This window comes from Manacus candei, unplaced genomic scaffold, assembly GCF_025592945.1.
Source record: "Manacus candei isolate 608988 ecotype Guabito, Panama unplaced genomic scaffold, ASM2559294v1 h1tg000076l, whole genome shotgun sequence".
In the NCBI taxonomy this organism is placed as follows: domain Eukaryota; kingdom Metazoa; phylum Chordata; class Aves; order Passeriformes; family Pipridae; genus Manacus; species Manacus candei.
The window spans coordinates 8,105,019-8,588,251 of record NW_026138124.1 but is presented as its reverse complement, the minus strand read 5'-3'; the positions used below and the strand labels follow the sequence as shown (position 1 = coordinate 8,588,251).

Below are 483,233 nucleotides of genomic sequence, written 5' to 3'. Positions count from 1 at the left end.
CCCCGATCCCGGGAATGGCACCGATCCCGGGAATGGGACCGCTTCCCTCTGCACCGCCCCGGACCGGCCCCGATCCCGGGAATGGCACCGCTTCCCTCTGCACCGCCCCGGCCCGGCCCCGATCCCGGGAATGGCACCGATCCCGGGAATGGGACCGCTTCCCTCTGCACCGCCCCGGACCGGCCCCGATCCCGGGAATGGCACCGATCCCGGGAATGGGACCGATCCCGGGAATGGCACCGCTTCCCTCTGCACCGCCCCGGCCCGGCCCCGATCCCGGGAATGGGACCGATCTCGGGAATGGGACCGCTTCCCTCTGCACCGCCCCGGACCGGCCCCGATCCCGGGAATGGCACCGATCCCGGGAATGGGACCGATCCCGGGAATGGCACCGCTTCCCTCTGCACCGCCCCGGACCGGCCCCAATCCGAGAATGGGACCGCTTCCCCCTGCACCGCCCTGGACCGGCCCCGATCCCGGACCGCTTCCCTCTGCACCGCTCCCGGCCCCTCTCCCAGCGCCTAAAGCGGCTCCAAGGGATATGGAGACCGGCTTGGACAAGGGCATGGAGTGACAGGACAAGGCGGAATGGTTTCCCACTGACGGAGGGCAGGGGCAGATTGGATACTGGGGAGAAATTCTCCCCTGTGAGGGTGGTGAGGTGTTGGCACAGGTTGCCCAGAGAAGCTGTGGATGCCCCATCCCTGGAAGCGAAGTCCAGGCTGGATGTGGCTCTGAGCAACCTGCTCTAGTGGAAGATCTCCCACCCCATAGTAGGAGGGTGGAACAATAATGTCCCTTCCAACCCAAACCGTGCAGTGACATCCCGCTGGCCCCATGTGGCGGTGAGGGTTGGACCAGCCCTCCCCAAACCCTCAGAACAAGTGTTTCCCTTCTTTATTTTCAAAATCGAACGTAAATACATGTTTACCCCTAACAAATGAGGGCAGAAAAACCTGCAAGCCAATCCAGAAATATAAAAGTAGATTGGGCTGCGTTGAGTTACACCGTCTGGCTGGCTGGAGTACAGAAAGGAAATAAAGCAGAAATGGTGACATGCAAACCAGGCTGTAAAATGTATTTGCTCTTTGCAATCAAAGCCTGCAATCTGCAAGCCTGCAGAATTCACTGCAGGATCCTCACCTGCTTCCAACTGATGTCCGTGTGTCCACGCTGCAGGACAGCCCCAAACCAGCCCACTGAAACCTTACTATCTACTGTAAAAAACACCTTTATTTTTAAAGCCCTTCCTTATTTGGCTTCTCATAATGGTTGCTGCTTTCAGTTGTATTTAAAATCGTTGTGTAGCATCCAGAGCCATTAGGGGATGCTTTATAAATACAATTAATTATCATTATTATTATTATTACAGCTTTACAATCCCTCTTTTCTTTTGCCAAGACCTGCTCCCTAGAGGTGGTTCAAAGCAAGAGGAGTTTTGTCTTGTTTTTATTTGTCCTGCCTTATCTGCCTTAATTAAGTATCTGGGCTCTTCAGGGCAGGGAAGCTGTTTTTTAAGTCTGCAGCCCCGAACTCGACCAACCCATGCAGCAAGATAAATATTCTGCTGTTGTAAAAATAATATTTACGACTGCAGTTAATATGTCTGGCCCCATCTTTAGTGAACAAAGCAGGAGGAAGATGCTCTGAAATACAGAACAAGTCAAAAGCATTTCTCCCTCTTAAGGAACAATAAAATAAAAAGCAGCTGTTATTACTGAACAATATCACAAGGTGAGGTGTGACTGAACTGAGGTTACACCTCAGTGAGTGGCTGAGTGTCTGCCTAGACAGATTTTGCACAGCAAAATCATGGCTTCAGGTTGCCCATTTGAGAACCAACTTGAGACATTGGTATTAGAGAGCCAAGACAACACCCCAGGGCTTTTAACAAGCAGTTTCTTGTCTATATAGTGCCCACCTCCACTTTTCTAACTCCTATTCCTTTTTTCTGTGTACTGTTTTTTTCATATTGCATCCCCTCTGACTAGTATATATTGCATTTTTCACTATTTAGCAAACATTCTTCCAGAGTATTTGCCAAATATTTGGCATACATTTGGACCATATTTGGCAAACATTGTGATTTCCCCCGGATTTTTAACAAACACCCGATGCCCATTAGGGTCTTGTCGGCACGGAAAATTACAAATACTCACGGAACGAGGCAGGGTCAGAGTGCTGAGCCCGAGGGGCGGAGAAAAGAACGGCTGGAAAAGGGGATCAGGATCCCCCCCCCTCTCCGTCCCCTCCCGTCCTCGGTGCTGCTCCCGGTGCTGCGGGAGCGCCTGGAGGGACCTGCGGGGCTCCAGTGCCACCTGCCGGGGACACCGCGCACGAGCCACCCGGGGACTGGGATGGGACCGAGGAGAAAAAGTGGCTCAGGGGGGACCTTATCGTGCTATAGAACTACCTGGAAACAGATTGTAGCCAGGTGTGTGTGTGGGGGGGTCTCTTCTCCCAGGTGACAAGTGATAGCACAAGAGGAAATGTCCCTGAGAGGTCTAGGTTGGGTATTTGGGAAAAATTCTTCGCCAAAAGGGTTGTCCAGCCCTGGAACAGGCTGCCCAGGGCAGTGGTGGAGTCGCCATCCCTGGAAGTGTTTGAAAACCGCGTGGATGTGGCGCTCACAGACACGGGGTAACCTGGCAGTGCTGAGTTTATGGCTGGACTCGCTCTCAGAGGGCTTTTCCAACCTAAATGATTCTGTGATTCCGAGCTCATCAGGCTTTGTGGCTTCTGCCCAGCACCAGTGACACCGAGCTGGGGGATATACACCCATCAGCTGATCCTATAGCGTGACACAAATAAAAACTAATTTGACTGCAAAAGGCTCTTTAGTGTTTAATTTAGCTGTATCCTGAATTCCACATTGCACGGAGGGGAGCGGATTTTCCATGGCGTCTGGACACTAGCCAGCAGTAGGATCTCTTGAAGGAAAGGGACACACTTCAAACAGTTCAGTGTTTGACATAAATCCATTGTGTCCTGACTATTTTCTTATTTGGTAGCTCTTAATCGCGACGGTTCCAGACATGGTGCATTTGTGGGGTTTATTTTAGTAGCAGGATGTTGGCTCCATTTCAGAATATGGACATACATATCCAGAGAAAGCCCAGGGTAGCCATCTTCTGGGAATCTGCAATAAAAAAAGGGCTAATCCTGCTCTGCAGATGATGCAAGCCAACTGCAATCCTTCTGCTCTCAGCTGCTTTCTTCTGGATTCACATCAGCATCGCTGAGAACTGCACAGGGTCCCAGCTGCCAAAACCAGCTCCAGCAGGGCAAGCCATCTGCCTGCTCCAGCTGGTTTGGGGCCAGTCACACATTAACTCCTTTAAACAGGTCTGTGTTAAGGTGTCACCCTTCCAAAACGCTGCTCCAGATTCGCTGGAGGTCTAAAACAGCCGAGTTCAATGATGTTACACTCCAGTGGAATTTGACCCTTCAAATTCTTCTAACTGGTGTTGCAACCCTGTTAATATCCGGATTGCTGAGGGCAGCTTGTGCTACCTTTGACCCTCCTCATCGTCTGGGGGCTCCAGCAGATGAGCCCCACTGAATCCTGTCAGGCAGCTGGCAAGGTCCTTGTCCCCGTCACAGGAAGAGAAGGGGTGAATGTGGGGCCATCCAGCGCCAGGGCAGGGCTCAGCCTGAGAGTTTGCACAGATCCACGTCCCCCTTGGCAGCTCACAGGCCCATCTGAGAGGGGGCAGGCTGAGCCAGCACCCAGTCTGTCCTGCCAGTGATGAGGGAGGCCTCAGGGCACATCAGACCAGGTCCTGGGGTGCCTGCTCTGCTGCTTCCCAGCAAGATTGGGATTCACATGTCACTGCAGAAACAAAACAGCACTTCTGAAAGCAAACAGAGCTGGTTTCAAACAGCAGCAGCAAAACACAAGGAGAGGGATTTCAATCACAGCCCTTCTTGTGTGTGTTTGGCTCTCTGGGGGCTAGCCCAGGACCTGGCTCTTGGGGCTGGGAGGTAACATTTCTGCCCCGAGCCTGAAAAGATACGTTTTTTTATTTTCAAAGTCCTTTTCCCCGGGTCTCTGCCTGATTCTCTCCCCAGTCTTTGCCAGCCAAGGGTATTGATCTCAGCAGGGTCACCAGTAAACTTCAAAGGGACTCACACTTGCACTGGTTGTTGAGGGACCATGAATGGCACCATCTGAGTCTTATCACTTCCCTCTGCCTCCAGAGGAGATAACAGCGCCTCAGGAACACTCTGGCCATCTCACAGCCGGGCTGGTGACAGTCACACCACCAGCCAGGACACACCGTTTGCTGATAACTACTTCTGTTTCTTCATAGCTGCCCCTACAGCACCATCCCACAGACAGTACAGGCTCTGGCACATGCATCCAACACCCACTGCTCTGCTGGCCACAGGGGAAGGAAGGACCATGGAGAGGAGCACTCTCTTGTCCTGAAACACCCCAATTTCATCATGGCACATAAAATCAAAATGACTGTGGCTATGACTCACCACTACTACTACATAATTTTTCATGATGTCACATCATACCTGAAGGAACAAGGGGAAAAGTAAAACATTAACAAGATTTTACATTTCTAGCTGGTGATACAGCAGTTATAAGGCACCAGGCCAGCATTTAAACAGCTGGAAAACCGAGTCCCACCTTCCACTGTAATTTTCCGTGCATTAGCAATAGATTTGGTTACAGCTACTTGGTTACAAGCACCTGCACTTAGGTAGAATTTCAATCCTGTAACAACCCAAGCTCCCACCCAAACCAAAAACTCCTTCTTGCCAGGTAATGGGCAAACACGGCCATGGCCACCCCAGCCCAGCCATTCCAATCTCCGCACCAGCTGCACCACTGGGCACTGGCCTGCTGGCTGGGAATCCCTGGACTGGGGGACAATCCCAGGTCACCCTGCTCATGGGGTACTGGTGGGTGGATGGAGGAGAGGAGGAAGGTGCCCAGAGCCAGCTGCCCCCACTGTTACCACGATGCACGTGGCAGAGGGGACATTCCTTTGGTCTGGGAGCATCTGTGCTCAGATGTCCCTGCCTTTGAGAGACCCCTGTGTTGGAACTCACAGCCAGCACGTAGGGGGTCCTAAGCCATCACCCCCCCAAGGAGGTCCCCAGTCCATAGCCACCAGCTGGGGGTCTCTGGACCTCTGGTGAACCCCTGGCCAACACGTGTGTGGTCTCCTCAGAGGGTCCCCATCCCACAGCCGATTAGCAGGAGAGCTACAGATGTCAGTGAGCAAACAGGGGGGGCCCCTTCTCCCCGCACAGCAGGTCCCCAAACCCCGCACCAACACAAACGGGAAGTCTCCAGCCCATGCTTCCCCTCCCCACGGGAGTGTCCCCAACGCCCCCAAAACCCCACGGAGCGCTCCGGCTCTGGCCAACACGTGTGCGTGTGTGTGGCGAGTCCCCATCCCCGCACACGTGGGCAGAGCGCGGCGGGTGTTTCTGTGTGTGTGTGTGTGGTGTGTCCCACTCCAGCTTCCCGGCCCTGAGCCGGATCACGGACATGACCCTACCGTGCCGTTCCATTCCGCGCCGAGCATCCCCCGCACCGCCCACAGCGCCGCGGCCCCGCGGGCGGGAGGCGGCCCCGGCCGGGCCCATAAGGCGGGCGGCGGGGCCGGGCGGGGCTGGCGGTCGGTCCATGGCGGCGGGGGTGGCTGTGCGGTGCCTGCGGGGCGCCCGGAGCCTCCTGCCCGCGGGCGCCCGACGGGAGTGCTGCGAGCTGGCCCGGCTGGCGGGGCCCGTGGTGAGAGCCGGGGCGGGGAGGGATGCGGGGGACACGCGCGGGGGACACGGTGCCCTCCCGCCGGAGGTGCTGGGCCGGGGGATCGCGGCGGGGGCTCGGCCACCCGGAGCCGGGCAGCGCCCAGCGGGATGCGGAGCAGAGAGACCTCGGGGCCGGCTGATCCCGGGGATGAGCCTTGACCTCCTCAGCCTCCGGGCACGGCTCCGCGACCGCGGATATGCCCTTCACCCGCGACGGGGCCAACCTGGTCCCTCCGCGGCTGCTGCAGGCACAGCCAGGGTTAAACCGCCACCTTTCGTGCCTTGGCTGGCGCCCAGATGCTTATTCTTCGCCCCAGGAGCTCCTGCTGCTGCCCGGCGTGGTCCGTGCTGCCCTGCGATACGGCTGTGGAAGAGGAGCGGTGGGCTCGGGGTGTGAGGGGGATAAGCTGTTAAACTGCTCTGTGGAACGAGGCTGCAGCCCCGGCACTGCCACGTAACCCTTGGGTGACAAGCAAATCTCTTTGCTTAGTGTCAGCTCCTTGGCCAGCCCTTGGAGTAGGCTCTGGGTGCAAAGGTACCTTATAACTCACTGTCCTGAAGTCCTCCCTGGACTGGAACTGGAGGTTGATGCACCCTTTGGAGGGAGATGCACCCTTGGGTAGTCAGCACAGACAGTGCTGAACACATTTTGCAGAGGCTTCTGCAAGGGGAAGCACGCACCAACAGCCCTGGTCTGAATCAACTGCACGTGAAGTTTTGTGCTTTTAACCTTCTGCTTTATCTGGTAAATAACTGCTAAACTTCTCAGAGACACCCTCCCTGACATCAAAGCACTGACTTGCTGAGATCAGTCAGCAGGGGAAGTAGAGGCTGGTTTCAGTTTCTGTAGCTGAACACAAGCAGCCCCCTCGGTCCCCTCAACTGTCCCACCTGTGGCACAGCCTGTTCCTCCACGTGCACAGACAACCTCAAACCCAAACCTGCAGCTGCCGTTAGTTACTGATCATTTCATGTCAAACCCTGTGCTGGGATGGTCATGGAGGTACAAAACGGACCCTCCCGTGGGGATTACTCACAGCAGCAGGTCCAGCATGCCTGGGCCTGGCAGCAGGACTGCACCTGCAGGCAGCAGTGGGAGGTCTGCAGAGGAGAAGGGTTTGTTCTGCTCTTCCTCTGACCCCACAGAGCTGGTTCTCCAGCGGTGCTGGGCTCTTGGCTTGCCAACTGCTGGGTGGGAAGCAGCACAAGCAGACCCTGGGCATGGTTTCCAGTTGTACCCACCCCTCAGTGGGTAAGAACATCTCTAACACCTACCATCTGGTTTGAGCTGTGCCACAACTCTGTGCCCTGGACGCCTGTAGAAGGGACATCCTCTTGCCAAGGGAAAATGAGGTTTGGAGTGCAATCTCTGCGATGCACTTTGCTGTAGGCCCTGGAGAGGAACACACAGAATGGCCTTGGCGTATCTCCAGGAGGAGAGGATGTTGTGGTTTTGGAGGATAGTTTTCCACAGATGCACGCAAATGTGAAAAAAGCATTGGGACGTTTTATTTTTCCTCTCTCTGCAACCTTCATCCTGGGAAAGAGGATTTCTAGTGAAGCCGTTAAGCCTTCCGTAAATGAGGTCATCTGGCAGATTGGGTGTGTAACACCAAAATACTACAGGGCAGGTAGATGTTTGCTTTGAAACACAAAGCCACGGAGAGCCTGGGTGAGTCCCAGAGCTGCCTCCCACGCCCCAGCAGTGTTGGCAAGCAGGGACAGGTTCCCAGGACAGCAGAGCCCTGGCCTGGAGGCATAGACCGAAACACCAGGAAACCTGGCTGTTCATAGGCCAGCTCCTGGGGGAGGGCTGATGTTCCACAAGCCCTAATGGGTCCTCATCTCACCGTTTCCTTCTCCTCTCATCCCAGTTCCTCTCCCAGCTGCTGGGGTTCCTGATCAGCGTGGTCAGCTCCATCTTCTGTGGCCACCTGGGGAAAGCTGAGCTGGATGCCGTGTCACTGGCTGTGTCCGTACGTATCACTCCAATTCCCCTCGGATTTAAAACACACAAATTAGGTATTACAAAAAAAAAAAAAACACCTCAAACCTGTAGGAACGTATGTGTGAGGGCCCTGTGCATCAGCACAGCCTGATGCAACACAGACATCACACCCACCAAAATATTCTTCCTTTTGCCCTGAGCACAGGCAGGAGAGGGGAGCTGAGCAGGCAGTGCTTGTGCCAGTGCAAGGCCAGCACCTGGGCTGGGAGCAGCACTGGTCCTTTAGATACTCACCCCTTCCTAGAGGATCCTTTTCCCCAGCAGAGGGGAGAAGAGTCTATTTAGTTAACAAGATTTGTTATTCTGAGAAATAGAGAAGGGCTGGAAACTTCCCAAAAACTTGTAGCAGAACTGTCTACCCACCCAGCTGGGAGGGACTCAGTGCTCTGGGCCAGAATCCCTGTCTCTCCTCCAGGTTATCAACGTGACAGGCATCTCCATCGGGTCTGGTTTAGCCTCAGCATGTGACACTCTGATGACCCAGGTCAGTGGCAGCTCCCCCTTTCCTGTGCCTGATGGGGTTTACCTGGTGCTGTCTCGCCTCCTGTGCAGTGTAATCTGGGCACAAAGAGCAGGGGGGTGGCAGCTTCCAGACAGAACAGGGTTACAGACACCCTGGCTGGAACCTGCTCCCTCCTTGGAGCTCCCTCAGGGAGCCCTGGGTCCCTTTGGGTAGCAAAGGGATGTGCAATCCACCTGAAGGCCAGTGACACCCAACCAGCCTGGCATTCACCGCTGCAGGATGTGGGAAATGCATTTAATCAGCCTGTTGTTGCCCTAAGAGTTTGCCCAGACCCTTTGGCTCCCTGAGACCCCCACCTTGGTCCTCTCTCTCCTCGCTCAGACGTATGGCAGCAAGAACCTGAAGCAGGTGGGCACCATCCTGCAGCGGGGCACCCTCATCCTGCTGCTGTGCTGCTTCCCTTGCTGGGCACTCTTCGTCAACACTGAGCAAATCCTCCTGCTCATCCGACAGGACCCCGAGGTCTCCAGGTCAGGGGTGAGATCCAGCCCTTCTGGATCGGGCTTTTTGCTGTGGGTGGGTTGCTCTGTAGTGTTGAAATCAAGCCTCTCTGGTGCTTGAGCACAAGGCTATTTGGCTTGGCTCTTGCTTTGCTGTAATACCAACTGGGGAAACAACTCTCTTTCCAGGTTAACTCAGGTCTACGTGATGATCTTTATTCCAGCACTTCCTGTAAGTCTCTGCTAAAGCTGTTAGAAGCTCTGTGTCCCTTAGTAACATGAAGGAAAGGAGGGAAGGCCTTTGCTGTGTGGCTTACAGGGCAGGTTTAGGGTTTTACAGTGTGTCCCTTGACTTTGTGCCTTAACAGATGTGCATTGGCCAGCAGCTGCTGGACCAGCAAACACGAGGTCTCTGATCTTCCTGTGCAAAGGCTTTTGCTGTAGCCACACAAGTGGTAGTGGATATTGGAACCAGGGGCTCCAGGCTCACTCTTAGCTCCAAAATGAAGGCTGGAGCTTGCTGTTCACACACTCACAGCTGCTGGGCTCCAGCTGGTTACTCCGACTTCTCTAAGGCAGGGAACAGTATCCCTTGGAATAAGGGTCTGTAGGTTTATCCTTTCTTCTAAGCTTTCCAAGCTTTCTCAGGCTGATGGGGAAGCATAGGAGATTTTCCATCTGGAGACTGATCTTTCTTCCCAATGGGAATGGGAGGTGTCTTCTGTTACTCTTTTGGGTGCAGTGCTGGCAGGTGCCACACTTCAGACAGAGCACAGGAACGGGGTGTCGGGAAGGTGCTGGCTGGGGCACCCCAAGAAGGTGGTGGGGGGACTGGTCTGTCAGTGTTCAATGGTCTGATGATGAACTGAATCCTGACTCTTGCAGGCGACGTTTCTGTACCAGCTGCTGACAAGATATTTACTAAGTCAGGTATTGTATAACCAGCCAGTTCTGGGCTGTACATTAAAGGTATTCCCAGGAACATGGATAAAGTTGGGGATCTGAGTTCATCCTGTTCTTGGGAGAGCTGGGCTGAGCAATGTGTGATGTATAGCCCCCCAGCTGGCCCTGGGAGAGCTCACAGGAACCACCCTTAGCTGGCTCCATTTCCCTATGGCTACTTCCCAACTCTGTTTTATGGGTTGCACCAGCTCCTAAGCCCTGCATGTCACCTTCTGCACGTCACCTGCATGTCTAACACAGCTCAGCCTTACCTGGAACAGGAGCTGGCTTTCTCCTTGGGCACTGCTGAAGTTCTCCCTTGTGTTTACTGGATGGGGCTTGACCAGCACTGGGGAATCAAAGTCCAAAGTCCCTCCTTGGCTTCCAGGCGATCATTCTGCCTCAGGTGTTGACCGGGATTGCAGCCAACATCCTCAACGTGGCCATGAACGCCTTCTTCCTCTATGCACTGAAGCTGGGCATGGTGTAAGTGTGAGCAGGGGTGGTCACAGTCTCTCCCTGTGTGCTCAAGGCTGGGGGGGTGTCCTGGGTGCCCAGTTCTGCCACCCTCTGCCCCCAGACAACCAGCCTGCAAAGATGAGGCTGGAGGGAGCAAGGCTTGTGTGGTACAAGGCTTGAGCAAGACCCACTGGGTCTCTCCTGCTGTAGCTGAGGAGATTGGGAATCTGGATGTCACTTGTAACTTGCCTATCTCCCTCTGCAGGGGCTCTGCTTGGGCTAACACTGTTTCTCAGTACACCCAGGCCATCCTCCTCTTCCTTTACATGTGGTGGAAGAAGATCCATGTGAAGACCTGGGGAGGTACTGTTATAGTTTAATCCTTCAGAATACCAGTGTCTGACCCTGGGAATTTGGCACAGTCACCAGCATCTGACAAAGGGATTGTCATCCCCTCACAGTGGGAAGATGCTGAAGTCATGTCCTCAAGGCCTTTACTGTAGCTCCAAATACATTCTTGTTGAACATCCTGTCTCAGGAATGCAGCATGGCATAGCAGCAATCCTAGGCAGGTGTCCTGTGAGCTGCAGTGATGGTTGTCCTCTGAGACTGTCCAGAAGAGCATATGGTTCCCCTTTGGGGATGGAGAGGGAGAACATGTGTTCATTTTGCTTCACATCCTCGTTGCAGGTTGGAGCAGGGACTGCCTCCTGGACTGGGGCTCCTTCATCTGGCTGGGAGTGCCCAGCATGATCATGATGTGCATTGAGTGGTGGACCTTTGAGATTGGGGGCTTCTTGGCTGGTGAGTCCAAATCCTCTTTTTCCTGTGGTTCAACAGGCTGCCTTACAGCTGTACTTGCTCTGGTGGCTGCTTCTTGACTGTGTCCCCAGAGCTCCTCCTGCCAGCAGCTTCCTCACCTACAGGACCGGGTCTGCAGGACACTGCAGGTGTTCCCATCCCTTCAGTGGGAACCCTGTAGTCGCTGCCTCCTTGTCAGCAAACAAAGGAGGTGATGAATCTTTTCCAGGGCTGGTTAGCGTGGTGGAGCTGGGTGCACAAGCCATCATCTATGAGCTCGCCTGTGCCGCCTACACGGTAAGAGCTGGGTGTAGGAAACCCCAAACAGCCTGGGAGCAGCCCCCAAACAGTGGCTCTGTGGTCAATCTGAGGTGGGAACAGGGGGCAGTACCAGGCAGGTGATGCCTCTCAGACCTGCCACAGCAGCTGCACATGCAGGGTGTGCTGCAGATGGAAAATCCCCTTACTGCAGCCGTGCCCAGTTTGTCCCAAATTCCCCTCTGGAGAAGAAAAAAATTGCTGCAGGCTCTGTTGTCACTGCAGGCTCTGCTGCCACTCACCTCCTCTTGTCTCCTGCTGCTCAGGTGCCTCTGGGCATCAGCGTGGCTGCGAGTGTCAGGGTGGGCAATGCCTTGGGATCGGGGGATGTGGTGCAAGCCAAGACCTCCTGCATCACTGCACTGCTGTGCACAGGTGAGCTCAGGTCCTGCAGAGGGGAATGAAGGGCAATTATCAGCAAATAGTTGAGTTCTCACAGGGCTGGGGACCCCCCATAGGAACCCAAACCCCACTTGTTTGGACCCCTCAGGCGCAAGGCAAGATCCTGACTGCTCTTTTCTGTTACGAGCCTGGTGCAAAGGCTTTGGTAGTTAAAACTGCAATTTAGCGTTCTGCCCTCCCCCTCCAGAAGGCAGAGGGAGTATCTGGGGAGAGCTTGAGGAAAACAGACTTGTCCTCTGCTGCAGTATCACTTGGAGGTCAGCCAAGTCCAATCCCCATCACACGAAGCCTTTGAGGTCTGGGCCTGGATTGGGAGCAGGACGTGCTGCCCTTGAAACAATGTGACTATTTCTTTTTCTTTTCAGGAGTTTTTGCTGTGCTGGTTGCAACTTTACTGGGAAGCCTAAGGGGTGTGGTGGGATACATCTACACCAATGACAAGTGCGTTAACAGCTTTCTCTCGAGTATTATCACCTTCTTGGAGGGTGTTATTTATATCCCAGAAGCTGCTGACAGATAAGAGTTCATAAACCCCCACCTGGCAAACATGTTCCCAAAGGTTCCTTCCCGTTGCTTGGAATCACAGAGGTTTCTGACACTGGGGCACTACCCTGGTAGCAGGCTGGGATCAGGGAACTGGGATCAGCCTTTGCAGCTGGCTGAGGGAGATATGTGGGAACCTTAGTCCTTGGTGCTGCTTGCCCTGATCAGTACATACATCTTCCCAACAGGGAGATCGTTAACTTGGTGTCCAAAGTGATGATCATTTTTGGTCCGTTCCACTTGTTTGATGCGACAGCAGTGAGTATTCCAGCGTGTGGAGTGATTCCTCCCTGCAGGCTGGGGTGCCGTGGAGGGTGCAAAGCTGCCTGTAGCTCACTCTTGACCTGTTAAAGTGATGCAGAGAAGCCAACTGATAAGCTGTCAAGGCAGCTGATTGTGGTACCTCGGTGTCCCCTGTGCTTGTAGTTGTCCCTTGGCATCGCTGCAAACAACCCAGTTTTTCCTCCTCTTTTCCCCTGGCAAGGCTCCAGATTTTTACTGTCTTATCAAAGCAGCACAAGTGAGCAGCTGGGTGTTCAGAGATATTGTGTGCTCCCAGCATACTGGCAGTGCTCATAAACTCATTAGGTAGTAATTTGGACCTGTTTCCTCCTACCATGTCCTGGGGAGAGGGACCTGGGCAGCATGGGAAGCTCTGTGGGATCTGCTGGCAGTGCCTGTTGGTGTCGGCAGCTGGAGCAACAGGAGCCCCACACTGTGTGCTCCAGGACGTGGCTTTGCTCCCTCCTGGCTTTGCAGTTCAGTGCTGTGGGTTCCCCTGTTTCCAGGGCCATGCCAGGCCCCGGGTCTGCTGTGGTGGTACCTGACAGGGATCCCTCTGCCCGCCCTCCTTAGGGGACCTGCGGGGGAGTGCTGCGGGGCACCGGGAAGCAGAAGCTGGGTGCCATCGCCAACGCCGTCGGATATTACACCCTGGGCCTGCCCATCGGCATCTCACTGATGTTTGCAGCCAAGATGGGGGTCTTCGGTACGTGTGTCCTCCACCTGGCACTGCATGAGCTGCCGTGAGCAAAGGCCCAGCCCTGGAACTCGTGCCGGGATCTTCCTGTGGATCAGTGGGGCTGGATTGCACACTGGTGTGTTTGGGGCAGGCGCTGAGACCCCCCATCAAATGGGGGCTGAGATGTCCCAGTAAATCCAGGCTTGCTCCCAGCTCCCCCAGGAGCTGTTTCCTTTCCCATCGAGACTGGGTTGGACATGGGGCAATACTCTGACCCCACTGAGGTCCCTGGGCTTGTGGCAGTAGCTGACAAAGGCAAGTTTTTCTCGAGCCCTCCCTGAAGTAACTTTCCATTGCTGCAGGTCTGTGGGTTGGGTTGATCATTTGCATCTCTGTGCAAGCCCTTTCCTTCTTGGCTTTTGTCATCCGCATGGATTGGAAGAAAGCTGCAGAGGAGGTGAGACTTGTACTTCTCTCTGGAACACTTGAAAGATGCTGGGTGAGTTCCTGTCCCAGTACAATGCAACAGCCCTCTGGGAGAAGTGAACTGGGATCTGTCCTTCTCCTGTAGCAGAGGAACAATTTGGTGCTAAGCATGCTTGTCTTGGGAGAGTGGAGAGTTTTCTGGGCTGGGCAGGACACCCTTGCCCTGAGAAGAGCAACTCTTCCCTGTGTTTTTAGGCTCAAGTCCGAACTGGAACAAAAGTACAACTGGAAGATGTGAACTCCAATGGCACAGCTGCTAACAAAACATCTGCTGTGGGTATGTAACCGGGCCTGACACTGAGGTGGGAGCCCAAATTCTCCACCCAACCCCTTCCTTTCCTTCCCAGTCATGGCAGCCGTGTCTGTCCTGCAGGCTCAGATGGCTGGAAAGAGCACAGTGCCTGGTGCTGGTCCCAGGTCTGCCCTTAGTGACAGCGTACAAGATACTCTGTCACCGTGCTGGCTGCTCCAGGGAAGAGCCTGGGCTGCCAACCCATGTCTGCCTCACCTGGGGGCAGCTGCCACTTTGCTGGGGCATGTCCCAGTGTCCCAAGCTTTGGGAAAGGATGCCCAGGACTGTCACTGGCTCTTGTGTAGCATCAGACTGGAAGCCCCTGAGTTGGCAGCTGGGCTTCCCTGCAGCACTGGCCTCTCTGTCACACAGATTACACCTCTGTTGACACGGACACCGTGGACACCGTGGCCTTGCCTGAAAACATCGTGGTGGGCGAGAGGCAACCTGACCATGAGCTCATCACACAGGAGGAGCCCGTTGTTGTTGTCCCTGCTCCTCGTGCCATGGCGTGGAGGGCCCTGATCCTCCGCCGTGTGCTGGCTGCTGCTGCTGCTGTGGCTGTCCTGCTGGTGGGCATCCTGGTCCGGCTCCTGACTGGCAATGGCTAGAGCCAGTGACACTGGGGAGTGTGCACAGAGCAGGAGGGCACGTGGTGATGTCCCAGGAGGATGGTGCGGGGAAGGAATTCCCCCTCACTTCTTTACAAAAAGTCCCTTTACTCAGTTTCTGGTTAACTCACAATGTTTTGTCCCACAGTCAGAGTTCTTAGAGGGGGTGAAGATGTGGCACTTGGGAAAAAAAGTGCTTGAGAGCTGGTTCCTCTCCTGCGTTGCACTGGGATGTCACTCGTGATAGGCGGGAGCGTATCCTGGGGCTGACCCTGGGAGGAGACAGGGTCCTTTTGCTGCTGTCCTGCCCCCTGAGGGCATTTGTCCATATCATTTGCTAATGGCAGGGGCTCCTGCTGCCCACAGCACATTTCCTGGCCTGTGCCAGCATCTTGCCGTGGCAGAGCCCACTTGCAGCTGCAGTGGCAGCGCAGGGCAAGGTGGATTCAGCTGGAAGATGTCTGGCTGCCATTTGGGTGCTGGCTGCTGGCCCCTGGCCCCGCTCCCTCTGTGGTGGGGCAGGCACAGGGCCTAAAGCAACTCTTCTTTGCACTTTTGTAAGGTGGGATTTTGATACAATGAAGTTTTCTGAGTAAATGTTGGGCTGTTTAATGTGGTGTGTGCATGACCCTGGTCATTGGCATGACTGTGCTGTTAAGAGGAAAGACATAGGTCTGGTTTGTGCAGCCTGACAAAGGCTCAGGCTTCTGACCCTGAGGTTTGGGGCTGGCTCTGGGTATGGTGTTATCACTGTGCTCCCTTGAGTACAAAAGCAAGGTTTGTGCTCCTCAATTGCTTTCTGCACCGCTGAGTGCCAGGGAAGAGGGTGGATGTGTTGCACAGCCCTCCAGAAACACCAAAGAACTGCCATATGTCATAATGCAAAACCCCCATCCCTGCCTGCCCTCAGCACTGGGTCCCTCTGGCCCTGTCCCAGGCTCTTACCTGCAGCTGAGTGACTGAGACGTGGCACATGCTGGGCCCTTGGAGGTAAATCCCGTGTAAAGCAGATGGATGGCACCTCCCTGTCACCCTGGCTCGGGGTGCTGGTTACCTGTGGGCTGGGAATGAAAAGATGTGATGTAAACGAGCTTGAAACTGCCATCATCCCCAACACCCAGGGCCTCTGCCCAGCTGTGGGAGGTTGTGGCAGGTTCTGCCTTGCTCAGAATCCCGGGAGGTTTGGGATGGGAGGTCTCGCTCTCCCCCATGAGCTACCCCAGCCCACCTCCCGCTCCATGCAGGAGCAGGTCTGAGCTGCAGAGCAGCTCCCTCTGCCTGCCTCCCCCGTGGGCCAAGGACACTATATTTGGCCTGGGGGAGCTGTGCCAGTGAAACCCGACACGGTGGGGCTGTGCCAGGCCGACAGCTGGAGCCAAGGGGGCCGGCTTGTCTTGGTCACTGTGATGAGAGGGGCCGAGACAGGCAGCGGCCCCACCACTGCCGGCAGCAGCTCACCAGAGACCACACACAGATCCAAGAATCCTCCCTCGCTGCTGGAAGAAGAGGACAACCCTCCAGCCTGCTGGCTGGTGGAGCTGTGGTGAAGCAGGAGAGAGGTACGAGGGCTTGCAGGGCAGATTTGGGATGGCTCAGCCCCTATGCTGGCTCAGGGCAGGCAGTAAGTGCCTTGCCGGGCTCCACTGCACTGCCAGGACCCTCACTGGGCTCCCCAGCTCGGTGCCCTGCCCTGACCCACTGCCCACACTTCCCATCAGCAGCAGGGAACGTGTGGTCGGACCATCCGGCCCCGGCTGAAGTTCACCCCACCGTGGTTACACATTGCTCACCCCACCGTGGTTTAACAGAGCGTGGAGGGAGGGGTTGTTCCACTCCCCTGGCAGAGCAGCAGCATGAAGCCGGAGAACCTTCCTGAGGAGAATGGCAGCACGAAGACAGAGAACCTCCCCGAGGAGAACGGTGAGGCAGCGGCCGCTGGCCAGGACAGTCTCACACCCGGGAGCTGCAAGAAGAAACGCCACTGGATTCAGCGCCTGGTCCCAGATAACTTCTGGGAGGACGTGAAGAAGCTGCTGGTGCTGGCGGGGCCGCTGGTAAGGACCTGGGAGGAGAGACAACCCCCCAACACAACCACCCCTGCTCACCTCCATCACTAACCTTCGCCTCTCCTCTCCTCTCCTCTGTGCTTAGATCCTGATCCAGCTGCTGATCTTCCTGATACACCTCGTTAGCTCCATATTCTGTGGCCACCTGGGCAAGGTTGAGCTGGCCTCCGTCACGCTGGCCATCGCTGTAAGCATTCCCAGTGCCAGGCACGAGCTTCCCCCTGGCCCGCTGACTCTGGAATGGGATAAAGGAATGGCAGCAGAAAAGGACAGGAGATTTCAGATTGCCACTCCTCCTTTTAACCCCTCTCCCTACCTGAAAGTCTTAAATACTCACCTTCACTCTTTGTTTTCTTGACTCCCGTTCCCAGGTTATAAATGTTACTGCCATCTCTGTAGGTTATGGTCTGACTTCAGCATGTGACACCTTGATATCACAGGTGGGTAAGACATGCTGGCACTTGTCTTGGGAACACGGGGGTTTCCAGCATCAGCTGATGATGCCCCATGGAGCCCTGGCTGCTCCTGCGAGCTGGGTAGCAATCCCATAACAGGGAGATCCATGCTCCAAATCCTTCCTGGGTGGTCTTCAGGGTGGTCACGGCTGCTCTGTGCTCTGTGGGGTCCCTATCCCCCAGCACCAGCTGACTTTACCACTGCCCTCTTCGCCTTGCAGACCTATGGCAGCAAGAACCTGCTGCGGGTGGGGGTGATCCTGCAGCGTGCCACCATCATCATCCTCCTCTGCTGCTTCCCTTGCTGTGCCATCCTCATCAACATCGAGCAGTTAATGCTCCTCATCCGGCAGGACCCCGAGGTCTCCAGGTGAGGTGGTCCCATGGCCCCTTCTCCCTCTCCAGCGTGGTGGGGCTGAGAGGAGGGTGGCCATGGCCCTGCCCCTCCCTAACCCTGCACCCTCTGTGTGCCCCCAGGTTAACCCAGCACTATGTGATGGCGTTTGTCCCTGCTCTCCCGGTGAGTCCCTGTGGGCACCCTGGATGCCATCCCACTCCTACTGCTCAGCACTGGCTCACCTCATCCACCGATTTCCTTTGCAGGCGGTTTTTCTGTATAACCTGGAGACAAGATACCTGCAGAACCAGGTAGGTCCTGAAGTCCTCACACCCAGGAAGGGTCAGCCCCGGCTCAGGGCTCCCTTCCACCATGAAGCCAGGGTTTCCATGCTCACCATTCCCAGCAACAAGGCAGCATTTGTCCCCACCCCTGCCCAGGTGCCCCAAAACAGCTCTAACCCCGTAGATCACCCCACCCCACAGCCAGGTGTATCCATCCACCTCCCTTCATACTTCCCCACATCAGGGATTTACCTCCAACACATTCGTTTTCCAAGCAGGCAACGTCACTGGAAGTCTATTTTTTGCCTGGGAAAGGCGCTGAGCCCGGGGGCTGGTGGGGACCTTCACACCTCCCTCCTGGAGCCTTTGTGAAGACACCGTAGCCCTGTCCCTCTTCTTTGCAGATGATCATGTGGCCGCTGGTGCTGAGTGGAGTCATCGGCAACATCGTCAACGTGGCTGCAAACTGCATCTTCCTCTACGTGTTCCACTTCGGCATCACGTGAGTTGCACCTGTGTCCCACGGAGGGGACAGTGTGGCACCTGGCAAGGGAACACCGAGCATCTGCTGCTCAGAGGGGCATGGAGGGACGTCATGTCCCAGCACCCTGAGGCCAGGGAGGCTTAAGCAGGATGGAGACAGACCTTTCTCACTTCCTCTGCAGGGGCTCTGCCTGGTCCAACACCGTTGCTCAGTACTCGCAAGCCATTTTCTTGTTCCTGTACATCATAGGCAGGAAACTCCACGTGAAGACCTGGGGAGGTGAGGGCATCCCCCCCGTTCCCTCTGGTTCACGCTTTACCCAGGTGTCCATAAAACTTCCACCACTTCTATCAAGCGTTCCTGATGGAAGACAAACTCTGTTTGTCCCGATGGTGAAATATTAACCCCAGCCCCACACGCCCCGGGTACCACGGAGCTGCTTCGGTGGCAGCACGTCATGCACGAGCGCTGGCAGGGTCCGGGCCGGGCACTAAACATTAATTCTGGAGAAATGAAACTTCCTGCTGAGGCTTTCAAGGGTTCAGCCCCAAAGCCGGATAAGCACAGACATAAGCACGAGGTTGCCCTTAGAGACTCTGCTCTGGGAGGGATGGGCTGAGGGTTGTGCTGCCCTGTGGCCCACAGGACATCGGAGAGCACATAGGTGGAGCTCTGCTGCTAGAGGTCCTGTGGAGCTGAGGAGCATTGCCCTGGTGGCTGTGAACAGGAATGGCACCTCTAGCTGCCTCAGGTGCTCTCCAGGCTGTAACACATGTCCAGACTGGTCATCCATCAGGTGATGTTTCTCCTCTCTGCAGGCTGGTCCAGTGAGTGCCTGCTGGAGTGGGACAGCTTCACCTCCCTGGCCATCCCCAGCATGCTCATGATGTGCATTGAGTGGTGGACCTACGAAATCGGGAGCTTCTTGATAGGTCAGTGGAGAGAGGAGCTGCCAGGAGATGACCCAGAGCAGCATCTGCAGCAGCCGCAGGGGCTGAGAGCAGCTCTCCCCTGGGCACCCACAGCCAGCACTGACCCCTTCCTCTCCCCCAGGCCTGCTGAGCGTTGTCGAACTCTCTGCCCAGTCCATCATCTATGAGGTGTCTGTCGTTGCTTTCATGGTAAGGACTGGGGTTATTATTACAGATCAGGGCTCCATGGGGACTGTCCTGAGGCAGGCACCCAGCAAAAATCAGCTCCAGCAAACCTCCATCTTCCCCCTCTGCACTTAAGCCTCTCCCTGCTCCTGCCTATCCCTCCTACAGAGATGCCTCAAATCAAATCCTGAACTCCGTCCCCCTCTCTGCTGGGTCCTTACTCCACTGTCACTGTGACAGCCCAGTTACCCAGACACACACACGAGCCTCAGCCCTGTGGTTGCAGATCCCCCTGGGGCTCGGCACAGCTGCCAGTGTGCAGGTGGGGAACGCTCTGGGTGCTGGAGACTTCGAGACAGCCAAGAGATCCTCCACCACCAGCCTGCTCTGCACAGGTCAGTCCATGACACGCCGGGAAGCCTCTGCCTCTGGGCTCCTTCCAGGCAGAGCAGAGGCAGGGACCATTTGCCACTTCCCCCAGTGCTCTCTCCCTTCAGCAGTTCTGCATCATGGCCAGGCTGGGCTCAGCACTTTGCTCTGTTTCCAGGGGCGTTCTGCATAGCCGTGGGGATCATTTTAGCCTCCACGAAGAACGTGCTGGGATACATCTTCACCAAGGACAAGTGAGTGCCCCCGGCTCCTGGCCTCGGTGCACAGAGGTCAGTTCCCAAAAGTGATCATTGCCTTGTCTCTGTCCCCAGGGAGATCGCTGACTTGGTGGCGTGGGTCATGCCTGTCTATGTTGTCTTCCACTTGTTTGAAGCCACGACTGTAAGTCCCAGGGAATACTGCTGTTTTCCATAGGGCACCTTGGTGCTGAGCAGTAGCATCGTGGGTCGGTGGGTCGAGGGTCCCTCAGGCTGCAGGTGAGCACTGGTGCCCACGCCAGGACCCTGCAGGGATCCCAGGATCATCCCTTAGAAAATACAGAGTGTATAAAGAGATGGTGACCCACAGGACTGGCCAGGGACACAGAAACAAGGGGCAGAGGCGGGGAGCTGGTTCATCTGCAGGAAGCAGCACAGCCCTGAATTCAGCCGAGTTGGCAGTCCCTGCCCCAGCCCCTCTCCCTCTCCCTGCAGGGTGCCTGTGCGGGGGTGCTCAGAGGCATCGGGAAGCAGAAGTTTGGAGCCATCCTGAATGCCGTGTGCTACTATGGTGTGGGCCTGCCCCTGGCAGCTGTGCTGCTCTTCGTGGCCAAGATCGGCGTCATAGGTACTGACCCCTGGGCACCCAGCTCTGCACGCCCCCAAATCCCCCACGGGTACATGCAGCTCCCCCCAGCTCCACTGATGGCTCACCATGACCCTGCCTCAGATCTGCCCTCCCTCGGATCTGCCTGGGGACAGGGCACGCTGGGCTGGGCTGGGCTGGCCCCTGCAACTGCTGAGAGCTTTTACTTGTACTGGGAAGAAGTAACTGCTGCCAGGTGTGCCAGGCAGCCCTGCAGCAGGCACCCATGACCACCCCATCCCTGTGTCCCTGCTGACCTTGGTGCCATCCCTGTCCTTGACCTGCTGTCCCAAGATGCTGTCTCCATTGGGTTTACCCCAGCTGACACTGGTGTGCCCTCTGCAGGCCTGTGGCTCAGCATGCTTGCCTGTGTCTTCATCCTCTGCACCTGCTTCATCATCTACATCTCCCGCATGGACTGGAAGAAAGCAGCTGAGAAGGTAACTCAGGCACTGCCAGTGCCATGCCCTACCAGCAGGAAGGTCCTCAGTGCCTTGGCAGTGATGGCACTGGGGTGAGACAGCAGCATGGGCTCAATCTCATGGCCTGCACTGTCCTCCAGTGCCCCGAGCTAAACCCAGTGCTCCCATGACTCACATCCCACTGTTCAGCTCCCTCCTGCACATGCACTCAGCAGCCTCAAGGTCTCCCTCTGTGCCTGCTGCCACCGCCTGGTGCCACCCTTGGCTGGGGGACATGAAGCACAGAGCACTCAGCCCTTCAGCCCTGAGCATCACCTTGTGCCCCAACAGCTCCGGGGTCTCCCTGGACCTGAACCCCATAAGTGGCAGCACACTGCCTTTGCTCAGTGGGGATTCCCCACACCACGTGTCGCTGCCTAAACCCAGCACGTTCCCTCCCCAGGCTCAGCGCCGTGCAGGAGTGACCCAGCCACCACCTGAGGAGCCAAACCTGGGCCCTGAACCCTCCTGCAAGGAGCTTCCCCCTGATGTGGGATCAGCCCCCCAGCCCCACACTTACCTCCCTGCCAGAGCGGTGTTGGGGAGTGTTGGTATGACCAGGAGCTGGGCATGGTGGGATGGGGGAGCTGGGCATTGTGTGCATTGAAGGGTTTGGGTCCAGGAAGTGTCCCCAGGGATTCACATAAGTCAGGAACAAGCCCACAAAAGGGGGTGCAGTGCAGTGCTGGTGATGCCCTCAGTTACTGGGAGAACAGTAATTACAAGTGCGGGCTGGGGAGGGTGCAGGAGGTGGAGGGCCAACCTCCGAGCACCCTGGGCAGTTCTCACCTTGCACACACCAGGTCCTACTGAAGCTCTGTTGAGAGCTGGAGATCTCCACACTCTGGGTTGTTTGTGACGTGCTTTCAGACCTCTGACAAAATCCTCCCAAGAAACCCCTCAGTCTCCCCAAAGCCCCCAGAGACGCTGTCCCGTTCTCCTTGCAGCGGGAGTGGATGTGCAGACCGACGTCGTGCTCACGGGCATCACCAGGAGGGAGGGCTCGACATACCAGCTGGAGCTCCAGGAAGCCACTTCTACCATCTCCTCTCGGGCCACCCCTGTGGTCACCAAGGGGCTGATCATCCGGCGTGGGCTGGCAGTGGCTGCAGCCGTCGCTGTGCTCGCGCTCGGCATCGCCGTAAAACTGATGACCAGCAAACACTGACTCACAGCAGGGACTTTGGGGACTTGTTTTTGTGGTGAAAGCCCCTCCTGATGGACAGATGTTCAAAGCACAGACCAGCCAGCGAGAAAATTCAGCACTGGCCTGTCCCACAGGAGTCAAAGGGCCACCGACAGTGTTCGGCAGCGTCTGCTCAGACATTGCTCGGGAACGGGCCCTGAGGCTGCTCCAACACCCAAAATGCTGCTCTAGGCTGCCTGACACACACTGAGTGTGTGTGTGACCCCCTCCAGCCCATGCTCAGAGCCAACCAGAGCTGAGCACAGCCCAGCTCACATGGCTGCTCTGTGACAAATGCCCAATAAAGAATAAATCCAGCTGGATTCGGGCTGGCTCCTTTGGGTGAGGCTGAGGGGGAGCTCGGTCGGAGCAGGGAACATTTGATGCTGGGGGCTGCACACGTGGGTCTTGCCCTGCCCCAGGTGGCCTTCACAGTAAAACAAAGGTTTTATTCAGCCAGGGTCAAGATCAGCTCTCAGTTACAAGTTTGGAGGTAAAAGACTACCCAAAAACCAAAAAAAACCTGAAACTGAGTTACAGATGAGGTGGCTGGCTGCTCTGCCCCTCTGGCCAAGGACATCCCTGACCTGGCACCCTGGTTGCAGCAAAGCCCCTGTCTTTGCCCCAGCAGCCCCAAAAGCAGTGCAGCAGCAGTGCAGTTGTGGTCCTTGACACTCCCTGAGTCCTTGGGACAGTGTGGCTGCAGCTCAGAGAGCCTTTGCTGTCACTCAGGTGGCCTTTGCACACCTTACATGGCTATGGGTGATTTCCCTGCAACCCACTTGGTCATGAGTCCCATAAAGGATGGGATGCTGCAGGTTCTTCCAGGCTCCTTCCCTCTGCTCTGGGGACAAGCAGCCTGGACTGTCCCCCTGCAGTGAGACCCACAATTTGCTAGGCTTATTGCTGTAATGAGCCAGCTTCCTATGGGAATCAGGCAGGCATTAAGTAGATAACAGGCTCAGTAGCAACTGGCTTTGTTTAGGTACCCTTGTGACAAACACTCCCCCATTCCCAAGAGTTTCTAGATAAGCTCCTATTTACAAAGCAGGGTGGATGCTGTTTCCTTCCATCTGGCACTCACTGCTCAGGCATGACACATGGCCTAGGTCTTGATAAATTCCTGCCTCAGCAGGAGCTGGAGCCTTCACTTGGACTGTCTCTGCTCTAGGTATTTTTTCCTGTCTTCTACCTCTTCAGTGTGTTGGCTGCCTTGGAAGAAATGAAACTGCAGCAGAGAAAAATTCAGCACTAGGACCGCAGGGAGCGAGTGGTGGGTTCCGGGGCTGGAAAGCTGCTGACTGCCCATCACCCCTCTTGTCAGGGGGAGAATATCTGGAAAGGCACAAAAACAGGGATGAGTCCCCCAGGGAAGGAACAGAGCTCAAGGAAATGTGGAGGCTGAGGGCAGATGGGGCTCAGGGGCCGAGCTGGGAGCACACACTCACACGGACAGCAGAGACCCGAGGCCCACCTTTGCCATCACTGCTTTCACAGCCCCCAGCAGGGCAGAGAGGAACCGTCCCACTCTGCAGCTGCTACAATGCTTCAGGAGGATGAACTTGGCCACATCCATCTTCTCCTGGCTGACAGGTGGGTACCGTATTTTGTTCAGAGCGTCCAGCTTCAGGTCCCTGATCAAGCAGGTGCGGCGGTGGGAGAAGGTCTCGAAGCTGCACCTGCCATGGTAGGCTCCCATCCCGCTGTGACCTGAGGGACACAACCCAGGCAGGTCACACCATGCACAGAGACACCTGCGCTTCTTAAATTCTGTTTGACAGCCCCCAGGACACAAGGGAAAGCTTGGTCATGCTGCTTCTCATGCATGGAGCAGCTGCTCTGCTCCCCCAGGGCACAGAAGCAAAGAGCAGCTTTACTAACTACCCAGAAATAGGTGAGGACCTGAACTGCTGCTCAGACTGGTTGTGTGCACCTACCCTTGAAAGGTTAATGGTACCAGTTCTCAACTCTCCCAGGGCTGCCCTGATTCCCTCACAGAATTTTCTCAGGGGTCGGTGACAGGAGGAACTGAATCTATGATTTCAAGGAGTGGGACATGAGGAGGACATTCAGCACCCTGAGACCAGCAACAACCAGGACCTCAGCCCTCTGCCTACAGCCAGGCTGTCCCTGCTACATGAGCCTGCCAGTGACTGTGGAAGCTCAGCCAGCCACTCTGCCCCAGGCAATTTATCCCACGCCCCAGCACAGGGGAACCAGAGCTCACATATGGGCCAGAGGCTTTTCCTCTCTCACTGGGAGGCCTAAAAGCCAAAACACTAATGAGCCTTTTTACAAAGAGAAAATAACAGAAAAAAACCCCACAGAAAATAACATCAATGGGGAAAATGCAGCTGAGAGTTTCTGAATTCCCAAAGGGGCACAACAGCACATGGGTCAGAGGATGTTGCTGGGAGACTGAATCCAGGGGCAGGGGGAGGAGCAGGGACTCACCCACACCACCGAAGGGCAGATCCGGAACCACCATGTGCATGAGGACGTCATTGGCTGTCATGCCACCACTGGAGGTCTCTGATATCACCCGTCTGATCAGCTACCCAGAATGGGAGATGGCACAGAACAAGGGAAAATCAAGATGGGACACAATGCCATGTTCCCAGAGGGTTCAAGCTGGCGCTTCCACCCCATTGCTTTGTGCAGGGCACAGTCTGTGCCTTGTTCCATGGGAGAGGCCAGTTTACATCACCTAAGCACAAGATCTGCCCGGCTGGAACAGCCGTGACCTCAAAAGGCTCCATCTCAGTGGGACAGGTCAGAGGCAGAGGTGCATCCACCCAGAGCCTGGGGTGCTTCTCAGCCCTCCCACACAAACCACCCGGGGCTGTTGTGCCAGGACAAAGCCCTGCCCTGAATTCCTGAACTGGCACAACAGAGGCCAGAGCAAGGGCAGGAGACGTGCCAGGAGCCAGCATCCACCCGTGTGGGCAGCCAGCTGAAAGGAGGAGGAGACACACAGACCCAGAGCCCTTCAGCAGCTCTGGGGAAACTCATGGCCCCTGTGAGCCAAACGCTGCAACTCACATGGAAAAGGAACACAGACCCTGCAGGAAGCTGTGTCTGGCACCAGCCAAGTTCAGGATCCAACTGCACAGAGGCACTGCTGCCCAGACCCACCGCTGCCCAGACCCACCTTCTTGTTGTTGGAGAAGACATACAAGGCAAGGGGCTTCTCCCGACGGTTGATGAACTCAATGGCTTCCTCTACGCTCTTCATGGTCACAATGGGCAGGACGGGTCCAAAGATTTCCTCCTCCATCACCTTGGAATCCGGGGAAACGTCCGTCAGGATGGTCGGTGCTGCAGCAAACGGGAGAACAGGAGAACAGTGTGAGCAGGACAGAAGACCTGGTCCATCACAGGACCTCACTGCACTGTCTGTGTGCAACGTAACCCAAGCAAGGCACACACACACAGACCCCAAAGGGCACCCACTACCACCTCCCCTCCCCAGCAGCAGCCACAAGCACCTATGAAGCAGGAGGCCTCATCACTCTCTCCCCCGTGAGCGATCTTCTGCCCTTCCAGCAAGCCCACGACCCTCTGGAAGTGACGCTTGTTGACGATTCTTTCATAATCCGGAGACGACTTCACGTCCTCCCCATAGAATTCCTGACAAAGGGCACAGCAGAAACAAAGTGCTCAACACACCTGCCAACAGCCACAGCTCCAGGAACTCAGACCTGCGCTGCAATGGGAACAACTCCCACAGCACAAGGGACTCCCTCCTTACCAGCAGAGTTGCCTTGATGTTCTCCACCACCTGGCTCTGGATGGATGGGTCACAGAGGATGTAGTCTGGGGCAATGCAGATTTGCCCACAGTTTGTGTACTTCCCCCACGTTATTCGCCTGCAGGGGAAAGGGAGGTGGTTTCTCCACTGTCAGCCCCTTCCACATCCCACAACCCAGCTGACAGCACCTGAGCTGGGGACACTGGACCACAGATGGCCCCCTGCCCCACTGCTGAGGGGGTGCAATGGCCTGACCTGCAGGCGACGGCCAGGTCACAATCCTTGTCGATGTAGCAGGGGCTCTTCCCACCCAGCTCCAGGGTGACAGGTGTCAGGTGCTTGGCAGCTGCTGCCATCACAATTTTGCCAACTCCAGAGTTGCCAGTGTAGAGGATGTGATCAAACCTCTGGGTGAGCAGCTCTGTTGTCTCGGGAGCTCCTCCAGTTACCACAGGGTACAGCTCCTGCAAGGCAATGGTGTCAGTGTCACCCCAACCCTGTGCATTACTATGGCACAGAGAAACCTGGGGACCAACACGGGGTCACACTCACCCGGTCCAGGTACTGGGGGAGGAGATCAGCCACCAGCTGAGCCGTGTTCTCGCTCACCTCCGACGGCTTCACCACCGCAGCATTGCCTACAGGACAGACACAGCACGGCCTCTGAGCCCTCACCCTCCTCTCCCCCACCACCCACCCACAGCCCCACAAAGGACGGGCCCCACCTGCTGCAATGGCCCCGATCAGAGGATGCATGACCAGGGCAAAGGGGTAGTTCCAGGCCCCGATGATCAGCACCACTCCCAGAGGCTCAAAGTTGATGAAGACCTCATCCCTCATTGTCAACAGGTTCTTCTTCAGATGCTGAGGGGCTGCCCAGGACGGCAGCTTCTCCATGGCCAGGTTCAGCTCCCCCAGCACGCTCAAGATCTCAGTGCGCCCACTCTGCAACAAGGGGGAACTTGGGGAGGATATGGCAAAGGAACCCACCTCCCACACCCACCACGGCAGCCTGGAGAGTCAGAGCAAAGTCATGGTCCATGGTGGGGGACAGACAGAAACCACCAGTCATGGCCAAGGCAGCCCTTGGCCTTCCTGCTTTTCTCAGGGCTGCCCACTGTCTGTACACGGCAGAAGGGAGAGACCCCCTGCCCGCCCAGACCTTGTGCAGATCTGCATGGAGGGCTGCCAGGATCTCCTTCTCCTTCTCCTTCACCATCCGCTCCAGGGCCTTCAGCTGCTCTATCCTGAACTCCAGCGAGCGGCTCCGGCCCGAGTTGAAGGTGGCTCTCGCCTGCCTCACGACCTTCTCAATCCTCTCCATGGCTGCTCAGGGCTGCAGGGAGACACAGCAACACCCAGCTCACCACACGGCCATCAAGGGTGCTCAGCCCTGGGAACATTTAATGTGGGGTCACCACCATGAGATGTCCCACCCAGAGCAAGGCTGGGAGATGTTCTCCTCCTTGGAGGGGAGTTCCTGCCCCCAGGGCGACTGCTCAGGGCCCACACTCTCCAAGCCCTGTTCTACTTGGCAGGGTCCAACACACAGCACCTCTCACAGCAGTCTGGGGATGGCTGATGGATCCTGCTCTGTGGCTGCTTTCTCCCAGCTTGGCCATACCCTCAAACCCACCAGCCACTCCACCCTCCACTGACAGGATGCTCCCCAAGGAACCAAAACACTGGGATGACCACGGCCTGGGTGAGCAGCCGGCTGGAAGCAGAGCTTTGTGCCCGGAGCCTGTCTGCACCCGACTTCCCCATAACTCCAAGGCCCTCCCATGTCTTTGCAAAACATGACAAAACAAAAGGTTTCATCCTGCTTCCCAGGAGCAGCACTTTTTAGTCAGGATCTGCCTGCATCCCTGCCCAACCAAATAAGACATCAAGGTTCCCCGACAACAATTAAAATCTGCCCTTCCCAGCCTGCTGCCACAGCCGCCTCACACAGCCCCAGTCCTGTCCAAGAAAGCAAATGACTCGTTAAAAAACGACGGAAAAGAGAAAGTTACCTTCAGAGAAGCTTCTCTCTCCACCAGTGTCCCGCAGTGAGTGCAAGCTGGCACAAGCCCTGCCCCTGCCATGGCTCGGAGCGATCCCTCCTCCCACGAGTGGGCAGCTGGCCCGGGCCCAGGGCTCTTGCTAGATACAAGATGCCCTTTACCCAGCTCTGTCCTCAGCTGTGAACACACAAGCCCTGGATCTTCCCGTCCAGCCGGGGCAGTGACTCAGGGATTGCGAGAGACCGCGTGGCTTTGCCCACACTGGGCACATGAGGCCGGGGAAGCGCCTTCCACATGCCACAGCTGCTGTTGGGAGCCAACACATGCAAGACATGGGGTCTGAACAAACCCCAACCAGCAGGCCATGCCTGAAGATGGGAGGTGATCCAGGGATGGATTTGTGCAGGAGAAGCAGCCCAGCTCCTCCACAGCCCCCCCAGCCCCAGCTCACCCCACACCTTCCCTGGCTCCAGGCACCTCTTCAGTGCCTGCCAGAGCTCTGGGGGACCCTGAGCTCTCCCCCTGAACCAGGGCAGAGACATCTCACAACACATGTGTGACATTTGGCCAAGCCATGGCCACAGCTGGGAGTGGCAGAGGATGAGCAGGATTCTTCAGGAGACTCCAGGGACTTACCACACTCGGTTTATTACTTAAATTCTCGGTGTTTATTTAGTACTTGCAAAATATATCATCAAAAAGGCTTAGCACATGGATTTTCACCAGCCACGAAGAAATCCTACTTATTGCACAGTAAATATAACTTTCTACTCTATATTAATTGCATTTAGTAATAATTTTTTAATTTGCCTTATTTTGACATTAATATTTCTAAGGCTCTTTTACATTCAATTCTTTCAGCATCCTCCTCCCAAGCTCGAACAAGTCCCACATTATGCCCCATTGCAAGATTACAGCAGCCCCAGAAGCTCAAACATGAAGGAGCACACACTCTTTCAATAATTGTTTTCCCTTGGAGCAATCTGACCAGGAACAGCTTTGTACTGGCTTTGGCTGGGGTGGAGTTAACTTTCATCATAGTCACTAAGTTTCTTCATAGTAGGATGGTGCTGTTTTGGATTTGTGACATTGGCAATGATGGCATTTGTCTTCCCAAGTCACCATCCTGCTTTCCCCAGGATGGCTGAACACCTGCCTGACAAGGGGAATTAATGAACACATTCCTCAATTTGCTTTAATTTGCCTGCATTCCCAGTTTTCACTTCACCTACTAAACTATCTTTCTCTCAAGCTACAAGTTTTCTCACTTTCACTCCTCTGATTCTCCTTCCCATCCCACTGGGAATAAGGGAGCAGCTGCACAGAGCTGAGCTAACCCACAAGGTATTTTGTCATTCCCACTTCTCTAAACAGGCCTGAAAGTTCTTTTGCACGAGTGTAAGATGCTCATCAGCACAATACAGGCAGTGCAGGTACCACCTTTGTAATTTTCTAACAGTTAAATAATTGTTACAGCCATATGGTGAAACCCAGAGCCCCAAAAGGGCACCAGCCTGCATTCCCTGACCAGCTGTGGATGATTCCAATTTGCAGAGATCCATGAATATTTCACCTCAAATGTCAAGGGGAACCTCACTGGGTTCATTCACAACCATCACTCTTGGTCAAATGCATCAGCCAGCATGGCCTGTCTCAGACTTGTCACCAAGAGGGAGGGTGTTCAGAGTACAACAGGAGACAGCCCATCCCAAAAACTGTCAGCCCAAGGATTGCTGAAACTGAAGCTCCTGTTGGTCACTGAAGGAAGGTAAGTGGTTTGGTGTGCCCCTCAAACAGCACTCTGCATGGCATGGGGTGGAGATAGGGACTGGAATTTCTTGCTCTGCAGTCCTCCTTCGGAGAGCTTGTCCCCTCTGGTCCCTCTGTTCCAGCATGGCTTTTTAGCAAACAGGAGTCTGAGCCTTCTTGTTGTTAGTGCCTCTCTAAGGCTACTCTGTGTGCTCGACAGCTCACTGAAATCACCCAGAACAAAAGAAAATAATGACTTCCCAGCTTAAGGAAACAGACACAAAGCAAGCACCCAGAGTACGGCTGGCACACGGGGCCTTCTCCTCTTCATCAGTAAACCACCTGTGAGAGCAAAACAACACCAAGGTCCTGTGAAGGATTTGTGAGACAAAACCAATTCCCTTTCTAGAACAGCCTGAAGCAAAGCCTCTTCACTCGGTGACTCCCCCAGGGCGCAGCTCGCCTGCCTCCTGCCCCTCAGCATGCACTGCACGGTTATCTTGGATACGGGATGAGCTCCATGCACTGCCAGAGAAAGCACTGCCAGAGAAAGCGTCATGCTCTGGCTCCTGGGGAGCTTTCTCCAATCCCCACGTTCACCACTCTACAAAGCTCTCCCCGATCTCAAACTAGGTCTACACACAGGAGAAGAAAAAGGCTCCTACCTCACTGTGACAGCCACAGCAGTGCTCTGAAACCTGCTCCTCCTTACCACCCGCTGGGCCAGCCCAGCCTCTGCACAGCCAGCACAATCAAGAGGGCTTTTCTCTTCAGCACAGACTGGTGGTTCTGAGAAACCCAAATGATTTCAAGACGCCGTGAGTTTCCCCCCTCATTCACCTAGACAGGGCCTGCCCCCCTGGCTGGTGCCTCAAAGCCTGAGCCAATTCTTTGGCTTTTGCACCTCCTCCTGGAATATGTGGGCAGGTTATTTTCCTGGCTTGTTGGGCTTCTGCACCTCTCCTCACAGCAGTAACAACACAGACTGAAGGGCAGAGTCCTGATCCACCCTGCCACCTCCTGTCCCCTTGGGCTGCTCCCTTAAGCTCACTAAACCCCACGGATGCACAGCTGAGCCTTGTGAGGAGCAGCCAGTGAAGGCACCGCAGTACCTGGTTTGTCAGACACAGAGAACCAACTGTGACTACGCTTAGGAGATTTAGATCTTGCTCCTCCACCTCAGGAGGCATCTTGAGGCCTCCAGCCAGCACCAGCAGGCCTCTGCCTCCTGCAGAGAGGGGAGGACATCCCACCCTTCCGCACTACCCAGCTGGAAACAAGGGAGGAAATGGGAATAATTGAACTGAGGTCAGATAGGGGCTGAAATTGGACAAGGATGAAGAGCTTGTAGACCCAGGCTTGGGGACACAGCTTCCTTTCCCAGGGTGCCATGGCACAAACTGCAGCTGTCAGGGCTGTGGAGCAGCTCAAACACTGCTGAAGGAAACTGGAGTTCAAACCACTCCTAACCTGTCCAGAACTACCAACCTCTGCCTCTGGAGGGAGCATCCCACGGGTGTCACCTACCAGAGCAGTGCAACAAGTGCAACAAGTAGTACAGCAGCCCGGGAGATCTCTCTGGGGACATTCCTATTCTACAGACCACTGGTAAGAGTGAGAAGCAGATCTTGGTAATTTGATGTGGGACAGAAAAAAAAAGTCTCAAGAGAGAAAAGGAGGCCAGGCTCTAAGGAAGGGCTGCAGTTTGCAAAGACTGAACTTGCAGAAGATGAGGTGAATTGCACATGCACCCACTTAGACCCAAAGAGACCCAAAACTCACCTTCATCATCACTGCTGCCACCACCCCCAGCAGGGCCAGGACGGCCAGTCCAATTCGGCCCCTGTTAAACCGCTTCAGGAGGATGAACTTGGTCCAATCCACCTTCTTCTGGCTGACAGGTGGGTACCGCATTTTGTTGGTGCCCTCCATCTTCAGGTCCTTGATCAAGCAGGCGCGGCGGTGGGAGAAGGTCTCGAAGCTGTGCTTGCCGTGGTAGGCGCCCATCCCGCTGTGACCTGAGGGACACGAGCCAGGCACAGCCTGGTCAAACCTTTGGCCACTTGAGGACAACTGACCCTTCCTCCCCGCAGCACTTCTCAGTCTCTAAGATGTCCATCTGTGCTCCACCCTGCTCCTTCCCCACCTCGTTTTCACTACGCACTCTCCAGTATTTTGTTGTGGTCCCTGCGCCTCTGAGCTGTCTCCAGCTCTTCCCTGGATTTAGCTCCCTCTCAAAGCACCATGCCAGGGCTCTGGGATCCGACTGGTGCTGTGTGAGATGGTTTCCTGAGGAGCTTTGCAGGGTACACCTCCGTGTTCCCATTCCAGGTCAGCGTGTGCTGTTCACACTGGTTCACTGCCTGTAACCCCCAAAACCTTCTTTTGCAAAGCTTCCATGGACTGATCCATAACCTGTTCCAATTCTCCCCAAGCTGAAGTCCTACCCCTTCCACCTGCTAATCACTGCTAATCCCTCTGATTGCAGCTAATGTTTTTAATGTACCTTTCACATCAGTCTGCACTAAATGCTTTAATCTTTCCAAAAATACACCTAAAGGTTTTTCCTGGCCCCTGCCCTAATGCACTCCTAGAATTTGTTATTATTATCATCAAGATCTGATGCACAGAGACCCTTAGGCTGCAACAGGCACAGGGGTACCATGAGTTGCTCCCTGGGTCACACAGTGTGGCAAGTCCCAATGCTTAAGAAGCTGCAGTAACTTACCAACACCACCAAAGGGCAAGGTTGAGAGGAAGAAATGCATAATGACATCATTTCCAGTCACACCCCCACTGGAGGTTTCTGAGATGACTCTTTTGATTAACTAGCAAAAGAAAACAAACAAATCATTACAAAGGCCCAGAAGAGATCAGGCCACATAACTGAGGATACTGGGAAGGGAGTCACAAGACAACAGGCCATCATGTTCATTTTCTCTGGCACAGCCCAGACCCACCTTCTTGTTGTTGGAGAAGACATACAAGGCAAGGGGCTTCTCCCGGCGGTTGATGAACTCAATGGCTTCCTCTACGCTCTTCACAGTCACAATGGGCAGGACGGGTCCAAAGATTTCCTCCTCCATCACCTTGGAATCCGGGGAAACGTCCGTCAGGATGGTTGGTGCTGCAGCAAACGGGAGAACAGGAGAACAGTGTGAGCAGGACAGAAGACCTGGTCCATCACAGGACCTCACTGCACTCTCTGTGTGCAACGTAACCCAAGCAAGGCACACACACACAGACCCCAAAGGGCACCCACTACCACCTCCCCTCCCCAGCAGCAGCCACAAGCACCTATGAAGCAGGAGGCCTCATCACTCTCTCCCCCGTGAGCGATCTTCTGCCCTTCCAGCAAGCCCACAACTCTCTGGAAGTGACGCTTGTTGACGATCCTTTCATAATCCGGAGACGACTTCACGTCCTCCCCATAGAATTCCTGACAGAGGGCACAGCAGAAACAAAGTGCTCAACACACCTGCCAACAGCCACAGCTCCAGGAACTCAGACCTGCGCTGCAATGGGAACAACTCCCACAGCACAAGGGACTCCCTCCTTACCAGCAGAGTTGCCTTGATGTTCTCCACCACCTGGCTCTGGATGGATGGGTCACAGAGGATGTAGTCTGGGGCAATGCAGGTTTGCCCACAGTTCATGTACTTCCCCCATGTTATTCGCCTGCAGGGGAAAGGGAGGTGGTTTCTCCACTGTCAGCCCTTCCACATCCCACAGCCCAGCTGACAGCACCTGAGCTGGGGACACTGGACCACAGATGGCCCCTGCCCCACTGCTGAGGGGGTGCAATGGCCTGACCTGCAGGCGACGGCCAGGTCACAATCCTTGTCGATGTAGCAGGGGCTCTTCCCACCCAGCTCCAGGGTGACAGGTGTGAGGTGCTTGGCAGCTGCTGCCATCACAATTTTGCCCACTGCGGTGTTGCCGGTGTAGAGGATGTGATCAAACCTCTGGGTGAGCAGCTCTGTTGTCTCAGGAACTCCTCCAGTGACCACAGGGTACAGCTCCTGTGGGGCAAACCAGAGCCTTACAGTTACTTTGATTTAAAGCACGCATATCAAGGCAGCAGCTCTGCACGTGGCAGAATGTAGGATAATTTGTGAGATACTTCAGGATCTGGACAAAAGACAGCGATAACAGAGGCATGCTCTGCTCCTTCCCCTGAAACCAAGTTTCACCTCCCACTTTGTGTCACTCAGACTTAATGAAATGGAGGCTGAAGCCAGGGCTGAGTCAGGCTCCTGCACAGTAAGATGTAGGGCACAAAGGACTGTCGGGCTCTCCCACGGGCTGTCTCCTTCCTCTGCTCTTACCTCCCACCTAGGGAATGCACTAACTCTCTGGAGGAAACTGCCTGTGCTGTCAAAGCAACACTATCTCAGTGACAAGAGTGCAATGGACGTCAGAACAGTCAGGCAGTGAAGGAGAAACAACACATTCTGCTACAAGTGTGGATCAGCAAGACACGATAACCCTGGATGTGCTGCCATGGTGCCCAGTTCTCAGGAAGAGCCAGGCACAGCCAGCATTCAACCAAACCTGTGCTTACCTAGGGGCATCCCTGGCATGACTCCAAAAGAGCAGCTACAGCAGGGGGAAATATGCACACACCTCTGCACATGGTCACGAGTGCCAAAAAAACTACCAGGCTGCAGCAGCATTATGTAATGTGAGCATACCAGGTTACGCAAAGATGGGAAGAATATGTCAACACACCCTTGTACTCTTAAGAGTAATACAATCCTTCCTGTGCCTCTGGCTTAAGCTCCTTTAAAGAGAGCAGGCTACTGATTTGACTTGAACCTGCAGGAGCCCTTTGGAAGCAGGACAGACCAAGACAGTCATGTCAGGCACAGGGTCACACTCACCTGGTCCAGGTACTGGGGGAGGAGATCAGCCACCAGCTGAGCCGTGTTCTCGCTCACCTCCGACGGCTTCACCACCACAGCATTGCCTACAGGACAGACACAGCACGGCCTCTGAGCCCTCACCCTCCTGTCCCCCACCACCCACCCACAGCCCCACAAAGGACGGGCCCCACCTGCTGCAATGGCCCCGATCAGAGGATGCATGACCAGGACAAAGGGGTAGTTCCAGGCCCCGATGATCAGCACCACTCCCAGAGGCTCAAAGTTGATGTAGGCCTCGTCCCGCATCGTCATCAGGTTCTTCTTCACAGGCTGAGGGGCTGCCCAGGACGGCAGCTTCTCCATGGTCAGGGCCAGCTCCGCCAGCACGCCCAGGATCTCGTGGCTGTATGCGTTGGGCCCACCCTGCAGTGACAGGGAGCTTGGGGAGGGGACGGCAAAGGTACCCACCTCCCGCACCCACAGTGGGGACAAAAGGCAAATTCTGCTGGTTCAAAGTCTCTGACACTGGCAGTGGTGCCCCAAAGGATCCCTGGAGAACACATTCAGTCTGGGGGGTGTGAGACAGAAGCCAAAACTTGACAGGGCCTGCCTTTGCAGTACTGCCTTAGACTACCTCCTTCTTAGAAATGGTGGCAGCAGACCTTGGCAGGCCAGTGGGAGTCAGGGCCATGGGGGACAAGAGCAAAAGCCACCTGGCACAGCAAAGGCAACCCTTGGCCTTCCCACTTTGTCTTACGGGTTGACTGCTGTTCATGCAGGGCTGATGGGAGAAACTCCCTGATCCAGACCTTGTGCAGATCTGCATGGAGGGCTGCCAGGATCTCCTTCTCCTTCTCCTTCACCATCCGCTCCAGGGCCTTCAGCTGCTGTATCCTGAACTCCAGCGAGCGGCTCCGGCCCGAGTTGAAAGCGGCTCTCGCCTGCCTCACAACCTTCTCAATCCTCTCCATGGCTGCTCAGGGCTGCAGAGACACACAGCAACGCCCAGCTCACCGCGGGCCCTCCCTGCCCCACACAGACCGTGACACTCCCCACGAGCCCCGGACACGCACCCAACCTCCGCCCCAGCTCCAGCGTGGGGAAAAAGCCGCCGCGTCTCTCTGAAACCTTAAATAATTCCCGAGTTAGAAAAGTTTGACAAGGAGCTCGGGGAGCGAACGTTAGTGGGCGCGCAGGAACGCCACGGGGGAAGAACCGAGGGCTGCTCCAGGCAGGGTCTTTTCCCGCATCCCCGCAACGAGCGATGTCCAGCGAGGGGGCGAAACCCCGGGGGGATGTCACCCCTCCGAGGAACCCCCCGGGGACCCCCGAGCGCCAGCGGGGCTGGTGCGACACCCGTGCGACAGCCGGTGGCTGCGAGGCGGCGGCTCCCCCCGCGCTGCCCCCGCGGCCGGGCCGCTGCCCTCCGGCCCCGGGCAGGACCCTCCGCCCCCGCGGCCCCGCCGCCCACCGGGGTCGCCGCTGCCTCACCCGCTTCCTTTTTCCGTTCACATGACGGAACCGGAACGGGCGAGGCCGCGGGGCCGCCGCCGCTCCCCTCCCCATCCCGCACCGCCCCGGGCGGCTCTGCGCGTCCCGGGGGTCCCGGTGTGCGGGGCGGCCCCGGAGCGGGAGAGGGTCTGCCGAGAGAGCAAAGGGCAGAGCGGGGTGAAGGATGTGGTGCCGCTGGTACCTGGACTCTCGCACCGTCGGGGGATGCTCCGTCCGTGCTCCCCGCAGCCGTGGGAGGTGTGGGGGCAGCGCCGTCCGCTCCAAAGGATGCCCCAGTCCGCCGTGGGGTGGAAGCGGATCTGGCACGGCCGGGCCGGTTGTGAAACGCTGCGGGGCGTGGAGCCGGGAGAGCACTGCGGGAGGAGGGCAGAGTCCCCTCCCCTGGGCCTCATCGGAGCAGCTGCACCCAGGACTGCCCCCTGCCCTCCTTCCAGCTTCCTGAGAGGGAGGAAAGCCGGACGAGGTGGTGTTTTGTGGGAGGCGAAGCAAAGCGGCAGAAACAGCCTACCCGGCCAGGAGAGTCGAATTAACCTTGATACAGCACTTGCGTGGGAACCGAGCCAAAAAATATGCAGAGAATGGAGCTGAGACAAGGCTGGGTGCTTAAAAATAGACCTGCCACAACTTGTTCTAAGAAGTGCACGGGGATTATTTAAAAATTACTTGCAGGTTGTTACACAGTACCTTTAGTGCCAGGCTATTTATTGCCACACTACCTCTAACCAGGCCATTTATTGCCAATGCTCCTCAGCTGGAGCTTTTCCCCACAAAATTCTTGCCCACCACATCTCTGACCCACAGGGCTCCTAGAATGGAGCACCCCTTCCCCTGACAGCTTTCATCTCCTTTTCCCACATCAACACAGCTCTCAATGACTGGGAGTGCCCTTTAGCTCAGCGAGTTGTGCTGAACCACAACTCCCCCCAAGCACCAGCTGTGGTCAGTTGGCCTCCCTACCACCTCCCAGGCTGTGGTTCAGTGTGAACATTTCACAAGCTGTTGCACAAATCTCAGCAGCAAACACCCAGCTGTGGGAAAGAATGACATGAGCAACTGCCAATACTTGTGTGCAGGAGGCAACACGGGAGAGAAAAACGAGCTGGGCTTGACAGGGTTCTCCCAGGTGATGTATGGAAAGATGGATTTGCATTGAAGAAATCTGTAGAAGTAGAACATTCTCTGCAGGAGCATTACTTGATGCAAACATGCTCTCCTTGATCCTGTCAGCATCCTTGCAGGGCAGGTCAGAGCTCTGTCCAGGCACCACGATGTCTGGAGGTCCAAGAGAAATCAGATAAGGAATTAATGCTACTGCAACCAGAGTAAAAGTCTGAGCTCTCAGTGTGATTATTACCTGGGGAAACAGTGCTGCAATGCACCAGCCCAGGATGTCAGCAGGAGCAGGGAGATGGATATTTACCTACATTTTCCACAGTGGCCATTCTCCAGAGCTTGTAAAATTCTCAGCCTTCAGCCTGAGGGTTTTCATGTCACGACAGCGCTTCTTGTGCTTGGCATCACACATGGGAAGCAAACATCCCAGCTCCCAGTTATCCCAGTGGTCAGCAGGCTGGGGCTGTGCCACACTTCCACAGAAATGAGACAGCATCCTGGGAGATGGTCCCTTTTGGTCCTTGTCAGGGACAACTTTCAGCCAGTTACAGACAGGAAACAAAGCTGAGGGTGTTTTAAGTGTTGCAAAATACTAGTTGAGTCTCCCTGGAACAGCTGAGATTTCAGGGAAGTGTGGGATCTGGAGTGAGACAGAGGAGTACCCCAGACAGCACCTGTGAGTCACGTGGTCTGCAGTGTGCTCCCCACGCTTGGGAGCTGGCAGTGTTCTCTATTTTTATTCAGTCACTAAGAAACAACAAAGAGAACTATTTATGGGTAAATAATGGAACTCCACAGGAATCAGGAGGTGAGCAGTGCTGGGGGGGTTCTAATCCCCAGGGCTGTACTTACAGCAACAAGAGAGGTTTTACTGAGCAGCTGAGCTCGAGACTCCCCTCATTCCTTGAAGCCCTTGCTCCCCTTTTGGAGTCAATTAACTGCAACGAGACAGGCTTCTGCCCTGCCCTGGGGTTTGTGCTGGTCCTTGCCCTGCTCCCAGAATCACCCAGCAGAGCCCTGGGGAAGGAGGACTTTGGTTTGGAAGATAAGCTGTGCAGTATTTGGTTTCAAAAGTCCACCAAAAAACACAGCTAATCAATAAATATTTGTTTAGCTTGCACACCACGCTCACAGAACTGTAAGTTTTCAGCTAGGCTGACGATCCTCAGTTTCTGCTTAAATGTCTGCCTAGCCTCAATTCCAAGTGTTTTCCAGAAGTGACAGAATCCACCCAGTGGCACAAGATGGGCAGATACAAAGTGCAAACAGCACTCAAGAGTAAAAGCGGGCACAGAAGATGAACAACAGGGAGAGGTTTTAAGGAACCTGCAAGAATAAATAGAGCTCAGTTCATTTATGGCATCACTTGTTTTGAAAGCTGTGGCTGATCTCAGAGTGGCAAGAAGGAGATACTGTGTCGTACAGAGCCGTGGTCTGTGGGCTGCATTGTAGACATAGCTGGGGCCATGGAAAATGTGAAAAGCGACACAAAGAAACAATGGGAATGATTGGCACAAGGACTGCAACAAGACTCAACAGCCCCACTGGCACTCGGTTTGCTTTCAGGCAGAGAGGAGGGGGGAGCCTGCCGTGCACAAAAGCCTATTGAAAAGGTGTTTGTCCAAAGGAGCAGTGCCAAGGCTTAGTTCCACCGGGCTCCAGCTGACTTAGAGACCTCAGGAGAGGGGTTACCCGGATAGACTTCACTCCTCTGCAGAAAGGAGGAGCTATGGGAGCACTCTGGAAAAAGCCACAGCCAGGGCTATGGCTCAGGTCGGACGGGGAAGTTCAGGATAAAAGGAGATTTCCTTAAAGACTTAAAAGGTGTCCTGGACAGTCAAAAAACGATAGCAGCAAGCAGAGCTCAGAGCAGACATAAAAGTCAAAGGATTAGAATTTAAATTAAAAAAAAAAAAAGGAGAGGAAACAGGAAACAAAAAGGAGGTGGGTCACAAGTCAGGTCACAAGCCAGCCTATCTGAATTTCAAAGCTTTGGAAGCAGCAGGATCCAGCTTTCCTTGCTCCAGACGAAAAGCAAGCTTCACTTTTGGGTGCAGCTGAGCACAGCACCACAACAGGGTGAGTCACAAGTTATTGCCTCTGAACCCTGAGATGACACAGCAATACCTGGATGGAGCTGTACAAGCAAGTAGCAAGAACTACGCAGAAGGTAGCAAGTCCCAGGAACAACTCACGCAGCAAAAATGCTTCTTGGAGTAACTTGTAGCATGTTAGTTGCAAGTCAAATTAACTAGATTTCATTCTCTGCATCAGAGGAAGGGCTGAGAGTTCAACTTGCTTATAAAAGAGCAGCAAATGTCAGAGTCAAAACGTGTTTTAGATTCCCGAGTTGACAATATACACTATGGAGAGAGAGGAACAAGTACAGAACATGGAGCTTGAGGAGATGCTGGAGAGCTGAACTAGAAAAGCACATCAAATATCTCCTTTCAAGTTCTATCTTTCAAAGGCTGTGGAAAAAAAAAAAAGCATTTGGTAAAAACAAGCACCTGCTGTTTAGCGCGGGGAGCCGGAGACAGAGGACAGCTTCAGGATCTTTGTGGAATGAGTTTATGCAGAAAGACAGGCCATGAACATTGGTCTCCTCCTCCTGAAAACAGCCAGCAAGAATGGCCCTTTTCTTCTCCTCCTCCTGTTTGTGCAGCTGGAGTCTTGCTGGCAAGAAGGGAAGGAGAATGAGCTTGAATCCTGAGAGGAAAAAAAAGAAAACCAACAAAAACCCGTGAGTTCCTGGGAAAAGCAGCCTATCTCCTAGTCTTGTGCACTGAGGCTGTTGCTTTGTTCCTAGATTTGGGTTCAGACATGTCATTAGCATTCCCTGCTCACTCCTTCCTCATCCTCTTTATGTGCCAGCCACAGTAATAAATTGGGAAAATTTTGATAGTACAGCTAAGAAATACAACAGCCACATTAGCAGCTACCACAGCACCACTCAGCTGGGGAGAGGGTATCAGCTCTAAGGTGAACAAAGCCCATTTTTGGTAAGCTGTGGATAGAAATTGTAACTTCCTGCCAGTTTTTGTCAATTAGCTCTGTATAGGCTGTTCTGGCAGCCCAGACAGCTCCTCTTTTGCTAGAGGCAACAAATAAGCACCTTGTTGAAAGAACATACAGCTGTTACCCAGGATCCTACTTAGCATTTTCATTTTCAAGCCCAAGTTAAGAAAAAAAAAATAATTAAAAAAGAAAGAAGCAGGGTAAATTGTTTTCCTAAAGCCAGGGAAAACAAACTCAGGGACAGTCTGTGCTAGAGCTACCCAGAGATAAGGAACTCAAGGATGCTGCCCCATCCTGCCCTGGTGGCAGCTCCAGCTGCTGAGGGGAACATTCAGCAACTGGTTTAACCAGCCAAGTACAGTCTGTTCTCCCTGAATTTAACACCATTGGTTACAGAGACACAGAAACTCAAGTTGTACCATAGAAACACTTCTAGTGTCAGTATTTATTTTTACCTTAATATACATTTATACAGGCCATAATAAAAAGGCTATTACGCAACAGTTCAGTGAGTTATTACCTAGTTCCAAGAATAATGCATGCAATTACAAAGGAGAGGTAGAAACACCGTATTAAAGACCTAAAAATACAAACATTATATAAACAAACACTTTCAAATTAACTGTTGGAATTTCATACAGATAAATAAGGTAAAAAGTACATTACTCTGTCAAAGTAAAGGAAACACATGGTTATCCGAACACTGAAACAATATTTTGATGTGTAAGCCCTGTACAACTTTGTCAAATAGTTCAGACCACTGTGTTTAAGAGGATTAAAATGATTTTGTCCTGGAGAATGGTTTATTCAAGTATTCAAGCAGTGGAGTAACAAAAAAGTCCCAAAAATAAAGTATAGGAACCATTTCCAGAGAAGCTGATCTGCCTAAATACTTTGCAAATCGCTGACCTGATGATCTCATGGGATGCTTGAAATGATAATGCCTATAAGGCGAAATGAAGCTTCCCACCTCTCCCCCAAAATGCACACAAAATAATCCTGATTTTTCACACACTCTATGTAGAGATTCTACACCAATTTATCAGCATCTCAAACCGCAACATTATTTTCTGGGTATTTTTTTTTTTGCATGGTTCCTTGCAGAACCTTTCAGTTTACAGTATTTATTGTAATACTGCCCGAGAAACAAACTACAGAGAACTGTCATTACACCCCTAAAGACTGCAGGCATTAATGCACATTTTGCATGCACAACAAAAGATGCAACCAAATCTATATAAAAGCAAACAACCGGCAACTCAACATTGCTATTACTGAGAAAGTCCAGAGCAGTAGTTACTCAAGTATTAGACAAATAGGTATAAAATGGAAAGGTTCACATGAATACAAGTTTTTACAGTTTGTTTGAAAGTCTTCTAGAAGCTACATTTGAAATTCTGAAAAGAATTTTATGTACACTGAAATGAAATTCAGCCAAGTCCATTGTGCCTTCTTTCTCTAAATTTTTTTTTAATATAGTTCTTCAAAAATGAATATACAGTTGCTTTAGTAAATTAGTGCAAAACAAAATATTTTGGAAGAAGATCATCAAATTGTATCCACATCAGCTGAAAACCCCCTGGGGATTCTGCACAGATGGAGAGAATTTCTTCCATCACCACCTTTCCCCTGTGTAAGAGCGCGCTCTTTCCATCCCTTCATATCACAACCTGAGCCATGTTTACAACAGGTGAGCTCCAATACAAGGCAGCTTAGCCCCAAAAGCTTCAAGCAGCACTTGCACATGGTTAGGGTTTCCCAAATTCACTCAGCCACATTTTACTGACAGCTTAAAAACCTCTTGAGGGAATCTTCTGAGGGAAGTGTCTTTTTGTACCTGACGCAGAAGGATCCACTCTCTTAAAAACCTCATGAGGAAAAAAAGACAAACCCTGATCGTTCAAGTTCAAAGCACATGTACAAGGATCAGTTTGAAATGTGAAGAGAGATTCTTTTAAATTCTGTTGCTAGGAAGGAAAAGGAGCTGCTGGATCGGTAAGGCAAGTGTACTTTTGGAATTTCTCCTCTTTGAATATGCTGCTGTTTCTTTGGTAGTCACCACAGAAATGTAAGAATCATCTTCCACATGGGGCAGAACAAGGACAACAATGAAGCTGTAGTGAAAAAAGTGCAGTATCACTGATGTGGTCCCTTATGTTCACACCATCTGGTCCTCAGGATATTCCTACTGCTCGTACACAGCCACTGTGCTATAGCAGAGTGCAGAAAGCCTTCGCTCGATGCTGGATTTATCTGCAGAGAGAGGGACACAACAGGTGATGGATGACCAGTGCTGTTTTACAATCAACTCCATGTAATTGTCAGTATTCAACATGAACTTACACTTGTGTACATTTTCTATATCTGCAGGGTCTTGCAGTATTTTAGTCAGTCCCTCCAGCAGCAAGGCTGCCTTGTGGTATCGATATGTGATATCTTCAGTTTGCTGAAACATCTCATCCAGAGCCGCCGACTGCACCTGGAATCAGTCAGGAGGTTCAGTTACATGAACTGCATTAGGCAAGTGATGGAATGAAAAATTCGGAATTGATGTCCGTAGGAAAACATTTCTGAGCCTTACTTTAGCTGATGTGTTTTTATAACTGAGACAACAAAACTAAGTAGGAACTACATGGTCTTTACGGTCCTTTCCAACCCAAGACTTCCTGTGATTCCAAGTCTGAGAGGCTATAGCACCTGTGCTGTGTTAACTGAGAATATTCTGCACATAAAAGCTATGAAAGCATTTTTGATCTTTTGTGTTTCCATGTGTTACAACAACAAATGAATAAATATGCTTGTTCTTATACCTATGTTCTCTTGTAAAGAAGCCAAATTAATCGTGCACAACTACACCGTTATCAGGGTTAAGCACAGTATTTGCCAGAATCTTTTGTGTGACACTGATGTTAAAAAGAATTCCCTCTCCTCCAAAAAACCTTTAAAGTTTCCTGTACAGTCACTGCACCTGCAGACAGAAATATCAAGTAATGAAAAAGCTTCCACATGTTTCCTACTATTTTTGCTCTGTATGAACAGACTGCTGTTCAGATTGACCTGGCAGATTGATTGAAGCTACTCCTATGCTTTATTGAGCCTCCCTGGGTGAGGCCTGAGCACACAGGGCTGTGTGGTTTAGGAGTTTATTTCCTAGTGCTTATGTTCCAAATGTGCTGATGTAGGTAGGGGAAACATCCCTGTGGAACAGTATCTGCCAGGAACTTTAGCCACAGTTAAGGCAGGGCAGGAAAGAGAACGAAACACTAACAAAAATTACCATAAACAGAATTCTGGAAACATACATTCTGTTTTCTGGTTAGGTGGAAGAGGGATGTGAGAGGATGAAACAATTCCTATAGTTTAGGTAAAATGAGTGACCTACCATTTCCACAGCACAGCTGTAGATGAGTTTCTCTGCAGTTACACTGTTGATTTCATCAATGAACCTTTGCTTGTCCGAAAAGAAACGATTCAACTTTTCAGTCAGCTTCTTGCACATGCCAATACAGAATTTGTATCTCTCGTTGAGGCTTTTCACAACTGGAAGAAAGGTAAGAAGAAATTAAAAAAAACCAAACCAAACCAACAACATAGCCTAAGTTCAGCTTTACTCAGCACTGCCAAAGTAAATTTGTTTAAACTTGTGCTTTTAATATTTATTTACTCCACCCCTTCTATGACTTGACTATATATCAAATAACTTCCATTTCAAGTTAATAACTGCCCATTCCCTAACAGTTTCTGGCTGCATCTTTGTTTACTATCAGAATTGTGCAATTGTACATATCTTCAGTTCTCTCGTACAGAAGAAAAACACACAAATGTTGCAACTGAAACTTTTCTGAGTGATGTATCAGCAAAGAAAATTCACAAGCAAAGCAAATCAGATGATGTTGCATCTACCTTGCTTAACAGCAGTGGATGGGTTCAGTTTCCCCGATTTGACCTGTGCTTTGGCAAGATGCAGAGAAGATGCCAGTAACTGGGCAGCTTTCATATACAACACCAGCTGCTCCACTTGTCTAGGGAGAGGGAAGAAAAAAAAAAGTAATTATGCATCAAAACACCTTTCTGGAACACATTTGAGCCATAGGCAGACACCACTTTTTAATCACAACCCTCCACAGGACCCAGCAACAGCAGAAAAGGAAGACAGATGTTTAAAATGCAACTCCACCCCTCCCCTCCCTTCCCTTCACAAACACTCTGTCACGGGTTGAGGGGACATCTGCTCATCTAGTAGCTGCAGCAGCAAATACAAACTGCTTTACTGCAGACATTCTAAAAAGCAACACTTATTTGTGGGGACTCACTGCCTGAGGTCAGCATCTCACCACAAGTGACTGGGTGTACTTTTCTCACAGTGTCATTTCCTATGCCCCTGGAATTCTCAGTTCTGAAAAGCAAACACTTTGCAAGGTTTTTTTGGTGGGTTTTATTTTATTTTTTTTTCAGGAAGAAGGCAGGAAGTGGAACTGCCCTTTCTCACCACTCCAAATTTCTCGTATTTCTCCTTGCTTTCGATTTTGTGTTAAGGCTGTTGTTCAACTGAAAAAACAGTGAAATTTGGACACTCCTTCCCCCTTCCCAACCTCCACCTCAGTCCTACTGCTTCAGTCAACAGGAAGGGATGAGGGCTCAGATCTGACAGAAGCTGGTGCACAAGTTTCTACGCTTAGAAAGGCACTGCTGCACCTCAAACCTGAACTCCTCACCACTTTCCCCAGCCTATGTGGTAGACCAGCAAACACTGATCATTTATTTGTCTGCTAGCAAACATCTCCCTGTCATTTGCTGGTTTCTGATCTGTCTTCAGCTGTTAAAAAATCCGTTCCTACAAAGATTCTACACAGCAAATCAAGCGCCCCCAACAAAAAGGGCACGGTTTCAACACACATTTGATGTGTTCAGTCTTGGCTAATTCTCCTGATCCTGTCTGACCACACACTCACCCCCACTCTTTGCTGAGCTGGCTGATCTGATCAACAACGATGCTCTCTTGGATTTGGTACAGCGACACAGCAGAAGTGCACAGGTCTGGGTTTCCTCCCCGCACTGCCGTCAGATCCAGAACACATTCTGTAAATGTCAGCATCATGTTTAGATGACGCAGTGTGTCTGTGTGTTCTCTCTGCCAGAGGGGGAGATGACAACAGTTTAACCATTGTAAGCCACCAGGCACGGTTAAAACTCCTGCTAATCATTTGAGGATTTATTGCTATGCCAGTTCTGTGCAGAAATCACATCGTGGTAGAGGCAGCACTGAGGACTGCAGGACCAAATGGGTCCAATCAGACCAACAGATTCTCTCTCTGTTAATGAGTTCAAGATACTGTAGCTTATACTTAAGATTCTTTCAACAAAGCCAAAGGAACTGGTACATGGTGTTCTATGTTTGTTGAAACCTGAAGAACTAAAGGAACCAAAGTGGACATCTCAGCAACACAAAAGTATGCTTGGCACTTGTATGAGGAGCCAGGAGTAACATTTGTCTTTTATTATATAATGGACTTGATAACTACAAAAAAACCAAGCTAGAGCTTCATACTTAATCTCCTTCACTCTAATTTACAATTAGTTCTAAAATTATATTGTGTAAAAAGGTGGCTGTTGCCAAAGTTTACAGTTTAGACTAAACAATTCCAACTGGAGCTAACAACTCGTTCCTGTTTGGTGAGTAAAGCTGACACTACATGTGCAGTCTCTGCTCAAAAAAAAGTTAGCCTTCAAAACTAACCAAACATATCTCAGCAATATTTATAAGACTTTCATTAATAATGTAGGTCTAAATACATTTTAAACTCCATCTGTGGGAAGAATACAACATACTGCCTATATGTTATAACATATAGATTAGATCATACAGAGACCCAAACACCTTCCAGCAAGATGTGAATCAGAAAACAGAACAGCAATCTGTCTTGAGAAATGTGCAGCCCAAGGATAGTGTTCTGGTGACAGACCACCCCAATTTGTGTTTTTAAAGTGTCACTCCCCCACACATTTTAAGAAATGTAGGACATTCTTCCCACAAGTAGGATTTAACGTCATCCCCTGACTGTGAAGAGTCATTTAAACGCTCAGAGGGGCGTTGCTACTGTCAGCACCCACGTCCAGAGAGCTGGCATTAAACAGAGGCTCTGGTGGACAAAAGCAGCCATGTTCCTCTGGTTACCTGCTCAAACATATGAAACACCAGGAACAACTACCACAGAGAAACTGGTCACAATTGATACAGGAATATTTTCAAGATCTTAAAACGGGAACAGGCGAGACAGCGAAGCGGCAACTACGGAGCGCACGGAGCAGTCCTGGTTTTGCCACACCTCTGTCTTAGCAACATTATACGTTATAAAACATTAAATTATTTTTATCTATACCTCCATTAAGGTTTCCTCAGGCAACTCTGGAGCTTCAAAAGTGATAAAGCCCTCTAGGCTGGGAGGCGAAGTACCATAAGGCATGTACTTCAGACTCGGAGCCGCCTCGGCCCCCGGAGGAGAAGAGCCCATATAAATACCAGGAGGAGAGCCCATATATACACGGCCACTAGTGGAGCAGAGGGACCCTCCAGAACTGTTTGATCCAACTACAAGAAAAATAACACACAGATTCAGTCTAAGAGGCTGTCCCACGGGATGACAGCAAGTGACAGATCAGGAGTCACCCCAGATTCCCCTTGGGAGGCTCTCCTCGTTGCTCCTTGCATTGCTCTGTAGAGAATGCAAAGGCTACCCCGTAAGCAACTGTGACAACTCGTAACACAGATTCTGGGATAGGGCTGACAAGGGTTACAAGGCAGAGAGCCCAACAGTGCAGCCCAAAGGTTGTGCTGTAGGTCACAACAGCACACTGCTGCAGAGTTCTGCTCACTCTGAGCACATGAAGGCCTTAACCTTGAGATCTTTCATATTTGGCAGCACAGCTGACACATGCCAAAATGCAGTCAGCTCCCACCCTTTGTGTGCTGTCTCGGGGACAATGCACAGAAGCAGCCGAAACTCAGAATTCTAATTTTTCCTCTCCACCTTTGTCACAGAGTTTATACTCCCTGTGGTGGAGTAAAGCTGTGGACACAGGAGGTTACACACTGCTGTACTGTAAATCTGTGCACCTGACCCTCTGTAGGAGGGGAAAGGCAGAAACCATCTGATTATTAATCTCCACTTTACAGAGCACTTTTACTGTATGGCCTGGAGGACCTGTGCAAGGCAGCAATCAGCTTACCAGCCCAAGAAGTGGACAAGCCTAAATGCTGTGTTTGAGAACAGTCCACAGCTGTCAGGGAAAGCCTTACCTGAGGTGGTTCTTGTTCTGAGGACCATATGGGTGCAGGTAGGAGGGGTGGCACTGCTGGGAGGGGACCCCACAGTAAACATGACAGCCCGAGAACTTGCCCCGCTTCCCATGGATGGAGTGGCCATTGCAATTCCATAGGCTCCTGCTGGAGCTGGAAGAGAAGATTTCAGCAAGTTAGCCCCTATTACATGTAATCACACCAATAAGTAATTATATGCAGCAAATTGGAGCACTGCAACACAACATGGTTTGATGTAGATCCAAGACCTGGACTAGTTAAAATTTCTGACAGGAAATAAAACAAGCTGAGTGGATATTCTTGGTGATACACAAGAATAGTCAAGTTTACAGTTAAAAAAAAAAGATGCAGAATTACATAAACCGGCTTTCCTATGAAATCAGAGTGGAATTAAGAAATGAAACAACCACAAATATTGAAACAAAAATAAAAGTAAATCAGAAAAACACAAACCTCTCCAGCCACTACAGGCAATCGAGATATTTCTGTGTTTAGCACAGAAATAAATATTTTCCTGTCTCAGTTATTTTTAAAGCTATGCTAAAAAAATGGAACAAGTCCCCTAAAGATTAAAAAAGCCTTCTGTGCTGAGGCTAAAAATTGTCAGAACCAGTCACTGAAGTTGGAAGCAGAACTGTATCTAGTTGGCACTCCATAAAAACCTGAGCACATAAGACAGCTTGGATATATCCCTCTGATCCTCACCTGTATCCATTGGCCGCTCTGTATTCAGGCTGTCTGTACTGCCCTGGTATAGCTGGCCCCCAAGGGTAGTCTTTACCTGTTGATCTGACAGCTTCCCAGTACTAACAGACCTGGATAGGAAAAAATAAAAATTCCCAAGAAGTCATTCAGTAAGATCATCCAACTTGCAACTAAGGATGACTTTCAGATTCTTAGTACTATAGAGAATTTTTCAACAGAAGTAGAGCAAGTATTGAACTCTTGCTGTTTATCATGGATCTACTAAAATAGAGCTAACCACAAAAACAAAGAGACCTTTTTCTCTTAAAAACTTACATTGCAAATTTTGCCGTAGATATTTTCAAGCAAAAAACTGAACAGGCTTTATACAGAGGCAATGAAATTCCAGATTCACACAATCAAAACAAAAGGGAAGCAGACAGCAACACAAAGTGCTGCAGGAAGTCCCTGCTATATTTATAACCCAGTACAAAATGTTTCTGTAGCACACAGCAAACCTCAGCCCCCCCTCACAGCTCACTGTCTGCACCTCGTCCCCTCTGAGTCGCCGCGTGCAGTGCGCGTTCTTCTGCCCAGTTACCCCCCCAGCGTGCCAGGTTACAAACACTGTGGTGCCCACCTGCCGAAGGTAGTTTTGCTGTGCTGTTCTCCTGCCTGTTTGTCAGCTCCCTGGGTCGAGTGGAAGTGTGTGAAATCTCTTGGGTCAGCGATATCTTTAGGCTGCAGCGCGGTTTCGGCCAAGCCCTGGCGATTCGCCAGGGCCAGCAAGTTCGAGGACGCTTGAGTTTTAGGTATTTTGAAAGGAGCTGTTGCCTTAAAGAATCAAGAGCAAGAACACCAAACATCAAGAACAAAAAACCTCAAAGTCAGAACCCCAAAATATTCTCGGGAATGGTTTAAGGCAGTGTGTTACCACTTCACACTTGACTGACAACAGCAAACTTAACAAACCTTGGTGGGAGAGCCGATGATTGTTGGTAGTGGGGTTTTGAACAGCCAGTCTGAGCTCCTGGGTGAGGATCCCATGTGTTTGGTAGGTGATGTTCCCAGGCTACCTGGCCTGCTTGGTTGTGGAGAATGGCTGTATCCATACCCAGCATAGGATGGGCACACTGGGTCCGAGTGCTGCTTTCTGAGCTTCTGCTTGTTTTGGTAAATATCTGTGAGAGTAGGAGCACTCTGCAACCTCGCTCCCATCAGAAGTGACTGTGGAGATTGAGAAGGTGGTATTGGAGAACCTGTGGGGATGAGAAACAAAGTAAAATTCTGCTTACAGCGCTTGGAAAATGTACTGATAAAGCCCAAAATTCCAGAGAACAACATTAAACTGAAAGGAGTTGCAGTTGGCTCTGCAAATATTGAGATGTGTTTGATCATTAGCTCACTAGATGGCAAGGAGACTGGATTTAGCCCATGGATTATTTAGACTAAGGCTACAGTACACTGATGAGAAGTTTAAGCTGCCAAATAGGCAAGATTTCAGGGTGACAGCTGTACTGGCAGCTGCAATACATCTGGCAACCTGCATCAAGACAAATAACGTGGTTGGATTCAGCAGGAATGGCATAACCAACACTGAAATTCCAAGTGCAGCAGCCAAGACTCTTGGTTGAATAGATGTTCTCAAGCCCTGGAATGATATTCTTGCAAACAAGTGCATGAATACAACATTGCATGTTAATGACTTGTTTTGTGTGCAACGACTTCATTTGCAGACACAAAGGCAGTTCGTGTTCCTGCAGGAAAACTGGGTACTAAAGAGAACCAAAATATCCAGATGGAACAGTTTGGGATCACTGCTTTGGACAGTCATTTGCTTTTTAGTCTGTCAGACTTTTTCAAAAGCTTGCAAAGGAAGCCCACACTTAGGTAGGAGTGCGAAGTTTCTCCTACAGCAAATGGAAATGGAAGAGCTGCAAGTTGTCATTTAATCAGAGGGCTTTGGGGAAATATCTCTTATAAACATCTCACCTACTCAAAGGTGCCCTTCCTCTTTCAAAATAAGGAACCTGAAATGTGATGAAACAGTCTGTGCCTTGTATATGTTTTTATGTCTCATGATAAGGAATTGGGCAGGGTTACAAATAGTACATAATACTTCAGCTTTATTGCCACAGCTTCCAAGAGAAAATGCCTGTCTGTGACCTCAAAGAACTGACAATTTCACTCATGCTTCAAAAAAAAAAAAAAAGAAAGAAAGAAACAGGGCAAAACTGAAAATGAATCATAAAAGTAGAGAGAGGGTTTTTAAAAGCTGGTCATGACAATCTTCTGAGATAAGCTCCATTTCATAAATGTATGGTCCAAAAAACCATCACAAACTTCTTGCAGTTTGCTCAGTGAAGTGCCCAGCTGTTAAGACACCTCTTTGAACCTTCTCAAGCCTATGCTTTTGCTAGTTAGGTTTTGAATATGAGCTACTTTGTCTTGATTTCATTCCACCCCATTAAGCAGAATGTTTTAGAACAGCCTGTCTGCCTGCAGCTCTAGCAGAGGGATTGAGTCTAGTTCTCATTAAACTTTCCAGCCAAGAATTTGCTTGTCTGAAATCCCTCTGCTCATCTGTCTCACAGCACTGACAGCCCTCACCTGTCGTTTCAGAATCAGTCTTAAACCTCACTGGTTACTGTTCTAGTGCTGTTGCCACCCCAGGGAAAGCTTCTGAATCAGAAGTGTGTTCTCTGCTGCCACTGGCAGCAGGAACAGCTCAATTAGTTCAGAAGCTACATTACAACAGAATCTTCAGTCCTTAGAAAAGTCCCAGCACAGATGACCTCACCTCACCCAAAGCAGAAGACTGCTTCCCATACCCACTTAAGTGCTGAGAAACAGGCTCGCTGCCATTTGTGGTATTTTACAAATAGAAATACCATGGCAGTCATTTGAAACGAAGAAACAAAATCAAGGAAAAGAATGCAGAAAACATGTGAAGAAATGAAACATTAAAAACCCTTCCAGCCATAAAGGCAGTGCTGTGGTATGTTACAAGTACAAGTCAGTTTGATACTGGCAAAAGGCACTAGACCAAGAGCCCTACAAAATTCTATCCAAAAAAAAGCTGCAACAAGAAAGCCATACACAGGACTTTGTGTTCTCTTCACACACACCCTTTTCATTTTTTAAGAGAAGATACTATTTCAAATCTAAGGATCCACTCATTCCTTTTGTTGAGCCTGCCAATGGCATAGCAATTATGAAGGCACATCATAGAACTTATTCCAGCTTACTCCAAGAAATGAAGGCTCTATCATCTCCAGATGATTTTGGAAAGTGTTTAAATAGGGGAAAGACTCACAATACAATTTCAACATCACATCTTAGAAAGTCAAAGAAGAAAATGCACCCAAAATGTGCACAGAGCAAAAGAATATGTTGCTGAATTGCATATTCTTTTGCCCAATCCTTCTGGCATTACAGTGCAATTCCATCTTTAACAATCTCAGAACATCTCCAAGTTCTATTTCTTCCTGATCTTTTTTTTCCTGCTGGCATGCCATCATAATTTATGACTTGCAAAGCTCAGTGACTGCTTAGCAACACCAACACCAGATCCCAGCTGACTTCCTAAAGGAATGATGAAAACGTGTTGCACGCTGTACACTGGCAGTTCTTCCTCCCTTTTCTGAGAACTGGCATGACAGAGCTGGTCTATCAAGACCAGATTCTGAGAAGCACTTTACTACCATTCATTATAAACCATCCCTGTTTAAACACAGGCTTCATCAGAGTTGCTTTCTCATTCTGAGAAAAAGAAACTTCAGTCGCTCTCTTACTGAGTAGGGAATTAGTTGTGGGGAAAGGTGTCACACGGTCCACAACTGGGGCACCACTAACCCAATGTCTCCTATTAACCTTACTAATGTGTGTTGGCTGTCCTTCCTCTTCACGAGACACTCTAGCAGCTCTATCAAAATAGTACTGGTTGCATTTTCCAGTCACCCACCTGAGAAGTTTCTACTCCTTGATTCGTGTCCTTGAAGTTGTCCACAACAACAGTGTCCAAGCTGCTCAGGTATGGTTCCAACTATGCAAACAAAACCAAAATGTGAATTTACACTTTATACTTCACCTACATGTGAAGGTAAAGAAAGTGAAAACCTAGTTAGTTTACTACTGTAATTTAACAGAAATTATTTCTGCACACATGACCTAGTTGGGCAGATTGTGGTTGAAGGTCATCTCAAGCAAGATGGAGCATTCTGAATTGCTGTTCCAGATAAGCAATTACTAATTGCTAAGAATTTATGGGCTTACCTAGTGGTGAAGGAGAATATGGCCTGGAAGATCCTGTGGATAACCTGCGCCCAACCCCCTGGGCAGTGTCAGCTGGCACTGGAGAGCACGAGCCCATCTTCATGAACCCCATTGGGCTGGTGTTGGAGCGTCTCACAACTCCAGCTCTGCAAGGTGAAAAGAATGGTTACATACACTGTGGTCCTTGAGACAAGCTTCAGAATCCCCTGAGGAGAATGATCAGTTAAAGAAAATACTGATATTTAAAAGAGGAAGCTTAGATGTTGAAGCTTATTAACCTAATAACTTAAGCTAAGCTTCCTGTAATGAAAATAATCGAGTTTTAATTCCTTTTGTTCAGATAGACTCTTTAACTTTCAGTGCCATAATAATCTGTTAACTAGAGAACATTAAAACAGTACACTCTAAACTTGATCATCAAATTTTTAATTTCACAATCAAGTGAAATGTATTGCTGCAAATGCCCATTTTTAAATCAGGAAAGATTCTGACAAAGTTTTCATATTGGGTCTGGTGTACAGGTCAGAGAACTGTACATGGAACAAACTGAAAACAGATTGTTTAAGGGAAAGGCCTTTCCCTGAGAGTAGCAACTATCATAAAATTGGAGATCCTGAATAAAAATGCAAGAAACTCTGGGGTTTGTTTTTGTAAAGATCTCCAGAGTTCTGAGTAGCCTGTTTATGAGACTTTGACCTTCACCATCCCGACCCTGTAGACCACAAGGCAGAGAATAAGCCTGGCTCACTAGAGCTTTGTAACAAAACAAGCTGGCTAACTGGCATGCCAAAAATTGTTTCCTTGATATTCTACAGAACAAAGCATTCATCTCATCATTACATGTGTGAAAACAAAACATAACTTATTGCTGACATTCTAATTTATGATGTAATGTCATGCAATGCACAAAGAGAAATAAAAAAGCGAGACTTCATCTTTTTACCTTCTTGTTTTGTATTTGAGCGAAAGAACAAGCTCATTTTGTTTTCATGGCATATTTCGAGTACCCATCCAACAATCTTGAGATTGTGAAGGACTATTATTTGTTATCACTGAAATGTCTCTTTAGTGTGTTTTTGTGCAGAAAAAAAAAAAATTACATCAGCAAGAAGGCATGGACATCTGCCAGGGCAGAGACACAAACCAGAACCAAGAGGAAGGAGTTAAAAAGCCCGGACTGACCTCGGTGATCCGTGGGGGTTGGACACGGGGCTGGCAGTAGAGGAGAGGTTCTGCTCTATGCGCTGGTAATTCCGGAGCTGGGTGGGAACCGGGATAGGCGCCGTCTCGCTGCGGGGGGACACCGAAGGCTGACAGTGCCTGAAGTTGGAAGGGGTGGGGACAGGAGATGAATACAGGCAGACAGGTCTCTCAGAATTGTACCACTGTAGAAATCTCAAGAAAATCCAGGAAACAGGCAAACAAACTTCTTCTGCGCTCCCTGGGTGCACTGTGATCTCAGCTTGTCCTAAATACTGCGCTGCAGTACTGCATGGAGGAAGATCAGGAACTGTTCACCACCACCTGCCTCTCCCACACTGGCTGGGATCAGGAGGAGCTGGGAGTGCAGTACGGGCTGGAACCCTCCCTCACGCACCACAGCGATCCCCAGATCCCTCTGACTTCCTGCCAACCCCGCTCTGTGTTTACCACACTTCAAAATAGCGTTCTAGGAAAACCCACTGCGCCAGGAACAGGAAGTTCAGCAGCAGGGCTGGAATGTGGACAAAAGCCACTAAAGCACAGTGAGATATCCCCAGAGACACGGTGAACTTGCGAAAGGAAAACACGTTATGTAACCAAGCCCTGACAAAAGGGCCAAAACCACACACCTGAACATTAATGCACTGACTCCAAGTGCAGATCAGCACAACCCAAGTTCAACTGCAGTGTCAGTCACCTCAGTGTGCTGCCTGATAAGGGGCTCGAACCACTGCATGTAATCAGTTACCAACGGTTTTAAAGGAAGACAGAATTCAACGGAAAGAATTTCAGACAAATAGGCTTTTTCAAAGATAATCAGTTTAGTATCTGGTCCTTTATTGACCGTGTCTTCAAAGAAAAAGTACATATTCTTCGAAGAAATGTGAAAAAATTCTAGAAGACAAGCAGTTACAGCACTCACCACACGGCTACAGCTGAACAGAAATCTGGGTTTCTGACTCTATTTGTCCTTTTCTTTTTGCTACCTCTAAGAATGAAATATTACTTCCTAATATGCACAGAACTTCCTTAGCAAAAGAAAGTAAGTTTGTCCTTCAATTGCCACCCAGTTTCTGGATACCACAGAGCAATTTGGAAGTGGGCTGTGGGCACACAGTCAGCAGAAAGCCTGAAAGCTTCCAGGCAAGGAGAAGGTCTCACAAGTGGAAACCACATGAAGGCTGTGGGCAACCTGCCATGACTAACACAGCACACTGAGGGTGCACAGGGAGGCTCCCAAGGCTGGACCCCCAGGAGAGGGGAACCAGATGTCAATTAAAGTGTGGCGGTGACACTGAGGAGACCACGAAGGCACTTCAACTTTTAAAGACCTCAGCATGGAAAATGCCTTCCCCTGCTCTCCCACAGCCCTGCAGGTATGTCCAAGCAAGCTCCTGAGCCGTGAGCTGACTGGAGGCAGCAGTGCTGGGAGGCACAGCCCCATCAGGGCTCTCCAGCTCAGGCCCAAAGCTCAGCTCTGGTCAGGCATCCTACAGTCTGATGTGGTTTGTTACCAGTTAGAGAAAATGCAATACAGATGTGTGCAGAGCTGCATGCAAATCTTGTTTCTCTGAGATCCAGAGAATAAAATTAGCAATAAACCACAGGAGAGTGAACCACCTCGACCTACTCTACCCATTCTGGCTGGAGACTGAGAAGTGCAACAGCTTCTTCTGTGTGACATAAAGGAGCATAACTACGAGTACAATTCACTCAGTTTGATCAGCTAACCAGAAAAATTCACCGTTTCACAGGTCATAACCTTTTGTAAAAAAAAAAAAAAAATGAAAAAATCCCCAACCCACAAAAACAATGAAAGAACCCTCCTCAGGAAATAAAAAAACCAAAACCCCAAACTAAACTCTGCTTTCTTCAGACCATGCCCCAAGTAGCCCTGAATTCAGTTACTGAATTTACTCAACCAATAATTAAATCAAACTATTATAGTACAAACACAGTGTGAACAGTAGGCACCTGTTTCCAATCACGTGACCATTTAGCTCTTAACTTACTCATGTACAGATAACATAACTGGCATATTTTCATAAAACCTGTAACTCTCCAAACTCTGCCTGACACAATGTAAAATAGGAAATTACAGTGTACTTACAATACACTGTACATGGCCAATTCAGAGCAAATGGATCTTTACAAACCCCATTATCTGCCCTTAAACATGAACAGCAAGACTAAAAGCTGCACTGGCAGCCCCGTGTCAGCAGATTTCACAAACTGCACAAAGATCAGCACAAAGTAGCAAACTTTTCTTGTGACAAGCATTTCTAAACAAATAATGCTGACTTGCAGCCCTCTAGTATTGGCATAAGCCAAAAATACACCCAACATAATCGCTTTATTCCCCAGTTAGCCACTCATCCTGCCTCTGTTTGTACTGAAAACATTATGAAATTCATCACTTGATCAAATGACACATCTAACCCTTCTGTTTAGATATTACATGAGTAGTTAAACACCATGATTAAGCTTTACATTTTCCAATATAACACAGGAAAGAGTCCAGGCACCACTGATGAAAATCAGTTCTATGTCAAGCAAGCAGAAACTTAAGCCCACAGTCATGTGGAAGAAAGGGGACTAATTACCAGTCCTGCTGATGGAAAACCTGCAGTGTATGTTTAGCTCTTTCATGTGACTTCTTTGGTATCTTGTGAGACACAGATATGAAGTTCACAGTAATCACTTGCACAAAAGCCACACCCAGTGACCAGAGACAAGCCAAGCCAGCCACGAGACACAAATCCACAGCAATCTGGGCTTTCAAAGTTCCTCTTCTCTTACAACTACTTCTTAAAATACATCTGCATTCAACATTTGGACTCACTAAACAAAGACTGTGCTGTGCTTCATACCACCAAAGAAGACAAGTCAGTTATGTCTCTGAAGTTTCTGCTTTTAAGCTCAGCTCAAAATTTAAACAAAGTCTCTTTCCTTAAGGAAATCTTTTGGGGATGCACCAGAGATTGCATGAAATGTAGAGAGCCTGGAAAAAAAGAGGTCTGGCTTTACTTCAGTCCAGTTTCCAGTAGACATCCACAATTAAAAGAAAACAAACAACCCAAAACATTTAGTAGCAGAAAAACCTCTTTAAAGAGGGGAAGTCCTAAGGCTACATCACACACCTGTTGGCTGTACCAGAAGCAGTACTTCGAGAAGAGGCTGAGGATGGTTTCTGTACAGTTCCTGAGCTTCCAGAAATAGTTAATGGTGACTGCCTGTGAAAATGAAAACCACTGTCAAAAGACAGGTCCTCACATCAGAGAAACTCTTTACCTGGAAGCAAAACTTCCTGAATTCAAGCTGTTTAGATATTCACATTAAATTCACCTCGACTTTATAAGATAAAGTCCACACAGCTATGAAAACCCGTCACTGCCAAAACCCCAGCAACCAAACCCCTTCTGCAGCTGCAGCACCAACTTTAGAACATGAGACTTCTTCTGGAGAAAGCCCAGCACACCTACCCTCCACACATCAAGAACTCGCTGGAAGCCCGCCTGCCAGCTGCTCCCAATGGCATGTCATCTGCAGCAACAGAACACAGGGAAAACCCATGTCAGCAAGCAGAGTCTTACCAAAAAATAAACCTCCAGTATCACTGTTGTAGGGAAAAAAACCCCCACGCTTCTGTGAACATACAAAAGTTTTACACAAACTGTTTTTTGGTGGGAAAATACCTCAAATGTGACCACCAACAGAAATGTAACTGGGGAAGGGAGTTATTTAACAAGTTATTTGGTTGTTTGTTTGTGGGGTTTTGCCATGCTAATTACAATAATTTTGAAATAAAATCCATTGTTTGAGACTACAAGACATCAGCATTGGGATGTTTATAAAAATAGCCCTTCAGGCACTAATTTTAGTCAAATACTTAACACAAGTTGGTGGCACTGTACAGAAATCAGCTGACTTTGTGCAGTTCAGGTTGGGAGGATGATGTAAAATGGGAATGTGCTACATCCAAGTCTGTCTCTTGTATAAGCTCAGCCTGATGCCCCACCTTGTACGTTTATGTTTTTACCTGCACTTGTTTATTATCTAAAGCTGTACAGCATGAGCTGTTCAGTTAGTCTGGAGGAAACAAAGTGTCTGCCTCCACTAAGAGAACCCTTGGGCCTCTTATCAGCAGTTGTTTACAACTGACTCTCTTCTCCTACTGCCAAATCCCAATATTTTCCATGACTTTGAATCACCTCGGTATCTTTGGCATATCTGGCTGTTCAATTGAAGGTGAAAATGTCCCAGATGGACATGCAGTACCAAACAGTTTCCCTCCAAAGAGCAATCAAACTAAAGAAATTAATTTTATTGTGAATTCAGACACATTTAGAGAAGAGAGAGCCAAAAAGTAACAGGACATAAACTTTTGTTATGAGTGGAAATTGGTTTAAAATGTAAAAACAAGGAAGGTTCTTACATGAGTGGTCTGAAGAGATATTGTGTGGGACAAGGACAAAGTCATCTGTGTCACAAGAGGAGTTCTTGCTACTGGTACTGGCAGAGTCTTTAGAGACTTGCAGATAGTTAGGAGGACCCAATGGAGGGGAAGACAAATTTTCTTCTTGAATGTGCTGCATGTCTGGCAGAGACTGGAGGGGGTTGGTGAGAAAAAGAAAGTAAGAAAACCACTGTAAATGCAGTGATTCAGAAAGTAGAAATGCTTTTTAACTATGAAGCTTCCAAAGTAAGAATCAACACTAGTTTTGTCAAAAACCAAACCAAAACAAAAACAACAAAACCAACCAACCAACCAACCAAAAAAACCCCCCAAAATCAGCCTAGATTTAAGTTTTTAGAAATATCAAATTTATTTCAATATTCCAATATTTCAATTTGGAAATTTCAAATATTGGATAACCCTGCAGTGTCAATTTAGACAGTCCTATATTGATCAGGCTGTGAGTTTAAACAACTGTGATTTATTCAATCATTCCTGATGATACAGATGTACCTCTTCCAAACACCACATCAAACTGAAGGCACTGGCTTGTAATAAGGGGCCTTAGCCAAAAAGGCCAATTCAAAATTTATCTGTAACAATCATTACATTGCAAACTATACTAGCATATCTATAGATTTGCTTCTCTAGCATTTGATATGTATTTTTGCTTTAACAATAAAGAAAAACAGCAAAAAAACCCCACAGAGTGCAACACAAGAAGCAAGAGAGAACCAAAACGTTGATGGCATTCTAGCAAAAGACAGGGGTATTCCTTGCTCTCTGCTCTTAAAACAAGACAGTTTACACTGCTCAAGAATGAAAGGATCTAAAAAACTCAGGAACTTTTGTTTAAAACATCACAGAAAGTATTTTCTAGAGACTGTTCTGTAACACAGAGAACTTACTGGGGGAGAAGCAAAGCGGCAGGAAGGGGAGCTACCACAGGAACTGCCAGAGACTGAGCCTGGGTATGTGGGCACTGGTACAGGACAAGCTGGAGGAGGGAAAAACCCAGAGGGGAGGGAAAAAAAAGATGGGATTAAGATTTTGAAAGGCTGAATTTCAAACAAATTTCCTCACTGCTTCTCATTCATAAACCTTACACAAGTTATAAGCACAGCACATCCTCAGTCACACGAGGGTATTTAAGTTCAGTTGAAACGTCAAAGGAACTTGTAAATAAGTATCACATTTCCATCTGGCACAATACAAGAAAGGATTCAACACTCAGGCTACAATAGAGCACAACAACAGGCAGACTGAGGAAAATGTCTCATAAACACTTAGTGTGATATCTGGCAGATCCTTCTCCCTTCCAGCCCCCAACATTCATCATTTACACAAATAAGTGGAAAACCAAGACTTACATTTTTTGACGGTTGAAACATGATCCAGGAAAGGGTGGTTGAAAAATGCTTCTGTAGAACAAGAAACAACCACCATTGTGAGTAAATGTACAACTGACAGGATTTACAGACTATATTGCAGAGGGTGATAAATGGTTGCCTTCCCAGAATCAACCTTTCAGAGCCAGAGGGCGAAGAGCTTATAAAAGATTAAAGCCTTCTATGTTATGTGCTGCTATAGTATTTGGAAAGGAAACAAAAATCAATTGAGTAACTTCAAACATCAGTCAGCAAGGCAAATCAGACTTAAGTGCAGTCATCAGATATCCCCCAGTAATTCAGAATCATGTACACAAGAAGCCTTCCTACACTTCCCAGGAAATTATGTTCTCTGTGGTACTAATTCAGTTGCAGTCTGCTCTTCAGAACAGTGAGCATCTTTCACATCAGACACTGAAAGTATCTTCATTTCTGCCTTTCCCAAGGATTGACATTTAGTTTTGAACCCATTAATGCTACACCTTAGGTGGCCAAAAATCACAGCAGAGCAGCAGCCACTCCCCAACAGCAGAACACGACCTGTGCAGCTGTTTCATGGCATAAAGCAGATTTAAACACCATTTCTTCAACAAGTTCTTCAATTAACTTGCTGCTGTTACAATAGAAACATTTTGCTTTATTTTTGTAAGTGGATATGCTGAGGTACTTCTAACTGAGCATAACCAGTTGGCTACCAGGTTATATGGAAAGTTTTGTTCTACAAGAAGCAACGTTCAGCCAGTTCAGGGAAATTGAGGGTTGGTGAAATCCAGCTGTTGAGCTTTGTGAACTTTAATGCTCTAACACCCGAGGAAAAACAATGCTGTTCCTCAGGAGTGAGCAAATAACAAGGAGAAAAAAAAAAAAACCCAACCAAAACAGAGAAAGAATCTGAGGCCTGAAGTATCTCCCCTGCCTTCAGCAACACTTTCCCCCCTGGCCCGATAAGGGAGGGAATTCAGCTGCAATGCCAGGACAATGTAATTATTAACTTTTAACACGAGGATCAGGTGTTCCCGAGCTTTTGTACAACACCTGCTGTTCTACTTTATATTGCTGGAAGATCAACAAGATTTCCAAAGCTATTTTTACTTTAACAACAGGCAACCGGGCTCAGTTACACACTCTCCCTTTCACTCCCTTTGCTAAGCACATTCCAGAGCAGCCCCTTTGAGGCCCTTGAAGTGGCTCAGCCAAGGAAAACATGACTTTCATCACTGCCATTCTGCTTTCTATTTTTCTTTCTAAGCACAAATGCTTTCTCCCACTACCCCAAATGATACAGTGAATTTCCCATGTTTGAAGAAACTGTAGGGATCAGCACACCCAGAGTGCAAAGTGGAATCAATTACTCACAGCCCATGTTTGATGTATTATTTCTTCTACACATACAGATTCATACACTGACCTCTGAATACTGTCACCATGATTTGTGACATTTTACCCAATTACCGTGAGTTTTTTCTGGATCTGAGCTAAAAGTTTAAAATTAACATTTCCTGGCAGCTATGATAAAACTGCAACAACAAATAGTGCTATTAAATTTAAATAACCATCATGAATATCATGACATACAGATGTAACTAAGAAGAAGTAGTCAAAATTTAACTTTTCAACAGAGGTCTTTTAAAAAAGCTGCCTGAGTTTGCATTAAAAAAACAACAAAAAGAAGGAAAAAGCATTACTGCTAGTGCAGTAATGGGCAACCAAAAGCCCAGCAACACAAAGGCTTTTTGAGGCAGAAGTGAGTAACAGACCATCCAGAAACACATACAAATCTCAACTCTACTCCTGACTTATCTTGAAGAGGCAACAGTTGTAACCAGTTTGAAGGATTCAACAGCAGGGATTTGAGGCCTTGAAATCTTAAGTTAGAACAATGTTCTGCAACCAAAGGTCTCCAGCTAAAGAGAAAAGGCCAAACACAGCAGCAAACTGGAGCCAAACAAGTCCACTTTTGTTGAGGGTATCCATCTAGTTGGTACCAGGTTTAACCTCCAAACTATGGGAGTTAAAGAAATACAAAGCTGTTGTTTCTAATATTTTGGGGCTTAAAAAAACAACCCAGTGAAAATATTTCTCTACACTTAGCAATACCTAAGCACAATACCACGAACTCATCTCTGTAAATAGAAACAATTTTGGTGTAAATCACATCTCTCACTGACGTCAGATATCCACACGTAACAGCTTTGAAGGTCAAATCAAACATACACAGTTTGGATCCCCATTAGTACTGTTAATGATATTTACAGTCTACAAGAAGAAAGAACAGGGGAAAAACATTTAAAGCAACTTTAAGTGTGTTCTTCCAGTGCTCTGTTACATTTCTGCAATCACATGGACATCAGAGATATCTGTTCCCAGTCTGAAGCCAAACCACCAGTTAAAGCAACAGAAATACAACTGTGGCATGAAATTTAAGGTATATCAGTTAACATTGGAAGGGATGGGCACAGCTGAAAGAATTAAACTGATTTATATTTCCCTACTCAACAACAAAGTCAGGATTTATGTGCATCACTGAATACTGACAGTACTGACAGTAGTTATCCAATGATTTATTTTAGCTACTTTGCTTTCTTTATGATAACTGAGAAGAAAAAAAAATACTTCACTTTACATGTAATTGGCTTCAGACAAAAGGTCAAGACAATTATTCTGGTCACATGAATACAACTAACAAGGAAAGTCAAGAGAGTAAGAGAAAAAAAATACATACCAAAGTCCATTCTATCCTTTTGGTTTCTCTGAAGCAAACCCAGCAGCAGGTCAGCCAGATAAGTTGATGTTTCTCTAGGAATACTGCACACAAGAGGAGGTAAAACACGCATTAAATTTAATGCGTGCATTAAATAATGCATAGCACATTGAATTTCAGGAAATCAGCATTCCACCACGTCCCTAAGTCATCACTACCCGTGTTCTACAGCCTTAGCACAGGGCCCTTTCAACTCAGCCAGGTACAAGGAAGGCAAGATGCAACACAAGTCACTGGTATCACTCTACATCCTTGTAAAGATGGCAACAGCAAATAGTTCTATGAATCCCAGGCATTCCCAAAGATGACAAAGTGTTCAGTCAACAAGTGTAAGTGACAGGAAAGGCCACAGTGACATACCTAGGAATCAAATTCCTGTTCTTTTCATAAAACATTCTCAAATCTTGAGGGCTATTGGCCTGTCAAATAAAAATGTAGATTAATTAAAGCTCAGTTTCATGGAGAAAACAGCTTTTGTACCTACACATACATACACAGTAAAAGAGGCTTTTGCAGAGGGGCATTAAAGGAGAAAACCCAAAGCATAGCAGTGACTTCAGCACTGAATATCCTTATTTATTTATTCCCTCTGGATTGAACACACTGGTGACACAAATTAAGCATAAGCACCTTCTCCCTTGGTATTCTCAAGTGATTGGGCCTTTGCAGCATCAACACTACACTCAGCCATCATTTACTTGTACTTTCATGACAAGAAGCAAGAGCTCTGGCAATGTCCTTCAGACTGGAAAGAGGAAAAAGGAAATAAAGTGCTACCTGAAAAGGTGGTTTTCCAACAAGACACTGATAAATCACAGTTCCTATGCTCCACAGGTCTGCTTTAGCATCATAGTGCTGAGACATAATCACTTCAGGGGCCTGGAAAGAACAGCAAGATCTCAGAAGGGAGAACAATAAAGCAAAGCCACAGCAGTATGAATTCTACAGTTCTTCTGCCAGAGCAGTATTAACAGAGACCACTTTATTGCAAGAGAAAATTAATATTTTAACATGCATCACGTGACTTGAGAGGTAACAGTTCTATCTAAAATGGAAGCTGTGTTTCAAAACCAGAGAAAACTAGAAATGCTGATGTTCTAGAGAAAGCATCCAGCATTTGGCACGTATGGGAAGAAGAGGCAAGTGTTATTTATTTGGTTTATGCAGTTCTCCTTGCGGGCAAAAAAAACCCACTGAGAAATGTTCAACATCTCTCTGATTTCAACCATCACGATCTCCAGATCCCAAGAAAAAAGAGGCAGTAAAACTATGGAAAGGGGAACTGCACACTGCCCCTAATGCTTGTGAAGCAACACCAGGCAGCTGCCAATCTGCAAGCAGTCAATTATTTTGTTCTGGCAGGAGGATGTTTGAGATAAGCAACACAATGTGAAATGTGCTGTCCTTACCATGTACATAGGGGAACCACACAGAGTTGCAGCCATCATGTTGCTGTGCAGATAACGAGCAAACCCAAAGTCAGCTGTGTAAAGAAACACCTTGGTCAACAAAAAGAAACACAATTTTTCAAATTTTTTACATTGAAATCTGCTACACTTACCAGTGAGACTGAAAAACTGCAGGTTTAATATATAGGTAACCACATGGAAGAGTAAAATCTTTGTTACCCCGAAAGAATTATGTATCACCTTCTAAAGGAACAAGCCAAGAAACAGCAGTGACATCATTTGCACAAACTGCTGCTCAGCCACCTCTCCAGCTGCAGAGAGGCTGGTCTGGCGTCAGCAGGAAAGGATTAAAGTCACTGGCTAAATATAAATGGCTCATTAAGAATCATGAATATACAATCTGCTCCAGTGAAATCACATCAGGTAGAAGTAGTCAAGTTTCAGATGCCTGAATTTTCCATGTAGGCAAAAGCATCTGAAACTATCAAGGACAGAGAGGTTGTTTTGTCTCCTCTGTGCAGTTCAGATGATTGAATAAGTTGGAACAGATCTTAAATTTTGGTTGAGCAAAAGCACAGAAAAGAAACTTGTTAAAAACACGGTATTTTTAAATGGACACTTGTCAGACAACAAAGAGAGATTAAAACTCCTGAAGTGGCCTCAAAGAGGAGTTTGATAGTATCCTGAACAGTTAACAGCTCTCTCCAGTTACAATGCCAAACCTCTCTTTGCCAAAAATAGGTCATAACCTACATTTCTAAATGCCTCAAATAACCCTTAGGAGGGTCTACCACTAAAAAAGCAAACAGCTGGAACTGTGCCTGGACATGTACACAATCTTGAAATGTGCTAAAGGCTACTCCAAGCTTCAAAAGTTCCAGACTTAGGTCTAATTAAAATAGTTTGATACGAGAAACATCAGCTAAATAGGTTTCTTTGTCCTGCAGATTCAAAAAGGTCTTTATGATTCAAGAAACTACATCACGGCATAAAGCTCATCATTCTAGACTTGCATCACTGTGATACAGACCATAGCCAGCCCACCCTCTGAGCTTTAACTAGAGACATTACTGAGCAGGGAAACAATCCAACAACAATGATTCACCTTTCAACCAAGGAAAATCACATTTACCTATTTTGATGCGAATGCCACTGACACTTGACTTCCTACGACTGGCATAGGACAAGAGGATGTTCTGTGGTTTGAGGTCCCTGTGGATGATGCCTTTGCTGTGCAGGATCCTCATGGCAGCTGCAATCTGCTGCAGGAACACTCGGATGGTGTCCTCACTGAGAGTCCCCTTAGCTGGGAATGACACACACATGGGCAGGGGAGGAAATAAATTATCTATTTTTACAGTAGTTTATTCAAGTCAGTAGCATCTTAATTGTAAAGCTTCCCAATCACCATTAAATCCTTGCTCAAAGGGCAAAGGAGACAAGAAAATAAAAGAATTTCACATTAAGTGTATCCAAAAATCATGTTACAGCCTGAAGCCATAAACCTTGTCCTTTAAACAAATGATTACAGGGATGCAGAGAACCACTCTGCTCAGAAATTCTACCCATTATAAAATTTATTTCGAAGGGGAAAAAATAAGATGGACTTTTGAAAGTCTCTTCAGAAGGTATTATATCTCATTCTGCAGCCTGAAGAAGTGCTGAACACAGGAGCTGGGTTTCACTGTGCAAGTCTTTCCAAAGATTTTTAATGGGAAGTGAATTAGGCTTTTAATATACACAGTTACCATAACAATGGCTGTGCACAAAAAGATTCCTTCAAGATCCTGAGATGCAAAAGCAAGTAGAAGAATATTTTCATCAAGAAAAGTATGAAGATTAACATCTCTGCTTAGAACTGTATCTGTAAAAGGAATCCATTTGTCATGATTCTGCAACTTTTCGCTTTGGGCAGAGCCATGAAAAATCTCTCCTAAGCCAGCACTGCCTCTTTTTTGAAAGCATTATTATGTAATTCAGCATTTTTAAGTTCACATCTTGAAAAAGAAAGCAGGTGGAATCAAAACACTGGGAGCAGCCCCCAAAATGCCATTTTAGAAATAGAAACCCACACAATTTTCAGCATGCTACTAATGGTTAGCTACAGCTTCTCCCTCATTTACAAATAAGGGAATGTTACATTCAGCTGTGGCTAAAAAAACCCCCTCATTTTCTGTCTGTGCATTATTACATGTACCCTCATTCACCAATATTTAAAACACAAGCAAAAAAAAAAAAAAATCTCAGAGAAGCACCAACAGATATCCGGAATACAGAATAAAAACATGTAATGCAATAACCTTTTAATAGGGAAAAACAGCCATCAATTACCTTGTAAGTAATCTGCCAAATCCCCACCATTGCAGTACTGTTGAAAACAAAGGGTTTTATTCAAAACACAAGCACTGAAATACTGGTTACATCATTTTTACTTTGTAATCTTTTCATGAAAATCAGATCCTTTCCAGCTGTTTGCCTTATTATTTGTAATTAACAATTTGAGGTGCAACACTTCATCAATACTCATAAAATGAAACTGAATAATTTATGCATCAAACTGTGCTGGTAAATTTAGTGAGGCATAGGAAATTCATAATCTGCTTTTCAGAATTGCTTTTTCAACAGGTCAGGGTTAGTTTGCAGCTGTGCAAAGGAGTAGTTTTGTCTAAAAGTCTTAAAAATCAACCAGAAACAAACATACATGTTAACACATACCTCCATGACCAAAAAGACAGAATTGGGCATTTCCTAAAAGAGAAGGAGAAGAGAACAGATTTAAGACTGTGAGAAGACAAAACCTGTACCTGTGTTTACCAGGTATAAAGTGAGATGTTTCAATCACTGAGAAATCTGATGTTAAAGCCACTGTTTCAGAAGGCAGCAAATGTGCACATTCTCCACCATTAAATACTTCACATTTCCAAAAATGTTTGCATATGTAAAAAAGAAATAAATCAATCACCAGGCAATAACCTGAAGACTAGAGCAATCATTTGACAGAGCATCACACACTAAGAAATATCATTTTCCACTGATGTGTCCCTTGGCTCTCACCTGCCTTGGATGCTCCACCAGCAGCACCTCTCCATGAAGAACCCTCACAAATAAATAAACTTTGGCTACCAGGCACTGCTGAAATCAGTCACTAACAGGATAGTGATATTTAGTCAAATCTACTGACAGAATTATAAACTGTGAACAAGACAATTTGGCCATGACAACCACTTTTTTTCTAAGGAGGAATTCCAAGGTTATGTTCCCCACTCCTGGGGTGAAACAAGCTTTGGTTCTGCCATCCGACAAGCCGAGGTCAGGCAGGAATCACAGAGCAGTTAACTGTCTGGAATAAACTGATTCCCAAACGCTACACTGTAGGATAATTAATTCAGGATTCATGGATACTTCTGTTAAGTATCTCCCTCGGTGAGTCACTGGCAGAAGCATCTGCCTTCAGTGCACCTCGTGGCAGAGGTGTGAGTTGTTACGTTCATCCTTCTGAGATCTTCCAAAGCACCGAGCTCCCGTGACCCACCTGCAACCTCAATTCCCTCTTTTGTAACTGGGGAAAAGTTCCTGAAAGACAGATTACCTAATTTCTACTGGAAATTATCAACATACTCCACAGAAATGCAGTAAAAAAAAAATACGTGCCTAAACCTGACTGTAATAAAAACATTCAGCCTTATTCCAAATATTTATTTTGTGTGATGGGAGAAAGGGCCGACCTGCCAATGCCAATGACCAATATTGTTTTTCACAAAGTCTCCTGCATAAAATAGTTCTGCTGTGCCTACAAAGTTGAAGACACTCTGAGAGCTTTTATAAAGTACAAGAGTTTTTCCCCTCTGAGCTGATTAAGGCTGAAAGGAAAGAACACAAAGAGAACTGGAAGGAAACATAAGGGTAGTATACACTAAACAGGATGATGCTTTTAGTTACACAGTATGTTACCTCCCTTTCCCTTTAAAAATAAACTTCAACAAAGGTTGACAGATTGTGGGAAAATATGTTTTTAAGACAGCTGAAGGAAAAGAACGAGATGGCACCAGACAAGGCCAGGCACATGTCCCAGTGGGAAGTGGATCTGCAGACAGTCTGACTGTATTCTGCTGAACAGTGTCACAAGAAAGTCAAAAGGGACATTGCACTGCAAAATAAATGCTGTGAGCTCAGCCACCTTTCTCAGTGCTTGCACTGAAAGTTCAGCACATGTTCAATCTGTCCATACTGGCAAGAACTGCCACCAGAGTGCCGTGTTCCAGGGCTCACTGACAGCTCAGGTGAAGAAAAAGAAAAATAAAAGTAAAAATGGGCCCACAAGCCCAAGCCAGAGAAACCAACAACCCTAAATCCACACACAGCACAGAGCTCAGGGATGGTACAACCCAATAAAGCCAATTTCTACCCATCCATCACAGATACAGATGTCCAGATAACTACATATAACTGTAATACAGTGCCAGATGAACTGATTGGGCTGCTTCACTTTTGGGAAACATTTAGTTTAGTCTCTCGTGTCTGTGTTACAGAAATGTATTTGAGGTTCTTTCCAGCCCAGAACATCAAGCACATTGAAGATTTGTTTACATTTGAAAATTAGCTTCCAAGAAAGCAGGTTTCTAGGAACATTAATCAAATCTGTTGGGAATGAAAGGTAAACTCCAACTAACACAGAATATTAAAGCAGCAGTAGATTACATTTCAGGAAGTCCCAATTGTTCAATGTTTCTGTAACAGTTGTGGCCAACATGAACCATAATTTACATTGCTATAAACACCTCAAAACCAAAGTGCATACACCAAAGCAGAAAAAGATTAGTAATTACTTGCTCTGCAAGTTACTGAAAATACACAATGATAAATGTTCCTTTGCAACACCACCTTCCAAGACAGAATCTCACTTTCCTTCAGGAACCCCAAAAACGACAAACAGCAACTCTGAGACCCCAATTTACCGAACTGAAAATTCTGCCAGCTGAGGATCATTTCACTTAAGGGACAACTGTGATGTGCAAAAGAATAGCCCAGCTAAGGAGCAGGGAAACTGCCCGTTCTGCAGGGACAAGAAAGCAGCTCAGCCAGTGGATTTCCACCCGAACATTGCAATCCCATGAATCAGAGAGATGTTCCACAGCGTCAGTGCCTCCACTCAGCACTGCACAAAAACAGCAGCTTAAGGCAGGATGTAAGGCTCAGCTCATGACAGACATTTATTCATCACAGAGCTGAGAGAATGTGTTTTCTGGATCCCCTTGGAAACAAAGTCCTTTCAAATGAACTGTTCTCTTCAGAAACAAGGAGCTGATGACTTGCCCTGTAGCACCAGCCCTCACCTGTTCAGAAAGTCATTCCTACAGACCACACTGGATTTCCCTCAAATAGCACTACTCACCCTTTTTTTTGGACTGATATTCTAGACTGAAAAAAAAAAAAATGAATCAAGTGACTGAGTAAAGTCATAGTAAGAAGTAGAGTGTTTCCTTCCTGTAGCTTGGATAATCCTTTTTTATTAAATCAGCAGAACAGATTAGAGATTTCACAGACATTTTCCCAGACTCAGAAGTCCTATCTAATTCATACTGAGGAAGCAATAGTTTGCACAGTACTGGTACCCATCTCCCCAGCCACAAAACTGCACCAACTTTAACTCATAACTAAACACTTTCCAACATCCCATCAAAACAACTTTCAGTTCAAAACAGCTGAAGTTGTTCACCCTTTCACAGTTGCTCAGATTCTACCTTACAGTTCTTGGCCAGTCTGACTGGGAATGTGATCTCCATGTGGGGAATATATTTAGAAAAGGCATATCAATTCTGGAGACACATTTTTCCCTTCTAAATTATTTTGCTGAACAATAAAGTTCTTCCTATCACCATTCCCCAGACCTGTGATTTCTGTTGACTTGCTAAACAGAGTGAAGGGCTCAAAAATGGAAAGCTTAGTAAACCAGCATGTTTCAGATCTAACATTCAGGAATAAAGCTGATCTAGCAAGTTATTTTAAACTGCCTCTTGAAACAGATAACAGAGCTTTCAAAAATTTGCATCGATGTATAGATCATAAAATCACTGCAGTTGGAGTTGTTCTGACCTACAGTACTACCTAGATAAATAATCAAGCAAAACAAATATCTGCTGTGTTGCAACAATCACCAATCAGTTTTGCCCAGTGTGCCTTGCTTTTTTGCTTAGAGTTTTCTTGACAAAAACCTACTTTTGCTCCTTCTTATCTTGAATCTAGGTTTTACTTGCAAGCTGAAGTAGAATATAGCAAAGGCTAACAGGAAACCAATTTACAATTAGGAAAGCCAACAGATAAACATAAGAGAAGAAGGTTAAGAGGCAACGTATTTTGCTATGTTTTAATCCCAGCCTTCCAACAGCTGTCTCGAGAGATGGGAAGTTTTATCCCAAGTCACAATCTCAGCACAGTAGATCCATTTAAAAAACATTAATTGAAAAAGAAGTCAAAACATCCATGGTTACTTCTGATAGCTGTTGCTAGAACTGCAGCGTACTGGCAGAAACATTCCCTAGATTTCATTTTGGGATGGAAGTACTCCTTCAGGAGCTTACTGAGCTGCCAAAGCAGGAACTGTGGCAAATAAATACTCTCTTTTTGCTCCAAGTCTGTAGATTCTGCTGCAGTTTATGAAGGGAGTCCCTAGAGCACAAGAGTTAATCTGACAGCTTGTGCACTGCTATTATCTGATTAATTTTCTGCTATGTTAATTTGTGCATTATTGGATATAATTTTTTGGCCAGGAACACGCTTTTCTTTTTTTGGGGAGCTTTAAATACATTTGGCAAAAGTTCTAATGATATAGTAAAAAAAGCACTGGTCCAGACCTTTTTAAGGCTGTTTCTCACTGTATTACAGATGCTCTTGTTTTACTTTGCAAGTGCACCACAGCAGCAACTTCTACCACGTTCAGCTCCTGTCACCTCAAGCAGTGAACATTTTGTTAGTTCTGACTTCATGCTAAGCCTCAGACTAAATGTCACTAGACATGTGCCTGTAGGATTCAGGTAGGGTGCATGCTGCCAATTATTCACATAAAAGAGCAATCAGCCATGGAGGAATGTACCACAATAATCAGATCATTCATTTGCTGTTATGTGAAATGCTGCACTTAAATAACATATAAGGGAGGTGGGGAAGGGGACTGAAAAGGCAGAACTGCCCTCAGCATACCTAAGGTTTAACACACTCATCTACTAGAAAACCTTCTGAAACAGTTCTGAAATTCACATTACAGCATCCAGGCACAGCAGGTAAGCTAAGGACCGTGCAGTCACTCCCACTCTTTGGTTCTGGGGGCCAGAACAAATTCTAACTGGTTGTCCCCAGCCTCCAACATCTACACTGGTGTCATTCCTCACAGGTTAATACCATCATAACCAACTTTTCAGTTGGCATCAGCTGCCAGGTAGTGTTTCAAAACCTTCACAGTGTCTACAGGGCAGGATTTTCCTTTTTATCTGAACAGCACGTTCCCATAGGATTATTTCCACACAGAGTGAGGAAGGATATTGACAAACACAAAGGCCTTAAGCAAGGAGCTGAGGGGGAAAAACTAAAGATATTGAGACATTCTGACTGAAAAGACAATAGTTCAGAAAGAGCTATATGAGAGTATGAAGGCAATCAAAGCTGAGACACACTGAGATCAGCACACACAGGATGCTTAAGCAAATATCTCAAGAACCATCAGCAACACTACCAGACCAACTGCAGTCCTTGGGTAAATCAAGCAGAGGTATTTAATTCCCACTGGTAAAACCACAAGTTCCTTCCATAAGCATCCCTAGTAAGAACTCCTGGGCACTGTGTATAAGCAAAGGGTGAGGTGCAGGTCCCAGAAGGACCACTGGCTTCATTCCCACTGGCTTTCACTGCTTCCAAGGACAGCAGAAGCAGCTGCAGTCCTTTTGTCTGCTCTGTACCAACAAGCCAAGTCAAGAAACCATTTCTGTCCAGATACTGCTTCTCCAATAACACTCTAGAAATTAGTTCTCCCTAAACTACTGTTCAAATAGCAAACTTCAGACTCCATACAGTGAAGACATTAATTCACTCTCCTAAAACATTATCTCCAAGATACATTACAGGCTTTCATTCTGAGGGTTGACATTCTAGAGAGGTCTTGAATTAAATTATTTGCTAAAACAGGCACTGTCTGGCACTGTGTGAGATTAGTCCTACTCAGCACACACTTGGGATCATGGATTGCACAAAACTGTAAATTCATGCCCTAAATATAGCACATTCCAAATAACTTAGTGATACCTTCATACTTCAGTAGAATACTTTATCCAAGGATCTCAGTGTACTTTATGCTGGCGAGTTAGAGGTTATTTTAGACTCCTTTTGCTTTTGAGAAAACAGAGGACTCCACTTCCCCAATTAGATTGATCTTCTTTTGCAGGATGAATGACATCCCACAGCACCACCATGGGAAAAGAGCTGGATCTTTGTACTATTTTAGAGATCCAGGATTTTTTTTATTCTTGAATGAAAGACTATCAAACTCCTGCCCAGAAGACAGGGGAAAAATGTTTTAACAGGTTACATCTTGCTATCCATCTATTCTACCTGAGGGTTCTTAAAGCATTTCACAAAGAATTAATTTCACATTTAAAGGTGAGCTGCACATTGACTGTTTTCCAGAGCCCTGCCACTGCAAAACGTTTGCCCCTCACAGATGGAGGGTTCATATTTGAGCATCTCCACAAATGCCTTAAGTCTTGGTACCACCATGCAGCTCCCTGGCCTCCTGAGGTGGCACAAACAGCAGTGGTGTGCTCTGCTTACATAAAATGCTTATCTGCAGCTCCAACCTGCCAGTGCTGCACGTAAACCACCTCACAGAAATCAAGGGCAATTATCCTGCTGGCTCCAGAACAAAACGTTTTTCTGCCGACCAAAGCACAGCATTAACACACACCAGTTCACTCGGGTGTGTCTCCAGATGAATGGGCACTTCTAGTAATTTAACTCCCTGCACTCCAGACATACTAGTAACACATCAAAATGGTATTCACAGGAGGTGTAGCATCAGCAAGGTAGGAGGTTTTAAAATGTTCTTCTACTATCAGCAGAATGGGCCACAAGTTCTTCTTGGATCTAATTAAAACCTTAATGCTGTATGTGTCTTTATTATGCTGACTTGTGTGACTGGTCCACTGATCATGCAACAGGAACACAACCATAAACGAAGAGAGATGAAGGAGAAGGAATGTAACCACCTCCTGTGAAAAACCAATCCACAGCCTTTTGCAATATGTAAAAAAATAACTACCCACCCTTTCATTCACAAATTGCTATGCAGGGATACAGTTTTAATCTCAAAGTACTGCCAGTAAGCAGTACTAAATTTCATTTAATATTAGGAGATGAAAAAATATTTACTTTTCATTGCAATCAATTTACGCTTTTTTCACTTAGTTTTGCCACTTTCATTGCACACCACCTTTTCTATCTGAAGAGCAACCAGCTCTTGGATTATTCAGCTAAATGTTCAAACAGTGCATTTGAAACATCTTTTTTTATTTCAAACTGTCCAAGGTTAAGAAAAACTTCAGACCAACAGAACTACAAAAATAAAACAGACTCCCAGTCACACTGAGAACTTGCTACTGTGCCACAGACTCCACTGGCTCTAGCACCAAGAGAAAAAAATAGCCTCTGTAAACTTAGAAATGGCTTGAAAGCCTAAAGTCTTGTCTGCTGTACTGTATCACTGTGTTCAAAATGCCATGGCAAACAGAAAGGGCAGCACATGCTAGAAGATGAAATGCTAAAGAAAATTAGTAGGTGTAACAGCCTACAAGACATGAGAATGCCTTGCATAGTGTTCGTTCCTGCTGGGTTATAAATTAATGTAATCACACAAGTTAATGAGGTCTGTATTTCACAAACACAGCCCTCTTCAGAAAGGGAAAAGCTCTTTTGTGCAAGTGTCACACTCTTTAGACCATATTTTGCAAAGCAATTTCTTCTATAGAAGTAGCATCATCGTATTGTCAAGTTTTTTGTTTGCCACGGATGTATTTGAAATATATCAAGGTACAAGACACGTTTGCCTTTCTCTTTGCTTTAACTGTTTGTTTTATTTAAACACAACAGTTGGTGACAAGCAGCAAGATCCCTCTCTCAAATGGAGAGTACAGCATTGATCATTCCAGAAGTTCTGTCAACCCTTTCCTGTGGTACAACAGAAAAGCATGAAAGTTATGTTTATAAATAACCTTTAGGTAAAGAAACCATAGACAAGTGTAGGGCTCTGTCCTCTCCTCCTATGTGCATAAATTAAAAGAACAAGAGTCTCTCCAAGGCTCAGAAGATACACAATATTAAATCATCAAAATACAGATCTAGTCAACTCCCCCCAGGTTGAGCTGCAAAGCTTACCAAGGAATCTTCACATACAAACAACTGTAAATGATAAATCTGAAACTCAGCTGCTTGCTCACACACCAACGCCCTCAGTCAAGAATTCCACTTGCTTTTAAGATGTCTGGATATACTAAATTTAGGATGCTGAGGGATTATTTCCACTTAGCAATACTCAGTAAAACCTGGTCTCCTCAGGAAGCACAAGAGACCATACTTTCCCTCTCAGAGCAGATAACATCCTTCAGAATGAAGAATTTTGAAGCCAAGATCTGGGAGGGAGAGGACTCCACACACATCCCAATGGGAAGTTCTGATGCACAATCTGCTGCTACACAAATATCACTGCTTGTACCAAAAGTCAAGACAAGTCAGTACATGTCCTGTAGCCCTGGACACTGGAGAACCTGAGCCTGCCTGAGGTATGTCCCATGAGCACAGATTTCTATAGCTAAAGATACACAGTTACACACAAACTGAAAACCTTTTAGGATGTGAATGTGCCAAGACAGAAAACATTGAAGAATGTCACAATGCCTATTTTGCATTGCTTTAACTATGCAATGCCCCAAGGGTGGTTCTTAGTAATTTTTTTCATCAGTGTAACTCTGTACTTAAAATTAGAATTGAGCCCAGGAGATGAAGGTATAGTTCTCATTCAAGCAGAACAAATGGCTGTATGAGCTACCTCATGTCTTATTTAGCTTTGCTCAACAACTCACAGGCCTTAGGATACAAAAATGTACTTCCTACTAAGTAGAACACTCTACCCTAGATAGGCTAGAGAGCCAACTCCTCCACCTTATCAGGCACAATTCTGGGAACAAAGAGAGGAAGACAATTTGAAGCAATTTAATACTTATTTCTCCTACTTGAAAAGATCCAAGTGTCTGCTAGGCTTTTATACTTTATCCTGTCCTTTGGAACACAGGCAACAGGGATACAGACATGTGTGATCATGGTTTTCTACTTCAGTTCCTCCTCACCATGCCACAGGACTACACAACACATTTCTTTGTTACAGAGATCTCCAAGATGCTGCTCCTTGTCTACAACTATTTTAACTATGTTAACTGTCTTAATGCCCCTTGCTCCATCCATTCAGACCCTACCAGCACATTTTCCTTCAGATGTATCCACTTGTTATCCACAAACACCCACTTTCCAATTAAATTAAAACAAGGCTAATTCAGGAGAACAGTTCCTGCCACTGACAAGAGCTCCCAGTCCAGCTGGTGCTTTTCCTCTGGAGACAGAACCAAACCACACAAACAGCCTCTGAAGAGATTCTCAGGCTGCCACTTGCTTTTTCTGAACACCAGACTGATGACAAATATATGGCCATTCAAAATTTTCTACTCTATACAGTTATATGCATTACATTGTCCTAAGCAAATTTTAATGAGGAAAAAGGCATCAAAATATATTTTACCTGGACATCATAAAGAGCTACAATGTTCTCATGCTGAAGTTCCTGTAAAACAAAATATTTGTATTATGGAAATAGGTTATTATTGTTACTACTATTATTATTTTAAATTTAATTTGCTGATAGTGCTGATTTGGTGATAATCTAAGAGAATCACTTTTAAGACCATCTGATGGAATTTGGAGGAAATCTCAGCTATTTAGACAATATTTACAGGAATAGCAAATTAGGCAATATCTTCAGAGGTCAGAAAAACATTTAGTTCCAGAACTTAATGTCTATGACTTGTTACAGAAAGTACTGGAGCACAAGATCCTTTAATGAGCACTGAAAACTGACAAGAATTAATTTTCTAGTCTTACACAATTTCTGGTTTTCATAATACAAAGGAAATCAAACCCAATAACATCAAATGAAACAGGACAGCTCATGCAATTATTTGTAACTGCTCAAAACCCCACGTCTTTGCTAAGTACTTGCAGCACACTAATAGACCAAACACTGCAATTTCTGGGTATAACAAATAATACTTATATATTGGTAATATATAATACTTATATATTGGTATATAAACTAGTGATGTATCTCAAGAGGCTTGGAAACATAGAAAGAAAGCAGAGAATATTAAATGACCATCCAGGGAGATGTTTCCATAAAACAGCAGTGAAAAACCAAACGATGCTCTGTTGCATTCCCTCTGTTAGAGCCACACTACATGTTTTGAGCCAATTAACCCAACTCAGAAGTGGGCAGACTGCTTCAGGAATCAAATTCAGCGTGCTGACTTCAGCTTTCAAGGCATCTTCGGGCAAAAAAGAGGTGAAGAAAGATCAAAGACAGATGTTTTGCCCTCAGCTATGATTTGCTTGGCAGAGGTGCCACACTGGCCATCCTGAAGGACAGAGTTTTCCACATGTGCAACAAGCCAAGCACAGAGACTGGTTCTACAACAATTTTCCACTTTTAACCACAAAAGCACACCCATAACCTGCTCTGAGACATTTCCAGAACTAAATATGTATATTTTTCTTTTTTTTATTCCTTTGGCTTTTTATTCCTGGATTAGTAACAAAGAAACAAACAGCACAATAGCAATTACTGTGATACCACCAGTGACCTGGAATGAACTAGGTCAGAAGTCTTTTCCTTTTCAAGCAAAGCAGCTTTAAAAATCACTGCATATTAACATACCTTTAAGATTTTTATTTCTTTTCCGAGTAGGATTTGTGACTTTGACAAGTTCTTTTTGTTAATACTCTTTATGGCTACTTCCCAATCAGTTTTCTGGAAACAAACAAAAATTGTATTGTCAGTTTTTGGTTTGGTTTTGGGGTTTTTTTTAACTTTATCCTCTAACAACTATCTGGTAAAGCACTGAGAAAAAGTTGCAAGATCACCCCTCCTCTATCCAACAGTGATTTCTACATCACATGACACCATCAAGAACTATTTCATTCCACAATAGCTTAGACAGCTATTAAAATCCAGCTGCAGCTACACTGCATTTTAATGGATTCTAAAGCACTAAAAAACCCTCCAACAACAAAAAACCAAGTAATATCCCATTTATTTTTTGGTAGTGGTGCTTTTTAGTCCTCTCACAGTGACTGAGTTACTTTAACTTTCCTTTAAGGACTTCCCATTTACGGCCTTTTTACGCTCTGCAGCTGAAAACTGCACAAAAAAAAAAAATCTGTTTTAAGAAAGCTTATTTTCAGATAACATATAAATAGACAATATATAAATTAAGTATTTCTTTGTAAGGTGCAAGGATCTCCATTGGCCTTTAAAGTTCCTGTTTCCCTTTCTCCCCCCCTTTTTTTTTTTAACCCCCAAATCACTGCATTGTGTCTCTCCAAGCTGCGAGCGCTGCCCTAATCCTAAAAGATGATAAACCCGATGGGGTGTTTTTTGGAAGGCAAAGCCCTTTAGGCACCAACACCAGAATAAACTCTCACAGCATCGAGAAACCATAACGTAACTATGAATATCCGGGGCGATTAGCGAGTCACGCCAGGAAACCAGACACCTCTGAATTTAAGAAATCTTCAGCCAATCCCCAAAGGAGACAATTTTTCCATTAAGATCCCTCGTTATCCAGCGAGATAAACATGACCCTCCCGACAAACAAAGGGCTCAGCCTCCCCTACAGCTGCAAACTCTCCCCTCGCCGCTGTGTCAGGGAGCTGCCAACAGCGGGGAGGGACCGCGGTGGGGTTTAGGGCAGGGGAAAAAAAAAAATACAGGGTTTATGGAGGCCGGGGCCGGATCCCGGCTCAGGGCCGCGGGGCAGCCTCGGCACCACCGCCCACCCCGCACCTTCCTCCGGCTCTTTTTCCTCCCCAAAACTCCCCAGAGGTCACACCCCCCCACCACCGCCGCTGTCACCCACCCGAGGGGCTGCTCCGGGCCCCGGGTTGTGTAACCAGCCCCGCTCCGGCTGCGGGCGAAGCCCCATCGCTGTTTACCTTGCGGTGGCGACCTTTGAAGACCACAGCAAAGGCTCCGTGTCCTATCAGGTCCTTCTTGCTGTACTCAAAGTCCCCCACCACCTCCATCATCCCTCAGCGGGGCATGAAGCCCCCGGGAAGGACGGAGGGAAAACAAAGGGGCTCTTCCTCCAGCTACAGCCGCCTCACGGCAGCCGGCGGCGGGGTGGGAGCCTGCCCCGGTCCTGGCTGCCCCCGGCGGCGGGGGCAGCTCCTCTCATACCGCCGCAGACCCCCGGGCCGGCGGGGCTGCTGCAGGGCGTCACCGAGGCGAGGGGCTCCGTCGGGCATGGGGAGGGGAAAGGGGGCAGTCTCAGGGGCCGGGTGTGAGGGGACAGCGCGGCATCGGCGCCGGGACCAGGGGGCCTTCTCAGCGGGGAAGGGGGCTCCGCGCCCTGCTGCTGCCCGGCCCCATGGCCCCGCCACAGCGGGGGCTACCGGCCCCGCGGCCCCGCTCAGGGACCGAGCTCCAGAGCATCCAGCGAGGAGGGGAGGAGACGCGGCCCGCAGCTCCAGGGATGGCTGTCGCTGTCGCCGCCGCAGCCCTCGCGGGAGGGGAGGAAGCAGTGAGGGTGCGGACGGGGGGGTCTCTCAGGCCGTCAGCGCCTCCCGGAGCTCCTGCCGCTCCACCAGCGCCTCCCCCAACGATCCGCACTCGGCCAGCCCCGGCTGCCAGTGCCCAGACCTCCGCGCCGCCCCGCGGCTTTTATAGGCCGCATTGCGCAGGCCCCGGCGCTCAGGTGCTTCCGCGGGCGGCCAAAGAGTGCCTCACCCCGGGTAACCCGGCGGTCCCTCCGCCGCCGCCTCAGGAGCGGGGCCGGCCCGGCCCGGGGTCACCGCCATAGCCCGGGCCCCACCGAGCTCTCCCCGCGCCCCACCATGGCTCCTGGGGTCCCTTCTGCTAATCCCCTCAGGCAGGACAGCGACCCAGGCCCCTGGGCCCACCCCTGCCCTCAGCCTGAAGCCCGGGCAGGGCGGCCAAACTCCAGCCCCTCACCCCCGGCCATCACTTTCACACTTGTTTTTCACTTCAGTCCTTTCCTTGGCTGCTTCAGGCTCACCCGACAGTGAGGACAAAGCTGAGGGGCCACCAGCAGAGGAGGGAGGACAGTCAGTGCCCCACGGGCCATCTGCCCCCAGCACGGAGCAGGGCAGGACAAGGGCTGGGACAGAGTGTGAAGACAGGTATGGGATCATCCCTGGCTCCCAGGGCAGTGGCACTGCTTACCCAGCACACCCTCAGCCCAGTCCCTGCTCCATCAGTGAGCAAGACTCTACATCAAACCTAAAACAAGGGACTTCAATGGATGGAGAAGCAATGGAGGAACAAACATGCAAAGTGCTGTCAGCCCAAGACACTTCGAGTTGCTCACTCTCTTTATAAGGAGAACAACGCCTGTAATTTACAGCCTGTCTCCCAGCACCTCTGGATAAGCCTGGGGCTGTTTACAGCATGTACAAACATTAAAAAAAAAAACCCAAGCAGCCACCACACAACAGTCACATGGAGCCTTTGACCTTCACCTCCAGGTTTACATAATTATGCTCCTTTCCTCTGCGTTCATTTCTCACTGCTCTCTGCCCCTCCTCTCTGTCCATGTTCACCATCACACCACCTCCACATCCCAGTTCAGGCTCTTTCAGGCCTCCCAGTTATCCCCATGGGCCCCAGTCGATGCAGGGGGTGCACTGGGGTCACGGGGGCAGAGCTCTGACCCCACACGGCTGTGCTGTGCCTTCCCCACGCGACACAGGCTCTGCTTTCAGTGTCACCAGATCAAAATAGAGACTGAGCGAGGATTTACGCAGCTGGGCCTCTCCCCATTCTTCACTTATCTCCCCTCACTTTCTAGCACTCAAAACCAGGCACTACTGGGGCCAATGTGCCATGTCAGAACCTCTGCAGCTAAAGACTTCTTCCAAAGAAAATGCACTTAGATTAAAAAAGTATTCAGCAAGAGATTTTTAAGGGAAGATAGAGAGCCTTATGAAGGACACTTTAAGCTTTAGACATCATATGTCTAAATCATAACATCAGAGGAATACTAAGAAATCTGTTTTGTGCCAAAGAGAACAGAAGGGCTTTAAAACCTCTCCCGACTGAATCCCCCTCCTTTATTTGCTGAAGTTTTGAGCTCCCATCCAAAATCCATCCGTGGCATTACCCCAACAAGCAACACTGAGAAAGCAAAGCTGACCAATAATTTCAACAGCTCAGAACACCCCCGTGTAAGGAATAAATGAGATGTAAAAATATTCCAAGTTAATAATAAATTAAGGTGTTGGTAGTAACAGACACTTTCTAGTACGCTTCACAGTGCCCCTTTAAACCAGGAAAAAGCCCACAAGCCTCCATGTGTTAAATATTCTGATTCAGAAAATAATTTCCCCGAGAACTGGTTGTTTATTGCCATCCACAGAGTCTCACATTCAGTATTAATCCTCTCAGCATCAGCATGTATCCTCACCCCAAAGTCAATGTCACCAGCTACATTTTCGGGAAGCTAAAAAAAAATTAATTCATTCAGAAGATGCCTTTTGAACAGAGAATGCCACAACAGTAATTCCTAAGCCACCCATTCTGCATCCCACTTCCAAACCCAGACACATCTCCCCTCAGCAGCAGTGCTGCCTGATGTCCTTTTGTCCTCCTAATGGAGCTGGAGCCCTCGAGCAGGTTTGTTTCAGCACAGCAAGGACAAACAGCCAGGAGCAGCAGGGAGGTTTGACCGGAATAACTAAACACGCTGCACTGGGATCCGAGCGGGATCTGAAGGCTGAGCTCTGGAACAGCGCTCAGGAGGCTGAGGGATTTGCATGCGGGTCACTCCTTGGAGCTAGGGCCTTGATTGGTGTCCAGGAGAGTTTTGGGATGTCAGTATCTCCAGCACCCAGACTACAATAAACCTATTTACAAACAGCACCTTCACTTGCTTTTGCTGCCAAAAGGGGCCAGAGGCAGAACAGACTGAATTCACCTGCCCTTCCCCAAGGGAGCCTCGATACTGGAGACACTGGGACAGCGATGCAGGATAACCCCATGGGGCTCCTGCTGCTCCTCCCTCCCTCCCTCCCTCCCTCAAGGAATCCACATGGATATTTGGCATTAAGTGCTGGCAGCAGCCCTGCAGCCCCCGGGGGGGATGCACCGCTCTGACAGCCACGTGGCAGGACAATAAAACACCCAGCATACTGGGCACCAGTACCACGGGTAATCAACCTTCAAAAGCACAGATACTGTGCCCTGAGTTTGTTCATTTTTAATAGCACACTCTGCAACAGCCACAGTCCCCTGACAGAGACCACTGGCAACCCATAGCTTGGTGAGGACCACTGATTTACAGAGTCAGAGTGGAGGAAACAGAAGAGCAGCACTAGACATGGCTTTGTGGCTCCTTCCCAGCTGCACTACATCGGTTCAGCCAATTGGTCCCTCAGGTGTGAGACAGGGCTCTTGATCACAAGAGCTAGAAATTAGCATCGAGGAAGACATTAGCACCTTCCAGGTTGCTTGTCCGAGTGCAGAGAAGTACATTTTCATCTGGTAGCAGCTCCCCAAAACACAGACATCACTGTCCTGAGTTTCCATAACACCTTTCATCCTCAAAAGCACTAATGGTCTTCACAGCAAGCCATTTTCTGCCATACTGCCAAAATGCAGCCTTGAGGTAGAAACATCATCTGAACAGTGCCTGGGTTGACCCAAAAAAAGCTGAGAGAAGCTCCTTTTTGTGCAGACAAATGAATGAATATCATTTTCTTCCCATTCATTGAAAGATTTTTCTTTTCTCTCTCCCCAGGCTATAAACATGCACATGGAAATTAAATTACAGATCCGGGAAAATGTTCAAGAGATCATCTGAGTCAAGCAGAAAACGTGTGGCTCCAAGGACCCAGAACCCAGGAAGCACAACATGCACACCACTTACCAGCCCTCCTGCATGGATAAGCAGGACACACAGCCCCAAGAACAGTTTTCATAAGGATTCTAAAGCCTCACTTATCTAAATCAGCCTCCAAAGGGCAGGAGTTTGGCACCACACTGCTCACCTCAACTTTATCCCAAATGATCTACTTCACTCTAGGTGTTCTTATCATATCCCTTCCTTCCCTCCATCATACTCAGGAATTTATTAGACAGGTAAACCTTTCTCAGAGGACTGGCACGCTTCCCAGTCCTTATCATCACTGTCCTCCCATTGGGGACTTGTAACAAAATTAATGGTGGTATCACAGCTTTTAAAGAAGAAAGTGTCAGAGGGCTCTGTGGGACAGTTTCTGGATATGCTTAAAATTATTCTTGTATTACCAGTGAAAAATAACGCCCCTGTGGTAGGAAAACCTGTGTGGGATGTTTAACAAGTAACCCAGGAGGAACTTGGACTGAAACACAGGAACAGATCCTGAGATTCTTTTCACACAGCACTGGAAAAGCTCAGCTGTTTCAGCAGAGGCTAGTGCTGCCATTCCCAGAAGAGCAATCAGAAAGCTCCAGCCTTACCTTCTAGATTTGTCCTTTTAACAAAAAGTAACGTCTTCCCGGTTAATAACAACCATCAGCCCTAATTTGCATCTGCAATTCCCAAAATCGGCTAATTAAAGCTCCCACCCCCAGCGCCGGCGGAGCTAGGGAGGTCACGAGCCCGCTGCACCTCCTGCCAAGAAGGAGCCAGCTCCGAAGGAAAGGGCAGAAGCTCTCCAGCACCTCCTGCCAAGAAGGAGCCAGCTCCGAAGGGAAGGGCAGCAGCTCTCCAGCACCTCCTGCCAAGAAGGAGCCAGCTCCGAAGGGAAGGGCAGCAGCTCTCCAGGCGGGAGACTGCAGAGCCAGGCCCGGGAAGTGCCGCATTCAAATGAAACTGGGAGGAGTGTTAGGGAATTGCTCAGGAATACAGCTGGAGCGGGGCCAGCACTTAGCATGTATGAAGGCTGGTGCTGTATGAATGATAAAAATAGTAGCAGATGCTTGGATAAGAAAATACAATTTGGTTTACATGCAAACCCATCACTGAGCGTGGTTCAAAAATCTACCTGCTATCAGATCAGAGAAAGATTAAGGGCAAGAGAGCTTATTTTGGTGTAAACTTAGTTGCAAGGCCCTCTCTTTTGTGTTCAAGAGGTCTCACTTCCCTTTGGAAAACCCTTCTGCTCCAGCATTAGGAAGGTGGGTTTTAACCAGGCTCTGCTTGGTGCCAAATGTCACAGAAGCAGAGTCTGAAGGGATGTCAGGAGCACGGCCAGAGGGCACAGCAATTGCTTTGGTTTGGAAATCAGGGGACAAGGTACACTGATTTATTTTAGGTACACCTACACACATGCACAGCCAAGCCAGCTCCCACAGGCAGGACTGCCTCCCTCAGCTCCAATACATCCCTGCTTCCAACACAAAACACAGCCAGCACTGACAGGGCACAGTGACCCCGTGCAGCACTTCAGGGAAGGAAGCAGAGAACGATGCTTGTTCCCCTGCAAAGAGCCACACCAGGAGCTGCTGCTTTCAGCAAGTCAGACCTGGGGACACAGAGCTGAATTCCCAAGGGTGGACTGTTTTCTTTAGCACAAGCATCCCAAAAAACTTTCAAAACAGGCACACTTCCTGGCCACCACCAGAGACCTGCTCCTCTCCTTCCCAAGGGCACAGCAGTCTGGGGAGGCAGAATTATCAGCTACAGTTTTAAATCACCCTGTCCCACAACATTTACCTCAGTGAAGAAGCACATTAATGAAAGAGCAGCTAGGGGATACTGAGGTCTTCCAAAAGATCCCACAAAGACAGAGCCTGCTGACTTCACTGGCAAAAAGAGAAACTAACAACAGGAACCACAAATTGTCTTCTCAGCCATATCAAAGATTTAACCCTTTGTTCCAGTCTTTTTCTCTCCTGAACACTTGCAAACAAGCAAATGGCCATTACTGCACCATCCCCTCTTAATTCTCCAAAGCAATCCTGCCAGCAGGAAAAAAGTCCTAAAATGCATCTTCTGCAGCTGGGAAGCATCTGAGACACAAACTCCCACTCTGAGTTGTTGTAATCACTGAGTAGCAACTGCAGGATGAGGGATATGGAGAATGTTTTGACCTTCATATTAACCTGCTGCAACTAAATTTGACAATATAATTGTCTGCTCCTTAGTAATCACATCTTGATTTTCACTGTTTCATAAGCATCCTGGAAATAAAACATAAATCCAGGTCTATTCGTCTCATGATGGCTGGAAGCCTGAACTGACTTATAAAAAGGCTCATAAGCAAGTTTAGAAATACACAACTGATAGTGTGAATCCCTCTCACCCACTGGGCAAGTAAATGCACTTAAGAAATTCCAGAAGGAGCCAACTCTGTGCAATGGAAGTTTTGCCATTTACTGTGACAGTCCCAGTCCTGCTGTCAGCACATATCCAGGGCAAGGGACAAACACCACCCCAAATGCCAGCTCCATTCTTCCCCCTCCCCACCCTATCCTTCCTTCCCCCCTGAGCCAGCGGTGGCTGGGAAATGGATGCTTCCTCCCCTGCTCAGAGGCACAAGTGTCTCATTTCCCCATTTCCAAGAGCTGTTGAGACCCGAAAACTCTGCACAGCTCCAGCAGTCATTTGAAGTCCATGCACGTTGGACCCTGAACAGACGAGTGAAGGAGTTATCCTTTGTGGATGCAGAGAATCCACAGATAATGCTCAGCACAGCCCACAGGGAAGTGGGCTGAGTGGAAAGGCAAAACCTTACTGGAATAAGGAGAAGCCTCAAGACCTTATTCGCAGCAGATCTTTGTCCCAGACACGCAGCCGAGCACAGTTCTGCAATGTAATTGATGTCCTGAATTTTCCCACTTCTCTCTCTCTGAAGGTCACACAGGGACAACCCTTTCAGTTCCCACTAAATCCCTCTTCTCCATAGGATTCTTCACACAGCCAAGAAAGGGCAAGAGCCATCCCTGCCCTTCACTTGCCCCTTTCAAGGCAGAGGGCTACTGTGAGGCTGAATTTCCAATAAAAAGCCAGTTGAGATGCAGGCAGATGAGATATCCCTCCTGTAATGTTCAGAGGAAATCATCCTGCAAAGCACAGCTCTTAATAAGAACTAGAATTAAAATTTCCTTAAATAAATATAAGGAAAGAGTCCAAGAGGGAGAGTCGCCAACAGGAACAGGGAGTCGTGCTCGGGTCGGCCTCCGTCATCCTTCCCCTTGGAGATCTTCCAGGCACGTTGTGCCGAGGACAGGACCAGCAGCTTCGTGTCTCTCTTCCTATCGACGCCATCTGCAAATGGAAAGAGCTGCTTTGTCCCTGTGGTTGGGCACCAGTGCTGCCCACAGGCACCATACGGGAGCAGCACAGCAGGGCCCAGGGACTGGGTTCACCAGCCATGGTCAAATGGCAGCCAGCTCACAGGAATTTGTCCGTCTGCATAACTGGGAGAGGGGAGCAAGGTGAGAAATGAAGGTCTGACCAACTGGTACAAATGTTCTTTCCCCTCTCCAGGAGCCAAAACATCTGAGTCAAATTTCACCCAGACTGCTCAGCTGCAGGGACTCTGCTTTCTAGTCAGCTGCCAGGGGACAGCAGCAGCTCCTGCCCTGAGGGAGGTCAGGTCTCCAAGCCAGAGTGTGACCCAGCGCTGTGCTCTCTGCAAGGACAGATCATGCCCTAACCATGTAGGTCTCTGCAAGGAGCCTGTGGCTCTGAGGGACACACGGAGTAGCTGCAACATCCTCTATGGACAGACAACAGGTTACTTACATCCTCAAACACTTATCCTTCCCTCCACTCGCCACCCTCTGTCCGTCCGGGCTCCAATCCGTTGCATACACCTGATGTTACGGAAAAGACAGTTCTGCTGGGAGGAGGAGTCACTCCTGCCTCTCTCAAACACCAACACCTCACCTCAACCAAACAGCTCACCTCATCTGCATGGCCAGGAAGATCGATGGCCAGTTTCTTTGTCTTGGCATCCCAAACCTTGAGGGTGCTGTCGCTGCTGCCGCTCACCAGCAAGCGGCTGTCGGCCGACCAGGAGATCTGGTACACGGCCGAGACGTGCCCCCGCAGCGACGTCAGGTACCTGGGGCAGAGCACAAGCTGTTAGAGCAGCACGGCTTGTTCCAAACCTGCCCTGGTCTTCCTGTTTCTTCTCCAGCCGTGAGCAAACCAGCCCAGTCACAAGATGCTCAGCACACCCCAGCCAGTCAACTGCGAGACAGAGTCCACAGGTTGCTCAGTCCATCTAAAAACCCTCCCAGGTGGGCTCAGAACCTTCTGGAGGATGACTCTTCATCTCACCTCATCTGCCAAGAAACTCTTACCCAGCAGGCAACGCTACAGCCTTACTGCACAGATGTGTTCTTCCTTTTTCTGGCCGAGCAGCCTGGATTTAGAGGGACCTTTAAAATTACTGACAGGAATGCCCAGCTCACGAGCATAAAGGTTGCTTTGCAGGGAAGGACTGCTGCCCCGAGAGCTCACCAGTACTCCAGCTGAAGGCTAAAAGCTGGATTCCAGGAGCATCCAAACACCAACAGCACCACTTGTAACTACAAGAATTTGCATCATCCAGAACAAGCTGTTCTCTGGCACGGGAACTGTTTAAACTGGGTCAGTCTACAGTGCCCAACACACACATCTTCAGGAGATCAGCTGAGTGGAACATCCCATCCCACTGCAGCTCAGAGAACTCACCCTGCAGCAGACTGTGTGTGCCACAGGTGCCAGGCAGTGCTGTGGCTGGGTGGCAGTGGCACTGCACACACACAGCCAAGCACAAGAAGACCCTCTGACACAAGAAGAACCAGACAAGGGACTTCCAAAGGGCAGAAAAAGACAGAGGCAGCAGAATGACTTTGCATGAGTTCAGGCTGCTGAGATGCTGAACACACCAGGGGGCTGCTGGCAATGACACTGGAGCCCACCCCTGCAGACCCTATACTAGCACCACCTCTGCAACAGAACAAAACAACTCACTTTCCTGTCCTACCATCCCAGAGCTTTATGGACTTGTCAAAGGAAGCACTGGCTATTATCCGGGTGTCTGGCGAGAAGAGGACTTGGTTGATCAATGCCTGGTGGCCTGTCATTCTCTCCAGTGGCTTCTTGTCTTCTGCTGGTCTCCAGAGAAACAGGGTGAAATCATCTGACCCCGAGACGAGCCTTTCTGGTTCCTGGCCCTGAGAAAGGGAGGAAAGAGCCCAAGTCTTGTATGGGCCAGGTGTGGAGAGCTCGGAAGCACACCAGTGTTGGGGCCCAGAGCCCACTGTGCACGTTTACTGCTTCCACCAGTGGCAGTGTTAGAAACGACAGCAGGGACAAAGGGGACTCACCCGGACTTGGTTGTACCTTTGCTGAGCCTTGTCCTTCAGTTCTGCCACTGAGAAAGGGAAAAGGAGAGGGGAAGAGAGATATGCAATCCGGAGAAAGGAAACTTTATAACCCTGAGATGCCAATTCCAATCCTGGCTCCGTGGGCCAAGCAGACGCATTTGTGACTTCTCACCCACCTCCTCTTTGCCAAGGGCAATTTGGGAGCAAAAGCCCTTGGAAACAGAGCGACCTTCCCATCCCCCAGACTGCTCAGCCCTGGCAAGGGCGAGGAAGATCACAGCTGTCAGCATGACCAACAGGAGCACAGGACCTGCTCCCAGCTCCCAAGGTTGCTTTGGCTTATGGCAACATGGTATCAGGCCTCCCCTTTATCCTCCCCGGGCCTGCAAGAGGGTGCTGCACTCACGGGAGCCGCTGACGTCCTGTGGGTTGATCGTGGCCTCGGCGGGCTCGAAGGCCCCGGTGCGGAGGACGTAGTCGGTGCTCAGGGCCATGGTGTTCACCCAGTGAGCATGGCCCTGCAGGCTGCGGCACAGCACCCCCTGGGGACACAACCACCCCTCAGGGAGGGAGGCAGCCAGCCAGGCTGCCAGCACCCACCAGACCCACCGGGCTGCAAGGACACATGTCAAACTTTCCCAACCCTCTCGCCCAAGCAGCAGCCAGGACTGCGGCAGGGAAGAGATGACACAGTTGAGCTTCAGGAATCAGTTTCCCACAGGAGCTTGAGGACACCCACCAGCACAGGTTGCCTCCGGGATGTTTCCAGCTTTTAGCCCCACTTAATGCTCTTAGAGATGAAAATATTGCACAACAGCCACCCCTTCCAAATTGTGTCAAGCAACAGGTTTTGATAGTCAAGAAGATACAGCACCTGCTCTGCAGCTCTGTTTTCCAGGGCACAAGCTGTGCCAGGAAGAGCAGACAAAGCTACCACACATTGTGTCCAGCCCCCTCTGCCAACAGCCCCGGGGCTGCTGCTTCACTTACATCCTGGCTCCTCCAGACTTTGATGGTCCTGTCCTGGGAGGAGGAGTAGATCAAGCCATCGCCCCCCCACTTCACACACGTCACCGACTGCGTGTGGCTCGTGAGGATTTTGTCACACCTGCCCATCAGTGTGTCCCAGATGCGGACGCTGCCGTCCTTGGACGCACTCGCCAGGTAACGACACTCTGGGTTTCTGGGGAAAAAGAAGATCAAATCCATTTGTGCAGCGCACACAGCTCCTCCACCAAGCTCTTTCCCCACCACCCCCAGCGGATTCAAGGGTCCAGAAGTCAATAAAATACAACTGTCTTTTGGCTTAAGATCTGCAAGAGGCCAGGCAGGGGCAGAGCACTGACTTACAGAGACCAAAGTCCCACAAAGCAGGGGAGAGGCAGACAAATGCTTCCTCCAAACCAGCTCCTGGGCTGCACACTGGAGGCATCAATCCAGGGTAAACCTGGCACCTGAGCCCTTGGCAATGACCTTGTTTGCACAGGGCACAGCTTTAACCAGCTGGCTTAAGAGGGCACCCCAAAACTGGCACCTTCCCCAGGCACTGGCTGGGGAGAGCCCTGGGCAGGGGACCAGCCTCACCAAGGCAGTGCAGACCAGTGGCATTGGGAATGCACTGGATGCTCCCCTGCCTATGCCATGCTTATCTCCAGCCTGTGGACAGAGTGCTCCTGTGCTGGCAGGACCGAAAGGAGCAACGTCCATCCACGTGGCTTAGGGGGACAAATTTAACACATCTGGAAGCAGCTGGCACAACCCATCAAGGACAGGGGAGCCACAACCCTCTGTCCTTTGCACAACACCTTCATCACTCAGCCTGGTGCCATGAGGAGCAGTGAGGAAGAACAGCCCCTCCCGTTGCACTGGGACTGGCTGGAGAAGAGAGAAGTGCAGGCCTGCCAGGGTCATGTCTCTCCTCTCCATTTCCTCCTGCTCCTTTACAATCATTTTTTGCTAATCCAGTTAATTGTTTGCAAATAGCTAGAGCTTCCTACTGGCAAATTCAATTTGCAGGCCCCTGCACTGAAGGGACCCTTTTTCTTTCTTTTTTATTTATTTCTATAACGTCTTGGATTATTGGCTATAACTGCCCCCTCCACCCACCTCTCCCAGAGGGAGCTTTAGCTGATCAAAGGGATAAGGGGATTGCACAGTTAATCATCTCTCATGATAAACAAACAGGATGACAGAGGCCAGCAGGATCAGGAGAGCAGGAGGGAATGCTCTGCAGAGCCTGCACCTGGGGACCTCCAGGCTTCCCTGCTCCCAGCTCAGCATGCCATGGAGGAGCACACCAAATATTTGTCCAGCACCACAAAAGCAGTGCTTTCCAGAGGCAGGTATGTCTTTTACACAGGGGGAAAGAGGCACAGCCTGGCAGTGACTTCATGGCTGGGGCTCCTGGCTCTCCCAGCTGGACACATTTTTCCCAGCCCACCTTGGGAGCCGTTCTCCTGCACATGCTTTTTCCCATAACAGGAGAGAGGCAAACAGGAGCAATGCCCTTCAGGTCAGGCTGCTCTTTTCCATAGGAGTCAAGGGGAAGGGCTGGGCTGGCCCTTCACTTACATGTGGAGCGGTTCCCAGCACAGACATGTGATCCATTTGGAATGGCCAGACAGCACCCGGCCGATCTGGCTGCCCGTGGCTGGGTCCCAGAGAAATATCTGTCCAAGAGAGGAAGCGAGAGGGTCGCGTCAGGCCACAGACATCATGTGAATCCCGGGGACGCTGGAGCTCCATTTAGGAAGCAAAGGTGTCCCTTGGTGTCCGCTGAAACTGGTAGAGGCAGGGAGGAGCAAGGGAAGGGGGCTGGGTGCCTTTCCAGATCCCTGCAGCCGTCAGCTGACACCCAAAAGAATGAGAGCTGACTGCCCTCCTCTCTGCCTACAGCGCTGCTGCTACAGATTATCTGACTAAATTATCTGACTCAACTCAAAACGGATACAGGTCCCCAAAAAGCCACCCTGTGCCAGAGACTCAGTGAGTGTTTGCAGAGCCCGACGAAAGCCGCAGCGCGCTAAGTGCTGCTTATTATCAGATTCTGTGGGTGGGACACATGCTGGTTTTCTCTTGTTGATTCTCTCTCTACATAAATGTTCATCTAAAGAGCCAAGGTATTAGTCATCTCCTACTTGAGAACCTGGGAAAAATAGGGAAAGAGAGGACAAGCAGCTCCCTGGGTTCGATTAAAGCCAGACCAGCACCAAACCACAGCAGAACCACCCTGGCCCAGTCTTGGGGATGGAATCACAACCTTGGCAGTTCCATGGCTGCTCTCACTGCTCCCAGATTGTTCAAAGGTCAGAGTGAGCCACTGCCCCTCTACAGCTCAGCAAGTTCCTGACTCACATTTAGCTGAGTGCTCCCACTTCCCGAGGCATTTCTGCACCTTAAGCACACACATTCTTCCCCACAGCCAGGGTACAGCCCCCTTCACATTCCTACAAGAGGGAATTTGGCTGTATCTGCGTGAGAACGCTGCAAAACAGGCTGCTGCTGCATGTCTGGGTCACACTAACAGCAGCCCTGGCTTGGCTGGGCAATAACCATTCTCAATCCAGACACCTCCCTTGTGATGGAGCCGCCTGCCAAGGACCACATCTAGAGCCTGGACTCTTTCCTGCACGGAGGGAAAAACATCTGCCACAAGACAGCAGAACTCAGCAACAAGAGGTCCACAAGGTGACAAAGCCAGAGCTCTGCCTGGCCCAGAGTCTGGAGACACTACCTGCAATACCACAATGCATCCACACACAGAGCTCCCCTGGGGCACAGCAATCCTGCTCCAAACAACTGGATACATCCCTCACAGCCCAGGAAACACAAGCCTTCACCCCTAATCCCCCACAGCCCTTCACCAAGTTTGGTTTGAGTTCAGAATGGGGCTGCAGAGGGTCTCCAAGCTCCCACAGACCCCCAGCCCCACACAGAGGGAGCCAACACGTACCTGACCGTTCTTGCAGCCCGAGGCCAGTTTCTTGCCATCCGGTGACCAGGCGATGCTGAGCACCCAGTGCCGGTGACCTGGCAGAGAGAGCACGAGTGGGCATGAGTGGAGAGCTGTGATTATCCTCAGTGTCCCAGCAGAAAGCCACTCCAAGGAAGTACAAGACAGGGGGAACCTCCTGTGCTCCTCCTGGACAGCCCCTCTTCCACTTCATCAAAGAGAGCCCCTCCCTCCCCAAGCCATGGTTCTGCCTACACAGCTCAGGCAGCACCAGGCTCTGCTCTGCTTGTCCCCCAAGCAGGCAGGGGGTCCCTGAGGGACACCCCACACCCACCTTTGGCCGTGAACTGCGGTGTCTCCGTGCTGAGATCCCAGAAGCGGACGGTGGTGTCTCCAGAGCCACTTGCCAGGTACCTGGGAGAGGATGAAGACCCCAGCTCACCACAGTGTCCCCAGGAGAGGACAAGAGCAGCTGCTGCCGAGCCCCGAGCCCCCTGCCTGCAGGCAGACCCTCGTACTTTCCGGTGGGGCTGAAGGCCACGGAGATGACGGCCTCGGTGTGCCCCTCGAGGGAGCTGGTGCAGCGCGTCACCGCCCGCACCCGGAACACCGCCTGCGGCTGGTAGATGATGTCCAGCACCTTCTCCGTCTCCACGCTCTGCCCCGCCAGGGTCTTCTCCAGCGACGCCACAATCTCGGCATCGTGGACGAAGAAGGCCAGAGGCACCGGCTCATCCTGCGGGAGAAAGGGTAGGTGAGGAAGCGAGGGGCAGCCCCGGGTAGGGCTCGGGAGTGCCGGGGCAGTTCGGGAGGGGTCTCACCTTCTGCAGGAGGGCGTTGCAGACCAGCTGCAGTTTGTCTGGGGTGATGGTGACCGGGACGTCGAAGGGCGAGCCCAGGGACTCTCCTGCCTCATCCCGAAACTGGATCAGGAGCCGCTGCACATCCTCGTCCGGCGACATGTTCTGCGGGACAGCGCGCTCAGGGCCGGGAACCCCACCGGGCAGCGGGGACAGCCCCTCACCCGGGCAGCGATACCCGCGTGGGGGAGAAGGAGCCGCTACGGGGGGACCCGGGGTGGACACCGGGGGAGGGAGAAACCCCCCGCACTGAGCAGGACCCCGCGAGGGGTGGGGTCAGCGGGAGGCCCACGGGGGAACCCCAGAGCGCCCCAGCATCCCCACCCGCCCAGCATCCCACGTGGAATTCCAGCAGTCCGACCCCACTCCCCGCTCCCGCTCACCGCGGCCATGTGCGCGCGCCCCACGTGGGCCGGAAGGGGCGTGGCCACGGCGGGAGCGGCCGAGCGCGGCGTTGCTGCCCCCTGGCGGCCGGCGGGCAGCGCCGACCCTGGGCCGCGGGTTCGAGACTCCCCCGGGGCACCGCCCGCGCTGCCCACACGAGGGGGTTTGGTGCCCTTCCAAAACACACCTCCGGGGTTCGGTACCAAAACTAGACCCAGAACGACTCAAGGTCAGCCGAGTCTCACACTCCGCGTGACCACATCCACCTCAGACAGCACAACAGCTTAAGGAACTCAGCCCTGTGCAACATTCACACCCAAACCTGGGGCCTCCAATCCCTGAACACCCTCACGGGCTAGTCTGGATCCTGCCCAGCTGGAAAACTGAGTCAGCCTCGCACCAAGAACAGGTGAGGGGTTAAATTCCTGCACAGAAGAGGATTCAAGCATGCACAGTTCAATACTGCACTACAGCACCAAGCCCTGCCCTTCTACCCCTTTCCCAGCCAATTCTGACATGTCCTGTAATTTAGTCCTTTAGCCTGGATTATTATTACTAGTATTATTTAGTATTTCACCACACTGCCATTAACAAAATCCATTAAGGAATCGTGGCCAAAACTGCCAAGGACAAAGTATTCAGGGATTTGTTTCTTTTATAAACCCCTAAAACTCACACTAAAAAAACCCCATTTAACTTCCAAATCCCAGGAAAACAGAAACTTGACACAAATTTTAGTATTTATATATTTTAAATCAAAACACAATTAAATATAGTATGTTTTAAGTACATGAATGCTTGGGTATGAGAGAAATAAGAGGTGGTACATAGTACCAAAAACCTATACACAGCCTTTTTTTTCTCTTTGCTTTTTCATAGACAATACAGTGTGTCTCTATACAATCGAATATTGCAACAGAATAACACTTGCTAGTCAATCAAGATATTCTGAACATTGGAAATGATTTGAGTTCTTCGCATAGTGATTTCTTTGCACAAGTTTGAGGAAAAAAGCAATTATCAGAGTAAAAAAAAAAAAAAAAAGACCCAAAATAAGTGTTGTATACTAAAAATGCAGCAGTAACATAATGATGAGACACTGAGTACTTCTGATACCCTGCAAAAATCAATTCACTGGAAAAAAAAAAAAAAAAAAGAGGTGCTGTGTAACATGGTAAGTGTTGACAGTGTCAGGAAGAAGGCCAGAGGTCATTAAAAATTGCTTTTCTTTGTAAACCAAACATCTGGAATTAGATACTGTGTTGGTTGGAGGACAACAAGCAGTGGAGAATGGCAGCAATTACTTTTTTTCCTCGCTCGTGGGATGGAGAGGACAGAAAATGGAGCAGTTTCCAGGGTCCAACCTGCTCGGAGCCGTGGCTTGGGAGCTGCCCAGGTGCAGGATCCGAGTGTGCTCTGTGGTGGAAGGAGGGGATGTGTGTGTGCAGGGGCACGAGCTCAGCAAGGAGGAGTTACACTGTCCAGGCCTCGCTCCTGATCCTTCTATCCTGCCCTCAAAGTTAATGTAGTTATGAAGTAAAATACATTTATCTTACAGTTGAATACTCATCTATTTCAAGTAACGGAAAATAAAACTTAAGAACTTCCTAGGTCATTCACTGCCCATGAATTCACCCTTCCAGGTTCACCTCTCCAGTGGCCAGTGGAGGGGATGTGTCCCAAGGCCTTTGCAATTGTGTTTAAAAATTACAAGTAGTAGAACTAGAAATTACAGCAAAACCTTCCCCTCTGCTGTGGCCTGTGTCCCATTCCAGACATTTTGCTTAAAAGTCTTTTTGAGACAGGGTCAAGTATTTGTGAAGTCGATCACAGTTGCTCAGTGACACATTTGTAAACTGCATCTTCATCTCTAAAAACCATCATTACTGTGAATGCCACATGCAACAGGAAAAAGTGTTTCTTCACTCTCTACAGTGGAGGTCCAGGATTGCTTCTCTTTCATTCTTCCTTAGAAATGAGGGAGATCTCGGCGGTTGGAGTAACAGTGCTTTGTTTTTATTGGCTGTGTTAAAGAATCCACCAAAAGGGAAAGTTCACTCATTCTCGAAGTGGAAAAACAGATTTCCTGTTCTGGAGTTTCTAAAATCATAGCTGGAAAAGGAAAAACAGGGTTAGAGAACATTCTACCATAAAACATACAAAGGCAATTGCACAATAGAAAGATATTTTGTGTTTAAAAACATTGAAGCCAGGTATGTTCGAGTTTGAAAGAGGAAAAACTCCAAATCTAATCCCAACACACTCAACCTTTTGATTATTTGCATAATTGAATCCAGAGCATCTGCAGCCACTTGATATTTCTAAATACTGTGCTGAGGGACCTTTTCATCCAGCCAGACTGGAATTGTATCACTTGCAGCCAAGCTATCAAATGAAATCATTATACAAGTTATTTAAACATAACTGGTCTATTAGAAAGGAAGCAGTCACATAGTGAAACTATGGATTCACCTCTTTGGGTCCAATAACTAAATTACCTTCCACAACTAAACATAATGCCAGTTAATTTTTAGGCAGTCAGAAGTACCAGACATTAACTTGGTAACCTGCTGTCACCAACATTTCACCAAATCCAACTGCTGCATCAGAACTAAACAGAGAACACATGGGCTGAACACCACCACAGTCACCAAACACCAACACACAACACTGAACCCCCAGCCTATGGCCAGGGCTGCTGTGTCCTTTTAAAGTCTAAGGACAGAAGTGTGTAAATGAGTGCACCCAACGGGACACCTTCCCCAAGTTTCACTGACACTTCAGGCAGATGTACAAGTATTGATTAACAAGAAACAGCAAGTGTGAACTCAAGTAAGGAATTACAGTATTGATCCTGCAACACAAATCACCCTTTTAACTAATAAGGCAGTTTGTAAAGACTCAAATGCCTGCAGAGGAGAACCACCACAGGCATCTGTTAAGAAATTCCTACATCATCCGTAGGCCGAAACACTTCCAACCTTTGTTTCTTCATATCATGCTATGCCAGTTTGAACATTTACCAGCGTGGGTTTCAGAGGCACGAGGAAGGCAAGTGAGAGCTCTGCTCCTCCCACAGCCTGGCCTGAGCCAGATGAAGACAGGCAGCCTTTCCACCCCCTCACCTTCGTAACCTTCTCCGAAGGCTGTTCACATTGCGCCTGCTGCATGACGTCGTTGACTATCATCTTTGCTATCCTCCAAGCCATCTCTTCTTGAGCCTGTCGGGGAAAAAACAGCCCAAAATACAGATATAGCTTCAGGTTCTTGAAATAAAAACACAGTGCCCTCAGCACAACGCACCTGGAGTCGTGGTTAACCTCCACAACTCAGTGACCTGCACAAACGTGTCCTCCCTCAATGGAAACGCACCTGGCTTTTATTTTTATATTTATGGCTTGATGCAGTTTCCAAGAGAGTTAGTGAATTTTTTAGATTTGGCTGTTGGGGATTTGTCCAAGCCCCTCTGAGGGGGAGAAAAATGCAGCCTGTAATCCATGTACAGTGGTCATTTCATGGTAAAAAACAAACAACAGCACCTCCACTCCTACTTGATCTTTAAGGTCCCTTCCAATCCTAACCAATCCTAACCAATCAATAACCATTTTATAACATCACAATAAGAAAAACCAGACTGCAAGCACACATTTAACCATTATATTAGTTAAACCAGCAAGCACTGGCAAAGATCAAACTAGTTTCACACATCCATGCAATCAGATTATATTTAGCACACAGTCTCACAGTTCTTGTTGGTGCAGCAAAAAAGATACTGAGAGAAACAGCCAGGATTAAGGACTTTAATACTTTATCTCCCTTATATATACTGGAAAGTAAGTCACAAGGACAACATGAAAGAGGACACACCTCATCTGTGTTTCCTTGAACCCATTTCTTCATTGCTTGTGAAAACATGGACCCTGGTTGAGATAAAAACAGCAAGCAAGGTATGTTAGCAAACTGTGGCACGCACCTCTCCCAAAGCTAATTCCTGTCATCCCTCTGAAGGGGTTGCACTGCTGGCATTCGAGGGCACAGAGGAGTGGCATGAGAGACAAGGGGCTGTGTGGGAGCCACAGTTCACTGACACTGAGCCCGAGCCATCCGCCTTTACCAGAGCTGAAAGCAGCACTAACAGCAGGTCCCAGCCTGAGTGGGAAGCATGTGAAGAGCTGCAGTTCTTTTTCATCTCGAGACCAAATCCCTGAAGGTTTGATCATCAGCTCAGCTGCTAGCAGCTTCCATCCCTGCCAGGTTCCATCGACAGCTCTGACACCCACAGGCTGCTCATACTCCCTGGAGTCCAGCTGGACCAGAAAAGCAGAATTTGGATAGGAAACTGGGCCAGAGATGGGGTTTGCTTCAGTATAGGACAATCCCCTGAACAGCTCTATTTGGCTTAAAACAGATCTGGAAAGAGTCAAGAATCTTGCTTCTCTTGACTGCAGTAGGGAAGAGAGCAGCTCTGCAGACATTTACAAGAATGCAGAGAAAGAGGAAAGCAAACCTTTTGATTTTTTGACATCAGGCTCTGGTTCAGATTCTCTGATGAACTGTCCCAGGTCACTGACACGTCCAAATGTCATCTTCCTGAGGAGAGGAGGGGTAAAGAACCATATGGGTTACCAGGACAGCTTTGGCATTATGGAAAGCTACCAGTCAGGAAAACAACAAAGCAACCACAACAAAGACTCCAGGTCAGGAGACTGACATTTTACCCAGCACCATCTCTTCCACCTAAAATTGATACACTGGGAAAAACCTCCTGCTCTTCTCATGCATCTGAATTTGAAGACTATCTGAAAAGTTCTTCTAGAAACTAGAAGCAGGCAAATGCTTCAGTGACTCAGTCATGGACTATCAGCAGGCAGGGCTGGCAAGTGCTCTGCACTATCACAAAAACATGTCATGAGGGAGAAACAGTTTACAGGACCTAAAAGGACAAAACAAACAATTTCTGTACGAGATCCACAGAGCAGAAGAGCTTTATAACAAAGAGCAACTGCACAATCAGCTAAAGAAATGAAGTATAAGCCCTTCTCTTCCATGGGGGTAGGGAGAAATAAACTTGCCTTTGCCCATTACGATACCAAAGTTGCCTGAACTTATTCTTTTCTGTTCTAATCCCAAAGAGGAGCTACTTGGCTGTATTTTGGGATCAAAGAGGAATAATAACTGGGACAAAGAGAAAAATCAATTGGAAATATTTTTCTGGCTGTCATTCTGGTCAGAGAAACATTCACTATTAGTGTTAAATCACACTTCTGAAATAAATTTAGTTTCACATGTTAAGACATGGACTAATATCTTCTGTTTAGGCCTACTCTCCATGCAGGAGGACAGGGCAAATATGAAACAGAGGTGAAACATGTAACCAGAAAGGATGAGATACACTGAAATGAACCTTACCCTGCATATGTTCGTTGATATAAGGATTCTGGATCCAGACTTGCAGCATCTACAATTATTGCTTCATCAAAATTTTTCAGGATTTTAACATTAGCCTTTTTGACATTGGACTACAAATAAAAATTCTAAGTATTAGTGCCCAATGCAGACAACTCAGCTTCTTAACAAAACTGCAATTATAGTGCTTTTAACACTTAGATAGACATCCATCAGGTCTATAAACGAGCATAAAGCAATTAGAAAGCATCTACTCAGCCATGAATTCCTACCTCAGCATGACATTGTTTTTAAACAGAGGATGACAAAGTTCTGTGACCAGAGCCAAAGACACACTGCCCAGGTCAGCACACATGTGTCAGGGCTGAGCATTATCAGCTCAACAAATCTGTGTGCACACAAATCATCTGTTGTGAGCCTGTAGCACTGAACCACCTCCAAAGCTTCACTCATCCCTCTCATGCACTTGGGAAGCAATTCCCAAACACAGATGCCTCCCCCATGCACAGAGAACAAACATTTATCTTCTGGCCTGGAGTATTTATGTAAGATCATGAAAAGAGCCAAGGCAACATCAGAGCAACAGCAGGGAGAGCAGGAACACACAGCTATCCATTATCACCTGGGCACAGAACAGAAACATCCATGGCAGCTGCCTTGCAACCTCCTTCCCTGCTGCTCTGCCTAAGTGCTGCTCTTTATGCAAAAATATGCAGAGAGCCAGAGATTCTCCTATTCAGACAAGAAGGAATGCACAGCACAGAGTGCAGCACTTCATTTCCTAAACCATCCAGCCAATTACCAGCAGTTCCCCCTGCTCAGACTATCAAGCAGCAGGATGTTTTCAAGAACACAGATTTTATTCCCCGCTTTGCAACCAGGGGAGGAATATTCCCTCCTTGCAAATTTGGAGGTTTAAATATACTACAAGCAGGTAGCACAGTTTCCAAGTTACAACAGCTTCCTATTGATTAAAAAAAAGGTTATTTCTAATAAAAAGAGTTTTTAAATGTTATGGCACTATGAAACAGTGTTCAGTAATATTAACAGCTTAATAAAAATGTAACTTTGATGGCAAAGCACTAAAAGTAGCACAAGGCTTTGGGTACAACAAATACCACAGATACCCTTCCCTGCCAATATCTGACAGAACTTAGCAGCAGTAGGTTAAACTCATCCTAATGGAACAGGCTTTAAATAAAAGTGGAATGGGAAGCTTCAAATCATGAGATATTTCCTTACAGTGTATGAACTTGGATACAGACACAGAAAAGCTACTGCAGCCTTTGTTGTAAGAGAATCAAACCAAGGAATCCGTACCTGGGAGGCAGAGCCATCGGGGGCCCCTATGGAATCACTGTCAGGAGAGCTGCCATGGCCATGGATACTCAGTGCAATATTCCCTCCCTGGAATTCATCTCCTCGTACTGAATGGATGAGATCGTTCAAGTACTTGTAGTAAAGGTTGCTGGACAAGAAACCAGGTAAAAAAACCTGAGAGACAGAAAGAATCCTCTTTAATTCGAGGCTGACACACAAGCATCTCAGTCCTTGGGTAGACAGAACACAAGTAGAGGTGTCCATACATGGAATTATTCTGGATTAGCAACTGCATTGCTTCAAATTTTAATCCTACTGCAAAATGAACAAACCCAACTGCCTATTAAACAAATCCTCCAGTACAGGAACTGAAGCTCAGATTTTCCCCCCCCCCCTTTAGAAACTAAGCCTGACAGCCCAACAACTTACAGGTATTTTGCTATGCTGTTCAAACTCCTCTGCAGCTCCAGAATCAAATCACTCATTTCTAGTATCTGGGTACCCCAGAGTTACATTATTAGCCACAGCACTGATATCAGACTTGCAAACAACTCCTACTAGGAGAAAGGAAAATTTTCTAAAGATATAAAATAAGCTGCTGATAGCAATTCACATGGGAGGAAATTCTGTTACTTCCATTAAACTGCACTAATTACCCGAGACAAACATTTCACAGAGCATTAACAGCAGCCAGTGGGTGGTATCTTCAAATCAGGCTGGGGGAAACAGCCTAGCAAATTTTACCAGAGCTATTATCTATTATCCAGGCAAACAGGAAGTCAGTAAAAGAACAGGACAAATCAGGGATGCTGAAGGGGACACTGCAGAACTTCCACATCACCTCTCTAACTGTCAAACCCGTTCTGAAGGAGGGGTCTCACCGTCTCCATGGTGGTCCACGCCTGTCTCAAGGGAGTGGTGAAGCAGTTGGGGAGAGGCCCCCCCTCCCTGCAGATGTTGGATTCGATCTCCAGCCTCACCGAGTCGTCAAAGCCCAGGGGATGAGTGGCCTGGAGGGAGAAGTACCTGCAGCACAAACAACAGAGAGATTTGCAAACCTTTGCAGGTGGTCAGAGTCCACCTGTCCCCCAGGCCCTGAAGTAATGACATTCCAAACAACTGCACACACCTGGTCCCCACTGACTACAGGTGAGAACTACAGGTACTGCAGGTGAGAACACCCTGCTCACAGAAATGGCTCTGAGAGCCCTGCCCTGAAGGCACAACAGATAAAAGCAGCAGAGCATGATGTGATCACTGGTGAGCAGAATGTGACACACAGCTTTGGACAGGGAAGCTGGAATGGAGCAGGAAACACCCAGAACTCTGAAGCAGCATCTGCTCTACTGCTCAGATCGTTGAAAGCTGAGTTTATGGATGGGTGTGATGAGCCTCAGGCTGAATTGTTTGCTTCCTCTCCAATTATTATTTCCTCCTTGGGTAATAACTCAACAAGCTCGTGGTAAGGAGTCACACTTAAGCTTAAGAACAGACTTTTCCTGGAAGCAGTTTTGATGTCTGTCTTCCAGTTGTCTTATTGCTAAAGTGAAACACAAATTAAAGGAGAAAAGTTCCTCCCCTGAAAGTCTTGATATTAAAAAGGATCTGACTGCTTCCTTAAAAAAAAAAAGAACATAATTTGTAATACTAAGAACAAGCACTAAATAATTTGTAACAGTAAGAACAAGCTTTTATTATGTGTGGTAACAGTTCCTACAGCCTACTTTATATGGACAACAGTATCTGGACATTAAGGATTTTCTACAGTGATGTACCTGCTATTAGGCTTAAATCCTTTACATTTTCAAATGGCAACCAATCAGCTTTGATACTTCAAACCAAACAAACTCAAGCAATCAAGTCTTGAAAATTCTGAATTATGTTTAAGAATGGAATCCTTGTAAGGATTTTCTCCTCATGTATAAGGCAAAATGTGAAAAGTTCCTGTGTGCAAACCTGAATAAAATGCATCTCAGCAGAACAGCACAAGACTGCAGAGTTATGGTTTGAAAATGAAATCTTCCTTTTGCACAGTGCAACACAAAACTACAAGCACAAAAGCAAGGAACTGCTGAACTCCCTTACTTGTCATATAAAATCATGGCATCGTTCTGTGCTTCCTGCCCATCATACTGGCCTTTTTTGGCAGCAAGTTGAGACTGGAAGTTATCTGCTGCCAACCAGAACTGCAATACATTAACTGCATCTTCCTTCTCCATGTACTGGAAGGGAAATCACAAAAAGAGGAGAAATTAAAGAAGTTTAGCAAGAAACTTTCCATAAGCACAGACAAACCTGCTCCTTCCCATTTGAAACAAGAAACATGGTCCGTATATTAGTGATGCAAAATTGTCACCAGGACACAAATATTTTTATTTTTTTCTGCTGCAGACAGATTTAGTTTAAAAAAAAATGAAAAACTTCTGAGATTTCATTTCTGTACAGATTTTCACATTTAGATTCCAAAAAACTATTTATTTGTCTCACACTAAAGACAGAAACCACCATTTTCATGCTACACTTAGTTTACACTGAACTCAGCACATTGTCTCAGCTTCCCCACCTGCTGTTCCAAACTACATCAGCTTGTCAGACTGTCAGGACAAGTATTTCAAAAGCTGATTCCCTAAAGGTGCAGGACCCTGAAACTGTGAAATCCCACATTTAACCTATCACATCCCAACCTGGTGCCCTCTCCACATAACACTGCTGAATGATTTGTTATCTGTGATAACACTTAAGGCTTTCAAAGTCACTACACTTCAATTTGCAAGGTCAAGATGACTATGCCAAAGCTTCTACAAAGCAAAGAGACACTCAGAAGCACTCACTGACTGGAGAGGATGTGCACAAATACTCATTCCACAATACAGTGGATGGGTCTGAACAATTGAATTAGTTCTACATGTGAGCAGGAAATAATTTAATGCATTTTTTCCCAGAAAAAGGTACACCTCATTTTTTTAAAATGATATTAGTCACAGAATGATAAAATGCTTTGGGTTGGAAAAGACCTTAAATAGTATCTCATTCCAATCCCCTGCCATGGGCAGGGACACCTTCCAGTATCCCAGGTTGCTCCAAGCCCTGTCCAACCTGGCCTTGGACACTTCCAGAGATGGGGCAGCCACAGCTTCTCTGGGCAACCTGTGCCTGGGCCTCCCCACCCTCCCAGGGAAGGATTTCTTCCTAATACCTAATCCAAAGCCATCAAGGAATGAACAGGTTTTTTCATTTGCTAGAAAGGAATAAAAAAGCAAACCCAAAGCCTGACACTCACCTCAGAGAAGTAGAACAGGGCTGACTCACAGAAGAGGATGTCAGCCAGATACACAGTCCCACTAGTCAGCACCTCGATCTGGTATTTACAGAAATGGTGACTTCGTAAAAACTCGCTAAAGTGCCTGCACAGAGAGAGGGACAATCAGGTATGGAGGGTCACCAGCATTCAGGGCACCCTAAGAACCAACCAGCTCTCACCCAGAAGTCTGATACTTTCAGCTGGATAAAAGCAGAACAAGCAAGAAACAGGGCAGGTTTACAGACAACACAAGAAAGAGAGAGAGAACACGACAACAGCGTGCACAGCCAACTGCAGCAGGGGAGCACAAGAATGGGTTTGGAGGGAGGGATCTGAGCAGCTGCAAATACAGAAGGCTGCACAGAAAAGTGCTTATGTGGTTATGTGTCCATAAACACTTTTAACAGAACCTTTAGCAAAAGGACAAGAGACATGAGAATCCCAATCATTCCTTCAACTTACTCTTGTTCCATTGCATTAAACACTATGGACTGTGCTGTAACAAAACAGTTGGGGTCCACTTGGCCATCTTCCCCACAAATCTTTGCTGCAAAGAAAGACCAGGGCAATTTTAATATGGATTTGGCTGATGGAATTGTGACTAGTGACTGAAAAACTGCAGTTCAAATCCACTAGAATCAACTGGTTCTGGCTGAGCAAAAAGAGCTTTTAAAGTACTGCAGGTGGCCAAATGATAGTACTATGGCTAAAATGTTCCATTGAGACTCAAATTTGGATCCCCTCCATAACCACCAGTAATTCTTTCCCTAATTTAAGTAAAATCTCTGAAATTTCTTCTGGGGATATTGCACATCACTACTGAAAGGTCAGACCCACTGATACTTGCAATCCACTAGCATTTTACAACTGACTTTAAAATTCATAAAAATAAAAATAAATGCAAGTGTGTGAGGTATTAAAGATACACTTTTATAGGGAAGGAGCAGCTCTGAAATGGGTAACCAGCATTAATTCTTACCAACTATGTCATTTCTCATTGCTTCTGTAATAGGGATTGGTTTAGCAGCATCTGGAGAAATATATTTGGTAAAAGTACTAACTGCATCCCGTTCTATACCTGCGAGGAAGAAACACAGAATCAAACTCTGAATCCCTTGGTCTGAAACAGGGAGTGAATAACAAACATCTGCTCTTCAGAAAAGCAAGTGCCTCATCCTCATCAACAAGTTCCCTCCAATGAAGCTTTCAGTGCCCTGCTGGATACTCTGCTGCTGAGAAGCTGCAGTGGCTGTGTGATCTCCAGCCAGGTCACAAAAAGCCCAGCATGGACTAAAATAGAATAAAGCAACGTGCTCTGAATTTTCCCTGCCACCAGACAAGGCAGCACCTGCTTCCTCAGCTGCACACCTCAGTCCCAGAAGCAGCACCTTTCTGGCAAGTGAAGTTCCCAGTTTCTAGCTCTCATCACAAAGAAATCACTGGAATAATAAAGGAACTACAAGGAAAAAAAACCAATCTTAAAATGGGATGCCTCAGAACAAGTTGTGTGCTTTACACATCATCTTTTGAGACTTGGGACTCTGCTCTGGAAGAGAGAAAAAAATTACACTAAAATGCTTTTCAGATTTCTCAGGAAGGACCAGTGCTTTCAAATTCTTTTTAGGCATCAGAAGGCAGAGGTGCTTTTCATGACTAAAATATAATTTCCCTTGTTTCAGTGACTTTGAGGTACATGATAAAGAACTAAATGAGAAAGACAAAACAAAGAGAAAGGGATGCAACACGAGGAAACAGTTGGGCAAACAAAAGGAACTGATATGAAGAAAGAAATGTTCCTTTTTTGTCTGTAAACTTGCACAAATGAGGGAGGACTGAGTAGATGCAACGTAGAGAAGCAGGTTACTGTGCATGTAGCTTACTACCAAAAGGAAATATTTTAATTTCATCCTTACTTCCAGTAGCCTCTGAAGAGGTGGAATCCAAATGACAACAAATCAGTTACAAGGGGAGGAACTCTAGCAAATAAATCCAAGAACAAAAACAGTACATTCCACACACAGATCTCTACATACCTCTTGTAATCATTACTTAAGTTATTTTACGTGATACAGGATATTTACCTTCCGTGCAAAGTTAATTATCAATTCTCAGCCCCTTCATCCAAATTTTCTGCAATTTTTTTTAAGTTGGGATGGGACAGGTGAGGGAAGAACAGGACATTGCAATGTTCATTTCTTACAATTACAGATGTAAGAACAGAAGCAACCTAAGCTTATTGAGCACATAATGATTTTGAAGTCTCTTCAGCAGTATATTTACTTTTAATTGAGACAAAGAATACACAGTTCAAACTGACCATACAGCAAGTTAATATCACTGATACATAAAATTTTTTTCCTCCCAACATCCCACCATCCTTGCTAAGAACATGAGAGCTGAGGCAGCTCCCTGCACACTCCCCATTTCCCACCTTTTCAACGCACTTACTTTTCATGAGTTTTCCTGACAAGTCCTTTAGTGCAGAGGAGGGGCTGTTTCTATTTGACACTGAAAGCTTGGAAGATTCTTGCTGATCAGCTGGAAGAGAGTGAGTCCCTGCCTCCGACTTTCTTAGACAAAGGACACTGGCACTGCCACACTCCTGACCCGGGAGCACGTGGTTCTGGCTGTTCCCAGTTCTGTCCTTCCTGCCCGATGCCGCGGGCTCGGCCCGGAGCAGCCGGGCTGGGCCAGAATCCTCCAGTCTCTCCTCAAGCAACTCAGTTGGAGGAGATGATGCCAATTCCTGCTGTTTGGAGGGTGACACTGGCTCTGCCAGGGAGCTCTGCTTCACGGTGTTCAGGCTGTGCGCGCGGATGCGGGACCACGTCGTGGAGTGGAAGCTCTCGGCCTCCAACCAGAACTTCACCAAGTGTTCCATCCTGCGCAGCTCCATGAACTGGATGAAATAAGGGAGGGCTACACTGTCCTGCAGGACTTGTTCGAGGGTCTTTGAAAGGCTTGATTTGGTCTCTTCAGCCTGATAATTCAGACACGATCTGCCTAAAGGAAAACACAGAGGAAATTACTCCATTTTGTACTGCGTTGGATACAAAAGTGCCTCTTCACAGTTACATTGCAGGACAATTCCAAAATAATGGTGGAACACAAAGTAAAGCAACCTTTTCAAACAAACAAACTGCTGTCCCCATTCAAAACCCTCCCAGGTAACAGAGATGTTACTGTAACAGCAGCCACGTTCTTATTACTCATCTACTTGCCTGAAAACCAAGGGATGGTGAGTATACCAGAAATAAAAAAGAAATACTGACATTATTCCAGAGGTGATGAGGCCTTACCTAAGTCTCCAAAATGAGCAGCTTCCATGTGACTTGGCTGCTTCTTAAGGGCAGCTGTCCGGCTGCTGGAAAAAGAGTCCATGTTGGCAGAGATGGCATTAATGGCCACATGGCTTGGTCCTGCAGCCTCCAGCAAGGCATGATTTCTAGTGCTTCTCTGAGGGGAATGTACTGGGATTGGAGCTGGAATCAAGACAGGAACGATTAAAACACAAGGACTCCAAGACCTCTTTTAAACAGAACCCAATGCTAAGCACCCCAAAATGAGCCAGGGAGTTTGCAAGATTCAGCCTTATTAAAACCTCATTGTACCACTGTGTGTTATCTTTGATCGAGGCTCTGACAAGAGGGAAGACCTCGAGTTTTATTACAGCAAGAATAAATTCACTCCCACCCAAATCAATTTTCCTTATTCAGCAGCAAAGCAAGAGAGGCCAAGTCTAAGCTCACACATGAAATATTATTCCTGAGTCTTCCTGCCTCTTTGATAACCACTATCATAACAGCTCAATACTCTGTCAACAATTCAGTTTCATTCCAGTGCTCCTGCCAATCCATTTCCACACCTTTTTGAAGGCTAAGCTGTGTTACAAACCCCTGAACCACAAAGCTACCTGTGAGTTTTAACAAGAGGATTTTTCAAAATGTTTTTGTTGTCTCCACTTGGTTCTAAGAGGAAAAAAAGCAATAAGGCAATACCTCTGTGAAACCCATGTGAGCTTAACCCCCTCTGGCTGTTTTAGGACATGACTGGGTGTTAGAACAAAGAAGAACTTCCTCTCACAAACCTCTGCCAGCGAAAAGGCATCAACTAATTGTCAACTGATGACAAAGCTGAAAATAACAAAACATGTTCACAGCAGTTTCCAAAGCTGTCAGGAAGCTGCCTTAGACTGGGATGTCATGCAGGGACATCTTACACCTCTGACTCAAAAATAAAGCACGTCAGATGACACGTTATCTCAGCACACCACTTCCCAGTGATGTGTTTCATCAAGGTGTCAAGAAACTTGGGGTTTATGACTTCCATGATGCGCCACTTTATTTTTATTCCCAATTTTATGACACATGCTGGCAGAAGTCAACAATTTCAGACTTGCATGTCAAGGTAACAGATCCCTCAGGAGCAACGGTACAGGAGAGTTAAAACATTTGAGTTACTGTGAAGTGTTTGGTACCAAGACACCACTTGCTGCTTCTTACAAAGCCTTTGGTATTTCATACCAGCAGTGATGGAGAAAATACCTTTTTTTCCAAGGCCAAGGGAGGGCAGCAATGGGAGAACTTGGTGGAGGCTACTCATGTAGAACCAGAGCCACACTCCTCACAACGCTCCAGGTTTTTGTAAATTAGATTCAAGTTTAATTCTGTATGATGGACATCTGAGAAAAAATTATTCTACTTTATCTAAGGGGCAAACACCTGTTCCGAAGCCTCAGGACAGCACCACATCATGTCATACACAACTTACTGTTTCCCATATTTGATTTGAGAGACCATCAAGGTGAAAAAGTCTTTATTTCTGTCTTGATATGCAGATAACACATTAACAAGTACAGAAACAGGATTTTGTCTGAGGGTATAAAAGTAACAGATCAGATTCGTGCATTTACCTCATCTCCTTTTAGTACTACAAGAAAAACTGACAGGACAAGCAAACTTGTTTTCCCAGAGTTTATACATTGCTTTTCCATCATGACTTTTTTCCCCTTTTCTAACAGATTTAGCAGCAAGATCTCTGTACCACATGGAGGAGCAGCAGCAGAACAGCTATTCCTTCTCACCAGGATTTGCATCTTCAGCCTCACAAGCCACATCAGACAGAGTTAAATCATATCCTGCAGACACAGTGAAGCTGCATTTTCCAAACTCCAAAGGACACCATGTGTGAGCAAGAAACTGCAGGAGCAATTTGTTGCAGATAAGGAATAACCACCATGCCCAAGGTGACCGACTTGCCTGATCACTTTGAATTAAAGCTCATGGCTGACATAATTTAATAACCCTCTGCACCTACAGATTCAGCAAGATGAGTAGGAAAGATTAGTTACTATAAATACTCAGAAACAGAATTAAGTTTTTGGGGTTGTTTTGGGTTTGATGCACAGGTCAAATCTGCGCTCAGTGTAAGGAAATGATCCTGCTGGGTAAGGTAAAAATGGCAGATGACAGGAGAGATCTGAATTTATAGACAAAATATTGATCTTACTTTTAATTGCTTTCACATCTGTGGTGTTTTCTTGTTCTTTGCCTTTCACTGTAAAATACAAGGGAAAATGTTAATGCTATTTTGGGTGACTAGTGGCATTTACCTGAGAATGGACACAGAATTCCCAACTTCAGCAAGTCTCAGAGGCAGATGTAAGCCATGCTTTTGTTAAAACTGATCTCTCCCTTAAATCTGCACACCCAGTAACTGACAGAGGCTTTCAAAGCTTTCCTGTTGGTTTATTTTCAAAAGGAAAATCTTATCATCCATGAATTAACATTATGTTAAAATTACCATGGAGGAAGATGTCTGCTGTCCATAGAATTAAAGCCAGGCCCTGGGAAGAATGGGAAAGGGGTGTTTTAAGTTTAGGGCACTGGCTGATGCACTCTATGAAATAGAAATCACACACCTAAAAACATCTCCCTCCTATTACAGGAGGAGCAGCACAACTCACACCACTGAAGAGATGACATGGAACCAGCTCCACAAAGCCAGAGCCTCCTGACTCCTCAGTCGTGATGGATACCAGGGAAATGTTCTGGAAACACACTACCAATACTTAATTCTCTCACAAATAGCATTGCTTAACCATCACCAAACCTTAGGCAAGCAACTGATGGGGAGAAAACAGTGTTTGGGGGAATGTTTTAAAAAAATATTATTATTTTTTTAAAGGAAGCTCTGAAAGGAAGTGAATGAGGAGATCTGTTTAAAACAAAAATAAAGGAACCCAAGCAGTACATAAACACAATACATAAACAGGATGGCATAAACAGGGGGAAAAAATGAAGTGGTGATATTGGAGAACGTGATCTACCACAGAAACCTTCTCTCACTGCTCCTGGTGAGGATTATTGACTACAAATAGGTCATCCCTGAACAGCGACTGTGGAGTCCTTCCAAACACAACCACAACTCACAGCCCAGCACAATCGCCACATTTACATCACAAAACACGAGCAGATTAAAAAAAAAAACCAAAAAAAACCAACAAAAAACACAAAACCCAACCCCTTCCTATCCTGACTTAGGGATTTTAAATATTTTAAAGGGAAACTCCAGTCTCCGGTTACATAATTGCCCTGCCCGGGTGGCTGCAGCGCTGCCTGCCAGCCCTCCCTGCGAGGAGAAAAGCTGCAGGGCTGCAAACTGGCAACTCGGGGTTTAAAATTTAAGCTACCAGCGAGCACGTTCTCTGACACAGACATTAAAGTGTCCATTAAAAGAGGTGGATTCTTCACAAACTGACCTCCTGCCGCCAGGAAGCAGCTGTGACAGAGTAACCAGCCTTTACATAACTGGGAGCTGATGGGAGGGAGAGAAATCCCTGAGAAAATCTGCATGTCTGAGGTAGCACTGAGGCACAAAGGGAACGAAGCAACCTCTACACAGTACTACAAACCCTTCTCTTTCCAAAATTATTCCAGTATTTCATCAAACCCGTTCCTAACTATCAGCAGTAATTCCCGAGTTTCACACAAGAGCCCTCCATAAGCCTATTTTCAGCCTAAATAGGCCTGTTCCTTCTTACCAACTATTCAGTTCCTCTCTAATTACCTACTTACTACTGGTAATACAAACTCCAGGTTCCAGCTCCAAACCCCTTACACACAGGCTGCCTCTGTCCCCAGCAGCTTGGAGCCCAACAAAGGAATGTCCTTAACTCCAGAGGACAAAGCAAACTCCTATCTATGGCAACATCAAATTTCAGGGAGTGAGGTTTCACTACGTGAATTTACTTTCACTTCCCTCAAAAAGCGGATGTCCCGTGGTGTCTGTGTGAAACCAAGGGCTGAGGGTGTGTGAGATTTCCAGCAGCCAACCCCACTCCAAAGGGGTCACGCGCCAAACCCTCACGTGACGTTCGGGAACTTCAATTCGCATCCTGAAATGCTCAAGAATGAACAAACCCAGGAGACAGTGCACAAAAACCAGTGTGAACCTCCCAGGATGGGCCAACCAGCGGGGCTGCACGTTATTCCCAAGGTGTCCCCAGGGATGAGCGTGTCACCCGTCTGATCCACTGGCAGCAGTTTCATAACCTGCCCTCGAGCGCCCGGCTGCTGCTTCAACTGTTACACTTTGATTTCTCAACCCATTATCCACCCTCAGTCTCCCAGGCCTTTATTTTACAGCCCGAGCTATAAAAACATTTCACTCTTGTTTTTTGATCCTTGTCATGAATTAATTTAAAAATAGTTCTAATTTTTACCCAGTGCAATATCCTCCTAAACGACGACAGCTCACCCCAAGAACCCTGGTGCTTGTATGTTTTTTGGACTGCGTGGGTCTACAGTTTTATCCTAAGCTTTAAAGTGCTGCTTTTCTCCCAGCTGCAGTTTAAATCTTCTCTAAAAGCCAAATCTAAAAATGGAGATCACACAAAGCAGTATTTATGTACAGCCCAGATGAAAGGTTACTCCTCTTCTCTCCTTCACAGCATCTCTCTCGGGCATTTAGTGCTGATTTGCTTCTCTGACCAAAGATCCTTTAATCAAAGGAACACAGATCCTCAATTACACATCTCAGATAATCAGACATTTCATTCCTTTCTCCCTGAGAAAGTTTCCACCCAAGCTGACCTTGTCCCTATGATCACACACCAGGATGGAACATCAGCTCCACAATTCCCACCAAAGAAGCAGCAAAAGCTGTTTCTGAAGAGTTTATAACCACTATGAAAGTTTCATTCTGCAGCTCAACGTTTGAATGTAAGCACTCCAAAAAGGATTATGGCACTTGCAAAGCCCTCAGTGGACTTCCAGAGTCTTTGTATCTGCTGATAAGAACAGTTTAGACACATTTCTTCCAGAAATAACCTCCACAAGGAATGACATTTTCAGTGTTGCTACTTTGGCTGAGCAAGCCCCAGAGGACATGTCAGCCAAGAGCAACATCACCACCTCAGGTACCACGTTCTTCCCTCCCAAGATGTGCATTTTGGGTTCAGTAATCGAGAAAGGCTTTAGGACAGCACTGCATCAGCCACTGGCAAAGATCAATGGTTGCACCGCTCGAGCTACAGAGTCACGAGGTGACAGAACTGTCCCAAGAGGCCCTTCCTAAAAGGTGCCACTTTCTATAAAAACCACCCAAACCACAGCTGTGGGGACTGAAAGCACAGTGCCTCTCACTGCAGAACGAGCATAAGCGCCCTCAAAACGCTCCACTCTCAAACAACACTTAAACCACATCCATTTGTGCCATTGGAGCGTTATAAATAATTCAGGAGTCCTAAATTTCCAATCTTGTGCTTCATAACAAACCAATGACAAAATAACCTGCCAGTGACTCCTCTGGCTTTCACAAAGAGCTTGGTGTGATGAGCTCCCTTTTTAACTGGGGTTTTCAGCCGCCGCTGTACATTTCTAGCCTACTGTATTTTTGTAAAAACCCGCGTACGTCAGCATTGTGACAAAATAACCTGTAAACTGCTAAAAGGCTCAGAGCCCGCGGGAGGTGTGGGGGGTGTCACAGGCCCCTCTCCGCCCGGGTCCGCGCTCGCAGCTGCTCACCAGGGGTCGAGACCCCGCGATCCACTCAGAGCCCCCCCACCCCCGGGGGGGGACACTCACCGTCATTCCCGCCCAGCCCGCTCCGCAGGGCCCGGCCGTCCTCGCGGGGCCCGCTCACCGCGGCCGGAGCGGCAGGGCCGGGGCCCGGCAGCCGCGCGGGGGATGAGCCCGGCGGCCGCCCGCCCGCCGCCGCCCCCCTGCCTTTCCTCCTGAAGAAGGACATAGCGCCGGGGAGGGGGGGCTCGGCGGCCGGCGGGCCGGGGGGGAAGGCGGGAGGCAGGGAGGGCGCGGGCCGGTCCCTATGAATGGGGCTCCTGCCCCCGCCCGCCGCCACCGCTCCCTCCGCCTCTTCCTCCCGCGGCGGCGCCCGCGGCCGCCATGTTGTCAACAACCGCCCCGCGCCCACTTCCGCCCAGCGCGGCCGCGCGGCACGGCGGGATGCGCCCGCACTCAACATGGCCGCCGCGGCGTCGGGCGAGACGGCCAATAGGGGGATGGCTCGCGGCGGCCATGTTGGGTGAGGGCAAGCAGCCCGCGAGGGTCCACAGCGGTGAGGTAGAGGAGGCGGCCATCTTTGATCAGGGCTAGGGGCGCCGGGCCGGGAGAGGCGGGGGCTGCCATCTTGGTTGAGGGCACAGGTGACCTGGGGACGCTGCGGCAGCTCGGGCGCGTCCCGTGGGCGCGGGTGACAGAGAGCCCTGAGGGCAGGGGACAGTGGTCCTGAGGGCAGGGGAGAGCCCTGAGGGCAGAGGACAGTGATCCTGAGGGTAGGGGACAATGGCCCTGAGGGGAGGTGACAGCGGGCAAGTGTCATTGCAGGGCCACGAGAGCCAAGTGCCCTGCAAAGAATCTGGAGACCTCTGAGATGTGGCCCAAAATGTCCCCTTTGGCCACAGAGGCCGCAGCAGAGGGGACGGACACGGGGACGGATGGCCAGCCCCGGCCCCCATCCGACCCCTGCCCAGGGTCTGTGGGCTCTGCAGCCCTAGCTCTGGTCCCTCATGCCAAGGGCACATCGTGGCCCCGGTCGGTGCCTCGTTTGCTGCAGGAATGTGGCAGCTCCGTCATTCCATCCCAAACAACCCAGACACACCAGAAATCCCTGCCAGGCTGCATAGCGCCCGTCAGGACGTGGGGACACTGCTGGGTCCTGGCAATTGCTGTCTGATAAGTCAGTTCCGTCTGCGTCCCGGATCCTGCCACAAAAATCCTCTTAATTACCCTCCCGAGGCAAATCTGCTCTTTCCTCAGCCACCAAGGACGTTTGTCATTATAACTCAGCACTCAGGTTGATCTCTGAGGAGCAGAGCTCTCATATAAATGCTTTGCAAACACTGTATAAAGAGTGTTATTATAAATTCTGGTTTGTGTATGAGGAAACTGAGACACGGACCCAGAGAGCAGCTCTCCCCAAACCATACAGCTCCACCTGATCCGTGCAGCAAACCATCCAGCCTTTTCCTGGGAATCTGCCGTGACTGCCATGAACTCCAGCAATGGTGAGAAGGGAGAGACACAAACTGAGTCGCTTTCCTGTGGGATTTAGTGCTCCATACCAGGCAGGAATTACCTTTCCAAGCATACAACTCTCAGCCCAGTTCCTCTGCGAGGTGTTTTATGCCACGACATTTCTGAGCTTGATCCCCAGGACCTTGTTCCATGGGCCCAATCAACAAAACACCACAAGAATCCCAAAACAATCCCCGCAGAAGGTGCAGGGATCACAGGAGGCAGCTGCAGCTCTTCCTCTGCCTTCCCCATGTCACTCCTCTGCCATGTAACTGTCCTGCCCTCGGTGCTTGAGCCACGAGAAAATGATGTGATTAATAATCATTACGAAAGTTCCTGCACCATCTTTCACCCCAGTGTTCCAAAGCTCTTTACAAACACTCAGTAATTAACACTCATAAATTGTAAATTGCATAAAAGGTACGTGGGGATCTTCCAGGGCTGGTCTGGAGCCGTCTCTTGGGCAGGATAGTGCAGCTGATCAACACCCTGTAGCAACTGCACTTTCTCTTTTGATATTATTTTTGTTAACTGATGCTCTTTGATACAGTTTTGTACACATGCCCAGAGGCTGGTTGGGGGATAATGAACTATCCTATATGGTTTCTGCATAATGAATGGAGTTATTTAATTGGCACATAACCTAAGAGACTGCTAGTAGACTAAAACATTCAAAGCATGAGCAAATAGGAAAGAATGGGATGACTCAGGGAACACTGAATTAACAGCCTCTGTCAAAGAAATTTGCACCCACTCCTCTTGGGTTTCAGTGCTGGGGTTGAAGAAGAATGCAGTGATTTACATCCTTTTCGGTGGGTGAATTGCAGGCATTGCTCATCCCACCTGGTGAGGAAAACCTTCTATGTAACCTTCTGTGTTGCAACTCATTTTCAAACAGCAGCTCCTTTTCCAAAAACCTCATCCAACCTGTCAGAGTCTTTGGGATAATTCAATTTTCTTTGCATCAGATTCTGGATAACTGAGGAAAACTCAAGATATGAGGGTCTGACATGAATTACCTTTCCTGGATTGAAATTTTCTCCCTTTTCTGGGAATGTGGAGAAGGGCTGAAGCTCCAATCTGCAGTTGGTCACTGGAGATCTGAACTGGAAGAGTGATAGCAGGTTCCAGAGTCTTTAATAGCACGTGAGAGTTTAATTGTCTGAGCAATCAGCTGAAACATGACTTCAGGACATGGGTTGTCCAATGTCAGAGAAGTTGAGGGACTCCTCCCTGAATTAAAATATTCAAATAAAAAAAAAAAGCCTCCCTGCCTGGTGATTTTTCCCTCTCCACAGCTAGAAAAATAAACAAACTTTAATAAGATCTAAATGGAGTGATCTTGTTTGGACAGAACTAATAAAGCAGAACAAGACTTTGGCGTCTTTGACGTGGGTAATTAATCACGGGGAACTGCCCTGCTCAGTTACAGCACAAAAACACAAATGTAACAAATCGTGTTAGAGGTCATTCCCATTTCTCACATCTGTGGGACAGTCCATTTGTTTACATGTATTCACATGATGCTGAGATTCTCTCTCACATTTAGACTTCTTTGGGAATACAAATAATAAAAACTATATGACTAAGGGCATTAACAGCCGAGATCTTACTCTGGAATCAGTAATAATGCCCAAAATATATAAGGAGCCAAAAATGCCTTTGTACAGAAACACACTAGAGCTTAAAAACCATATATTCCAAACATTGCCATTGGAACTGTTAAAAAATAATACAATATTATTTCAAACAAATAATCAGACATCTTGCAAAATAAGCAATACAGGCATAATCACTAAGAATCCAAGAATTAGTGGTGGGGGAGAGTGGGAAAGATGCAGCACAGACATATATTTGTGCACAACAGGATGCTGGGGAAGCTGGAAAATGAAGAAGAAGGAACTGATACATCACAGCAGGGCTGCTCCGAAACTGCAGTCTCAGCAGCTTCAATTACAGACTTATATTTTTCTCCTTTTTATTTTTTTTTTTAAATGGGAAAACAAGTGTCTGCATGCACATACAGAATTCCCAGCAAATTTGGATGTGGCTGACCTCAGTCCATGGGAACAGGAGGGTTGGTACCGGCTTCTCAACTCTGCTGGGGATTTCAAAGAAGAGAATTCTCCCAGTCCCAGCCTGGAAAAAAAAAAACTGGTTTCATTAAAACATTGCAACTCCTCCTTGTCTCCTTCCACTGAGCACATGCCCGAGCAGGGAGGTTTGTTCCTCCATGCCTGGTAGTTGGGCACAAGCAAGGGGTGACTCTCAGTGGGTGAGTGGGTGGGTTAAAACTTGAGGTTTGAAGCGTAAAATGGTGGGGGGGAAAGGGGAAAAACAGGCTCAGTCCCAGCAGAAAGAGCTGCTGGAGATGTGCTGGGCAGCCGAGCTCTGGGGAAGGAGCACTGAGCAGGAGCAGAGACAAATAGAAAAGCCCTCACACACCAGGTTCTGAGCCATTCCCCAGGCTGCTCCTGCAGCAAGGAAGCCTTTAGTGCAGGGCTTTAGTGCCACTCCGGAATTATTCTGAATTAATGAGAACAAAGCAGCTTGTTCCCACCTCCGCTCTGCCCACATGGAATTGCCAGAGCTGTGTGGGACTCACCTCAGATGACCTTTCTCCAATCCGCCTTGTTTTTCCCAAGTTTTTGGCCATTCTACGGTGTCCTAAATACTTGAAAAACAATAATCTCGTTTAAGTGAAAAGTTAAAAAAAATAATAATCTTGTTTAAGACCATTTTCTGTATTTCTCCATTTACGCTTTTTATTTTCCCCTCTTTGCTTTTCTAAACGCCTCAAGGAGTACAAGAAGTGATGCAGCACATGGCAGCTCTCGGGTATTTCTGCAACCCAGGGATATGGGGAAAAAACGAGGCTGAGTGTGATTTTGTCCGTTCAAAACTCTCGTGGAAGTCACAGGACAAGCAGCATCCCCATGGAGGATGTCCCACAGGGCAAGACACACCCCCGTGAAGCCCAAATGCTGCATCCAGACAGAACCGCGGCGCGTTATCCCGGAGGTCGTGCCCGTGAACTGAGCTGGAAGTGCGGATGATTTGCCATCGGTTCGCTCCCGGGGCAGCCCGGCTCCCGCCGCAGCACTCCGGGCGCACACCAGGAGAGGGTGCCAAGCCCCCGGCTTCTGCTGCCGGGAACCGCACGGGTTTCCCAGCACTGCCGGGCTCTGAGCCCTCTCCAAAGGCTGCAACTGAGACACCAAGCAACGCACCCCGGATCTAAAGGAAAACCTTTTTTTTTTTTAACAAAAATACCTTTAACTGTTTCAGCGGTGTCGGCAGTTAAGTGCCTCAAACACGGCTGAGGACGTTCGGGCGGGATAAAGATATTTTTTTGCTATATTAAGAAAGGATTTGGCTCTTTTGGCTTGCGGCTGATGGACGTGGGTCCGCTCGGGGGGACAGCTGAGCTTCTGGAGGTCGAGAAAACCCCGTCAGATCTGCGAGGCGTAAGGACAAGACATCAATTCCTGTTGCACAGCGACAGCGACCAGGAGGTTTAGAAGGAATAAAACCTGATCCATGAAGTTTCAGAATGACTGTTGTAAAAATCCATCTGCACTGGGAGGCGCAGCTTTTACACCTAAAGTAAGCACAGGCTCCCGGGCAGCCGCTTTGCCTCGCTCTCTCCCCACTCTGCCCCCAAGACTTTGGAGAAACCTGCAGGATTAAGGGATAGAATTGACATCGCTCAAAGCGAGCAGACCCCGAGCAGATCTCCCTCCCACGGAGGAGCCGAGGACCCCGCGTTTTTAAATCCCCCCCCGGTGACACCTGGGCTGCCAGAAACCCCCCGCAAACCCTCATTCCCCACGCGTGTCCCCGTCCGGGATCGCAGCGGGCGCGGAGCCGCAGCACCGCCGTCCGCGGGCGCTGGTGGGGGGAGCGCGCGTGTGTTAAAAACAGCACCGGCAACCGCAGGAATAAAACGACTCTTTTAGCGGCCGCCCCGCAGCGAAACGGCGTAAAACAGCCCAAAACCGTGCGCGCAGGTGACCGCCCCGGGATTCCCCCCGCCCGCCGCGGGTGTCGCAACCGCGCCCGTGCTCAGCCGCGCCCCGCGGGGCGGGCGGCGCAGGCAGCGCGCAGGCAGCGCGCAGGGGCGCGGGCAGCGCTCCGGCCCCGCGCCCGGCCCCGCGGGCCGCCCCGCGCCGCCGATGCTGTCGGTGCCGGTGCCGGTGGCGGGCGCGGGGGCGGCGCGGGGCGCGGGCTCCCAGCCCCGCCGGCGCACCATGTGCAGCGGCGTCGGCTGCTTCTGGGCGCTGCTCTCCGCCGGCCTCCTGGCCGCCTGCGCCGCCGCCTTCCTCTCCCCGGCCTGGCTGCTGCCGCCCGGCCGAGCCGCCGCCGGCTTCGGGTTGCTCTGGCGCTGCGCCGGCCCGCCCCGGGGCTGCCACGGCTCCGCCGGCCCCGGCGGCTTCGGAGACATCCCCTCCGGTTCCTGGCAGGTGAGCGCCTCCCCGCCGCGGCACCCCCCACCGCCTCCCCCGGGCTCCCCGGCATCCCGTGTCACCTCCCCGGCATCGCGCCTGCCCTTCCCTGCATCCCGGGCATCTCCCATCACCGACCCGGCATCACCCCTGCCTGCTTCGGGCTCCCTGGCATCCCCCGTCACTTCCCCGGCATCCTCTGTCACCTCCCCGGCATCCTGCCTGCCCTTCCCTCGGCTCTCTGGCATCACCCATCACCTCCCCGGTATCCCCCCTGTCTGCTTCGAGCTCCCCGGCATTCCCAGAATCCCCCCTGCCTGGTTCGGGTTCCCCTGCATCCCCCATCACCTCCTCTGCATCCTCCCTTGCCTGCTTTGGGCTCCCCAGCGTCGCCCCGTCACCTCCTGGCATCCCCCCAGACCTGCTCCAGACTCTTCAGTATCTCCTGGTCTTCCTCATGTCCCTGAGGACCCCCTGTCATCACTCCAGCATCCCCTGTCCTGGTCCCCAGACGTGTTCCAGCATCTCTGTCCTGCCCTGAGCATCCCAGGCATCCCCTGCATCCCCCACGCTGCCTTCGAGCATCATCTGCATCTTCCTGTGCTGCTCTCCAGCATCCCTTTCATCCCCTGCATCCCCCCATGTCCTTCCTCTGAGCATCCCCTCAGCACCCCCTGCGTATCCCATGGTCGCTGTGGGGTCACATCCCACTTTGGGATGCCTGGCTGTGCTTGGGGTGCTGCATGGCAGCCTCATGTTGGTGTGGGGGTCAGTGCAGCCCACGTGAGGCCGTGGGCACGTCCCGGCCGTGCCACAGGTCTGACCCGGCCACCCCGCCCTGCCGGGGCCTCCCGTCCCTCCGACCTGCCCGGGCAGGTTCCTGCGGGAGGGAGGGAGTCGGGGGACAAGCTGGAGGGATTTTGGTGCTTGCCAGCGGGGTATTGAGCATCACTTGCCGGCTGAGTTTGCCGAGGAGGAGGGAGCAGGGAGGTGGCTGAAACCACTGCCCCTGGGACACGCGGATCCAGAAATCGAGCCTGGACGGGGGGCACTGTGGTTGCCCCTGCCCAGCCCCCCTGGGTGATGCTCTTACCAGGTTTTGGGAGGAAGGAGGCCAAGGCCTCCCTGCTTGTCCCGTGGGGCCTGGGGTTGTCGTGGTGTCCCAGGGTGACAAAGAGCTGCCTGTCACACTGGGACCACACAAAGCCTGGTCCCAGTATCCCGCCCCCTGCTTGCCCCTGCCCTTTCTTCCTCCTCTCCCTTCATTCTTAGCTTCTTACCCCGAGGTCGTGAGTGTGATTTCACTGCTGCTGCTCAGAACACACAAGCTTGGACTTCCTCCAGATCACAATACAGGGCAGCATCCCCGAGAGGTCGTGGCTGTGCCCTGCACAAAGGGTGTCAGCAGCTGGGGTGCTCAGCCTGCCGTGGAGCTGTGCTGTTATCTCTCCCAGGACACCGGGTCTGCCTGTGATTGCTTAAATCCCATCATGGTCCTTAAAATTGGCATTAAAGACAAATATTGTGAATTGCAAAGAAAAGAACCAGCTGTATAAACTCCTTCCTATTTATATAAAAAGGTGCAAAAATGCTCTTGTTTCCATGGGCTGGCCTTTGTTCAGATGTTTTTGCAAATGTGATGCAGATAAACACTCCCAAGTAATAACAAACTTTAAAGATAATGAAGCTCAGCAGTGACTCATTTGAACAAGCTTCAGCCTCTGAAAACACTGACATCCAGAATACAAAGTAGTGCAAAGCCTCTGAGCTTGGGCTGTGAAAGGATGAATATCATATGAATTGAGTGGAGTTTACAGGGGATTTTGGTGACATGTCCATGTCACTTTTATTAATACCGCCCAGATAATTAATGAACAACAAACCATGCAGTGGCTTTCAGAGGAAAGTGCTCCCCTACCAGCTTTCTGCCATGATGACTGTGGGAATACCTGTTGTGATGGTTATTTGATGGGGTGGAATATGATAAAATATCCCTGACAGCTTTGCTGAGGCAGGTGACAGCTTTGGCTTTCTTGCATGAGCAGCCTCCAAGCCCACACGCCTCGGTGCTCAGGACGGGGGGAGCCGAGTGCTGGGAACCCTGTCCACGAGTTCGAGCAGGAGATTCTCCTTTTTGGAGAGATGGGGAAATTGTGGCTCTTTTTTTCTCTTTGCTTTCAGAACTGTGGCATTCATTTCCAATCTTTCAATCAATCTGGTGGGCAGCTCCTTTTTTAAAGGAAAGCCATGAGCCAAACATTGACAGGAATCCAGGAGCTTCTGAAAACTGCCCCCAGCGTTTGCTGAAGTGGCAGAGGCTGGTGAGGAGGGTGTGAGCTGTGGCTGTGGCTGGCAAAGGGAGCAAAAGGTGATACAGGGTCAAGAGTTCTTCTAGAATGAAGCTGGTGGCACTTCTGGGGGGATGCTGAGAGCACCTGGGGAGGATGCTGAGAGCACACCTGGGGAGGATGCCCACCTGCAGCACACGGGGTGGGCACAGCCCACAGCCGGGGTGTCCCTCCCTGGGGAACGTTGTTCTTTTTGTTTCCTGAAACGTGCACGTTTCCAGCGGTTTCCCTGCTCAAATGTGCCGATTTGTTGAAGGGATGGGGGAGCCGTTCAGTCCTGCAAATGATCGTTAATGCCGTTTGTGTGTGTGCACTTGGGGGATTATGTTAATCATGCTACAAATGATGCTTTGAATCATGTCTGGAGGTTAATTAACATGCCTTTCTTCTCTTAAGAGGGCCTTCATGTCTGCTTAGAGTTGCTGGCTTTTTTTTCTGCTTCCTTTCATAATTACTTTGCAGCTCTCTAATATCATGGGTACCTTTAATTTAACCCTGTCAGTGCTCAGGCTGCTGAGGCTTTGCACCATGCTCAGCATCATGATGGTTATTTGATGGATTAGAATATAATAAAATATTCCCGATGGCTGGAGATGTTGAGGACAGGCTGAGACCATGCAGGAGCTGATGGAAACTGGAGAGGGTCTGGCTGGAGCCAAGTGAGGAGAAAGGATGGTGAGATTGCCCAGCCAATTTATGAGTGAGGCCCTTACACAGACAATTAATGGAAAGGAGGATCCATTGTGGGAAGTCCTGGAGCTGTGAGGGCTGGAGAGGGATGTCCCAAGGGGTGCAGGCACTGTGGGGAGAGGGGATTGCTTTGGGAGGCCAACAGGTAGAGCTGGGAGAAACCAGTGAACTTTTGAGCTGAGCTGTTTCACTGCATCTCAGTACTCTTCTTTTTCCTGGTGCCAGATCACTCTGTGCCTATGTGTACATGCAAAGTAGTGCTTCATCCTGAGCTAATTTATCTTCTCTTTCAGTGGGAGCATTTGGCTCATGGGTTCCTGTCTCAGTGCTGCACTTTGGAAGCTAGTGCTGCCACATTTCAAATTTCTATTTTTATTTTTCCAGATAGTCTCCAATTATTTTCAGGCTTTGCCAAGCATGTAATCTAAAATAACAAAGCCGCTGATCAGCCCATGATAGTCAGGGTAAAACCACATGGACCATTTGCCTATGGAGCCAGTGATGCCATGCTGGAACAGAGCCCAAAACAACCTGCTCAGGATGGGGGGAAGGCTTTGTACGACCCCAGGAGTTCCTCAAGTGGGTCTTTCCTGGTTTTTCAAGCAGGAATTGAAAAGACTCAGCAAAGCTTAGTGAAAATGTAAAGTAGACCTGCTTACCCTTTCCCTGGGAAATGCTGAAGGGTTTCATAAACCTTCAGTGCTGGTTTCTCGCCGTGTCAGTCCAGCCCTGGGTCCCCGATGTCATCTGAGGTTTGCCTGCTCAGGTCAGGTTTGCAGAGTAGTTACACAGCAGCCCTGATCCCAGTGAATCAGGAGATTGCTCATGGAGATGGGAAGATATTTGGAAAATCTGTCACTCCTCTTCTAGCGCAGGCTCTGGCACAAGGGAGAAATGAGAATTTTGGGAGTCCCTGGCTTGCAATATGACCCAAGCAGGGAGCCGTGTGTGTGCTGGCTCTTGGGCAGGGTCTGCTCTACCTCCAGAGTCATGTATCAAGCCAACATGTTAATTTGGGATTATCAGGAAATCACCTTTTAGCTCCTCAACCTAAGAACTTCCCAAGAGAGCAGATCTTTCCTGGCTCACTCTACCAATCCATTTGATTTTTAATTGCACTTACACAGCATTGGCAAGAGTTGTTAAGTCCTAAGTGTAAGGAATTCTTGAAATCACCATCTTTCCCTTCATGCCTCGCAGTAAACTTTATCTCCTTTCATCAGCCACCCAGAGTTTTTTGACCTACATTAACAGAACAGAAAACACCCAGTGTTGGGGAAACCTGTAATTCCTGGGCTGTGGCCCCACGTTTCAGTACCCAAGCCACAAACCACTACCAGGACTCACTGATCAGTGACCTGCTCACTGCTAAGCTGGGCTGAAAGGGGTGCTGAGACAGGACTAGCTTATGGGTGGGCCAGGGGAGGTCAGGTTAATTGGAAATGCAGACAGGCTGCTCTCAGGGTTAATTCTATCCACTGCTCTCAAAGGGAGATGGAAGCTGCTTTACTTAAACAAAAGCAGGGAGAGGTGGGTGCCAGCCCTGGGGCCGCTGCTTGGGCTGGGCAGGGACTGGGGCTCAGCTGAGATGTGGCCACTCGTGACAGTGATGGTCAGTTCACACTGGGTCACCTGCCCACACACCTGCTCGGGGAAGAGCAAATGTTGAACCCTGGGCCTTGGGAAGGGCATTGTCCTGGTGCATCGGAGACATTTTGGGGTGAACGTTGCATTTCCCCTTTGCAGGGCCCAGAGCGGAGTCTGGCACAGGGTAGCAGGGACACGGCAGGGACATTTTGGCAGTGGGACATTCCTTCCATCCTCTTGAGGCTGCAAGTCCCACTCCCTTCAGGCTCCTCTCCAGTGGCTTTGTGAGGAAAAGCCAGATGGGAGAGTGGTGTGACCTGTGGGGCATTCCCTGGCCAAGGCGATGAGCCCAGCTTTGCTGCCAGTGCCAGGAAAGGGCTTATCCCAAGGAAGGATAATAACAGAGCTTGGGTAAGAAGGGCTGATCTGGTACCCAGTGACAGAGCACTGCTTGCTGCCTAATTAAAATTTCATTAAGTTGGTTCACATCCCTTGATGGAGGTCACAGGCACACCATTGATGTGCTAATGTCTTACTTTTTCCCTTTTTTCTCTCTTTCACCACTATCCATCATCCTCTTAGATAAAGCAGTGCCATTAGGAACTGCTTTCCAGCATCCCCAGATGCAATGGCACTGAAAGAGAGACAGCCTTAATTCATCAGACATATTATCTGTCTCTTATTTTCTCTCTAATTAAAATAATGCCTTCCCCCCCCCCCTTGAATCAGTTTGGGCATTAACCCCTCTGGTGTTTTAGTGAATACCTGATTAGCTGGAAAGTGGGAAAGTTTCCTGGAAGGCTGGAACTGGCCAAGCTGTGTCCTGGTACAGGTGGTGCTGAATTTTATGCACAAGCAGCTAAATCTGGGCTGGGAAGAGGTACCCCCTGTGCGTGCTGTGGTGTGGGCAGGTCCCCATCAACCAAATCCTGCACTTGAAGAGGAAGAAATGAGGGCTGGAGCCTTGTTAGCTCCCCTCCTTCTCCGTGTACCCCAGGCCAAAATATCCCATCTCAGGGGACTGGGACACCACCACCTCCCTGGCAGCATCACCCCTGAGGCTCTGGCTACTGCCAGGCTGGTCTGGGGAGGTTGGACCCGCTCCCACCATCCCCATCGGACAACACCGGGCACTTCCCTGCCATCCTGGGCAGGGCATGTCATTTACATGGGAGCCAGGATGAAGGAGAGGGAAGATCAAATAGGAAGGAGAGAGCTCTCAGATGGCACTGAAAGGAAGGTAATTGCCGGGGAGGAGAAGATGGGGACGTGTGGGATCCTCTTCCTGGCCGTCGCTTTAATGCCGACCAGATGGCGGATGTTTGTTTCTGTGACTTGTGTGGGGGAAATATGAACAAGCTGTGAGGCTCCATCCACCCACCCTGCACAGGCAGCGTCTCCCACCGAGGCAGGAGCCTCTCTGCTGTGCCCAGATGGATATTCCCTGGTTCTACCAAGATCCCTTGCACCTCTGCCCAAGGAGAAGGCACCTGGGTCTTTGCCAGCACTGCTGCAAAACCCAAACCCCCAGTCACCTCTCAGCACCTCCACCCAGCACTGATTTATTTTTTAACAAGTGTAAAACCTTGGTGTCCGTTTGCCTGCTACCTCTCCAGGTACAGCACTACCCAGTTTAACCCCAAAACATATTCCTATAATGAATATTTAACCACACAGAGCTCTGACAGGAAGGGACAGCCTGTAAAAATGAAAATGGTTTGATTAATTTTCCCCCCTCTTCTCTTACAATTGAATTTACCCTTTTTTCCAGCTCATTTGGGGTCTCTCAAACATTTTCTGTCTCAACAGACATCCCTAGAAAGCCAGACACGCTGTGACCCTCACTTTTTTTTTCTCACTTAGCCTGTGGCTTTATTTCCTAGTTATTTAAGATATTTATTTTCTGCTCCCATTTCCAAAGATGCTTAAGCTTCTGAGCAGGGCTGAAACACCCAAGCAGTCTGTAATGCTTCCCTCAGCCTACAGCTCCGGGTCCATCCAGCATAGCAGCTGTTGGGGGTGGTCAAGTTCCAATTAATAAATTGCATTAATAAACTAATGTGCATCGTGGTGTGACCCAGTTCACAGGATGTGATGGCAGGAGCTTTGCCAACTTGGTTTATCTCTGCCAAGCCAAATACCATGTAACATTTCTCAGCACTAACTCGTTGGATTGGACAGATTTTTCTCCCTTCACCCTTTCTACTTTAAGCTGGAAAGCCCATGGATTTTGGTTTCAAAAGATGAGTTAATTTTTAAAAAGTTTTCATTAGGGATATTAAGGAATTCTTCCCAGGACAGTCATTATGTGACATCTTAATTTTGATTTTTTTTTTTTTTTTTTGGTGAATGAAACAGCATCTTCATCAGATTTATTGCTCAGTGAATGGCACAGCCACGGCTCATGTCAGACCTGTAACATATTAAAATAACGGGCAGGGGATTGTTGTTAATCGGAATTTATTACGCTACATAAAGGCATATTTACAGTCCCACCAGGGGACGATTAATTTGTTTGGGGATAAACAATTAATCTCCCTGGGAGTGGGAGCAGAAAATCTGACATGGTTTTATGTCTTTTCCCTGCGTGGCAGAGGCAGGATTGCTCACAGCCCCAGGCTCCCCCCGGGGGTCTCCCTGGCACCTTCGAGGGTCTGCAGTGCCCAGGGGTGGGCAGCTCACCCAGTCCTGCTGCTCCCTGGCAGGATTTGCACTGGGACCTGTGCTCTGTGCTGAGGGGAATGGGCTTTTCCCTGCTCCTGACTGGGCCCTCAGAGGCGGCCTCTGTGCATCCCGGTTTTCCCCCCACTCCAGTCTATTTTTGGGTTTCAGCCTTTGCATCCTGTTTCCTGCATCCTCTCCTTTCCGCTCAAGATGCAACAGGCACAAACAGGGAAGAGAGAGAGGGAGGTGCTACTCAGTGGGAAAGAGAGGGTTTTAGCTGCTGCTGTTTTGTACCTTTACTCCATCGACTTCTTCAAACTTAAGCCTTGTTATTTTCCTTCAAAAGCGGCTGTTTGACCTGCAGGTGTGACTCCAGGACAGGGCAGGAGCACTTGGAATAGTTCCCAGCTGAAGCCCTGGAAAGGTTGTGACAAAAGGAAAAATTTCTGGTTTCCAAGAGCATATCCAGTGTTTTGGGAGCATATCCAGTTTTGCCATCTGCCCTGTGCTGTGCCTTTTCCATTGTCCCCTATGCTGGGACAGCTGTTCCCCTGCCATCCCTTGTGCCCCACATAAACCTGCTCAGTGGCATTGCCCCTTCTGCCCCTAGAGCTGCCCTATGGCCATTTGGTGTTCCAGCATTCTTGGCCCACATGGCAGAAACCAACCCTCACCATTTACCTACTCCCACATGAATTTTCTCACATTTATTCATAAGACTTTAGTTCCCTTTGCCAGTGTCTGGTTGGATTTGATGATTCTTTGGCCACCACTGTGCACATCGGGGTGCTGTGACCCTGGGACTCCACACTCTTGTTTCCAAACCCTCATGGCAGGTCCCAAACCAGACCCAGCTCTTCAGTCAGTGTAACACTCACCTGCACCCATCCTGTTTGTACCCTTTTTCATGTCACTTTGTCCTGAAAAACATCTTCACACCTCTCCGTGGGGATTAGCAGCCCAAGCGGCTCATCGGTTGTTTCCAGCAGGAGTTGTGAGTTTTTAGGGGATTTGTGCTACCACAATTAAGGAAAACCTAGATCATTAAAAATAATATGCTTCACACAAGAGAGGAGCCAGCCTGCTTCACAAGACCCCTTTCTGCTGAAAAATTCATCACTCTAAATTATTAATGGTCCTCGCAAAGGAGGATGGTTTTGCTGGGCGGAAGGTGAAATGCAGATGCCAGGCAGAGTAATCCTTTTTTTGTTATGAATCCTGATTTCCTCACCACGCTGCTGCCTTGGGAGTGGTGGGGAGCAGGGCTGGGGCTGCTCTCCCCACAGGGCCCCATGATGGGAGGGTGTCTGTGCGATGGGATCACCCATCCCATCCCACCGCACCCCAAACCCTGTGGATCCCTCCTGGGGTATGGACAGGGCAGCTGCCCCATCCCTGATGGGGTGTCCTGACTTTGCAGCACTTCTCTGTTCAGGTCTCAGTGACTTGGAAGGCACAGAGAGGAGCAGATATCCCTGCTGGAACAGTCTCTCCATTTCTCTGGGTAGCTGTTTGCACTGCTGTGCCTTTTACATTGCATGTCAGGAATTAATTTATTGCTGGGACAGCATTTGCATTGCTTGTGCAGTGCATAAATAGGCTATAAATAAGATGCTGATTTCTAATCACTGCACAGCATGGAGGGGAACACACCAGGGTGACAGGATTGTGACTGTGCTCCCCTGGCCTGTCCCTCACCAGAACCAGTGTGTCCCTTTTTGGAGCAGTGGCAGCTCCCAAGCAGGACCCTGCAGGCAGTGGCTGTGCTATCCAGCACCTTCCAGTCCAGCTGCTAAAAACCAGCTCAGCAGTGAATAACACAGGTAGATGAGGGCAGTGTGGGGCTGCACCACTAGTGGGAGGAGTTTTTCTAGCTGTTTGGAGCCCCCATAGCCAAGGGTAAATCCACTTCCTCTTCCCCCACTCAGCCTGCCTGTGGTTCCTGCAGGATAACTTTCATTTCGCAGATTATTTACTCCTGATTTGTAACAGCTTTGGTGAGAGGGGCCAAATGGAAACACATATTGGGTTTGTTTCTGTAGTAACCATGGCTGCCCAAAAGCTCATATATAGGGGGAAAAATAAAGAAGGAAAGTTATGCATTCCTAACCAGGATGTCTCAGCAGGACAAGAGGGCTGGATGAGGGTGGAAGTGGGACCGAGCTCCTCAGGGCAGCTCCTGCCCAGGTTATAAAAGCAAGGCTTGTCAGGAAGATGGGAATGAGACCTGTCTTAGAGCTGTAGTGCCTGAGGGAGCTGAGGCGGATGTTACTGCAGGGTGACTCACCAAAGCCAGAAACATTCCATGGAATTTGCTGTGAAATGACAGGAGTTGACGTGGCTGCCGCAGTGCTGGACCAAGGTGCCCTCACGTTCCACGAGCTGGGGGCTGGAGGAGGAGGGTCACGGGTCCTCTCACCATCCCTGGCCACACTGTGCCCCTGGCTGGGCTGGCACATGCCCCTGATGGTTCAGGGACCAGCTCGCTGCCAGTGCCATCCCGATGGCAGAGGTGGAAACATCACCTGCAATGGGGAGAGAAACAGCAACAGTGCAGTGATTGGGCACCCAAGGGTGACCTGTTTTGCCATAAATTAGTGCAGTTCCCAGTTTTTACGCTGCTGGAGATGAGCTGGGCAGGGGGTGGGAGCAGCCTGCTGCAATGGAACCTTTGCAGCACAGTGGGATCCCCACCATGGAGCATCAGTGGCAAATCCCCCCTCATTGCCAGCCCTACTGGGGTGGGCACTGACACAAGATTTCACCCTCAGCAGAGGCACCAACACACATCACAGACATCTAATGGCACATGTAATAGTGACATAGCCCCTCATGCATGTCATACATTTGCTATTACCACTGTAGCCCAAATACTGATAACCCCTGGGCCCAGGTGATGGGTGAACCGTGGGCTCAGACCTAACGGTGCATTTAAGCAACACAAGGTGGAAGGGAGAAGGTGGGAGAAGTCACCTGTGACAGGGCCCCACTTCCCAGCTGCAGAGGGGGGATTCGTGGGGAGGTGTGGTGGGGACAGAGCGGGGGTGGCTCGCTGACAGCCCCTGTGTCCTTGCAGACGAGCGCCGTGCTGTGTGCGGGCGGCTGTGCCCTGCTGGCCCTCAGCTCCCTGCTGGCCATCGTCGCTGTCCTGCTGCCCGGCGGAGCCTGCGAGCGGCGGGTCTGCACCCTGGCTGGATACATGCAGACAGCAGCAGGCAAGTGACGGGGCCTTGGCTCTTTGGGGTGGGAGGATGGGGTGTCTGTTCACGGAATGTCGGATCTCGGCAGCAAGAGGTGCTTGGAAACCCCAGCCAACACTGGGAGTAAAGCGAATGGCTCTTCAGGAACTGCCTCCTGCATCCACCCTTGTAGAATCTATTGAATGTCACCTCCTACCACATACACAGGTCTGTTGGCAGAGCCAGAGCTGCAGGTCCTGCTCACTGCTCCTGGCTCAGGATCTTGTGTAGGACAGGGGGCTGTGGTGAGTGGTGGAGACCAAGCTGGCTGCTGGCAGGGTGCTGCTGCACCTCCCGGGGTCTAGTAGATGTCCCCTGTGAAGTTTGCAGTTCCATTTGGGCCATTTTGTTAATGGTTAGCCTCTGGAGGGATCTTCCTCTCTGAGCTTTACACCTGAGACAGGTGGTTGCCCAACCTGTCCTGTATTTCCCCAGCCCCACCCCCCTTGATGCTGCATCCACTTATAGTTGCATTGAGTTGCCTGTACCTCTGCCTCAGAGCAGTGCTAGTGCAGAGGGAAGAAGGCAGGCAGCTGGGGAAGATCTGTCCTCCTGCTGCCCTCCCTGTGGAGGGACAAATTCCACCCAAGATCGATTCTCCACGTCTCTGTGAGCTGAAGTGTTGGACCAAACCACCCCAACTGGACATGAGCCATGACAGGAGATTAAACTGCCCGTTCATGTCTGTGCCCAAGAATAAACTCCTTTCCTTGGAGAAATCCTCAGGGTCAGCCAGGCTTTGTTATCTGCCTGGCAGCATTCAAGCAGCTTTGGGGGAAATCCTGTTACACGCTCTCCTCACCAGGGCTCATCCCACGGGAGCTGATTTGGGGCAGATGGAGGAGCCATGGCTGCTCCAGCTCAGCCAGGCTGTGGGTCCATAGAGGCAGCTGCTTGTGCCTCTCCCCATCTCCCAGTTTGGGGGTTCCCATCACCCCTCTATGCTGGCTGGTGGCTGCAGCCAGTGGGTCCCCTGGGTGCAGGACACTGGTGGAGCCCCATGGCAGCAGGTCCCAGCCCCATCCCAGGGATGGGGTGGGTCACTGGGAGGCAGCTCAGGGTGGCCTTGCAGGTGGCCTCCCATGCAGGGCATAATTGGGATGGAAAGGGGTAACCCCACATTACCTTTGCCTGTGGCAGGGGGACACATTCCTGCTGCCTCTGGCTCTGCAACAAGACAAGCAGTTACAAAGCAAGGGATTAGGAAGAGTCCCTGGAAAGGAAAGCGACTGTGGCAGATAAATACAAATGAGGCGCTCCGAGGGGTGCTGGTAATATTGAACAGGCTGTAAATAAACTGTAGGCTCTAAGCGTTATTGACAAATGAAAATTTACTGGGTACGTTCGAGCAAGCTAATGGGCTGCTTTAAACCCTGGCAGTGCCTTGCTAAGCATTTTGTCATGTGCTTTTTAATTTTGTGCACTGTGGATTAATTCCCATTCAGAGCCAGGCAGCCCTGAGTCAACAGAATTAAATGGTTTAATGTATTTGGATTCAGAAATGCTGCCCCTCCATAATTTCTCTCCCTGTTTTCTACCCCCTCCTCAGGAGGAAGCTCTTCAATAGAAATCAGTTGCAGGTGACAGGAAGAGAAACTGCTCCCCAAAAATCACATTATCTCAGAGAAAAACGGGATTTTAGGATAGGTGAATTTATATGGGAGAGAAGGAAAGCAGAGCAAGCCCATGAGGTTTGGTAGAGCAGCTTTCTGATGGTGGGGGGTGTGCAACTCTGCCAGGGGAACCCCACGAGATGCTGGCAGAGCACTGGGAAGGAGGAGGGGACCATATTTCTCCCAGACCCCAGGTTTCCCTGAAGCACATCAGGTCCTACAGGGACCTTTCCTTTGCCTGCCCTGACACTTCTCCCCCCAAATCCAAATTTTGCTCCCATTTTCCCATCCCAAAAATCCAACTTGAGGTATTTTGCAGAGCACCAAAGACACAAGTAAATAAGCTTAATGCTATAAAACATTGACTCGGGCAATGTGATGTCCTAATAAAGAGCCAGGTGCATTGAGCCAGGAGCATAAAACAGGCCATAAAGTGCATGAGCAGAGGCACCAGCAGAGCCAGAATCAGTTCCCACAGGCTCTGCACTGTCTCAGACAGATGCCCCGAGCTGCACTTGCATAAATCCAAGTGCAGAGGCCAAGGATTGGTTCCTGTTTGGTTCAGGAATCAATCCTGAGAACAGCCCCACAGCAAGGGCAGTCAAGCTCCAGCTTTAACACTTTCTTGCAATTTTTTTAGAGGTCCAAGTTGTGCCTTTCAACTTCTGGGGCCTTCCAGCCCCAGAAGGAAGGAAGATAGAAACCTCATACAGACAGAGCAGAGCAGAGCACTAATTGCAGATGCAGACATGCCATCAGGGTTCAGAGCTGGGCTAATTGCCACCATAAGTTGAACACATGATTCCTGATGCCTGGCATCCACCCCACAGAAAATAAACAAACCAACATCTCCACGCAAATGGCAAGAGGATGAGCCCTAATGAAAGAGTAAAGGAGCAACAGGGAGAGGGGGAAGGATAAAAGAACATTTGCTCACCTCTCACAAAGTCAAAGCTGCTCCTGAGAGATTAGAGATGGGGCTCACTCCCCATTTGTGATGTCAGCTCACTGAAATTAAATTTCTGCGAGGATCCCTCCTCCCAAACCTGCAGAGGAGCCCCTCCAAAGAGGTTGGGGCAGCCAAGGTGGCCCATTTATGTGGGTCAGTGGGCTGCCCCAGTCCCCAGCTGCAGCCCATCACTGCTGATGGAGAAGGGTCCTGGGGCCAAGCCCAGGGACAAGGAGGGCAAATGGGGGCACAGCTGAAATCCTGCCACAGTCATTCTTCAGCAAAAGCCTCTTTGCTGGGATTTTAAAAATAGGAGTTAATTCCAGGGAGAAATGTCTCCTGCTGTATGGGGCTGTATGGGGAGGGCAGAGAATGTTCTCCAGGGCTGGTTGTTCCTGTACAACCTCTCTGGTGGCTTCCACGTGCTGGCCAAGAGCCTGTGGTTTATAGCTGGACATTACAGCTCATCTTTGCAAAGCTCTTAGACCAGATTTCGAGTGACTGCCAGTGACTGCTCCTTCCAGCGGCTGGAAGGAATATGGGACCATCCTGGTGTTTTAGGCACTGGCTTCACCCACGGGGCCTGTCAGTGATGCCCTGGGGAGCCCCAAGGCTCTGCTCCGAGCTGTCACAGCCCACACAGCCCCAGCAGTGTCACTGAGTTAGAGGAGTGTCCTGAAGGCTGGGGCTGCTGGGAGTCAGGACAGCCTCTGCCAGATTTCCAGCATGGACCGTGTCCGCTCCCTGGCCCAGGAGCATCTGTGCTCCCATGGGAATGGCCTCTCCAAAGGAGTGAGGCTCACTACTGTGACAACTGAGATTGTAACTGAGGCTGAGTAAACCCCACCAAACAGCAAATCTGGGCAGCTTTCTGCTTTTGGGGCTGGTGGGACTAAGGGAAGGATTATGGGTTTTCTGTAGGATTAAGCTGCTGGTGACTATTCTAGCACTGGAGTCGATTCCATCTGCTGCTTAGGAAAGGCAACAAGTCTTCATAGTCAGGACTAGCAGCCTCCCTCCAAGGCTCCTTTTGCTACCCTAAAAGCCTCAATAAACCCAGAATTGTGTTGCTTTTTCAAAGCTTTTCAGGGCAAAGGGCTCTTGCTTTGCTGGCCAGGGGTGGCTGATCCAACACCTCAGCTGCCCCACTGCTGCTGATCCATTCCCTGGTCTCCAAGAAGCGCCTGGGAAGTGGCCTGACAGGACAGGGCTGCAGAGCTTTGCACCTTGTTGAGGGCACAGGCACAGTCAAGCATGAGGAAGCCTTCGGGGAGAGTTTTGCTTTCACCCCACACTGCTCTCTGTCTGATCCTACCACCATCAACTCACTGCTCATGACAAACCCAGTGCTGAGGGCAAATGATCCTGACCTGCCTATGCCTTTCTAGGGCTCTTTTGGTTTCAAAGAGCAATTTTCCAGCATCGCTACGACAGAATCAGAACAGTCACAGAACTCCAGCAAGACAGGCAGAAAGCCCCAGTTATGCAATTCCCTCATTTAGCCACGCTGTAATCCCAAATTTCATGGCAGTCTCAAGAGCTTCTTCCTGCAAAATTTGATTGCATTCTGCAGCCAAGACCTCTCTTGCTGGCAGCAACATGATGGCATTATAGAGGTGGCCTCAACTTTTGGTCAGTTAAGCAGCAAAGCAAAATGGTCTCACAGGAGACCTTGTGATTTTTGAAGTAGCCTGTGATTACTTCAGGCACTGATCACCCAGTAAGAATACATAAAGAGGGAGAATTGTCAGTTTTCAGATCAGTGTGAACCGTTTAAATGTACTAAGTCCCAAGGACTGAAAAGCAACCTAGATGAAAGTGGCTCGTGCCATTCCCAAGGGAGAGCTGCGGGGTGGGAGGTTTGCCCCAGTCTTGGGATGCAGGCACATGCTAGGGGGAGCACAGCCATGGCAGGTCCCTGGCCAGGACACTGTCCCAGTGTCTGTGTCAGTGTCATTTAGGAAGGCAGTGTGGTCCTCCCCCCTCAGTGTGCCTTCCATCCTGCCCTGCATCTCAGCCCACCTTTGGGATCGATGGTGCCCTGTTTTTCCCAGCGTGTGCAGGCTCTGAATGGCAAACAGCACCATCATCCACATCCATATTGATTCCTTAGACTCCTATCGATCAGCCTGGTGACATACAGGTAATGTGTAATTAGTAACTTAGATAAAAACAGCACCAGGAGGGTGTACAACCAAGCTGCCTGGATACTCTGACCTTTGCTAGTGTAGCCACAGAGCAGCAAATAGAGGGGTCGTGGCTGCCTGGTAATTACTGACCTGCCATTAGGAGCCTGTGAAACTCTTCCCTTCCCTGCAGCCATCACTCCCATGAAAAGTCTTGGATCCCTCCCCAAGAAATCATGATTGAAATAACAGCCAGGGGAAGGCACCTCCCCTGAAGTGCCTTCCAGTGCACTGAAGGACTTGTGGCACCAGCAGCTCTCGGGAGTGCTGGATAGCAATGTCCAAGGATGCTGCAGGGGCCAGCGGGCAGTGGGGACATGCCCAGTGCTCCCGGGTGCAGCAGTGCCTCAGCACGGCCCCGCAGCACCTCTGGGAGGGGACGTCAATGGAGCAGACACGTCCCCAGGGCAGGGGACAGTTTGGGGTTGGGAGGCCAGCGCTGCAACCGACACTAAAAATGTTCAGGGATGGCTGAGGAGACGAGGGTGGGAGCCGTTCCCAGGCTGTGCAGCCTTTCCCACCCCCTCCCTCCCAGCCCAGGCCAGGCCGACCCACAGCCTGTTTCCTGATGGACGTGTTTGTGGCTGCGGCGGCTCCAGAGCCCCATCCTGTTGAAGCTGAGGGTTGTTTGTCACAAGACATCCTTGGGATTGGGAAGAGGAACTTGGCAGTGGAGGCAGGGGGGAAGCAGAGCCCTGTTGTCCAGGCACTGATTTGATTTAAAATCACCCAAAGCTTCCCCCATCTCTGTTTAAAAATAGCGTCGTGGCTTTTATTGCAGGGCCCACGTGGTCCCTCTTCTTGTGGCAGTCTTGAAAAACATGCTCAGTCCTGATGCAAGGATGTTGCTGGATGTGTTCAATCATCAGAGCAGCATTAAAAAAATGTTGCCATAAAGCTGTTTCCAGCCATTTAGGAAAGGTCCCTCGAAACTGCAAGATTTGGCTAAGCAAGAGAAGAAGTGCCAAAAATAAGCCAAGTCCAGCCTTGGTGCAAGGTGCTTGGGCAGGAAAGTAAAACACAGCAGCATAAAAGCTGAGTGGTGATGAATCCAGCTCCTGAGTTGCAAGGGCAGCTCTTCTGTTCTCCCCTTGTCTTGACTCACACTGTCAGGAGCCCTGGTTCCTTCCCTGGTGCAAGGCTTTCCTGCCTGCTTGCTTTAATTACATTAGCAAAGTCAAAAAACTGCCTCTGACACATTATTATTCAGTCAGTGGGCTCTCACTAATTCCTGACACAATTAATGACTATCTGAGGGTAGGAGCCTGCTGCCAGGGTGCTGGAGAGGGGCTCAGTCACAGCCCAGCCCAAGAGGTGCTTCACTCCAGCACCAGCGTTGCTTAAACCTGAGTTACCTGTGCTCTCATTTTTTTCACTTTCACTGAGACGAGTCCTCTTCTGCTGCATTTTTTGCCAATTTCCTCCAGAATTCAACTCAGTAAAACCCATGACCATCCTGGGCCTTGTGCCAGTGTGTCCTGGGGCAGGGACTGCTCTGAACCCTGTGGAGATGCTGGGCACCAGTGCCAAAGCCCAGATGTTACTCCACCAGTCTCTGCATGTTTAAGAATTTGGTGAACTCCCATGATAAAACCAACAATTGACTTTTTTTCCACCTGCCTTCCCACTGGGAGGTGTCACCTGGGAGGATGTTGCAGGGGAGCAAAATGAACCTGTCAGACCTGCAGATTGATGAGCACGAAAGAGGAACCACAAACATCGACTCAACTTCAGCCTTTCACTGGAGGAAACCTTTACTTTGCAGAAACAGTAATTTCTCTGTGCTCACTTCGGTGCATGCATTCAAGTGACAGAACATCTTGGTTTGAGAACCATTTCCTGATTTTACTTCCAAAACCTAAAATCTTCATGGAGAGCCAGACCATTAAACAATAGCAGCAAAGGGAGAGGGGCTGGCAGCTCTGCTCATGGCCAGGCTCCCTGTCACAGGTTGAGCATAGATCAGCCTTCCCCAGGGTTTAAGATCATTTCATACAAGGTGCAGAGCTGGTGAAGGAGAAAGGGCCAGATCCTGGCTGTGCTGTACAGCTGAGCCCTGCTCCACCCCGGTGAGGGGAGGTGGGGATTAATTACCAGCTGACTTCTGAACAGTTTTCTTTCCTCTGCTTAGTTCTCAAACTATGCTTTGATTTTCTCCAGGTGCTTTTTGGCATAAACCAAACTTGGTGCCTTTGCCCTCCCTCCAGGCTGGGGACTCAGCAGTGTATTTCTCAGTAGCTTTATTTAGAGAATAAACCAGCCATGTCCTTTCATTTGTTCCTTGGAGAGGGGCAATACATTTCCAGTGGCATCAGTGACAGAAGCAATATCCTTTCATTGCTATCATTGGAAAAGAGCAGCTTTATACTGCAAGAAAGAACTATTTCACTTGTACAAAACATATTTTCTATTCCTTTAAACCTGGGGAAATCCTTGTCATATTAATATGTGGCTGAATTGCTTCTCTTTCAACAGCTCTCCTAGGGATTTGAGCTTAGACCAGTTATTGCACTTGGATGCAGTAGCAGTCCATAAAAAAAGTATATTTTGTAAATAATAACAGTGCTTTGTAATAAATGGAAACTACAAATAACAGGTGCCACTGGGACTCCAACTCTGCTGCCCCTGAGGAAATACAAGCCCCAAGGAGCCCAGCACTGTGCCAGAGCCACGTGCTTCAGATGGGAAAATCCATATTTCATTTGCTTCTCTTTGCCTTTGACTCTCCATTCAGTTTACAGGCAGTTCCTTCTTCTACAACACATGACATTTACTCTCATTCTAACATTTTCAAGGCACCAGGGTGGAGCTCAGGGGTGTTACTGGAACAGCCATGCCTTTCCAAGCAGGGCCCCTCATGAATTTTTGGCAAGAGGTGGCTTTAATAATGGTTTTAATGAAGCTTAACTGTGCTTGTTGATTGTTGCAGGACAGAACCACTGCAGGAGAGGGTCCCTCTTCCCTTGCAAGTTCAGGTTGCATAACAAACCAGATCCTACAAGGCTTCAGAGCATTTATCATTTAATAGCTGTGATTAGTGGCTGCCCAGCCTGCTGGTTGCATGCCCACAGTGCTAAGAATCCTGTCTCCTGACCTCCTTGCTATGTGATTATGTGTTCAGCTGATGTTTCTCTTCATAAACAGTTTGACTTTTCCCTCTCCCCCACCTTGCTTGGCTCATGTTTGTTGGCTGGGAAGATGGACACAAATCCCTGCAAACTCCCTCCAGGACCACCTGAATATCCTCCCTTGCTGTGGGGAGGGAGCTCATAGGTGAATTTCTGCATCCTGAAGCAATTGTGTAGAGATCTTGTCATCTTTATTCACTCATCCCTCTGGACTGAGTGAAGGGTGTAATGCTGAGAAAAAAAGCCTCCCTGTCCTCTCTGATGCTGACAGGGAGCTCGGGGCTGTCAGGAGCAGTTTGCAGTTCAGTCTGTTCAAGGATGCATTTCAGGGAGCTTTGGTCAACCCCAGTTCTCAGCTCTCTCTGTCTGCCAACGTTGGAAGTTTTTGGCCTATTGAGATGTTCTAAACCAATATGAGCTGCAAGAAGACAGCCTTGGTGGGAGACATAAATGGTTGCTGGGCTGGTTGGATCCTGGCTGTAATTTAACAGGCATCTGAACATACAAGGAGCTCTCAGGACGAAGAGCAGGACAGTTTATAGAGGTGCCATCAGCTCATACACTTGTCTGCCAGCACCAAGATTCTGCCCTGAAACCTGAAGGTCGATGTCAATTTAGGGTGAAGAACTGACCCCCCAAGTGCCTCAGAATCTGTGTTCCTGAGATTAGATGAAGCTCATGTTATCTGTAGACCCACCTTGGAAGTCATTATGGGGCCTTGCTATTCCTGTACAGCAGAGATGTGTTGGCCCATCCCTGGTGAGCACGGTGATAAATCTGGGTGGCAGCTGCTCACTGTCCTTTGTGTCACAGATTGCCCAGGCAGTTAGAAACATCTGTGTCCATGTATCAGCCAGTCTGGCTTTAGGAGCAGGGATGCACAGAGAGAGGATTTCTCTGAGAACAGAACCAAAATGAGTCTTTCCAACACCTACAGCCCTGGTTGACCACGAGGGTCCCAGCTGACTGTGGGCTCCTGGCTGCCTGGGTGGGACACAGAGCATTTCAGTCCTGCTTTGCTTGCTCTGAAGCGCATTGGACTTCAGCATCCTGGATAACTGGGAGGTGGTGCTGGGTGAGCTGGGGAGCCAGCCCTGGGAGCAGACACAGGAGCAGTGGCTCTGGGCCAGATCCACTTCCTTTTTGCACAGCCTGACAATGCAGGAAGTCTGGCAGAGGTCTCAGTCCCCGTGTGGACACATAGCACAGCTCCCAGGCGAGCGCTGGCTCGGAAATGTTTTGCTCTGCCTTCCTGTCAGGATCTGTGCTGAGTCGGATTCCTGTGCTGGTGAGGAACAGACCTGCTCAGAGGAGAAATTTACCCTGCATGGAGTGTAAACACAGATGGAAACATGATGAAGTCCTTTTCAAAGTCAAGGGAATAAACTTGTTTAAAAGACAGAATGTCTGGTGGAGCACTGGCCCTGGAAATGACAGTGGTGCTAAGGGATGGCTGCCTGGGGAGACAGGATAGGGGAAGTGTCTAAGTGGGGAAATTACCCCAAAGAGCATCAGAAGGCTCCAGAAAGGACAAAAGGCTCCTTTTTGAATCTTTTTGTAAGACTATTTTATTTTTTTTTTAAGTCCTATGACTTGCATCCGAGGCATCTTGGATGGAACAAGTGGGTAGGGATTTTCCCCTGAACTAATCTCATCTGACCTCTCTAAGGCAGTGTGAGAGGAGGGATGGAGTGCTGTGTGTCCTCCAGCTGCTGGGATGAAGTAGGATTTTGCTCCCTGGTTAGGCAGCAATCACTGTGCTGCAGAAGCTGCTCTGTGCCCTGGAAGGGCAGACCTGGCATGTTCACACCACTGGGAATCAACTTCATGCTGATAGTTTGGTTGGCTCTTCTGGTCCAACCCAGCACATTTTCTGTGCTCTGTAGTAGCAGCACTCCTGGACAAAGGCCTTGGTCCTTCAGGGCTTTATTCACTTGCCTAACCAGAAAGCTAAAAACATGGATAAGCCTTGGATGGCTGAGGAAACGTTAAATTGTGTTCTCCTCCCAGCCGTAACCTTGGCAGAAGCACAGTTCTGGCTGCTAAAGCCCATAAAATGAACAGCCCCTGTTGCTCCTGATAGGGGTATAAAATTATAATTACTTGAAGAGTGACTTATGATGCAGTGAAACAAGGATCTTCTCCTTTTTGATTGAATTACTCAGTGGTATTCCTAGAAGACTGGAAGCAGATGGTGAGCTCTGGCCAGGCATTTAACAGCCTGAGTTATGTGTGGAGGGGATGGAGCTGAGCAAAGCTGCAACACGCTGCTCCTGCCTTTCTGCTTGCTTTGGGTCACCATCAGGCTGTATTCCCTGGGAAAGGAGAGGCTGGAGCTTGGGGCAGGGTGATTTGCAGCAATGGATGGAGATGTGGAGCATGTCCAGTAGCAGAGGGCTTATTTTGCAGCTCAGCAAGACAAAAAGACAGCACAGAAAGACAAAAATACTGTTTCCTAAACCCAGTGCTGCCTTTGGTCCCAGGCAGGCACATTGTGACAGCAATCCCAGTGTGTGTGTTGTGTCAGGACCCTGTGGACCTAGAAGGTGGCAACTGCCCTCCTGTCATGCAGGAGAGCTCCCCATCCCCAGGAGGAGGAAGGCAGACAGTCCCCTGGGCTGGGGTGGAACAAACACTGCTGTATAATTGCTGCCTCACTGCTCCTCCTGCCCCCATATATCTTGAGCACATCAATAAAATCAAACAGACTATTAGCAGCACATCCTGTTATCAGCCATGGATGTGTGTGCTGGGCATCAGGCAGCCATGCAACCTGCATTTTATGAAGTGAGCTGCTCATACCACTGCTGGGGCTGCAGCAATGATCACACCCCCTCACAGCTGGGCCACATCATGGCTTTTATGAGCTACCTTACATCAAAGGCCCTTTCTTCTTACAGATAAATTAACAATTCTCTCCCTTTCTTTTTATTTAATGGCATAACAGCCAGCTGATTGCTAGGTGAGACACAAATCTTGTTGCCAAGTTGTGCCTACTGCATTGTCTATTTGATTATTTTTATTGAATAAGCAAATGTTCTCTCAGAGCTCTGAAGTCCTTACGAGGGAGACTCATTTTCTGCTACCATGATCTCTTTGTCACGGCTGGGTGATGTATGAAAAGGAATTGCAAATAGCTGTTTACAGCAAGCAAAGTCACGGAACAGCCCACTTCAATTTCTGCTATCTGTCAGAGACGGTTGTTGGTGATGGTCAAAATTAATTAAGCAGGAAGGAAGAGAGCAGGGAGGCAGTATGCATCCAGTTCTGACATTGAAATATTAATGGTGAGCTAATCAAGAAAGACTATCTATGAATAGCTAATCAGCTCACAGTTTGCATTTTTACTGATGTGGTGAACTTCTGGGCAACAGCCCTTCACAGGAGGTGTTGGGAGCAGAGGTGGGCTGGCTGCTGCCTGATCACTCTATCTGGGAATAAACAAAGAGCTCGTGTCTGTGACAGGGGCTGAGGGACATTTTCCTTTTATATCTCACATCCCTGCTGCCCCTGGATGCTGCTGTATCCTTCCTGCTGTCACCTACAGCAGCCAGGTCAGAAGGTCCAGCCCCAGTGGCATCCCCAGTGCTGTGCTCCTTTCTCCCCAGTGCCAGTGGGCACTTGGAGGGCTCAGCTCTTCCAGGATTGAGCTCCAGCATCTGCCCACATCCAGGTCTTGGGCAAAAGCTCAAAACATTGTACCTTGAATACACCACTTCTCCTGCTCACTCCATGCCTAGTACAGGCACCCCATGGGAGGCAGTGGCTGTGTTCCTGTCTCTCCTGCCAGTGTGTCACTGTTTCCAAGTTGAGTTTCCAAGCTTTTTAGGGGAAAACAGAAGGTGATGGTTGTGCTGCCAGGCCAGGGTGCACTGCAGACTCCCCCTGCCCAGTGCCTGCTCGGGCCACAGTGGGGGCTCAACCACTTCCTCTGACCCACCACAAAAGCATGGAAAAACAGGAGGCAACAACCTCGTGGCAAAGCTGGGCTGATTCTAATCAAAGCCACAAAAGTAAACGTCACCTTTAGGTGCCAGGAGTCATCAAGCATCATTGCTCTCTTCAGCATCAGCATAATGAGGGCTGTGGCTTTGGAGATTTGTATTGCTGTGTTTCTGCAAACAGTTCCCTCCTCTAACCTCTTGGAAATTGGATTTTGTGAGGCTGAGCAGTTTGTGTGCAGCAGATAGCAGCAGGACTGATAAGCAGAAACCTGTTTACACACTCACTCATATCTAGTGCTGTGATTGGGCAGGGGACTGCCTGGATTACTTTTTTACATTTTTTTTTTTAAAAAACACTATCAAATGTAATCCTTGTGGTTGAATGTTTTGCTGCTTAACAGGGTGAAATCTGAACTGGGCAGTTTTAACAGGCAACAAACACGAAAATAACTTCATGTGAAGCAAAAGGATGAAGGTAATAAGTAAATCTTAAATGATAACAAGGAAGAATTGAGTGATCAGGAGGGAAGAGCATACCTGCACTCTCCTGTGGGAGGTGGTATTTCACGTGTTGCCGAGGGAGTAGGAACTGGACACAACCCCAAACGAGAGTCCTGGCATGTGGCTCTGACAGCCACAGGAACTTCCTGGGAAAGGAAAAGGAAAGCAGATGGTATCAGTTAAGAATGTTGGAAGGTACCAGGGATGCCCAGGGAAGTGGTGGAGCCCAGTGGCTGCATCCTCTGTCTGTGGGAGTGAGAAGCCCCCCTGCTGCAGCTGCGTGGGCACTGCCATGCCCAGCTCCAGCTCCTGGGGCTGGCAGTGGAGTGAGCAGCAGGATTTCTCCAGGAGGGGCACTCTGCAACTCCATTGCTCCAATATAACCCAAATCTGTCAGCCTTTAGGGCTTGCTGAGAAGGTCATCTGTGAGCACAGCTAATTATTTCAAGCAAAGCAGCAGGATAATGCCACTAACCTGCTCCTGGGAGCTGGGCTCTGCCCTGTGCCTGGGCTCTGTGGCTGCACACAAGCTGCAGGGAATTACGGATACATGGGGGTGTATATTAAGCTCACAGATATAAACAGATCCCACTGGCATGTACCTGGAGCACTGAGAGGGAAATTCACATTTTTCATAGCAGATTCATTCAGTTGTCATGAAAATGCTGTTCAAGCCAAAAGGCAGAATCTCTTCTTTCTGCCATTTAATTTTCTCTAATCTGCTCTTGACATTTATTGAAAGGAGTGTTTTACGCACATCAAAGCCAAAGATTTCAAAACATCACAGGGAAAAAAACTTAAGGTCAGTCCAAGCAAGGATATGGTGGCTAACACAGGATGAAAGACTCCAGTTTCTGCAAGGAAGGTCTGTGCAAAACAAGAGGTCACAGTGATCTGTGCTCTGAGGGCACTTCCTTCACACCTCTGGCAGTGGCTGCAAGTGGTGGGCTCTGCATGTTGACACCTTCAGCAATGAACAGGTCAAAAGTAAAAGATGCCTCAATAACATGACTTTTCAGGAGCCTCTTCACCTGGGTGAAGTGTTTCCCATGGCTCTGCCCAGCGTTGGCCCAACTCACTTTGCCTGGGAGACTGAGCTCTCCTTTGCTTCACTCTCCATCAGGGAGTGGTGCTGCTTCTCACAGGATTAAATGAGCCAAAAGACTTGACAAGCTGAACGAGCTACTGAAAGTGCATCCAGTAGAGAGGCCAATCCTGCAAGATGCCTCTGGGTGTGTTGAGCACCCCGAACGCCAAAAACTGAAGAAAGAGAAATGTAAAAGATCCTCAGAAAACTTCTGCATTTAGTTCATTTTACATGGGTAGAGGTAACAAGCTGCCACAGGTTAATTTATAGCTTGGTTGTCTGCTGATTGCAAAGTACACATTTCCAGCCAGCCATCATGAGTAAATCACTTCCCCACCAGCTCTCTTGGCATGTAAAAGAAATTTCTCCCTTCGCGACATTTTAAAAAAAAAAAATCCTAATATGTTATACACTCCATGACTTTATAGCATTTTTAATATTTAAAAGGCTAGAATCTATAACCTCAACCTTTAACAAATGTACAGTAATGTGATAACAAATTTGCCTCGAACAGCTGCTATCTTGGTACCAACTGGCATGAGGAGGAGGGAAGTAATTGGCTTGTTTTCAGATAATTACCATAATTGTAGTGACACCATTTGGATCACATCTAACTGCGTTCCTGCTGCAAGTTGGATAATTTAATAATTGGCAGAATTTAGACTGACAGTAAAGGTAAAGTCAGCATATGGTGGAGAAATCAGCAGGCACCTCCCCACACTGCTGCTACAGGCTCTGCTGCTCTTGCTGTGAAGTTTAGCAAAATCCTTAGGTTTTGCTGCTTTCCTTAAGGCCTGTGACTGCTTCACATCTTTGCTCCTTTTCTGATGCTTGACCTGATGGGACCACGTTTTGCACCTCTTGAACCTTTTGATTTGAGATAAATCCCTTTGGCTCAGTCGTGCCCAAATTACTACTTCCTTTGTGCACCGAGTATTTTTAGCTGTCCTAGTTGTGCTGGGGGCTGGTCAGAGCTCTGCCCTGAGAGGGGATTAAACCACAGTCAGGTGCTCCCAGGCAGCAGCCAAATGCCTTTCCCAGAGGTTGGACCCGGATTCCCCTGGAGCAGGGCTCATTCCCCTGGCTGAGCCCTGCAGAGCTGCAGGGGTGCTGGGGAGTGGAGCGTGTTGGGCTCAGCACGATGCACTGCAGGGAACTTGTCCCTTCCGTGTGTTCTTGTGCTTTCTGCTCGTGGCCAGTGTGAGGGGGATCAGCATCTCCTGTGCCTCCAGTCCTGAGCTGCCCAGCCAGAGTCCCAGGAGCAGAGGGGCTGCAAGGTAAGGCCAGGAGGTGGCTGAGGCTACTGGGGAAAGACAAGGTCTGTCAGATCAGCTGGTTGGTTTTGTCAGGAATTGCAAACTGGAGCAGAGCACTGAGCTACTGCCCTGCAGGGTTGGTACCAGTGCCGAGAGCTTTCCTGTCTGTGGCCCTGCCCTGCCTCCATTTCTGCAGTGCAGAGGTGACAGCTGAGAGTGCCCAAGGAGGGGGGGGGCTGCTGGTGCTTCTCTAGTCCCCAAATGAGAGATACTGTTAGGGTATATTTCCTGATTTTGCTTCTGTGACTCCTCTGCTTTCCCTGAGCTGAACCCAGACACCTCTGTCAGGTGACAGAGGGGTCAAGGAAGCTGTACCAGACCTGCAGGGTGAGCAGACTTAATGCTCACTGGGATGGAGCAGAATGCTTCCCACCCATACCAGCTCTTGTGGGCAGAGCTGGGCACAGCCACAATTTGGGCTGGACCAGGCCCTCCAGCCCTTGTGGATTTTCAATGGGTCCAAATGGGTGAGGGCACTGCTGAAACACCACCAGTTTTAGGTCTGCAGTGCAGCCCAGGCCTGGAGTTCTGGGGGTGCCCAGCTCATCACAGGCTGGGGAGGATTTTGGCACAGAGCAGGCAAAGGGCTCGTCTCTAACAGACCTGTCTGCCAGGGTGGGGTTGATGGGCTCCATCCCAGCCTGGGCACACAAGCAACACTTGCACCAAAGGGAGGGAAGGCAGATGACTAAAAAAGCAAATCCTCAGGCTCTGGAGGGTGGTCTCCAGTGTAGCAGTGGGAAGGAGTGGGAGCATGTGCTGCTCCAGGATTGCCCTGCTGGGACTCCACGTCCAGGAGCAGATGCAGGAACTGCAGGGTAACAGTTTCCTTGCAGCATTCCCTCCCCCTCTGTGATTTATTGCTGCCAGGAGGCTGTGCATGTGGAGGTGGCATAAATCTCACCCAAAAGAGAGAGAAGGAGGAAATTTGCATTCGCTTCCTCACTGGCATATTGAATGCAGCTTTCCAGCTCACTGCTGAAACCCTGAGCAGGTCCCAGGCAGAAGGCTGGGGCACTTCCCTCAATATCAAACAGGGGCTTCCTTCCCTGCTGGAGGCTCCCACAGCCAGCAAGGAACAGCTCCCCCACTCAGCTCAATTATCCCTAGATTAATTTCTATCCACTCCTATTTATATTCCATGGTATCAGCCTACATAATTCTATAGTGTTTGCAGGCTTCAAGCATTCACTGTGCTCCCCTCTGCTGATCTGCCAGCAGCCACAAACCCTTTCCTCATTCAGGCCTTCCAATCCTCCTAGAGACTCGTGCTGCATCTCACCCACCTCCCTCCAAGTTGCTTCCATCCTCCTCCTCCTGTGCAATGCCTCCAAAGCACTCCCTGGGCTGACAGTCAGTGTGCTGGAGTTAAAATCCTGCAAGCTGCTGCTGGAGGCTACAGAAAGCACTTAGATTACAGTCAGAGCATGGTCATGCAGCTGCAATGGGTCTGGATGTCCTGCCACAAGCAGCCAGCCTGGACCAAGAGGCTTTTAAATAACAGAGCACCAGCAAGCAGAAAAGCCTGGCAATTGTCTCTGAGATTGCATTTTAACTGGAAGTCCATCAGTGTTTTCATATGTCAACAGTGAACTGGATACAGAGCAAAGCAAAAAATGCAAAAGAGCAAGGAGAAAGCAAGGTGGATAAAACACATTAATCAGAGGGAAAAGTTGGAGGCAGTCTGCAAACCTCCCCTCCTGCAGGGGCTGGCGGCTGTAAATAGCATATTGAAGCCATGGAGGAAGTAAAGAATTAATTACAGTGCCAAGACCCAATCCCACTTCCAGCCACAGGCAGCATTTATTAAGATCTCACTGAGGCAGGAAAGATTGAACAAGGGACTCAGGGGACTACGAAGGGGAAAAGAATTAATCAGTTTGTCTCTGGAGACAGGAGAAGTCAGATTAAATAAAAACTGGAAGTAAAATGAAGGGAGGAACAAGTTGGTTGGAAACATGGACCCGTTCAAAGGAGAAACTCTGGAGCCACAGCTGGGAGCAGTCCCAGGGGCTCAAATCTGCCACTACAGAAGCTGGAGAGCTTTGAGGACAAAGGCTGAAAGTTTGCCTTGACTTTTTAAGAAGTTTAGAAATGTCCCTTTTGCCCCCCCCCCTTCCTTTGCCTGGCAGCCATGCAGGACATCCCCAACTCTCCCACCTCTGATCCTTGCTCCAGTGCATCACCAACGTGCTCCCTTTCCCTGTGCCCCACTGTCACTGGGATCTGAGAGCTATTCCCCAGCCTGCTGAAATTCCCTGGTAGCCAAAGGTTACAGCAAGGGAAGCTGCACCCAGCTGAATAGAAGTCCAAAGCCCACAACCGACACCCTAAAAGGAACATTTTTGTCCCTGCCCGTTGTCAGCCCAGTGTTTTCCATCACAATAACATTCAATTATTTCCCTTCTGAAGTGTACAACATTTTCTTCCCTCTTTTGTGCCATTGCTTTTCTGCCTGTCCCTCTGGGAAAGGTCACTGGGCTTCCACATTCCTGCTGTGTAATGAGCTGTGACAAACGCTGGTGACCAGCGCCGGGGTCACAGAGTTTCAGAGGGCGTTGAACGCCAACATCACAGGGAGGGAGCCTGTCCCCAGCCTGTCAATGGGTGTCCCATTGCCAAGCTCCTTCCCTTCCATGCAGCCCAGTGGCAGAAACTCAATAGAAGCCAGATTAGAGACTCTCTTCTTATTTTTCCCCCTTGAAAATCCCAAGCCTGATACACAGTCATAAATAAAAACTTCTCACTTAATCAAAGTAACAAGCGAATGGGGCAACACACTTTCTCCTCCTTAGTAAGTTTTCATCTTCAGGAAACAGGAAAGCCTTCCAACTTTTCTAGCATGTCCAGAAACAGGCTCTTTTGAGAAAGCCCTTATGGAAATAAAAAATGTATATCCCATAGGAATGTTTCTCCAAACCCCAACAGCATTGATTCAGAAGAGAGACATCAGAAGAGAGACACCAAAGCTCTCCTTGTTGGCTGCAACAGAAACAGTGTCCAATAAAACTGCTATTTAGAAAGTTCTTGACTTTATCATATCAGTTCCTTTCCCAGAAGTACAGCTCTGTGCCTATTTTTTTAGCAAACTTCCAGATTACTGACAATTACTGGTTACATAAAGCAGAGAGAAAAGCAAAGCAGATTGCAAGGAGAAGAGGCTCCATTAGCAGCTGCATTGGGTAGTAACCCTTAGAATATCAGAGAGCTTCATAGGAGGATGGCTTTTTTTCCCTGTGTTATGCCAAGGAACAGTAAAAAAAAAAAAAAAAAAAAAAGGTATGTTCTGCTGATTCTACGGTGGTATTTCCCAGAAAAACCACTAAACACTGTTTGCTGTGTTAGCTGGAGTTTAATATGCACAAATGATGGTAGGGAGGGACATGCAGTGTATCAATGGGTTTTGAAACCTGGTGCTCCAAAGCTGTATATTCATGGGATGATTCCCCACCATCCCAACTCCCCAGGGGTAACTGTACCTGGTCACTCTGACCCAGAGCACTAACACCTGGCTGTGTGGTGTCAGCCCCTTCTTCTCAAGGCAGAACTGACCTCAGATTTAAGGTGAACAAACCACTGAGCCACAGCTGCAGGCAAGACTTAAAAAAACCCCACAAACCCAGCAAAAATAAAAGTGCCTGTTTCCCAACACATGTGTTATGTTTCAAACCAAACCAGCCAAAGAACTGAACATGAAACTGGGGCACAAATATATTCTGCTCTGGAACACTAACAAAAAGGATGTTTGCTTGGGGGTACTGATAAAACAGGAAATTAGAGGTAGAACCTGCAAGCTGGAGGTGGAAGAGCCTCCCTGAACCATCTCTGCCTCCTGGGTGTCCCATGAGGCCCCAGGTTCAATCTTTGGGCTGTACAGACCCAACTGCACCCACCTGCTTTTCGGAGTTAGTGCTGCCCAGTGCCACCTCACCTGTACACTGAGGTGACCCTTCACCAAGAAAATGCCACTTTCCACTCAGCTTTCCAAACGTGGTGATGAAAGACTTGATGCATCTCACTTTAATGCCCCTAGGGCTTATCGATGGCTCCCAAAATTAGATCAGCAGACCCCATCAGGCTCAGTAGCCTCTCTAGGCTTGTTACCTTAATGAAATGCTAATTGCTGCTTCTGCCGTCTAAAAAAGCGCCTTTGGTCCTGCAGCAGCTTCAGTTAAGCAGTGTTAATTGCTAAAGCTAATTATGTTGCTGTTGCTCCGAGATACCGGTTCAGGTTGGGTCTCTAAACAATAAACCCAGTATCCAGGCGGCTGCAGCTCAGCTGATATGCTGTGTCACCTCTGTGCCCAGCAAGGCACGGGCAAGGTGCTTTCCAGGGAAAAGGGGCCACATCCCGAGTTGGTGCCACACATTCTGTACAGGACAGGACCAGGGAGGTGACAATTTCTAGGCAAGAGACCTCACAGCAAAATCTTCTTGCTAAAACCATTTGAGTTTTGAGAGAACATCCTGAAAAAAAGCTCCCCTTTCCTCAGTCCCAGAGGTGAAAGGTTTATTCATCTCTTTAAGCACCTATCCTAAAAAGGCATCAGATTTCTTCTGTGATGCAACTAGTGGAAAGCAAGGGGCAAACAACTGGGGTTCCCTTTCCCAAGGAAAAAAAAACCTCCAAAAGCCTGTTTGGTTGTACATCCCACATCTGTTTCATCAATGACATTTTCCAGCTGAAAAGGTGCATTACACCAGTTAAACCACCAAAACTTTCTAATATATTTCTGACAAACAAGCTTACCATTAGGATAAAATATTTGTTGGTTAGAACAGCCTTGGATAATTGCTCCAAAGGGGTTTTGCTTTGCCAGGCCCCTTGGAAACCACTGCTTTGGGACTGGAGGCAGGAGCAGCCGAGTGTCAGCAGCTGTGCTGCCATTGCAAAAACCAGGGGGAGCCTCCCCGGGAACTGGAGCTGATGGGCAAACTGGGAGAGCCACAAGGAAGGAAAATTCTCCTGAACCTGGCTGTGCTGCCTTACTGCTCTCCTTGGTGCCAGAGGGGAGCAAAACAAAGAGGGAAACGCTATAGGTTATTATTCTGGAAAGAACTTTACAGAATCCTGCGTAGGGAACGTGCAGTAAAACAGATTTTATCTCAGATCCAATTAACAGCTGAGTTACGGGACTCAAGTGAAATAAAGGGCAGTGAATCTCCCAGACTATTTACATGATTTATTAGAACACGGTTGTCTGCAGGAGCTGCTGTTATGTTTAATTTATGAGGACACGAGGGGGTGAGGGCCTAGTTACCAAGCTGTTGGGGGGTTCCTACCCCAGCAGTGCTAAAATTCTCCTACAACAAAGGCACTAACAGCCCCCCTTGCACCAGTACTGCTGGCTGCTCATGGCACTAAATGGCACATCAGCCACGGCTTTCCAACTGGGCTTGGCAGAGCTGCTGCTGGAAAAGCACCATTCATTTCCTCTCACTCGTTTCAAGGTTTGGGCAGAGGAAAAAGCCAAAGCTTAGACATCCAGAGGGAAAAAATAGCTGAATTCCCAGCCCTGCTGCTGAACTAGCAGCAAGGGGCAATGCATGTAGTGGGAGTTTTTGCAGCAAGCCTGGAGAAGCTGAAACATGAGTCTTCTCATCCCTGTTTCTGAAACTTCCCTTTTTAAGCATCTTCCAGGCCAGTAAAGGGTATTTGAGCTGACAGCCTTGGAAGAGCTCCACCATTTGATGTTTGTGTGTTTGTAGAGGAAGCACAGAAGGATTTTCAGTGACAGATGAAATCTGCAGTCCTTCTAACACACCAGTTAAAGTGATTTTGCCTCTTGAAGGCCAAACTATAAGATTTCTATCACAGAGATGTTTGATACCAGGAGACTAAGTATTGTGAGAAAATGAAAGAGTGTTCATAGTTTTCTCACTTGCAATCAGTATTCATATAAAATAGCTGCTTCCTCTGTCTTGCATAGCAATGCAATAGTCAGACCAGCTGCTGTTTCCTTTTTTTTTCTTATTTTTTTCAGAAGTGGCTGATATACAGCGATAGGAAAACAGAGTCACAAGTAACATAACTGTCTATAACCGGCTGTTTTCAAGAAAAGTGGTTTTGTGAGCATGTTGTTTGTTGTTTTTTTTAACATTTCAATGGTGTTCTGAATATCTGTTAAGAAGAGAGGCTCCGATGCCCTGTTGTATCACTATCACAAAATTGGGTGCTCCTGAGGGAAGGAGCCTAATTAGTATTATTATTTATTGCTTGAGCAGGCTTAGATTTGGCAAGTCCCCTCCCAGCAAGACTGTGTTCAGTTCTAGCATATGTTGTTTGGATCCATCATTTGAACTTGAAAGCTAAAAGTACTTTTTCTCTAATGGGTAGATGCAAGCTCTCTTCCAAATCTCTACAGGAGGTGGAAGGCTCTCCCGGGGGGTTGCCTTTTTCTGTTAAGTGTTTCTCTAATGGGTTTGGAGAGAAGCAGCACTGACACAGAGCAGAAGGAGCAGAAATCAGCCTCGCAGTTGCAATTTAAAGCTTCTGTTCCCAACCACCTTCTCAGCTTCTCTGTTCACCTCATTCACTCAGTCTGTTCCCTCATAAGAAAACCAGGGAACACTCTTTCTTGTTCCCAAAAACTGACTTAAATAACATTTTAATGCCCATAAATACAGTCAAAATAACATTTGCAGAGCAAGCCATACATTAGAAATCAGGTTGCTACATTTAGTTTTCTACTCTTGGATAGAGAGCCAGGGATGCTGATGGGCTGCTTGTGAACTTTAAATGGGACCAAGTTTTAACAAAGTAATTTGTGCCTCGTGCTCTCTCAGATGCAGCCACACAAGTAGCTCTAAGCTTTGGTATTCCTGAGTGACTGCTAACACAGCTCTCAGGGGCGCCTGAAACATGGGGAAATAAAACACCCTGAGCCACATGGGGAATTCTAGGCAACTGCTGTCAAAGGTGTTGTGATCTCCCATGTCCCAATTTAAAGATCTCAAGAGAAATAGCAGAAAACATGGGTTTAAATGAAGGGTGAGAAAAATATTAGATTAATGCATCAGTAGTTAAGTCTCTGCAATGGCAAGTGCTGTTTCTCCAACAATATTTCATCAAGTTCCTAGGTTTAAATAAACCCCACAGTTCATAACCTGCACTCTCATTTTAAAAAGGGGTCTGTCTTCCTTGGGAGTGTTGTGGCATAGCCTGTGCTTACAGCTCCACTGTGCTCATATTTTGCTGGTGAGAGGAGAGCAGCACCCAGAACAGAGCAGAGATGGGTATGGCCTGCTCCTGGGGAGCACTAAAATTTGAGTGTCACTAGAAGAGAAAATTCAGCCTCTCAGGAATGCAGGGTTGTGCTAAGAATTAAAACCAGGTCTCCCAAGCCACAGACAGTGCCAAGCCAATCATCCCTCCTGATTAGAAAGGGTCATTTTTCTCATTTCCCTCATTCTGACTCACACTGGCAAGGGAGATGATGCTTGCAAATTTAGCTAAAAGCTTTCAAGCACATTCCCAGAGCACCAGTGCAATGGCTGTTGGACACAGGTGCCAAAAAAAGCATTATTTGAAGTACAGAAGATTTTCAGGGTACAGGGCAGAAAGTTCATGTAGGTTTTGTTGGAGCCTCCTGGGATGCCAGTCTCCAAGCAGGATTCCCTGGGGTAGAAGCACTGTTGCTGCCGAGTGAGGGCTCAGCAAGGAGCACCTTTCTATCCTTCCTGACCAAGGCTTCCAGGGAAGCATTAGGGGCAAAATGTTTCCACTGGCTCCTTTTCAAAAGCCTGAATTGGACACAGCCCATTTTATCAGACTACTCGAGGAGGAAATCAGGAGTCAAGCCGGACCAAGTTCTAGAAAAGTCAGCACAACACTTCAGGGTTTCAGTTTTATCAAATTATTCAAAGTACCAAGTGTGAACAAACAGCCATTAGCACTGTTGTTATTATTATTATTTACCATCCTCAAGCATTGAGTACTGCAGGGTACACAGCAGAGGGGAGGAATTAGGCAGGCACTTGTTCTCAGAAACCTACAGCTTAAATGTAGCCAGAGCAAAACAAGAGCTTTTTTCTACATCACACACAGTCACTTAGTTTGAAGACACTGTTGTTACTGGCAGTAATTAAAACCATAACAAGAGGCACAGCCAGTGTCTTTGCCAGGCACTGGAGTTCCATGCACAGGGCAGTGCAGAACCTGGCCCAGCCCCTCCTGGCAGTCGAGTTTCCATGTGTTTTATGTCCCAACAGGTCTGATGAGCACATACCTGGGGCAGTTACCACGGCTCAGACAAGCAGTGCCACGAGCTGGGATGGTCTGATGACTTGTAATCACTGCTCCAAACTCAAATAATCACGTACAACTTTGATAACCAGCACTTGCTTGACTCAGCTCCTCTCCTTTTCCTCGCTCAGCCCCAGGCACTCACAGTTTACTCCTGGGAGCTCGTGGCTCTTATTTCCCATCAAGCTCCCCCCACCCCTGCTGACAAACTCATCTTTAAAAACTGTGTCAGCTGTGAGGATGCAGATGGTCGCATTTGCATCAAACAACTTTTAAATTATCATTCAAATTAAATTAAATTGAAAATGCAATGAGCTGTTCCTGTAGATTTCGGGCGCACAAAGACAAGTTAATGAAGGTCACATTTGTAACCAGGGAGGAACCTTTAAACTGTATCATGCCTGGCACGGGATGCCATTAGAATAACATGCCTTTCTAAATAAGGATAAATTACTATGACAGACCTTGTGCTGGATAGGAAAGGCTGGTGTTTGGGACCTCTGTAGTTCAAACAGGGAAGAGCTGTGTTGGGTGCAGCAGAGCACCAGCAAAACTCGTTGGCCACAGTGTGTCAGGCCTCAGGCATCAGCCTGGGCAGTGCAGGTCCTGCCTGCTCTCCTTGCCTGGATGCAAACCAGGCACACCTGGAAAGCCCTGGGTAGCTCAGCTGAGAGGCCTTCAGCCAAGGGACTGATGGCAGACATTCAGTCCTCGTGCCTCTGGTTGTAATTGCTCCATTTACACGCACAAAAACGCATTCCTTTTGCCTTGCTCTGTGCTTGCAGTCGTTGAAAAAGTGCCCTGTAATGGTTTGTGTGACATCCATCATCTTCATGGCTCCGTGTTGTCACAAGAACATCATACAAATGAACCATTCCTAGTTCCGTGTGCTGAGGTGACAAATGTGACCCGTTTGGCTTGCAAGTGGCAGAGCACAGGCTGCCTCCTTGGGAGGCTCCTGCTCTGACACAGCACTGGGTGGGTGCAGAGCTGGGCCTTGACCGAGTGACCTGAGTCCAGAAAAGCACGGAGCAGTAACCTGAGTGAGCAAACACACAGCAGAAATCTGTAGCTACTGTTCTTTCTCTCTCCTCTGCATGACAGTGCACCTCAGCTACAGCTGCTGCAGGACACAGCACGTGCTTCATCCCGGGGAATGAACCTGCATTTAGCACAGGGAAACAAACAGCAATAATACAGACCAAGTGCTCCTTAGCAACAAAGCTCTTGTTTTCACATGTTCTCTGCTCCACACTCAAGTGCAAAGTCAGGTGCTGAGAGATCAGAGAAACCTGTGAAATGGAGAGTAATAACTGGCAAGATTTTTGGCATCTGGAGATAGTTTTTATGTGCAAGGGCTCGAGAGCTGTTGGTTTGCTACAGTAGTAGCCTGTTCTCTCACAGAGGAGAGCTAACACCTGCCACCAAAAGGGGACTAACGTGCTTGCTTTAATTAGCACCCAGGTTTTAGGTGCTTGAAAGCCACTGAGTGCACCCAAAATCTTAGAAATTGTTAAAAAATCCACCCATCCACATTTCTGCCATTCCAACAAAAGCAGTCAAGTCACAGCTGAATGCAGTGATAATTCCTTGCAAGAAGAATCATCAGGTTCAGTTTCTGAGCTGAGGACAGTGGCTAAGTGGGTTGACCCCATCTGCAGAACACGCTGCTGAGAGGCAGCCTTTGCTTACTCTGAGAAAATCATTGCTCAGAGTTTTCCCTAAATGCTCATAGCAGTTGTAAATCTGAGGAAAGCCTTTCTGATCTCTGTGGATGATGGTCTAATTTGTATCAGCACAGCTGAGAACAAAATCTGGACCTGAGTGTTCTAGTCAAAGCAAGCTTTTGTGTGATGGCATCTGAGAAATTGCAACAACTGGAATTAAACTATTTTACATAATCCATTCATAAGATAGAGCTCATAAATAATAGTAGGAAAAGAAAATGTCAAGCCAAACTGATTAAAAAACAAGCTTGAAAGCTGCCTTACAAATGAGTGGCACAATAGTAGCTCAGCAGTGAAGGGTGATTTACTCTCCGGTTTGTAAACCAATTTATTTATCAATAGCTGAAGTTCAAAGATTATGCAAAAGTAACAAAGTCAAGGATATGTGACTAGGAGGAATGTGTCTGGACTCAACAAAGGAATTTGAGGCTTTGTCTTCTTTCTGGTAACTGCAGAACAACTCTCCATCTAAAGTCACAGCTTCCCTCTGGGCATGGGAGCAGACTTGCAGCCCCAGTTTCTGTGCTTTCTCTTCACCAGCTCTGGGGAATTGAGTCAAATGGCCCTGATCAAGGAGGTCATGGTTTACTGGTGTCTTTTGCCACTATTAAGTTCTGTGGAACGTGACAAGCCCCTGGCATGGACACAGCTCAGTTCCTATCCCTGGAAAACTCTGTGACATCTCAAAACAGATAAAGATTTTGAATCTGGCCATTGAGTTCCCTTTCACAGCATCCAAGTGTTGCAAAGAGGAGCCTTTGCACTGTCAGTTCAGTTCTCCTCAGAATCTCTGTGGGAAGGAAACTTTTCCTCTTTAGATGTTCCATTAGAAACTGCTGATGCAGAATCCATCAAATCCATTAAAATCCATTAAGTCTGTAAAGCTGCTGTTTGTTTGCCTGTGTTGTCTGAAGAATTTGGAAGGCCACAAGCTGTATGTTTGTTGCCTCCGGCTGGTGTTGTCTTCTGGCTGCAATATCCTGTGTGCAATATGGATATGGAGTTTGGAAAGATGAGAGGATACAAGGCCCTGGATGGCCAGGCCAGTGCCTCTGAATTATGTCACGGAAAAGTGACAGCAGTGGAAGACAGATAACAAATGAAGCCCAAAAAGTCTGGCCCAAACTAACCATGTTATTTTGCATCAGAACAAGTCTGAGTTTGAGATATTTGCTCTTTAGTCAGTTGTGAGCTGCACACTCTGCCCTAATAACTACATGAACAGGTGACACTTAGTTAAATCATAACTACATATGCATTACAATAAGTTGAAGATGATGGTTCTGAGTATGATAACTTCCTTGTATATTGGCCTGAATGAAAATTCACATAGGAGGAATGTCCTGGAGCATTTTACAACCTTATATTAACACATGGTTAATTTTAACATGTATGCAAAAGGTAATTTCAGGTAACACCATGAAATAGTTATTTCCAAGATAGAACAAGGCACAACGACTCTGTGCAACCCAGAATGATCAGGGCCTTTGGGCAGAGCAGGCTGGCTGGGGCAGCATCTCAGACCCTTGCAGATAGCAGGGATACACCTGGTACAGTGCAGAGGTCAGAGCCGGGCGTGTGAGATGCTTGTCTGGTTTGTTACAGCCTCCTGGGAAATTTGTTTGGGTTTGGTTAACTTGACTTTTAAATGCAGGCATCCTACGGAAGGAAACTTCCCTGAATGACAAGTCTGATGTAGTTAAACAAAACCATTTTTGAAATGCAGAACTCCAAAGGTGATTAAAATGCAGGTTTTCCAATGTATATTTCATCAAGGCCAACCATGAGCAATCCTTTTAAAGTGTCTCCTTTGATGGCTGGCTGTTTATTGGGACTCAGTGAATGCGGGTTTGGTGAAAGAGGGTGTCAAACAGGTCAAGAGGCGAGACGGACACTGTGCCCTGGAAATTCAAGCCTTTATTATCTGGTCTCCACGGGATTTCCTTTCCTACATGGAAAAATGTGTGGTAATGCCATAGCAACAACAAAGGAACAAACATAGCAGGACATGTCTCTGCTGTTTAAGGCTTAGTAGGCTGAATTTTGTAAATGACTGCGTTTCCAGAACAGTTATTTTGCTTAGAGTTGTATAAACAATGAGGAGCCGAACTAAAGGCACAAGAAATAAGGATGAGCAGCTTTCCGTCTCCTCTTGGAGGATTTGTCTGTGAGGCAAAAGGAGCCTTATAAATATTAAGGACGAGTAAAAAAAATCCTCATTTTAATTTTAAACCGATTCCTCTTCCTCACCTCCCACCACACCCCCTTAAGCCCCACGATAAACTCCTCACCCCGTGTGGGTAACACAGACGTCTGCAACTGCACGTACTCTCTGCCAGCCAGTTCCCACAGACAAAACCCACTGTCTGCTTGTGAGGCAAAGGGACTTTGCTGAAGGATTTAGGGGCTAAATGGCCCTTGGGGAACCGGGATGTCTGGGGAGACTCATGAGAGGGGAAAAGGCAGTTTAAGGCTGGGCAGCTCCCTGGCATGGAGGTGCTGCTCTGGGATGCCAGCAGGACACAGAGGAAGGCATAAGCTCCTTTTTTTCCCCTATGGATTTGATCTAGGATGTCCCAGGGACACATGACTCGCCAACAGCTCTCTTAAACAGCTCTCTACCTTTTGCAAATGGTAGATCAACATGATTTATCCAAATCAGTTTACAATCACAACGCTGATCTGTCAGTCAGCAGCCCCAGAGGAAGGTTTTTGCAGCCCTCCCAGACACTTTAAGACCCTTGACATGAAACACGAGGCTTCCTGAGCTGCCTCCTGACCTCACTTGTAACCTTCCTCTCACAAGCCATTATTCTTCACACAGTGGGCCCTGACAGCAGATCCCATCAGCACCTGCCACGGAAGGGACCCTGGCTTAAAACTCACAGTCTGGCTGCCGTATTTCAAACCAGCTCCTTATCAGAGCAGACCAAAGTCATGCCAAGAAAAGACTAAGAAGGCATGTGTAAGAAGGAAAAAAAAAAAAAAATCTCAATTTTTCAGGAATAACTACATTTCATGGTTACCCAGTTTTTGCTGGAGTAAATATCAGAGACTGGGTTCCAGTGCCTTCATTGGCAAATCTATTTTCATACCCATCATGGGCTCTGTAAAACAGTTACCTCTGACCTCAACCCTGCCCCCTTACCCAGTACTATCCTGTGTCTGACTTCACTGTGAGTTTCTTTGAAAAGAGTAGCTAAAGTTGGGCAGCATCCAGAGCATCATCAAAAAAACTAATGGCAAGAGGTCCCAACACACCTCAATAATTAACATGAGCATATGACTGAAAACTCACTGATAGGGCTTCATCCCTTCTCCTTCATAAGGAATAATAACTGCACTAATTACATGAATTCTCTAATAGTTCAATACACGTTGAAATCATTTCACTAGGCATCAAAAGACGTATCATGAGATTAACACTTGAACAGATTGAAAACATCTGGCTTTAGAAAGTGGATTGGTTAGAGACCCAGCTTGTGCAGGGCTTTGCAGGGTTATTTCCCCCTTTGGATTAATCTGCTCGACTACAGAATAAGTATTTTTCTGACCTGCCAGCAGAGACAATATTAATAGTTTCTAATTCTTTAGTCAGCAGAACAATAAGGTGAATGCCTGCTTGGGATTGGATAGAAGGGAGTCTTTATGATCCTCCAGCATCCCTTTAAATTCTCCCTCTGTCATTTGCAACAAAACAGGCACTTTTTGGTATGGAAAACACATGGCACACAAAGAAAAAGGAAAAATAAGCCTGCCACCTTTAAAGGCAGAACTGCACTCAGATTTATGGGGTTGTGGCTAAGGAACAGAATAACAGCTGATATCTTTTTATGAGTGATTGGGAAAAAGTAAATGTATTTCATATACCATTATGTACTATTATACAATGGTTAGTCATCTCAAAGAGATATTAGATGGACTTTTTTTTTTCATTAAAATGCCATTAGCAAATGAAATGGGTGGGAGGAGCCATTGACTTGATAGAGGTAAATGACCTGATCACAGGTGAGTAATAATAATTGTGCATCAGCAATGATCAGTGCCAACTTGACAGATAGCTCAGATCTGACCTGTAATATTTGGCATCAAACCTCATTTCTATGCACCCAGCTTCATGCCTTCTATCTTTATCACCCAGTGCATTTTCTTTTCTGAGAGCGGGCTGATTGCTACTAATCTTCCAGCCTGTAACCTAATGCTCTCTCTTTAAATGAAGTCTCCATATTGTTGATAAAGAGTCATTGTGTTCGCTTATCTCCCTCCTCTCCAGAAGTGATAGCAGTAAATCTGACTTCTCAATTAACCTGTGCTGAATTAGAATCTTTATGATCAAATTGCTCGATGTGAATTTTTATTTTTTTTTATTAATCTGGACCGCTCGAAACTCAGTGGGAATTAGGATTTGTGAATCTCACCAGAGCCTCTCTCTGTGTGTCAGATTGCTGTGGTGTACACAGATGAGAAGCCATTTTCCTGTCATTCTTACAAATTGCTTCTCTTCCTGAAATTTTCGAAGGAGGAATGAGCATGGCACTGTGTCGCAGGGAAAGCAACAGAAATGAGATCATTTACACTATGGAAAAATAATGGATGTTTCACAGATGTAGCAAACAAAGGCGAGCATGGCATAGATCTGTCTACAGGACAGGAGCCAGACCCTCCACAAATTCATTAAAATTATTATTTAAAATGTATTTTTCTGGGATGCGATGCTGCACGTTGGCATGTGAGAACCAAGACGTTCAAAACTCAGTATATTTATGTCGTCTGCGTGTTTCCCAAAACGTTCTTTTCAGATTAAAGTAATCTGTGGCTTCATAAATGCCACATCCCATATGGGAATCTCATCAAAGGTTGGGGAAAAATGATTGAATAAATAGTTAAGAGAGGCAAGAGGCTCATGGGCTGCTGGGCTGGGAGCATATCCAGCCCCAACACAGCACCAACAGCCACCCTTCTGCTCCCAGGAGAGCTTTATAAAGCCTGGTGTTAGACTGTCTTCCCTGCACATCCTGGAGTTTAAGTAGGGCTTAACCTGGCTTGCTCGAATTCCTTGGCATTTTACATAGATAAACCAAGATTAATTACAGAATGTTTAATTAGAGACTGTATCTGAAATCATCAAAATGCCTCCTACATTAAAAAGCATATAAATTTCATTAAAATATGGATACCTAAGAAAAAAAGATTTAGAGGCCAAGTGGAAGCCCTGTCATTACCACTTCATTTCCTTGCTGCTGTTTGAGTTTGGATGGGAAGGGCACTGGCAGATGATCCCACTTGGATTAAGACATTTCCGTTTAAGATTTCACCTGTAATTATCCCCTGCAGGAACATGAGGACCTGGCCAGGTTTAAATAAGCACACCCCAGATATCTCCTTTATTCACCACAGAGGTACTGCAGATATTTTTCTTGTTCAAACAGGGATGCCCAGAGATAGTTCATGGAGGGCTCATCTAGACCATGTTTATCTGGCAAAAGAAAGGCTGTTCTAACACAAACAGAGATTGGCACAAATCAAATTTCCCATCTCTCCACTACAGATTAAAGCACAAACCAAAACTAATGCTGTAAAATACAAACTGGACACAATACAAAAATTTAATCTATATTTTACCCAAAAAAAGGAAAAAAAAAGTGAGGATGTCATTTAAATGTGATGGAAGGGATAAGAGGAGTTTGATGGGCCAGGTGAAGTCAGAGATAATTTTGGGTAAGTCATGGAATAGCAGCAGGTATAAAACTGACAGCAGAGAAAAACCACATGAAACTCAATAAGAAGGAAAACTTCAGAGTGGGGTGGCAGAGGTAGAAGGTTAATTGTAGTCAGGGTTATGGAAAGCTTTGATGAGGACTGAACATCAGTACAGGTTTTTGACATTCTCTTGAAAAACTGAGACACTGCCTGGAAAAAGTGGCTCTTGCTTTCTGAATATTACAGGTAAATAATAGCATTGTTTCATAAAGTTGGGGTTCAGGTAGCTTTCCTGGTAGGAGGAAATTCTTACTAATTTTTACACTTCACATATAGACCTCTCCATCAGGAAGTTGTGCCAGAGCACACACTTGCACTGACTCCCATGTGCAAGATATGCTGTACAACTCCAGCTCAGAAGTGCCTACTTTTCCTAAGGACACTCATTTGCTGAAGATTTCATCCAATTTCAACAAATTCTTTCTCTTCCATCCGATATTTATGTTTTCCTTGTTAGACTGTGTTTAAATTCCCATTATTTCAGGACCACCTTGTAATGTTTGTGCAGTATTTCAAAGCACCTCCCAGCAAAAAGGCATTAAGGTAATGTATGATACCATAAATAAGAGGCTTTTTTAAGAAAGTCCTTGAGTCATTTTGCTGTAATGACAGCAGGGCTCATTAAACAGCTGCATCTCCTGCACACACTGGGGATGTTTGCAGTGCTGCCATGCCTGCAGTTCATAACAGCCCCTGACGTGACCCCTGGGAACACAGAGGTAACAGAGACGTGGGATGTAAATTGGATTGCAAAAGGAGCAGGAATGTCCAAGTGGGCCTCCCTCTGGGATGGGGGAGCAGTCCAGGCAGTGGCTGCCTCCCTTCACCTCTGCTTAAACACTCCCTGACCCAGTTCCTGGGTGCTCACGGGTGAGAGAACCCAGCTGAGCACTTGTTCAAGCTGCTGAAAGTTCAACTCTTTATTGTACGGAGGCAAAACATTCCAGTCAGTCCATCCAGGCACACTGGGGTTTGATTAGGACTTTGTAATTTACCACTGAACAATCTGGCCCATGAATTTGTCTGCAAGTCATTTCCCAGGGTCCGAGGGGTTCTATCCTCCATGGGTCACTGATCACAGGTGAACTCTATAAAATATTGTTCCTTCAGCCCTCCACTAAGTGTGTACATAATACAAGGCTTCCAGGCTCCTGAATTAAAGCTGTAAATTTGAACTGTCAAAGCCAAAAGATATTGGACCAGGCAGCAGGTACCTTTATGACATTTCCTTATTGCAAGCACTGAGATGCAATTGCTCAGAGAGGGCATTAAATCAAACTGTGGACGGAAGCTGCGACAGAACCCCCCAGGTTCCCACCTTACCTCAGGCACTGGCAGAGAACTTGCAATTAACCTGCGTGGCTGGGGGGCTGGAAAGTGGAGATGCTTTTCTTTGGGATGGGTTTTGCCATCCCAAATGTAACTGTGCACCTGTGACACTGACCAGTTGCAATTACCTTAATGAACTTAAGCCTACAGAGCAACTATTCCATGGGGTTTGCGGGACAGGATCCGCTGCGCTGCCGGGTTGGGCTCATGGTGCTCCACTGAGCTGTATCCTTTTGAAATGGCATCAGCCAGGGAGGAGGAACCACCATGTCCAGAAACACAGGGGAAAGAATGAATTGACAAAATTAATGATGCTGGAAGGCTGCTGCTGTGCTGAGTAAGTTATTGGTTGCGTCTTACACAATCCACAGCGGATCAGCAGAGAGCTGAACTGTGATTCTGACAGGAGCTCACCTGTCTGAAGTTAAAGGTTTGCTGTGGACACATCCCTTGAGACAGCAGAGGTAGACATGGAGCTGTCACACCCACTAGGCCAGCCCATGGCTTCCCACCAGAGGAGTTTCCTGGGGGTTTGTTGTTAATTGTTCCACTTGTTGCTTCTTTTGTAGTCAATCAAGTTTAATTCTGTCCGAGGATCCAGTAATTACAAGTTCCTGTTTTTATGCAGGGCTAATAGACCACCTAAGGCTTTGTGTAAATTAGTTAATGTTTTCTCCTGCAAAGCTGGCATTTGTCCTGTATTGTGGTGGCAGGTGCAAAATGTTCCTTGCAAAAGCATGTGGTGAATCGCTGAAGTAAAATGAGTGCTTATGGGTTTAGAAGGACAGGGTTAAAGGATCATGTGCTTTATGATATATACGAGCAACAGCGTCCATTTTATATTACTTCTGTAGCCTGAAATGCTTTAAAATTGCTGCTGAGAAAGCAGATACCTCAGAGGACAAAAATTCTTATAAGGGATGTGGAAGCAAAATAATAATTTCAGAAAGTGCTTAAGCCAAATGGGAATGGCAACGTTGGGTAAACAGCCTAAAAGGAACATGGAACACTGTCTGTCTTGCACTGAAACACAAACTTGTGGAGCATAGTTTTTAGGCTGGCTGCAGAAAAACGAAGGATTCTGTAGGGAAAGATAAACTGGTGTTGTCAAATATTAATCTGCTAGTCACACTGCAAGAGAATTGTGGTTCTTTGTAGATATCTGGGGCCAAAACCTGGCCTAATGAGGTCAGTGGCAACATTTCTGTTGACTCAGTATGTGCAGGATTTCATTCTAATTCTTTAACTGCTTTTATTTCCGGTAAATAATCCCAGCTAGAGCTGAGGAACATTTTTAAGTGAGGGTTTATTCCTCAGTTAGTAACTATCATGCATTAATAAATCAGTAGCCAAACTAAATAACCACTTCTTTCCAATTATATTTCAGCCTTCCCATTTATTTCTGGTTTTCCTCTTTCTCATGTTATGTTGAAAACAAGTCAAAAATCCACATTTCCTGGCAATTTTGGGATGCCCATAAGAAGGGTAACAGCTACTCAGTTCTCCACCAGGAGATCTCTGCCATGTGTTCAGGCAGTGGTGGAGGCAAAAGCGCAGCATTAGTTCAGCTTTGGTTTCCTTCCCTTTCTGCTGATCCCATGAAATTGAAAAAGCAAGTGGAAAAATATCAAAAGATCCCATCACATTTTCTCCAATTTAAAGTACTAACTATCATGTTATGCAGAAGCCTGGGGTAAGCCTCAAAGCTGGATCTCTTACACAGCAATTTCCTTGAAGAGTTGTTGGATCACATTTTTGTCCAGGCTTTCTCCTACACACGAGTATTTTATTGCATGTGTTTATCCCAATGACCTGGAATTCATTTATCTGACAAAGATATTTCCATGACTGAACTTCCAAACGTACAGAGAAAAGTATGACACATCTGCTTTTAGTTTGGCCTTTCTGTGGCTAATTTGAAAATGAACACCAGAGAAATACGTGTAACAGCACAGAGGATTCACCTCCTTCCTACCAAACACCGCCCTGCAAACTTCTAGGTGGCAACAACTGTGCCAAACCACAAAATTAATGGCTCTGCTAGAGGGGAGGAAGGATTGGAATCACTGGGCACACTTCTTGGGTACTAAAAATCCAGGCAGGGATTTAGATCAGCTGATGAAAAAATCTTTTAAATCTTATAACTTATTCCCAAGTCCGTCACACAGTAATCAGATCCTACAGCTGAGACCTTGTATCCTCCCCTGGATGGTGTATCTAAGGAAGCAGAAGGGATGTCTTAGTTTGGAAGTCTCTAAAATGAATGTGGGGCCTCTTTCTGCCTTTGCAAGACAAAACCCTAAAGGAACTGGGATCAAGAACAAGTGCTGTTGTGTCTTGGTGATTTTTTTTTTCTTCTTGGAGGGAAAATGAGTTAAATAGATGGAAACTTTTGGCCCCTGATGGCTGCTGTGTGCACTTAGGGTTCATCATTTGCCCTGTCTAGATGCACATCACTTCTGCCAGAACAAATGAGTATTTCCCTGATTAATCAGGAGCCCTCAGGGAACTGCTCTTTCTGCACATATATTATGATCATTAAGGAGCCTGACTATCCTGTGCTTGTTCCAGGATATGGAAAATGCAAAGCAAATTGTACAAACTACACTCTGTTTATTGGACACATTTCTCTGTATCTCTTTCAGTAATGGTGTAATTCAGTACCCCAAGATGACAAATGATGTATTTAAGTTCATTTCTCCGTGCTGCCCCATAAATGTTATTAACTCAAACATTTAAATGCAAGAAGATGGAAATGCTGTGGGGTTGTTTTTGTCAGTCCTGAAGGAAGCCCCTGTCACACAGTGCCTGCCTGGGGCTTTTCTCACTGCTGTGGTGTGGGGTTGACAGCCTTGGGGCCAGTGTCTGTGGCAGAGGGGGGGTCCCAGCTCTCAGCAGGGCTGGGGGGAGCTGGGCAGGCACAGCTGAGCAGAGGTGCCTGAGTCAGAGAAACCCACCTGCAGGGCTGGTGTTCCTCCAGCAGCATCCTCACACCCCACTGACACACACCCATCACCAGGTCACCAGAACCTGCCAAACCAGCACAGACTCACCGAGGGCTTGCAGGGACCCCTCTGCTCTCCTGGCTCAGCCAACCCCACCCACACCTGACATGTCCCTGAGGAGAGGTGTGCTGGGGCAGGACCAGCATGGCTTGGGCCCAGCAGCAGCACAGGGACAGGAAGAGGACAGGGTCCTTTGCTATATTTGAAAGCACACCTTTCACTTTGCAAACAAATTACTGGTTAAATCACATTTGACAGACTCCAGAGTAATTGCTGTGTGAGCAATGCTTCAGTTTAGGAGGCAGGCGTGATGTGTGTTCACCTGACAATTAGGGGGCTTGTCCCGTCCAAGCAAGTGTCTCACCATTGTATGGTATTGGACACCTAATTAAACAGCAAATTAACATTAATAGGCACCCCTTCCACTAGCACAAGCACCTAATTCTGGTATTGCATAAGGCTTTAGTGCAAGATAAATTATTTGAGTTTGGGCAACAGTGTGTATGTCCTTCCTGCCAAGCACTTGGCCACTTCTGAAGAGGGCACAGACTGGTTCTCCCTTTCTTTCCTTTCCTCCATCTTCAGGCTCTAGTTTCCATGGAAAGGACACTCTGGCCTGCAGGGTGGATGAGCACAACCAGTGTGGAGGCTGTCTGCTGTGCCCTGGCTGAGACAGATGGAGAGAGGGGGGAACATGGCTGGCTGGTGGCAGAGTCCTTTGCTTTGCTCTGTCTAAACCACAGGAGCCTCAGGAGCTCCTGCTCTCCCAGCCAGAGCTGAGGGGGTTGCAGGGGAAAGCAGCTGTTAAATGCTGCTTGTGTCTCCTCTGCAGGCACAGTCCCTGCTGCCCTGAGCTCTGTGTGGCACTTGGAGCCCAAAGGAAAGGAAATGGGAATCTGTGGCTTCATTATTTCAGAGCAGATTGCACACAAGTCAATCAGGGCTAGTGGGAAGAGCCCTGGTCCCTCCAGCTGTCCTGAGACCTGTGCTTATCTGGAACCATCTTCTGGTTTAGGAAACTAAGCAGAGCCAAACTGGGAGAAACTTCCACAAATTTCAGCTCATGGAAGTCTTTCCACTAATGCTTTTCTCACATGAAAGAGAATTTGGCCGTCTGATATTGTCCCCTGCTGGGCCTGTATTGATTTCTTTTTTAAAGATTAAAATATATGATGCAGTAGTTTTGAAAAATTAGAAAAAAAATTATCCTGGAGCCCAATACAATATGTAAGGTTTAAAATGCTACCTATAGACTACATGAAAGGGGAGAGAAATATACATTTTTTGATTACAAGATCTGAGCTTAGAAACTGGCTGCACTTCCCTGACCCCCTGGACTGGAGGGCACTGCTTTTCTGGCACTCTCACAAGTTAACAAGGTCATCTGCACTCCCTGGAGAAACTTAGAATTCATAACTGGAGTTTCAGCAGATGAAAAAGAGAAGAGAGAGATACTGATTTGCAGTTTCTTTACATAAAAATATATTCAGAGAAATATGTCCCTCGCTATGGTTGGGGCCTTAAGTAGCTTTTTTATTAAGAGAGTTCAATGTCTATATAAGCATTTCAGCTTCCCTTAGAAAAGAAAATCTAGAAAATAAATAAAGTTCAATGTCAAAAAAATCCGTAGCAGAGCTATTCTTGTATTAATAAAACAATGGGAATAATACAGATGTCCTTGAGAGTAACTGTTTCATACAGAGATAAGGTGGTGATTAATGGGAAATTTGTTCTTGCCAGAGGTGGCTATCAAGTGTAAGTAAATAAATGGTGTGGTCCCATTCTTGCAGTCTACCTACCATAAATATTATTAATCTGGTAATAGGAAGCTGTAATACTGCTGGCCATTTGGAGGTTAAGATTCTGCAAACACCCTTGCCCCTAAGGTTATTTTGTTGATGATGTCATTTACTATGATGCCACAGGAAAAACAAATGGCATGGCAACCAATTCAATTCAGTTTTAAAATAATTTCCAGAATAGAATGCTATTTTCTGATGGTGTCACTGCGCCTCGTCAAAATCAGCTGGAGATTTTAACCTCAGGGAATGGAACAGCCTTTATGAAGCTGGATTTTAAACCTGATAGAGTGCTGGAGGAAATAAATATGGGTTATGTGCAGTGGCACATGTGCTGCAGCAGCTCATCTCCCCTCTAAACACTCAGTGGGAAGCGGGACATTGCCAGGGGCACCAACCTCCTGCAGTTCTCTTTAGCATTGCCTGAAGTTACTTGCACAAGAGACAGGATTTCCAATGCAGCCCTAACTGGAGACAGAAAAAAACCCTCCCCCACACAGACATTCAATTGTCCCCATAGTTTATTTATGGATTTTGTATTTCATGGTCCAAATATATTAACTAAGTTATTCTGTCAGGAAATATAAATGATGATCATTTGTTAGCTGCACCACGTGAATAATTGTACCAAAGTGTAATAAAGTTATTGAAGGGATTTATTAACCTGATGAAGTAACTCATTAAATCCTTCAAAGGCATTAATGAAGGAGGAAGTCTGGGCCTTTTGGTTTAATTGGAGATGGGAAATTGTGCAGCTGGGCCGACCTGATAAGTATCATCAGATATCCCAAATCACTTTTATTCAGCTTGTAATTTGGGGCATTTCTATCACTACTCTGGATTTCTACATGATTTTTCTAATCTAGGTAGCTCTGCCTCAGAACTCAACTCTTTTTTGTTGTTGTTGTTGTTTTACTATGCCCTGAAGTTAATTTGTATGTTTACAAGCTGAGAACTGAAGGACACATCAGTGAGTGTTGGGTTTCTTGCTCTGTGCAGCAGAGAGGGTATATGAGCCCAAACCTGCCTTTGAAGTGCACTGGAATGGTAGACTTGCAGGTGACAGGGGCCATTGCACAGGGACTTGCTCAGGTGCCTGTAAACAGTGTCCACAGTGAGAGGTGAAGAGAATTCTGGTCCTTCCTGCTGGCAGCCCCACAGGGTGCTCAGCACTGAGATGCCACCTGACTTTTGGCTCATTTCTTCCAGCAGTCTTGGACTAAATCAACCTCCTGTGTGAGAGGTGGTTGGGGCTTCTTTAAAGTAGACCTGTCTGCTGCCAGCTGAGTGGTGGCTGGACCAGCACAACCAGCCTGGTAGTGTTTGACCACGTGTTTTAGGAGGACACGTTCCTCACATTTGCTGTGTAAGACTTGGCTGAGGAGCACAGGGGTCAAACATGGCTGAAGTCAAAATATGAGGTGTTCATATTTTGATTCATCTGCACTGACAGCAGCCAGTGTGAGCAAACCCTGCTCAGGAAGAAAAGCTGGATGGCAGAAAGAGGGTGCACTGACTGAGGGAGGATGGGTCAGAGTGCAACACGCAGCAGACTTGCCTGAGGATCAGCCCTGGGCTCACCTCCTGCATTCCCAGGCAGCTTTCAGTGAAGCAGCAGTTGCTGCCCCATTTCTCAGCTGCAGAGCATCTGGTTTAAGCCAGAGCTGATTCCATTTGTGACGTTTTTAAAGGTTAGGAAAACCACTGCAGTGGTACCACTGAGTACACCTGCACTTCTCCAGTCTGCAGCATTAAAAAGCTTCCAAGCACTCGGGGAGCATCACTGCTGGAGGTGCTGCTAAAACCCACTTCAGCAGGATGTGTTCTACCATATGGCTACAGCTGTGTGGCACCTGGGCCGTAAAAGAGGGGAGCTCGGGAGCACACGATTATTTCCAACATTACTTGTGGTGTTGCTGATTTATGGAGGGCTGGAATCAGCAGCGTGAAATGAGGGTTGTTACAGAACTGCTCTTTATGATCAGGTGGCAGCACGTGTGCTTCTGCTGACTGATGACATTCACAGCACTAGGACATCTGAGAAACACAAAACTCTGGTTTCAACCCCCTGTCAAGGAGTTTTTATAAGGAGATTTGAAAACATGCAATTTGTGTCTTCCTGGTAGTTCCTGCGCCCCGGGAAAACTGAGGCTGGTCTTTGTAGCTTAAATCAATTAGGAGAGGGATGTAGGATGTCTTTTTTGTTTTAGGCACGGATTTTTCATGGTTGCATTTCCAGATAAAATGCTGTTCTGTCAGGGATTCTAATCACCTTTCAGCCATATATGTAAAATACATGTCTCTGAAAGAGGTAATGAATGCGCTGTCCCTGAGGCTTGAAGACTGCTGGGATGTGAAGTGCAGCTGTAATGAAGTGAGACGTGGGCATTATTCTCAGACCTGCTGCCACCACTGCCTCGGCTGCCACGTCTGCAGCGTGCGAGGCAAGGTATAGAATGTGCAAAGTCACAATAAATTCACTGTACAACGCTTTACAATAAGGTCACCTCTGGTGTAAGGCTGGTATTTAATGGCCACCAGCTTCATTATAAATCTGTTTTCATCAGCGTCTGCTCTGCTTAAATTGTGAGTCTTGGGAGAGGTGAGAAGATTGATTTAAAGCAGACCTGTGGGGCGAGCAGGTGGGGAGGAGAAGGGAGCAAATGTGTCATGTCGAATCGTGACATTTCAGGTGATCTACACATCACTGCCTGTCTTTTGGACCTCAGCCCCTGTTCTAAATAGCTATTTAAGAACTTGGATTTGACAGCCAGAGCAGGAGCCAAGACCTGCTGCAGGCTGGGCAGCATCTCCCCTCCCCAGGTGAGCTGGCTCCAAAGCAAAGACAGTATAATGTGTCTGCTCCCTCGCTGCTTCCAGCTGCACATGGACCCGGGCTGACACTGTTCCTTGCTAGGGAATGCACCAGATGCTAAACTGAAGCTGCTCTTGTTCTTAGCCAAAAGATCACAAAAAGAAACATTAATTTAAATTTTCAGGCATCAATTTAACTCCCTGCTTGTGCTGAAGAACATAGTGGATTTGGCATGGGTAGGTTATTTAGGAAGAGAAGCAAAGCGTTTGCCACTCCTATTTCTATTTGTAGAAACACAGTTAACCAATGTGCATTGCTTAGGAAATGTGTACCATGTTATGTTTACCTAAAATAGAACAACTGAAATATGCACTTTTTATTAGCACTTCCTAACTGTTGAATAGAACATAACACAGAGATAAGGGAACACAGGCACATTACAGGCACGACACATTCTGAACATGCTGCTCTCAGATAAAGAACCCAACACTTAAATATGTCAATATTACATTATTAGTCTGTTCTGTGTTTGCTGCTCTGAAAGAGATGAAGTGAGCATGACTTAAATAATTTGAAAAGAAAAAAGAAAAGAAAATCTATATAATTATTGAAGCGGTACAAAAGAGGAAAATCATAATGGTTTCCAAATGAGAGTGCATCTGACAGTCCCCATTTCTTAGCCCTCTGACTCTTGTAAAATTTTGTGTAACAGGCTGCTATTTGGAGAAACATTAGCTCTTGTCTCTCTTTTACAGTCTGCTAAAGAGGCTGTATTTCTTCTAACCTTGCAGATGACAAAATGCACTCCTTCACCACAGTCTACACAGTGCTAGATCATTTCAGCCTTTTTGAGTAAATGACATGCAACTCTATAACTGCATGATTAGGCCCATAGATTACCAGATTACAGCCATAAATCTTCACCAAAGCTACCACTCACTTGGCAGAAATAGTGAAGTTTCATCATTTGTTCTCATGTAGAAAACATGCTGTGAAATGCAGCCCCAAAGGTCACTGGGATGGCATTTCCTTTTGTGGCCCTTAATAAACTTGCAGCTAATGCAGTAATTACCAAGCCCAATTACCTCTGTGATGGCTTCAGAGAATTTCTATTCCAAAGTCTGGATAGTGAGATTCCACTCCCTTCAGTTAATAAGTGAGGAAGATTCAGCTATTCCTACAATTGTTACACATTTCTGAAACAGGTTATTTGTGGAATGAGGGCCTGTCTGAGTGTGGGAGTTGTGCCAACAGAACCCTGAACAGGGTATTGAAGGGGCACTAAAAAGATGTGTAAAAAAGGTGTATGGGCACCCTTATTTCAGTGCTAGCTTTATTTAAAATAACCTGTTCCTATTCCTCCTCAGCTAAATCCAAATAAACTGAAATGGAAAACACTTCCCAGCTTTTGATATAAATATATTTCCCCATAGTTTTGCATATATGTATATATATAAAAATACAAGTTACTATATCTGATGCAGCTCCTTAGCTTGTGAACTGGAGTCACAATACTCAGCATTTATTTAAACACAGAGTTTGGAGACGTGGTACAAACGAATGCATTTCCTTTGTTAGCTACAAAGGGGTTTGACAAGCTACACAGCTTTCCTTACAACTACATTTCTATTACAGCTGCTAAGTGTGAGCTCGTGAGTTGCACCATTTAGAAAAGCCAGAAAAGGAACTGCTATAATCTACTTATTTGGCAACAGTCCAGCTCTGATAGATGCTCCTCAAATCACAACATGTTTGACTGAAATGACGCCAATGGAATAATTCTTTCCAAAGAAGAGCTAAACTGTGATGTGTCAGGAGTGGCTGTGCCATTATTATGAGTTCCAGCTCTTTGTTCAGTTACAAAGGGAGGCAGCTACATCTTGATACCAAGTATATGGGCATTATTATCCCTCTTCCCTGCTCTTCATTTTGGTTTCCTTGGAGGGAATAATTGCCAGGGCTGCTTCCAAGAGTTTGAGCTCCAGGTACCTGCCGTGCACCTGCCAGGAGCTCAGCAGAGCAGAATGGCATTTAACAGTGGTCCCTGTTTGCCTCACCCCTCCCAAAGTTTTGTTTCTCTAACAGTAGGATTTTGTTTGGTTTCTTTTATCTTTGACAGGTCACTTTCCTGTTTATTTTACAGTCGCTTTCCTGTTTATTTTATTTATATGTAACAGGCATTTAAAATGATGCCTGCTGATTTTAGATATATTTCAGCTCTCCTCAGATCTAGGGAATTCCTCCTTTTCTAAAGTAGTTAAAAGGAAATTTCTAAGCTTGCTAATAGCCAAAAATTCCATCTTGTTTCTATTTGTACACTCATGTGCAGCTATTGCCAACAATAACCTGGGATCTTATTTAGCCTTTCTTTATGTTTCCAGCTGTTGGAAGAGATATATATGGAAGAGATATATAGGTACCTCCTTTTCGTGCAGGAGAATTTAAACCACCTATGCCCAAAATACCTCAAACGTAGAAACCCTTCAGGCATGCTACAAAAATATCAGCATCTGCTTGCTCATTTTAAATTATGGAAGTAAAATCACATAAACACAAAGAAAAGCTGAAGAGGAGCTAATAAAATTATTAGGTTAATAAACTGTATGAAACTGAGACAAAATATGTTATTCAAAGTCAACTGATTGTACATAAGAACTGCCAGCTTTAATAAGGGAGGTAATGGATTATATATAAGAGGAAACTTCTTGATGAGATGATTGAAAATTGCTTTGGTAGATTAAGATCTGTCAATAAAAATCTTCCAAGAAGACATAAGACTCTGATAATCTGTAATAGGGTTGGAACAATACTCTTGCTTGCCTATGATTCAGCCCTAATTCTAATGATTTTCTGATATGTCCCACAAGCTTGCAATTAATCTGTCATTGTCACAAGTATCAGGAATACAATATACTCCTAAAGTAAGCAAATTAACTTCTAAGACAAACTAATCCCCTTACAGCAGGTAATTCTAGGAAGAAAATTCATGCACACATCATATTTTACTGCTGGTGATAAGCACTAGTACTACACATCATCTAAACATACAAACAAACACAATAAAATAAAACAGCTTCTTCTATTCTCTGTATTTGTGATCCATCTCTGGATTTCCATCCATTTCAACACCAGTATGGAAGGATAAACACAAGCTCAGCCAAGTTTAAACATTCCTGATTCACAATACAGAAAACGATTCAATTATTGTGTTTCATATGTTGAAAACTCCATCGGTCTTGCCAAAAGAAGTGGAAATGGAAATAGCCTTTTTCTGTCATGGTATCTGAGAGCGTTGTACATTGGTGCCCTCTGCACACGCTCCAGAGAACTGCAGGGCTTTGCTTTGGTGTAAAATAAACTGGAAAATGGTATGTGATGGATTTAAATAATTAAACAGTTTTACAGGAGCTTAATGAAATGAATAAACCATTGCAGTGATAAAGAGATATAGATTATTAGATTTTAAAATAGCAGCAAATTCTTTTTTCCTTGAGTAGAAGTGCCATTGATTCAGTATTATCACCAACAATTTTTTTGCTACAAAAAGCCCCATTTCCCCTGGAAGAAGTGCCCTCCTTTGTTTTCTTTAGAAATCAAACAACTTCAGAAATCTACTTCGTAAAAATAAAACCAAGCCTTGGCTCTCAAACCCTTCAGAGGAGAAACTGCCATTTACCACCTGGCTGTAGGACACCAGGGCAGCAAAAGGGATGAGGGTGAGACTGTAACTGTTTGGGAGGGTAAGAGATTATAAAGTAGAAATAAAATATGACTTACTGTTGACCCACTGTGCTGGACTTGCCTTTGGGCTGCCCTGCAGTCAGCAGTGGCTGGGAGTTACTGGGGAGGACTCAGGTGATGAGGACTCAGCAACAACAAACACCACGTGTGAGAACTCAGGTGATGCAGACCCAGCAATAACAAACACTGTGTGTCAGATAAAAAAAACAAACAAAGAAAAGCATGTTTTTAACAGGACCCAGTACCTGATGGGAGACGAATCAAATGATCAGTCAAGCCATGTTAAAAAAAGAGCTCAACTCCCCATTTTACCAGCAAGTCCCCTCACACTCAATTGGCTTCGTGCTGTAGAACAGACCCCGATATGTTGTCTGGCCTTATCACCTTGTTCGACAGCAGGATTACACCGCACAGAAGGGTGAAATGCACTCACTGCTGTACTCTGACACCTCTCAAAGTGCTGTTTGTTGTTGGAAAGCCGTGCAGAGGCATAAGTGTTCTACGAGGAGCCTAAATGGAGCCCCACTGTTTCTTTGTGTGCTCTCCCAGCTCACTGTGCTGCTGACAGACAGCCCCATTAAGGAGTCATTAGCACCATGCCTGAAAGCTTGGCTTCTGCGGATAATAACGGGCTCTTCAATATTTGGAGTCTTTGTAAGAAAGAGGGCACCTAAATGAGAATAATGAGGTCATTCTATGACATGCCTGAGGATATGAAACCATGGGTAACTTTTTGGCCCGTTTGATATGTGAACACGTACATTCAGCTGTGACAGATTATTTGTAGCCTTTGAAAAAATAAAGCTTCTTCCATCAAATCACACCATGCAACATCAGCACCAAGTGGTAATCAAAACACTGGTGTCACTGTCAAGCACAACCTTCAAAATAACTCTGTGTAACCCAATCAAAAAGAAAACATATATGGACAGATACGTGAAGCAGAGCAAGGGGTTGAGACAGTGTCAGAAAAACAGTGAAGTTTAACAGTAAGTAAAGGGTTTTATGACAAAAAAAGATTGTTTCCAATTCTGCATCACTTTTTTTTCACCAAATGGTGAAAAGGACTATTTCGGCTTTGAAAAAATGAACAAACTGAAGTTTTAGTTTTAGACCTGATTGTTGCTTAGAGCAGTGGCTGTTTCTCTTAAAACTGGCTCACTTTGCCAACATTTTACAGAAGGTTTTGCACCCTGGGGCTGTTTCCAGAGTCCTCATGCAGTCGAGCAGTCTGGGTGGCAGTGGGGCCGTGCTGTGCACCCCCTGGACACCACAGTCTCTCAGGCATCCCATTGCTTCACTTCCCAGCTGCACCATCCCAGGAGTGACTCTGCAATGCACAGGTCCATGGGTTAGCACGGTTTGGTTTGTTCATCAGCTCAGTGATTTAACACTCTCACAGTTTACAACAGCAGTAGGAAAAGTCTCCCTTTTTCCTGGTTGTTCTCCAAGGTTGTTTCCTATGTTTCTGCCTCCAGAGGTGGTGCTCTGTGTTCCTGGGCGTGCAAGAGTGTCACATGACTTTCAGGCTGTGCTGGCCCTTAGCTCTATTTCTTCTTTTGGGAAAGCTCAGTGACCTTTGCTAAACAAGGTGACAGAATCACAGAACAGTTTGGGTTGGAAGGGACCTTCAAAAGTCATTTAGTCCAACCCCCTGCAGGGAGCAGGGGTGTCTTCAACTAGATCAGGTTGCTCGGAGCCCAGTTCAACCTGACCTTGGATGCTTCCGGGGATGGGGCATCCACCACTCTGGGCAATCCTTGCTGGTGTTTTACCACAGTCATCATGGAAAGTGTATTCTTTATATCTCCTCCTTATATCTTCCCTCTTTTAATTTAGAGCTCTTACCCCTTGTCCTGTTGCAAGAGATGTGTGTCTAGTTTAGCTCCATTTTTACTATATTTTCATTTTATATTGTTTTTAGTGGTGTCATATGTGTGTAGTGAGAGGAGATCTGCATAATATAACTTACTTCTTTGTATTTAGCTTCAGCTTCTGCATGTGTGGGTAATGTCAGACCCTAGATGCAGAAACACAGCTGCCAAGAACTCAGTGTCCAGGTCTGTGGGCTCCCTCCTGTCCTGGGCACCTCCAGCAGGTGCAGCTGGTTGAGGATCAGGGAGTGTGAGATGTGCTGGGGATGTTCCTTGTGCTGGGAAGGACTTTTCCCTTCACTGGCTCCTGCAGCATCACCTTGTGCCTGGAAAGAGAGGAAGGCCACAGCAACCACTGAACAATTATTCATGAGGCTTAAAGGAAAGAGGGTGTTTGTGGGAGCAAGGGCAGGTGAAACACTTGGCTCTGACAACTCCACTTCTTGGCAGGAGCTTCTCTTTGTGCCCCTCAGTGAGATACCCAGAGGGAAACACACTGGCAGGTTTGCTGCTGCTCCAGTTTCTCTCCTTTTAGCTTCCATTTTCTTTGTCTTACTGTTTTCTATAAGGGATTAACTCAGCAGTTCCATTTAGACTAGAAGGAAAGGTTTAATTCAAATTATTCAGGGACTTTACAGGCTGAGTGTGTTAAACTTTTTGACTTCATCCAGCCCTCAAGCTTATTAAAGTGGTTTTTAATTAAAAAAGATTAATGAGTGATTGCCTGTTTTTAGTGGATACTTTTAAGATTAAGCCTCTCCAATATTATAATTGGAGTCATATGCACGTGCCCTACCTGAAAGGCAATTACAAACACAGAGAATAGCATGTAGTGTTTGTTTTATAATCCTAATGTTTCATTAGATGTTTGCTGGTGATGAATTATCTATCAGCTCAAACATAACTGTTACTTCTGATTGCTGCTATTCTTGAATCACTACCCCGAATTTGAACAGAACAATATCCTGGAAGAAGGGGAAGGCAGGAAAAGGGACTGCTCCATGGTATCTTTTCAGTACATAACAGAAAGCCTTTTAAAATGGGAAAAGTGGTCCTCATGTTCCTTAAATTAATTGTGTAAGCCATGATCTCTAAATGTAGCCTGTTATATTCATTAAAGACTGTAAAATCTGTGAAGGTCTATTAAAAGCTAATGGATAATGCAGGGTAATTGCAGGAGGCAAGTCTGGCTTTCCAACATCAAGGGGTGGCTTAAGCTTTACTTGTATTTTAGACCTCTTTGGCTAGAAGGAGTAAAAGATGCCTCACTTGGAAAAATGTCCTTCTTTAGCCCTGTGCCTTTACATACTGAACCTTTAGACCTCTACAGCATGTCCTGTTGTATTTATTTGGTGCTTTTGGAGCCCAAGCTGTCAAAATTAGGTAATATAAGAACTTTAGGTCTTAATATTTTAGGTCTCAACCTTAGGTTGAAAACTTTTCTGATCCTTAAGTTTACAGAGAGAATTCAAAAACCTATAGTGAGAGACTCCACTGCTAAAAGTTATTGTATTGGGTTTTATCTCACAGTCTTTGGGATTTTTTAAACAATTTGAGTCTGTACTAATGCAAATAATGAGAAAGTGCTCACATTGCCAGAACCTCACGAGCAGAATCTGAAAAACTACATTTGAACTCTTTCACTGAAAGTTTTTATTTGGCAGAACAAAGTAATTGTTTGTCTCAAGCACAAAAATGCTGTTGAGAAGAAAATGGAGCTGGTTTGGAATCTGCAAACATAGGAATTCTCCTCTGGATTCCATTAGATCTGATTCATCATACTTTTGACATGGCTTCATAATTTGGATTGGAGCGTTTCTGAAGTTGTGTAGTGGCAAGAGCTCTCATGAAAAAATCCCACCTTGCTGCCATGTCCCACCACTGCTGTGCACAAGAGGTAATTATGAAAAGGAAGAGAATCTGCCAGTCATAAGGGGTGTTTTAAGCTATGACTTTTCCCATTGATTTTAATACATATTTGCCTTTCTAAGATAAGAATTTTTTTTTTTGTCCAATGGAATTAACATTTGATAATAATTTGTGTGTTTTCTTTCTCCTCTCTAGTGTTCATTATGGCTTCTGGGCTTTTGGTTTACCCTTTTGGTTTCAACTCTGCTACTGTGAAGAGATTCTGTGAGAACTCAGACATCTACTATGCAGGAGACTGCCAGATTGGGTGGGGGTACATGCTGGCAATTGTTGGGGTCATGTTGTCTGTCTTTTTACCATTCTTTGCAAAATATGCACCAAAAGAGCACATATCTCCAACTCCAATACCTACTATTTTATAGTATTTTATTACTGTTTTAAGAACAGAACATTCCTGTCTACAGGTAATGGGCAGAAATTATGATAGCACTTCCAGTTAGCTGTGTTGCTAAAGAGAGGAAAGGAGATGGGGAAGAGAAGGTCAGATTCACAAAGACCAAAAGTGCATTGATAGTCTTCCGTAAGTATGAGCAGAGAACACTCTGGAATTGAAATAAGATTAATCAGCAGCCTTTACACTGCTCTAAACAAATAGTGGCATAATGCCTTAGACAAAAAAAAAAAAAAAATCAGTTTATCCTCAAAACATCTGTCTACCTCCCAGTTTCTTTTGTGTCTCAAAATCGTAAGTCTTAAAAGCTTCAATTCGCTTTTGATATATTATTAAATGTCAAAACTTTTATGAACCCAGTAACTTTAAAATCGATTATGATATTTTGTTACAATTATTTTGATTAGTGAAAAAAAGCACCTGCTAGTAGCCACGGCCTAAAATTAAGCTTGATAGCTAAAAAGAATTGTATACAAGAAAAAAGTTTCTTTTTAGTCTCTATATATACATATAGTAAATTGTGGGCACATTTTTACTACTGCTCTAATTGCCAAGATTTAGAGTCCTCTGCATGAAGACTTGCATAAAATTTAGATTTTTTCTTTTCTGAGAGATCTAACTACTTCCAAAGGCTTCATGATGATTTAATAGTTTTAACAACAGGGGTAAAAAATGCTAAGAATTCGGTTTTGGTGTTTCTTAAATTATAACTTTAAGTGGAATTTTACAAAATTCATTGAACTATTACGACTTTAGATTTTGGGGTGTACTGTTTGTTTTATAAGGCTGAAAACAAAAATCTCTGTTTACAAAACTGTCTGTGCCCGATGGCCCTTACATGTAGTGATAATCCAAGCCAGAATGAACTAGATTCTAGTATTTCCATTACAATTAAGAGTCCATTGCTGTAAAAAGACAAAAGTGAAGTGAAATGCTATTGAACTCAACTAATAAGAATCTGATGCTGTGTCAGAACTAGCAAATGGCCATATTTCATTAGTCTGTATGGGAATTTTGTGAGGTCTGATTTCCACAATAGCACTGAACTCATTACTATCAAGCATTGAAATAAGTGCACTTGATTGCCTTAAGCAAAAGAAACATTGGGTTCTAATCTCACCCACCTGTTGTGTTTTTCCTTTTAAATAAAAATAGAATTCTAATTCTATTCTCATCTTTTATTTTCTATTATTTATTAAAAAAAGAAAAATCACATAGATTATATTTAATTCAGAGATGTACTTCTTAGTTTTGTGTTTTGGCACAAACCAGGTGATCAAATTTATTGTTCTTCACTTAGCTGAGTCCAACTGATTCCTGAATTTTTATTGTTTGTAACGGAAGGTGTACGTGAAGGGACAGACAGAGACATGTTGAGGATGTACAAGGAAATGCAAACAGATGGAACAATCACTGTGTTATCTTAATATACATCAAAGACTTCTGCAGTCTTGTTTACATCCCTCACCCTTCTAAACTTCAGTGGAAAGTTGTGCTCTTTTCCAAAATAATTGTCCTGTTGTTACATTTCCAGGCACTCTAAGAGCAAATTCTGCACACAAATTGATCAAGTTCCATTACTAATCTTTGAAAATACAGATTCCAACATAGAATGAAGTACACCAAGAAAGAGAGAGCACATGCTATGCACTTCTGCTCACAGGGACTAGGAAATTAAATCTAAATATTTAACAAAATAGGTTGAAGGAATGCCCTAAAGTAAGAAGAATAAATTTCAGTCACTTCTGTACAGTACTGTGCTTTTCAGTAATGTCTTACACTTTTTTTAATGAATGGCTGAAACGGATAATTTTCATACAAGAGTCAGAAAAGTGAGGAATAACAAACAACATGCAAAAAGAAAATAATCACCATGAAGTAGAGAGACAGAGATGCAGGCTTTTCTTTCCTAACCAACCTGTGCCTTTACACTAGAACCATTATACAAGACAGGATCAATATGGTTAAAAAAAAAACCACCCAACAACTGAAAAATGTTGAGTAGTGTGTATAAACTGTATTGTGTAGGTTTTTTCTGTTTTGTGTAATGTTTACAACTGTTCACTTAATGTTTCACTAGAAAAAGTGATTTGTTAGTGTAAAGTAGGAACTTTTTTTTTTGCAAAGACCTAAACACTTACTGAAAGTAAAAATCATTTTAGATTTTTATTAACAGCCATAACATACCCAGTAGACACAAACGACCTATTCCTGCCATTACTTATTAATGTAACTTTCAATGTGCAGAACTGGAAGCATCAATCATTCAACTGGAATCAGTGGGACTACAACTCTGGGGTGGTGTTGATAACAGGCCTGGTCCCAGAGTTCAAGCTTCCTCTGTAATTTTAAAATACTGTTATGGCAGAGTCTTACCATTCACAACACTGCTGTACCAAATCCTTTACTTCTTAAACCTCAGCTTCTGTTGTGAACATCATCAGCCTCTGCATCCTGTAATATTCTGCACCTTTTCTGAGTTAAGCTAATGCTTCCATGTGCAACTTTAACATTTTATAATACATGAAGGGAATCAAATATGTGTATGTGACCACCACAGTGGATAGACAAAACTCTCCTTGACACATCCACGCTCAGAACCAGCTTAGCACAGAAGGTGGAGGTGATTCTTACAGCAGTTAGCAAAGCACATACCTTAGATCTCAACTGGAACACGAGGGGGCTGTTGCTGACAATACATGTGCTGACACTGACAGATCACTTTTTTAAACAAAGACTGTCTGCGCGTTAAACTGTGTAAAAGCGTTTTCCTGTTGCAAGTCAAACAATTTACTGGACCAGGTTCAAGTTTTATTCTAAATATATAATTTTTTAAGTGTAACTAAAAGCTGTATTTTCCATTAATGTGTTTCTGCGTTGACTAGCTGGCTCCTTTTTAGAATATTAACTGTTTTCTGTATTTGACTTGTTGGATACAATATTTCAATTATTTTAAATGTGAAATTTCCAATTGCCAACACTGTATAATAAAATAATAAAAAACCCCCATCCTGTTTGCTATTTTCTTGACAAGTCTTTTGTTTTACAACTCCCAACAGATCTGCTACAAAGCTTTTGAAGTAGGGGAAAAGGAAATAGAAACAGCAGGAATAACCTGTGAAAGTCAATGTCTGAAGGCAAAAGGCACATAAACATGTACATGGTCCATCCCTCATGAAAGGTGTTTATATGGCAAAGGCGAGGAAGTTCTGCCTTCAAATAATTCTTTCTTTTCAACTTCCTCTGTGTCCTTGAAGAATCTTCCTACAGCTTCAGGGTCTGTTGCTATTTTATACAGGTGTTATACTGATTATTTGTTTAAAAAAAAAGAAAAAAAATCAAATAGCATATAAATGGGAACCCAAGGAATACCTGGCAGATACAGCTGCATCCTGTGGAATCTTTATGTAGTACCTATTATGTTCATTTCTAGCAAAGCTTTTACACGTGTTCTTGTCATCCAGCAAAGGAAAGGGCACCTGTTATTTGGAGCTGAAGAGGAATAAAGACTGTCTTTTTACTTTCTACCCAGAGAACTTTGTGATGTTTGTTACCTATTAAACCATGCCCAAATACTCCTCAAGAGAATTATACAGTCAACGTTTTGAAACAGGTATTGAAGGAATTTCTCAAAATCGAAGATAATGAAAAGCAATGGAAATCTGAATTCTAACACAGTTGCCCTACTGCAAAATTTAGCATTTTAATTCAGAATTTCTTCAGTAAAGTCTAATGTACTATGTAACAAACCCCTGTTATTGCATATTTAACTGGGTGAGCTAAAGAAAGTAATAGTGAAAACAAAACATTGTTACTAACATTTGTTGGCTAACACAGCACAGTGATATTTCCAATTATTTAACCAGATTCTCCCTGTTAGCTTTGGGAAATATTTTAGCATGTCCAGCCTTTCTGGGTAACGATCAGTGAAAATCAGAGAAACCATTTCAACTTCTACATTTCATTCATTGTTTTTACATATGCTGTCATCTCAGCATCTGCAATTTTCACAAAGTCTTGGAAAGTGTTCTGTTCTGGAGCAGTTGCTGGTCTTACAGAGACGCACTTGAAAATGTTCCTTTTTGCATCATAGTTTCCCATGCACCTGTGCACTCGGCCTCTAATTAGTCTTGGAAGCTCACGGTCCTTCATCAAAGCATAATAAACAAATAAAACAATTATGTCACCTACCACAAAAGCTGTCTGCATGGCTGGATTCTGAAGAACATCAAACAGAAGGAATTTACATCAGCTTTTTTGTTATTATCAACTACCTAAAAGCTAAACTGAAAGTGCCACCTTTTTTTCTGAAACAGAAGTCTAAGGATGCCTAAGTAGTGACAGGATTACTGCTCTAGTTTGGGATCAATATGGTATAAGCATCCAGCCTGCCTTTTACACAGAATATTTCTGCTTTATCAGAACAACACATTATTAACTTCATAAAAGGGATTGGAGCCTGTGTTATGTACAGACACAGAATACTCACAATTTCATAAAACACACAAGGCAGGGTCTCCTTTCCATCTCTCAGGAGAAAGTTCTTTGCCCCATAAGCTCCAGGTGTGACTGCAGAATCCAGTGTGCCTGTGCCATTTACAGAAATTAGTCATGGTGTAAACAAAGAGCAGTACTAAGAATGATACCCCAAGACACCAAACATCATTTACTACACAAAACCACTGAGATATATCAAGTCAGCATCAGCTTTCTGTGGGAACACATGCAAATCAACTTAAATATCTGCAGTCTTGTCAAAATAATAGCTGAGATGCCAACAGATTGTATATTCTTATTCACCTTGTTGTAAAGTTTAGTCATTTCAGCCTTTTGTCATGTTCATTTCTCAGACAACAGCAATTAAATGCAAAGTGTGATGCACTAAAAGTCTGTACCTATATTTAGAAGCATCCCAGACTTGAATCTATTCCTACATTAATTGTGTTAAGAATTATTGTCAAACTGTACCTCTCTACAGAAGGTTCCTATAAAATAGGAAAATTGATTGTAACACATTTTAAAAACAAGGAAAGAAAATAAACAGCATGGAAGAAGCTTAAATGCTGGAAGATGACTGAATTATTAATTTCATACCTATTTCAGTCACCTTTGATAGCTGAATGGATCTCCCAGAAGGAAAATTAGATGGTGCTCACAGCAACATTTTGTGGGTTTAAGTATTTCAGCTATTGTGCCAAAAGTGAATAAAATTCTCTCACTGGTGCCCCACCATTATCATCAGTTATAGCCCAATCAACTGTGCTTACCTAAGACTTCAAATAACAGTGCAGTTTTGTAAGAATATTGACTCCAGTGCCTCAGACTTTCAATGACTGCAGACAGGATTCGCAAAGAATTCCTTTTGTCTCTAATTTTTATTTGAGATGATGGAACTTCCTTTCAGAGGAGGACAAAAGCTCAAGTTAGACATATACACTCATAACTTTGAAAGGCACATAGACACATATATTATGCTAAATAGCTAATATTTACATTAGAGCATTTGTTCAGAATATACAAACAACTCCCTGCAAGTTTATAACATAATGTTGAGGATTTGTAGTTCTTATAGTATGAAAATCTCAATTCTAAATTTTCAGAAACTGAAGTGTTTACTAAGACAGCTTGGGCTGACAAAAGCTTCATCTTTCATCAGTTTTCTTTTTTTTTTTTACTGCTTTCTTCATTGTATATTCCTATTAACTCTCCCCATAAGTTTTACCTGACTTTTTTCTTCTGGGACAAAATCAATTTGGTTTTCATTCATTTTATTTTGCTGAATGTTGTAGTTAAATTTATATGCTGGACTATGACCCTGCAGACTTCTAGATGCAGGGTTAGGTTTCACTGGCCACTGTCCTTTAGCTGTGTTTGTCTGGCTGGTTTCTGTTTTGAGGAGCTGAGATGAATTACGGTTACCAGGGGGTTTTTGCTGCTGGACAGTTTTCCAATTATTTGAAAGGTTCCCAAACTTTCGAGTAATTCCACTCTCAGACCTTGAATCTGCTGTGTTACTCAGAGTATACTCATTTCTGTTCCTGCAATGCAACATCAGACACAGTTCAGTATCACAGTATCTGTTCTGAATACTCAGATATATAATTAAGGTATATAAAAGTAATCTATGTATTGTTGCTTTAGCTTTAAAAACATCCAGACTTAGAGCACTTGAGTATACACTGAAATAAATCCACATGCAGGGATCACACCTGTGCATAAATCCAGCTGACTTCAACAGGCCTTAAAACTTCACTCAATTATTATCCTGCCCTGTACAAGGGATCTTTCCTGATCCAAGATTCACATTTTTTTCCATAAGTCTAAAGTAAAATAAACAAAGTTTCTTCTGAGAGTGATGTTTCCAAATTCTTCTACCACCATCACTGAGGAAATAATTTTACAACAAACTCTAGTGCTGACATTATTATTTCTAACACAGTTCTTTAATAAAGGCAGCTCAGAAATTCCTCCTGTTCCATTTTGTCTTGCTTGAAACATTCACTCTCTTTTTGCCCTTGGAAAGGAACAGGAGGAAGGGAACAAATGGACAGTTGTAACATTGCTGGAAGTTTTCCTGCCAGCTCCAGGCATCAGAATCTGTCAGCTTTTCCTGAATCTGTAAAAGCACAGTTATGTTCAGTCTTAATTATAAGTTTTTATATAAAATAAACTGATGGAATCTTATTTGAGTCTATTGATAAATTTGGGTTGGAAGTGGGCCAAACTTCAAGTAAAGGCAAATCTCAAAAAATTACCAGCAAAATTCAATCAACTTTTACAGTATTATAGGCCTGATATTGGGTCTAATTAATAGGCCTCATTAGGTACACTGGAAAGATATGTCATTTCAGTGGGGTTTGACTCATAAGCACAATGTAATTATTTAGGACTACAGTGATGATCTGAGAATTAAAAGGGTCTCTCTGAATGCTACAGGAATATGGGAAAATGTAAGATGTATTTTCACATGAGAACAAAAAGGAAGGATAATAGACATTAAAGACTCCACCAACCTGCAGGCAGCCAAGTTTTTTCCAGCATTTGCTAAATTAAACTTTGATGTATTTGGTGGTTTTATGAGGGAAGGAGCCACCTGATGTTCTGTTTGGCTTTCAAATATAAGTTTAAAGTATCAGTGACGTAGTAGCAGCTTTATTGTAAGAAAGACACCTGGATCATAGTTTGTGAAACAATTAGTATCCAAATAAAAATCAAAAAGCAACAAATAACCTGCTTTTACATACCCACTGTTTGCTGCTTTCTGCAGTTCAGCCACTTCTGGGTTTGCAGTTCCCCAGCCTAATTTTCAAAAGGCAAAGGATTGAATATGGGTACAAACAGAGAAGACTGAAAGGTAATAGGTCTATTATGTAGAGTTCCTACTCTATATCTGCTTAATGTCCCACAAACAGGCTCACACAGGAAGGAGAAGGTGGGGAAAAAAAAAAGGGAATGGGATCCTTTGATATTTGTAATTATAAGGCAACTTCTAACAAGTAGGTTGCTTCTCTAGACAACGGTTCATTTACAAACATTAGACTTGTTAGCAACAGAGACTTTTTTACTGTATTATAAGGAAACTTTTTAACTTTATTACAAGTAGACCATAATGAAAGCACTAAAGGCAGAATTCTACACTGTTCTTTCCAAGCCCAAACTGAAGAACAGAAGTTCCTTTCTGGACTACAAGAAAGACATCTTACAAATGTTTCTTCTTGTAACACAGGACTTGAATGTTGATTGAAATCAACTGAAAACAAAAGGTCGGTTTCAAGAGACTCGATTTAAATGCCAGTGCTACTTCATTCTCCAACACACAAAGAGTCAAACTCCCTCTAGACACAAAGTATAAAAAGCTCAATTGTATGGAGGAGAAAGAAGTTTCCTGGAGGACAATTTTTACATAATGAACTTTTCAGAAATAGATATAAAGGGTGCATAAAGTTCTTGATAAAGACAACGTCTGATTACTCAGAATACAATCAGGAAGTTAAGATTTATTTGATTTAGAGCCTCTAAAAAAAATAAAATATATCTTATTTACCAAATGATGTGGGAGAGAAGTCATATGTACGAGTCCCAGAACCAGTACCTGGCTCATTTTTAATTGGATTTGAAGTGAGGGGCTGTCTAGTTCTTTTTTTCTGATTGAACAGCGGTACAGGCAGACAACCTAAAATTAAAATTCAAGTAATAATACCATATTAATAGTAAAACACTTAAAATAAATAAAATTACTTAACAGTTATTTTACATCACCCATAGGAATTACATTTCATCAACACATAACAGACCATTCCCTCACAGAACTCATATTCCCAGCCCTCTGTCCTGCACATAATCTGGTGAAGGAAACCTTTCCCTGAGTGGCCAGTTCCTTGAATCCAGCCAAAATCTTGCCCTGTGCTGCAATAAACAGGTAACCCGTTGAAGTCCACTCAGGAAATGGGGATCTAGGGCTGAATTCTGAACATCCTGTGTGCACTCTGCATGTATAGTTATGTGTGTGTATATATATAAAAAAATATATTTATATATAAAAGGATAACGAGGTGTGAATGGTAAAGCACAGAACAAGGGCCAGTACCTGCTGTGCTGCGAGTTGAGGTGTCACCAAAACTCCTTTTCATTTCTTTGCCGAGTCTTAACAACGATGTATTGATTACTCCAAATTTGCTGTATGGAAGTTAGATAAGCAAAGTAAACTAATTAATGCCGTAAACACATCCAAATTTTATGTGATTTTGGCAGTTTCTGTGAACTCTGCAGACCCAGTGACTGGCATCACTTCAGACACAAGCCTAAAACATACAAGCAGCTGTACTGCATTTAGAAGATCCACAGGTACATACATAACATGCAACTGGTTTTTGCAGATTAAAGGCCCAAATGATTATATTTTTGAAGTAAAAGTTGTATTGTCTACTTTTTTTAAGTGCTGAAAAAATATTGAATTCACTCCTGAATTTAAAAGTACACATATATCCAAATACAAGGATTTTTGTTTTAAAATTCCTGAAAATGGAACACTAATAAAAAAATGCGTATTTATACATTGCAGCCAAAGGTGATGGCAAGGTACAAAGCTTTGAAGAGAAAACCAGTTTAATTATTATGTGAAAAATAGCATTATGGTTCAAAAATAAACTTATTTTCTGCACTTCATGGTACAGATCTAAAACCTTTAGCCAATTCCCTCATACATAAAATACATCACAAATCAAAAAGACATTACTATAAACCAAATATTACAAACAGAAGAAATATATATTAGCATGTTAGGTATAGGTACTTTGCCATATTTGGTTTTTGATTAATCTATTTGTAATCTTTGTGTATTACTGTACACATTGAGGATACTACAGAGACTGTATGCAGCTTTACTTTCTATTTTATCAGATTTAGCTACTGGTGCATATTGCCTTCAGTGGCATATGAATAATACTGCATATTTAGATGTATAAATAATACAAGACATTCCCTCTACATTTATTTTGATCTGACAGTTAACCATACGCAGCTATTAAAGATGTTAATAAGAATGAAGCGCAGCTTCTACCACAGCTGACTAATAGATCAATTTAGTCTTTACTTCTGTGAGATACATCAATTACACGTGTGATGACATTAAAGCAGCCTCTAGTCCATTGTCGTTATACAATTTAAAGCATATTCCTAGCACTATGAAACCTAATGGCCCCCAGTAAAACACTTGTAAAATAAAACCCCATTAAGTTTTACATTTCAGTTTATAGAGAGTTTTTGCACCGCACAGGAGCTTAGAGCGTGTTGTTTTCTGGCCTCTTCTGAAGATAAGCAACTAAAACCCAGAGAAAAACGCTGTAGAAAAACAGTAAGCTCAGGCAGAGAAGGGCGACCCTCGGCAGTGCCTCACACGGAGGCGGCAGCGCCGGCCGCGGGCTGAGGGCTCTGACGCCGTGGGGGGAGCCTGAGGGTGTGGAGTGAGGGTCAGCCCTGAGGGACTGGACTGAGGGACAGGGGTGAGGGTCAGCCCTGAGGGGCAAGGATGAGGGAAAGGGGTGAGGGTCAGCCCTGAGGGACTGGACTGAGGGACAGGGGTGAGGGTCAGCCCTGAGGGACTGGGCTGAGGGACGGAGGTGAGGGTCAGACCTGAGGGACTGGGCTGAGGGTCAGCCCTGAGGGACTGGGCTGAGGGACGGAGGTGAGGGTCAGCCCTGAGGGACAAGGATGAGGGACGGGGGTGAGGGTCAGCCCTGAGGGACTGGGCTGAGGGACGGGGGTGAGGGTGAGCCCTGAGGGACAAGGATGAGGGACGGGGGTGAGGGTCAGCCCTGAGGGACAAGGATGAGGGACTGGACTGAGGGTCAGCCCTGAGGCGAAGCCCGCCAAAAATAACGGACACTCGGCCGCGCGCTCGCGCCTCCGGCGGTGCGAAAATGGCGGGAAGGCGCTGCGGGAGCCCCGCTGAGGGAACCCCCCGGCCCGGGCTGGGGCGAGGAGCGCGGCTCCCAGGAACCATTAAATCATTAAATTAGTCCTCGGTGGGGCTTAATCACCACGTGTAAACTGGCCCACGTGGTGTCCAGCGTCAGCCTAAGAGAACATGGGGCAGGAGCTGAATCCCCACAAATGTGTGAACGCAGACGTGGATGTAAATAAAATTATCCACAGTTTCACGTTGTTTTCCTCTTCAACCACTGTTCTGGCTTTTACACGTGGCTGGTTTCAACTGTGTAAAACCTTAGTGCTTAGCATGCTTGGAGCCTGTTTTGTAATGCTTTTTCTTCAGCCTTGGAAGGCTCTGGAGAGCCACATTGCAGTTCTATACACTATATATATACACACATACACGTACCTTCATGACCTTAATAGCTAGGCTTAGTTTCATTTACATGTTATTATTACATACGTTTTTCAGCTTGTGGCTTGCACTCCAAGCTCTCAGATGCACTACCACACATCCGTATGTAGCACATCAAGCCAATCTGAATTCTTAATAAACTAAATATCCCACATAATTTTTCAGAGTGCAAACATTGGCAAAGCACAGGAACAAGGGATTGGTCCCAGTGTTTATTTCTGAAGAGTTAAAACGTTCCAAGTGTTTACATTTATCCCCAAATTGGCAGGTGCCTGTCCTGGGAGACCAGGAGTTAAAGCGTTTGGACCGTAAGTGCTCTAAGGGGATAAAAGAAACCTCCAGGGCTTTGGTTCCTAAACTCATGTTTGGAAATTCACTGTCACTGTCCTAAGAACGCTGCTCTCAGGAGACAAACTTCTTGCATGTTAAATGAGGTAAGCGCACAGACAATCTCTGTGTTTCATTCAGCTTTTTGGAAGGAATTATAACCATTACAGTGCTAGCGGCAATAAAAGACAAACTATATGTTCTAGCCCTGCACATTTGCATTTTGCCATTTATTCCTCAAACTGATGCCGTGTTTAAATGCAGCAAACCCAGACACAGATCACGAATCGTGTTTTCGGGCAGTGTGTCAATGGTCATTTTGGCACCACCACTGAAGAGATGGGTCAAAGGACAGCACAGACTGTCCAGAGCTGTAAAATACAACTTTACTACTTTGTTTAATAAATTACTTACTCTGATTAAATATCTGACAGCTTCTAAGTACAGGAGTAATACAGTTGAGTGTTTAAGTAAACAGTCTCTCTGTATTAACTTGCTGTAAGGTTCAGCAAATCTGAATGCATAAACTGAAACAGAGAGAGGAACTTTTGTAGGAAATATATTCCTGGCAGAACTTGTCTAGATAAATCCTGTTTAGCTTTTCCTAGACCTACAGTCTGTCAGCCTGGGTTATAAAGCCTCTCCCAGGCACTAGCCAAACACTCTCTCAGTCGCTGGAGTGTAATCTTAATAAAAAGGAATTGTTCAATAAACACTCTTTATTCCCTTGCAGTGTAACATTTTTTTATGTTTATATTGCGTGTCAGATACTAATTGCAAATACTTCTGTCACTGACAGCAGTTAAAACTTATTTTTCTGTTATTAAGACCATTTATTCTAAATGCTTTGATCCTCAGGATGGAAGTTACAGCTGCTCTTTGGCTTAAGTTTCAGAAGCCTTTTCAAAAGCTTTTGGAAATGGAAGAAAAGTTGCTGACTACGTTTTTTGGGGGGGAAAGAACACAACTATTGTCCCATCGCGGTCTAGATCTGTTTCCTTTTTAGTAAGAGACTGCAGAAGTTAGAGGGTTGTCCCTGGCAAAGTTGTTTCAGTGTGTTAGAGGTCTGTGTTAGCAGATCCTGAGATAGAACTGGAGCCAGGAACGCTTGGTAAGTCAGTCATGGATAAATTGCACTGTAATTTCAGCTCCTGTTCCTTCTAATCACTGTTCTTCAGATTTCTAAAACGAAAAAGGTCGTACAAGCCCCAACATGCTTTGAGGAACTCAGCTGTTCTTGGTTTTTTAGATTAAAATACTTGATGTTTCAGCATTTTGTGCAGGACTAGAGCCAAGATATGGTTCTTATTCTACTCGTTTTGCTCCCTTTAAATTATTCTGCCCTTGTATAGTGTAATATTTATGCAACCAAACATACACGAGAATACTTGTTACGCATAGTTTGCAGTGCAAAAATGTCAGAGATATATAAGTGCACTATTAATGTTTACATTAAAAAAGTCTTTTATACTGTCATTAGCACAGGATTTACCTACATAGTATATATTATTAGAGGTTTCCTGGAGAAGTTAACTTTTGAACTGTGTAACAGTACCATGAGCAGCCTTGGAGACGTTACTAAATACGGAAACCAGAGGGGAGGCTCCTTGGGAGGGAGGAGGGTCAGGTTGGCAACTCCCACCTCAAAACGGGAGTCGAGAACTCTTAGAGAAATGTTCATTCACTTTCTTTCCCATCTGACCTAAACAGGCTTAAAGAGTCTCCTACTGAAAAGAAATTTTTTTTTTTTCTTTTTGGAGGCAAACGTTTTACTTTACCATTATTCTCTGGTTTGCCTTCAGCAATTGTCAGAGCTGCTGAAAAGCATGACTTCCTCCTCCTCCTCCTCTGCTCTGGCTGAGCCTCCGGTGAGACGGGTCGGTATCTTCGGGGGAACTCATGGCAATGAGTTATCGGGGGTGTTACTGGTCAGGCACTGGCAAGAGAACGGAGCTGAGATCCAAAGACCTGGAATGGAAGTGAAACCATTTCTCACCAACCCCAGAGCTGTGGAGAAGTGCACGAGATACATTGACTGTGATCTCAACCGGGTTTTCGACCCTGACAGTCTTGGGTAAGAGCAGTTGGACTTTCTGTTGTTTTACTTTTAAAACTGCAGTTTTGAAAATCCTTTCCAGATTAAAATGTTAACACGAGTTCCTCTGCTGCTTTAACTGTGCAGTCACATAACTGAAATCCCTGACCTTTAACCCAAAAAAGAATGAACTGCATGAGTGGTAACAGATTCATTCCTACTGCTGGCAGAATGACTCTCGAGCCAACACATTACCTTAAACACAGCATTTTAAAATAGTATTAGATCAGCTGTATTTGTGTGAATTGGAGTATCACAGTTCTGGGTTGCAAAGTCATTATTTCTCACGTCTTGTGCAATTTAGCTTTGGAGCTCTTCTGAATACAATTATATTTGCAGGAAATGGCAGATAAAAGCAATTTAAGCGTTGACATCCGAGTATCTGAAAGAATGGCACACAAAGCAGGGAACTGTATTTAATTCCACTTATGTACAGTAAAAGATGAAAACTTGAAATTAGCTAAGTTAGAAATAATCTATGGCAAAAGGATAGCCAAAAAATCTCAATAATTTAACTGACTCATTATTTTAGAAGAAATGCAACCTGTAGTTACTGTAAAATAGTCACTGATTTTACATTTTGAATAGGATTTGAAGTTTCTGTGCTCTTGAGATACCTATTCCAGAGGTGTACTTTGCTGTATAAACATTCTTATTCTTGGTATAGTTGCATGCTAACCAGGTAATTCTGTTTCAGAACACTTTTAATGGTGAAGGTGAATACCACTGAAGGAAATACATATTGCATATATTTTGCAAACATAGTTACTCTTACCCTGCACACCTTTTCAGCTGCCTTTTCATCTTAGAATTTTTTTGTTGATTATTATATCTAAGATAAACAGATGTTAACACATAAGCGTTGAGGTCATTCTTTTAATTGTTTACTTAGGAAAAACATACAAAAACCAAAAGTGGTTTTGTTTGCTTTTAGCTGCTTTGAACATAAAACACTTGAAAAAACAGCAGATTAAGACACCTGCAGGTTGTCTTCATTTTTTAAATAAAACTCCTCAGTAAATCCTATGAAGTTGCCTGGTCCTGTTAAAGCACTGCTGACTGTTTGGAGTAGCTTCCTGTGATCCCTTTCAGTGTAGAACTTTCAAGATTATAAATTAAGATTTTTACAAAATAAGAAAAAGGAGAGTGAAATCCTTATATTACTCCAAATAATGGTGTAAGTCCCATTGGCTTCGATAAGAAAGATAAATTTAACAGTCTTATGTGAAGAAACCTCAAATTCCAAAGACAGAACTAAAGAATACAAAGGTAGATTATGTGATACACAGAGTCAGAAATAGAAAAAGGAGCTTTAGAGGGGCTCACATAAAAAAATCTACTCCACTTCCATCACACCAGTGGATCAACTGCATGTAGATATTCCTAGCAGATTATGTCTTGCCATTTCTAATGATCCAGCAGTGGTGATCCCATAATTTTCCTCAGCAACCTCCTGTGATGCTTAAATACCCATGCAATTAGTAAGGTGTTTTGTTAGCATTTCACAAAAAACTTCCTTTATGCAACATAATACCGGTATTTCTTACAGAATTCAAATATCACAAAGCTCGAGCTGTATTGAGAAAGAAAACTGAATTTAGTGCAAAACACTGTAGGTGTGTCTGGATTGTACTTGGGTGGTGTCCCAAGCCTGTCATCCAAACCAGATTTACTGTGCACAGGGACCAGGTCTGAGGCCACAGAGGCTTTACAGGCTGTTATTACACAGGAGAGATGTGTCCTGTGTCCTACAGAGCCCTCACACACACTGGAAGCAGATCCCAGACATTTCCTTAGGCTGAGACCAATTTTTTTAAAAGCATAATACAGGCTGAGTCACCTGAAATCACAAGTATTAAAACTTAGGAGGAACAGATTTGAGGCAGTAAAATATTCTGTGAGATTTGAGACTCAGGAGGGCTGAAAGCAATGGAGTATGAGAAGCCAAGAAATAAAACAAGTTACAAAAGACCTTGAGAGTGATGTCCAAGGCAAAACATCATGGACTGATGGCTGAATATTGTCATCAGTAGGAGGTGGATCCAATCTTGGAAGTGCTTCAAGATGTTGATGAATTTTTAGTTGGTTTTGTGCATGAGGGAAATTTTGGGATGTAAAGAAATGAGAGAAGTAAATTGTTTCCAGCTAAAATCAGACTGAATGATTCTAACACCCTTCTGCACAAGACACATAATTGTAACACCTGGGGAACAATCCCACTTGCTTTTTTCAAGCACAAATTCAGCCAGTTTTAAGAGGTTGGTAATTAAATAGGTGATTTCAACTCCAGTCCATTATGGAATTAAAGTCAAAAGAAAAGGCTACACATGTTTTGTTGACTGTAAAGCCATGGAATGAGCTCACTAATTTCTTTGTGCTGATATTAACAGCAGGCCAGTGGTGGAAGATATTCCATATGAAGTGAGAAGGGCTCAGGAAATCAATCATATATTTGGTCCAAAAGGTAGTGATGATGCCTATGACCTTATTTTTGACCTTCACAACACCACTTCTAACATGGGTGGTACCCTTATTCTTGAAAACTCCAGGGATGACTTTACAATTCAAATGGTTCATTATATCAAGGTAAAACTAATTTAAATGAACTATTAAAATAGATTATTAGTTGTAATGTTGTATTACTATATATTATTTTGTAGTTTCTTTAAATATACTATTTTTTATTCTGCAAAACTGTTTAAAATATTTAATTACTCATAGGATGGTTTTTTTTAATCAGAGATAATTAATAATTTGATTATAATATCAGGTAATTCAGATTTTAAATCATCATAATAATCTTCATGTATTAAAATGAGCATTAGTAAGACTGATGGGCAAAAAGGAATGCTTAGAATAACAACTAAGAAAATTAATGTAATTTAATCTGCTTTCACACTGATCTGTCAGGAACTTGGATAAATTTGGGTCACACATGCTAAATAGTTAAACATTAATTTCATTAAATAAAGACATGTAAAAAATAATGGAACTGGGTAATGAGAAATGTTCCCTTCATCAGTATTTATAGGAATAGAGATATGGCTTTAGAATCTGTTTGATTCTGCTGTTCCTGAAGCTGATAAATTTTAATAGAGTCAGGTTTGCAAAAGTGCTGGTTGAATTCTAGTGACAATGACTGATGGAATCCAGGTTGGGCCAAAGGTGTGGAATTTTAAGTTTTTTTCCTTAGAAACAAGGTCTATTTTAACATTTTAATTTTTTCTTATGATATGTATTCCATGTAAATCTTTCTAAGATATTTGGAGCTATAGAAAACTAAAATTACATGAAGGGCAGTGGTGGGCAGTCATCAAGAAAGATATCTAAACCAGCAAAAATGGCAAAAAAGAAGATTGAAATAAGGCTTAATTCACAGTCTGTGTCCTCATAACAGAACCTAGCATTTAAAAACAAAATAAAACCAAAACAAAGTTGAAATCTGCTTTAGAGTGTTTCAATGCTAAGTTTTGGAACCCTGCTGAGGAGATTTTTCTCTGCTGGCAGTCTCAGACCAGAACTGTGCTCAGTTGTGGTTCAGTGGAGCTGCCTGGCCCGAGTTAATGGAACTGAGACCAACAAACACAGCTTTGTGCATTTTCTAAAGATGTCCTACTTCCTTGAGGGCCTTGAAATAAAGGCAACATATTGAAGACATTGTGTAAATCACTTCTGCATCAGTAATCTTTTGTGGCACAACATTTTAAACCATTTGCATAACAAAGGCATCTTTAAACCCTCTCCACAGAAGGCTTTGGCTCCAGAACTCTGCCCTGCTCTGCTCATCGAACATCCCAGCCTGAAATATGCAACAACTCGATCTGTAGCAAAACATCCTGTCGGTAAATATGAAAACTAAAGACTATTTTAAGCCACCATAGATGATTTAAAACATGGCTGTTTCCAGATGTGTTCATTTCTCTATGTTATGATCACCAGTAGTTGTTTGTTTGACAATATGCTCATTGAATTGAATTTATATGATTATTCATTCTTCTGAAGAGTTCTGATTTACACAATCAGAGTTCTGGCTTGCAAAATGCAGGAGCCAGATGGAAATTCTTAAACTCAATTAACTCACTTTTTGCAGAAAATATTTATAATATACGAGGAGAAGGAGGAAGTAACAGAACCAGAAAATCAATGTTTATGTCCTCTAGATAAGGCTGAAACACTTAGTCAGGAAGAGATGATGTGATAAAGGAAGGGGGAACCAATGTTCTGCATGGAATTAGTTAACTTTTTAATTTACAGAATCATAACCATAACAAAAAAATAATCATTAGTTTGCTTTTCCTATTAAACAATGAATTCTCTAAAATGCAGCATGAATAGACAGTATGAGGAAAAGAATAAGAGAAACAAATACATATTGACTCTTTCTCTTACCCTCATAGCACACTCAAAAATGCACATACAATTCTTCAACTGACCCAGATTGGTGAGCTAAATTATCTGTTGCCTTAAATCTCACAGAACTGTGCTTTACAATTCTGCTTAAAAACATTAAACACTGACCCATCAGACACCTATTTTTGCTGTGCAGTGTAAGCCTGTGTTATGTTATTGCAACATTAATTATCTCCCTCATCTGCAAACAGGAGTCGAGGTGGGGCCCCAGCCACAAGGTGTTGCTAGAGCTGATATTTTGGACAAAATGAGGAAGATTGTCAAACATGGCCTTGATTTTGTGCAGCTTTTTAATGAAGGTAATGAGAGATTACAACCTCCTGTGTCATGTCAGTGGGCTGTTTTAAGAGAATATTTAAAATAGGCTGGGCTACAACATTTTCACCCTTAAACAGGTACAAAGGGGTGGGGAGAGAATTGCTCTCTAAAATGAAAGTCAATACATTTGGTAAGATTTGGTTAGACCAGGGTACTATCTAAAATACATCCTGACAAAAATAGGTATTTAAAATTCTTTCAGAGTACATTTTATCAGTGGGGTTTGGTTGGTTTTTTTTTTTTTGGAAGTAGAAGGAAAATAATGCAGTTTTGCATGTCAGAATTTCCATTACTGTGCTGGAATGGTAAAGATTAAATACCACTGATACCATTCTGTGCTGTGCAGCATTACCAAACACAGGCCTTTCATTGATTTCTTCGTCTACAAAATATATCTTTTTAACTATACAGGGAAAAGTCACATTTCAGCAGCAAATTTAAGCCTGGGCTTCATATGCTACAATATGTGACTGGATCATCATTTTGCAACTCACTTTGAGGGAACAACGCAATGGTTTGAGCCATTCTAAAGAAAATAAATAATGTATTGTTCTTCTTAACAGGCAGTTGTTCATTTTGACATTAAATTACATTTATTCTTTCTAGGAAAAGAATTTCCACCGTGTACAATCGAGGTTTTTAAAATAATGGAGAAAGTAGATTATCCCAGGAATAAGAATGATGAAATTATTGCTGTTATTCACCCTAAACTGCAGGTAAATGCTGGAATAGTTTCTATTTCTGACATTTTCTATGTATTCTTGTGTTGCTCCTGCTACATTGTTGTGTATTTTAGTAATAAATATTTAAAATGCCAATATTCCCAATGGGTTCATTGAATACTGCAGACATTCCCTATGGTTCACTAAGGTCATCACTATTTCAGGGACTGACTTGGGAATCACTGAATCTAAAATAAGTTATGAACCTAAAACTGAAAAGAAAAAGACAATATGATAGCTTATATTTTAAAATATAAATCTAATTTTGAATTCTGAAATTTTTTAGAATATATTTAATCAATTGTGAGCATCTGCAGTTTCCTTCTAGTTCACCTCTACCAGCCTGAAAATGAGGGCCAGACATCCAAAATTACCAGCTGCAGATTAAAAGGAATTCTTCTAAAAGCTTTTGTCATAAACTGCAGAAATTATAATTGTTGACCATAAGCTCAGGAATTACAGAATATATAAAAACTTGAAAGTAAATATATCCTGTTTATTTTCTTTCCCTAAGGATCAAGACTGGCAGCCACTGAACAACGGTGATCCTCTGTTTTTGACTCTTGATGGAAAAGTAATTCCCTATCAAGGGAACTGCACAGTCTATCCAACATTTATTAATGAAGCTGCATATTATGAAAAGAAACAAGCTTTTGTAAAAACAGAGAAAATTAAACTCAATGCAAAACACCTCAGGTCCTCAGTCTCAAACCAGAGCACTTCTTAAGAGTTTATTATGGATTTTCCATAAAAAAGTGTGTTTCTTTGTGAAATCCAGGGTCAATCAGCAGTAATTCATGGAATAAATAGGTAAATGCAGAATCTAATTTTAAATTGTAATTTAATTAACCTTGCTGAGCACTTTTAAGACGAGACATACTGTCAGAATGCTGATTATGACTCCTGTTTACTTGTTCTAAAGGATTCCTAGAGATGTAAAGAATATTTTATGAAGTTTTTATGAAGATGCTTATCCACAAAACTACATTATATATAAAAAACCTACAGTTTTTCTATTTTATAACCCCAAACCTCCAATAACCAACACTTTTTAAAATGGGGTAAGATCCTTGAAACTAATTCCTCAGATAAACTTACAAAATGTGAGACAAAGGAAAAGCTGAGGAGAGAGAAACAAAGGTATATAATAAATGATATTATCTGCATATGTGACTAATTCCCACTGTGCTGAAGTGGAGGCCTTGGGGTTTGTTTTGTTTTTCTTTTTATACTTACAAAGATAAAAATAAGCTAAAAATACAGGATTCCTGAGAAAAATACACTAAAATGAAGTGTAAAGCTTTTCCAAGTATTACAAGATTTATTCAAGCTCTTTCTGATTGAACATTGATTCAAAGACAGAAAGGGTTGACTTCAGGAAATACTGAGTAGTTGGAAACATACTGGAGCAATACTGAAATTCAGAAAGAAAAGATGTGCTTAACCAGTGAACCTTTAGAAGAAAATTTCTATTGCAATGGAAAAAACCAGAAGTTTACAGTCATTTCACTTCCTAAATGTATCCACCTACTGCTTATAACATTTTCCAAACAAAACTTCCATCAACTGTTGTACCCCAAAAGTTTTCAGAGAAAAAGGCAAAATTTAAGCCATTACTTGGGTTTTGATGAAGAGCAATGCACAAACCATACCTGAGTATTTCGGAATGGAAATTCGGGAGGATTCCATGTGGGGAGACTTCTCAGAATTTCGAGACTTGTTCTGTATCTGCAGAGAGAAAGTCTGTCATAGGAACTGAGAAAGAGAAGAAAATGGGGGTTTAATTTATTTTCTTAAGTTGTTTTTAACATATTTGACAATTTAGTGATAAACATTAAGAACTTTCATAAGGATACTCTAACTATTAACCAAAAGACTAATTGTCCAGATAACTCCCACATTATACCTTTTGAAAAGTGATGTCTTCCTTATTTACTACTAAATTTAAAGTATTTCTTCCTTGTCTTTGTGTAACTCCTGTGGCAATCAAATAAAAACAGAGGACAGAATGTTTATTGAGTTACAAGTTTTATTTCTTTAATTTAAATAAACATTTTTGTATAAAAAGCACAGAATCACCTGCTCCAGTCATCATTCACAGTGTCCTTGGTGAGAGCCTCGAGACAGAAGCCAGTCTGTGTGATCTGCCAGAGCTCTGGGGCCACACAAGGAGGGAATTTCCTCAGTAAGAACTTTTAGAAACAGCCCCTCAGCTCCTTCCTCAGTTTGTCCATTCGGTTTTGTACCTGGACACTGGCACAGCACATCCTCTCAGCCTGTGTTCAGTGACAACCCACAGAAACATGGGTCTCTCTGGCTCCTGAGGATGTGTGAAGAGGTATTTTTTTTTTCCTTTGTACAAGAACTGGCACTGAAAAGGATCCAAACAGAACTGTGGAGTCCTAAGGCAAAATCCTTCGTTGGCAGTTTCGATGCAAAATTAACCAGCAAAGATGAAAGATTCCAAGACCACAGGAATTTTTCTTCTCATACTCCCATTTCCTACTAAGGAAGGCAAACAATGCTCAGGTATTATATGGTCTGGGAAGGTCCTTCCCCTCAAATTCCTCTGCCCTGTACAAACATAACTGAAGGTTTCCACTGGATCCCATCCATCCATGGTAGGAAACACAGGATTCAGCATCTGTAGGAGGCTGGTTGGGCAGCGAGAGCCACGTTCCCAATCCCTGCAAACAGCTCTGTGCTGTCCTTCCCTCACGCTCTCTTCTGGGGTAAGAAAGTCCTTGGGATCATTTTGCCCACAGCAGGCTTGGCTGTAAAATCCAATGCAATTCTTATTATCATCCAAACACAGAACTGAGTTCCCCCGAGCCTTGCCTAAAACAGCACCTTTAAAACAGGCACCACGTGAACAGGTCTGATGAAAAGCCATGACACTGAATACACATCATGTATTAATTGAAATTTAAAAGTACATAGAACAAATATCTTTTTTATGTTTACACATGAAATAGAAAACTAAAAATATAATTCATAGTACTAGGTCATCACAGGTGGTGAAATAAAAAATGTCACAGAAATGCATTACATAGTTCTCTGAATAAAAACAAGTCTGCAATTGCATTGCACTGAACTTATTCTGTTCATTTTGGGAAGAAATACTGACTTATTTTCCTGAAGTGGTTGAATGCAGAAATGAATTCAGAAGAACTTCCAAGGCAATAACTTATTTTATGTAGCAAGATGCAACAGCATGGAAAAGCCAAGGAGGAAAAGTAAAGACATCATGAGTGGGACAAAGTCAGAAACATCCTCCATCATGAGTGATATTTCTGCCCTATTATTTTATGGGGAGGCACAAACACTTAGTAATAAATAAAGAGCAGTAAACAGCACATTATACCCTGGGGACTGCACAGAGGAAAACAGATCAGGCAAAGCTACTGGGACCTGAAGAGGCTTCTCCAGCTTGTGGGACTGAGCCTCCAATAACACTGACAGTCAATGCAAAAGCTGCAAATGCATCCAGAGCTTGGTTATTTCAAAATAACATACTTCATTTAGTCGTCTTCAGAACTGAAATGCTTTTCTTTGCTCCGTGTCAAGAACTTAACTTTGTTCAGAGTACAAAATGAGTTTCTCATGAGTTAGAGATTCCAAAAAACCAGCAGATTGGGATCACGATGACCTTAATTTTCCACAAAAGGAAGAAATATCTCACATTTGACCTTTTTTATCCAGTTAAACATCTAGAGCCAAGTTTGAGTAGCGTCACACAAACTTGGACAGCAATGGTTTGAGAGGCTCAAAGTTGAACCAGTGAATAGTCCATTTTATTTCAGCTCAGCTGCCCTGATTAAATGGGTTCAAGCCATCAGACTGTGTCACTGAAAGTTCGTGTTTCAGCTGGTTACAGCTGTCCAAAACATCCACAAAGCTTTCAGCATCCACTGCTGATGCTTTTTAACCTTCAGAACAGCCACATATCAAATACAGCACAAGCTCTAAACGGAAGTTTCGGGCAAATCATCCATTTCTTCAAACGTATTCAAGGTGTTTTTGCTATTAGTTCTTGAATTATCTTGAATTTTGCTTGGATCTGCAAAAAAATGCATTGTAAACAAAACAGGATATGGTAGAAACTGCGTTTGCAAGATCAAAGTTTTGTACACTTTTTTTTTTGTTAAAAATATGCATTTATTTAAACAGCAAGTTGTCAGTTTACTACCATATCTTACACAAATTGTTCTGGCTGCCCCTTTTCCTTATTACTGAGCTCATTCTTTAAGCAATATAAAAGCTAATTGGCTCAAGAAGAAACTTCAGAACAAGTCTGTCTCCCAGATCCTCACATGCCCCTGTTGTGTCCTGACTCCTGCTGCCAGAGGGACATTGGACACCTCAGGCTGAGCTCATTTCTCCACAGCACTCCAGCACTGGCAGCAGAGGAGTCTCTTGGATTTCCTGGTCAACATTTGTGAGGGGCAATTTGTCATCCAACACCTATCACAAATCATTACATGTTTGTAACCAACCCTCACTCCAAATCTTTTAAAATACTTTCACACCCCTACCCCTACCATCACCCCTACTATCAGGTTTTGCAGCAGTAAAGTGTGGCTGAACATCTAGATTATGTGATTTTATGGTTTTAAAGGTATAAAACTATATCCAAGCATTTATAAGAAAAGCTTTCAAAAATACAGTGTCATAAAACCCCACAGTACCTGTTGGCCCTGGATCTTCATTAATAAATGAAACATGTGTTTTCCACTCTGTCCATTTCACTTCATTAATCCTGTTTATATTGGATATAAGTTGTGTTATTATCATGCATTATCTCCCAGCTACATTGCTGCTCGTTCCTTTTTATTCTTTCTTGGGATTGTCACACTTTACCACCTACACCTGCTTTCCTGGGACTAAAAGGCTGACTGTCCCTTGCAGTGTTAGGTACCACAGGAAGGGGAGAATGATACCAAGACTGCTTTATAATTTAACACATTGTGAGTACAGCTTGAAACACACCTTCAGTGTTTTTGATAAAACAGCACCGTTCTTTAATATGGTAATCACCAAATAGCAATCAATTTAAATATAATTACTTTTAAGCTAACATTCAAAGGAGATTATGACAAAGTAACATTTACTGCAAGCAGACTTGATATTTGCACAGTAAAGACATATATGAAGGTGAAAATCTGTTTTCTTACCAAAAAATTATCTACACCTTCCCTTTTTTCAAAACAATTGGTCACAACTGAAAAAAACCACCCCAAATTATATTTTTGTACACCCAGTATAATTTGTAGAGATGCTAGAAATATTTTAAAGAGGAGAAGTAACCTTGAAGCAGCCTACAAGGCAGAATTGATAGCACAGTAATCTAGCTTTGCTTTACCTTAAACACACCCTGGTGTCGTTTTCAGCCACTTTACATCGCTCCCCCAGCTGGAATTTCTTCCTCAAGCATTTTGGCAAGAATTTTTCAAATTCCAAAATAGTTCTGGCTCTCTATCAACAATAAATGAGTATGATTAACCATGTCCAATATTGTCTGATTCCACAGCATATGCAGTTTGCAGCTTCATTATAACATGTCAAGCCTCCACATCCCACCACCCACAAGCAACACCAAATAACGTGGCACATCACTGATTGTTTGTGTGGGAAAATAGGGATTCACAGATTCCTGGTGATGGTGAAACACCAAATCCAGGAGAGCAAAAGTCATGAAGGTATGTGACAGTGCATGGGTTGGAAATCCAAGCCACAATATTACTTTTAGTCGTTGTTAAATCTGAGGTTATTACAATTCTCTGACACTGAAATTAGTTATTTCCATTATTCACTCACATATACGAATGGGGATTATCATTAGTGCCTAACCTGTTGTGTCAGTATGAGTTACCATAGACACAGCTCAAGAGATTTTAGCCCAAGCAGCTAAACTTGGGCTAAACAAACTTCACAAAGCAAACTCCCAAACAAACCTGGAGTTTCCAGATGTGCTCGCTCTCTTTAGAAATATCCTCCACTGTTTCTCCCATCAACGCAATCAGCATGTTCAAGAGGAGAACAAAAGTCAACACAACAAAAGTTATGAGGAGCAGAAGAAACAGGACAGGATACTTGGAGTTTTGCTGGATCTCCAGATCCCCCAGTCCCAGGGTGAGCTTGAAGAGATCCATCAGCACAGGTCCCAGGCTGCTGTTGGAATGGCATTCGCCGCCCTCGTGGCAGGTCTCAATCAAGGCAGCAAGAGCTGAGGAGAAAGCAGGAGGAAATTTCAATCACAGTCATGCTTCAGGAATACGTGGCATTTTATCCTAAAGAATTCACAGTACACTGGGAAAGAGAGCCAGAGCTGCCCAGCAACACACAGCAGCCAGATGAGGATTTCCAAGAAGCAGAAAGAGCCCACGTCCAAATGGAATTGCAGGCAATTAAGAGCCAGATGACTCATCTGTTCACATCTAAACTTAATATCCAGAAGAAACCCCAACATGAGCTCTCATCATGAAAACAGGGTTCTTATGAATAACAATGCTAAAATTTTTACTCACACAGAGCATCAGTGCTTTTCTCCAGTAATATTTACCTACACCAAATCCCAGCAAAAACACGATATAGACAACTAAGAATTTTATCACATCTTGCAGGATGACCTAGAAATTAAATGAAAGAGTTGTCAGAAATTAAAATTGAGGACTAGTTTTATGTTTATGAATTCTGCAGGGATACAGGTGAGGCACATAGAAAAGTATCAGACTGCTTTCATTGAGTAAACTGGTTTAGTCTCAGCGAGAAGCACAAAGGTTTGATTTGTTATCTCATGCTTGAGAGCCTGATGTGTTGAGTGAGGGTGACTAATTCTGTACAACACAGACATTACAGCATGTGATGCAATTAAATTGCAGAACTACATTAGCTGAAAAAACCCAAAATTATATTCAGTATAATAATTAAACATAATAAAATGTCTATTTGAAGATATAAACTAGATTCTGCCACTGAAGTTATCTAGTGTGCCCTGCTGAAATAATATGCATAAATTGAAAATAAGATATTTCAATATGAACTATAAAATACACCTAAATTGCTGAATGTACTTGATATGGATTGTAGAACAAGTGAGGATTATAAAGGAGGTAAAACAAAAGAAAAACTTGCCTTTTGAATCATCACACTGTAAATGCCCATGGACTGGAAACCTCTGGTGAAATAGAGCATATTGGCCCATCCAAGGGCCATTGCCAAAACAAGACACACGAGGTGTTCTTTGTAGGAAAACAAGTACAAAAAGACAGAGAAGATCACAAGCAAAGCTTGTATAAAACTGTTAAAAAACAAACACATATATGTAAAAGAGAAATTACTAGCACAAAACTAACAACACAGTGGAAAAATATGAAAACAAGACTTCTTCACTCTTTATGCTTAGTTTGTAATTGCATTCTGTTTTGTATTCTCCCCATGAATACTGCCACTATTTTTTAACAATAAAATAGATCAGTATAGGTGGTGTAAGTATATCAATATATAAGGATTATATTTATTAAAGCTGACTTTCAGTGAACTATTCTCCCCCAAACAGTTGTTACAGAAAAGCTGCAGGTAAGATTACATCCATCCCTCTAAATCTGATAATCTAGAGAAAAAGATGAGCATTTGCTACAGCAGCACATTCCCTGTGACCATGAGATACAGAAGCATTTTATACAGAGTATAAAATATATATGTGCACATCAGACTTACAATGCAAAGTGGAACCAGGCATCAGAGAGAATTGACTGCAGGTCTGAGGGCCTGAGCAGAAAGATGGCTACACTCTATGTAGATAGATATAGAAAATATAGATGTGGTAGTAAGGGAAAACAGGTCTCAAAATCTAGTTTTCAAAATAATTCCATTGGTGTTCTAAAATAATGCATCTACTAATAAGACATGATAACTTCCAGAAATAGAGTTGTTTTTTTTTATACAGCTGTAACTTCTAAGTTTAAAATCCTGTCATGTCTGGCATAATTTAAAAGTTACTGGATTTAATGACTTCCAGTATTTGGCAAAATTATACCACGTTTTTTCCAGTAGAAGTTCTAATTCAGAAGTGTCCTTAAAGCCAGTAATTTGACAATGTTGATGTTATAAAAATATCAAATCTCTGCCTTGAAAATTTGAAGGGAAAACACCTTCATAGCTGTTTCACAGAGCAATACAGGTGCATTCAAATATACAACCAGGGTCATTCTGGTAAGCAATGTAGTGTGCCAAAGACTTAAAAAGTTACACACATCAAAGACACTCCACATGTATTGTGGATATCAATAAAAGCAGCAGCAGCATGTTCATAAATCTAGAGAAGTTCTTCATGTAGTTATTTATATATTTGTTAATAAAAAGTCTTACCTCTTTAATGGTTAAAAATATTGCTCCTAACATAACCATCACCTGTCCTGACAACTGCAGCCATCCCACTCCACGTGTCAGAGCAAGTGGATAAGGTGGAGCCTGCAAGACAGGTCCAAAAATAAAGACTCAGTTTTACCTGAAGGGTAAAAGGCAAAGCAACAAGAAACCTCCCCACATGGGTACACAATTTATTTCCCTTTCTGTAAGGATTTTTTTCATGGTGGATTTAAAGAATTACCCCCTTAACAGATATATATTTGAAAAAACAGAAGTTTCTCTATTAACAGAAAAATACCTTTTCCACACTTTTAGAAATTTAACAACCTGTCTTTGTGTCATGTATTTGTATTTTGGGTCATTTTCACAAAATGCAAATGTAGTTATATCCTCTTACTGCTCTGCTTCCTTCCAGGTACCTGATGTGGGAGAGCCTGGTCTCCCTACAGCCAGAATTCCAACAACTGCTTCTGGTTTAGCATTTTCAATACAATTCAGGAAACCCTACTGCATTTTAAGTCAGTGAAATTTGGTGAGATTCAGTCACTGTACTCACTTTATTTTCATTAGGCCTGTGGTAGGAAACTAATGTTAAAGTTACATTGTACAGGAAATAAAAACAGCACGACATAAAAAACATGTGCCGTGCAAACTTCTTCCACTTCATTCGCAGGAGGGAATTCAGAGGCTCCAAAGTCAGCATTTCATGACGATTCTGTAGGGGAAAAAAACCAAAATAAACCAATTAAAACTTGAATTTCAGTCATGTACTTTGTGCATTTCATTCAGTTCCCACCCTTTCTGATCCAGAAACACATCTGTGCTCAGAGATGGGTCAGACCCTGACGTGACAAGATGCAATGGGACAGCTCCCACTCGTGCTGGGGTAACCTGCCATTCTCTGTCTGGTAAGTTATGATGGAGCTAAAACTGTCATGTGAACTTCTGGTATTATGGTTTTATGGCAGTATTAGAATTGAGCAAATGTAAAATTCTAGCTTTGAAAAGCAAACACTCCTAAACATGTAAAATACATACCTATTAAGTGAAGTTTATTTGGCCTGACCAGCTTGGCCATACTTAAACACAAGGTAAATTAATGCTTCTAATGTAGGAAAAGACATTCCCAAAATGCCTAGCCCATGTTTCAGAAGGTGAATGCATGTTCTCTTACAGGTGACCATCTACAGAGGTATAAAATTTATCTTGCTCCCAATACAAAAACCGAGAACAAAAATTACAGTTTACTCTTACAAGTAATTCATTGGAATACATAGACTAACACATCTGAAATGAGTGTACTGTTAGGAAAAAATTAATCTGTACTTTAAAAATAGGTAACTTACACCAATATTTGTGTTATAGACAATGATTTCCAGCACTGAGTTGTCTGCAGTGGTGTCCAGTTCTGTCAGGTCGTACAGAGAAGACTGAACAGGACCATAAGCCCAGTCTGTGAATTTTCTTGACAGGCTCCTGTTTGGCTTCTCTCTGATCTCTCTGCTCAGGATGTATTTCAGAATCTGAAACATTAACAGGATCATTTGTGAGCAGCTGTGTTGGTCATGGGAAAGGGGAAAGTACATGAACATAACAGGCTCAAACCCCAACCTTTTCCCTGTCACATTTTGTACAGTTGTGCAAAGTCAGTGTATTTGTAATTGTGTGTTGGAGATGAAAGACCACCAAGAATTAAATACAGAGTTTCTAATGCCTCCATATTTTCTGTCAAAGTCATTTTTCTAGAGGATAAAAGCAAAATTTTCCATGTGTTCATTTATGTCTTCCTTCAACTTAAACAATTCTTTTCTAAATTATCCCATTGCCAATTTTTTACAATTCAGTAGATTTCTGAAAACCAAATTCTACAGCAGAGTAACAGAGCAGTTCCAGTGACTTTCCTGAAACTGTTCAAAGACTGCATAAGTGCAATATGGTAATAAATGCAGAATTTCTGAGTTTCTGTGCAACAGAAGGGTTTGCCAAGCTGTTTTTAAACAATGTGTATTTTATACAGAGAGGGGGAGTTACAGGGAAACCTTGAAAGGTAGAAGCAACGTGGCAATGAAAATGTTTGCTTGTGTTTTAAACAAAATAGCTCACTAAATACTACTGATATATAACAGCATAACCGGGTTGAAAAAGGATGTGTCAGAGCACTGGTTTCTCTTAGATGCTACTGAAATAATACCCACCTCTAATTTCCCAGTTTTTGCAGCCAACTGTAGTGGTGTCAAACCCTCCTTATTCTTTGTTGTTTCCAAATTTTTGTCTTTACTTTTCAACAATATCATATCATACATTCTGATTACAAAATCATTCTGAGTTTTTGAGTCCTCTGCCACAGTAACTAATGCATGGAGGATATTGTTTCCTCTGGAATCCTGAGAAGAAATATTAGTCCTGGCATTGTCCATTAACAGTTGAATTATGTCTGGTTGGTTGGTACAGGCAGCTAATGCCAGTGCAGTTTCACCTATAAAAATCATAAAATGCAACATGTGTTCATGTTTTATTACAAATCAGATTATAAAAGAGTGACTGTGTTAAGAATCTTAACATATGAAAGTACATTTACTATTGATTGTATTGAGTTAAGCTCTTGTTTTATAAAAGCTTTGGGTATTCCTTCTTAACTTTTCCAGAAAGATCACATTTCCACTTACCAAAATAAAAGCCTTCATGCTTATGTTTGGGATTAAAGAAAATACCCTGGGCATGAGCATTGACATCAGCTCCTTTTTCTATGAGGCTCTGGGTTATTTCGTACTGTCTCCTCTCAATGGCAATATTTAGAGCTGTCTGGCCTGGAAAAACAGACACAGGAATCTCTCAAGTACATTCTGAAATACCAATGATATTTCACAGTGAATAGCACCAGTGAATAAATGAATTAAAGTTGGTTTAGGAATTTAAACCATCATTAGAGTGTTTGAGGAGAATGGTATTTTATGGATGGTATGTTTAACCATATACCTGAAACTGGTATCAGATGGCAGTACCTTTATATGCCTCCTCTGTGTAAGCTGCATTGATAAATCTCTCCAGAATACCATTTTCTTCTGCAAAGGACAGGAGCATATTCACTATCTCATTCGTGTTCTCGTTGATGTTCAGCAGAGCTTTCATCAGACAAGTTTTGCCAGTATCTGAAGCTGTGAATTTTTTCATCAGATAATCTACAAGAGTGAATTTTTAGGATTAGATCATCATGATTTACTAAACTTTTGTTAATTAAGGGTTAAACCTGAAAGATATATATGAACATAAACTATTTGCCACTGGTTTTCCTGTTGGACATTCCACCGCCATAACTCCAGACAGATCCAAATTCACAGGAAAGTAGCTGCTCCACAGAGATAATTCCCAGTTTTAGGCTACAAATGTGCTGCCAGAAGAGCCAACAGTCTCCCCCTGGGTATCTGCACCCCTCACCTGGCACAGTCATGTTTGTGCAGGCCCTGGATCGCTCCTTCAGCTCCCCGAGCAGACACTGCAGCTCCTCCACGTTCCCCTCCGACACTGCCCGGAATAGGAATCGCTTCAGCTTCTTCCTGGCACTGGTCTGCTCAGGTCCTTGGGATATGTTAGCACTGGATTGCAAGAAATAACGAAATTCCTGATTCCATTTACTATATTTTTATATTATTTTCTACAGAAGAGGGAATAAAAATACAATTACTTGCCTCAGACAACACATACCTGCCCTGCTTCCACATATATCTCGACATGGATCTCACAGAACATTTCCCAGTTTGCTTATTTGCAGGTAAGTGGTTATTGAGGTGTTTTATAATAAACCAGCACATTTTTCAAGTGTTTTGTTTTGTGTTCTCACCAGTTCACCCATTCTTTTAGAACAAAGGCTGAGAAATACTTCTTTGATCTGCCCACAACTCACTGACTTCAGTGCTGAGGTTCCTGATGCTGCACTCCAGCAGAAGATAAGTTTTTAACCTCATATCTGACAACTCTTTCCTGATCATCCATTATTCTGGAATGATTTAACAATTCCCCCAGTCAGAAACACCCCCAGCTCATGCCTAGCTGTGCATGCTGTGTAGGTCCTGTGTTGTCATCTAGAAAACAGACTTTAGGTATGAAGAATCCTCACACTAAGCATGAAATCTGAGAAAAGCAGAGATTAGAGTTGTTTATTTCAACATTTAATTATAGAGGAATTAGAAATGTGTGCACACACATGACCTTTTTCCTTAAACATGGCAGGCAAAATAAGGAATATCTTCCCTGTCATAAACTTAATCTGTTGAAAATGTACTGAGAAATATTCCTGTCTCCACTCACCAGCAACTGTCTACATTAGGACTATACTCAGTGGCATCATCCTGAAGAGACTGTGGGGAATCCATGTCTTCCCCATTTCCAGAAGCACTAAAGAAAACAAAAAAGCACATGTGCAAAGATATTAAAAGATATTTTAGCAAACTGCATGAAGAATCAGTCAGTGGTAGGAGGCAGTATCTACAGCAGAGCTAAAATTAGTCTAATTTGAAATTGTGCATTTTAACTCTGGAATTTTATCTCCCACATGAATTTTAAAATAAGTGGTAAAAATTGAGAGACTCTCAGGATTTTATTATATTTAAAAAAAAAACACATTAGGAAAGCAATCTGCTTTGTGTTATATTATTTCACTACAGATCCTGAAAATGTGAGAAGTTTTTTCTTCCTTTTTTTTTAAATGATCACTGCATTTTATGCATCATCCTGAATGCTACAATCTTCATTTTCACATGCTTAATTTGTCATTTGCCACAAAACAAGTGCTAAATCAGTAGCAGCACGTGGGTTGCAAACCCAGAATGGAAGTGATTTACCCAAAGTTTTACTACACAGAACACTCTTGGCAAGTCAGGAGCATTTTGTGGCTGACTTGAATGGAAGCTCCAGCTAAAAGAAGTTGAGGACTGGGCCTTAAATACGTATTTAGGTAATATATTTAGAGGATTTCAATGGAACTGGTATTTTGTAATTGCTGTACATAATTTCCAGACAGCCCTACAAGCAGATCTGACTTTAAAACTCATTATAATTTTTCTTACTTTTATTTTTGTTTTCTGCAAGGTTCAGATTTGATGAACTACCTCAGGTTAATAATTTGAGGAATCTGAACTATAAGTTATTGACAAAACAGATGCATGGACAGCAATGCAAGTGTCCAGCACTGCTCTGAAGGTATTCCCTTCCCTTTGAACTAAAGCTGGGAGCTCAGAGTCTATTTTTATTCCATCTGTCATTCCTGCAGAAAATTGAGGAATGTCTGGCAAACACTGTGTGTGTGTCTTGTGCAGGTCAGTCCCTGAATGAAAGGAAGAAATTTGGATACCTCTCCTCTGAAACCAAAATCAGACTGTCAGCTAATTCCAAAAAGCTGAACAGACACCCATCAGAAACACAAACCTTTGGCCATTCTGGGCTTTTGGCAGATTTGTTACATATTTCCCTTATTCATCGTTATTGGCTGTTGGCACCTCACACACTTTTAAAAATGACATGCATTCTTCCCAGTCATAATTTTTCTCCATTCATTCAGCATAAATGGCTGCTTTAAACATTTCAGACTCAGCATTTTCACGTTGTTTGATTGCTAATGAGCAATAGAGGGAGGACGTCAGCACCCAGCTGGGAACAGGGTTTGCTAAATTAAGCTGTGGAGTTTGTTCTAATGTACCATTAATGAGAGGCTAAGAATAAAAAAAGTACTGATTTTAAAATTACTTAAAACTGAGGCCTGATTTATTCCATGCAAGTGTCAGCAGTAGATAAAGATAAGTCATCTACTGATCAACAATGGACTCCAGTGAAGTTCTGTCTTTGAAGTGACCAAAAGTTATGAAATCTCATGTGAAATTCTAGCACTGGAGTCTAAGGAGGAATAAGGAGTAGCTGCTGGAAAGAAAATAGATATATTTGCAGTATGACTATTGCAGATGAATCTATAACTTACCAGGGACGAATATTTGAATCCATTGGTTTTGAAAACACAGGGGGAGATGTGTTATTTGGAGTGGCATTGCTTTCAAAACCATCAATCTCCAGGAAAAAGTGGGAACTGTTGAAGACAGTGCATTTAAAAAATATTAGCAACCACAGACCAAGCAGAGCTCTACAAGTACATACCTAGGGTAGGCTTGACAATTAATCTTTTCTGGCATTACCTAATGAGATGTTGGAACAGAGGCTTATCTGCTTTCCCCTGGGGAGATCCCAACCTCCAGCACTGTGCCCAGCTCTTTCATGCTGGCAGATGGGCAAAATTCCTAAGGTATTTTTAGAACACATGGCATCAGATCCTGACATGTCTAAGAGCAACCCCAGCAGCCCTAAACCAGCCTTGCATTCAGCTCCAGTGCAAAGAGCCAAATGCAACCCCAGTCACTGCTCAGCTACACACACACAACTGCTTTTTAATCTACTGCATCCTACCCCCTGTTTCTCCAGCCAGGAGCCATCAGATGGATCATTTCAAACCCATCAGCAGTGATAATGATTAAATCAGAATGTTTGAAAGGTCACATGTTAAAAGACATCAGGCATTTCCACCAGCCAGGACTGACTGTGTCCTCTTGCCAGTCATGCATGACATTTAACTATTTTTTTCCTGATAAATAATTATATAAATATATATGTAATTATTTATAGTGAAAAATATAATTTGAAGCAACACAAAAAAGGCAAATGAAAAGAATAGGAAGATATCATCCTTTAAAAGCCTGCGGAGTTGAGAGGCAAAAATCAATGGCTTGGTATTACTGGATCTCACTAAAACATTGCTACAGTTAACCACAGAGAGAGAAGTTCCAGTGGTGGGTGTAGCAACTCCCACATGGGCTGTTGTTCAGAAACTGTGTTACATTTCTAAAAATGTTCCAGTAGTCACCTGGAAAATGCTTCCAATTCATTTAATATTTATGGTTTAGTCCATAGGGTATTTCTTTCTCTTTTTTAACTGCATTTTCCCCAAAGAATCCTGTTGAAGTCAAGTACATGTAGTGATGCTAAAATGCAGTATGTTATTAGAACCCTATTGAACAACCTGCTTAGAACATGTAAAATGTCACTTCTGGTTAACAGGACTGGGTCCCTGAAATTACCTGGGCAGGGGGTAGGAAAAACCCAGACAGAACCAGGACCATCACTTGTGCCAGTCACTGCTGTTTCACTGAGGTCTGGACTTGGCAGAGGGACTGTGGAGGAGTGGAAAAAACAGGGATTCATCCTGTTTTTTTGCATTCCCTGACCATGAAGTGCAGGAGCTGTCCCAACAGGCAAACACCTGTTGGAGGTTGCAGTGAGGCTCCCTAAAGCCAGAAGTGCCAAGGTCTGGGCTCTGCTGGACCTTCTCACCTGAGGGGACAGTGCATCACAGGCTGATGTCTTGGAGCAGCTCCTGCTCTCCCAGCAGTGTGTTCCTGCTGAAGGTTTTGGCAGGTACAGCAGCTATGGAGTGAACCCTGGTTTGGAGGCTGCCAGACCTCACCTACCCTGGCATGTGGGTTACCTGGGGATATCATGGGGGAAAAAAAAACCCCAAAGCCACCGTGCAAAGCAGTTGGAGAGCTGCCAGCAAATACCCAAGTGCTTCCGTGGCCCTGGTGCACTGCCCACAAACATCAGCAGGCTCTGACAACGTTTGCAGCCTCCTCCCAGTTTTCCTGTACTTAATTATATACTGTTAGTCCAAATTCCAGGGCCTTCAAGAAGAGAATGTCATTGTCTTTCAAGAAAATGCATATTGCCAGTATGTTTTGTTGAGTGAGAGATGCCACCCTGGAAGTGCAGCAGCTGCTGGTGGCACAATTGGAGGAAGTGTCTTGCAGCAACAGGATAAAGCAGCACAGGAACATATAATTAAAAGAACATGTTAAACCCCTGCATTAAAATTCACGGGACCTCGGTGCTGTGTATCACAGGAATGTTGTGGGCCACACCTCTCTTGGTGTGAGAGGTGGGAAAAACCCCACAGTTACTGTTCTGGAGGCCACAAAATTGAATGTGAGATATGAGGTAAGTAATTGAGGGCTTGGGTTTGGCAGTGTTCTTACAACCACACAGTCTCCCATGGAATTGCCCCTTTTTGAAGTACTGGGTGTATCACGAGCTGTTCAGACACCTTGTCTCCCCCATATGCCACCAAAGAGCTGCTCTTTTGGAATTTAGTGACAGAAAGACAAATTGGACCACCCAGGCAGTGGGTCTCAAATAACTAATGGTACCATTTCTGTGAAAAGTGATTCCTCTGATTATTGAGAATTATAAATGTCAGAACAGCCACAATTGCCTAGGCCTTCAGAGTTTCAGAAATTGCCATAATAACTAGTAATTATCATCCAGAGTGAAAAGTTTATGAATGAAAATTCATCCTTGCTCTACAGCAACTTAGTTCACTTCAATAGCATGGTACCAGGCAGGAATTACAGCTTATATTTCCCCACTCATATTAAATACAAACCCTTAGTCCCTTTATTAATTCTCTAATATAAATTATAAATGAAAGTGAATATTTTATAAAACAATGAAGTATTGTTAATCAAAGTAGATCAGAAACAGACTTTAAAGACTGGTATATGATCCTGATGGTTCTGGGACAAGGGTTAAATATTTGTCCCATTAGAGTAAACACATCATATGTGTTCCTAACTCTTCCACTCACAAACACCATAAGCATGGTCATGTGAAGGCATCTTGTGTTACCAGGTCTCTCTCATTCATATTTGCAGTGTAAATACAGGTGTTAGTGGTATTTCAGTGCCAACATCAACTAAAGGAGATAAACCAGGGAGTTTTAGTGGTTTAGGCTGAGCTGGAGTCCTACCTTTTCTTCGTGGGAGTGCTTTCAGTCACCTTTTTCTCTTGCTGGTTTGAAGGGGGAATTCCTGACGGATTTGTTTTCTTGCCCATTAGTGGAACAACTTCGTTGTTATCTTTAATCATGTTCCTGCAGTAGAGAGATTCATGGTTACTCCTGTTCATTTGAAGGAAGTATAGTGACCAAATTGCCTGTTTATACACAAACACACAAATATTGATTGGGCTTTAAGTTTTTCATTTTTCAGTTGCTAAGCACATGCCGTTTCATGTATCAAGGCAGGAGGGTTTTATACTTGACTCATTAAATTTAATTCTAGAAGAAGTACCATTAAAAGTGGCACCAGTAGAACTATAAATTCAAGCCTGTGCCTAAATTAAACTGAAGGGGATCTGTCAATCACGACAGTGGATGTTATTCAGAGAAGACTTTTAGAAGTACCTCTAAAGTTTATGAATATTTACAGTTAATCTGAGTAGTCTGCTTTGTCCAAGACAATTTCAGAAAACTGGTAAATTCCAGAAAAAATTCAGGAAGGTCTGTGCAACTGATACAATATTTGAAGGAAGGTTCCAGACATGAAGGGTAATGAACAAAAAATCCCTGAAACTTTTCACTGCCTTAGAACAGCTGAAGTAAGAGACTGAATCTAATGCCCAGGCTGAGCTCAGCTAAACCATCACATGCATAATATTCAGAATTTTTGTGTTCTGGTGACATTTCTCAACATTTCTTCAGGAAAAAGAAAAAAAAAATCATGATTCTACTGGATGGAAATTGTCACCACCACATGACACAAAAGGATCTTAATGCATGTTACCTGCTTCTGAACACCCACAGCATGAATTCTGTAAGTAATAATGAATAACTATCTCCCTGTTTCTCAATCTAACACTCAAGGGCATCATTTTAAATCACCCAGGATAATTTGAAAGCGAGAAGGTGAGTTCAGGATACATTAAAATTCACTGAATGTAAAACCATTACAAGGTCAGGGATGCATTTCCCAGGAAATGAGGGGAGTGCCCTCCATACCCAAGGACAAATGGCAAAAATAATTTGCCTGCAAGTTTGCACAAAATGAACTACACATTTTTTCCCCTCCTACTCCACTTTCCTTAATGTGACAAATGTACACACAAAACTTTCTGCTCCTGTCACAGTGCTGCCAATGATTCCTTCCAGGATTCCTTCATTATGGGAATATCGAGATACAAAAAGCAGATTGAGGAGTGTGTTTGAAAAGACATGACACCTGGTGTGAGAGAGGAGCCAGGAATATCAAATACATTGATATTTGAATAGAGTCTATTAGTGCATAAACAACAAATGTTTAATTATGGGAATTTTCAACCCCACATACAGAGAACTGAGAACTTACAGGGCCCAAACACATGTAAGTGCAGCTGTCATTTCTTGGCACTAAATGGAATAGGAATTTCAAATATTGGAAAGGACTCCTTACCTTGCAAAGGTTGGCTTAAGAAACAGGCATGGAAATAAATTTTTATTGTGTTTTCTACCATTGATAGATGTGTTCACACTAGAGCAACTTGGAAACACGCCTAGTTTGGATGCATTTCCTAAGAATGCATATCACAACTTCCATAGAAATAATTCACAAAGAGAAAATATTTTTACTTAGTACACTTGCATACAAAGCACGTTGTAGCTTTCACTGCAGTAAATGCACAAAAGAACTGAACTTGGATATTCCACAGTCGAGGCAGGAGAAAGGTTTTTGTCCATGCCATTGGAAATGCAATTCACGTAGTCTCTAGACACATGTTGTGTCAGTGAATACACTGATAAACATTTAGTCTTAACACAGCTAAAACAAATGACTGTTGTCTTACTCAGTTCATAAATAATTCTGCTATTTACTTCTTACTAAGTACTTTAAGAATACAAAGCAGTGTATGGGCAAAGACATTTCCCATCTCAAGGAAGAGGCAAACGTGGCACTGGACATAAATCACATATGAGGGGACCAGAATATGATGGAGATGGGCATTAAATAGCTGCACTAAATGAGTGACTTTAAAGCAAGAGAATAACTGGAAACAGACTAAAAATTCCAAAAGTGTGTCAGCAAAAGGCGTTGCCAAATTGAGAGGGGCACAGCTGGGAGGTGAGCAAAGTCAGAGGGGTCAGAGAGAGGGGCAGGAAGAGCTGGAGAAATAAAGACCAAGGTTAAATCTCTAAAGGACAGAGTGGCCACGAGGAAGAGCCTCTCCTTTGTGAGCGACACTGGAGCTGCTCAGACACGGCAACACGTTTCTGCAAGGGCAGCAGCTCAAAGCCTCATCTCTGCAGCCAGTTTTCACCACAGAGATTTTAGCAGTGGCTCAAGCACAGGCTGCATCATTTAGGAGAGGTGAAAATAGTCAAAGATAGCACTGGAGTTGTACTGAATGATGAAGGGCTGCTGAACCATCAGCGATACAAGAAAACACTCTGGGAAGGAAAAAGATTTTCACTTTTGTATACAGGGACTAAGCTTTCAAAAGCACACAGGACATTTGACTGTAGTCTCAGCCAAAAAGCTTGTTTTAAATGAGATCTCAGCCTGCACAAGTAAATAACTGCAGGCACAACAGCAGAGGTACCTCGTTACAGTGCTGAGGTAGCATCTGCTTCATTTTTAATCACAATTAATTGTATGCTTACAGGAAAACTAAGCCAGGGCTTTCATCAACAGCTTCCAGGGCACTATCATTTTCTCTAATCTATGACATGTAGAGAAAAATAGTGCAACAGGCTGAAAAGTGTCACATCATGTCGCTTATGTAACCCGATATGGAGCATTGTCTTTTATTGTAACTATTTTCTACTCCCATTATCAAGTTAATTGTTACTTACAGGCCACCAGGGAAGTGGCTTATTTGAAGTCGGCAGCAAGACAAAACCACTGCATTGATTTATAGTATTGAGAATTACTTTGAAGGGGATCTGAGGACATGGAGGACTTGGTATCTGACCCCCAGCAGAGTATTTATCTGTAATGGTGAATGGGATTCTGCCATTCCTACAGTAAGCAGGCACTTTACACACTATCACAGACTCACCTTGTGCTTGCCTGAGAACAAGAAAAATCATACATACCTATAACTTCACAGCTCAATAACTATAAATGAAGTGGCTAAACAGAGAATCCTACAAATCAAAAGAAACCCTCAGCTGTGATATTGTGGCACAAAGGTCTCTTCTTCCCTGGGGGCAGAGGAGTGGAAGTGACTGTCAATAACTGTTCCATTCACAGGATCCTTCCAACAGCCCATGACACTTGCCAGCACCTGCGACCTAATTTCTTACTGGCTCATAAAAAAGAAATTCCCCTCCCCGAGGGGAAAGCTGATAAAACTTCATTTTGACTTTTGTGCATTACTTAAAGCATTATGAGTCCTATCAGCAGAAAGTTTCACTTGATAGAAAAGAGTTTCATATTTTTGTAAGATTTTTAAACTTTTGAGGGGCATTAGTATGCACTATCAAAAATTCATTTGCTTCTCGGGGAGAAATTTGTTCTTTCCTATGAAGGTTTTTCCTAACAGAAGTTTAAAAAGACTCTGAAAAGCAATGTTTTTCCCTGAGGAAAAGTGCTTTAAGCTTATTTCTGAATTAAATAAAAAGAAGAAATTTTACTGAGTTGAAATAAAAACTATTCTACCAAGCCTGGGGATTTTACTTTCAACGGTCTCCACGGTAACTGAAACTTTCAGTGGAAGATGAATGTAATAAAGTTTGGTCCGTATGATATTATATTTTGGATCCCCTTGGCACAGGAATTAGGAAGTGCAACAGTGATTTGGGGCTGGCAAATACAAATGAAATCAGGTCCATCTTTCTTCACTCCTGAATGCCCAAGGAGTCGACGTGGCACAGCTCAGGGTTTATAAACTAGAAAAACAGAAACAAGCACGACAGAAAAGCCTTCTCCAGTGGAACAGCTGGTTTTGTGTTTGTCTCTTGAAGATTTCACTCTCTCCAGAAACATCACCTGCCCCAAACACCCACAGAGCTCCCGGAGAACTTACCCTGCTTACGACACCTCCATTCCGGCGGGGACGAGGAGCCTCGGAACGGCCCAAGGATCAAAGCAGGGCCCTGCTGGTGCTGCAACAACATCCAGAGCTCACCTGCCAAAGGAGCAAAACCACAATCGAGCTCAAAACTATCCTAAAAACGCCAAACCACCCTTCTCCAGTCATCCAGGGTGCTCAGCTGGGGAGCTCAGCCAGGGCCAGCGCCGGAGCACCGCGGCCGTACGGGGTTTGCTACGTCTGAAATTAGGGAGCAGAGAGGAACTCGCTAGACAACAAAGCCTTTACCTCACAGCTGCCAAAGCGGGATGACACACACACACACACGCAATAATTATACACTGAGATGTTACTAAAGCTGAGTTGCTCAGGGATGACTTAATGGCAGCAGTAGAATATCTCAAACCATCGCTGCTCTGCAGTTTACATACTGTTTTCAAAGGAAAATGGTTATGCACATGCATTTGGGTTGTAAATGACCCCTTTTATGTCATGCTCAGTTTATTATATAGCATGGAACTACTCCAAAGCAGAAATGAGGAAAGGATCCTGCTAAGTGCTCCAGCAAGCAAAAAGATTTTGCTATGACTTTGAAAAATTAGAAAAGGTCTTAGAAAAATCTTATTTCACAGCGATAATGTCAGTGAAAACACAGTGGGTGTGTTTAGATCTTTCCCCACCTATAATAGTTTCTGATGAATGTGTACCCAGAGGGGCTGTGGGAACACAGACAGTTGGGTTTCACATAAACAGTCCTGGTGTTGCTTTGTCCTGCATGTCTCAGCTTTGCTAATTCTGAGCTGTTGAGCAATGGCTGATGCAGAATTCTGTTCTGGGACATGCCAGAAGAGTGACCATAAGTTCTTCTGCTCTTTTTATAGAGTTCCTCCTTTATCACCAGAAATAGTACGTTAAAAACTCGTGTGTCTTTGCCTGTGAGACCTGCAAGGTGCAATTACAGCTGCTGGTCTTTACTTGATTATTAGATGGGAGTTTAAGGTGAACCATGCAGGCAGCAGAACAGGAATCTTTGCCCAGCTGTAGCCAAGGGAAGAAAGAGCCAAGTTTTTGTGGGGTTTTGGTGGCCTTTTTTTTTTTTTGGTAGGGGGTAGATAAAAAATTTGGAAGTAAAACCAAAATATCTTAGGATACTATGACCTAGATCCAGAGATTTTAATGCAAAGAATATGGCTTTAAAATATACTTACAAACTGCAGCTAAACTCTTCCTGTGAAGTAGATATCTTTAAAAACAGGACTGCTGGGTATTCCATTTGCCTCAGATCTCACTGTGTGAAATGCCAGGAGCACTGCACTGTTCCCTGTAATGAACCAGCTTCCCAGGAGCTGTGTGGGGAAACAGGCCCAGGCCGGTTGGATTTGGCATCAGGTGGAAGTGCTGAGCACACATCCACCTTTGCCCAACACAAATTTGTGGTGATATATTCCAAACCCTGTACCAGGAGATATTGTTCACATCTTGTTAAATTACTGTGCCCGAGTTAATACATGACAACCCAGAGTCAGCTGCTTTGATGGTCTCTTACCTGCTGGTGTAATGACCTGGAAAAGGGACTGAATCCTGCCACTTCATCCTGCCTGGGAGAGCAGCAGCTCAGATCTCAACACAAAATGCGAGAAACTGTTTAATTGAAGTCGCTCTGAGGATAGAAATGTGAAAAGAGGCAAAGCTACATTAAATCTGGGTGAAGGTGCATTTGAGGACTGTTGCTTTACCTCTGGCATCAACCACAGCGACAGAAATTCTTCTGCTAAGGAGAGAAAATGGGTTTGGCAGCAAGCAGGACTTTGAACTCAGAAAGCAGCTATATCTGAAAGCATCCAGATCTGTGTGGTTTAGCAGAATATAGGCCCTAGCAGTGTGGTCTATTTATAATGTAGTGGCAGTTATCCAAAGAGAAAAACTGGGACAAGCTACAGCAAGAAAGGCAGAGCCCTGCTCCAAACCTGCCTGTGGAGAGGTGTAGAAAATTGTGTGAGCTGTTGACAGTTCACACACACAGGTTACACTCCATCCTGCCTGCTCTGTGTTAACAGCTTCTTGTTGCATTACAAGGACAGCCTTGACTCACTGAACCTGAGCGTGGCCTTCCCTGTGCAACTGTGAGATTTAGGGAACTGCAGCCCAGACTGCTTGGAGCTGATCTGCCTGAAAACACACAAGGACATCCCATGCCACCCATAGGATGGCCTGAACTGAGGCTCAGGCTGAACTGAGCTATTTTTAAGGACAGGCTTAAGAGCCAGGAAATGAGAGGCAGAAGTACAGTAAGTCACACTCGTGCAAACATTTTCTTACAGTTTTAATCATTAACCTGCTCAACCTTTATGTTCCCAGACCTGCTCCACCCTGAGGTTTCTGACAAGGCCAGCATTTTTCAGAAGCCATGGAGGGTTTTGCAATAGGCTCTATCATGACTATGTAGACCATTTTATAGAGCTTTACAGCACCTGCCAGCTGCTCCAGCTACCAAAAAGATGCCATAAGGGTCGGGAATGTTAATAACATGCATCCCTTATTAAAAATTACTTGAAAAACATTAGCATTGGATAGCCTGTGCAGCACAAATAAGCAGCAGAAGTCCTATCTGGCATTATTTTGTTTTCCTAGCAAGTGCTAGACTCACTAGAAACTAAAATGAACAAGATGAAGGAAACCCCAGATGGGAGGGATTGAGCATTTGGAGTTCTGCCATCTGACATCAGCAAGTCAGAGCTGCATTTGTTCCTCTGCTGATACATGACATGATCCCAGTCAAACCCACATTAAAAGTTATTCAGATTTTGTATTTAATTCTGTCATTTTCAGTAGTCACTAAGGGGAAGAGCCATTATCTGAAAGCATTTTTAACATTAGGTAACAGCAAGAATAATTGTAAATTACTTACTGTCATCATTCCATTCCCCACTCCTTAAAAATAATCCACAATTTAAGTATTAAAACACTGAGCACTCCAAATAGTAGTAGCAGCCCAATTCCACCAAGCATAGTATTTAATTGATTTATAGGAATATTTCATGATTTTTCACCGTGGAAAAAGGGCATTTAAATTGTCTGAAAAGGACTCAGAGTTGTTGATCTGTTGTGGGAAGAATCCACAAGACATCCCACAGAGACTATGGTTTTAAAAGAAGGTGTATGTCTTCAATGCTAGCAGTATAGTTTATGTTGAAAAGCCACATGAAGATTTACCTGTGAAGTTAAACTTGTTCTGGGATCATATCTGTGCTGCTACACACATGTACAAAGAGCTTTCACACCACTCCGGGCAACTGAGTAGCACTTGCAATTATTTAAATAATATGCTCATAAACTGTGAGATAAGAGGCTGTTTTATGCAGCTGAGCAACACAGAGAAATGAATTAACCTGTAAGTGTGTGTGACTATCACCTAACAGCCTTGTGGAAAATCATTCCAGGAAAATACTGGTGCATCACTTACCAGTTGGTGCAGTCTGGACTGCAGGGACAAGTCAGCCTCTTCAGCAATGTTGTTATGCATATTTGCATGATATACATGCCTGGAGATTTTATCCCCCAGGATTCTTGCCATAAAAGAACAGTCCCATTCACAGAAAGACAGAGAAGAGTTACTGAAGCCTCCAGTACAACTATGTCACTATGCAGCTTCTTCTTTTGCTTGGGCAAAAAAGCAAAGGTGGAGGAGTCCAAAGAAACAGCATTATTATTGGGACTGCCATAATTATCCAATAGTTAGACATCCTAATTAATTCCTATTCCTCTAAACTCTGCTTCCTGGGCCCAATTCAAGCAGCTCTCCAGCTGCAGTGCTGCTGCTGCCCTGAGACTCCTTCCTGCTCATCACAATGAGTAGCCCATGACACTCCTCAGTCTGTCTCTGCTCTTTTCTTCCTTCTTAATAGCTGAGCTTGGGAACATGAACATTTATATTCTGCATTTGAGTAGTGCCCTGCTGAACCATGGCTAGGGCTCCCAGAGACTATGCTAATGTAAGCACTAAGAATAACAGAGCAGAGATGAACCCAGTCCTGTATCTCAGCTTCCACCCACCCCACCCTTCCCAAAGAAAAAAAGCTGCCTCCCTCCCTCCCTTATTATACCCTCTCTCCACCTGGTAGTGTGATCACTTCCACCTGAGTCTCTCTAATTCCCACACCTCTGGCCAATTCCCTATGCAGGGACAGATTCAGTATTGAGTGAGTTGAAATAAGTACAGTAAAAATCCGCTTTTTGCAAGTGGCATCAGTATTTGACTTCAGGTCATAGTTATCCCTTGTCTTGGTTAAGTTACATGAGATAAGCACGAGATAATAACAAGCAATGGGGAGAATGGATCTGTAACTCTTTTCCTGTGTCTTTTCCTGCATTTGTGCTTTTGTTAATTGTCCCCTGCCACTCCTAAGGCAAAAAGTAACAGAACAAAGCTACAAAGCCCTTTGCCAGTCCTCACTGTACACACCACACAGGTGTGTGAGGTGGTGGGTGCTTCTTGTCCCTGTCCTGTGAGCGTGTCCTTGCTGCTGGTGCTGTGGGCCACAGGCTGTGCACAGTCACTGGGAGAGGCTCAGACAAGCATGGAACCTTTGGAGGAAAAAATAAAACCAGCCTTAAGACCATGAGATGGCACTTTTTACTTCCATTGGCTCTCAGTTCACAGTCACCCAGGAGGGAGCCAAGCCTCCCGTGCGACACATCACATTTCAGTGAGGTCTCCCAGAGCACAACCTTCTCTTGGCTGCTGAGCCTCACATTCCCAGCTAGGTCATGGTCATTCTCCAACTATTTCAGCTGAGCTTGTACCCTCAGTAAATCTTCAGTTGTGGTGCAGAGTTTCTGGTAAGGCTGAGCAGTGCAGGGGAATTAAGCAACACGAAAATCCCTGAGGGAACACACCGTGAAGAAAGCGTTGGCCCCACCTATACACTACATTTTTCTGCTCAAGTTTGTACTGCCACTGTTTGACTCAAGCAGTTTTTGGAGGGTGATCACCACAGCTGGGGAGGAACTTGCATGTCATAATAATTTTGGGTTGAACTAATAGTTTAGTCATTTGATTAGGAACATTCAATCTCCTCTTTTAGAAGGAAAATATCTTTATCTGTCTCATCCATCTAAATCTGGGGAATAGTTTGCTCCCCTTCCCCCTCCAAAGATCTGTTTAGACCCATAAAAAATGTGAGTGGAACAAAAATTCACCCACTCTCACGTCTTAAACTGAAACCCAAACTTTGCATCCACTGTAGCAGCATATGAGGTGCTCACTAACTATAACAAAATTAAGTCCCTGCAGGCCCCTTCCACTTTTTGTCAAGTTATTTCTGGAAATTAAGGGAAGCAGAACTGAAGGTGAACATCTACCAATTGAGATAAACCCTCAGTTACTTTGGTTCCCCAAAACAAGATCTAAAACCTGCAGGTCCCCCATTCCTGCAATCAGGATGGCACTGGATTACCTGCTTATGTGGGCTGATATTTGAAACTTCCCACGATTCCAAAGGGAGTTCTTTGGGCAGACACACATTGTATGTGCCCCACAGGAAGATCATCTTTTCAGGATACATTTTCCCTGTCTCAGTTTCAACCCATTATTCTAATTAAAACCTCTTTTATTATGTAAATCATCTTCTCTCTTTGTCAGTGCTTCAACTTTCAGTTATTCAGGGCTTATTTCAGAAATAGCTGTTTCCATGTGCCCTTGCAAATCTTCCTCTTGAGAAACCTTTACCTGTTTCCAGCCCTAAACTCAGCTCTCCTGTATCTTTCTGATAATGAGGGACATTTTCTTCCTTGTGTCTTCCTCTTTGCCAATTAAACACTCCTGGCTTTCCCCCTCTGACTCACAGGAACTGGGGACAGGATCCCTCTTCTCTATGTGGTTCATTATCCGCATTCTCCTCTGGAATAAGAGGAATGTCTGGGATAAACCTACTATGTCAGCTTTGAAAGAAATTACTTGGACTTAGTGACATGCTCTTACAGGCCAAGTGAGTAGGACACTTCCTTTAGTTCCTGTAACTGGGAGTTGCTCTCGCCGGCTGACACGGCAATTCCAGGGGACACGAGTTTTCAAACCAACATTCAGGTGACTAAAATGTTGATTTTAGAGGCTGATTAGAGCCAGGACTGAGAAATCCTGCTCTGGATGATGATGAAGTCTGAAAACCTCTGTGATTCTGGAAACGTTGGCGTCTCCTGGAGCCCACTCATTCCCTGCACACTGAAACGGGAAGTGTTACTAATGGTGATGTAGCTCAGCCACAGCATCACCAACACACCAGGAAGAGAGAAATCCAGTGACATCAGTTGGTTGATTTCTCCTCCTTCCCAGAGAAATAGGTGCCCTCCACCACGTATTTTGAAGATTAGCATCAGATGTAGGAGGAATCGGGTCCATATTTTCTCTGTGGAAACTATTCCAGAGTCAGAAGTCCTCCCAGTGTGCATGGTGTGGGTCATGGAAAGCACTTCAGAGCCCTATAACCACATCAAGAAGACCCAGGATGTCTATGCTGCATCTGGCAGCATCAATTAAAACCCCTTCCTCCCAAGCCCTACTAAATCCATGCCTGTGCCTAATGGAGCAGACATGTAAGGAGCACCTTTCACTGCAGGAGGATTCTCTCTAGTGTGTGCAAGCTGGTGTTAAACATCCAGGACACTGCCTGATCATCAGCATATCGGGCATTTTTAATGTACCTGGAATTTTTTTGAATTTGGAAAATCTACCACAACAGCTTGTTGAAAAACACTGTATAAAAATCCTATTTATGGGATTCTGAAAACTTGAAGCATCAGAACCTGAGTCTGCTGGCTCTATCCCTTAAAGCCATGGGGTTGGCAGGATCCCTTGTGGATTCCTGAGTACTGGGGGCTCCAGCAAAGATGCAGGACTGAGGAATGTGCCAGTGTCATACAGATGCCTCAGAAGAGTGGCAGAATTAGCTGGCATTTAGCAAAAATAAATATAATTCTGCATAATTAATATGGCATCAGAGGGAGAGGGGCTGTCCTGGGGCCAGTCAGTTCTGGGGTGCCCCAGGGGGACCAGCAGCAGCCCTAAACATGGCTTGGGGGCCCTCTTGTGGGCCCTGCTCTGTCGTGGACCCCACTAAAAGCAGCTTTGAGAAGTGATTAATGTGAATGCTTAATTAGCACAAGGGCTATTCACACTCCAGCTGCCACTGCAGCTGTGGCAGAGGACACAACAAGTGCACATGAACAGGCCGTGTGGCTCCAAGTTCTTCAGTCAGAATGTGCATTTTTCTTAACTAATTCAGAAATGACTGGAGTTTGAAAGGCACAACCGTTCAGTTTTCATGGCTGACAAGAGCAGTTGCCTCTCAGGTATGGCAATGCTGTAAATACTGAGATCATGTCTTTGGTTTCCCACAGGTTCATCAGTCCATTCTCACCTCCCAGTGCAGGGCAGCCCAGCTCAGCTCTCTTGCTGTCTCCATCCCACACACATTTGCAGTCACTGCTAATTACAGCTGTCACCCACAGACAGGAGGTGAGCACATCAACACCCTCCATTTCTTTGGCTTTTGTGCCCATGTGGTTATTGGGAACTGGTGGTTATAGACAGTTGTTCAACCTGATCATCTCATATTAAGCACTTAGTGTGGACATAAATTAATGTGACTAATAACTGTGAGAGGACAGATTTTTACCACCTGCAAGCCCCAAAGAACAGCATGGGAACCATGTGCTGTTTCTAAACATGCTCAGTGGGAAATAACTATGCAAACTACAAACTAAAAAACTCCCCAAGGGCTCAAGATTCTGCAAGATCCTGCAAAATATGTCTGCCAAGGTGAGCAGAACCTCCATAAAAGAACCCAAGTAAAGATAATTTGTTACAAGGCCATTCTCCTCCTCAGTGCAGGTGTTTACAAGCAGGAACAGAAAGGTGCTAGTCCTGGCAAAGGTATTTTTAAAGGACAAACACTTCCTGACAAGCCACCTCTCTTCCCTTGGGGTTAGTTGGAGCCCTCCAGCACGAGAGTCTGTCCCTTCAGAGCAAGTGTGTCCCCTCCAGGCATCCCACCCTGTCTGCCTGAACAGACCCACCTTCATCTCCAAAGGTAATTCCCTGTGCTGAGGTGGAATGAAAATGAAGGAAGTAAAACTGGCAAACAGAGCCCTGGCTGAGTCTGAATAAATGTGTGCAACAATGGGTTGGTATCACTGCCAAGCTCTACTTCCCCATCTGTGGGAAACAAATTTCTGCCCACTGCAGGAACTGAGGGATGGTATAGCTGGAAATTCTGAGAGGTTGGTAATAACTCCCTCTGGAGAAGTGGGATAATTTTGTTTGCTTCCCAGACAAGACTAAGGGATTTTAAAAATGTAACCAAAAACCCCACCAGCACCACCCTATCCCACAAGTATAGGGCATTTACATTCTTAACCACAGCACTATACTGATGCATGTTTTCAGTCTGAATTCTGGCATTTCTGGTTTTTATTAAGAAGTCTCCTGTAATTTGTAATCTTCTTGGAGCAGGAAGGGGCAGGAAGGCAGAGGTGTATAATATGTTCAGGTTACTCAGGGCAGCTGATCAATCCTCCTGGATAGGCACTTGATGTAAATCAAGGTGGAATTTAAGCAATGGATTAGGCCTCTACTCAGGCTGATAATTATGAGAAATGGATCCCTCCCAGGGAAAACAGAAATTTCATGAATGCTTTCCAGCTATATCATGATCCTGGTGTCCCTCCAAGCATAAATTTGGCCTGGAACACAAAGGCATGGAGACAATCAACCATGTTTTGCTGGTCAGCCCCTTTCTACATTTATTCTAAATTGTTTTAATAATAAATTGTTACACTGTCTCAGCTTGTCTTGCCTATTTAGCTGTGCTTGTTTTACCTGTGGATTGTCTCTTGCCATGTTTAGCATGGAGTGTAATGAAGCCTTGAGTGGAACCTACAGAGGCTGCTACCAAGTGTTTAGAGATACACCTTTGATATTGAAATTGGTATGGAATTAAACACACTGCTTTAAACATCCTTTGTGGTTTCCCTGTCCACCAGAGACATTAAATTCTGATTATTTCCAGTTTAAATTCTGATTTTTTTCAAGCATTTCTTTCAAATCCTTTGGCAAGTTTCTCTGGTTGTACCCTACAAACTCTGTGAAACTAAAACTACATTTGTCCTGAATGATGCTAACCAAAGAAACAAGAATTACTAGTCCTCTAGATGGTGCTACTATTTCAAATAAAGCAGCTGGATGTTTGAAGATTTTGTTCAAATATATTGCTGTAGTAACCCATGAGAAAAAAACAGGGTGAGAAACCCTGACCCCAGTAAGAGAAGTGATGGCACACAACCCAAAACTTCATCTCACAGTTGTAGCAGCAAAGGGTAAATACAGTGATTGCTTCTCTTTAGGAGTAATGACTGTTTCAGTATCTGAAAATGCAGAAAAATTACAGGCTGTATTGATGAAAATTGTGTTTCAAAGGTCGGCTCCATTTTCCATGTCTCTCATTTCCAGTTTTCCCAACCATTTCCAAGGGGCCCCTCCAGTGTGTCATATTCCAACTGCAGTGACTCAGGTGAGTGTTCCCAAGCACGGTGGGTGTGTCACAGCCCAGCACCACGGGCTTGCCCTGGCACAGGCTGGGTGTGCTCTGGCCTGGTTTCACAGCAGCACTTCAGCACAACTGTTCTTCAGGTGCAGCCACAGGAACGACTGAAACCCACAGTCAAACACCCTGCTGACTTCAGGATACTTGTATGTGCACACTGACATGGGCAGTAAAGGCTGTGAACTCTTAAGTGCTTTAGTGATGCAAGGAAAGAAAGCAAAACAATTTACCTTACGCTCTCCTCTCTTTCCAGAGCTCCCATCTGTAGTTTTAGAACATCTGCCTATTTTCTCTCTCAGTTTTCCTGATTCTCTTTGTAAATCCAGCCAGATGGATTTGCAGCACCAGATTTCTTTCCCCCTGTGGTTGCTGTCAAAGTCAAGAACAAAAACTTTCTGATTTCAAGATTATTATTGTTGTACATTATTATACATCTGACCTTTGAAACATATATTCTGTATCACCACTATCTCTTACTTTGTGCAAAGTTCATCTGTTATCTAAATAAATGTCAAATTTGGGATCTTGTTAAGCCTTCAGCCTCAGTAACAATAACTGTGAATTTCTGGAGTTTACTCAGACAGTGTAAGAGAAACATTTATTTCATCGGTTTTGACTATTCAACCTTTAAAATTTCACAGAGTGTATTTGTTCTTGTGTTATGAGAAAAGAATAACATCTCTAAATCATTTATTATTTTGTATTCTTTTCCTGTCCCATTTATTTATCTGCTTTCCAAGAAACTTTTCTCACAGGAACATATCTATGGGGATTTTCACTGCTCTTTTATGAGTCCATCTCCAGTGTCATAATAGTTTGGTTGGTTGGGTTTTGAGGCAGCAAAGCCACAAAATCAGGGTGTATGGAAGCTCATAAAAATACTTCTTAAAAGAAAGAGACTCTAAAAGCAGACAGAAGGTTATGCTAAAAATAACCATGAAGACATGAGCTTAAACAACAAGTATTTTATTTAGCATACTTAGTGAATCCTTGCACACAGTAACTTCCTAAGTCCTCTGGCCTTTTTCCAGCAGGGCCAACACAGACAACTAGAATTAAACTTCTTCCTAAAAATAAAGCAAGATTAGACTGACTTTGGAAGCGACTCCTTCAACACCTCAGAATCTTCTGGCTCATAATAAGGTTCCAAAACAGGTTTTAATTTGACTTCCTCTGGTAGCTTGTGAGTATCTTCTCTCCTGCTTCCATCTCTTAAAAGCGGAACCAATGTTTTCCAGTGTTTCCCTGAAACTACAAAGGAAAGGAATGGTTAAATTTTCCCCCTCCACAGAATCAGAAAATATACAAGTGGTTTAAATAGGAAGCTGATGAAAGAAGAAGAAAGAAGCAGGAAGAAAGGGCTTTGTGGTTTTCTTGCCCATACTGTTGCATGAGTTTTCCATATTTCAGCTGGCAAGTACAGCAGAGACTGATTGCAGTTGAATACTTCTGTGCTGGGGGCTGAGCTCCCAAACTGTAGGGCTTGGGGCCTCCAAAAGCCTCCTCCTGGCTATCTGGTTGCCATCATACACTGCTCCATCTCCTCAGGATTTACACCTTATCTGTCTTGTAAAATCTTCATTCAGAATGACAGATCTATGGGGGTTTTATTCCCAAGAGTCAAACTGCTGTGAGTGATGAGCCCACTTCATCCTTCGCGTTTTGTGCTGATGGGAAATGACATAAACTTAGTTACTGAACTATCAGTAAGTGCATAACACTGAGTGCCCTCTAACAATTAATTCATGCTGCTACTGTCCCCAGTGTGTAGCCCATACTAGGATTTAGGTCACTGAAGCCCTCACCTCTGCCAGGTTTAATAGAGAAACTGAGATTCCGTCTGAGGTCCCCGGAGTACCCGGGGTCTTCGTTGATTATGCCCAGGTTCGTATTCCATGTGGACCAGTTCACTTCATCAACCCTGGGGAGAGAACAACAAACCCAATATCTATTCTAAGCATCACCAGACAACTCCAGTATGAGCTTTTATCACAAACTGCCACCTCTCAAGCCTCAGATCCGACCTAAAAAATCAGATTAAACTGACTACTCTAGACAGTATTAGTGAGCCACTTTTCAGAGTGCTCCAGGGGGAAAGCTCTGCTTCCTACCACCAGATGCCTTAATGTTTGTCTACAAAAGATTGTTCGTTTGACACACAAAGAGGTTACCTAAAGCACCATCTGTAATCATCTTGGCCATCAGGTGTGATCCCCACCAAGACTTGCTTCCCGGACCGGAATGAGCCCTTCAAACAGTTCAAGTAGCTGTTTTCGATATCCAAGATTGTGATGGCTCTCTGCCAGGTAAGAGAAAGCAGAGCACTGAGAGGCTGCTGGTCAAAGTCATACAAATCCTGAATACTGCCTTTATTTTATAAACCTTCAGTATTTATCATTGTCATCATCTTAGAGCAGTCACTGTAACCACCTCTGAAATACCACCCTCTGTTAATGTCATTAAAAATGCTCAATTACTGCCCTGTGATTAGAACTATGAAGTTCCCTTTCTTACCTCAAACAAAAACTGATGTGCCTTTGAGAGTCTGGTAAAGATTGCTTTTCCCCTTGCATAATCCCTGGCTCCATAGTCTGATCAGGATTTTCCATCATCAAAAGCCCAAATAATTTTGTCTAATTACAAAAGTACTTCTTTTCTTAAATTCTGAACATCTGTGGAACACTGGGAACATCTGCTCAGGCAAAACATCAAATATACAGGGAAAAGGAACTAATATACTTTTTTCAGGAGCTGTTCAGGGGAATCAGAAAGAAGCAGTGACCTGTTATTTAGAAAGATGTCCGTTCCTAAAGATTCTCTCTGAAATTTCTGATGATTCCCCACACCCTCTTTCTTGGATAGCAGCCTCCCAGAACCAACACACCTGGAGTTTCCAGATGCTCTTGCTCTCCTGTGCAATCTTGTTCACGGTTTCCCCCATCAGCGCAATGAGCATGTTGAGCAGGAGGATGTACGTGAGGATGACATAGAGAACCAGGAGGATGACAAACACAGACTTGAACCTGTAGTTCTCTGTGAACTCCAGGTCCCCCATCCCAATAGTGAACTTGAAAAGCTCCAGGCAGGTGTAGTACAGGCTGTTGTAGGACGTGCGGACTCGTCTCACGTGGCAGCAGCGGGAAGAGTCAGAGGTATTTGTCTCTTGCCCCTCATTGTCATCCTCAATTAAAGTCACCACAGCTGTTGCAAAAGAAGAATCACATAGGCAGGGTGAAAATACAATTTGGGATCATAATTCCTTTGCAAGCAATGAAACGAGTACAAAGGTAAAGCATGTTATCCTCATGGTACATTGACTCCAGGGAAATTGCCCTATAAATATTCCCTATGACTGACACCTCTCAGAAGGTGTTGCCTCAGCTTTCTCTACACAGAACAGGACGACTGAATGTTTTTCCATCAGCTTTGGAAAGCAGTTTGAGACCCAGGGATGAAAAGCTGTATGAACCTACTACAGATAATTGTTATTCTGAAGAGATGTTTTTTGTAAGTAGGCTAATTTTTTAGTTTTTAGTTGGAAACAAAAAGTCTAAGCAACTTGAAAAATAACATTTTCCAAGACTCTCTAAAGTAACAAAAAGTAACTCCAATTAGAAAATTACCTGTAGAAAATCCCAAGAGGAACACTAGATAGACAAACATGAAGCGACACAGATCTCTAAGGATCATCTGCAACATGAAAACAGAGTATTTTTATATTGCTAAAACTTGAATATAAACTGCACCAAAAATGGGTACCTGCTTCAGCTCAAGAAGGCATTTGCATGAACTGGCTGTTCATGCATTAAACTGTTGTTTATCCTGCTGAGATGATAAACTTTAATACAGAAAACATTTTTCTCTGTTATTCATGCAGCAGTTTACACACATATGCAACACATATGCCTGTCAAATAGTTTCCTCTTTGCGAGTATAAACCACATTAAGACAGTTGAAGCTTTCTTCCCCTCTTGGACTGGCTGTCTACACCATACAGAGAGGTTTATTAGCCAGCTAGTTAATTAGCCAGCCTCTTAGCTAATTGCTCTGTTCGGTAACATTTGAACTATACCTAAAGAAATTTCCAGCTGGTGGAAAGCTGGGCCATTTCACACCAGAGCAGTCCACACTGTTCTCAGTCTCCTTTCATCCACGCTTGTCCAATCATAGTTATTTTGAAGCATGGCCGGCAATAAAAATCATCATCATCATATCAAGACTGCTTTAAAATGTATGGATGAGGAGCAGGGGGTTTTTCTACATCACATAAATTTTATCACTTCACTCAGAAGACAACAGCAAAGTTTAGCAGAGTGTTATGAGCTTTCCCAGTGGCATCATGGAGGCAGATATGGCAAGGTGTCTTCTGGAATGCTGTTGGTAGCAGTGTCCCACTCTGGGCACACCTGCTCCCTGCACTGACCTTGGCAATCATGACAGAGTAAATGCCCATCTGCTGGAAGCCACGGGTGTAGTAGAGCATGTTGGCCCAGCCCAGTGCCAAGGAGAACACCATGGAAGCCACGTAGAGTTCCTGGCCACAGAAGTACAGCACCACAGAGCTCAGGAGGAGTAAGGAGTGAACAAAGCTGAAAGACAAGCATGGTCTGAATGCAAAGGGCTGAGCTGGTCACAGGTGGTGGGAACAGAGGAGCCCCATGGGGTGTACAGCAGAATGAGGGGTTCCCCTTGTTTAGTGCACTCCAGTTGGGAAGAGAAAGGACCCAAACGTTCAGAGGCAAAGCTCCTTTTAGCAGTGGGAGGATTTCTGCACATCCAGTGTATAAGTCCAGCTTGGAGATCTATTCCTAACTCTGCTGCATGACACAGTCACTGAACATCTGCACACTTAATTTGCCTTACCTCCAAAGGAGGTCACTGCCCCAGACCCATCTGTTCAGTGATATCCACTGGCTACTCTGTAGTAAAGACCCAGGAAATTATAGCAAAGCATCTACCTATTACAGGTGGCTTCAGCCAGAACTACAGATCTCCCACACTCATCTGTTTCTGGCTGAGATGCAACCAAAGATATTGGAGCTTACAAAAGAACCTCACTGTAGCCATCAATGATCAGCGTCTTGAGCGACGGGCGCCTCTGCACGAAATATTGTATCTGGAAAGAAAAGGGAACCAAGACCAGGTTTGCATCAAGGAGGAATTAACTATCACCTGTGAATGCATCAACTGAGCCCTGAGCCCTGTACCAGGGAGCCGGTACCTATTAAAATCACAAGAACAGCTGGAAAACAGCACTGGCACAATATCTCAGGAGGACTCTTCCAGCAACACTTGAATTCTCTCACATCTGGTGTCTCTTTTGAAGACAACAACCCATTCAGTCACTGTTTGAGGACCTGGGATTCACTGCACCCTTTCCATTGGCTGCCAAGGGGAAGCTGGGGGACTTTAGGCTAAGCCAGGAAACCTTTAGTGGGGGGCTGGCTGTTTGCAATACCCCACCCTTAAGCTTTGGCAAGGCTAATTGCCAAGATGCTCGTTGCCTTCTAAGGAGAACCTTTTTTTATAAATAGATAAAATTGTATCTTAGCTCATTAGTAACCTGAGAACTTCTAATCAGGCCTAGGAAAAAGATTTGTCGCTCTTGACTAAAACATGGATCATTTTAGCAGCCAATGCTAATGAATAGGAAAAGTTTGTTTGACTCTCCCCTACATCTACCCAAACAGCAAAAGGGAAATTTTCAAATATCTTACCCCTCTGAAAAAAAAATAGAGGCCTCCCAGAACACTCAGGATCTCTCCAGTCACTCGAAAATACTCCCCAGTGGTGTAACCAAAGGTGAAGGGAGGCTGTACAAGACAGGAAGATGTTCAGCAGAACTGGAGACAGGAAAGACCTGGCCTTGCCAGCAGCCTAAAGCAACTACATTGTGGGGGGCAACAGGTTAAGTTTCTGAATGTGCTGCAGCAAGACTGGGAATCAAGCAGGGTCAAAATCTCCCTCCTCCCTTCAGGAAAGAGGACATTTCTGATGTTAGGAGCACACATTCAAATGGGAGGCAGATCTGAGATGTCATGCACTGGCTGGCTCCCCTGACACATGCCACAGTGACATACCTTCTGGTCCTTCTGTACAGGTCTGTAGTAAGCAGCTGCAGTGAGGATGCTGATGTGCAAGGTATAGACAAAGAAGTTGAAGTAAAACAAGTGTTTGACAAACCGGTCCCACTTGTCTTGCAGGAGCCTGTTAAGGGGCTCCACCAGCAGCATCTCGTGCCGGTTCTGAGCAGAAGGAGAAAGGGGAGAGTCTTGCTGGGACCAGTATGTATCAGACTTTGAAAGAAAAACAAATTATATTCGTCTTCAGCAAATGTTCTCTCTCATTCCCTTAAACTCAGGAGGGGCGATTGCTCTTTTATGGAAAGGAGGCAAAAGGTGCACTGTGGGGAACATGAAGCTCTTCCCCAGCAGTCCCCCAGCCTGGAAATAAAATGCAGAGGAGGTGCAATACTCACTGGTGTCTCACTGCTGTAGGCAAGAATCTCCAGCACTGAATTTTTCTCACATGTGTCTATACAGGACAGGTCATAAAGAGAGGAGTGGACAGGTCCATATGCCCATTCAGTGAACTTCCTGGACAGGTGTCTGCACTCAGGATCTTTGATCTCTCGTCTGAGGATGTAAGCGAAAATCTAATTGCAAAAGAACAATACAACCAACATGTCAGTGCTAATGGACTTCTTGTCCCTCAGCATCTCCACATGAAAGGATGGGTAATTTCTCCCTAGTTTAACTGAGCTGAGGCCAAACCACTGGAGCACTGCATTCTCAAGGAAACACGGTTCACTTTCTTACTGGATGCTGGGAGATGAGAAATATAAATACCTCTTACAGCTTGGCATTATCTGCTTCAAAACTGCAAGAGAAAAGCAGAAGTGTGTGTTACACCTCTCTGAGCACACAGTCACTTTGAATGTGGACTTCTAGAAAATGAGTTATAACAGCAGTCAAAAGTACAAGGGCTCCAGTGGTTTCCTCTTGGGCTGCCAGGGGTGTATGAATAACACCAGCTGGGCACATACACACACACACATTTAATGGCCTTTAAGGGCTCTGCAGGTTTGCATGTTAAACTGCAGCCTCAGTTTCTATTAACTAAAAGGCCCCAACAATAAAGTTACAAACCCCACCTTGCATAAATGTTTTACACGTGCTCTCTAAAACTTGATACAATAACAGGACAGTTAAACACCTTGTCTCACCCACCCCTATCTTCCCTGTTTTGGCTGCCAGGGTTAATGGAGTCAGCCCTTTCTTGTTGGTGAGCTCTTCCAGCTTCAGGATTGGATTAATTTTGGCACCAAGGATCAATATGTTATTGTACATCTTGGTTACAAACTTGGTGTTATCCTTAGTGTTATCTGCAATCTCCACCAGGGTGTGCAGGACCATGTTGCCCATGGAGTCCTCAGCAGCAATGTCAGCTGCCTGGTAGGGATTCTCCAGCAGGAATTTCACAATGCAGAGCTGGTTGGTGCAGGCAGCCAGGGACAAGGGCAGCTCCCCTACAGGAAGCAAAGGAAAGGAGTGGTCAGAAAATATGAAGTTCATGTTGTTTTCATCTTGCACTAAGAAAAGGTGGATTCCTCTGACACAGCACCAATTCTTGTGATAGCTGTTAGAATCAGATTTTCTTTGGTTTTAACTGCATGACAGAAACACAGCTGCTTAAAAAAAGCACTGAGAGGACAGGAGCAGAAGGTTACAACCTTTCAAAGGATACAGTGCTCAGAGAACACCAAGCTCACACTGAACGCCATCAACTACCAACTGTGTTTGTTTATAAGCTCAGTTTATAAGCTCAGGAGTAAATATTTGTCCTGATGGTGGAACAACCCATCTGGCATCTGAGCCTCCAGTCCCACATAAACAGGATTATTTAACAGCTTGCACTTGGGGTGATGCTAGGATAACTCAATCAATAAAGCCCATACTGAGCTCACTCCTACCAAAATAAAAGCCAGATTTCCCTTTGATTTTCCTGAAGAACTCCCCACAGGCTCGTGCATGAACATCTGCTCCATTCTGGACCAAGAGCTTCACCAGGTACATGTTTCTTCTCTCGATGGCAATGTGAAGAGCAGTCTGGCCTACAGAGACAGCCATCAGACAGAAATCTTCAGCACTTAGTACACACTGAGAGCTTTCAGCACTGCAATTCACTCAGCTCCACGTCAGATGGTGGAACTGAGAGCTTTGCAGACTAAAAAGCTCTAGAACTGAACAGAAAAAAACCCCCACAAACAGCAAATGGACATTCCTTGAACTTGCTATTAATCACTGTATATCAAAAATGGCAGAATATTGCACAGAACACACTCCCAGCACAAATGCACAGATTGTTAATCACACACTGGAACTTTGGGGTGCTGCATCCTCAGGCATAAGGGTTCTTGAAAAAGACTCTCAGTCTTAGCACCCTGAGGATTCCCAGTAGCAGCCATTTCTCTTACCCTTGTAGTAGTTGTCAGTATATTCTGCATTAACAAACTCTTTCAGAGTTCCAGTTTTCCTTGCAATATCCAGCAGCAAGGGAATGGTATCATTTTTCCCATCATGCAGATTCAGCATGGCCTTCAGTAAACAGGTTTTCCCAGTTTCGGGCTCTATAACACAAAAGATTGAAGATGTATTGAAGTTATTACAGACCCACCATCTGTACCCAGGCAAGGAGGAATTAATGAGGTGCTTTTCAAAAGACAAGGAAACTCATTTAGGCTTTTCACAAAAAATTTCAGCTCCTGTAACCTTACAATCAATGGGTTGCCCAATCAATAGGGCAGTAGTGGCTATTAAAGGACCTCCTGCAGACATATAACATAATTATCCTTTTTTTGTTTTCATCTCAGGAGCACTACTGGAGGAAGAAGAGGGCAACTGAAGGCATGTGCCACTAAAGGGTACCTTTGAACTCCTCATCTGTGAGATGCTTGAAGGTTCTATTAAGGTAGAGTAGCAGGTCACTCAGGTCCTTTGTGTTGCCTCGGGCTACAGCATCAAAGATCCTTCTGCGATCATAAAACTTGAAAGCTTTTTCTGAGCAGCCTGTGATGGAATCTGCAGACAGGAGCCTAACAAGGGTAAATTTCAGTTACTAAAAGTCAAACTCTAAAAGTTAGAGGTTTAACAGACTTTTTATAAAACTAACAGAATACTATTTTTCATCTGCTTGTGTGAAGTAGTAAGTACAGGTTAGAACAGACAGATCTGCAAAGACTAGAAGATCAACAAAGCCTGCAAGCAACTGTTCTGATAAAGTTGTGTATCACTTGCTGCAAAACTGACAACAAGACTCAGAAGAGGCACTCAAGTATGGCAGTGAAACTGCAGCCCTGGAGCCAGGCAATCCCTTGTTCTCTTCTGAGTGATGGCCATTCACTGAACAGTCAATTAAGGCCTACTGCTAATTTTGGGCAAAATATCCACGGATTCTCTGAATTTTCAGAGATGCCAAAACAGCCATTGTCCCTTTCAGTTGCAACACTCCTTATTTTGGCAGAGAAAATAGTGAAACTGAAAAAATCAGTCATGCTCATGTGGAGAGAACAAATGGTACTCTAAGAGCCATGGTCTGCAGTTGTCAAACTATTCCTTACAACCACATCTTGTGAAGGGGCAAACTTACTTGTGAAGTTTCCCCCTCTCCAAATTGACATTAAATTTGATGACAGAAGGTGCCATCAGGTGATCCATCTGGTAAAAGGAGTCCATGGGAGCCATGTCCTTGTCACTATCCCCCATCACAAACCGCCCACGCCTTGCAAAGATGTTGCTTTTGGGTGGCTGTGCCCTGGTGCTGGGTGGGCCCTGGGAGCTGTCAGATGTTTCCAGGACAGACTCCTCCCCTTCCGTGTGTTCATCTGCCACTTCAGATTCCTCCATGTCAAAACTGCCAAATTTCTTCATCTTCCCAAGAATTGAAGACATGATGAGCAGGCAGTCTGTGAGGAAGGACACAAACACCTCAAGTCAGCATTTTACAGGGCCACGAGTCCCCTTTTGCCTCAGACCACTCTCCATGAACAGCAGGGAGTGGATTGGTTGCTCTCATCCCAGAAATGAGGCAGATGGACACAGATTCACTGTGCACAGAGTTGGAACAGTTTAGTAGGTCATTACCTCCACGTTGTTCCTGTCCCCACTGCCCTTACCCATTCAAGAATGGACAAAGCAAGCCAGAGCATCCCAGAGCTTGCCAGCCATCCCACTGCAGAGCTGACTCCTACTTAAAACTAGGGCTTCATCCTCCTCCAGTCATTAGTAAAGCCCAAACAATCTCAAGCCTCAACAATCTCTACTTTTTTTCTCTACTTTCTAACTGGTTTGTGCCACAATTTATTCTCATGATCATATCAGGCATGTGAAAACAGCCTGTTTGTGCCATCACAGTATGTCTGGGATGCTGAGCACAGAGGGCTTCCTGCACACAGGAAAACTATCACTTAATGGCTTTGCCAGAATTATAGCAGTGCTTGATGAAAACTGGAGCTTGTGATTCTCAAGAGAGGAGTGTCACCTCAAACATGAGACACAGAAACAGAAAGGGAAAGGTTACCCCAGATAAGAGGTGCCTGTAAGACCACACATCTGATCCTGTCTGATTTACAACCACAAAGAACTTGACACAAGTTAACAAAGACAGAACCACAGAATGGGCTGGGTGGGAAGGGACCTTAAAGATCATCTCATTCCAACACCTCTGCCATGGGCAGGGACACCTTCCACTAGCCCAGGTTGCTCCAAGCCCTGTCCAACGTGGCCTTGAACACCTCCAGGGATGGGGTTCTCTGGGGAACCTGTGCCAGGGCCTCCCCACCCTCACAGATAAGATACTCCACTGAAAGTAGAGCAGGATGCCTTTTTTTTTTTTTGGTTTCTTATCAAACTGTTTTAATCAGACAAATGCTATCTTCATGACACTGAATTCAAAATGTTCTAGAACTCCAGCAGTGGAGACAGGAATACATCATACTCAAACTGCTCTACTGCTGGCTTAGAAACATTCTCTGAAATCCTAAATTGCTTGGAAATCCTACAGCTTTGAGCACAGGAATGTCACAAAATCTTTAAAAAGCCTTACATTATAAACCACATTACAGTGGTCAGTAGTCTGTGTAAATTCAGTGTGAAAACAACATCATAAACACGCTTCAAGGTCGTTTCTCTTTACAAGAATATTCTGAGGGTTGTCTGCAAACCCACATTGTACATTAAAGCTGGATTTTCAGTTCTATGGGAATACTTCATATTTACATTAAGGGGCACTTACCTTTTCCTGTGCAAGCAAGACAGGAAAGAAACTTTGGTCAGGCATTTGTATTTTCCATGTAAAGAAAACACCAATTCCAAACTTGCACATTTAGCGTTACTGGAAGCAAACCAGCATCAAATGGACAAAATACTAATAACTGCAATTTAACTCACTCACCTTTCAAGTTCTTTGTGTCTTTAGAATCACTCAGAAAGAATAACATAATAACTTATTAACTTAATTGTTCTATAAATAAGAAATCAAAATATTTCCATTTGGAATAGGATACTAAAATTACAGTAGAACAACTATTTCAGTAGAAAAGGAATAAAACCAGTTCTATAAAAAAATAGAAAAATATACAGTGGGAATACAGTCATGTATAATTTTAATTTTTTGTCTTATTTAAATTAATGTGGATTGAGCCAAAAACATCAGCGAGATGGCCATGGAAAACACAATTCCTTATTTCCCACGGAATAAATGTAATGTTAAAATGTGCAGAAAAGGCTCAATCCTGTCTCCCTGGCAATTGCTCAAACCTACTCTAGTCATTATATGTGCTTTCCTTTCTAAACCCTGTTGAAAATATATTTGATAAGGAAGACAAAGCTGCATTTCCTCATGAGTATGAATTTGCAAGGGAATAAGCTTCACAATTCTGTTGAAGGATTCTTTAAAAAAATATTATCTATTCTACTAAACACATAAACTACTTGAACTCTCTGAAACCCTTATACATTGAAATTTAACACAATAAATAAGGAAATATTTCCGATAGAATGCCCTGCCACATCACAACTTATAACAAATAATAAAGAGAGTTTAAAAAGAACTAACAGCAAATATACATGCAGAACTTACAAATACTGACAAAAATCCCGTCTTCCAAAAAATAGTCCAGTCTCAGTAAGCACCCACTGATCTACAGGAATCTGGTGCCAGATATTCCTCCTCCAGGGTGCCTGGACTGAAAAGCCCTCAGAGTTTGCTTCTCCACTTCATTTGTCTGCAAAAGTGTGGTATGTGCTGATTTTTAGAATCAAGGGAAGTTCACTAGAAGAACAGAGAACAGAGCAATAAGATAATTAAGAACAATTCTGGAACCAGAAGCATCAGTGGCTTCTATTCCCAGAGGTTTAGCAGAGCTCTTTACAAGAATTGCAGTGAGTTGCTGTTGTTTTTTCCTCCCCTTTAATTGCATTTAGTAATGGATATTCTTCTCCAGATTTCCTCCTCGTAAATACACTCAACTTTGCAAAAAACCACCCAAACCACCAGATGACAATTGTTTCTGTGGGTCACAGTTTCATTTCAATTTACAAAACTTTGTAAAATGTGCCACAGTCATCTTTCTGGACATCTTTCTTGAGTGGCTAATTTAGAGATAATTATTTTAAAGACAAGCTGATTCAGAACAGAGCTGAGCAAGAACCAATGACAGAAAGTCCTAAAGCCTTTCCATTGTTCCACATCCCTACTAGGTTTTATTTCAATTATATAGGTAACAGTCAGCTTCTAAATATTAATGTAATTAGGAAAAATATCTAATCCAGGATGGATCTAACATCCTTAAAAATAAAGAACTGTGTCAAATATTGTTAAATATATCATTTACATACAATCTTTCTGACAAAAACTAGTCTAGAGAAAGAGTTTTTCCAGAGGCTGGGCTGACAGGCTGGGAGCAACCCCCAAACCTCCTGAGGTTTTGAGTAGATTATGAAATTATTTAATGAAATTATCTGTGCTACGTTTTGCAAAAGGCAGCTGTCTTTCTAGTCTTGCCATCCATCTATCCATAGATGTATAAAAGAATTATACATTTTCCTATTTAATAGCAAACTAATTATGCTCCTTAGAACACCCTATGGCATTGTATCAAATGGAGTAACAAGCCTATTTATTAATGCATAAGTACAGATTACCAACCAGGCAGGTCCTCAGCTGCTGCTCCTGGAGCTTTGCTGAGCAATCCTCTCACTCAACATCACAATTAACTCTTTCCCCATTTCCAAAGCAGGGACTCAGTAGGAAAACTCCATGGAGCAGTGGAGGAACTCCCTTATTCAGTCTCTGGCTTCTTGCTGCTGCCTTTTGCTAAATGTTCCTTCTCCCTCTTCTCCCATTCAGGCATCAGCTCCTTTCAGTCTCACTGTGCTTCGATGGATGTACTTTGGGAGCTTTCTGCTGCTTCCTGATGCCTCCTTTAGCAGCTCCTTGGCTTGTGTTTCCTGGGAAGATGTTATCTCCTTCTCCATTGCTTTTTGCAATAGTTGTTGGACATATCATATTCCATCTCAGCAGGGATCTTGTTTTTAGGAGATGTGAATGCTTGTCAAAACAAGCCAGTAATAAGCAAAAAGGAATTTATTCCTTTTCCTTGGGCCTGCCTCCAACATGCTGCAAAGGCTTTGTGCAACTTCTGTGCTTGAGAGGGATTTTACCCACTAAGAGCCCTCTCCATCACTGCAAATGGAAAACCATCAACAGATGTGCCAGAGATCCTAAAGATGTATCCAGGGCTGGCCTGCAGCTCAGAGACAGCCTTGCCTTTGCCAATAGAACCTCAAACCAGGCCATGATTTACCAGCTCCTGGAAGCAAATGCCACTTGACCTCACGGGTAACAGGGCACTGGAACAGTATTATCAGCTCTTTCCAGTTATTCAATAAAAATGAAAGCAGATATTCTGATGCAAAAATAATTTATACTAATGTAAGAGAGAAAACAACATATAACAAGTTAAGGCTTTTCTTTAATCTAGTCTACACTTTCTCTGTAATTCCTTCATATGCCAACAGTTCCCTAAACACGACATGGAACAGATGCATGGAGAGAGGGTGGAGGGAGTTGGAAATTCAGCATCTCTGTAGTTAAGATCTCAGAACTCAGCACAGCTTTTTCACTATAAAAATGTCAGTCCTGATGTTGCTAATGAGCAAGATAGGAATCCATGTCCATATTTCAGTGGAAGCACTTGCTGCCTAGTAAAGGAACTGTATCTAGATAACATGAAACACCTTCCTTGCCTCCCCAGGTCATTTGAGCAAAAGAAGTGTACATGTATCTTGGTTTAGTCTGAAACTAGAAAATGTTTTCACATTAAAATAAAGAGTAAGGGAAGAAATAAAGTCTAAGAGCACAATACAGGGGACAAAACCATGGAAATTTTAAGGGAATGCACATGAGCAATACCCAACATTAAAAACAGATTAGTCTAGCTAATTGATTAATGCTTAATTTGACACAATACAGGAAGGGCAGAACCAGAAACACCTTCAGATCAAACATAGTAACATAGCTCCTCCAGTTTATCACAATTCTGACTGTTTCAGAGAGGCCCTGATCCAAAACTCAAACATAATTATGTATGTCAAATAAAGAAAAGAATTACTTCTCACCCTATAAATGCATTTTCCACTTGGCTATAACCCCTGCACTCCAGGCATCTCCAGTCATGGTACCAACCTAGTCATGCCTTTGACCTTAGTCCACTGCACCCAAACAGAGTAGAAAAAAATAGAATAGAAACAACCCTCCATGTTTTATTTTCACTACTTTGTCGATGTTCAAGCCAAGGTATCATTCCATCTTTTACAGAGACAACATGCAATCCATGAAGACTGGGATTTGTTCTGTGCAGGAGCCACCAAACCCCCCCAAACAAGGCTGACACCCTGGTCTGCTGCCTGTCTGTTTGTTGTGAGACAGCTTAAGGACAAGAAGTCTCTAATGAAAGCATCAGACCAAGTTACAGCTGCTCTTCTCTCCTAGTCCTTCCAAACGTATTCCTACCAAGAAAATGAGCCTTGTGTGAAGTATCATTTTATGCAGGAAGTTAATGGATCTCTCCCAGTCACTCAGACAAATGTAATGTGGTAATTACTGCTCATTTCACAAATGGGAATGACAGAGCACCAAAATGTGCAGACCCAGAAGTGGACATTAAATGCTGGGGTTTTTTCCCTCTGTAATGAGTGAGATTGCATGTGGAATAAAGTGAAAAGAAACACTGTAGAGTCAGGAAGAAAACAGAAGCTTCCATCTCAGGCCATTCCAAATAACCACTTTATTTCCCATGGAACATCACCATGGCAGCCCCCATAGCAGCATCAACATCTTTCCCGTAAACCACAGGGAATGGAAAAATCCTTTCCACTTCCTGCCTCAGCACCTCATTCCTGGCCAGGGCACTCCCACTGCCCAGGATCCTCCTCACGCCCACGTCCGTCAGGCGCTGCACAGGTAACATGGAGCAGAGGTTTTGGACAATCCCACGGCACAGAGCTCTGGTGACGTGGCCCAGGGACAGCTCAGAGGCAGCAATGTTGGTCACTGATCCCAACTGCTCAGGAATGTGCCTCTCTCCAAATATGGCTGGGTGGACTGAGAGTTTGCTGTGGTTTTGGGCCAAGGCTGCTTGGATTATCCTTGTATAGATGGCAGATTCCTGGACCTGAAGTCCTGCGGATGGGAAATACCAGGTTACTAATCTCTTACAATGGACACTTATCCATCTGTTCAGCAAAATACCGGATATCTTTTTTCATGTCCCAAGGGTGACTGTTTTTTCCAGGATTATGAACCATAGTTCTCCCACTCAATTGTATCCAGGATATGTGACACTAGAAACCTTCTCTGAAACTGCCTTTCCTGACAGTACATTCCTCATTACCTGTCCTGTGCTAAGTTACACGAAACAACATCAGGCACTAATGGCAGAGAGCAGCTTCAGTGGCTGGATTCCATGTGAATGCAAAGCTCACCTCAAGTACTCACTGAAAGAACAACTTCAGAGCTCACTTTTGTATTGCAAAACCCAAGAGATTATTAAAAAACCTGTGAAGACCAAGCTTAAAGCACTTAGAAGACATTACACGAGTTTGAGTCTTAAAATCCATTAGAGTTCTGCAAAAGGCAACTGATCCAACCAAGGGACTCCTCTGGACTGCAGTCACACAAAATTAGAGGCTGTTCTCCTCAAATCTGCCAGCTTTTCCTTGTGAAAATCAACTTGCACAAAATAATTCTCTTCTGTCCTTGAAACCAAAGAAGACCTAGAGGCAATGTGAATGTGGAGTCCAAGCATGACTGTCCCAGCATGTTCATAAGCAGGAAATTCCAGAGATCTAGGAAGCCTGGCCCAAGAGTTACATCCTTGTTCCCTGTATGGCCCGACAGAACAGCTCTAGGCTTGTTCCTTTGCCTCAGCTTCCTTTTACCTTGATGATCAACCTCAATTTTAAGCTTCAACTCTCCTTGACATGACTTACCCAGCTCCTCTGTCCACTGTGCCACCATGCCCACAAATGTTGCCAGCACGTTGCCTCCGTTGAGCGATGCTGCCACTGCCAAGTAGTCCCCGTTGAAGTAGGGAAAATAAGTAACAGCTGAGGAAGGATCTGGTGTCTCTGGAGGCTGGAAACCAGGGGGCATTGAGATGGTCAGCTGAGCAGAGGTACTGAAATTAAGAACTAGAACACAAAAGGAATTAAAAAAAGGGAAAAAAAAGTCAGTGTTTTACTAAGCCACCCTGAAGGAGGACAACGAGTAAACCAAATCAGATACTAAAATGATCATACCTGCATCAGTCCTCTCAGTCAGACAGGAATAAACAGAGCACTGGAGATCTCCCAGAGCAATTCCTACTTTTACTCCTTTGGGTATTCCATGCCATGCACGGGTTGTCCTGCCTGCAATGCTTCCAGAGTCTCCCACCTCTGGAAGCAAGTGAACAGGAAAGCCGGATTTTTTCAATCTGTAAACAGAACAACATTATTGGAGGGAAGCAGTATGGGAACTGTGGCATGACTACAAAGACCTCTTTGAAGTCACAGATGAACCTGTCCATATATTTGTGGCTGCTGGGTTTATGGAGGCTTTCACCTATTTAGAAAGCTCTGTCTTGGACAGGGGCAGCATTGCAGTCTAATGGGCTGGGTAAACTAGAATAGTCTAGAAGAATAAACAGTTTTCCTTTATATGCAATCTGAGTACCTGAGATCATACAGCACGTGTTCAGCCAGTTTAACCTCCTGATGTCACATGGACAAGCAGTTCCAGGGTAAAGGGACAATCAAAAAACAGCAAAAAATGCAGCTAAGTGTCAAAGAACTTAAGATGTCATGCAATTAGTGGTTCAAAACCAAATCACAAAGAGTTAAATCCAACAAACTCCTTATGCAATCAGCTGCAAGATAACACTACAGTGCTACAGCAACAGCTCCACATTAGTAAAAGTTCAGTTGGCAAAATGCAAGTTTCTGTCACTCTTTCATACCTTGATGAGAAGATCTTTCACCTTGGAGTCCTGGCCTAACCTAAGCCCTGAATATATAAGGCCTTAGCACTCAGTCCTGAAAGAGTAAATCATTAAAATAAATAAGTAAATAAATAAACTGATTCCCTATAAGATTTCCTGTAGCTTAACAACTACATTATCACAAGTAAATCTTAGTAGTTATGAAGGAGCTCAGTTGAAAGAACTGAGAGTGATAACTGCCTTTGCCACGACAGAGGGAACACTGTGGCTGCAACATGCACTTGTCCATTCCCATCCATCCCATCCCACCATGGAAAAGGAGAGAACAGTTTGCTATACAAGCACTCACTGATGAGTCTCTCAGCTCTGCTCTTGGTAGGTATTTCTAAAAATACTGTACCACATTTTACAAGATTTAAACAGATACACTTCACAAACCAGAGCAAACTCTCAATAGTCAGGAGTTCAGCAGTACAGATCACAACTGATTAGGAGTAACTTTTGACCCCTTTTTATCTGTAGCACATTGATACTCAGGGCCCAAAGAGGTGCAGTGCACAAGCCCCAGTGAATGACCGTAGCACTTACATGTCAGTATTCCAGCTTTTGCTTCTGGAATTAAAATATCCCCAGCTGGCAGCATTCTGGACAGACATGAGTGGCTTCTTCAGGTCACACAACATGGCAACCACGTAGTCCTGGATAGTGCCAGCTGCATCATAAGCCTTCAGAAAATCTGGACTTTTAAACAAAACATTTTAAAAACAAGACCAGTAAGGGTATTTTGCTATAAGGCAGTGGGAGCAAGACAACTTCCATTGCTACAGAGAACTTGACACGTGTGGTCTCATCTAAAAATTAAACTGCCACCTCAGTGATCAACCTGCATTTTGTTGTTTTGGTTTGTTTTTTTAAATGGAATTTGTTTTCCAAGCTGCAGCAATACTTATCTCCTGATGGAAGATGGAGAGACAGTAGCTTTAAGGAATTAATTGTCTTGGTTCAAAAGCACAGCATTGCAAAAGTCACCAGGAAAGTAGTAAGTGTTTGCATGAAAAAAGTGGCACTTGAGCTTGAGAAAAATAGGTAAACTCCCACAGCTGGGCAGAGATCCACAAATTATATGAATGGAAATGTATCAAATGGTGAAACAATGTAGCTCTAAAGTAGGAGCAGACCCCATTCCACATATTTGCTGGACACATAATGGAAGAAACCAAGATCTAGTAAGTTTTTTCCCCTTTATTGAACCTGAGCTCAAAGCAGAGGAAGACTCTGGCTCTTTGAGAAAGATGAAACTAAGAGCAAACCTTGCTGATGCCAAGTCATAGGTGAAAAATTATATCCTCTGCAAACATGCCACAACAAAGCAGAGCACTCATAACACCTCATGAGGATCTCAGCGTCCGAGGAAGGAAGGAACTGAAATTAATTTAGAGCCTTTTTGATTTAGCATCTGGCAGCAACCAGAACAAGCACTCTGTGACTGCTTTAGGCATGTTGGTATTTTCATAAACAGCACGAGGCAAAATGACAGTGTTCAAACTGCATTAGCAGAGCTCCTCTGACCGGTACAATGGACTACAATTATTCTGTGATACTTTAGAGCTTCTGTTACTCTATGGTCAGAAGCTCTTCTTTTTGTTAGAAATCTGTAGTAATTTTATTAGGTCAGAGACTCTTGTGTGCTCAGTTGCATATAGTTTATATTAAATACTACCATTTTAAATATTGTTTGACAACTTAATTAAGATTATGATTACAGAGAAACACAGCCCCTCAGCCTGCAGCAGCATTAACATGCTACAGGAATAGGAACTGCCACATAAATTCAAGATGAGAAACTGCCTGACACAGAAGCCCTTTTGAGAAGCAATGTACCTCTTCTTTAAATACCAGTAGACTGTGGCACATCCAAATCCTGTAGCCAAGCTCACATGTGACTGGGGCAGAGGAAGAGAAGAGAGGAAGGTGGGACTGCAGCGGCCGTCCTGCCAAGTCACCAGGTGACTGACGTGCTGTGGCTCAAAGGCAGGGCCTGTGCCACACTCTGTCCACTTGCAACCTGAAACACAAAGTATCCAAGAAATCCAGTGACTCCCTGCACTGCAGCCTGCCTGGCATCCCTCATTTCTGGACACGCTTGATAATTTGTTCAATATACTGGAAAAAGAGCAGAAACGGAGCCAGCAGAGATTGTAATCAAATTATTTGGTCATGGTTGTCAGCCCTAGATAATGTCATAATGCCAGTCATCCTTTGCTAAAAGAGAGGATGCTATCCAAGGCCTTCCTTTTCTCTAAGCACTCCTAGTGCCTAAAGGAGCAAGCCACTTGCACCTTGAGATGTTAAAGATACTTAAATAGCAGGTGAGCCACAAAAAAACCCCAACCACAGTTCTGCTATGGGAGGCAAGGAGCTGATATGGCAGCTCTCACATACAAACCTCAACTGGGATCTGCCACATCACAACCTGGAGAATGCTGTGGTAGCAACAAACTGCCCATGATGGAGACACCAAGTTTCATCACCTTTTAAGCCAGCATGAAACCTGGATCTATAAGTATTAAGCAGTAGACTGGAAAGTACTAAAGAGTAACCCTCCCCTGTGCTGTGCAGCGAAGCTTCACCAAAGTAGATCAAAGTTTAATTCAGTTTTACCAGTCCAGCACGTTCCTTTTGAACACAGAACTCTAGAGCTTTCACTGGAGAGGCTGGGCTCAAGCACTGGCACATGATGTTTGCCAGCACACTCCAGGGCTCAGCTCTGGCCTCTCCCTGGACAAAGGGCAGGGACAGGACAGGCCACTCACTGTCTCCAGCTGGCTCTGAAACTGAGGCAAACTCCTGGGTTTTGGCCAGGGAGCAGAGTTCCAAGCTGTGCTGTGCCACTTGTCCTACAGGTCAGAGAAGAGACCCAGCTGCCTGACTCACTTAAATACGGCTAAAAAAGTCATTCTTGGGCTGGATAAATCACACTCACACAGCAAACAGCAGCCAAGAAAGCTGGGAAGTGCCATGTGAAACATGCAAAGCAAAACACATGCTCTTGCTCGTTCCCTTAATTCCCTGTTCTATCAAGTCCGTTGGAACCGAATTTCCAACTGGTTTGCTTTTCTAGTCTTAAATGGATTCTAAGAAATATTAGTAACCATAAATCTAATCCCAAAGGATGCTACTAAAAATTTTATTTGTGTCCCAAAGGTCCTGGATTCACTTAGTCCACTCAAAACAAATGAGAGCAAACACCCTCTTTCACTTGATAGCAATGAAACTAAAGTGGCATGTGGCTTTAGGGCATAAAATATTTACCAATATGACATAAGAACCTGTGTCTATGAACCCAGGAGGCTTTGTTATGTAGCTCTTGGGACACGTGGAAAGCAAAACAGCTCCTTCAGTCCATCAGCCTTTGGATTTCTTTCTTCCTAATAATTTTCAAATTTAACATAAAATTACAGCCAGAAATGAATAGTAGAGTGTCTCTTCAAGCAATTAAGACCCTGACAATCTCTGACAGGCAGTGACTAGCACTTCTGGGAAATCTAATCTACGGTTTCCAATAAATCTTTGCTTAATCTGCATAACTCCTATTATAGTAAGACTTGTATAATTGTATTTATAGATAATTGTTCCGATTATATGCACATGATAAGGTAAAAAGAAGACATGGAACCACACTCTGGAAGCTTTAGGCTTCAGCAGGTTTATAAGGCAATAGCCAAGAAGATAATCCACCCCTATCTCAGAGGGCTGGCAATCCAAGGCCTGGATTTTTCCAGTATCCTCACTATCACAAGGATTATCTGGGTGTTTGCACAGTCGAGCCCCACGTGACCACCTCACTGCAGCTGATTTTGTTTCTGAGGTCTTGCCAAGCAGCTGAGCGTTCAGAATCATGACCATGGTCCTTTTTCAGCTCCTACTAACAGAAGCATAAGCAACAAAATGAATGCAACACGACAGTCTACAACTTGGTAGGAAAAAAAATGGCTTGAGATTTTGGGGGGAAACAACCAGAAAGTTGTGGAGATGCAGGACAGCATCCCCCCCAAAGTTACTCACAATTAACAAGCCACAAATATGTTATTCCTCCTTCATATAATTGTGCTGACTCTGCAGGGATCTCATTAGACTAAATCCTTTAACTAATCTGTGCAAACGATATCATTAACTATACAAGGAGCTGAAATTCCAGAAAAAAAAGCAAAATTCCCACAGAAGATGACCTGTTAATTCTGTTTTACAGAAGACCAAAGTGAATACACAGCAGTTTAATCACAGAATCATTTCAGTGCTAAAATTTAATTTTAACTCTGAAGAGGAATGTTAAAGAATTAATGTTACCTTTATCACTTTTCCAAAACACAACCCCATGCATTTGTCCTGAAATCCCAATGTGGGTGACTCGCTGGAGCTGCTGCTGAGGTAGAGCAGCAAGGCACTCATTCAGTGCTCTTATTATTCTTTGGACATCCTGCTCCATTCCCTGCAACCAGAAAGCATCATCCTGAGCATGCACCCATTAGGATTCACCCAGTGTGTTTATTAAACAAGGCTGCTCTAGTCAAAAGTGAAGAACAGAACTCATTTAGCTTAATAGCATATGTTAGAGTAACATTCACTACTAAACTGTAAAAAGGAAAAACATCCAAAAAACCCCACAAACCCACAAAACCTAAAAACAAATACTAGGAAGCTGAGAAGAAGATTTTCATGATTTTGGTATTTCACTTCTGAATATTTTATTCCTAAAACTACCCAGCAAACTGATCTGCTCATCAAACTGGCCAAACTGTGCCTCAAGAAGCTCTATGGCAGCTTTCACACTTTCAAAAAGATTCAGATTACTTTGTGACAGACCAGTATCAAGATTACAAACAAAATTAGTCAAACATTAGTCTACAAATAAATGTGAACTTTGTACACAGGTACTTTTGGCTGCACGAACATGGCTGTAGGGAGGAGGGCTGGCCTGTTTGGAATCTTTGCTTAGAAATTAGCCCTGGACTCACTACAGTACTAGGCCAGAGGAACGTTGATGCGCATTTTTTGATTCTGATTCATCCTTTTTTTAGACTGACCAACACAATGGATGAAAAGATCTTTTATAGGAGTACATGTTCCTGGTTATTTCCACGGGGAATTTCCAGTTACGATTCCATCTCACAATAAAGTACCTAATACCCTTCCAGTTGGCAAGTGGTTGCTGTTCCCTGACTGGGAGTGTCAAAGACAAGGTGGTGGTTCATGGGAGAATAGTTTCAGATAGTCTTGGGCAACTTTTCAAAACCTGGGTCTTTCTTAAATCAAGCAGCTCTACCTGACTTCCTTGAACAGGGAACGGGGAGTGTTTTAACTCTAGTTTCAAGTATCCATAAACATGCAGCAACCATCTGTCAATCTCGGCATAAAACAAGCCAAGAAAGCCACTGGAGTCTGCACAGTGTAGCAAAACCCAGGCACCACAAGGCAAGGCCGGTGTCCTGCAATTGCCATCAGTGCTCCCTGCCAGCCCTTACCTGCGGTCCAGCTTCCAGGCTATCGGTGTATGCCTGCGTCTCCCTGGAGCAGCTCTCTGCCAGCACCAGCCCTCGCTCTGTCCCTGCCACCAGGGCCACCTTCACCGACGTGGTGCCCAGGTCTATGCCCAGCACACAGGTGGGTTCAGGGCTGCCCGCCATGGCCGTGAGGGGACCGCTGTCGGCTTGCCCACCGCATCCAGGGGGACCGACACCCACCATGCCGAGCCTCACACGGCTTCTTGTGCCCCGGAGGGGTTAGCAGCCGCCAAGAGCTGAGGGCACAGGCAGTGTGGGCTCCCAAGGACGGGGCAGGAGCGCGACTTGGACTTTGCCCTCAGGCTGAGGGTGCCTCCCCCTCAGCGCTCCCCGGCCACTACCCCTTCACCCAGAGAGTGACAAACCGCCCCTTCCCCAGCCCTCTCCGCTGACACGCGCACCCTTAAGCCAGACTTTTTGTCGAAAACCAGACTTCTTGACAAAAATCAAACCAGGACAGCGCACAGCCCGGCTCGTCGCCTCTCACAACCCTCCCCCCTCACAGACCCGCTCCGCCACACCCAAGATGGCCCCGGGGGCGGCCGCAAAGACGCGGTGGGCGCTGGGCGGGGAGTCCACAGGCGATCGCCTCACGTGAGAGCTGAAAAGGGAAGAGCCGGGACGGCGCCGGGCGCTGAAGGAGGTGGGTGTCCGCCCGCTCCCCGGCACCGCCGCGAGTCCCAAAGCACCGGGTGCCCCGCTCCGCCGGGGCTCCCGAGGAGAGGGCGGCGGGACTACAAGTCCCAGCGTGCCCCGCGGCGCGCTGCCAGCGGTGGGGGGGCTGGCGAGGGCGCGGGGGCTGCCGAGATTTGTAGTCCCGCGCGTTGGGGCTGGGGGGGGGGGGGTCCGTCACGGGACAAGAGCTGAAGTAAAGATGTAAAGATGTCCCCGGGGAGTCCGGGCACAGAGAGGGACTGGGAGATCGGTGCTCTCTGAGGGGTGCTGGGGGTCCCTCGGCCAGGCTGGGGGCCGCGGTGCTGGGAGGGGAGCTATTTGCCTCGGCTGCCGCCTGAGGGGATGGGCTGTGCCCCCCTCGAAACGCGTGGGACCTGAGCAAAGCTTCTCCCCGCTTTCTCTGCAGCTTTTCCACCATGAGGACGCGGTACCTGCTCCCCGCTCTGCTGAGCCTCTTTCTTGTGCTGCCGGGGCCTGGCGGTGAGTGTTTGGTCATCCCAGTTTGGCCCCACAGGGCTCCAGACCAGCAAGAGGTGGAAGAGGGCAGCTCTCCAGTTATCCCATTACAGCTCTCCAGGGATACCCGTGACACGCTCCCATCAGCTCTTCTCTCACACCTTACCTTGGCTTGCTGTCAGTGCTCTGCCCAGGCACTGTTGTGGGGGAGCCCTTGCCTCAAGCTCCAAAATCTGTAGAAGGAGATTAAATACTGCCTGGGATGCAGCCAGTGATAAACTGACTACCTCCTCTGCACTGAAATAACTTTTTAGAACACTGTGTAATGTGTGGCAACAGTAAAAAGAAAGAAAGTGTCCAGGCCAAGCTGTGCAAACTGTTTATCTCTCCATTTCTGGTCTTATTTTTATATGGCTCTTTGTTCTTTCCCCTTGTCTCTCGTGTCTTTTAAACACATAATGAATAAAATAGGCTTGGATTCCACCTGTCAAAATTGATGACATCTGACCAGCTTAAGGTTTTGTTAGTGGTTGTACTGGCACTTGGAATCTTGGCCTCTTAAGACCATGATGTGGTACAACATAGCTGGGGTGTTGTACAATGTACCCCCTTAATTCAATATTTCAGAGCACTGTAAGTAAGGTGCTTGAGATTCTTGAAGTGTTAAGATAGTAAATGTACATCCTCTTGGATATCTAGGTACCTGGTTTGAATTTGGGATCCAAGAAGCAATTTTAAACTAAATTTTGGGCATTTATGACTCTTAGATTACTAGGGTCACATCAAGAATCAGTGTGGCAGTATTCTGTGGTCTTCACTTGGCACGACCTTTTGTTGAACTTCACGTATTTAAATTGCTTCCTTCCAAAATGTTCAAGTGACAATTATTTACTTCTCCTTTTAAGTTGTTTAGTCACCTTAACTTCAGTACCTTTAGTTGCTGTACTCCCTTTGCTGTTTTTCACGTGTACTAATGTGATTGATCTGATACTGAAGGTACCAGCTGACAAAATGTCTACGGCACAAAAGAAAATAGGTTGTTCTTCTGAAGGAGCTGTTCATAGTAATTGAGATTTGTGTGGGTGGGTTTTTTTTCCCCTCAGATGGAGTCATTGTATTGTCTGTCCCTGAAGTGGTTTCTTTAGAAAGTGGAAGTTCAACAAACGTCACCATCTCTCTGAGGTAAAGGCATGATTGCAGCTTTACTTTCCCTTTGGAACAGGGGCTGTCCTCCATAAATGAATTTACAGTTCCTCCATTTCTGAAAATTGATGCTTAAGAGAAACTTGCATTTCCTAGAAGGATAGCCTCCTGGACAAATGCTCAGTGGAGTTCTCTAGGGGAGATATGCAGGACTGTGTCACTCAGACAGGGGGTTTTCTTAGGGTTTTTTTGTTTTGTCTTACTGCTGTAATTTCTGTCCTTCATCACCCCAAGTACATGGGCATTGTTTCTGCCCCTCCTTACCAGCAAGGGTTAATGAGCACAAGGATGGGATCCTGGTGGCAATGACTTTGCTCTGCCACTTGTTTGGAGAAGAGGGAGCTAAAATGTGGCCACATAATGTCTCGTGCCCTCTCTGGTTCAGATAAAAGAACCAGTACAATGCTCACACACTTGGGTGCTGGCGTTTCTCCGAGTACCAGGCAGGGACTGCTGTGTGTGGGCTGCTCATTGCTGAGAGGATTTAGCAGATACTCCCCCACATCCCTGCAGCAATCTCTGAACTCAGGCACCAGCCTGACCTGTTTTCTTCTGCCTTCACAGGGCTCCATTAAATGAGACACTGGTGATAACTCTTAATATTACACACTCCTCAAAGAACAGCACCATCGTTGAACTGCCTGGTGAAGTAAGTGACAGAACAGACTTGTGATCTTAAACAAAAGGCTCCTGCTGGTGTGGTGCAATTCCTTTCTCTTCCCTCTACTTTGCCTTGCAGGTACAGTTCCCTGCAGGTCACACTAAAGCAGACTTCCAAGTGAAAGCAGATGATGTTGGACAAGTAACAGTTTATCTTTATGCCACTAATTCCAACTTAACTGGGTGAGAAGCTGTTTTTTAGTTCCACTTTACTCTCCTACAGCTTTCTAAACTTTGGGGTAACTATTCCCTCCTTGTAGTAAAATGGGATGTAGCTGAGAAGATGTGATAACCTCCAGCAAACCCCAGGGTGTTCAGATAAATAGAGGGCATGGAAGCAGAGTGATAATCTTGGTATTTTAGATTTAATTACTAGATAGCTGAGTTATCACAGCTCCTTAGTCTGGTTTTAATAACCCTTCCCAAAAGCATGAAAACTACATGCCAGATTTTCCAGTCTGGGAAGCATTTGGTTGTCAGTGTCCAGGGGGATACTGATCTTTCTGTGCAGGCTTTGTTCTGGATTTCTAATAGCCTGGTGCAGCTGTGCACCCACATCACTACCTTGACATACAGGTGCTTTGCTTTCTAGTTAGGGCAGCCCTCTTCTCACAGGTGCCAGTTCTCCCTCACAGGAAAAGTCTAGCAAGATGGAGAAAGCTGGACAGTATTCACTTGTTGCCTAGATGTCACTGAGCAACAAGATGCTCCTGTTTTACTTCCTGGTTTTGCTTCTGCTTTTAAAACTCGAAGCAAATGCAGAGGTGAGCACGTGGAACCCTCACAGGACAGGCACAATCATGAGGCTTTGCTGACAGAGTGTGGAAAGTGCAACTCTCTCTTGCCTAACAGAACCTTGTGCTAAGAGAGTGGAAGCCACAGGCACGAGATGACCTTTTTGAACATTCCTGTGGTAAAAGAATGGAAAGGAAAAGAGTCAGGCAAGAAGGAAAGGGGGGGTAGGAGTGAGAGATGTCCCAAACATAACAAGGACACTAAAGAAAAGGGGAGCAACTCAACTGCAACCAACTGAATCTTTGTTGTCTTGTCTCAACACCTGAACTCTATTTCCTCTCTCAAAGCAGAGCAAGACAAAATCTCCTGAAAAAAGTGTGAACAGATGAATTAACTAATTCTTTTTGCATTAACCATCAGACCTAGGATTCGATTCCAAGTGATCCACAGCATCATAGTGAGATATGCTGATGAGGTGATTGGCTGGATCTATTTTGTTGCCTGGTCCATCTCCTTTTATCCTCAACTCTTTGAGAACTGGCGACGAAAAAGGTAAAGAGGCTTAAGATGTGTTTGCAAGTCACTTAAGCACTCCTGCAAATCCTGTTCATAGCTTCAGTTACATCCATCTTTGTTATTGTGAATTATCCATGGAAAGATGGGGGAAAAAAAACAAGGCAAACTGCAGCCCCACTGAGCTTTTATACATGCAGGTTAGGGGAAACTAAGTGCATCCTATGAACACCTGATCCTAAGGTTTGGCATCCAGTACTAATTTGTGATAGAGGAGACTTCCCCATTGCCTTTGGTGTGATGTTGCAAATCATCTGCCTGAGCCAGTTGTGATGATCACTTTTAAAGGTTGCAGCCTTGAGAGCTGTTTCTCAGACCCTTCCCTGTAGTGTCATCATTAGGCCAGCTCCCCTTAAACTAAGTGACTCCAAGTAGAAACATTATTATATATAAGAACTAAAGCATTTATTCTGGCAGAAATGCACTAGTGCCTCGGGCTGGAATGGCTTTATCAGAGAAGCTGAACTTATGGAGGGGTCAAGTTAAACACCAGGGACACAACCTGGTCAGTGAGAGCTGTGTTACTGCACCTTGCTTCCTCATGAACTCACAGCCTTGTGTTGTCACAATGCCTGAGGCTTTTGCTTAATCAGAAGTTGCCTGTAAATCAGTACATTTTAGGGTCAAGCTGTCTCTGGAACTGCCTGTAATGCTCTGATGCATATTTCTCTTTTCCCCCCTACTCTAGTGTTGTTGGACTAAGCTTTGACTTTATAGCATTAAACCTCACTGGCTTTATAGCATACAGTGTATTTAACATTGGCCTCTTCTGGATTCCCTTGATTAAGGTGAGCATGATTCTCTCTAAATACTTGCCAGGGGTTGGGTATCTACAGAAGGGAATTAAAACGTGGCTGGTTTTGGCTTCTCTTACCTTTAGGAGGAATTCTTGGTCAGTTATCCCAGCGGGGTGAACCCCGTGGCCATCAATGATGTTTTCTTCAGTCTCCACGCAGTAACTCTGACTCTCCTCACCATCATTCAGTGCTGCATCTACGAGGTGGGTCTGGGTGCTGGGCTCATCTGTCGGCTCTGGCAGAGCTCCCTCTGCCGGGCACCTCACCGCTCCTTTGGGGCTCCAAAATCCTCTTCACTGCACTGTCACTGCCTTCCCAAGAGCCAGGCTTCACAATCCAGCTGCCTTCATCTTTCCTAAGTTAGCAGCAACTCCACTGATCATATCTGCTTCAGCCTGATGGATGTTCTGAGCTTATAAGTAAAGTTCCTTAGGGACTCATAACAACTGAGGCAAACAGCCAGATTCATAAAGTTCCCGAGTAGATCTCTGGCCAGCATATGGATTACAGCAATTCAAACTTGCAGCTTTTTTCCAACTTCTTTTATCCTAAAACAGCTGTAAATGCCCTTTTACAATTCACACCTTTTCAGGTGAGACTGACTGATTTTTACAGTCAGGTGGTTCTTTGTTTAATTCTCCTGTAAAAGCCTCTGATCTGAACAAGCCAATTTTCTCTAGATGGTAACTGTTTCTCTCTTGGGGTTCTTCCTTTGGTGATGCTAAACCCAAAACTGTAACAGCCCATCTGTCCCCACTGCCAGGTGCAATAGTCATCTTTTACCATAATGGCATTATCAGCCTTTTGAATACATAGGAACTCTTCATATCATCAGACTGAACGTGGGAGATTGTTACAGATTATGCACTATAAATACTCCCAAATTGTTTCCCCCTTACTCAGGGACAGCAGTGTTTCAAAATATTGATATGAATATTTCTCATCAGCTCTTGCAAACCCACACCTGGTTGCTGTAGCACTTGCTTAATTTTAAAGTTCCCTTGTGGTACCAGCCTGACTGGTAAAACAGGTTTGGACTGTAACGTTGCACAGTCATGGACAAACTGTATCTCAGTGTCTGGGGATGTATGGCCAGACCAAACTGTATCCATGTTTCTATTTCAGAGAGCGGGTCAGAAAGTATCCAAAGTTGTTGTTGGACTACTGGCACTTGCATGGATCTTCACCTTCACCACGCTGTTTCTTGCTGCAGCTGAGGAGATGACTTGGCTACAGTTCTTATTTTGCTTCTCCTACATTAAGTTAGCAGTCACACTGATAAAATATTTTCCTCAGGTAAATCTGAACTTTTTTGCTTTTCTGCTACATTCTTAAGCCTGCAGTGTGTGCTCTTGAAAGTCTGACTACACTAACCCACCAATGATTATTTATGAAGGCTTTTTGTGACAAAACCAGCATAGTTATGCCTGAAGCTGCCTAAATGTTACTCTCAAATGCCTGTGCATGACACACTGACTGACTCCTTGTTACACTCCCAGGCGTACATGAATTTCCGTCGGAAAAGCACTGAGGGATGGAGTATTGGCAATGTATTACTGGACTTCACTGGTGGAAGCTTCAGCCTTCTCCAGATGTTTTTGCAGTCATACAACAATGGTAAGCCTGGAACTGAGCTGCTGGGGCCTTTCTTCGTGGGGTGAGAGGCCCCACTACAAAGCAGATATAAAGCAGCAGGTTATCTCAGGAGGATGATGTTTGTGCTGGGGTATGGGGAGCTGTTCTTTTACAAAGAATAAAGAATCTGCTCATACTCCCTCAAGATATAAAATGAAGTAGCTATTCTGAAGAAACCACAGGAACAGTTATTAATTAGCTTTGCGTAAGATGTGCACTCCAGTCAGTCCTAAGGTGTGTCTAAGCAGTCCAGGTAATAATCATGAACTTCTCTAACATGCATGGCATGACCTCGTAGTCTTGAGACAAGATCACACTTGAGGAGATAGACTTAACTCTAATTTTGTGTTTGACAGATCAGTGGAAATTAATCTTTGGAGATCCAACCAAGTTTGGCCTGGGTGTCTTCTCCATCATCTTTGATATTGTTTTTATGGTCCAGCACTACTGCCTTTACAGGAGACGAGGGTATGAACCTTGTGAATAACAAACATCACTTGTGGGGACAAAAACTTTAAACTGAACTCACCTCTACCCTGGCTGAGGGCTTTCAAGATTCCTGCTGCCAGTCACCAGGAATACTGATTCTGATCTGTGTCTATAATTTGATCCCCTCTGGTGTGGAATGTTGCCTTGTCAAACACTGATTACCAGATGCCTTAAGGACAGCAAGCTCTCTGGCCACCACTTGCACATGGGAGACTCGTGCCTGTTGAAGCTGCACACACAGTTTAGCTTGAGCACTCCAAGCAACACGTGGCTATTTTTTCATTAACAACAGGGAAGAGAAAGACCAGAGCGATGTCTTTCTGATGGGGAGTGAAGTACAAAGAACAGAGTTGTCTTCCAAAAATCTGAGATCTTGTTTAAGCAACCACTTAATATCTTAATGTAATGACTGAAGACTGTGGATTCAAGTGCTGCTGACTCCTCAGACAGCTGCTCACAGTGCAGCACCACTCAGGCTGGCAGTTAACAGCCAGAGTGGGACATAACAACAGTGGGGTTGGTAACAAATGCACAAATATTAGAATTTTAACTCTTTATTAAAAAAAATTCTAAGAAGCAGAAACTGTATTCTTATTTCTATTCTTATTTCACTTATTTCACTCTTTCAAAGGTGCTAAGACAAGTGCTCAGAATACTTCCAGTTGCTAACTTCATTTTGCCCAGTTGTACTGACATGCCTTAAATCCTAATGGGTGGATGGTAAAGATTAAATATTTATCAAATGAGTGGGCCATGTTAACAGCCCCATGATTAAAGTTTAAGCATAAGCTTTTGTTCCTGGGCAACTTTCTAACTACACATGGTACTCTCAAGGTAGAGATCAAGGTCTTGAATTACTTGGAAGGTAAGTGTTAGACCTTTTAAAAGAAGTAGAAGGGAATCTGTGCATTTGTGCTTGAATAATTGAATGCTTAAAATATCATGTGTTTTACTAGGTGTCAATCTAAGGAAAAGCAGGTTCTCCCCTCCTAGAGCCCAGGTGAAGCTTGACAGCTCAGTAACACCACAAATACCCACCAGTGAAACCAGGCCTTACTAACCTCAGTCCAGAATCTACTTCAAGGCAGAAAAAAGGTCTCAGCTGGAGGCATCCAAGTGATGAAGGAGAAACAGCTCAGGAAATCCAACTTTGTTTTATTGTGTGTAAAATCAAGTGAAATAGCAGTACAAATAGCAGTGTATCCTTTATAGTAACAAAAATAACTTCAGCTTGAAAGACTTAAAATTTACCACGGAATTCTTAAGTTACAAAAATTCAAAAGCAGGATTGTAGTAATTCCATAGATATAAAATTGGTAAATAGGCATCTGCTGGTGTGCATAGAACAGTCTGAGATGCATCAATCACAACATGGCACAGCAGTAATGTACTGAATAAGTTAGTCTGCCACCTCCTCATGTTCTATTTACAACAGCTTACCTGAAGACTGCTTAAGGAAAGTATAGATATGTATAAATCAACTGAAGAGGATTAAAAACTCCAGTTTTGGGGTAACTGTAAAGCTGGCTGGCTAACAAACCACAGGATGCCAGATCATGAACTTAGTGTTGCAGCAAGAATCCTCAATCCTGGTGGCATGTTGATTTAAACAACTACCAGAAGTTTAAATTTGGTCAAGAGGCACTTTTGCAAGTTACTGGCATATTCATATCTTCCATCCAATAAATCAGTGATTTACACAAAGTCTTCTAGAAGACAAACCAAAATCCACCCCTCCCATTTCAAGTCTGATAGAAGTGGAATGAAGAACTGAAAACTCTACAGATACAAGCAGCTTTTTTTGGTAAGTTCAGCAACATTGTTTTCTTTCCTGCTCCATATTCCCTTAATTTAAACTCAGTTCATCTGATGCTCCAAATTACTTGGGAACAAGGAGAATTAAGGTTCTACTCTGGCAAGGAGGCTGAACTGTAGTGTCCATGAAGCTGTAGTGTACTTCACAAAGATTAATCTAATACTTCTGTGCTACTCAGTTGTTTCCTGTCTGAAGAGGGTGCTTTGTACATGGAATCTTTGCAGGGAACTGTAATGCCCCAAACCCTTCAGCACACTCTCCAGCTCGCACACGGTGTGGGATTAGTACAGTGCTCCTCCCCACAGCAGTGTGCAACTCTTAATTCTGGCATTTTAATTTGATAGCATGGAAGGGACAGGACAGCTCACTTCTAAAAGCTTAGGCACAGCAAACCCTCTGGTTTTTCATAGCAGAAGCCACGTTTCCTCTTAAAATAGGAAGCTTTTGTGTTACAGGAGAATCCTGTCAAAATTAAGGCTTTTCCAGTTGCTCTTAGTTAACTACAGTTTGTCCTGTCCCAAAAGCCATGATGACAAAAGTCTTGCCATGTACCTGCAGGGCAGACTTTAGAGAAGCACTCTGCTGAGGGGACTATTGTTTTACTACTGCCAGTTACACCAGAGGAAGTTAAAATAAAGTAGTGTTTACCACAGGTAGGAACGTGCACCCCTTCCAGACAACCTGTTCCAGTCTAGCATTTGCTTCTTTCTTTGATACCAGTCTATACATCTCCCTCCCTAACCCTTCCCCAGCTCCATGATTGATTAGGACATCATGGATTGCTGCACAGCCTTCTGCAGGGATTGCCTGGTCACCAGCAGCCGTACCACCTCCTCGTTCCTTTTTGTCAGCCTCTTCCTAGCCTGGTCATGGGTCACCATTGTCATATCCCAGCCATTCACCTGGGGGAAAAAAACATAAAATGAGGCAGGTGCAGGGACTCACAGGTGTCCTGTTAGTGTTCTATCAGAACCATGCAGTGGATGTGCCACAGCTCAGTTTATAAACAAACCCCACAAGCTGTCCTGGGAAGTACCCAGATGACTGTTTTCCCCCAGCAGAGGCTTGTCTGCAGTGTGCACATGGAGCTGTGTTAGTACTGTGTTATCTTGGTGTTTACCTGCATGATCTTGTCTCCAATCTGGAGTCCTGCAACTTCTGCTGGGCCTCCCTCTGTCACCCTCGTTACATAGATACCCTGGGAAAAAATGAAGGGTTCATTCCCTAAAGATGGGAGCATTAAATACTCAAGGGCCATTCTACTACAATGCAAAAATACTTTGTAGTGTACTGTGGAATTCGAGTTTAAAAAAAAGGCTTGTGCAATGTTGGACAACAGAAAAGGTGGAGAGGTCATTTAAACAACCTCACTTTGCAAGTGATAATGAGGAAACAGTAACTTCAGTAGTAGTGGTGTGAGAGGACAAAGATGCTGAGTTGGATCCCTCAGCCTTTTGGAGAAGGAGTTGCTACAGGAAAAGAGCATCTGACCTTGTCAGTCTTGTCTTCAGAGAAAGGATTCTGGGTAGGGTCCTGATCAATGCCACCCCCGATGCTGAATCCCAGAATCAAATTGTCACCTTGACGAAGCTTATGGATTTCAATTCTTTGCTGCAAAGAGGAGAGAAAATAGCTCAGTATTGTGATGACTGGAAGGAATCTTGGGTGTTTCAGACACAAATATTTAAGATCCAGTCAGATTGTCTTTCACAGAGATCCCACACACCCACCAGAGGAGGCTGCCCAGAGGTTGGTACCCTTGTGTACTGTAAGCAGACAGCTCTGAACCCCCTGGCAGCACAGAACTGTCCTCTGGCATTTGCTGTCAGCCACACAGCCCTGGTGTTGACAGCAGCTGGCTCTGAACTGTTCTGTCACAGAGGAGCAGGACAGGAAGCCATTCCATGCTCAGCCCAAGGGTTCTCATGCCATGACACAGCCAAGCACCTTAATTACTCAGAGCTTTATCCTCTGCCCAGGGATAGAAGGGAACAACACTAAAACCAGACCAGGTCTCTTTAAATATGACTCATGCCTTGATAACCAGCAGTCACTCATGACCAGACTCATCTCACTTCTTATCCACGTGCCCTGTGTTCCTGCTAGTCCTATCAGCAGAAATGACAACCTATTATTAGGATGGATCTTTTTCAGGATAACTTATGCACACTTTTGTAATCCAGGGGCAGGTTCCTCGCTGCCAGATGCACAGAGGCCTCTGACAAGCTTTATGCATTATGTCAGCATTGTACAAATGCCAGCAATTCCTGAGCCACGATGAAAAGCCACAGTCTTAACTGGCACAATAACCTCTCAAAAGGTGGTGTAGCCTATCTAGTGGAAGATGTTCCTGCTTATTCCAGGGGCTCAATGAGGTGACCTTTAAAGGTCCCTTCCAACCCAAACCATTCTGTGAGAATTCCTCACAGGTGCTGGACTCAGACCCTCCCTGGGATCCAGACTGACTGGGATCAGTGGATCCAGAGTGGGATCCACAGCAGGACAGAGTCCATGTTCTCAAGGCTGTCAGCTCTCAGACACTGGGGGCTGTGCAGCCCGTTCCAGCCGAGGTACCAGTCACACTCCCAGAGCACAACCACCTTTAGTATTCCAACCACCGGAAGGCACAGAGTCCTTCACTTGCACTGTGTGCAATTGCCTCACTTTAACAGCTCTGCTTCCTAAACCCCACCCAGACAAGCAGGTGCTTTATCCTGCCCCTGCCCTGGCAGAGCGGGCACCGCACCCGTGACCGGTGGTCCCGATACCGGGAGAAGGCGCTTCAGGCGATCACGGCCACTCGTTCCCTCTTTTCTCAAGCAACACCCGAGCAGCCGGCGGGCCTGGGCAGGGGTCTGTTGTCCCTCGGGCCGGCGGACCTTCCCTCCAGCTCTCCCACCCGGGGGGCCAGAGGCGCTTGTGCCCCGTGTGCCCGGCGGGGCCGGCCGAGCTCTGATAGCCCCCGCGGCCACCGGGGCGGGCGGCGCTGCGAACCGCGCCCTTCGCCCGCTCCCTCCACGCCCGCGGGGACATCCACCCCCGCCGGGCACCTCCGCCCGCTGACAGCCCGCAGGGCGCTGCCGGGCGGCACCGGCACCGCCACCTCTGTCCCCGTGCCAGTCCCCCTCAGCAGCTCCAAGCGTGTGCCCCCGTCCCGTCCCGCACCCTTCGCCCGCTCCCTCCACGCACCCACGGACCGGGGCTGGCCCGGGACCTCCACCCCCTGACAGCCTGCAGGGTGGTCCTGGGCCACCCCCATCCTCACCAGCAGCCCCCGGCGCGGTACCCCTCCCGCCCCGTCCCACCTCAGCACGACTGTGCTGTCCCGGCACAAACGCCATCTCCCCCCGTGCCCCTGTCCCCGCTCACCACCACGGCGGTGACGGGCTGTCCCGGCACAAACGCCATCTCCCCCCGTGCCCCCTGTCCCCGCTCACCACCACGGCGGTGACGGGCTGTCCCGGCACAAACGCCATCTCTCTCTCTCCCCCTCGCTCTCTTTCCCCTCCCGTCGCCGCCCGAACAAAAGCGCCTGGCCCGGCCCCGCCCCCCTCCCACCTCCAGCCAATCGGGAGCCGCCCCGCCCGCGCCGCGCCCCGCGCGCGGCCGCGTCCCGTCGGCCCCCGCGCCAAGATGGCGGGCGGGCGGTGCTGGCGGCGCGGTAGGTGCGGGTCGGGCCCGGCCCGGCGGGGCCCGCGGGGCGGGAGGTCCGGCAGGTCCGGCCCGGCGGGGCGGGAGGTGGCGGTGGGCCCGGTGACGGGCGCTGTGTGCTGTCCCTTGGCAGGGTGCGAGGCGTGACAGAGCGGCGGTCCCGCGGAGCTGCGCGCCGCCGTGGATGAGAGGTACCGTGGGGGCGGGAGGGCCGCTGAGGGGCCGGCGCGCTGAGGGCGGGCGGGCTCGCACAGCCTTGTCGGGCTCTCACAGCCTTGTCGGGCTCGTACAGCCTTGTCTGTGCTTCACCCCAGTGCCGCTGCGAGCCAGGAGGTCGCTGGTGGAGCCATGGCCGCCGTGGTGGCCAAGCGCGAGGGGCCGCAGTTCATCAGCGAGGCGGCCGTGCGGGGTAACGCGGCCATCCTGGACTATTGCCGCACCTCCGTGTCCGCCCTGTCGGGCGCCACCGCCGGCATCCTCGGCCTCACCGGCCTGCACGGCTTCATCTTCTACTTCCTGGCCTCCGTCCTGCTCTCCGTGCTGCTGGTGCTGAAGGCCGGGCGGCGGTGGAACAAGTACTTCAAGTCGCGGCGGCCGCTCTTCACGGGGGGGCTCGTGGGGGGGCTCTTCACCTACGTCCTGTTCTGGACTTTCCTGTACGGGATGGTCCACGTGTACTGAGTGGGGCACGAGGACTGTTGCCAAAAGTCACTACACAATAGGCCGGCTCACCTTCCAAGCTGTTTTCCATGGCTCGTGTCATTAATGCTGTCGGTAAATTATGTCCGAGTACAAATTAATCAGTAGCACTGTTCTAATTAAAACTGAATGTGAAGCACCACTTGGATGCCTCCTGTGAGTGTTTGTTTGCTGGCTAAGGGATAGTTTCTGTCCCTAAATGCAGACACAGATGCGGGTTTGGTTAATGTAATCCCTTGTATCCTTTCTTTGGGTAAGACACACCAGTTATAGTCCCCTCTGGATTTGCTGCCTGCCCCTACACACAGATCCTGCTGGAGCAGTGTGTAACAGCTCTGAAATAATCCACTGACCCCTGTAATTAGGTGTAAGTTAAGGTTTGGTCCAGAAATGTATCTGAGTTGCTAGTGCAAATGTTCTCTCCCACAATTGCTGTCTGTACATGTAACAGAAAATGACACTGGCCACCAGAAAAGTCACTAAATGGTGCTCTCACAAGTCAAACACTTCACTCATTTTTAGTACTGCTGTGTCAAATGACCCACAGACAACCAACACCCCTGTGAACCTGCTGGCATGTTCTATAAGTGACCAGTGCAGCATTGTGGTTCCAGTGAGGACAATTCAACCACTACACAGGTAATACCTTTCCTCTAGCCCTGCCCCTGCTCAGCTGACTTTCTTACATCAGAGTGTCACCAAGAGAAGGTGATGTGTGAAGCCTGATACACCCTACACAGAACAGGAGCACTGCCCTAAAGGGACACATTTTATTGCTCTAAGTTAAATACAATGAGAAAAAAAATTCAAACTCAAGAAACAAGCTCCTGAGAAGGAATCTGGTTATGTTTTATTAACAGCAAGGGTCGTGGGAATTGTGTTAAACAGTATAAAGAAGGGAAACGTTCTGGGGAATTTTGGAGGCCCGAGGACTTAAATTCAGGAAATAGCTTTGGTCCTCTGACAAGAGGAGGTTGTTTTGTCAAGTTAAAACAGTGGTTTCAGCAGAGCACAGTCAGCTCTGCATGTTGTGATGAGCAACTTGGTCTCCATGGGTTGTACCTGGGCTTGATGCCACATGTGGGGTTCACCATGTATTTCACCATCTGAAAATCACTCAACTAGAGTTAACCCCTGACAGTCAAAAGCCTGGGCTGCTGTATTGGTAACACTGAAAGGCCTGACTAGTGCAGTTACACACATGGTGAGTGGTGTTTGCCTAGAGAAGAGGCTTCTGGCACAAAGAGAGGAGGTTTTGGATGAGGTCAGAGGTACACAGCTTATCCTAAATTACCTCCACTGCTTAGTTCTATTTTCTAGCTACATTTTTGGCTCAATACACAGAAGCAGAGGGAGTGAACTAGACTGGGTGGGGTTACTATCAATGACTGGATTCAGAGTTTGACACTGCTAACATGTGAATTTTAATTTAGAATCAACCTGTACCTCAGAACAACTGCTTCAAAGAAGTGAAAGCAGAGGTGGGTGCAGCTGCTGGTGCCATTTGTGCAGACACTCAATGGCAGCAGCTCCCTGAAGGCCACCTTCCCTCTGTCCAGAAATGTGTAAGGACACTGCAGCAGGAGCCCTTAAATCTTGGTATTCAGAGAGTGCACAGAAACATTCAATCAATTATCACAAGGACTCCCAGTAAGTGGTGACTGTCAGCACTTCCAGAACTCTGCTCAGCCATGCTGTGCAAGCTCTAAATGAGGCAGAAATATTGATTCACTGCTGTCTTCAGGAGCTGGTGAGTCAGTTCCTGTCAGCTCAACAAAATGCAAAGTTTAAACAATGATGTTCCATAAGCCCTTTTCAGAAATTAGTTACATCTCCACACGAGCATAAACTGACAAAATGGGCTGCAGTGAGACTGATTTCTCTGCTGAGAAACAAAGAAGCACTTGTATTTCCTGGAAGTTACCAGAGCACTGAAGTAGCACAGATGTCTTTAAATCTCCCTGCTGTTGGTGGATTTGGGGTAGCCTGGCAAAGCTCCCCTTTTCCATCTGCAGTGCAGTTCAGGGTACTATGAGAAACACAGAAGCTTTAAGTGTCCCATCCAGACCTGCCCACCACGAGCAATTGGTAAGTGATGCAGGAAGGACAATACAGAGCAAATGAAACCAGGCACTGAACAAAGGAGGCAGAACTTAAACCCACCCCTGTGCAGGTGCTCCCAGGGCCGTGTTGCTTTTCAGCGCATTAACCCCCGTTTCTCTCACTGTGAACCCCAAAACTGCCTGTCCCTGCCTTGCTGCTCTTCCCTGCCCTGGGCTCTGAAATGTTGGTTCTCTGAGCCAGCTGGGAGCAGGGATGGGGCAGCAGGTGAGGCAGCTGGGCCCCAGCCATGGTTGTCCGTGCAGAGCTGGGCAGGACCTGCTCCTGCTGTTCCTGAGACGAGCGGAGCACCTTGGGAAGGCTTTTCCTGGAGAAGCACCGTTTTCAGCCCTAATGGTTACAACACCCCCATGGGAGTGACTGCCCCACCCTGCCACAGCCCCTGCAGGACAACAGCCCCTTCCCCAGCTCTGAGAGCTGTTCAAATTCCACGTTTCCCTGCACCAGAGCAGTCCTGCTGCTTCACGCCTGACCACGCACGTCACACAGGCAGGAGCTGGAAGCGGTGGCTGGAAGGCAGCGGAGCAGGAGACAGGTTGGATCTCAGCCTCAGCCCTTCTCAAAGTGCCACTGGTGGTTCCCATCATGGCTCTTCCACAGATGGAATCAAAGCACAGCCACAGGACAACGCTGGCTATTGGTGTAGGTACAGATATATCTATCAGTGGATATAAAAACATTCATTTGGTGCCTTCCTTGTCCTTTTATAAAATCCTTTTATAAATCCATAGTGATGACACACTGTTGCAAGCTCAGGATACCAGGGAAATCTCAGGGAAGAAAGGCAGTCTTTATAGGACATTTTTTTCCTCTGGGAATCCTGGTAACAGACAGTATCCCTGATCTCCACCTCCCAGTGCTGGTGTGGTTTCACACCTGTGTGGTTTTCCTGGAGCACAAGTCCAGCTGGCAGAGCCACCACTGTGCTTAGAGCCCACCCAGCTGGTCTGGGCTCTGATTCCCATTCGGTGTCGGACTAGACAATGACTTCCTGGAATTGGACCTGAGGAAACAAGCACAGGTGACAGACAGGGCAAGCAGGCTGGTTTTATTTTAGGAAGCAACATGAATTAAGAGGTTCCCAGCCAGGCCAGTCATATCTTACCCCAGAGGACCCTCTGTACAGCTAATCCCCATATCTCCATTTCATGAGGCTTTTGGAGCTGCCCCAATTTCACCCTCAGTCACTGGGGACCAACAGTACAAGGTCATTGACAGTCCAGCCCTGACAGAGCAGCTGCCTTTGCTCCCCAGCTCACTGCAGCAGTGAATTACAGAGGGGGCCAGAAACTTGGCTAAACTCATTTGGAGGAATATATTTCCCTGGAGTGGGTCTTTGTTTGCCATTGACAGTCTGCTCCTGTATCTCCTCCTATTTCTATTACTCATAACGACAACCCATGACATTTAACACAAAGCCAAGCCCACTTACTTCACTTCCTCGTACTTTTTGCCTCGATAGAAGTTACTCTTCTTAATCAGATACAGCAACACCAGGTCACAAAAGAAGGCTCCCTGCAAAGAGAAAGAACTTGTGTTTTATCTTTGGAATAGAAGAGGAAGTGTTCTGATCTTGTTAGCAATGAGCATTAATTAAAGAATAACTCATAGAAGCTCTGTTTTCATTCATCCTCCAACCATTTTATGGGGTATATATATTATATTTCTCCTCCTCACAGATACAGGAGGGGTCTGGGTCCCAATATGATACTTTGAGACAAAACATTCACTTACTGCTCCCATGAGTGCCAGCCCCGAACTGATGTTGATAACGGTGGGAATGATGTTAAATTTCCCTGCCTGGAAGAAGAAAAGTCATGAAGGAATCGGTGAGAGAACAACTCACAGAACAAACTGAAGGGTGTGGTACTGCCCAGGGGAAGCTGCTGCTGCTGCCTGTGGGTGTGTTTTGTTCCCATGGAGCAGACACAACCAAGGCAGATCTGCAGTGAACAATCTTGGAGGCTAAAGGTCTGTGTGTGCCTCAGATCCAACTGTCCCTGGCTGCAGTTCTGAGCTTGCATCATCCCTGGATTAGGCTTTTTTTTTTTTTCTGCAGTGCATATGCATAGAAATAAGTCTCTGAGGTGTATTTACTTCTGTTGGGCTTTACATGAGCCTGCTTTTAGGTAGAGGAGGTGAAGGCTCAGCTGCATTCCAGGTCATCTCTCTAATGCAGGGTTAGCTCCACATGGACAGATGGAAAGAGCCCTTTCCTATGACAAGCCAGAGAGGCTTCCCTCCTCCCAGAGCTGCCTTCCCACTGAGAAATGTCCCCAAGTTTTTTGTCTCCATGCTCTGGAATATTCTGGCCTGGGACCTCACCTTGCCATTCACCATCACATCGAAGCGGATTCCGTAGGCTTTGATGAGCGTCCGGTAGTCGACCCCCTCAGCATCCCGGTAATATTTGGCAAACCTGGAGCACAGCAACGCTGGTCTTAACTCCATCTGCCCCTCTGAATTCCCTTGTCTCTTCAAACAGATCTGTTCCCCTGTCAAAACCAACTTTAGCCTGCCAGGAGCACAATTCCCTCCCTCCTTCCCCTGCAGCGCACTGTGCTTGGCTGGGGCAGTGCCTGGCACAGGCTGGTGCCACTCCACTGCCAACCTCCAACTCCTGAAGTCAAACCAGCCCAGCCCAACTGCAGTACTGATCGTGGCCTCCTCTTTACCCACCTGAAGTTGTACCCAGAAGAGATGGACGTTTCTGCAGACTTGTTATCCAGCCGGCTAAAAGAATAGTGAGGATTACATTCAGAAGGGGCTTTATCAAGATCACAGTTCCATTCAATCTGAATTCCTATCACACCACCCTTAACAAAAGAGAGAGACAGGGTGAGTTGTTTAAACTTAGTTCAGTTAAAGTGTCTTCAAATTTGTCAGGCCCTTGGGCGAGTTTTCCCCAGGGACAAAAACAGCTGCACTTCTGGTCCCAGACATGAGCACACACACCCCTGGATGGGCTGAGTTCAGCTGTGTGATATTAATCCCATTACTCTACACACAACCCCAGCCTTTCCTGTGCTCATATCTGAGGAGCTTTCTCCCAGGACACTGATTTTACTAATTTAAGTGGCTGTAACATACTTCAATTGAGAAGATTCTCTTTTATGCAGGGACAGAGTTCCTAAAGTAAGTTCTGGGTTTAAACCAATGATGCAGTAATGCTAAAATTAAACAAAGAATCCCTGCTGGCAGAGGTTTGGGCAGAATAACAGATAACTGACCCAACTAGCTCTTCCAGAGGACCCACATCACCCTGCCTCCCATTCCCTGGGGACAGGATAAGTGGGACCAGCTTGACTTTAAGCACTGCCATCTCTCCAGAGCAGCCTGGACAGGAGCAGTTCCCTGGGCAGTGGGCAGTGACTTCCCTCACGGCCACCCAGCACACAGAACAGCCAGTTGGGCAGACATGTGAGCCCAAGGGACACTCCTACCCCCAAGGCCATTTCCTGGAAGTCGCCCCCGGCCCAGCGGACGATGTTCCCCAGCACGAAGATGGGGCAGTAGGGATGCTCGGCGCTGTAGCGGCAGGTCTTCAGGTAGGACTCATTGTCAGTTGCCAGCACGTTCATCCTGCATGTAGAGAACAGGGAAATCTGCCTTATCTCCCTCTTTCCTTGCCCCCACAGCCTGCACCAAGACTGCAGAGACAACAGATTTTTCCAACAGCCCAGAAATGGCCCCGTGCCACCAGCCCTGTCACCCCATAAGCCGCCCCGCTGCTGGCCCAGGGAAAGCAGCCTGCCCCTCCCAAAATGACCTCCAGGACAGACAGGGACTTGGCCATCTGGATCTGGGCTCAGGAAAGGACTGGCATGGAGCAGGTTGCCAGACTGCTCCAGGGCCACCTGGCTTCTCAAGGCAAACCAATAAGGATGCTAGAAATGCCTATCTGAGCCCAGGAGAATAACCAGAACACACTCCTTTCTACACTGCTTTAGTTTGCTCATTCTGCAGCAGCAAAAGCAAACAACTATTTTTAAATTTGCATTTTTCCCAGCCTTGTCCAGGCGCCGTCATTTTTATGGAAGAGGAGGAATATCTGTTGAGCAGAAGCAGCTCAGGACTATGCCAGGTCCATCTGCCTTAGGAGCTGTGCTGCATCCCAAGCTGTAGGAGCCACCAGACCTCACCTGGGGAAGGACAGCCTTCCTTTTCCCAGTTGCTCTCTGAGAAGCTCCAAGCCCTCATTATCTCCTTGTTTCTGCACAGCCTGAAGCCAAAGCAGAGGGAATACCCACCTCCCCAGCCCAGCCCTCCAGCAGGAGAAGGACAGTGGAGCAAACAGAGGTTATTGGTTCCATGGTGGAGAGGACAGAGGGATCTCTGAGCACCTGCACTTACTTGGAGAACTTAAACTTGGGGAAGCGAATTGAGTTCTTGATGTAAACAGTGAAGTTTTCTGCACTGCCAAGAAGTGGTTTCCTGGAAAAGAAAGGTTTGTTCTCTGTCTTAGATTTGTACCCTGCCCACATGCTAAATCTTGAATTGCCATTTTAGAAATAGCCTCATCCAACGGGTTGGATGGCACCAGGCCAGCCATGCCACTTTTCCCACACTGCCAGCAAGGAGTTGGTGAGGAGGGTGCAGGTTTAAGGGACACCCTGAGAGCTGGGAACAGCCCTGGGACAGCCAGTGAGCTAAGCAGGGGGAGCAGAGGGCCAGTCTTGCCATGGGGACCTTGCAGAGCTCCCTCCTGCCCTGAACAGCCAACACTCAGCAAGCACCCAAGCAGAGGGAACACAGAAACTGCCCTGAGTGACACACAAGCCAAGCAACTCAAGCTTGGAAACAGGATAGGACGGCCACGTACTTGGGCTTGGATCTTTTCTCCACTGGGCACCAGGCCAGTATCTCACAAGTCCCTCTGGTGCTGTCCCTGTCTTTCAAACAACGGCCAGTCTTAACCCCTGCGAGCAGACACACAGAAAAGGTCACACAGAGCAGTCACCTCCTCTCCTTGCCTACAGGGCACATGAAAATAGATGATTTTCTCTCTCCTCCCTGCTGTGAAAGGGCATCTCAGCTGGAACAAACACCCTCTTGTTGCTTCTCTGAGCAGCCCGGGGTGCCCCGGCCCAGCCACCGCAGAGCTGTAAGCAAGGCAGCAACTCAATGGAAGATAGTAAAGAAAGGAAAGGCTTTGCTGCTCTCTGTAATCAGAGATCTCTGGGAGTGTAACCAGGCTGAGGCCTCTGAAGGACACCAAACACAGCACAGGAGGAAGGACCCTTCCCTTACCATTGCCAGCCACCACTGCTTCCCCTTCCAGGCAGTCCTCGTCCTTGTGACACAGGGCATCAGGAATGCTGGCACTCTGCAAAGTGCAACAGAATCACAGGATCAGAATCACAGAACTCTGAGGACAGAAGTGAGACCTGCAAGAGGACACAGGACTCAGAGGGGTAAGAAAGTGCTGCTGCTGTGGGGGGAAATTCTCTATATTGAAACAAAGATTTCATGAGCGTTTATACACTTTGGCATCCCAAGCCCCTCCCCAGCAGTCTTATTGTTACAAGGCACCAGCATCAATATTTAGTTAAAGACAACCTAAATTTCTTCTACCTAACAATCCTTGAAATAGTTTCAGATCTTATTTTTACAAGACATCAACATCAAATCTTTAGTTAAAGATAACTTGATTTAGTTTTGTCTACCTAAACAATCTTCTGTTTTTTTAGTCCTCTGGGGTGTAAAGGTCACTGAACACAACTGCATGTTTTGTTAATGTAATTCCTTCTTCCTATCATTAACCAATGTTTAAGTAAGAACTACAAACTTACAAAGTTGAAGCTATTTATTAAAATTCAAGCTAATACTGTTTACTCCCTTTCAATATGAACACTAAAAAGATGCAGCTGAAGTGGTAACTGTGGGTCATGCAAGCAGCTCGGCATATCACACCACCAGGAGCACCAGGATTCACACACAGTCCTGATTTTGGGTTCTGCTCAGTCTGGAGAGGGACAGACTGTCAAAAAACCCAGACGTTACCTGGCACTCACCAAAACCAGCCTGGAGGCCACGGTGCTTCACCCTAAGAGATAACCCTACCTCGGGGATCTAAGCTAGAGCTCTCCAGCCCAAAACTGCCCCTCTCCCGGCTGCACGGTGGGTTCCTGCAGCCACTAGAGGACAGCCGTGTCCTCAACAATCCAGCTGTGCTCCCGGCCCTGGAAAATCCACCTCTGCCAGAGGGACACAGCGCTCCCTGCACTGCCAGCACCCTCCTCCCCCAGCCACGTCTCCACAGAGGACATTTCCACATGACATAAAGACCTCACACCTCTGGCCCACGGGGCATGTTCTGGAAGGTGCTAAGAACCCTCCTGTGTCTGGAAGGTAATGAAAGCCTGAGTGTTCAGCCCTTCCCAGGATGGGGCTCTTAGAGAGTCTCCTCTACCCGTAACTACACTGAGTCACCTCCAAGCTGTTTTCCCACGGCCTTCTCTGACCCTGAGCAATCACTGCCTGGTTTGGGCAGAAATCCAACACCTTCACCTCAAGTCAGGAAGGCTCTACAAGATCAGTGCCTCTGGAAATTAAGACAGCTGAGCCTCCCAGGTTTGCAGTAACCAGTCTGATTTCCCAGCTGAGATATCACACTAGAGAAAAACCGTTCGCCTTCCGTCCTTCCTCTGGTCGTTGCTCCCCAGGAGTCCTCTGTCAGTTCTTACCCCTGGTTTTGTAGGGGTCTGGGGGCCAAGGGGCTCAGTTCTTCCTACCTCAGGACAGGTGGCTTGTCTCTGGTTTGGGGTCACGATCAGATTCGTCATGACAAAGAAGACGCTTTCACCCTAAAATAAACAGAGTAAAGCAGGAAAGGTTAGAAAACCTGGTTTATTTTCAAAGTACTTGTTACAAGGAGGATGCAGCTCTCTGCAGAAGAGTACAACCTCCCTCTCTTCAGAGGGCTTTCAGGCTGAGATACAACAGCACCCTTTGTCTGCATATTTGTTTGGATGAGGTCCCTCCTGCTGTGGGTGCACACACAACCATGAGAGCCAGCCCATGGTCCTGGGGGGAGGCAGGGCAGCCCTGAGCATCTCTCACAAAACTCCCACACTCACCACAGAAACCCCCTTCCAACACACAGCCCTGCCTGCTGCAGATAAAAATTGGAGATCTCGGGTTTCCCTCTGTGAGAACAGAGCTTGGAGGAGACAGGGTTTCTCCCAGCCCTCACTGCCTCCTGCTCCACTACCCAGGTCTCTCCAGCACACACCAGCCCACCCAGACCCACCAGGACCCTTCTGCCCAAGGTGCCATGATAGAGATCACACAGCAGTCAGCAGAGCACTCAGTGCACTGGCAGCAGGCATTTAGGAACTCCTCAAAACCCAGGCAGGATGCAGCTCACGGCTGAGCTGAGATGTGCAGCAGTGAAACACCAATTCACACATGGGGCAGGAAAGCTTGTGAGGCTTTGTGGTCTCACAGCCCACAGACATCACTGTGAGCCCATGGTCTAACACCCCTGAGGCTGCTGGAGGCAAGTGGACACCAGGGCACAATATTTGTGCTCCTGAAGCCACAGCCCAGCCAGCTGGGTGGCACAGCACAGCAGCCCAGGGGCAGAGCTGGTTCTCTTCACTCAGCCCACCACACTACAAGGCTTCCCAGTAAGCCAACATGCAGTAACAAAACCATTGAGGCACAGGAGAAACACCTGGCAAGTTAAAATACTGGTCAGTGCCACCATTTCACCCCTGGGTGTGCACCCCAGCCACTTGTTCAATGGCCCCAAGGCTGGGACTGAGGCAGCACAAGCACATTCCCAACCCTCCTGCTGCACAGCACACCTGGGGCTGAGGCTTTGCACTGAAACTGGTGGAAGCAGAGAGCACAGTCACAGGTCTGGGGAGCGCAGCAGGAGGAAGGGAAGTTTTATTCTTATGTACAGGCAGTTAAATTGTTCAATTTATAGCTTTCAGCCCTGTCAGCACAGGACCCTGGGTTTCCCCTCACACCCTTCCATGCAGGGAAAGCACAACTGCCCCTGGGAAGCACAGCTGGGCAAATTCCAACTGTTGTTGGGCCACATCTGCTGCCACCTCTCCCCTGTGCATCTCACTGTGTCCAAGCCAAGGAAGCAGCAGGGCAGGTTTAACCAGACACGTTTCCAGCAACCCTCATCACTCTTAATTGCACCAGATTTTCTTTCCACCTTCCCCTGCTCTGTGCACACCTGTTCTAATCCAGGAACAGAGGTGAGCAGACACTGCTCAGCTGAGAAATCCACGGGATTTCTGCTTCCCAAACATCACGGACCCGAGAAACCAGGTTGCTTTAGTATTTGCAGGAAAGACCTAAGAGAAGGCCCAGCATTGCCTTCTTGTGGCCCAGCTCCTGGTTATCCACAGGGAAGACCTGGATACATCACTTCAATCACGCTGGAAGCTGAGTGGCAGAGAAAACAGCAACGGGGTGATGCCAACCTGTGGAGGGATGACATAGTCTGCGACATCCCACAGCCTCTCCCCCAGCTCCGAGGTGTTGGTGAAGGCCACCCCTTTCAGCTTGGTGATGACAGAGCTCTGGAGAGATGTGTCTGTGTCCTGATAGCCTTTCTTGACAACAAACACCCACCTGTGTGAACACAGCAGGCAGCAGCATTAGAGGGGGTTCAGGGAACAAGTCAACCAGAGGAGATTCACCCCAAGGTCAAATACCATCCAAGAGTAAATCAAAGCATGCCAATGACACCAAACCCTCTGCAACTGCTGCCACAGATACAGAATAAACTCTTTGACACAAGCTGGGCTTATCCACAGCAGGGAAATACGTAACAACTGGTCATGAGGTAAAAAACCAAAGCCTCCCCCCTCACTGTCCTGTGCTACACTCAGCAACCTCAGAAAAGGAAAGAGGGGGGACAGGGCTCTGCCTTCCTCGAGATGAGAAACAAAACAAGCTTTTGCAGGTTGCAGTGAAGAGTGTGGCTGGTTTCACAAGTGCACAACTCTCCCACTTTAGCCCCTCGCCACTGGGCTGCCAGTCAGCAACAATCCATGGCTGGGGAGATGCAACTCCTGCAGGTGAGCTGGATACTCCTAACCTGTAGGGAATATTCTCATCTGGATACAGGATCTTTTGTAAGCTGGTGTCATGGTAACAACCTGACTGCACACCTGGGAGAGCTACTGGGAGAGCTGCTGCTGCCTTGCCAAGCAGTCCAAGGAAAGGCTTTGCTTACTTCTCTTGCTGTCCTCGGCAGTGTTATCCACAGGATTGCTCCTTTAGCAGCCAGTCCATGCCAGACTGCTGAGATTTCACTAGAGCAGGCTCTGGGACTGCACAGCCTTCTATAAATAAACCCAGCACGTAAAAATGACTCTGCTATATTTAATCAGTGAAAACACGAGGTGCAAGAAAGGTGAAGGGACTCAGAAGCACAAAGAGGGTACAGACTTAGCTACCACATTCTGAAAAGCCTCAGAAACTCAGGAAGCGATGGCACAAGCATCACATAGGTTGGATAATTCTGGGTCTGAGCCTGCAAGGACTATCACTGTGCCCACTACACACCAGTGTGACCAGCCTCTTACAGAACTGGGCCTTTCCTGAGTGCTGCTCCAGCTATTTCCATGCCAGCTTGCCCTGCTCTGAAATGAATGCAAGGCAGCCAAAATTCCCGCTGCCTCAGCCCCCACAGTCCCGGCTGCTGCAGCCCACTCCAGCAAAGAAATCTCCCACTTTCTGCTGGGTTCCCTCCTGTTTAGGCTTGAGCACGTCACGCTGTCCTGCAGATAACCCAGATGTGTCCCAAGGCTCAGCACCGTGGCCATAAATGCTACTGTTCCTAATGAGTCAGGTGTTAAGGTTTGGCACCATTCCCACCGAACACAGAAATAAAGGTATAAATAATGTAGTACAAAGCCACAATGGCACAGGGGCTATTTTTAACCAGACCTTAATCTGAAAGGTAGAGCCGAATCTAGAGATCCCTGGTAGGTGAAAAACCAGATATAACCTACTAAACATTACAAAATCCAGCTGTACCAACATGCCTGGCTATCTGCATTAAAATCAGGAGGCACAGCAGGCTGTCTCTGTGTGCAGAGTATCCTACATTGATCTTTACACAGCACAGCAAGCAAAGGCAACCCCAGCAGCACGTGAAACACAGGGTGATCCTTACCCCACCAGGTAAGCCAGCACGGAGAGCTGCACCACTCGGTAGAGGATCCCCACCTTCTTGTTCTTGGCAATGACGTATTTCTCCGTTTTATAGTCAAAAAGCGACAGGAATAAAGCCTTCCAAGCCACCTGCCCCATGGTCCCGGCTGGCCGCGCTCCGGAGGCTGGAGCAGCGCTCGCAGCTCTCGCTCCCCACACGTGCCCTGCCTGGGAACCGACACACCAACCCCTCGCACTGATCTCCTCCCTCCTGTCAGCTGCTCCCCGCCGGCTCTCGGCTCACAAACCAGCAGCTGCGCTAAGATCAGATCCTCCCCGAGCTGCTTTCCAGCTGATTCATCCCCTGGGGAAACCCCCCCTGCCCCCGTCAGTTTTGTCCCCAGGCTCCTGCCCATCACAAAATGATCAGAACTAAACACGTTATAGCATGGAACCATGTCACAGCATCCAAGGTGGCACAGTTACAGTCTCTCACTGCTAAGGATTAAAGCCTTTCTTCAGCCTTTACGGGATGACAAAGCATGGGGTTAAATTTTTAATTTCTTAAACATTCACATGTGTACTGAGGTCTCTGACAGTCACCCAAAATATCTGCCTGGCTACTACAAAAACCCACCAAATCCCCAAATTAAGGAAATAATAAATGAACTCTGCATGTGGTTAAGGATCAATCATCATGGACAATAATTTCTTAAAACTGGACCTGAGGAAACAAGCACAGGTGACAGACAGAGCAAGCAGGCTGGTCTTGTTTCAGGAAACAAGGTGGGCAAGAGGTTCCCAGCCAGGCCAGTCACACCTTACCCCAAAGGCTGTCACCCTCTGTCAGCTAAAGACCCAACTCTCAGTTTTATGAGGCTCTGGAGCTTTTGGAGCTGCCCCAATTCCATCCTCAGTCACTGCGGACCAACAGGGCCACTGATGGTCCAACCATGACACAGCAGCTGCCTTTGCTCCCCAGCTCACTGCAGCAATGAATTACAGAAGGAGCCAGAAACTTGGCTAAACTCATTTGGAGGAATATAATTTCCTGCAATTTACCTTTGTTTGCCATTAACAGTTACTGTGCTCCTGTATCTCCTTTTATTTCCATTACTAGTACTGCCAATTGTGGTACTCCCCTGCCAGATTCTCTTCCCTGGGAGAATCATTCTCAAGATCTCAGGTTTTATGAAAATGTTGTCCTTCATCCTCCTTAAATTCCATATCAAATCTAAACAGCTAGATCTGATTTTTAATGAGCGTGTGTGACAAGGTTGCTCCAAACCACGAGAGAATCACAAACAGCGTAATAAGGAAAAAACCACTCATTTTGTGCCTCATGCCAGAGCCATCCCTAGAGTTTCTCTGCAAAGCAAAAGAAGCCTTTCTCCTGCATCTGCAAAATTAGAGCACAAACCTGCCTGTGGCCTCCTTTTAACCCGGTGGCTGCTGCACTCCCCAGCCCCAGCCCCACTCTGCACTGGCTCTGTCACAAGGGGCTCCTGGGGTGAAGGGCTGCTCAGGGAGTGAGTCCCCCACTCCTGTGCACCCCCCATCCACTCCCCCACGTGTGCCCAAGGTGTGGGAGAGGCCACCCCTGGCTCAGGGATAGCCCCAACCCCGCTCCCAAACACTGCAGCCACCCTTCAGCCTCAGCACAAGCTGGGGGCTGGTCCTGCTCATCTCTCCCACTGCCATGACCCCTCCTTTCCCTGCCTGCATTCCCCCCAGGGGCAGCCCCTCTTTGCTCACAAAGCATTTTGGCTGCTCCCCAAGCCCCTCCTGGAGCCCTCTTTCCCTCTCAAGCATCTGTTCTTCATGCTTTACCTCTTCCTTGATCCATATTTGGCCATTGCACCCACCACTCCTTACTAGATTCCTACAGACCAGACCATCACTAAATCCGGTCTTAAAGGTCCTCTGTGTGAAAGCCTGAAGCACAAATAAAATCTTAAAGCATACAGTAACCAAATAATACAAAACCCTCATTGAAAACACACTCCTGCAGAAAGGAAGGAGACCACAGTGGTCCATGAATCCAGAAATGAGTAAGGAGGAAAAGTGAGCTCAGCTTGTCTTCCCTCTCCAGTGCCCAAACCCCAGAGCCAGGCAGTTAGAGCTCAGGGAGACTGACCCAGCTCCAGGAACCAGAGCTGGACTGAGACAGGAGCATCCTAAAGGAGCCACCACCAGATCTCCTGCCCAATCTGCTCCTTTTGCAAGGATGTGACAGCCAAGCATCGTTTCTGTCCCACAGGAACCCCCCCTGCTTGCCCTGGCCCTGCTGGATCTGCTCCAGGGACAGGACTAGAGAGTGAGATGCCTCCACCATCTCTCCTGCTACACTGAGGACACACAAGTTCATGGACAAATGAAGCACCAGAGGAGACAATTCAGCCCTTGGTGGTGTCTCAAGACCCCCCTTCTCCATCTCCATCTTCCTCATCTGTCTGGGGACTGCACAGACTGAGATCAGACCACGAAACCTGCCAGCAGTTAAACAGTGTGTTACCTCCTGGCCTGGTTTTACTTGGTGGCACAGACACAGGTCTGCTCTGAGTCTCTGTAATAATTTCCAGGTCAATTAATCTGAGAAAAGATTTACACAGGTTAGAAAAAAAAAATGTTCCTTAGAGTGAGAAGTGTTCTGCTCTAGGTGTGGCCTCAAGGTGTCAACCAGGTTTGACCACTAAAATAAAAAAAAAGAGGATGTAAAGCTGATACTTTTCTTGGTTCTTTTTAAACATCAAGCAGGAGCACAGTTGCAATAGCTGTTTTGGAACAAAAAGTTTCAACTTGTATCAAATGTGCCTCAGAATATTCTGCATACTGCTCAGTACAAGCTAAATTTTTGCTGACAAAGCTGTTGCTGCTGCTGAGCTGCAAAAACAACTTAGCTGGTACTTTTTTGAACGCTCTCACAAATATTGTTTTCATCACCTGGTTTTCACAGCCTTATTTTTTTCTCTTCTTGCCTGGAAATCAAGTCTGCTGTGTGTTTCTTGAACTGTTTTTGGGTGTTCAAACATAAGCAGTTTCATTTGCAGTGGGGGAGTAAATAACCTAACAAAATCAAAGCATCATCAGTGAAAGATAAAAAAACCTGTAGTTTCTCTTAGTCCTTCTCAAGGGACTGAGGCTGGATCTTCCCTGCAAGATCTCTTGCTTTATGAGTCCCACACTTTGAATTTTCCATGAAAAAAACCCAGTTCTGCTCCATTCCCATGAGTGGTGTTTTCTCAGCCCCGAAATTCTCACAGGGGGAATCACAAACAGGACTGAAACTGCCCCTTTCTCTATCTTTTATTCCTGAAAAGTTACACCTGTACTTAATTCCTCACACTGTTCACAGTAATTGTCTCAGGTGTCCTGTGAGCACACGTGACTAATGACATCCCTGCCTGCCCAGACTGCTCCTCACCTACTTTCCCTCCACCTGTCAGCAGCTCCTTGGTGTTAAGCTGCCCTGGAGCTGATCTCAGCTTGCTCAGGAGGCTGCAAATGCCACATTAAGGGACTGTGGAAATTAAACTTTAAACCCCTGCCCTGATCCAGGGGCATTTGAAACACAGTAAGGTCATATCTGTCTCTATGACAGTGTAGCATAGAAAGATTTCAAGATCAGCCCAGTAATATCTTTAAATTACACCCAAAGAAGACCAGATGCTTTCCAGGCAGTGGCAGAGAGCCCTGGAGGTGCCCGTTTTAGGCACTTGTTCACTTCCAGTGCCAAATAGTCACCCCCAGGCATCAATTCTCTCCATGATTCCCACTCCACCCTTCACTGACTGTCAAGTGCAACAGAAACCATCAGCTCCCAAAGGCACGGGGCTGACTCATAAATGCTGAGACATTTCTCCAGCCCTGAAATGCTCCTGCAGCAAATGTTTGAGTGATGCAGGTCCATCATCCCTCAGAAACAGGCGCCAGACCAGCTACTGAAATAGCAGAGAGAGGAGGAGGAGAGGATGTAAATAGGAGACAAGCTATTTTGGCAAGGAAATGAACAGTGGGAAGGGCAGCTCTCTCCATTAGTGGTTTCTTCTCATACTGTCATACTGGTAAGTCAACATCTACAAAAAAACAAGGTGAAGGGTTGAACAGGTTGAAAGAGGAAGTTGCTTTCAAACCACAGCTCGTACACATGGAAATCAGCACCATCAAGCATGAGCTGCTTTCTGAAGGTGATGGGTTTGGACGTAAAAAAAAGAAATGTGTGTGCAGTCCACAGTGAAAAATGCTCTGTTCAGCTTCTCTTGCAACCCTGGCTGTGACTTTGCAGGGTAAATGAGCCTCTGTGTTTGTGCTCTTAACTAGCACAGCTGCACACCCAGCCACAATGGAGAGGGAATTTGTGGAAAGAATCTGTCATTATCCACAGGAGCATCCTGAACTGTCTGTAGGAGTGAGAACTGGAAGAATTCTGAAGTTCTAGAACATATTCTGTCCTTCATTCAGCTCTTCACTTCCAGGAGAGCCATTTACAGCCTTTGAATGCATTCCAGGTTATTCCCCAAGTCTTGAATCTCCTCTACAGCGTGTAGGAGTGTCGTTATTATTAGCTGGAACATTTACCCACTCCTCTCCCCCAACCCAAGAAGGAAAGTGCTGGAGGAAGAGGAACAGAGAGGAAGGAAAAATATTGAACATCTAATGAAGCCAAGCCATCATGCCCTGTTCTGTGGCAGTGCTGGCACTGAAACAGGTAACAGGAATTAAAGTGCACATAAAACACTGCTCAGAGACTGAGTGCAGTGACAGCAGAGTTGTGCAGTGCTGCATTGCAATGAATTCACCTTCTAAAGTCAGCCAATAAAAGCATCATTGGGAAATTATGGAATGTTGAATCCGAGCCTGAAAGCTGAATGTGTTTAATAAAATGTGTATTCACAGGAACCACTGATCTAAAGGTGAGGCCCTGCTCTTGAATACACCAGACAGATCAGTATTTACTTCTTTGCCAACACATGTCATTCCTGACTTGGAAACACAAGAAACTGGTCCTGGCTTGATACCCCTACCAGAGCTTACCTTGAGGAGAAAACTTCATCCCCTTCCATCACCTTCCTCAAGGAAACAGGTAGAAAGTGTGGCCTGAGGCCTCTGTCCTTTCCTCCCTGGGATTACCAAGTGGTAACTCCTTCCAGCCATAGGGAAACACAGGTGCTGCTCAGACCTGACTCCCAGAGGAAAAGGTTTCCTGAGCAGCCCCCTCAGCCTGGCACCTGAGCTCACCCTCATCACCTCTGCTGATGGCAGAGGCTGAAGTGTCTCAGCTGTGCTGCACAAACCTACTGGAGCCAGTTTAGCCAAACTGGGAGGGAGAGGGTCAAAGGAATCTGCTTGTGGCAGGGCAGCATCATTCCAGCTCGCTCACTCTGTTATAATAAAGGACAGGAAATGTCTCTTTTGAGCTGCAATTCAATTACCTCCAAATAAAGCTGCCCCAACAGGCTCCTGAGCCCAGAAAAGCTCTCCTATCCAATGTTCTCATGTCAGCACCCTGCACTTAATAATGAAGAACTACTGATGCCCTTTTCCTGCTAAGCTTTCCTGAGCAGCAGAGCTCCCTTTCTCCTGCTGCCACCAGGCCATGGCATTCCCTCAGCTCCAACATGAACCCAGCAGCTTCTGAGCACACTGATGGAATTATAACCCAAGGTTTGGGAGTCTTCCTGGCATATGGGAAAGACATAAGCAGCTGGTGTCATCCCTGATTAAAGCAGCATCACAAAACACATCCTGCCCTCCCATGGGAAGAACGAAACGGTGAAGAAACACCAGGCTGAACACGTGATGGGGCCCACGGTGGTGAAACCACGAAGCTGTGGCTCTGCAAACCCTCTGCCACCTTTGCATAAAGGTCATGAACCATCCTGACAGCTCAGAGGCCTCTGGAACATCTGCAGCAGCTTCTCTGCCCCTGACACCTGGACCCCAAACAGCTGCCAACACCTTAAACCTGGCTGGGGTCGGACGTTCAACGACTCTGAAAGGGGCATCTGCACATCTTCTGTCATTCAGGGACGTGCCATAACTGTGCCACTCCAGAGTGCACAAAAGTCAGGGCCATGCAGAGAGGCCACAAATGTTGACAAGGCTTTTGCACAGGGGATGTGATTCAAAATGCAGATTGCAAATAAATTTAGAAGCCGACACAGCAAGGCTCCCATGGAAACAGCACAAAAACCCAGCTGTGGTTTGGATGACTTGAGCCTTGGCAGTCTTGGCTAATCCCTTAAGTGCCATCCAATTACTGCAAATGTGTTTGGCAGCTGCTGCAGTGATTGCAAAGAATTAAATGGTCGGATGGCACTCACCGGAAATTACAAGTCACAGAACTCTGTAATGCATTTAAGAAAAAACATCTAAAAAGGAAAATAGCATTACCCACTGCAAGAGCTGACCTCCTTGAGAGCCTTCAGGGACAACAAAAGGGATCCAAGTAATCAGGGAAACTTAATTCAGAGAAGAAATTATGGGAAAAAAAGAAAAAAAAGGAGAGAAAGATTGTTTGTTAGTTTTGCATCAGACAATATTGGTTAAACCAAAGGAGACAGGAACTTTTTTGTCTTCTGAAGGTCTGAATGAGTAATCTTTGTTTAATCTACTGCTGTCTATAAACACATTAGATCTGTGGGGTTTATGGTCAAGCAAACACAACAGAAATAAAACAACCACACAAATAGGGACAGAGATAGGAACACTACCAACTGTCCATCTTTGTCCTTCTTTAGAATCAGCAAACACTTGAGAGGGCCTGAGATCATTTTGCTGCTCAGGAAAAACACCTGGTCCTGGCTAAAGCCAACCACAGGGTCTGGCCAGGCATCTTCTTTCCCCAAACTCTCTACATTGCTGATTAACCTGCAGCTGATAAACCACCAGTGCCGATCTTTCAGATTAAAAAACATGTCTTCACCAGGGAAAGAGAGGGAATATTGATGTTGAAATCCCTGAGAGGACAGGAGGCCTCAGTGTTGGCTGCATCAGTACAGAGTTCAATAAAGTACCCTAAAAGCTTTTCTGATCTGCACTAGCAAATATCCTCCCTCTGCTTCTGTCCTACAGTCAAAACCTGATTTCACTAAACTCAGTGGCAGAACAAAAGGTCCAGAATTTAACTCTGGGACTTGATTAGTTCTCTAGACTCAGCAAAACCACCAGGATGTCCCACTTGTTCCTGCCCCAACAGAAGGGCCCAGCTGCCTGTGTGATCCTCACATTTCCTCTTTCAGACCCAAATCGAGTCCTCTGCTCAAGGTGATTTTTCCAGGGACCAGTAGAACAGTTCAGCTTTTTAAGAACTATGGAAAAAGAAATAAAAGGAACGAAACCTCAGCTGCTTTTCAGCAAAGCCTCACTCAGACTGCAAGAACCACACGGTCCTGTGCTGCCACCAAGCTGTGTCCCGTGTCCATAGCCTGAGTTATGGCTGTGACAACACATATACATACATACATATACATACACATTCTATAAAAATGTAATACAGAATTACATTCTATGCACATGTATAGAACACATGTATACATATATATACACCTGTGTGCACATGTATAAATACATGTATAGATATAGATCTATACATGAATGCACATGTGTAGAATACAGGTATAAACATATATACATATACATGTACATGCATGCACATGTATACAATGTATGTATACATATATACACACACATATATACATGTATGCACATGTATAGAATACATATATACACATATATGTATGCACATGTATAGGATACATGTGTACATATATATATGTATGGACATGTATAGAACACATGCATACATATATATATGTATATACACATATGCACATGTATAAATACATGTCTACATATACACACACGTATGAGCACGTACAGAACACACACGTAAAGCCAGTCCTGCCGTGACGTGTCCCTGCGGGCCTGGATGGAGCAGCGCTGGTACCGCCCGTGCCGGGGGCTCTGACAGGCAGCGGAGCGGGTCTGTGACACGGCAGCGGCCGGTGCCAGCACCGCCGGGACACTCTGGGAGACCAGGAGCAGGACCAGGAGCAGGACCAGGAGCAGGATCGGGATAGGAGGGCGTGGTCAATGGAGGGCGTGGTCAATGGGGGCGTATCCTCCGCTGGCCCCGCCCCGGTGCGGCGGCCCCCGCCGCGCTCTCGCGCGCTCTCGCGATAGCGGTTTGAACGGGCGGCGGGCGCGCTCCCGCCGGCCCGGGGATCCTCCTCTCCGTCCTTCCTTCCTTCCATCCCTCCCTCCTTCCCTCCCTCCCCGCGATGCTGCTGCGGCCGCGCCTCCTCCGCACCTACTCCCGCCGCGCCGGGTACCTGCGCCCGCTGCAGCCGCCCGACCGCTGGATCTCGCCGCCGCAGGACCGCAAGCGCTTCTTCAGCTCCACCTCGGCCGGTTCCAGCGCCTTATCCGCACGCTCGGAGGACGACCCGGACTTCTTGCCGCCCAGCGACTGCCGGCCGCGGGCCGGGGGTAAGCGCCGGGCCTGGTCCCGGCGGCTGCGGAACCGCAGGCGGGAGACGCGGGGGAAGGAGAACCGGGAGCCGGAGCCGTCCCTCTCCTCGTCCCCCCCGTCCCTCTCCTCGCCCTCCCCGTCCCCGCCGCGCCGTGCCCGGCGCCGCCGGCAGGGCCCGCCGTGCCCCGCGGCCGCCCCGCTGCTGTGCAGCACCCCGCAATGGCCGCCCCCGGCCCGGCCCCGCCGCCCCGCCCCGCCCGCCGCCGGCAGCCTCGTCTTGTTCAGCTCCGCCACCGACGGCGGCTCCGGGTCGTGCTCGGGGCTCGGGGACAGCCCCCCGCCCCGCCGCCCCCGCCGCCGCGCCCCGCAGGTCCGGCTCGCCCCGCTCCTGCTCAGCACCACCATAGAGAGCGGGTCGGGGCTGGAGCATCACCCGCCGCCCGCCGGGCAGCGCTCGGACCTGCGGGGCGCGGACAGCGCCGTGGAGGAGGAGAAGGAGCAGGAGTGGATCTCACTGGAGAGCGCTGAGCCCGACCCGGGGCTGCAGGAGCCCCGCCGTGTGCTGAGGTCGTCGGTGCGGGGGGAGCCCTGCCGGGCACAAGCTGCCTCGACCTCACAGAAATCCCCAAGCGCTTTTCCGCCCGCTCAGGGTGACACACAGCGCGCCGCGCCCTGCCACGGTGCCGCTTCTGATGGGCCGCGTGAGCATCTCACCAGAGACTCAGCAAAAGGGAGCTCGGGTTGTCACACAGGCCCAGCCAACGAGTACCAGCTTGTGCCAGTGGTGGTCTTGGACCGTCAGGAGGTGCCAAGGAGGATGGCGAGCATGAAGCTCAACAAGAAGGCCGATGTTCAACCCACCTGCCAGCAGCCAGAATCTCCCGTGGGCCGCCCAGGAATCTTGGAGAGTAAATATAAAAGGACCAAGCCTTTCCAAGGCTCTGGAGAGGGCAGCACCTGCAAGAAAGCCTGTATCAGTGGCTTCAGCGCCAGCCGCTGGGGGAGGCACACGAGGCTCCGCCCAAAAAGGCTCAAAAACAAGAGGCAGCAGCAGCCTAACAACTCCTTCCTCAGACCACAGGGGAGGCAAAAACGAGCGCAGAAGGGTGTTCTGGAGGTGTCTGTAGATGTAAGAGATAATGACTGTTCACTCCTCAATAGCTCGTATTCCTGGGCCAGAGTTCGAGCGTCCCTGTCCTTCCATAAGAAGAAGAGAGTGGCCACTGAGGACAGTTTCTGCAGCAGCATCCTCTGTACCCCGGCAGGGAAATCCCAGCTGTCAGGGTACCAAGCCAGCCTGTCGGCTGGGAGGGCTCAGGGCTGCTCCTGGTCCGCCTCCTCCATTATCCTGCTGGCTCCCAGGGATTCCTCTGTCCTGGAGCTGATGCTTACAGACGCAGAGAAGGTGTTTGGGGAATGCCACCAGGAAGGGCCCGTTGCTTTTGAGGAATGCATTCCTTTAGATAAGATGAAAGATTGCAAGAAAATTGGAGAGGGGGTGTTTGGAGAGGTGTTCCAGATCAACAGTGAGAGAGGGCCCGTGGCCCTAAAAATAATTCCCATTGAAGGGACTGAGAAAGTAAATGGTGAAGCTCAAAAGAGCTTTGGGGAGATTCTGCCTGAGGTAATAATTTCAAAAGAACTCAGTCTTCTGTCTGAGGAATCTGTGAATAGGACTGTTGGGTTCATCAGCCTGTACTCTGTGCACTGTGTCCAAGGGGCCTATCCCAAGTATCTCCTGGAAGCCTGGGACAAATACCACAAAGAAACGGGATCAGAAAACGACCGGCCAGACCTTTTTGGGGACGAGCAGCTCTTCATGGTTCTGGAGTTTGAATTTGGAGGCAGTGACTTGGAGCACAAGAGGTGCAGTTTCTCCTCAGTGGAATCAGCAAAAAGCATTTTGCACCAGGTCACTGCCTCCCTGGCCGTGGCAGAGCAGGAGCTGCACTTCGAGCACAGGGACCTGCACTGGGGGAACGTGCTGGTCAAAAAAACAGATGCAAAGGAACTTCATTATGTGCTGAATGGGGCAACACACACCATCCCCACAGCAGGGATTCATGTCAACATCATCGACTACACCCTGTCCCGGCTGGAGAAGGATGGGCTGACCGTGTTCTGTGACCTCTCCACGGATGAGGAGCTGTTCCAAGGCACAGGGGACTACCAGTTTGACATCTACAGGCAGATGAAAGCGGAGAATTCCAACGTCTGGACTGACTATCACCCTCACAGCAACGTCCTCTGGCTGCACTACCTGGCAGATAAACTTTTGAATGGCATGAGGTACAAGAGAAAGGCAACAACTCCTGCCCTGAGGAAAACAAAGATGCAGCTCACCAAGTTCCACAAGGAGGTGCTGACCTTTGAGTCTGCCCACGATGTTTTACTCAACAGCAGCCTTTTCCAGTGACCAAGGACTAAGTCACTGATTCTGCCTTTCTCCTCTGCTTTTTTTTGGATACATGATCTTTTTACATGTTGGCACAATGAAGTATTATGATTCCCAGTGTGAATAATACACTATAAAAAATGCCTAAAAAAATCCCCCCAAAAAAGTCTTCTGCTCTAAGATGTTTCCATATCTACTGTTTTTGAAGGGTGGTGGAGGGGAGACAACCCTTCCTGTTGACTTGTGTCAGCTTTTGTCAAGTGGACTTTTGAGAAAGGTTTGAATAAATAAATTAAGGCTCAATAAATGCTTTGAATTTCACATAATTTTTTTTTACCTTTTTAGTCTTAGATTATTAAAGGTTGTTTTCTTACTATATTGGCTTTTTACATTTTCTTTTTTAAAGGAAAAACCCTTCAGAGTTCTGGACAGTGAGGACAAGGGTGAACATTGTTGCTTCACTGGAGACAGAAAGGGGAAAACCCACCCTTTTATTTAGTTTTAAAACAGAACTTTTGTTCAGTTTGGTGAAATTTCTACCTGGAATGATGGTACAAAATGTTAATATGTAAAAGTTTCTGTAAAGTGGAATAATCTGGAATAATATGTTAATATGGGGAGGGGGTTCCCTCTCTTAAGGACCAAGGAAGATGTATCTGATTTTGAAAAAAAATAAGACAAAATACGTGTGTTCTTGATGTGGTTTTGATGGTTGTAATTTTGTGACCTTGTATGCTGATAGGAACCCAAATCTGTAACTTGGTAGTAGCACTTGAAGCAATTTCTCCATTTATCACAGAAGAAAATGCACAAGGTAGAAGAAAATGCAGAAGGTAATAGTTGTTCTTTAGTCCTGACTGCAGGTGCACCAGGTGCCCTAAATTGGAAGCTATCCTTACATTAAATCCCAGCTCTTTGTTTTCAGAAGTCCTTTGCCAGTATTCACATTCATTAAAGAAACTGGTCTAAAGAGAACAACTGACCAAGTGAAAAGTGAATTAGATTGTTAACCAGTGACAAAGATGCACTAAGAAATTAAGAGGCAGCATCATCAAATTCATTATAACTGGAGTGCTCTCTGTGCAGCCTGTCTATGTAAATGTGGATATGTGCACTTTACCAATTAAAAGCATCTCTGACCCTTTCTTGAAGTCTTTGTACAAGCTCAGCAGTTGGAGACCCTGAGTACCCTCACCTGTGATGGTTTTACTGTTCTGCCTTCCAGACTCTCCTTGTGCTGTCCAGTACCACAAAAAGCTACTCAACAACCTGCAGTGCTTGAAATTATTAAGATGGAAATTGTCCTGGGATCTTACCAGGCATCCTCTCAATCTTGTTTTCATCTCTAATTAACTAAAGTAATGCAATATATTTGAGTATTCTGTAAACCTACTTGGTAAGGACTGCAGTGAATGCTTATCTGATATAAAGGATGTTCTTCAGTCACAATGGTGCTATTTGCATTTATGCTTTAAAAAAAAAAGAAAAAAAGGATAAACCATGTTATTCTTTGCCTACCTTGGTCCTTTGTTTCCGTGGTTTGAGAGCTGCTGATTTGGGCTGTGCAGGAAGGATGGGACAGTGGCAGGAACCAAGAAAGGAGAGGTGCCAGCCCAGGGGTGACATGGGGCAGTGGTGTTGGAGCAGCCCGTTGTTACTACAGGTTTTGAAAGCTGCCATTGCCTTGGAATGTTTCCCTGCAAACCAATTTGCTCATTTGTGAACACATAGGGATTTTCATTATTCAAAATTTAAAGCTTCTACCCCTGACAGAACTGGACATTAAATTAATGTAGAAACCTTTGCCTTAAACTGTGCTTCCAAGGCAGTGCAGCTGCCAGAGATGAGCCCTCATTTTCTTTTTAAAGATGCTCTCTGATTAAAATAAATACAGAAAAAAAGTCTTGTGTACTAGCCAGTGCCCATAAATTTTAATGGGAGTCAGTTCCCCATAAATTCCAAGAAAGGAATCAGAATGGTAACTTCCCCCTAATCAAGATAAATGCCCTGAACAAATATTTTCATCCCAATCACTTGGAGTAAAAGCTTTACTTGGAACAGAGCAGGATTATATATTTTAATGCTCTGTTCTCCCTGCTAAGGAAGGAGGATGCCAGAACTCAGTTTGCCACTTCAGAAAACACGAGTTTTGTTTTTTTTTTAATTTGTGCTACACCTAAATTAGGCCCTTCAGATGTGCTCCATCTTTTACTGAAACAAGGAAATATGAGCAAAGTTAAAATTATCCTAAGGGAAGATTTTTCACATGGATCCAAAGGCTTTGGAAGGCTGAAAAGAACAAGCCTGGTTTCATGTAACCAGTGACTGATAAGTCAAATGGTCTCCAGGTAGGAATTCTGGTGTTTCCAGTTCACAGTGGATTTTGTGGTGAAGACAACACCACTCAGTGATACTCATGGTGATTGCAGACCTATTTTGGATCATGCTTTTGTTTAATTGCCAAATCTCTGAAAATTTTGCCTATTTTGAGGGAAAAGACAGGCAAAATATCAGTCACCCTATAAATACTCTGTAACTCACCAGGGTACTGATAAAACATAGTGACAAGTGTATTTTCTGCCCATCATTCCCTTCTGGAAAAATCAGACATTTAGTGCAGGAATATAAAAATTATCTCTTGCCTTGAGGGAATGCCCCCCCAGCCATGAGCTGAGTTAGAAGGAAGAGCAGCTCTGGCCTGGTTGCAGAGAGAAAGGATGAAGAGCAGCTACTCAGAGTATCATTTAGAGGCAGGAAAAAGGGGAGTTAATGATTTCTACTCACAGTTGTCTCCTTGAGCACAGGCTGCCCAGTTCTGCAGTCACAGGCTGCAGCAGATAGTGGTGTTGGTTGGCCACAGTGACCAGCAGGAGAGGATGGCTGCCAAAGGATCAGGAATGCTCTTAATGCTGGATAAAAACATTGGGAAATTCAACTCAGCCTGGGTCTGCTCCCATAAAACGAATTAGGCACAAATAGCCCAATAAAAGCTTGAGAGCCTTAAATCAGATAAATCCAGTATTTAGGCTCTAGTCCTAACAACTGAAACGCTCCCTCCCTCCCCTGGAGCTCATTGCAAGGTTTGTTTGGGTCATAAATTGCTTCAGTGTCTGTGCTGGGTTTCCTTTCAGCAGTTTGCTGTGAGCTGTGGGGCTGTTCTACAACCCCACCTTGGCTGTCACTTTCCCAAAATAAGTTTTTGGGGTGGTTCAGGACAGGAGTTGTCACATATGAGTCACCTCCATTAGTGAAACATTCATGGGCACTCTTCAGTGTGGCCCAGCAGTGACTCCTATCTAGAATTAGACACAGAAAGGGTCTTTATCTAATGAGAGGCCTGAAGCATCCTGGTTCTGGGAATTACTCCCTCCAATTGCTTTCACAGGCAGGACAATGCAATAGTCCAATTAATTATTCAATATCCAGGGTGTGTAGGAAAATGCCTCTTAATATCAAAGGCAGACACTTCCATGCTTTATGTAACATTTTATCCCTCCTGTTTTACAACAAGGCTGACTTTAGGCTCTGTTCCACTTGATCAGCTCTTCAGTCAATCTCCAGGGTATATTTTTACAATGAAGTGATGCCTTCTGGTTTATGTAAGGCCAGGGGAACTGAGCAGCTCTTTGCTGTAGTGCTGTGCATCAGCCTGAACCAAAATCATATGTTCATAATTAAATGCCAGAGCTGGGATTTTTAGGGTGATCACAGTTGTTCAAAGCTTGGTCTGTGCTCTGAGATTCCCAGCCATGAGAACACCCAGCCATGCCCACAGAGGCACAGAGAGCACTGTGTGAATGTGGTATTATGGAAAGGATGAACTGAATGGAAAGTCATGTCAGCAAGAGGGCAACGCTGAGAATTCGAAGAAAACATCTTTTGCACAAAGATGACATTTTATATGAACTCTAAATGCAAAATCTGGATAACAAAACTACCATGACTCACCAAATCTGCCTTGTCAAAGTCAAACGAGCAGCACAGATGGTCCTGTTGCTGCAGTCCATGCCAGGGAACTGAAAGCAAACACAGATCAGGTCACACCAAACAGTCCTAATTTTTCTAAGGGAGCAGATTCAGAATATCTTTACATATACACACACATCCTCTGAAACCCAAAGTTCCCATGACCTCAGCTGAGGAGAAGCTGGAACTAAAAGACCCTCTAGTGATAAGTCAGTCCTAAATTGATGATGTTTTGTAGTTCAGCCCCCAGGATAAGGTTTATTACCAACAGCATGAGAAGTCTTCACTGGGGACAAGGTCTTGTCAAAGAAATGCCAGTTGTTTACCCCTGGACTGTTATAGGGCAATGATATTAATTTCTTTTCCAGAGATGATATTTTTTTTCTTGAATAAATATGCTGTGCCAGATTAGAGACACACTATATTTTCCTTTAGCAATAGTTTTATTCATCAATAAATATCTACTGTCTGTGGCTGATGTTTCTGGAGAAGTTCAGTGATAATTAATAATTAGATATGTGTGTAAGTACTAAGCAATGCTGGCCAACACTAAAGAATCTCATGAATTATTGTTAGGAAATAAATGTACCCTCAACATCATAATGCCTGAGAGCACTGACAATGGTCATTAGTGTTCATTACTGCTCAGGGCTAAACGTTGTCCTCACTCCTCTGTCCTAAGCTTTATGGACACCTAATTAAATATTGAATTGTGGGAAAGACTCCTATTTGTTACTAAAGCAGCCAAAAGCTGCCTCTTTACAGAGCTTTATGGAGTTTTCTCAGAAGCTGTGGTTGGGATTTCAGACTGAAAAAGAGCTGGATTAGCTTGCAGGAACCCTGTACTACACTGCAACAGAGGAGACAGGATGTCAGACTGAACCTTGAAGTTTATGACAGGTTTGTAATGTCCCAAATGTTGTTTTGGAACAAACAAACTAAAAAAATTATTTGAAAATTTAATTATTTTTTAAATTACTTCATTATAAAATTTATAAGGTTGTTACTACCAAATACACCATTCAAATAATAAATCTTAATCCAAGTTCCCGTGGAGAGCTCAATATCTGAAAAGTACTGCACAAAACACACAAATCTTGTACCTTCTTCACAGGTAACACCTGATCTCATGTTGTACAGGGGCACAGGAGAAATGTGGTCAAAAATAGAGCAATTTTTAGCAGATTTGAGGTTGAACCTTAGAGATGAGATTCTCCAAGCAAGACAGGACTATCTGTCTGGGGAAAACCTGGGCCTAAATCCACCTAGAATACAGTACTGCTAAGTAGGAAGGCAGCAGAGGGCAGATGACATGCAAAGGCTAACAAAACCACATTTTTTTTTTTATTTTTAATAGTAAAAACTGCATCCTGGAAAGAGAAAAAGCTCTTTGCTTGTGTTTTATTACCTGAAAATGCATTTTCTGATGGGTGGTGTCTGTCCAGCACAGGAACAGGAAACTCCATGTTATCATTTTTCTCATGTTTAATTCTCAGAAAAACCCTGGAAAAACAGTGGACCTCACATGGCTACAAGAAAGGAAGATCAAAAAGTTAAGAAAATATCCAGGCATTAAAATGCACAAGTCCTGACACGTCATCTCTGCTCCAGTTCCCATCTCCTGGCATATTTAGGGACCTTCTGGCTCGGATGTTTTCTTTGGGCCACTGTGTTTAACAGCCATCAGTGGACCACGAGCTCCTCAAATGTTTGTTTGGATCATTTTATACATTTGCCTCCCATGCCTTTTCCTGGGTAATGTGGTCAGTGATTCAGCTACACATTGTGAAAATCAGCCTCCTTGTGTGTGTTTTCTCCCTGCAGAGACAGCACATTCCAACCTGGTCACAGTTCCCAGTTTTTACCTCGTTGAGACACTGAAGTAAAGCTGAGATTGTACCAGAACGTAGTTTTGCTGTAACAAGGCTGTTATTTTGGAAAATCAGGATTCTCTCAGGGTTTAATCTCCTGCTGGTGAGACTGGACAGCTGGTCTCAAGCTAGTCTGAATTACTGATAAGGAACAGAATCAGCTATAAATTTTGGAACTCAAACATTAAAATGTTTTAAAGAAGCCTGGCAGCAAGAACAAGAATTGCTCAGTGTTTCCATGGTTTGTCACCTGGACCAGGCTGGCCTATTTACAGCAATCCCAGTTTCTGCTGGGAACGTTCAGAACACACAAAATCCCAAGAGCCTGGAGGCACAGACAGCCAAAATACACCAGTGAGGGCAGAGCTTCAGAATTAAACACCCTGTTTATGTTTCCATTAGATAAACACATTATCCATCAGTTCCAGTTCTCTCTTTATCTAGAATTTTGTTTTTCAAATACAAAATGCAAGAAGAAAAATCAAATGCATCTGCCCTGTCTCAGCCTTTGTGAACTGCACAGGTCACTCAGCTGCCTGACCACGTGTGTGATTGAAAATGAGGGACAGTATGTAAATAAATTATTTTGTGTCTAAATGACCCAAATTATCAGTGCTGAATTGCAGGCAGACCTGGACCTGTGTTAATGCCTTTATGTTCACTATCTCATACTTGCTCGAAGCTTTAGACATACAAAGGCAAAAGCCTTTGCAGCTTGAACTAAAGGGTTTATATTTTATATAATTTCTAGCACTGGGAAAGATTTTTTTACGTCCCTCTTATGCTGAATTAAAAATAGAATAATGTCACACTGCTTGGAACACAGATTCTATATTTGTCTTTGAAGCATTTCCCCAGCACACCAAAAAATAACATTTATTACCTACCAGAGCAGAGTCACGTTCTCCAGAGATCCTGCTGCCCTGTCTTGGAGACCATCATTGGGGGAATCAAAGCCACCAGCAATGGATTGTCCAAAATACTGGAGTCCTGAAGAAATTCCAGAGGTTTTTACTCTCTAAAACAGGGGGGGAAACATCAAAAAATAGAAGTCAGGATCTCTCCCCTGTCGTGGGGGAAATACACTTCTTTTTACCAGGCTGCTGTGGGGATGATTTTGTAACACCCCTGAGATGCAAAATACTGACACTTAACAGCCTGTAATGGAAAAGGCTGTTCTGGAGCAGCACCTGAAGCTCCTTTGCCTCACCAGACAGGTGAATAATTAGGAGTTAAGGAGGAGTGACACAAACCATCTGCAAATGTGTCACCCCAGTGAAATGTGCACGTCCTCCCTCCAGCCTCTTGCTACGAAAACAGCAGCTCTTCCCTCTCAGGGTGCCCTGCAGCCAGTTCCCAACAATGCACCTACCTGGGCAACAGAGCCCTTGATCTTGTCTTTATCATCTTTATTAAAGATGGAAGTGCTGCCAAAAGAGGAACGGTTTGAAAGCTGATCTTCAAGGGGAGCTCCAGCTGCAGTATCCTCATATCCATCCCCACTGGTGTCAACCCAAACCTTGCCAAGGGACAGGTCACCTGCACATTGAAGTGGCCTTTCAAGGTGAAAGAATGAGTCTGAAAAACACTGAAGACAGAAATCCTTTTACAGCAAATGTAGCATAACTCTTACATTGAAAAAAACCCCATAAAATACAGAACAAATCTTAGTGCACAGTCTTTTCTTAAATCAACAGCAGCTGAGGGGATCCCCAGCCTGTTCCACACAGAAACCATCCCGTGTGCTCCCCCTGTGACAGGAATAAACCACGAGAGGGTGCACGTTATTAGAATCCTGACATGCCCAGGCTGGGTTTTCTCCAACCATCCTGTGCGTGCCCTGAGCAACTTCCAGCAGTGCACCAAGGAGGGTTCCCTCCTGGTCTGCTGCTAAAGTTCACTTCTCATTCAAAATGACACAATTAACTTCTATCCTGGGTGTTGTGTAACAGATCCTGCAGCCAGGGCCACACAACACTTGTTTTCTCCACGTCCTGGGAAGCAAAGTTTCAGCAGCTCCCCAGCAACACGTGTGTTGCACAGAACACTGGGCAGGGCAAGGGCTGCACTAAAAACTTGTCTGTGTCCAGGCAAAAACCAGGATTTTACCACCCTGGGATAGGAGTACACCTTAAGTCCTGAATGGTTTTATTTCTTGTACCGAATAGTTTTATTTTTTTATTTCTCTTTCATTCCCCCGTGCCTCAGGCAGGAGCGCTGGCTGCAGCCCGCAGTCCTCTACCATACAGGGAGAGCACGTCCAGCGGGAGCACAAAGCAGGAATGTTTTATTTGTCACTGCTTAGGCACGGCTGGAAAATCCCCAACATGGAGTGTTTACGCTACCAGTGTTTTCACCTCTGTCTCCAGGCGATGGACGTAAACCCTCCCTTCTTCCCCCCATCAAACGGAGCTCCAGCAAGGAGAGGATCTGTCACCCCATCATGGCTCACATCAAGTGGGCAGAGCTCAGACCCTAAATAAGATCCAACCTGTGCTCCAGAAAAAGACAAGCAGCCTTTTCCCTGGAATTCTCTATATATAGCTCTGTAGGATGGGTGTCCTTTGCAGCAGAGTAAGGCAATTTTTAGAACAAAACACCACATATCTACTTATATGTGGATCATTTCCTATTATTTATTTTATTACAGCCATCCTCAGGGACAGATCCTGTAACCAGTTTAGCAGCAACGAAATCGTTATTCAACAGTTTGACAGTGGAAAAAGAACAACAAAGCTGACGACCTCCCTCCCCATGAACCATGAGAACAGAACATAAATACACCACACCCCAGTCAGGGAAATTTTTTTCCCAGTCTTTTTCCAAGTTTCGTGATTCCTTCAGGTACCTGCTGCAGAGGCAACACACTGCAGGCTGGAAGGGAGGAGCAGGTTGGCACAGGGCAGTGTTACCTGGCTTACAACTCCTGCAGCCTCTCCTGGACTGTGGAGTGGTTCCACCAGCTCCTGCAGGACCCTGGAGACACACCAGGTGCCTGCCCAGCACCAGAGCAGCAGCTGCAGCCCCCAGCTCACTGCAGGAGGCTTTTAGCAGAACTGGATCAGCGTTGTCCTTGCAGCCAAAGCTGCTGAGTGGTCACCAGGCCTCTCAGCAGCCACTGCTTCCCTCTCCTGACAAAGGACAGGGATCATTCCTGTCCTGGATGGACCAAGGTTTTACGCCAGAGGATTCCAAAAGAGCAAAATTATTTTATTTGCAACATGACTGAGTCCCTGACTTGTGTGTTGGGGATGTGAGCACCAGCAAAACCAAAGCTGTCAACTGGAAATGGATCTTCCTCCCAGTGAAATAGAGACGTGGCTCTCTTTACCCAGACAGTCTAAATTTTCCAAGAATTCTCAGAAAAGAGTGCAACAAATCACATGGACACTTTTCAGCTACCTCCAACTCTCATCCTCTAAGGACTCCCTGTGTTAGCATTTAACAACCATCCTCACAGTCCAGAAATGCTGTAACACTCCACATCTCACAAATCTGAACTGAAAAAATAAGATTATGTTAAAAGAGGAAGCAAAAAAACCACCCTTTGCACTCAGATTTAGTAACAGTTCTGTGCCAGCCACAGCCACATCTTTCTGAGCCTTTGCCTGCTCCTGCCAGGCTGAAGCAGATGTGAGGTTGCAAAGCAGAAGTTTTCTTTTAAAATGTCTTCCCCCCCCAACTTTATTTTTGTTTTAGTCCCAGAGCAACAAATAATGAAATTTTTTAAAGCCCAAAAGTGAGAGGCAGCCCCAGGAAGAGTCCAGCTGCAAAATGCACCAGCTGCAGCCCTTCAGACCCTGTGCAGCTTGTGGGACTTACAGAAAGCATCTGTTCTTTGTCGGGGCCCTTGGGCTGTCACATTTCCAAGGCTCCCTTTGCGAGCTCCAGAGGCAATGGAAAGTATGTTCAGTTGCAAGTGGGGTCATGAAGAGATGAAGAGAGAGGGAATCAACTGAGGCACGGATACACCTCCCCTTGCTGGCTCCAGCTTCAGAGCAGGCTTTGGAAAAACAGGGGGGGGAAAAATCCAACAGCAAAATAAAATGTGCAAAACATCTGAGGAACGGGAGAGTCTTGACTTCACCTCTGCCCCTGAGGAAAATGGCCCTGTGGGGGATCAGGAGCCACACAAACCAGACATGAAGTTTCTTTGAAGAAAATTGCACAGATAAGCTGTGAGGTCGATCACTGTGAGGTGGGAAGCACTTGGAGCCTCTGGAGAAGACACAGGGAGCAGTGGGCAGGCAAAGAGTGCCTGTGTGAAGTTTGGAAGCCAAAGGTCCACGTTCCTATCCCACCCTGCCAGGAGCCAAGCAACTCTGACCAAAGCACACAGGAGAGGGTTGGAGAATCCCTAACCCTGTGTGGAAAGCACTGGGAGCTGCTGGTGCCTTTCCTTCATGGCATGGCTGGGCCTGCAGAGTCTCTGTGGTTCATACACACAGAGCAGACAGAGGAGAGAAACTGCAGCTGTTCCTTCACTGGTAACTGTGAAAGGTTCCTGCTTTGCCAGAGCCCTGCAAACCCTCCCCATCTGCCCAGGAAGGGGTTCACATGCAGGTGGGTTCTCCTGTCACAAGAGGTAGAAGGGAGAGGACAGTTCATCTGTTCATGATTTCTTGTGTAAATGACCAAAGTGTTTCCTGACAAAATATTATGATCTATTAAGTGTGGATCCCAAAATCCTGCTGGGCCTTCAAAGCTATGACCCAGCTTGTAAGTCCTTCCTCTTGCCAGGAACTGCAGACATCCCACGAAACAAATCCCAGCCAGCCTTCCTGTCTGTAACAGGACCAGACCGGGAAGTGGTTCAGCTGGTGAAACCAAAGGGGAGCCTCGTGCACTGGGAGGCTACTGATGATAATCTCCCCAGTGCTGACTCATCCTCACTGCAGAGAGGTGGCAACTCCTCAAAAATCCCCTTTTTTCCATAGCACATCAAAGAGCTGGACAGCAGCCTCCCACCAACTGGATGTGTCTGTTTGCTGCACAGGCCTCTCCCTGCCCATCATCCTTCATCCATGAGCTCAGGAGGCCTGGGACTGGGGGGCTGTGGTGGGACTGGGGAGCACAGGGAATGCCAAGCCCTGTTTCACAGCAGAACATTCTTGATGCAGATCAGAAGACAAAGGTGCACTGCAAGCTTAAAGAAGGGATGTAAAGAGAAGGAGGTTGAGGGAATGGCTGAAGAGGCAGGTTATGCTGGAAGCAAGCTGTCACAGCCCACAGCTTTCTAAAACTACCAGGAAGCAAGATTTCTCTTGTGTTATTTATCAGGACTCCAGACAGGGATGGCAAATCTGATTCTGCATTCTCTGAGATTCTCAAAGTCTCCCTACCACAGCAAAGCACCAAGCACAGCAGTAGATTTATCATATGCCAGATGATCCTTTTGTGCAGTGTGAGCACCTTGCCAAATCTTGGGAACACTTAGGACAAAGCCATAGATGGGAAAAGCAGCTGAAGGCTTCACAAAGCAAGAAAACAACAGGAGCTGGAGAGAGAAAAGTCAGTTAGCACTCAGAGCCCCAGTGGGGTGAAGCTGCAGGGGAATTGCCCAGCACAGGGGAAGAGCCCATTTAAATGCAGGAGGAAGTTTTAAAGCAATGCTTCTGCTGCCAGTCACATGCAGGCAGTGAGGATTAGGATGGTTGTCTCCAAAAGACAAGCCTCCAAGCCTCCTTCAGAGTAGAAATGAGGCAGAGATCTCGAGTTGCATAGTTTATCTCACTGAAGGGAAGGCCAACATCCAGAGTCTGCAGCTTTCCTGGGGGTATCACTATTCCCTGCATGGAAGGTTCATCCAGTGCAGCATCAGCTGCTCAATGCTCAGATGTGGCTGCACAAACTGACAGGAGGTCATGAAAAACAAGTTAACTGGCACAGCAGTGAGGGCAGCACAGCACTGGGGGAAATGTCATCAGGAATTAGAGAAGGCCTTACAGTCCACACTGATCAAACCTTCTCCTGCTTTTTGAGAAAGACTGAAACACTAAAAATATATCCAAGGATGAATATTTTCAATGAAGCAAACTTGCTATATTGACAGTTTACAGAAATATCACATTATTATATTTAAATATAGTGAAAAGTGAGACAGCTCATTTTTATCTCTTTTCCACAGAGCTTAGGCTGCCCCTCCTGCCTGGGGCAGGGTGCACGTCACAGAAAGCAATGAGGTCCTTGCAAACATTTGCAGCAAGACAGGATGCCAAGACTGCCAAGACTGACAGGAAGTGTCAACCACACAGTAAGTTTTGGCCCATCAGTCTCTCAGAGCCACAAGCAGGATTCTGCTGCTGCTTATTACAGAGACAGAGCAACCTGTGAGAGACAGATGTCTCCAAAATTCACCGTGTGAACTTACAGGTCTGGGAAATCCACATCAGCTTTTGTGCTTTTAAGCAAACGTGCACATTGTGCAAAGGATTTCATTCCAATACTGTAAAATGGGGATTCTGATGTGGACTGACCACGGAGCACTGCAGGTGCTGCCACAGACACTCAGAGCAGCTCTTGCTGACTGCACACCGAGTATTTGCCCGCTCGTGCCTCACACCAGCAGCACTTTGCACAGAAGCCAACTCCACCCTGAGCAACTTTTTATGACTCTACAACATTTTTTATTCCAAAGCACTTCAGTTCAGTCTCTTGTGGCAAAAGAATAAGTCGACCCACTCTTTTCTAGGTCACTGCATCAGCATTATTCCTGTACAGCTCAGGGAGCACTGCCTTCCCAGAGACCACTCCCCACTGCCCCAGGAGCTCGCTCTTGCTCTTGTATCTTTAGACATAGCAGTAAGAAAGTGTCAGGCAGAGAAAGTTGAGTAAAAATAGTTTCTTCAAAGGAAATTAATGATTAAAGTGCATAAAAGTATTTAAAGCCACAGGCTGAACCACAGTCCTCGACAAAATGCACTTTAATACTGATAATGCCTTCAATTCTTCCAGCTGCTATAGGAAGAACTACTCCTTTGGAGATGGGAGCAAGGTTGCAACTCAGAAAACCTGTTAAAGATCTCTGGTTTGTCCCTGCAAAGGCATCATCTCTGTTGCTGATGGCTGGGGCTGCAGGAGTGACTGCTCCTCTGAGGCAGCTGATCTCGGAGGTTTCTGTGGTTCCCGTTTCCACGATCTTGTCTCTGCAGCAGGAGACACAGGAACGGCCCTTCATCACCAGGAAGCTGACAAAGGGACCCAGTTTAGAAGGGTGCAGGTTTAGGGAACACCCAGCACACACCACATAATGTTTTAAGCACTGCAACCTCCCCAGTCCTAGAAAACTGGCATCTAGGAAGAACCCGCACTGCAAGGGCAGGAGGTTGTGTTCAAATCCAAGCTCTGCCAGGCTGAACAAAATATTTCCAGAGAAAGTAACAGCTCTCTGTTCGACACAGAATTTCATTCCCAGAATGATCTCAGGCAGAATTTGACCAAGTTGTCAGTGTTAATGCCCAGACTCATGTTCTAAAAGCCCTGTGATTTTAACACCTGCAGTATGAGTGGGCCTAAATTTTACCACTTCTGTAAAAAAAGCAGTGTTCCCCGCCCATTTCTACCAGAGGTAAGGAGGAATGGCATCTCCTTTATTCTCACTGTTTGTTCCCAAACCCTGAACAGATCCATACCTACACTAAATCTTTATTTTCTCAGCTCACAAGTGGTACTGTGAGAAAGCAATTTCATAAGCCAGTTGGCCAGTCTAAAAGTCTCCATTAACAAAGACATAATAACTTGCCAAGAGTAGTTGCTGAGCAGGAAGCTAAAAGGGTACTGAAGACCTTTCTTCACGGTTTAATTTACCTTCTGGATTTATTTCTGAATCACTGGTGTTTCCAGGGTCTTCCTTCAGAACTCCCACATCCTTTGCCCAATCTGTCCATTTAATTTCCTCTACTCTGGAGAGACAAAATGCAACAGACACTGATGCATGGAGCACAGCATTTCAACCCAGATCTCACAGTTCCAACCCAGCATCCCAACCCAGCTCATCCTGCCAATACAATCCTGATGGTTTGGCTGCAGCAGCAGCACCTTACAGAGCTCTTCTTTGAGTACATCTTCTGTAGCCTAAGCTCCATGAAGTAAAACATCTTCTCTCACTGCATGTTGTAGGTTGTTTGTTTTAAAATGCTCCAGTTCCTCCAGTTCAGATTCTTAATACAAAGGTGACAGTGCTGGCAGCTCATTTTAGTTCTCAAACTTCCAGGCTGGCAATCACCAACCAATCTGCATGGACCCAGGAATATGTGGTTGAGTCACTGCTGAGTCAGTGCTGAAATTTTCTGTGGCTGTTCAGGGTCACCAGGCTGTGAATTATGGGATCCCACTGCCTGCTAGGCTGGAGTGTAAAGGATATATCTGTCTTACCTGAAACACCACCTCTCATCTTTCTTATTGAGCCCCACTGACATGAAGCAGCCAGATCTCCTCTTCCCACCCTGGCGCCACAGCCAGGCCTTCTCTATTTCTAGAATAGCAATAGCCCTCTGGAAGAAGAAATCCATGTCAGAGAGAAATCAGGGAATTTACAGAGTCCAGCCCTTCTTTTCAATCAAATCTCCCCCAATCAGCAACTACTTTGACTTAGGGAATCACTTTGGAACCCAATCCCAAAGTGCTCCTTCACTTAGTGGTACCAGCCAGTTACTCTCTCGAGTTCCTTGTGCACGTGGATCATGCAAAGAGCAAGAGTTGTAAATACATCTAAAAATGATGTCAGGATGTACCACCAGAGTGACAAATTTATATAAAAGACTTATGTAAAGGTTTAGGACAAAAAGACAGGCACTGCCATCTCTGATTTTGTGGGACTCGAGCAGAACTTTGGGCCTCACCTGCAGCTTCCAGACGCTCTTGCTGTAACCAGAAATGTCTGTGACTGTCTCGCTCATGAGGGCGATCAGCATGTTGAGCAGAAGGATGTAAGTGAGGATCACAAAGAGCAGCAGCAGGAGCATGACAAAATATCTGAATCTGGCATGTTCGTGGAAATCCAGGTCACCCATCCCAATGGTGATCTTGAAGAGCTCCAGGGAGACGCTGAGCAGCCCCCCGTACATGGCGTGGCTCCCAGTGCTCTCCAGGTGAGCCAGGGACTTGTTCTGGGAGACTGAGGGAGCGTCGCCCATCAGAGTGACCAGAGCTGTGAGAAAAACAGAATTCAGGTTCTCCTCAGAGAAACCCACTTCTTGCAGCCCAGCCCACACCGTAACGCTGAGCGAGGGCTCACCCGCAGCAAAGCCGAAGAGGAAGATCATGTAAACCAAGAGGAAACGCAGCAGATCCCTCATGATGGTCTGAAACACAAATCAGGAGGAAGTGCTGTTCTTTATCTTGCATGAAATCACCAGGATGATCCCCTCTTCTCACACATCATAACCAACCCCCAGGAACAATACTGAAAGCAAGTTGGAAAGTGCTTCTATCCAGTTTAAGAAACTACTCATAGATGTTAAAGTAATTCCTCAGGTAAGTAACACCATTGGTAGCTTAATCTGACAGTACTATATGGACTTATTTATTGTTATGTTTGTATGAAGAGGTTCTTTGAAACAAATCAATATCCTGTCAGTTCCCCAGTACGGTTGTTTCCAAATTATTGCAACACACACATCCCTCTCTCTCCCATCTCCATTGGGTTTGCACAAGCAGGGATCAGGATTCTTCCCTGGCACCTCATTTCACCTCTGCTTTGCCTTTCTAGTCCTGTAGACCCGGGAAAACTTCCCAGGCCAAGTCTAACAGTTCCAGGGAACTCACACCAGTTTTCCCTGCTAGTTTTGAGTTGTTTTGTGACAAACAGGTGTCAGCTGCTGTCACCTGCCCTATTCAATGAGAGCAGACCAGTGGCTTCCTGCAGTTGTACTTGAAGACACTGATCTAATCTCCTGCAATATCTGTACTTCCACAGTCAGCACATCAACTCCATTTATGGTTTTCATGGTGCTGAGAGGAGGAAAGCCATCACAGGACTCCTGTTAGTTGCTCACACCCAAAAGCTTTTCATGCAGAGGTTTTCCCCCCAGGCACTGACCTTCTGTATCATGACACTGTAGATCCCAGTGCGCTGGAAGCCCCGGGTGTAATAGAGAGTGTTCACCCACCCCAAAAGCAGGGAGAACACCATCACTGCCACATAGTTTTCTGAGCTGGCACCATACAGGACTGCTGACAGCAGCAATGAGAAAGCCTGGATGAAGCTGGAGAAAAGCAGAATGACACAGTGACTCTCCTCAACAGATCTGATCTCTTCCCATTGCAGATCTGTTCTGTTTTTCAATGAAAAGCAAATTTTAGGAGGCTACAAGGAGCATACAAATGGCAGATAATCAGACAGAGTTTATATGGAATCAGAGAATGGTTTGGGTTGGAAGGGACTTTAAGGATCATCTAGTTCCAGACCTACAAATTGCTACAGTTTTGTTATAAACTGGTTAATCTCCCAGTGTGGAAACTCTGAACTGCTTGATGTAACTCCTATAACTGATATTAAATGGGAAAAAAAAGGTAATACTTAGAACACAGGCCCACATCCAGGCACACACATGCATTGATGCACATTCCTCCTCAGAAAACTTGGAAGTTCTTTTCCTTTCAACTAATTCTGAGCCACAGTGACAGTGTGATTGAGAACTTGAGCTCTTTTTCTGACACATATATGTTCTCTAACTGTGGAATAACTGAGGGTCTGACCTTCACAGACAGACCCTGCCCAGGAAACTCCGTCACAACAAAGGGTTAGGACAAGAGGTAGAAGTGAGCAGGGATGGGAAGAGACAGTGGCAGAGGATCAATGTTTCCTGCTCACCACCTCTCTAGCAACGTTAGAGACACACAGCAGAGAACCAATTCCACCAAACTTTCACTGTGCAAAACCCCTGCAGGGACGTACATCAGGATCTCGATGCAGCTGTCAGAGCACATGGTCTTCAGGGACTGGCGTCTCCTCCTCAAGTACAGACTCTGGGAGAGAAAAATCAATGGGAGCCATTCATCAAAACCAGAGCTGGTTAGAGAGTGATCACACACAGCCTATGGCTCGGGGGAAAGCTTTGCTCCGTGAGCTCCTCTTCATGCTTTCATCTCCAAGATCCCAAATTTCAGTTAGTCATACTTCTAAGATGAAAAAAGGCCTTACTTATAAAGGGCAAGGATAAACAAGAGCTGAATCATGGCTCAGCCCCATGTCCTTATTAATAGACTGCATTAAATGCCAGGGATGCATTTTAATACCATAAATCATAGAAGTCTCTCAGAATTATTTGCTGTTGTCAAACCATGATTCCTCTTGCCCAGCAACCTGGCTTGTGCCACCCCTGTCACTGCTAGATCCCACTGACACTGCATGTCCCAGAGCAGAATTCCCTCCTGCCATCCACTCCTGCACATCCTGATGTGAGGAGAACTGAATCTGCTGCCTCCATGTCAGTGACAGTTCCTTTTTTTTTTTTTTGCTTTCTTACAATGAAACTAGACCAGAGACCCCCATACCTGAGCGAAGATCAGATAAATGCCTCCTAGCAAGATAATGATCAGTCCAGAGACCCACAGGAAGCCTCCAGCTGTGAATTCCACTGGAAATGAAGGCTGCAAGATAAAAACAAAACCACCCAAACTTGTGAATACAGGCAGAGGCAGTGATGATAACCACACACAACCTTTTAAAGTCTGCTCCATCCATCCAGGCCTTTCCAGATAAAAGAGTGGACCCACCTTTACCCGTAAGGGCTGATAGTAGGCTATGGCTGTAAAGATGATCATGAATGACAAGTACGAGACAAAACTGAAGTAGAATCTCTTGGAAGCAAAAGTTTCCCATTTTTGCTGAAGCAGTTTGTTCAGTGGCTCCAAAACCACCATCTTGTACCGGTTCTATGGGGAAACAAACCAAGCAAAAAAGGACCTGTGTGTCAACAGCAGTGAAAACTCAGCAGAGGATTGTCTTTTTCAGTGTCGGAGCTCAGTGGCTCCAGTTGGGGAATCACTAAGGGTTTATTCAGTCAGGCCTTGCAGTATGAAGGAAATCAACCATCCCATAAGAAGATACTTGGTTTGGCTTTATCAAGGTATTTGGACATGCCCAGACTTAGGATAACCAAAGGATCAAAAATTTCTCTCAAATTATAGGGATCAGAGGCAGGCCAAGCAGACTCTAAATAATGAAATCTGCAAACCTTCCCATCATGCATTTCTTTCTCAGAAAAATTACCATCAGGAACACCACATTAACTCAAAGTGATTTGCACAATTACACAGCAACGCCGTCGAAGGACAGCGCGAAGGTGCTGCTGTGTGACCTCCAGCGAAGGCCTCACCGGGGTGTCGCTGCTGTAGGCCAGGATCTCCAGCACAGAGTTCTCCTCGAAGCTGTCCAAGGAGGACAGGTCATAGAGGGACACGTGGATGGGGCCGTAGGTCCACTCCGTGAACTTGCGGGACAGGTGCCGGTACACGGGGTCCTTGATCTCCCTCTGGATGATGTGCCTGAAGATCTGAAGAGAAACCAGGGGCACAGGAAAACATGCATGTGATGAAGGTGCAGAAGGACAGAGCTGTACCCAAACCACCTTCCCCCAGTACACCTGGATTTGTGCCCTACAAGCCTGGACACACCAGAGACCAGGATTTGGCTAAAAGCAGGCAACGAACTACATCTTGTATCTGCTCTCCCAGGAGTAGAACCAGATTCAGTCCAGACCAGCTGTCCTGGGTGGGACAGAGAGCAGCAGCCAGCTGAGGCTCTGCAGGACACTGGGTGACCTGGAGGTGACCTCCTTGACCCCTGTCAGCAGCGTTACCACAGGTTGGGTGCAAGATGCTCCTCCCTCAAACCCCACTGCTGCACTGAGGGTGCACGTTACACTCTCCCTTGTTCCTCATCAACCCCAGGGATTCCCTCTGGTTGTCTTTACCTCCACTTTGCCTGTCTTGGCAGCGAGCTGCAGAGGATTTAACCCATCATAATTCACTATCTCCTCCAGTTTACACGTTGGGTCAAGCTTCACACCTGCCTTCAGGATCTCAACATACGTTGTGCTCACAAACTTGGTGTTCTCCTCAGTGTCATCTGCAATCATCACCAGGGCATGGAGGACTGTGTTGCCCTGTGTGTCCTGCTCCTGGAGCCTGGCTTTCTGGTGGGGATTGTTTAGGAGATAGTCCACCACATCAAGTTGGTTGGTACAAGCAGCCAAGGAGAGGGGAAGTTCACCTGAAGAGATCAGGACACAGTATTTGGAGACAAAGCAGAAAGGGGCAAAAAAGAATTAAATTTTGAAAAAAAGCAATTCTAGGAAAATATATTGAGCCTGGAGTTTTATCACTGGAACACAGAACAAGTTTTTTCTCAGTGTCTCTAGATTCAGAAAGTGTTTTGCAGTAAACAATTACTCTTTTTTTCTGGGGGCAGCTGAAACACTTTCCCAGACCTCTAATTTGGCTGACCTAACCAAGTATTGGTCTCTATCTGAAACCCCTCAGGTGGGATTAAATACATAAAACCAAAGATGATGGCAAATACTAACTGGACACCCCAGATGTGAAAGGATCCTGCCATTCAAGTAAGTCAAGGCCTTGATTAAAGGACACTGGAGATGGCAACTCATGCACAGATGGGCAAACCCAACTAGAATTAATTAGTGATGTCACATACAGTAGGGCAATAAGGAAAGGGAAGGAACATGTTGCACACTGACTCACCAAAATAAAAGTAAACTCCTTCTTTCTTCTTCCTGAAGAATTCCCCATAGGCTCTGGCATGGACATCAGCTCCATTCTCTACCAGCAGCTTCACTAAAGGGAGGCTCCTTTTCTCTATGGCAATGTGCAGTGCTGTCTGGCCTGAGGAAACAGCAAAACCTGTCACCCTGTGCCCCTCTCAGAGGGGACAGGACAGGACTTGAGCAAAAGCTGCATTTTCTGCACAGCAACTGCAGCCCCAGAGCTGGGCAGGGCTGGGGGGCAGCTCAGGACTTCCAACAATAGTCCTTGGGATATTGCAGGCTCTGAGGCAGAAGACAAGCCTCAAAACTATCCAAAATTCAACACAAGACCAGGCAATTACCCCTGCCTGGTACTGAGATCCCAAGCAGCCACGAGAAGATTAAGACAACCATACTTGTACATGACCGTGCTGCACATTTGCTATTGAAAGCACAACCCAAACAGCAGAACTCATTTAAAAAATGATATATTATTTCTTTCTCATTTTTAGAATTGCTTTTTATGCTTTCCCAAGCAAATCCTCTCATTTCTTGGGTTATTAAACATGTACCATTTCTGTTTTACAGACCAAGAATGAAGTTGGCAGCAGGGTATAATTCAAGGCCAAAAAGATGCAGCAGCAGAATCAGAAAACAAAAGGTGAGTAGGCTGTTGCTGTAACTGCACCATAACTCTGGATCTGCAGTGCTGAATAAGCTCCAGTTCCCCTCCTTTTCCTTGTGCCTGCACATCTCACCTGTCTAATGGGGAAGCTGCTCTGCCACAGCACCACAACAGAAACCTTACCTCTGTAGTAGCAGTCAGAGCATGACACATTGACAAGTGGCCTGGGATTCCGTGTCTTTTGGTCTATTTGCAGCAAGACTGCTATTGTGTCATTCTTTCCATTTTTTAAGTTCAGCAGGGCTTTCATTAAGCAGGTCTTCCCAGTCTTTGCATCTGGTAGAAAGAGAGTATTGAATGGGTTGTGTGTGTACTTTGCACACAGCTGTATTACTTGATTCAGAACTTAAATTGCTCTGTAGGACCAAAGACAATCATTATTTTAAAGGTTTTTATTTAAAGGTTTTTATCAGTATTTTTAGTCTGCACTAGAGGCAAAAACCTTAGTATATATTTAATTAATGGCCTTCTCCATCCTCAGGTGAACATTAGAAAACAAAAGAAAGGACAGAGGGCTGGACAAAGCAAATAACCATGAGCAGATTCCCCTGCTAAGCCTGTTCATGGAATACTGAGCAGGAATCTACCTGTGTATTCCGAATCCGTGAGAAACTTGGAGGTTCTCCTTAAGTACTCGAACAAACCATCCAGTGCCTCGGGGGTGCCCCTGGTGACTGCGCTGAACAGACGGTCCCTGTCAAAGCGATTTGGGTCCTTTGGGCTGTAGGAAAAGTGCCAAGTGTTAGGAAGTTCTGGAGAGCATAGACAGGGGCGTGCCCTGAGTCCTAGTGGGACAGTGTAGGAAAGGAGGGAGGGAGGAAAGTTTGTCAGGAAAAAAAAAAAAAAAAAAAAAGTATTTTATTTTTGAGTCGAGGGAAAAACAGAGACTGTTATTTCCCAGAATTCTCTTAAGTGGCTGCTCTTTCCATCAGTTGGAGCTCTTCCCAGATCCAGTCTGATGTGCAACCCTGGCACGCATCCAGAGCACAAAGAGAAGCCCAAGATAGCTGCAGGACCAGAGTCAGGCCCATCACATGGTGGAAGCACTCTGTGAGCTGCTTTACATCCCTCCCTGGCAAGAACAGCTCAGCTGGACAGAGCTCCATGAGAAGCTGCTCTGACACCCAACGTGGCTTATTTGTGTTAGCTCAGATCTACCCAAAATACACCTCAACACGTGGGCACCTTCCTGGGGCAGCAGCAGAGGCCTAATAGACCCCCTTTCTGCTTTTAATGCCCTCCTACCAGATGCCTGCAATATTCCTACATTGCCACTTTTAGTTTAGACTTGGTAAAGTCTATAGGCCCCTATAGAGGGCAGGGATCAGTAGAGATCACCCAGATCACCCCCTTCAAACACCCAACAGTTACTCACTTGCTGACGAGTCCTGGCCGATAATTCAGATTAACCTTGATTTTAGGAGCAAAATCACTGCTCTCCTTCTGGTAAGGTGTCTCCAAGGGTCGTGGCTCTCCTTTCTTTCCAGGTCCGGATCTTTCTTCCTTTTTACTGGGTGCAGGTTTATCTTCCTGGACACTGTCATCGGTTTCTAGCAATCCTATGAACCTGTTCCTCTGCCCCGGGCCCGGCTGCCCGTTGGTGAAGTTATCCATTTCTAGGAGAGATGGTCTTGCAGGTCAACAAAGATGTTCCCTGCTGGGGGACTAAACCTGTGAGGGAGGGGGAGAATCATTAACAGTTTGATCACAAACCCAGAATGTGTTCAGTGTGACACAGAGGAAAGCAAGTGCCCAGGTCCAGTGTTCTACAGTTGACTGTGGGTCCCTTGAGAGGGAGATTCAGTAAAACTCTGCACAGCAGCAGTATTTGAATAAAGGATCAGGGTCTTGAACAGAGTTCCACTGGAGAAGTTCAAAAGCAGCTCACGAAATACAGGCTGCAAACTTGTCTGCAGCACATCTGAACCCCCTTGGTGAGATGACCTCACCTGTTGGCAGCAGCACAGGTCCCTTACATAAAAGGCAAGGAAAGTGGCTCTTTAGGAGACTGTGATCATTGTTCTTGTCTCAGTGCAACCAACACAGGCTGGTCACCAAGTCGCCAAAATGATAAGATTCACTGTAGGCCTTCTTTGGAACAGTGATAAGTTTGTTCATGTTCCCCATTGAGGAGCATTACACTATTTATACAGGGAAAACACGTGCACAAATTGTATTTCCCTCATGCATCCTGACATTTCATCCTGGGGCAAAATGAGTGGGGTCTCCCCCAATATTTGGAGCTGTTGGCTCTCCATGAGAACACAGGCTCTGAACTCCCAGCTCCACGGCACAGGCAAACACACTGCCCAGCTGCCCTGGGGACACTCCCAGCCCTGGGAGCCTGCACAGAGCACAGCTTGACCCAAACCCGCTGCACAGAGAGGACCAGTCTTAGCAGAGCACCCAGCCAGCCCCCTTCTCTCATCTAATACATCCTGAACTCCTTTCTGACTCTTTTAAGACATCTCTTCGCATATATCTGGATATATCTCAGACCACACCCAACACACACTGTCTGAAGTCAATGTGACTGCAGATTCACACAGTTTGCAATTAAACATCCACAATGACCAACCTGCAGCGGAGCTTTTGTTAATAACTCTGTCTCCTTCCCATGCACTCCCTCCAAATGGTTAACAGGTTTTCTCTGAGGAGAAATCTCCCTTGCTGGGACTACAGCCAGACTCCATAGCCTGTACCAGCAAAGAGGTAAATGGACACAGCATAAGCAATTTGGCTTAGATCAGGGTGTGCAAAAACACAGTTCTTAGGCAGAAAACAGCCACAAAGCATCTTTATGCGGCTCACAGCAAGAAATCCAAGGGCTGATTTCAAGACAAACGTTTATGATAATTCAGACATTCAGTTTAGTCTGCGCTCTAATGACAAACATTCCTCTCCACTCACAGGCAAACACCCCATAATGCTGTTGCAGACTCACTTCCTTCCCCAGAACACTTACAGGTACGTTTGCTGATCCTTCAGAGGGCTATTTGTACTTCCATAATAGTTTACTTGTGCTTTTCTGTCTTCCTTTCCCCCACATCATTTCTCAGCTGCAGTTTCCATCTCTCTGCAGCGCTCGGGAGAGTTATTTATTGTCAGTCTTGCACAGGCAGACCAGCTGGTTTAAAAGCAAGAGCAAAATGGTCCCGTAAAAAGGACCCTACACCCACTTGGTGTGTCCCTGGGAAACACAGGGAGCACTCTCTGCTTGCCAGCTCAGCTTCCACTTCTCCACTCAAGAACTGAGTTATTTCTTTCTGAGACCCCACCAAGCCGTTTTGAGAAGTGCAGCACCAAGCCCTGCTGTCAGAACAGGAAGAGCACAGCACTTACCCCAAGTTGTTGCAAGCTCCACCCAAGAACAGATCTGACAAGGAGTCCCAACAGAGCCTTCAGAGGGTAAATGATCTCTCAGTAGAAACCAAGTCCAATACCAACAGGTGTTAATAAGCATGAAAGCAGACCCAAAATTATTCACATCCATGGGTGAGAGTCCTCCTCTTCTGCAGAGAAGACCATGTTCATATTAGCAGTCTGCTAATGGCACAGCGTTGAACTCCTGGCTGGTGATGGTCCATGAGAGAATCCAAGGAATAGTCACAGATTCCTGTTATTTACTCAACTGTATGGCTTTTTGCAAAGTGAAGGAGGGCTTGCACAGGAAATGACTAGAGAGATTTCTCAGTAAAAGAGAGAGCCAATGAGTGCAGTGCTCTTATATGGGAAAGCTGCCTGGCTATTGCAAATTCAGAATGCTTAACCCCTGCCTGCACATATAGAGCCAATGCCTCGTGGCTCCCAACCACAGCCCTCTCACAGCTCAGGGGACGAGGTGGATTTGCCCCTGGCAGTGCCAGAGCCTATGGTGCAGTTGTGAGGTTTGCCACAGGCTCCCTCAGTCAGCCCCAGGACAAGCAAAAGTGCCTGGAAACAGCTGAGCTCAACTGTTCCCGTGGGAAGCCAGATCTCCTCACACAACTTCACACCCCCCAGTTACGAGGCAGCATAAACTGGGTAAATGTGACCCTACAAAATCAGCTGCTCATCACGAGCACAGGGAACTGCACAAAGCAGCCCCAGTTCAGAAACACTCAGGCCACTGGCTACTTAATTTGCCTCTTGTGCCCATTTCTTAATGGGCTGGTTCTCCAAAGGTGTGCAAATCTTGGAGAGGCTTCTCCTGGGAGCACGGACTGGCCACCCCTACAACTGACTGTTCTTGGGACCATGCACACACCCCAGTACTGCTTCACTTACCACTCACAAAACAGGACCCCTGAGAGACAGAGGACATCAACCCACACCACGTGTTTTAGTTCTTTCTCTCCCTCTCTGAAAAGCCCCGAGGAGGCAGCAAGATCATTTCCCACAGCACCAGCACAGGATGGCATCCAGCACCCACTGCCTCAACAGCCTTCCCCAGAGGATGCTGCTGCAAGGATTCTCACCTGTACTCTTGATGCTTTACAAAGCCATTTATGTGGTCTAGAGCCCAGCTAGAGAATCTCATTAACCAACAAAATGGTAAAAAGCTCTTCTAATCCACACCTTGACAGCAGGGGCATGTTCTAGGGTAAATCCCAAGAGTTTAGTTAACCACTGGTCCTAAAACATCGAGAAGGGGTGTCAGATCATGACACACTGAACTCTGGCTGGGGCTTTCTTCTTCCAGACCCACCACGAGCCAAATGAGAGCCTAAAGCAACCCCCATCCCACAGGACTGCAGGATGCTGTGACGCTTCCTGGAATGTGGTCGTCACCCACAGAAACATTCCCAGATGGCTTCAACTTTGAGTCAGATGCAGGCTGTGAGATGACCTTCCTATAAATACATCCATTAAATGCCAGGGTGCCTTTTCCTCCTCATGGTCTTGCATGAGATTACAAGCTTATTTCTCAGATTCCTCTGTTTCAAAATGAAGCTGATCCAGGAACAACACAAAGCTGCTTCTTCTTTCCATGATGATTTCTTCATGATTCATTAAGACCCACAGAACAGCCTACAAAGAACAAACAGATAAATCCAAGACAAGATCTCGTCTCTCTTACCCCTTTCTCATTCCAGACTTGCACTGATTTAGCTCAGTTTGCTTTAGTTGTGTTACATCTAATTTACTGTGGTATCAACAGAGATTCAGGCCCAGGAGTTTAGCTCAGACTAATGGGTTTAAATCCTCCTGGGCTTGTCCCCCAGCTTTCATTGGAGGCATCCCACCGTTGCAGCCAAGGAATGAAATCAGCCCACAAAAGTGCATTACAGCAGAGCTCTCTCTGCACATCTGGTTTTAATAACTCACATGGAGGGAGGAGAATGTGCAATTTGCTGGGAAAGGAATCGCTGCCAGCTGAGAGGTCACCACAGCCAGACAGATCCATGGAGCTGCTGGGGAGCTCAGGAACACTGGGATGGGCACACACACACACACACACACACAGACACCTGGGGATGTGCACACACATGTGCTCAGAGGAAACACTTGCACTTCCATTTGAGAGAAGGGAGAAGTAAAGCAGAAAGAAATCACAAAATCTGCCCAACTGTGTCCTTGGCAGTGACAGCATCCGAGGTTGGTGATGGGGCTGTGTCACTGCTGAGTTGGTGATGATGCTCAACAAGCATCTGGCCACCAAAATCCAAAATCCTGAGAGCTGTGAGGACTCAGGAGGAAGCCATACAGAGCAGCATGCAGGGAGAATAAAAGCAGCAATTTAATTTCACCTGTCTGCCAGTGTGAATTTTACTAAAGCAGCATGTGATCCTCTTGCTTTTTGAGGCTTTTATGTGTGGGAGCAAGAAGGAATTCCACAGTTGGTCAGTACTTATTTTACTGAGGAAAATGTGTCTGTTGGTGCTGAGTTCCTCCTGACAAGAGAGACATGTTCTGTAAAAGCCTTCAATCTGGGAAGAGAGAAGTCAAACTCCTAAGTGAAATCTTAAGTAAATACATTATTTTTCATTTAATAATATTATCAATCATATTCATAATTATGGTTATAGATTATATATGAGGAAGCACAGTAATTCATGGTAGGAAAAGTGATGACTGGAACCTGCTTAAACAGAAGGCAAAAGGAAGCCACGAGGAACATGGTGTACCACAGAAACAAGCACATTTTCTAAAATACAAATTCTCTGTTCACCTGTTCCCATTTTGACCAAATACTGGAAAATATAACAGTCTTATGATTAATATCGTGTTTTCTGCATACTGTAAATAGAAGTTCAAAGTCACTTACATGTGTGTGTAATTTAGTTACAGGATTGATCTGTGGCCACTCTCAGGTGTAGCAGCTCAAAATCATCCTCACGGGGGAGGGAAGCCTGCGATAACAACATGCAAGAGTGGAGCATTAAAATTCTCTTAAAAACAACAGGTAAGGCAGCAAAAGCCAAGACAAAAGAAACAATAGTTTCTTTTAAAGGTGTACTTTCACACTTGAGAAAATGTCAAGTGTTTTTGCAAGGCCTGACCATTTTTTCCATGCAACTGTTACGTAAAACCCACGCTGAAGTGATGAATTTTAAGCGGCTTAATTTGTTAGTTACCCAGATGGAATCCTGTACCTCTAGGGACACCAGCCAGTGCCCAATCTAAAATATAAATATTCTTAAACATAATCCCTTGTCAGGACTTGCCTGATAGCCCAGGGGACTCAATTCATCTACGTGACAGTATTTCTGTAACTGCCAGTCCCACGTCATAACATCTAAAGGCTCCAATCTATACACTCCTCAGGCCTTTGAAGGAACATTCCAGCTCTCTTATTCCTAAAATGGAAGTATCTTTCTACTTGATGTATCCCTTTCTGTAGGATCACAGCCTGTAGGAACGCTCTGCTGACAATCAAACAGCAGCAAAATAGGAAATCTAGCGGTGATGTCGGAAAATAACCCGTTTGTGGAGGAACAGTGACATCCGGTGGCCACTGAGTAAACCTGAATTCCTGCTGCTTTCGAAACAGCCTCCATGGGAAACAGCCAAAAACAGTCAAAAAAAAAAAAAAAAGGAGAAACAGTTGCAGGCACACACTTGTGAGAATTAGTGCCATTCACTTACTCTTTGTATCAAAATAGTTAAGAGAAACTCATCTAATTTAAAAACATTCCAAAAAAGGGTGGTTTGGATGATGCAGCAATATTTCACACTCATAAAACCAGGCAGCCAAGGATCTTTGAACAGAGCCTTTGGAATTGTGGGACATGGCTGCAGAAATACTGAGGAATTTATTCCCAATGCTTATCTGCCTTAACCCTCACTTGCCCTATATGGGGCAGTTGCTAACAGAGTAAAACACCAAATGTATCCAAACCCCCACATAATGGGTTATGTGTCTTTTTATGGATATAGGTAATTGTTTTAAAGCACAGAAGACAAAACCCTTGAAGTCTTGGCTGGAGGGGTTTGTTGTTGTTTGGTTTTTTGTTTGTATTCTTTTGTTTGTTTGGTTTGGGGATTTTTTGAGGCTAGAAATTAACTGGAGCAATAAGAAAAAAAACAAAATGCCAGTCATAAAGCTCAGCTTGCAGCAGGATTAAAAGATAATATTAGAATCTGTTGTCAGTCTGTGGGAGCATTAGGATCGTTCTCATACCTGGATGCATTCCTGTGTCACCTGCTCCAGGGGACCCTGCCTTGTCAGGGGGTTGGACTGGGTGATCTCCAGAGGTTCCACCCAACCCTCACATTTCTGTGATACAGTCTGGCTAAAACCTATTAAATTCTTATTTTAGTTATGAATAGTTGTCTCTAAGTAGATTTCTGAGGTACCACCACATTGTAAGAATAAAAAAAAGTACCTTAACATCAATCATTCATATTGCCTGATCTCTTATTTCACCTTTCTGTTAATAACTTCAGTGTAATTAATGCATGTTATGCAAATTCATATTCACATTTCCTTATATCTTCTATAAAACTCCCTAAGTCACATAAAATTTTAGATAAAATGCAATTTTTTTTTATTAACAAAAGTCCCTGCAGTCATCTCTTCACCCCCATGACTGTTATCCCTCCGTCAGCTGAGGATCAGCAGCCTCAGTAACACAGCTCCTGCAAGGACACAGAATTCCAGCACTGGTGTCCCCATGTCCTCAGTGATCCATTCCCTAAGTCCAGCTCCACACCTCACCCAGGTACTGCTGCAACACGACAGCACCTGGGGACTTCACTCCTTGTACCCTGGCTCTAAGGATGAGCTGCTCTGTGCCGTTCCTAGTGAGCCAAAAGCAGAGCTCAGGAACTCCCAGTACAAACCTCACCTGAGGAAAGAAATCTTCCTGCAGGGCTGGGGAGACCTGAGCAGTGTCTGCAGCAGTTACCAGGCAGCACAGCTTCCCTATCAGATGGGCTTGAGAAGGACCTTTATGAGCCAGAGAACATAAAGCAACCAGTTCTACCATGGAAGCAAATCAGCAGCAGGAAAAGATAAGGAATGTAAATTTACTGAGTGCTGAATCTCCTCTGGACTATGACCTGCTCAGAGACTGTGTAACAGAGGACAGGGCTATGGACACCCTGTTGGAGTGAGTCAGGGAATGGCTGGTGCTGGAGGTCACCTTGTCCAGCCCCCTTCTCAACCAGGGCCACCCTAAATTGGTTGCCCAGAATTACTTCCATGGGTTTTGCCCAGGACTTTTTAGTATCTCACAGGAAGGTGCCTGTGGGCAACCAGCCCAGGTGGCTCAACTGCACAAAGCATAAAATCAAAGGCAAAATTGCAGGAAAACTTAAACTAAGGAAGGTATCTCCTGTGGTAGAGATGAGTGCTGACAGAACTTCATAATTCTGCTAGCACAGCTCTGTGCAGCACACAGGGAAGCAAACCCCGCTCCTAAAAACCCAAATATCCTATCAGGGCTATAACCACATCAAATTTAGCTACCATGTGCAGTTTTCTATGAAAACAGCAACTTCTTGGCCTAACTTTGTGTTAAGTGCAACACTTACCAGACACTCAGCGAAGTTACACCAAAAGCTGAAATTCAAGAGGAGCACTTTCACAGCAGCACTACTGTGGACAAAAAAGTTGACCAAGACAGTGCATAATTCAGGGTTATCAGGGAAAAGTGAAGGGCAGCAGCACAGAATTACTGTGCACTGAGCAGATGAGGCCAAGCCTCCCCCTTCAAGGTAAGCAGCTGACAAAACTTAGCAGGTGAAGATACTGACAGGAACCATCCTTTGAACCTCAGTAGTTTCTGTGGAAGGGCACATGGATAATTTCATCCACTTTTTAAGACCCAGTTAACAGCCCAACTCCCCCCCCATTTGGGTGAGTTTTCTTAACTCAGCCCCCCAAAAATAAAACCAACCTCCCTCCCCACCCCAAACCAATAAGGAGACAACCCAGATTTTAGTGGAACTCCCTCTCTTTCAGCACTAAATGATTGTGCAAAACTTCTACTTAAATCAGGCAGTTGTTACACTGCTAAGTCACATTTAATATTTAAAAGGAAGTTTCAGTAGGGCCAGTGAAGGGCACCTTCCCACCCACCATAAGGCAACTCCCAGTGCCAGCAATTCCCCCCCAGATCATCACCCTTCCCACCCACCTCTCAGGACTGGCTGAGAAACACACTACAAGTTTACAACTTGCAGCAAAACCTACCCCACTGGAATGACCTTTATTCCTTTATTCACTTCGTGGCTTTTTGGGGTCTTTAAGGAACTTATCCCGACTAGAAAACATTAAACTCTAAGAATAAGAAACAACATGGTATTAGCACTTAATTTAAGATTTTAATCCAGATCCATTTTAACCACGAGGTTGGTCCTCATCATACATGCAGAGAAGCTTAAACTGCCATGGAAGGAAAGCAAAGCATTTAATACACCAGTTTTACTTGCTTGAACTGAGACAGACTGCAGGTTTTAATGTGCAACAGAAAACTTTATTAGCATTTCAACAGACAGTTGTTCAGCAGTTACTCAAGCTTGCATTAACCTTGCATTAACTTAATATTAAGACATTAAAAGAACTACAGTGCAAACATAAGTGCCACTGGCAATCCTGTTGTCAAGCAAGATGCACAACAACTTAACAGCCCCCCCTGAGGCGCAGCACGAGGTGGAGGGTGGATTCCTTCTGGATGTTGTAGTCAGACAGGGTGCGACCATCTTCCAGCTGCTTGCCAGCGAAAATCAGCCTCTGCTGGTCTGGGGGAATGCCCTCCTTGTCCTGGATCTTGGCCTTCACATTCTCGATAGTATCACTGGGCTCAACTTCCAGGGTGATGGTCTTGCCAGTCAGGGTCTTGACAAAGATCTGCATCCCACCTCTCAGACGCAGCACAAGGTGGAGGGTGGATTCTTTCTGGATGTTGTAGTCAGAGAGAGTGCGACCATCTTCCAGCTGCTTGCCAGCAAAGATCAGCCTCTGCTGGTCTGGGGGAATGCCTTCCTTGTCCTGGATCTTGGCCTTCACGTTCTCAATGGTGTCACTAGGCTCAACTTCCAGGGTTATGGTCTTGCCAGTCAGGGTCTTGACAAAGATCTGCATCCCACCCCTGAGGCGCAGCACAAGGTGAAGGGTGGATTCCTTCTGGATGTTGTAGTCAGACAGGGTGCGACCATCTTCCAGCTGCTTTCCGGCAAAGATCAGCCTCTGCTGATCGGGAGGAATGCCCTCCTTGTCCTGGATCTTGGCCTTCACATTCTCGATGGTGTCACTAGGCTCAACTTCCAGGGTGATGGTCTTGCCAGTCAGGGTCTTCACGAAGATCTGCATCCCACCTCTCAGACGCAGCACAAGGTGCAGAGTTGACTCCTTCTGGATGTTGTAGTCAGAGAGAGTGCGACCATCTTCCAGCTGCTTGCCAGCAAAGATCAGCCTCTGCTGGTCTGGGGGAATGCCTTCCTTGTCCTGGATCTTGGCCTTCACATTCTCAATGGTGTCACTGGGCTCAACCTCGAGAGTGATGGTCTTGCCAGTCAGGGTCTTCACAAAGATCTGCATCCCACCTCTCAGACGCAGCACAAGGTGGAGGGTGGATTCTTTCTGGATGTTGTAGTCAGACAGGGTGCGACCATCTTCCAGCTGCTTGCCAGCGAAAATCAGCCTCTGCTGATCGGGAGGAATACCTTCCTTGTCCTGGATCTTGGCCTTCACGTTCTCGATGGTGTCACTAGGCTCAACTTCCAGGGTGATGGTCTTGCCAGTCAGGGTCTTCACGAAGATCTGCATCCCACCTCTCAGACGCAGCACAAGGTGGAGGGTGGATTCCTTCTGGATGTTGTAGTCAGACAGGGTGCGACCATCTTCCAGCTGCTTCCCGGCAAAGATCAGCCTCTGCTGATCAGGAGGAATACCTTCCTTGTCCTGGATCTTCGCCTTCACATTCTCAATGGTGTCACTGGGCTCAACCTCAAGGGTGATGGTCTTGCCAGTCAGGGTCTTGACAAAGATCTGCATCCCACCTCTGAGGCGCAGCACAAGGTGCAGAGTTGACTCCTTCTGGATGTTGTAGTCAGAGAGGGTACGACCATCTTCCAGCTGCTTGCCAGCGAAAATCAGCCTCTGCTGATCGGGAGGAATGCCTTCCTTGTCCTGGATCTTGGCCTTCACATTTTCAATGGTATCACTGGGCTCAACCTCAAGGGTGATGGTCTTGCCAGTCAGGGTCTTCACAAAGATCTGCATGTTGACCTGCAAGACATACAGGTGTTTCAGCTACTGCTATTTAAGTAAAGCCTTTAGTAAATCCTAAATAAATGGATTACTGTTGCTGTTTCACAACACATAAACACCAATTAGAATTTTTATTTCTTTAAAGTCATATTTTCTACAACTATTCTCCAACTTAAGTAACTAACCCTCTTTTTGAGGCACAGGCTGCTGTGTTCCTGTAGGAGATCCCTTACCCTGCCCCTTTCACCCAGACAGCCCCCTCTTCACCCCCACAGCGCAGCACTGAAGCGCCGGAGCTCTCAGGTCTCTTTACGTTCCCCGTCCCGCAGGGCAGCACTAGGGCCTCACACCCTCCTGCAGAGCAGCACTGGGGCACCTGAGCACCAAACCCCCGCGCACTGCGGCACCAGAGCCCCCGGACCCCCCCTTACACACCCCCTTCTCAAAGCAGCCCTGCGGCACCGGAGGCCCCGGACCCCCCCGAGCCCCGCCCTGTGGCGCTGGGGCCGCTCCCCCGCCCCGGCCGTGACTCACAACCGCCTTCCGGCCGAGGCGGCTCAGCCCCCGCCATCTTCCCCACAGCGACACCGCCCGCCTGCCCGCCCGGCAGTTATTCTGATTCCCCCCCCCCTTCCCTCAGCTCTCACTGACGCGGTTCAGACCAACACACAAGACCGCGCAGTTCTACCCGCCCCCCCCAACCGCTCGCTCCGCAGACACCCCCAACCCGCCCGGCAGCACCCACCCCGCCTCGTTCGCTCCTGCCCAGCAAAACCGCCCCCCCTCTCCCGTTCCACCCCCCCGATCTCTCCTCCGTGCACTCACGTCTCCGGCCCCGAACGCTGATCCCTCCGAAAATCTCTTTATCGCTGCAGCTCAGCTCTGCCGAGTGACGCACACCCGCCCCTATTTATCGGGCAACAGACACACAGTCCCCGCCCACCAAAACCCATGTGTCCATCCGCCTCGCAAAGTAGTCCCCGTGAAAACACCGCTGTTATGGAAAATACTCGCCTCCTTTCCGCTCCAATCACTCTTCTAGGCAAAAAGGGGGTCCCGGAGTCTCAGTGAAGGGGCTCACACCCATAAAAATCCGTAAATTTCTGAGGGTGCGGATGGATCTGGAAGCGTCCTCCCCCCAGGCGCTGCAGTGAGACGGTTGTAGGGCGACCGGGAAGTCCGTCGGTGATTGGTGCGGCGTGACGCAGGGCGGGTGCTGATTGGCTGACGCGAGGGGCAGTTGGCGAGGGGCGGGGGCGGCTGTTTCAGGGAAAGCTCTCGAAGCTTCGGCGCCGCTTGGCGCTGATTGGTGCGCGGTGAGGTCACGCTGTTGCTAAGGGGGCGCCGCCTGGCGGGGCAGATTTCAGGGATCGGCGGGGGGGGGGGGCGACCCTGAGGGGACAGGGATGGGGACAAGGGTTGTAATAGTGTGGTACTGTGGCTTTTTAACCCCTGCCTTAATCCCAGCAGTGCTCAGGGAAGAGCCTGAAATGGACTTAAGCAAAGGTGCCCCCCAAAAAGGGGAGTGACCCTTGGTGCCAAAGATTTGTGACCCCCAGTGCCTCTGACCGACCCCTTCCCTGAGGTGGCTGAGAATTCACGAGAAAGCCCAGAACAGTCTGTAGGGCTGGTCCCGTCCTATCAGGCTGAGAGGAGAAGCTGGGAAAAGCAGGACTGAGTTGGCAAAGCTGGTGAAATACATAATTTAGGAGTTTGGGGAGCGCTGGAGGCTCCCGGTGCGTCACACGAGCGGCCCCAGTCACGCGGCCCAGCTCCTGAGCTGCCCTTGGAACTGGCTGGAACCGGGCTGACCGGTTAATTCTCTAATGTGAGCCTGCAAAACAAGCCCCGTGATGAAATGCTGACATTTGTAATTCAAATGCTTGTTTACTCGCCTCCAGAACAGGAAGCTTCGATCGGTTATGGAGCAACTTCCTTCTGTGAGCTGATTTGGAAATGTGCCCCGGGTTAATTAAGCTTCATCGTACCTTTCAGTCTGTCTCTTAACTCATTTTATGTCATATTAAAGCTGGATATGCAAAATCCAAGAAGGTTTTAATGTGTTTTTTAGCAGCTTTACCTGCTGCTCCTTCAGTGAAGACAGATGACCTTGTTCAATCCTCCCCTCACAAAGCATCAGCACTCGTGTGACTGGCAAGATTCAGCACAGAGCTGCTCTATTTCCCCCTAAAAAACCCCTCAAACCTAGACAAAAATACTAAACCACCAAAAAACCTCAACAACAACAAAACCCTTTTGCTTTCTTTTCTCCTAACAGGGTTTCTAGAACCTCCTGGTTTACAGTAAAAAGGAAATAAATCATCCTACCAGTAATTACTTGCACTGTAGAAACAGGAAGAGGGAAAAATGGTAATTGGAATGTTCAGAGACAGCTCCATGACAATATCCAACCTTGGAAATATTATTTGGCTGCATAAATTTAGGGTAAAAGGCAGAGTTGGGCAATTTTCCATTTGTATGCTTTGTGCTGCCAGTTTTGCTCAGTTTTTCCACCAGGCTGGTTTTGTTTGGTGGTACCAGGGGGACTGAATGTTTGCTCCAAGGCTGGTCTGGGCATGCTGTACATCCCAGGCTCTGCTCCAGGGACAGATTCTGCCATGGAGTCTGGAGAGACCACAAGGAACTAATATTTACAAATGTGAAATGCCACGTCTGTAAAGCTGGAGATGAACCACAGGCTAATGTAAAGCCTGGGCAGTGTCTGAGCACATCAGACTTGTATTAAGGATTTCACTGTGCATGTCTCTCTTTTTAATGTCCTTGTAGGTAGAGAAGAAGAAATTTCTGTCAGTTTTTCCTTTCTGTATAAACCAAAAAGCAGAGGAGCCTTCCCTTGTGGCTTTTTTTCCAAAGAATGGCTAAATATTGTACTGCTGTGCTTGTACAAAGCACATGTATTTAACAAACATTCCACTCTTCCTCCAGTAGCTCTTGGTGAATAAAAATCGTCAAGCAGCTGACTCTGAACTGTATATAAATAAATGCAGAGCTGAAAAAACCCAGAAATCTGTATCTTGTGACTGGCCTGGCTGCACAGGTGGCTCCAGCCTTCGCCAGGGCACGGGGCCTGCAGTTGGGAACACATATTTCTTTCCAAGTGGTTTCAAAAGTAGGTCACTGGGCAGTAGTACAAAGCAACCTACTTTCAGGAGAAGAATCTGGGGTCAGGGAAATGTTTCCAACGAATCTGTACATTCTGGAACACAAGCTGGGGCTGCTTTTCATGTAGGCTAATGTCCTAGCAACGAGGGATCATTTTTCCATGAGCACTGTGGACTGAAGCAATCTGTTTCTCTTTAGTTACAGGGTTTAGCTTGGGACAGCCAGTCAGGCCTTCTGAGGGTGTGTGGCAAGTCCAGTTACTGTTCTTTGTTCAGACAAAAATAGGGCTACGTGCCATAGGGAAAAAAACAACATATATAAACTATATATATATATATTCTCATCTCATAACATTACTCACACCTACCTCAGATCTCTCTCACTGTGTATAACACTGGATAATTATATTTACTTATTTATGGTTGTGGAGATAAATATATTCTCCCCAAGCCTGTAACACTGCAATAAGACCCAGACTTTGCTGAAGTTCCACCCACGAGACAAACAGACTCGTGGCATGTTACTGCTTGTCCCTGTGCTGCCAAGTTCAAGGGTTACAAAAATAGTGAGTCATAATTCTGAGTACTGTGAGATTGACTGTAATATTATGAGATTACCAAAAAAAGACAACTCTCTGAGTTTTGTTTGTAAAGCCTTGTGCTAAAAAAACCTTCAATAAACAAAGTTTTTAATAAGCTTCCAACTTCAGGAACTGAAAGCTTAAGAAAAACAAATAGATTGGTAGTAAAAAGAGGAAAATGAGGGATACTCCTCTGTCTGTTTGTTTAAAGAATATTTTAACTTTGCAGGACACATGGGATTCAGCTGTAAGATCTGTGCTGCCCTGATAAACAGGCTTGGGCACTTCTCTCTCTGCAGGTCTGAATGACCCAGAGGAACATGTGCCAGTTCACTCTGCTCTGATGGAAGGAGACTTAGAGAAGGCATTTTATGAAGCCACCATTGGGCTAAAATCACAGGCTTGTGTCTGCATGTTGTGCCAGTGAAAGCAACAGCTAATAACTAGGTCTATTCTAAAAATTACTTGTCTGCATGTCTCCAGTCTGCCTCCTGCCCGTGAGTGTTTTGGAGCCGATCCAAGCTGCAGTGCAGGGAGGGAGCTCTTTGTTCACGTCCTCTCTGCTGCCTCGGAGCTCTTTGAGCTTGTGGTTTCTGGGGTGAGGAATTTCAGCAGGATAGCAAAGAAGCACCTTGAAAAACAGACAGACAGACAGACAGAAGTAAGTCCTAAAATGCTGTTAATCATTGCTGATATGTTCAATAGAACCCCTGTGACAGTGAACAAAACCAAACACTGCCAAGGCTGTTCTGACCAGGCTTTATCCATCGGCCCACGGGTGACACCTCCTGCACTTTGTTTTCAGATCCAGCTTGGATCCCTTGATGGTGAGGAGAATGTCCAGAATGCTTCCCCTTCTACCAGAAGACTAAAATCCGAGCACTGACATTTTTCTCCTCTGAACAAACCACGTAGTTTTAACAACCTGTTCTTTTCGGTGTGGTGTCAGCTATACACAACTCCTAGTCCCCCGCTTATTAGATAAAAAACATCACACTTCCTAATTCCCCTTCACCCACAAACATGTAGCTGCTTTCAGTGTTGCTTTGGGGATGAAAATGCTCCTACAGACAGAATTTCAATGTGGGCTGTGAGCCAGAGCTGCAGAGCTGAGTCATTGTTATACAAGCAGAGCTGAGGTGGCACAGAAAAACCCCTTTGTACTTTAACACTGGAACACGTCAACTGTTGGACTTTGAGTATCACAAGCCACACGTACACAGAGAACCAACTGTCATTTACTGGACTTTTCCTCTTGTATATCTCATCATCTGTCTGGATAATTCTTCCTTCTCCATTTTGCTTCACAAGTTTAAGAGCAAATACATTTTGCATCAAGCTATTGGCCTCTACTAAAGTCTGGCAAACATTGCATCAGCTTTGGAATAATGAAATGAAAGCTGTTAACTCTCTGGACAGTAGGAAGCACCTGCTGCCCAGGTACACTGACCATACCCTCCCTATGTGATCATTGAAATTTAGGGCTTTCAAGTCAGAATACCTGTGAAATTTGTCATCATCCAGAGGTCTACTGTAAAGCTCTTGAACTGATTGTTTATGTGAGAGCCAATTTTGAGCTCTGAGAATCCTCTGTAATAAAATAAGGAACAAATGAAAAAGAAGGAAGAATTACTGTGGCCTTAGGAAACCAAACTGCATTTTGTTCTTCCATTTTTGTCTTCCAGTTCTTTATCCTGAAGCATCACAGAGGAACAGAATTTAGCTTCTCAAAACACTTTCTACATTTAAAATAAGCTGAATTAATTGTCGAGGGGCACAGAGAGTGACAGATTTGCAGATATTACAAGGACTGCAAACTCAGTGTAGAGTTTTCTCCATGGAACTGCTTTTTGAACATGTACAAGTGCAAGTGGCTCCTGTCTTAAAGAGAGAAGGTCATTTCTGTGAACTGATCACTAACAAGCTCCTACAATACATTCTGCCAAGTCTGCCACTGAAATTCTGGATTTCAGTGTAGAGCAGTTCAGTGTTTTTAGGACAGGACAGACCATGTAGGCTGAATCCTGTGCCTGCTGCTGGCTGTCTCTGTGCCAAAGGGAACTGAACCCCCCCTGCAACCTGCACAGGCTCAGTTTCAGTGCGTTTCCAGTTTCACCTCAGCGACTTTTTCCTCCCAAAATATAAGGTGACTAACACGAAATCTAGTGTGACTAAAGGTCTGGGAGTGGCTCAGATCAGGAGCTGCAGATGAACACGTTGGCAGGGGTCAGAATTAGTCACACAGGGTGTATTAAAATGGTTCCATTAGTAATGAGTAACCAGTGCAGAGGTTCAGAGGGATAACAGGAAATTGCAACTCGGTGCCCTTTCCTATCATCGGAGAAGTGCTGAGCCACAGGATTGTTATGCAAATCCTGGCATGTGCCATCTCAGGAGGCAGCCTGCACACTGTGGTAGCATGTTTTTAAAGCTCTTTTCCAGACCAGAGTGCTAATAGATGTTTCATTCATCACTGTCCTGTTGCTTTGACATATTCCTGGCTGAGACCTGACCTTCTGCCTCTCCACAAACCGTCAGCTCAGTTGTTTACATCTTTCCCCGTTCCCCTTCTTGGAAAGGGCAAGACATTAAGTCCTGTTGAATACAACTCCTTGATTAGAAGTCAAACAAAATAAACGTCCACTCCTGCAACACTGGACACAAAGTTCATCCTTGGAGTGATTTTTTCCCCCCCCAACCAAATGTGACTTGGACACCTCCAAAATTTGGGCTTTTTCCTGCATTGAATAGTTTTACTTGAAAAACAGCATTGGCTTTCAGATGTTCAGGAATAGTTTTTTGTAAGATATTTACCAGTAGTGGAGTGATTTCACATTTTCCTAAGTTTTTTTCTTTGTTGGTTTGATTTGGGTTTTTGATTATTTGTTTTTTGGTTGGTTTTGGTTTGGTTGTTTTTTGTTTTTCAGGGTATGTACTTTCTTGATTGTTTTCTTTTTAAGGCTTTGGTTACTGAATTTGTTAAAAGCTGTCCAGCGGGAATCCTGTTAGAAGCCATTTCTCTACAAGGCTGCCACGATGACTTCAAACCTCAGGAAGGACTAAACACTCTGTTCCAAAGGTGCATCCTGATCCCAGGCCTGTTGTCACACAGTGATCTTGTGTCTAAATGAGGGTTGTGCACAGCAGAGATGCGAAACAACAGCAGCCCCTCAGGTCTGCAGAGCACCTTTACATCCTTGAATAGGTGAGGCATCATATGTTCAGAATGAGAGGGAAAACCTCGGGCTCATGCTTGTGGATAACTGGCATGCCTGGCCTAAGCAGGGATTGAGGTGGGAGAAGTGAGCTCGCTGTCCCTCGGGACACCATGAACAACTCAGGCCTTGAACTTCTGTGACTTCCAGCTTTGCTGGCTCACAGTGCCCACCTGCCCCTGGCCCTGCTGGGCCTGAGACCCTGGAATCATGGAATCACAGAATTGTTAAGGTTGGAAAAAACCTTTAAGATCATCAAGTCCAACCAGTCCCCCAGCACTGCCAAGTCTGCCACTGAACTATGTCCCCAAGTGCCACATCCAGTCATTTCTTGAACATTTCCAGGGATGGTGACTCAACCACTTCCTTGGGCAGCCTGTTCCAGCGCCTGAACACCCTTTCAGTTAACAGCTGTTTTCCTAACATCCAACTTAAACCTCCTCTGGTGCAACTTCAGACCCTTTCCTCTCATCCTTTCTTATTCCCTGGGAGCACAGCCCGACTGTCCCCCCCCTGCTCCACCGTCCTTTCAGAGAGCTGTAGAGAGCAATCAGGACCCCGCTGAGCCTCCTTTCCTGCAGGCTGAGCCCCCCCAGCCGCTCCTCATCACACTCGTGCTGCAGCCCCCTCCCCAGCTCCCTGGACACACTCCAGCCCCTCGATGTTCCTTCTTGTCGTCAGGGCCCCAAAACCGAACCCAGGATTCGAGGTGCGGCCTCACCAGCGCCGAGTACAGGGGAGTCAATCACTACCGTGCTCTTGCTGGCCACACTATTGCCGATACAAGCCAGGACGCCTTTGGCCTCGTTGGCCCCCTGGGCACACACCGCCTCTTGGCGACCCAGCTCCGCCCCCCTGTCCCGCCGTGTCCCAGCCCCTTCCGCGCCCCTTCCCGTTCCCGTTCCCGTTCCCTTCCCGTCCCCATTCCCGCCGTCTCCGCGCGCTCTTGGCGAGCTCTCCCGGCTCCGCCGGCGGCGCGGCGCGGGGGCGCCCCCTGGCGGATGGGCCGGCACTGCCGTCAGGGCGGCGCGGCCGCGGGCGGGACCCGCCGGGCGCGGGGCAGGAGCGCGGGGGGATCCTCGCCCAGGGGGAAGGCTGAGCCCCCCTGGCCCCACGGCCCCTTCGATCTGGGGGCGCAGAGCGGCCGCTGGGCCGCCTTCCAGAAGCGGCACGGGCTGAGCTGCGAGGAGGCGGCGCGGCTGCTGCTGGACGCGTAGTGAGTAGCGGGGCCGCGGTCCGGCCCCGGCCCGTGGGAGCATCGCTCTCCCGGCCGCACCTGCACGGGGTGCGCGGGCTTCGGGAGGTGCCGCGGAGGGCGGCGGGGGGACCCGGGGGGCGGGGAGGGGGCGCGGGCACCACGGAGAAAGTTGCTTTTTCTGCTAAAGCTTCCCCTGTTTTACGGCTCTCTGGGCAAAAATGCCCTGGGGGGGCACCGCGAGGCTCAGCCTCCAAATCTCCACCCAGTTTCCTGTGCTCGCTCTTTGCGAAGCGCTGCACATCATCGCCGCGCTGTAATCAGTAAGTGTCCGTGGCAGGGAAAATCTGAAAGGAAAATGGTTTTCCTTTGCGTTTTGCGATTGACCCGGCACGGTGAGTCTGCCCAGCTGCTAAGGAGGCAACTCAGACAGAGGGAGAGGCACAGGATGAGAAATTCCCTGATCATAAAGTTCCCCCGCAATTACAATCTGAAATAAAACACGTTTCAAATATTATGTAAAATCCAGCTATCTCTGCTTTTTCTAGCTTTTAAATGGAGCGATATTAGTGGTGCTGGAGGAGTTGTGGGGAAAATTGTGGGAAATTTCGGTTCTCAGTTCCAAGCAGGTTGTCCTGTGGTAATAACCCTGCTTTCTGTAGGGTCGTGCAGGACTCAGCTGCAGCCTGGGTGACACTGTGACCCGGACTGTGGTGGGGAGCTCTCTTGTACAGAGTAGAGAGTCCTCGAACTGCTGTTCTTCTTTCCTTTTCAGCATTTTAATTAAACCACAAAAGCAATTGCTGTCAGGACAAAAGCCATTCCCTACCTCACTCTGACACATGGTATTAAAATACATTTGAATGGATACATTTCCTGGTGTTCTGCAACTGCTCAAGGCAGACCTGAATAATGTGTATAGCCTTACTGCTCTCTTGGCCAAAAAAAGAGAGTATGATCACAAGAGCTCTGTTGTTTCTCTCTCCAGTGAACACAGAGGTTTGGTCAAGCACACAGGAGGCTGTCACTGTGGAGCTGTCCGCTTTGAGGTCTGGGCTTCACCACATCTGCACGTGTTCAACTGCAAGTGAGTTGTTTTGTTCCCTGTTCTCATACATGAATATCAGCTTGTCTGCTTTTGCAGCCTCAGAGCTAAAAGATGAGACAGCTGCAGAACACCCTCTGAGCTGTTTCCATCGGGTTTACCCTTAATTACATCCTGAACCAATGTGAGATCAACACCAGGGATTTCAGGTGCTGCTTCTCTGGGCAGGACTTCAGGTCTCACAGCCATGCTCATTCAGAAAGTGTCAGGAGAGATCTAGTGAGTGCAGGTGCTCAGCCATCTGCTTTATATTTCCTCTCAGTCAGTGGGCTCAGAGCACATTGATCCTTTTTTAACTTGGTCTTCTCAAGTGACATTACATCTCTGACCACATGTGCCTCAAACTAAAACACTCTGATTTCATTAGTGATCTCCCTTTGCCTGCAAGCTCAGGGGTGAACTTCTGAACTTTGCTTTCTTGTTTGCAAAGTAATTAATGTTGGCAAACTTGGCCAAGCATGGTCTGAAAGATTTTTCAGGGCTAGAGTATGACCTTAAAGAGCTGTGTATGTGAAGAATATAATGTTTGGTGTAGGAAGACACCTTAAGGGGGTACCTGTGTAGGGTCAGTCTGTTCCATGGGTGTGCTCAGCCAAACACTACTGACACCACGAGGCCACTTTCACCACTTACCTCTGTGAAGCCACCCAGGAGCCATTCTAACTGTCAGTGGAGTTTCTGTTGTCAAGAGGTCCCTGCTAGATCTGACTGCTGCACTACATCTTGTCCACTGCTTCCAGAAAGGTCTGCTTTTTCTTTTACAGTTGCAGCATTTGCACAAAGAAACAGAACAGACACTTCATTGTCCCAGCGTCGCGTTTCAAGCTGCTGCAGGTGAGAGTAAAACACAGTAAGAGCGTGGCCATGAGCTTGAGCAGTATAACCCAGTGTTAGCCTGGATCCAAGCAACACCCAGTTTTCTATCTTAAATTCGTGTGTGGCTGTTGGGGGGAAATGGCTGAATTTTATACTGTCTGGTGTGGGTGTGTTAGTGCATCTTATTTGGTGAGGTGATGTTGGAGCTCTTGCAGTTCTGAGGCTTGACTGTTATGGACATGTTTTTACATACAGAGCACAGGGGCTCAGAAAAGGAGCATGAATGCAGAACTCTGTGTATCAAGATAGGAAGGTGGTATTTTAAATTTTACATTTCTTAGCTATAGGCCTAAAGTAATTTATCCATGTATTTATATGGAAAACTTATTTATATAGAAAACTGCTTTTCATTGGCTTAGGGTGCTGATAATTTGACAACATACACCTTCAACACACACCGTGCCCAGCACACGTTCTGCAAGACCTGTGGTGTCCAGAGCTTTTATACTCCTCGTTCCAACCCAGATGGTTATGGTAGGTACAAAGAGGAAGCTGTGGTAACCAAACTGAACCACCAAGCACCCCTTGGGTAAAGCCTCCATTGGATGCCAACATGAAAGCAGGGAGCAGCATGTGTCTTAAGAGTTTGTCCCCAAAGTGTTAAACATCTGGAACTGCAGCCTGAACCTGTAGCTCCTCCATAAGAAAGTCTTACCTGTGATGTGTGGGCTTGTGCCTGGGACAGGATTCTCATCCAGGCTCCTCAGCCTTACAGCAATAGCATTTATATTCCCTGAGATGCCCCATCCACGGAGTGGTGCAGGCATCTCCCTCATTTCCTGAGAAGCAGGTTTCTATGTGCTCTTTCTTCAGGGATAGCTCCCCACTGCCTGGATGATGGCACTGTGCAGACCATTGTCACAGAGGATATCAATGGCAAGGAATGGGAGAAAGCAGTGGGGGAGCATAAGACCATCAGAGACATGTCAAAACCTTGACACAGCCTTCCAGCAACTGAACTTGGAGCACTGCTGTGGAACTGCAGTCTGGCATTTCCTGGGGGATGGATGGTGAAATCAATTTCTACACTACTGTTCTCTGTTCTCTGTTTCTTAAATAAATCTTTCTATGTTGATTGTCTCATTCCTTTGTGACTTTCAGCTGACAAACTGCCTCTGCTCTGTAAACCACTCCAGGGTTGCTAGTTTGGCACTTTGCCTCTAGCTGTGCTAAAGTTTAAGTCACCATATTAAAAGACCTAGTTACAGTCTGGCTCTCTTGCACCTCATTCCTACGTCCTGCTGAGACTCTTGTGAGTTGATCTTGAGCCCCGTGTTCTGAAGCAAGAAAAAATGCTCATGTTTCATGAGGGACACTCTGAGAAGGTGGAGCCTGCAACACAATACGTATGAAAGAAGCAGCAGCAGCAAAGATCAGTGCAATTAGAGAAATTTGTATTATTTCTGATGTTTTATTCAAAAGCATTGGCTTTTTAAAGTTCTGACTGAATAAGAAAGGTCTTTGTAGATCTGGTATCTGTGGAGATAGCGTGTTCTTTGGAAAGTTCCTCCTGATATCTCCATTTTATAAAAGCACCAAGAGATAGTTGCCAAGCAGTCCTTGCAGCTGTATCTTTTTGGGGAAATAGTTTGTGCCATATCTTCTCCAACGCAGAATACTCCTGCATTCAACTCCTAATTAAGTTAATCCAAATTTCTCATCCCAGTTAAGCTTCTACAGTGAGAAAACAGAGTAGCTGTTGAACCCTGTTCATCTCAAGGTATCTGGCAACAAGATACTCAGAAGGAAGTTCACATGCCTGGTTTCTGTAGCCTGGAGAATGCTACACAAAGAGCATCCCGTCCTCTCCAGCACATAACACAGGAGTCTCCTTTAGTCCTGAGCCTGGCATGGTCCTTTTTTTTTGGTCATTCTTTTCTCCTGGAGCTGTGAGCCATGTCCTGCTACAGGAGGCGCAGTGAATTGACCACCATGTACCGTGAGAAGAGCACGTAGAGGCGACGGAACCAGAGCAGTTGGCTGCGATGGCACCGCATGGCCCTCTGGAAGGAAAAAGAGTGGAGAGAGCATTACAAGAACCTTCCAGGCCTCGTGTGAGGGCAGTTTCCTAGGCCTCCTGTGAGGATCACTGCCAATTTATAGGACAGCCTGTTTTCAGTGAGCAGTGGGAGGTGGGAGGCTGCCTAATCCACGGGGCCTCTCTGCCCCTGTGTTTCTGGTGTTGTGCTGGCTGATGTTCAGAGGGTCCTGCTAGAAAGGACATTATCAGCTGCAGATTGGTGCTGAGACAGTGTATTTATCACTTATAACTCCTCCTCCCCACGTGATCTCATGCCTGAGTGTTCACATGCTGGGGAAGCAGGAACCTGATAGGTGAGTGTCTGGGAACATCCCTGCATTTCCTTCTGACCACACACTGCCAGCTGAAACCGAATATTTACAGAGCATCAGCAGAGAAAGGTCAGGTTTCAGAAACAAAAAACACATGGAAATAACGAACACCACCTCTATCTGAGCAGTTTCCATGTATAATTCTCCCTTTTAGCAGCCTCAAAAGCAGGAAAGTTCTGCAATTTGTGAATTAACAGCACTGTTTTCTGGGCAAACATTTTCATGCTATGGAAGGGGAGCTAATCAGATTCTGATACAGGGAACTGTGGACAAATGTGTGAGATCTCATGCAGCAAAATAAAATATGCATAGCAAAGAAGGGAACTCTTTGGACCACAAGCTGACAGGCTGTTTCTGTCTTTAGTTAGAGCTGTGGTCCAAGGATGCTGTTCCTGACATGGAGTCATGCCAATCTTTGACAGGCCATTCATATATTGGGAATATTAAGTTGGATCTAGTCTCCTCTGAAATGTATCCTGCATCCTGGATGCAGTGTAAAACTCAGTGCTCTGTGACTACTGGACACCTCTGAGCTGCAAATCAGCTCAGCCCCGTCCTGTCACACAGCACACGAGGTCACCTGTCTTGTCTGTTCATGTTTTACAAGTCACTGCAGACATTCCTTAGTGACATTTATAACCCACTTATGAAATTCCCCGTGAATGTGACACTTCTGACTAAAGTCTTCACAGTGATGACGAGCCATTCAGGCAGGTTAAGCAGGTGCCACAGGTCTCACCTTGGCTTGCTCAGTCTCCTCCTCTGAGAGGATGAACAGGGCATCCCCGGGCAGGAGGCAGGAAATGGGCACATCCAGGAAGGAAATGTACTTCCTCAAGAGATTCACTGACTCGAGCACGAGCACACGGCACCCTGCACAGAGGAAAGGGGAATTATTTCAAAACAACAGTACTTTAAGGTGCCCTTCTCTCTAGGCTTAGCAGGTCTTTGCAGGCTCCCCTGTGCTGCTGGATTTGGGATCCTGTTGCAAAAGGGGAGCAACTTTTCCTGATGCTTCCACTAGGATCTCTTTGTGCCCAGTGCATGTTTATGACCATTTGTACCGGTTCTTATTCAGTATATGACTATTTGTACTGGTTCTTGTTTTGTACAGTCTGTTGAAAGCTCCAATTCTTACCTACAGAATAAATATTTACATATCTCGGGAATGGCAGTATCAAATATTAACTCAGGCAGGCAGTTACACTTTAACAGAGTTCCACAATACATTGCTCAGATGTTTGTGATGAAGCAGAGGAAGGTAAAATGTATAAAGATTCTGCTGTTTGGAAGCTTTTTTTTTTCCTTTTTTAAAGATCCCCTTGAACTCGAAAGTTGATTGCTATTTTTTTTATGGCTAAATTGTCTTCACTGATGAGCTCGGAGCTACTGATGGTCCCATTTAGAGCCTGTAGCTCTCAAAGGAGCTGCTTTGGGATTTCCTGGGGCTTGGAAGCTGCTGTGATTATGCTCCACACTTCACTAATTGTATTAAAGTGTGACAGAAGAGGCCAAAGTAACAGTTTACACAGGTGGTCAGAAACACAATTCGATTCACAATTAGATTTTCTTCAGTGTGCCCTGAAACAGTGACATTACTCAAAGGAGACACAAGACAAAGCTGAGCTGCTGCAGAGGCTCCTGATGCACCATTTCAGTGTGTGAAGCCTGTGCTCAAGTCTAATAACTGCTTGAGCTGGTGGTGCTCAAATGCCTTTCAGCCCTACAATGTCAGCAGGACTCGTGTCCCTCTAAGGGCAAAGATTCTCCAGGACAGCAGCAGGAACAAAGAACTTTTCCCTACTTTGGACATTTGGTAGATTCCTCAGTTTAACCTCTACCAAGTCTGAGATAGGAAGGGAAAACCTGTTGCTCTACAATTTCCTGGAGATACAGGGGAAGCTCCCACAAGTCTCCAGGGTAGAGTCTGGCCCTCCAAGATGCCCCATCAGCACCACTCCTTTCCCAGCCAGGGGGCTGTGACACACTGAACCCAGGGACAAACAGCACACGTGGGACCATCCTGACAAATCCCCTCATAAGTGATTTGTGTCCCAGCCTCTTCCCAGTGATGCTGACTCATTTCACTGCAAAGAAAATGAGTCAGTCAAAGCCTGCAAGGGCAGGACATGGCAGCCCCCATAGACTCCCTCCAGCACATCTCTGAGATCTTTCAATTCCTTTCTTTCTTTTTTCTCCTTCAAGAAAAGATTCTTGCAACTTCCTAATAGCTTTTTCCACTCTCCAAAGAAAAACTGGTAACTCCTTATTTCAGCATCTCAGAGGGCTCCAGGGCCATGCTCCCCTTCCATTGATCCTGGGACGTGACTCCTCAGCAGGACGGACAGAGCACTCAAAGGAGTTCTTTTCTCCCGCTGTGGGCAGCGATGGGCAGGGGTAGAGGCCTCAAGAGGAACCACTGGCATTTCTATCCAGATAAAAGCTGACAGGAGTCTGTGCTGTGCCGGGACCCGGAGGAAAAGCCCTCCTGGATCTCCTGGCTCAGGGAGCCGCCGGGAGATGGCGGTGTCCGCCGGCTGCGGGAGCGGGACCCGCAGCGCTGCCCGCGGCGCTGCCCGGCCCGGCCGGCTCAGACCCCTCTGGCACCCTCTGCCTCCAACACCCTCCTGCCTTGACTGTGCCACTGCCGTGTGCCCACCCCCGTCCTCCCGCAGCCTCAGCCCCCAGCCCTGCAAGGTCACGGTGCTCCCTGAGCAGCAGCTGTGCGATGAGCTCTGCCAAGCTCCCCGCGGGGTCCCCCGGACGTGCGGGAATGCAGGGAGCCGTGGGACCAGCACGGATGGCTTGTGCCACTTCCTGACCGCGAGCCTGAGCCCCCGGCTCGCTCCCGGCCCACCTGGACAAGTGACAGCAGAGCAGTTGCTGTTTGGCTGCCATGGGTCTCAGCTGCTCCTGCAAAGGATGCTCTGCAGGGACAAGTGCTGCACTTGCTCACAAACAGAAGTGCCCTGAGGGTTCTTCTACTCCCACTGCAGAATTTCTTGTTTCCAAACTTGGAAGGAAACTTGTGATGTGCCACGAGTGGGGGAACTCTCTTCCCCCTTCTCTGCAGAGACCCTCTGGGCTGCTGCTGTGGGTAGTTTGAGAGAGAAGAATTAGTGCTGCACTGTGGCAGAGGAAAGGAATAGATATGGATCCTCTTGCTCTTGTCCTCAGCATTCCCACTGGCCACCTGTTTGCTTTTCAAACAAGGGAAGACAAGGCTAGAGCAAACATGGGGCAATGGATCTTTCCTTTCCTGGATGGTTGTTAATGGACTCTGGCAATGCCATGTGAATTCCTACTTGCAATGATGGGAAGAGAGGCCTGACACAGGGTTACCCACAACTGCCCTCTGAAGCCTGGACTGCTCTGTTAACAAAACATGCTCTCCCTTTCCTCATTTTTTTTCCTTGAGAAATATTAATTCATACAGCAATTGCACATTTTGTTCCCCAAAGCCCAGCAATAGGGGATAAAAACCACTGCAAATGATTTCTGTGTGGATCTATCTGACCTGCTGTGCCCTCCTCGGTCAGATCAGGCAAAGGGGTGGCATGGTGGCATTCAGCCTCCCAAAAAAAGGGCACTCTAAGAGCCTTCTGTGCCAGTGATATCACAAGGATATCCATGTGCTGACAGCAAAGCCTGTTCTGCATGGGAATGTGAGATGAAATGAAGCAGGGAAGGAATGTACACTCCAGGGAGAGATGAAAAAGGGTTCAGAGAAACAGGCTGTTCCCTGCCAAGCAGGGTGGGAGCAGTGCTGCCATCGAGGAGTCCACTCCTGTGACACCAGCAGGTGAAGCTTTTCAGAGCCTGTTGTGACTGTGTTAGGGAGCCAAACAGGTGTTCCAGCTGGAGGCCCTGAAACAGCAACTTAGCCAGAGGTCTCTGAGCTAACACTGGAATCCACGAAGTAACCTTGGGCAGCCTGGGAAAGAGAGAAAGGAAGCTGCTAACTCCAGTGGAGGAATACCTGTGATGAGTACCTACACCCAAAGATAAAAACAAGAAAGGGAAAACTGTTTTAGGCTAACACCACTTATCGAATATATACCGGTATATATTTAACAATAGTAGTGTGTTATTAAAAGGTTTGAAAGAAGTGTGTAAATTTAAAAAAATGTGTGTAACAGTGCAAAAGGTAGATCCCTGTGTGCCTCCTTTTCTGTACCGTAGAGATCATTGCACTAAGTGTAATAAAAGTGTGTTAATGTAAACATTGCATGACCTTTTCCACCATTTATCCAGGGACGATGAGGACGAAGAATAAAGCCTCGAACTTATACTGCAGTCAGATTGTCTTGTTTAACAACTAAAAGACGTTTCAAAAAGTGCAAAACTGCATTAGACAGATTTTCAGGCGTTGGCAACTGTGACCTGGGCAGGAGGGGATTAGCAGTGTAATACAACCTCTCTAGGTTGGCAGAAAGGGCAGGATCAATATAGCTCATGGATTAGGCCTGGAATAGAAGTGTGTGAAGCCTGCAGCCTGCTCGGCTTGGCTTTCTGCTTCCAAACCACTGAGGCAGCAGGTCTGCCTAGAATGAGGAGCTCCTGGGCAGATCTGTGCATGCTGCAGGCCTGCACTGCTCCTGAGGGATGGAAGCACACCAGCTCTTTTGGAAGAGCACTGGTTATAGCTGGAAGGGGCCAGTGGCAGGGGTGGGAGCATAGCCAGCAGCCGTCTTGACTCCCTGGGACAAGCCCAAGTATCTTGTGCCCAGGCTGGAGAACTTGATTACAGATTATAAAAAGCCTGTAGTGTTTATGATGGCTAAAGGCATTAGAAAGCAAAGCAGGATATTTAGGGTGCTCATTTGCATATCACTGAGGCAATGCAAGGCTTAGCTGGCTTTTGCATTTGCAGAGAGATTTTCTGTGGATTCCCTGGTCACATGGGCTTACACAGGTTCACCCACACATAGTTCCTTCTTACCAACAGCAGAGCAGCAAATTTCCATGGCCTCAACATGCCTTTCAGCTCTATCCAGACAGCCTCAATCCCAGCATCACTCTTGTTTCATTAAGCCCCTCTGATGCACAGCCCTGCACGCCTGCCAGATCAAATTATAAATACTGGGAATTTCAATGAGACTGGAACTATATTTGGAAAGGCTTAGCGTAAGCAGCAGCATGGGAGCTCCCCGTTCCTTTGGTGTTTGTAGGTCATGTCAGATGTGATGTAATCAGAGCAGCAAGGCTTTCACACAGCTCCAGGAGTCTCTTGATGCTGCTGGAGAAATGGAAGTGTTCTCTATACATGGGTTCTGTTTCAAACCTGAATGAATTTGAGGCTCAGCCCATACTCAGGACCATAGTGAATCTAACAGACCTGCATGAATAGCACATGAAAGTGGCTCAGTGTAGATGGGGCCTGACAGCCAGCAGTGACATCATCCACTGCAGGTCCTTGTCCTTTGTGCTGCACACAGAGCTCTGTTGCATCCCAGAGCTGAACAAAGAAAAGGTCCCAGGAAAGAAGCTGGCATTATACTGCTCTTTCATAAATTGGGGAGCTGAAGAGACTGGAGTCAGAACTCAGCTAAAGGGCATTCTGCCATCTTGGCTCACACTCTCTCATTAGGTCTGCAACTTCCTGCTAGCAGAGAATTAAAACTGATTTGCTGTGACTCATTCAAATCCTACAATGATTTGGGAATTAGCATTAAAGGAACACAGCCCAGATGGCTGCTGAGGGAACAGGAGGTTGACTGGGTGGGCCTGGTTGAGCCACCTTCCCATGCTCTGTCCAAAGATCTGATTGACAGCTTTGTGCCTAAACTAGTTCCTCACATTTGTCCCTGAGTCAGGCACTGTTTGCTGGAGATAAGGGCTGCAGCTCTGCTCTGGGACAGCAGCTAGAAAATGGGTCAAGAGCAACTTGCTTCTGTAATTTGTTTCTTTCCTTTACCTACTTGTACAGAGGGTTTCTCAGGGATTCTTGCTCATTTGTAGATGAGAGAAGCCATTACAAAACTTGCTGTGCCACTGCAGATTTCAGGTACCTTTCCTGAGCACATTTTGATGGAAGCTTAACTTGGTACACGCAAACATTCTTGGCTAAGCTGGTAATGGTTTCTGAGGCCTTTGTCACAGAAAAGAATAACAGGCTTGTAAGTAAGACATGACCAAAACCTCTGTGATTAAGCTGAGAGACCTGGAAATAACACTCATATTCACCCAAGACAGCAAAAGGCACAGGGCAGACACTGAATCACAGCATCGAGACAGGAGAACCCCTAAGGACAGAAAAGTGATTGTAGAGAAGTCTGAGTGGGTAAAAACTGCAGGGGGATAAAAGGGCAAGAAAGAGTTGAGCTGCAGGTTGCATTTGCATTGCAGGGGTGAGTTGGGCAGCTGGAACCCTGCACAGAACATTGATGTAAACAATTGCCCAGTGCCTGCAAGGGCAGGGATGTGAGGTGACCTACCTTCAGGTAACTTCCCCTCTGAATGCAGGTACCTGTGAAAGGAGAGATACATGTGGGTGAACACTCAGTGGAGTTATCCAAACCCTGATTTTACAGGTATAAACTCTGTACACTAAACCAGCCCTTTTCTCTTCACACACACACACATTTACAATGGCCAGTCTTATGAGAACCTTCAGGAGCTGACACTGGATGCACACCTCAGGCAGGGATAAGCCTCACTGCCCACACTGTTCTGCCATTACTTTCCTCATCTTGGCTGCGGGGACACATCACAAATAAGCTCTATAAATCCAATTCACTCTCAAACTTCTCAAGTTGCACTAAGGGAAACTGCAAGAGGCTGCCAAAGGCTATTCACCTCTGGGAGCACTGGCTGTTTAAAGCCCAGGGTCTGCTGGCCAGGGACATTGCCTCAGCAGCTCCTCTTTGGGACCAGCTTCTTGTTTTCTAACTCACACTGGCACTGGAACATCTGAGAAGCTGCTCTGGCTTTTTGCTCACTGAGACTTTGATCCCTTCATGATTTTGTCCTGGATAGTCTCTGTAGCAAAAGTGCTTCCCTTGGAAACAGGATGAGGGGACCAGTGTGGGAGATGTGAACAGTGAAGGCACTTCCATCAAGAAGTGTAAGCAAATGATCCTGGCATGGTGAAAGCATCAGAGGGTATTAGCTTCAATTCCTTGTTAATTCTCTTGTTTTTCCTGCTCTAGCCTGTGGCTCATGGCTTTGGAGCAATTGTGCTGACATTCCCATCTGCATCACCCCAGATTTGGCCCATGGCAGGGCTGGGAGGCAGCAGGTCTCCAGCAGATGGCACTCAGGGCTGTCCCAGGCGTGCTCTTCCATGAGGAAAAAAATTCCAAACAATGGAACATTTGCCAAAAGGAGAAAGGAAATATAAAAAAAAAAAGTTATTTAACCCTGAGTAATATGTAAAGAGATTGTTATCACCTTACAGTGGTGTATTAAACGAAGGACAATGTGCCAGTTCATGTGTAAATCAACCAGGATCAAACATGCATTATATGTAAACTGCTGTGTTTCTCCAGTCACTTCAAACTAGGATTATCTCTGGCTATTGGTTAAGTTCAAGGAAAAGGATTAACTACACAGGCATAGACAAAATAGGAAGCACGGAGTAATGAATATCCAACACAATTCAAAGCAAAAGTCAAGCCAGAAATGCAGGTCATGGCAGAACTCAAACAGCAATCAGAAAACATATGCCTTACACAGATTCTCCTGCCAGTGCTCTCCTCTGCTCCAGAGCCAAAGCTCTGCAAGCAATACCATTTCCTACTAAACAATGGCCTTGGAATACTGACTTGGCCACCTTCTACCACTCAAGTCTTACTGCTCTGACAAAGATCATTAAATGTTGCCTTGTAAACATTACCAGCAATTTTTTGTGGGCAGTGGAGGGGGAGGAAGGTTTAAGTATCGCCATTAATATCTGCTCTGCTCTTCTGCCAGAGGTTTCTTCCCCCACAAGTAGAATCTGGCCACCCAAAGAAGTGATTCAGCACTTGGTACAGCAGGCGGGGTGGGAACTTTATAGAACAAGCTTGGAGAGATAAAGCAGTGAGTGGTTGTGAAATCTGGCAAACTATCTGAAGGCCCAGTGTCTGTTCTGGGTGTGCTGCTCTGCCATGGAGGCACCTTCAAAGCACTTACTGAGCTGCTCCCAGAGGGAACTAATAATAACCATTCCTGCCAGCAGAAACAGGAGCAAGAGATCCACTTCATATGGAAACATTTCACCAGGAACAGGCAGCATCTTCAGCAGGGAAGGAGAGTTTCATTCAGCAGCAAATTAAGGAGTTTATGCTGTCTAAGGGTTCAGGCAGACACAAACTGTATTTTGGTTACTGAAAGGTCCTCAAAGCTGCTGCCAGCAGACCTGCCATTCATCTGGAAGAACAGGCATGAAGAAACTACTTCCCTGCTCATCCTTTTTGTCTGATCCAAATGCTTCAGGACTCAGCAAGGCTCGGTGCAGAGCTCTGGGAATGGGCTCCACCCAGCTCTATGTGCAGAGGAATTGCAGCCTTGCTCATTTGTATTTCTCAGGCGAGAGATACTCTGTGGTTACAGAGAGAGAGAGAGAGAAACACAAAACTCTACCTCCTGCACACGTTCACAAAATGAGCCAATCCTCTCCCAAATCCATCGTCTCGCTCCCATCTCCACCCTGCTGGAGTGTCTCCATGGGACACTTCCAAGTAGGGGAGAGGTTGCAGCTCTCAGTCGTTGCCATTTTGGGAATGTTGTTTTACAGATTGGACTTGCTGTGGTTTGGGTGAAATGAAAGAGTTTGGCATAAAATCCCCAAAAGTCAAACACAAACACGCTCTTTTTCAGGAGCTTTTTCCATGTTTTTTTCCCCCCGGAGACACTTTTTATAATTCTTTTTAAACATGAAGTGACCTAAGGTGGCTTGTTCCCACCCACCCACCAAGTGCCAGAGGCTGGTGATTACAGGGCACCTCTCACTGCACCCTCTCTGTTGTGCCTGTGGTAGGTTCAGATCCCCATGGGAGACCCTCTGCAATGAAAAATTTCAAAAGGCCATGAGACATCTGAAGGCTCCAACCATTTCTGCACTGCAAGAGCTCAGCCCTGACTCCTCCCTCGAGGACCAGCAGCTTTGAAGGCTGTTGCTGTCTGCAGCCATCAGCTGCATCTCAGCAGAACCACTGAAATGGCCCAACAGCCCCGACCCTGCAAATTCAGGACTGAGCTCCTCCCAGATTCCCTGCATTTATTCAGTCATCCTCAAGGAAAGATGTGAGCAAAGTGAGTGGATCAGCTCCTGTGTGGCACCAATCAGTGAAACCTCCACTTGGTGGAAAGAAGAAACAAGTCAAGACAGAGCTGAAAACTTGGTCTTGGGGAACACAGAGCTCCTCTGGGGAACACAGAACTCTGGGGCTGATCCCCTGGTGGGTGTGTTATGGTTTTGGCCATGTTCTATTTGATGAGAAGTTGTTCATTGAATTCAATGACTTCACTCTCCAAACACTCTCCTGTGCCAAAGGCAAAACCCTTCACTGAACTGACTGTGCTGGCTGCTGTGGAGCACTGGGGAAATCCAATTCTGGAGAGCATGGAAAGAATGGATGTCTTAAAGCTGTGCTGGGGCTCCATTTAGAATCCCAAACTCTAATCTGCCTGATTAATCTGATGAAACAGATGTGAAGGAGGAAGAACAGCCAGTCTCCTCAGAGTCACAGAGATATCAGAAGGATATACTTGCCAGATGTTGAATGTTTGCTATCTGGAATGCCTCCTCCCTCCCTAACTGGACTTTCTGGCTCTATTTCCATGCACCCTGAACTACACCATGTAGCAACGTGCAGTTTGTAAAATGCTGCCCAAGCTCTCTGTACTCAGGTGTAGCAGTGGCAAAAGATGTTTCTGCCAGTGGCAATTCAGAGATGTTCCAGCTGCCAGAGCTGTTCCCTGGCTCTGTGCTTTGGGCCCTGCACTGCCTGGGAGAAGAATGTGCAGTGTCACTGCTCCACTCACTGCCTAATGATGCTGGAAGGACATCCCCTGAGGCTGTTTCTTGGGAATAAAAAACTACTTTGGGGGGAATCCCTTCAATGCTGGTGCCCTGTGCTCAACTTTAATCCTAATGGCTCTACATGGTGTCAGGGAAGGGGGCTGGGATGAATGAACTTAGTCAAATTAAGGAATGAGGGGGTAAATGAAGGAATGAGATAAAATCTAGGATAACATACCCAGCCCATGGCATATTACCAGACATAAGGCAGAGTCCTCTGAGGGAAGTCTCCAAGGATAAACAGTAGAGGACAATTCTGTCTCGACCTTATGGGGGCAGTCTGGGTGCAACCACAGCCACCACTCCTAAGATCCCCAGGGACATCTAAGATCAATAGAATGCATGGGACAGCTGCTGAAAGGAGGGAGAGATTAGAGTCCCATTCCAGCCCCACACTGTAAGAAGGCATCAAATAAAGTGGTAAATGGGATATCATTCACTATTATCAAGCTAATCACCCAAAAAAACAGCTTCCTTCCTGCTCAACACATCCTTTAAGACCTGGCCTTAGAAACCCCACACAAGCAGAACTGTGCTTTGTTGGGATGTGATGCAGTTGGTGGCTTTTGGGAACGGTACCCACCGAGTCTGTGGGATTGGCTGGACAGTTCATTGTTTCAATATACAGATTTGAAACTGGCACTTAACCAACCCTCCTCTTTCAGGGAACCTCAGTGCAGCCCTTCTGCACAATGCCCATGGCATTCAGAAATGGGGCATTCAAGAGCCAGGCTGTGACATGTCAGTGCAACAAGGCATCGGTGGCACTCAGGCTGCATCATAATCAGCTCCAGAGTGATAAAGCACTAAGCTCCCAAATATTACCTCTGCACAGCCTCTTTTACAACCTACCACTGAGCTGGTGAATGTTAAAAAACATCCTGCAGGACTGAGAGGTGTTTTTCCAAATGGAATTGACGAGAATAGGCTCAGCTAATGATTCCTTGATGTAGCTTTTTATATGGCATCATTGATAGAAGTTTTATGGATGCAGTTGCTATAACAACATAATGCACAGTAGTTAAATATAGCAGCTCCTATTTTCCACTCAGTTTGCTCTGCCCTAAGCAGACAAGACTATTTTTTTTCTGTTCTAGCTGGGATGAAATGGATTTGATAGCTCACTGAAGAAAACAAGTGGTACAGTCCTTCCTCCTCCTCACAAAGATGATTCCTTTCCATCCTAAGCAATCAAGCAAACAACAAACCCAACAGCCCCCCATTTGCCAGGCTCCTGGGTAAGAGGGGTTATTTAAAATCAAAATGCACAGTGACTCATGCAAAACTAAGCCCCCTTGATATTACATGTGATCTCAGTGCAAACACCGTCATTTCAAAGTGCAGGAAAAGAGAGGTTCTCCAATATTCCTGTCACAGAGTATTTACCAAGGTTATTCCCACAGTGCCTACAGACTGGCCAAACACTGAGGGAGCAGTAAAGTGACCTGGATGTCACTCAAACCCTGCTCTTCCTTGTGGATGAGCATAAAGGATCCAGCCTCTCTTGGCCACATGGAAAGCTCCTGTTTTGGGGGAAAAGAGAGAATGATGTTGCTAAATCAAGGTGACAAAGAAAGAAGCAGAGCTACAGAGGATTGTTTCCAATTCCCTCTGTTTTGCTACTGTGGGTTTTTCTTGGGTTTGGGTTGGGTCTCTTTTTCAGTTTGGAAGCCAGAACTGAAATACTCCCAGGGGAGACTGAAATCAAACAGCAATTTGTGTTCCTCTCCCACCCTGTTTTTTCTCATTTTTCCCTGCAGAAGAACAAATCCACCCTCGAACCTTGGCATTTCCCAGTTCCTCCCAGATCTGAAGGCCAGGCAGGCACACACAGCAGCTGGATTCCTGCAAGCTGTCAGGAGGAAGGTTGCTGCAAGGGAAAGGGCTCATTTCTTCTGAATAGTTCCTGCTCCTTTGAACATAACCTCTGCTCCAGACACTGGGAAGAATATTTATGCCCTTAGCAGACAATACTGAGCATCTGCTCAGCTATGACCATTGCCTGAACTGTTTTATTCTTTGAAGCTGTTCCATAATTTGCACCTCCTGAAGCGAGGAGTTGTGAGAGGGGTCACACAGCCTGTTCTACCCCTGCTCTTACAGAAATAATCCTGTGGGTGGTGGACACAAGTCTATCTCCCAGGGACTGGGAGAATCCAAAAGAGCCAAGGATCACTGCACCAGCCCTCTGCTTCATCTTTTCCACTCAGAGCCACAGTGGAGGCAGAACCTTGCACACTTTGTTTAAAGATGGTTAATAAACACATTGCACATGATACCTGGAGGGGAGAGTTCATTTGCCTTTCCTTGCCATGTAGCACTGGGGCCCCTGGGGCTCTGCAGAGCTCTGCTGGCACAGGGGGAAGGGAGAAGGCTCAGCTTGTGCTCCCAGTGCTGCCTGTACTGGCCAACATGTGAGACCTCATCAGGGCACAGCGAGTCAGGAGTGATACAGTCACGCTCTACTTCCTCCATAACACAAACTGAAAAATAATGAGGGCAAACAAGCCACTAAAAATAAACTTAACCTTTCGGTGGCCACAGCGTCACTCCTGCCACATGCAGATGACAGGGCTACCATGGTTATTTCTGCTGATTCAGGACTGGAACAGAGACAAGACACAAAGCAGCCCTTAGTTAATGAGAACTGCTCGTGCTCTGGTGTCCCTATCAGCATGGATTTCATCAGCCCAGGACTGCTGTAGCTAAGGACTAATGCAAAGGTCTGAGTTCAAGGGGCTTGCAGGCAACGAATATTTCCAGTAACATGCTCTGAGATGAGAAGAGGGTTAAATCCCCCCCACACCCACAGGAAACCTAAAGCACATAGGTAGGAAAGTAATTTCTCCACAACCACAAAGTAGGACAAGATCAAAATCAAGAGTTTTCCTTAACTTTCTCCTACATAACTCAGCTGCCAGCTGGTTTTCCCATGATCTCTTCAGGATGTAAGGGGGACACACAAACAACAACCCGCCCTCCCTTCCTATTTGCAGGTCCTGCAGCAATCGACTGAGCAAACAGAGGCCCAGGCAGCTGGAAGCTCTTCAGTCCCTCTGTGCCAATGGTATGAGCATCAACCTCTGCTCCTGGGTCATCAACCTCTGCTCCTCACTCACTCCTCAATTAGCTGTGCCAGAAAGCATCTCCCAACTCAGCCCAAACAAACACAGTTTGCTTTAACTCCACCCCCTCTCCTTCTTTTAGGCTATTCCAGAAGTTGCTGGGAACAGCCATGATCCCCTCTAATGCTGAATTCCAGCATCAAATGCTTTCAGCATCTTCCCAGAGGAGTTCAGTAGGTCCCAGTACAGGTTCTGTGGCACTGTAGCTTTTTCTAGGCAAGTGAGAAAGGCAAATCACTGGGATGTTGTCAGCACGGAGAGCCAGAAGAGTTATTTGAATGGCACAGATGATTTAGAAAACAAATGGGTGCTATAAATACAACCTATACTTGCAAAGAGTTCTTCTCATGCCTGGGAAAGGCAGGGGCAGCTCTGGAGGAGATCTCTCTAGGACACAGTGAGGTCTGAATGAGCAGAACGCTAAAGTAAAATACAGTGACTGTCCTGCCAGCAAAATTTGGGTGATTTTAATACAGGGCCTTCTGTGTAGCAACCTTCCCACAGCACAGGGACAGAGGGTCCCATAATGTAAGGAATAAAATGGTGAAGGAACTAACTGGCTCTTCCTAAGAGTGGTAAACAGGGACAGCTCCAGTGAAAGAGCAACGTCCTTGGGTCAGAGAGGTAAATTCAGGGACCTGGACAGGATGGCAACATCCCCTGGAATGGTGGTGCAGAACTTTCCAAAACCCAACTACCGACAGCTCAGGCATCAGCTATTCACACACCCTCCTCAAACCAGAAGTGCAAAGTGATCTGTGGCATATTTCAGTGGGATCAAGGACAGGAAGAGCAAAGAGGGCCCAGTGAAAAGGAGCCTGGCAAAGCACCAGCTGATGGAATACTAAAAGATGCTTTGGTTATTTACAGAGCTGTGGCAGTTTCTCCAAACAGCCTGTGCCCCACAGCCTGGCACTCAGTTACAGCAGTGAAATCAATGCTGTTTTTGGTTCTGCTCACACACAAGCACCTCGTTCACTGTGTAACTCCCAGGTGAGGATGCAGGAAGAGCACACTGTACCTGACAGCAGAGTAAAGAGAGATGTGGTTTGTGTGGCCACTCACTCCTCCCGCATCAAAGGTCACCACCTGCAATAAACCACAGAACAAGAACCATTTAGGAGGAGGAGGAGACTGTGCAGTTCCCAGCTTTGACATCTAACACAGCACTGCCCCAGCCCATTGTAACTAACGAGTTGTTTTTGTGTTGCACAAAGAGGCCTTGTGTGTGAACTCATCATGCCACAGAAATACAACTAAACAAACAAGCCACTCTGGAACTAGATGACTACACAGTCTAACAGCTTGAACAACAGAAAGATGACAAAGATCATGTTCCCACTGGCAGGATGCACTTGTTACTTATTACCAGGCCAAAAGGTCACTTTCAAAATGATCTGTTGCAAACATGTTCCTGACCCGAGAGGTCCAGCTCTATGAATCACTCTCTCCTGGATCTGAGAACATCCTAGAATGACAGAGTGAAACTATACTTTGCTGTGCTGTGGATCAGGACACATTGCTGTAAGAAGAGCCCCACGATCATGTACGACTGTCCTGGTTGTAAAGAGGCTTCACCAGAGGATAACACAGTGATAAAATAATCTGATATGAGAATAAGCCTTTTTAAAGAATCAGCTGACTGCACTTTTGTACAAATGGGAACTTCATAATGCAGAAGTAATGTGTGAACACAGCACTAACCACTGCCCAGAGCACAGAACACCCCTGGCTCCCTGCCCTCAGACCAGCCAATGATGTGTCAGGGGTGAAGCACCACCCTAAGGGCTCACTCACTCTGTGGTGCTGGGCAGTGGGTATTTAAAGGTTCCCACTTCCAACCTAGCAGCCAAACAGGCAGCACAAAGTGTAGAGCAGACAGGGAATGTGTGCTGGTTCTCCTTCTGGGTGGTGACAGTGACAGTCCCTGGCCAGTCCAAAGTTCAGTCTTTGAGAGAGGCCCAGTAGCAGAGCCCTCCACAGCTCCCTTCTCTGGGACCAGGGAGAAATTATAAACTCCCCACATTTCAACCAATGTCTGCTCCCTTGCCAGCTTGTTCTCTCTTCAGGGAAGGAGAAGAAGAATGGCACTGCCTGGTTCACTCAGCACAACTCCCTTCTCAAAATCTATTTTATGTGCAGGGCCTGGGGCACTGGTTTAGAGATCAAGGGAAGGCCAAAAGTCACCGTGCCTGTCCTGCAACTTGCTCCTCCACCCTCTGTCAGGCCCTCCCCACACAGGGGACATTGCTAAAGAGGGTGAGGAAGCACAGAGACAGCAATCAGAAACACTTCAAAACCCACAACCTTCAGACAAGCCTGCTTTAAACCCATCCACCCAGAACATGTCCACAGCCAGACTTTCCACGTTGCCCAGTGGTTGTAAAGATGCTGCCACCAAGCAGCCCAGGTTGCTCTTGGCTGGCAGGAAGTGGTGGGACCGAATTCAGCTTCATTCAGGTACAAAGAAGCATTTTCTGGCCAACCCTTATTTCATAAAGAGAAACAGGATATCTTCAGCTTTGGCTGCTGTACATCAGCGTTACCCAGGAGCTCTGCAGGGCCTGCCCTGGTGCTCAGCCCTCCCTATGGATACCAGCTTTTGGAGCAGCTCATCTGGGAAAAACATTCATAAATTCAGCTCAGGGAATGAGCATAGCACCCTGTATTTTGCAGATAAGAAAAAACATGCTCTGAAGTCACTCCTACCTAGAGTGGCACTTTCCTGAGATGACAACATCCCCCACTCACTGCAGGCAGAATAAATTTCTATTCAGGTGAATAATAGCGTGAGTCTGATAAGGGCTGGACTTGCACTAAACCTTTTCACTAAATAAGGATGGAGAAAGGGTCTGTCTCTCCTGCCTGGTCATTGATTTTCACGTAACCTTTACAAGCAGAACATTTTTAAGACCAGTACCCTGCAGTTGGAATTGGCCAATGGGCTCTGAAGTCTTTTGAAACTTGCATGTGCACACACGTATAAATATCATTGCATTATTCCTGTTTCCTTAGGAAACCAAGCTAAAAACCCAGGCAAGCCAAAACACACATTTTTTCCTTCTGTGGAGGGCACAAGGGAACAAACCAGAAGACCGAGATAAGAGACTACAGTGAGCAGACTAAATAAACTAATTGTTGTTTTGACAAAACTGGCTCAGACCAACTGTGGGAGCACAAGGCTGGGTTAGGAAATATTCTTGACATGGAAATTATCTGTTCAGAAACACCTTTGGAGGTTTTTCTTCTCCACATCTGCTTTGAAACAGAAGCTGCTGTTCTTAGTGCTGCTGAGCTTACATAACATCTGAACTATCTGAAGAGATTGCACAGAGTTCATTTTCTGTTGCTGTTGTCCAGTTTACTGTTGGGACATTTGCACCTGAATTGCCTGTCTCTTCAAATAAACAAATTTGTAAGTACAATTCCCAGGGTATGTGCACACAGACCTGGCCACGGTGGCATTTGCTTTGTCTGCAAAGAGAATACCATGGAAATCCTGGTTCTTCCCTTCAGAGATCCCTCTGAGCACACAGTAGAGATGTTCCCTCGGCCCAGAGTGCAGCTTCTAAGTGTGCTGTCTATACAGGGCACTGTTTCCACAGCACCACTGTGCTGCTCGTGCCTTCAAGCAGGCAGCAATCACATGTAAATATATTCCTCTGGTTTCAGGGATTCATTTCACTGATAATGGATCTGAATTTCTTTCTCACATGCTGCAGATATTTTCACACGGGAGCATTTGCTCCTTCCACACGGTGCAGCTCAGTGCTGTGCTGGCTTTAACTCCTAACCTGAACCAGGCTGATGAGGAAATCAAGCAGACAATCAGGACAGGATGAGAAAACCTGAACATCTTGAAACTGTCTGGGTTAAAAACAGGCTTAGCCAGTTCTGGGATAATAAATATACTTCATGTAGAAATTGTTGCTCAATGAAATCTTTAGGGCAAGAGGGAGTTCCCTCCCCACACCTGTTCTGAAATGGGAGCTGCTGCCGTTGGTGTTGCTGGTTTTTCTTCTGGGTGACCTTGGTATTCAGGAAATGGAGCTTTCACTAGTGGAAGCCAGAGCAGCAGCCAAGACAAACAGGTCCAGAAATCCCTTCCGGAGAGGGGAGAGCACAGAGGAAATTACTCAATTACCAGCAGAAGAGAAAACTCCTGAGAGGTCTGGAGTCCATGATCCCTCCTCACACCATGTGCATTGGAGGAAAAAAGCACTCAAAGCTGTGGGTCTCCCTCCTCTTCCTGGTGTCACACAGTGCTTCCATCAGAGCAAACATCTGCTGGGGGGGAGAGAAAGGTCTCTTTCCTTTTTAAGAAGGACCATCCCCTAAAATGCCATAGTAAGCAATTCCATTTCTCATGGCCTTCCTCTGAGCATCATTCCATGGGCCCTTACAGTCACAGAGGCCAGTGATATTCAAACTCCCTTTAAATCTCTTGTGCGTTTGGAAATGTCTCTTGGAACTGATTTAGGAGCAACAAGAGCCTGCCTGGGGCTCACACAATACTATGTAACTTTTTTTACACACCAAATACTTTCTAATCTGGATGGAGACAGAGGAGCCTTGGCTGCCTCTCCGTGCAACACTGACTCTTGCTTGTAAATCCAGCAGGCAGGAAATAATTTCCAAAGTCTATAAATTAGTTTTGGCTTTGAGTGCACCAACCATTAATTTCTGTGTGTGCACTATTTAATGTAGAGCTTGGATGAAATATGTCCCTGTAGCTCTCAAAAAGATTGAGCCACTCATGGACTTGCAGGGCAATTGAGCAAATTAACTCTGCAATGGAACAACAGTACTCCCACAAGGTGGGACTCCTTGCTTTGTAATCCTTCCTTTTGGATACGCTGGAAGTGCAGCCCCTTTTCCACTGTCACTTATTGGTGACCCACATATTCTGTAAATAAAGATACCACTGTTGATGTTATGACTACTGGGAGAACTGGGGGAAGTTTTCCCACTGGGATAGCTACAACAACACACGTTTTTCATTCACGTTGATTCCACTGAGTTGGTCTGTTGTGATCGAAATGCCAACAGTTTATGTTTTGACAAAGCTCTTTGAACATGTTTAGCCAGTTTTATCAATTTCAACATTAGTGAAAAATGGGCTCAGTTTACCTTTCAAGGCAAGGCCGTTGTTTTAGGACAGCAGGTGTTCCAAGAGGAGCTCACAGATAGCAAGCTCTGAAGTTTTTAAATTGCAGAGTGTTCAACAAAGGTAATTAGGTGCTTCTCTTGCTGTTGTTGGCAAACTAGGTCTGCTCCTAAATGAATGGTATTGCAGCAAACATTTGAGACCTTTGTGATTACTTGGGACACTCGAAATAATCTGTGTTTCATTACCACCAGCCCTGAGAAGCTGCTTCAGCTGCCTTTGGTACTGCTGATGTCCTGCTGCAGTAATTTATCCTCTGTGCTGCTCAGGGAAGAGCTGATGGGAATCAGCTCCCATCCTCCCCCTTCCTCCAGCTGGAGCTGCAGCACAGCAGGGACAGCACCGTGATCAGGAATGTTTCATGTTTGCTTTGCAAACCCCACATTTCAGTGTTCATCTCATGCTCTGTTAGTGGCAAACTGCTGCCTCCCCCAGCACAAACAGCTGGAGTTTAATTTTCCCTGAGGCAAAGATCTAATCCTTCCCAACCATCCAGAGGAGTTCTAGTGTTTTCAGAATTTCTGCTGGGATTCTGGTGCACTTGTCTTAGTGCTCGTGAGAGTCACAAACAGGCAATACAAACCCTCCTGTGTTAGGAGCTTTCAGATTAGATTAAAACCTATCTACTCACGGGGCCAAAAGGCACAAAAGGAGTCCAGGAAAACTGCATTTGCCTCTGTGCACAGCAGTGAATTTCATGGAAAATTAGCCTCAGAATCAATACGAAGTTGGGTGCATGATGCTGGGGTTTGTGCTCATTGGGACTTTCATGCTACAGGAGATGTGGTCTCTTGTTTTCTGAAGTGCTGAAAGGCTTTAAGAGTTTTGTGATTTTGCTGCTAATCTGTGTGTCAGTGCCTGATCAAAGTAAGGTTCAACAGAGAAGAACAGAACACGACCTTTTCCATGCTTAGGCCTTTATTCCTGTTCTGTGGGGAAAAAAAACCCCAGTGCTAGGAAATGTCCCCAGTTTAATATTCTTCAATCCCGACCTATAACCCTGCTAATCGAGCTCTCTAACACACACCTGCCAGTGGGCTTCAAAGCTAAGCCTTAACCCCAGATGGGCTCCCTCCATCAATTAAACCCAGCAAAGGGGCAACATGGTTACTTTAAAATACAGAAACCACTTGAGGAGCTACAAAAGCGAAATTCCACTATTGTTCATTTCTCATTGGGAAGCAAGGAAAGATCTCCAGAGAGAAAAGACACATCCTGAACTCAAAGACTCCAGAGAAAGCTTCCAGAGGGAAGGGAAAAGCCCAGAACAGCAGCTCAAAAGTGATGTGGCCTGTGCTGTAGGAAGTGTCACGTTACCAGGTTGATGTTCTTGGCCTCTATGTGCTCCAGCACAATGGTGGAGAGGAGATGTGTGTCCCATTCCACAGCAGGATTATCTGGAAGATCCCTGAAAATGAGAAGTGCAATTAGTCACTTCACTGCTGAGAACTTTGCACAGGCCATACTAGAAAAGAGAGATCCCCCCTATCAGAGAACGAAATCAAGATAAATTTATTTACCATAAAAACCCTCTGAACCTTATGTCTTACAACACTGGATATTGGAAAGTTGAAAGGAAAACAGCAGTTCCAACACCCTCCTCATGGATTTGCCAAGGTCTCCCTTTCCTCTTACCATTAAGGCAGACTTTCCAACTGCTTTACTTCAAGCAACATCTATTTTGTCAACTCTTGTTCCTGATTCATCCCAAACATATTTCTTCATTTTCAACTTTATTTTAAAAATTATTTCTTTATTCAAAACCTCTTTTAAGTCATATTTTTCTGAAAGACTTCACAACCATAATCTACTGGTGAATTACACAGGAAAAGTGCCAATCAAACTCCTGCTCTCCTTTATTCAGGAAAAATCCATTAATCACAACCAGAGGACAACAGAGACATAATTATATGGCTTGGATTTGATAGTAGTTCTTCATCTGTTTATTTTGTGCTTTGCATACCCAGTTGGTATGCAGAGCATACTGTGACTGAACTCTCTGCCTGGGTATTTTGGATTGCAGGATTCTAGGGGCAGGAACCACGAGCCAAATGCAAAATAGCACCAGACAGCCAAGAGAACATTCCATATTTACACAACTGAGAGCTGAATTTGACCCCCCAGTCATTATGTCTGAACGATGCCAAGAAAACATTGCTTGCAAAGTTACAAAGGTTATTAGTAACAATAGGATAACACACAGCTGCTAAAGACTAATAATGACATGTTAAACGGGTCTTTTTCTCAGACCTTTCCCTCCTCTGGAAGTTGGTAATTGCTGTGAGGTGGTTTAGCAGAAAAGTGACTACACAGCATTCTCCCAGACACACGGGCTGGGAACTGAACCGATCCAGCTGTTTGCAGCACGGAGCAGGGGAGGTACATCCCAATTCCTCAGGCCCTGCTGACTCCCCAGACAGCAGGGACGGCAACATCTGCAACAGAACAACGGGAAAATGTCTCCTTGGCACATTCCACAGTAAAGCTCAGCCTGGGTCTTCATCAGAGGTTTTCTGGGCACGAATTTTCCCACTGCTGTTAACAGTAGTAGGAGTAGAAGGAAGATCCTGAAGTACAAACTGACCATCGGCTTTTCCCTGTTGTGTTCCGTGCTCCTGTTCAGCTCAGGCCAAAATAATGTGAATTAGAAACCCCAGCAGAAGGGAAGGTGTTCCTACACCAAAGCACACGTTCCAGCTCTGGGCCCTGTAGCAATATTACAGCTACAGAAAGTTCTGTGTTGTTCTCAATTCCCTCTTGTACAGACAACACCTTTGACTGATGTACACAACACCTGAGTGTCACCACTGGATTCCCTGGTCCATCTGGTGGCTGTCTCATCAGCTTAACAAACCTGCATCTCATCTGCTCAGACACAAACTTTTACATTTCCTGTTTGAAGATGAAGTGGCCCTGTTGACCCCGAAGATATGACAAGTCCCAGCATGTCACAGCAAGCCCTGAACAGAGCACATTTAAAAATACGCTTCAAGTAAAACATCCCAAGGAACACACACACAGAGCAGAGTCCAAGTGCTAGTCAACAGGGCTTCAGTTGTTCAAATGGTACCTTCAAGGTATGTTAGGGCTTCATCTGATAATATGAAAGCAGTAAATTAGTCTAAAGGGGATTCTGCACTGGTTATTTACAATGCAAATATCGTTGCCCTTTCTGGATGGGGGTTAAATGGAGCCGAGGAGGAAGTGAAGGGTCTCATTAAAACAGGAGGGCTGCTCCAACAGGGAGAGGTCAGGAAAAAAAAGTAGGGCTTGGAATTTATGATGTCCAGGAGGCTTTGGTGTCATAGCCACCGCACTCAGCTTTATTGGGCTGTCTCCAAAAAGGCTGCTGGGTAGTGGAGCAGGTTTTAACTAGTTTAGACAGATAAAGATCATCCTCGTCAATGGAAATGAACAGCTGGAGGCAACGGTTTAGAATCCCTGGAAACAAAACAATCTGAAGGCATGAGCAAATTAACTCCATGAACACTGAACTGATTAAGCAGGAATATTCCACAAAAAATCCTGCTTCTACTCACTTTCCTTACCCCCAGTAAGGAAAAGGAAATATTTTTCTTGCCTAATATTTGTCAGGGACAGAAGAGAAGCCGATCTTGCCAAACAAGACACACATGTACATAAGCACATTCATAACTCATTAGTAGCCACCATGGCCCATGGAAGTATTTTCAGCTCATTCTGCAAACAGGAAAAGTTACTCACAGTTAAATGACAAACCCAGAGTCACCCCAAGGAGTCAGCAGCAGAACTGGCAATACATTCATCCAGACTGCTCCAGGAAATGACTTTTTTTTTTATGGTAAGAGTTTGTATAATACTTTATAAAGTTGAAGGTGTGTTACCATGATAGTAGGGACCCACAGAAAGCAGGAGACCAGTAATACTCCACCTGTGCTCTGGATATCAATAACTGGGTCCAGGTAAGGATGAAAAGGGGACAAAGAAACCCAAGTCCCTTCACCCCATGCAGCAATGCCCACAGGACACAGTCTTACAGGAGGTCTCTACACGCCCAAGGAACTTTGTAGGGACATACAAACTTTGAGAACTGCTGTAGTTCAAAAAGCATCTATTCAGTTTAAAATATTATTCCTAACATCATAAACCAGTTCTCAGCAGACCTGAACAACGGTCCACTGACAGTGCTGCACTACTGAAACATGCTGCATTCATTGTGCTTCAGAAACATCAGCACTTAAATGGTTAACTCCCCCCTGCCTTCCCGGATAACGCCGATAAAGCCTCTGAGCTCAAGGTCGAAGGGCTGAGATAAAGGACTGTAAAGGAGTGAAAATTAGCACATTCCCTGGAGCAGCCTGGAGCTTGTCCCAGGAGACACAGCTCCCCATCGCCCTGCCCCAGAGATCTCCTTGTTGCTGCTGTCAGTCACTACCACAGATCAAGACACAAATCCTGCACCGGAGGCCTCCCAGGTCACGCTGCTGGAGGGGGCTGGTGGCAAGGGCAGAGGGGTTTGGGCACTTGGCCTCATTTCCACCAAGCCATTCCAGTCTGGAAGGAAACTTTATGGGCATTCCATGTGCCTGATACTGAATGCAGGTGGCTGCTTGGATGCAGGGGAAAATGGGGAGATGCATAGAAGAATGTACTTTCAATGGAATAAAGCTCCAGAAGAGTTGTTTTCCCATCAATTTTCAGTAAAAGCCATGCTGTGCACTGTACAGGGAATTTACAGCTGTGCCAGGAGATCTATAGCCTCAAGAGAGGCAAATGGAGAACTGTGGTGCTGCAGTTGCTGCAGTGTGGAGAAGGGTCTGTCTCTGCTCACCAATTCCAGCAGGACCAGTTGTGGGAAACATCGTGTTTGGAAAACAAAACTTTGTACCTTTCTATTATCCATCCACTCTGGGTAGCAAGAAGCAGACAGGACTCCTGCTTTTCTCCATCTCACTCCCTTGCTTTCCTCCTTGCCACGCTGAGCACACAGAGCAGACAGTGGCATCTGCAGTTCCCCCTCCCTAGATTTGCACAGGAAGAATGCAGTGGATGTCCTGGATATTCTGGCCTTTGTAGGGAGCTACAAGGGGGCCCCAGCAAATCGTATCAGCACATTAAACCACAATTCCACCTTGTGCAGGTCTTGCCCAGCAGCCTTAGAGCTGAATGGGAGACATGTCAAAAATCACTGCCTGCTGCCAGCTCCTCTCCAGGCCCCTTCCTCTGCCTGCTCTGGGTTGTAGCTCCTCTTACACCTCAGCCTGGCCCTTAAAACACTGTGCCTGTTGCCAGCAGTGCTATCCCTGCCAGCAGCCAGGACAACTTTGTAGGGTCGTCTTTCTAGGAACATTTGGGCTCAAGATGGCCAGATTCCTGTCATTTGGAAGGTCACTTTTGGCCGAGGCAGAGATTTAAAAAACTTCACAGATATATATTGCCAAGTTATACCCTCCTTCCATGATATACTGCCCAATCCCTGTCCAATTTTCCACTGCTCATCTTCCACAGGCCTTTCAGCAACAGCCAGTGCCTTCATTCGCACAATCTTCCTTCAAAGCCTTGCACATCATTCATCCTGCTCATGAACTAAGCTCTCATGACTGCTCTAAAGGTTAAGTTAAACCAAACAGTCATTCTGTGTGATGTCCACGTGGCTCAACAAACAGCAAATGGGCTGCACTTTATGGGATAACCTTGAGATCCACCCCTCCTGGAATCTGTGAGCCAGGAAATCCCCAGGCCCTGGTGGCTCTGGATACCTGACAGCCACCCCCATGGGACTGTCAGGCTCCATCTCTGCCTTGACATGAAGCCTTTATGGGAGTGGGCAATAGGGTTCCTTCTTGGAGATGTTTAGGTCTCCATCAATTCATTCCAAGACACCAGAGCAAAACTTTCAAGGTGCTGATGTGATTTTCCACCCCACTACACACCAAAAGGGTCAAAATTAAAGAGTTTTCCCCATTTCTTACTGTTTTTTCATCCTGCAGCATGACCCTAATCAGTCCAAGGCTAAGGAGCAGGAAACATTTTTGCATATTTTCTCCTCCTTATCCCCAATGAGTGATTTTACATCAAATCAGCCCAAAGGTCAGTAGGTTGATGGTGGAAGCAGGTGAGCTGCTGTGCACGAGTTCCCAGCTGGAACAACCACCAGTGTGTTTGCTGGAACAGAGGATGCCCTTTGTGTAAAGTTGTAACTGTGTAAAATGAACATCTGGGCAATGAAACTGGATCAAAAAGTGAAACATCCCACAGAACAACATGACGTGAGTGCACAATTAGTGAAAAAGCCATGTGATGACTAGAGGCAATCAGTGACCTTTATATCACAGCATCAAAGTAATTGAAAAAACTGTGTAAACACAAATGATTTCATGCTCTCCAAAGTAGAGCACAGAATTTTTATTTTGGAGATTATTCTGAGATAAGTTAAGACCGGAGAGCCCCAGGTCTCGAAGCAGAGCCTCTAAATCCTGACATTTATAACTATTCATAAATTTCTCTTCCTATAATGGGCAGTTACAGACAGGAGGGAAATATTGCTGTTAGGCTGCATGGACGTCTCTGATTCAATTGAAAATAGCCCACTTAGATAAATGATCAGCATCTTGCAACATCATGTTCTACAGAGAACAGATGCTGTGTGCTTATTGGAATGTAACAACCTACAATTTAGGAAAGAGATGGACTCAAGCAGGATGTTAACTGTCAAATGAAAAACCACCTACGACAGAGAAGCTCAAGCTGAAATTTTTACACCGGCAGCTTCCTCCCTCTCCTCATAGTAAAGAAACACAGGCTATTCTGAGAGTTGTATTTTAAGACTGGAAATTAAAATCTTAGGGTTTGGTGTAGGTAGGAGGTAAAGGAAGTGGTGAAAATGTTAATGACTGGAATATTATCAATAAAATGCACTTCAAACATTTCACAAAAGGATAAAACAGAATTGACGTAATCCTTTTCTCCCATCCTCAATGTCTAAGTATGGACCTACTTTATACAAGTTTCAAAGGTAAATTAGGTAGGTTTAGATGCCAGGGAAGTGCTGAGGTCACTGCTGTGGCCATGCCAAGCAGAAGTTGTGGGTAAAGGGAAAGGACGCAAAGACTCAGCACTCCAGGAGAGTTCTCCACTGAGCTATGGACAGACCCAGCACACCTCTAACAGGTAATATTCCAAGTTCCTCCATAACTCCCAAAGGGTAAATGGTAATTAGGTCTCAAGGGAACATGCTCTTTGACTTGGGCATGATCACGTGATCCTGTCTGAGAAATAAGCACCTTTTGGGTTTAAATTCAAAGGAATTATTACAGCACACAGGGCTGGTTGTTTGCAAAGATCTATCCAAATGTCCCTGTACTCTTTTTTTTTTTAATGAATTATTGATGATTTCTCAGCAGAGACTGATGTCTATTCACAGAGATAACACAATTGCTTATCATAATTTGAAATCTGGTATTCATTTGACGTCTGTGCTTCAGCGCCTTGTTGATAAATTACAGCACAAAGCTCTGCAGGAACAAGTTCATATTCAATGTCTTCAAACAAAAACAATTGATGGTTCCTTTTGAGACCAGAAATGCATAGAAACTACAGTGGCTAAAGCTAGTTTTAAAAAGTGAGTTTTTAAAGAAGGAGAAGGCATCAGGCCCTGCTGTGTAAGACAGGAACCAAAATTCAACTCATCTAATTCTGAACTGATATTTAGTCACAGCTTTTGTAACTTCTGCTCTTCACACCTGTGAAATGGAAATAATTCTATGTTCACCCCTATGTAAAAAGTTTGGGATCCTACTAAGAAAAGTGTTAAGTTCTCTGATTTCTAGAAGGAAATGTAAAACATATGTCTTGGCAACCCTGTGTACTGGGAACCCCATAAACCTGTCCTTTACTCATTGCATTGTCTTCCCATGGGATACTGAATCATGTTCAGTATCTTAGTCCTGGCTTGAAGGTCTAGCCCAAAATATACAAAATACTGCATAAAGCTCCAAAAGTATGACTACAGTGAACAGTTGTGTCCATATGGAGCAGAGGAACTCTGCAACAAGGATAACATCTCCAACAGTCAGGACTTCCTTAGGAGCTGGTGCCAAACAGTGAAAGGGCTCCCAAATCACGTCATCACAAACCACTTTGCTTTCAGCTGCAAACAGCAGGAATACTCCTTGGAACATGTTCTTTTTAGCAGAAACACTGCAATATTTAAAGTTAAATCCCCCAGGCTCTGCAGAGCACATAAGAAAGCTGAGACATCTGGGCCAAGTGTTATCCCAACAATGGAGACCCTGTTTGCCAAGGCACAAGGCAGGGGTTGGGTGTGTCACTGGGCACCTTGCTGTGGTCACACAGGTGTCACCATGAGATGCTGAAGCTCAGGAGTGTGATTTCTAGGAGGGACACACCACTGGAGAACAGTATTCCTGGCATATGTCTACAACTCCTTGTCTGATCCTCGGTCTCACCCACCTGTGGGTGACATGCCCTCAGTCACCAGCACTGCCCCAAAGCTGTGCTGCCAACACAGGACCTGCAAGAGGAGAAACGAGACCTGGGAGTCTCACGTGCAGGTGTCACACTCCGTGGTGTCACAGTCCATGAGTGACACTCCTGTTATGCCTGTGCTGCTGGCACATGCTCAGGAATTGGTGTGCAGAACACATCTGACCTGTGCAGTTGTTATCACTGACCAATCAATCACACAAGGCCATGAGCACTGAGTACCCTGCTGCCACACACAGCTTGGAGTCCAGCTGCCAGAGCAAGGACAGGGCTCCAGTTCACATCTGATCTCTCCAAACTCTGCTGAGAGGCCCCAGCCCCAATTTAAGCAGAAGTCTGCAAAACCACACAGTGCCATGGAGTGTGTCTGGATCCCTGGTGAGACTGGTAGTAACAAAACAACTAAGTTCAAGTCCCTCAAGAGAGTTCTTTAAAAAGTGAAGCAGTTTCCCTCCTGTTACCTTTCACTCTCAAGTTGGGTGCTGTGTATTATGCTACTTAATCCCAACTTTCATTCATGTTTGAGCTGCAGTCATTTTGCACATGCACTACACCCCAAGCCAAGGCAGTGACAGCCCTTTGTCCCTGACAGCCATTCTGGGACCAGAACACATTCTGTGTCCATTGGCTGAGTGGGGCCTGCAGATCCCACGTCGGTGACACATTTCCAGCCAACATTTAGGCTGTTTCCAGCACTAACAGACTGCCAGCAGTGACTTGCCAAGTGCTGGGCAAGAGGCCTCCCTTTCATTTTATAGAAGCTGGACTTGTCTGTGATCTGTTGGGGGCCATTAACAGAGGTCACTGAAGACATCAGTCAGAGGCAGACAGCAGTTTCAGGAGATTTGGGGCTGCCATGCTGAATTAGGAGGCAGCAGTTCCTCCTCTGGCCCACTGCAGTGTGGTTTGGGCAGCAGACAACAGGGCAGTGTGGGATGACCTCAATTCCTCTGGCACTTTGGAGAGGTATCCAGGAAAGGAGAGCATTGAAGACCCTACCTAGGTCAGGAAAACAAGAATACATCAACCTTTTCCTAATTATCTGTTGGCAAAGTGCATTTTAGCATTTGTCCTAAACAACAGATCCATTAGCAACAACTGGCAATTTCCTCTGCAGCCCTCTAATAAGGGAAACATCTTCAAACACACAGCTGTCAGGGATCTTGGAGCACAACTGCTGGGCAAAGGGGTGTGCAACAGACTCAGTTCAACACCTTCCTAATGCCAGGAAGATGGATGGAACTGCTCAGTGGAAAGCCTGAACAGCAGACACAGACTACAGCAGTTGGTGGCCCCTGGGAATTTTGGTCCACATTCCTAGAACAATCTGCTCGTCTGTGTCAGCTCCCAGAGGAGGGATAGACTGACCCAAATCCAGTAAAAGGTGGAGTGGTCTCTACTAACACCCAGCTCCCTGGGCTCCATTATGTACCACTTCAGGGTGTCTCTGGCCACTCTGGTATTTTGGACAGTAACAGGGGAAGAACACAGACCATATTTCTCCCAAAGCACCATCTGTACTATAAGGAATGAGCATCACCAGACCTGTATGAGGTGATCAGGCAGATCCCAGAATAGCTCACAGCCATGTTCACCTCCTCATTATCATTGCTGGCTTTGCCATAGTGTCTAGGAATTCCTCTGGGGCCTGACAGTCTAAGTTGTCCTGAGAACAAAAAGCCCAGCAATCCCACAGTCACAACTGATGTTTTAAAACTGAAATACAAATGACCAGCAAAACCAGGACACCTAAGAGCAGACCACAGGACTTCACTCCTCCCTTACTTTTTTCTTTTGTTTTGTAAAATGCTTTGGAAAAAAGAACAGCTCAGCAGGGGAGAGCTTGGGACAGGGTATGTTAACCCATACACCAGGAAGCCATGTCTAACTTAGACCAGTCCTGGCACCACTGGACCAAGGACAGACGTCCAGTTTCAAAGTGCTGGGCAGGAGGAGTCACTGGACAAGTAGAAAGGGAATACAGAGTGCTCTTAGCCAGGTTTGTACACTGGTATTGTCACACATGCACCATAACATGCCCAGGACCCCACAGCAGAAAGGATTCAAACCCAAGGAGAAGGAACAGAAAGTCTCTCACAGCAGCCAGCAAAATTTTTCAGAGGCAAATTACTGAAATACCACAACCTGCACATGCCAAATAAACCTGGTGACCCTTCACCACAGCCTCAATATTAAATTTGTTTACTCTTGGAATGATAAATACACCACAGTGTACAGCCAAAACCAGTTCTGACTCTGGCCCAGGTAAGTCAAACAGGACTTTGCCACTGACTCAATGGCCAGACCCTCAAAGAGCAGGGCAGCCAAAAGCATAATCACTTCGACCAAAGAGAGATAGACCTCGGTCTATTCCACATAACAAATAAACTACAGTCAGAAACCCCAGGAGACAGCTTGTAGCCAAATCAATCCGTCAGCCACTTTAATTAATCATCTAGAAAGGGAAAGCACAGAATAGTCACTTCATGGACATTGATTTCTCATGCCAAAACTTATGTAAATGCAGATGCAACTTCAGCAGAGATCTCAAGAGGATGATGGCCTGATTCCAAATGCAGCTTCCCATGTCGCAACATTCCAGCTTCCCTCTACCAGTTCCATCCAAAAAAAGTTTCATGGTTTCTCAGCCTCTCACAAACTACCATCTCCTGCAATCCATTTGATCTGTGCAATGATACGGGAGCTTTACTTCTTGAACTCATGGGGTACCCACCTCTCTAACACCGAGGTTCTGATGCCCTGAGCTCTCCAGCTGGGTGCAAATTTCATTACTACCATCAAATCACTTCTTTCTATAAGACACTGTCTCAGAAGTGAAACACCTATCTGAACTGCGAGCTCGATCCCACGAACTCCACTGACATGCAAAGTTCCTGCTCATGCAAACAAGGCTCTTGTAGGCACTGTCTTGCGGGCCCCACTCATGTGAGTGCCCCAATTACATGACCCAGCTCCGGGCCGGCTCCGCTGCCAGTGAAACCCCCGCCCCGGCTTCCAGCGCAGCCAGCCGGGAACTATGCCTGGAACTCCATTTGCGGCAGCTAAGTGGGACTCGGCAACAATGAACAAAACGAGCACAAACGCATCGACCTTTATCGCCGAGCCTCGTCGGAGCGCTGGTTCGATGCCAGCGTTATGCAATGGCTTCGCTATGGCAACAGCCGGGCTGCTCGGCAGTAACCCCGGCCCGCAGCCTCTGAACTCTGCCCCACTGCGAGCGAGCCTCCCCTCGCCCGGCCGGCTGTTTACACTGCTCACATGACGGCCCGAGGGAGGCTCCTGGCACCCGCCCGCATCCAGCCGGATTTCCAGGACCAGGCCAAGACCGCCAAAGGCTGGGAACGATTAACTCTTGCGAGCGGGGCCTTCCCGCTCCAGCGGCTGGAGAAAGGACCGTGAGCGGAGCTTCGTCCTCCCGACATCACTGCGGGAATTAGGGCGTTCATCGAGGGGATAAGGAAATCAATAAGCTCTAAAGAAGGAACAGTATCTTTTTTTTCTTAACGAGTGAGGATAACAAACAGGAGCTGGGACATAACACCTTCACCACGAGCTGCACGTACTCGGGTTATATGAGATTGCAAAACTCCAGCAGTGGCACCAGCCCCATGGCCCAGCCCTGAGCTCTGGAGCACTTACAAGTTCCAGGGGCACAGGGGAGGCTTTGGAGACAGGGACTGTGCTCTACAGGTGCCTTGCTGAAGTGGTTATTTAGCCTTACGGCACAGCTCCATAAGAAAAAGCTGCAGGTTCCCAACCCGCTGCTGTGCCATCGCCGTGTGAGCAGGACGGCTCCTGCTTCAGCACTTCCACAGCATTTCTTTCCACACATTAACAGATGTTCATTAACTCACCCCCCTGTGAGGCTGGTATAGGGAAGCAAGCAGGTAATAACCTCCACATTTTATAATGAGAGAATTAAGAGCTCAGGGAACTCTCCCTGGAGAGCCCCAGGCACCAGAGCTGAGTCAGGGGCAGAGCCTGGAACGGAGCCTGTGAGCTCCCAGTGCTGCAGCACCCACACACTCCAGGAATATGTTTCACTGCCTGGGGCAAACAACAATCCATTTTTCAACAGGCGTTTTATAGGTGCTCTGCAGAGCCTCATGTATTCCTGGCCCTTGGACTAAGCAGAGAACACATTAACAGTTGCACATTATCCACCATTACACCAACATCAAAGGAGCTGCTTAAAAGTCCCCCCCAAAACCTGCCCAGGGCTGGAGTGTTGACCCCTGCATCACCTAATTGTGCTCTGCTATGACACAGCCCTGGATCACTCATTCTGTCAATACTCTTGGCTACTTTTCCTTGTACTTGTTACTTAGGAATAGTCTATGTAAACTTATGTCTTGCCCTAAAATATTATATTTTTCAGTGAAACCCTGTTATTCCTAGTAAGAGGTTGTATGGATTTCTCTTCTTTGCTACGCTGACATTGTAACAAGAACAGACCCTGCAGATACAGCACTGAAAAGCAGTGCCTTGACATCAGAACTTCCTTTGACAGCTTCATCCCCAGTTATCCCTACATCCAAATATAAAAGTGTCATTAGAAACACGGAGAGGAAGTTCATTAGGTCTGGCTAAAAATTTAAACACTCACAAATTTCAATTTAAATCAGTGGTTCAGTCTCACTTCTGCAGAAACAGGCTCGCTGCAGTAACCTGTTTTTTGACCCTCCACCAGTAAGACCAGGTGAACTCTCTGACATTCCTGTATCAGTTCTCATTCAAGCCTTGGCCTTATTGGCACCGACCCTGCAAACCCCTCACCTCTCTTCCCCACAGGTCAAACCTCTCTCTGCCAATGTTTTATCCTGCAATATTTACACAATGTCTTTTCCAAGGCAAATGATAAACCAGCCTTGGCAGCCCATCATGTGGCTACTTACAAGAAGAGAAATGTTGGGTATTTGGCTTATGAAACAAATACAGGAAGAAAATATTTATAACAATGCTACTGTTGAAATAAGGAAGACCATAATTTATTACAGATGTGACCCTTCTAAACTGAAGGGTTTAAATCTTGCTGCTGCTATGCAGTGACATGAAGCAGAATGGACTTGATGAAGAATACATCTAACTTCAGTTGTAAATTGCCCCCTTTTATCCCCTGCCATTTTGTACCCCAAAATATGCACAACATTTGCTTTGTTCAAGCACTGTTTGGCAGACTATTCAGTGCTCAGAAGATTTAAAAAATGACTGACAGGAAAACATTCATCCTTCATCTGAAAACAGACTGAACACTTTTACATTTAACAAAATTCAGTTACTTATTAACTGAATTAATTATTAAAGAAGAGAAAATGGCACGTAACTCAAACAAGGTTTGTTAAGATTACAGTCACACATAAAGAATGTAGAATGTCTGTGAATGGAGAAAGGATAAGTAATGAATTGAATTATTCCAGTGCAAATAGCAATTGCAGAGAAACAGTCTGACGTGAGAAAGTACTGAAATTACTGTGCAAGGAGTTTGCAGGTACAGTGAGATGGTTAATACGTGACTGGTTGCAAGAGGGGGCATGACTTGGCATGGAACTGCAATCAAACCGTTTTCATTTACTGCTTCACTTGGTACAGGAGTATCAGATAACAAAATATTCACCCTAAATCCCATTTCAGTTTCTAAAAAGGTGTCTCAGTGCCCTGCACTGCTGTAAAAAGTTATTTTTTTTCATTTTAACCAAAATTGATTGAAGAAGCTACAAGAGGCAAAAGCTGCTCGACGATATCCAGCAAAGCATTCATTTCCCTCCCTCCTGATCTCTTGTGCAGTGAAACTGAGATATAAAACACCACCCACATTTGCAAAATTTCATGCACATCAGGAAAAAGGTGAATATGTGACAGATGAAAACATTCACTTCCTATTTGCTTCACCACGTTCTGGTTTCTCCTTTTTAAAAGGTTGGTGTTGCATCATCCGGACAGTTTCCTACAGAACAAATCACCAAAAGTGCCCCAAACTGGCTTCAGTATCTCTACCAAGAGCAACAGTAGAACTCCATGAGCAAACTAGGAAAATCCATCCCACTACTTTGAGGTATTGAGTATCTTTTGCAGTGTTTTATTCATAATATGAAAATACCTATATGTGTGTTTAACAACTTGCCAGCATTACTTACCTCCTAACAGAGTATCTGATTCTTTTGACAGTTGCTCTGTGTTGGGAATTCTGCATTGCTGGCACTCTTTGTTGGTGGGTTGGGTTCTCTTAAACAGTATTCCTCCTTGGTAGTGGGGTTATGTTAAATGCACTCCCAACCCAGCAAATGTCCCTTTAAGGAATTTATTCTTTTTACTAGTTTGCTCTAATCTGAAGCACCACACCCACCAACTTCTAATTCAAGTTTACACTGAAAAACTTTTGTAATTTCATGTATACTGACTGAACTAAGGCCAGGGGGAATAAAACCATTAAGATTTCACGTGAACTCAAAGAAGAAAGGCTTCTTGGGTAATGTAATTACAGAGCACAGACCTCGTAAGAGGAAATGAACTGCAGGGATTCATTTGATTAGACCTTTTTTTCCTTTCCTTTTTAATGACAGCAAGGGCTCTCCTTCCCTCACCCCTCCCAGTCTAACAGTATATATATTAAGGAAATTCTTAGCAGGCAGGAACTGGGACTGTTACAGACAGATGTTTCAGTGGGACACTGAAATGGGGTGGAGTGTGTCCATGATTTTTTCACAAGTCCCACCTACCTGCAGCCCTGACATCTTCCTGGAAGTGATTAAAGAAGTAACAGTACCTGTGCTCCTGACTAGTGCCCTCTTTTTGTGGTATGTTAGGGAGATTATGGCTAAGCACATCCTGTGCTGTTTGGACTCTCTGTGTGGTCCCATCCAGTCCAGTTTTGAGTATCTCATCCGTCCTGGTTGTTGCTGGTGAGGAGACCAGAACAACACTCCAGCTGCCTGAAGAGTTTGCACAAGGAACTGAGGCTGTGTCCCATCACATCACCTTTCCCACACCAGGACAAAGCTGGGGAAGGGATCTGTGGGCCACTTCATGCTGCCATATTCAAACCCTGGCAGTGCTCTGGGCTGTGCAATCCTCAGGGGCAGGGACTGGTTTATTTAGTTGTCTTGGTAACATTGTGGTTGACCTGGGTTGACCAGATCAGTGTGACTTAATCATCCCAAGGAGAAGGAAACAATTGCAACAAGTGCAGAGCTAATTACTGTGGGTTCCCTCCCTGGAGGGACTTCCTCAAGCTTGTGTCTCAGGTTCCCAACCTTTGCCCTGCCCAGGCATTCCAACAATTCTGACTGTGCATCTCCCTGTGACAACCAGGTCACCTACAGCCCTTTGCTGTGTACTCTGCACCATGGATCTGTACATATTGACTACCTGTGCACTCTCTATGGCTCACGGGCGGGTTATAAACACATATTTACACTGTGTCAATACTCCAGGATCTTATTGACAGCCTGTTAGGTACAAGGTACGATGTAAAGGGTATGTTTGACCTCTTAAGTGTGTTTAAACCCTCTTTTTCCTCTCTCTGTGCAATAATGCAGCTGTGGAAATCATCTGAGACAAATGGTCCCCTGATGTAATCATAACAGAGCTGGAGGAAAGGCAATTTCAGCAAAAATCTTGAGAGCAGAATCTGCTCCTGTTTTAGTCTGACCTGTTCTTGCAGAAGCAGCACCACAGAATGTTTTGCAAATGGATTTGTATTTACATGCTTGGCTGTCAGTTGTAAATGTTGCTCCTTGTCTGTATAATAATTACATGGAATGCTCAGTGGAGATGTTTTCTAAATTGAAATAAATAGAATCAACACAGACTTGAGTTAACTGCATTGTCACATTGTATGAATAAAACACACTGATGGATACTCTTGGCTAGTATTCAATAGGGATTTGGTCATTGCTACTGCTATGCAAACTGCATTTTAAAAGGTGTGCTAGCAGTTTAAAAATTCCATTTCTGTCTAACTTTTGCCTCCTATTGTTATCAGTAACTCCTAGGATTCCTCAAATAAAAAGAGTCACCTCTACCACACAGTCCAAAGGAAGAAAAAGAAACATTTCAGAAAATAGGTATGCACAGCTGTAAAACCATAACACTGGGTAGGGAACTAGGGGCTGGACATTATATAAAAATTACTCAGCATATTTTTACAAGTTAACTTCAAAATCTCTTCATTTCTTGCATGTATTTCTCCAACATCAGACCATGGTGCCTGATGAACTGCTACAGTAAAACAGACTCCTGGACCTTCATTTGGCTTTGCAGTTTATACAACCTTTAGAGGATCTCACAAAATGACTGCCAAACTCTAAACATGGTCCCTTCCTTTATCATCCCAAACAGATAAAGGTTGTTTCAGTTCACTGCTAAGGCACTGAAGCATGTACAGGTCTCATCTGATTACAGAGAGCTATAATGCCCTGAGGCCATAGGGACTGTCAACACAGCTGTCCCTGTGTGCTAAGACAAAAGTCCTGCCGGGCAATCCCTGAGTCAAAATGGAAACACATCTTCTGAAATGGATTAGGGGTAAGGACAAGGACTGTAAATAGGCCAGGCAGCCAGGAAAGTTTATTTAAGTATTACTAAGGAGATTCTATTGAGGTGTTAGAAAGTACCTTGACCCTGGAGCTGTTTTGCAAATCTAAGGGTTCTTCAGTATTTTATTCCTCTGGTCGCCTGTTGCCAACAGAAGAACATCCAAATGAGCATTTTCTGAGTGGGTTTTGCTTTAGACACACAAGATCACACACAGTGTGTATAAAGCTCACCAAGAAGGGAAGTGCAGAGATCTGCACACTAATGGCATAATTAGCTCTTGGGAGAAAAGCAGTTCTGCTGCATCAGCACCAAGTGGCTCCCACCCTCAACCCATCCCACACCCTCAGCCATCCCAAACCCTCACCATCCCACTCTTCACCCATCCCACACCCTCACCCATCCCATGAGAAGCAGCTCTCATTTATCCTGGCACAGGGATGTGCCAACACAGCTTGGGGACCCTCAGGAGTCCTGCACAGCAATGTACCCACTCCCCCTTCTCATTCCAGGAAGGACAAACCTTTCTGGAATTTCTCACTGAGTGAGAGGTAAGCAGAGAATTCTTTAATAAAAATGTGCCACTCCATCAAATTTTTCACTGAATGATCTCTCAGTCTTCCCTAAAGGGAAGGGGACCCAGGAGCCACCTTGTCCTAACTTTGAGGTGTCTAACTTTGAGACACAGAGGATGTCCACATCTGTATGGGGACAATGGGACATGGAGAGGATGGAAAATCCTGGCACAGCTGCAGTCAATGGCAAAAATTCTGTTCCCTGCCACTCTGCAGCAGAAGCAAACTGGAGCAATCCTGTCTCCCAGTCGTGTCAACCACTGAACAACACTATCTCCTGAATTTAAATCCTCAGGGTTAAACATTCCCAAATAAATTACTGTTAATGCAGATCACTTTAAGGCCAAACTAGTCTGGGCTACATTGTTTAAACATTAAGTTCTGCGGGTTTATTTTTCTAATACCACGTTTTTCTTTCTTTTTAATTAATTTTCTGGTCATCCGTGGCTTAGAAAATGATTGATTCAGTAGATATGTGCTCCCACATCTGGGCTTTCTTTAAACAAAGTCACAGAAATGATAAATCTTCTCCTACATGATACTTTATTGCTTCCTATGTTCATGGTTCCAGTGTTTTAATCATAACTAGAGGCTCAGACACTCCCATCTCAGCATGTACAGTAGGCTGGATAAGCAAAAAAACCATTTTAAGTTGAAGGCTTGCCCAGGCATCTGATATCTTATCACAAAAATCTGAAATTTTCTTTCGCTCTGAGTCACTGATAAAAAATTTAATTCATGAAACATTTGAAAGGGGGAAAAAAAATAAAGCATAAAAGCCCTGTAAATCAGTGATCCAAGCCCTGGCAGGAGCATTCCCGACCCTGGGCCTTGGTGCTTTCAATTCAGCTGCTCCTGTTTTAAATAAGTGATTTAGTTCTTTTTAAAACAACTCTGTATCTAAGGATAGAATTTAATTTTCCAGTTTATTGTATTAAAAAGCAGGGAGTGGTGCATTTTTCCCCACTAAATGCACTTTTAGTCATGGTTTGTGCAATTTTAAGTTGAGGTGGAAGCTGGAGCTCCAAGTCATTTACAATGACTCCAGTCTTTTATAATTGTTTCCTAACAACTGTGTAAATTATATTAGAATTTCTAGAAATACATGGAAAAGCTTATCAAAACACAGCATTAAAAACTAACACATCCAGTAAACAAAGATAGTGTTAACTGCAGTTAAGGAGATAAAGCAGTTGGTTTTGGATCACACATGCTCTTCCAGGCACCTAAAAAATTAGTAGAACAGCTTTCACATCTATTTTTATTCACAGACCACGAGATGAAAAAAGATTTCCTCCTTCAGTTTTGAATGAGCTTCTCAAGCCTGAATTACTGAGTGTCTGAATTAGGTAAGATAACACAACTAAAAAGGAGTCTCTCACTCTAAAAAAGTCTAGTGCTAAGTCAGAGACCTCCATCAATTGTGTGGTTTTACTTTCTCTTAAACATTGGCAGGAAAAAGCACCCAGCCTGCCTCTTTAATTTCATGTAACTTGTCTTATTAGACTACTTGAAGCTTAGTTCTTGGCACAGATGGTCATAAAGGCACACTAAATCACAATGCTTTATTTTAAACCATTTAACATAATAAAGTATTAATAATTGCAATAAATTTTGATCCATGCTGCTCCAGTGGCTTTTGGTTTTACAGTGGAAAATCAGACTTGCCAGCTAATTAATTCTTGTGATTGATTGTAGTTATTCTCAGTGTCATACATAGATTGTTAAAGCCAGCAGGACCCCGATGGTCACCATTCTCACACAAAATGCTACATAACATCTCAACAGACCTCATCCACCAAATCTCTTCTCCATGTTGTTCCTCCTGTATGACCATCAAGTCATCTCATGGATAAAGCAAACAGCTCAAGCATTTTTAACACCCATTATTAGGCCCGTTTTTCACTTCTTTCATCCCTCTGGTGGCAGTTTCCCAGGTATTTTCCAAATGCCAATATCTGGGTTTTATACCAAGACACTGAACTAGAACAAGAGACTCTCAAGCAATAACAGCTCCTCACTCCTGCCTGCTATTCCCTTGCTCACAGGGCCCCATTCACATCCTGTGTGAGAGCTCTGGCACTGGGAGCTGCTGTTTAACTGCTTACCTGAGTCAGTCCCTCAGAGCTCCTCAGTGCCACTTCACACACCTGGAAATACCTCAGTGACTAAGTTTTAGCAAAGAATGAGTGACTTTTTACTAGACTATAAGTCGCTCTATACATTTGTTGATGCAGCCACTTTCCCAAAATAGTTTTTGCTATTTGTAATTCACTGGGTTGCTAATAAGTTCCCACTTTCAAAAACTGGGAAATGCACATGAACATTTGAAGAGATCTGTCCAAGTGACACAGTGCAGTATTCCTACAGTGCAGTATTCCTTGGGCTGGGCTGGCTTAAAAGAAAGGACTCTTGGCTCCCATTTGCACATTCAGGTTACTGAATACACTGCCCCAGGCAAATGAGTGTGTAATAATATATGTAGGAATCACTTCAACCCCTTCATCTGTTCACATGCAGATGGAGAAGAGGAAAGAGCACAAAGCTGCAGCATCAGCAAATTGGGCTGGTACCTCCTGCAGCCATTTAACTGGGACAATAAAGAACTGAGCTTGTACTTGTGCTTGTCCTCAGGTTCTGCTGAGAGGGCAAAAAGAGCCTCTGGTCCTTCCCACGACTGAACTGAGCGTGTGGACTCACTCGTGCGGGTTCAGCACTCGCCCTTGAACCGGTGGGGGCTGCATTTGGCACTCTGCTTTTAGATCAATATATAACCCAGGAGTAATCTTATCTGGCAGGAACAGGGATATTGGGGGGAGGGGGAGGAACACAGCCCCAGAAGTGAGGAGAGCAGCTCTTCTAAATGTTAATGGGTTAAGAATAGAAAGGTCAAATGCCTGCCTTATCAGAAGGCCCCATGTGCAAACAGGCAGCGAGCTCGGCAATCAGAGCACCAGCTGGGTATAAATGTCAGAGTTAGTTACTGCAGCTGTAAACACCAAAAGCACAATGGTGGAACAGGGAAACGTCCCAAGACACTTATGGTTAATATGGATCACTGGGAAGGTCCAACTGCCAAGAGTGGCTGGAGATGACTCCAGTCTTAGAGCTGCTGTGGAACCAGAGAGCACTTGTGAGCCGTGTGAGGGCCCCACAGTGGGCCAGTGCAGGAGGGGTATTGAAATGTTGTGTATCAAACATCCTTGCTGGCTCCAGATTGCTCTTGCCAGAACACACCTGTTCTCCTGGAATAAAGATATATGAGGATGGAGACAAAAAGTCCTTCCTTATCTCCTTGTAGGTGCAGAGGGCACTAAACAGCAGAAGCTGCATGAAGACTCTACCAAGAGTCCCTCTGAGCACAACACAAAAGGATTGGAATGGAATAAGAGATGAGGCAGGACAGTAAAAATACATCTCCCTTAAATACTAATACATTTTTAGCCCTGTTCTAATTAATCTTCTTATTGGCACCCACGGAAAGAGGCCAGAAGTTGTATTGCATTGGGCAGTAATCTTCTTGCAGATACCAGCAATCAATTTGCTGGAACAGTGAAGAGCACCAGCACACACTGCTGTGCAGAGCTACTGTGAGAAATACTGGGTGGGACCTTTGTCAGCCATTCACCAGTGCTTCCAGTCCAGCACCTTTTGCCTGGAATCAGATTAATCAGCCAACTGATTCCCATTCCCTGAAAAGATGAGCAGCCATGTTTAAAAAAACTGCTGCTCCCTCTCTCCTGGCACTGGGATTGCCCCAGGAGACAGTTACCTTAGTTTGGGATACACATAGGATACAGGATAGGTACCTGGCACAGCTCCCTCCTTACAGCAGAACAAAGAGCACCGTTCTTGTCAGTCTGTTCCCAGCTGTAAACAACTATCAAAGGAGAGGGTTAATTATGGGTAAAACACTAGGAAGGAATAGTAACTACAAATCCAGCAAGGCTAAATATATTTTATCCCACAAAAGGGATAAACAGGATTTGTGCTCATAGCTCAGAGATCATATTCTAACCATTAAATAGCTACTTTAATTGGTAAAGATAGGGTTACATTTGAAAACAAAAAAGGAATGCACCCATGTGAAGCCATTGCTCTCTGAAAGATGATTTTAGTTTAGATCCTTGATGTTTGCACCACAAAGTGACACTCTGCAGTAACTGGACAGGCCTCTAACCCCAGCCATAGGGGAGAACACCATAACCTACTTAAATTTGCAGGCTGCATCCCTTCTGCTGCAGAGCTCCCAAATGGGCACAAATGGCTTATTTCGTACACAGCATTACTCGGCATCTGTTTATCCCCCAGTCTCCTGCCAGCATCTGTTCCCTCTCTGACATACAGGCACTGCTCTGCTGCACTACCACCCTCAGCTTCAGTCTAGAAGCTCGAGTTCATTCATTTGGAAGAGCACAAATATGCAGCAGCAGACATGTTTCATGCACATGGCATTACTGAGCGCTATTAACAGTTGCTGTTCAACCCTGAAGCTACTGTATTTTCAGTGACAGCTCCAACATGTTAATGACTTGTGATGTTTCCTGAACTCTTTTGGGGAAGAAAAAGCCTTTATAAAAATGCAGGATTTTACCTTTTTTTTTCTTCACAGCAGGAATGACCAAACTTATTTATTCTATGAGTCACATCCCGAAAGCTTCACACGGCTGACAGCTTGAAGAGATATAATATACATTTTGGAGAGCCACTACAGGAGAGAGAGAGTCTTTTCATCTCTCATTTCTTGAGCTGAGAGTTCAATTTAACTTGGTTCAATTTAGGGATGAGGAAATACAACCCAAGGCTTCCAACAACGCAGCGACATTTTCTGAGTCGCTACAAATTCGAACGAAATAATTTGCCGCTGCCGAACGGAGCCGTGGAGGTTCTCCCACAGCCCCTCTGTTTCATTATGCAGTAGAGATTCTCCCACAGCCCCTCTGTTTCATTATGCAGAAGGCAATTTTCAAAGTGCTGCCTCAGCTCTGCTGGTTGTTGTGTGTACGTGTCTGCCCGCTACGAGTCCTGTCGCTGCCTCTCCCGACACGCGCTGGCGTTTTCTTGGCTCTCGCTCGCAGATGCCAACAGGGTAAGAGCACGAGGGTATTACAGAGACACCTCCTTTCCTCCTCCCTGCTTATTTCACATGTTCATGTTTCAAAAGATGGTTCTGTGAGCGTATTTTTTGCAGCCGAAACTGTTCAGAGATTCAAAACCATTGGACAACTAAAATGTAGAGCCCAACGTGACATTAAAAGCAAGTCCAGGAGAGACCATATGCAATTTTCTGACCTGGGTTATTTCTGTGCTGTCATCATTCTGAGGCATTTGATATGCTGCTCATTGGTTTAAACCCAAGGATGGCATTTGAATTTTTACCATAATAAACTTTCTCCACAGACTTTGCATTTTCATTATTCTGTCCAAGCAAGCCACAAGGATATTTTTCCTCCTTAAATGTCCAATCTGCAGGCAATGGTTGTGAAACTCCATTATTTCCAGGAATTGCTGGCAACCTCCTGCTGTCTGTCTTCTCAGTATTGCCTGTATTTTCCTTGTTCAGCCTTAAAAGCCAAACTTGGTTTGCAAAAATGTCTGGGTTTCTTGATGCCAGAACTGAATAAAGACTAGAACGGGACAGAATTAGATGGTTTTATTATGCTGAAAATCCATTAACTCGCAATAAAGTCTGCAAAACAACAAGAGCATAAAACTGGAAATAGAGGCTCAGCCTTAAATCCTGTTAGTCAGAAATTTTCCTAGACGTGAGCAATCTTCTTGTAACGTCTTTTTAAGCTCCACCTTAAGTCTTTTTAAGCTCCACCACCTTCATCTGATTCCTACAATCAAAACAATGTAGTTTTTTTTTTTTAAAGTTATAACTGCTTGGATTTGCATCATCCAGTAAAGTCAAACTAATCTATAAAAAATAGCAGCCTGAATTATGCAATATGCATGATATCTGCCATGCAGAGGTAAAGGACAGAGACATCTATTCTCTGTTGCCCAGGAAGAGAATACACACCAGGGGATATGGCCAAGACAGCTGGAAGATGTGAAAAAGATTCTGGATTATTCAAATCTTTCATCAGTCATGATGGTCCAAAAGTTATAATGGAAAACTCCCCAGCTAAAGGTTATCTGCAGGACCACACAGTGATCTCAGCCACACACAGCAGCAGCTTCACAGAAAGCAAGGGAATTACTCCAAATTTACATTGGCAAGACCAAGATCAGAATCTGACCAGATCCAAAGAAAAACCAAACAATGCCACAGGCTGTAAGAACAATCATCAGTCCATGGGGTGTAAAAACAATGGAGATCTCTGTGATTCCAATGCACTTCAGTGACTGAAAATATTCCAGCCCTATTGTTCCTCCTCTCCAAAATATCTTGGAGCTCATTCTGTGTTCCTGAGGCACTCATGACTCTGAAAACATAACTAACAAACTCACAAGGGCCTGAGCTTCTAGGGCTGAACATCCATCCTCTTGCAGTGGATTTGGGAAAGCTGGGATGTAGGGAGCACTGTCTGGGGCTGCTTTCTGGGAAGGGGAACTCGACCATCCTCAATGTCAACCGAGTTCATTCCTAAATGCAAACCACATTGGGCTGTCGAGCACGATAATAAAAACCTGCTGACCCAGTTTCCTGCAGAACAAAATCCTCTGTCTCCCCTCCTCCTATGCCAAACCTAAATCAGATCTCCTTCTTTGGAGAAAGAAATTAACCCTTTGACTAGCAAAGGAAAACTCTCATAATGATCCTCAACACTCATACAGCATCTCACAATGTGAGAATTCTATGTAAACAGTAATTGGTCCCTCCCCACAGCTCTGAAAAAGGGAGGGTTTATAACAGGATTAAAGGAAGACACAGAGAAGGTCAGAGACATTAGCAGAGTTCAGCAGAAATCTTAGAATTTCTCTTCCTTCCAAAGGATTTTGAAGTGTGAAGCTCTGTGCTCCAACCACTTTGCCTGGTAACATTTCTTCTACGCAAATATAAAACCTTCATTCATGATGTGGCAGAAAAAATAACAGCACAGCTCAGCTTTTTGAAAAACTGCATCAAACCACTCAAGAAAGGACTATTGTTCTCCCCAAATTTTGCAATGTCAACTTGCAAGTCCATTTCTGGAAGATGAGAGCTGATTGTATTTGCTCCAAGTGTTTGGCGAAAGCGTTCACTTTTAATGGCTTCACTTCCTCAGTGATGCAATGCTTCATTTGAAGGGATGCCTGGGGGAGCTTCAGAATGGACCCAGAATGCAAAAATAACAGGGCATGTCACAACAAACTCAGCCAAGAAAATACAAATGGGAATTCTCTTGCTGTAGGATGCTTCCAAAGGCAGCCCTGGGTGATGCTGCTGCAGAGCAGCCCCTCACTGCAGTCAGGTAGGAGCATTTGAGGAGCCTCAGAGTCCAGACTGCTGAGAACACCTTTGCTGGCTCACATGGACACTGTTCAATCAGGGCTCAGATAGGGTTTTATTAACAGAAGAGTGGAGATAACAACTGCTGTGCCTCTGCTATAGAGCTTTACAAGTGTTTTTTTTACAGAGAGGTGGTCAAAGTGCAACCTGCAAGTGAAGCTGCTGCCAAGGCCCTGCCCTGCAGCCACAGCTTCCCCTGCTGTGAGAGAGACCCTACACTAAATACAGTTTCATCATCATTGCTCCTCATGAACTGAGACAGCTTTGCCAACGTCCAGGCAGCACCCAGGGCCTGAAGTCTCTCCATCACCAGAAGCTCCACAGGCTCCTGTGGCACACAGTGCAGCTCACAAGTTCCTGACAAGCTGCCAACCTGAAACCTCTACAGCCAAGTGTGAGAGGCTCTGCCACACAAAGCAGAGTTTACTACAATAGCAGTGGAGAAACGACTGAAACAGGGAAGTGACAACTCAAAGGCATGTCAGCAACACCAATTCACCTGAGAAGAAGTTACTGTCTCTGTCACTTTGTCATTCTGCTGGAAAGCTGTTAGGGATTACAGAGCAAAACCAGCACTTAATATATTGTAACCTCCAGGGAGTTTGAAAGTGAAGAACAAAGAACCTGGATTAGAGAGCACTGCAAAGGTTGTTCTAACTATGTCTGTGCTCTGGATGCTGCATCTTCACAGGTAAACTTCACAAAAGCTTCTGCTCTTGAAAAGACAAAAGTCTGAGTTCCCACAGACTCACTACTAACATTGGTCAGGGTTAGAAATGTGATGATGGAAAAAGAGCATCTTATTCATCATATCTGGTCCCTGAGGGGTTAGGAGTTATATATGCTTATTTTATTGATACAAACAAGCTTTAACTTCTATTGTGTTGCAGAGGAAGAGAAGGCTGAATTCAATTCTGGCTCACACATCATCTGCAATTCCAGCCAAATCCCAGCCACACAACTTTTATTACTGGGAGGATGTCAGAGGCAAAAGACACAGCTGGATACTCAGATCCCAGACTGAGCTTTGCTGTGCTGGCAACTGGACAAACCAGCTTTTGATTTGTATGTAAACAGAGCCAATCTGAACTGGAAGGTCATTAAGAGAAAACACATTTTACACAACATCCATTGTACAGTTGCTCTTCCAACTTTCCCCATACTAACATTTTTTTCTAAACAAGACTTTGTCTTCTCTTGTTGACTGTTTCAGTGACAATTCCGGGTCCTGCTGAAGTCAATGGCCAACCCCTGCTGGAACTGATGGAACTGCACTTCTTTAGATTGAATCCCAAAGAGGAGTTTGACCAAGAGCAGCTGCAAATCCCTTCCACTGTTTTCCAGCACAGTAATTACCTGACATGCAGAAAATGCAAGTCCATTGCAGATGCAACAGGATGATGTTTCCAGACAGCCTCAGACCTCACAGCTTTATTTTAACTGAGGCACTCAACATTTTGTACTTCAATTAAACACTGTAGCTACAATTAAAATAAGATTATGAGAAGACACAAAGAAACCACACAGTTCTTGTGAACAAGGCGTTAACGCCCAATCCCTTATTGTGAGAAGGCTTTTAAGAGCATTCCCAGTAGAAATAGGGATATATTTTCCCTGAGTAAGCTGGGAGGAATGCAGAGATTCAAAAGCTTAAGCTGAAATCCTGTTAAGATTTTTTCCTGCGTGTTCCTCCTCTTTGATTAACTTAGTGTGGACTATTTGATATAATCGTTACTCTTTCAGGGAAAGAGTTAAGCATTTTCTCCTCTCTGATAAAAGACCTCGGTCTGCCTACAATTACCAGCAAGGGTTTGCAGCTGCAGGTTAAAATGAGGGACTAACAGAGATGTTGCTGGGCTATCAAAGCAGGGAATCTTTGGGGAGCAAAGGGAAAAGGCCTGTCATTCTCCATTAGTTCCTCAGGGTCAGTGTTGGCAAAACACACTGTATTGTTCCACGTGTAACCAGCAAAATACAGAGACTGTTACAGCTTATCCTGTTTAAAAGGGGACTCCTGGGTGAAACTGTGGAAAACAGCATTAACCTCTCTTTCTAGAGCTTCCCAGCACCATGAAGAAAGTCCACTCAAAAGGTTTTAATAGGAAACCAGCAAATCCCAAGGCACTTCCTTCTGCTTGGACACAAGTGGTCCAGTGACAGGAAGGTTCCAGCCAGCAAATCTCTCTGTGTTCCCAGAACACAGCAAAGCTGGGCCACAAAATCCAGGATGGGTCACTGGATGCCTGTCTTTAATGCATGTGGAGGACTTTTAAAAACCATTAAGGAAAGAATAATAAAAGACAGTGCTGAAGGTATGAACTAAGAAAGAAGAAAAGAAAAATTCCTTGTAATGGATTTCCCTGTTCTCCTGCATTTCCCTTTCTTCAGCCCCAGTCAGTTTTCCCAGACTCCTGAAACACAGCTTTATGCACAGCCTTATTTCTTTCCTGACTATCAGCTTACTGGTGCTGATGGTTTTTAAGTTGAATCAAACTTGCTTCAGGGCATGGCTGGGATCCCCATTCTCATCTTTCATGCTCTGAGATCAGTATTTCATCGTTTTTATTCTGCTAAAATCATCTTGAGCATTAAAAGTATAAATCTCAATGCACAGTATTTTGATTTGATTTCCATAAAACATTTTGTTCTTCAGCTGTACTCCTTCACTTCCCCCCACATCTATTCTGAGCCTTTGGCTTCTCTGGCCAGGCTCTTCCTCTCAATCAAACCCTGCTGTGACTTCCCTGACGTGGTTTGACAGGTCTCTGTTGACATCTGAGGGAGAATCCTTGAATGTTTTCAGAAGTGCCACTGCTCATTGCCCTGCAGAGGGAATGTGGGGGACATTTCAGTGCCCCTTTGGCACTGAAAGGATGGATTTCCCTTTCACCACAGACCCTTCCCCCTTTGTGTAGGCCAAGGGAGTTAATTATGCTGGAAAGCTGAGAAAGGACCTGGTTCAGTGAAGCCCCAGGGAAGCAAAAGGGCAGATTTCCTTATTGAGGAAAATACCTAACATGGGACAAAACAGCCAAACCTAACTCACTGCAACACAAGCCTTTGTTTCAGAAAGCAGCTTTCCTGGAGGGCTCAGAGACAGCTCAATCCCCAGAAAAATTTCCTCTTAAAATTATTGCATAGAGCAACACTTATAAAAGCAGAAGCCTGAAGGCAGACTTTGATATAATCCTTTTTATAAAGTGTTCTGAGGTCCTAAAATGTCAGCATGAGCTGCCACGTGGTAAAGCATTTTGAACAAATTATCTATTTAGAAATGTAAATAAAAAATAGGTGGCCAAATTTCTCAGAAAGCAAACAATTTAAATTTCCAGGATTACACTAAACAGAAGTGAAATCTGGCTACAGTGATTACATAAATATCAAGATCCCCATCTGACAAAGGCTCTGTGCCTTCTTGTCATGGTGAAGCCTGTTACTACTCAGGATGATTTTGAGTATGTTTGGCTGATTCAAGAGATGTAGGTTGATTTCCCTGTTATACACACTGAGCTTGTTGCCAATTTACATCTCAGATTTCTGGTCCCACAGATGCCATTCTTAATTAAAGAAAATTCTGCAAAAAAAAAAATAAAAAAAAAATAAAGACCTTTACAGCCTTGCTGGGATAAGAAAGATTAAGAAAATCCCATCACTCACTACTGAAATATGCAGCTCTTCCAGAATAAAGCATGGCAGCAATTTTAATCAGCACATAGATCAGCTCTTTAGAATTAGCAATAAAATAAAATGTCAAATTATAATACCACAGGGAACTGACAAAGACAAAATGTAACTCATTGCCACAATTATTTCACCAGAATCAAAACTACTAAATACTGATCCCAAATAGGATATATGAGAAGAGGAAAGAGGAAATATTGGGGAATAATATCAGCTTTCTGATCAGAAACATGTAGTAAGTAAGGGAAGTACATTTTTTAAGAATCCCATTCAGTGAGATGACACAGGTCTGCAAGTGAGTGAGTCAGAAAGTGGTTTGAAATCACCCAAATTTGACTGAGGCCAGGATTTTATCTCTGCACTTCTCCTGGTGCCCTCAATTCTCATCCTAATGGTAGCTCTGTGCACTCAGCACCCTGCACTCCCATCAATAACTCAGCAGTGAACCAGCCAAGCACAGCAAACCCAAGCTGGATCGATAGGATGGACTTCACAACTCTGGGTGTGTGTGTGTTTCTAAATTCTAATTAAAAGGCTCAAATTTCCAGTCACATATTTCATTCTCTGAAGGGTCTGAGTGTTTTCATAGCTTTCTGATCATCACAACCAGACACACACACACTATTTACTCAGGGATATATTTTTCCCATGACCTTACAGACTCACTTCTCTGTCATAGGGAGTTCATGGAAGGAAGTTCGTTAGAAGTTAAACATGAGGAAGTGCAATAAAGCCCATTTATCTCACAGGAGTTAAAAAATTAGTCCAACAGCACGGAACTATTATAGGGAAAAAACCTGGTTTTGAGCCTCTCTGCAGCCTCATAAAAATAGCCTGTGATTGTGCAGGGCAGATGTCCTCTCTCCTGTGCAGTGTCTGATCAGAGCCCTTTTGGACTCCAGTGAAATAATAATAATAAAAAAGCAAATGGAGGGCAATTTCCATGGAAACTTGGAAAGAGATGTAACATTATTTGCCGTAAGCCTCAGACTGTGAATGGAAAATTTTCTAGTTTACACAGATCTCAGCTATTATTTTCTTTGCAGTGCAAACTTGGGCCAAATATTTTCTGTCATATTAAAGATGCAAACAGTCAGTTTTATTTTCTGTCCAGAACAACTGTGCACAAAAGCTTCAGAAGCTGCAGTAAAATGTCTGATATTCATCTTTCCATGAATCCAAAACACATATTAGAAAAAAAGAATAATTTGGGCTTCTTTTTTGCTGCTTCTCTTCAGAAAGTGAAAGCAGCTTGGAAAACATCTCCTGTTTCTGTGTAATGTTACAGACAGTAGACAGCCAGAGCACTGGCAGATGTGCCCAATCTTAATGGGAGCTTAACTTACAAGAAAGTCCATTGTTGAAGCACACAAGATGACAGAAATGTGCCAAAAGCACAGAGTTTACATTTTCATTTATATAATTAATGAAGTGGCTTTTATCTTACATGAGTTTGAGAACTCACTGTCTTGCTACTCTTCCCTCATCCAGCAGCAGGAATAATTGTGACAGTGCAGAAATTAACTTTGAGCAATACAAGACTAAATTCTGGAATTAAGCCTTGTGTGGGAATGAGAAAAAAAGAGGACTGTGAAACTTTTCTCCCCTAAAATCAGCTGTTCAGTTGGTGTAGTGTTGGAGCTCTGACAATGACAAGCCAGCTCAGGGGACACCTCTGCAAATCTGGTGCCTCACCTGTACTAGTCACAAGTAGGAGGAGTCCAGAGCTCTAATCTAAGCTAGTCTGGAGCATCTCTGCATGCCCAGACACGGGCACTGCATGGCCATTCCTGCCCCTTCCCACTCCAGGACACGTCCCCTGTAGCAAAGAACTTTTCTGTAGGAAATTCGTGTGGACTTCAGATCTTTAGGGCTGAAATGTGGGTACAGTTTGGGACCATATTTGTGCACATCTGAGTTGTCTTTAACTGAGATAATAAACACAGTGACAACATCAATCACACTCCTGAAGGATTGGTGCAGAGCAGTTGTGTGATAGAGACTGAGCTGGTCCTGCCCTGGGAATCCTGGCTATGCTTGAGAGAGTCATTGTTCAAGGCAAGGACTGCTTAATAAGGATTTGGTCTTTAACAGAGATTTCATCACAGGCAGACTGACTAAAGCCTTCTCTTCACACGTTCACAAATGTCATTCAAAATGTCATGTTGATTTTATACCTGCCTGGCCAAGTGAGATGACAGAGCAAGTCAATCACCTGGCTTTGCAGACCTATTTCCCCTTTGACATCTTGAAAATTCTATTCACTCACTTGTAGGTCATGCAAAGAAAGAGGAAGCAGCATGACTCAGCTCCACACTACAATGGCTGGAGCAGATCCAGCCCCAGCAATCCTTTGGGCTTTCCTTACCAAAACACAAAGCTGCAGCTGGGCTAATGTAAAGCATGCAGTGTTTGTGTAAGCAATGTTAGATGGGCAGCAGGCCAGCAGCACTCCTTAAGCAATGTGCTGGTTCTTTACATTGATGGCAAATTGTCTTCTCAAGAGTTCAGAAGGGAACAAAAAAAAGCCAAAGGGCTCTGATTTAAAGCAGTGCCTTACAGAAGACAAAATGCTAAGGAGGAACAGCCTCCTGAGCTGTGTTCTGTAGATGTGAATTTACACTGAAATCCAGTGGTTAATAATGTATTGATTTAGCAAGTTTCACATCATGCCATACTGGCAAATATTTTTGTATAATCTGTAGATCATGTAAGCCTTAAGAGCCATAGGAATGCTACTGACCTTAAAAATCCAGGAACTCTGAGTAAGTTTCAAGAACCCCGAGTCCCAGTGTTAGCTACTCTAAAAATTCAGTGTCATCTAGAAATTAATCCTGATCCTCTACCAGTTTGCTAACACCTGATCCACAGATGTTTTTCATAAAGAGCATCCCCATGGTGAGTTACAGCACAGTAAATAATGCACTGTAAACACACTTAACTTCACTGTGTGAACTCTGAGCAAAATTCATCAAGAACTTCAGTTCACTCCCCAACTGCTCAAGAAAGGATTTGATGGTTATCTCAAAGCAATCTAACTCAGAAGTAAAGACCTCAAATCTAAACCTGTCTCTCAGAACAATGATGTACATTCTAGCCCAGCTCTGGGCAGAGGGATGGATCTGTCATTTCAGGCACTGCAGTCACTGGGGGGAATCACACACCAGTCATTACTTACAGAAATGTGGGATGAACGTGAGAAAGAGGCACCATCCCAGACATTTCTCTGAAATGGCCCTCACCTTCCTACCAAAGGAGGGCAAACCAAAGATTTGCTTCCCAAAAGCAGCTCTCTGGGCTGTGTTTGTAAGGGGGGTGACAGAGCAGTGTCAGAACCTGCCTCACACACCAACCAACCTCATGCTGTGTTACAGGATAAAGAGGCTTCTGGGCTCTGTTAACTTCAAAAGATGGTTCATTGAGCAGAATTCATGCTTAACAGCTTTTTTCCTTATTCCTCCCCAAAATGTTTTGGGCATTGTCCTATGTTTGTACTACAAAACTTGCAGTTACCCAAAACCAGTTCATGTGAAATGAACGGAAACATCTCTCTTCATTCCAAAGGAAAAACAACTCCTATGCTGTTTTCCTAAGTGAGCTGAAAACTTGGAGAGAAAACTAAAGCTAAAAAAAGCAAAGAACTCAAAAAGATTCATATTCTGGACTGTGGTTTCTGTTGCCTTAGCTCAAGGGAAAATATGTTCATGGGAAAAGGGCCTGCCTGGAGCCAGATTTTTTTTCAGCTCTGACTCTTCTAGTTGGAGTGGCTTTAAATCAATATGTTGTTATTATTTCCTCATAAACAGAAATATTCTTTATGGACTGTGTGATAGCTGTTTACAGGTGAAACAACCACTTGTATCTTGCTTCCTAGCAATCAGTATCGAGTTCAGCTCCTACAGACAGACAAGGCAATTTAAGAGGACTTTATAACACTAGTTCCAAGTTTCACTGACTCAAAGTGTTAAATCACCTTCCCAGAAGAGAGTTCCTGAACAAAGAAGTGTCAGCTTTGTCACCTACCTCTGTAGCTACACACAGCTCAAGGAAACAACACCACACTTTAGAAAAACAGAAATCTTGCAGGGTGGACTGTCCTTAGTTCTGCAATTCATTTTGTCTTTAGCCAGGACTAAGGCAGATTATAAATATAATAGAATTCCACACTAACCCTGCAAAGAACAGCCTACACACAAACCTGCCACAGGCAGTTCAGAGAATCTGTAACTGTATAATACTACAACAAGTTGTTATACAACCAAATGTGACCATGCTGCCCAAACACATCATGCCAGACCCCAAATGTGGTTGTTATTATTATTGTAGATGCTGGATGAACAGAATTTAACTTAGCCATTATGATCCCCATACTGAGGGGATCAATCCCTTGAATTGTCTTTTGCATTCATTAATGTGAAGAATTAACGAAATATCTAAAATGGTCTTTCTTGAGATTCCTCAAGGCTTTTTTAGAATGACACAGTCAGCTTTACTGAATGTGGAATGAACTTCATCCCCCCTTAAACCTGCAGTGGAATTATGCTGGAAATGGAAACCAGTTACCTGTGATCAATGACTGTGACATCAGATGCAGGAATCCCCAGCACACAACAACTCTGCTCCAGCTCTTTCTTACGGATCTCTCCTTGATTGTAATAATTTCCTGAAAACAGCAAACACAGCAACACCATCTTAGTTTAGGTTGGCTTGGAAAGAATTCCTCTCTTCTTTCTCAAAGCATCAGACGTGACCATCTCACATCAAATAAAGGGGCCTCAGTTCAGGAACAGACACGTTGCAGGGGATAAACCCAGGGAAACCTAACTGAGGCAGTTGGGAAAAGTTGTAACAGAGACCAACTACCAGCAGGGAAATGGGATTCATCATATTAAAACATTGCCTCCTTCTCCACTGAATTATTTTCTTCTCATCTTGCCCTGACATTCCCTTATTTTTTCTTGGCATCAGCCATGCAAAGTCCATGCCAGAGCTCTGATGCCCCTTCCAGAATGTTGCTCTATGCAGGACAGTATTTGCAAACCAATTTTAACTTTGAGGCAATAAAATGAAGAAAAAAAAAAATTCCAGTTGAGTATTAATGAGTGATTCAAGTCCATAGTCAGCTGTCTTGAATTACACGAGAACTTTTTATTGTTGTGGCTGTGAGTCATCTAAATCTAGCATTTCTCTGGAGCAGTGTTGCAATCTGAGCCATCACTAGCAAGCTTTGTAAAATTTTCAAAGAGGGAAAGAGTAACTAGGAAAAAAAAAAAAGCCTCTTCCTGCAGCCTGTGAGTGAATGGCTTTGGGAGACTGAGTGAGTGTCTGTGGGTTTGCTGAGGAACACGTGAGCTCAGCACTGGGAACCTGGGACTGCAAGTTCCAGCTTCCAGAATGAATCAAAGTGCACCTTCACTAGGAGGATTGAATGAGTACAGCAGGATTTATGTCAGGCTGGTGTTGTACCAGGCCATTAAAAACAGGAGTGTTTTAAGGTACAGCTTTTGCTGCAATGCAGTGGAATAACTGACTGCAGGTGATGTTTTATCCAAAGAGTACCACTGCTCTCAAAATACCTGACTTCTACTGAACTCAGGGGAACAGTTCCACAGCTTGAGAAACGTGTCAGGACATCAGGAATATATAAATGCTAACAAGAAAAGATGGGAAGCTATTGAGAGTAAAACCAGCTGAATAGCTGATGCTGCTGGACCTCATCCATGGAGCACTCACCATAGAGAGTCAGCTACCACAGAGAGCAAAGCACATTTAAACTGAGTTATTAATTTAATCTAAGGTTATTCAGTGTGTAAAGGCAGATTTTTTTCACAGTGCTGTAATTCTAATTCATTTCCAAGTCATTTTGATTGATATCTGAAAACTGCAAGTACAATGGTTTTTAAGAAACGATTTTGTCTCGGTGTTACAATTTGCAGAGTCTTTGATCAACTCACTTGTCATCATCAATCACACAAACAATGAGAGGATGAACCATCTGAATCACCCAAAAGACTAATAAGAGGCTTTTTAAGGAAAAATCTATTAGCTCATGAAGGTGCTCTCCTACATGGGCTGCTCATTCCCTCACAAAGACACGTGAGAGAGTCGACAGAAAGCAACGTCAAACACAATTAATGCTTCGTGTCACTGAATCAGGAGTAAAGAAAAGAGAAAATTCAACAGAACAAACAGGAACACAACACTTCTTTGGGGAGTTCTCTAACAGCAGCAGTGCCCAAAACTGAAATGGCAGAGTTGCACTTCAGTAATCTTCCCACAGCTGTGGAAAAGCCAAAGGGGATCCACAGACCTTTGTCCCTCAGCAGAAACAACGGGAAGCTTTGCACTAAACCTGGGATGGGAGGTGCAGAGTGATCAGTGAAGCCACCACACCACTGGATTCAACAACAGCTTAATCCCTGTCTTCTCACCTATGTGGTCTGTCATGACAGAAAGCTTTGGAAGCAACAGAAAAGCTAGAAGTGAACTAGCTGGAGCTTCCAAAGGCACAGGGGGGTGTTTTCAGGGTAAGATGTGTTCGTAGCCCAAGATACTCATCTGAACAAACACAAAAAATGTTTTCACTGTGAATTTCACTCATGGATTCTGGTACAGCAATAAGGTCTCAAAGATCCGTGCAAATGGGATTGTTTCTTATGCACAAAACCCTAAACAATGGAATAACTGATCAGGTGTCAGTTCTGCAGGAAAAAATCTGGAGCTTTAGTAGATCACGAGAAGAGCACATAAGTGTCATGTGCTGTGAAAAATTCTTGTCCTGGGCAGATAGTGCAGCCTGTAAGAATCTTTCCACTCTGTTCAGCCCCAGCAAGGCCTCAGCAGGAGTGCTGCTTCCAGTTTTTGATCACTGCCCCTCAAAAAAAAGATGTGAACCAACTGGAGGAGTCCAAAGGAGAATGATCAGAGGTTTAGAAAACATGATCTATGAGGAAAGATTGCAAGAAATCAGGTTGTTTAGTCTGGAGAAGATAAGGCAAAAAAGGCAGATAACAGTCTTAAAATATGTAAGAGGCTGCTACAAAGGGACACTGCGATTTCCATGTTCCTGGCAGACAGCAAAAAAATAAACAAACAAGCTTAAATTACACCAATGACTCAGGAAAAAGGGATTTGAAGGGAAGCTGATGCAGCTCAGACAGAGACCCCACAGGCTGAGGCAGCTCCCTGGGCGTTCAGGGGAACAAAGGTTTGTCTGCAGCACAGTCGGTGCTGCCTCCAGGTCACCTGAGGGACAGCACGGCCCCATTCCCTTCCCATTCCCTTCCGGCCCATTGTTCCGTGATGGATTGTTATGCAGTGGCTATTTTTAGGTGAGTCACAGGGAATGTATCACGATATTAAACCTGGATCATCCAAGTAGGTCCTCTGCAAGGTGACAGAATTACAAGGAGATGGCAAAAGGCTGTGCCAGACAGCACCTTTTACAGCCCACTGATACATCCACACGGTTTGGAAGTGCCTCAGCTCTGCCACAGGGGATGGATTGTGAAACCTCTGTGTAGATATTGAGGGGGATTTTGCTACTGCTGAAACCAGTCATGGAATCATGGAATGGTTTGAGTTGGAAGGGACCTCTAAAATCATCTCATTTCAACCCTCTGCAGAAAGTCACAGTGCCCAACCACCCTCTGAGGGAAGAACCTTTTCCTAATATCCAACATAAACCTCCCCTGGTGCAGCTTCATGCTGTTCCCTCAGGTCCTGAGTTCTTAAACTGGCCGTAAATTTGGTAACAGCTTTAGTAAATCCCATCTTTGCTGTGGATACTTCCACATACAGACAGGTGGGAAGAAAAAGTCTCACTATGTAGAGGGTCAGTAATGAATGGAATCAATGCTGAAACGCACCCACCAGTTCCATGGTGAGGAACCAACCTAAAGCTTCCCTGGCACAGCTTCAGGCCATTCACAGAATCACAGAATCAATCAGGTTGGAAAAGACCTCCGAGTCCAACCTTTGGCCAATCACCACCTTGTCCCCCAGCCCAGAGCACTCAGTGCCACATCCTGTCCTTCCTTAAACACCTCCAGGGATGGTGACTCCACCAGCTCCCTGGGCATCCCATTCCAATATCTAATTACTCTGTGAAGAAATTCTTTCTAATGGCCAATCTAAATCTTCCCTGGCACAGAGACTGTGCCCTCTTGTCCTTGAGTAATGAACGTAGATGGAGGAAGGATGAAAGAGGAATGGATGGAGAATCATAGAATGGTTTGGGTTGAGAGGGACCTTGATGATCATCCAGTTCCACGCCCTGCCATGGGCAGGGACACCTTCCACTATCCCAGGTTGCTCCAAGCCCCATCCAACCTGGCCTTGGACGCTTCCAGGGATGAGGTAGCCACAGTTTCCCGGGGCAGCCTATTCCAGTGGCTCACCACCCTCAAAGGGAAGAATTTTTACCTAATATCTGATCTAAACCTCTCGTCATTCGATTTGAACCCATTGCCCATTGTCCTGTCACCACATGCTCTTGTAAAGGAAAGGGGCGGGAGGAGGGCGGGTATGGCCGCTCCGCGCCTCAGTTTCCCCACAGCCGGTGTGGGGGGTCCTTCCACCCCGCGATGCCGCACACGGTGGGCTGGAGGATGGGGAGGGGGAGCCTCCCGGCGGGCTCCCCGTGCCGGGGGGTGTCCCCGCTCACCTGCGGAGCAGCAGAGCACGGCGGGGGCGGCCCCGGCCCTGCGCAGGCCGAGCAAGGCGGGGGCGAAGAACAGCGACTCGTCATCGGGGTGCGCCGTCACCACGAGCGCGCGCCCGCCCCGCGGGAGCGCGCGGGACCCCCCCGGGCGAGAGCGCGCTCGGCGCAGGCGGCGCGCGCCCCCGAAGAGGAGGAGGAGCAGGAGCGGCCCCGCGAGCAGCGCCAGCAGCGCCGCCGCTGCCATAGCGACCGCCCCTCGGGCCCGCCGCGCCGGCGGGAAACGGCGGCGAGGCACCAAGGTTCCGGCGCACGAAAGGGTCCCACCCCCGCACACACAGAGCCCCTCCCCTCCGGTCCCGCCCCGAGGCGGGGCCGCTCGGCCGCGGAAACGGGGCTCGGTTGTGCCGCTCGCGGCTCTGCTGATCTAGGGCTGCTCGGGAAATGTGTCCTGGCTGTGCGGCTCCAGGGTTGTCCGAAAAACGGGCCCGGTTCCACCGCTCCCGGGGAAACGGGTCCCGGCTGTGCCGCTCCTGCGTTTCCCGGGAAACAGGCCTCGTCTGGGCTTCCTGGGCTTCCCAGGAAACAGACCCGGCACTGCCGCTCCAGGGGAAGCGTGTCCCAGCTGTGCCGCCAGGCAGGAGCAGGACCTGCCCTGGCCCGGTCCCAGCCGGGGCGGTGTACGGGGGCTGTTCCCGTGGGGAGGTCGGCGGGGAAAGGCGTCACTGCCCTGACCGCGCTGGTACGTCCAGGGTGACTAATGGTGACTAAAGTTGGGCTTTTCAGCTGTAGTACCTTTTATCGCTGCTGTGGAAGAGCCGTGGGTTAAGGGGAAGCTCAAAAGCAGGGCAGGAGGAGCTTATCTTCAGGCTCGTCGTGCTGTCTGCAGGTCTGTGGGTTATCCCGACTGGAAAACGTTCGGATATGGCTTAGAAGTGAAGGCAAGCACTGGAGAAGGCTGCAGAGCAGGAGGAGACAGGAAGTGTTAAAATAAACATGAAAAGGGCAATCGGATGCAATTGAAAACTTTGCTTTTCCAGGCAAACAGGCAACATGGAAGACAAGTGTCCGGAGCAATGGTGGAGTGTGGGAGCTGGGTGGGTTAAAGCATAAATGGTGAAAATAATTCAGAGTTCAGTGTCTGAGGAGAAGCTCAGCCCTCACGAGGTGTGTGTCTGACTGGTCTTCACTGACTCTTATTTGGGCACCTTTAACATCCAAGTGAACAGAGGGAGTCACTGGCTTGTGCTGGGATTGGAGACTACAAACAGCCTGGAGATGGGCCATGTCACCTTAACTTGGCACTTTAACCACTGTGATAACACAGTCCTTAGTGCAACACGTGCTTTCTGAGGGATCCCGTTTGCCACAGGCCGAGCCCCTGCTTTAATAATGGTGTGGGCACCCATCCCGCTTCTCATATTTAATGGCAATTGTAACAACGTGATAATTTAATCTTGCCTAATGGTATGTTTTTTCCCATGGTAAATCTGAATAGTGATTTATTTGTGATTTTAGCACATCCTGAGATACACATTTGTAGGTAGGACACAGCGCAGAAAATCTTTACTGAGGGTGCAGGGAACGAGTTACACACTCGAAATTCTGGGGTAGGAATAAACGGACATTTAATGAGACTTAAACCTCTCTCACATGTTTCGGAAGTCATTCGTCGCCAGAGCAGGGGCGCGATCTCAGGGACAGCGCAGGAGGCTGTGGCGGAACCGGACGATGCTCCGGGCCCGGGACGGGCTCCTGAGGGCGCATTCATGGGCACGGGGCCCGTTATGGGTTATTATCGATTTATATCGAGGCACAGCGGGGCGCTGCGGCTCCCGCCCCGCGGCCGGTCCGCGAAGCCCCTCACGGGCCGGGCCCCGCTCGCCTCATGGCGGCCGCGCCCCCCCCCGGCCCCTCAGAGCGGGGGGGCAGCCCCGCCCCGCCGCACCGGCCCGCGGTCCTGGAAGGGGCATAGCACCCCGTCCTCTCACCGCCGCGCTCCGTGGTGACTTTTCCCAGCCTGTCGCTTCCTGTGCACCTCCACACACCGCCGCGACGGGAGGAAAGGGAGGACCCGCCGCGGCCGGTGAAAGGCACCGGGCGGCGGCGGCGCGGTTTGTTTGGTACCTGCCAGGACCCGGCGGGAGGGGGCGGAGCGCGCGGGGCCGGGGGAGGGGAGGCAAGATGGCGGCGGCGGCGGCGCTGAGGGTGAGGTGAGATCGCCGCGCCCGCCCAGCCCCGCCGGGACCCGCCGACACCCGCCGCCCGGGCCGCCCCTGCGCCGCGCCTCGGTAAGCGCGGGGGGCCCCGCGGGGCGGCGCGGGGGGCAGCGGGCCGGGCGGCTCCGCTGCGAGCAGCAGGAGGAGGAGGTGGAGGAGGAGGAGGAGGGGGAAGAGGCGGGGGCCCGGCCATCCCGTCCTCCTCACGGGCAGCCCTGTGGTCCCCGGGGGGAGCCCGCTGGGGCCGGAGGGGGCCGTGAGGGAGCGGCCGGAGGTGCGAGGGGTGGGCGGGTCAGGGGCGCGGTGCCCGCGGGGGTTCCCCCCATTGAGGCGGTGGGAGCGCGGGGAGGCCCCGGGGGGGACGCGGGGCACGGAGGGGCGGCCCCGGCGGGGGAATTCTTGGAGAAATCCCGGAGCGTCGGTGGTGCTGGGTGTGCATCCTTGCGCGGTGCTGGGAGGAGAAGTGCGAGTAAAAAAAAAAAAAAAAAAAAAAAATTAAAGAAAAGGGTCAGTTCTTCAAAACCGGCCCCTCGGAGCGCGGTGGTTCCCGAGGATGTGCTGCGGCCACAGCTCCGTGTCCGGGGAGCATCGCGGCCGCTGTCAGTGCTGGGGAGTTGTTGCTGATGCTGACGCTGAATTATTCATATGGGACCTGTAAACATCCCCGGCTTCTGTCATCTCCGGGCTGCTGCGGGGCACAATGGAAGTGGCTTTTTGCTAGAATTGGTCTGACTTGATGGTAAAGAACTTGCTGATTTTATCCTGTGCTTAACAAACCTGTGGGTATCAAGTTGGTTGCAGTTAGACCAGGTCCTAGATGGATGGATGAGCTGTCAGTGTTGGGCTCAAGTGAGCGAGTAGATAGTCTGAGCAATCTGTTGTTGTCCAAAACCTGCTTCTTCATATTTCACAGATATGGTCTTAACCAGTGTGTTTCCTTTTCATGGCTCTAAATATTGGTGTAACCTAACACAACTTATTACAATGGGGATGTCTAGTCCTGAAGACTTGGTTTTGTGGCAGCATTATTGTATTATGCATTAATTTTAGGTATGGCACTATGATTATGAACTGTTAGAGCTCAGATGGGGGTATTTATCCTATACAGCATGATTTGAGAGGGAGAAAATAGTGCTGTTATAAAGAAAACATTACTGTTGTGATGAGTGGGATGACCATGGGCACAGTGGAAGTGCCTGGATAAGTGGACACAGTTATGCCACTGCACACGAGGACTGTGCAGATCTGTTGCAGTTTTGCACTGGAATTTTATCCTGCAGAATGTTGTTATTCCTGATTAACTAAACAACCTTGATATTTGGAAAGGAAGTCTGTGATATTCCGAGTGAATCTCTAGTTAGCTGAAATCTGGTGTCTCGCATTAGGGGATGAAAGACCTTCGTGCTTATCCCAAGAATTCAGAAGTTCAGGGGAAACAAGCCAACAGCAGGGACCCTTTTTGCCAAAGCAGGCTTAATTTTTTTCTTGATGTGGCTTTTCTTTGTGATATAGGATATAGGCTGCCGAGGAAGAAAAGTTGTGTTGTGATTTATGTGCAGTATAATTTGCCTATTTGAAATATGCTCTTTGATACTGGTCGCTAAAATAACTCAATTTATTGCTGAAACATGGGAATGAGCAGTATTTTGGAATCTTCTTTCTAAGAGTTACCACGAGCATTTTTTAACATGTGGAGAGGATGTTATGAGTGTTTGCTTCCACAAGTGTTACTTCTCTTTAGCTTGTTAATCATTGCATGAATCAATTAAAGTAACTCCTCAGACTGAAATTATAAACACAGAGTCAGAGTATATTCACTTTTCTACATTGTGCTGCTGCTGTTTTATTTTACATACAGTTTGTCTCCTACAACCACTCATTTTAGTTGCTTCTTCTGTGCAGACACGTTTTTCATTGTGATTGAAAAGGATCTGCAAAGTGCTCTCAAAAACTGTGGTGAAAGTAGGAACAGACCCTGAAGCTTTTTCAGTTTCCCCCCTCGAGTGCCTTCCCCAGTTCTTGTGCCTCTCCAACTTCATCTTTAGAGTTATTTCATTTCTCAGTTACAGAATGAATGAGGGATGCTGCTCACAGGGAGGGAAAGCTGCCTCTGCTTGTGCTACTGTTAAATGCATGAAAGCAACTGAAAATCATCTCCTGAACAATATTTTCTATTTTTTTCTGTATTACAATCTTAATATTGGCATTTAATTTACTCATTCAAGGCTCTCAGCCAAAGTTTTGGTGAAATGTCTTATTCCTCTTCCTTTATAATTGCCTACAAAATGATTGGGATGAAGGTTTTCTTGCAGGATTGAAAATACTATTTGGAGTTCTAGTGTGTGTAGCTACTTACATTTAGGATTTTAACAATTGTTGGAGCTGGAAGGGATCTGTTCCTTGTGCAGGTGCAGGGCAACACAGAACGATCTTGAGAACAGACTTGTAACCAGACAGTGGTTTCATAATGCAAACAACTGTTTCCTGGATGCCACTCCTGAACTCTTCATGCCATTTATGTTTTTTAGTTAAATCTGAATCAGTGTTGTGGATGTCAGGTTGTTAACTGGCTGTGGTACCTTCCCCCTGGACTGTAACTGGCCCAGATGAAATTTGTGACCTGTGCAGGACTGCTGGCTGTAAATATTTACTTTGTGCTATTTCTAAATTATGCAAATAGCCAGGGGCGTGCTGAATGTGTCTTCCATTTCAGTTTCTCTCTCCTTCAACCATTCTCCATCTAGTAATGGGTTTTGGTGAGGTTCCCTTTCCCTTCTGTGCTGGTTCAGTGCTCACCCACCATCTGTTAAATCACTGCCACAGCCTGGGCCTGCTGGGGCTCAGCTCACAGAGGGCTCAGTCTTACCCTGGGCTATGTTTCTTCCCAGTATCCTAAGGGAGATTCCTATATCCTTGCACAGCTCCAGAGCTAATCCACTCTGTAATGTTGCCACTCCCAGACTGATTTGATAGGCAGTTTTTTTCTTCATGCTCTAGGAAGATGTTGGTCTCTGTGGTTTCGATGTCAGTGACTTCACCTGCTTATGATTGCAAAGGTTATTGCAAAATTAAGGTACTGTGTTGGTACAAAGAGGCATCAGCCATCTCTGAAAAATCTTGTTGTTCATAACTTTCAACAGTAGAAAACTTAGAAATGATTTTTTTATGCAAACAGATTACCTGGACAAACTGTTGACCAGGACTTGAAAATTCTGTGCATGTTGAGTGACTACTCATGGGTAAAACTGAAAATGAAAATACAGTCACAGTGATGGGAGGGAAAGAACACCTAAAAATGAACAAGGATGAGGTTAAGTATAAAATATGCTTAAACTAATATGATGTTTCTTTAAAGCCTCCCCTTGTGCCTTGTGCTGTGCTGCAGGGAAGGAGCATTTGGGTAATTCTCTTTCCCATCTTCATGATGTCAGAGGACTCTTGTCCCATCCAGAGCTGGAAACAGCCACAGCATTCCCTGCTCCATGTGAAACCTCAGCTGGGCTTCCTGGGCAGAACCCGGGGTTGTTTGAAAAGCAAATGCTCTCCTGAATGGATTAAAATACATGCAGGTTTCAAGGAACATGTCTGACAAATGTGAATATCAATCAGATTCCTGTCCTGTTTGTCAATGGGAGGGAGTTAAGCACACGTAAGTTCACGACAAGTTCAAGTGCTGCTCAGCGAACCAGACAGGTGTATTGTTACAGCCCAGCTGCACTCTTCACCTCATGAATGGTATTTTGGGGAAAGAAAAAAGAAGGTGAATTAGTTTAAATCAAAAAATGGTATGTGCACTGTAGAGTTTTGTCTCAGGTTCACGTTTTTCAGCTTTTCCTCTGTTTTTATGCTGTCTGAAATACTGGATTGGCAGAGAAGGGGTGTCTGGAAGGTGGGGATAATCAGTGTAACCCCCTGATTTATCTTTCTTGGAATGCTCTTCCCAAAACCTGTCCTAATAAGTGTGTTCAGTTACCTGTTCCATTATGGACATTATTTGTGTGGGTGCTGATGTTTCACTGTGGTCTCAAAGATCACATGTAAACATATCTAAAACCTTGAAGTTCTGGGTTGGTTTTTTCACTCCAGATCTAAAGGATTCCTTATATCATTCCTAGTTCAAGACCTCTTCCATTCTATGTCTTTTTCTGTGACCTGGAGGCCATTGTGTGAGTCCCAGCTGGAGTAACATTTTTATATATTGGTGCATTCCCTGTGAAGTAGAACATCCCAATCATAAAGGTGGTAACAATAAACTTTGTCTCCAGAAGGCCCTGGTGCATTTCCTGTGGAATATCGGAATGGACCGAGGCACTGTCTTAGATACAATTAAAAAAATGTTATTTTAACCTTATTGTATTTTTAGTTAAAAATCTAGACTTGATTTTATCTGAACCCAGTCAACTGAGGAGAATTATGAGGCTGATACTTGGTTTGTCCTGACCCTTTTTTTATAGAATGTTTTCTCCTGCAATACATCACAGTTTGTGGAGCTGTGGATTTAGTCAGTATGGATTAGCCAAGTTGTATTTCCTTTTCCAAACCAAAGCTGCTTTTAAAAGCTGCAACTACAGAGATACTTTTGATAATCAATGAACTATAAGAAGAGGCTGGAAACTTAAAATGATCACATAATTTCTTGTATGTTAGGTGATGTCAAAAGCAGTTTTACCTGCAGACAGATCAACAGTGGAGGAATAATTCACGTGCAGAAGCTGTTTTTGATGTGCCTGTGCTTTCAGTCCAAAAAGGAGAAGAAAACTTGTTGTTCTGAGAGAATATTTTATGCCCAGCGTGTGATATATCCAAAGTGTGAGACATCGTGGTTGCTTCTAAATCACAGATGAAATGGGAGAAAAAAGGTGAATTGGAGTGAACCTCAGTGAGTTGTTGGACACTGAGTGGGGAGTGAGGGTGAGGTGCTGGGGAAGGTTGTTGCAGTTTTTATCCCTGTGGTTTGTGTAGCATCTCTTGAGCCTCTTGCCTGCTGCCAACAGGGACACTGGAGGGTGCCTGGGTTGGTTTCTCTTTCCCTGTACAGGTTTGAGGGTGAAGTTTGAGTGCTCCAGTTGATGTTTCATAATCACTTGAATCTCCTGTGGCAAGGATAGGGCCCTTCAAAAGAAGTAAGGTAGATATCTGGGATTGGGACTGCTGGAATTACCTCAGAAAAAAGATGTCTCCCCTTGGGAATGAGAGTCCTTACCTGTGGTTTTTTCCTGTTTGGGCTTTGTAGGGTTTGGTTTGGACAGTCAATTCTGGAGATTTGGTTTCTTTGGCTCATGAATTTTTCTTGTGGTGCACATTAATTGTGTGCTATTTGCCATATTGGGACAACCAGGAATCTGGTGTTCCTTGGAAAACCAAAATATGTTCTAAATGTCTTTAGGAAATAAGCTATCTGTGTTTCTGTGATATACTTTTAGAAACAGAAAACCTTGTAAGGTTTGTACCCTCCTTGGGTTTAAGTCATCACTCAGTGGTATTTTTAGTCAAGGAAATGTCTACATCCTTGATTTCCATTTCTGAATGGAGAACTTCCTCCTACCTCCTTTGGCTGGTTTTGGTGTTATTGTGACCCTCCTTGGCAGAGGGGAGCTGGGTAGGCTCCTTGGCAGGCAGTGAGAGCTGTTCCTCCATGAAACCCAGAGGAGATTTCCTCCCCCAGGAACTTCACGTGTCCCAGTGTGTTAACTGGGGATGGAAATGTGTGCTCTGATTGGAAATGGATGTGCTCAGCACCCCTCTTTTTTTTTTGGGTGAGGCAAGTGGGTGATTAGAAACTTCCTAAAATGTCAGTGTGATCTTAGCTTTTCCTGTGATGTTCCCCCATCTAGTGCAGCAGAGCTGTGTGTGGTGGATAGCCTGGGTCTTGATATCATGTATTAGCTACTTTTCCTCAAGATCATAAATTACAGGAGGGATTAAAATAGAATTTCCTGGAGAAGAGTCTCTTGTCAGCTAAATTTGATCGACCCCGTTTTGGTAGAGCACAAATTCTGTTTGTCTTTGTAGTTACAGGAGAGGGAGCAAACTGTTACTTAAAGGTGAGACATAACAATGTGACCCTGAGATTTGGCAACAGTTTGGTCATAAATTACATATTTAAATATACAGCCAATAGTCACCTTTGGAATGGCAACAAAAATAGTTTTAAACGACTCTTTAATACTTTAATATTTAATGTTCCAAAAGCTATTACTTAAGTACTTTAAGGACTTGGTAGTCTGTTAATAGGAATTCTTTTTCTATTAAAATATGAAGTTTAAAATAATAGTTTAGGTTTTTGGCTCTTTTGATGGAGATGGAAAAGAGTAAATGTGACATCTTGAACTGACAGCTGTAAAGTTCCTTGACTTCTGTCATGTCTGTAATGGGCTAAATTAAAGTTTACTGTGCTTCCATGTCATGTAGAATATGTCAGACACTGTAGAGCATTGTGAGGTAATGCTTTGGATGTTCAGAAATAAGATTATATTGTACACTAATGGAAATTTCAGGGTGTGAAAAGGGTCAAATTCAGATGTTTGGGCTTTTCTTAATAATTTTTTTCCTAATGCTCCCATTTTTGTATTTATGTCTTCATATATATTAATTATTAATGGAGAGAATATTGTTTAAAGTTGGTAGTAAAACACAGTCTCATAGATTTAAGTCTTTTACTGTATTTTTAGCAGGGATAGAAATAGAAATTTTTACATCAATAACCTTGTGAGCAGAGGGAGTGCAACTGTGTAAGATTAAAGTTCTTGGTAATTTATGGTGTATTTTACATGTCTGTCACAGGAAAAGAAAAGGCATTTGCACATGTGGAATTGTCATGGAAAATTCAGTAGTTTTAGTTGTTCTCAACTTGGAGAAAATATGTTCATTGTTTCCATTCATTCCATATGCCCATGTGCTTTGACTGCAAGCTTTTGAGTATTCTGCAACATAAATCTGAGTGAACAAAGAGTGAGAAAAAGATTAAAGAAAGTGTGGAAGAGGTCCTGAGCTTTGAGGATGATGTCTGTGTTCTGCAAAAATCGGAAGCACAGTGTTCTGGAACCTATTTAAGTGGCCTTTATTAAATTGTCTTTAATTTTAGTGCTGACCTATTAACATTTTTTTTGTACCATGCAAAGAATTTTTCATCTTTTGCAGGGTATGCCCAACAGATTTTCATACTTTGAAGCTCATCTGTAAGCTTGGATACTGTAGCTGGAATACACTTCCTTCAGTTCTTGTTTTAAAGCACAGAATTATCTTAAATCTGCTCAGGCATCAACCTTCTGGTAGGTTCTTGAATGAAAACCCTCTCTCTTTTAGGATTGTCCTACCTACTGATCTTGAAGCTGATTTTCTCACCCTTCCATCCCACAATACTTTGCAGAGTTTTGTACAGTCAGACTCGAAGGGTTGTCACAGGTCAGGTTGAAACCAAACTTCTTTTCTTTGTCACCAGATTTTGTCCTCTGAATCACTGTCATGTGACTTTGCTGAGAACTGGACATGGAGGAGTGACTGAAGGACTAATAACTGCTCTGCAAGTGCCTGGTGCTTTTTAGGGAAAGCTTTTCAACTGCTTAGTCAGTCTGAGCTTGCAGAAGTGCCATTAATGTTCTGGCCATTGGAGTTCTGGATATTAAGTGATACTTAGCCTTGTACTGTGTCTATTAGTTTGAATAAATATCTTTTTATGTGGAAGTTGGGCCCATTAACCTATTTTTAGCAATCTGCCAGTATTTACTTGTCTAAGGCATATCCCCAGGATGCAAAGTTGATGTTTTCGCTTGAGCATTTGAACAGATTAATGATTATCTGGTAAAATAAAAATACTCCTAGGAAGATTTGTTTTGCAAATCTGGCAATACACTGAAGGGTTTTACTTATGTGACTCCGGACTTGTAATTTTGTGTTGTGTCTTGGAGGAACAGACACGGGTCTGTAATGAAATCAAGTGGTTTAATAGTGTTGGTCCTTAAGTACGGCCTGGTTTTGTTTTTTTCCATGAGGTAGTTTCGTTACCTTTTTATGAAGTGAAATCACAGAAATAATTATTCACAAGTATTGTTATCATGCTTTGGATAAAGCCTTTCCTACCACTGCTGAAACACTCCCTTCACTCCTCGTTTTCTCGCCAGAGTAAACTTTGAATAAATATCCTTGAATTAATTTTGTGTTTCATTGTCATCCCCTGCGTAAGGCAGAGCCTCCCTTGCTCTGCCACAGGTTAGATCCATCACAACTCAATTTACTAAAGCTGCTGATTTAAAAACAAAATCCCCCAACTCTGTTTAGACTGTAATCTCATTCTTTGCACTCTTTTTATCACACTTAGTTTGCTCAAAAAACAAGATGAGGAAAATTCCCAGAAGGATGTGAAATTTAATTAGCGAGCGTTGGTTAAGTACTTCAAGATGGCACGAAAACGACTGTGAATGCAAAAGTGTCAGCTTGTTTTGGATAGCTGGAGAAAAATCAAGGCTACCCATGAGGCTGATCTTTTATCTGTGAGGGTGAGTGCAGGAGTTGGAGACAGGATATTCCAGGGAGCCACGGAGTAGGTGAGTCCCCTCCCAGCAGGCCTCCTGCCCCCGTCCCTCCAGCTGCCCTCGGACCTGTGGCCACGCGTTGAACGGTTTTGGGGAACTGGCCTGCTAAAAATAGTCCCGGTTTGTAACCTGCTGTGTTTTTCCAAGTGAAGAGCTGCTTTTCTCTGGCTTTTGCCTCCTCAGACTGCTGCAAGACTTGAGTCTGATTTCTGATTCAGACATTAACTGTTTCCTGGGGAGTCTCTGACAGATTTCTTAACCTCTCTGTGACTCATTTTCCCACGTGTCTGCTGAAGATTGAACGGACTTCTGCTTCTTTCTGAAGTGTTCCGAGTTCTGGAGATGGAGCTGAAATGACACTCTGATTGTTGCCATTATAATATCCAGTTCCAAATTATTTCTAACTTGTTCAAAACTCCCTGCATATGGTCAATGTAAGTGGGAACAGTAGCTTTTAAGGGGAATTCTGAATTGGATCTGTTCAGTAGTTTGAGCCAAAGAGAGAAGTATCCTCATACCTTTAGAAATAAATATTGTTAAATCATTTCCTTGCCTGAGAAGCTCAAATTAACACAAGGCCAAGGCATCTCTTCACAGTTCTTGAAACTTTTACTCTTGTCACTGCTTTTTCTGTGAGGTATCTTCAGACTTAGCTGTTTGTTTTTTGATTCTTTGCTCCTACTTGTCCTGTAGTTTTTATTTTCTTTTCAGTATTATCCATTTGATGCTACTGGGTTTCCACAGAGTCTGTGAATATCAGTGAAATGGGACATTAGTGCACAGTGTCTGGGTTCTGAACTGCAAACCAAGAAATATTTCTTTCTGCCCTTTCTAATTGTCAGTATTTGGTGAGACAGACAATTTACCAGCCTGGTTGTCAGCTGTATGAAAGTATTCACGACCCATCTTTATCTTTGGGAGACATGTAAGGCAGAATTCCAAAGTCTGTAACAGCTCCTGTAAATGTTTATATGAGAAACCTCTGAAATATGCAGAGTAACATGAAAAGGTATAAAAATACTTGTCTGAAAAATAGGACCTTGCTGTCATTGACTGAGCGGAGTTGGAAGCTGATTTCTAATGTTGTAATTTGTCGGGGTGCTGAAAAGGAAGGTGAACAGCCTCTGTTCTGGCAGAGGAGAGGGAACCAGTGCAAGGATCAGAGAGGCAGAGAGAGTTAATAAACAGTGAGGAACTTTAAAGGAGGATTCTGGTTGGATTTGGGTAGAGCAGGACGAGGTTTGTCATGACTAATGAAAGGATACAGCCGGGAGGAAAGCCCGGATGAGGTTGTTTACAGTCTGCACACACAGTTCCAGTTTTATGCAAAAGGATGGCTGTATTTAAACATAATCGGGATGTATGGAACTTGGAGAGGTTGCAGCAGGAAGCTGGCACTGCCCTCACTGACCAAGGAGTGGATTGATGAAGAATAATCTGTGTCTGCTGCAGACATGGGAGCAGATGCTGAAGGGAGAGGCAGATGCTTTTACATGTCAGGTCATGAGGTTGCCTGCAGAGAAATGAGAGCTGAAGTCAAGCACTTAGATCCACAATTGCAGAATTAAGGCAGTAACACAGGGAGAGATGAGCAGAATATTGATGGTAATTCTATTGGCAGATATCAGCAAAAAATTCAACCCCCTCCCCCCAGTATGGCAGAGAGGATAAACAAGCTCCTGCTGTAGGAGCCTGGGAGATAAAGGGGGGACTGCAGGGGCACGTAGGGAGGTCAAATCAGGAGAGTGTGCAGGCACGTGGATGTGTCTGTAACAGGAAAAGGAGGCTTAGAGGGAGGGAATATTGTACTTCAGTGTCATTTTACGTGCTGTACTTCAGTGGGGATTTTGTCTTGAAAGGAATGGGATCCTACACAGGATCCCCAGCCTTCAGTTCCCTCCACACCTTGTAATTGCCAATATGTGACCACATGTTTTCCTCTGCTGTTACCCCCTTATCTCTGCTGCTGTTGTGCCAGTTCCTTCAGGGAGGAAGAAGAATGCACCCCCACCATTGATAACTTCATGTTTTCTTTTCTTTTTTTTTTCTCTCTGCATTTCTCACCTCTCATACTGACTACGATTATAATCTCGAATTCTACTTGTTGCCTTCCTCTGTTGGCAACTTTTCTTTGCTTCCCTTTAAAAAAAAATTCAATTATGGTGCTTTGAACGTGATCACACTTGCAGTTCTCAGGAGGAAGGTCATTAAACTCAGTGTTTGCCTGTGTATTTGGGTTATGAGGGGGTTTAAGTTGTAATGAGGGGGTTTAAGTTAAAAATGGTGGATGGATGAAGGATGTTCTTGCTTGTGTTCCATGGCCCCTTCCTCCCCCTCATCTTTCCACCTCCAGCACAGAATCTGGAGAGATGGACAGGATCTCTCATTGCAGTTGGTTGTGGAAGCTTCTATATCAATGAAGATTTCCAGATGAACACTTGTAACACAAACCCAACACTCTGTACACTTAAGTTCTTGTGAATGGAGAAATGGCCTTTATAGCACCATAGGAAGTGAGAGTGGATTGAACTTTCAGCACCTGGGTTAATGATCAACTTGTGGGTTTGACTGAATGTTGAGAAAATAAGGAGCAGATGTAACTTGACTGAGAGAAACTAGAAAGGACCTTGAATCTTGCAGTACTCGGCCTGTATTTGTGTGTGGTTTTCAAGTGGTTGCTTTCCTGATCCCCTCTGCATCCATTAAGAAATCTTAAACTGAAAAGCTCTGACTCAGGGAATCTCTGAGCCACAAGCTGTGTCTTGGAAGCCACTAGAAAGAGGGCTGGAGAATTTGTTGGAAAAATACTGGTATGTGCTCCCTGAATGCCTTCTGCTGACCCGCCAGGCACAGCAGAGTGGGCTGGAGGAGCTTTGCTCACATCCAGCATGACTGTCTTTATTCCTCACTAAAGCTTTTGAGGTGGAGCAGATATATATAAATATATTATATATACACATCTGTATATATATAATATTTATAAATATATTATATATGTGTGTGTATATATATGTATGCATATAAAAAAAAAGTATAAAATCCATTTAGTCACCTTCCGTGTATTTATGAAAACTGCACATGAAGCTGGTGAGGGAGCACAAGGTTGGGGCTTCAGGAGTTCATCAGGCTAAGATTTGTACTTTAATAACCTTAAATTCTTTGAGCCAGTTGTTCAGTTAATGATAAATGTTCACCAGCCTGTGACAGGAGTAGTTGTCACATCAATAAACACTTGATTGAACTGACAGCTTTATGCCATAGTATTAATTTCTGTGAAAGTCCATGTAAGAAAGAGAAATCCAGTGTTTTCTTTTTGCTGTAGCTGTGCCTCAGGAGCCCATTGGAGTGTTCAGGGGTACCTTGCAGCTCTCACAACGTGTGTTGGCTTTCTGACACTGTTCCTTGATTAAATGGAAAGCACATGACTCAGACCCATCAGACCATCACACAGTAAAGCTGCACTCTAAGGAAGGCAGTGTGAATGATGAAGCAGAATAAATGTTAATGGGGAAGAATTCTGTGAGAACTTGTCACTTGGATATGAATTATAGGTACTATAATAGATGTATGGGTACTATGAAGCACACAACTAGTGATCTGTAGTATTGCTTTGATAGAGAAATTGTTGTTTTTTCTTTGATTTTTCATATCTGAAAATCAGGTTAAAGAGTTAAATTTGTCTCATTATTCTGATAGCTCAACATGTAAAGCTTTGTTTGATGGAGAATTAGGGGGAAAAAAGCCCAACCAGAACAGGAATGATAAAGTATGTCAGGTATACTTTAAGATCTGTATGTGTAGCTTGCTGTGTCTGATCCCTTTCCTGAGCTGATTTTGTCTATTGACTGTTGATGGAAAATGCAGTTCAGAAGTATAAGTTTACAGGTGATATTTGTGAAAGGCCCCAGATTTATGTGCTTTGAAACATAGCCATTGAGGAGGGGGGGCAACAGTGACTTATTTGAAGGTCTGTATCTACTGGGCTCTGAACAAGAGCTTGAGAATTTGCTCCAGGTCTGATAGGATTCTGTATTTAATACACAGGCTCCAAGGATCACATCTTTCGAGCCATCAGAGAGAAATACTTTCTGTTCAAAATATATTTATGTCCCACTTTTTGCTTAGAGCCATCATTTACCTGCTCAAAGCACTGATGGGGTTGCAGGGTTTAATCAATGTATTCTGATCTTCAGCAGCTGAAACGACCCCCAGCCTCAGGCACGCTCTGACTTTGATAATGAACTTGTCTGGATTTTTGCAGTGTTTAAAATCTTCCCCAGTCAATTTGCAGTTCAGTGTTTGCTCACCTGTAGCTGGACAATGCAGGAGAGGCAAAGTAGTCATTGATTGTCAGCTAAGCAGGATTGTTTTAAGACTTCGTAGTGTATTCAGTGACATCTGTATGAGACAAACTATGCTGGCAGGAGAAGCAGAGCTGTTTTTCTGCTTTATAATTGCCTTTTTTACCAAGTACTTCAGTAATGCTGCTGTTGGATGGTAATGGTGTGTAGGGCCTGACTAATCCACTGTGGTTTAAGTGAGCCACAGGTGACACTGAGTGAAGCAGCTCTAAGATTTCCTGAATCTGAAAGTAAGAAACTGTTCATAGAATCCAAAAACTCTGTAGAAGAAATGAAAGTGAATTTCGTGTTGTGCCAAAGAAATTTACTGTAAATGAAGAGTTGAACTGTAGACTATTAAAACCTCTTCAACATTTATTTAAAGTGACCTACTTTTCTTTTAAAATCCTCCTAATTCAACTGGTAACTGGTAAAGTGATGTATTGACAATATAATCCTCAAATCTTTGTGTAGACAATGCTGACATGTCTCATTTTGAGCCCATTTAAGACCCGTTAACATGTTTCAGACTGGAGTAACCTATTAAATAAATACATCAGGAAAAAGCTTTTACTGGTAATGGTTGTTTTGCTTAGGTGACTATGGCTGTAATGTATTGTGAGTACATCTGGTACTTCAGTGCTTATCAGCGATCTTTTTTCCTTTAGGCGGTTTCCTAGAAACATGATTGCTTGCTGGGCTTGATCTCACAGCTTTGTGGAGACTTCTTCCCTGATAATGTCAAGTTCCGGCTACCCTCCGAACCAAGGAGCATTCAGCACGGAGCAGAGCCGCTACCCCACTCACTCTGTGCAGTACACCTTCCCCAGCACCCGGCACCAGCAGGTAAGGGAGGGGACACGAGGCTCACACACTCGGCAGGGAGATGATTCACATGTTTCCTGGGCCAAATGGCATTATTTTTGGTTTTTTAATCTGATGTAACACAAGTCACCCACATTCGAGAACAGCGGAGTGGCACATCAGTGTGCCCTGCTGGGGAGAGCTGCTGCCAGGTTCTTACAGAAATACTGATGGGCTGTTTTGGTTTGGTTTATTTTGCTCTCCTTTTTTTTCTGAAGCACTGCATTTTGCTTCTTCAAGATTACATATGTGTCTGCTTTTTTACCTTTTTTTTTTGGACAGAAAACTGAGTTTTAGCATTCCATGATCTTCATCACAGCGAATTAATACAAACTTCCTGGTCTCAGCATCTACTTTCTCATGGGTTTATCATTACTTTCTCACTTTTGAATAAATTCAGTAGGGATTCTGTTCATAAACTTTTGTTGCAGTATTGGTCTGGATTCTCTGTGAGTTAAATCTGTTACTTGTCAAAACTGTGTGCAAGGTGGAGAATGTGCAAAAACTTGTGTTACGCTGATTTTTTTTTTTTTAATTTATTTTTTGTGTGTGAAGCAGCTGCACTGGTGCTTCCAGCTGTGTTCTGCTGGCCAGAATGGGAGTAATGGATTTTTAAGAGTATCCTACTTGGTCATTTCTGCTGAGCATTCGTTCTCCCATCCTGTGCTCGTGTGGGCTGTGGAGGGCCAGCTGTTGGCTTTACAACAGTTCAGGTTTCCCTTGTTTTAATGAAATTCTCCTCCTGCTACAGACACTTTAGATGGTTTGTTCTACTTACATGTTTGCAAAAGGAAATTCAAGAATTGGAGCTTATTGGCTTCATGTTTATTTTTAGATAATTTACATAAACTACATTTTATGGGTAATGATCTATTACATGTGTTATAGAGCTTCTCTTTGTTAATGCCAGCTGCATGTAGTTTTTAAAAGCAAGTATATACATATATACAAGTAAATTGTCCTGTACCTCACTCTGTACGTTCCATCAACTGGATCCTCCAGTCATTTGACTCTTAATCCTAATTAATAATGTCTGATGTAAAAATGTCTTGAGGTGATAACACAAGAAATTGCCTCGAGGTTGCTAAAGTGTGTTCCCGTTTTACCATGTTGCAGTTGGATGTGCAAAACTGATTTTAAAGGGTATTTTTTAGAGGATATTCATCTGCTGCTGACTCATTTGTGTTTTGTTAGAAGTTGTTAATGGGTTGGGTGGAATTCTTAGTGTAAGTATTTAGTCTGTTTAAAACATTCAAAACTTTAGAACTGCCATGTGCAAACATTATTTTTTGAGCTGGAATAAGACTTGGTCGATCTGGTGTTGGTCTGTGTTTAATATCTTTGGAAACGATCATGGTCCTGTCTCCTCACCTTTGTTCTCACTAACCCCAGGAGTGTGTTTCCTTTAGGAATTCGCGGTTCCCGATTACCGTTCCTCCCACCTGGAAGTCAGTCAGGCCACCCAGCTCTTGCAGCAGCAGCAGCAGCAGCAGCAGCTTCGGCGCAGGCCTTCCCTGCTCTCCGAGTTCCACCCGGGCTCTGACAGGTGAGAGGCTGCTCGGGAAGTGTGTGAACACCGGTCTCCTCAGAGCCAGGGCTTTCTGTGGAGTTGGCTCTGATTTTTAAATGGAAAGGTTTGTTGACTTTCACAGTTTTTATCTGAATGCCTGACCCCCATTGGTGCTCCCCTGTTGTGGGAGTGGTGGAGCTGTTCTGTTGTGTAATTCCTCGGTCCCTCTGGCTTAACTAATACCTTTGTTTCTGGGGCAGGAAGTGACAGTGCTTCACTTTCCCACACCTCCCCTGACAGCACTGTCTGGAAACTTCTGAGAATCCAAGTGCACGTTGCAAATGTTTCAGTGCTGCTTGGGCTGAAAGTGTGTCAAGTTTGTACCTTTGGATAATTTAATTTTGCCGAGCAGGAGCAACGAGTGCAGGAGTTGTTGCACTGTGATTATTGCCTGTTCTGTTTCTTAAATTAGTCCTGGTTGTTCAACAGATGGTGTCTGTGTGGCTGGGCAAGTAAGGAACAACAGAGCTAATGGGGTATTGGAGTTGTAAGAACTGTGAAACACTGAGATGTGGCACCAAATGGACTTCTAGGCACAGAGAAGTAAATCAGTGTACACTGCTTTTAGCAGGACACTTGAGTGTCAGGTCATTTGTTCTAAATGCCCTTTCTGTCAGTCTCATGTACCATTCCTGTCTCATGTAAGGGGATGCGACTGGTCTGGGGCCAGCAGGTTAACTGAGGACATGTGGAATGGGCAGCTACAGTCAATCATATGTTGTCATTTGCTTTCACTTTGGTAATATCTTCCCTCTCAGTGCAGTGGGTCATTTCGTGGTGGCTATTGAGGAATATTCAGTGTGCATCATCATTACTGTACTGTTGGTAGGTCCAAGGAAGTTTTCAGACAGAGTGAGTATATGCTTGAAAATAGTGAATGTACTCAGAACATCAAATTTGAAGATTAAAAACCCACTACAGATTAGAATTATATTAACTGGATTGTAGTAAGTTAGCAATATGTTAGGAATATGCTTCTGTTTAGGGGAGAGGTGAAAATGTGATTTATACACTCAGTTCTTAAGCGTATTAGTCTGCTGATGTCCAGTTGTAAGCAAGTGTTACTGCCTGTAACAACCTCTTTTTTTCTTGCACTCACTGCTTGTAAAAACCTCTTTTTACCTTGGACTCTCAGTAAGTGTATCTGTAGGAGCAACTTTATATGCTGGATTACTGCTCAGAGTTTATTTTGGCTATAACTGACTGATCTAGTTCTGAACAAATACCCATGATGAATGTTATGTAAATACTGGTCTGGCTTAAAATCTCATTAGGATATTCCCAGAAATAACCTGATGATAGTGAAATCTGGGGCTTGCATATTGCCTTCATCTCGTGTCAGCAAAATGTCAGTAAGGCTCTGTTTTAATGCTGAGAATCGTAGCAGCTTTTAAAGTTCTCAAAACTCGAGTTTATAGCAGCAGTAAATCACCTCCCCAGACTGTAAATTTGTAAAAGCTTATTTGGGCTGCAGGAAGCTGCTGTCATCTCTTCAGTGGCACTTCATAGGAAGGCGTGGAAGCATATGAGGCTCTTTTGTGGCCATCCTGTGCATTGCACTGGGAAGCAGCGAGGGATGCTGCTCTTGTGCATTTTCCTGAGAAGGAGGAGCCTTTAAATGACTCATGAGTTGAATCAATGACTGTTTCTGTCATATAGTAGCATTTTAGTAGAGCTCAAGTTCCAAATAGACTCATGGCTCATCCCAAACGTTCTGTGTATATTTAAAAATTATTTGGCTGCAAAGTTGAAATAATGGAGCTGTTGTGGCCATCTTCAGTGGAATATAGTGCCGAATTTTTCTCATGGATTTTTTTTTTTGGTGTTTGTAATTTGAATCAGAGCTTTGATTTGAACAATCTCATTGTAGCAGTGCTGAGTTCTTTAAGGATTTGTAATCTGGGTACAAATTCCTATCATTGTAATGATAGGAGTGCCTTTAAACAAGGTCTTTTAAGATTCAAGTTCACTTCCTCTTTTCCAGTGGATCTTAACTGTTGTATTTATCTGCCCTGCTATTTAGAAGGAGCATCACTAAACTGAATCTCCTTTGTATGTCAAAAGGGCTGAGGATCACCAAATGCTTTTCTTGTATCGAAAATATATATTTTATTGGTTTATCTCTTCTGTATATTAGGCCTCAGGAAAGGAGAACTGGATATGAACAGCAATTTCATCCAGGTCCGTCTCAGACAGATCATGATTCACTGGAATCTAAGCGACCACGTCTTGAACAAGTCTCTGATTCCCATTTTCAGCGTGTCAGTGCAGCTACTGTCTTGCCTTTAGTACATCCTCTGCAGGAAGGGTTGAGATCTGCAGATATTAAGAAGGTAAAGCCACTTTCTGTGTTGATGGTGAAGGTGTAATTTTCTGGGCTGCAGTGAGCTAAGCAATTTTTTCTGTTAGGTGATTTTTTTTATTTGTTTAGGTTCTTTCTTTAACCCCAGAAATTTGCTTTTATAAATTATCGGAAGCCGTGATGGTGAGTCAGTGTTACTGTTTTTATACAGTCTACATCAAACACATTACAAAGACTGGAATTCTGAGTTGCCACTACTCTCTTAAGTCACTCAAACCTCAGTTGTAAAATGATTATAGCATAGTGCATGAGATATTTCTGTTTTTCAATTGAAAGCTGCTGGCAAATGCATACAAGTCCATTTTTTCTGTAATTAACATTTGTACTGAATAGTCAAAATACTTCCTTCCACCCCCTTTCCCCTTTTAAGCATCTGAAATGAATCTGCTTATTTACATAACACTAATTATACTTGTCACTGTCTCATTTTGGGTAAATCTAGGACAATCTAGTTTGGGGTGGATATTTTCTAGTGTAGATACTGCATATTAGAACTAAGGTCAAGAGAACTTCACGTTTATAACCACAACTAACTCCAGATGTGCTTTATCAAGCTGGTCATGGTTATCTTCAAGAATATCCTCATCAGTTTATGAGATTATTGAGGAGTGGCTCTGAAGTAACCCTTTCTTTAAAAACAGAAGTTACTGTTTTCATTTATGAAGTTACATTTTAAAAAGGGAGATGTTTTTAATCTTATTTTGCTTCCAAGGTAAATGTTGCAGTGTGGTGGTTTTTTTAAAAGGTTGACTTCGAAATCACAGTATCATAAATGGGCTGTCAGTTAATTCTAAGGTATTTAGTGCCTTGTTAAAACTTTCACTTGGCTTCTCAGCAGAGATACAGATAACTGGAAGTTGTTGTTATTTCCTGGGTGCTGGTTTGGTTCCTGAGCACTCATTCCCGTGTTACCATGTCACTGATTTTTCCCAATCTCTTCCCCTATCTCCTGTCCCATGGAAGGACCCAGCTTTTGGAGGAAAGCATGAGGGACCATCTTCTCCAATTTCTGGTCAGCCTTGTGGGGAGGACCAAAATGCTTCACCTTCTAAGCTGTCAAAGGAAGAATTGATCCAGAGCATGGACCGTGTAGATCGTGAAATTGCGAAGGTTGAACAGCAAATCCTTAAACTGAAGAAAAAGCAAGTAAGCATAGCAGAGCTAACAACTGCTGTTGGTATCTGCCAGTGCAAAAGGTGTGGAAAAACTTCATTTGGTGGTGGTGAATTTTGTGGTTCCATGAACCAAGGGAAGGATTTAAAAAGGGAAGGTTATGTGCACGTTTTAAAGAAGTCGGACATCGTGCTGTTTTAAACATTTTTGAAAATAGGAGAAAGCCACACAGGAACACCAGCAATAGATGGTTTTATATTTGAAACTGCTGTTAGATGACTGAAACAAGGGCACTGTGACTGTAATTTCAGCTTTAGAGCTGCCTGCTGGCCAAGGGGAGGGTATCACCTTTCTTCTTTCGCAGTCTGCGCAAGGGGAGAATCCCTTGCCTGCATCTGCAAAACCAGAGCTTGTACATAAGTCCCTGGATCATCTGCTTTCACAGGAGCAAGAGATCCTGACATCTGGAGCTAAGGTCAGCCTTGGGGGAAGTGTAGTAGGAGGGCTGTGAATAAACACAGAGAGCAGAGAAATAAAGGAGAAAATACCACTTTTTTTTTTTTTGTATGGTCCTGACTATGATTGGCATCAGAGAACTGCACTTCAGCCATTGGAAGCAAAGGAAATATTTGCTGGCAGCAGTTGTTGCCTTCCCAGTAGTGTTGTGGCCAAGTAAACCCACCCTTCAATCAAGGCATCTGTTATTCATTGACAAAAACAAAGTCCTTTTTTCCTTTTCCTTTTCTGACTTTCAAAGATCCAGATAGAAATAGTGCCAGCTTTACTTTTTTTCTTTAGTGTGAACTCTGGAGGAAATGAGAGTTATGCTGTAGGATTTGTTAACTTGTAGGTCCAGGAAAACAAAAAGTCAGCTCTGGGGAGCTGTATGTTTTTATGGTCTGGAAGCATTTAATTATATCTGAATTGTAATGACCTGTAAAGTGACCTCCAGCAGAAAACCAGAAAAGGATGTCACAGAGTACCTGTCTGTGTGTTAATGATGCTTATCTTTTTGTTTGTTCACTTTTCCACAAAATCAGCAAGTGTATCTCATCTCTGAAGGTTCATTTGTGCACATTTGCACATGATTTGACTTTAAAAAAATTGCAAAGTTGCTGCTGCAATAATTGAGCCTGAGTCTTATGGCATTCTGCTAAAATGTTAGGGTTTGAATTCCTATGCAACCTTAGAGCACAATCTAACCAGGACTGTGGCAGGATGCATCCCTAGTGTCAGAAGTTCTTTGCTGTATGTTTGTGGCAGGTATGAATGAAGGATATTTAAAAAATGGAGGTATTGCTGAACCAGATTTGTTTGATGTAGAAGTAAATCACAGCAGTGTAGGAGCTGGGAAAGTATTACAGGGTGGGTTTTTGCTGTTGGTCTTTTTTTGCTTGTTTGGTATTGTGACAGTCTTGGAACTTTAATACATGTGGAGTGGTTTATTTTTGCTGTGAAGTACATTTAGAATTATGTTCCCTGTGGAGTGTTAGAAGGACTTTTGTACCTTTTTAAACAATAAGACAGTAGTAATGATGGCACTTGAACATCTGCAATGTAGAAAGGCAGCTCTGTGGCTTATTTTCCCTGTGAGAAGGCAGGTCTGGTGTAGCCATTCTCCAAAGGTCATATTTTTGTTTCAAGTTAATCATGATAAATTATGAAGTGACGGTGGCTTTAAATGTCAGGCTGAAACAAGTCTGGTGAGTCTTGTAAACAGTTAATTTGAGTTACCAACAGTACAAAAAATAGCCTTGTTATCATCCCTATGGGCATTTAAACCATTTCATTCATTCCTTGTGAGTGAAAGACCGAAGTAGGAGGCCGTGCTAACTGTTGATCAGATGCATATTTTATCTCTGGTGACTAATTACTGGTGGGGGTGATGGGGTTTGGATGGCTGATTCTCTTTCTTTGGTCTCTTAGCAACAACTTGAAGAAGAAGCTGCTAAGCCTCCCGAGCCAGAGAGGCCCGTGTCCCCTCCTCCCGTGGAACAGAAGCACCGCAGCATTGTCCAGATTATTTACGATGAGAACCGGGTGAGTGGCCTTTGCACTTCACTGAGCGGGGCTGGGACTGACCCCGTGGGCTGCAATTCCTTGGGCCTTCATTTACTTCCCTGGGGCAAGTTCTGCTTCTGGTGTTTTATTGACTTGCCCACCCTTCTTTTAATGTTCATTTACTTCTTTAAATGAGAGACACTTGCATGACATTTTGATTCCTGGTCACGGGATCCTTCTGTTTTCTAAGACCCACAGCTATGGGTCTCATCCTTAGACCCCTGTGCTGAGATGGATATATACAGATACAAACATACACACATGTAGAAACATATATATATGTGTACGTGTGTAGATGTGAAAAATGGTTCAGAAATTTATCTTGAATTCCCTATTCCTCACATCAAGCTCACAAGCTTGGCTGAAGACTCTATGTTTAAATGAGCTGAAGGGAAAAAACTGCACATGTTGTAAGATTCTGTGCCTTCTTTATAAGCTCTGACTTCTGGCACTTCAGGTTTGGATAAATGGACAGACAGGCAGAAGTAGTGTAGAGGTGAACTGTGGGCTTGTGTTGTTTAAGTGGTGAGAAAACACACATATTGCCAACAGTAGCAAAGTGCTTCCTGCCTTTTTTTCCCTGTGGTAGTTTGAGATTAGGGAGTTGGATATCTGGGGGTTTTGAAAGTATTGTGATCTTCTGTGAGAGTGGTACATGTTTGTTTAATTTCCCAATTTTGTTTTGTAGTTTAGAGGAACAGCTAATTTCTCTTACAATAGACTACTTTCTAAAATTTGGGGAGGTTGAAACCCCCTGCAAAACAATACTGGATTCTGTACAGTAGAACTGTGTCCCAAGTGTTCCATACAACGTGTTCTCCCCTTCCCCCAGGAAGGGTCGGAATCATTTTGGGGCCTTTCCCTACTTTGTGTCTCTGTGTACACATGGATTCACACTCCCAGATTTGGCAGCTGGATAATTTTAGTCCCTTAATTTCATTTTTCAAAGCTAACTATACTTAGTTTTGCTGGATACCTTTCTTCCTCTTTGTCATTATTTGCTGTATTACTTATTAAGTGCATGTTCTTTTTGAGCTGCAGAGGTCAAGTTCTGCTTTTATGCTCTCTCAGCTTCCAGACATGGAGATCAGAGCAGGAACTGCACAATTCAAGTGCAAGTTTCTTTATTTGCTGAGGCAACATTGCAGAAGTAGGTTAAGAAGGATCTCATATGGTCAGGCAGGGGTTTAGCAGCAGGCACAGAGTTCTGATACACATTTGACATTAACTTCAGAGGATTTACTCAGACCGTACAAAAAAAATCTTATTTGCAGAAAAAAGCAGAAGAAGCTCACAAGATTTTTGAAGGGCTTGGTCCAAAAGTTGAACTGGTAAGTTATGGACTTTGGGTTTTTTTCTTTTTTTCTATTTTCTGTGTTGCCAGTTGCTCTAATTCTGTTGTGGTGAACAGCTGTAGTTCTGTGATTATGTATAAAAGAAGTGTGTGTTTAAATACACGGGTGAATTGTTGAGTGAGTTCATTGGCTGCATAAGTGTCATTTTTAAAGTAGATTTGAATCTGTTTGAGAGAATAGTTTGAAACAAAAAAAATGAAGGACTGCTATGTACATAAGTAGTTATAATCTAATTTTAAATAATGAATCTGTGCTTTGTGTTGAATATCTTGTAGTCCCTTCAGATTGCTGCATCTCGGATTGAGTGCACTGTTGAATAGTAAAATATTGTTAAATGTTCTGTATATACTTATAAATTTACATGCATTGAAAAGTACTAAGTGTGTCTTTCTAATCCAAAATTGCAGCCACTTTACAACCAACCATCAGACACAAAGGTCTACCATGAAAACATCAAAACGTGAGTGCTTTAATATCTTGTCATTGTGCCACTTAAGGGATCTAAACTTAAACATTCACTCACATTTTTCATCCTTGTGTTTTCCAAATAGGATGTGTGAGCTTTAACCATAGTGAAAAGCTTCCAGTCCCTGTAACTGATTTCTTTGCTGTAAAACAGTTCTGCAGGACATGAATTACATGTACTGAAGGCAGAGGGAAACACTAACTTTTCTTCTTGATTTAAAGACAAAAATAAATCATAAAAGTTGGCTTTAACTTTTTTAATTTTTTTAAGAGAAGTTTTTAAAGGACTTATTCTTGCTCTACTCCATCAAATCGATTTGTTCCAAAGTACTTATTTCTTGAATAATGTATTGTGAAACTCTCAACTCTAGGGCTGAATTGCAAATACTTTTTTCCCCCTAAAAGCATAGTAGCTTCAACCAAATTTACTCATTTTACCATATTATCTCTCTCGAGGCAAAGGAGAGTAGCTGGCTTGAAATTGGAATCTTTTATGTCTCAATTGCTTATTCCAACCATCTTCAAGAATCTCCTCTCTGAAAAAATACAGTATTAGGTGATTTAGATAACTAGACCTCATTGGGAATTTGTCCTGTTTTCTACCCCTGAAAATACTATTCATAATAATGATCCGGCATCTAAAATTGATAGGGCTTTTGTTGAGGAGTTTTGAAGTGCTTGATCCTTATGAATAGTTCACTTTTTTCCCCTAAATTTGTTTTCCAGAAACCAGGTGATGAGGAAAAAGCTGATATTATTCTTTAAAAGAAGAAACCATGCGAGAAAACAGCGGGTAAGGCCACCATTCCAGCAGCCTGCCCAGGCTCCATGGACTCATCACGTGGGGTGTTTTGCTTAGTTCAAGGTTTACTTTTGGAATTTAACAGGAGCAGAAGATCTGTCAACGTTATGATCAGCTGATGGAGGCATGGGAGAAAAAAGTGGACAGGATAGAAAATAATCCCCGCAGGAAAGCCAAGGAGAGCAAAACCCGGGAGTACTATGAGAAACAATTCCCAGAAATCCGGAAGCAAAGGGAACAGCAAGAACGATTCCAAAGGTATTGTCATGGATTTGAAATATTCCTGCAAAACATCCCTTGGATTTTAAGTTTTAGAATTATTTATAGTAATATTGTTTCGGTTTAATAGTGAAGTTTTCTGCTCATTGCTGTGTTCCTTAAAACAGAATATTAGTGTATCATCCAGGATAAAGTCAAATATTCTTCCATTTGCTCACTCTGTTTCATGGCATTGAGTTCAAGTTTCACCTCACATCCCAAGGATCTTCATGGCTTTATCTGCCCTTCCCTGTCCCTCCCCATCAGCTGTGGCAGCAGTGGCAGCCCCATCAGTTGGTGTCCTCTTGGGCTGCCAGAGCGATGTCCACATTGTCCCTTTCCTGTCTCCCTTTTTAGATGTTTAAAACTTTTTAGAAACCTCATATTTTCCAAAAGAAACACAGGAAAAGGGCTTATTAGCAAAGGCTAGTTAGGTAGTGGTGCTCAAAAAGAGGTTTGTGGAGTTGGAATGAAGATAATTGGAGCACCAGCTTCACATGAGCCTGTTCATTTTGGGCAGACACCCTAATTTATACTTAATATTCTTCTGTCACTGGGTGTCTGTTACTCCTGTATTCCATGATCCCTGTATTCATTAGCCTACACACTCAAACCCCATTTGTCTTCTAAATTAACAGTTTGACTGATCTTTTGTTGTACTTGCCAGGTAATTTTATTCCAGACATTTTTGCATTTTGAAATATGCAAGCTATGACAATTAAGTCCTTATTACTTAATTTTTATCTATCAGACATTTGTTAGATGGGAACTGTACAAGAAATCTAAAAAGGAATGAAGTGCAATTCATTTGAGAGTTCACTCTATCTGCAGTTCTGTAGGCAGTGCTTTAAATCAGAATTAGGTCAAGTTTGATTCAGTTGTGTTAAAATCTGTTTATCTAATGTTTGAAATCATTTTGATACACCTTGGAGAGTTCAAGCCCCATGAAGATTTAATCTCATCTCTTGTAACCATCTGCCTACAATACTTTGTTTCATAAAACATGGGGAAAACAGAGAGTTTGCAATATACTGTGAAGGCTGCAAGATTTGAGGAATTCAGAAAAGAAAGAAGGAAACAGAATGGGAACAGCATCCTACGCACAGGGAGCTTTCACTTCAGGAATATTATCATGTCTTTGTAATTGCAAACTCTTTACATTGTATTTCTGTTCTCTAATGTAGTGGCATCTTTGTCTGTAGCTGTGCTGTAATACCATGGCTGTGTAAATACCAAGGGGTTTTTTATCAGGGTTTGTGCAAATTGATTAATTCCATAAAATCTTGGAGCAAATGCAGATATTTTGTCTCTCCAGTTAGCAGCGATTTTCATCTCTGAACTGCTTTTTGATCCACGTGCTGTGATCTACCATTATGATGTTCCTTAAGTGTAAAGATCACAAGCTGAAAAATTCTTCCAAATTACGGCTCTCCCCATTAATTCACAATTTTCCTTTGCTGTAACAAGCCTCAGTGCTGTATTAGTAACTTGACCAAACTGATGAAAGACAACTTTAGTGTGATTTCTTTTAAAAAATAAAAGATAGGCTCCTTCACAGTGTATGAGCTGTACTAATTAAGGTGATTAAGGTGATTTCTGTGCCACCGATGAATGTTTCTCATACTCAGCAGAAGAACATTAATTTATCTAAAACACCTCCTTACAGTGGAATTGGTGGTAACACCTTTTTTTTTTTGTGTTGACTCAAGCAAGTCCTTCCTGCTGAGCTTTGCAAATTCACCTGTAAAACCAAGCAGTTGTTTGAGATGGCAGGACATGACAGAGTCTGTACTCTGAGACTAAGAAAGAACAGTCCTGCCTGATTTAAGAGGGTGGGAGCAGGATTTTAAGGAATTTTGAAGGTTGTCATGGTGTACAAAATCTGCAGATATAGCTCATATCCACTTTATCCTTACTCCTTCTGTTTTCCCCTGGTTCCAGAGTTGGCCAAAGAGGGGCTGGCCTTTCAGCAACTATTGCTAGAAGTGAACACGAGATTTCGGAAATCATTGATGGACTCTCGGAGCAGGAGGTGAGGCTGTTGTCTGTTCTTTACCATAGGAGCACAGCCAATAAATATCCTTTTATTGGCAGTGAAAGGTTTCTTGCAGAGGATTTGTTTTTTTGATAAGAGAAACCTCTTGAGGATGGTTTGATAGAATCTGTGTGAAGTTTGGCTTGAAACAGGTCTTAGAAATACTTTTCTTTTGAGGGTTTTGCTTTCTAATTGTATCTGCCCTAGATTTTTCTCATTGCAGGCTTGCTGCAACCTAGTTTTTTTACAGCTGTAACAAACACATGAAAACCCTTCCTTTCTAAACCCTGCACCATTTTAGTTTCTCATCATTTGTGACATTTCCCTGTAGCTGATTGTGGGAATGTTCAGAGCGACAACTTCTACAAGAGTTAAGCCGTGTACAAAAAGCACTTTCAAACTGACTGTGAATGTGTCCTGTGGGGGAGCTTGAAGAGCTGTGTAATTCAAGAACTGTAAACATTAGTAGCAACTTCTTGTGCTCTTTACTTTGTCTTTTATTCTTTGCCTGTAGAATAATGAGAAGCAAATGCGTCAGCTCTCGGTCATCCCGCCCATGATGTTCGACGCAGAACAAAGACGAGTGAAGTTTATTAATATGAATGGTCTGATGGAGGATCCCATGAAAGTTTATAAAGACAGGCAGTTCATGAATGTCTGGACTGACCACGAGAAAGAGATTTTTAAGGAAAAGTAATGACCTTTCTTATCGTTTATTTTTGTTGCATCGTGATGACGATTAAATGCTGAACCCCACAGTAAATATCAGCCAAATGCTGAAGCTTTTGTGCAGTGATATTGATAATATTTGATAATGTTCTTAGTTGGATGTAAGAAATACTGCAAAAGTTTTAGACTTTTCAGCAGAGTAGGCTCGCATGTATTTAATCCCTAAAAACAAAATTCTCTCAAAAGTCCTCTAGTTCTGTGGAAAGATTAAAATGAGAAGAGTAGATCCATGATCTCATTACATCAGCTAATGGGTAATTTTAAATGCTTAGTTCTAAATCTGCACAATTTGAGAAGTGGGATTTTTAGACTAATTTCAGCCGTGCAAATGAAAGGCTTGTGATGGAACAGATTGTTTGGAAGATTGCTTTGCTTATTTGATCGTGGATTATGTTGTTAAACTGAAATAATTTCTGATTTGTAAAAGGTTTGTCCAACATCCCAAGAACTTTGGTCTAATTGCTTCCTACCTGGAACGAAAGGTAAGACACTTTTGAATATAAGTAGAGCCTAGGGTGGGATCCCTAATGTTCCAAATGTAAGTCATTCACCCCAGCATCATTTTCTCTTTCTGGAAAAAAATTAAGTCCAAAAAAAGTTACTGCTTTGACAGCATTTTATAACCCCTGATCAGTAACACAATCAGTGTATGCAAACATTTAACAGAAGTTGGTGAAATGCCACTATTGGCAAGGAAAAAGGAAAATGGCCCTTGGTGTAGTTTGGATGTTCTCTTGTTGAAGCAGGTGAAGCTTTAACTACCTCACTGCTTAGGGAGGACATCATTGCCTCTGCTGAGCTGCTGTGCTCACCCTAAGAAATCTGCCCACCACCTTCCCAGTCAGTGGAATTCTACTGCTGACTCAGTTAGTCTTTGGAACTAACTTTGATCTTTTGGACTTGATTTTGATCTTTAGGACTTGATTTTGCAGAATTCGTGTCAGAAGTAATGGAGAGTTAGGATTTGTTAAGACTTACAGCAGAATCTCAAATGCCTACAGCTGCAGTGGCAAATAAAAGCTTTTAAACTTGCAGATTATCTAGTATGGATTAAATCATGCAGGCAGAAGTAGCTGAGGGATATTGTAAATACATGAGACTTGTGTTTAACACTGTAATTTTATGCACAGTTATGTTGTTATATTTGTGCATGAATTCACTTCCCTGCTGAGAAATCAAATCTAATAGTTATATCTTAGTCTAGGGGCTGAATATTGTAAGCGTTCTGAGAAATTAAAAACTAAAAACTTCCTTTTTCAATAGGAGTAAAACCCTTTTTTCTCCTGCTTTTTTTGCTTCAGAATGTTCCCGACTGTGTATTATATTATTATTTGACCAAGAAAAATGAAAATTATAAAGCCCTTGTGCGAAGGAATTATGGGAAACGCAGAGGAAGAAACCAGGTATCTTGAATTTATTCATCACTTGGGTTTTGCTATTTTATTGTTTCGTATTTACAACTGTTTCCCTATCTGATATAGCAATATATTATATACATGGGAGGGAAATAATTATTTTTCCTTTACTGCATTCTTGCCCTTTTAAAATTTAAGTAATCCTTACTTCAGGGGTGATCTTGGTTAGTTTGGTTTTGATTCTGTGAAGTATCTTCTTCCTTTGCACATTTGTTACTTGTTTTAATATGACAATTCATTTTCTTTGAGGACCCTGCCATAGACACTGAAGTTGAATCCATCATTAAATCCTATTTGGAGCCAACAGAAATTAGGTTTAGCATGTGACTTGCAGTGGAAAATATATAATCACTTCATAATGTCAGTGTTTGTCAAAAGGCAGAAATTAATAGTGATCTTTATTTGGTGGTCAGGCTCAAAGTCAAACTGGAACTTCACAGGGAGAAGAAAGAGCCCAATTTAATGCATACAAGTAAAAAATTCTGCTGATTCAGGAATTATTCGTTTAGAAGTCTTTGGAGAGGAAAAGAGCAGCATATTATGTACCAAAACCTTATAAATACTTGCGCTGGGCTACCAGGGTTAATGTGGATGTTGGAAAACACACACACACACAAAAAGAGACTTTGGGACTGCACAGATCTGCACTGCAAAGCAGCAAATGCAGTAACTATTACACCTCAGGGTATGTGAATCCTCTGTTCAGATACTGGAAGTTTTCTGAGCGTCCCAGTAAATGCATTTTTTTTTCATAAAATAGCTGCAAACAGCTTCAACTGATAAGTTGATCCTGTTCAGTAGAAACAGCCCCTGGGTTGTGCCCCTGTGGTGCTGCTGTACATAAACCTTTTTGATTATGGGCTGATGTTCTACCAGAAGAGTCATCTCATGGGAGACTGACTTGTCTGTACTCACAGATTATGGATTGCTTGGGATAAGGTCACTGTCACTGTGCACAGGATTTAGATGGAGTTTCTGCTCTGGCTAATTTGAACTGCTGTGATGGGAGAAATTACTGGAAATAACCTGTATTTTGCCAGGACTTCTGTTAGATTTTCTAAACCTTGTAATGCTTTTTAGTAGGAGAAGGGACTTGTTTGACTAGTGATGGGGCAGGATTGCAGTTAGAGTCTGGATGTGTGGCAAATGCAGATAATATGGAAATAAAGAAGATTGTCCAGATGTGGACAATCCCTGTGGACCCTTAACACGGGTAGTGCTGCCATTTGAAGTGATTCTGTGTCTTATTCCATTGTGAAGTGAGATTGGTGTGATCACAGGAAATGTCACATGTTGAGTGAGATCTTTGCTGGGTGCTGTTCTCCTGCAGCTGTTCTAAGGGTGAGGAGACACAGCTGGCTCAGCTGTAGTGCAGTGTAACTGTAAGTTTTGAGATACTCAGAAGACCACTACTGTATATTTAAATGTCTTTTCCACATTATTAAACTTTAGAATATTGGAACTGGTAGAATTCAAAATTTGGATGGACTTTTCAATCTGTAAGTGGTTGCTTTCCTTGGACAACATATATAAACCAGAAAGATTTTATTTCCAGCCTCAGACGCAAGGGCAGGGATTTGTGAACTTAGCTCATTTTAAAGGGAAGCCCAAGGTGCTCTGCCTGACTTTGTGAATGCTGATTTATGTGTGAGTAACTAAATACGTGAGTTGGAACACTGAAGGTTCCTTCAGCTCAAATTACTTGCTCTCTGAATTTTAGCAGAGTTGTACTTCTTAATTGCTGGTTGTTGATGCACATTAAGCACCACAGCAGATCACTAAACTTTGGGCAACTGCAACAGGCTTAGTGTGTGCTCTGCTGAGGGTGCAGGGGAGTGCCAGGCTTTTAGCTCTGAAGAGGGTTGGGGGATACTTCCTAACTCAAGGAAATACCCTCAGTGCTCTGAGTGGGAAATTTAACTGAAATTCAGAAGTCTTGTAGTTGGCGTGTTTAGTAACGCTGCATGAAAAATTGTATTTGTATTTCTTAATTTTATTAATGATTAGTTAGCAACATCTATAACAGCTAGTAAAAAAGCACTTGAACTGCCTGGCTGGGCAGAACTTTATCTTAGAGCTGCAGAATGCAGCTCAGCCCCTTCCCCCTCCCATGCCCCAGCTTTGTTTGAAGCTGATATTTTTCATATCTCTCAGTAGCAACTTGAAACTTTCTTGCTGATTGGCAAACTCAAGTCGTGTAAGATTTATGAGGTGCTCCAGGATGGGCTTATGCCAATAACAGGTGCTTCAACTTAAACTCTTAAGAGTTCATATATTTTTGTAAATTAGCAAGTGGAATATTGAAGTGGAGAAGAGATTAATCACAGTGATGATGGTGAAATCCTTCAGAGAATGTAGTGAGCACAACTTGACTCGGGTTTCAGGGTGGGGGCTTTCACTTGAGAGAAGCTGAATGCTGGACTGAGGATGTGAGATGTAAAGCTAATTGAATTCTGATGCATTTTTGTCCTCAAATAGGTCTAGAAAATACTTTTTATAAAATGCTGCCTGAACTGTTCTAGAATGTCACAGAATTGATTAAACAAGCATGTCTTAACCCAAAATTTGTCAAATGAAGAGCAAGTTTTTAACCTAGAATTGAGAGAAAGCATGGCTATGTGATGGTTTCACTTTCCCATCCCTAGAAGGGCTCAAGACCAGGTTGGACAGGGCTTGAAGCAACCTGGTCTAGTGGAAGGTGTCCCTGACCATGGCAGCAGTTGGAATGAGATGATCCTTAGGGTGCCTTCAAACCCGAACCATCCCGTGATTCTGTGACTACGGAGAATTCCTTAAAAAACTCACTGGAAGGAGGTTTCTTTGCAGTAAAATTTTGTATTTCGTTTGGTAGGCAGGATGTGCAGGGTGTGTTTGGGTGGCTGTGTGTGAGGCTCAGCCCTGTCGGCGGGCAGCAGGTGCCGCGGGGCACTGATGTGAGCAGACAGAAATTCGCCGCGTGTGTGTGACGGGGATCACCTCCGGTGACTCCGGGCGGATTAGAAGGGTGTATGTGAGAGGGGCAGCACTGCTGCAGGCAGCTTAAGTGGCAGAATGACACCATTTCCTGGAATAAACACGTTGCTGGGTCAGGCAGCCTGCGCTGAGGAGCTGGGTGATGTCGCTGCTGGGGTGGGTTTTGTCCCCGTGCCCCGAGTTCAAGCCCGTCCCCTCGGGTGGCCGGTGGGAGGTTGACCAGCAGATGAATGTGCAGGTACGTCGCTGAGCGAGGCCTCCACTGCTTGAAGGTTTGTGTTTAACCTGCACTAGACCTGTTGATTCTGCGTGGTCAATAAATTCCCTGCGAAACAGAGAGCCAAGTTATTTTTAAGTGGGATGTTAAGTTAGCCAGGCAAGAGCAGGATTTGCAACAACTGTTTTGTAAGTGGATTGAATGTAAAGTACATTTTTTACATTTTTTAAATTAAAATGCATATTTTATGTTTCTTTTTTAAAATTAAAATACATATTTTAATTTTAAATTTTTTTAGAATTTGCTTCTGAAAATGCAGGGTTTTTAATTCCCTGCTTTCCAGACCAGCACAATGGGAATAATTTATCTTAGCCTGTCTCTGACATCTTGCTTGAAGGAAAATTTTGCATTATCAAGTAATGCCAGCATCCTAAATGCTATTAATTTGTAGCAAAATGATAGTGGTTAGTGTTTGGGGTTTCTGCTCCAGTTCACATTATTAAAATGTCAAAAACAAGTCAGTTTTGTGACTATTTCCAGCCTCAGTTTTGTCAGGGAAACAGTGACACCTGCTGCTGCACTCATTGGAAGGTTGATTCTGCTGTGAAAATGAAAAGCCAATTTGGAGAAATTTTTCAGTGGTTTGTAAATTCTGAGTTAATGAAGTTCTAGAGCAGCAATCTTGTAGTTCTGTCCTTTTCTTTCCATGAATACTTGTACTCTGGGTATCTGATACAAGCACAGTGCTTGCTGTGCTTGTAAAACTGTCATCTCAACAGAGACATTTTTGTTTGGTGTTTTAATAATTCTAGGCTATAACTTTCTTTCTGTAAATTCACTGGAAATGTAAGTCTTAAATTCCTCACCCAATTTTTTTTAACAATTATATTCCTTAATTACTAATGACAGTTTTGAGAAGGTGACTTAGAGCTGGTCATAATTTTCGTGCTACAAGACCTTCTGCTCCCAAGTTGTAAGAGATCATGTTTCACTATTTTAAAATGCACAAAGTTAAAAATAAAATTTGAGAGGAGCGACACCATTAACTACATTGTCAGACCTCCCTGAGCACTTTTAAAATGTAGCTGTTCATTCTTAGTGTGGCACAACAGCCAATGTATTCCTTGTACATGGTCACCTCTGTGCTCATGCTGCAGAAGCAGCCTGTACTTCCAGGGAATTTATAACATAAAATATCATATCTGAGTGGGGCAAAAGGCACATAAGAGAAAATAAATGGAGAGGATGTGTAGTTAATACATAGAAACTGGACATTCTGTGGCTGAGGAGACTTCTGAAGTCTGTGAGACAGTGCCTTGTTTTTGTTCTGTTTGAGCGTGCAGAGAGTTGTGATGGGTTTTGGCAGAGATATTCTGCTGTTACACTGACCACTGTGCAGTGACTGTAACCAAATTATCAAGTGGGAGGTGAGGCAGCATCAGTTTGTGCTGCTGCTAGTCCAAGTTGCTGCACCTTTCTGTGATGGAGTTACCACCTAAATCCCATTTTGTTTCAGCAACAGATTGCTCGTCCTTCTCAAGAAGAAAAGGTAGAAGAAAAGGTAGAAGAGGAAAAATCAGACAAATCAGAGAAAAAAGAGGAGGAAAAGAAAGATGAGGAGGAGAAGGATGAGAAGGAGGAATCTAAGTAAGTGTGTATATACTGAAATACATTCATTCCCCCCTAGACTGCAGTTTTTTGCCAAGATCAGAACAGGATTTGCATTAGCCTGATAGTGAAATCTGGACTGAAAACTATTTCTGTTTAGGTTGGGTTTTGTGCATTAAGCAATATTTTTTTGGACATACACATTTCTCTGTCTTGTTGACCTAATCAGACTGGTGGAAAAAGCAATGGGCTTATATTTTTTGTGCATGTAATAATCTCTGCATCTTGTTGGTTTGGGCTTTTTTGATATGTTCTATCACAGTGTTCATGTTTTCTTTGAAGTTGGTAATATCACATATCTATGTTACTCTCCAGCAACTCAAAGTTGTGGGCAGTAAGTGAATTTTCATTCACTGAAGGCATCTTTTGGGTTCGGGGAGTTTTGCTGGGGGTGGTTTGGGGTATTTTGTACATTGATATTCAGGAATATCAGCCCGCAGTGGCTCTCTGAATGTGACTGAATCATATTGTAACTACTCCCAGAGAGAATACCAAAGAAAAGGACAAAACTGAAGTTGCACCAGAGGAAACTGAGGAAAGGGAGCAGGCGGCTCCTCGGGGCCGAAAAACCGCCAACAGCCAAGGTCGGCGTAAGGGCAGAATCACCAGATCAATGACAAATGAAGCTGCCCAAGCAAATGCTGCTGCAGCTGCAGCCACTGAAGAACCACCTCCGCCTCTCCCACCCCCACCAGAACCCTGTGAGTAGCATTTGCAGGACACGGGGACCCATCTGCTCGTCAGGCTCTTCCCTGGCACGGGGCTGCTTGCCGGGCATGCAGTGCACTCCTTTTTTGCTGTTCAGGATGACATCTTTATTCTTAGCCCTGTTTATAATTTTGTGACTGTGCAGAACTGTTGAACTTCACGAGCGTGACTCCATGAATAGTGTATGTGTGATCAGATGACTGTCAGAACCGTGTGAGGGGGAGAAAAGGCAGTTCAGCCTTTCTGTGCTAACCACCTTTTCTCTCCGTGCGGGTTCGTGATGGGTCTGTAGAGCTCCAGGTGCCTGTGGCACAGATTGACTTACAGGCTGTAGCTCACAGAGAATATTGTTGAGTAAGTAGGTCTGATATTTGAGCACCTCAGGGAGTTTCATAAGCTGAAATAGAGCTTAGCAAGTCGTTGGTTTTGCATTGGATGGCAAAAGGCTTTTTAAAAATAAAATTTTACTTTCTTGGCTCATATGGTTAAAAAAACACAATGCAGTCTCTGGCTGTATTTTGGAAAAGACTGACCTAATTTGTGGTGGTGCAGAAATACCAGAATACTTTGTGGTTGGTAAATAATTATCCAGGATGGCAGAGCAGGTTTTTTTTTCTTGCAGTGCTCTGCTGTGGCAAAGTTTGTTGCTCCTTGTGCTTCAGCTGGGTAGTTACAGGCCAGTGCTGTTCTAGAGCTTGTAACAACTCTTTTGTTGCTCAGATATTCTGAATATCCTAAAGAACAGAGTAAGTGGGCAAATGAGTTCTTGTATAACTAAACATCAGAGATTGTGGTGGGCATTCCTGCTCAGTTGGTACAGTGGGTTTTGTCAGCAGCTAGACTGAGGCAAGAGGGGGTTTTACTTTTAGTTTGTTTCATTTTATAACCATTTTTGCAGGGTTTTCTGGAAAATCCAAAATAGCTTTTTGGTGGATCAGATACTTTATAGTGCCCCACTTTTGCTGTTTTTAATGGAAGTTGTTGCAGGGTCTGTGTTCCATGTTGTGTGTAATGGTAGATTTTATGGAAAGGAAAGGGAGGCTGGTGCAGGTCAGTGCTGTTCAGAAATTTAAACAGGATGATATAAAATCCAGAGGAATGAATGAAAAGCACTTTGCACTGCATCACTGTTAGTTTCCTGCTTGTTTTTACTTACTGGGTTTTTTGTTTTCTTTTATTTTTCTCCATTTGTCCAAGTGGGGACTCAGTGAATACAAGAACAGTAGATTTCTTGACACCCACTCACCAATAAATAACCATTCCAGTCCTTTCTGCAGCAGTCAGTGAAACAGGATTGAACTAGCTTAGAGCATGTTGGATTGCTGCTTTTAGTAGTTGATGGTAATTATTGACATTTTAAATAAAATTGTAGTGATAAATACAGCTAAGTCACTTACTTGACAGACAATTAATCATAGTTTTGTAGACAGAACAGTTTTGAACAGTTTTCTCTGCTGAGATTGTGGTGGTTCCTCCTATATCTCTAACTTGGTTTAATGGAGATTTACTGCTTCCCTCTGACAAGAGCAGCTTTCCCAAGTGACTTGAGCAAGCCATAATGTGAATAGATTTGTTGACTATGGGATGCATAATTGGTGCTATAATAGTGAATCCTGTTCTTTTCTCTGCTCAGTGTCTTTGTTTTTCTTTCAGCTTCTACAGAGCCTGTGGAGACATCCCGCTGGACAGAAGAAGAAATGGAAGTTGCTAAGAAAGGTAAAGCTTGTAAAGCTTTTGACTTCCTTCTGGATACTTGTATTTACAAAATTTAGAGAATTTACTGAATTACTGAATACAGTTGCTGTGATTTTTGCCAACATTAGGCTGAATGAATGATTTGAAAATTGCTGTTGATTTTTTTCTAAAGAAAAAAGGAAAATCAAACATCTTTAACAGACAAAATCATTTTTTGAGACTCACGTTGACTCTCTTCATGTGGGCTACATAGAACTGTCTGATATTGTACTTGGTCCACAGAAGACTTTGGAACAGATGTGAAGGTGTTTGTCATATGACAATTTTCAAGGTAACATGTTTGTAAGATACAAAATAAATTTTTGTAAAAGACATTCTTATAACAGGAAAGCTATAATGTAGTTTAAAACTTGACTATTCATTTAGCAGACACTGTTACCTGTGAATTTTATGCATAAAATCAGAATTTTTGCAGAAGTGTCACATGTTGGCAACAGCAAAGAGTTAAGCTGAAGGCTTCTTAAGCAGACATTCAGGTTGACACAGCTTTTCTTCACCCCATAAGTCCTTATCAAATACATTATCACAGTGTTGTTCTCTTAAGGACAGCAGTTCTTCTTTATCTTACCTCCCCACAGGCATTGTTGTTCCATTGATTTGGGTTTGGATAGCTGAGTTATTTATCATAGTAACTGTTGGTTTGAACAGGTCTAGTGGAACATGGGCGAAACTGGGCAGCAATTGCCAAAATGGTTGGGACAAAGAGCGAAGCTCAGTGTAAGAACTTCTACTTCAACTATAAAAGGAGACACAACCTGGACAGCCTCCTCCAACAGCACAAACAGAAGGTGAGTGCAGTGGGCATTGAATGCTTTGCAGGGGAAAACTTGGCACCTTTCTGAAGTCTTTCATCACACTTCACTAACACTGTTCTGCAGTCGCCACTTGTTTCCTTTTCTACTTGTTTTTGTGTTGTGACATAAATCTCCTAGAAAGGGCAGCTGGTGCTCACTGACCTGTGATACTCATCACTTCTTGCTTTAAAATGCAATAGAAAGTTTTCTGTCAGATAAAACAGTCAAGCCTGAAGAGTTCTTTGGTGCCCTGAAATCCACATTCCTGATCAGTACATCAGCAGCTGTAGATGTTCAGGTCATCGCTGCAGAACAGTTCCTTGACACACAGTAATCACTGACCTTACAAAACAGAGCAGGAGAGTTGGTAGAAGTCCAGAAACTGAACGTTTTGGGGCATCAGAAGTAGAATCCTGTGTGTTGGAGTCCTCTAAACTGCAGTGTTATCCTGTTCTCTTATTGAAGTGAAGAGCATCAGTGTCTGCTGCAGCAGTTCTGTTGTCCCCCAGACATACCATGGGACAGTGATTTCTTCCCAAACTTTGTTTTTGATCAGGAGCAGCAAAAGCTGGCCTGAAGTTGAAAGAGTTTCCCCTTGTGAATGACTGTGCTAAATAGAGATTCTCTGTCTTTCGTTGCAACCTCAGACTGGTAGATGAGAATGCCTGTGAAAGGCAGTAACACTGGCAAATTCTCAGTACCTTGTCAATGCTGTGTCTTGCTCAGTCTTCGCGAAGGCCCCGTGAGGAGCGAGACGTGTCACAGTGCGAGAGCGTGGCTTCCACTGTGTCAGCGCAGGAGGATGAAGATATTGAAGCATCTAATGAAGAAGAGAACCCAGAAGACAGTGAAGGTAACTTTTCTGGGAAGGAAACTTGTGTGTGCACAGAAAGGAACCTAAACTTTGTGCCTGTTATATGCTCAGAACTCTGGGTTCCACTTCATGATTTGCTGTTCAAATGTTGCCTTTCAGTTGGATTTCAGCAACTGGAACTCACTCAGGGGGGAAAGGCATTCTTAGTATTGAGCAGCCTAAAGATTTTACTCCTTATTGTTTTGAGATGCTTTGATTATGCTGTCATCTAGAGTGTTGAAACAAGGTGAATCAAATGTGTGTAACCTTTGATAGCTGATAGTAAAGCATCAGACAAGCAAATTCAAGTGGTGGTTTTTTGTTGTGGTTTTTTTATAGATATTTTTTGGCTGCAACTGCTAATAATTATAGGCACTCAACATCAGTCAGTCTTGGCTGATCTTTTGTAGAGCAATAGGTAATAGAATTCATAAACAAGGAATGAGAGAATATGACTAAGTGTTGGGGATTTGGGTTTTCAGTTGTTGGTATTTTTTAGTTGCAGTGGGTGTAACTCAGCGAATTGTCCATTTCTTTAAGAAGTCAAAATGAATTGTTTTGCAGATGGGTAGGTTAAAATTGATGGATCCTTATTGCACCCAGTTTGTGAGATCTCATTGGCCTTGGATCTTTATGCCAAAACATTTTTTCCCCCAGGTGCTGAAAATAGTTCTGATACAGAAAGTGCTCCATCTCCAACTCCAGCAGAACCTGCTAAACCAAGTGAAGAAGCTCCGTCTGAAGGTGCTGCTCCGAAGGTAACCACTGAGGCCCCAGCAGAGCAAGAATCTGCCATTAAACCTGCAGCCAGCACATCTCCCTCCTTAACAGCCCAAAGTGTATCAACAGCTGAAACTCAGAACCCCGAGCCACAGGTTAAGGAAGAAATAAACAATGAGGCAGAAGAGCCCATGGAGGTTGACAGTAGAAGCCACGCAGCTGAAGCCAAGCCTGTGATTACTCTTCCTGTTCATACCAAAGTAGAACCTGTAGAGACTGAAATGAGGCTACCAGAGAACATTCAAGTGAAAATAGAGAGTGATACCAAAGAGAGAGAGATGGAGAAACCCAAGGAAAAGTCGGAACCGGAGGAGATGGATTACAGTCTGTCACAACAGGTTAACACAGCAAGGCAAGAATCCCACTCTGACAACGATTCAAGTGCCACCTGTAGTGCTGATGAGGAGGTTGATGGAGAACCCGACAGACAGGGGTGAGTTCAACTGTTTAGTGTTCAAATACTGACATCTTTAAGAAATTGTTTAAAAAGTGGTTTTACTTGGTAGTGATCCAAGAACTGTCATCAGTAGAGAAAGGGAAAGAATTTCTAAGGGGTCTTTGCTGGAAGTGCAGCAGAGGGAAATATTGGTTTAAAACTTTAATGAAAAGGTGAAAGAAGGGTTTGCTAAGGCAGGTAAGGCAAATGTCTGTGGTGACAGAGTTTTGGAGCCATTTATCTTTTGGGAATGACTGTCACCACAAAGGATATTTGAAGTCTTCTCAATATTCTGTTGGTGCAGTTCCTGTGTATCCCCAGTGCAGCTTTGGAGCCAATGCCCCCTCCCTCTTACTGGTCTTAATATACACCCAGTACTAGGGAGAGATGTTAAATGTCAAAAGTATCCAGTGTCATGTAGTGCATGTGGTCTTTGGAAGAGTGCAGGTTTTCTGCGCTCTCTTGCCTCTTCAGACATCATCTTTCCACAAATGTCTTAGCCCCCCATGTGAAATTATTCTGTTGTAGAGTGCTGTAGACTGCTTTATTTTCTGTGGACTAAATATATCTAGAGCTTCCTAACCGTGGTGATTTTCCAAAGCATTCTTTATAAAAAAGGTTGCACTGTTGTAGTACTGCATACATAAATTGCTGATTAGGGAGATTCTAACACTTATTTTGGTATTTCTGTGTATTATGAAAATACAGCCACATCTGTTGCCTATTCTAACAGATGTGCTATGGGACAAAACACAACAATCTGATTTTTTTCAGCTATTTATCCAGCACGTTAAATATGTTGGTTTTTTGAAGTTGAGAACTGTGCCTGAAATTTTTTTAATGTGTTTAATCTTGGTCCTTTTGGTGATATTTTTCCCATCTTTCCCTTTCTCCAGTATCTTCAGCAGAGAGTCAAAGCCCTCACTGTTAAATCCCACTGGGTCAATACTGGTATCATCCACCATAAAACAAGGGCAGATGGACCTGCAACAGCTTCACCACCGAGCTGCCGTCATCCCACCCATGGTATGGGAGTGTTTGTTGTCCCTAAAACTGAAGCAAAAAAAAAAAACAAACCAAAAATCCCATTAAACAAATGAAGAAATATATCATTTACTTTATTATCATAATGTTGAGGGTAAATTAGGTTAAGTCCAACCGAATATGAAAGGAATAACTTAAAAACAGGGGTGGGCTGTTTGAAACACTCAGACTGCAGCTGCTGCAGTGGGGGAATTGAGCTCCACAGTTGCTCCTGTGTTGATGTACCTGATGTTAACACCTTCCCATCCCTGCAGGTGTCCTGCAGCCCCTGCCCTGTCCCTGTTGGCACCCCAGTGAGTGGTTATGCTCTGTACCAGCGGCACATCAAAGCCATGCACGAGTCAGCGCTGCTGGAGGAGCAGCGCCAGCGCCAGGAGCAGCTGGATATGGAATATCGGAGCGCCGTGAGCCCCTGTGGCCCTTCCAAGAGCCCTAGTGTTGAGTGGGAAGGTGGGTGTTCTCACACCTGTCCTGGGATAACCCTGTGTTTTATGTACATGTGTTACCCTGGTGCCTCCCAGGAGAATGAAAGTTTAGTGGGCTGATAATGAGCTGTTCCTTTCTGGTGGCTCTTGGTTGAAGGAACCTGTACAATGTCACAGGGAAAGAAACTGAGTAAGATTCATGTGCTGAGTGTTACAGTGTTAGAGATATCACAGTTGCATAATTCTGCATTTTTAGATTTTATATTCTCACGTGTTGTTGCTGTTGCCCACACAATATAATTAACTTAAACCATTGTGCTCTTTGAAACTCAAATATTCTGTATTTAAATGCGTAACGATTTTAAATTATGTTATGAAAATGCTTCACCTTAATTACTTTTACCAAAGTAAAATGAAAGAAAGATAACCCTTTTTTTTTTTTGCCTGTTTAAATAGTGAGAAGGGAGCTTGTAGATTTGTGGAGAGGAGGGTAAGATTGTGGGGTTTGGAAGGTGTTTCTTTAGGTGGAAAGTCTGGAGTTGCTCAGAAGTATCATTTACTGCATGAATAACTCTTGGCATTGGCAGGAGGGTGTTATGAAGTGTGGGAAAGTTCTGGGAAGAAGTTGAATTGGCTTATGACAACCTACACAGGGCTTTGCCATGATTAAAATAGTCAAGATCCTTTAGAAGGCTGTTATGGAGTGATTAGTGCCACCTTTCTTTGACTATGGAGGTTAAAGATGTAACTTTACAGCTGCAGCAGACTTGTTCTGGCTCGTTATTTTGAATTCTTCAATTGTCCATTGCCAAATAGAAGAAATTTCTGTAGTTCTGGTAGAGGATTTTTAATTTCCTACATTCAAAAAAAAATGTTTTTTCCCTTTATGGGAAATATTGGTATTTGAAATTTGATTTCAAATTTCTCTGGGCAAGCAAACAAAGAAAGGAGGAGTTCTGTCTGGTGGGACTGGCATGTAAGTCTGGCTTAACTTGCATGTAAACCTGGTTGATACACAGGATTTGGAAAGGAATCTTCTTTAAATGAAGTCTTTTTCAATAGTAGAGCTTTCACCTACTGTTTTTCACATATAGAAAGTATGAGAAAGCTTTGCAAAGCTTCGGATATAGAAGTACAGACAGAAGAACACATTAAATTAAGTTTAATATTACTTTTTAATTTAAACATTTGTACTTGATGAATGTCTCTGGCACTGGAGTAGGCCCTGTGTTAAAACTGCTGTAAATTTGACCTTTTGACTCCCAATTTCTAACACAGGGTTTCTTCTCTCCTATAACTTCAACCTTCACAGGAAAACCAGTGGCCTACATGCCTTATGCCGAGGTCAAGCGAATAGAGCAGGAAGCACAAGTGCAAAATACAGCAACGAGGTCGGCATCACCCTACAGGTTGTCTCCAAGAGAAGTCAACAAAGCCTCTCCCCAGCCTGAGCTGAACACAGCCCGTTACAGTGTCCCACCAGGTAAAGGTTGTCACATACCAGAGCAAAGCAGCATCCTCCTTTGGAAGCTGGACTTGATGTAGGATCAGATTATTCTCCAAACTCATTGTTTTCTGTGCATGTCAATAGGTGCTCGGTATTTTTTTTAGCTCCAATGAGGTATTTTTGTTCTTTATTGCTGCATGAGCTGCGTGACATGTATTTTATTAAAGGATGATCTGAAAAGTGTTAGAACAGCATAGGGCAAAGTCATCAAGGGTTTTTCATCTTAATACAAGTACTGTCATATTCCTGGATGGCCTTTCTTGTGAAGCTGAGGAAGAGGGAAAGCTGCTGATATCCTTGGCATTAGTGTCTGACTGTAATTGCTCTATATTGTAGTCTGAGTGTTTTATGAAACAGTGAAATAACTGACAAATTTTAATTCTGAAACTTGGGTTATTGCTTTTCCCTTCAGAGTATAATGTCATGACCAAATGAGAGAAGCTTAGATTATACATGACTCAGGTGCCTTCCATTTAGAGAATAAGAACTTTCTTTAAAAATGGGAAAACAACAAAAAACTTGGACATAATGGATTTCAGAGTGTAAATACAGCTTTTAGGTATTGTGAGGCAATTCCCCATAGAAATAGTCAGATGATCTGTGCTGTTTCTGTTTTTCTTGCCTCTCTGACAGCTCCTAGAGCATAAATACACTGTAATATTTAATGTACACTTTTCCCCCCCAAGTTCTCCAGCCAGCACCTCACCAGGTGATAACCAACATCCCCGAAGGAGTCCGCCTTCCCACAACCAGACCCACCAGACCTCCACCACCCCTCATTCCATCCTCCAAAACAAGTGTGCCATCAGAAAAACCTTCCTTCATCATGGGAGGCTCAATCTCACAAGTAAGAGAATTATTATTTGAAGATCTGTCTTACATCAATTTTTTTGCTCTTTCTCCAGCCTTTAACTTCTTGTGCTCTGTTATGGATTCACAGCATTAACCCTTAAGACCTGCCTATACATTCCACTATTAAAAGTCCAGAATTACACATACCTTAGAAAATAGAACATGTTGCAATTATTTATATTTGGAGGCATGGTCAGGGATGTCCAGTTTAGGTGACCAGTGACACTGCACTCCTGGTGCTCTGTGCTTTGAGACTTTGCAGTGGGGTGCTGTAACATTTCAAGACAGGATCGTAGTAGTCTTAGCATTCTCTAAATAGAGATGTGAATCTTCATTCCAGAAACAAGAATTAACATATATTTGTTGTTCCAGGGAACACCTGGCACTTACTTAACGTCCCACAGTCAGGCTTCCTACGCCCAAGAAACTGCCAAGCCATCAGTGGGTTCTATATCTCTTGGGCTGCCAAGGCAGCAGGACTCGGCCAAATCTGGTAAGAAAAACAGACATGTGTTTTATATAGACTGTTTAATGACTCATAATTAAAGGAAAATAAAAAAACCCAACCTTTTACTTTTTATTCTCCTGCATAGCTTCCCTGCCCTACATTAAACAAGAAGAATTCTCTCCCAGAAGCCAGAATTCCCAACCTGAGGGGCTCCTGGTCCGGGCACAGCATGAAAGTGTGGTGCGAGGTAAAGGAAGTCACACAGATTAGGAAACTCTGTCAGAGCCTGAGAGAACCAAGAGAATTAACTTCTAGAGCTCAAACTGCTGAAGTGTTATTTTAAAGTATTCTATGATTATATTAGTATCATAAAATTATGGGATTAATCTGTTCCCAGTTTTCCAAGGCCGTGTATATTTGTAGCTGGCTCCTCCTCTCTGCATGGCTCGCTTAAAAATATTTGTTTCAAGACATGCCAGTTTCAAAAGTAAGTTGTTCACTAGAGCATATGCAGAGCAATACACGTGAAACATCCAAATACATCAAAAGAACAGAAACTAAATAGCATTAATTAATCCTGTAAAATTACCTGAATTAATACTGTAAAGGACTATGTTAAAAGAGGAAGTAGCCTATCTACCTTAAATGTTCTTAAGCTGAAATTTCCCCTGTATTTTAGTGTAAACTAACAGTTTCTCACTAGAGTTTTTAATTATTTCGAGTGGCCTTTTTTTTTTTTCTCTTATTTATCAGGATATCTTATTATTTCAAATCAGGTACCACAACGATTCAGGAGGGAAGTATAACGAGAGGAACTCCAACCAATAAAGTTTCTGTTGAGACCATTCCTTCTTTGAGAGGCTCCATAACTCAGGTATTTTCCCCTTTGCTGAGAAGGCTGTAGCAAAAACAGCATCTTTATCACCGTGAATGTGTTTGCGTGTCTGAAAAAGTAAATTGGTATCACAGAGTAGGAACTGCCTTGAAAAAAGGACTTTAATACCATCAGATGTTCAAATCCCACTGTTGCTGAAGTCAGCATTACCATGATTTCATCTTCATATATATGAGTCTTTAAACTTTTTAAATACAAACACCAGAGCCTTTGGTAAATCTAACTGAAGGCTCATTAGCACCTTTCATGAAAATAGCATCACACCTGAGTTCAAATATTAAAATCAACTATAGCCAGTCCTGTGCAGATGCTATTTAAAGCCAGAAAGGTAAATTCAAGCCTTTTGTCTCATCATTTTTTAAATGCTACGGTTTTGGTTGGTTTGGGGTCCTTACTTACAGAGATAATAGTATCAGTTCTGCTCTGTGAAAGAGAGGTTTCATTTCTTTGGACAGAAATAAAACCTAATGGCACCATTAAGAATGTGATATAGGTTATCTACCCCCTGAATGGTATTTATAGGGTAAATGTTCTAGGTTGTGAAATACTTTGGTAATATTGTCCTTCTTATTCTTCTTTCTGTATTTTGTAAGAGGGTAGCAAATTGCTTACAAATAATCTTACTCGTATGTAGGTAATAATTGAAGCAGAAGTTTAAGCCATACTGCTTGATAATAGTTGGTTTTATAGATCTAAAATTTGTTTGGTTTGTTTTGGTCTTTTTTTTCCCTTCCCTGCTCCCTGTTTTCTTAAATAAACACCATGTTGTGAGTCCCATTTGCTGGGTTTGCACACAGGGTACCCCAGCTCTGTCCCAGTCTGGCATCGCAGCCGACGCGTTACTGAAGGGAACCATCACCCGCCTGGCCACAGAGGACACCAGCCCAGAGAAGTGCAGGGAGGAGGCTTCAGCCAAAGGCCACGTTATTTATGAAGGCAAAAGTGGGCATATTTTATCTTATGATGGTGAGTATTTGTATTCTGTACCTGATCAAAGTCAAGGCTGCAGCAGGTTCTGCTTTGATAATCCATATCTGAAGTGTTTCTGCTTCCAAGTAGCTTGGTGTGAACCTCAGTCACTGGGGTGCTGGTTTTGAGAATTAGTGATCCAGAAATTGTGCCTGTGTTCTGAGGAATCTTCTGCACTCTGTGTTTAAAATATAGTTAAATTATTTAATTTCTTTGCCATTTATTTCCAGTTTGTCATGGAATATTTTTTTGTGAAAGGTTAAACAACCGAGTTTAAAATTGCCTGTATTAAAATAAAAATAAATGTAACATTTAACTTTCAACTTCAGTGGAAATACTGATAAATCAGTAACCAAACAAATATATTTTTTGACAAACTGTAAGGGATCTTTTCAAGACTGAGATTTAATGTTACAGTATTATATTGAAGTTGTGTTGTTAAAGTATTCATGACCTGTGGTCTCATTAATGTAATATTCATGTGTCCTTTCTTTTATTGTCCACATTTCCTAACCACACTCTTGTACATTTTGCCAGCTATTAAAAATGTCCGTGAAGGAACAAGGAGTCCAAGAACTGCTCATGAAATTGGTTTAAAGAGAACTTATGATACCATGGAAGGAAATATAAAACAAGGGATGTCACTGCGGGAGTCTCCGGTGTCTGCGCCCCTGGAAGGTAAAAACAGCTACTTCCAAGGTGTTTTATGCTTTATCCAAACCTTTTGCATTATGTAAGAGTATTTAGATTATCCCACTGAGCAGATAAAAGAGAAGTTAGGTTTAAATCTTACACTACTAACCAAATCCACGCAGCAACGTTGCAATTAAAGTGTGCTGGGAACAGGACTGAAGCAGATAATAGTTTTCCTTTTTATTTTACTGGTGTGTTACTACAACTGGAGGTCCAGGTGGCACTTCCTCCTCTCAGCACATGTGACTGACTCTCCACAGTCCCACTGGGTCACACAGAGCTCAAACTCTGGGTCACAGCAGCACAGACTCCAAGACACACCCCTTAGTTAAATATTGGCAGAGTCACTCGGTATCACACTGGCCTGACCTTTTGCATTCCTGCAATAAACCTCTTTGACTTGCACAGCTGCCCTGTCCTGCTCCAGGGCATCCCTACTACCACTGTGTTTTAATAAACTGTGATCAAACAAAGCCTGCAGAGGTCAAGTCAGGCCATTATATAACTTTTCTGATCGTTTTGTAAAAATACAAACGCAGGAAAATGTTTCATGCCTCAGCCATGGAGTCTCACTCTTTGAGTGCATTTTGTCCCATCTTTGGATAGCCTTAAAGGCTGTTTTGTTTAAATGTTCATCAGATAGAACAATATGAATAAGAGATTTGTAGACTGTATACAGAAATTCACTGTGGCCTTTAAGTTGCAGATGTATTTGGCTCATTTTCAGGCTTTTCTGGCATGTGAGAAGCTGCTCTGATACTTTTGTGCTGTATCTCATCATTGACACATTTTCTGTCCTCAAACTGTGTAAAATTATGAGATTTTGAGGGTTTGGTTTGGATTCTTACTGTAGGAACAGTAAATTCAACTCCTCACAGATGATTTAATATGAACTTTGATTAATTTGAAGGATGCTGAGCTATATTTGGGTTTTTCTTTTCTTATTGTTCCACTTCCCATCATGAACCCCTTTCTTTCTAGGCACAGAAAGTGGAGTGTAAGAAAAGCAGTGACTGCTTTTGGAACAAAGGTTAAGCTTAATTCTAAAAAACACCTTGTGTTTTCTAAATATGTTAAAACTTGCAACAATGCAATAGCACAAATACTTGAAGTGAAAGATTTATTTTTTGGGGGCAGGAGGTGTTTATAACATGTTGCTACAACGCCTGACATACTGAGGCTTGGCCCTCTGGGCACTGCCATGGTAGAGATACAATCTCTAAGGAGGGGTTTTGTTGGTTTGGAGTGGGTTTTTTAACACTTTTTTAATTCTCTAAATGATGTTCCTTTTAATTTTAGGTTTAATATGCCGTGCACTGCCTCGGGGGAGCCCACACGCTGAACTAAAGGAGAGAACAGTGTTGTCTGGCTCTATAATGCAAGGTAAGGTGTTGCAAGTTTAGAAGCAAAGGTTAATCACATCCTCAAAAATCTGGATTTCTGAACCTTAAAACTGTTACTACCAGTGGTAGCTGTGTTAAAGGTCAAGATTATTTTAGGAAAACACGTTATCAGAGTATAAATCAGCAGCTTTCTGTTATTATGTGTTCAAAACTAGTGTGTAAATATAGCTTTTCATTCCTTTTTTGAAAATAGACCTTTTTAATGTGAATCCTTGGTAATTGGCACTTTTTCAAATGAACACTAACAGTTCCCTAGACCTCTGAAGATGTATGCTATTTCTTTTATGTCAGCATCTGAAATAATTTGGGGTGCTTTCAGTAATATATTGAATGTTTGTTCAGTATTATTTTTGTGGTGATTTCTTTACTCTTCAGGGTATATTGTCACAGACTATAGCAAACCAGAATTCCAGTTTTATGACATGTAGTTAGTTACTCTGCTTGTGAAAAAAAGAGACTTAGTAGCTGTTAACACCATTAATGTGACCCTTTCTTTCTATGAAAGGCACACCAAGGGCAACAGCTGAAAGTTTTGAAGAAGGTTTGAAGTACCCTAAACAGATAAAGAGAGAGTCACCTCCCATAAGGACATTTGAAGGAGCCATTACTAAGGGGAAACCATATGATGGGGTCACCACTATAAAAGAAATGGGTCGTTCCATCCATGAAATCCCAAGACAGGACCTGTTAAGCCAAGAGAGTCGCAAGACTCCTGAAATGGTGCAGACGACCAGGCCGATCATAGAAGGCTCCATATCTCAGGTAAGTCCAAAAAGCACTGGTGGGCTCGTGCAGTTACTCCCAGACTCCGTTGTGAGTCGGCCCCAGCCATGTGGGTTTTTTAGCACAAGTGAAACACTGACAGGATAACTTTACCTGACCTTTTTCTCCTCTCTTCAGGGCACACCCATAAAATATGAAAGCAACTCTGGCCAGTCTGCCATCAAACACAATGTAAAATCCTTAATCACTGGACCAAGCAAGCTCCCCCGTGGAATGCCCCAACTGGAAATGGTGCCAGAGAACGTGAAGGTGGTGGAGCGAGGCAAATACGAAGATGTGAAGAGCGGGGACGCCGTCCGCTCCCGGCACACGTCGGTCGTCAGCTCTGGTCCCTCTGTCCTCAGGTCAACTCTTCATGAAACTCCCAAATCACAGCTGAGCCCTGGGATTTATGATGATACAAATGCTCGGAGGACACCTGTGAACTATCAGAGTCCCATGTCCAGGAGTTCACCTATGATGAATAGAGTTAGTGAGGGTATGTTTTTCCTATCCAGAGTAAGACAAAAAGTTTTATTATTTTAATTTTAAGCTGCTTTATGAGGTCTGTTCTTCTTTCTTTTATTCTAATGGCTTCTCTCCATTTGTAAGGTGTTAATTAAAGCTGTTAATTAAAATCAAATTAAAATCTACCTTACTGTAATGCAGAAGTGGGAAGGCAATTCACTCTCAATTTTCATTTGATTATGCATCACTGTGAAAGTTTTATCTACAAGGGTAATGTTTTAAGAGCAGAAGCTGTTCCTAAATTACAGAGGTGTCTACCTGATGAAGATAATATGATCAAGTGTAAGCAATCTGACTTTTATAACATAGTTTTTTCACCAGAAATATTTTGTGATATAAAATATTCTCTGTGCTTTACTGTAGCAGATTGCAGGGTACTCGAGAATGTTCCTTGGGAGCCAGTGTACACTTACAACTGAATTTTCAGTGGAAAAATAGACATTTTAATAATTTGAATTTTTCATTGCTTTTAGCTGGAATATCTTCTGGGAAGCCAGCAAACCACGAAAGAAAGAACACACTCACTCCAACACAGAGGGAGAGTGTGCCAGCAAAATCTCCAGTCCCAGGGGTTGATCCTGTAGTGGCTCACAGTCCTTTTGACCCTCATCACAGAGGAGCAACTCCTGAAGTCTATAGGGGTCACCTCCCTCCTCATTTAGATCCTGCTATGCCATTTCACAGGGCTCTGGATCCTGGTAAGTCCATTTGTGTTGGGATTTTTTAGTTTTAGAAATATTGTGAGCTTTGAGGCCTTTAAAAGGCAATTATCAATGGCCAGATATTTATAAGGTTATAAATATATACTGTTGTGGTTTGGTATCTAACCAGGAAACTTAGTAAAATAGTACTGTATAATATTGTAACTTCCTTTCAGAGCTGCCAGCTTGCTTCTGTGTTGTTAAAAAGTTCAGACATTATTTTTAGATAAGTACTTGTGAAATATATTAAAAGCTCTCAGGAAAGCTATGCAAAGAAGCATATGGAAGAGGCTACAGAAATAGAGAATAGAATTATATAGAATTATAGTAGAATTCTATATAATTATATATAGACTTGTATTCTGTGTAAGTTCTCTGTTCATGACTGTGATTCATTCTCACAGAGGAATTGAATTATCACGTTATCCCTGTTGATGTTAAATACCATAGACTTCCTTTTAACCTGTCCATCAGTCTACTTCTGTGAGGTATTTTAACCTTCTTTAGGTATTTCAGCCCTTTATATCTTCAAAATGTCAGGATTTATGTTTTTAATAAAATCTCTTCTCTAATGCATCTCTCCAATCTGGATTATTTAGCATTTTCTGTCTGTGCATAAATTCACTAAAAGATCAGTATTAAAATACTGTTTTAATTTACTTGGCACTGGCTAGAGAGACTTGACAGCACTTCTCATTGAAGCTTTATAAACACCTGAAAGTTTCATTTGATAGAGAATCCTATGAGATGAGCTCAGTTCGTTAGGGCTTGGTGCTAATAGCGCCAAGGTCACAGTTCAGTCCCTTATACAGTCCCTTCACTTAGGAGTTGGACTCAATCCTTGTGGGTCCCTTCTAACTCAGACCATTCTGTGATACTGCTTCCTAAATCTTCTCCCCTCCCCTCTGTCACCCCCAGCTGCTGCTGCTTACCTGTTCCAGAGGCAGCTCTCGCCCACCCCGGGCTACCCGAGCCAGTACCAGCTGTACGCGATGGAGAACACGCGGCAGACCATCCTCAACGACTACATCACCTCCCAGCAGATGCAGGTCAACCTGCGGCCCGACGTCACCAGGGGCTTGTCTCCCAGAGAGCAGACTTTAGCCCTGCCCTATGCAGGAGCGAGAGGTGGGCCTGCCTTTTGCTGTAATGTCCTTTCAAAGGTGTCTGGGATGTGCTCTGCGGGGGGTTGAAGGCACACGCAGGAGTGCAGATGTGTAGATGTGTTACGTGTGTGACAACTCACTTGCAAACTGCCTTTTGTGGGTATAAAGGAAAACTGTGTCTGTAATCACTGTTGTTAAGGGGAAGGCTGTAAGACTGAGAGTGTTCAAGATCCAGTGATCAGAAGCATATTTAGCTCACCTTCAGACTTCAGAAAAGAGAATTATATCAAAATGAGACCTTCAAAAAGAAAACAAAAGCAACAGCCTAAAGGGTAATGTTTGTGAAAACTATGCTGATTGTTTTATTTTTGGATAATACCCCAAATTGGTAAAATATGGAATTATTGAGTAGAGTTGAAGCATATTTTCTTGAAGGGCAATTAAAGGGAGTACTACAAATGCAAATTCTGACTTAGTATGTTCCTAAATCGCTGATTGCCAGATCTAAGAGATTATAACCAGCTGGAATATAGTTCTACAATTGCCTTATTCTTATATTTTTTCACTAATATTCATTGCTGACTGTTACCAATGAGCAGAACATAAAATGTGTGGACCATTGGTCTGTCCTTGAGCGGCCATTCTTACATGTGTCACCTCCTAACAGGAATTATTGACCTGAACAATATGGCTCCCACTATCTTAGTGCCTCATCCTGGAGGAACAAGCACCCCACCCATGGAGAGAATCACATATATCCCTGGCACCCAGCTTACCTTCCCCCCCAGGCCTTACAATCCTGCTTCTCTGTCACCAGGTAAGAGCCCTCATGGTTTGGTGATTTCTCTCACTGTCTGACGTGCTGAGATAATTGACCACCTTTATTCAGCTTTCATTAATGGCCATGTTTTGATGTTTTCTCAGGCAATGCTTTTTGCATGCACTTCTCACTTGGATAGCAAAGGTTTTTTGGTGATATCCTCTATAGTTACAGTAGGAGTACTGCCAAATTCAGAATTTGCCTCGTTCTGTCAGGTCCTTATTTATAATAATTTGAATATGATTTCATTAACCTCATTTTACATGTGTTGAAGGATGGAATTTGGGTTTAAAAACTGTCTAGTTTCTAACAGTAGAGAAACTACTTCAGTAAATATCTGTTGAGCCTTCCATTGTTGCTGTATGTTAAGCTTTTGTCTTCCTAGATAAGGGATGGTCTTGAGTGGAATGAAAATGTATGTGGGAAATTTTGCTGTAGGTGGGTGGCAGAATATGTTGGCAAGTGTTAACATCAAATTACACTTCACTCATGTATCTCTGTTTTGCTACTTCATTTTACCTTGTGGACCTTCCAGGACACCCCACACACCTGGCAGCTTCTGCAGCTGCAAATGCTGAAAGGGAACGGGAAAGGGAGAGGGAGAAGGAACGGGAAAGGGAGAGGGAACGTGAGCGAGAGCGGGAACGAGAACGAGAACGTGAGAGGGAGAGAATAACTTCAGTCCCTGCTGAACTTTATCTCCGACCAGGTCAGTGCACGTGGGATCAGTTGTCTTGTAGAACTGTAACTGCTCATTTTCTGTAGCCACTCTTGTGAACAGCAGCTTTCTAACACGTTACTTCAGTTTCAGTCTGCACTTCAGGCAGGTCCCTGTTACCCAGCAGTTCTGGTCATAATTGCAACTTCTACAAGTACCAGGCTTCTTGATCTTTCTCTCAGAGCTTTCCTTAGTACCTCAGGTACTCCCCTAGTACCTAGGGAAGGAGCGAATCCCAGTTTTCACTGGCACAGTTTACATGTCATTTAGAGCATTGTAAACACAATGCTATCATTTAAACCTTCATACATTCCACCACATCCAGAGTGGTGGAGCTACCTGGGAAAGGATGTGGAGGATACAGCACTGATACATAGTTCTGCACTGTTATAAGAATAATCCATGTATTTTTTGTTTGTTCCCCTCCACTCTGCAGGTTCAGAGCAGCCTGGCAGACCCGGCAGTCATGGATATGTCCGGTCCCCATCCCCGTCAGTCAGAACCCAGGAAAACATCCTGCAGCAAAGGCCCAGTATTTTTCAAGGAACCAATGGGACAAGTGTAATCACACCTCTGGATCCTGCTGCTCAACTACGTATCATGTATGTTTTATAAGTTACTGTTGCAGAGATACCTGTTCTAATATTTGAGCTTATTAAAAGCTGCATTTAGCCTGAGGAAAATACTACAGGGTTAAGGATATCCCACTCTCTGATTGCTCTTGGATTTATCAGAAGTAATCCAGTGCATTTTCACCAGTCCATTTGGGAGAGAAAGGAGGGTCACTAAAGCTTTGTTTCATTGTATGCACAATCTGGCTCTAGTTCTTTGTTCCTTGTGATATAATTCAGACTACTCAATGTTTCCAACAGGCAGCTCACCCCCGGGGCTCCCTCTATCACTCAAGGCTTACCAGCTTCCCGTTACAACACTGCTGCTGATGCCCTGGCAGCTCTGGTAGATGCTGCAGCCTCTGCTCCTCAGATGGAAGTTGCCAAAGCAAAAGAGAACAAGCACGAAGGAACCAGGATAGAAGAGAACATGGGCCGCCGGTCAGCTGTGGTTACTGACCAGCAGCAGCTGGAACAGAAGACACTGGAGGTAGAAAAGAGGCCTGTCCAGTGCCCCTATACATCTGCAAATTATTCTGGTGGCAAGTCCCAGGGACAGTCTTCATCAGTAGTCTATTCAGAGGCTGGTAAAGAGAAAGGACCTCCTCCTAAATCCAGGTACGAGGAAGAGCTGAGAACTCGAGGAAAGACCACAATTACTGCTGCTAACTTCATAGATGTGATCATCACTCGACAGATTGCTTCAGACAAGGATGCACGAGATAGGGGCTCTCAAAGTTCAGATTCTTCCAGTAGTTGTACGTATCTTAGTCACTATCTACTTCTTTGCTGTCTGTCTTAGCCCTTCAGGGAAATAAGATGTGAAATGATGTGGATGTGTAATGATAAAATATTCAGCTCTGTGCAGTAGAAACACTTCATAGACAAACAGTTTTTGCAAATAGGGACTCGAGACTCTTGCAAAATCAGAGTTGTTTGCTTTATTCAGATTCCATGCTACAGCATGAAATGTAGGATTGTAAGAGTAACCTTATCAGAAGTCAGGAAACTGAAAATTATATGGTTTATCTTGAAACACTGTTTTATGGAAGTATTTGTGTCACTATGGTTATCATGAGAAAAAGACAGTGTTTTGACTTTCATTCACTGATGCCATTTCAGTGGAAGCACCAGTGTTATGTGGGTAACAAAAAGTTTCTGTGATATTTACCCCTTATTCCACAACCTTTGCTTGACATTCAGTATCCTCCCACCGGTATGAAGCTCCTGGAGATGCCATTGAGGTGATTAGCCCTGCAAATTCCCCTGTACCTGCTCAAGAAAAGCTACAGCCCTATCAACAAGAGACACCTAAACCAAGCCAGGCAGAGAGTAAGTTTATCTGCATATGCAAATATTCTCTCAGTTACCTTTCTTATATTTACCAGCTCCACAAATTCATAAAAAATTAAAATATCTTTTATCTATTATTCAACATTATCTATAATTATATATCTTATTATCTATTATTTTATCTATTTAAAATATCAAAGTGACTGTATACCATATTTTTCTTGTTGGAAGTATGTTGTTGCAGTGAAAAACTAGAGCAAATGTCTTGGAACTGACACATTAAACAGAGTTTCTTTACAGTGTCACTGATTTAATTGGAAATTTTCAATATGTTCTTTAAAATCAATGCATGGTGGTGTTGATGCCCACAATTTTTTACCTGTTGGTGATGCTCGAAGTATTGCAGTTGAGAAATGAGCTGAAAATCACCTGCCTTGTGAAATGAAGTTTTATTATCTTATAAATTGTAGGACCTGTGTATGAAGGTGGAAAAGGTGGTCATCACACAGGATACCTAAAATCTAATGCAGAAACTCTTCATCTTTTAAATTTTCTAAGCACAGCAGTTTCAAACCTTGCAGCTTAACAGACTGGCCTTCTCTTTTTCACCCAGCTGACCCAAACAGGCCATATGAGGGGCCGATTCACCGCTACAGGACACAGCAGGAACCCCCTTCACCCCAACAACCTCCACCTCCCTCTTCCCAGGCAGAAGGGATGGCACATGTGCCCAGGACCCATCGGCTCATCACCCTTGCTGATCACATCTGTGTAGGTTTATTTGCTTGCATCTTGTCAGATGTGACAAGTGTCGTATTCTGATTATGTAAACACATGTTTTGGAACTTAATTCTCTAATTATTAGTTTTACTTGAGGATATTATAAAATGTTGTGTCTGGATTTATAATCACATTTGTTGCAATCAGTCTCATGTTCATCTAGTTCATGAATACCTACACTCTGACCAAGATCTGTTTTCTATCTTTTTGATGACATTCAGCAAATTATTACACAAGACTTTGCAAGAAACCAAGCAGCTTCTCAGGCCTCTTTGCAGCCTCCCACCACTACATTCCAGAATTCCACCCCTGCTCCAACACCTGTTTCCAGCCGGGCAAAGACGTCGAATCGCTACAGCCCCGAGGCACAGTCACAGTCTGTCCACCACCAGCGACCAGGTGCCAGAGTGTCACCTGAAAACCTGTCTGACAAGGCCAGGGGAAGGTAATGCATGTATTCAGTTTGACTGCAACTTTAATTAATGCCCAGATATGGTATTTCTGTAAAAAAGTGCATTAATCTTGATGTAGATTGGACGTAAAGGTACCTTTTTGTCTTATTTTTAGACAACATCTGTCTCGTACTGTTTTTGACAATTGCTTGGCTCCAAAACATAACTTATAACTGTTTTCCCTTCACTATTTCTGCTTAATTTCCAGTCTTTAGAGGGGTGAAGATGTTTAATTCCTTAAAACTTACCGGAGTCATTATGGACAATTCATAGTCATTTTTTTTGAGGTCACCAAGCAGACTAAAGCATGTAACATATAACTAGATATAAGCAGTTGTGGAGCAACTGGAAAACAATTACATGACTTAACTATTGCTGTCCATGCATTAAGAGTACTTATCTGTCTCTGAATTATGGATGTAGGCCTGGAAAATCTCCAGAGAGGAGTCACGTCTCTTCAGAGCCCTACGAGCCAATCTCACCACCTCAGGTCCCGGTTGTACATGAGAAACAGGAAAATGTTCTTCTGCTTTCCCAAAGAACTGAGCCTACTGAACAGAGGTAGGTGTAAAGCTGACTTTAAAAATATTATTCTGGATCTTTGTGCTGCAAACAGTGTCTTTATTAAAGAGCAGTTTAAGTGATCTTCCTCAGGGAAAGCTGTTAATCACAGTTGATCCTCCTGCACTAACATCCAAAATTTGCTATTGGGAGGTGCTTTGGGAAGGCTGAGTGAAAGGTCATCTGTTCATGTTCTGTCTTCAGTTTCAGTGTGTTCTGTGTTGTATCTGGTAGAAAATGTTAGAACAAAGCTCCTCATGGGTACCAGTTCTATAAAACTGAAATGGTTTTTGAGAAAGGTGCATTTCCTACAATATTTATTAAATAATTCTGTATTCTCCTGCCTGATTGGCTTCTTGGATACTGTCCTGGTGGAGAGGGGAGGAACCCTGGCTTCCAGCACTCCTGATTCTGGAGCAGTTAATCAGTTGAAACATCACTAAGCTAAGGAGCTTCACTTCTGGGAGGTGTGAAGGTGGGGTGTCAGGAGGTCCCTGGATCAGGCAGCCCCGTCCCAGGGCTGTTTGTCACTCTGCCACACCTGCAGCATCAAACTGCCCAGGATCCCTGGCACACTGGCAGTGCTGGTGTCTGCAGACCTGTGGCAGATGCACTTTGCAGTGGGTGCTCCTGCCATTGGCTCTGCTGAGGAAGGAGTAGCAGCCAATGTACTTATTTAAGGCTCATGCTGGTGACATTGATTCAGTTTTCCTTGGGTTTTTCCCCCCTCCACTCTGCAGTTGCTGGCAGGGTTGTTACAGTCCATGATAGAGGTTAGCTAGATCACAGGGATTTTTGGGAACAGAACTGCACTTTTTAGAAATGTAAGGATTTGGGGCTAGGAAACCTTTAGAGTCTTTTTTGCTTTATTTTAGATTATTTTTTAATTTAAGTATGAATTGTTTCTTGGGGATTTTTATTAAGGCTTTTTTGCCAGATTACTGCTGCTTAAACAAACTCAATTTTTATTGAGCACCACAGTGTTCATACAACGTTAGTGGTTTCTGCCTGACTGCTTTTGGAAAGATTTAATTGTACATCTTGGATGTTCTGTCTCTTTGACACGTGTTGGTCTTGGCAGGACTGACTCTCGCTCTCCAGGCAGTATCAGTTACCTGCCTTCGTTTTTCACCAAACTTGAGAACACTTCACCAATGGTAAAATCCAAGAAACAGGAGATATTTCGAAAGCTGAACTCATCTGGTGGAGGTGACTCTGACATGGGTATGCAGGACTTGCCTTTTCACTCAATTTTTCCAGCTTGTGCTTTCTGTGACTGCCATCTACAGATGTCCTGACCTAAATATGTTTCAAATAATATGAATTAATCTAAATCTATGAACATAAAACACATATAATAATTTGTGACCAGTAGAATCAGAATATTATTAGATTTTTTTAAAATGCTGCTGTGTGTAGGACTGTCACATTTAATCTTTTTAACACTTAATTTGAGAGATAAAAACCATGCAATTAATGAGAAAGATGTTAAAACCTGACATTATTCTAATTAACTTTGTGTCTGTAGTTTGCTTCATATCAACATTAACTGTTACACATGTTCCTTTTTGGAAAGGTGTCTGGAAACTGAATGGTTTGTGTTTTCTTGGCCCTTATGATTATATCTGTTAAATGAAATTTTAATACAGTTTCAGGAATGAACACTGACATGGTGGAATGTGATACTAGAACTGTATTTTTGGGGGTTTTTTCTTGTGCAGTAGAGCTAGGAGTGATAACTTAGTGATCATCAGTCCTGAAAAATGCAGTGAAATGTTGTGTTTTAATTGCAGCAACTGCTCAGCCAGGGACTGAAATATTCAATTTGCCAGCAGTCACTACCTCAGGTAAGTTTTTGGGTAAAAGAAACAACATGTGTTTCAGAAAAAGTAAACTAATGTAATATCTTAAATTTATACTCTTTGGGGAGTCCAGTAAATGAGGAAGATGATGAAAATGTAAAAGTTAAGATCCTACATGAAAATTGGTTTTCTGCATTGTAGAGAAAAGCAAAATGACCAAACTTTCAGAAAATATTTAAATGGGAACTTAAGCAAGAATGCTTTATTTGTTTTTTCCCCACTTTTCTGCCTCTCTCTAAAATGTTTCCCCACATCTCTGTAATTTCTCTGAGACCTTTTTTGCCTCCCTTCCCACCTTTCCCTGTTTTCTTTTCTCTCCCAGGTGCAGTCAGTTCGAGGGGTCATTCCTTTGCAGATCCTGCCAGTAATCTGGGTCTGGAAGACATTATTAGGAAAGCATTGATGGGAAACTTTGATGACAAGAGTGAGGAACATGGAGTTGTACTGTCACAGTCCCTTGGGGTCGCACCGGGCAGCTCTGGGGCCGCGGTACCGGCGAGTAACGAGACACGTAGGGAAGAAGCCAATCCATCACCAAATTCAGGTGAGGTATTATTGCAACTCCTAAGTATCCCATGGTCTTAAAATAAATAAATCAAGGGTTTGAATAAATTCGGTGTCACTGAAAATCACTGTCTTAGATAGAGGTGGTGTTTGCACTCCCTCCGCTGTCCGGGGTTTTCAGGAGGATTAACCTGTGACAACACTGATGGAATGGGGAAGAGAGAACAGGGTGTGTTGGACACCTGAAGCTTCTCAGTGCTGCATGCTAACTTAGAGAAACAAACACACAGAGGCTAAAATGCAATTTTTGTGAAATCTGTCCCTTCTGTTCCCAGGAGGGGGAGTCAGCAAGCAGAAGCTCATCGGCAAGTCAAACAGCAGGAAGTCGAAGTCTCCGATTCCTGGACAGGGATATTTGGGAACTGAAAGACCTTCTTCTGTCTCATCTGTACATTCAGAAGGGGACTACCACAGACAGACGCCAGTGTGGGCCTGGGAAGACAGGCCTTCATCAACAGGTGAGGAATGGGGTTCTTTCAAACTTCACAAACCAGAGGAAGTGTCTGTAGAAAGCTGAGATGCTGACACACTGTAACACTGGATATCAGCTTACACAGTGTATGGAGGATTTTCTGAAATGGATTTTCTGATAGTTGTCACAACCAACCCCAGCCTGGCTTTACACAGATCTCTCAGAACAGCTCCTGTTTTTGCCTTTTGATCCAGGTTCCACCCAGTTTCCCTACAACCCGCTGACGATGAGGATGCTCAGCAGCACCCCCCCGACATCCATCGCCTGTGCCCCCCCGTCCATGAGCCAAGCAACCACTCACCCACAGAACAGGATATGGGAGCGAGAGCCTGCACCACTGCTTTCAGCACAATATGAGACTCTGTCTGACAGTGATGACTGAACTATGCAGATTATTATTTTTTTTTTAATTTGCGGGTCAAAAAAAGAAATCTATTTTTGACTTGTGCCCACAGAGACTTTCCAAGAGAGCAAGGGCCACACAATGAAGAATTGCTGGAGAGTCTGTTCAATGCCTTCTGCACAGGCTGTGCGTTGGAGGATTGTGGTTGAGAAGGTTGACTTACTAAAGATAAATATGTAAAGAGTTTTTAAAAATGTGGACTATTCCTGCTCTACATCTATTTGTAAAGAAAACCATAATGTCTTTTAAATCATTCTTCTGTAAATAGAGAGTACTTTTTGCAGTGTTTTTTCCCTTGCTATAGTATCTGGTGTACTTATGTTCAAATCATTGCCTAAACTTTGGGGGTCATTTTGTAATTTTTTTTAAGCATTTTCTCCAGTGTAGAATACTCTTCATAACCCTAGCCTCCCTCTCAGCCTAGCCTAACCAGAACCCCAGCCTCCCCACCATCATTGCCCGTTTAATGCCATGCCACTTCCTGCAGGCATTGTGCTTTTATATAATTTTTTTTTTCTCCCTAGACACACTCTTTCAGTGGTGTTCAAGCTCTTGTGAAAATGTTGATTTTTAAGACTGACCCCTTAGTGAATTCTGTACATTAACATAGTCCGGTTCGCTGGAATAAGATGATATATTTCTTTGAATTTGAAATTCTGCCACATTGTAAATTTTTGGTGCAGTTGGTTTTATTTAGCAACACTGCAGAAATATTATTGCATGGGTATGTTATGGCTCATTTTTTTGAAAGGTTAAAGAAACAAAAAGAACAGCTTCTGGAGGCATACCTCACTGTTATGCACACTGGGAATTTTGACTGTGCCCCAAAAGCCTATCTTAGTGTTTTCTGTTTCTGCATTGTATGCAGTCAAAACAGGCTACTAAATTTTCCTGTCATATTTAACCACAGCAAATGGTTTTTCTGAAGAGGCTCTGGGTGGGTTGATAAATCCTTTAAGAAGAAAAACCTCTACATCCCAAGTTTAAATAAAACAAAGTGCTTTTATAGAATAATTGAGCAACACACGAGTCAGCTACTTGGCTTCTGTTACAACCAGTTTGAAATAGGTACTGTGATTTTTACCTTCCTCCAATCTGATTTTTGTAATAATTACTTTGAAGTCTGCGTCCCAGTCCCTGTAAGCAAGCTTTTGGTGGAAGTCCTTACAAATGCTTGGCTTAACTCCCAAAGTGTGCAATACTTGTTAGGGTGATTTTTATTTTTAAACTGTATATGGTACTAGGAGAGTCTCCTTAATCATTCAGTGCTTGCTATGGTATGCTTGTAGCTCATGTACACACACATCTGGTTAGTGATATCACAGGGTGCCCTGACATCCATCTCCAGAAGCATCTTATTTTATGCTGCACTGACCTCAGGAAGTGAATTTAACTCTTCTGGGGTAGAAGGACTGATTTACAGATAGCACTGAGCTGGGGGGGTGGCGTGGTCTGTCAGATTCCAAACTGCTTTTGCATCTCATTGATCAACAGAGTCTTTGCCTTGAAGTTATTTTCCAGTGAAAATATTTGGACTTTACCGCTGTGTTTGTGATCGTTGTATGGAAGGTGTAAAGCAGTGTGTAACCTTAAGCCATGTGAGCTCTGCAGCCAATGGAGGGACTGTGATGGTCCAGTTACAAACAGGAAGAAGCACAGAACTATTTATCAACAGCAAATTTGTTTTCAGTCCTTTAAGGAAAGCCTTTTTGCCCCAAGTGTGGGAAACAAAAAAAATCCAAAGGAACTCATTTGGAAACTTGACACTGTGTTGAAAATACAGAATTATTTTGCTACTTTCTTTAAACACTGCATCAGAGTAGATCCTTTGGCAGTCTTAAATCTCCTTGCAGTCTAAGAAAGATTTCTCTCATCCTCCCATCCTTTACCCTTCTGGCTTGAAGCAGTTTTCATCCTGTTTGTAGACCTGTGCTCTTATTTTAACTCTCTTTTTTGTTCCCACAGCAACATATACTGGAAAACGAGTTGATCTGCCCTTTTTGTAGATTTAAATTTGGAGTGGAGAGTTAAGTTCCATTCTTAAGCTCACTTGTTCTCACTTTCTTAGTGTAACAAATACAATGTGAAAGAGGCATGTACAGACAAATGTCTTTGCTACCTGTACAGTAAGTATAGCATGTTCATTGCAGAGCTTCATGTTACTGCTGCAGCAGCAGCAAGATATCCAAAGTAGGATAGTCACCTTCTCCTAAGATACAGCTTGAGTGGCATTTGCACATAAAATGTTGCTGCTTTTTTGTTTGTTATCTGAGTTTTAACTTCTCCAGTGTAAAAAACCTCTCCAGAGCCTAAGTTAGGGTTTACCACAATTCCAGTAATCTTCAAGTATGGAATTACATCTGCCCTGTTTCAAACAGGAAGGTGTTTGTAAGTCATGTTTACAAAGTTTAGTTTACTACAAATTTTTACCTGATTTCTGATCAGCGCTTTCACAATGCTTTCATCTTGATATGGTTCGTGATTCTGATATTGAAATCATTTAAGACTTGAAAAACCCATGCATCATAATTTCCACACAATGTCTTCAGTAGACAGTGACTTCTGGATTCAGACCAATCAATAAAGGGGATCAGTTCTCCACTTGCTTTTCCTGTGTCTCCCTCTTGTTTTGCAGCCTCAAGCCAGACCCTGCCCTCCGGGGCTCTGCAGGGCTCCCAGTTAACACTGCTGCTGTCCAAGGGCTGCCCCTTCAGAACTAAAACCAGAACTTTAAAGGTTGGCTTTAATGTGTCAGAGCTTTTCTGTCAGTACGGTCACATTTTTACTTCCTAGAGCTTGCTGAGAACAAAGATGTACATGATTTACGTTTTTTCAGCTTCAGTGAACTTCTACTCCAGAAAACCCACATGCCTTAGCTCTAAGTTCAGCAGAGCTGAAGCTGCTACTGGAAGTGAACTAATAATGATGCATTTAACATTGAGGGTTGTCCCAACCAGCTGAAGTTCTGACAACTGAGAGGTTAAACTTATGCTTGGTTATTGACAGAACTAGTTAATTCTGCTACCCTAACTAAATAGGGAATTTGATAATTTCTGGTTTAATTCTCCTCTGTCTTTAACATTAGGCTTCCTGGCAGGGCAGAACTGAAGAATTCTGTTGTATAAAGCAGCTGTTCATACTTGATTCACATGAAGGGATGTAGCTGACAAAGCTGGGTTTGTACATACCATCTTTTCCAACAGGAAGCCTCAGCATTCTAACACTGACCTATCCAAGGAAGGAGGACAGCTTTGGCACTCCGTGTGCTCTCCACTGGGGTAAGGGAGCCAAGTGTTGTATTTCTGACAACAGCTCTGTTTTGGTAACAGTCTCACCCCTCCCCTGAGAGGGCATGTTCTATCTTTGGATGCTCAATGCTTTGAAGAAATACCCTTGATCTTCAGGCAACCTGTTTGACAAGGACACGGGGTTACAGCTCTGTCACAGTGCAGGTATAGCCTGGGAAATGCTCTCCTGAAGTTCAAACACTGCACTGTAGCACTGATAAAAGTGTAGCCCCTGTTGTGCTGTCCAGCACGTAAAGAGTGAGACAATTCCTGCCTGTTCCTTTTCATGACTTGCTCTAGTACAGCCATGTTTTGAAATGGAACACTTCTGCAACAGGCAGGAGGAGCAAACAACTACTCCTTAACTGCAAGTATTAATACCAGGCCAGGCCTGCCCTTTGCTGGCAGTCAAAGTTAAATCACTAGCACAGTAGGTCACTCTAACCACACACTGCACCACAAATTCACATAGTTAAGATTTCACACCTTTATTTTGGGATAAGTTGTTGGGCAGTAGCAGCCCTTCCTATTTAGCAGTCCTTGAACTCCTCCTTGCTGCTCCCCTGGAGAACTGCACTGAGCTGGTCCCAGGCTGCTTGTGCTGACCAGCCCTTGTTGCCCTGGGCCACCTCAAGGTTGGACTCTGTAGCCAAACTTATTTGGAGCCCTTTCTCCTCTTGGCCAGCTCGGCTAATTCTTCCTGGATATGCTGGACAGAAGCAACATCCCCCTTCTGTTGTGCCTGCTTGAGAGCTTCTTTGTACACTTGTTTTGCTTGCAGAAAGTCTTCTGTAGCAAGAGGGAAAAGAGGGATGGCTACCCAGGTACATCAGTCATTTTCAGAGTCCCCTCCTGAACCTGACCACGTGCAAAGGACAAGGACTGCTTGGAGCACATCAAGAACTAGGGAGATTCAGAAAATATCCTGCTGGGCTGTCACCTGTGACAATTGGACAGCAACAATAACTGGACACGGTGCTGCATCAGCATTAATACCTCATGGAAACAAATCTCATGCATGTCTTCTGTCCTTTTGGAGCCAGTAACTGTACACACAGGACAAGGTGAACAAGACCCCCTGTCAACCTTCTGGGTCAGCAGTTGAATTCAGTTTGAATTGCCTTCACAAAGTCAGACCTACTGCTTAAACTAAAACTAGTCAAGCAAAGCCAAGACTATAGTTCAATGCTACAATACAGTCAAGCACAGTGACAAGCTTGGGCATTGATTTACTGACCTTTGTGCATCAGAATTGCTGCCAGGTTATTCAGCACCATGTGCTCCTCGGGGTGCTGAGTCTCCCTTGCCAGCTCTGCTGCCCTCTTCACGTAGGAATAGGCCTCGTCGTGGTGCCCCTGAGCATCCAGCACAGTCGCCAGGTCGTTCATCAGGACCACAGTCTGCACCAGGATGGAAAGGGGAATCCTCAGAGCAAGACTTGTGCAGCAGTCTGAGGCAGCAGAAGCATCACATTCATCCCCTGTCACTCTAATAAAAGCAGCATTTGCCAGAGAAGCTTTCAGTAAGAAAGTGCCTTATATTTCTACATTTGCATGCTTGTCCTTTCCTGGCAGGAAAACAGCCTTACTTAGTGCTGGGCATGTTGGATGTCAGCAAAGCTCCCTAGAGATCAGCCTTTCTTTCTTTAGTGGTCCAACCACTGTAGTACAAGTCACCTGTGGATGAGTCTCTCCCTGAACATCATTTGCTATCTGCAGAGCCTTCTCATACATCTTCTGGGCCGCTGGGAGCTGGTTCACGCTCAGGAGGTACCGAGCGTAGGAGTCCAGGCTCATCCCGAGCAGGAGACGGGTGTTGGCCTTTTCTTCAGCTGCAAACAGAGAGGAGTGAAGTGGTCACTTGTCCAGGATCAAGCACAAGTCTCCATCCTACAAGAGCAGGAAGCTCATGCAGTGTCAAGATAATGGACTGACATGAAGGTGGTGCTTAGGTAATATGGAAAGCAACATCAAGGGTATGAAAATGGAGAAAGGATAATGAGGAGCCTTTGGCAGACAAGGCAGTCCCACCTGGTAAGACATCCTCAGGCAAGTCCTTTTGCTTGGCAATCTTCTCCTCTAAGGTCAGGATGCAGAACTGGTATCCAGCTATGGCTAATTTGTCCCTGAAAAGTGCAAAGCAAAGCCCCTTCCATACCTGAAGGGACAAATGTGAACACCTTCAACCCCTCATTCTAGAGGGCCTGCAAGGCTAATTTTCTCCTTCTGCAGCCCCTCAGTGCTCTCTTTATCATGGCCTGAACCCTTCTCTTGACCCATGGGCAAAAGGATCCAGGGGGTGGATAGGACCCCCTTCCCCCTACCAGGGCTGACTCAGGCCACCCATGCTGAGGCTTCACTGAAAAATGAGGCTACAAGTCACCAGCCACCAACTGCTCCAAAAGCCTCTGCCCAGGGAGGTGTGGATTTCAGTTCTCCATGGCTGCTTCTGCCCTGAGCTGGGCTGGTCCTTAAACCACTTGCTGTGCTACACAACAGTGGGCAGGCAAATATGTGTGTGGGAACCTTTGAGCTGATGGTGTCTTGTCACATCAAAGCTTCCTCAGGCACTCTGTTCTTAAAGAGCCTCTGCTTGGCCACCCTTGCCACTGTGGAGCTGAAATGAAAGCCAAAGATGCCTTTAGCAGGGAACTCACTGTTTCTGAGCAGCGTAGATACTGGCCAGCTTGAGGGACATCTCAAGGATTGCATTGTCATCCTGCCAGGAGGACACACAATGCAACTGTCATTCTTCCTGCACCTCCCCAACAGAAACATTACTTTCTCAGAGTGTTTAAGAACTTAAAAATCCCCATCTTGTTGCCTTTCTCAGAAAAACATACCTCCTTCATGTCCCCTGCAAGCAAATAGCTCATACTTGCTTTGTAGAGCTTTTCTGCCTGAAACGAGAATTTTGAAGAGGATACCAAGGAATGATGGCACTTAAAACAAAACAGAGGCAGCCTGCTTGGAGAGACCTGTCTCAAAGTGGTGGCATTTACATTGTGCATCAAGTTAGAAGTGAAAGGCTGACCAGAGCCCAGTGGACTGCTATACCAGCCAGGCATTTACCATGTCTGTGTGTGCTCGGGGCTTTCCCAGATTCTCCTCGGGACAGCCACCTAAATGCTCAGCTGTGGCATTTGACAGTAAGAGGTATTCCTTCCCTTGCACACCATGTTGGAGCTCAAAATTTAACCGTGAGGGCATCTTTCTCAGCATCACGTGCTCGTGGGACTGGCAGTTCTATGGCAGATTGTTCTGCTTTGCACTGGGGAGTCTCTGCCTCACAGCCCTCAGCCTGCAGCTTGTCCCAGCACACCACAGCTTCGAGATCCTGCACGAGATGCCAACATCTTAAAATTCAGAGGGAAAACCAGTTACTCACATTGTCCAGCTGTCCCTGCATGAAGGCCACGTTTGCCATCTGGAAGAGACAAACAGTGCTGAAGCTCCACAAAGGTAGTGATGTTGGGGTTTAGAGATGTAACAAGAACTGGCAGTGCGTAGAAACTACAGATAGGTGAGCCAAGTGATTTACAGAAACAAAGAGGGAGGTTTAGGCAGCCAGCAAGGCAACACCCAGTTACTTTTTAACCAGGTGCATTGTCCTGAAGGCAGTCACTTAGAACTTTGGGGGGGCTCCAGACAGAGAAGACCACCAAGACCCTCAATGAAGACCCTCAGAGATCTTATAAGGATATGCATATATGCTAAGAAGTGTTGGGAAGTGTCATGAATATATAACAGGAGTGCAGGGAACAAAAAATTAATAATTACATAATGCTGACATGAGCTGTAGTGGAGATACCTCGGTGTGCACTTTGGTGAAACGATGACCAGTGCCCTTGGCACCCATTAAAGAATGCCTGATTTCTAAAACTCACAAGTTGAGTTTTAGAAGTTTCTTACAAGTGCCGCTTTTAGGCAACAGTAGCAGGGACGAGCCTCAACTCAGCTGCTTTTGTTTCTCCCTCCGGCTGCACCGCAGGTCCGGAATCCGGCACAACCCCTCCCTGCCCGGGGGCACCCGTGTCCCGCAGGCCCTTACCACGCTGTAGGTGTAGGCGATGGCCTGCCTGTTGTCCTCCTGGTGCGACAGCCGCAGGGCCTGGTGCAGGAGCCGCTCGGCCTCCGCCAGCTCCCCCTTCATGACGCTGAGCTGGGGGGACCCGGGGCCGGTCAGCGCCGGGCCCCGCGCCCCGACCGCCCGCGGGCCCCGCGCCTCACCTTGGCCTTCTTCAGCAGCAGGATGATCGCGTCCTCGCCCTCCTCCTCCTCGGCGTCCCGGGGGAACAGCGACAGCCCTGCGGGGACAGGGCAGCGGGGGATGGAGTCACTGGGTACGGAGTCACCGGCGATGGAGTCACCGGGGATGGGTGATGGTCACCGGCGACAGGTGACCGCGGCCTCCTCACCTCCCAGGAAGGCCAGTGCAGCGCCGGCCGGGCGGGCCCAGCGCGGCCGCGCCAACGCCGTGGCGGTGCCGGTGCCGGTGGTGCCGCCGCGCTGTCCCCGGTGGCCGCGGGGCCCGGCGGGGCAGGGCCGGAGCACGGCGGGGCAGGGCCGGGGCCGCAGCCGGGACAGGGCCCGCGGCACCGCCGCCATCCCGCGCGGGCCCTTTAAGAGCGCGCGCCGACAGTGGCGTCACCGGAGGCGGGCACCGGAGCGGGACCGGGACCTGCTCCCGCTGGGAAGAGCATCGCCGGCAGGTCAGGGAGCGGTTCCATCCCCCCTGCCCAGCCCCGGGGAGGGTCACCTGGAGCGCCGTGTCCGCTGCCGCGCTCCTCAGGGCAGGAGGGACACGGAGCGCCTGGAGCGGGGACCGCGCGGGGCAGCGAGGGGATGGAGAGCTGGAGCGTCTCTCCAGCGAGGAAAGGCTGGGGGAGCCGGGGGTGTTCAGCCTCGAGGAGAGATGGCTGAGAGGGGGCCTCGTTGATGTGTATAAATATCTAAAGGAGGGATGTCAGAGGAGGGGCCGGGCTCTGCTCGGGGGGGCCGAGCAATGGGACAAAAACTCATGCTCAGGAAGCTCCACCTGAACATGAGGAAGAACTTCTTCGCTATGCAGTGACCGAGCACTGAACAGAGACCAGAGAGGCTGTGGAGTCTCCCTCACTGGAGATACTCCAGAACCGTCTGGACACGGTCCTGTGCCATGTTCTCTGGGATGGCCCTGCCGGAGCAGGGGGGTGGGAGCGGACAAGCCACTGTGGCCCCTTCCAGCCTGACCCATCCTGTGGCTCTGTGACCCGGGGTCGCTGTCCCAGCACGGGTGGCTCTAAATAGCCCCGGGAGCCCCTGGGGACCACAGTGCAGAGCAGCCATTCCCTGAGGGATCCTCCGGGGCAGCCAAGGCCGGGAGGGCTGTGCAGGGAACCGGAACACTCCAGGCACAGCCTCCCCCTGTCCCCATCCCTGTGCCCCCGGTCCCCTCCATGGGACCTGTGTGCTTGTGGGCATCTGAGAGAGACCCGCGTGTTTGTGAGGAATCCTGTGTACCCAGAACGTGTGAAAAACACATTTTACAAGTTGCTGAGGATGCCCTTCCTTGGCCTTGTTGCTGGATTGGGATAGAGCACTGCCTGGATACACCCTCCTGGTTTGTGGGATCCACAGTGACCTTAATGATTTCCCACTGTCTCCTGTTCTCGCTTCCAGGGATGAGTCCAGTGCCAGTGGGATGGGCAGTACCTTGCCAGCAGTAGCAGAAGAGCTTCTGAAAGAGATCAAAAAGGCTTTTCAGGAGACCTCACACGGTATGTAAAGGAAAAGCAGGATGAGCCCAGCAGGCAGTGGCCAGTAATGCCACTGTGAGACCCAGGCAGTGATGAGGGTCTTTGGCCACCCCTTGTTTGCATCCTCTGCAGACCCTGTTGCCTCAGGGATGGGCTTCACCTTTGTATCCCTCTGTGAAGACAACACAAAGGGATGTGAAGCACAGATAATGGGGAGCAGCCCCTTCTCAAAGTCAAATTCAAAAATTAGATTGGTTGGGACACTTCTTTTGAATGTGGTACTTAAGGTAATGCTGCTTCTTAGATCTTCTGGTGGATGTGGTTGCACTTGAGGGATGATAATTTACGTCCCTCTATGCAGGAATTTTGCTGTGCCTTCCGTAATGCTGCTTTTAATTTTAATTTCAAAACTGGAGTTGAAAGGGAAGTCTTCATAAACCTGATCCCATTGCTTGACTGACCAGCAGAGGGGGATGTGTTGGTGATCTCAGGGCAAGGAACAAACTTCCCTTTGCTTGAATGAAACAAGCATAAGCCAACAGTGAAATCCTGGCCAATTCCAGCAGCTAGTTAAGAACAATTACCTTCCCTGCACTTTGGATCACTGACTGTTTCTGTAATCTGTGCTAAGAGAGTATTAATGTTTGTGTTTACTTGATAAGTAGCACAGAATGGCTCTTCCTAAGGAAAGTGTCTGTTGAAGGAATATTTTTAACTGCACTAAAAGCAACCAAATAAGCCTTCAGAGAAGTGTGTCTGAGCACTACGTGGGAGTGAGGAATGGGCAGACACTTACTTTCTAAACTGTCAGAGTGACCCTAGTGGCAGCTTTTTGGAACACTTGCAGCATGGCTCCTGTCAGGTTAGAGCAGATCCAAAATCTACACGTGACTTTTAAAAGAGCTTTTTAAATCCTGTTGTAAATTAAGGGAAAAAAAAAGAAGTCAACATTCCTTTGAAGGTGTATTTCTCCTTAAAGCACAATGGTACCAAGGCACACACTGAGACAGAGCTGTGGAAACAAACTGATCAATCACTTTGGAGAATTAAAATAAAGTTGGAAGTGCAAGTCATAGAGGATATTTTTAATTGTTGGAACAAAAGATTTTAAAGTAAAAAAATCCAGATCTTCCAGTGGGATATGGAGACTAGTACATTGTGTCCCATGGGTGATAACAGAAAGATCAGATTGGACAAGCAGAGCCTGAGCTGTTAGTACAACAAACAGACTGGGTTTTTTAAGTGTAACTTTCCAGCTTAACAAGAAGTTCCAATAATTGAAGACATGATGTTTCTGTGTGCTGCATTAAAAGCCATAAACTAGTGGCGCCCTGCAAGTCTGTGCTGGGAAAAGAACAACATTTTTAAAGTTGAGTTCTCAACTCTTGCCAAAAGAATTTCAGGGGAAACAATATATATGTATATTTTTAACCAACTCCTTAAAGTGACAGAGTAATTTGTTGAGGCCCCATGGCTTTTATTGTGTGCTTTTAAAAGTAGGATATCATAAAAGAAAGTACATGTGGGCTTCTGCATTTCTTTTTAAAATTAATCCCTGGGGTTGTGATTGCTGTACTTGGTAAGTGCCTTAGCACTACCATAGCAATAATTTTGCTGCTCCCTGTTGCTTTTTTGGTGGCTAGAGAGGATGGTTAGAGCCCTGCAGTCCTGTGTGGCCTCTGGGGGTACCTTAGGGAGGCACTGGCCTCCCTGTGATGCTGTTTCTCACAGTAGGGAAATTCAGCAAAATCACGTTTCCTTTTCTTTTTCTTGCAGTCCCTGATGAGCTGCTGCTGGGGTGAGTATCTTTTGCTTCAGTTCTTGTCCCAGGTATCCTGAAAGGGCAGTTGGTGATCAGCTCTCATCACAGCACTGCTGGTTTTCTCCTGTGTTTGACCACGTGCTGCATGAAACATGTAACTGCTGCGTGGTTTTGCTGGTGCTGGAAATGCAGGTTCAGAGAGACCATCTCAAGGGTTTTTCCAGAAATTCGTGGAATTCTCTCTGTGTCACTGCATCTCCTGTGACAACCTGCTCCAATTTAAACCCAGGATGTTTTAACCTGAGCTCTGAGTCCACCCTCAGATGTGGAATGAGTTTTCTGTGAGAGTGGACTGTGCTTCAGGGTGACTCAGGTCGCTGCATCTCACTGTGTCCCCATCACTGTGAGCACAGCAGCACCCTGAGGTCAGTTGTTCTGAGTCATGGGCACATGTGATAGAAAGGGAGAAGTGAATGTATCATCTCCCTGCACGAGGGAATTGTTAACCTGAAGATTACCCTGAGAGGTTTCTGCTGTTCTCAGGTCAGTGTAATCACCCTTGTGTTGATTGCAGCTTGTGAACATTTCGGTCGTTCCCAAGCAAGTCTCCTAAGAGATCCAAGTTTCACAACATCAGCCCTCACTAATTGGTGTTGAAGGTGGAGAAAAGGCAGTGTCACAGTGAAAAGAGACTTTTCAGATTTATCTTTAAGTGTGTGTTCCTGCCTACCAGGAGAAGAGATCACCAGGAACCCTTTCAGGCCTTAATCCCTTTGTGTTAAAGTTATCTTGTGAAAGGTAACACTTGTGAAAGGTGTGCTGGCTCCCCCTCCTGGGACCAAAACGGCCTTTGAAGGGTGGGATTAGATTTGACAAGTCTCTTTTTGTTTCCTTCTCATCACAAAAGAAAAGAGAAATAAAGAAATTCCCATGTTAAGTTTAATAAGGGTCGGGTGGTAACTCTTGGCAGTCAGATTTCCATCAATCCCCTGTAACCACCAGATCTGAAGTATTCTGATTTAATTTCTGAATCTCTTCCAAATCCCTGAAGTCCTTGAAGTCCTGTTAAACTGATCAAATTATATACATGAGAAAAGAACTCCCTAAATTTGAAAGAGTTACTGAAACTCATTAAACTCAGCCCCTTCTAGTCCCAGGCCTAATCATTAAGGAATGTCTTACGTTAAGCGTTCCCCCACCCACCTCCTCAGCCCTCAGATGAAGCCAGTCCTTATTGCCTTGAGTTTGTGCAACTGGAGTTTTGGTCTTCCTGGAATCAGTCTGTCTGCTTGGCTTGTTATCAATGAGCTTGACTCAGAGGTGTAGGTCAGCCTTGCTGGGCTGCCAGGGCTCTGCCTTGGTGTGTCCTCACTGGAGCTGGAAACGTTCCTCCTTCTCCTGCTCATGTTTTGTGCTATCTTTTCATCACTGCTGATTTTCTTCTTGTTTACCCTTGTAACTAATCCAGACTACACAGATTTTTCTCAGCGGATGAAAGGTCTGCAAAGTTAACTGAGTTGCCCCTGAGCAATTTGGAACATGCTCAGAGCAGCTGGATTTGCAGGTCTAGAATTACTTTTAAGCCCACAAGCTGTCTGGACAATAGGCTAAAGGTGCAGATGTCCATATTTAACATACAGCTTATCATATACCCATGCAGGGCATCAGCAGGAGATAAATCCTCCTTGCAGGGATGTGCAGGGAGTGTGTGGATGGAAGTTGCTGTGCCTTGAGGACTCACAGCTCTTTATTTTCCACTTGCTGGTGTGGAATTTTACAGCAGGGAGCACAGCAGTGGCCAGACAGAAGTGAGTGCCTCTGTGGGGCTGCCTCACAGCACTGAAGCCAAGGAGAGTCGTGTGCCTGAGCAAACCTGGCTTAGCCTTGTCTGTGCCCCATCCCAGGCACTCTCTGATCCATAAATGCTGGGCAGTAGTGCATTCCTGCCTGGAAGGAAGGGGAAAGGGGTTTTAGGGAGAGTGGAGGGACATGAGCACGTGCTGCCCCTGGGTGTTTATCTGGGATAATTTTGCTGTCTCTGAGCCCTGCTTGTAGCTGGATTAGAGATGTAAAACTGCTGCTATCTGGTGGCTCCATGTGCAGTGGAGTGTCTTACGTCATTCCCTGATAGTTTCCTGCTTCCTCTTTATGCAGTTTGGTGGGTAGAGAAAGAATAATTTATCCCTCAGTTGTGACTGTGATAGAGGAGGCTCCATCACTACAAAATGACTCATTCATCCTCCAGGGTTTAAACCAATTTCCCTGGGACGAGGAAGGAGCCCCATTGCTGCACTTCCTATTGCTCCAGGAGCTCTGTGTCATCCTGGCTCTGTCCTTGCTCCGAGGCATGATGTGTGGACCATGACTGGAGGTGGGATTCAAGGCCAACTGATCAATCACCTGATCCAGGACAGCTTGGATGTACAATTAAGCTGTCCCAGAGCACAAGCCCCTTTTCCCTTTAGCAAATCCGGCTCCCTGTGCTCCAGTGCTGCTCCCAGTAAAATCCCTGTTTATGCTTGTTGTGCTCAAGTGACAGTTTCACAGTTACTGCAGCAAGGATAACTGGGCTCTGTGTGTGACACTCCTGTTGTCTGTAACCTCAGCTGCATCCCCTGGGATTTCCTTCCTGCAGCTTCTCTTTGCCAGCATGTCTTATTTTGCTTTGGCTGCAGGCTCCATAGGGCCACATCCATGGACTAGGGCTAAGCCAGGTGGCCTCTTTTTGTGGTGTGACCTAACTAGAGACACATTCTCTTTCAGGCTGAGGTTCATATTTGGCCCATGTGCTGTCCCAGCTTTGGATTTGGTGGATCAATGTTCTGTCACCCGAGTCACGTCCCCCAGTGGAAGGACCCTGTACCAGGTACACACTCCTCTCCAGCCTTGCTTTCTGATGCTTTCCAGCTGGCACGTGAGCCAATACTTTCCTGACTTTGCAGAACATGGAAGGGTACTTGGATAAACACAGAGAGAATATCAGTGTTTTACAAACTTCAGAAGTGATAGTGGAGAGCAGCAGCCACAGACTAGAATTAGAACAGCACAGTACACTGCCATCTTCTTTGTGGCTCCCAGCCAGTCAGAGACAATTTATGTGTTTGTGGGTGTTACAGTCAGAAGGAAGTTTTCCAGGGATTGCTAATTTTGCTTTATTACTCTCATCCTATGCAACAAAGGAAGTTCTTCCTCTTGACCAGTTGTACACAACAGAGTGTTATCTGCCATCACTGCGTTGCTTTCCCTGTTGCACACCAAACCTCTTGACCTCTGCTTGGCAGGAGGATCCTTGCTGCCTGGGAGGAAGTGATGCAGGCCAAATTCCATGGGTTTCATTCTACTTCACTTGTAGCCAAATCTGTGAATCACAGAAACATCTTAATAAAATGGCATTTTAGGGAGAAGATCTCACCTTAGCCCTAAAGATCAAACTCCTCTTACAGCACAGGATGGGAGGTGGAGCTGAGGCTCATTAGGTGAAAAGAGGAGCCTTTAAGAGATTTGGTGGAGCACCCAATTCCCACTTAGCACTCCTGACCCCCTCAGGTAGCACAGCCCCTCCACAGCTGAACCTGGGGCTGTGCTTTTCACACACCACAGAAGGGAAATCTCTTTGTTCGCTGTTACAGCAGCCAAGAGGAACATTTCTAAATATCCTTCTCTCCTCCAATGGAGGTCCTGAGATGCTCTGGGGTCATTTAGGGTGAGAGAAGAGCTGTGAAGTCAGGCCTGGGTAATGACACAAACATTTCTCACATGTTCAGGGCTTGCATTGCTTCATTTGCACATCGAGTCTTTATCGCTTCTGGGGCCCTGGAGAGAGCACAACCCCTCCAGAGAGTCATGAATCATAAACATACAGTGCTCAAGAACACAGCCTTAGATTTTAATTGAGGGCTTGCCTGTGGGTATTTGATAAAGCCTAAGAAGCTCTGCTTCCAGCACCCTTAGACAGCAGCTGCCTCAATAATTAATTGAACGCTCAAAGGCTTTTCCTTTTTTACTGTTGCCTGTCTGAATATGCCACTGGGCAGAGAATGGTCACATTCCCTTTGCAGAGCTTTGTCAGGCCGTGCAGGCTAAGGCAGAGCTTTGCAGGGCATTGATTAATAACTACTGATGGCCCCAACAGCTGGATCAACACACTGAAAGAGAGCAAGTGTCAGAACTGCTCTCCTCCTGCCTCTGCAGGGAGAGGGAGCCACAGGCTCCCCCGTGGAGACGGAACCCCGGGACAGGTAGGTCAGGGCTGGTCACCAGGAGTTAATGCAGGACAAAGCTGTAGGAAGCAGCCCCTGCCTGCAGGTTCCTATGTGCTTCCCAGCAGCATTCCTCTTTGGTGGAGCCTGATTGCTGATTAAGGCCACACTGATGAGTTCATTAGCAGAGGAATCCGGAGAGATATTTTCTCTGGGGGTGTGAGGTTGGTCCCATTGTGAAATTCTTCCTCAGCAGCAGCTGTCTGAGATGCAGAAACAAAGAGCAGAGCCTCCCTTGAGGCCACTGGCTGGAGTAGTCACAGGAACACAATCTGGGGTCAAAGGAACCGAAACTCTGGGTGGGACACTGCACTGGAGAGCCACTTCATTTGTGTGTGTGCTGTAGACATGCAGCCCAGCTCTGTGCACTTGGGGAGAGGGGGGCATCCATGGCTGCCCGGACACATCCACAGTCATCCCTTTTAATTACTCCCCAGAAAGTCATCTCTGCCTTTTGCACCCAGATGTGGTTGAGCTGGAATGTGAGGTGGTGCTTTCCCTTGCAGCTGGATCTGGAGAACTGAGCTCTTTGAGGCTGGTCCTGTTGTGAAACTCCTTTGGGTCGTTACAGCCAAATCTGAAATGTTGATACTTCCATATCACCCAGCACATCTTAGGTAAAGCTTCAGGGGAAGAAGACTCTGCTCAGACAGGCCCTAGGACTGCAGCCTGTAGTGTAGGCAGCTCTTGCCCTCAGGAGCTGAGATGGGAGAAGAAAGACCTCTCTGTCAAGTGAAAGCTATGATTTGGGCTGTAATGCCTGGGCATTAATGCCCTTGCTGCTTAATAGAGGAGTAGCACTGATGGAGTGTTCAGGGGCTGATGTTACCTCAGAGTTGTGATCATCCCAGGAGAGCCTGTGTGACACCTGCCTGTGCTGCAGACTGAATCCAACCCGTGTAACTCCAGCTCAGGGATAAATGACCCTGACCTGCTGCAGAGATGGTGGATCTGGCTGATGGTGGAGCTGTGCTGGATTTGGCAGAAGTGCAGAGGGGTGACCAGGCAGCATTTGGGGCTCCCTTTAGCTCTGCCCAAGTTGCAGGAATGCTGAGCTGTGGAGTGAAGCCAATGAGCAGGGGGAGAGGCAGTGCTTTAGCCCTTTTGCCAGCTGCCACTTGCATTGCTCACATCCTGCACTTTCATGAGGTCCTTCTCTTTTATGTCTTTTTCCATTCATTTCCTAGAACTGTGTGGGGTTTGAGCATTGGGCCCTGGCACAGACTGTGGTGCTGCCTGTCTCTGTGTGTGCTGGTGGCAGCAGGAGCTGCCACGGTGCCTCAGCTGACCCTCCTGTGTCCCCACACACCGGCAGGGACACCACCAAGGGGATTTTTCCTCATTGTGCAGCCAGCAAATGCCTGGAGATGAGGGTGGCAGAAGGAAATCTTGTGGCATCTCAGGGCCAGGAGAGCACCCCCGTGCCTGGCTGGGCTGCAGCTGGCCAGGAACAGAGGCACCTTTCTCTCTTAGTCTTTGGATTTTAGATTCTGCCTTATTAGGCAGAAGCTGTGTTCTGTTCTTGCCATCTAGGTCAGGATGGGGGAACACTGAGCTCAGCCCAAATCTGGCAGTGTCTGTCTGTGGCTTCCCCCCCTCCTCAAAGGAAAACACTTCTGGAGGAAAGGCACCATCGGAATACTTCATCTTGGAAAAAACAATCAAAGGGGCTAGAGGAAAACAAGCTTATCACAAGTGAAACAAACTCAGCCTGGACTACAGGGTAAAGGCCAGACTGAAAAAAGAGTGGTTTCCACTGGAATGGGAATGTGTCCCGGATCTGCTGGGACTAAGAGGGATTTTGAGGCATAGAAACTTTTGTGGGAGAGCCTAAACTGGATGTTACCTATTGGGCAAAGGGTGCAGAGAGAGCTTCAGGGGGCAGGAGAAGGTTCCCCTTGCAAGTGCAGCTCTGGACTGGGAGGGACAATGTTCCTCTGGAGGGGCTTGGAGTGCCAGGGATGTCCTGGAGGGGAGCAGCACTCTGCAGAGCTTCACTGGCTTTGCACTTTTTTGTGTTTTTCTTTGGATTTAGGTGTATGTGAGCCACAAATCTAGCCAGAGTCTAAAGCCTGGTGTGGGAGAGGGGTGTGTTGTGCCCTCAGAGCCTGGGGTGTGCAGTGTGCAGATCCTTCCCCTGCCACAGGAGAGGGCAGAGCAGTTGGCCCTTAAAGTAGCTTTCTAAAAGCTATTTTCCATTCTTGAAGAAAACAAAAGAGAAATAATAATCCATAGGCTGGCTTTCCTACATCCTGCAGTCAGCTCCAGCAGCTCACAGATTGCTTGTCTGTTTATCTGTGCTGGAACAAATGCTTCCCTCACCCATTTGCCTGCACCCCGTGCCCCTGGTGCAGCAGGAATATGCCTCAGGACCAGCCTGGCAGGGGAACAGCATGTGGGAAAGGGAGGCAGTGCTGTTCCCAAACCAGAGATGGAGCAGGGAGGCTTCTTCTCTGGAGACTTCAACTTTGTTTATTCAGACAAATCTGGATTCCAGTAGCTGCAGCTGGTTTTGGGAGCAGAACAGCAAGAGCCTTCACAGCCTCCAGCCACTGGAGGTGGTTAGAAAAGGAAAGGCCTCACTGCAAGTGCTCTCTGCTGCTCTCCTTCCATCACCAGGCCCGTGCTGGCTCTGGATCCACAACTGGGCTTTGTGTGACAAGGGAGTCTTTTTCATCTCCACCAGTCTGCCAGTACTGGGGGAGGGAGCTCACTGGAGGGGCTGGCAGCTCACAGGGAGATCAGGGATGGTGCCACTGCCCTTCTCCTGGTCCCTTGGCAGCAGACAAGTCACTGGAGCTGGGGTCTGTGCAAGCAGAGGTGCAGGAGCACTTCCTTACCTGTGGGGAGAGAAGCTTGTAGAGAGCATGGGGAATCTGAGGAGCCTCAAGGTTAGCTGGGTCACTGCAGTGTTTGGGGACACTTGTACTGTGACACCTGCCAGCTGTGACACCTGCCAGCTGTGAGCTGGGAATCATTGGTGGGAGGGCTCAGTCCAGGTCCAGGTTGAGTGAGAGAGTTTAAAAGGGAATGCTGCCTCTGACCCTTTGGCTGCCTTTGTTTCAGGTCCTTGGGAGCTCAGGGAAACTCTACACCTGCTACAGCTCCTGCCACTTCTGCACATGTCCTGCTTTCGGGTTCTCTGTGTTGCAGAAGAGCGTGAGCCTTCTGGTGAGTTCTCTGCTTCAGCCTGGGGCCGGGACAGGGAGCAGGGGAGAAGGCTGTGCTCTGCTCCATGAGCAGCCTGAAAGTTCCAAGGGAGCAAACACAAGTGTTGAGTTGGCCATGCAGGCTGAGCCTGACCCACTGTGTGACTGGCCTCTGAGAGCTGCAGCTGGTGAGGGGGCTAGGGCTGGGGAGGGCTTTTGTTGTTCATGATGCACTCCTGTTCCGACTTTCAAGACATTTATAATCCCCAATCTCCTGGGACAAGGGCTTGTGCCACTAATGGAACTGCCACATGGAATCTGGCTGATGGAGGGGTGCAGTTCACCTGGTGCCAGTGAGGGAGAGCTCAGCTGGCTGCAGTTGTGGGGAGGGTGTCAGGAGCCAGGACACATTTCTGTGTCACTTCCCTGCGTTACATTATCCTGGTGGCAGAACTGGGGCAAACAGAGCACCACCTGTGCCAGGGCTTGGCATGCCAGGAGGGGACCATGTGGTTTATTAGACCCATTCTGGCCAGGATGGATCCCTGGTCCAGGCAGAGCACGACATTCCCGTTAACTTTGCAGTGCAAACACATACTCGCCGTCTACCTCAGCCAGGCCCTGGGAGCCTGCCAGGAACTCACTGTCTCTGAGGAGCAGCTCACAAGCATCTTGCTGGCTGAGGAAGAGGAGGAAGGATGAAGGATTTGAATCACATGGGGTTGTACTTTCTGTGTACCCTCCTGGAGGCGTAGCTGGCATTTTTCATGTCTGCAAGGCTGTCAAATGCTCATGGTGGCTGGCAGGTTTCTTACTGTGCTGCCAAGCGTGACATTAATTAGCAGCTTTGCACTGATAAATTAATTAATAAATGTTAAGAAGCCTGTGTTGACTTCTGTTTCATTAATTAGGCTGTTCTTGGGATTTCTGAAGATGTTTTAACTAATCTGTGATATCGTGTGCTTGTGATGTGGGGATGCAAACGCTCCAGCAGGTCTCTTAGTGATCCTCAAATTAAGGAGCTGCTGTGGCTCTTTGCAGGTGGCTGCTCAGAGCAATTTCTGATCCATCACTGTCAAACCTGTACCAGGTACTAGGGCAGGGGGCCCCCAGCACCTCAAGACTGATGACAGGTCTGTGCTTCTGCTGTAACACAGCATCTTTGGAAGCATCACCCTGGTTGCTGTGCTTTAAATTGATCCTTTCCAGACAAGTTGACCACCTCATGCTGGTGGGCAAGGCAAGGCATGTCAGGCACGGGGGGAAGGACACTGCTGCTTCCCAATCCACACACCAGCCAGTGAGCTGGGAACCAGCTCCTTCCAGCTCTGGCTCCCTGCCCACGCCCTCCTCTTGAGCAGTGTGGCCTCATATGAGACACCATGTGAATGCATCACCACGAGAAATAATGGGGCACAGGCTGAGCCAGGTTGTGTGGGTGGTAAATTAAGCATTCTGTATGTAAATAACAGTTACTGCAAATACAAAATCTGAGCAACGTGAGGAAAACACATCCATCTATGTACATCAGAGCAGTGAGGAGTGACAGCTGAATGGCTTCAGCTGCACTCGCTACAGAAAGTTCCTCGGCCATTTTTACTTCACATTTTTATAGAAACCCTCAGAGCTTTTTTTATTTTGGGAGGGGGGGGCAAGGGAAGTGTCCTATTTGTATTTTGCCTTGAAATGTCTTTGGCTCAGATCCACAAAGACACTCACTGTGCCTAATGACCATGGTGACCTGGGCCACAGTTAATGCCTGGCACCCCGACGGCACAGTCGGACACACCGCACCCGTCTGCAGGAATCCTGGCTCATAAGAGGCAGGTGAAGGTAGCAGTCGTGGATGCTGAGCTGCAGTGCAAGCTGTCACATACAACAAGTGTCCTGGGGCCTCCTCTTTTGGTTTTACAGCACTGGGAGTTTCAGTCCGTTTGTGCTGTCCAGAGTTTGGTTCGTTTTCAGCCAGCAGAAGGGAGAGATTACGTCCTTTGTTGTGAGAATAAATGTGGCTTGCATCCACTGTGCAACACTGCCAGACCTGCAGGTGAAACCCTGCTCGTTCCCAGCCGTGATTAACAGAAGGAACACGGCCAAAGATAATACAGAAGGGAAGGAATGAGCGGAGGAGAGAGTCAGACCCTGCCCAAATGGCAGGAGGTGGCTACATGTGTCAGCTGGACTGTGACCAAGGCAGATGCAGCAAAGCTGAATGGAGCTGTTAAAGGAAAAGCACTTGGGACAGTAACTTTAACTGTTCAGATTCTTCTTGGAAATGCATATATCTGAGATACTGAGCTGTAGCTAAATTTGGACATTGCATGAACATGTACAAACCCATTCAGAGCTTACTGGTGATTCACCCAGGTTTGGGGTTGGCTCTCAGGGCCGAGCTGCTACACACGGTATTGAAATCCATCACTCCCAGGGAACCATTCCCTGGGCATGGTGGGCCCTAAGTCATTCCTGCAGCTGCTGCCTGCAGGTCTTGCCAGCTGGCAGAGCAGATGCTGCAGGAACAAGATTTCATCAGATCAGCTTTTCAACTGATTTTACACCGTATTTGTCATTATATTTGCCAGAGAAGTTAAATTCTTGGGGTCTTGTATTAACCCCCTTTTAGTGCAACACAGATAACAAAAAATATATGATTCAAGTACAATTTTTCAGGGACAAACTGCCCATCATGCATCACAGTCTGTCCACTGGACCTCTTCTTCAGGAACTGGCTGTGTTTAAACTTCCTTCCCTGCAACCTGGCTCCAGAAGTCCTGCTCCCTCTCTCTCCCTGCATGAGTTACTGCTGAAAACCACATTTAATACCAGTCCTTGCACTCCAGCTCCTCACCAGTCGCATGGTGGTGCTGCTGGCACCGAGTGCTTCGGAGGGAGATGGAACCTTCAGGCAAGACTCCCGTTTGTGAGAGGGCCACGACGTGATGGCAGGTCTGAGCTAGTCAGGAGCAGCTGCATCTCTGCACCACGATCAGCTTGTTCTTCAGAAATTACTGCACTGCTCTCTCTGCCTTTGTCTAGTTTTGGATATCACAGTTACACGTTAAATTGGTGCAGTAATTACTGAGCTGTGGTTGCAGAGAGTTATTAACCTGCAGGATAATTAAGACTGCTCTGCTGCTGAGTGGGCTTTGGACTCACTCAGAGTGAGGGCCAGGACACCTGGCCAACTACAGAGGCCAGGCTAGACAACCTGTGAGAGCTTTGCCAAAATCAGGTCACAAGCCATGGCAATCTAGCTTCTCACACACATTAGCACTTTAGCTCCCTTCCTGTCTCTTTTTGTTACTGATGCAGGTCAGCATTAGAAAAAAATAAAAATATAAAAATTACTATTAAAACAAACAAACAAAAAAGTATTCACAGCTTCTGGGGGTTACAGGGCTGCAGAGGACACCCAGCCAGATTAAGCTTTAGGGACCAGGTGAGCTGCACATCCAGCTCTCACAGCTAAAACCTGCACTTCTGGAAGCACTGCAAGGATGGCAAGTTTTGACTTGGGAGCAAAAATCTGATTGTAGAGGTCATGTCACCAAGTCAGAGTGGCACTGACCTCAGTGACTCTGGATCAGACCAGTCAAGATCACTGGGGCACCTCTGCCTTCTGCATTTTGACATCTGGAAACAGACCTGAAAGCAAACCTGAAGCTTTGGGCTGCACAATCCTGTAGACCAAAGTGATTTAAAGGCCATGAGACTACTGTTCTAAAACCTTGGTCTTTTCTCAGCTCTTTCAGTAAGTAGGGTTTTCATGCTGGGGCCAGAAATAGCTGGCCAGTTCTGATCTGGTTTTCCCATCCACACAGTCCCTCCCCTCAGAGCCTGGAACACAGATTCCATTTCACACCAGCAACTGGGCTAAGTAAGACTTTTTCCCATCGGAGAATACTAGCTGCATCAAACAATTGATGGAATAATTAGGGTATTAACCAAAGAGCTGTCAAGTATGGACTTAGAGAACAACTCAAAAACAGACACAAAATTATTACTCCTAAATGAATCAAAATATTAAAAAATAATAATAACAATAATAATAATAATTAAAATAAAGATCCTATGACTTGACATGAGCAGCACAATTAGGGGAAACACCCCCAGCAGGTGAGTCTTTCCCCAGTCAATGTCCAACCTGGAAAGGAAACACGACAGTCAGCGGCACTCCCACCCTGGGGTGATGGTGGAGGGTGAGCTGCACTCAGTGTCCCCCGTCAGGTTACTCCCCCACGAGGCACTGTGTTAATTACAAAAATAAAATAAAAAAGACAGCTGCACAACTGCATAGTGGTCATCTCTGAGCACCCCCTCGGGGCCCGCCGTGACCGCTCCCACAGGCACGGGGACGGGGAGCGCTGGGCACGGGCTGGGAGCCCCAGGAGCAGGACCTGCGGGGTCATATGGTCACTGAGGCCATGGGGCAGTTCATGTTGGTGACAGTCAAGTGCTGGTTGTTGTCAGTGGTGCCCTTGGGGAAGTCGTCTGTCTTGCAGAGGATCTTGGAAATGATCTTGCGGAAGGTGTAGCGGAAGTCCCTGATCCTGTAGGCGTAGATGATGGGATTGATGACGGAGTTGGCATGGGAGAGGATGATGGCCATATACATCACCCACTCGGGCTTGGATTTGGAGAAATCCTCGTGGAAGAGCGTGATGCAGTTCAAGATGTGCAGGGGCAGCCAGCAGAAGGCAAAAAGTCCTACAATGATGGCCAGAGACTTGGCCGCGTGCACCTCCTTCTGCAGCGTGGTCCTGGAGTTGCCCATCAGTTCGATCTGGTGCAACTGTTTGCAGGCCACCATGAATATCTTGATGTAGATCCCCAGCATGATGACAAGGGGCAGCAGCACGCAGCCGAAGAAGTTGAAGTACACCATGTAGCTCATCGTGACCACGTTCTCAAAGAGGCAGGAGATGAAGCAGCCATGGTGCTCCGTCCCCACATCAGCCCCTGTCTCGTTGGTGGCGTTGGGACAACCACTCATGGCTTTATTCCAGCCCATAAGTGGAGTCAGTCCAATTCCAAAGGACAGCAGCCACAGCACGGCGATGAGTCCTCTCGCCCTCTTGCCAGTCACCAGGCTGTTATACCTACAGCACCCAGAGCAAAACCAGGATAGAGACATTAAATAAATGAGCACTGGTGACTTCCCTGCTGTTAAAGTCATCAGCAATTTGGCTAATGAGACAAAAGCCACACCCACACCCGCACAGGAGCCTCACCTCAGTGATCACTGGAGGGGGTAAAAAATCTCACCTGTGCTCTCCACCTCCACAAAGTGATTTGGGGGGTTGACTCATTTACTATTCCTGAGAGGCACCAGGCTCTGCCCCAGCCCACAAACAGCCTTCAATAGGAGGGAAAGGTCTTGGAGTCTTAAAAAAGGCTTTATCATTGCATGAGCCTGAACCACCAATTGCCAGGAGGGCACGAACAGGGGAAGGCTCACTCTCTAACTGGTGTCCTCTCCTGCCCTAAGCTGCCACTGCTCGCACGCCAGGACACGCTGCTGGGCTACACCAACACCTGGGCTGTCCTCGTCCAGCTGAGGCAATGCTGGTGCTCAGATCTGCACTGCAGTACCACATGTGTTGTGGAGAAGCTCTGCTGTGGCCCCAGGGACAAGTTGATGCAGAGCTGAGGGGTGCAGTCACACACTGCCCCACACCTTCCCTAACCCCACAGACTGGGTGTCCTCATGGCCCCTCCAGCCCCCAAGATGCTCAGAGACACAGAGGTGGAACCTAAAGCAGCAAAATCAAGCTGGTTTGGGTGCAACCAGAGCAGATGCCAACATCAAAGCATCAGTTGGATCACTCTTTGGAGAGGGGAAGGAGCAGTGGCTGCCAGAAAGACAACATGAGAAACCCATTCCTGTCCCCTGCACAGCCAGTCAGTGTCTGCTGGCTCACACACGTCCCCTCCTTCCCACACCCTTCTCTCAGTGCTTGTTTACTCTGGCTTGGCTACCCTGCTCCTCCTTTGCTAAGAACGTTTGTTCTGATTTTCTTCCGGCCCGTGAGGCAGGGGAGGGTTTTATTCCCACAGAACCACAGCTGTGCCTGTGAATCACAACTGCAGTCGGCTCCTGTGAGCCAAGCTCCCGCTCCTCCTGCAGATACAGAGACAGGAGGCTAAAGGGAGGGGTCTGCCAGGACATACCAGGGGGCAGAGAGGGGCTGGGGAAGCCCTTGACTCCTTCTTCAGGCACAGCCAGGGCTGGCTGGGAGGATGCAGGAGCAGCAGCCACGTTTAGGCGTTGCTGAATTGTGACCACACACTGTGGGTGGATGTCTAAAGGGCAGGTCCAGCCACCGAGGGGCTTCTCCTGCACTTTTCTCTCATTATTACTAAGTTTCACTACTTCAGAAGATGAGAAGGTATCAGATAGGGCATCAGTGAGGCCAAGCCTGTTGCTTTTGAAACTCTGTGTTAAGTTTTCAGAAACTGGAGCCGGTTCAGAGTTGCGGGGCCTGAAAACATTAAGAATTGATTCAGAGCAACTTCCCAGAAATCCAATCTCTTGGCAAAGTCTGAATCTGGAGCTACAATATTGGCCAGGCTCAATAAGTGCTGTAAAGGCACCAGGAGCTGCTGCTGTCCTGCAGCTCTGCACGTGGAAAGGGAAAACGGCAGCTCCTTGGCTTGTCTAAGCCATGCTCAGTTGATCTCTTCAGTTGTTCCTCTGCTCCATCCCAAAAACTATTGTAGTGAGACTGGAAAATGTGAAGGGACCATTGTCAGAAACAGAAACTGAGTCCAGGGTTTTGTGTTCTCAGGAACAGAAGGGAAGCCTCAGTGTGCCATGCTGAGGTCGGTGTCCACCGTGTCACTCCAGGCTGGTGACCTTCGGTGCTGCCTCTTCCTGACAACACATGACCCCAAATAAGGCTTCTTCCATCTGCTCTTCTCCTGAACTCTTCTGCAAGGATGAGTTGACTTGAAGGTTTACAAAACCCGTTAAGTAGGCACTTAATTTTCCAGTGGCTGTGACAGTGGCCTGTTTATTTTAGTGCCGCTCACCGTTCCTGGCACACACAGCAGAGCCAGGGGCACATTCAAGCAGGGGGCCCTCTGTGACAGGATGTAAAAATATTCTGGGCTCCCAGTCTGCAGCAGCCAGAGCTGAGCAGTGGGGAGGGCTGGAGGCCTCTCAGCACAGGGCAGAGATGGTGTTCACCTCAGTGGAGATATTCACAGTGAACAACTGCACTCCTCAGATTAGCTCCTTATTTTCATGGAATTTGCATTGCAAATTCCTCCCAGCACCTCTCCATTCAGCTGATGGCAGGGACTGAGGGTGGTCACTGTTGTGGCCTCCCAGAAGGGTCTGTGCAAACCCCTGGTGGCTGAGCTGCCAGCCAGAAAAGGCCAAGGTGGGAATAGCCTGGAATTGCTCACTGGTCACCTTGTTATTACCTTATACACTTATTTGGTGGGACACTGCCTGTATTGCCTTAAGTGAACAGAAGTTAAGCATGTGCTTAAAATAAAGTGCATGACTGCCACCAGATCCAGGTATGAAGAGTCTCATAAGCCACACAACAGAGCAACCCCCTCATAAACCTTCATCAGCAGTGGGCAGGAGCTGTGAGACAGCTGAGCTGGGACTCAGCTCCTCCCTAAGCACTATAAGCATGGTCAGACAGTGAGGAACCAACAGATTTTCACACCTCTGAATGCTCCAGCAAACCTCTCCTTCATTCTCTTTCAGGCTTAATATTATTATGTAAAATACTACTAAAGTAAATTTGCTCACCTAAGTCTGCTCAACTAATGTATAACAAATATTGAATCACCTCTGTGTTTCTGCCTAGAGGCATCAAATGCTGTTTTAATGTAAATAACAGCTGAATATTTTAAAATGATTTATTGAGATTAAATAACTTGGCAATGCATTAGTTCCTTTTACACCGCCAGGCAAAGCCTCTTTACTCAATCACCATGAAGGTGCTAATTATGTCCTTGTGACAGGAAGAGCTGTACCTTGGCCACCAGTGTCACAGGCACAGAAGCCCCCCTGCAGTCACCATGGGGAGGTCACCCAAGCAGAGGCCCTGCTGCCCCTGGGCTCCATCAAGCGAGGAGTGAAAGCACCAGCCAAGGAGGAATTTGGCATTTGGGGTGATGGACTTGGGGCAGAAAACAGCAACAGCCTGGAATGGGACTGTTATTCCCACATTATTTATCTCAGAGAGCAGGAATTGGGGGCTGTCCTGCCTGTCCATAGAAGGGTGAACAGATCAAAACACTGTGGTGCCAACACAGCCACTCTCCTGCCCATCCTTGTCCCTGTGCCCCAGCCAGAGCAGGAGTTGCTGTGCTGCTCAAGGGCTTGGGGCTGGTTCTCCTGCTGCCAAACCCCAGAGCAGGATCAGCCTCCAGTGGGAAATTTCGGAGCTTTAACTCCCAACTCACACATGGCTTGTGCTGGGGCCACATTCCATGGGATGGGTGGGGAGACACAGGTGTGAGGGCTGTGCCAGGGATGCTGCAGTGGGTGCAGGTCCTCCCTGCACTCCCACTGCCCAGAGCTGTGGAGGGAGCCCTGGGACTGGTGCTCCCCACTGCTCTCCCTGCCTCCCTCCCCGCTCTGCCCAGGCCTCTGGACACAGGGAGCTGAGCAGATGGAGTTGGCAGAACTCAGACCACGCAGGTGCTCTGATACGATCAGTGACAATTCACACACTTCTATTTTAAGTGTGAAGGGAAATACACAGACACCTCCATTCAAACGGGGTGAGAGCAGCTCGGCTGCCAAGCATTGTGTCCTTGTCACCTCCTCGCAGCTGTACTTTGCATCTTGCTCTTTCTTTTTTTTTTTTTTTTTTTTGACCCATAACAGCACAAAATAAGCTGTGCTCTGCTCCACGGAATGGAGATCACACACCAGCTGAAATCTGCTGGCAGGACGTTTCAAATGAATCGTGAATTGCACCTTGGAGAGGAGGGGGGGGGGGGGGAAAGGAAAGAAAAAGCAAGAACTGTGGAAGGAGTTGGCAGGGAGAGATGTGATTAGCGGTCACGGTATCAGCCCAGGAAGCAGGACATCTGTGTCTGTCCCGGCGCAGACAAATCACTTCCTCCCGCATCTGTCCCTATTGTCACAGGGACAGCAGCAGCACTCGGTCACTGTCACCACCCCGCCGGCGCCCAGGTGAGCACACAGGGGTCTGTGCAGGGGCAGAACAGCCAGAACCCGGCTGTGCTTCACGCTCAGCCTGCAGCACCAGGAATGCGGGCAGGAGGGACACGGGAGAGCCAAAGCACGCTGCAAACGGCACCTGGCTGGGTAATGCGGAGGATTAATTAGGGAAAATGCAGCTCAGGCTGCTGCGAGGTGAGGAGCGGCAGGAGGGGACTCGCAGCCCTGCACTTGCTGAACGCTTGACAGCACCCGCGAGGTGGGGATGTGAGTGTCGTTCTCACCCTCACATCAGCCCAGCCCCAGGGATTTGCATTCGCCACCTCAGTTACTGTCTGTAGAAGCCACCCCCGGGCAGTTCTGGCCCCGGCAGGGTGAGAAAAGGTGACTGAAAACTGAGCTCAGACACCGGGGGGGTGAGCAGGGCGGGCTGTGGGCTGGTGCTGGGGGGCTGCCAGAGGCACACGGAGCCCCGGAGCACAGGAAGGAACGAGCTTTGCTGCCTGCACGTGTGCAGGGACCAGTGTGTGATACCGGTGTGACACCAGTGGGACACTGGTCTGAAGTCAGTGTGACACCTTCGTGCTCCAATAGGGTGTTTCTGAGTCCTAGAACACGAACCCCCAGTTTTCTCTGTTTGAGAGCTGAGCTCTTCCTCAGCATCACCCTCCTCCAGGGCTCAGCAGCCCGATGTTATCTGCCTGGTGGGGCCTGGGGCTGAGAATTTTTGTCACTCCAAAACCTCCCAGGCAGTCAGACCTCAGCTGTGCAGCACCAGGCAGCTGAGTTAAAGGCAGCTGTAGGGGTGAGATGGGGACTAGGATTCAGGGCCAGGTGTTTGGGTGTGATCCCCTGCACAGAGCAGTGGTGACCACTGCCCCTCCCAGGCACCCAGTGCCCTGCTCACTCAGGCAACAGGTAAGGGTGGGGAGGTGGCAGATTTCTGCTGGATCACCCTTTCTGCAGTGAAACAGGTGACAAGCCCTTCCCAAAGGCTCCAAACTGCTGCCTTTCCATCCGCCAGCCCCAGCAAGCTGCTCCTCATCTGCCATTGCTGCAGAGTCCTGACCAGCCTTCCCAGGGGCTGGTGAACATGGCATGGCCAGCACTGAGCTCAGCACCACCCACCCACCTACCAGTGCCTTATCCCAGCTCCAGGAGCCCATCCCATCCTTTCCTCCCTGTCCCTGCACCACCAGGTTTGACAGAGCATCCAGCCCACATTCCCACTGATGTACTCCAGGTTATTTGTGGCTCCTGCCCAGGCCTGATGTCATCTGGATCAGGATGATCATTGGATGTCATCCAGATCCATCATCATTGGATTAGGAGATAATCCACTCTTTGGCGTGTACAAATTCCCTGAGTTTGTCATCTTGGACTTCGGGGGGGGGGACTGACACATCTGTAGGCACAGCTGGCGTCACTGATTCCTGGCATCTTGTGGGTCAAATACAGTAACAGGAGTCCCCAAACCCCCCACAGAGTCACCACCCGAGGGCCAGGGCAGAACACTCCTAAAACACTCAGTTTGGTGCTCTGTGCTCCTTGCTCTGACAAACAGCAAGTTTGTAAAAATCCCGAGCAGCAGCTCCATAATTAACAAAGCAAAAACTCGTAACTGCAAAATAAAAGTTTCTGTCTAAACGTTTTGGTTTCATACTTTCTTTTATGGAGAGGTCAGAAGATCTTCTGGATAAAAAGTCTGCCAGGTTGCAAAAGCTGCCTTTTTTTTTTTTTTTTTTTTTTGTCTAAAAATTAACTTGTGTTTTTATAGATTGAGTTGGCCAAAATGGAAACAAGCTCCTAAACTTAAAGCTCTGGGTTCTGGCTCAGCCTGGAGACGGGTGCCCTCGGCCAACAGCCCAGAACTGAGGCTTTTGGCTGCTGCTCCCCAGCACCCCTGCAGCTCCTGGCATTCCTGCTGCCCCCCAGCTTCTGCAGGAGCTGCATCAGGGCAGAGGTCTCAAGGACAACTCCTTTTCCTGTCAGGATTTTTGTCTTTTTGGGAGGGAAGTGACCTCTGAGGTGCGGGGAAAAATATAAAGATCTGGGACATGCATTTTTAAGGAAACGAGGCTGCTCACAACTAAAAATAGCCGTGATTTCCCCTCTCCACTCCGTGGCCATGAGGGCACATGTGATTATTCCCGATGTTGTTATTGTGCTCTGGCTGCATCCAAAGGCCGTGGCAGCCCCTGGCTGAGCACAGCCCCCCACGTTCCGGGTGACACAAACTTCCCTAAAGCTGTGACAGCTCCGCTGCTCGAGTGAACACACCAGCCCTCCTGCCCTCGCTGAGTTTGTGGCACCTTAAGTTCATAAATCACTGATAACCTTGGCCAGGCAGAGCGTTCTGATGGATGGGGAGGCAGAGCATCCCCTGCTCTGGATTCAGGATTCAGGAATCAGGAATCAGGGCGGATCCCCCCGCGCTGCCCGGGATCGGGGCTGTGCGAGCCACACACGGAGGGCGGGACACGCCCGGCAGTTCAGATAAAGGGCAGTGCGAGGATTGAAGGAAATGAGGCGAGGGCAGAAGAAGGGAGAGCAGCTGCAGTTCTCCGTGTTCTGATGGCACAGAGAGTGGCAGGTGAAGACCAAGGGGATTTTCTCTCCTCCCCAGTGACTCCAGTCCTCCCACCTGCCGTAAAAACCCACCGGTTTGCTTTGCTGAGGAAAAAGCTGGGAATGGAAAGGGATCTGGGAATTCTTTGCTGGGGAACACAGAGGGAACCCCTCCTCTGCAGCAGCAGGGCACAGTGAGGGCAGGCAGACCTCCAGCATCAGCCAACCCACCTCTGGAAAGGATGAGAAAAGAGCAGCAACAATCCAAATATAATTTGTCCCCATGAGGACAGCAGGAAGGAGCTGGATTGTTGCCTTCACCACGTCAAGTATAAGAGGGGCAGCAGCTCCTATGGGAGACTGGCAGGAGCAGAGACAGACCAGGGCAGCACCATTAACAGATCCTGATCCCATTAACAGATTGTGAATCCACACATGGATGCTCTGGCTTCACGGGGGCAGCAAGGTGCAGAAAGGGAGAGGACATGGCCATGGATACCCTGTTCCAGTTCATGGCAAAGCTTCCCTGGAACATCAGTCCTTCACTCCTGCTAGGGATAAAGTTGAAGATGGGAGAGAACTAAATCCAGGGAGGAAGGACAAGCACGAGATCAGCTCAAATCACAGGGAACTGGGGATAATTTTCCCTCCACAGGTCTGAGCTGGGATGTTTGCCAGAGAGGCAGCAACAGCAGCACCACACTCACTGTCCTGCAAGAGTTACCAGCAGACAAGGGCGAACACAGCGTGAGGTTGTTCAGCATTTCACTCTCCTTTTGCTCTCTAAATATACAAATACTCTTCTCCCTCCCTAATTCCTGACACATTTGTTCCAGGCATCCACCCATACCTACAGTTATTAGCCATGCCAAGGGATTTTGGTTAATGCAAATAGAAGGAAACTGTTTTATTCCACCTACAAATCTTCTTTGGCTCGGAGCTATGGGACTGTGGGGCAAAATCCAGCCCCAGAGGAAGCCAGAGAGCAAAAGCCTCACGTTGCTCCAGTGCCAAGCGCTCTGCAGGATGGATTTGCTGCTGCTGAGAGATGCTCCATCCCCTGGCTTGGATATTCTGCTTGGAGGAAGTGCTGTGGGGGAGTGAGCTTTTGTTGGGGTCGGGCTGGCAGGGGAGAGCAGGGATGGTGCTGTGTACCTGGGCAGCACAGGGACGGGCACACACAGGCGCCAGCACCGCCAGGTTGGAAGCGCCGGAGTCCAGGAGGGTGCAGGAAGCAAGGCAGGGTCAGAGCATGTTTGAGGACAAGGAGCTGCATCCTGGTGTGATGGCCAGGAAGAAGGGACCCAGGGAAGGGCTCGGAGCTGCAGCTGCACAGAGTGGGCAGCAAGGGCGGGGGCTCCTCCACAAACAGTAAATTCGTCGAAAACAAACAAACAAAATACAAGTTTCAAGGGACAGAAGGAATTCGTGGCTTCAGGTCAAATTCAGCAAATATTTTTAGCCAGAAGAGGGAGGGTTCTAAACCACCATTTTTAAATAAGATTTTTGTTCTGCAATTCTCCAGATGAGTTCCTTCCCCAGCGAGGGCGTCCCCATCTCAAAGAGCAGCACAGCCACATCAGAAGGGTTAAACAACTCAACCCAAAATCTGCCAGGTTGGTCAGGATCACTTTGTTTCACTGAAACCTCCAAACATTGTTGTTCCAGTTTGACTGAAACAATTTTCCTCTTCCCCGTGGGATTTTTTGGTTCAGCCACAGAACTGAAAAATCCATTATTAGCCTGGCTGTAATGCAAGTTCTGCTGCTCACCCCTGCCCAGCCTCTCAGCAGCCTCAAACAGCTCTGAAAGAGCATTAAATAATATGGCACAGACAATTCTTAATGTCCCTGCCGAGGTTTCCATGGGGAGCTGGTGATGCTCTGGATGTGACAGGGACACTTATCTGCTCTGCAACAACCACGTTATTTATTGTAATTGCTGGATAGGGCTGGGCACAAATCATTTTCTTAAATGTTTAATGCTTCATGGACTGGTATCAGCCTCTGCACTGGCCTCCAGAGTGAGTGTTTGAATGAGAAAAACTTTTCCTGAAGTCTCCATTCTTACAAACTGATGATCAGCTTTCCCTTCCCACAGCACAAACCTCCTTCCAGAAATGCCACGTGCATCTACCTGGAGCAGGTGGTGGGACAAGTTCCTCCCCCCTCACTGCCAGCAGTACCATGGAGCATCTCAGGAGTAACAGTGCTGATGAGACAGCTCTAACCAAGCCTTGGTTGGAAAACCCTGGTGGAGAAGTGCTTTGCCTGTGTAGTTTTATAACCTCCTCTATCCTCTTTTGATCTTGGCTATACAGCTAAAACCAGCCTTTCAGTACCAGTCCCTAAATCTCCTGTTGCCAAAGCAGTGGCCTGTCCACTGCCCCATGTTCCTCACAGGGAGAACCCCCTTCCTTTGAAAGGACTTTTGCTTGCTGGTCCCCTCTGAGAGCAATGAAATGAGCCTCAGTGCCAAGACCAAGTCTACTCCAAACTTCACACTTCACACAGCCTAGGATGGGACTGCTTGGTCTCCATTTGTGTCCCGCTAGAAAGCACTCATAGGAATAAAGATGTTTGTGCAAATGGAATAAAAGATTTGGCGTGAGACGGGGTGAGAAAGTGATGCTGGTAAAGGATCCCAAAGCAAGGCAGAACTGCCCTGGGATGAACTGCCCTCGTAGAGAGTCGAGCAAACCTGCTCGAGACCAGGAGTGGGGAAAGAAAAAAGAGAGTGGAGGAAATCCTTGCCATTTTGTCAGTTGGTAAAACCACCTTCCTTCTGCAAACCCATGAACGATCCCCTCAGAGCGTTCCTGATCTGCTGCTTCCCCTCAGATCCCAGCAGAGCACGAACCCCTCTCACAACATTCCGCTTCCTCAGCTGCACAAAGTGCTTGTGGTACAGAGGCAGAGCTGCGGCCGTGCCTGACAGCTTGTGGTACAAAAATAGAGTTACAGCCGAGCCTGACAGCTTGTGGCCAGGGCTATGACTAAACAAACTTGGAAAACCCTGACCCGCTCCCACAGCTGCTGCTGTGCTGCTGCCCCTCATCCCGAGAAAGCCCCAAACTAACTAAAGGAAGAGGCACCAAAGCATTATCCAGAGCCAAGGTGGGTCTGGAAGCCCAGTCAGGTGGCTGGGAAGGTCAGAGCCAGGGTTGGGGGTGCTGGAAACAACCTGCCCTGCTCCGTGCTGGGCTGCAGATCTGCCCCGACTTACTCTACGTGCCCCGGAATTTCCACACGCCGTGCTCTGGTGACACACCCAGCCACACACTTCCACTACCAGCTCTGATCATCTGCCTGGTGACTAATTCATATTTGCTCAGTGTATGGGAGGTCTCAGATGCAAAGTGCCAGAACAGGTGAAGGGGTTTTTTTTAAAGTCATTTTAAGGTGAACCCATCGCTTGTGCAAGGGAGGTGCCAGAGACGAGCGGAATTCGGGAAAGCTGCAGCTAACAGAGTTCAGCTGAGGTCCCCACACCACATCTGCCCTGCTCCCCCACAGCCTCTGCTCCTGACCAGTCCCTGGAGCCATTCTGGACTCGCCAGGGAGTCCATCAATGTCTTATTCTCAGGGAGGGACAGATGAGGCACCAAGGAGACTGAGATGAACCAACTCGGGTCACTTGTAATGCAAAGCCGGGGTTTTGATGCACTTAAGCTTAAGGCAGCTGCTGCACCAGCTCACTGGTGGGGTGCCTGTAAGTTATATTCCATACAGTTTTCCCCATTATAATTCAATTTCCCACGAATTAGAAGGAAACCAATTAATGTCTTTGATGCTGCACTTGGATGGGAGTCTGAACTGTAAAATTCTGAGATCTGACATGTGAATCCTTTCTCTTTCCCTTTCACAGTGGGAAGTAGGAGAAAGAGTGGCTGCTCTTGTATTTAATTACCTGGGAGATGCCTGCACACCACAATAAAGGGGGTTGTATGAATACCTACATAGATGAGCTACAACTCTCCCAAATGCATCATTAAAACACTCCACAGCTCCCCCAAGAAACCACTGACCCTCCCAAGAAAAACACCCTCAAGAAACTGAGCTTCCAGGTGTATTTTGAGGTAAGAGGTGGGATACTGATCCCAGTCCTGAGGCAGCTGAGTGCAAAACCTCTGTTATTTTCATCATCACCTGTGAGCAGCAAAATTCTTGAGACTAGAAGTTCTTGAACACTAAAACAAGGAAGATCAGACCCTGAGCTGTCAGGGAGTGGGGCTGCTGCATCCACTCTAGTCTCTTACCTCAGTGGGATCTTAATAGCCAGGTACCTGTCGATGGCCACAGCCAGCAAGCTGAAAATGGAGCTCTGTGTCAGCACCAGCACGAAGCAGGCGAAGAAGAGGCAGCTGTGAAAATCCACCTGGAACCCAATGCTGATAGTGATGGCAAAAGGGATGGCCAACAACCCCACGGCGATATCAGCCACCGCCAGGGACACCAGGAAATAGTTGGTGGCGTTCTTCAAGGTGCTGTTGATGGCCACAGCCCAGCAGACCAGGACGTTGCCAGCGATGGACAGCACGGCGATGATGAGCTCCAGCACGATGTAGGTGGTTTGCATAGTGTCCATGGCGAGAGCCGGGGCGAGGAGCAGGAGCTGCTCATGAAGGGAAGGGACTTTCCACCGGGCGCCCTCCCGCAGGTACCAACAAGCCACGGGGCAGCCAAACGCCCATCTCCGGGGCCGTGGGGGGCCGGAGGGGCGCGGCGAGCCCCGGGTCGCGGCCCCCCGCTGCCCGCACCGCCCGGCCCCCGCCCGGCATCCGCCCGCGGGGCTCCGCTCAGCGCCCGCCCGCCGGGACCCGCCGCGGGGCCATCCGGGACGGGACGGGCCCGGGGACGCCGCTCCCGGGGATGGTCCTCCCGGGGATGCTCCGGCCGGGGAGGGTCCTCCCGGGGATGCTCCGGCCGGGGAGGGTCCTCCCGGGGATGCTCCGGCCGGGGATGCTCCGCCGCTGCCGCCGCTCCCCGCGGAAAAGCCGCTGCCGGCGGCGGCGGGGCTATTTCTGCACATGGGGCGAGCGGGGCGGGGAGTGCGCGGAGCGGAGCCATTGGCCGGGAACCCGCGGGACCGGGACGGCGCCCCCGCATCGCCCGGCCCCGGGACGGCTCCTCCGCACCCCCCGGCCCCGGTTCCCGCACCCCCCGGCCCCGCACCCCATCCGGCGGTGCCGTCCCGGGGCCGTGCGTGGGCGGCTCCCCGGTGCTTTCGGGCACACTTTGATAATTTAGGAGTAAAACGCTGCGCTCGCTGTCGCCAAACACGGGGGCTCGGGTGCCGCTGCTGCGGCCGGTGGGGACAGCGCAGTTGCCACACCAAAAAAAGTCCCCATCCCCCAGCAGCGCGCTGGCCCAAATGAGGGATTTCACAAAAATCCCGACAGCGCTCGGTCTGAGGACGGTTATCGCGCAACGGGACATTTCCTGATGTAAGAAATGGCAAAATACCACGGATTAGGAAATGCTGTTACTCACAGGGCTGCAGTGTTTGAGTTTTGGTCTAAGGAGCTTAGAAAAAATGCAAACCTGATGCAATCACCAAAGAAAAGGGTTGGCTGCACTGGTGGATCTTAGACCAACAAGGAATATGAAGATAAATGTAATTTAATAACTACTTACCTTTCCATCACAGGTTTCACACTTTATATTGTGTTTGCCATCAAAATACAGAGCAGAGGTTGAACTTCACACCAGTGCTGTAGCATCCAGCAGCACTGAAAAATTCAGGACAGAAACTGGAAAAAAATCCAAGCAATTAAAGAAAATAAACTTTCCTCTAGCAAATAGAGAGTAAAGAAATTGTCACTGATTTCTTTTTTTTTTTTTTAAGCAAAGCTGGAAACTTCCCTGTGGAAGAGAATGCTTTCTGGGGATACAAAAGCAGAGCAAAAACACATGGGAAAAATAGGGACAAAATGATTCCTATGGATGTAGTGCAAATGGAAACACTCCCATTGACTAGCAATGCTTTGGGTCAGACAGACACAAAGGGGAGCTCTCAATTTATATTGAACAAAGTCATTTTTATGAAGTTGGGACATCTCAGGGGCAGAGTGTTTAAGGTTGACTAGGATGCTGAAGGAAAGTATCTGGGGTATATTTGACTCGATGGGGACACGCAGAAGGTTCCCTTTGCTCCCTTCAGATATCCCTTTGCCCTCCCACTAACACCTGTGCACTTTGGATCCCCCAGCACTCTGGTGTCACAGAGAAGGACCAATTCTCAGGATGGCACTAGCAGGGAAGCACATAATTCCTGTGATTCAAACCTCGGTGTCCACCTGGGACTGTGCTGAAAGAGCCTTGAGGTGAGCTCAAGGCTGCTGGCTCACAGCCCCCACGTCAGGCTGCTCCATCAGCACTGGCTGGATCCTAAACTTGCCCACACCAGTTTGGTTTCTTTATTATTTTGGGATGAGTATAGCTTCCCCCCTGCAGAGCCTGTTATAATCACTTAAATGAGGGCAAACTACCATGGAAAAGCACTTTTTCCCCCCAAAGCAGTGGATTTACATCAGGGTTTTTACACACATTGTTTTCCTAGTGCTGAAACATGTGCCAACATCCACCTTCTGCTGCTTTACAGCACCTCAGGAAGACCAGAATTAACTTTCTGCAGTGGATACACCTTATTAGAAAAAGATCTGCTTTTGTGATCATGGAAACACTTTTTGCAGGCTGAGCCAAGGGAAATTGTGGTTTATCAAGTCAGACACGGACAGAGAAACCATTATTTCAGGTTCTGATGAATACGTTGTTTGGGCAAGGTCTCTGTGAGACAGGTAGTAAGGCACTGTGAATATGGTGGATTTTGCATTACCCAGAGATTCATGGCTCTCCAAAGCAGCAAAGCCTTTGCCAAGGTCCAGTGGTTTATTCTGGCATTAACCAGTGCAACTGAACTTACTCCCAACACAACTTCTGCAAGTGGAGCCAAGGACAAGCTCAGCTCTGTTGTACCAAACGTGGTTAAATCCTGCTGGCAGTAAGAGCAGGATGAGCCCATTTCCAGACAGAGACACCAATCCTGCCCTCCAGCTGCGCTCTCGGAGCCCTCTTCTAAAACACAAGGCATCACACACCCTACCATGAAACACCAATGAACGTGCTGGCCTTGGGCAATAACCACCTGAGCGGGCACTGGGAAATCCTGCAGCTCCTGGGGCTCGGAGGATGATGAATCCACGGGTGAGAGAGGGTGCACAGTTCTGTTCTGGAGTCTGTAAAGGAGCAAGGAATTCACACGACTATGGAGGTGAACACAGCCCAGAGCCCGCAGCCTGTGGAATCCATTCAAGAACTGGAGCGCAGTAACACCATGGCAGCAGGTCACTGGAGCACCGCTGGATGCTCAGATGTCAGACACAGATGAATCACCATTACTATTATTTTCCTGGATTCCGTTTTACTCCGGGGATTTGCCTCTCAGCGCTCACGTAGGAAGCAGCACCAGCCCCAATCTGCTGCTTTCAAGTGCGAGGGCTAATCTGGCTCTTTTGTTCGGAGGGAAACCGATTTAAACAGATCCCACGTTCTGAATGGCGGGGCGGTGGGAGACAGGAGCAGCCCCCTGGGGTGGCCACAGCCCGTGTCTCCGTGGCTTGGCAGGAGCCCACCGGCCTCGTACGTGCCGTTCCTTCTGTCGCTGCCGTCCCGGGGGAGCGGAGCTGCCGCCTCGGAGGCCGAGCTCTTCCTGCAGCCCCTGTGATCTCTCCTGAGCGAGGCCCCTGCGCAGCCTCAGCCTCGCCGAGGACTTCCCGAGCAGCCTCTGCCTTGACACCTCCAGTGCTCTTGGCCCGGCCACAAAGAGCTGGAGAGGAGCCCCACTAACACACATCTCTCCACACACACCCAAGGAGGGGCCCGGACAGCCGCGGGGACACGGCCACAGACACAAAGGAAAGCTCCTGAGTCAGTGACAGCCGAGATGTTCTTGCTGGCCCTGCACCCAGATTTGCCATCTCAGGCACTTCTGAGACAACAGCAACCTCAACAGCTTTTGTTCCTCTCTAAGCCCGTAAAGAACAAGCACTGAAGTGGGAGTGTCTCTGCTGCCAAGGGACACAGACATATGCTGGATATCAAAAATAGGGGGGGGGGAAAGGTGGATGGCAGACAAAAAGTTCATCTGTAGTGCTGCTACAGGCACATCCCTCATATTGGCTTTGGCAGCCCTGGGAGTGCTGCAGCACTGAGCAGAACTGGTTCTTGGGTGGTGGAGGGCATTAGCCCAGCACTTGGTGGCTTTGCAAGCAAAGCATCTGCCAACCATCCCTTCCCAGGAAGGGGCAGCTCCATCCCAAAACCACCCATGAGAGGGGACACTGGGAAATCAGGAGGGGAGAGAGAGGCCGTTCCCAGGGCTTCCTGAGCAAGCCCTGGTGTGGAGCACAGGCTGTGGCACAGTCCTATGACATGGTGGGTGCCCTTCTATGCCCAGGGGGGCTCGGAGGGTCTCTCTCTCTCTCTCTCCAGACCTTGCCAGCATACCCTGGAAAAGCCTCAACACTCGTGTCTGCTCAGGAGACACTTGCAGTTACAACCTCCCTTCACTGCTTGTCCCCTCTGCAAGGACTGTGGGCTGAGGGAAGGACTAGTGG

The 483,233-nt window shown here is 45.9% G+C and overlaps 26 protein-coding genes and 3 long non-coding RNA genes across 102 annotated transcripts; 10 read left to right on the top strand and 19 right to left on the bottom strand.

Annotated features, from left to right (window-relative positions):
- Positions 1 to 2,831: 2,831 nt before the first annotated feature.
- LOC127481093 (uncharacterized) lies at positions 2,832 to 18,457 on the bottom strand. Of its 5 annotated transcripts, none has more exons than XR_007908100.1 (8): positions 18,349 to 18,457; positions 17,956 to 18,246; positions 16,680 to 16,862; positions 16,352 to 16,524; positions 15,507 to 15,622; positions 6,813 to 9,649; positions 4,133 to 4,527; positions 2,832 to 3,832 (listed from the first exon to the last, which is right to left on the bottom strand). It is a non-coding gene; the product is annotated as an uncharacterized LOC127481093 (long non-coding RNA). The 5 variants fall into 5 exon arrangements; XR_007908103.1 differs by having other exon boundaries at positions 2,832 to 4,527; positions 6,813 to 7,168; positions 7,626 to 9,649; XR_007908099.1 differs by having other exon boundaries at positions 2,832 to 4,527.
- LOC127481090 (multidrug and toxin extrusion protein 2-like) lies at positions 5,474 to 15,175 on the top strand. Its single transcript, XM_051809953.1, has 17 exons — positions 5,474 to 5,755; positions 7,650 to 7,751; positions 8,199 to 8,267; positions 8,628 to 8,776; positions 8,936 to 8,978; positions 9,632 to 9,676; positions 10,077 to 10,174; positions 10,413 to 10,510; positions 10,838 to 10,951; positions 11,178 to 11,245; positions 11,533 to 11,641; positions 12,034 to 12,109; positions 12,400 to 12,469; positions 13,067 to 13,199; positions 13,535 to 13,629; positions 13,854 to 13,935; positions 14,323 to 15,175. The coding sequence occupies exons 1-17, from the start codon at positions 5,513 to 5,515 to the stop codon at positions 14,559 to 14,561; spliced, it is 1,833 nt and encodes a 610-aa protein (XP_051665913.1). The 5' UTR covers positions 5,474 to 5,512; the 3' UTR covers positions 14,562 to 15,175.
- Positions 16,415 to 22,487, top strand: LOC127481089 (multidrug and toxin extrusion protein 1-like). Its single transcript, XM_051809951.1, has 17 exons — positions 16,415 to 16,615; positions 16,713 to 16,814; positions 16,999 to 17,067; positions 17,304 to 17,452; positions 17,560 to 17,602; positions 17,686 to 17,730; positions 18,108 to 18,205; positions 18,369 to 18,466; positions 19,006 to 19,119; positions 19,241 to 19,308; positions 19,571 to 19,679; positions 19,832 to 19,907; positions 19,986 to 20,055; positions 20,367 to 20,499; positions 20,863 to 20,957; positions 21,382 to 21,529; positions 21,926 to 22,487. The coding sequence occupies exons 1-17, from the start codon at positions 16,415 to 16,417 to the stop codon at positions 22,144 to 22,146; spliced, it is 1,839 nt and encodes a 612-aa protein (XP_051665911.1). The 3' UTR covers positions 22,147 to 22,487.
- Positions 22,488 to 22,587: 100 nt separating this feature from the next.
- Positions 22,588 to 27,239, bottom strand: LOC127481092 (aldehyde dehydrogenase family 3 member A2-like). Its single transcript, XM_051809963.1, has 10 exons — positions 27,078 to 27,239; positions 26,641 to 26,860; positions 26,468 to 26,553; positions 26,171 to 26,379; positions 25,916 to 26,033; positions 25,653 to 25,794; positions 25,316 to 25,482; positions 24,619 to 24,718; positions 23,639 to 23,874; positions 22,588 to 23,499 (listed from the first exon to the last, which is right to left on the bottom strand). Exons 1-10 carry the CDS (start codon positions 27,237 to 27,239, stop codon positions 23,485 to 23,487), a joined length of 1,455 nt encoding a protein of 484 aa, XP_051665923.1. The 3' UTR covers positions 22,588 to 23,484.
- LOC127481091 (aldehyde dehydrogenase family 3 member A2-like) lies at positions 27,138 to 36,377 on the bottom strand. Of its 8 annotated transcripts, none has more exons than XM_051809954.1 (12): positions 36,229 to 36,377; positions 35,345 to 35,518; positions 34,727 to 34,958; positions 34,554 to 34,639; positions 33,484 to 33,692; positions 33,231 to 33,348; positions 32,968 to 33,109; positions 32,631 to 32,797; positions 32,399 to 32,498; positions 31,453 to 31,688; positions 30,336 to 30,459; positions 28,567 to 30,012 (listed from the first exon to the last, which is right to left on the bottom strand). In XM_051809954.1, the coding sequence occupies exons 2-11, from the start codon at positions 35,504 to 35,506 to the stop codon at positions 30,379 to 30,381; spliced, it is 1,533 nt and encodes a 510-aa protein (XP_051665914.1). In that variant the 5' UTR covers positions 35,507 to 35,518; positions 36,229 to 36,377; the 3' UTR covers positions 28,567 to 30,012; positions 30,336 to 30,378. The 8 variants fall into 8 exon arrangements, with proteins under 8 accessions (XP_051665920.1, XP_051665914.1, XP_051665918.1 ...); XM_051809958.1 differs by having other exon boundaries at positions 28,567 to 29,894; XM_051809956.1 differs by lacking the exon at positions 36,229 to 36,377 and adding an exon at positions 36,027 to 36,106.
- Positions 36,378 to 40,591: 4,214 nt separating this feature from the next.
- Positions 40,592 to 78,678, bottom strand: ULK2 (unc-51 like autophagy activating kinase 2). 2 transcript variants are annotated; one of them, XM_051809949.1, is made up of 28 exons: positions 77,968 to 78,678; positions 76,691 to 76,783; positions 75,503 to 75,544; positions 66,388 to 66,420; positions 66,004 to 66,040; positions 64,805 to 64,978; positions 63,673 to 63,746; positions 63,041 to 63,142; positions 62,624 to 62,682; positions 62,225 to 62,307; positions 59,485 to 59,535; positions 59,023 to 59,111; positions 58,094 to 58,265; positions 57,141 to 57,201; positions 56,799 to 56,891; positions 53,638 to 53,775; positions 52,456 to 52,601; positions 52,145 to 52,225; positions 49,153 to 49,439; positions 48,821 to 49,014; positions 48,202 to 48,311; positions 47,476 to 47,628; positions 46,559 to 46,767; positions 45,131 to 45,309; positions 44,082 to 44,200; positions 43,561 to 43,718; positions 42,522 to 42,657; positions 40,592 to 42,431 (listed from the first exon to the last, which is right to left on the bottom strand). In XM_051809949.1, exons 1-28 carry the CDS (start codon positions 78,058 to 78,060, stop codon positions 42,364 to 42,366), a joined length of 3,234 nt encoding a protein of 1,077 aa, XP_051665909.1. In that variant the 5' UTR covers positions 78,061 to 78,678; the 3' UTR covers positions 40,592 to 42,363. The 2 variants fall into 2 exon arrangements, with proteins under 2 accessions (XP_051665909.1, XP_051665910.1); XM_051809950.1 differs by lacking the exons at positions 66,004 to 66,040; positions 76,691 to 76,783; positions 77,968 to 78,678 and having other exon boundaries at positions 75,503 to 75,539.
- Positions 78,679 to 84,735: 6,057 nt separating this feature from the next.
- Positions 84,736 to 92,526, bottom strand: NLE1 (notchless homolog 1). 3 transcript variants are annotated; one of them, XM_051809206.1, is made up of 13 exons: positions 92,491 to 92,520; positions 92,069 to 92,212; positions 91,766 to 91,983; positions 91,582 to 91,661; positions 91,248 to 91,324; positions 89,867 to 89,964; positions 88,286 to 88,478; positions 87,702 to 87,837; positions 87,296 to 87,342; positions 86,940 to 87,142; positions 85,884 to 86,043; positions 85,722 to 85,792; positions 84,736 to 85,241 (listed from the first exon to the last, which is right to left on the bottom strand). In XM_051809206.1, the coding sequence occupies exons 1-13, from the start codon at positions 92,497 to 92,499 to the stop codon at positions 85,229 to 85,231; spliced, it is 1,449 nt and encodes a 482-aa protein (XP_051665166.1). In that variant the 5' UTR covers positions 92,500 to 92,520; the 3' UTR covers positions 84,736 to 85,228. The 3 variants fall into 3 exon arrangements, with proteins under 3 accessions (XP_051665166.1, XP_051665169.1, XP_051665165.1); XM_051809209.1 differs by lacking the exon at positions 84,736 to 85,241 and adding an exon at positions 85,248 to 85,608 and having other exon boundaries at positions 91,888 to 91,983; positions 92,491 to 92,526; XM_051809205.1 differs by lacking the exons at positions 84,736 to 85,241; positions 92,491 to 92,520 and adding an exon at positions 85,248 to 85,608 and having other exon boundaries at positions 92,069 to 92,478.
- Positions 92,527 to 93,219: 693 nt separating this feature from the next.
- Positions 93,220 to 111,933, bottom strand: AKAP10 (A-kinase anchoring protein 10). 2 transcript variants are annotated; one of them, XM_051809203.1, is made up of 15 exons: positions 111,605 to 111,933; positions 108,027 to 108,074; positions 105,818 to 106,000; positions 104,967 to 105,521; positions 103,498 to 103,596; positions 102,981 to 103,065; positions 102,498 to 102,621; positions 101,303 to 101,439; positions 100,099 to 100,243; positions 99,218 to 99,391; positions 97,901 to 98,010; positions 96,999 to 97,081; positions 96,359 to 96,411; positions 95,617 to 95,712; positions 93,220 to 94,603 (listed from the first exon to the last, which is right to left on the bottom strand). In XM_051809203.1, exons 1-15 carry the CDS (start codon positions 111,765 to 111,767, stop codon positions 94,598 to 94,600), a joined length of 2,061 nt encoding a protein of 686 aa, XP_051665163.1. In that variant the 5' UTR covers positions 111,768 to 111,933; the 3' UTR covers positions 93,220 to 94,597. The 2 variants fall into 2 exon arrangements, with proteins under 2 accessions (XP_051665163.1, XP_051665164.1); XM_051809204.1 differs by lacking the exon at positions 108,027 to 108,074.
- Positions 111,934 to 112,149: 216 nt separating this feature from the next.
- LOC127480961 (uncharacterized) lies at positions 112,150 to 127,308 on the bottom strand. Of its 4 annotated transcripts, XR_007908061.1 has the most exons (10): positions 127,075 to 127,308; positions 125,082 to 125,823; positions 122,889 to 123,052; positions 121,196 to 121,414; positions 119,975 to 120,123; positions 118,779 to 118,994; positions 116,587 to 116,731; positions 116,327 to 116,511; positions 115,659 to 115,727; positions 112,150 to 115,192 (listed from the first exon to the last, which is right to left on the bottom strand). It is a non-coding gene; the product is annotated as an uncharacterized LOC127480961 (long non-coding RNA). The 4 variants fall into 4 exon arrangements; XR_007908064.1 differs by lacking the exons at positions 118,779 to 118,994; positions 119,975 to 120,123; positions 121,196 to 121,414; ... (1 more) ...; positions 125,082 to 125,823; positions 127,075 to 127,308 and adding an exon at positions 116,981 to 117,084; XR_007908062.1 differs by lacking the exons at positions 118,779 to 118,994; positions 119,975 to 120,123; positions 121,196 to 121,414; ... (1 more) ...; positions 125,082 to 125,823; positions 127,075 to 127,308 and adding an exon at positions 116,846 to 116,963.
- LHFPL7 (LHFPL tetraspan subfamily member 7) lies at positions 117,200 to 177,808 on the top strand. Its single transcript, XM_051809709.1, has 3 exons — positions 117,200 to 117,516; positions 127,864 to 128,002; positions 175,110 to 177,808. Exons 1-3 carry the CDS (start codon positions 117,229 to 117,231, stop codon positions 175,334 to 175,336), a joined length of 654 nt encoding a protein of 217 aa, XP_051665669.1. The 5' UTR covers positions 117,200 to 117,228; the 3' UTR covers positions 175,337 to 177,808.
- SPATA22 (spermatogenesis associated 22) lies at positions 131,875 to 186,270 on the bottom strand. Of its 5 annotated transcripts, XR_007908060.1 has the most exons (12): positions 185,107 to 186,270; positions 183,953 to 184,041; positions 183,410 to 183,538; positions 182,610 to 182,664; positions 182,379 to 182,474; positions 181,088 to 181,403; positions 180,633 to 180,762; positions 179,855 to 179,952; positions 173,144 to 173,371; positions 171,208 to 171,357; positions 140,384 to 140,493; positions 131,885 to 132,717 (listed from the first exon to the last, which is right to left on the bottom strand). XR_007908060.1 is itself a non-coding variant. In XM_051809697.1 (10 exons), exons 3-10 carry the CDS (start codon positions 183,993 to 183,995, stop codon positions 179,320 to 179,322), a joined length of 1,131 nt encoding a protein of 376 aa, XP_051665657.1. In that variant the 5' UTR covers positions 183,996 to 184,041; positions 185,107 to 185,457; positions 185,497 to 186,270; the 3' UTR covers positions 178,223 to 179,319. The 5 variants fall into 5 exon arrangements, 3 of the variants coding, with proteins under 3 accessions (XP_051665657.1, XP_051665658.1, XP_051665659.1); XR_007908059.1 differs by having other exon boundaries at positions 131,875 to 132,717; positions 171,208 to 173,371; XM_051809697.1 differs by lacking the exons at positions 131,885 to 132,717; positions 140,384 to 140,493; positions 171,208 to 171,357; positions 173,144 to 173,371 and adding an exon at positions 178,223 to 179,583 and having other exon boundaries at positions 185,107 to 185,457; positions 185,497 to 186,270.
- Positions 186,271 to 186,509: 239 nt separating this feature from the next.
- ASPA (aspartoacylase) lies at positions 186,510 to 196,068 on the top strand. The gene is made up of 7 exons (XM_051809707.1): positions 186,510 to 186,642; positions 188,338 to 188,609; positions 191,021 to 191,216; positions 192,379 to 192,472; positions 193,232 to 193,339; positions 193,965 to 194,074; positions 194,595 to 196,068. Exons 1-7 carry the CDS (start codon positions 186,631 to 186,633, stop codon positions 194,805 to 194,807), a joined length of 1,005 nt encoding a protein of 334 aa, XP_051665667.1. The 5' UTR covers positions 186,510 to 186,630; the 3' UTR covers positions 194,808 to 196,068.
- A 95-nt stretch (positions 196,069 to 196,163) lies between these two features.
- On the bottom strand, positions 196,164 to 219,353 carry TRPV3 (transient receptor potential cation channel subfamily V member 3). Its single transcript, XM_051809659.1, has 20 exons — positions 218,787 to 219,353; positions 216,532 to 216,983; positions 215,318 to 215,419; positions 211,287 to 211,409; positions 208,419 to 208,523; positions 206,756 to 206,842; positions 205,886 to 206,043; positions 205,453 to 205,629; positions 205,117 to 205,257; positions 204,646 to 204,926; positions 203,797 to 203,973; positions 203,007 to 203,165; positions 202,451 to 202,552; positions 201,800 to 201,873; positions 201,215 to 201,380; positions 200,643 to 200,709; positions 200,035 to 200,306; positions 199,443 to 199,555; positions 198,769 to 198,839; positions 196,164 to 198,140 (listed from the first exon to the last, which is right to left on the bottom strand). Exons 4-20 carry the CDS (start codon positions 211,403 to 211,405, stop codon positions 198,046 to 198,048), a joined length of 2,364 nt encoding a protein of 787 aa, XP_051665619.1. The 5' UTR covers positions 211,406 to 211,409; positions 215,318 to 215,419; positions 216,532 to 216,983; positions 218,787 to 219,353; the 3' UTR covers positions 196,164 to 198,045.
- A 5,286-nt stretch (positions 219,354 to 224,639) lies between these two features.
- Positions 224,640 to 240,256, bottom strand: TRPV1 (transient receptor potential cation channel subfamily V member 1). 4 transcript variants are annotated; one of them, XM_051809645.1, is made up of 18 exons: positions 238,129 to 240,256; positions 237,061 to 237,252; positions 234,571 to 234,886; positions 233,850 to 234,016; positions 233,399 to 233,551; positions 232,895 to 233,035; positions 232,152 to 232,450; positions 231,401 to 231,577; positions 231,003 to 231,218; positions 230,640 to 230,735; positions 229,968 to 230,038; positions 229,346 to 229,511; positions 228,546 to 228,612; positions 227,807 to 228,123; positions 227,094 to 227,221; positions 226,728 to 226,843; positions 226,017 to 226,173; positions 224,640 to 225,291 (listed from the first exon to the last, which is right to left on the bottom strand). In XM_051809645.1, exons 3-18 carry the CDS (start codon positions 234,870 to 234,872, stop codon positions 224,976 to 224,978), a joined length of 2,889 nt encoding a protein of 962 aa, XP_051665605.1. In that variant the 5' UTR covers positions 234,873 to 234,886; positions 237,061 to 237,252; positions 238,129 to 240,256; the 3' UTR covers positions 224,640 to 224,975. The 4 variants fall into 4 exon arrangements, 3 of the variants coding, with proteins under 3 accessions (XP_051665605.1, XP_051665606.1, XP_051665607.1); XM_051809646.1 differs by lacking the exon at positions 224,640 to 225,291 and having other exon boundaries at positions 225,791 to 226,173; positions 238,129 to 240,254; XM_051809647.1 differs by lacking the exon at positions 224,640 to 225,291 and having other exon boundaries at positions 225,791 to 226,173; positions 231,003 to 231,167; positions 238,129 to 240,254.
- SHPK (sedoheptulokinase) lies at positions 240,254 to 248,262 on the bottom strand. The gene is made up of 7 exons (XM_051809693.1): positions 247,984 to 248,262; positions 246,809 to 246,950; positions 244,343 to 244,526; positions 243,050 to 243,202; positions 241,782 to 241,957; positions 241,473 to 241,673; positions 240,254 to 240,663 (listed from the first exon to the last, which is right to left on the bottom strand). Exons 1-7 carry the CDS (start codon positions 248,203 to 248,205, stop codon positions 240,269 to 240,271), a joined length of 1,473 nt encoding a protein of 490 aa, XP_051665653.1. The 5' UTR covers positions 248,206 to 248,262; the 3' UTR covers positions 240,254 to 240,268.
- A 256-nt stretch (positions 248,263 to 248,518) lies between these two features.
- On the top strand, positions 248,519 to 256,246 carry CTNS (cystinosin, lysosomal cystine transporter). 3 transcript variants are annotated; one of them, XM_051809700.1, is made up of 11 exons: positions 248,519 to 248,665; positions 249,104 to 249,177; positions 250,257 to 250,335; positions 250,921 to 251,005; positions 251,096 to 251,199; positions 252,172 to 252,303; positions 253,013 to 253,112; positions 253,205 to 253,324; positions 254,247 to 254,417; positions 254,621 to 254,738; positions 255,113 to 256,246. In XM_051809700.1, exons 2-11 carry the CDS (start codon positions 249,114 to 249,116, stop codon positions 255,241 to 255,243), a joined length of 1,104 nt encoding a protein of 367 aa, XP_051665660.1. In that variant the 5' UTR covers positions 248,519 to 248,665; positions 249,104 to 249,113; the 3' UTR covers positions 255,244 to 256,246. The 3 variants fall into 3 exon arrangements, with proteins under 3 accessions (XP_051665660.1, XP_051665661.1, XP_051665662.1); XM_051809701.1 differs by lacking the exon at positions 248,519 to 248,665 and adding an exon at positions 248,676 to 248,794; XM_051809702.1 differs by lacking the exon at positions 248,519 to 248,665 and adding an exon at positions 248,929 to 248,947.
- A 134-nt stretch (positions 256,247 to 256,380) lies between these two features.
- Positions 256,381 to 260,607, bottom strand: TAX1BP3 (Tax1 binding protein 3). Of its 2 annotated transcripts, XM_051809713.1 has the most exons (5): positions 260,545 to 260,585; positions 260,431 to 260,472; positions 258,553 to 258,672; positions 258,182 to 258,259; positions 256,381 to 257,963 (listed from the first exon to the last, which is right to left on the bottom strand). In XM_051809713.1, exons 2-5 carry the CDS (start codon positions 260,467 to 260,469, stop codon positions 257,826 to 257,828), a joined length of 375 nt encoding a protein of 124 aa, XP_051665673.1. In that variant the 5' UTR covers positions 260,470 to 260,472; positions 260,545 to 260,585; the 3' UTR covers positions 256,381 to 257,825. The 2 variants fall into 2 exon arrangements, with proteins under 2 accessions (XP_051665673.1, XP_051665674.1); XM_051809714.1 differs by lacking the exon at positions 260,431 to 260,472 and having other exon boundaries at positions 260,499 to 260,607.
- Positions 260,608 to 260,655: 48 nt separating this feature from the next.
- On the top strand, positions 260,656 to 261,553 carry EMC6 (ER membrane protein complex subunit 6). The gene is made up of 3 exons (XM_051809715.1): positions 260,656 to 260,722; positions 260,846 to 260,903; positions 261,027 to 261,553. The coding sequence occupies exon 3, from the start codon at positions 261,061 to 261,063 to the stop codon at positions 261,391 to 261,393; it is 333 nt and encodes a 110-aa protein (XP_051665675.1). The 5' UTR covers positions 260,656 to 260,722; positions 260,846 to 260,903; positions 261,027 to 261,060; the 3' UTR covers positions 261,394 to 261,553.
- Positions 261,554 to 264,326: 2,773 nt separating this feature from the next.
- On the bottom strand, positions 264,327 to 273,929 carry P2RX5 (purinergic receptor P2X 5). 2 transcript variants are annotated; one of them, XM_051809694.1, is made up of 12 exons: positions 273,683 to 273,929; positions 271,980 to 272,130; positions 270,219 to 270,338; positions 268,783 to 268,858; positions 268,355 to 268,451; positions 267,886 to 267,966; positions 266,976 to 267,114; positions 266,212 to 266,348; positions 265,858 to 265,951; positions 265,267 to 265,332; positions 264,965 to 265,047; positions 264,327 to 264,535 (listed from the first exon to the last, which is right to left on the bottom strand). In XM_051809694.1, exons 1-12 carry the CDS (start codon positions 273,817 to 273,819, stop codon positions 264,460 to 264,462), a joined length of 1,257 nt encoding a protein of 418 aa, XP_051665654.1. In that variant the 5' UTR covers positions 273,820 to 273,929; the 3' UTR covers positions 264,327 to 264,459. The 2 variants fall into 2 exon arrangements, with proteins under 2 accessions (XP_051665654.1, XP_051665655.1); XM_051809695.1 differs by having other exon boundaries at positions 270,267 to 270,338; positions 273,683 to 273,926.
- A 7,897-nt stretch (positions 273,930 to 281,826) lies between these two features.
- Positions 281,827 to 286,246, top strand: HASPIN (histone H3 associated protein kinase). The gene is made up of 2 exons (XM_051809716.1): positions 281,827 to 282,494; positions 282,654 to 286,246. Exons 1-2 carry the CDS (start codon positions 281,943 to 281,945, stop codon positions 284,547 to 284,549), a joined length of 2,448 nt encoding a protein of 815 aa, XP_051665676.1. The 5' UTR covers positions 281,827 to 281,942; the 3' UTR covers positions 284,550 to 286,246.
- Positions 283,020 to 288,767, bottom strand: LOC127480962 (uncharacterized). The gene is made up of 3 exons (XR_007908065.1): positions 288,477 to 288,767; positions 287,313 to 287,408; positions 283,020 to 283,090 (listed from the first exon to the last, which is right to left on the bottom strand). It is a non-coding gene; the product is annotated as an uncharacterized LOC127480962 (long non-coding RNA).
- Positions 288,768 to 296,968: 8,201 nt separating this feature from the next.
- LOC127480940 (transient receptor potential cation channel subfamily V member 2-like) lies at positions 296,969 to 314,471 on the bottom strand. 10 transcript variants are annotated; one of them, XM_051809656.1, is made up of 22 exons: positions 314,376 to 314,471; positions 313,715 to 313,778; positions 311,004 to 311,088; positions 310,486 to 310,665; positions 308,099 to 309,766; positions 307,722 to 307,883; positions 307,335 to 307,452; positions 306,132 to 306,427; positions 305,344 to 305,477; positions 304,880 to 305,032; positions 304,070 to 304,210; positions 303,283 to 303,581; positions 302,686 to 302,862; positions 302,084 to 302,242; positions 301,862 to 301,957; positions 301,263 to 301,333; positions 300,405 to 300,570; positions 299,601 to 299,667; positions 299,206 to 299,513; positions 298,739 to 298,857; positions 298,172 to 298,266; positions 296,969 to 297,510 (listed from the first exon to the last, which is right to left on the bottom strand). In XM_051809656.1, the coding sequence occupies exons 8-22, from the start codon at positions 306,368 to 306,370 to the stop codon at positions 297,380 to 297,382; spliced, it is 2,355 nt and encodes a 784-aa protein (XP_051665616.1). In that variant the 5' UTR covers positions 306,371 to 306,427; positions 307,335 to 307,452; positions 307,722 to 307,883; positions 308,099 to 309,766; positions 310,486 to 310,665; positions 311,004 to 311,088; positions 313,715 to 313,778; positions 314,376 to 314,471; the 3' UTR covers positions 296,969 to 297,379. The 10 variants fall into 10 exon arrangements, with proteins under 10 accessions (XP_051665616.1, XP_051665613.1, XP_051665611.1 ...); XM_051809653.1 differs by having other exon boundaries at positions 299,206 to 299,667; positions 308,099 to 308,268; positions 309,023 to 309,766; XM_051809651.1 differs by having other exon boundaries at positions 299,206 to 299,667; positions 308,099 to 308,433; positions 309,214 to 309,766.
- A 15-nt stretch (positions 314,472 to 314,486) lies between these two features.
- UBB (ubiquitin B) lies at positions 314,487 to 317,358 on the bottom strand. 31 transcript variants are annotated; one of them, XM_051809676.1, is made up of 4 exons: positions 317,220 to 317,357; positions 316,184 to 316,412; positions 315,903 to 315,955; positions 314,487 to 315,674 (listed from the first exon to the last, which is right to left on the bottom strand). In XM_051809676.1, exons 2-4 carry the CDS (start codon positions 316,404 to 316,406, stop codon positions 314,805 to 314,807), a joined length of 1,146 nt encoding a protein of 381 aa, XP_051665636.1. In that variant the 5' UTR covers positions 316,407 to 316,412; positions 317,220 to 317,357; the 3' UTR covers positions 314,487 to 314,804. The 31 variants fall into 31 exon arrangements, with proteins under 31 accessions (XP_051665636.1, XP_051665640.1, XP_051665637.1 ...); XM_051809680.1 differs by lacking the exon at positions 315,903 to 315,955 and adding an exon at positions 316,054 to 316,075 and having other exon boundaries at positions 314,487 to 315,825; positions 316,304 to 316,412; positions 317,220 to 317,356; XM_051809677.1 differs by having other exon boundaries at positions 314,487 to 315,290; positions 315,747 to 316,412; positions 317,220 to 317,358.
- A 6,940-nt stretch (positions 317,359 to 324,298) lies between these two features.
- CENPV (centromere protein V) lies at positions 324,299 to 327,571 on the top strand. The gene is made up of 5 exons (XM_051809710.1): positions 324,299 to 324,528; positions 325,496 to 325,594; positions 326,377 to 326,446; positions 326,848 to 326,962; positions 327,302 to 327,571. Exons 1-5 carry the CDS (start codon positions 324,314 to 324,316, stop codon positions 327,424 to 327,426), a joined length of 624 nt encoding a protein of 207 aa, XP_051665670.1. The 5' UTR covers positions 324,299 to 324,313; the 3' UTR covers positions 327,427 to 327,571.
- Positions 327,572 to 327,879: 308 nt separating this feature from the next.
- Positions 327,880 to 385,257, bottom strand: PIGL (phosphatidylinositol glycan anchor biosynthesis class L). The gene is made up of 7 exons (XM_051809708.1): positions 384,535 to 385,257; positions 380,433 to 380,532; positions 348,456 to 348,546; positions 342,993 to 343,060; positions 335,278 to 335,309; positions 329,580 to 329,713; positions 327,880 to 328,491 (listed from the first exon to the last, which is right to left on the bottom strand). The coding sequence occupies exons 1-7, from the start codon at positions 384,773 to 384,775 to the stop codon at positions 328,393 to 328,395; spliced, it is 765 nt and encodes a 254-aa protein (XP_051665668.1). The 5' UTR covers positions 384,776 to 385,257; the 3' UTR covers positions 327,880 to 328,392.
- Positions 385,258 to 386,674: 1,417 nt separating this feature from the next.
- NCOR1 (nuclear receptor corepressor 1) lies at positions 386,675 to 445,416 on the top strand. 5 transcript variants are annotated; one of them, XM_051809635.1, is made up of 47 exons: positions 386,675 to 386,819; positions 400,287 to 400,464; positions 401,892 to 402,028; positions 404,190 to 404,385; positions 405,378 to 405,560; positions 407,454 to 407,567; positions 408,863 to 408,919; positions 409,351 to 409,403; positions 410,135 to 410,201; positions 410,296 to 410,468; positions 412,410 to 412,500; positions 413,018 to 413,196; positions 413,660 to 413,714; positions 414,534 to 414,635; positions 419,354 to 419,484; positions 419,989 to 420,206; positions 421,867 to 421,929; positions 422,617 to 422,756; positions 423,489 to 423,615; positions 424,273 to 424,828; positions 425,728 to 425,857; positions 426,130 to 426,325; positions 427,613 to 427,783; positions 428,494 to 428,654; positions 429,032 to 429,152; positions 429,253 to 429,354; positions 429,884 to 429,981; positions 430,800 to 430,968; positions 431,509 to 431,649; positions 432,964 to 433,047; positions 433,573 to 433,829; positions 433,968 to 434,328; positions 434,831 to 435,055; positions 435,977 to 436,186; positions 436,832 to 436,981; positions 437,520 to 437,693; positions 438,139 to 438,304; positions 438,575 to 439,071; positions 439,538 to 439,645; positions 440,220 to 440,377; positions 440,608 to 440,831; positions 441,262 to 441,399; positions 442,481 to 442,623; positions 443,193 to 443,246; positions 443,584 to 443,805; positions 444,101 to 444,283; positions 444,492 to 445,416. In XM_051809635.1, the coding sequence occupies exons 2-47, from the start codon at positions 400,357 to 400,359 to the stop codon at positions 444,677 to 444,679; spliced, it is 7,581 nt and encodes a 2,526-aa protein (XP_051665595.1). In that variant the 5' UTR covers positions 386,675 to 386,819; positions 400,287 to 400,356; the 3' UTR covers positions 444,680 to 445,416. The 5 variants fall into 5 exon arrangements, with proteins under 5 accessions (XP_051665595.1, XP_051665593.1, XP_051665594.1 ...); XM_051809633.1 differs by having other exon boundaries at positions 439,517 to 439,645; XM_051809634.1 differs by having other exon boundaries at positions 386,719 to 386,741; positions 439,517 to 439,645.
- Positions 445,417 to 448,459: 3,043 nt separating this feature from the next.
- Positions 448,460 to 452,609, bottom strand: TTC19 (tetratricopeptide repeat domain 19). Of its 2 annotated transcripts, XM_051809703.1 has the most exons (10): positions 452,405 to 452,609; positions 452,217 to 452,293; positions 452,038 to 452,148; positions 451,375 to 451,413; positions 450,830 to 450,886; positions 450,644 to 450,705; positions 450,018 to 450,112; positions 449,664 to 449,818; positions 449,225 to 449,387; positions 448,460 to 448,776 (listed from the first exon to the last, which is right to left on the bottom strand). In XM_051809703.1, exons 1-10 carry the CDS (start codon positions 452,592 to 452,594, stop codon positions 448,643 to 448,645), a joined length of 1,083 nt encoding a protein of 360 aa, XP_051665663.1. In that variant the 5' UTR covers positions 452,595 to 452,609; the 3' UTR covers positions 448,460 to 448,642. The 2 variants fall into 2 exon arrangements, with proteins under 2 accessions (XP_051665663.1, XP_051665664.1); XM_051809704.1 differs by lacking the exon at positions 452,038 to 452,148.
- On the top strand, positions 452,594 to 463,780 carry ZSWIM7 (zinc finger SWIM-type containing 7). The gene is made up of 6 exons (XM_051809711.1): positions 452,594 to 452,698; positions 453,648 to 453,745; positions 455,501 to 455,522; positions 458,250 to 458,352; positions 462,812 to 462,916; positions 463,480 to 463,780. The coding sequence occupies exons 2-6, from the start codon at positions 453,670 to 453,672 to the stop codon at positions 463,594 to 463,596; spliced, it is 423 nt and encodes a 140-aa protein (XP_051665671.1). The 5' UTR covers positions 452,594 to 452,698; positions 453,648 to 453,669; the 3' UTR covers positions 463,597 to 463,780.
- Positions 463,781 to 463,923: 143 nt separating this feature from the next.
- On the bottom strand, positions 463,924 to 479,502 carry ADORA2B (adenosine A2b receptor). The gene is made up of 2 exons (XM_051809706.1): positions 478,875 to 479,502; positions 463,924 to 467,993 (listed from the first exon to the last, which is right to left on the bottom strand). Exons 1-2 carry the CDS (start codon positions 479,201 to 479,203, stop codon positions 467,300 to 467,302), a joined length of 1,023 nt encoding a protein of 340 aa, XP_051665666.1. The 5' UTR covers positions 479,204 to 479,502; the 3' UTR covers positions 463,924 to 467,299.
- Between the last annotated feature and the right edge of the window lie 3,731 nt (positions 479,503 to 483,233).

What these genes read in the sequence shown, in the direction of transcription:
- LOC127481090 (XM_051809953.1), top strand. Translation starts at nt 5,513, where the DNA reads ATGACCCTACCGTGCCGTTCCATTCCGCGCCGAGCATCCCCCGCACCG. An exon ending in TCGCCTGTGCCGCCTACACG is followed by an intron (nt 11,246 to 11,532) that starts GTAAGAGCTGGG and finishes CCTGCTGCTCAG; the next exon opens with GTGCCTCTGGGCATCAGCGT. An exon ending in ACTTGTTTGATGCGACAGCA is followed by an intron (nt 12,470 to 13,066) that starts GTGAGTATTCCA and finishes CGCCCTCCTTAG; the next exon opens with GGGACCTGCGGGGGAGTGCT.
- LOC127481089 (XM_051809951.1), top strand. Translation starts at nt 16,415, where the DNA reads ATGAAGCCGGAGAACCTTCCTGAGGAGAATGGCAGCACGAAGACAGAG. An exon ending in CGTTTGTCCCTGCTCTCCCG is followed by an intron (nt 17,603 to 17,685) that starts GTGAGTCCCTGT and finishes TTTCCTTTGCAG; the next exon opens with GCGGTTTTTCTGTATAACCT. An exon ending in CACCAGCCTGCTCTGCACAG is followed by an intron (nt 19,680 to 19,831) that starts GTCAGTCCATGA and finishes CTCTGTTTCCAG; the next exon opens with GGGCGTTCTGCATAGCCGTG.
- LOC127481092 (XM_051809963.1), bottom strand. Translation starts at nt 27,239, where the DNA reads ATGGAGAGGATTGAGAAGGTCGTGAGGCAGGCGAGAGCCACCTTCAAC. An exon ending in GACCTGGCCGTCGCCTGCAG is followed by an intron (nt 26,034 to 26,170) that starts GTCAGGCCATTG and finishes TTTCCCCTGCAG; the next exon opens with GCGAATAACGTGGGGGAAGT. An exon ending in ACATCAAGGCAACTCTGCTG is followed by an intron (nt 25,795 to 25,915) that starts GTAAGGAGGGAG and finishes GCCCTTTGTCAG; the next exon opens with GAATTCTATGGGGAGGACGT.
- LOC127481091 (XM_051809954.1), bottom strand. Translation starts at nt 35,506, where the DNA reads ATGGAGAGGATTGAGAAGGTTGTGAGGCAGGCGAGAGCCGCTTTCAAC. An exon ending in TCCCCCAGTACCTGGACCAG is followed by an intron (nt 33,693 to 34,553) that starts GTGAGTGTGACC and finishes TTTGCCCCACAG; the next exon opens with GAGCTGTACCCTGTGGTCAC. An exon ending in CTTGCCCTTTGGTGGTGTTG is followed by an intron (nt 31,689 to 32,398) that starts GTAAGTTACTGC and finishes CGTGTCCCTCAG; the next exon opens with GTCACAGCGGGATGGGCGCC.
- ULK2 (XM_051809949.1), bottom strand. Translation starts at nt 78,060, where the DNA reads ATGATGGAGGTGGTGGGGGACTTTGAGTACAGCAAGAAGGACCTGATA. An exon ending in CTGTCTTTTTGGTCATGGAG is followed by an intron (nt 66,041 to 66,387) that starts GTATGTGTTAAC and finishes TGTTTTCAACAG; the next exon opens with TACTGCAATGGTGGGGATTT. An exon ending in CAGAACAAGAACCACCTCAG is followed by an intron (nt 46,768 to 47,475) that starts GTAAGGCTTTCC and finishes TTTTTCTTGTAG; the next exon opens with TTGGATCAAACAGTTCTGGA.
- NLE1 (XM_051809205.1), bottom strand. Translation starts at nt 92,209, where the DNA reads ATGTCGCCGGACGAGGATGTGCAGCGGCTCCTGATCCAGTTTCGGGAT. An exon ending in TGGGATGGTAGGACAGGAAA is followed by an intron (nt 86,044 to 86,939) that starts GTGAGTTGTTTT and finishes GCTCTGCCCCAG; the next exon opens with GTACCTGACGTCGCTGCGGG. An exon ending in TTCCTGGCCATGCAGATGAG is followed by an intron (nt 85,793 to 85,883) that starts GTGAGCTGTTTG and finishes CCGTAACATCAG; the next exon opens with GTGTATGCAACGGATTGGAG.
- AKAP10 (XM_051809203.1), bottom strand. Translation starts at nt 111,767, where the DNA reads ATGTCCTTCTTCAGGAGGAAAGGCAGGGGGGCGGCGGCGGGCGGGCGG. An exon ending in CGGGCTGGGCGGGAATGACG is followed by an intron (nt 108,075 to 111,604) that starts GTGAGTGTCCCC and finishes TGTATTTTACAG; the next exon opens with TGAAAGGCAAAGAACAAGAA. An exon ending in TTTAATGCAATGGAACAAGA is followed by an intron (nt 102,622 to 102,980) that starts GTAAGTTGAAGG and finishes CTCTCTGTGCAG; the next exon opens with GCACTTTAGCGAGTTTTTAC.
- LHFPL7 (XM_051809709.1), top strand. Translation starts at nt 117,229, where the DNA reads ATGCTGTCGGTGCCGGTGCCGGTGGCGGGCGCGGGGGCGGCGCGGGGC. An exon ending in TCCCCTCCGGTTCCTGGCAG is followed by an intron (nt 117,517 to 127,863) that starts GTGAGCGCCTCC and finishes GTGTCCTTGCAG; the next exon opens with ACGAGCGCCGTGCTGTGTGC. An exon ending in ATACATGCAGACAGCAGCAG is followed by an intron (nt 128,003 to 175,109) that starts GCAAGTGACGGG and finishes TCTCCTCTCTAG; the next exon opens with TGTTCATTATGGCTTCTGGG.
- SPATA22 (XM_051809697.1), bottom strand. Translation starts at nt 183,995, where the DNA reads ATGAAAAGGAGTTTTGGTGACACCTCAACTCGCAGCACAGCAG. An exon ending in AAAAACTTGGCTGCCTGCAG is followed by an intron (nt 181,404 to 182,378) that starts GTTGGTGGAGTC and finishes GTTGCATTGCAG; the next exon opens with GAACAGAAATGAGTATACTC. An exon ending in ACTGTTATTTGAAGTCTTAG is followed by an intron (nt 179,953 to 180,632) that starts GTAAGCACAGTT and finishes TAAATGGCACAG; the next exon opens with GCACACTGGATTCTGCAGTC.
- ASPA (XM_051809707.1), top strand. An exon ending in TGTAGCAAAACATCCTGTCG is followed by an intron (nt 192,473 to 193,231) that starts GTAAATATGAAA and finishes ATCTGCAAACAG; the next exon opens with GAGTCGAGGTGGGGCCCCAG. An exon ending in TGTGCAGCTTTTTAATGAAG is followed by an intron (nt 193,340 to 193,964) that starts GTAATGAGAGAT and finishes TATTCTTTCTAG; the next exon opens with GAAAAGAATTTCCACCGTGT.
- TRPV3 (XM_051809659.1), bottom strand. Translation starts at nt 211,405, where the DNA reads ATGATTAAAGATAACAACGAAGTTGTTCCACTAATGGGCAAGAAAACA. An exon ending in TCTATAACACAAATATTGGT is followed by an intron (nt 203,166 to 203,796) that starts GTAAGTTACCTA and finishes TTTCCCCTACAG; the next exon opens with AATCGTCATGAAATGCTGAC. An exon ending in GCCTGGTTCCACTTTGCATT is followed by an intron (nt 201,381 to 201,799) that starts GTAAGTCTGATG and finishes GTTTTTTAACAG; the next exon opens with TTTTATACAAGCTTTGCTTG.
- TRPV1 (XM_051809645.1), bottom strand. Translation starts at nt 234,872, where the DNA reads ATGTCTTCAATTCTTGGGAAGATGAAGAAATTTGGCAGTTTTGACATG. An exon ending in CTGTACAGAAGGACCAGAAG is followed by an intron (nt 230,736 to 231,002) that starts GTATGTCACTGT and finishes TGTCTTGTACAG; the next exon opens with CCTCCCTTCACCTTTGGTTA. An exon ending in AGAGCATCTGGAAACTCCAG is followed by an intron (nt 227,222 to 227,806) that starts GTGTGTTGGTTC and finishes CTTACCTGGCAG; the next exon opens with AGAGCCATCACAATCTTGGA.
- SHPK (XM_051809693.1), bottom strand. Translation starts at nt 248,205, where the DNA reads ATGGTGGGTGTCGGTCCCCCTGGATGCGGTGGGCAAGCCGACAGCGGT. An exon ending in AAAAGCTGGAATACTGACAT is followed by an intron (nt 241,958 to 243,049) that starts GTAAGTGCTACG and finishes TTCTGTTTACAG; the next exon opens with ATTGAAAAAATCCGGCTTTC. An exon ending in ACAGTGGACAGAGGAGCTGG is followed by an intron (nt 240,664 to 241,472) that starts GTAAGTCATGTC and finishes TCCCATCCGCAG; the next exon opens with GACTTCAGGTCCAGGAATCT.
- CTNS (XM_051809700.1), top strand. Translation starts at nt 249,114, where the DNA reads ATGAGGACGCGGTACCTGCTCCCCGCTCTGCTGAGCCTCTTTCTTGTG. An exon ending in TGTGCTGCCGGGGCCTGGCG is followed by an intron (nt 249,178 to 250,256) that starts GTGAGTGTTTGG and finishes TTTTCCCCTCAG; the next exon opens with ATGGAGTCATTGTATTGTCT. An exon ending in ACTAATTCCAACTTAACTGG is followed by an intron (nt 251,200 to 252,171) that starts GTGAGAAGCTGT and finishes ATTAACCATCAG; the next exon opens with ACCTAGGATTCGATTCCAAG.
- TAX1BP3 (XM_051809714.1), bottom strand. Translation starts at nt 260,537, where the DNA reads ATGGCGTTTGTGCCGGGACAGCCCGTCACCGCCGTGGTG. An exon ending in CTGAAGACAAGACTGACAAG is followed by an intron (nt 258,260 to 258,552) that starts GTCAGATGCTCT and finishes ATTTTTTCCCAG; the next exon opens with GGTATCTATGTAACGAGGGT. An exon ending in TTGGAGACAAGATCATGCAG is followed by an intron (nt 257,964 to 258,181) that starts GTAAACACCAAG and finishes TTTTTCCCCCAG; the next exon opens with GTGAATGGCTGGGATATGAC.
- EMC6 (XM_051809715.1), top strand. Translation starts at nt 261,061, where the DNA reads ATGGCCGCCGTGGTGGCCAAGCGCGAGGGGCCGCAGTTCATCAGCGAG.
- P2RX5 (XM_051809694.1), bottom strand. Translation starts at nt 273,819, where the DNA reads ATGGGGCAGGTGGCTTGGAAGGCTTTATTCCTGTCGCTTTTTGACTAT. An exon ending in TCTTCTGGGTACAACTTCAG is followed by an intron (nt 265,952 to 266,211) that starts GTGGGTAAAGAG and finishes GCTGTGCTCCAG; the next exon opens with GTTTGCCAAATATTACCGGG. An exon ending in ATGTGATGGTGAATGGCAAG is followed by an intron (nt 265,333 to 265,857) that starts GTGAGGTCCCAG and finishes TTCTTCTTCCAG; the next exon opens with GCAGGGAAATTTAACATCAT.
- HASPIN (XM_051809716.1), top strand. Translation starts at nt 281,943, where the DNA reads ATGCTGCTGCGGCCGCGCCTCCTCCGCACCTACTCCCGCCGCGCCGGG. An exon ending in CCCGCCGCCCCCGCCGCCGC is followed by an intron (nt 282,495 to 282,653) that starts GCCCCGCAGGTC and finishes ATCTCACTGGAG; the next exon opens with AGCGCTGAGCCCGACCCGGG.
- LOC127480940 (XM_051809654.1), bottom strand. Translation starts at nt 306,370, where the DNA reads ATGGATAACTTCACCAACGGGCAGCCGGGCCCGGGGCAGAGGAACAGG. An exon ending in TTTATCTGATCTTCGCTCAG is followed by an intron (nt 301,334 to 301,861) that starts GTATGGGGGTCT and finishes TTTCTCTCCCAG; the next exon opens with AGTCTGTACTTGAGGAGGAG. An exon ending in AGCTGCATCGAGATCCTGAT is followed by an intron (nt 300,571 to 301,262) that starts GTACGTCCCTGC and finishes GCTTTTCTCCAG; the next exon opens with CTTCATCCAGGCTTTCTCAT.
- UBB (XM_051809660.1), bottom strand. Translation starts at nt 316,406, where the DNA reads ATGCAGATCTTTGTGAAGACCCTGACTGGCAAGACCATCACCCTTGAG.
- CENPV (XM_051809710.1), top strand. Translation starts at nt 324,314, where the DNA reads ATGGGCCGGCACTGCCGTCAGGGCGGCGCGGCCGCGGGCGGGACCCGC. An exon ending in CTGCACGTGTTCAACTGCAA is followed by an intron (nt 325,595 to 326,376) that starts GTGAGTTGTTTT and finishes TTTCTTTTACAG; the next exon opens with TTGCAGCATTTGCACAAAGA. An exon ending in CGCGTTTCAAGCTGCTGCAG is followed by an intron (nt 326,447 to 326,847) that starts GTGAGAGTAAAA and finishes TCATTGGCTTAG; the next exon opens with GGTGCTGATAATTTGACAAC.
- PIGL (XM_051809708.1), bottom strand. Translation starts at nt 384,775, where the DNA reads ATGGCAGCGGCGGCGCTGCTGGCGCTGCTCGCGGGGCCGCTCCTGCTC. An exon ending in CGTGCTCTGCTGCTCCGCAG is followed by an intron (nt 380,533 to 384,534) that starts GTGAGCGGGGAC and finishes TGCTGTTTTCAG; the next exon opens with GAAATTATTACAATCAAGGA. An exon ending in AGGCCAAGAACATCAACCTG is followed by an intron (nt 343,061 to 348,455) that starts GTAACGTGACAC and finishes GGTTTATTGCAG; the next exon opens with GTGGTGACCTTTGATGCGGG.
- NCOR1 (XM_051809633.1), top strand. Translation starts at nt 400,357, where the DNA reads ATGTCAAGTTCCGGCTACCCTCCGAACCAAGGAGCATTCAGCACGGAG. An exon ending in AATGGAAGTTGCTAAGAAAG is followed by an intron (nt 421,930 to 422,616) that starts GTAAAGCTTGTA and finishes TGGTTTGAACAG; the next exon opens with GTCTAGTGGAACATGGGCGA. An exon ending in CCGTTACAGTGTCCCACCAG is followed by an intron (nt 427,784 to 428,493) that starts GTAAAGGTTGTC and finishes TTCCCCCCCAAG; the next exon opens with TTCTCCAGCCAGCACCTCAC.
- TTC19 (XM_051809703.1), bottom strand. Translation starts at nt 452,594, where the DNA reads ATGGCGGCGGTGCCGCGGGCCCTGTCCCGGCTGCGGCCCCGGCCCTGC. An exon ending in TGCACTGGCCTTCCTGGGAG is followed by an intron (nt 452,294 to 452,404) that starts GTGAGGAGGCCG and finishes CTGTCCCCGCAG; the next exon opens with GGCTGTCGCTGTTCCCCCGG. An exon ending in GCCTGAGGATGTCTTACCAG is followed by an intron (nt 449,819 to 450,017) that starts GTGGGACTGCCT and finishes CTCTGTTTGCAG; the next exon opens with CTGAAGAAAAGGCCAACACC.
- ZSWIM7 (XM_051809711.1), top strand. Translation starts at nt 453,670, where the DNA reads ATGGGCAGTACCTTGCCAGCAGTAGCAGAAGAGCTTCTGAAAGAGATC. An exon ending in TTTTCAGGAGACCTCACACG is followed by an intron (nt 453,746 to 455,500) that starts GTATGTAAAGGA and finishes TTTTTCTTGCAG; the next exon opens with TCCCTGATGAGCTGCTGCTG. An exon ending in GTGGAAGGACCCTGTACCAG is followed by an intron (nt 458,353 to 462,811) that starts GTACACACTCCT and finishes CCTTTGTTTCAG; the next exon opens with GTCCTTGGGAGCTCAGGGAA.
- ADORA2B (XM_051809706.1), bottom strand. Translation starts at nt 479,203, where the DNA reads ATGGACACTATGCAAACCACCTACATCGTGCTGGAGCTCATCATCGCC. An exon ending in GCTATTAAGATCCCACTGAG is followed by an intron (nt 467,994 to 478,874) that starts GTAAGAGACTAG and finishes TGGGTGCTGTAG; the next exon opens with GTATAACAGCCTGGTGACTG.